We start from the raw sequence: 487,587 nt of genomic DNA, 5'->3' as shown, positions 1-487,587 counted from the left end.
TTTTGTAACTTTGACCCCCGTCCCTGTTTTTGGATTAGTGAATCCGTTATTTTGACTTTTGGTGTGAACACCATCTGCCTTTTTGACTCTCCTTTAGTTTAAGCCCCCACTTGGGCCGCTCTCTCCTGGTCCCAAGTCTTTCTTGTCCGTTTTAGCACTGACCCATCTCTGTAGTCCATATGGAGTTTGAGTGAAGAATCCATTTTAGCAACGAGCTCCAGTCCAGCCAGACGGCCTCATTGAGACATCGGCTAATTTTCTTGAATAACTCGTGCATGGTCTTTAGATATCCCCCTTAGGTGAAGGGGTGTCTGGGATTACTTGTACTGTACAGGCTCGTGGCCAGTGAGGGGGAAGAATAAGAAGCCGTGGCTTACTACAAATATCCCAAAAATACCCAAAAAACGCTCCGCAGGAAGGGAGTTAATCCGAAAACAAGTCAGCCGTCTGGAAGTCACCGATTTCATTCAAAACTTCTCTTCCCCCAGGCTGGACGTTCTTCTCGGACCAATCGTGTTTACTGAACCACGGATAACGGAGAATTTAGGTTTTCAGAAATAATAAGTACACAGAATGATACGAGTTTCATGTGGAGGCCCCCGACACACAAGTGGAACGATACGTCGCCAATAGGACCTCCGTCAATGCAAGAGATTTGTCATTTGATTTTGAAAGTTGGTTTAAAAGCCCCCCAGCTAATACATTTCTTGGCAGAGGCGGAGTCATCATGTACAGAAATATCTGTGCATTGAAACTGTTCAGAGTTCGATTAGACAATCATTTAAGAGAGACTGACTTCAAAGGTCTGCCCCACCAGCCCCACACTTCTGGACTTGGGCTTTCAGTTTCTCTGTGGCTTTGGTCAAGCAGCCATCGGACTCACCCCAGTAAAACCAGTAAAGACCTGCCGCTGGTCTCTCTGAATTCTGTTGGCACTCGAGTCCCTTCTACTGAAGCCAAGCATTCAGGCAAGGGTCCAGTAGAAACCCTCCTTCCTTATGTGTCAAGCCAAAAATGTCCCACCATGAAGGCAAATTAGGCGTTCACCTAGGGCACAGATCATAGGAGTGGGAAACCCAGCCACACGGGTTAGCTAGCATACACTCAGTTGGAGGAGGGCGCAAAATAACCCAGCACTGGCACGAGACAGCAAAACCACAGCCTGTGAGCTCTAATGGTGGCTTAAAAACAATTAAAGGGATTACAAAAGCATTTTAATATAGCCAAATAAACAAGAAACTAACCTCTGGGGCAAAGCTCAGGAAAAACCATAGCACGAGACACAGTAACGGAAGCATTTTGTTTTGAAATGTTATGATACTCTGGACAAAACCCACCTCACCATGCCAACCAGAGTGCCCTTTTTATACCCAGTCCCAGAAGGCTGCTGCCCAAACCCAGTTAGTGGTGCTGCCTGTCAGCCTGAGGGGACACGGTGAACTGTTAAAAACGGCGTGTGCGGCAGGACCCCCTTCCTAAATCTCGGACCTGAGGCAGGCCGCCCACCCATTTAGCGAGTACACCATACATTCATGGCAATGAAAGGCGCCATATATGTGAGTGTGTGTGTGTGTGTGTGTGTTTGATCAACTCAGGATGGAGAAAGCAGCGCAGACCCTGGCTGCAGGTAGAGCACCGGTCTTGTAAATTATTCATCAAGTCCGTACCTGCTCCGTTCGACTATGCAGATTTGTCACTTATTCCTGAGGCACTCACCTGTTACATTATTAATGAGCTGCAGCTACGAATATTCCCGAGGACCGCGGTGACCGCAGAGTATCGCGACTGACACCAGCCGAGACCGATGCGGAGTCGAGTGGCCGAGCGGTACGATGCTCCGCCGCTCTTCTCTCCGTTTGATGCGCGAATTTGTGGAAGAAAGGCGGAGGCGGACCGCTGTAGCCCTCGCTGCGTGATGAATATTTATGAGCGGGCGGCGCTTCTACGTAGGGGTGAAAGGTCACCGGGTCCTGACGTGCGCTGTTTAGTTTGGCGCCAGCATTTTTCGCGCGGGGAGCTGGCGAGCTGGAAGGAGCAGAAGAAGGGGCGAAGGAAAAAAAGAAAATCAAAAATAACGCAAGAAGTGAGCGGGACGGGGACAATCCGCCGACATATCTCGTGTTCGCAGTCCTCGCTCGGCGTTTGGCCCTCCGTACAGTTATGTCTGAATAACTGAGGTAAGAATTTGGGTCGCGTGTTGTTTTGCCTCCCTGCCGGAGTGATGAAGGAGTCATTAAAGCGCGCGCCAAACACTTCGCAGGCGTGCTGGGCTGTTGCCGGGCATCGGCGCCCTTCGTTTATTTATTTACTGCACGAGGGCACCGCGTTCGTCGGCCGAGGAGCTGCATCGCTACGGCGTGCACTTGGCCTCTCGGAGGCCGTCAGGCGAGGCGGGATGGTGGAGGTGTCCGAGCCGCTGGAGCCCGGGCCGAGCCGGCAGTACTCGGCGGTGGGGGGATCGGCACAAAGGAGCAAATAGGAGACCACTTGGAGTAAAACGATTAAGAGTTTGGAGGGGAGCCGGGCCGGTGCACGTTTCGCACTCTTTCAATCAATTTTCGAGACCTGCTTACACCGAGTTTGGTATTGGCAGGACCTGCCCGGGGAGGGTGGCATTGACGAGAGTGAGGGTCCACACCTGCGCCGGACGCCGTGACATCCCCGTACACGTTTACCATCACGACATTCTAAATGAAAAGTTGGAAACCGTCTTTATGTGGACCTGGCAGTGGGGTGTCCGGGGCGGGCTGTTAGTGTGTCCTGCCAGCTCAGCAGCCTCTTCGTATTCTCCTCCTTTTTAGTGGGGGAATCTTCACCCTCCCGGGTCCAGGATGTTGGGTTTGAACCCGGGCCTGGCAGCTGGCAGTACATTCGTTGCAACCTTCCCATCAATTCTGGGGTTGCTTTCTTTCTGCTACTTAAACTTACCTGCCATCCTCTGAGTTGTCATTGATTTGTAGTCCTGAATATGTACAGCTGTGGTCATCACTAGGGCCCCCTTTACATTTTAGGGTTGTTATGTACAGTATCTTTTAAAGTAATTGGAGATATAACAACTTTCTATTGTCACATGTTGTTAGTATGTTCAAATGTATAGAACAATAAAGCTGCCTGTGCCACTTAGGTGTAATACGTACTGAGGTTCAAAACTAAATAACATCTGAACCTGATTATTGGTGCCCTTGCCTGGTATTTGACTTCCCAACCCTTGGCACCAGTGAGCGCCTCCAAACGTTTCTCGTAGCCATCTCAGGATATTGTGACACCACATTCCTAAAATGCAGGGGTGCCAGTGATTCTGACCCCAACTGATTGTGCCTTGTGATACAACTGGACGGCCTGCCATTCAGGGTTGGTTTCTGCTGCCAGCTCCCCGGGACCGTTGGGTGGAAAACAGATGGAGGATTGTAAGTGGGGAGGCATCATCAGTTCCTTGACACATCGAGGGATGGGAGAAAGTGCATTTCTGTCTTCATCTCCTTCTTCTTCAGCATCATCTCCCTCGCTGTGTATCTCTTTGTGGTGAATCAATTTTGATGACAAGGTTATGGTTTCTGAGACTTTATTTGTTCAAGTTTTTTAACTTTTGTTTTCTGCGTGTTTTGTGTTATGCCACTTAATTTTCTGTTTTTGAGTAGTTCAACATTTGTATTTATTGTGTTTTTTAATTTTAGTCATCAGTTGCTTCCAAATTTCAGTTGAGTTGATGTGTAGTTCTGTACTAACCTGAGTCACCTGGCAGAGTTTTAGAGCCAACTTGGGCGATTTGTGGTACAATGACGAGTGACTGAGGGTCCGGGCCCACTTTCCCAATATTTAAATACATTTAAAGGCAGATTTTCTTTTCTTTATGCTCATTGTCAATGTGGTGCCTTGGTAAGCTTGACTATATTTGCTTAAATGTCTGTTTTGGTGTAGCTATGACTCGTTTACTGTTGGACCAGCCAAAGACAAAACCTACTTTAAAAGACAGAGTTGGATTTGTTTTTTGGCAGTCGCACTGCATGCTGTGATATTTGATCATATTGTGCTATCGGCTCAGACCGCTGCCTTTTAATACCGTACACCAGGCTGTGTATTCCTCTCATCTCCCACTTTGTCTGTCCAGTTGTTCAGCTGATTTTTCTCCTTTTTCAGAGTTACTCATTTCTTAGTGTCGTAGACAGCCTACTGTCCAGATCACAGTGCCTCCGGTCTTATATGCTTTTACGTTAACTCATTAGGGGTTAAGCATTTGTCTGTGAATGATTGTCAAAGATTTGATTTTGAAAATATTGAAAAGTAAGGTGCACTCCATTGAAAAAGTTGAGCAGGACTTTTGTACCTTTTTAAACCTGCATAAATTCACCTGATGTGAATTTCCCGTTGGGGTTAATAAAGTATCTCCTATCTATCTATCTATCTATCTATCTATCTATCTATCTATCTATCTATCTATCTATCTATCTATCTATCTATCTATAAACTTCTTCCGTGTTTAAGTAACTGCTAATGTTCTTCTTGCCTGGTCTCCTTCATTCTTTTTTAGTCTTTTATCCCCCACCTGATCACCGCGTGTCCCTTTAAGTGGCTGTGTGAGCTGTAAAGTAAAGTGAACACAAGTAACGTTAAGCTTTGCTGCTCTGCTCAGCTCTGGTGGGATTGGAGTCCTGTCAGTGGATGTGAGCAAATTCAACTTCACCCGCCTGCTGATCAGTGCTGGAAAAGTCGAGCTTCAGAAAATGAACGGGCGAACCTCTGTCTATACACGTCGCCTGTCATGATTATTAAACATGTGACATTTGCTTTAATTGATAGATAGATACTTTATTAATCCCAAGGAGAAATTCACAAACTCCAGCAGCACCTTACTGATAAAAAAAAACAACATTAAATTAAAGATTAATAATAATGCAGGTAAAAACAGACAATAACTTTATATAATGTTAACGTTTACCCCCCCCGGGTGGAATTGAAGAGTTGCATAGTTTGGGGAGGAACGATCTCCTCAGTCTGTCAGTGGAGCAGGACGGTGACAGCAGTCTGTCGCTGAAGCTGCTCCTCTGTCTAGAGATGATCCTATTTAGTGGATGCAGTGGATTCTCCATGATTGATAGGAGCCAGCTCAGTGCCCATCGCTCTGCCATGGATGTCAAACTGTCCAGCTCTGTGCCTACAATAGAGCTTGCCTTCCTCACTAGTTTTTCCAGGCGTGAGGCGTCTTTCTTCTTAATGCTGCCTCCCCAGCACACCACCGCGTAGAAGAGGGCACTCGCCACAACCGTCTGATAGAACATCTGCAGCATCTTATTGCAGATGTTGAAGGACGCCAGCCTTCTAAGGAAGTATAACCGGCTCTGTCCTTTCTTACACAGGGCGTCAGTATTGGCAGTCCAGTCCAGTTTATCATCCAGCTGCACTCCCAGGTATTTATAGGTCTGCACCCTCAGCACACAGTCACCTCTGATGGTCACAGGTCTAAAATATAAGCAGAGTGCTGCCATTGGTTCTAATTGGTTACGTCCCGTTGCTTATTTCATGTTTAGGGCTGTGCTGTCAAGTGAGTCTCGTTTTTCTCCTTCATTCCTGGTCCTGCTTGCTGTCTACTTTCTATCTCAAAGAGCTTAATAACCAAGAATTGCCTACATTTGGTGATTTGATTCAAATTTGTGCGTCTAAATATACTATGACACTGCAAGTAGCTAATTGTGTTATCTTGCTTTTGTCTTCCACATCATTTCATCAACTGCTTTTGAATTAGTTTAGTATTTGTGGATTGTTTTAACCCTCCTGAAGTCCTAAACTCTCCAAAGATCAGCTGCGAGTTGAAATTGTCCACCGATTGCATTGTATGTTTCTGCCTCTCGAAATTGTATTTAAACAACTGAACAGGCAGAAGAAACCTCCAGTAATGTCCTCACAGCGTAACACATGGCTTTGTCTGTTGAAGGTAAACTGACACTTGGGCATTTGTAGACCACAACATTAAAGTAAGAAGCAAAGACAAATATTCTAATAATATAAAAGAAAGAGTCCAAATATGTTAAAGGCAGAGTTCGTCTCGGCGTGAGAAACTGGAAAGCTAGCAGTTCAGGACTTGGAGGAGTCTGAAACAGGAACATAATAATGTCTTCAGGATAATGACATGAAAATCTGAGGGGTCCTCATGATAGGCTCACAGCAGGCCACACAGAATAAAGACCTAGGAAGTGCCATGAAGGTGCAGGTTTCCTTAGGCAACTGGGAAGGCTTTGACCTTAATGGGGAATAGCAGTCCTGTTTCTCTATCTGTTAGTAGTATAAAATCTTTCATGCAGATGCTTCTTTAAAAATAACGATATGAAACAAGGCGGCAGTTTTCATTAAAACCTCCGTTAGGGTGGGCAAGTGACGTCACTTGGTCAGGTATTGAGGAGGTGGTGGAAGAACTCGGAAACCCAGGAATAAATGCAAGCCCCTTAAGCGCCACCTTGAAGTCTTCTACCTGCCCAGTGCGGCGACGTCACATCATTTTATGAAAATGGCGTCATCATTTGGTTTCCTCAAAGCTCCCACTTGAACAGAAAATGTGGCCATTCCCTTTCAAGATGTTCCTAAAGCTACAGCAAGTACACCAGAAGACAAAACAAAATTATTCATACAGATTTAGTATCTCAGTTAATTGACGGGGCTGATCAATGAAATCTGCTTTGCACAGATAAACTTTTAATGGAGTAGAAGGAAAGCACTGTCCAAGGAAAGATGCAGCTTTTGAACTGGAGCCGTGCAGTCACGTCCAAACCTAATTTCCATCGTGTGTTTCCTGCTTCACACTCACTAAAACGTTTTGATTGATATGTGACCTAATCATCGCTTATCAAAGCTAATTCAGGTGAAAGTGAAATCAGCATGGCAGCAAAATCCACGCGTCTTGTTGAAGTGCCGTTAACGGCCTGTGGCACCTTCATTTCACCCACTGCCTGGTTTGCTTGATACAATGCAGTGAGAGTACTAAGTGGAAAATGGGATTTTTGTTTTCTAGGTGGAAGTGTGTGACGATGATGGCCACCGTTCAACCAGCCAGCTCGAGCCTGATTCCTCTGTTGGAGTCACTTGAAGATTCTTCGGTATCTCCGACAGAGCATATCGATGCCTATCTCACTATTGCCAAGTAAGTGTTGACCAGGCTGACCGTGCTGCTGCTAGATCTGAAGATCTGAGGGTTTTCCTCTAAAGCAGGATACCTGGTTTGTTTAGATTTGTATCAGTTTTATTGATAACAGCTATGATCCTGAACACTAGAATGACACAAATGCCCAAAGTTCTTTCTTTGTTTTCCTAAGAATTTTGTGAGCAGCTGGTGAATGTAAAAAAAACTTCAGTTAAACTTTTCTTTTGTAGAATCCTAAATGAACTGGTTTAGTGATATTTTTAGTGATTGGATATGAAGAATGCCTTTAAAATCTGATTTTGTTGTTGCTTGTTTAATAATTTTTAGGCAATGTATGCCATAAATGGAGGGTGATTATCGTTTATCAGTGGATAGCACTGCCAGCCCACATACCCAGTGTCTTGGATTCAATCCCAATATCTGGAATTCTCCCAGTGTGTTTTGTACTTTCTCCTTGTGTCTGTGCAGTGTAGGAAAATTGACAATTCCACATTTCATTCACTCACTCACATGGTGGACGAGATTGGGCCTGCAGTGGGCTGACGTCATGCCGAGGCCCGTTTTCTGTCACTGCTCTCAGTTTCACTTCTAGTGTCAAAACCCTGAATTGAGCTGAGCAGATATTCGAGTTTAACTCAAAACCATTCACTTCAAATGAACTGGTTGACCCAAAGAGTTTAGCAAATTTTGCAGAGATTTTTTTTTCCTGAAAGGAATAAAAGTGTTAGGTCATAGTTTAAGAGGACTGTCAGTAACTTGTACCTTAAATGTCATTTTCATGGAGAGCCGTTTGATTTAAAGACGGTACAAATAATGAATTAATGTAAAATGTGTTAAATAATAATTGAAAGAAAAGGTCTCGGTCATCTGTGCATATTGTTTAAGGAAAAATGCAACTTGTTTTCCCACTCCTAGACCATTTAAATCGGGGGACGTTTTGTTACTTTGTTCCAATGGGTCTCCATACGGTTATTGTGGTCCGCGCCAGAGTGCGATTGGCATGTTCACCTCTACCTAAACAGGGAAGGTGCACTGGAGTTTGGAAATACTGGTCCAAGTGAACTAGGTGTGAAAACGAGCAGTTAATTCCATCTGTTCTGTGTGTTTACTTCTTAGCTCAGTACTCAATGATTTGCTTGGACATTCATGCAGTGTCTTGGCTATTTTGTGTGAATTGCAAATGTCATTTATTATCCAGATCTTTTGAATTTGAATGATAGTTTGATATAGTTCTGGAATATATTACCATTAAACCATCTACCCATGCTGTGGTAGCTTTATGAAAGACTCTGTTTGTAGCAATTGAGTCCATACTTTAATATTGAAAATAAAAGCATAAACTAACGTAAAAGCACTGCACGTTTTTGCTTATGTCGGGTGTTGCATGTAATGTCTTTTCCTATAACGTGATATTATATAGAAAAGGAATAATGATCAGCCTTTACAAATAGGTATGGTTTTTGTCTGACGTGTTTAATTTTACTTCTAAAAATTTCTTTTAGCCGCCTCAGTGGAGAGGAGGGACAGCAGTTTATTGTTGCGGTTGGCGCGCACTTTTCACGTCTATGTACAGCATTTAAGGTGAGGTGATTTCTTTTTTTTTTTTTTGATGAACTTTGGATCTTTCTTGATTATTGTTCAGTATTTGGTTTTGCCAGATTTAATTAAATCTCATGTATAAAGCCAAATGTGTGTTTTAGGGTTTGTCTGGTTTGTAAATCTGCCATGTTGAGCCTATCTCTGCCAAATTTTGTGCACATTCCTCACTTGTACAGGGCAAGACATCACATCTTATCTCATGTAAAACTCTTCAGGTTTGGTGAGGTCATTCCCACCATTTACTTGCTTTGCTTAAGTGTACTATTTAAATATACAAAGAAGTACATTTTTGTTTTTTATCCCCCTTTAGGGTCATATTTCAAGTTCAAATCCAGAACTTAGTCAAGCTGCTCTTCAGGCCTTGGGGTTTTCTGTATTTCACAGCAGTATTGCCTCTGGGCTAACAGGTAAGCTGGTTTTCTCCCTCTTGGTTTGTATTTATAGCTTTTATTGAAGAATAAACAGAACAGTTTAAATTACACCCTTATAGCCAGTTATATTTGTTTAAATAACAAATTAATGGAAAGGTTTCAGTGTTCAGGTCTGCAACTTTATTTATTTATTTGAGTGTAAGTAAGAAGCCATATTTCCTCTATTGAGGTGCTGTCTGTCTTCATATTTGTATTTTCTTCTTTGAAGTCATCAGATAAACCTAATAACACACTTCATGGTGTGTGAAAGAGTTTAAATGATTTTAAGACTTGTTTTTCTTTTCCAGAAAATTATGTGGAAGAGCTGCTCACGTCCCTTAGTTCCATTGCGGTCAAGTCCAGTGATAAGAACACTTGTACAAGAGCACTATGGGTGATAGCCAAACAAAATTTTCCTCCTGAGTTTGTGGGGAAAAAGGTGAGTGTGGCTCAGTTTTGATTAATGTTGGCCTGAATTGCTCTTTAGTTCTGCCTGTGTGTTGAGGATGCCCTGCTGCCACTTTCTGCTCTGGTTTTATTCCTTTGACATGTACAGTGGCAAGTAAAATAATGTGATTTTGCAGTAACCTGTAATATGAAATTTGTGTAACAACTTGGTGAAATTGTTTCGCTACTTTAAAAATAACCACATCTGTTAAGTGAAGTTATTTTTAATTGCCTTTTTATCCAAAGCATTTTACAATTTAAAAGTGCAACTGCATAGATTTTTGTGCAATATCAGTATTGCCATGTAAGGAGACTGGTGCAGGGAACCTTTCAATGCAATGCCAACCCAAGGTGATTTACAGACTGTTGGTGGAATGTGAGCATCGATGAGTTAAGAGCCGTTCTCAAGGCCACACAGGAATTAATGGAGATAATGCTGTGGCAGCCATTGGCTTTACCTAATGTCTTGGCCAACACGTTACCCTGCCTGCTAATAATGAAAGTGTTTTAAAGTGAATGTCTTGAGTTAAACTCCTAAGGAGTAAAAAAAAAAAACAACAATCGGATTAATTGTACATCAGCAAACAGCTGAAATAAATGTACAGATGAAATGATTGGATGTAGAGAGACAGTTGTCATCGTCTTCTTCTTTTGACTGCTCCCGTTAGGGGTCACCACAGCGGATCATTTTCTTCCATGTCTTCCTGTCCTTGTCATCTCGCTGTGTCACACCCATCACCTGCATGTCCTCTCTCACCACATCCGTAAACCTTCTCTTAGGCCTTCCTCTTTTCCTCTTACCTGGCAGGTTTATCCTTAAAACCCAATATGCCCCTCATCTTTCCTTTGCACATGTCCAAACCAACACAATCTCGCCTCTCTGACTGTGTCTCCTAACCGTCCCACCTGAGCTGACCCTCTAATGTCCTCATTTCTAATCCTGTCCATCCTCTTCACACCCAACACAAATCTTGGCATCTTTAACTCTGCCACCTCCAGCTCTGTCTCCTATGCCACCGTCTCCAGCCCATATACCATAGCTGGTCTTGCTACTGTCCTGTAGGCCTTCTCTGTCACTCTTGCTGATATCTGTCTGTCACCAATCACTCCTGACACTCTTCTCCACCCTGCCTGCACTCTCTTTTTCACATCTCTTCAACAATCCCCGTTACTCTGTACTGTTGATCCCAAGTATTTAAACTCACCCACCTTTGCCAACTCTACTCCCTCATCCTCACCATTCCACTGACCTCCCTCTCATTCACACACATGTATTCTGTCTTGGTGGTCCTACTGACCTTCATTCCTCTCCTCTCATATCTCCACCTCTCCAGGGTCTCCTCCACCTGCTCCCTACTCTCACTACAGATCACAATGTCATCAGTAAACATCACAGTCCACGGGGTCTCCTGTCTAATCTAGTCTGTCTGTCACCATTGTAAATAAGAAAGGGCTCAGAGCCGATCCCTGATGTAATCCCACCTCCGTCACTCCTACCACAGACCTCACCACGGTCACACTTCCCTCGTACATATCCTGTACAACTCTTACGTACTTCTCTGCCACTCCCGACTTCCTCATACAATACCACAGCTCCTCTCGAGGCCCCCTGTCATATGCTTGTAATCCAACCTCCATCTTGAATGCATCCTAATGTGCTTTTGTCCTTCGGTACAGTGTACCCGGAAAGTATTCACAGCGCTTCATCACTTTTTCCACATTTTGTTATGTTACAGCCTTATTCCAAAATAGATTAAATTCATTTTTTTCCTCAGAATTCTACACACCACCCCATAATGACAACGTGAAAAAAGTCTACTTGAGGTTTTTGCAAATTTATTAAAAATAAAAAACTGAGAAATCCCATGTCCAGAAGTATTCACAGCCTTTGCTCAATACTTTGTCGATGCCCCTTTGGCAGCAATTCCAGCCTCAAGTCTTTTTGAATATGATGCCTCAAGCTTGGCACACCTATCCTTGGCCAGTTTGGCCCATTCCTCTTTGCAGCACCTCTCAAGCTCCATCAGGTTGGATGGGAAGCGTCGGTGCACAGCCATTTTAAGATCTCTCCAGAGATGTTCAATCGGATTCAAGTCTGGGCTCTGGCTGGGCCACTCAAGGACATTCACAGAGTTGTCCTGAAGCCACTCCTTTGATATCTTGGCTGTGTGCTTAGGGTCGTTGTCCGGCTGAAAGATGAACCGTCGGCCCAGTCTGAGGTCAAGAGCGCTCTGGAGCAGGTTTTCATCCAGGATGTCTCTGTACATTGCTGCAGTCATCTTTCCCTTTATCCTGACTAGTCTCCCAGTTCCCCACAGCATGATGCTGCCACCACCATGCTTCACTGTAGGGATGGTATTGGCCTGGTGATGAGCGGTGCCTGGTTTCCTCCAAACGTGACGCCTGGCATTCACACCAAAGAGTTCAATCTTTGTCTCATCAGACCAGAGAATTTTCTTTCTCATGATCTGAGAGTCCTTCAGGTGCCTTTTGGCAAACTCCAGGTGGGCTGCCATGTGCCTTTTACTAAGGAGTGGCTTCCGTCTGACCACTCTACCATACAGGCCTGATTGGTGGATTGCTGCAGAGATGGTTGTCCTTCTGGAAGGTTCTCCTCTCTCCACAGAGGACCTCTGGAGCTCTGACAGAGTGACCATCGGGTTCTTGGTCACCTCCCTGACTAAGGCCCTTCTCCCCCGATCGCTCAGTTTAGATGGCCGGCCAGCTCTAGGAAGAGTCCTGGTGGTTTTGAACTTCTTCCACTTACGGATGATGGAGGCCACTGTGCTCATTGGGACCTTCAAAGCAGCAGAAATTTTTCTGTAACCTTCCCCAGATTTGTGCCTCGAGACAATCCTGTCTTGGAGGTCTACAGACAATTCCTTTGACTTCATGCTTGGTTTGTGCTCTGACATGAACTGTCAACTGTGGGACCTTCTATAGACAGGTGTGTGCCTTTCCAAATCATGTCCAGTCAACTGAATTTACCACAGGTGGACTCCAATGAAGCTGCAGAAACATCTCAAGGATGATCAGGGGATACAGGATGCACCTGAGCTCGATTTGGAGCTTCATGGCAAAGGCTGTGAATACTTATGGACATGTGCTTTGTCAATTTTTTTATTTTTAATAAATTTGCAAAAACCTCAAGTAAACTTTTTTCACGTTGTCATTATGGGGTGTTGTGTGTAGAATTCTGAGGAAAAAAATGAATTGAATCCATTTTGGAATAAGGCTGTGACATAACAAAATGTGGAGAAAGTGATGAAGCTGTGAATACTTTCTGGATGTACTGTATGAGGCACGTCCATATCGCTTCTTTATTAATTGGCAACCTGGCGTGATTTTTGTTTCATTTTATGAGATTTTGAGTCAAGTAAATCAAATTTCCACACGACACTCTTAAGTGGTGATATTTAATTGCACAAGTTTTTAGTCTTCAGGATACATTCTGTCTCAATTTAAACCTAATAACGAAGGAAAAGAGAAGTGCGTGTGAACTTCCTGGTTTGCAGTGTCTCTTCTGTTGGGCTCAGTTTCAGCCTGTTGACTCAAAATGTGTATTTTATTTTTTTTTATTTTATTTTTTTTTCTGGATTCAGTCAACAATCTAGAAATGCGGGCCTAAGAAGAAACACATTTAAAGAAATAAATGCCTGCTTGCTTTTACTTGTATTTAATATTTCACACCTCCTGAGTACAAAGCAGCTCTACAGCAGCATGGAAGGCAGTGATTTCACTTTGTGTCCCAAGTGCACAGAGGAGCCCTGAAAAGAACTTCCACCAGCCGAGTCCTTCAATCTTTACTTTACAAAGGCCTTTCTGAGACGATCGCTTTAGTATCTCGGCCTGTGACATTTCAGCTTTCTATAGTAGTCGTTTATGAATGTGTCTTTCCCACAGCCAATCTAAAGAAGCCATTTGCCTTGCATTGCAGTTTGCCTTTGGAGGTCTGGCGTGGATCTTGTGCACAGACGTGTGGTTGCCATTGCTTTGCCCTTGGGGTTTTCAGCATTGCTTGGCGATTTTTGAGAGACAGTATTACTGGATTAATGCCTGACTTAGGCTTTTGGTTATATTTACAGTTTAGTCGATTTCGTCGTCTTAGCTGTTTGTCTGTAGTGTATTGGATGCTTTCACTGTTGGCAGTTTGTAAATTCATACAATGGGTGCATAGAGCCTTTAAAACTGTTTGTTGTCTTGGTTGCCATTAAATCTAAGTGGAAAAGCATGAATAAAATGTTTTTTTCGAGTGCACCTTGTACAGTCCTGCTTCTCATCTTAGCCCATTGTTGTAATTTTTAAGGTAAATGTGGGCTTGTTAATGGCACAGAAGATGTGGTGCTACATGGCGCTGTCTCGTTCCTTTCAGTTTCATATGTAGTGAGAAATCGGCTTTAGTGTTGTTCATTTGGATTCCATAGACATTCTGGGTAGCAAGTGACTTCCTTTATTATTTTGGTGGTTTAAAAATATGCTTACTGTGAGATTAGAGAAGGAATCCCAAACAAACTTGGATCTGCTTGGATGATCTTATAAAGCTACATGTTGGTGTGGAATTTGGAACGTCTTTATTGGGAGGACTGGTACACACCAGCAGAGCCCAGGGTTCAATGTATGCTTGAAATCGCCTTCTGAGTGATTGTCTGTATGGCTTACTATTCTTACAAGGTTTCTAATCATTTTATGTTGGATTGTAAGTTTCCTTTGTACGGCCAATCTCACGACGGTCCAGACTTCCTCGTTGAAGAGGACACTTGTCCCGATAGCATTGGATTGGATCTTAGTGCAGAGCAGGGCCTACGGAAATCTTAGAATTATGCAGCCCGCTTTTTATGTATTTATGTTTTAGTGAATGATCGACTTTCCATTTAATAGCACTGTCTTCTTGTCTTCTGAGATTAAGTGTACGCTGAAGGTGCTTTTTTTACTCAGTTTACCTCCCACTTAGAAAAGCGGTAAACTGGCCACTTCTTCTTTTTACCCAGTGTTCCTAGGACATTTCGGTGAAGGTCAGCTGAGCGCGCCCAGTCTTCACGCACATGCATTCTGTCCTCTCTGAATCTTAGCGCAGCGAGTATTTATTCTTTCTGAACAGTTTTTCAGTGTGTCCAGTACCCTGCGTTTATTTTGTATGGCCATGCATTTCCAACCTTAAACTGCACACTTCTGCTACTCTCGTGTTCCACTTTCTAATCTTTAGAGATCGTTTGTTTTAGTTGGATGTGCCATCTGTTTTTTACACATAACTGAGGCTCTTCTGTGCGGCGTATTAAATTGCAGCAAGCTTTTGGATATCTGGATATATAGTGCCTTGCAGATGTATTCATATTCTTGACTGATTCTCTAATTTTACCAAATAAAAATTCTGCACCGAATTCTTGATCTTTGTGCTGCTTTTTAAGTTTCAATGCTCAACAAAAAAGAAAAAACGGCTTTTTACACCTGTGAAAAACAAACGAGGACGCCGCTGCCTTAACATTTTCAGCCAGTGAATTAGTGAGAGAAGTGACTTTTTTTTGGATTAAAAACTGCGTAGTTAAGGGGTCATTAATTGAGTTCTGAATCAAATACATATCTGAGGAGAGGTTCCATAGCGATAGCCGAGTGTTTGGATGTCCGACTGCCCTGACTCTGCCTAGATTAAGGTTGCCCCCCAAGCCTCTGTGCAGACAAAGGCAAAGTGAAAGGCCAATTATTCATTTGAAGGAGGTAAGGAGTTCAGTGGCTGAGACCTCACCAGAGCCCTGCATGACACCGGTCAGTAGGCGAGGGCAGGACAGAAGAAGCCATCACTCATAAAGAGCCACGTTAAAAGTACATCTGGCCACAGAACATGATAGATGAAATAAAGGAAAGGAGTTTGTAGTCAGGTGAGACCAAGAGAGCTCAACACTGCCCACTCCTCCAAAACTGCCAGTGCTGCCACCACCAAACTTCACTGTAGCACTTGTGCTGTGGTGCTGCTGGGCATCTACTTAAAACAAAGAAGAATAGATTTAGAAAAAACAATACATGCAAATACTCCCATAGGCCCTTTCAGCGGGGCAGTGATCCCCACACGCTAGGCCAAAACTTTGAAGGCGTTAGGATAAAATGAATATCCTCCACTGGCCCTGTCGAAGCCCTGCGTTTAATCACTCTGACATTTGAGAATTACAATTCATAAGCGTTACTCGACTAACCTGAACAGACTGAAGCGAGTCTGCCTTGAAAAATGGGCCGGAATCTGTCTAAAGAGTGAGTGGGCTCAGCGGGGACACGCTGACCTGTAGATTCTAAAGCTGGCACAGCTGCACATGGTGACCCTACTAAAGTCTAAAGGAGTTATTGAATATCAATAGCGCATTTTCTTTTTTTTTCCCCCCCAACAATTCTAATGTCATATTAAACCAAGAAACTGGAGTTTCAGTTCTTGGAGAAGTGGATATAACAGAGAAAACAGATTTGTTTGTCTGTGGTCTCGGGTCTGAATACTTCACAGGTCACTGTAGATATATCAGCTTAACTTTCGATTTGTGTGTGTGGAAGGTTTTACTTTATTCATCTCCTTCACCTGAAATATTTTTGTAACCATCATTTTTACTTTTTTTAATCCTGAATCAAGCTGTTGCAAACTTTCAAGTCTTGCTTACTTATCAGTTTGATTTTTGTATTTTGAAAGGGCGGCTCGCCTCTCTTGCTAAGGATTTTTGCTTGACATGCTGTATGAGAGGAGAGCAGGAGGTGCAGTACATTGGTAGAGATACTGGATGTTCTTTTAAAGAATGTAAATTGAAGTTTTTCTTTTGTAGAAACTTTGTTGCAGACTGATTCTCAATGTTTTTCTGGTGGTGACCAATTTCAGGTTCCTGATATTCTTACAACATTGGAAACTGTGCATTCCAGGGAAGATGTGCAGTCAGTGGTGATGGAGCACGAAGCACTAAATGTTGTTATTAGGTAGGTCATTTTTTACTTCAAGAATACGTTTTTGGTATTTTTCAAGTTGAAGTTACTTCTTCACAAACAAGTTGAGCCTCTTAAAATCGAAAAAGAAATCTCTTGCTGGCAGTTTTTATAATGGAAGCTATGAGGGATGGAGGACCCCCTGGAAAAATAAAAGCCTAAAAACTTAACATCACTGAATTGTGGTTAGTATAGGAATTGTCGGAGAGCACTGCACCTGATCAGGCTTCACTCTAGTGCTAGAACAGGTGAGGTTTATGGTTTTCCTCAGCCGCTGAATCCGTTCAAAAGAACGCCACAAATTTTCAATTAGAAGAACACATTTCTCAAATAAAAAAAAGAAATCCAAGCACTGAAATGAAATGTGTTAGATACCTGGATACGTCTGTTTTTTGACAAATTGTACTTACATGGGGGTCATGCGCTCAGCTTTGTGACAGTTACTGTTTATCAAGCCCATTGTGCACTTTGACCTAAAGATTTTCAGGCAGCTCTTTTGGTTTAATGGTGCTGTAGTCATAATTTTTTAGCTGGCATTTAAGTTGGTAAGCGTGTGCACCACAACTTACATTTTTGTGCTCTTGTGTACCATAACTTACATTTTTGCATTGTGCCCCCCCATTTATTTATTTATTTTTTTAAAGTAGATCCCCCCAACATGATACAGACTAGCATCACCCTGTCATAAGGCACGTTGGGACAGGCGTACTGTTCATTTTGAGCTGCTAGCTAAGCTTGGCTGACGAGCCCCCATAGTAAACCGCATGTGGACAGGGGGAGACCATTCACAGCTACACATTATAACATTATTATAACACTCTAGACGAGAACAGGCCATTCAGCCCATCAAAGCTCGCCAGTACTATCCACTTATTTCTTCCACAAACTGGGATCTGAAGGTGTGAGAAGACACAATTCTCCTTTTCTTGATTTTTGCAGTTTAGATGTAGATTGAGTGGGCACCAACACGGCTCTGAGCTTTTCAAAGTAAAATACCATAAAGAAAATGAGACCTGAGGGTCCTTTGCTTTTTGGCCCTTTCTTTTGTTTTCTGTACACTTGGAATGGCCACCTGTTCATTAGCCTTTGGCGACATTCTTAATTTTATTATATACTGTTAAATTCACATCTTGTGTGTTATTGAGTATCCTGGTATTTTGAAGTAATTCATTGGTAGTTTGTACTCCTTAAAATGAGAGCAATATCAGGTTTGCTTGGGAAGGGTGAAGACAAAAGTGTCACTTCTGAACATTTTTAAAACATATTGTTAAGTTGCTGAGGCGAAAATACAGAATATACCAAAGATTTCAGTGTGTGTATATAAAAATAAATAAACTGAACTGTACGTAATGCACAGCTATTTCTGTTGTAAACGGTTATTAAAAGCTGGACTTGGTTTATCATGAATACATTTCTTCTTTTTGACAAGCCATAATGGTCCTGTGAAGTAGCAGTTAAGTGTGTGCAGTATTTGTGTTGTTTTTGTAGGCTGTTGGAGCAGACCTCATCTCAAATGGGAGAGGGGGCAGTCAGGTGGGCGAAGCTGATCATTCCCTTGGTGGTTCATTCGGCTCCCAAGGTGCGCCTGCGGGCAGCCGCAGCACTCGAACTGGGGATGCCCCTGTTAGTGGAGAAGCAACAGGAGGTAGCAGCCATCACGGAGCCTCTTATGTCCTCTGTACGTACATCCTCTGTTTATTAACACGCACTGTAAAATGTTTTTCCTCTTTTAAAGTACAACGGCTGCCAATTTGTTGAAAGGTTTGCTTCTCCTTTTATTTCCCAGCCTCAACACTCTTTGATGAATGACACAGTGTGCTCTCCTGCAGATTAAGCATATGAACTATTTCACACGTTTTTGTTTTTTCCTTTATAAATCTTCATCTGCACGTCTCATTTTAATAAAATGGATTGCATTCTAACTTATTATTTGATTTCCGTGTACAATTCCATTCAGGTTTGAACGAGACATGCTCTTTTGGCAGTAGGATATACAATACTTGCTGAATTTGTATTCTTCAAAGTAAAACCCAAATAGTCAGAGATCAAAAACAAGATCCTGCGTGCAGACTGTATATGAGAGCACGTTTGACAGCACAGACTGCCAGTGTGTGCACATCCACTCGGCCCACTTTGATTTTGAACATCTGTCACCACTTTAAGGTTCTTTTTGGAAAGAAATGTCTTTGAAGGTTTTTATCTGCCCCCTTTATTTCCTCTTCCCTTCTTTAACACGTAGTGCGTATATTTTGGGCCCTCAAACTGAGCACTGAGATCCCGTATTTATATCTTTGTTTTCCCATAATCTTCTATTGGCGTCTTAACAAATGCTGATTAATGAATCGAATGTTTTTAAATGGAGGGAGCAAACTGCACGTCAGTTGTTGGCCAGTTCTATAAAATGCATTTTTTTTTTTCACCGGTTTTAAAATTTGAAATTGTGTAACTTTTATCCATTTCTGTTTTTTTTTACATATAAATCTTTTTTTTTTTTTTTTCCCCCCTCTCCTTTTCAAGAAACTTATACCTGAACTGCAGAAGCTTTTCTCATCAAAGAATGAGACCAACGTGTTGAAACTTTGGCCTTTATTTGTTCGACTGCTGGGCAAGGTAAGAATGGCCCCTCGTCGTTTTCGTGTTTGTGCCTGACAAGGCCTGGTTCTGCCCTTACTAATGCTTTAAATAATTGACTACATCTGGTAGATTTAAAGTCAGCCTGCATATTTCACTTATATTCTCCTACCTTGCCTTATTTTATTTCTGTTTTTGTTTTTGCATCAATTACCATCTTTTGAAGTCTTTACATCGTGGAGGAACTTTTATTAATTCTCTTTTGCACTTGGAAGAGCTCGGGTTTCGCAGCAGTTCTCCAGTAGTAAAGAAAATTGCTTTTATTGCTTGGAAAAGTTTGATTGATAACTTTGCTTTAAATCCAGGTAAGTCGAAATTAATCGTTAAAAAATGAATGTTCAGTAGGGCAGCACTGGGTATAGACTTGTAACTAACTCTTGTAAGTGTAGCACATTGTGAACTTTGTTAAACGTTGTAGGCTTATTCTCGACAGTTGATTTATGTGCTTATCTGATGTAGGAAGGTGTGAGGCAGAAATTCGCAGTTAGTGGTCTGATAGCCCACCTTTGAGTTACTCTTCGTCTTATCTAACAAAAGGGCCTGCTTTAAGTTTTTGGGGGTCCCTTCTCTTTTATGCATTTTTAAGTGAACTAATTGCATGAGCTGTTTCCTGATTTAATAAAAAGAAAAACAATCTTTTGTTCTGACCTTCTGTTTGCACTCCATTAGAAGATATTTTATTTGGACTTGGATATTTTTGTATTAGTGCCTGCTTATGTTAAAAATGTCCGGTGCTGGAAGGCATCTCTTATGCTAAGCCCCCTCAGTGATGCTTGTTTCTGCATTACTAGAGTTTGTCTTTAATCCTTTGATTGCCTACATTTTTCATACCACACATGACAAGATTTAGATTATCTGCTATTGCTGACCTTCATGACGCCACCCTCGGACTCTGCCATTATGTTATTGCTTGGTAAATCATGACGTGAGAGTTTTTTGAGGACTTCTAACCATTTTTTGGAAGATGCGTGTCTGCAGTAGTATTGTACTAGACATGCTAAAGAAATTATGATTTAATATTTTTCATAGTCATCAGTTTCTAAGCAAATGTACTGTATTTTTAAATTTTTTTTCCCCATTAACACTTTTTTTCATTCTTTCTTTCTCCCCAATAAGAAATTCTTTGCAGTACAAAGAGATTAAAGTTGCTGATGCAGCCTCTCTGCTCCATACAAGTGAGGACTGAAGCACTGCTGCTTACTAAATTGGAAGTCTGGTGGTATCTGGCAGTGAAGCTTGGACCCCATTTTGCAGCCAATTTTGAGCAGGTAAAGGAAGTTCTTTATGTCCACTGCATTCCTCTTGAGGCATCGTTTAGGCCACCTTACATATATTTTGTGTCTCGGGATGGAGCATAAGAAAATATCTAGTTGAGGTTCTACATGGAAGCCTGCACACGACGTCACACTGGAATTAAAATAAATAAATAGGAAATGAAACGTCCTAATTTGGCTCTTAAGCTGACAAGCCTCTTGTTTAAGCAAATTTTTCTGAATCAATAAATCATCATTCTCATCCTATTCTAATTCAGCCTGTCATCTCTTATTCTAAAGAGAACATTGCCTGCTGTTCACACTTGCACAGGGAGTACGCTTTTTAAATAAAGCACAAATTGAACAGCTGTGAACTCATTAAAGCAGCTTCTCTTATTTTCAGCGCAGCATACAGACCTCTTATCTGCCACTTTACGTTCAGTTTGTCTGTTTTTCCTGTCCATGCCCAGGACAGCTTGGCAGGTTCCTCTTTTTTTACTTTATTACTGTATCCTCTTCAGTGTGAAAGCCATCATTTTCTTCCTTAAATTCTGCTTGGCTCCTCTATTTCACAGGCTGCCTTCTGGCACGTCCTGAAGTACAGGAGCACTACAGCTTCATTACCATAGCAGAGCCAATCCATTTTTGAGATTTGTAGGCTGTCCAGTGAATCGCCTGCTTGATCAGAGCACCTCTATGGTTTTGTTTTTAGCATTTTGAAAATAGTTGACATTAAGCAACGACACCAAGTATAGTTCAGGCAGAGACCAGGAGATGATTTTTATAAACCTATAATCTCTTAAAGTCCTTTGTCCTCCTTTTGTAGGTTGGAATCCCCCTAATTCAAAGCACACTGAGTGCAGGTTCTCCTACTACGCCCACTTCCGGAAATGCAAGAGGTTCTCCCAACCAGACCATTGGTGCTTCTCCAGCTTCTTCTAAAGCTGGTAACAAATTGTTTTTCACTCTTGCATTGTAGTTTATCATATAATGCATATTGTGGATTTCTGACAATGACCTAAGACTTCCTAGTTTTATTTTTTTTTCTTTTTTAATTTTAATACATTTTACAAATCAAACCTTTGGCATATGTGCTGATTATCGGGTGTAATGCTGAAGCAATAAGTAGACGTCATGAGTGGTAGTGGAGCAGACTTGGCGTCCAGTCAGCTTTTGTCACTTGGCTTGAAGAGCTGATAAGTCAAAACAGCTTATACAAGTTAGAAAGTGGGCACGTTGTGTCATTTTCAGATGCATTTTGGGATTTAGGAGTTTTTTTTAAAGTTGGGGCATTTAAATTTTTGTTTACTTCATCAAAGGCAGAGACTGCATTTTCTTAACTCTTGTTGTGGCAGTGGGTCATATTCAGTAGCAGCAGTGATGATAAAGTGCAAATACATCAAATTCATATTTCTAATAAGATTTAACAGTAATGGGTACTGTAGTTAAATCGGGAGCCAAAATAAGCTTTTAGTCTCAAATAGCTTTCAAGGGTACCAGATTTCAGCCTGAGTGATCGATGGATGTGCTAATTGCCTGTTGTTGGTTTGGAGGGTCCATAATTTGAGGCACAGCAGGCATCAAAGTGTAATTCATCTGTCTATCAGGATACTTTATTAATCCCAAGGGGAAATTCACATACCCCAGTAGCAGCATACTGATAAAAAACAATATTAAGTTAAAGATTGATAACAATGCAAGTATAACAGACAGTAACTTTGTGTAATGTTAACGTTTACCTCCCCGGGTGGAACTGAAGAGTCGCATAGTGTGATGGAGGAACGATCTCCTCAGTCTGTCAGTGGAGCAGGACGGTGACAGCAGTCTGTCTCTGAAGCTGCTCCTCTGTCTGGAGATGATCCTGTTTAGTGGATGCAGTGGATTCTCCATGATTGACAGGAGTCTGCTCAGTGCCCGTCGCTCTGCCACAGATGTCAGACTGTCCAGCTCCGTGCCTACAATAGAGCCTGCCTTCCTCACCAGTTTGTCCAGGCGTGAGGCGTCCTCCTTCTTTATGCTGCCTCCCCAGCAGACAACTGCGTAGAAGAGGCGCTCGCTGCAACAGTCTAATAGAACATCTGCAGCATCTTATTGCAGATGTTGAAGGACACCAGCCTTCTAATGAAGTATAGTCAGCTCTGTCCTCTCTTACACAGAGCATCAGTATTGGCAGTCCAGTCCAGTTTATCATCCAGCTGCACTCCCAGGTATTTATAGGTCTGTAGGTCTGCACCCTCTGCACACAGTCACCTCTGATGATCACGGGGTCCATGAGGGGCCTGGTCCTCCTAAAATCCACCACCAGCTCCTTGGTTTTGCTGGTGTTCAGTTGTAGGTGGTTTGAGTCGCACCATTTAACAAAGTCCTTGATTTGGTTCCTATACTCCTCCTCTGATATGGTGTGACAGAGCTCCTTTGGTGGTCTTACTGCAGTGCAACCAGTTGAGGCTGGGAATATTTAATATACTATACGTTCCTCAAAGGTTCTTATGTGCTCGGATGTTGTAGATGTATGGTCCATTTAAAAAATTACAGTAACTTATAATAACAAGTAACAAGCCAGCAGTGAAAATCTTAACATTAGCAATTCATTAAAAATAGTTTATCAAAAAAAAAAGGAAGCTAGAGAAAGCTTCTGTAAAACGGCAGCTGTGTGACACGGTGCCCGGAAGTACAGTAGATGTGTTCTATGGTTATTTATGCAGTAAGCCCCCAAAAGTGTAACACGGCCCTCGTGTCTGTTGTGCTCCTCATTAATTGTCAGTCCAGGTGACCGACTTGTATCCTATTGAGTAGGCCTGATCGTACATATTAGTGGGTCTCGGCCTTCTCTCTGCCCTAACATCTGACAGCCGTAACGGACGTATCTGTCTTTGTGTGTTCTAAACAAACCGACTGCGCTGCCAGCTGTATAAGGGTACAGTACGTCTCTGACTTGCCATACATGCATGTACTTTACAGTAATGATGATAAACAGATGAGTTACAGATACATGAATGTACATGTTATATGTTAATTTGTACTTTCTCTGTTTAGTAAGATAAAAGATCTTTGTGCTGTATAACATTAGTCCATTATAACTACCAGTCCTGTAGCATATCAGGCACAAGCTCCTTGCACCCAGTCTTTTTCACTCGTGTCTCCTGTGTGCCTTTTGTATTCTGTAACTCCTATATTTTCTCAAAATCAAGTGCATCATGGTCCTTAAACACCACAAGCTTAAAAACGAGTGCAATAAACCATGCATCAAGTTGGACGGTCTGACTTGGTCCCAGCAGGTGGTTCAGTGTGAAGACTCATGAGGACAGTGACTTTTGACCCTTGAAGGGTAAGGAGGATGCGCAGAGTGTCTCGGGACAGCTCATCAGGGTCCTTTCTTAAAGAGACAGTAAGTGGTGTGTCAGTCTGACGCTCATCCTTTCGCTGTTCTCATGAGTCTTTACACCGCACAGGCCACCTTTTTTTTTTAATTTGAGTCGGATCGTCCTACCTGCTGCACTGTTCATGTCACCACTTTTTAAGCTCCTTCAGCGCGTGCAGCACTTCCTGCAGTCTGACCTGCGTCTGCCGAGTCTCCCCTGCCTGTTCTCTCACCGGTCGAGTCGCTACTCAAAGTTAAACGTTCTCAAACGGCATGAAGTGGCAGAGCAGCGAATGCTAATACACGCGACTTTGAGCAGTCCCGCTCCAGAATGACGACAGCTTTGAAAAGCAAGAAGGGTTTGCCTAAATATCTGCAGCCACAGGGAGTTCCCAGGACTGAGTTTAACTCTAATTTGCACCACTCGTCTCGTCAGTTTTATAAATGTAAATAGACTCTGCAGAAATGCTGCTCGACTTGTACATCTGCTTTGTGTGATTCTGTCTTAAAAGCAGTTTGTGCAGCTTTGTCTTATAATGAACATTAAACAAAAAAAAGTCGTCCGTCAGGAATTTTATTTTGCTTAAATACGACTGGCCTGCTACTTTCAGTACATGATTTTAATTATTAGCCAAGCTGTAAAACTAAACCAAAAAAAGCATCTGAGACTGACTCTTGTGTTTTATAGAGTGAGATAAGAAAGACCAGGCCCAAGTTTACTGTGTATTGTTTAAAGTGAAATGCTCAAATTCTGTGTGTACTTCACACTCACTTGGAAGCTTCTTTATTCTTGTTTTAACAGTCGTTTGCGTGACTGCATTTTCAAATATTAAATACCAAAGCAGTTAGTTTTCTTTTTTTTTTCCTGGAAATGTAAAGGCCACAGTTGTGATGATCTGCACTGAGAGTCGGACTAGGATAAGAAGATGTCTTATTTCACAGTAGGGCGTGTAATTAGTTAGGAAGTGTGCTGCAGTGAGCCGTGAGAGTTCACGTTTGAGAATGAATGGCGTCACAATTTTACAGCAGCCTGAGCCACAGAGTGCCACCCCTGATGATATTTTGTAGTTTTCTTGGAAATTCTGTTGATGCCTTGTAGTTTCCTGATACTAACGCTTCACCACAACGATGATGATAATAGAATAGAAGAAGGAAAATGTAATAAGATAGGACATTGGAGTAAGCTGCACATATTTGCCACTTCGCAGCAGGAGCAGCATCATCATCATAAATAATATAGTAACAGGCTCCAAGACTGAGAGACTCGCACCACATGAGAGTAGAGCCTGATAACAGACGTGTTGATTTAACACGGCGTCACCTTCCTGTTAAGGCCACGAGAAGTGCCTTCTAAGGTAACAGTTACACCGAACCTCGCCGCAGCTCAAAGTGGCGCTCCCTCTTCCAGTATCCCATGGTGGTGCTGCGCCTCTGCCTGATCCCTGTTGGTCTTCTGCAAGGCCCTCTCTGGAGTCTCTGCCTGCCACTTTGGGCTTTCCTGGGCTTGGAAATGAAACATTCCAGGGGTTCGTGGAATACAAAGCTCAGCGTTCCTGCATTCGCCCATCCTGCCCCGCTCATTTTCAGGGTAATATGCTGGCTGTACAATTACAGGTTTCATCCTTTACCACCGATACTGTGACACCGCTTGCAATTCACATCTGCCTGCTTGTCTTCACTTGGTGCACTGATCTTGGTGTGCATGAATGCAGCTTGCTGTAGCACTACCTCGTGTGGAGTGGTGGTGAAATGTGTCAATCTGTGGATTAAATCGCAGGTTGTGGGGGAGTTTGAAGTTTGGTGGATAATTTGAGAAATGTTTGGCTGTGACACGCACAAATCATCGCTCGCTATTGTGAAGCTGCCTTTTCCACGTGACATTACCACCACATTCATTTTGGCAGTGCATGGCTTCGCTTTGCAGTGTAGTAGTGTACGAGATTTGTTACAAATATTATTTCATCTCTGTCAAAGTGATATTACTTTCATACGTTCATTGTTGTCCAGCGTTTCCAAAGCATTCGGCCTTTCTCAGATGTGTCTGCTGATCTCTGCCAGGGCTTTGTCTTCTGGTCTCCCCCAGGCCTACTGAAGTTAGGAGTTTAGGCCATCTGATCAGAGGCTTCCACTCCTGCTGCACTAAGAAGGCCACCAAAGGTGGTCACTCAGAGATTGTTCAGCCAGTTTGGGCCATTTTTCTACTCTGAGATGCTCGATAAATACACATTTTGTTTACATATTGCTTACTGCTTTTTTGGTTGTAAATCTTTTAATGGATTATTTATTTCCTTCACAAACTTGGTACTGTTTTTTTTTTTTTTTGTTTTGTTTTTTTTTGTTTTTTACAATTATGCAAATTTTCAGTGATTAAACCAAAGTATTTTCAAATTTGAGTGTTATTCCAATGTTTATTACATTTTCATGAATGGCACAAATATTTGATCCTCCCTAATCAGATTGGTTTTTAATATTCTACAGTGGATTTTGTGTTGTGTGTTACCTTTTTATCTTTTATACGATTTTACACCAACATGACTGTCTGTTTTCAAATATCACAGTTAATTCAAGCAACTTCAGCTCTGATGCTCAGGCTTGCTTCCCTAAAATGTGCCATAAAATTAAACCTGTTTAGATGAGCATATTTACTGTGATAGCGAATGAAGTGGGTTTTATCACATTTAAGATTTTGTAGACGTGAATGTAGAGACTTGCTTTTTTTCCTTTAATTAGGTTCATTTGGAAGCCCGTCGGCTTCTCGTCTTAACCTTAACAACAGCATGCAAGGTGCCGGCCTGCCCGCATATCCATCAATTCAGCTCCTGGGTGTTGAAATGCTGCTTCATTTCTTTTGTGGTCCTGATGTCTCTACTGCTGTTGTGCAGAACAAACTTCATCTCAGTCTCGGTAAGTTGATTACCCGCCATTTTGTATTTTGTTTGTTCATGCAAACCAAGAAGGCAATCTTTGATTATACTGTACAAAGAGAAATTCCATTTGTCTGTCATTCTCAGAGCCTGTGCCTTTATGTTAAATGTGTGCCAAATGTAACCCTCAGGACAGGTTGTGTTTGACTCTGCATAGCCGATTATTACCTAGTGTACCTTTTGTAGAAATCCAGATTTGAATGTCTTAAAAGTGCTGCTGTTTACTACACTACTTCATAACTTATTTCACACATCTGTGATTCTCAGCGTGTAGAAGAAGAAAGTGTTGTGTGGAGTTACCCTGAGCCAGCGTCAGTCTGTGCGTCTATGGTGTTGTGCACTAAAAGCTGGCATCTACCCTATTGTGATGGCCTCTCTCTGGGTTTCCCAAGATTAGCCAGTTGTCCTCCAAACTTGAGCTTATGTTGAAAAGACTCCACTCTTTCAATCTTTCCCTGTACTCCCCTGACAGGTCATAATATCCTGGTAGTCCTCTTATTTGCATCTGTACTTCATTAAGCATACTTTCTGCCCTGGTGCAGAAATCTCTCGACATCGCACACTGTTAGAATCTTTTAAAAAGTCTTAAAAGTTAACGACTAGTTTTTACACAGTATTTTATGAAGAAAAAATGCACATGAACAACTTGCAACATTTCTGTAAGTATGAACAAGCACATAACATTAAAAAAAAAAAAGAGTGACGTTAGTGTTTTACTTATGAACAAAGCAAACTAGCTTTGCCATAGACGAGTACATAGCAGACGTCATGTCACTGAATGGCGCTGGCAGCACATGCGGCTGCTTAGTCAACTCAGTCACAGGTCAGCAGCTCGATCAGCAGCGGCCCGTTTGGCTGAGCAGGTGAACCTGCTGCTTGTAATGCCCAGCCGTGTGCCTTGGGGAGGTGGAGGTGACACTCTGAGCGATTCCCTCAGTAAAGACAGCCGAGCTCTGTTGAGCGATTTGGTGGGCAGCTGCTGGTGAGTCTTGTTGCCACCATTCTGCCTTTTCTCAGGTCTGTGAGGCTCTGTGTCGTTATTAAAGAGTGTAGATTGTCTAAGTGTAAGATTGATGCACTGTGCTTACCCAGCTGATGTTTATTGTAGTTATTGAGCTGGAAGTTTATTTTTTTTCTTTAAATAATAGTTATGTAGTTTTTTTTCCCCATTAACACATTTTCAGTGCAAGATCCACTTTTCTAAAAACTCTGTTTACGAATTTTTGCAGGGACCAAACTCCCTCATAACCCAAGGCCCACCTCTGTGTGTGTGTGTGTGTGTGTGTGTGTGTGTGTGTGTGTGCGCGCGCATTACCAGATTTGTATTGTGACAAGGTGACACTTCTAGATCTTTAACATTAGCTCATTTTAGCCTTAAGGGCCACTGCTTCCTGCACACTTGCCTGTCTAAGATTGTTAAGTTTTCAGAACTTTATAATGTAATGTGTGGCACCGACTGTAACTGATCCTGAGGTTTACAGCTCTACTTCCCGATGCCCTTTATTTATGGGCTCTCCACTTGTCACTGCAGGTTTGTAATTTTTGATGGACCTGAAGTGAGTGCTGCTTTTTCTAAATATCTCCATGTTTTCTCCTCTTTTAGAGCCGCTCACTCATCCGTTAATCTCCAGCAGTTCATTTTTTTGCAAGCATGCTGGTGTTCTGATAAATGGTGTTCAAGAAGGTTTTACTGCGGTCGGGAAGGAAGCTTCAAGTGAGTTCCTGCTGCTTCACAGTAAATACTCTGCTGTTACTTTTCAGGGTGTTCCCTATATCAGATTGTGTTCCATAAACTGTCAAGTTGATTTTTAGCCGTTTTTGTTTTCAGTTATGTACCATTCTCAATGCAGTGTGGGGATCTTGAGTCCACTTGTGTTAAGTTAGGATCAGGACCCTTGCCAGGCTTCCACCTTATTCCTGAATTTAATTGGAACGTTTCCGCCAGGAGATGTGACCACAGCTGTTGCTGAGTGTGTCCTGTCATGAGTTGAGTGTTGAGTCCACAGGCCTGAGGGACTGTCCTTATCTATCCTTGTGTTTCTGATTATCTGTTTGATTGCCTTTCACAAATACTTGTAATGTGAAGGCAGAGCCATTAAGTCCCCAGAGGACAACAAAACATTCGGAGAAACTGTCCTGTCAACACTACTGCCAGTGCTTTGGCATTAAGCAGTCTGATGACAAGTACAAGTCGGCTGTGGTATCACTTAGACACTGAACATCATTTGTTTCTTTGCGGAGTTTGATTTTCTTATTTCATTTTCTATTCCTTTATTTTAAAAAAATCTGATGTTTTTAAACTTTTGTGTTTTCAGACTATATGCTTCTCCTCATCTGGAAGAAAATGATTTCTTGTGTAATGCTGGCAATAGAAACGGGTGAGTATTGAGCTCCATTGAGTTCCTCCTAATCTGGCCTTCTCTTGCTCTTTTTAAAGTTATTTGTATTCCTTCTTATGTGTTTAATTCATATAGTAATTGTTTGTTAGCAGAGCTGTTATTAATAATCAGAGAGTGTGGGAATGATGCAATGACTAGATGGCACACAGCGGACAACACCAAATGAATGTGACGACTCGGGACAGTTGAGACTACAGAGCACTGTGTGGCCCATGATTCAAGCAGAGCGTGTGGCCTGTCGTGCCCCGTTGTCCTGGGTGTTCAGTGTCCGTTGATATGTAACATTTCTGTCAAATGTGTAGTTTGACTTATTTACAGATATACATGTTCAGATAATGCGGGGTGATTAGTCATCATTTACAACAGCCTGATGAGTGGTGGGACTGTTTTAATTCCTTGCCACCTGTGGCTTCAATCTGAGTTTAAAATCAAATTCGTCTTTGGAGTGTAGATTGTTCAAATATGTCACACATTTAGGATGAATGTGTAAAGCTTTCCCCGATATTCTGCCCAGTTTATTCTGAGTTGACAACTTGACATCACGAGTGATTGATCTGCCCGTAGAGCACATGTACAGAACACACCTGATGAGCAGACAGGCCCGGCCCGGCCTGTGGCGTTGTTCACAGCTGCGGTACTCAAGGGTCGAGGGTGATGGGAGTGTTCGTCATGTGTCATCTACCGTATATTAAAAAAGCCAGGTCATACTCCCTTAATCCCAGTATGATTGTTTTACGATGTATAAATGTAACAGATTTGTGTGATGAATGAATAAATGTGTGCTTTTTAGCGTGTTCATTTAATGTCTTTAAGAATTATATTAAAATAAGTGAAAATTGTTTCACTAGGCAATAAGAAGGAGCGTCAAGGCTCGGAGGTTTTGACTCTTCTCCTGCAAGCTTTAAAGCACATAGTCACTTTGGAAGCACTTCCTCCACCTAAAGTACTGGTAAGCAGCGCCACAATTCAATACAAACTTGTTGTTGTGTGTCTTTCTGTGATAACTGAACGGACTCGAAGCCCTGCTCAGATGTGCAAAATGACAGAAATGTAGTGAAAGGAAAAGTCCGACCTTGGAGCGCACCGCACCACACCCCGCGCACACGGTACCTGACACTCATAGCTTTTTACTTCTGTCCTTAAGTAAGTTGGTGTTAAGAATTAGAAGCAAACTCCAGGAGTAGTTTTTATTTGAAGAGAATTATTTTTGGCTTTAATGTTTGGAATAATCCAACCCTTTGTGTTAAATATTTGTGTGATTTTACATCGTGTACTTACTGTTAGGTGGATTAGGTGAATGTGTTGACTTTTCTCTTAGTTTATTGTCACGTAGCCTCAACCAACATGAAGGCAGGACAAGGGACAGTTAAAGCCACCGCATCACATGTTGAAAAGAGCCATAGCACAGAAACTGAGGGCAGCAAATTAAATCATTCCAAGTCAGCCACTGGTTGGTAGGCACTCTTCAACTCCTTAGCAAACAAACTTTCCCCTCTAAACTTTGTTTTCTAGGAAAGTTTCTATTAAAGAAGTCGTGTCCCTTATGTGTCCAGGGTAAGAACTTACAGTGCATTCATAGTGCCACAGAAATCGGACATATTTACCTGAAGGCTCAATGTAGTCTCATCTCGGTCACTCCTACCGCAGACCTCACCGCGGTCACACTCCCCTCGTACATATCCTGTACAGCTCTTACGTACTTCTCTGCCGCTCCCGACTTCCTCATACAATACCACAACTCCATTCAAAGCCCCCTGTCATACACTTTCTCCAGGTCCACAAAGACACAATGCAATGGGAAGCAACAGCAAAAAATGGAAGTGATTAAGAAAACTGCAGCATCACTGAAATCATAGAGCATGACTTTAAAGTATCGAAATGTAAATGTTTGTGCAGAATACACTCGGCAGACTTCTCAAAGAAACACCGCACTGTGCCGTCTCATCGGTGCTGTGCAAATTAGCAAACACTGAGTAGGACAGGGACGTTCCGGGATGAAGTGAAAGGTGGGAGGGCCGCCCTTGGTACCTCCTCACTCTTGACTCCTTGTGTTTGAGCAAACTGTCGTTGTCTTCGTCATCTGTGCCTTGAGCTTTGATTGTTTTCTTTTGTAGTGCCTGCTTGAAGCCACTGTGAAAGGAATCCCCCCCAAGGTCCTGGGGTCCCCAGCCTATCAGGTAGCCAATATGGATGTGTTAAATGTAAGTGTACTTGTATGTTAATGTGGTAAGAGAACATGTGCAGCATTTTTTACATTTGGCTCCATGCTGTTTTATTAGGAGCTTGTTCAGTATCAAGTTTGTAATGTTTCAAAGTTTAGAATTTTTATATTTATTTACACCTCTATAATTCTGCCTGTACAGAGTGTGAGCGAGGTGTCACTTTCCAAAAGTGTTTTGGTTTCGTAATGTTGGGAAGTGCTCTCCACTTGCAGCCTGTTTAGAAACATTTCAAGAAGTTTAGACACAACTCGGCTTATTTGGTTATTAAGTACCTGACCGAAGACACTGCCGTCTAGCCTGTTGGTTTAAGAGTGTGTGTGTGGCCAGTCAGAGACGAAAGCGCGAGTATAAGAACGAATCGATTCCTGCTTTGCTGTGTGGTTGGTTTAGTCCTGTAGAAAGGCAGTGCACAAGCATGAGTGCCACATTTGGGTTAGAGGCGCACTGTGTACAGAGCCCCCTAAACAATTAGAGTGAAGTGAAGAATTGTATAAGCCGTGACAAAGTAGCATGTCTGATGAGTAACTTCATCACAGTGACGATAATTAAAGCCCCTTGCGATGATGTGCAGTGTGTGACAAATGCCATGTAAACCAAAGGGTAGTTGATTGGGGGCATTCAATGCCCTGTTAGTGGGCCACAAAGCATAAAGCCTCAGCTCATTTTACTCTTAGAAGCTGCAGAGGACTTGCTCGACTCTTTCTTTGCAGTATCGACGCAGTCCCAGTTTTCAGATTTGTTGCTTTGCAGCAGAGCCTTTTCTCTTTTGAATGTGTTGAAGTTCTTTGGTGGTCCAAGGCGAGTTTATGGCACTTGAAGTGGGCAATTCATGAAGAATTGGCTAGTAAATGGGCAGTGGTGGGATAACCTGCTTCAAATATAAAGAAGAAACTTCACAGCGTTGGGGGTTCCATGTGCCCGGTGCCCGCTGGCACGGTCTGTTAATGGCTGTTCAGTCTCGTAATCCCGATCCTCTTTTCTCAAGTCCTCTGTTTGTCTCCACTGTAGCCAGTTCATTTAAAGCAACTGACTGAACCTCAGAGTGGCTCTCTTTGCTGCCGAACAAGAAAATGGCTGCCAGCAAACTCTGTCAACATTCCTCAAAAGTGTGCGGTTTAAGTAATGCCACATGCTCTCTATTTCTGAGTGATGTTTTCTAAGAAATGGTGTGGAAAAGTGCTGGTAACAGTCCAGATGGTTTTATACTCGCTGCTGACCAGGCGCTTGATTCTTCAAACAGCGACAGCAGAAAGTGTGTGCTGACCAGTGAAAGGTGCTATATAAAGCTGATTAGCTGTCACAATGCTGTGTGTGTGCCTGTTGAGGGATTTCTGGGAGCAGGTTGAAGAAGATCTGCGCTTATGGAGACTCGGTGTCATTGACACGCACAGACGAATGAGCAGTCGGGACCTCAGACAGTCACTGGACAGGGCAGTGTGAGCCTCTGTGGGCTGGACTGGTTAAAAAAGCAAATGGTGGAAAGTGGATGTCTGCAGCGTGATGTCTTCATCTCTTTAATAAATTGTAACGAATAACTGCCCTCTCGGAGAGCACATCCATTTTGTACACTGAACAAGAGTATTCGGTAATTTCCCAGAATGCTTTCCTAGAGTCTGTAAAGGTCACTGATTGAAACTGAGATGAGTTCTTGTTGACTGTTTTAATCTTTCTGTTCTGAAAACAAACCCATTTATGTTTGCAGGGGACGCCGGCCTTGTTCTTGATTATCCTGTTCTTTCAGGGAGGCCTCTTAGAGTCGTTTGTAATGGATGAGAGGTGAGCCGTCGTAACGAATGTCTTGTTGTTCAGACTTAAATTCGCTTTTGATTGAATTTGTCTTGTGAGGTGTCCAGGGGCTGTTAGTGTTCACACACTGTTCTTGGTTTTAGAAAACCGTCCCCTGCTTGATGGTGTTGAGTACAAGCCGTGTGTTTCACTGCTCACACTCGCTCTAAGCAGCGTCTGTCTCGAGTTTGAGCTGAGCAGGCTCAGCACGGAGATTTACCTCATAATAATTTAAAGGAATTGTCCACCCAGAAATGACATCAGTTACATGTTACTGACCCCATGGACTCTGTAGTGATGGACAGGAAATGTTTTGTAATGTTTTCATGCAGGGCAGAGATTTAAAAAAAAAAGATATATAATATAAGACAGTGGTGACCAGTGCTGTGCATTCACAAATATTATGAAAAATGACCGTGGAGGGAAAAAAAAATCTCACATTACTGGTGTCACATAATCCATTCGTACGCTCACAGCATTTGTTACTTAAATTTTGTTAAACAAATGCTTTAGTAAAGTCAACACGCATCATAAACGGGCAACAGTCGCCACGGGACTGAACTTTTCAACTGAAGCTCCGCCTCTCCCTCTCATTTATTGGTCAGGAGGCCTGTCTTCAGTTCAGAAACTCAATGTGTCCTGTGTCTGATGGGTGCTGATTTTTCCACAAATATATAATTCGTGTTTCGTGTTGTGAGCACACAACAGGACTATGTGACATGATTAACATGATTTTTTTTTTTCTTCTCTCTTTCCATGGGCGTTTTTCACATCATTGGCTGTTGTCCATTGTTGGTCTCTATAGACTCCTATTCTACTAACTTTTTTATTCTCTCTATTTTGCATTAAAACTTCCGATTAATGTTTTTTCTTGGCCTTTTCCACAAACTACATGTGGTAGGCATCATATTATAAAAAGTCATTTTTGGGTGGAGAATTCTTTTCAGTTTGTTCTACAAAAACATTTTGTGAATTTTCACCAAGTTTCAGCCAAGGAGTTGTCAAGCTGGGCCTCCAGCAGGTTCTTAGATTAATGAGTTTGAGTAGCTAGGGAGAGCGGAGCTCAGTGCCACTTCAAGTGTGTGACCCTCGCACCTCCTTTGCAGGTTTTACACGTGTATGGAGACTTTAGTCGGCTCTGGTCTGTGTGGCCCCACATCTCCTCTGGCCTTCAGCGAGTCTGTCCTCAGTGTTATTAACCAGAATGCCTCTTTAGTGACCAACAAGGAGCATCTTTGGAGAATGTGGAGCATCGTAGTCAATCCTTTAAAAGAAAGCATCACTCAGGTGGGAAAAACGGCTCGCTCTGAAGGGGCAAATTTTTCCAGTTTGTGTGTTTTAAGCTCTGTGTGACTTGAGGCTTTGTTTTGTTTTTGTTAAGACTAATGAAGTGAATCAAGGAGATGCCTTGGAATATAACTTTACTGCAATTTATAGCGCCTTAATGCTGCCAATTACGCATCTTGTGACAGTCAAAGGATTCCCTCAGGTAAGCACATATCTTGACTAAAAGCTGGTCGCCCTCAAAATATAGAAATTTTTTGCTGTATTTTATCATTTTTGAAAAAGAATCGTCTTTGTTTCTGGCTACATTCATTGTTACCTTTTGATTTATTATATAAACTAGTCATTAAGCCCGTTACAATAACGGCGCTAGAACAGTAGTGCATAAACATTAGTAGGAACAGTCGATATTAAATGGCAAGGGACCTTGACCTCATTCTGTTTGTTGGTCGTATTTTTCTTTGTTTTTCAGCCTTTGTTGATGTTTAGTTGCTGAGTTGACCGTTCTTCGTGGGCTGCCGCCGTGTATTGTGTGTCTTTAATGTTCTGTGACAGTAATACTGTCTTGTACGTCCGTAATACACCTTTAATTTCCTCTGGTGGTAATACAGGCGTGTATGTGGCTGTAATATGCGTCACTGTATTGTGTACCTTTTAATTTCCTCTCGCAGTAATACTGGTTTGTATTTCCATAAAACACCTGTAATTTTCTGACGGTAATATCATGCATCGCACTTCACCAGAAGACACACACACACACGGACACCTGGATGCACACAGGGATTTTATTAAAGGGGATGTTATACTTTGTCACTTGTTCATGATCTTTAAAGATCGTGAACTTCTCCTGAGCAGTGTATTAAACACAAATTCAAATAAGCTGCAGGTCGGTAGGGTAACCCTCTGTATGCCATGGCTTCCATACTTGTGTAGAGGGAAAACGTCAGCAAAGATGACGCCAGCCTTTTATATTTGGCAGTTAATTCAGCTTAAAAAAACTTTGAATGACTTTTGTTTAATTTAAAAAAAGTTGTTGATGAAGTAATGCGTCTTACTAAGGCCATATGATTTTTATTAGGCCACGATGAAGACTCTCCTGAAGACCTGGTCCGAGTTCTACAAGACGTTTGCCCGCTGCTCTGAACTGGTCGCCACAGCCGAAGAGAATATTTGTTGTGAAGAACTTTGTGCTAAGATAATGCAGGGTTTGGAAAATAATGATCTTTTGGTAAATGTCTCAATTATTTGTGCGTTCTAGTCTGGCATCATAATGAATCGTACCGAGTGGTGATGGGGCCGGAGAGCTGCCTTCCTTCTGGTCAGCGTGATCGATGATTTCAACGGTGTCTTCCTTTTCTCAAATTTGTAGAATTCATTGACGTTAGAGGCCTTTGTGAATATCTTACTGGTGATGATTGAGTGCATCAACTTCTCACCTTACACTCCAAAGTTTCAGCAAAAAAACAAATGTAAGTGTGTTTAACGAACAAACGGAGTTCTCTCTGTGGTTATTTGTAGAATTCCTGGCGTTACTTAACAGGTAGTCAAACTATCACTTCAATCTGTTTCAGCACCTCATACACCGTCCAGTTGGAAGAGAAAGAAGAATAAGCCCCTTGGAAATTTAACCTCCTTCATGAAGATCCTAGCTTTAGCCATGAACTCGTTCCACAAAGTGGGAATTTCGGACACGGCTGTGGACTCCTCCGTTCCTTCAGTGGGCAGTGCTGGGATGACTTTGCTCAGCATTCTGTCAGCGTTGTTCTGTAATTTGTCTCTGGCACAACCCATACAGGAGGTCCTTTCCAGCCTGACGAAGCCAATGGCAGCCTTCTACGAAAGAACTGCGAAGTATGTTGGAAACATTTGGGTCTGACTTGCAGTTTATATCGTAAATCCGTCACTAATCGTCTCCTTAAATATATGGGAAGAAATTTAAATCAAGCAGGATAATTTTTCTGTGCAGTTCAAAAAGTTGTAAATAGAAGTGTGTGTGTGTGTGTTTTAATAATAATTGTTTATGTATCGGTGCAGGACATCCAGTGAACTTCCGAAGATCTACGCCAACCTTGGACAAAAGGTCAGAATGCTGTTTTATACTTTTGGCCATCGTGAATTCTTTGTTTGATTGAGCTGACTGACTTCATACAGACCCGTCTCGCTTACAGCTGCTAACGTGTGATGCGTGGTCCTGAGAAACTCGAGCTGTTTTCAGGGAGGTCCCTGGTGGGGTCGCATTGTAAACTCTTATTAGTTTCTCTTATTGCTAGAAGTGAAAAGCCAAGCAAAATGACTCCTTTTATTGGCTAACTAAAAAGATTACAATATGCAGGCTTTCGAGGCAATTCAGGCCCCTTCTTCAGGTGAGATGGAATACCCTTTACAGTGTTTGCTGTCCCATAGTAGGCTGGTACTGAAGAAACAGACAGACAATAAATTAGTGTAGTGATCCTTTAAAATATAATGCAGTACCGTGTTGTTCATGATTAACTGTTTTATGAACATCAATACAACTTGAAAAGGGTTTAAAACCAATGTTCTTTCCATCCACTGAGTTCATTTTCTCTTCTTTACGTTTCACTACCGCCTAGAAACCCCTTCATGTCTTACCTTCTCTTCGCCCTTGAGAGTGGCACAGGTGATTGTCCGTCCATATACAAGCACTGGTTCAGGGTGGGACACTCCGGCCTAAGCCAGCATCTGACCCCCAGACTTGTTAATTGACGTGGCAAATGCCCACTTGACAGAAAACTGTCTGCACCAAAGCACAAAGGGCAACTGGGGATTTGCTGGGGCCAAGTCCATCTTTGGTATGAACTGCAAACAACTCTGTGCTGATCCTCTGACCTCCCTGACAGCTAACTGATGCTCTGTGGTAATCAGGCGTGTCCTGCTGCACAGCCCACGCTCGGCGTTACTCCTTAACATCACCACACAACCTACTTCGAGGTGCAGCTGATGTGGAGGCAAACCCGATGGATTGAGTGAACTCAAACTCGATGGGACAATCGTCAATATCTGCTTCAATAGCATTGCTGTTATAGATAGGTCCATAAATATTTGGACAGAGACAACTTTTATCTTATTTTGGTTCTCTACATCACCACAATGAATTTGAAATGAAACAACTCCGATTCAGTTGAAGTGCAGACTTTCAGCTTTAATTCAGTGGGGTGAACAAAACGATTGCATAAAAATGTGAGGCAACTAAAGCATTTTTTGAACACAATCCCTTCTTCATTTCAGGGGCTCAAAAGTAATTGGACAATTGACTCTTTGGCTATTTCATGGGCAGGTGTGGTCAAGTCCGTCGTTATGTCCTTATCAATTAAACAGATAAAAGGCCTGGAGTTGATTTGAGGTGTGGTGCTTGCATGTGGAAGATTTTGCTGTGAACAGACAACATGCGGTCAAAGGAGCTCTCCATGCAGGTGACAGAAGCCATCCTTAAGCTGCAAAAACAGAAAAAACCCATCTGAGAAATTACTACAATATTACGAGTGGCAAAATCTACAGTTTGGTCCATCCTGAGAAAGAAAGCAAGCACTGGAGGAACTCAGCAAAGCAAAAAGACCTGGACGTCCACGGAAGACAACAGTGGTGGATGATCGCAGAATCATTTCCATGGTGAAGAGAAACCCCTTCACAACAGCCAACCAAGTGAACAACACTCTCCAGGGGGTAGGCGGGCGTATCGATATCCAAGTCTATCATAAAGAGAAGACTGCATGAAAGTAAATCCAGAGAGTGCACTGCAAGGTGCAAGCCACTCATAAGCCTCAAGAATAGAAAGGTGAGATTGGGCTTTGCTAAAGAACATCTAAAAAAGCCAGCACAGTTCTGGAAAAACATTCTTTGGACAGATGAAACCAAGATCAACCTCTACCAGAATGATGGCAAGAACAAAGTATGGAGAAGGCGTGGAACAGCTCATTATCCAAAGCATAGCACATCATCTGTAAAACATGGTGGAGGGAGGCAGTGTGATGGCTGCCAGTGGCACTGGGACACTCGTGTTTATTGATGATGTGACACAGGACAGAAGCAGCCGAATGAATTCTGAGGTGTTCAGAGACATCCTGTCTGCTCAAATCCAGCTAATTCATGATACAGATGGACAATGACACAAAACATACAGCCAAAGCAACCCAGGAGTTTATTAAAGCAAAGAAGTGGAAAATTCTTGAATGGCCAAGTCAGTCACCTGACCTTAACCCAACTGAGCAGGCATTTCACTTGTTGAAGACTAAACTTCAGACAGAAAGGCCCACAAACAAACAGCAACTGAAAGCCGCTGCAGTAAAGGCCTGGCAGAGCATTAAAAAGGAGGAAACCCAACATCTGGTGATGTCCAGGAGTTCAAGACTTCAGGCTGTCATTGCCAGCCAAGGGTTTTCAACCAAGTATTAGAAATGAACATTTGATTTCCAGTTATTTCATTTGTCCAATTACTTTTGAGCCCCTGAAGTGAAGACGGGATTGTGTTCCCAAAATGCTTTAGTGGCCTCACATTTTTATACAATCGTTTTGTTCACCCCACTGAATTAAAGCTGAAAGTCTGCACTTCAACTTCATCTCAGTTGTTTCATTTCAAATTCATTGTGGTCATGTACAGAACCAAAATGAGAAAAAAGTTGTCTCTGTCCAAATATTTATGGACCTAACTGTACGTCCTCGGTTCACCCTTCAGCACAGTCAGCACCTCCTTCATCACACCAGCATCTGCATTTTAATGGCACAGACTTGCTTTTTCTACAAGGACCATAGTTTCGTCCACGTTAATTTGTCGATGCTCGTCATAAATCCTGTTAGATGAACACTTGTGGAAAATCAGAGCAGTGTTTGAACCAGGAAGTGGCTTTTGAACGGAGACCAGGCCTCTCTTGACCAATGAATGGGGGGCACAGCCAGGTCTTCAGTTCAGAAGCTGAGTGCCGTTTGAACAAATTCTAAGCCTGCGCTCCCAAAGCACTTTGTTGAGTAGACTACACTCAGATTGAGGACGTTACCGAGTACTGCTGTATTCTCTTTACACATTTTTTTCTGTTTTTAAGAGTAATATGTTTTTTTTTTTTCATTTCAGCTGGAAAAACTGCTGTCGGACGTCTTTTCCTGCTTGCAGTCCAAGTTTACAGCTGCTTATGACGACGAATTGTTAGAGAAGATGGCACCTGTTTTAAGAGTCACCTTTCTTCATAAGAACAAACAGATACAAAGCCAGACGGCGCAGTTCTGGAACTCGACCTTTGCGAAGGCCGCTACCCTGCGTTATCCAGAGGAGCTGAAGTAAGTGGTCGTCCTGGTAAGCTGCATTTAACGAACAAGAAGGACGATAACCGAGTGAAATGTACACCGCTGGTTTAGAGCTGTGAGACGTTACTCATAAACTTTTCAAGCATCACATGTTTCAGGAAAAAAAAAAATTCAGATGTGAGCGTCAGTAGGCTTAGGAATCAAGTTACTACCTCCAACATTTCAATAATTATTTCTGATCTTTCTAATCATAAGAGGTGATTATGGTAGCAATTGACAAGAAGAATTCACATTTAACTGCAGAATGACAGAATTTGAGTGTTCCTCTACAGCAGTCAGTCCTGGTGGATCACCGTGGCTGCAGGTTTTCATTTTAACCCTTTTTGCTGCTAATTACCTTCCTTTGAACTCATTTTTAATGATTTGCTCTTGAAAACTCGGACCCCTTAATTGTTTCTATTTCCTTAATTAGCAGCCAAACAATAATGAGATACAAAATGAGCCAAAACAACTGGTGTCCATCATACAACATCTGAAAATAAAGAACAATGAAGGTCTCCGGAATGTCGATCTGCTCAGGTCACCAAAACGTTTTATCAGGGCTCTTAGAAAGAGAAAATCAGCAATTTTGGAAATGTCTGCTAATGCAACACGAGAGCAGCAACAAGCCTCGAGATGAATGAACGGGTTTAATTATCGACAAGAATTGGCACCTCATTAAGCAGCCGGTTGGAGTTACTTAGTTGGTCTCCTGTTGGCTCCCTCACTTCACATTTCATTTCTGTTTGGGTGCCATTTAAGAAAAATTCAGGGGAACAAATCTTAAAAGACAAGTCAATTGAAATGAAAGGAAAAGGAGTTAATTAGCGGCAAACACAGGTCACCAATTAAGAAAAGGGTTAGAATGAAAACCTGCAGCCACGGTGGTCCTCCAGGAGCGGACCTGGCAACCCCCTGCTCTAGAGTGACTCTCTCACATGATTTGGCTCAAAAACAAACTGGCACATCGTCATCTCATAGCAGGCTCAGGTTTCGAGTTTGGTGTTTTTCTGTCCAACCATTTTAGCTCTAGACTGTCCTCAAGAGACTGATACACAGACACACACATACTCATCATCACGATATCGATGTTTTCGGTATCGGGACCCTGAAATGTTGAGATAAGTTGAAAACTGGAGGTCGATACTTTGACAGATGTAAAGCTTGTGCGCCTCCCCCATAGGTGATAGGTTAGGGTGGGGAAGGTCGTGAAGAAGTTAAGGCTGCAATCATTTACGTCATCGGACTCTGACCGATGTCATGAAGTAGATTTTATAAAATTAAAGACAGACAGTAAGAAGAGAGGAAATTTAACAACGTCTTTCTTAAACCGACCACAAGAGGAGCTCCATGTTTGGGAGTCACATGACCAGTCCAAGTGGAGAGCTGTAATTGGACAGCTTTGTGTAACCCATAATTTTAAAGGGTTCCCACTGCTGAAGCAGTAAAATCTGATCTGTACTTAAGACTAAGCACACATTTGGGGGTCTCTGCGTCTTTGATGCATTCAAGCAGCACAAAGCGTCCGACAGTGTGAGGCCATGAAGTGATCAAACAATTGGTCCAAACAGAAATCGCACGATTCAACGCAGTGGGTGATCAGCGGTGTACCCGTTCATTCTACAGCCTGGTGCGCTGATTTTAATTTAGTAAATGGACTCCTGCCTGCTAATATTTCTGGGGGGTTTGCCGTTTGTTTTCATGGTACGCAGTGTGGTGTGCCTGGCGGTTTGGTGCATTCATGTTTCTGTGTCCTTTGCAGGGCCGTCTTAAACCAGGTGAGGCAGAAGATTCCCATCATTCTGCCCGGCTTTGAAGCTGTGGAGATGGCGGACTCCTTGAGTGGACCCTCGTCCGACATTGTAAGATAGGTTTGGAATTTCTGAAAGGCTCGCTTTTCTCTTTTCTGTAAGAAGATTAAGAACGTTTAGTGCGATTCCAAAGTTTTTGAACATGTTACCCTTTCTGAGCACGAGCAGCTGGTGGGCACCTTGGCATCCTGGTGTAGCTGGGCAGTGTTTTAGGACTTCTTAGTAGTAAGGCACTGGCAGGCTCTTGGGGGGCTGCAGTTGCTTCACTCCTTTGCATGGATCTCCACTTGTGAAGCAGGCAGTTGTATCTTATAATCACACGTTAGAAATACTTTATTAAAATTAAAGGCATGCTGCTTTATCTAAAGGACTGCTGGATACATTTAAATGGGGCAGGCAGTACCACAGATTCTAGATGTGGAGCTAAAAAAGCCCACCGCTGTCTTCTCCAGGATGCCTCATCACAAAGAAGCACAAAGCCATCATAATGAGACTTGTTCTGGGCATATGGCAGTGCCACCCACTCACCTGGTGCATTGTGGTCAGTTCTGTTAGAGTATATTGGGGCTTTATGATTTGAATATCCTATTGAGGGTTTGGGGGGCTCAAAGAAGCCAAATGTGTCCATGGTCAACGGTGGGGGCAGGGGGGCTTCAAGACTAACATGAATTGCTTGCTAGTTGTGTTGCAAAGTTGTTAAAAATGGGAGTGTGGTACCTTGACGCTGCCTAAGTGAGTGTGTTGGTTTATTCCTAACAGTGTGACAACTCTCAGTTGGACATCAAAATCAGTGGCATGGAATTAAAGTCGACCGGAAAGCGCGAGTCGCTGCTTACGAACGCAGAAGAAGTTAAAGAGAAGAGCGCCGGCCATTCCAAAGCCGTCTCAGTAAGTACAGAAACGGCAGTCGTGCCATCAGATCACCAGCAGTGCACACGCCGTTCATTGTCTTTATCATGAGAGACGACACGCTGGGTTATTAATGAAGGGCTGGGCAAATACAACCGAGGGAGATGAAAGGAAAAGAACGGGACCCGAGTGCCACCGTCCCGGAGATCATCAGTCGGTGATGGAAGACTCTGAACGTTCGGAGCCTTAGGAGACGCCCGTAGATCTGCGATGCCAGCCTGTTAGCTTGTCTGTGTGCTCTGCTTTACTTCTGTGCGACTTTCCTACAATTCAGCTCTTTGAAGATGCATTGTTTGTGTCCCAGGAAAACAAAAAGAGAGCATTTAATATTAATATTTAACATTACACGGCGGCATCACGAGTGTTCTTATGTGCCAGTCTGCACTGGGTCAGCTGGCACGGTCTCAGGCGACATTTGCACTGTTGTAGCTGTTTCAATTGGTTTTGTTTTCTGCTTTCCCCTCAGGTGTACATTTCATTAATGTGTTTGTCTCTTAGGTAAAACTGGATTTTGGTTCTGTGAAAAGTCCACGCAAAATGTTGCTTCTGGATGAAGAAAAATCTGTGGATTTTGTTTTCATTCCTCCAGAGCAAAAGAAAAGAACGCTAACAGAACACCAAAAGGAAGTTCTGCGGACAAAGAGGTACGGTAAGGCCGGGTGTCTCGTCAGTCACGTGCTGCTAATGGCCGACCTGACTGGCGCTGAGGAGTGGGCCGCGCATTCGCGTCTCGTCGGGTTTTTCTTTACGCTTTCAAATTGTGAATTCCCTGCGTTGCTCCTTCTCTGCCCGCTGCTGATGTGTCCGTGGTGACACATCCTGGCGCCTTTGGTCTTTTCGAGTTAATGAAGACGATCGTTCTGTTTTTACTGCTCTTCAGGGTTGATATTCCTGCCATGTACAACAACCTTGACGCCTCTCAGGACACCACGCTGTTCACCCAGTACACCCAAAGCCAAGAAGACGCTGCGTACGTTTGGTTCTTTTCATTTTTATTGGCTTGTTTCCCTGGTACTTCATTTTAAAGTGGTCTCATTTCATTTTGCAGGGCGACACTAAGTGAGGATTCAGTGGGAAAAAACCAGAAAGAAGCCTCCGAGGACCCTGAGGATACATCTGAAGAGGTACTGGCATCCCTCCGGAGTGGCAGAAGAAGCACGACGGCTGTGGCAGGCCGGCTGACGTTGTAAATGTCCGATGCTGTTGTGCGTCTTCCTCAGACTTGGGCAGGCTGACAATTCTCTAATGGTCCTTGGCATCTCCTTCGTCTCGGGAGGTGACGGCCTCGTAACACAAGTGTGTGGCTGCACGAGCACCCGATGGCCTGCCTCGGGTGACGGACAGGCGGCGGTGGTGGCAGCGGTGACTCCTGCCAGAGCTCGAGTGTCCGAGCCTCTGACCAGTGGAGTCTGTGGGATTTGTAATTTGCTTGTGTGCTCCAGTGTCGTCGTGCGAGAGAAGCACAGGGCGTCACTTACTTCCCAATTCTTTATTAACAAAGCTGCATGTGACGGCTCGAGTGTCATCACCGTCCACCCCCACGTGGCACACCGGGGGGCCGCTAACTGCGAAGGGGCCTTTTGTGTGCAGCAGGCCTCGTGGCGCTCACTGGCGTCCATTCACAGTGTTGTGTTGGTGCTGTCATGTGCCCGGGTCTTCACCACTTCTGGGGTAACGTCCATAACCAAAGTGAGGACAGAGGCAGGAAAGCGGTGGGGTGGAGTATCTTGAAAGGATTTTCAGCAATACCCGAGTCCAAGCTAATTCACACCCCTTGTGCTTATTTAACAGGTAAAGCAAAAAGCAGCAGAAGATGGTCTGGTGAGGCCTTCATCGGCTGATGTGGTCTGCGGTGATGAAGATGACAGAGTTGTGTCCTCCACAGCAGAACATCCACAAGCTGATGGGTCCACATCTGAAAACGGCGTGTGTGACGCCAGAAAGGAGGCGGACGTTTCGGTGGAAGACAGCAGCGTGAACGTCAGCAGCAGTTCCACCTCGTCGGACGTTGTGTCAGGGACGCCCCAGAAACCTGCCAGCCGAAGGCAGTCCTTTATTACGCTGGAGAAGTTCAACCTGTCCAACTCCAAGGCTCCTAGCCCTGCTCGAGCCAAAACGTGTGCACAGTCCAGTCCCACCATTTCAAAACCCGACAGCACAGAACCATTGGAGGAGGACCCCAAAGAAACTGCAATCCCAGCCGAGAAAGACCCTCAAACTCGGGGAGAAAATGGGCCATGTCTTGGGGACGTTCATTTGAAACCGGCGCAAGAGAATACAAGCCAGTGTGACAAAATGACGGAGAAGCAAAGCCGAAACGAAGAGGCGGGTGACGCAAAGGCCGACGAGAAGTCCGAGACCAGCGACGTCCTGGAGGACTGCATCCCAGACACGCAGAGCCAACCTCAGGAGGGTGGGCCAAAGGACGAGCAGGACAGAAGAAAGGAGAGTCAGGCCTCGGCTAAAATGGAACTGTCGGCCGAGTCCAAAGAGAATACGCCTCCGGAGGAGTCCGGCGATGACAAAGGCAACCGAGAGTCCCAGAATCTGTCCAGTCAGAGCGAGCCCAGGCGCTCGTCGAGACAGCGCAACAAACCGGTGAGGCCCGGAGAGAGGCCCGCAGAGAGCTCCGAAAGCCAGGAGAAAGAGGTCAAGGTCAAGCTGAAGAGGGGCCCGAAGAGCAAGGACGAAAAGATGGCGGACAGAACGATCCTGTCCGACGGAGAGCCGGCCAGAGACCTTCAGGGGTCCTCTCTGTCCCAAGAGGACTTGGGTGTGAAGAGCGAGGACAGGGTGACGAAGAGCTCCGTCACAAGCACCCCTGCGGGGAACGCGGACGCATCGCACGAGGCAGAAGGAAACAAAGCGGCCCCTAAAGACCGAGTCCGGTACGTGACCAGGAGGTCCTCTCAGGGCCTGCTGTCCAGCATTGAAAACTCCGAGTCTGACAGCTCCGAGCCCCTTGAGGACGGCGAAAAGTTGAAAAGGCCCGGCAGGGGCAGAAAGCCAAAGAAAGCGGCCAAGCTGGCCGATCTGAAGACGTCGAGTGATAAATCCAAAGTGGTCGTGAGTGACGTGTCCAGCCCGGTCATCCCGCCCTCCACGGGGGGCACCAGTGACCAGGATACACAGAAGAGTGAAGAGAAGGAAAACTCCAAAGTCGACATTGGCAGCGACAGCAAGCCGCCCGGCGCAGATCTGTCCGAGCTGAAAGACGCCTCGCAGACGACGAGTGTGCCAAGTGTGCCCGCCGCCGCCTGTAATAACAAAACGTACAGCGTGCACAGGACACTTAGTGAGCCCTCGAAGCGGGCCAATCAGACTTTTACCATCGCCAGCGACTTAACTGCCATGCTGGACAGCATGGCGACCGAGCCGACGGCTAGCGAGTACACGTCTGTGTTCCTGAGCTCGGCGAAGAGCCCCCCGGTGCACGTGTGCACTCACAGCCGCAGAGGCAGGGGGCGTAAGCGCTCCCGAGTGTGTAACTGTAGTTTAGACGCCGACGTGTCCCAGCAGCACAAGGTGCCCTGCAGTGGACAGGAGGTCAAGATGTGCCATGGCGACAAACCGGACCTGTCCTCCATAGGCTCCCAGTTTGAAGACAGTGACTTAGTGGAGCCCAATGCCATGAGCACGCCCCTTCATGCAAACAAGGACCCCGCCTTCTTCAGTAGCCCCGCCTACCAGGTGTCCTCCGATGAAGACAAGAAGACTCTGAGCGAGTCCTCGGGTGGAGACGTCCATCAGACTGTCGTCGGGGTATCCGACTTAAGTGAAAATGTAACCGTGCAGCAGAAAACCGAAACTCGGGCAACATCTGACGTGCTAGAGGACGAGGGGTCCGTCAGGGGACAGGAGGACTTCTTGATAGGAGAAAATGATCAGCAGCCGCCACTGCAGGATCTGATACAAACCTCACCAGGAAAGGAGGGGGACCACCTGTCTGACTCGGTGGGCGGTGCCGAGGACGAGCTCACCCAAGCAACCCACCTTGAAGGACTTGCTGCCAAGGAGAACGTTTCACCTGTGGACGCCGAGCCTGCCGCAGACACTTTAGAGCCCAAGGACCCCATGCCAGAGGCAACCAGGTTAGGGTCTCCTCAGCAGGCCAAGGCTCCCCTTGGGGATCACGTGCTGGAGATGATGGACCACAGTCCCAACGGCGCCAAGCCCAAAGGAGCCTGGTCTCCTACGGCATCACCTTCTACCAGTATTCTGAAGAAGGGCTTGAAGAGGTCTCTGGAGGACGACTCTCCGTCACCTCTGACTAAGGTGGGCCCGGCGTCGAGTGACACTCCGTTACGCTTTAGTGCTCCTCTTATTTGCTTATTGAGATGTTTCCCATTGTTCTTACTGGCTTCTTTCCTAGACTCGGCGAGTGTCGTTTGCCAATCCCCTCTACCAACAGGAACTGGCGGATGACATTGACCGACGCAGTCCGGTTATAAGGCCATCTTCTAACGGCTCCCCGAGAGCCAGAAGCCCCGTCACCCAGTCTGGGCAGCAAAAGGTAAGAAGATATTCCTGACCGGAATGTGCACAGGTGGGCCAGTGAAAGACCTTCAGGGTCTCCGTACCAGGAAGCGGGCACCTCGAGAGACGTGGTCGGGTGGAGCTGGTGGGACAACTGGAGTCCACTATTGGAGCCAGCGGGATGTCTTGTTTCACAGCGTGGGCGTCGTGTTCGCTGGAACTGCGTTTGGGGGTTCGTGGAACGGCGTCCCACTGTGATTCAGGGGGCAGGAAAGTGTCCAGTGGGTAGCGCAGACGTCACTGAGACCCATCTCGGATTTGACGCTGACCTGCTGTGACCGCCCCGGCTTGGCTGCCGTCGTCTTGTCTTGTCGTTTTTTTTGAGCTCTGTCTGTTGTCACTTGTCACCGGTGTGCCCCAGAGAGCCTCGTTCCATTGTCCTCTTACCTGAACGTATCTGTTGGCGTTTTGTCAGGCATGTCACGTTATAACTTTACAACATTGAAAGTGGCGCCCTCTTCAGGCGGTGGGCTCCAGCTGCTCCGTGACCCTGCCCTGGGTGAGTGGCCAAGTAAGCGTGTCCTCCTCCTCCTCCCCCGAAGGTCCCTCTTCTTCAGTGTCACTCGGCACAAGACGCCACGTCTTCCTGTTTGCATCGATGGCCCGACCGGGTTGATCTGCGTGGCTCTCTTGGGTGGTCTTGGGTCACTCCCTGCACACCCCTGACATGCCGGTGGCGTTGTGACGTCACACTCCTTTGTCATTTCTGGCTGATGTACGTCATGCCAGGTGGGTTTCTTTAGCCGTGTCGTTTTGTGAATGACGCGGTGCTGCTGTGAATTGTCACAAAACTAGTGATGTTCTGACTTGGCCGAGGCGGTGGTCTTCACCCCTAAAGGCTGCCGTCTACTCGAGGACCCCTCGTCTCCTAGTTGGAGTTGCGTCGGCTGGATGTGGGCACTGATGAGTAGCGCCAGTGTGGCGTCAGAGACGAGGGCTTTCATCCTCGCCAGGTGAGCTCCTGTTCATAACGTGCCCCTAAAATGCCATTAGAAAAGTCCTAGCTCTTCGCCCCATCGCCATTTGTGCCCAAGCTGACCCGCGGTCCATATGAGGAGTGTTTCGAGTTCACTTCTGGGGTCTCCTCCTTGTATTTTTTTCGTATTCCCGAGGAATCCAGAGATGGCTGCCGTAGCGTTCGATGCTCGATGTCGCGTTTTCTGTGAGGTTTGTACCGTTAGCTGTGCCCTGACCTGACGGTGGGCACCGAGCTGTGCAGCCACACTGAATGCTAAAGGGGGTCTGTGTGTGTGTGTTTAGGGGGGTGCAGGTGAGGAAGAGGAGAGACGCTTCAAGGTCAGTCAGGCCATGGAGTGTCGGTCGCTCTGCCCGTGTGAGGGGACTTCTGGGCCAGTGGAGGAAGAAGACGTGAGGTCTGGTGGTCGTTAAAGAATCGTGGGCCGCTAAGGACCCTGTAAGGCTCGGGGTGTCCCGCCCGTAGTTTGACTTGTCCACACGGTGTACGACCGGCCCTCTGGTGTTCCACCGTGAAGGACGCAGACTTGGCCTCGGGACGCTGAGCCTTTGACGTCTGACCCTCTGCTCTCCTTTCAGCTCATCACCACCCCGACCAAAGGCTTTCTGTCACGAAGTCCCCGCGGCCTGCAGAGTCCAGGATTCAAGAGCTCCAAGAAGTGCCTGGTAGGTGTTGTGCGTCTCTGTCGGGGGTCCTGTGCTGCCCACCACTAGGGGGCGTGAAGAAGTTTAGGCTTTTAGCACCAAATCTCGACGCCCTTTGAGACGAGCGTTCCTCCCGTACTTGTGCCAAACACAGACGTCTGACGGAGCCTTTTGAGAGTGCGACGCCCGTCGAGGTGACGTGTGGGGACTCGCCGTCTGTGCTGCTCCCCCTTTGTCGTCCTGCCCGGTGCCACACACGACAGGTCTGAGGGAGGCAGGAAGGTGACGGTGGCAGCCTCAAGTGCACAGACGTCACACAGTTTTGCAGTCTCTTGTCACATAAAAACCCACCGAGTGGCGATGACGTCTGTTGGCCTTTCTTTCAAATTTCTGCTTTTGCCAAGACCCTCCTTGAGAGAGCTGGCGTGCGCCACCGTTGGAGTTCATGACTTCTGTTAACGGAGTCCATGTTTTAACGTGGCGCTCGCTAAACGCCCGGGCTGCTGTAAGTTCTCAGCCTTAGCGTGACGACGTTCTGTGAAAATCCTGGCACACGGGGCGCCATTTAGAAAAGACAAACTGCCGAGATGCCACAAACGTGCCAGTCGTCTTCACGCGCCACTTGTGTCTCCTTACCTTCAGATATCGGAAATGAGCAAAGAGTCCAAACCGATTGCCACCGATTGTGTGTACCCGGCCCTGGTGAGCTGCTCGGTGCCCGTGGAGGCCGTCCTGCCACAGCTGACCTCCAATATGTGGTGAGTTGGGGTCTCTGGGCGTTGAACTTCTCGACTGGCTGTTTTCTTTTTTTTAACCCGTCGGCCTCCTGCTGTTGCTTCTTTTGCAGGGCGCGAGGTTTGGGTCAGCTGGTGAGAGCCAAGAACATCAAGACGGTTGGCGACCTGAGTGCCCTGACGCCCAGCGAGATCAAAACTCTGCCCATCCGCTCCCCTAAACTCTCCAACGTAAAGAGAGCCCTCAAGTCCTTCTATGAACAGCAGGTGCGTGTTGGTGCGGCGCCCGCCGTGGGCGTTTCTCGTTGTCGCCCTGCTCCATTGTAACCACACTTCACTCTTCTAGCGGAAGCTGCGGGGCGCCGATGAGCTCAAAGGCTTCGACGAAACGGAAAAAACTGACCAGTGAACCCGAAGATGAAAAGGACCAGCTGGGCAGCGAGAAGCTCGAGACCAGTAAGTCCGCCGCCCTCCATCTGCCCGCCAGGCGGTCCTCTCTGTCCGTCCGTCCCCCCGCTTTATTAACAGACCCCCCCCCCTCGCTGTCGTGTCTCTTCCAGGTCTGGTGGACGCCCCCCCCGCAGAGGTGTCGGATGCCAAGCCGGCGGTGGACCTCCCTTCGGACGTGGAAGCCCTGGGCGCTCGGTTCGCCTCTGAAGGCCTGGACCAGTACTCGGGCGGGCAGCTCCTGGCGATGCACCGGCGGCTGAGCGGCATGATGGACGGTATTGTGACGCACATGCAGTCCCGCCTGGGGGCCGCCACGCCGGAGGGCTCCGTGTGAAGCCGGGCATCGTGGAGCGACTGGCGCGCGCCTTCATAGACACTGGATTTTTATTTTTTTTTGATTAGATTGGGAAGTTCAACCAGAGCACTGCACACTAAAAATAATCAAAGACTTGACCGAGAGACCTGGACAGCCCCCCGCTGAGCCCCCCAAACGCCTTCTTACAGTACGTCTCGTTTTATTGTGTATTTTGGAATAAAGGAGCATACATTCCTATAAGAGGAGGGTCCCGTGGCTCCGTCTGCCCGCCCGTTTTTTGGTTGACTTCACGTTGCTGGTCACATGATTGTGATTCCGTTGGGGGGTCGGTGGGCAGGCCACACTTGATTCACAAACTGAGACCTTCAATAAGATCATCTGACAGACCTCCGGACCCCCACCAGTGTATCCTTGCCCACAGCCCAGTGGAGACCCTTCCCATGTGGTGGTCTCTGGACGTGTCAATGGGAGTTGATCTGCTTTGGTGCATTATGGGTCCATTATGGGTCCAATGGGCGTGCGCTGGGCCACTGGTGGTGTTGATTAGGTGGTTGCCATGACGTCTGAAGCACTTGAGTTGGGATGTTGGGTTGAGCCCCCCCAGAGGTGTGCTGGGTGTCCTTTTGTGGTCCTCTTCAGTTGTGTTTTTGAATCTCGAAGGGTTCATAGGGTCCCACATGCGTATGTCACCACGGTCAACTTGTAGTGGTGGTCCTGGACGCCAACGGGGGCTTTTCTTACTGCCAACATCCAAACCCAAGTTTGCTTTGACTGTAAAGTTCACCACCGGTGGGTGTCGGCCGTGTCCCCAGGTGGCAGTGACACAACAAAGTGTGAGTACCACAAGCATCAGAACGGAGAGAGACCCCTAGTGGACTGTGAGCTACAGTGGTGGTCCCATACCCTTTAGAAAAGCAAGTGGCAGAGTGCCATCTGCTCGGTGCCCACCTGCTCATCCTGACCTTGGCCTTATGGTGTAAGTGGCAGCACTGGAGGAGCTTTTATGCTTTGATCTGCGCTTGAAGACCACCACCAGCTGACCGCTGGCACCCCTTGAGGGTAACAACAGAACGCACACTTGACCCCGAGACGAGGGTCCATGCTGTCTCAGTCTGGCTGGCCCGCCGGCCTCTGGACGTTCCTTTCACTCTTAAGATGGCTGCGCGTGTGACGCAGAAGAAGAGGAGCTCATGGGGGACATCGCTGTGCTTTGGCACTTTGAGTTGTGTAAAGGACCTCGTGAGCTCTGCCAGGCGGCCTTAGTGGGCAGTGAACTTTGGCAGAATGGCCGTCTTGGCCTTACTGGAGAGATGAGAGTGCAGGTGGGGCCGCAGACCCCCTCTGTGTGTTTAATACTCGGTTGAGATTCGTTTTCGGGGGTCTCGGCCCCAGCTGTGGCTGTAATTCACTTTTCGTGGAGCGTCTCCCCTTCGTGTCCAGCCAGCTTTCAGTAACGGACTCGACGGCTGCGGTCCGGACGGTTGACTTCTGTACGTACAAACGTGGCAGACGCTACTGCAAGGGGGTAACTGGACCCCCAGGTGAACCGCCATCCCTCTTCAAGTGCCCGCCGTTGTTGGTATCTAAACTTGAACTACAGAGAGGCGGGGGTCCTCAGGCTCGTTTCCTAATTGCTGCCAATGAAGGTTTGGCTCGTCTGAGTGAACTTGAATTGCGTTCTCGAGGTCCCTCATCAGATGTAAACTTCATGTTGTAGCTCAGCTGCGTGACGTTCAGCCCGTGGGCTTCAGAGCTGAGAGCCAAAGTCTGATAAGAGACAAACTCCGATGGGCCACCGAGGCCAGGCAAGAAACTGGAGAAGGTGAACACCTGCAGACCTCCAGGACCCCCAAGGTTGTTTGGCGAGGTGACCTCGAGGGCCTGTGGACCACACTTGCACCCTATTGGGTTGGCGGCCCCCCATTTCCATCTCTCTTTATTTGCTTGGTGGATTTTCTCCCCGCTTTGGTACTGAAGTTTGCCCCCTCAAAGCCCACCTCTTCTGTCCCGATGCCAGTCTGTCACACTCGCCCCCCCCCAATGTCCTCACGTCACTCCAGTCTCCTTCCCCCTGATATTTCCTCCCACGGCCCCCCTTTATGTTAACTTGAGAGGAGACCCCACCAGTGGACGGTAGAGCCGAGTCCTCGCGCCCCAAGCAGCTCTCGGTCCAGTTGCGTATCGTTCTCTGTGCCTGTAATCACCAGCGCAGGGCGCTATATCGGGACTTCATGCCAGTGTTGCCCGAGGCTTCACGATGAAGTGCACCAAGACACGGGTGTACTGCAGAAACATACGGCGCTTTATTAGCCCCTCGGTTACATGGTAGACCCCCGAGTTACAACACACACATGCAGCAGGTGGTCAGCGGCCTTCAGCGGGCAGAGGAGGGTGAACTTCTCTTAACTTGCAGGCTGGTTTGACCTTCGGCTTTCCTCGGCCCTGCGGTGGCTCGCGTTCTTCTCATCTTCTGCTAGTTGCCTGTTTTTTGTTTTTTTCATTTTTATTTTTACACGATCTCGTAAAGAAATGAACAATGGATGGCTTGGAGATTCCACCGCATTCACACGAGAGAAGCAAGTGGCCCTCCATCGCCATCTTGGATCCAAGTAGGAAGGCGGCCTCCTGCGCCCAAACTCCCTCGCCTTCCTACAGAAAGACACGAGGAGAAGCTCGAGACGGGAAGTGAAAGCGTCCATCCGGTTACGTCGTCATGAAGGTAGAAAGTGTCCTGTGCTGAGGAGTACGTGACAATGGAGCTCATAAGCCACAGCCACTGGCGGGCACCGAGGACAGGCTTCGGGCTGGCAGCTGAGTGGCGTTGATCTAAAGTGGCCGGGAGGTGCGGTGGATGTGGCTTATGTCCATTACGTCTTCTGATTTAAATGGCCTCCATGTAGTTGGCGGGCAGCATGCCAGTCTTTCCGGTCCTCTGCACGGTTCCATACATCCAGCCTTCGTCGATGGACTGAACGTTCATGATGATGTCGCCGTCTTTGAAGGAGACCTCGTCACCATCTGCTCCTATGTAGTCATACATGGCCCGGAAGGACCTCTGTGGTGGGAAGAGACAACAACACAGAAAGACACCCGTTAGTACGACACGGCAACACCGGGCAAGCCGAAGAAGAAATGCTGACGGGCAGACACTTCACAAGGCCAGCGAGCGAGCGAGCAGAAGTGACGAGTTATTCATTTCCCATCATCATCATCATCATCATCATACGTACGGCCTTCAGACGTTTCTGCTTTCCGCACTCAGTGTAAGATTTAAACACTCAGACTGTCCGTCTTCTACACGAGGGAGACTACGGTTACTGCTACAGCCCACGGGCGTCTGCGAGTATTCTTACAAAATGGACGGACTGGCCTGGCACAGGGTCACACTGGGGGGGGGGTGAGAGACACACAGCCCACTTAGGAGGATTGGTGTGTGTGTGTCACCTTGTGACGGAGGGACTGGCAGGCAGGCTGCTCCTCTGTCTTGTACCTGATGCCTGCTGCTCTGGAAGATGGATGGATGGTTAGATCAATAAACGGGCGCTGGCACTCGTCGCTGCCCCCCCATCAGGTGTCTTTCTGAAGTCTCCCCCGTGAGCCTCGGCACTTTGGTTTTCTTATTTGCGGCTCCCCCCCTAAGATGGCCTGCGGACCCCCAGAGGTTTCATTTTCCCCTTGTGGAGTTTTTGTTTTGCTCCCTTCTGGTGTCCATTAGGACATCGCTGGACTTCTGCTGCCATGCGTTTCACGTTTTAATAAATGAACATTTTTGCATAATTTGTGTTTTAATGATTTGTGTGCCTGCTGCCCCTTGGTGAAGGGCGCTACACAGAAATCAAGTGAACTGTAGCAGATGAGGACCCTCAGCGTGACCAGGACGGGCCACATCGGTGCAGGTCTTGCCAGGAAGGGCACCAGATCATCCTCAACTAAACTGAAGTGATGCCCGTGATGTTCTCGTCACTTTAGGGGGCTCAAGCCACGTCCACATGACCTCCGGCCCATTCCCCCCACTGACTGGCCGTTCTCACACACGCGCCAGGCCATGCCAGGCCATACTTACTCCGGCTGTTGATGGATGAGATGGGACAGAAGACACGGTGGTTTGCTGGGTGGCCACACTGGAAGATCTCTGCTGAGGTAGTTCTGTAGTTTTGGCCTGCTGATAACCTGCAGTGGCATTAGAGGTGGGCAGCGTGTCAGTCTGTGGCCCTTCATCTCAGGTGGGATCTCAAGTAACACGTTTAGGACCCGCACTTACCCACGACTGTGGTGGTGAAGAAGCCCCCGTTGCTGTACAAGGACAGATGGTGGTCGGCGGTTTCCGATGTCTCGGACTTCTCGTCTCCGGCGCTGAGGCTCAGGGCACTGGCGGAGCGGGAGTGCTCCCTGCTGCGGCGCTGGGCTTGGACTGAAGGGGACAAAAGACAACAAGACACAAATGGCTTTTGGTCCAGCAGTAGCAGCTCAGACATGCTGAGGGCTTTGAGACGTTCAAAAGGAGGGGATTGCTGGCTTCATGCCCCTCGTCTGTGACATCAGGACATGCATTACGAGGATGTGGACGTGCCACCCTGCTGGCGTCGTCTTCATCGCTGGTTACGGGTTGACATTCTCATTGTGTTTCTAACCTCGTGGTGATTGGGGAAAAAAAATTTGAATCCCATTTTAGTGTTGAAGTTTGTCAAAGAACGGACCCCAATGGTGACCTCCATGAGCTACTCTGACGTAACGTGTGCTGCACCCTCGCCACGTCAAGCCAACGTCTTCTAAACTCTGAAAACAGGAAGCCCTCCGAGTCACATGACCCCACCTCACCAAATCAGCATTCAGGGTGTGTCCCCTCTTTGTGGCCGGCCATACGTACCGGAGAGCATATGCAGACTTCTCGACTGGATGTTGTCCTCAGCAGGGTCGTAATCAAAGACTGAACCAGGGTTGGTGCGCCAGACCCGTAGATCTGCCAAACAGGAACAACAGAGAAATAAGAAAAAAGGCCTGTGCCCACCTGAAAGAAACGAGAGTGGAGTGTGCGGACCACGCGGGTCTGGAAGTCCTGAGATGGTGGAGCGACCGCCATTACCGTAAATGGAGGGGCCACCGTGACAGACTCCCCGACTTGCCTGTTATGGTCTCCTGGTCGTGTTCGGCCGCTCTTCGTCTCTCCATTTCCACCACGCGCCTTTGGATTCCTCTGTAGCTGATGTCACTGAAGTCCTGCATGTTCTTCTTGACCCGTTCGGTGATGGGGTCAGTGACTACTGGCGTGAAGGCCCCTTTGCTCTTCTCAAAGTCCTCGTGGTATCTCACCTGCACACAGACACACACTCGGGTTAATCGTGACTGGCGGCAGAAGCAATGAGCCTCAAGATGGTGAGCAGGTCCCTTTGCTACTCCAGCTACCCAGAGTTAGGATTCTCCTCACCCTGTCCTCATCTGTGCTTTCTGTCTCCAGTATAAGTTACCCACAATTCTTTTCTCACAACTCTATGCTGATTTTATCTCTACTAGCTTAAACATCCTGGACGACGGCTCTTTTCTCTCGTCTGTTCTGCTGTCGTTCTCCCCACATCCATCCCATCCTGTGTTCTTTTCCCTGATCGGACGCCCACTTCATGTTCTTCCAGATGTTTCTCTAGCGCTGGTGATCTTCTTGCTTTCTCTACTTACAGCTGCACCTTCACAGCATGTGCTATCACACTGATGGCTGCACAATCCTCCCACGCCATTGCTCTCCTCCTTTGTGGTACTCCTTGTCCCTTCCTCGTGGATTTCATTTAAACTAAAAGAAGTGGCAGCTCAGGGTGTGGGATGTCGATGGGTGCAGAGTTGGCTCAGACACAGAGAGCTGAGGGTGCGAGGAACCTCATCAGCATTGGGTGACATGAAGAGTGGTGACCAGTGGGGGGGCCTAACCCTAATTTTTAATCTCTATAAATGATTTAGATAGGAATAGAAGGAACAAGCTGGTGAAGTCTGGAGATGATACCAAGATAGATAGGAGGATTAGCAGATCATTTGGAATCCGTTATATCATCACAGAGGGACTTGGGCAGCAGACCAGCTTGGGCAGATTTGTGGACAATGAAATTTAATGTCCGTAAATGCAAAGAGTTACACAAAGGAGTAAAAATGTGAGGTCTGAATACACAATCGAGTGTCCACCTCATGAGAAGGACTGAGGAGTCGTAGTGGCCAGACAGTATTGAGAAGCCATGAAGAAGGCTAACAGAACTTCAGGTTATATAGCGCCTTGATGTGTGAAGTACAAGTCACAGGAGGGTCTGCTCAAGTCTTTATAACACACTGGTGAGGCCTCATCTGGAGTCCTAGGGGCAGTTTGGGTCTCCATAAAGACATAGCAGCACAAGAGAAGGTCCAGAGAAGAGCGAGTGGGCTGATTACGGGGGGCTACAGGGGATGAGTTAGGAGGAAAGACGAAAAGAGCTGAGCCTTTACAGAGAGGAAGAGGAGACCACCTGAGTGAAGTGTTTAAAATGATGAAGGGTGTTAGTCCAGTGGATCAAGATGGTGACATTAAAATGAGGTCATCAAGAACACGGGGACACAGCTGGAAACTTGTGAAGGGGAAATGTCACACAAACATCAGGAAGTTTTTCTTTACACAAAGAATGACAGAAACTTGGAATAAGCGACCAAGTCGTGTGGTGGACAGGAGGACTTGATGGACTTTCTAAACTCGACTTGACGTTAATAAGTGGAGAGGACTGGCGAGCTTTGTGGCGCTGAGTGGCCTGTCCTCGTGATGTTCTAACTTATTAATGGTGCCGTCTCTTCTCTTATCCCTGCTAGTAAATCTGCTGGCTGTCTTCATCTCCTAGCACTTCACTCCTCCTCCTCCTCCTCCTCACACGTTTCGTTTGTAGCTTGTTGATAACTTAGCTTTAGTATTGGCATATTTTAGACGTTTCTGACTGAAGATGCCCCTCAAATCTGATAAACGCATGTAAAATGGCAGCAGACCCAAGGAACCGCAGCTGCTTGTCAAGGTGACTAACAGGAATGGCAGAGCGTTGCCCGCGTCCGTCACTTGACATTTCATAAATAACCTGACGACACAAACACCAGCGACGGCCGCCCCTAAGGGTCTCGCTTGACTCACAGTTGAAATGATGCGCTGAGTCTGCTTGACGCGCCGCATCTCAGGGGTGTCCAACACAAACGCGGCTTTGCCCTGCACCTGCTTGCGGAAACTGTCCGAGTACAAGACCTGGAAATAAGAAATAAAAGGCAGTGAGCAGCACAACAGCAGACGGACAGACAGACGGACGGCCTGACATACAAGGCCTGCGCAGAAGTTAACAACACAACGCAAATGGAGCCTGGGGGCGGGGTTTAGTGAGCTGGAGCTGAATTAGCAGACGAGCCAATGAAATGCGTTATCAGTTGATGGCGCTCACGGGGCAGCTGGGTAAGCAGTTAGGGGATGAAGGTCACTGCATGACTGGAGACGGTGCAATGATGTTAATGCGTTATGACGTTACACTGAGCTTCCTTCTCAATAGAAAAGGGAAAATACCGAGCTGATATGTTCTTGATTGCGCTTGACTCTCTCCATCTCTGGAGTCAAGGGCACCGGCGTTCCCTTCCCCAGATTCTCTTTATACAGAACCTGCAGGAGACAAGGAAGAGGTCCAAGAAAAAAAAATGTGAGGTGCTAGCAAAGTCCTGTCCTGTGGAGAGAAAGTTAATGGAAACCGAATCGGCTCAAAGACAGTTAGGCAAACTGCAGGAGCAAAGTTATGGCTGTAGAGCAGCACATCAGTCCAAGAGACACACAGAGAGCTAGCAAGAAGGTGATGGTCGCTGACCATGTTGGACGAGCATCGTATCTCCTTGTGAATTCACCACGTTCAGAGAGAACCCCACGTGTGACCGTGATGAGCGGTTAGCTTAGGCCATGGGACCCCACAGCACTTCTGACCCACCACACGTCCCCTTTGATCTTCAGCATCCCACTGTAGGTGTTTGCTGTCATCTCTCAGACAGCACAACAATTCACACCACCAGAATCTCACAAGGAGGGCTGCAATGGGCTTTAACAGACCCCCCAAAGCCTGGACTCTTTAAGAAGACAAGGAAACCCCCCAAATAAAACTCTTGTAGGGGGAAAACAAATGGAAGAAACCTCAGGAAGGGCAGTTCAAAGAATAGAGAGACCCCTGTGTTGGGGTCAATACAACACAGTACAGTGAACTAGCACTCCGGCCAACTGAATGAAGAAAGAACAAGACACACCATGTGACATCGGACACGGAGCTCCATTTATACATCACGCCTGAAAGTTGTGCTACGATGTGACAGAAGGTAAGCTAGATGATCGAGTTATTGATGCCATGTTACTTTGATTTGGTTGCTCTGACGGGTTTCACAGATCTTACAATACCACTAAGGCAGAGTATTTGCCCCATGTTGCCATTGGCTAGGCGTGTGGCACTTACAAGGTTAGCTGGATGAAGGACGGAGGGACAGTGCATGAGCAGTATGGTCAGGGTGGGCTCAGGGCTGAATAACGAGGAAGGGCAGCACCAGTGGGAGCTCAGCTAGGAGATGAGAAAACACAAACCACAGGCAACATTACATAACAAGCTGATGGTCCATACGCTCGAGCAGCACCTTGAAAATACACTCTGAGAAGAACGGCTGCAAAAGGCGTAAAGTCGCACTTAAAGAGTCGTAATCTAGAGACACCTGCTTGTTAATCTCCTCCGCATCGCCATTCTAACACCAGCTGAACATCTGCTCTGCTTCATGTCCTTTTCAGCTTGGGCCCTCAGGACTTCCACCAGTTGAAAGGAAGCACAAAAAACTCGACGTGTTGGTGGGAACAAATCTTTTCATAAGAATGAAATAACTGGCCATTACCTCAGATAAACGCCGGTGCTTTTCACGCACCTCTCTAATTTCTAGCCTGTGAATGTTTCTCCTCGTCCGTAAGTCACAAACCAATAAATGACACCTCCTGTGTTGCTAACCAGCAGCGAGGTCCCTGAGCCACAAGTGACGACCCTTTAGTTTAGAGACACTGATGACGTCTGCCAGCGGCGGGGCTGTTAGTCGAGTCACTCGCTCGAGTCGCTGAGCGGTGGATTGGCTCTGTCTGATCATTATGGCAAATTAATTGATAAAAAGGGACCACCCAGACCAGGTATCCTGCAAGGGTAAATGTGTTAAGATAGGGAATTGAAATGAATGAACTGAAAAAGAAAGTTAGAATATTATGTGGGTTCTGTTTTTGGGTAGAAGGGAAAAAGACGAAAAACACCAACAGCCAGAGAGGCAAATACCGAGCTGATATTCTCTTGGTTGCGTCGGGCTCTCTCCATATCTGGAGTGCAGGGCACTGGGGTTCCATGGCCCAGATTTTCTTTATATGAAACCTGCAAAACAGAGGGAAAGCCCACCAGAAAGAGAGTGAGATGAGCCGAGTCGACCGTAACCATCCTCATCCTCATCCGCCCACAGTGATGAAGTTAACGCCGCAGCTGGACTGGCAGGATACCCAACCCATTGTGAGCTCGGCGTTCAGTCACCGTATAGGGGCTCAAAGTAGGGGGGCAGCAAGGCACAGTTTAGTACTCTTAATGGACTTGGGCCCTAATGCGAAAGTGCTGAAGGACAGACGGTTATTATTATTAATAACTTATTAATGAATTATCAGCTGGTAATTAATGACTAGCTATAACCAAATAGCAGCAATGTTAACATCACAACTTGGGATCATTGATTAATTTTAACAAGTTAGACGAGTTATGTGAGTAAAAAAATAAGACGCTGATCAAAATACCGAGCTAATGTGTTCTTGATTGCGCTTGACTCTCTCCATCTCTGGAGTTAAGGGCACCGAGGTCCCCGTGCTTAAGTTGTCTTTGTACAAAACCTGTTGGAAAAACCCCCAGAGACAAGTCGGATTAATGACCTTTACATGAACAGTCACTTCAGTACCAACTTTACAAAACTTAGGTGGTCTTCTAGGAAGGTGATGGCAGAATCTCACACAGTCCAATATCTGACATTCCCATATTGGACTTCCACGTCACTGGTCTTTCCAGTTCTCTGTTGCCATCTTCACGTTTTTGTTCATCTTTAAAATTTTACTGTTCTGCTTACTTGCAGTTAGAAAATCCAAACAAAAAAAGGAACAAGTTGCACAAGAGGCCCTCAGAAACCGCGCAGGATTGAAATGCTTGTGCATGAAGCACACGGGCGACCTTCGCACATTTTTACAGTCAGACAAAGTCACAAAGAGACGGAGACGGAGCACACTGGGACAGGGGGGACACGACAGGGTGAGTCACACAGTTTAGAGCCACTGGCTTAAGGAGACTCGAGACGTGGTCTCCACAGGGTTATTAAGGCCTGTCAGAAAAATAAAAACACAGCAAAAACGGGAATTCAAACCAAAAGGAGAAGACAAAAGCATGGAAGGCCTGTGCTGCTGGTTTGGAGGCTCTTGCAGGACGCAGGCTTTGGCTTAACTGCATTTTGAACACCGTCCGGTCACTTATCAAGGCGTCGTGAAGGCCTGCTGACTTTTAAAAAGCCGCGGCTCAGGCTCAATTCCTTTCTCCACTGCGCTGTCCCTATAAGCCCGTGACACTTGGGACTTTGTCACTACGTCACACTCACTCAGCTTTCTAGTTCTCAGCTGTTGTCCTCTTTGTCATTTGCAAAAACCGACACGTTCAAAATACGATCCCTACGCTTGTTTTCTTTAGCAGACTGGCACTGGTCTCGCGATTCCTCAGTCTGACACGGCCATGGCGCTATCCTGTTGGTCGTTGAATGGCATACAAGCTGAGAGTTTGAGTCGAGAATGGTGTGGATGATCTGAATGTCGTGCAGATGTGGGTGCTTCTCATTCTCCGCCCGTTCACAGCTCACAAACTCCAGAAAGTTCTGGAAGGGTCAGTGAGCTCAGCTGAACAGAGCTGCCAGTCCAGTCACCAGAGGCCTTGTCACAGCACTCAGTGAGGGACACGACGCAAAAATACGCCCAGCTGAACTGAGCCAGAGTTCAATCCCACCAAGCATCTGTGAGATGAAATCCCCTCCTGAAGCTGACGTGGGCCATCACCACGGTGTCCCAGAGTGCTCGGAGGACACATACGCAGTCAAAAAGTATTTGTTGTGTGGAATCCACCAGCCTGATGTCCTTTCATCCTTCCCTGTCCCTGCTGTGGACAGACGCCACGTCAGAGCCTTCCATGTGTTTGTTTTCATCGATCATGAAGCTAGTCATCATGATATCAGCGACACTGAATCCAGGACATTTCTTAAAGGCACGAGTCCACTGCTGTTCAAACTTCTGTCATATAAAGATGTTAATTTTACCGAAGTCAAGGTGAAATAATGTTAGCATGTTATTGGGTATTTTTAAGTTTTGAAGGAAAACAACACGTTAATCAAACAGCCGAATGAAAATACCGAGCTAATGTGTTCTTGATTGCGCTTGGCTCTCTCCATCTCTGGAGTACACGTTATTGCGGTTCCTTGTCCGAGATTTTCTTTATACAAAACCTGCAGAGTAAAAGGCAAACTTGCTAGAACAAAGTGAGAAACCCCAAACACATCACCTCCTTTATAGCGTCTGACCGCATCCTGAACAGTAAGTGGTAAGGAACAAGCAGATGTCCGCTCCTCCACTTGCAGTCCAGTCAGTACACTTTGTTTCCTTTTAATTTCAGTAAAACCTCATGGATGGCACTCACGATGAAATCAAACTGCTTTGTCAAAAGGCTGCCCACACTGGTGACTTCACATGGGTCACTTGAGTGGACCGGCAAGGCTGACAGCAGGATGAGCGACACTTTGGCACCTACTCCGTCTCTACTGAATGTGCATTGCGTTAAACTGGTGACACTCATCAGTCCTGCTGAAGCAGGCCGACGGGGCACAGATCTCGGGCTCCTGCCCTTTAAAAAGTCAGTAGCAGTGAAGAATTGGACTGCTAGGGGGCAGCATTGGTGGCTCACGGACATCAGGGGTGACATTCAAGGTGAAAGTATGAAAGAGTCCAAGCAGAAGAAAGTGTTTAAGGCTGGAGGACTGAGCCACCGTACTGCGAATGGCAGAGTGCTGAGGGGCCCACCACCTGCTGCACCCTCACACATACAGGCCCAAGTGCTAGCCTGTTGTAAAAACATCGATAAGAAATGAGGAAACTGTGGAAACACAGTGAGTAAGGAAGAAGTAACTCCAGAGGACAATTAGTTTACAGGGAGTTTTAAAAAGGTTTTCACAGAAACAACGACAAGAAACGAAGTTTGTCACTCAGTTAAGAGAAGAAAAACCACATCAAATAAAAACAGGATTATTTGAAAAAGAAATCGCTCAAGCAAGGGACAAACACCGAAGGCACTGTCCGCCGTGGAATTTTCTAGGGGCGCCGCGAAAACTTTTGTAAAATATTTAAAATTGCTAGTGTTTTTGAACTTTTGGTTGATTGAAAAGATAATGTTTAAAAAAAATATATATTTTATGTTGGAAAAACAGATAACAGTTAATCAGATTGTTGAATAAACGAATGTATTTATTTTGAATGCAAATTAAAATTTTCGCTGTTCACCATTCATTATAATATCAACACCAGCAGCGTCAAATACACATCTTGTGAGACTTGTTAGAAGATCTCGCTCACTGTACGGATAGAAGGAGGCGGAGCAAATACAGAACGAGAAAATACGAACGCTACATTTCGGTTCTTGCCGACGAGAGAGTATCACTGTAGCTGCAGCTCTCACCACTTAATCGTCTGAGTATTACTATGGAAAAATTAAACTTATTTTCACTCTGACACCGCTGATCAACACAGTAAACTTTGTAAACTCAGTTTATCCTTTGATTCCTTTATTAATAAAATGTCTTTTGATCTGATCGGTCAGTTTGGCTTTGGTGATGGGACGATAGACAAAGTACGAGTGTGAGGCGCACAGAGAGGACTAAAAGTGCACGAGGGACGCTAAAAGTGTCGCCTTCAAAGAACAGGAGGTGACAAAGGCACCTCAAAAGTAACGTGAGAGTCCGAGAAACAGGACTGATGGGAAAAGACGCACAAATACAGAGGGAAGGCGCTGAAGGTACACACAGGGCAAGAGATGTCAAATATATGCTTAATTATTCTGTTACCTGTCTTTGACAAGTGTCATGGCTACTTACTGTAGGCATAAACAAGACAGTGAATTGTGGTTTATTTTTAATTATTGTGGTTCAGAAGCACTAGAAATTTTTTCACTACGTTAATAAAATGAAACATAAAACTGTGGAGTGAGCAAAAGAAATAAAGCTGATATTACAGTTGTTAATTTCGCCCATACTTCTAACTCCAGCTGTTTTTTTTGCGTGTGTCTACATTTCAGGAGTAAGCCACTCAGGGTAACACCCCAAGATGGTGGCTTCTGGGACGCACGCGGGCGGCCCACGGTGTTTGCTCAGCCAGAGAGAAAGGTTTACGTGAAGCGATAAGACACTCCAGCAGAACACTACTGCTAAGCTAGGAAGCTGTATGTAAAATACTGTAGTTTGTTTTGGGGTAGAATAATAAAAATAATAAATTAGACTAGAGGGTGATCCACAAGCAGCGTGTACAGAGGTGCCAAAGAGGCGAGTCGGCTTGAAAGTGCACCCCGGGAGTTTCTGTTGGGTCCCAATCTGCTCGTCATTTTCCTGTTAGTCAAGATAACTGACCAGGTCAGGGCACTGGCCATTGCTGCTGTGTTTGTGGATTTGCTTCTCCGAGCAGGTCAGGTGAGTCACTCAGGATCACATGACCTGTCACAGTGGGCGCTGGAGTTCGGGAAGTCAGCAGGGGCGAGTGGCAGCTTCTTAGCAGTGCTCTAAGAATGGTGAAATGAAAGGAATATAAAAGCAAAAAGGAAACACACCGAAATTTGAAACCTTAGACAATTAAGAGGTTAGGGTGTTATGATGGGAGTATTTGTTTTAAAAAAAGAAAACCGTGATGCAAAATACCGAGCTAATGTTCTCTTGATTGCGTCTGACTCTCTCCATCTCTGGAGTGCAAGTTATTGCAGTTCCTTGTCCCAGATTTTCCTTATAAGAAACCTGCAGGTGCAAAGAAAGCCCGCCAGAAAGAAATGAGGTCTCCCTGACCAAATCAAACATTTTATTGGTGCGATTTTTGCCTGACAGAGCGGTGAAAAATAATCAATTTCAGTCCATTCATGTTAGACAAAGGTCAAGATCAGCACCCTTAGCCCCCAAGAGGAAATCAGATTAAGGGGGGCGGGAGGAATTGCACACACTTTTATAACGTCTCTGTTCACCCCAAAAAGGAAAACAAGAAAGTAAAAGAGAGAATCTTCACTGCCAAAGACTAAAATCTGCCATGTCTCTGATTTGTGAGCCCAGGCCTCTTGACTACTTACCACACTTCAGGCGGTTTATGATGATGCAGTTCTTACCGTCTCTTTATATTTACAGCACTTTATAACACAAAAAAGCTCAAACACATTACTGTACATCTGCTCAACAGGTGCATACGTTTAACAAAAAGATACAAATGCAGTTAAAGCTTAAAACAAAAATGAAACCTAAAACCTAAAGTACATTCAAGTATTTCCCTACTGTACTGTATATCCATCTGTTATCTCGTGCCTTACATCTACCAAATATTACCTTACATTGACCATTGAGGAGGGAGACAGAATCGACCTGTCTTCATAGCTCACTTTAACCCCAGTGCCTTTCATTTCAAATCATTCTTTCCATATTTAATGACATTTCCCTGTAATATACTGTACTGTACCCTTCATGAAATAACGCTGGCTCAGAGTGTGCCACCTACATGTCTTGACCATCCAGCATCATGGCACATGTAGGATATTTACATTTTGTATATTGTGAAAGTGGGACAGGTGACAACTCATCTGTTACGCTTGTTAATGTCCCCCGGGCCACGAGAGTGGACTGGGGGTCACATTCACAGACAGTCTGGCCCTCCCCGGTCTCACACCGTGGCAGCAGAAGTCTGCAGTGAAACTTAGTGCTGCTAGGGGTCCTCCTCAGGGGTCCCTGCAGGCCTCTGCCTGCTAGCTGGGTAACCCAGAGACGTCTGTGCCAGCCTATCTGGAAGGGTTCCCTGATCCAGGCTTAAACAGCCCCTGTAGTTAGTACACGGGGGGCCGTGGATCAGTAAAGGAGGCTACAGGTGAACTGTTAAACCAGGGCTAAACAGGAGGGCCAGAAAGCTTAGGTTGTTGTTACTTTTAAGCCCTGACGTGTTTAGGGGATATTTATTTTGACTGTTCACCTGCTCTGATAATAAAACACTTTTCTTTTCTTTTATTTTTGCTCCTTTTGGTCGATGCTTAAGTCCAATGGACAAAGCAGGAGCACCCGCTACAGTCCATAATATGATATATACAGTAGCTAGTGTACTGTGTATATTGAATGTGATACATTTACACCGACTATGTCATCTGTATGTCACCCACCCATGTGTACAGTACTGTACATGTATGTCATTTTCATGTTTCCATTCTTTCTCTATACACACTCTCCCTCCTATGCACCAGTGTATGTCTCCATTCCTTTATATAAATACAGAGATGTATAACAGATTTCATGATCTTATCTATCTTACCTCTTTGCAGACACATACAACATCGGTTTTCTTACACAGACCACCAGAAGAACCGTCATTTCCATTAATATTAGTTCCACACAATATGGTCACAAGTGCATATGAGGAACAGCACGTTTTACAAGGATCACACAAATGGTTACACATGCAGATTGAAAAGGAGAAGGATCAGAACATCAAAAACTAATGATTAAAAAGAAGGCCACGACAAGTTTAACTGCAGTCTACGCTAAATACAACGAAGATCACACATGAAAACAGAGCGTCCTTAACTTGAATCAGTATAAGTGTACCTTTAAGTTCTGCCTTATTTTCTGACACGATTACTGTATATTTTGAGGATGGGTTTAATTACAGGCTGAAATGTGGATGGGTACACTAAACTCCAGGAGAGCCAATGTTCAGATTCGTTTTAATTCACTGTTACAAATGTGATCTGATCAAGATAAAATTGTAAAATATTTGCCTGCAGATCCATCTTTGTAAGCAGATGGCTACAAATTGTTATGTCTTTAACAACAATATTCTGTATATTCTGTAAGTGCCTTGAGCATGGGAAAGGCGCTATATAAATAAAATGTATTATTATTATTATTAACAAGGTGTATTATGGTAAATAGCAGATTTAAGAAACTCCTATGCAGATTCATTGTGTTACCATTAGCACTTCTTACTTCTTTATGAAGTCAAGTAAAAATGATCTGTCTGGTAAGGAGGAGCACCTGGGTATCCACTGGGTATCCATTGGCACAAACCATCCAGGGCCTGCCGAGCTGTCAGTACAAGCCAGCAGAATTTACTTGGCCGTGAAGTGAAGCAGGTCAAAGAGACTAAAATCCTGATCTGACCTATGGAATCCTCGTCTAATGGATCCTTTACTTTTGGTCTCAGCATACTGCCGTTTCTTGCTCCTCTGTAAATGATTTAAATAAAAATATACTTTGCTACACTTCCAAAGCCAGGGGGGTGGCATCTTCTGTTGATGATCATAGAAGCATGTCACTTAGTTCATACCAGTCAAAACAAAACAACATACAAAGGGGGGTGAGCTGGGGTGTCTAGGGGCTAGCACGGGGATTGTTACTACTGACAAATATTGAAGGATTTGTTAAATACTTTCTAGTATGTGAAGGAAGGAAGAAAGGGCAGAGAAAGGGAATTTGTGTTATCTGAGTTGAACAAAAAGGGTGCCACTACCAAACTGATGTTCTTCTGCGTTTCCTTGACACGCTTCACCTCAGGCAGATCAGGGATTGCTGTTCCTGTCCCAATGGGTTCCTTGTATTGAATCTACGAAGCCATTATGATGAAGAACAGAGGGACAAATGATAAGCAGAAGCAGCCACGCAAATATTAGCTCCACACAGTTGACACAAGAGTCAGACACATTGCCATTTTCCTCACAGTTTCACATTTGGAACAATTTTCAATGGCTTTCATTGTACACTGAATAAAAATGGCATGCCAAACCTAAGAACGGGAGTAGGTGGTGGGCGTGAGGAGGAGTATGGGACTGGGAGTGGGTTGGAGGGATTGATTTTCAAGCCACAGCATACACATGCTTTCTGTATCTTCTTAATGGCGTCATTTTTACTTCTTTATTCCCGAATCATACATTAGCTCTGTTTAAGCAGCAAAACTGCAAAAGCCACGTGACTGACCAGCTACTGAGCACTGGGCCTACTAATCTGGGTTATCAGTCAAAACTCAATTCTTAAACTGAATTAAGTCAGGCAAGTCAATAAAAGTTCAATAATCATTATTAGACATCATCAAGGGATGTTAAATGCTTCAGGTTATGTTTCAACATCCTACTCTGAATTCTAAAAAAATAGAAAAAGTGAGCAAGTGGCTGACAAGCAGGATAGAAAAGCCTCAGAAAACAAAGTCAAAGGTTCACAAGACAGAGGACTTTCCTTGATCTGAAACTCTTTTGTTCTCATACAGGGTTGGTTGCCTTGTGTAAATTCTGAGCGTAGCGTATTCCCTGGATTCCAAAGTGGTGAGAGTATGGAAGTGAGTGGTCGTAGTATAAGCAGAGGGGTCTGCAGTCAGACAAAGGTAAAAAGCCCATCAGCCCGCATGAAACTGACTGAAGGGCCAAACGCTGTCAGATGTGGGGAAGTGATGCACATCCACATCCGGAAATGGTGCTCCTTGGCATCTGCTCAGCCTGGAGTGATGCTAAGACGTGGCGGAGTAATCCAGAAACAGATCTCGAGGGGCCAATCTATGTTCAGGGGTGGAGAGCAGAGAGGGCACCTGTTTATTGCGAAACATTTTCTGCATGTAAAAAGTGAGCAACACACTATATGGGACTGGTTACTTTTAAAATTTCAGAGCACAAAATAATTGTTAACAGCTAAAATTGAATTTGGTAAAGTAAATAATTCACTGAAACAAAAAAGGAAAATCTAATTATTTAAGAAAAAACGTGTTATGTGCCCCAGCCTGGCGTTTCTGTTACACGAAACAAGAACAGTAGGCCCGTAAGAGCGACTGTGCATGGACAATTTTTTTTTCTAGTACCTTACGTGGTGAACACAGACAGCGAGTGGAGAGTTAAACACAGACACACACCGTTTAGCCACTTTCACAATTTAGCTGAAGGATTTTGTGTTAAAGAGTTAAGAAGAGGGCAGGGAATCGATTAGCGAGAAGGAAGGGCTGTGTGGAGAGGGATCTGAAATTCCAAGGTACCGTGCTGATCGCCTGCTGAGTCCTCTTAACCCTTTCCATCTCTGGAGTTTCTTTAATCGAAGTTCCTCTTCCCAACTCCTCTTTGTATAATATCTTGAATATATGTAGAAGCAAGACAGGAGTATTAAGAAATGACCTTACATAACCAAACAAAAAAAAATAATAATTTGCTGTTTGGAATGAGAAAGCTTCCTGTTACAATTGTTAGAGATGAAGTTCTCTTTAGTAATACATTATCTGGACACATTTTAATGGGGATCAGTGGGAAAGTCAGACCTTGATTATCACGCACACACATCCCTAAGCTGACAAGCCCCTTCTTGTTTGTATTTGGTGGAGCTACAAACATAGTGGCGACCTTCAGGTGCTCACTTGAGATGTGGCTGAAATGCTAGGAGAAGGAGAATTAAGAATCGGTGTTGGGCTGAATCGGCTGCTCAGCTCACAAGTCTGCTCTTTTGTCCTTCAGTCCGAGTTTCATTCTGTTCACGTCTCTAGACCTCGGGATGCTGGAGAGGCCCTGGCAGGTTAGCATGTGACCTCAGAATTTTAGAAACACTAACTGAATAGGAGCTGCTAGCTAAGGATGGGTGACTGGCTTGTGAATATTACTCTCTCAATATGGAATTAGTAGAAAACAGCAGGTACCTGGGCAAGAAATGCAAAGTACAAGAGCCCCTAAAGACATCTCTGTGTTAAAAGAAGGAATATAAAACAGTGACAGGTATTTATCAAATCACACAGTACATCAGAGGAGGTTAGCTACCAAACATCTTAATTAACCCTTGGGTGATGAAAAAGTAATAACTTCTACCACGTAAGTATGAGTATTAAAATGGGTTAGCGGATCAAAGAAAATCGGTGGGGACAAAAACTGAGATCTACAACAAAAAATAAAAGTACCGAGCTGAAATTCTTTTGGTTTTCTTTTACACGCAGAATTTCGGGCGTGTCATTAACCACTGATACTTTCCCTTTAATGTTTTTAAGGTCAGCCTGGTACTGTTGCTACAGAAAGAAAGAAGGAGCAAAAAGGTTAAAATGCTTCAAATGAGAAAAAAAATAAACTGTTCAGATGAATGTAACAAAAAAATCTTTCTTGGCATCGTTGCATTGCCCCACTTGTTTTGACCTGTAGGTGGCGTTACAAAGGCAGGTGAGTTTAATCATAAATGTGATTATTACCCTTTGCCTGGTTTGTATGTATGTATATATATTTATATATATTTACAGAATTTGTGCTGTGCTCTTGTATGTATAAAACACTGACATGCTATCTATTCACATTAAGAAGAACACATAAACAAGTCAAGTGAGGTTACGTTCTGAATCCCTCTGACGGAGTTGAGTTTGCACACTTGATCTGCTCATTTAACAAATACAATTGATAAAATAAAGTTCACTCCTTAACTTACTGTGCTAAAGTTCTTCTGATTTTCACGCACTCTCTGCATCTCAGGAGTATCCAGCACAGGGACATAGTGAGACATGGTTCGTTCTGCTTCTTCTTTATATTTTTTCTGCCCAGAAAATAGGAAAGGCAGGTTTAGGGCAATTTGAAAATGCAACCATCCATCCTTCCATCTATCCATCTTTGAACGAGCCTATTCAGCTTAAAGTCACTGCAACTAGAGCCTGTCCCACATCAGTCACCAACTCAGGACAACACCAGTCCGCTTTAGGACACCTTCATGAACACAGCCACAACCACCCAGCTGTGCCAATTTGATTTGCTAATCAATACCCAACCAAAGTACAACACTGTAAACCAGAAAAGAAAATCCACACCAACACACAGACCACTTGCAGACTCCAAAAAGACTCTTCCCAGGATGGGGTTTGATCCCAAGATTCCACAGCTGTGAGGCCCCAATTTTACACCCAGTCAAAAGTCTACTCCGCTGCAAACACAGCCTCATTAAAACTGTCAGTGCCACCTGGGTAGGTGAAAGTCCAGGCTGAGACGTTAGGTGAGGGTAAGACGTCTGCCATCACAGCTCTGCACACATTTAATGACCCTCACGTGATGGTTTTCACATCATTTGCCATTTAGTAAGTGGAATGGTAGCAATTCAATTGCCAGCATCAAAAGTAAATGCCGTTAGCACAAATTGCATAATGATGTAGAATTAGTTTAGGTGTTCACAAATGGTAATTTTCTTTTTCCTAATTATCCAATATGAAGGCAGTGAGAAGGCAGAGCCAATCCCTACACTTACGATTTTAAGGCAAGAAGTTAGCCAAATGACAAAAAGGGAGGCAAGCACTGTGACTGCCACTCTCTGCTCACATTTCCGGTAGATCGATACGAGGACATTGTCATATATTTCCATGGGTTACCTCACATTGCACACCATACGTAATTTGGTTTTGCTCTTAAAATGGTCATACCTGGCTTACAATATTCTTGACTTGCTGAGCGTGGATGATTTCAGGGGTGTCCGTTACAGTGGTGTAACTGGCCCGGTCCATCTCGGCAGACTGCTTATATTTGGTCTGGGAGACACAAGACAAGACCTCATGAATATTACACACATGAACAATACACACATGGAAGGAGAAGGCCGTGTCCTTTCTAACTGACCTGGCTCAGAATGTCTGTGGCGTTCCTCGCTCTCATGAAGTCAGGTGTGTCCGTGGCTAATGCTAGCATACCTTTCCCTTTGACCTCCTGCTCCAAAGACTTTTTGTACTCCCTCTGTTGAGGACCAAAAGCTGCTGTTTTAATTATTGTTTAAAAAGAAATCTTGCATATAAAAACACAGACAAAGAAAACAACACAGTTAACAAGGAATAAACTGTGCTTAATTGAATTGAATGAGTCGTATCAAGTAAATAATGAAATTGAAGGAAAAGGTTTGGAAACAGCGTTTACCGGAATTCACTTTACTCCAGGATGACCTTTATGTCATTTCTACCTACTTCTGTCATCCCACCATTGGCAATGCCAACGCAGACCATGGGTGGGCTGGACAGTTAAAAGCAAAGCCCACTCTGCATTCCTGTTGCCCCCACTGCTACCTGGGCGGTCTCTTGTTTTTGTGCACCTATCAGGCAGCAGAACTGAAAGCACACCTTGGCCTGACCTCTCCAAATACACGACTAAGAAGTGTCACGTGTGAATGTTATTTTAATTCATTGTAACGACGGCTCCCCTAACAGTTTATTTCGAAGGATAATGTGATTAAGGGTGGAAGTCACAGGACTGTTTTAGTTACTGAAATTACCAGTTTGCTTCTGCTTGAAACTGAGGGGAAATCATTCTGATGTTTCTAAATACTCCGTCACACCTATTTCTACAGAAACTGTAATGTTTTAAAGTAATAACCTGAAGCTTAATTAACTAGGAATGGATCAGAAAATGCCCACCTTCAGCCCAGACACAAACGCACCATCCTTTACTTGGTCTGAATTATACTCAAACGACAGCCTGACCATTACAGGCATTAACTCCAGTGAGTTGGCTGAACTGTAAACTCCCCTCCTTTCACTTTCTACTGTCTTGAGCAGCCCCTCAAGCAGAGGACCTTAGTTCTTGTGTCCTTCTCCTTGGCCTCGTCTGCACAATCCCACCTTTAGCTCCGCATACCCAAATCACCTCTGCCTGTTTCTCATCGACTCTCCATTATCATTCCAAACTTGGACATGTACTCTCTGATCACCGTCACACAAACATCCCGGCTTGGCAAGGGGGGCGGATGGAGAAACCCAACTGACAATTTAGGGAGTTTTAAACCATTATTTTATGAGCTCCTTTTGAAGGGAGACATCTCTTGCAGCACAGTAACCCTATTAGCAGGATGGTCTCAAGGGTCCTATTCAGTAGAAGACCTGCGGCCTATGAAGAGACGAATGGCACTTTTTAGCAACAACCTCATCTGTCCAAGTCCCAAACCAGGCCCGGCTCTGAGATTACAGGCTTAGGTCAGTCAGTTAATTAGGTGAGTGTATTCCCTGGATAAGAGATAGTCGACATATCAGCCCAAACAAAAAGAGTGAAAGTGAATTTAAAGGCAGCTGGCTGACAGTTTTATGAGACGTAAATCACTAAAATATAAGTAAGAATCAGGGTGAAATAAACTTTGAGTTAAGCACACCTAAAGGAATAACGCAGATGGCTGTGTATGTCGCACATGAATGTGTTTCCAAACTTTTGCCAGAATTCAGCAGTTAATAATAATAATTCTTTGCATTTATATAGCCCTTTTCTCACTACTCAAAGCGCTTAGCAAATGCAGGTTAAGGGCCTTCCTTGCTGAAGGGCCCAACAGAGCAGAGCTCCTTTTGGCATTTTATGGGATTCGAACCAGCAAACCTCCCGATTGCCAGTGCAGATCCTTAGCCTCAGAGCCACCACTCCGTTCTGTTAAAAGTTAAAAGTAATGGAGGAGTTTTTAAGGATTGCATTATGTGAATGAAACCATCACACCAACACAAGAATGCTTGAAATGAGCTGGGCCATGAGTCGCCAAGTATTACTTACCGCTCCTTACCAAATACACCAAATGTTTATTATAACATCATGTCAATTAAAAAAGGAAGAAAAGAAAAGGAAAAAAAAAGGCTTGGGTGTTAGATGACACAAATCAAAGTGTTCAAGTTGTTAAAATGGCTTCTCGGGTCCTGGGCAGGGGAAGGGGCGCAGCTACTAATCTGAACACAGGAATGGAAAGTTAAAGGGAAAGAAAAAGCTGGTTAAAGGGAAGTCCATGCAGAGCTGGGACGTTTAGTTGGAGGCACACAGAATGCTTTGGATGGCATGTTATGATCATGACGAAGCTGAAGGTGAAGGCTCCACCCGAGATGATCTTGGACTCCTACCTCATTTAAGATCTGAGTAGCATTCTTTGCCCTCAGAAGCTCAGGAGTTTCCTCCAGCACTGTTAACCCTTTACCCTTGATGCCTTCCTCTAGATCCTTCCTGTACTCTTTCTAAGGGACGAAGAAAAACAAGAAGACTGCAGAGATACAACACAGACGAACAAACATTTCTTTTCCTTTTTTGGATGTTTCTCAAAAAAGTCAAAAGCAGGAGCATTATGTCAGACTTGACAGAATGTTGCACAAAAAATCCATAAACATTAGTTAAGGGTTTTTGGCTCATGACACAATAAGTTGGATGGGAGACTTGCTAGAACACGTAACACACAGCGGGATACTCTGATGGAGTGAGACACAAAGCGGACACTACGATTGATTATCAGGCGCTCCGCATGCAGACAACACAAAAGCTGCTGGGCACTGGAATCAGAATACAAAGGATGGGGATGGAAAGCAGTTTGTTAAATATGTCCATTATAATCATGTGATTAACTGAATGCACAGCCATTAGTCTGATTATGTGGGACTGTCCTGGGAACAGTCGGTGTAATCGTCGTTACCTCACATGCTATTTTGGTGGCATATCTGACATGTAACAGTGCAGGTGTGACCTCCAAAACCTGACAGGTTTCTGCCTTTAATGGACTCTTCCAAGTCCTTCCTATACGTTTTCTATCAGCAGTAAAAAGAAAAAGGAATGGGTTTGCACTGAAAGTTCAACATCCTGTAATTGCACAACAGAGCTTTTGACGGATTCAGGAGACATACAGTTAAAAAAAGGACACAGATTTTCTTTTCTGTAAAAAATGTTAATGGCACAATTAAGGGGGATTATTTTTTTACCATCCAGCTATTTAAAAAAAGCATGAACCTTCATTACTCAGCAGAACAGGTAAATCCTTCACATGTTGCTCTAATATTTGGGATATTCATCTCATTTCAGCACAATAAATTAATCTTGATGTCCCTCACAGTTTGACATTGCACACAAATCTTTGCCGAAATGAATGATAGCTCAGAGCTCCTTCATTGTGTGTGACACAGAAACTTCAACAAACTACTGCATGGCCATCTTTTGAGAACAGACATCAAATCTCTGATTCCCTTGCCTTGTCCACTTTGCTGTATTTCTTTCCACATTGCGTTTTCCATCCGGTTTCCACGGTGTAACACACTCTGCACCAGCGTTTTCAGATTCCTCGTGTCAGAACAGTAAAACGCCCCCAATGCCCTGCATACATCCCCTCTCTGCTGGGATTGAACCTTCCCTTGTCTCCACTTCTCCCTCAGACAAGGCGCATGCTGTCTGGCTCACTTCTACCTGACTATCTCAAGTTAACTATTAACTCTACATCTCTTGACGTCGTATCCTGAGCGTAAATGTGATACACCTGTACTTTAAAATGAGAATTGATAGCATAGCACAGGCTCATTATTTGTGTCTACCCTCAACATAAACGTCACAACACTCTCGGCAACATCACCGAACCACCAGAATGACCCACGGCTGTTATGTGAGGAGCGTTCAAATGCTTCATGAATGAGCTCATCTTACAATGACATTCACTAAACAGCCCCACTTCACACTGCGCCATCTTATTGCAGATGTTGAAGGACACCAGTCTTCCGGCTATACTTCCTTAGAAGACTGGTGTCCCTTCAACATCTGCAAAAAAGATGCTGCAGATGTTCTATCAGACGGTTGTGGCGAGTGCCCTCTTCTACGCGGTGGTGTGCTGGGGAGGCAGTATAAAGAAGAGGGACGCCTCATGCCTGGACAAACTGGTGAGGAAGGCAGGCTCTATTGTAGGCACGGAGCTGGACAGTTTGACATCCATGACAGAGCGATGGGCGCTGAGCAGACTCCTGTCAATTATGGAGAATCCACCGCATCCACTGAACAGGATCATCCTCCAGACAGAGGAGCAGCTTCAGCGACAGACTGCTGTCACCCGTCCTGCTCCACTGACAGACTGAGGAGATCGTTCCTCCCCCAAACTATGCGACTCTTCAATTCCACCCGGGGGGGGGTAAACGTTAACATTATACCAAAGTTAATGTCTATTTTTTACCTACATTTTTATTACTCTTTAATTTAATATTGTTTTTTTTTGTATCAGTATGCTGCTGCTGGGAGTATGGGAATTTCCCCTTGGGATTAATAAAGTATCTATCTATCATAATAATATAATAATAATTATTATCTAATCCTGCCAACTACTCTATCTATCTATCGTGTCCAGTGCTTTAGCTCAGACCCCATTCTCTTATGCTCCTTTTCCACACGTGACTTTCTTTCTATAGGAGTTCTATACTTGTGCCCTTCTCACACAATTGAAGTCTTACAGACTGACAGCATGTCCTGAGGTAGTAACGTGAACAGAATGCTTCCTGCAAGCTTCTTTCAATGTTGTGAAGGAATTACAGCACATAGTCAACAGTTAAGCTAGGCAGTGCATATGTGTCCCTTGGGAAATGACATGAAACCAGGATAATTTTAAAACGAGGGTTGAGATACATGAATTGGATTTTTTTTCATCAGAATTTCCTCTGCTGTACACACGATTACAAGTCACAATGGACATCTGCAGTAACGCAGACAGTCAGGCAGAGACAAGTAGAGTTTAGGTTTATGGCCTCCTTATACCGCAGGACACAGCCTGAGATGCTGCCACTCAACTGTTTGGTTCTCAGTAGCAGCTTAGGGAGCTCCTGAAGACCAAACAAGCTCATTAAACTCCTTTGTATGTCCTTAACACCTTTAAATCGAATTAAACAACATCAATCATAAAGTTTATCTTGTGCATTGTAGAACAACATCTGAAAGAAAGCTGAACAATACGCCTATTAAAAGGCGAGTTATCACCATTTTAAACTGATTGGATGTTAAAATACATCACCCCATACATGTAATTGCAAGTCTTAATTCTCTTGAAAAACACAAATTACCGAGCAAAACAAAAAGCATTCTAACTAACATAGCATACGTACGTCAATTTATAAAATGTAAAAGCAACCACTGAGAGCAAGCTCTACTCCAGTGTAAAAAGACAAGACTTGGGGGGAAGCAGAACGGAAACAGACATCAAGTTTTCTCCAGTGAAGACAAACATTGAGAACAACAAACAGAGCACTTGCTGCTGAAATAATAAAATTCATTTGTAAAACTCCCACATGTCACGTAGTGAACTCAAGATGTACCTGCAGCTTACACTTTGCCAAGTCTCAATTTGTTGGATCACATTTTGTAGCTTTCAAAATGTTTACTGTTTGATGGTGCATATTTCCCATAAAGACAGTTTAACACTCCATAATATTATTTCAATGCCATATCTAAATGCAGACGTCGGCACAATGATGTAGACACAGCTGGCTACAAGGCCTCACCTCGCTCTGCAGGGTGCTGCGCCTCTTTAGCTGTGACATAGGTCGGGGTCTCAAAGTCAAACATGGGCTTTCCTCTTTCCTTCTCATACTTCTCCTTGTACTTCACCTGGTAACGTAAAAAAGAATATTTGAAGAAGACCTGGCGAACAGAAAGCAGCGTCTTCACATCTGATGTAGCCTAAGATCTGGCCAGAACTATCCAACTGTATACTTTTAAAAACAACTGGATGTTGTCAACATTACTTTTGCTTCTACTGCTGTAATGCAATGTAGAAACACCAACCATTTTAAATTCTAGTTTATTACTTTCCCTATTTTAAGTGTGTTATTTATTTTGATCAGACAAACCATACGACAGTCCTAAATGGTTAATGAGGAATGTGGCTGCTGTTTACTTCTATAATGGCTGAATTTGTAGGTTTGTCTCCCTTACTCTGTGCCTATCGCCTCTGCTCTCACTTCTGCATAAAAACAGAAGTTCGTCCTCAGCAGCGCACGACACGTGTACGCTCCACAGGAAATGTCCGTGCTTTCATTACGCTAACTGAGATCTAGTGTTTTGCACATTGTTTTCTTAGATTACAACAGTCTGCATATGCCGGGTGGTTAAAGCGCTGACAACTACACAATTTGGATATATTGTTAAAATAACCTGAGTGACTTATTACAGTTACTTCTAAATATTTTCCCTAAATATAAAGTACATCTGCTGTTCAATGGCTACATCAAGAGGTCTACCATAAAGTTAATTCAATGGCAATGCATACTGTATGCTTTGTTTGGGCCAAAAGACTGCATTCTGGGTTGCAGGTTTCTGCCACCTAGAAGGCAGCCTGGGGCTTGAGGAGGGGTCTTTCCAGCAGTCGCCTGTCTTTCTGTCACACTTACTTGACTCTGGAGCTCTGAAGCCTCCTTAAGATGAATCTGTTCAGGACTGTCGGGTACCAAGTGGTAGTGACCTTTACTCTCCTCAAACTTCTTCTTATACCGATACTGAGGGGAAATTCCCAAAAGTCACCTCAATAAAAACATGTCAGTGCTATATTCTTCCACATTATGAATTCTGTGACAATGCCAGAAAAAATCTCTTTTTTAAAAACACAACAAAGGACTTCAACAAGGAAGTTTAGGAAAACATTTATGAAAACTGTCATCAGAAAAAAAAAAATCATAGAATCTAAAGAATGTCAAAAGAAACAAAATGACCAGAAGGTGATATTCACATATACAGTAAGTACAAAAAAGGGATGAATATCATTCTTCATAATCTTGGATTCACCCTCTCTAGTGGATGACTGGATACATCCCAAATGACAGTGGTCCAAAATAGCCATTTCCGCCCCGACTAACACTTTGGCCATTTTCAGGATCTGATTATCACAATACACACACACACACACACACACAGACTGAATTAGTCAGACCGATTGCCAAAGCAACTGTGGGTGAGTAAGGACACACCAGAGCAAATCTGTCAATCCTGTTGACACTGTGCTAGTTCAGCTGCAGGGGTTACCATCACTAGCTGGAAGACTGCTTGGAGTGGGTGATTCCAGGGGTTTAGTCGATCTCGTTCCCCCTCAGCAGTCTACGCAGTTTGATGCATGTGAGGATCCCTGCAGTCACTTCTGGTTCTGCTCATAGACCCGTCTGCTCAGGCCTGGGAGCCATTTAAAGGCCAGCATTACCTATTTTTGACAGTCACATCTGCAAAGATGTCTTCTAAAAATCATTGTGGATTGTTGCCACCTTTTGCTTTGTTTCCACACTATATGGGGATTACTGGCTGGCACCCCCAAATGTTTAACATTTACAACATTTTCTTTGGTTTACGAGGACAACCAAATTTATGATCCATGTGATTGCACTGATGAGTGTAATGTAAATCTCTACCTTTGGTCTGTTAAGCCTAAGGTGACAAAGTTAGGAAACAAATCTGTCCAGCTCTTGTGGGGACGGCTATAGAATGGCTCTGCTTAACAAAAGCCTTTGGTCCTTTAGCAGTCTCAGGAAAGAGGACTCTGAGCTTTAAGGGTTTATAGTAATGTGTCAAATTGATTTAACATTCTGTACATATTTTCATATGCTGTAAAGTCACAACATCCCTTCTAGATTTCTCTATCCTGTGTACTTTCTAGAACCATCATCTGTACATCATAATCAAAGTACTAATAAAGCATCTTCAGTGCATTTTATAGGGTTATCAAAATGATATTAAGCTCATTTGTTAAACTAAATTGGTGTGTCATTTTGAAGTAAAGAGCAACAACACATCCACTCATTTCATGTCATACAGAGTCATGGGAGAACCAAGACCTCTCTTGGCAGTACCAGACATAAGGCAGAAACTGACCCTGAGTGATGTGTTGGTTTATTAAAGTGGGCCCACTTTCACACAAAGCCAACTTAGAGTCACAAATCACACATACCACTAGGAAGTGAGAGGAAAGTGGAGTTCATGTCAAAAGTACACACATGCCAGCTACCTGCCCGGGCACAAAGGCAACATGCACCACTGTCCTGACAAAAGTAAAGGTGGTCCAAAATATCACCAAAAAGGCCAAATAACTGATGACAATTTCGTTTTCATGAAAGCAGGATGAATATTTCTTCAAAGCAAAATAACAAAAACAAAGAAAATTAGACAAAAAAGTTAAAAATGTTAAGTATATATGAGTAAAAAGATTAAAAAATCATGAAAGTAGTAGAGACAGGAGTGTAAAAAGCTGGCACTGGTTAGTTTTTTTATATAAGGAAAAAGGCAAAAAAAAAAAAAACTGAAGAGAAAAGGGCGTCTAAAATCAGTCATCGAGAAAACTAAAGAATGAATTAAAAATGAAGATGGCGGTGGAGCACTGCTTAGGTCAAGGGTGAGGAGGGTGAAGGTCACTACCATATCAGGTATAGCATGTGTTACTGAAAAGCATGATTTGAAAAGAAGAGATAAGAAAAGAAAAGCTAGAGTGGAGCTGAGCTGGAATGTGGCACACAAGACGATGTGCACGTCAATGGGAAGGGATGACAAAGTTCACTCATTTTCTCACATCACTCGCAAGCTTGCTGGTGGTTAGGCCATGCTGCATGGCAAGCGACTCCGACATGTCCGTCACAGGCTTGTGAATCTTCTTCAGGTCTACTTTGTATTTAACCTGCAGAAAAAGAAATATTGCATTAAATTGTTGTATTTGTTTTTACATGGGATGAGATTTAGTAATAAAGTTTGCAAATGCCAGAATATCTCAATAAAACGAATGCAGATGTGAAAGAAACGTTTTGGTGTGACAGCCATAGATTTAACTAAATAATAATAAATAAAAACCAGGAGAGGTCTCCCCTGGACTTTCTCGTATACTCAGATATGGGGATGGATATTTGAGGAGTAAGCTGCAAGACAATGATTACCATATATTTTTATATTAAGTACAATAAAGAACCATCAACAGCAAATCAAATCAAATTAATAATATATTGAACAATTATTATAAAAGTAAAGTTGAATAAATTGGACTCTGCAGCTGCATGAATAAAAAGGTAATGTATCACTTCCAATTAATGGAACTTGCCCAAAAGTTGACATACATTTAAGTTTTGTACCTGATACTTGTATGCAAAATTTCGTTGACCAAAGTGAAAGTGTCCTGAAGTTTCTGTGTTTACACACACATAGACATAATTCCAAAAATGGTATTTTTGGGCTCAGGGAGGTCTAAAACGTTGAGATTCATCAAAATCTCAAAATGGAATCTTTGGACGATTACAATACTCTCCCTATACTTTATATACGAGAAAGTAAAAAGACTTCATTTAATAAAGAAGGGGAAGAAGTTATAGCAGCGATATCCCAATTACTAGCAGCAAATATATGTGGGCATTCATATCTCACCCAAACCTGAACAAGCGACTGTACTGTAGTTTAGTACATTTAAAACGCAGCCAATTAAATCATTCAGTACAGCATGTGTGCCATCTGCAATCCTCATGTAATGGTTTAGTTTCATGTCGCAAAGAAAATGCTCAGAGGTCCACAACACCAAGACTGCATTTTCCTGTGACAGTGGCAACTATACTTTGATGAACATTTTAGGAAGTTTTAATGTAATACGGATCCTAATATATGACTTAACGGATAAGGAGTGAGGGGTTCTTTACCGTCAACATTTATTGGTTTAAAGGAATTGTTTTGTGTGTTGCAAATGGTTTTCAAAATACATTGATGGAGTTGTTTCATATACAAAAGTGGCTAATAAGAAATTCAACTTACTTCACTTGCAAGAGTGTTTGCGTCCTTCAGCGTCTGGTACACCTTACTCTCCTTTAAGTCAAACTGTGGTCGCTTTCCTTTTATCTCCTTGTCAAACTTTTCCTTGTACTTCACCTGTAGTTAAAATAAACACAGCTTGTCTTGGCTCTCTAGCACCCACAACTTGAAGCAGTATGGTCTGAGCTGGCGACAGGACAAACGAACAAAGAAGAACACAGAGGTCAACCTGATTATAGTTTGTGTCATGAGAAATGATGTAAAACACGTCAGCTACATCTAACATGGACAGAACTTCTTAAAGAAGACACTTGCTTTTGCATTTCCCCTGAAGCAAACTATAACTCAAAAGAAGGAGACTTACTTAAACACCCAGCTCTTTTAGGGCTATGCCTGTTGGAAAGCCATCTTCAGTCACGTCCTCTCTATGACTGAAAACGTTATGGCACTGTACGGTCACTAAAGTCGTTTGCACAGCCTTAATAGAGTGGATGAGAGTGAGAGGGCAGGCAACAAGGTGATGCTTCAAAATAAGGCCGCATGAATAAGATCTTTGTAAAATAAGTTTCATAAATATTTGTATGCTTGTACAAATTGCAATATTTGTAGATTCAGACATCTGTTGAGTAAATCATTCATTTTTAATAATAAATGAACATGTTCACCTGTAGTTATAAAACATTTCAATCTATTTTATTTTGCATTATTTATGATGTGATAGTATAACGTAGGGTGGCATGGTGGGTTCAAGTTCCACACCTGGTGGTCTGCAAGGCCTTCCCAGGTCTTTGTGGTTTTCCTCTCAAAGGTGTGCTGGTGACGTAAATTGAACCACAGGAGTGCGCCAATGTGACGGACCGTCACCCTGTCTTGGGGCCTGCTGCTGTGACCCTAGTATGCACAGGTTATGTTGCGCAGTATGATTCCATAGAATTGGAAGTATGATTTTGCCTTTTAAAGTATCATATGACAGTTAATACAAAGTTCTGTCATAGTAGTGAGACTAGGAAACAATGCCATACAAATCAGCAATACAGTTTTAACTACTATACAGTTTTTATCAGCATTTTCCATGCTAAGATACAGAAGTGATGAGATATCAGCCACTTCTGATTAAAGTCTGCATATTGTATATTCAGTAAGCCTAAAACGTTCAATGTATTTGTTTAATTGACAATCCACCGTTCACAGGCTCTCTCAACCAGCTACAGCACTGCATATCCAGCATTCTTTACTTGGGGAGGTCTGCTGACTTTTTGATCCAGCTGAATATAATCCTGGCATCAGCAGACACAGGGTGGACAAATGTCCTCAACAGGAACCCTCCAGGAGCCACTGAGCACCATCTCAAACAGACGTGAACCACAACTGCATCCACATCACTGGAAAGCAGTCTGAGGAGGGAGACTGGAGGTCCAAGGGGGAGAGAACGTCTGCACACATCTGTATGACATGTCAGCTACACAAAGACAGCAGCAAACAGGCGGAGGCTCTAAGTGCACGGAGGTGACGATGACAGCTAGGCTTGGGTTATTAGTTACCATTTACAAACTCAACAGAATGTGAACCAATCATTTTATAAAGTCTTATTCATGTCATCATTTCACAGAAGTTTCTGGTACTGGGATATTACAAAGAATATACAAATATAAACATGAAAATATAGATCACAAAAGTTGTCTTTGTGGTCGAGTCTAACAGACACACAAGAAGAAAACACACAAGTTATTGAGACTTTGTAGCCCCTTTTAAAATGTCAAGTGCCATAATCTGCATTTTATTTAGTGAGTTCATTACTAAATGTCATTCATTGGTTTACTGTGGTAAGATGTGCCATCTATAGTGGGACAATCTTTAGTGCCATGTTGTCACACATTTTGACGCACTGTCGAATCAATCTTAAGGTGTTATTATCGGAACTTTTACAAATACAATAAAGTCGCCACCACTTGCATAATTTGAGAGACGGGTTGTTCCAAATAACAATAAAGCGAAAAAATTACAGAAAGATAGTTGGTTATACTGCTTACACGTCTCTTCACAATATTTGCACTTAAAAGTACATAAAGAATAAAATATTCCGTAAATGGTCATTTTAACGTCAGTTTTCAAAGAATAATAAAAATTTGAACTTATAGCAATGTGGAACTTTTTGCAAAAAACACTCTTAAGAATGTAGAAAGTAGACAGCAGCCCAGTACAATGCCTCCATACTGTATGAGAATTGTGCCAATCAGAGTTTTGGTGGACATTGGATGCCCTCCATGGTGAGGAGTATTGAGGGAGCGCCAGAGAAGCAAGAGAATGAGAGAAAATGGAGGTCTGGAAGGAAGGTGGAACGAGGCCACCAGAGCAAGACTTTCGACTTGGGCTAGTAGGAAGAAAGGCTGTTTAAGAAATTGCTCTTATTTAACATTCATCGATTTTGTGTTTCCAATCCATTGCTGGATGTGAAAAAATGCCAGGCATGAGAAACAAAAGAAATATGAGAATAAACAGATGGGTTTGTAGTAGGGACTGGACATGACAATTTGGCATCTGCAAATAAATGGTAGGCTAATAATGTCAACAAAGTAACAAGTGAAAAAAAATAAAAATATAAGACAGACAAGCAGAGGGACCCCCAGACACGGGTGCCACCTTACATTACTAGTTAGGGCATTTATTTTCTTAAGATGTCTCATCTGAGGGGTGTCATAAGAAGCAGCTCCATGCCCTTTCAGCTTTTCAGCCTCCACCTACAAAGCGTAGCAACAGCAACATTAGAGCAGTGTTAAGAAGCCAAGTATTAAATGTGGCACACGGCCTACTGGAGAAGAACCATCCTCTACTCATTAGTGCAAGCACAACACTTTTCAAAGACTGGCCTGTTATTTAAGCTCAGGGTTCTTTAAGTAGCTAATCTAGACAAGTATATTAACTCTATACACACGGCACAGACAATACATTCATTATTGGCAGGACACTTCTGACAGAGCAAATACTCTGGAAATATTAATATGTTAACTAAACACACACTGCAGTAAAGCAACATAGACTATAAGTATTGGTTAAAACACCAGTTAGAGGAAATCTTTAGTACACGTTTGCCCTACTTGCTTTTCAGCTTCCTTCCTCAAAACACCTAAAGAGGAGGCCTTGTGGCTCTCACAAGATGTTCAGCACAGACCCATTCTTCCAAATCAAATTTGTTAATTCCAGTAATGAAAACAGAAAAAGCTCCTACACAAAAGAAGTCTACAGCTGCTTAAGACAAAGTTAAATGTCTGGCTTTAAAACTCATTTTACATATTAAAGAAAGCACTTATTGTTGTTCATATGAATTTATAACACAGCTGTGGACCAAAAACTGTAAGTCTAAACATTTTACAGAAGAAAGAAAACCGAGTTCCCTCTTACCTGACTTGTAAGCTTGGACACCTCTTTAGCAAGCTCAATATCAGGGCGGTTAATCAGGCTGCCCCCACGGGTGACTTCTTTACGAGCTTTGGCTCTGTACTCAATCTGTGAAACAAACAGCCAGGTCTTTAAGGCTCTTTATCTTTGTGATTTCTAGTCTGTCCGTGTGCACTCGGGGACTACGCTGCACATTTATAAAACTACTCCTAAAATACGGACTTGTATTCATGATGTTGAAATTTGCACGTAATTTCGACATCTCTGATGTTTTTCACAGATCAATTTTATCAGCAGGTGATGACAAATTCTAATCTGTTCTTTTTACTGAAATTAAAGGGCCAACTGAAAAGATGTGCAGTATGTTTGTAAATCTAATACTGTGACTTTGATTCATTAAGGTTATCGCAGCAGCTCTCTTTTGACAGACAGGACAATTTGAAAGCATTACTCACATCACTGATTAGTTTTGCAGCCTGCGTAGCCTTCCTGATGTCGGGTCGGTCTGCCACTGGGGTGTACTGCAGTTTGGCCTTGGCCTCTTGCTTATAGGCAATCTGAAGAGCAAGCAATACTTGACTTAATAAACACTCATGAGACTCCTGGATTCCTATTAGTATTCTCTCCTCCTTAAAATGTGAATTTTCTAACTAGGATTCACCATACTTCTTCTTATTTAGCTGATGCCTCTCACCAAGGCAACTTACAACATCTGAGATATGACTTGTTACATTTCTTTTGTTTTTCCAGTTGCAGCACAAGCAGTTGAAGTGACTTGCTCCTAGTCATATAGCGGTGTCACAACCTCAGGATTTGAAGGCCAAAGCCTTAACCACCATGTGTGCCACAGCAGTAAAGAGCCACATATGCAAATATTTACAAGCCTCCATTTTAAGGGGAATCCACCCAAGGGATGCACTGATGTTTGGCCAGTTTTACTGAAAACAAAAGCAACTAAATTAAAATATCTTCTTCTTCTGGCTTCTCCTGTTAGGGGTCACCACAGTGGATCATCATTTTCCATATCTTCCTGTCATCATCATCTCGCTCTGTCACACCCATCACCTGCATGTCCTCTCTCACCACATCCATAAACCTTCTCTTAGGCCTTCCTCTTCTCTTCTTGCCTGGCAGCTCTATCCTTAACACCCTTCTCCCAGTATACCCAGCATCTCTCCTCTGCACAGGTCTAAACCAGTGCCATCTCGCCTCTCTGACTTTGTCTCCCAACCGTCCCACCTGAGCTGACCCTCTAATATCCTCATTTCTAATCCTGTCCATTCACGTAATACCCTAATGCAAATCTTAGCATTTTTAACATTGTCACCTCCAGCTCTGTCTCCTAGTCACCGTCTCCAGCCCATATAACACAGCTGGTCTCACTACCGTCCTGTAGACCATCCCTTTCACTCTTGCTGATACCCGTCTGTCACTCCTGACACTCTTCTCCACCCTGCCTGCACTCTCTTCTTCACTTCTCTTCCACAATCCTCATTATTCTGTATTGTTGATCTCAAGTATTTAAACTCATCCACCTTCGCCAACTCTACTCCTTTCATCCTCACCATTCCACTGACCTCAAGAGTACACATATACTCTGCCTTGGTGGTCCTACTGAACTTCGTTCCTATTCTCTCATATCTCCACCTCTCCAGAGTCTCCTTGACCTTCTCCCTACTCACTACAGATCACAATGTCATCAGCAAACATCACAGTCCACGGGGACTCCTGTCTAATCTCATCTGTCAACCTGTCCATCACTATTGACAATAAGAAAAGGCTCAGAGTCGATCCCTGATGTAATCCCACCTCCGTCGCCCCTACTGCAGACCTCACCACGGTCACACTCCCCTCGTACATATCCTGTGCCACTCTTACGTACTTCTCTGCCACTCCAGACTTCCTCATACAATACCACAGCTCCTCTCTCAGTCATCCTGTCCTGTGCTTTCTCCAGGTCCACAAAGACACAATGCAACTCCTTCTAGGCTTCTCTCTACTTCTCCATCAACACCCTCAAAGCAAACATCACATCTGTGGTGCTCTTTCCTGTGATGAAACCATCCTGCTGCTCACTAATCATCACCTCCCTTCTTAACTGAGCTTCCACTACTCTTTCCCATAACTTCATGCTGTGGCTCATCAATTTTATCCCTCTGTAGTTACTACAGCTCTGCACATCCCCCTTATTCTTAAATATCGGCCCACCAGTCCACTTTTTCCAAACTCCTCAGGCCTCCTCTCACATTCCAAGATTCCATTAAACAATCTGGTTAAAAACTCCACTGCCATCTCTCCTAAACACCTCCATGCTTCCACAGGTATATCATCTGGACCAACGGCTTTTCCATTCTTCATCCTCTTCATCGCTGTCCTCACTTCCTCCTTGCTAATCCATTGCACTTCCTGATTCACTCTCTCCACATCATCCAATCTGTTCTCTCTCTCTCGTTCTCTTCATTCATCAGCCTCTCAAAGTCCTCTTTCCATCTTCTCACTTGTTTCCATCTTTATCCTTTATCACCCTAACCTGCTGCTCATCTTTCCCATCTCGGCCCCTCTCTGTAGCCCACCGGTCCTTTTCTCCCTTCTTAGTGTCCAACCTCTCATACAACTCATCATATGCCTTCGCCACCTCTCTCTTCACACTGTGCCTTATCTCCTTGTACTCTTGTCTACTTTCTGCATCTCTCTGACTATCTGAGTACAACTAAATTCAAATATAACATGTAAAAATATGCGGTCTGCATGCCTGCATGGAGTCTAATACACATACTGTAGGACAGGACTGTGTTAAATAATACAATTAAAAATGGATCTTTTGTTATACTTCAAAACTTTTATTTTAGAATATCCTTACCTTCCATAGAAGTTTATCGAAGACCAGGACTGCACTTTTTTTTTTAGGCTTCACACTTTATTAATAAATTTGTCCAAAATATTGAAAGATGAGTCAACAAAGTGGTGATACAAAAGCTAATTTTCCTAGGTATCTTAATGTGAGTTCCCATCATAATCCCAGAATGAATAAGAATTTATGAAAAGTTTTAGGGCCATTCCAGCCCACTGCCCCACTCTGATACTTACATTACTTTGATTCTTTGCCACCTCCATAGCGTGAGTAATGTCAGGAGGTGCCACCATCAAAGAATAGTTGGATTTGCCTTTCTCTTTCTCAAACTTCTGACTGTATTGTTTCTGCGGAGGGAACAGCACATGATTCATAAAACAATTCCACCAGAGAGTGACAGTCAAACTCAAAAGCCTGCAAAGTCCATAGGCGGCGGTTTACCTTTATGTGAGTGTGCTCAACTTGAATTGGGGACAAAAGTTAAAACAATTCTGTTTAAGGGAATAATACTAAGATGAGAGCAGATGTCATGTCAGCCAAATAAGCAAGAGCTATCGGGGATTGTAAATGAAGAGCTCAAATTTAGAGTTAACAAAGAAGATGCACGTTACCTTCAGATGACGCACCATGTCTTATCGAGTTTTGAATGATTCATTTCTGTAAAAAAATGCCTGCTACTGATTCCACTTCTGAAGAAGCCTCAGGTATGTTGTAGTTGATAAATATTACGAAACATAACGTGCAACTCAGAGTTAGGCAGATGCTATGGGCTGATTAGCGCAATATAATTAATACACAGAGCATTCGTCCAAATGTTTTTTCTTGGAAGTGAACTAAAACTGCTCAGTGTCACCCAGAAGGAATCGCTCATGATGAGTTTAAACTTTTTATTGTACATTCACTACAGCCACAGGCAGCAAACCACGCTGACTCTTCTCTAATTCTGAAAGACACCTCCATTTTTTTAATGTCACAGATATTCACTTTAAGAAATAAATGACTGTGGTGGGTTGGCGCCCTGCCCAGGATTGGTTCCTGCCTTGCGCCCTGTGTTGGCTGGGATTGGCTCCAGCAGACCCCCCATGACCCTGTGCTCAGATTCAGCGGGTTGGAAAATGGATGGCTATAAATGAATGATTTGTGCCGTGTATATGTTGCTCCCCCCTTAGCTGTACTGCACCAGATTATCCAATGAATTTATTTTCCTGAAACAAGTACATTATGTGCCCGGTCTTGCTTATTGCTGGATTCAGTTGATCTTGACAGGAGTTATCACAATCAGCACAGCCTTTTAGTTTTCATTAACATTTTATGATGAATGGTGGCGCAGTGGTAGTGCTGCAACCTCACAGAAAGGAGAGCAGGGATGGATCACATACCAGGTCCTCCCAGCCTGGACTTAGCATGTCCTACCCATGTCAGTGTGGGTTTCCTCTCACAGTCCAAAGACATGCAGCTGAGGTGGACTGGCGACACTGAATTGGCCCTGGTGTGTGTAAATGTGTCCCCCTGTGATGGTCTTGTGCCTCCCACATCCCTACCCATGATTTAGAGGGTTTAGAAGTTCAATGGAAATTCTGGAAGACATGATCAGCAAATAAATGGATTTCCTTCTGATGGACAAACAGCCTACTGTACCTTGCTAAGGATATGAGAGACCTCCTTGACATGAACTGTGTCACGGGTTTCTGGCATAGTTGTGAAGGAGCCGTGGGAGAGTTCCCTCTTGCTGGCTTGCTTGTACTTATTCTGCACACAAAGGAAGAGTTCACATTAAAATGTACAAAAAAATATAAAGGCATGATGGGATGTTACATTGGCAAACCAATTTACACCAATTAAATAAACACAAATCAAATATTAAATACTGTAAATAAATACAAGTTTACATGAAAAGTTAAACAAGTACAGAAATAAGTGTGTAATTATTTAATACTGGATTAACCAGGTAAAGGAACGAAAACTACGGAAGGAGGCTCAGGCAAAGCAGACTTCTGTACCTCTGACACGAGGGGGCCAATGGACTTTGCGTGGATGATCTGAGGGGTGTCCGGCACAGCTATGTATGTGCCCTTTGACCGTTCATACTTTTGCTTGTATTTCACCTGAAAGAAGCAGATAAGGAGTCATTTTACTACAAGACACGATGATCCAATTTTCTAATTGTAAAAAGGTCTTCATAAGCCACACATCTTACAGAAACCCAAAAAGGAACCTACAAGCTTCTCTAGAACTGCAATTCATTTGGATATTTTCAAAAATGTTTACACAGTACACAGACAAAAACAGCAGCTCAGCTCCAGACTGTCCTAAACTTTTATTTAATAGCTAATAGAATATCAATTGCACTTAAATGTTCTGGCAGCCATCGAAGGAAGACGAATGAATGGATGCAGTCAGTGGTGACTTCAACTCTAAGGATTTACTGTCGGGAGTATTTGAAATATACCCTTAAAATGCCAGCGATTCAGAATGAAGTGTGAGATTTCACTTTCTACATATTATCATTCAGTACCGCCAAATTTACTAATGCAGAGACACATAACTTTTATCAATTATGTGATTTAGAACTCACAGAAAACGACTTGTTAAACAGACTCTGAAAGAACACATTAGGATTGGTGTTCCACTAACTGAAATCACAGCACCGTTACGTGGTTAACTCTGCTGGTCTTTTCCGCTGGTTAAACAACCTGCTGGGTACAAAGATTCTGATATGGCCTCTTCTAAAACTGACTTAACTAGTGACATGTCTGCCAATGATACAGAACTCACTGCAAAAATGTCCTTCCATTATGAGCAAAAAAGAATGTTTGTGATGGAATGAAAAATGCAATGCAAATGTTAATGCTGAATAGGTCACTGCCAGACAGATGGAAATCAGCTCATCTTAGATGAGTAGCACAGCTAGAAGGCCTTAAGCTCACATCTGATTTTATTCCACCAGTATGGAACTGTGAACTTTAAACTGAGCACTTGAGGTAAAGCAGATTACTTTGTTCTGGACATACAGTACACTACTAGCACTGAGTGTCACACTTAACAGCTTTAAATCAATGCACAGAATTTTCCCATACACTACAAGAAAGATCAACATGTATTTACTCTCTGGTGTTACTTGTGCAAATAATAAAAATGAAATGCCATAAAACGTACTTCACTAGCCATCTCATTATTCTTTAAAGCCAGGACTGTGTTCTTGTCGTCAGTCACAGACAGCTTGCAGCCTTTCAGGGACTCCCTGTCATATTTATATTCAACCTAAAAGAGAGCAGCAGAACGAAAAGCAAGAAAGTTCATGCAAGCCTGCAGACACAAATGAAAATGAACTTAAAGTCTGGGTTTAAAACAGGGCACTGATTTTTAAAAGATGCTTAAAAAAATGTTTGTGCCAAAGTTATTTAAAATCCTTTTCAAGATTATACTTAAATACTAACGGCAGTTTTTACACCTTGAATTTTAATTCATTTCACCTGGGTTTTTAGGTATGTTACTAAGTGGAAAATTATTATAGGGTAGTAATAATAATAATAATAATAATAATACATTTTATTTATATAGTGCCTTTCCCATACATACAGGCTGTAAGACCAATTCAAAAAATCTAAAATGGAAAGACCTTTTCAACAGGGAGAATAATGATAAAAACTGACAGTATGTGATATTTTCTGCTAATTACTGCAAGGGTTAATCAAGGTTGTTGTCAAAATGTTTGTTGCTATTCCTCATCTCCAAGTTACATACATCACTCTGCTGTAAGGACGTCTTGTAAGCATGAACAAAGTCGGGCCTGTCAGCGGTGAACAGCCACTTGGCTTTGGTCGCTTCGTACTTCTTCTTATAGTCGAGCTACAAAAAAAACAACAGACAGACCAAAGCATCACTTCCGGTCTTTGGTGCACACTGTGATGAAAAAGACGATAATATCAGGAAATCCTAGAATGTTTAGTTACAGTGAGAGAAAAACATCCCACAGCAAAATAAAAGTGTCAGAAATGTTTTGTACATATGGCATTTAATATCCAATAACGTTCAAGTGAATGAACCATGGAGTGGGGTGGCTACACAGGCAGAAATCCTTTCAGAAATATAATTAGGATCATTTACAAAAACATATTTTACATTTTATGACATGCATAGTTAACAAATGAAAATTATTAAGAAATAAATGTAAAGAATCACAATCAAATGCATAGTTTTTAAAGTAAATTTCTTATCAGCTTTATTGTGCTGCTAAATATGTACCATTTTCTTATTGTACCTTGCAAAAGAGTTTGGATTATTACAGCATATAAAGTAGAATTTTAACAACTGTTTCTTGTAGTGCACTGTAATAAATCACATGTTGATACAAAATTCATACAAAGGAACAGAATTGCCATTTGCCGGTCACTCACCTTTTAACTAATAAATGTGTACACAGTAAATTTTAAAAGTAGTGCCTGCACACCTGTGCTGTTAAAGAATTATTGAAAGATGATACAAATAATACCTGAAATGAAGATGAACTTACATTGCTAATATGCTTGTATGCGTCTTTGGCAGCCTTGATCTCTACAGCATCTGGAGCAATGTTAATGTGGGCCTTATTCTTTTCATATTCCTCCTTGTACTTCAACTGAAGAAAGAAAGAAAGAAAGAAAGAAAGAAAGAAAGAAAGAAAGAAAGAAAGAAAGAAAGAAAGAAAGAAAGAAAGAAAGAAAGAAAGAAAGAAAGAAAGAAAGAAAGGTCACTCAAAGCCAGCTGGGTTCAGAAGATGAAATGGGCTTGAACATAAAACTAGACGAATGCTGTGCATTTCAGCACTGGGCACCTTTGACTTACATGGTGTTTAATGTTCATAAACATATCCCAGCAATTATGTGACAAGCAAGCTGTGGCTTAAAGTTTTATTATAGTGGATGATTACTGAAAAAGAATCAAAGCACGATTTTGGACTCAAAGTTCACATTTGTACAGTTAGGACTTCTGCTTATGCTATTCATGTGCATGTTTCACTTTTCTCCACAGCCTTTTCATTTACTGTATGTTTGTATGGGTGATGCCACTCGCTGCCACTCACTTGGCTCAGTCGGTCCTTCACTTTCTTCATATGCTGAAGCACCGGGGTGTCGTGCCCAAGTGTGTAGCCTTTCGCTTTGTTCTTGTGATATTCCATCTTGTAAATGATCTGCAATGACATGTTTCAGAAGTTAACAGCTTGTCAAACATAATACATAAACTCAATAAAAGAAGTTGTGTGTTTATTTTATTTTAAAAGTGAGGTACGCTGTCTAGAGTAACACCCTATAAGGTTTTGTACCACATTTTCTTTTCTTTTCTTTTCCTTCATTAAATATAAGGTTTAATGATTCACAACATTAGTTTCATCCTCCAACAGATCAATGAGAGGTTAAATAACTTGTGTAGTTGCGGTCGAGTACACATCCTCAATCTCTCCACCTCTTCTTCACTTCTGTCACTGGTACATTGACAGCACGCCGTTCTTTCCAACAGGACTATATGGCGTACAGGAGTGACGAGAGGAGCTGCTTTGTTCCCTCCCCAGAATTCAAAGGCAAGCTAAAGGCTTCAAAAAAGATATGCAGATACTATTGAGACTTTAATATATTTGAGTGTTACAAATAACTCATTTACTGCAATATACTGGCACCACAGTATTGTGTTAATGTTTCCAAAGTGAAAGATTTAAATCATGGAAATAAATGGTCAAACTAACTGTGATGAACTAATGAACTTCAATAAGCAGCAGAACCCAGCATCTCTGCCTAAGAAGATCAACCAAATGGATGAAAGTAGAAGGTGCGTCAGGTTGGCATTCTGTCAGTTCCCAGTTTGATGCCTGGGTATTGTCAGCGCTGCCATCTGCTTGTGGTCTGATTAACAGAACTACCTGATAATGAAACCTGAGAGCCACATGTGACATCACATTTGACTGAAAGCAGCAGGAGGATGAAGTCACTCACGTCACTGATGTTCTTGCCAACTTTCTGAGTACGTGTGTGCTCTGGCGTGTCCAGCACTGAAGTATATTTGTCCTTTCCCTTCTCATATGCTTGCTTGTACTTCCACTAAACATGTAAATAAAATAAATAAGTACAGATATAGTCAAAAACAAAACAATCTTCTTTCACATAAAGACATTTTAAAATATTGGGAATGGTGGAATATACAAAATGATTCCCAATAACTACAGTTTAATTACATTTATGTTTAAAAAGACTTTGATTCAAAGCAGAAAATATTATTTGAACTCAAAACAGTGCTTATATGAAAATAAATAAAAGATTTTAGAAATAAATATGCTCAGAATGAAGTCAGATGTTGCTGTCCGCTAAACAGCAAGACCCAAGGGGTTCAAATAAGCGAAAGCACTGACACTGGAGGGCACCCTCGATGGTCAGAGAGGGGTGACCAGAGTAATGTCCACTAGGGGCTGTTAGCATCAGTTTATAATTCTGGAGCTTGGGATACGGATATATGGTGGGCAAAGGGTGCTTTAAGAGGGGCTTAAAGTGACCCATAGATTTGGTATAAATGGGGCCTTATTTACTTAAAAGAACAAATTTGAACCCATAAGACGTAGAGAATCCTATCTGGTGGGAGGTAGGGAGCTATAAAATAGTGAAAGGAAATAAATACTCTGAAGCTGGCACAGAAGAGGAGACTCCATGCCATTTTAAAATGCTTTGAATCCAAGTTTCTCAAGGATAAAAGAAGAGGTGCAAATTTCAGCATTCTCTATAGCTACTTGTGACAAAGAAGGTCAAGAGACGCACACTGAATGCATTACAAAGTGTGACGTTCATGCATATAGAGTAACACACAGGCATGCAATGAGGACACAAGGCAGGCAGGACAAAGTCACTTATGCATTTACCTTGTACTGTGAATGGCTCTCACATATAAATATAAATCATTGATGGCAGAATGTTTAAAAGAAGAAGGCATTTCGGATTTTAATGACTGAAGGGGTTGCTGTTTGAATTGATGTACAAAACATGTACATACTTAATGGGATTGTGAACAGAAAAAGAAAATCAGTGACATGAACGGAGACTATGGTTTACTCTGTAAATATTAATGGGGGGCTCAACTTTAATAATACTGAGTCCTGTAAGGTATGCATAAAAATCTCCTATGAGACCAACGTGTGACCAAAACACTGACAACCATACTGGCCTGCAATGCTACTGGGTCAGGAGAGCTAAATTCAGAGGGAGCTTCTAGAGGGTTAACTAAGCAGCATGGACGTAAGGAATGACATGGGAGGCGAGGGTGTTGTTGAGATGCAGGAAGGGGAATAGGCAGCACTACAGGGAAGCATTCGCCAAGGGTTTGTCTGTTACCTGGCTCCACTGGTTTGTGTTGTAAAGAGCAATCAGGATATCCGGCCTCAGAATTTCATTGCAACCTTGCTGCAATAGACGCTTGGCCACAGACTTATACTTTTTCTGTCAATGAAGATATGTAGCATGCAAAGAATGAAGAAACACAGAAAAGACAAGACAGCAATGGCAAATATCGAGCAACTGACAGACATCCCCACCAGTCACCCATTGTCTACTCCAGTGAACTCTCTGGCTTTTCAAAATCCTGGATGGTGCCTGTTGTCAAATCTCTCTCTTACAATAAAGCTCAGGGGCTTAAATATCACCAATGAGTTTAAATAATAAAGAATGGGATGCATCAAATCATTTTTGTAAAATGTAATGGTGTTTTCTCAATATGTTACAGACATTTCCAGGATAAGTGAAATTCTGCCACTGGTAAGGAAGAAAATGAAAGTTGCAGAGGAGTAAACAGAGTGAAGTGGGTATGCGCACACAAAATGTCTGGGAGGCACTTTGGGTGGCAGAAAAGACTCAAGATATTTGGTAGATGAAATGGAAGTATGGGGCCATAGCTGGTAACTATGACATCCTTGGTTGTTGAAGATCTCATGCACGGCTACAACGCCAAAGTTACGGGCCACTTGACAATCCAAGCTGCCTTTTTATTTTACCTGACTCAGCAGCTCGTTAGCATGTTTGGCCAGGATGTTTCTAGGATCATCAACAACACTGGTGTACTTATCCTTGGTCTTCTCATATTGAGCTTTGTACAGCTTCTGCTCAGAATGTCACAACATTATTTGGACAAGGAACTAACAAACACTAGGCACAAAATATTTACATTTTTTACTTAGCTCTCTGTAGCTTTTATAAGTTAAACATTATTATCACAACACTGAAGTGGCAAATAATATTGTACTGGGAAGTCTACATAGAGACAATCCTCTTTGGTTTGACAATAAAAAAACACAACATTTAACAACCCATTCTGCAGGAAGTTTGATTTAGATTTGTCAGGTGCTCAATCTGTAAAAAACAGATAAAAGTAATTAAACAAATACAACAGGAAGAAAAAAGAAATCGCTGTAACATTACTACAAACACTTCAGTTGAAGCTGCTGCTGCTGCACACTGTCCTTCATAGGAAAGAATAAAGATGGATGGATGGATAGATAGTGAAAGGCACTAGATAGATAGATAGATAGATAGATAGATAGATAGATAGATAGATAGATAGATAGATAGATAGATAGATAGATAGATAGAGTGAAAAGCACTATATAATAGATAGATGAGTGAAAGGCACTATATTATAGATAGATAGATAGATAGATAGATAGATAGATAGATAGATAGATAGATAGATAGATAGATAGATAGATAGATAGAGTGAAAAGCACTATATAATAGATAGATGAGTGAAAGGCACTATATTATAGATAGATAGATAGATAGATAGATAGATAGATAGATAGATAGATAGATAGATAGATAGATAGATAGATAGATAGATAGATAGATAGATAGATAGGAAAAAATCAGACAGATTTAGTTTCGTAACAATAAAATTGAATCCTTTTCAGAGGTTGATATTTTTAAATCAAGACAATGTGCAGTCTTTATTAGGACTGGCTCAGTAAAAGAGAAGGTATAAAATCAAGTCTGATTGTACGGTTTAACATAAATATTCTACTATACAAATGAAGCTATTATGAAGTACAAACAAAAGTTGACGTTTTTAAACAGAACGTGTTTGATAATGAGTGGGTCATTACTTTTAGCACTTCTCTTTACCATTCTAAGTTAGAGTCCCAGACCAAATGTCTATCACTCACCTCATTAACCAGCTTTGCTGCCTCTTTGGCTGTGTGGAAGAACGGAGTGTCCACTGTGTATTTGAACTTGTCTCTGTTCTTCTCAAAGGAGACTCGGTACTTGTACTACAAACAAAAACAGAGAAATGAATATGTGGATTTTTTATTCAAAAAGTGAATTTTCTAATTTCCTGGGCAAAGACATTCTTGAAGTGACATTATTTTTTCAGAATTGAATTTTCACAAAACAATGACATGATGATCATCAAGTATGTGTTTTAAATTGAGACTTGTGTACTTAAGAATGTAATGATATGATAACATGGAAAGATAACAATATGTACTTCATTTTTGTTAATCCCCTCGATGCACAAACAACACATTTTTTTCATACACCATACAACTCTGTAATGGCCAGTCTGAGCCAAGCTGGACCAGTAGCATCACTTCAGAAGAAGCCCACCAAATCAACCAACTGAGAAAGAAGGCAGGCTCAGTTATGGGATGCCCTCTGGAGCCCACTGAAAGTAGTAGTGGAGTAGAGAATAAAGACAAAGCTGATGGACATTATGAACAATTCTTCACATCCTCTCTCTAACATCCTAACACTGAGAACTTTCAGCCAACAAAATATCTATCTATCTATCTATCTATTTAGCAGAAATGTATAAAGAAACACGACTGGGCCTTTTTTATACCAGTGGTGATTCGACTTTATAATGCCTTACTGTGACTGCTGCTTTTACCTTTAAAAAAGGCATAAGCTTTCCTTTCCTTTTTTAGTTATTCGAGTGTGCATTTGAGAGGGCGGTTGTCTGGTTGCTGTTTGTAACAATATAGTTAAACTGATTTATTCATTCGGCTTCTGTAGAAAACCCAAATCCCCCCTTGGTGCCATCCATCCATCCGTCTCTCTCTCTTTACATTTGGCTTGACTTCTGTTCTCGTCACAGTCATGTAATGTGCCAGTACTCATCTGGCAAAAATATGTTGAAATGACTATGAATGTTTGGAAGTATCATCTTATATCACATTATGCCTCGTCTGCGTCATGCACTTTCAAGAATGTAATTAGCAAAATGAAAAGAATTCTTTTTTAAATATTTGGAATAATCTAATCACTCCTTGGTGAGTAATATTCTTGGTGCTTACAGAGAGGAGTGAATGAACCAGCCGGTCTGTTTCTATCTGTTACAGAGAAATCCCCAGCCCACACGATGAAAGTGAGGTCCCTCTGCTAACTCCTGTCCAGCATGGCCTGTACGTTACACTTTTTGATTGGGTTACATAATTCTTCAACTGGAGATGCCAACAGGTGATGTAACATTTCCAAAGATCAACCAGGCCAATTCCAGAATTATAACTGGAACACAAGGCGCAGTGTGACACAAAAACTAAACCCAAAACCCAAGAACCATCTGGCAATTTCCGTGAAAATTCCCTTTTAAGACCACCACTACCCAGGTTGCCAAAAAAGCTGCCTGTTTAACGATCCAACAGATGACATGATTGGAAAACGTTTGTATTATTTGAAGTTGCCATGATATGAGATCCCAGGATATCACTGGGACCTTCTTAAAAAGTGAAAGTGTTACAAACTAATTTGTGAAAGTGACAATGCAAAAGCCTTGAATGATAAGGGTCAAGAGTGGCGTACCCTTGGGCCACAGATGGGTCCCTTAGATTGATCACTGCATGTTAATACCTTTGCGTTACCTACCATGCTGTAAAGATTCTTATTCTGTCCCGCCAGAACCAGGTCAGGAGTGTCCCAGACATAGCAGCCGATACCCTTCAGCCAGGACAGATCATCCTTGTATTTCACCTAACAGAAAAGACCAACTCAGTCAGTCTACTCGTACTTCTTTCAACATATTTAATCCCCGACATGCTCCTTGTTAATTTCTGTTCATTTGCAATTTGCACAAAACTTTAAATTAAATGAACAGAACCCCACATAAATACACATTTTTCTTAATTAGGTTTGAGGCCTGCTGAAGTCTAACTGGTGTCAGACATAATGCCATTTCATGGTCATAATCATGAATATTCATGCTCAACAGCAAAACTTAACAAGGTTAATTCATTTTAAAATCTTTACTTTGCACCAAGCACTTAAAGCCAAATGAACAGGTGGAGAGCGTGTGCTGACCACTTGCCGGCCAAGAAATGGACCACAGTGCAAGTGTGTTCAATGCACAGCGCTGCCTGAATCACCCGTGTGTTACACATTAATGAAATGGATGGACAAAGAGAATAAAATGATAGAGCAAGTTGGTAATATTTTCATTTGAAAAACATTCTTTGTCTAACCTACAGAAAACATTAACAGCGATTTAAAAATCAACAATTGTAGTTTTACGCTTCCCGACAATAACTAATATTTACACATTTTGGATTTCTTACACCTAAACAGTGTAAACTGAGAAATATTAAAATGTAAAGCTATTGCTTGTCTTCCAAAATCCATCTTTTTAGGCCATACAGTAATTGAAATGCTTCCAGTCCCACAGTGGCATGACTTGAAATGTCTGTGCATGAAGTTAAGTTACTTACGTCACTGACAGCATCGCTGACCATGCGATGATGGAAATGCTCTGGGCGATCAGGAATGGACCTCCACAAGCCCAGCTGGCTGACGTACTTCTCTTTGTATTTCACCTTTAGAAAGACAAGAGACGATTAGAATGACGGGTCAAATTCAATTGTTGTAAACCTCCTCTGATATGTTCTTTAGTCTTTACTTATGTTAAATAACCTCAAGTATCAGGGGTCACTTCCTGAAAGCCATGCTAAGACATATTAACAAAAGTACATTTTTAAGTTTTCAGCCATGGGAAAATCAAAATCAATTAATTTGACAAAAGAATGATTTGGAATCAGAACAACTCTTTTCAAGCCAAAGATACTCACACTGCTGATATCATCTGTAACCTTGCGATGGTAAGTAATGTCCAGGGCGTCCTTCACCGTGCGGTAGTGGCCCTTTGCCTGCTCAAATGCTTCCTTGTAGCGTAACTGATGGCCAGAACAAAGCATTGTAATTCAGGTGCATCACATCCAAGTGGTCAAAGAACAGCTGAAATACGTGTAAACGGTGGACTTACATCGCTAGCATTGAAGTAAACTTTCTTTGCAATGATCAGGCCAGGTGTGTCGGCTATAGGTGTATATTTGCTCTTCATCTTTTCATACTGCTCCTTGTATTTTTTCTAGCAAAGGAATAGAAACGAAACATTAGGAAGTGCACAGCATCAAGGCTATCTTTCTAAATCTGAATGCACGTTAAGCAATGGAATTTCACTTCATCTTTAGTGAATTAATATTACGTATGTTAAGTTTCACATAAATTCACAGTTGGCAAACCAGACCTACATACAGTACTCGGTACATAAATAAGAGTACCTCGCTGGTGATCACTTTCATTTCCCTGGCATGCTTCAGAGTTGGTGTCTGAAACTCTGGAGTGTAGTGGGGCCTCTCCTTCGTAGCCATTTCAGTGTACAGGTACTGGAGATGAGAAGATGAATATCACATTTATCACATTTATCTAGGCAGCCAACGCTGAAAACTTGTTCACAACTCCAATCAATGAAAGTGATAATAATAAATATAGATCTATATATATCATCAATGTTTAAAAGACAGTGTCTTAGTCTATTTAGCAAACAAAGCAGCTGAACAACTTACTTGGCTCTGGATCTGCTGGCCATGTTTGGCTCTCAGAATGTCAATGCTGTCAGCAACTGGAGTGTATTTAGTCTTCGCTTCATTGCCAACAGCTCTGTAAACCAACTGATAAAATGACATGCTAACATATTATAATCAGTCTTGAGTTGATGATATTTCTGTATTTAGAGAATTTACAATGATAATAATAATAATAATACATTTTATTTATATAGTGCCTTTCCCATGCTCAAGGCACTTACAGAATATAATAAAGAACGGCAGAATATACAGTATATAGCATTGTACAAACCAGATAAATAAATAAAGAAGATTAAGACAGTAAATTCTGATGGTTCCTAAACATACGTAGGTCTATTTACAGCAAATATAAAGAGTAACACTGAAGGAAAGGGAGCCGTTCTGCAAAGCCCCTGTGAATAAAAACATATCAGAAAGAACAAGTGAACTGCCTTTTAAGACCTGGCGTCCTGACGTCCACTTGTGCTCTTTAGTACCTCTAGTCTCTAGGCTATGACCTGGGGACTACTGGGAGAGCTACTTCTAATCTTCGGAGCTTCATGCACCTCTTCAAGATCAGCCTCTTCACACACACAACATCCTGGAACTGCTCTGCTTTTTCTGAGGATATCTGCCCGCAGTTCATGGTGGTTCATTGCCACCTTGTCAGCTGCAGTGCTGCACTCTGGGTACTCTTCCAATGACTGCCGTTCTCCTTTTCTAGATTTGCACTGTCTTTCCAAGCACTCTTACATACTGCATACATGCTGAGTTTTGTGAGCATTCCTGGTTAAAGACAACTTCTAACAGTTCAAAATGTAACCTTAGAAAGCTTTTCATTAATAGTAAGTAAAGTGAACACATACGTTACTTAAATGGGATTTGAGCTCTGATATGGTCCTGTACTCAGGAGTATCCAAGACAACAGAGACCTTTTCGTGCATCTTCTTAGCGGCTGTGGTATATCCAGACTGGAGGGATAGGAGAATAAATGAAAGTTGTTAGTTGCCACAGCAAGTCTTTGTCTGTTCTTGTTTCATTCTACACACTCTGCCATTTTATAGTGTCACTCACTGTCTGTGTCGTCAACGTGCTTTATACATGCAGGCACATGATTCATTAATGATCACTGCTTCTGTTTTAGTTATGATAGAAATGTCATGTTTGACTACACTTCTATTAATTTACTAATAATATTTTTCACAAAAATAGAGAAAGTTTGTATCAAACTGTATCCTTTCCAGTCAATCCATTTTTAATAACCGTCATAATCCAAAAGAGAGTTTTGGCAACCTGGAAACTTGGCAGGCATGTTCATCACCTGCAGGGGACGCTCACCCACAATGGTACAATTTAGAGTTACCGACTAACGTCCTATTTATGTCTTTAGCATGTGGGAGGACACGTAAACAGCCATAGAAAAACCCATGCAAAGACAGAGAGAAGTGACAGTGACAGGGCTAGGAGGTGAGCCGAAGTCTCTGGGATCGCACAGCACCATGTTGACCTTTTGTAGCTTCTTGAAACATGTTTAACTTCTGTTAGCAAACCTAACCTACCCAGAGTTTGGCAGTTGCCCTGGCACGGACCATATCTGGTGTATCATACAAGAAACATCCCATGCCCTTCAGCCACTGGAGATCCTCCTTATATTTTATCTAAAGAAGCATAAAGAAAGAACAGAGAATTAGGTAATAAAACACATCTGTGTGCATTTCAAATGAAGAATCTGAATTGTCTCAACAACAAAACAATACAAAGCCCCGTACTACTCAAACTCAAATTATAGGAAATGTAAAAAACTTGCAATGCATTTAAAAACCAGACAAACAGTTTGTAGAGTTTAGCATTTGAGACAAAATTTTTTCTGTGAAATGAAACTTTTCTAAATGTTTTTGAAAATCTTTTCATAATCAGTAAATGGTTTTATCACATTTAAATTTCATTCAAACATATCATCATCACTATTTCAAATATTGTTGTGCTTACATCACTGGTGATATCATTAACATAACGGCAATGCATCAAACCAGGAGTCATTGGCATAGAAATCAGATGTCCCTTCATGTTGTTGTAATGGGCCTTGTAGCATAGCTGAAAAAGGAAAGAAAGTTCCGGTAACACTTCTTAACTCTTGTTTTTAAATGTAAATGTTCAAATCTGCATATTTAACATCTGTGTGCTTCTTTACTAATTCAAAAGTACTCTCTAAAAATAGAAAACACATGCATGTCAAAAATCAAATAGCTAAGTGTGACTGAGGTGCAAATGTCTGCGGTTTAAATGTTCAGTGTACGTACATCACTGATGGCCTCTTGGGTGGCTTTGACCTGTTTGATTTCAGGGGTGTCGTAGGTTGTGTGGATCTTATCTTTCTGGCTATGGTACAGATGGCGGTACTGCCGCTGTGAACGGAAAAAAAAGCAAACGTTAGTCCATTTTTAACCATTTCATTTATCCAAAACTTGCACTGAGAGATGGTCAAAAGTTAAAGTCTAATGATCAGCATGGTAGAAATGGAGGTGCATTTTACCTCATTGATGATTTTGTTGATCTTCTTTATGTTGACAAAACCCACACTGTCCGCCAGAAGAGTGTACCCCTTTGCCTTCATGTGTTCATAGGCCTCTTTGTACTTAAGCTGTGAATAAAATTAAGAAAGCAGCGATCATTTCCTTGGCTCTATGTGAATAAAAAACAACACACACACAGTATTACTGAGATGTCATTCTATACCTGTGAAACTTTGATCTCATGCGTTATTTTGTATTAAAGAATTTCATCATTAGACGACATTTGTTTTTATTACTTGTGTAGAAACACGAATGCTGAATTGCAGTCCTAAAAAAATTAGAATAAGCACAATAAAAGAGCGTCTACCACTTACGTCACTACGGATAGTGCTGTTGTTCTTTGCATGCTTGTTAAGTGGCGTATCATAAGGCAGAGTGTATCCAGTAGGCATAAAAGTGTGGCTCGCTTCTTTGTAAAGGTTCTAGTGAAATAAAACAAAAAACAACACACATTAAAATGCAAAAAAAGGTAAACACAACAGAAAAATGAACTGCATTACAACAAAAAAATATTATTATATAGATGCTGGTATGGAGTGACTTAATTCCAAATAACCAAAGCTTTGCTTGTTGAACAAACGGCTGATCTCAAAGAATTTACAAGACAGATAAATGACTTGCGAAAAAGTCATTTTAAACACATTGTCAAAAGGACATGAAGATTACCCCAGAAATCTAAATCCTAGACTTAACTAGCATTGGGTCCTGATGTGAAGCTCAAGACCAATTCGATTACTTCTCATTTGGTATGACAATGTGCTTTATAAATAAGTGGTGTCATGATTCACGTATTTCTCTTGTGTCGTTATGAACGGTTTGCATTCACAGAGTATTAAACAAAGCTTTTTTATAACCTTTTTCAGTAGCCTGTACATTGGAGACCTGCTGTTTATTATTAGGACATGTTTAAATGAATCCCAAAGTAATGTAACAATCCAGCAACACTAAGTGACAAACATATTGTTATAAAGAGAGCACAGAAGCACTTCGTTACGGTCACCTACGGAGTCTGGCATCACACACTGAACTTTGTGGTCCAGCACCTCAGCTGCTTGTCCAGATGGCTTACCATACAACGGTTGGGTGGTTAACGTATCTTACACTACGCAGGCTACACTTACATAGATCTGTTTAACATGTCACAAAGCTGGTAAGGTGTCTGCTGAGGAGAGTTACTAACAAAGACAGTCTGGAGCATCACAATTCAATCTGAGTATAGCAGAGGTCACATACGTCACTCTGAATCTTGTTAGCTTCTCGGGCTCTCTCCAGGTCTATGGTGGTGGCTGGTGAAGTCATCGTGCCTTTGACATTCTTCACATAGTCATTGCGGTATACAATCTGAAGAGGAAGAAAAAAACGATAACAGCCCATGGAATTAGCACCTTTAACATATGGTTTTAATGTACCCCCTCCTTTATGGATTTCACTTGCATAAAACATAGAAACAAACAAAAGGTGAACAGCAAGATAGTTTGTCTGCAATTTCATGACGCATGTGCTTTGGTAGTGCAAACCACAGCTTTGTCATTTTGCTGAGCTCTTTTTCTGTAAATCCAGATGGGATGACAAACAACTTCTTTAACAATTTATAATTCTTTACCTTCATCAGACTATCTCTTTAGCAAAAATGTTGTATGGAAATGCTCTCCTGTGCCTTATTTACAAGCTCGCTGCAGGGGCTGATGAGACGATGCTCAGAGGTCCTCCTCCAGAGATGACAGCACAGTGCACAAGCATCGTCCTGAATCTAGCAATACAACTGGATTATGTGTCTTTACACAAACATTCGACACATATTTGTACAATCTCAATATTTTTAACCCCTCTGTTTCTCCAAAACATGAGTACTATGATTGACATTTAACTATGAAGCTGAGCTTTCAGGAGTTAAAAGGTTTATCACCAATCCAGTTTTAATAACCTATATTTTTTATAGCTAAATTCTTACACTACGTTTTCCAATTTTTGTTCACCAAACTAAAAAACAACAAAATGCGACTTTTAACAACTCAGAATACTTTTTAGTAGCATACAATCTACAGGCTTCCTGCTTCTTTAAGGAAATGTGTGTGCCAGTGTTTAGCCATCATGTCATTTCCTTTGACTCTGAAACATCGGCTTCGTCAAGTTGTCTCGGTCGGCACAGTCCATTTAGGAGTAACGATAAACCTCCATGAACGTCATTTTCACAAAGCAAACCCATCCTGTAGCAATAAGCATGTAAGCGTCAAACACACAGACAGCAGATGGAGCGGGTCAGATAAGAACCTGAGCAACAGGACGAGTTACAGAGACTGGCTCACCACGTTTGGATTCTGTTTAGATTTGTTTTAATTTATACTTAATTCTTATGCGCTTCTGTTTCAAGTACTTATGACACTTAACGGTTATTTTCATATTAAGTAGCTCTCTGCCTGCTGCATATTCCAAGTGTTACCTTTTTCCCTGAAGTACTTAAACCTCGTGCTCCTGACCTCTCTCTCTCTAACTATTGGGTCATTCATTTTTTGCGCCTGCTTAATTAAATGATTGGGTTGACGTGCATCAGAGTGTATCTGAGAAATACTGACTGTAAAATGCAGAAGCCAACCCTGGAGTGGACATCAGTCCATTCGAAGGCATGTTCGCACATGGCAGACACGCTCCATCTACCCATCCATCCATATCCATACCTGAACCTGACACTCTCATGTACGTTGTAAACACACACTCACTTACTCACTCACTCATATGTGGACAGTTTAGATCAAACTAGCACCAGTCTTACAAATTCATTTACAGTATTATCCCACAGGTAACAAATCAAATAAAGTTTCCTCTTATTGGAGACTGGGAATAAAAAACACAAAAATGATACCATGTAAAGGCTACATAAGACTGACATGGGAAGATGCAATTTCTCCAATAATCAATTTTTGAGAAATAAAATACATAATAAGGATTTCAGTTCAGCAACCTAACATCCCAGTGCTGCCTACAGAAAATCAGTACGAACAGCAGAATGTGGTCGTGGGTATTAAACCAGTGTACTCACATCGCTCAGCTGGTTGGCGCTGATCACAGCTTGGACGTAGGTAGGAGTGTCTGTCACCACAGAAAAGTTTTTCTTGGCTTCTTCTGCTTTAGCTTTGTAATTAATCTAAGGAATAAAATGGCATGGTTTTTATTTTGTAAATGATAACAAGAAGTAACATTTTACTGATAGGATTGTAATTGCATAAAAGGCCTAAACAATTTCTAAAATGTCAAAACAGTTTAAGCAGATGTTGTGTGAGGATTATGGGATTGATGAAGCTTACTGAACTCTATCTATCTGAACCAAACTAGGCCTGTTTGAGGTCCGTCTTGTAACAACTTACACTGCTCTGGAGATTGTAGGCATTCTTAGCCCGCAGGATTTCAGGGGTGTCCCAAGCGTAGCAACCGATACCCTTCATCCAGTTGAAATCATCTTTGTAAAATATCTGTTAATAAAAACAAAGGAGTTTTGCAAAATCTCTCTGATAAAATTATTAAGAAGCAGAAAAAAGAGAAAAATAGCAAATTGTTTTTACAAAGATTTCAAAAGATAGATAAATTAATATAGTTAGGATGATACATTTGTAAAGAAAACTATATTTCTAGCAAATTAATGCTTTCATTTCAATAAACCTACCATTTGAATAGAAATTGATTTTGATTTCAGCCACTAATTTGCTTACCCAGCTTTAACACGTGAGTGGCTCTGCAGAGACGAGATTCCTTGAATTTTAAAAACCTTCATACATTTTCAGTTGTTTGCCACAGACACATGAAACATCATTTTAGACATTTTAATTTTATTTTATGGCCATTAGTTCCCTTTATTTGATGTATTATCGATTGCACACAAGAATCACATATAGCACAAGAGATGACTTAATAAAGCCCAACTGGTAAGAGCTGTTAGAATCAAATAAGCTGAAGTGCTGTCGCTCATACGTACATCGCTGAGCTGCTCATTGACCTTTCTTGCGTGCACATAGAGCTTCAAGTCAGGAAGGCAGATCCATTCATGAAGATACTTGCGATAATCAATATAACTGACCACCTTCTGGGTATTCTTAGCAGCAACAATCTCTAACATGTCCGGAAGAATGTGAATTTTTGCTTTTGTCTTTTCATAATTCTCCTTGTACAAGCGCTGTAAAAAAAAAAAAAAAACAAACATCTTTATAGTAAGAATAAACACCATCACCTGGTGAAGGACATGAGGGCCAAAAAGGTTTACTGTAACCAATTAAAGCATAAGCTATGGCCACTGGTATGATGACAGAGACTAATACACTGGTAAATCTTCAGTCATTTACAAGATTAATCAGTAAACCTGGAGAGAGTGACTGAGTGGCAAATGAAATCTAAAAAGGCTAGATTTACAAAGTGATCAAATTAAATAGACAGAAAAACAACAGCAGAAGTGCTCTGCTGAGCAATTATTACACATCTCAAAGACACAGCCTGCTAACCCAGTAAAAGACAGTGACAGGCCCTCTGCTGTGGACAATCCTTACGTTCAGTGACTTTCCTGATCCATTTGTGTGTTGGTAAGTTCTGTGGTTCTGAGGTGGGGTTGGTTCCTGCCTTGTGCCCTGTTTTGGCTGGGATTAGCTGAACCAGACCCCCATGACCCTGTGTTAGGATTAAGCAGGTTGGATAATGAATGGATGGATGAAGTTCTGTGGTTAATCTTGACTACAATGTGTACAAGGCATGTCCGATTACAGACAGGCCACATATCCATTTTCCTCAGGGTTACGTTAGGAATACAAACCGCCCTAACCATAGGTAGAAGTATGAGAAAGAAGACCACGCTAACGCTGAAGACCCAATGGCTTTACACACAAGGTGTGGGCCGACAGATCAGCAGCAAGACTTTCATTTGAATTAGACTTTGTCACTGCGCACTGACTGAGCACGCTGGGCTTCACTGATTTATGCTGATAGCTTTATTAGTTAATGCCAGACAATCTTTCATTTAGCTGGGCAGGGACTTCTTCTTCCTGCCTCTTTGAAATTCTGAAATGCGGCTTTGATGCAATAAATGGTTTAACTGCCCAGAAACAAAGAGTGGCCCAGTCAAGGCAACCGCCGTACTCGGAGGGCATACTCGTATTAGCAGTCGTTACTTCACTTTGATTATTCTTTCAGGGCTCCACTCCTTGCACAATTGGTAAACTCTTTCTTAAATCAATTATAAATGCATCTATAAAATAAAATATTAAAAATCAAAAGACTTACATTTGAAATAGGAAGACCTTTGTTTATAGTGTGCAAGCCTTGACATAATAGTTTAAGGAATTATTCAAATATTTAAATCACTATTATGGTGTGTGAAAAATTGGGCAAAACTGATTAATTACTACCATTACTGTATGCATACATTTTGTAGCATTTTTTTTCCAATACAAGAATGATTTATTGTAATATATTTTTTTGTGGGTCTTTTTTTTTTTTTTTTTAAACAGTACATCTCTGTGTCCAGGAATAAATAAAAAAAAAAAAAAAAAAAAAAACATTAACGCGATTTCTGTTTGCTTTAGAATGGAGGCCAACGTGCCAGGAGGCTACTGATGTCACTTCCTGCCAGAACACTGTTAGCTCCGCCCCTCTCACTCCTCCACTTCCTAAACCTTCTCTTTAGGAAGTTCATTGTGATTTTGGACCTGGCATTAAACTGGAAGGCATCGCTTCAGAGAGAAAGTCATTCTCTGGCCATCAAGAGCCAACTCCATATCAACCGTGACGTACTTTGATCTTTATTGCATTTATTCTACAAATTCAGCGTTGGACATTAAAACAGATAACCAAACCATTTTTGTTCCCTTCTTAGACAATATATACAGCATGTATACACTGTATACATTCACACACCTTTGTATATAATGCTCTAGTGGTCAGTTACTTCTTACTGTCTATTGAAATGAGGAAAGTTCTCCTCAGTATTTAATACTTACGTCATTGCGCAGCTTTCCAACTCTAAGGCATCTCGCAGTAGAAGGATCATCATCCACTGATCTGGGCAAGGTGTAGAGAGCTTTGAATTTCTCATAATCTTCTCTGTACTTGAGCTGGAATAGAGAGTATTGAATCCTACTTGTTAACACATTTAACCTTCTACTCTCTGTTTAAATCAACATTATTTGAGATTCATCCATTTAAATAATCCTGCTATCATAGTTGTCTTATTCTTCTGCAGTACAAATCTAGGCAGGGCTGCGGGTACAAGTAGGGCAAAAGTTGGCAAACAGTTTTAAATGCATTCTGTTACCTGTCTTTGATGGGTAACTTGGCTAGTTACATTACAATTTACTTCTAATGATTTACAGATTTGCATTGCTCTAAAGGTACAATATTAAAATGAAATTTAAGCTTTGAAATGGACAAGTGAGCCCTGCAGGGCTGATTTAAGCCCTTCATCTGTTGCTTATATACATATACATATATATATTTACAAAAATGTGAATACTTTGCATTTGTCATGATTATAAAATCAATGGACTGTATTATTTAAATTGCAGGTTTATCATATCCTGCAGTGGGTTGGCACCCTGCCCAGGATTGTTTCCTGCCTTGTGTCCTGTGTTGGCTGGGATTGGCTTCAGCAGACCCCCCGTGACGCTGTGTTCGGATTCAGTGGGTTAGAAAATGGATGGATGGATGGACGGTTTATCATAAGCAATCAATTAGCATAACTATTCAGCAAATAACACTGTTTAATCTTAAAATACTTACAGCACTGATAATGTTCTTCTGTTGCTTAGCAAGGGCCAAAGAGAAGGAGTCAGAGGGCACTTTGTAACTTGTGGCCTTTATTTTGTCCCATGCTTCCGTGTAGAGTTTCTGTAGGGCCAATCCAGTCAGATTTAGTGACTTCACTTATATTAGCATACAGAGCACAGCTGTGATGTCAAACACACAAAAAGCACAATCTTACATTGCTATAAATAGTCTTGAGGTTCTGCGCACGGTGATAATCCAAGGTCTCCAGAACAGTGGTGTATTTTTCCTTGTCCTTGTGATAAGCCTCCCTGTATTTTAACTGTAAAGGGAACAGAGCAAGAGGTCAGTCACAACAAAAGTGGAAAGCTTCGATGACCACCTTGGAACAGCCGAGGTAATTCTTTCACACACACACAGATTTCAATGACATTGAAGGGTGGGAAAAATTTAAAACAAGTTCAGCAAAACACACTTTTGGAGGGGAGTGTGACCAAATCCTGACAACAGAAAAGCCTAAATGTGCTCTTAGTTGAAATCTAAGCAACGCTGAAAAGGATGACTTGAAGATGATAAAAAAGCAACACACACACTCATACTGAGAGCCTGTTAACATTAACTCTGAATAGCAGATGATTAATTGAATATTATAACTCACCTTCCATAAGGCACATTTCAAATTGCAAGCTATGGCTACCTGGGACAGGTTTTCAGATTGGGTTCAGTCCTTCACGTTGAAATTTCATTCTGTATTTAGCTATTCTGTTTGCAGGAAAAACTTATTTTTATCAAGAAAACTTCTTTTTAGAAATCTCATTTCCTTACTTCACTGGCGTGTTGGTATCCAGTCACTGCTGTCACGTACACTGGAGTATCAGTAACAACAGAATATTTGCTGAAGTTCTCTTTTCCAGCAGCTCTATATTTACTCTGAAAGAAAAGAAAGGTCTCTGTGACTAGAGATATGCAGACAGTTATTATAAAATCATGATGTAAATACTGTAAAAACCTCAATGTAAACCCAAACAAGTCAGAAGGTGAGTATAATTGTATTTATTTGTGTGTGTGGCATTATCTTAGCTACAACATAATTATAAATCGGGGTGCTTGAGAAATTGAAAGTATGCTAAACAAAAAAAAAAAAAAGAAGAAGTTTACCAAGAAAAAAATTATAAAAATTAGGTCATTATTCGAAAAATGTAAAGAACTTGAATTGTCAAGTACTACAGATTTAGGAATAATGTTTTTAAAATACAGTATTCCAATTTCATACTTCACTCTGCAGATCGTAGGATTTCTTTGCGCGGAGGATCTCAGGAGTATCCCAGACGTAGCATCCAATTCCCTTCAGCCATGTCATATCTTCTTTGTAGAAAACCTGCAAAAGAAAAGCTTGTGAGATCAGTGCTGGTGTTCATTTGTTTGGTGAGCCTGATTATTACAACTCCTACATCCAGTAAGTCAAGCAGCATATTACAGAGCATCACGTGACCCTATCACCAAACGGTAGGTAGGGCCGCAGCTTTCTTGTGTCAGGAGTGTAGGACCTCATAAATTAGGACTTTTCCGATTCTCTAGAGGTGGAGGTAAGAACGCACACTTGGACCAAGCCTTTCATTTTGGGACCTGGCAGGAACTGACAGGACATACCATGAGGTTTTGTGTGTGTGTGCGTGTTGTTTTTATCTTACTGCCTCATTGCATTTTTAAGTTTGAGTGTTCAGGTTCCAAAGTAACAAAATACCACAATCAAAGTTTCTATCAGCTGAGAGACTGAAATCTTACACCACGCAGACCTTCACTGTCTTGATGTGCACAGAGTTCTGCCATTCACGTTTATAGTTTGTAAAATGGAAACAAATCTTTACTTAGCAGTTATGTATGATAGGTTTATCTAAGAAAAAAGAAAAGAACAGAGTATGCCTATTTCATTTCCAAAGAAATCTTTAGCCTTCATGTATGAATATGTTGATGTCACTTACGTCACTCAAGAGCTCATTGGCTTTTCTAGCATGAATGACATCATGCTGGTCGGGAAGGCAGGTCCACTGATGCAGATAGGTCCGGTACTCGATCTCACTCAGAATATGTTGACATTTCTTGGCCATGACATGGCTCAGCATGTCAAATGGTATGTGAATCTTCGTCTTGGTGTCTTCATAGCCTTTCCTATAAGCCATCTACAATGTAAATGACAGAAAGGAAAACAATGTCAAGCTGTATATATTGATAGTAAAATAAACGCAGCACTTTCTGGAATGAAAATACGATAGTTCTAGCGTTTGTTCTTTTACAGAAAGCTTTCAATTTGTTTTAGCCCCCTGACCACCAATGCCACTTGAGCAGTGAAGCCCGGTACCTTGTCAAACACAATGCTCTATGGGTACAGCTGCTATTTTGAAATAGCCCGTGTGCTTGTGTGCTCCTTAACTGCAGTTTTGTTCTGTGAGTATTGTAATGCTATAAAGAAGGGCCTCCTGGTTTAACGACTTCACCTGTTAACGTAGGCACAGTTGCAGCATCATTCTCTCTTTCAGTATTACGGCACTCAGCTTCATTAGTGTTGATCAGTGAAATTCTCTAGAGCTTTTTTCAGAATCAGTTTGCTGGGTTCACCAGTGACCTTTTTTCCAATTTCTTCACTGAAAATTCACCATGCAGACGGCTCATGCAAACTTTATTTTTCTAACATCCCATGATTCTTTGCGAGACCAGCATGCACATGTCTAAATATTTTTCAGTGTATACACACATGTGTGATGTCCCTACCTGACCAGTTCTCCAACCGTATTTGCATCCCACATGTGTTTAAAAGAAACTTGCAGTATTTTCATTTGAAGGGTCCATTAGCTGACCGTAAAGAGGATATTATGAAAACACCTTGTTGTGGATTCAATTCAACTGCTGTATTAAATATGCTACGTTCCTCACTACGTGGTGCAGATCAGGTTGTGATAGGGTATGCCCTCCGCCCAAGTATACACTGTGGCGCTGCGTCACAGGCTCTGTGTGTGCCAGTCAGCTAGTCTGTCATAGTGATAGGAGCTAGATGCGGGACTCTGTGGATTGTAGAATATAATGTTATCTCAGGGAGGTATGGTGGTGGCGGCGCAGTGGTTAGAACTTCTGCCTTCCAGCGCAGATTTCATTCTTGGTCACAATAATTGGTCCAGTATGGTTGGCAGATGCTTCCCAGGCCCTCAGGGACACTTTAAAGGTCATTGGACCATTATAATCCATTCAAAACTAATTAGCCTCCCCTTCCCCATTGACTTCAATGCATTTAATAGAGTTGTCAGAAATTCGTGAACATGTACGTGTTTCCTCTATACTCAAGTTAAAGGAAATCCAGCAGTGTTTGCTTATCACTACTAGGCAAGTCATCTACTAATACAGTAAATGTACGACAGGCAGGCGTCTCGCTTTTTCACAGATGGGACCTCCTAAGTTCTCAGCATTTTTAAAAGCCACCATCTGAGTCTTGCAGTGATGCTGGTGGATGGGGAGGAGGAAACACCTTTACATTACAGTAGAGTATTTACAGTATTCGCTCCAAACCCTCCTGTTACATCACTCAAAGGGCACAAACCAAAGACACAACAGCTAGCCTAGTGGGATGACAGCAGGAAAACTGAGGCGGCAGAAACAGAGAAGCCAAGCGTAACTTGTTCTTGACCAATCTGCGACACTTTCTGCACCTCTTACACCGTATAAGACCTCTGACAACGATGAACAGAGGAATCTTTGAGTCAGGCTGAAAGTATGTTGGTGAGGGTGTTTGAAATGGACGATTTATTGATCATGCTTAAATATATCAATCAATCATTTTTCAATCCCCATAAAATGTTTACCAGAGTAAAATTCTGAATTTTCACATTTAAAGTTCAATAAGCAGGCTCCACTATAAAATCACATTGCAAAGTCCAGCAGTACAGCCATCAGGTTACCCTGATTTTTGTGCATCCGTAAAAAGATCTCAAGTGCCAACAAGCAGCTTACCAAACTTTTCATCTTCTCGACGGCAAGAGATCGAACAACACTGGGGAATTCACTGATGTCTTTACCAGCCAAGTAGTGACCTTTAGCTTTCTCGTGGGCATCTTTATACCTCACCTACGACAGAAGAAAAAGGTAAAGTCACAAAATAAACATGAAAAAACGTAATGCTACTCTTCAAAGTCTAACGGATTCTACATCTTTGCCAGGTATTATAAGACCCTTTAACCAACGTTAGGGAGTGGGAATGGCAAAGCTGATCTCTTACAAGAGACCTGCCGCCATTGCCACCTCCACACTCCCCCACTTAGCAGTGATATTAGCTTTCTTGACTCCAAAACAGCAGCTCAGTTGGCAGGCTGGGAAATGAAACTTTTACAAAATACGTTTACTTGCCCATTCTGTCTACACAAGCTCTAAACTGTTTATGTGGTAGACGCACAAACCCATTCAGATGCCCTCAAAGAACTGGGAAAAGTTAGCGATTTTTAACACATTTGTTTATAATGTTTTTATGTTTAGTTTATTCTACAATCAAGCTTTAACTACTTTCACAATAAGAACCCACATGCTCAGGTCATAAAAAAACATGTCAGGTACACAAAGTCTGACAACAGTTATTCTAATCTGAAACAAAAGAGACAAACTTTAGCGAAACTTACATCACTGACAGCCATGTGTGTGTGCTTTGCTCCCACAATTGGCAGGTATTTTTCATCGAGATGATAGCCTATTGCTTTGTTGCTGTTCCAGTTGTCTGTATATAGTTTCTGAAAAGAAAAAGAAAATAAACATTTTAAAACATTTAGGTTCACATACTGTAATTAATTGCCGTTCTGATGTCACATTAGTGAACTACAATACTCTCTCAGACTGAATTTATCTGAAACAGTCCGCCCTGAACTACTATAATCAAGATATGAATTATAAAAGTGCCTTTTACAGTGTGATTAGAACCGCATTACATCCTAAACCAAGACACGTCATGTTACTTCAAAATTCAGCCAAGATTACTGCGCAAAGCCTCGGCCGTTAGGCCCAACAGCATCTGTGCACCTACTGTAGAGTTCCACAACCCAAAATCCAATTGGAGAGTCTCTGGGACAAAGTAGCAGGATGCCTAGAGATCAGGAGAAAAGCACCGCAGAGCCTTACAGCTACACTGGGAAAAGAACGGCCACCAAGGATGCACTCTTTTATGGCATTATGTGGCCATTATGTATGTCCAGCTCTTCAGTTTTATGACATGTGCTTTAGATGTTTAGAGATTAAAAATAATACGGTACAGAGAGCAACTGAAAACAGTATAACTAACAACATTCAGCCACCCATTCATTTACTGAACCCTTAATGCAACTTTAGAGGCTCAGGTGTTCTGGGCTGGAAACCTGCACTCTCACAACCACAGGCACTCATCATGGACCAGACCAGAGAAGAAGAAGCCAATTACACTAGCGTGAAAGGAAAACCAGAATACCTGAAGATAACCCACAAAGGCAGAGGGCAGAGATGCAAACCCAACAATGACACTGTCACCGTCACCTGATATAAATGACATTTCAGAACAGCCTCAAACTTGCTTGATCCAGTTCAGGACTAAAGCTGGAGCCTATCCTGCCAACATCAACAGCAGTACAGGAAGGAGTCCTGGCCAGGGTGCCAGTCCATCACAGGGGAGGGCACACTCACACACACAGGGCCAATTTGCAGTTGTCAGTTAGCTTCACCTACACATCTTCAGACACACTGACTCGGGGAGAATGTGCTAAATTGAACCAAGCGCGCTAGATCTGACAGGCAGCAATGGTAAAACAGCAAGATGCCTTCTTATCGTATGCTTCTTTTTTAGTAGAGAAACACATACCTCGCTCAGAATCTTGGCTGCTTCTCTTGAATGAGCCAACAGCGGAGTGTCTGATGCTCCAATATAGTGACCCTTCTCCAGATTGAAACTTTCTTTGTATTTCAGCTGTGAAAAGTAGAAAATATGTTTATGTCTTTGTTCATTTTTATACATATTCATAGAAACAATTTTTAAAAAGGCTTCCAGGAAAATGAGATGCTTACATCGCTTAGATTTGCACTGTTCATCTTGGCAAGGACAATTTCTGGAAGGTCAACCACACTGGTGAATTTGGCAAAGCCCTCTTTTGCATCCTTCTTATAGTGTCTCTGTAAATAGAAATGATGGCCAGATATTTGCAGAAAAAGAACAAACTGAATAAAAAGTAACAACAGCATAAACTTTAGTTACAGTCTTACATCATTCAGGATCTCTTGGGCCTTCTTCACTTTTTGATGTTCAACAGAATCCAAAGGAATCCATCCACAGCCACGAATCCATTCCATGTCACATTTGTAGACAAACTAAATGACAAAACAAAAAATACTGTACACTCGAGTTCAGCCTGATAAAATAAAAAAGGTGCTCAAATTACACTGACGCAGATCCCTAGTCTCAGATGAGCCACCAGAAATAGTAAAACAAATTGTGACTTCTAGAGGAACTGAAAGAACAAACAAACTTCACTGAAGTATCACCTGCTCCTGCTCCTGCTCCTAATTTTCATTTTATTTTGGGACTGCAGGTCCACGTCTTTCACTTGTGTATACATATGTGTTTACACACAGAGACATCTACTAATAAACGGGATATTTCATCCATTTTAAACTGTGAAATGTTGAAGTAAATTACCCTTTGGTTGAACAGTGCTTTCAAGCTGATATAAAAATGTTACAAGTATTAAACAGTGCTGTGGTTCTGTTAGCGGAGAGCACAAGATTACATTAAGAAATGATTCAAGTATGAACTGTTGGTCTCTTTCAGTTTGACAATTTGTGATCAAGTACATATACAATCTGTTTGATTTATATTTGCCATAGTAATATAGCTTTATTCTTAGTAACTTTTTTTACACCAGTAAACTACAGTTAAATATGTACATTCTGTATCTGTCCCTCACGCCTCGGTTTTATTAAATCCGATCTGAAGCTCAACTTACATCACTCTGTAGATCATAAGCTTTCTTCGCCTGAATGACGTCATTCTGGTCAGGCAGACAGGTCCACTGGTGCAAGATGTTCTTGTAGTCGATATGACTGACTTGGATTTGGCACTTCTTAGCTAAGACAAAGGCTAACATATCTACTGGCAGGTTGAATTTGGTCTTGGATTTGTCAAAGTTCTTCTTGTATTCTTGATCACTTTGGATCTTGGCCACATGCATGGACCACACCAGCTTGGGGTCATCTTGAATGCTTCGGCATCCCACATGGTGGCCTCTCTGCTTAAAGTAATCTGCTTTGTATTTATTCTATGGAGAAGTGAAATGAATGTTATTAGGTTAACCAAACAAATCTGTACAATGCATCTGACAACCTTAACTAGAAAGACTAACAGAGTAACTGATTTTATATTTGTATGACATTGTTAAACTAGTGTTTGTATTTTACCTAAAATGTGAAAATGACATATTTAAATATGTTTATTTATTAGATGTGTTGTTAACTTCACATACTTGTGATGACTTTATCCTACTTTACGATGGAAGTCAGAAAGCACCTCTTTACATAAAGAGTTACAGAAATCTTTAAAAAAAAACTGTAATTGAAGTGAAAACCTCCACGATCTTTAAAAAGTATGTGAAAGAGACACTGGGAGAGCTTCGGTTTCAATTAAGTCAAGTCAAGTTAGGGAGCCTGCACTGGTACAGCATGTTGCCGCACCCACTACACAACGAAACAACTCGGGACCCCAGTTTGCAACCCCCCAGGCAGACAGGTGGTCCAGTCCCACCCTCCGGAAATGACCCTCTATCTGCCACAGCCAGGTGTTACGTGGGTGACCGCTTGGTCTGGTCCAGGCACTCGGGTCCCCAACAATGAGGGTCTTACAAGCCGGATCACCCTCGGGGAAACGCGCCACAGGGCCGTAGTGCCGTAACGGACACTCCCTCACAATGCAGGTCATGTGCCTCATTTGGGACTCCATGAGCAACACAAAGTCAAACCAACGGTACCCAAGGATTTTCCGGAGAGACACAGCACCAAAGGAGTCCAGTCACTGGATAGCGTCCATGTCTCACAACCATATAGCAAGACAGGAAGCACCAGGACTTGGACCTTCGTCCTTTTGCATAGATATTGGGAACGCCACACACCCCTTTCCAGAGACCTCATGACCCCCCATGCTCTCCCAATCCGTCTACGGACTTCATAGGAAGAGTCACCAGACACATGAATGTCACTGCTGTGGTAAGTAAACTTCTCGATGACGAGGTTGACACACTCTCTCCACAGACAGACACTTACAAAAATTAATCAGATGAACTAAATGCTCTCCACTCATTGGCCACCCTTTCTGTGATCTTTAGTGTCCATATTTCTACAATGAGAGCGCTGGGACATTGTACCACAGGTGGTGACGGAACTGGTAAGTTAGTGACCTACAGTGCAGTACAACACATTATTTACTCGGGGGCCACACTAGCACAGAGAATTCATTCATTTAGAAGACTCTGCCAACTGGCACAGAGACAGCAAGGCTCTGCATGAATTTCCTACGTTGATCAGCACTGAGTGAGTTGAAAATAATCAAAAGGGGAAAGTGACAGAGATAAGCGGTGCTGCAGATGCTCCAGGGAATGGCCTAAAGATCAGGTCCACCACTTACAAAACAGAAATGAGCGACATGCTGAGGGCATGGCAGGGGCTTATCCAGGCGGTCACAGCACACACACCTGTACAAGTTCTGATTTCCTTTACGTTTTTACTTCATTTCTACTGTCCGTTTTGTGACCAAATCAGGAATGTTTTGAAAAATCACTTTACTGTAATATTACTTTGTGAATGTCCAATAATTTTAATGACAAACAACAGGAAGCATTTCCTATTAGTATAACTTGATAAAAATCTGACAGCTTACATCACTCTGTATGAACTGAGTTTTCTTGGCTTGCTGGATGGCTACTGTATCGGCTGGCATAAAGTAGCTTGTAGCTTTGGTTTTGTCCCATTCTTTCGTGTACAGTTTCTGTAAAGTAAAATAAAGATGTTGTTTAACAATTAAAGCACAGTCCTCTAGATAATAAACCAAGAGACATGCGGCACATAAACTCAAATTTAGGTTAACATATTTATTTCTAGTCAACGATGAACAACCACATTTTTTTTTCTTTGGGAAATGTTTCCAGGTTAACTTTAAGATCCATTTCTTGATGAATAAGTAAGCTTGTAAGTATTAAAGGTAGACTTCCAAATTTAAATAACTGAGACATAAGCACATGCTCGCATAAGTAATAAGGCACTTACAGTAGATCTATGTAACACATACAGTGTGCAGTAAAACATAGTGGCAGGGCATCATAGGCCATATATGGAAAACTGCATTTAACAGTCAAATAGAACGGAAAGAAAAATCAGCGTTCGATGCATAGGTACAGCCTACAAGTGAACAGGCCTATGGGTGTGTATAATTGAGTCAAAAACAAAGATGCATCAGATACGTCCTTCTTGCACACATTTTGAATATTTGGGCCACGCCGTATGTTTTACCGAGTTAGCATGAATGATCCTCTTTTTGATAGGAACACGTCTCGAGGTCGGAGCCTGCTGATGTCTTTATAAATCCCTGCATTTTACAGTCCGGCCTAACAAAAAACTTATTAGATTAACTTTCCTTTTCTTTCTTCAGACTCATCTGCCAGGACACAAATCACTTAGGGATAAGACACATGGTACCATACTAAGGAAATCAATATACCTCCCAGTTTTGTAATCCATTGTTCCCATTATAAATTTGTGGAATTTATCCTAACTGGAACCAGCTCTGGACTAATTGCCAATTTGTGTTATTACCAACTAGCCATCCCCTGTGGTTTCGCCCACGTATTAGTGAAACAGGACAGTGAGGTGGGCCCGGCCCAACTCTCCACTCCGGACGTCACTCTTCCCCCTCTCCTTGGTCCGCGGAGTCTCTCTCGGATTAGTGTGAATATATTGCTCCTGCAAGCAAACTATGATTCATAGCGCAATGACAAAAGTCGCAAAATCAACCGGAATGTTCAAGCAAATTCTAGAAAGAAAAGATCTAAATCCATGAAGCAGTTCTCTCGTGAAAAGTGGACAGACATACAAGCGGGTGTAAAAAACTATAAAAAATTTCACACTTGGACCACGAAATTTTTAAAACCGTTTCTTAGCGAGCACCGATGGGCCAAACGTCCCAAGTGCCAAGTCCTCATGGTTCAGGAGATTTTGTGATGAGTGAGTCAGTGCTATTTTGGGATTAATAAAGTATCTATCTATCTATCTATCTATCTATCTATCTATCTATCTATCTATCTATCTATCTATCTATTTGGCTTTTATATATACACAGTGTATATATAGATTTCTATAAGCATATTCTACATTTATTTTTCAAATATACAAATATGAGGATAAAATGAAAAATAAATGCCTCCACCTGAATTACTTCTGACTGAATTGGCATATGTTAATAAATGAAACACACATAATGACGCCTTACAGGAACCTTTTATACAAGCAGTATCCACCAGAGAGGTAGTAGTCCCAGTCGTAGTACTGTTCTGTGTACAGAGCACAGCGAAATTCTTACTTGCGTGTCTAACCAACAACCAACAACTCCACTCTCCAGTGCCACAATAAACAAACAACGATTAATATCAATATTTTACTGGAAAAGATACAACAAAAATATAAATGTGATGGAATTATTGGTTATAAGCTGCCATTCCTCTAATAACACTAGGACTTTGTTACAGAAATCTCTGAAATATCAAAATCACTCCTGGGTGTAGGCTCATGTTCTTTTGCCATGGGAAACTTTTCATGACGTCACTACAAAAAACTCCACATTCTGCTACTCCAATCAGGTGTTGGCGGTCATTTCCACATCTCACAGGGATGCCAACAAACTTCATCATTTAAATCAAACTGCGGTCATGTACAGTATTCAGTTATCAATCACAGCAGCAGCCTGCATAAATCACACCTTTGAGTGTAAAGGTCACGTTGCCTTGCCTTCTCCTGAGGTGCTACTGGAGAGGATGTCTCAATGTACCGAGTGGCTATGCTGCCATTACTTCACATTGAGTCATCATCCATGCTACCATGATTTACCCATCTTCATTTTCTTTTCTGTCTCCTTCTTCAACTTCCTATCTCTCAGAGATCAAACACAAAGTGGCAGGGGAAGCATGTAAACGTCTACTCAAAGACTGCGCCTCGCTTTGTTCAGGGCTGTCTGCTATGCCCACCAGCAAACACCTGACCACTTGAAGAGGCCTGTCCATGACGGGCTTCACTTGAATGGGCAGAGCAGAGCCAGTCTGTGTCTTGGAGGTAAGTAAGCATAACATGATATTCTACCTAGGAACATTTTTGGCTGATTTTGTTAACAAAACAGTCATTTAGCATGAAGCCCGTTCATAAAGCATATCACATACCTGGTTGATGTGCTTAGCTGCCTCCTTTGCTGCTTGGAGCTGAGGAGTGTCAACAAGAGTGAACTTTGTCTTCACACTGTTCCATGCTTCACGATACTTAGTCTGAAAGAAAAGTATTTGGAAATGAATGAGCACACAAAACCCAATTTACAAACACAGCCCACTATAATGTATATCCTAGCTTGAAATATTTATAAAAATAATACAAGTAAAAGAATGTGATATATTATGATGGTTTAAATGTGCTACACAAACAGCCCGGGCCTAGAAAACATTAATAGCATTTTGATGAGCCTCCATCAACTGATCGTTATGTAATGCTTGCTGGATATTTATGGTACATGAACCTGAAAGTGAAGCGCTGCTGAATTATTAGCAGGCTGGATATGAAGCGTCATGAGCTGCTCTTTGTAAAGCCAAGTGACCTCATCTTTTATTATTATTGGAATGAACTGGCCACTCAGATTTTAGAACTGTGTTTCATTTGTATTCACATTATGAGGAATACTGAAACAGAAGAAAGCTAATTCTGTGTATGTATTATATAATAAAGCCTCTTAAAATGGCTGCCTTTATACTTATTTATTTTTCCATTTAATATTTTTCTGCAATGCTTACCAGGTCTTGATACTGAAAAGTGTTTACTCACATCATTGAGAATGTCAGCTGCCTGTTTAGCTGTGACGTAGTCAACTCTGTCAGTCACAGGAGTAAACTTCAGGGTGTCCAGTTTAGTGCGATAGTTTGTCTGCATTCAGAAATAAAAAGGAGGTTAAAAAAGGAAGACAAAGCAAAATCAATGAAACTTAAAAGGTTTAGACCAGAGAAGCTCTTCAAACATCCCATGCCAGGCTCGTCTTGTCACTGCCTCACCTCCAGCTTGACTGGGCACCTCAGTCGACATGGGATTCCACCAAGCACTTCTTCTACACTCCACACTCCATTCAGCAAAAAGCAGAAAACCCCACATACAGTATGAAAAGCATTGCTAAAAAAATGAGAAAATGTACGCATGGCACAGCACTCAGGTGCGCTCAGCTTTTTGGTGAACTACGTTGAAAGTTGGTGTGTTCTTTCTTTAATATTTCCTTCTTTAAAGAGACAATTCTGTTTCATAAATACTTTTCTAAGAAAACTTCATATTCATAAGTAATATTTACAATAGTATATAATTACATTTATGAGCAGAATACATAAACTACACATTTGCTGGTAGCATTATAATTAAAAACGGAGCCTCACATAGGCTGGCAGCGGCTGAAATGGCTTTCATAGACAGCAAAGTCCAACTCAAGTGAAGTCAAAATAGCACCAATCAATCAATGTACTATTGTTAATTGTTGGTTATCATCAATGCTTTACACCTAATTATCAGTTATATTATAAATTATAAATTAAATTATGTTTCTTAAGCATAGTATTTATGAAATAATTGGCCATTTGAATTAAAGTTTGTGACAAATGTTCAGCTAAAATTGTTGCCTGCAATGGCAAGTAAAGGACAGCAGGTAATTGAGGCACTTTACTGATAACTTATAGTGCCAATAAAATGTAAAATAATTATAACTGGCACATAATGCAGCCATGAGGTTGATTTTAGTATAACCTAAACACCGAGTACACGTTTAGTAGCTCACACTGGCATCATTAACATCAATACTTTATTCTTTTCCAAAGTGATTTTTTGCTTTCCATGCTTGCATTTTTATTGTCACAAAGATCATTTAGCTGACATGGGCTGGCACTGCATCAAGCAGCAGGAGAAGTGAGTTTGTGTGGCAGAGCTTTGCACAAGTTGCCACTGCGGCTGCCACTCCTAAGGGCACAGCACACTCATCTACAAGCTGAAGCTCTGCTGATCTGCCGAGCAGTGGTTGTTTCATGGAGCCAGACAGACATGATGACAGTGGTAGGGGCTTTTAAACATGACATGTGAATGTACCACTGTGGCCCTCACCGGGACAAGTGCTCTGAAATGATTCCTGACTTACTTAGTGTAGCTAGCTGTAGACTGTGACATCACAGGTTATGGTCAGAAGGAAACATCAACTCTGTTCACAACACAAGTTGTTTATCTGCACTACAATTACTACAGAATGACAGAGGACTTCAAAGGCGCCACTGATTCTTGAACTTCATTTACTTGTCACAGGGAGCCTAAGAACATCTTGGCAGTTTTGGGCACAGAGAGGACCCAAATATTGATGGGGAATTCATAGCAGGGCACATTTTTACACACACACACACACACACACACTGTAACAGGGAATAATATCTAGCATATAGGTTGATAATATTTATATTAATATTAAAACTTCCTTCCCACCGAGTTTTAGAAATCTGATTACTGATAAACATTTCTAACTATGTGTGAAGAGTGAGGGGTACAACTGACCAGGGAGGGCCTGTTTTATGGCCTGCATATCCTTTCTTTATTGTTTTCTTGAAGCTAAACGTCTAGCTAAACTACCAGGCTGTATGTCTCACAAAGCCAAATTTTAGTTGCTTTTGGTTGATGGCTCTAGCTAGCTCCTATTCAAAGATAAAAAGTTACCATCTGTACAACGTGAATAAACATCTAACCTTTTTGTCTTGCCTGATCTGGTGCTGAGCTCCAATACCTGACAGTGTGGTAAGAGTATGGCATGTGAGGCACTCTGTTAACTTCTACATAATAAAGAGAATAAAGGGGAGAAGAGGGCCACCCGAGGACCCGAACACCAGTGACAAAACACACATACACTCTCACATCTATTTCAGTGTCACGAGTTGCCCTCACTGTACCATCTCATTATTACTACAATGTATTACAAAAAAACAAAGACAAACAAAAACTTACGTCGCTGATAATCTTCTGAGCATGCTTCACTTTGTTAACCTCCAAGGACTCATTTGGCATCCAACCAACTCCACGCAACCACTCTAAATCAGATTTATAAACAGCCTAAGAAAACAAGAATATATGCATTAGAAAGATCAATTATTTGTAAAACGGACCAAAATCAAAATGGCATGGAGCTAAAAGTTTATTTTCCAACTGTGTCTTGAGTTTTTTTTTTTTTTTGGATGTAAGAGTTGTTCTCCTAAACAGCTGTATAAAGTCATGAACTATAACAGCAATTTGGGTTTTCTAACTTTTAAACGTGTCTTAAAATGTAAACATCACCAAAAGTGATCAATCAGCAGCTGCAGCCAGAACTCCCAGGAGTGTTGAAGATAATTTATTAAGCTTATCAAAATATGTATTTATTATTCAAATAAAAAGTAAACTGAAATGTAATAATAAAGGATTATTGCACTTGCTATTTTTTTATTTGTTTGATTGGGATGTGTTTTGTCATTAGATCTTCTTTTCCAAATAACAGAATGAAAAGAGGGAAACAAATATTGTGTAGACAACAGCTTAGCACGTTTGACAATCAGCTGGAGTATGAATGCCAAGGAATCACCACTCACATCACTCTGCAGCTCATATGCCTTCTTGGCCTGAATCACATCATTCTGATCCGGCAGGCAGGTCCACTGGTGTAAAATATTCTTATAGTCGATGTCACTGACCAGCGTCTGGCATTTCTTTGCCAAGACAAAGCCAAGCATGTCCACTGGCATGTTGAACTTGGTCTTCCCCTTCTCAAAGTCCTTCTTGTACTCAATGTCACTGGCGATCTTGCCAGCATGCATGGCAAGAACAAGTCTGGGGTCATCACCAACACTGCGGGCACCAATATGGTGGCCTCTCTGTTTCTCATATGCTTGCTTGTACTTGTACTGCAAGGAGAGTTGAGAGTTAGACGTTCAGGCCAGCCTTTGAATTGTTAACAGTTGGTTAGTTAGTTAGACAGATAGGTAGGTAGGTAGGTAGGTAGGTAGGTAGGTAGGTAGGTAGGTAGGTAGGTAGGTAGATAGATAGATAGATAGATAGATAGATAGATAGATAGATAGATAGATAGATAGATAGATAGATAGATAGATAGATAGATAGATAGATAGATAGATAGATAGATAGATAGATAGATAGATAGATAGATAGATAGATAGATAGATAGATAGATAGATAGATAGATAGATAGACAGACAGACAGACAGACAGACAGACAGACAGACAGACAGACAGACAGACAGACAGACAGACAGACAGACAGACAGACAGATAGATAGATAGATAGATAGATAGATAGATAGATAGATAGATAGATAATCCCAAGGTTACACTTATTAGCTACATTTGTCACTCACATCACTAGCTATATCTCGTGACGCTTTAGCCTTAATGACTGACAAAGCATCTTCTTTAATGTTATAGGCTTTAGCCTTCTGTTGATCCCAGGCCTTGCTGTATTCTTTCTGTACAACAGAAAAGAGAGAAAAAAGTGTATATTAAATAAAAGTTGACATGGGTTAAACATTTGAATTTCAAACACCAATAAAAGAAATGTCACCATGAATAAAGATGCAGGCAAAAGAGAACAACAAAGTAAGCAATTAAAGTATACAGTATATATTATATATATAATAATAATAATGCATTTTATTTATAGGGACACTTTACATTAGCAGTTAATCTCAAAATGCAACATAAAAAGTTTAAACAAAGGCAAAGCAAGATAAAAATACAGATAAAACAACAATAATATACACACACACACATACAGTACATACATACATATATACACACACATATAATGTATACTGTGTATTTTAACATATATATTATACATATATATATATTACAGTATACATAGATTTATATATATATATATACAGTATATATATATATATATATATTAGATTTATATATATATATATATATATATATATATATATATATATACTGTATATATATAAATCTATGTACCGTATATATAACCATGTATACTTTATCCCAAATGAAGACATGAGTCATACCTCACTGACTGCAATTGCATTTGCTCTAGACAGGACAATAGCTGGAGTGTCGGGCATCACATGGATGGTGGTCTTATCTTTATCCCAGGCTTCTCTGTATTTCATCTAAAAAAATAAAAAAGTACATACATATTTGTATAATTTGTCTATTTTATCTAACAATACAGCTGAAGTAATTTGTAAATATCTCAAGATCTATATAATTTAGATTAAAGAAGTTGAGGTAGCACAATTCCTATTAGCCTTACTTTGCTTCAAGCGACTGTACATTTGCTGTACCTCTTGAGGCTAACATGGTGCTTTCAGCGTGAATGTAAATAAAATCACAGATGTTTCATTCACTCTCATGAGTAAAACTTACATCACTGAGAAGGTTGGCATTGGCTTTGGCCAGGACAACAGCTGGAGAGTCAACCACACTGGTGAACTTCATAGAGCTTGGAGGTTGGCGGTAATTTCTTTCACTTATTATTTCTTGAGCTTTCTTGGTTTTCTTGACATCCAGGGACTCGTTGGGCATCCAGCCGCAGCCGCGAATCCATTCTAGATCACACTTGTACACCCACTGAAAAGGAAACAAGGAAGTTTTTTCACATCAGCTTGCTGATAAAGCCTAACTTTTGATTACCGTACTTCTAAAAACTGTGCACAGAATGAAATTACAGGAAATTCCAGTGTCACTGGGCAGCATGAGACGATTAACCCTAAGAGATACACTGTTAGGTGGGTGCATGCTTAAAATTTTGGAATATAACTAAAAGTGCTTGCAGACAGTACTTTACCTAATCTTTGATCATTTACTATTTTGGGATGCTACAAAGTTATACATTTTTTCCTCTTATTTATACTCTGCCTAACCTGAGGTGTTTCGTTTTGGGTTTAGCCCACCTAAAATGCAAATGTACTTGTAAGACAAGTTTACAATTGTGATTGCTGTAATAATATTAAAAGCACAAAGCAAACACTGTAGCATTTCTGTGCTATTGGTAAATCTTGAGGAAAATCGGCAAACACCTAGGGAATGTTGAACCTGCTCAGGTTTTTAATTAACAGGGTTTGTTCTTATAAGTTTTGTTTTGACTGCATAGGCTGTAAGGAGGATAAAGTAATTTATATATTTAGCTATTAATTCTTTCTAGTGATAAGTTATTACATGGAAATCAAGCTGATTATGATACATTGCTTAAGAGTGAATGCGTATGCTAGCTACCGGTAGTAATCTCCTTCACAATCATGGTTTATTACAGTGAGAAAAATCAAATACAAATAATTACATCACTCTGCAGTTCATAAGCTTTTTTAGCTTGGATCACATCGTTCTGATCTGGCAGGCAGGTCCACTGGTGTAAGATGTTTCTGTAGTCGATGTCGCTGACTAGTGTCTGGCATTTCTTTGCCAGGACAAAGCCCAGCATGTCCACTGGCATGTTAAACTTGGTCTTGCCCTTCTCAAAGTCCTTCTTGTATTCAATTTCACTGGAGATCTTGGCAGCATGCATGGCCAGGACAAGCCTGGGGTCATCCTTAACACTGAGGAATCCAATATGGTGTCCTTGCTGCTTGCGGTAACCTTGCTTGTATTTAAACTGGAGAAGAAAAAAAAAAGACAAAAATAAAAATAAAAATAAGTCTATCAGGCCCGTGTTCTTCAGTGCACTGCAAATCAAAGAGCAACATGAAGGTATAAAGCAAATGTGCTCGTTTGAGTAAAAACAATAAAAATGTCTGTGAAATAATAGCTTTAAACGTACTGTACATAGAGTCCTAACAACCTCGAATGCAATTAATACACAACAGAATTATAAGGAGAAACAAGAAAACGGGCAAATCTCACATCGCTAGCAATATCTCTGGAGGTTTTAGCAGCTTTAATTGAGATGGCATCAGGTCGCAGATCATATCCCTTCTTCTTGGAATCTTCCATTGCTTGTTTATACAGTTTCTAGGAGGAAGATAGATATTTCAATATTAGCCATTATAATGAAAAGTGCAGTTAGTAAAATGAATGTGAAATAATGGAGTAAGTCCTTAAGACATCGCCAGGCTCTAGGCAAATAAAATGAAAACGTACACAATTAGCAGCGTCACTAACCATTGCAAGTCATCAGTGCACAGAGCTGCACCTCAGTCGAAGAAGACTACACAAGTATAGCTCTGCTTAGGGGATGAAGGGGACAACACAACAACAAAACATCAGTTGTGCGGATTAACAGTTTACCCACTAAAATGAATTCTATAAGGACTTAGAGACGTTAGTCTACCTGTAGGAAGGTGGCATGGTGTAGCAGTTAGGACAATGGACAAGGCGGCCTGTTAATATCTCAGTATGCCTTCTAAAACTCACTTAATCTGCCTGTGCTACTTTTTCTAAATGTATGTACACATATTTAATGTTCTGTGGGATTGTAATGACAGAGGATTATCAAATATAAATAAAAATGTGATATATTTGGCTACAGGTGAGAATGCAGGTAAATACAGGGTGAAACTTAAACTCCACGTGCTATTCACTCCAACTGGTAATTAAGCCAAAGTACACGTGCTGTGAGGCGCTATATACTTCCACCCTTAGCCAAAGTGTCACTTGAGGGTTTAATGTGCTCACTAAAAAATATTCAAGTTTCAGTAGATATCGGGCTCTAGTCCCATTCTGTGCTGCCACGATGAACAGTCCTGCCTCAATCTTTTTTCACCTGTATGCTCATTTTCTGTAAGCAAAGACTATATTTTTATTTGCTAAAATCTAATTCAGAAAAAATGTGAAGTCATAAAATAAAGGAGTCAATATTTTAAGACTCAAACCTCGTTTTATTAAATGCATATTTTTTGCAAATTTAATAAGCATATTTTTCAACATTTTGGTGAAACTCCAGACTGTGGATTCTTCACAGGTTTTTGTCAGTGATGATCTCTCATTGCAGATTTTATTATGAATCGTATTTATAAATAAGCTCCTCAAGGAGTAACACATTCAAGATCCACTGATATTGGTGTTATTGGCGAGTTTGACTGAAATCTTTTGCTCTTCCACTTGGAAAGTGGAATCCTGATTGTCTTTAAGACACTGGTGACATATGCAACTGAATGTTGGGTTATTTATAGGAATGTCTCCCACTGTATCCGTTTTTACAACTTCACTTACCTCACTCATGTTGACCTTGTTCTGCTTGGCCAGTACAATCTCAGGAGTATCGGGCATGACATGAATGGTCCTCTTATCAATATCCCAGGCCCCTGTGTACAGGCGCTGAAAGGAAACAGGACATCACCAACGTGTGAATCACAAAGAATGGCTATAAGATAAAACGAAATACCTAGCATACAAATCCAATTTCTACAAGAAAAAAGACAATATCACAAAATGATCTGATGATGTCTTCCATTTTACATTTTCTACAAAATATCAAGCCTTGCAACTTATGAGAGACTGAGATTTTTGATTGGTCAGAAATATAAAGAAGCCTTGGCGCTTGCTTCCCATTTCCATAATCTGCTTAATTCAATTGCCGGTCAATGGGAAGCCAGAATACTGGCACTGGTGGCACAGGCTCACTCAAGCACCCTCTCTCTCATATCAAGTCACTTTAGAGTCATCAGTCAACCTAATAAACAAAATGTGAGAGGAACATGCAGCACCTGGTGAAAAGCCCTTGTGCAAACTCCAGACCGACAGTGGAGGATCTGTGATTAAAACCTGAACTCCTACCCAGACTCGAGAGTCAGCCTAGACAGAATCTGTGCTAAGAATGTATCATTACCACACAAACACTGGCATATTTTGAGGCACTGCCTGAAGAATGCAGCCGGCTGTAGAGGACTGCAGCTTCTCTCAGCTCAGCCCCAGAAACTAAAAGCATTCATTACAGCTAAGAGTCGTTGGATATTCTCCCCTTATAATTACTAAGTCATAAATATCAGACCTAGTAATAACCATTTAGTTGAAACAATTTTCCCTTTATAAGAGCTTGTTAGTTTTACAGGAAAGATGTACTGTATAAACGTGTGAGCCCATTACGTTAAAGGTCACATTCATCATTGCTTGGCTTCTTATGTAAGCACAAACAATTCAAAGAGCCGTATCATCTTTTCTTTAGATATCGTACAGGCCTTCTTATCAGTTATCAGGTTCATGTACCATTTGTGCTGTGCTATAAATGAAGCAAACAGCACCCACCCGTTTACAGTGCAGAAGTCCAACAACAGAGAAAAGGTGCTGCGCAGCTACATCTGCACAGTGCAAAACAGGACCAGCGCTCTCATTAAAGAAGAGCCCCCAGCTCTTTGGAGCAATATTTTTATATTAGCGCACTAAAAACTCTCCAGGGACTGGGAGCGTTTGTCCAGTATCGTTTTGGTACCAGTACTGAGGTGCAAAGCCAGTATCGGTACCAAAGTTAAAATTTTAGTACCACTCCAACACTGGTCACCAGTCTTCTGCCAGCAAGTCATCCATGGTCAAATAATAAAAAAAAAGGCAAATGGTCCAAGACAGAATAAATGTATCATTAGAATTGAGGGGCTAACAATATTTGATTATTCTGCCTAGTCTCACACGTAAGCAGGCATCTTGTTAGCAGACCTTTGTTATAAACAGGTCAGAAAAAGAAGGCAAGGACATGGCCCTGTCTTTTAGGAAAGAGGTTTTTTACACCTTCCTTGAAAGGCATTCTTGTATATCTGGGACATTTAAAGCATTTTTTAAATTGTTAAATGCCTGTTCCCCATTTTTGGTCCTATTTAGTTTGGAGTCAGGTTGCCTGGGGAAGGGCCTGTCTCTAGGCAGAGTGATGAAGGTCCTGGTCTGGTTTTGAGGTCTCTACAACTCTTTTGTCATTTTATGTGCTGCACTCACAACAGATACTTTCTAATTAACTCTACTTGCAATTTTGTGGGTGTCTGTGTCACATAGTTGAAACAAATACTTGTGTGAACGACTATCCAAAATAGGCCTACTACCTGATTCTAGAACTGACAGGACTTAATCTCCGTCTATAACACAGTGCCCACTGGTAAATCAGAGCTGACTTGCAATAGTTTGTTTTCTGTTGGCAGCCCAGGAATCAATCATGTTAAAAAGAAGGTGTAACAATCAGAGTCATTTTCATGGAAAACTCTCTCAGGCAAACAGGCAGCATAATAAATGATGACAACTGCTCTGGATGCACACTTCTTCTCTCCTGCTTTCTGACAAATGAACGTCAAAAGCAGTATTGTTCTTCAAGAAAGCTCACGATTCTGCCTCCCTAGTTTGTGTTAATACGTATTTCTGTTATTACTATACATTTGCCAAATGGTAGCGCTGCTGCCTCGCAGTTGGGAGACCTGGGGACCTGGGTTCGATTCCCGGGTCCTCCCTGCGTGGAGTTTGCATGTTCTCCCCGTGTCTGCGTGGGTTTCCTCCGGGCGCTCCGGTTTCCTCCCACAGTCCAAAGACATGCAGGTTAGGTGGATTGGCGATTCTAAATTGGCCCTAGTGTGTGCTTGGTGTGTGGGTGTGTTTGTGTGTGTCCTGCGGTGGGTTGGCACCCTGCCCAGGATTGTTTCCTGCCTTGTGCCCTGTGTTGGCTGGGATTGGCTCCAGCAGACCCCCGTGACCCCGTGTTCGGATTCAGCGGGTTGGAAAATGGATGGATGGATGGATGGATTTGCCAAATGTCATCACTTTGGTTTAGTTTCTCTTTTAATTTCTTTTTGGAACAGGTAGCATACAAGTAGACAATGGAATGCAACAATCTACATATGAGAATCAATCTAAAAGTCAGCATTGAAAAAAGAGTTCCATACCTTATTCATAATCTGAGCGTTGCTCTTTGCCAAGACAATCTCCATTGAATCTGGCACACTAGTGAATTTAGCTCTGCTTGGATGCTGTCGGTACTTCCTATCACTCAGAATGTCTGCAGCTTTTTTGGCCTTCTCTACATCAAACGAGCCAATGGGTGTCCAGCCAATGCCCTTCAGCCATTCAAGATCAGCCTTATACACAGCCTGGATGTCAAGAAGGAAATCATGCCAGTGTATACAAATTTAAAATACAATTTGTTTTGAACCTAGATTTGTTAAACGTGAGTTGCTTGTATGAAATGTTATTAGATTTTAATAAAATTAAGAAAATGTTAAAAAAAAAACTGGCTAAAAAATATATTTTAAATGTAGGCATGTAATTAAATTAGGGAATAATTATATAATTAAGTATTTATACTATTAAGTATTTATTATATCATATTATAATATATAAGATTAAAATATATATATTATATAATTAAGTATTTATACCATTAATTATTATATCATATTATAATATTAAAATTTATATATTTATAATTAAGTATTTTATTCTTTTTCATTTTGTAAACAGACTTGTTTCTAATCACAGGTGCTACATAAATAAATACATTTGTACTGAGAGGCTGATAATCTCGATGTATAAAGAATATCGAGCAGCATAATAGCTCACATCACTTTGAAGTTCATAAGCCTTCTTGGCCTGAATGACATCATTCTGATCCGGCAGGCAGGTCCACTGGTGTAAGATGTTTCTGTAGTCGATGTCGCTGACCAGCGTCTGGCATTTCTTTGCCAAGACGAACCCCAGCATGTCCACTGGCATGTTGAACTTGGTCTTGCCTTTCTCAAAGTCCTTCTTGTATTCCATGTCGCTGGCAATCTTGGCAGCATGCATAGCCAAGAGAACTTTGGGGTCATCCTTGATGCTACGGGCACCAATGTGGTGTCCCGTTTGCTTACGGAAGCCTTCTTTGTATTTGTACTGAGGATTAAAATACAGTGAGAAACATGTTTTAGCCGTCATGTTGCAAACTAAATTCAGAAATGTCTGTGAATCCCAAGCCCTCCACGTGGAGTAGAGCACAGGGTACTCACATCACTTGCAATATCTCTGGATGCTTTAGCAGCTTTAATTGCAATTGCATCTGCTCTCAGATCATAGCCCTTCTTAACAGCTTCTTCCCAACCTTGTCGATAAAGTTTCTGTATTTAAAAAAAAAAGCCACAAAATATAAAATTAATTCATTGAGAAAGATTTAAGGAAACATTGTTACTTTCAAAATTTTACTTTTAAATTGCATAATTAAAAAGGACTCTAAATATGTAAAAGCATTGTTCATGGAGCTGCTATGCAGGCATAAACTAACAAATGAAATGTGGACATTCATAGCTTTACTTACTTCTTTAATAAAAACATACAGTCTCATTTACTAGAAATAATACAGTGTAAGGTGCCTTTCATTGCGGAATGTCAATGATATTTTATCTGACTAACAAGAAGATGCGTACACACAAACAGAGCTGTTTTACCTGGCTGACATTGACTGCATTTGACTTTGCCAGAATGATCTCTGGTGTGTCAGGCATCACGTGGATCGTCCTCTTCTCTTTATCCCAAGCGTCTCTGTACAAGCGCTGCAAGAGTTCATAAAGAAAGCGTTACTACAACCCTGAAGCCATCTCTGAATTATTCAGTCCTGAAGTAATGGAGTAGCAATTAAAATGGTTCACCTTCTAATGCTCAGCAGTTTTTCAGGCAAACAAATTTGGAATATTGACAAGTGAATGGAGCATCGTAAGCTTTTATCTAATGATAACCAAATTATTTTTTATTTTTAAGAGAATCACACATTGATAATAATCACATCAGAATATGAAACATAAGGATTTATATACTTTTATAGAATTTTCTTATTTCTGTCAGATTTTCATTGTTATGAAATTGTGATGCAAAAAAAATGGTCAACAATATTTGGCAAATTTGCAGAAAATGTAAAAGTTTGGAAATGTCCAGGAAAGCAGACAGCTAAAATTTTTCTTGAAATAATTAAGGATTTGTATATTGATCTTGTCTCGGTATTGTAGTTTATACTGTTATTTACAGCCCTAGAGTTTACAATATAACAAAATATAAGCAGCATTCTCAAAATGAATTCATTCAATCGTTGCCAGGGCCTGGAGACAATCAAAGGGCAGGATGCCACCTTATCACACTCGCGTAAATACCCACACTCACATTTCCACACGTCTGATTTTTAATTGGTAAATCACCCAATGCTCATTTCATGGGGTATACTGGACTCAAACTGGAATACCTGGAGGACACTCCACACAAGACATGAGGAGAATGTGTACACTCCACACAGGAAAACTGGGCATGACATTTGAACCCAGGATGGAGCATCTGTGAAGCTTCAGTGCTAAGCACTGTGCCACCATGCCATCTCCTTGTGCTTATACTGAGCACATTTATTACGACTTCTGATTCTCATTTTAGGCACATGGTGTTCACTATTACAATTGCCTTTATTCAGAATAAGACTTGAATAGTGTTACTGGATAAATGAAATATTACTAATATTTAGAATGGTAACAATGATCCTCCCCTGTCAAAATTAGATAACAAAAATCACATAATAAAGAAGATGTCTGAGATTTGACAGGACATTTGAGTCCATCCGATACTTGTTATTGTACCTCTGTTGTAATTTTTTTCTTTTGTATACTTGAAACAAATAGTTAACAAAACTTTTAATCCTTTTTACAACTCTGGTTAAAAAGACAAGAATGTGTGCAAAGTGCTGATTAGAAAACCTCTAAAAGAAAACGGTTTTCTTAGTAGGTGACATGCAGGTGAGAATAAACAAACCCATTTTATTATTATTAGTGCATTATTAATGAGTTACCGTCCATTAAATAACAGACGTCTGTTACCAGTGCACTGGCACCTTAGGTTGTTAGGATCGAGGATTATTTCATCGGGCCATTGCTGATGCATTCACTTACATCGCTGATGTTTTTGGCGCAGACTTTAGCAAGAACCAAAGGCATCGAGTCAGAAGGACTGGTGAACTTGAACTTTTCTGGGCGCTGACGGTACTTGTGCTCACTCAGAATTTCACCAGCCTTTTTCACCTTTAATACATCCAGTGAACCAATTGGCACCCATCCGATTCCTTTCAGCCACTCCATGTCAGCTTTATACACAGACTGGAATGGGGGAAAAAAAAAAAACAACACGCTTCAGAAGGTATGCAAGTCAGCAAGATGATGAAGTTCTTCACAAGCACAGGCATACAGAACAATTCTTTATATGTTTTACTTACAGCTGGACCACAAACAGGCTATGTGGCCTGTGTCAGGGACTGAACCCTGGGGTGTCAAATCCAGTACTTTGGCCACTAGACCAGCCTTCATTGGATGCTACAGTAATAACTTTTGAATTTTATATAAACATGTCATAAAATCAAATATTGCTTATACAAAAGTCACTTTATTAATATTAAACTATCCTTTTCCTGAGAGCAAGCACAAGTAAAAGTACGGCGTGAGAAGCCAAGCAGTATGGAGAAGGCTGATCAGGCACATCTTCCCCACATAGAAGTGGTGTAAAGAAGAAGAGCCTTGTCCAAGTACTGCACGTGTTTTTAATCTTTCACTTACCGGACAGGCTAAAAGCATCACCTTATTTCACAGACACACACAGATGGCTACTGCATTTATTACATTGGTGATTAACTGATTAATATTTCAATATTTCTAATTCACCTTCTATTATTTCTAAGCTATATGTCCTTATAGTGGCATGGGAGTCACTCCAAGAGTGATTTAGGCTTAAGCGGACTATCCTTTTAGAAAAGCTGAAAGAAACGCACTTTACAATGAGGAATATGTTAATCTACTTTGGTACTCACATCACTTTGAAGTTCATAAGCCTTCTTGGCCTGAATGACATCATTCTGATCCGGCAGGCAGGTCCACTGGTGTAAGATGTTTCTGTAGTCGATGTCGCTGACAAGCGTCTGGCATTTCTTTGCCAAGACGAACCCCAGCATGTCCACTGGCATGTTGAACTTGGTCTTGCCTTTCTCAAAGTCCTTCTTGTATTCCATGTCGCTGGCAATCTTGGCAGCATGCATGGCAAGAAGAAGTTTGGGGTCATCCTTGACGCTGCGGGCACCGATGTGGTGTCCCGTCTGCTTACGGAAGCCTTCCTTGTATTTATACTGGGGATTGAAAATATGGCAGCAATCATTAAAAACCTTTACTGCAGCTTGAATAGAAATAAACAGACACAGAACTAAAGGATAATTCAATAGAACACACTGCTAATCATAAGGGACACTTTTCTAGTATAGTGTCATATTTATACAGAGTTGACATGTCTTTCACTTTCAAATTTAATGTTAAAATATTTCAATAGACCAAAAGTAAGTATGTGTGTTGACTTTCCTTAGCTTCTTAAATCTATTTGTTATCTAATTTAATTACGGAAGCGCTCCTTGGGTTTGTCTATTTGTTAATCATATAAACCAAATGCTTTCACTATGAAATTAAAAATAGCATTTGATTTGAGCAGACCCCTGCTATTGTTTAAGTGCATAATGTGAAAATACATTTACAAATGATACTGCACAGTGCATTACAAATCATTCTGTAGGCTGATTGAGGCGGCCTTCTGCTGTCATGCACCTCAAATCTGGAATAGCTTGCCAATAGGAATTCGCCAGGCTGATACGGTGGAGCACTTTAAAACACGGCTGAAAACACATTACTGTAACATGGCTTTCTCATAGTTTCATCTTAGTTAAATCCTGATGAATTGTATATTCAATTATTTATCATGATTATTCCCGGTGGCTCCAAAATCCATACTAACCCCTACTTTCTCTTCTGTTCTTTTTCCGGGTTTCTGGGGTGGCGATCTGCACCCCCACCACCCGATCAAAGCAGCATGATGTCCTTACATTGATGGATTCAAGGCCAGAAGTCCACATGACCGTCATCATCAAGTTCTTCCATGAGAACCCTGAATACCATGAGGAGTGATTGAGGTCATTGATGTTAGGTAGAATGCCTAGAGGGGGCCGGCTGGGTGGTCTCGGGGCCTCGGACCCCCTGCAGATTTTATTTTTTTCTGTTTTTTCTGTCTTCCCTGGCCATCGGACCTTACTTTTATTCTATGTTAATTAGTGTTCCCTTATTCTAATTTGTATTTATTTTGTCTTTTTTCTCTTTCTTCATCATGTAAAGCACTTTAATGTCGATTATTTGTATGAAAATGTGCTCTAGAAATAAACGTTGTTGTTGTTGAGTGATCATAAAAAGTGCTGCCTTATTGCAGTGCACTGTGACTGCAGTTAACTTTACAGCTGAACTGTCGTACATAGAGTAAAAAAATAAGGTAGCCATTTGTTTTGCGATTAACTGCATTATGAAAGTAATGGTCTAACTTTATGAAGATAATCCCCCTTAAAAGGTGAATGAAAATGATTTTCTGGTGATCAGACAACTGACACAGCCAAGCAGTTCACACAATTGCAGTACAAAGTTCATTAATTTAATTAACAGCAAAATATCAAACAGAGAGACAGAGAAAACGTACGTCACTGATAATGTCCCTGGAGCGCTTGGCCGCCTTGATTGAGATGGCGTCAGCTCGCATGTCATACCCTTTTTTCTTGGATTCTTCCATTGCAAGCTTGTAAAGTTTCTTAAAATAAAATAAAAGAAACACAAATTAACAATCACAATTGCTACAACAGTTTGAAACTGAAAAAAGAAACAACCTGGATTAAATTGCTTTTCTTTTCCAATTGGCTGATCTATACAGACAGCACGAGCAACGATACATTGAAAGCTGAGGTTTATGGGTGAAGCTGTCACACCCAAGTTGTGATGTAACTTCAAGCAAGTCCACACACTTCATGCATCAGCAACCTCCTGGCGTGTGTGTTACAAAATGTGCTGGAAGGATGCTTAGAGGTAAAGGCAGTGCATGAATTATAAAGATTAATTGAATGCCCTTATGATGATACTGCACTTGCCTAATAACATAATAAGAGCTTACAAAACTTAACTAAAATAAAATTGCTACATAGACCATAAAGTATGCACTTCTCATACATTGGCTCGGTTATTGTGCAGATCTCGGTGCTTTAAAACAAGAGACCTGTTTGAACGATAAAGACAGTGGGCTCTCTGTCCCCAACAAGGAAGAATCACATTAACATGTAGGACAGATAATTTGGGTAGCAAAGTTAATACCCCACCAGAAGTCACTCATTACTAAGGTGTGCCTCAGGTCATTACTGGGTGAACCAAAGCATCGGAATTGGAAGGCCAAAGAATCTCGGATGTAGTAACAGCCTGATTTATGGGTGTTTAATGGGCTGAAGTATTACAGTTTCTTCTGAGGATATCAGGAGACTTTGTTATTTCAGGGGAATCTGGAAAAGACTCCACACAGGGCTGTAATTTGTCATTGCCTGTTAGATAGGGATATGCAATTTAGGTTATATAGCGCCTTGATGTGTGGAGTACGTCCAGGGAGGTTCTGCTCCAGCTTTATAACACACTGGTGAGGCCTCATCTGGAGTCCTGGGGGCAGTTTGGGTCTCCGGGATACAAAAAGGACATAGCAGCACAAGAGAAGGTCCAGAGAAGAGCAACTAGGCTAATTACGGGGGGCTACAGGGGATGAGTTATGAGGAAAGATTAAAAGAGCTGAACCTTTACAGTTTACATAAAAGAAAATTAAGAGGTGACATGATTGAAGTGTTTAAAATGATGTAGGGAATTAGTCCAGTGAATCGAGACTGTGACATGGGGACACCGTTGGGAAATTCTACACAAACTATAGGAAGGTTTTCTTTACACCGAGAGCCATAGACACTTGGAATAAGCTACCAAGTAGTGATGATGATTTTGTAGAACAATTAAGTGGAGAGGACTGGCGAGCTTTGTTGGGCTGGATGGCCTGCTCTCGCCCAGACTGTTCTAATGTTCTGATATGAAGTAGAAGGCAGGAGTAATACAAAGGCAGGCCAGTGGTGATGCATAAAACCAGGAAAGCTACTTTCACTTAAGTCCATGAAAAATCTTATCAATTAAAATGAGCGTAGTGTTGCCTGGCAATTATTATTTAAAATAATCTACAACCATACTCTGTGCATTTAATTAAAGCCCACCATCTTTTGTACATAATTGCAATTTATTCTGAACTAAACACAGTGTCACAGGATAGCATAATGAGAATATCTGAATGATGAAAGCAGCTTTTGTTAATTTCAATAAATAAGATTCAAGATTAAGAAGCACAATTTACCTACCTCACTCATGTTAACTTTGTTCTGCTTAGCAAGTACAATTTCAGGGGTATCGGGCATCACATGGATGGTCCTCTTGTCATTGTCCCAAGCCTCTGTGTACAGGCGCTAAGCATCAGAGTAAAAGAAGGAGATGTCAGTCAAATGTTTACTGTACAGAACAGATAGACAAGACAATTCTGGATATAACATATGCTTCAATAATTTCAAACTCTTGGGGACCAAGTAGACAGCAGCTTGCCAAATTCTTCATTTTAAATTTTGTAATGTTGCATTTCAGGCTGTCAGTGGCCTGAGAAGGTTCCGGGTAAAGCAGAATTCAGATTCGTCAGTGCTCAGGCCCTTGATAAGAAGTCCCGGGTACTGCCTGATGCTGACATTACTGTAGATCTCGGACAGGGGCTAAATACTTTTCTTCTTTTTGGTAATGTAAGCCAACAACAACAGAAGACAATGTTTTAACAGTGTCACCCTAAATAGAGGCTTAGAAAAGACGTGAAGGTAGGAAGAAAGTTCACTGCTGGTTGAATGGTTAATGGGGACCGACATGTCAATCTATAAGCTTATTCTGTGCCATAATTATAAGTAAAGGTTGTTCCTTAATGGTCATCCTGACTGTGGGAGGAGATCAGGCAGAATTAGAAAATGGAAAATGATTTTCTGGGTAAGCAAATTCAAGAGATAAATACAGTATGTTGGGTCTGAACAGATTCTTAAAAAGGGAGAAGTGACCACACAGCCCTTATGAGTACAGAATGAATGCACACACGTCTACATCAGTGTGGGCGACAGATAAATTTCATTTATGTGATGGTACTGTAGTTGGCAGGAGAAAACGGCCTCCAACACTAGAGAATCCAGTGGCTTTGGAAGCTCTGTACAATAAAGATGGACTATTTAACATACCTCTTGCTTTGATACCCCTTACTTTTTTGCTGGGACACATTTAAAAATATGACACAGACTGTCTTATACAGTAATGAACACAAATCTCATGGCTGGGGTGAGCATCAGCTAAACATCAATGCCAGGGACTGTGGTGAGAAGGACTGCATGAAGAAGAGTAACAACATGAAGCTTTTTTTTGCATTCACAAAGATGGGAACAAAGGGATTGCTCACCATGTTCATATTTTTTGCATTGCTCTTTGCCAGAACAATTTCCATGGAGTCAGGGATGCTTGTAAATTTGACAGTGCTTGGGTGCTGACGGTACTTATTTTCACTCAGGATTTCTGAAGCCTTCTTGGCTTTTTCCACTTCAAGCGAGCCAATAGGAGTCCAACCAATGCCTTTTAGCCATTCCATGTCAGCCTTATACACGGCCTGTAAACGGAGACAGAGAGTTCAGCATTTCTTGCTCCAATGTTGTTATAACAAAATTATATTTGTTCATACATCAAAAGGCCAACTTGAACTCCTACTATTGTTTATACAATAAAAATACTATTTATTAGATATTTTTATGACCATGGATTATTTCAATGTAATGCAGCTGAGAACTGATTTGCCAATCAAAGTTATCCTGGTTAGATATTCGCTGCTGTACTGTACAGTAGACTGTCCCAATATCATATCTAGTGCAGCCAGTTTTTACAAGCTGTCCCCTTCTACTACAGTACATGCTTTAGTAGTTTCCTCCAGATTTCCACACCTCATTACATAAAGCTCTGCTTCATCTTACATTAATCTGGTGTACTGTGAGAGAAGTTACCTTTTATAAACTGTTCCTTCACATCTTTATATACAGCCATAGGTATTCTCATATGGATTTCTACTATAGAACAAGGGATTTTCTTTAGCCTCACCTAAAAGATGGCATATCTTGAATCATATGATAAGTTGTTTCTAACTTCCCTAGTGACTTTCCACACTCTATAAGATGATTCATTTCTCATCGGCTGTCTTTCTAACCCATCTTGTATATAAACGTCTATGAGTGGAAGTGTGTGTGTGTCTGTGTCTGTTTGTCTGTCCGGCTCGGAAGTGAGAGGTGGAGTCGAGGAAAGGGTTCCACCTCTAAGAATACGCAAGCGAGGCAAGCACGTCGGCAAAACGAAACCTCCGAAGAAAGTCACTCGCTTTGCCGCTAATACAGTAGCGAGGCAAGCACATTGGCACAACGGTATCCCTTTTACTTTTCCTCCCGCCACTAATGCACAAGCGATGTGAGCACGTCAGCAAAACGAATCCTCCTAGGAGAGAGACGCCCAGAGGCGTTCCTTTCAAGTACCTGACATCCGTACATTTCAATTTTTTTTTCTGACGACTTCAATAGTTTGTAGGACCCCGGGCTTTCTACAGCACGGGCTTACACAGCTAGTGTCTATATAAGCCTAGGAATGTCTTTGCCTAGTCAAAGTAACTCAAGCAGAATGAGAGTTCACTTTTCTCTTTCCAATAAATCTATTGAATAATTTAATTCAATTCAGTTTATTTTTGTAAAGCAACCTTAACTGAGCGCAGGTGCAGGGCACTATGACAAGTTCTCAGGTAAATACAAACACAAAGTTTATAAATTACTATTTATATAATAAGTACTAATAAAGCCACCAATTTATTTAAACACTCAGAAAACAAAGTAGAAACCGATTAGCAAAATGGAATCCGGCACTATCTGTCCACTAACGAATTGTTGAAGTACAGCCAGTTGATAGTGGAGGAGAGGAAAACAAAAACTCCAAGCCAGTAGCATCAATGGAGAAAATAAACCTCTGGGGGGTCCATGGCCATTTGTAAGGGTTTCTAATTTGATGACAGAGTCTTTCTGTTCAATGATTCCTGTGCTCTCAGTATCTGAAGTGACTTTTCCATTGGCAAGAGAACAGCCTGGCAGTAAAGCAGCATTATTAAATATACAGTATGTTATATAAGAGTGACTTTGGCATACTTATGGAAAAGAAATGCACAACGCGTACACAAGTGAATGTTTTGTTATTTAGTCCAAATAATTCTCCCGCTTTGAACTTGCCCATATGGTACTGCCAGCAAGGCAGATTCCTTCTGAGTGACACATTCTATCTTTTTTGTTGGATGTCGCTGCAGTGTGTTTGACTTCAGCAAGGCTCTAGATAACAAACTCCTGTTTACAACTCTAACTGTTCTATTCAAGGCATTCATATGCATCATGGAGAAAACTACTAAAATGTGATTAGACAGTCAAGAGCACCAAAAGAGTAAGGAAAATAAGCCTTAATGAAGCTGTGTTTCCAGGGCGTCCCTACTGAATGAGTTAGTGCTCTCCTGTTGTCACTGCAGGTTTAATGTCATTGCATTATTCTTATATAACTTTCAGGTCAACCTTCTATTTTCACCTCTTGAACTGATTGTTATTTCAATTCTTGGAGAATCTGACAACATCTTAAATATCGGTAGTCATTTACATGACATTTCTGTGCTAAAGCAGGTATGCGTTTTACTCTCTAGGACTGCACCTGCATATGTTGTAGGACTTAGCACTAGAGGTTAGGCGGCCTAAATATGCAAATCTTGAATAACAAGCCTATCCCCATAAAGTTAAAGAAAGCACTGCTTATGGACACAGTTAGAATAAACTTTAAGCCACTGAATTTGTCAGATGTAATGATCATGTGAAAACACCAAAAGAAGCAGAGAAATGTTTGTTAAAACCCGTAAGCACTTTTGTTATCATTATCGCACTCCATTGTGGACACTTCTATATTCTGTGTGTGCCTGGTGGTCTGAGGCTTTTTTTTTCTACAATACTCACATCACTTTGAAGTTCATAAGCCTTTCTGGCCTGGATCACATCGTTCTGGTCCGGCAGGCAGGTCCACTGATGTAAGATGTTTCTGTAGTCGATGTCGCTGACCAACGTCTGGCATTTCTTTGCCAAGACAAAGCCCAGCATGTCCACTGGCATGTTGAACTTGGTCTTGCCTTTCTCAAAATCTTTCTTGTATTCCATGTCGCTGGCAATCTTGGCAGCGTGCATGGCGAGAAGAAGTTTGGGGTCATCCTTGATGCTGCGGGCACCAATGTGATGTCCTGTTTGCTTACGGAAACCTTCCTTATATTTGTACTGTGTTAAAAAAAAAATGCAGTGGGATTAACGTTAGACATTTAGTTTTGCTTTAGTTCCAACATAATAGAGTTGTATACTTTCTTTGTTTGAATTTAGGCCCTAATAATGCAATCTAGACTCTTTTAGGCCTAGGTGTGCAGTGCATATAATTAAAGATACCAGTTACTTCTATCTGAATAGACAGTCTTCTGTAGAATTGACAGTAAATGCTGGCACATACATCACTAGCAATGTCTCTTGAGGCTCTTGCAGCTTTAATTGAAATGGCATCAGCACGCAAGTCGTAGCCCTTCTTTTTGGATTCTTCCATTGCGAGCTTATACAATTTCTGCAAAACACAGTAGCACAAATACACAGAGTATGTAGACGTTTAAACAGATTGGTTAATGAAACATGAACTTAAACAAATCACACCAGTCTCAAATATCTTAATAAGAGCTCTTATTCTTTAAACACTGCAATCATTACCTCACTGTAGTTTACTCTGTTTTGTCGAGACAGATTGATCTCTAATGTATCTGGCATCATGTGAATCTTTGTCTTTTCCTTTTCCCAAGCCTCAGTATACAAGTGCTACAATGAAAGAAAGAGAGAAAACAAAATGCCTTTATGAGTTTCCATAGCATCACCTAATTATTATTGTGTTATCTAATTTGTACTTTGTCATCAGAATCAAGTCTCATATACTTTAGATTGTGAAAGGGCAGAAGTACATAAGTCTCCCCAGAAACTGTACTTCTGAGCGTAACAGGCCACAAAGGCGTCTTGTTTATCTGCATGCTTGAAGCTCTGAAAAGGACCAGAGACTGAGCATGACATGCTCTTAAAGCACATTTTCTACACTTCTCTAATATCAGGTACCAGCTTGAGTAATAAAGGCTGGTCTCCCTTGAAGAACCCCCAAGTCTTCTAGGTTGGAAGCCTTGGACACTGACCAAAGATAGCATGACTACCAGTCCCAGATGACAGCCAGCTCAGGTCTGATACCTAGGAGAACACTTCACCCATCAGTGGCATGCAAACATGAATAGATCAAGAGGGCGCGTTAATCCACATAACCTAAACATCTACTTTTCAATGTTTTATTTTTTCTTGTGGGTCTTTCCTTTCTTTTGACTAGAAGCCCACCCTCCTGTGTTCAGGTCAAACTACTTTGCTAGGTTGCCCTGAGACAATATATAGACGTCGGACTGTAAATTAAATATATATTGACACTATGAGGCTAGATAACCATTTCCAGTAGAAAACAGATAACCATGAAATAAACATCTTCATAAAGTTGAGAATGCAGAAACAGATTAGACTTGTCAATGCTTAATAACCAATCAGCTTCTTTAGGGCCTGCCAACAATCTCAATAACAATACAATTACCTTATTGACTGTGAGGGCGTTGTTCTTTGCCAGTACTAGGGGTATAGCATCAGTTTTGCTTGTAAATTTCCACCTGCTTGGATGCTGACGGTACTTGTGCTCACTCAGGATCTCACTGGCTTTCTTGGACTTTTCAACATCAAGTGACCCAATTGGAGACCAACCAATACCCTTCAGCCACTGCAGATCTGCTTTATAAAAATTCTTTTCAAACGGAGGACAAATATACCGTTATTATTAACAAACACAAATTGGGAAAAAGCATTAATTCACCAATTGCTACTCACAAAGAGTGAAATCTTATTTAAGCAAAGTATATTTCATTCCTTAACTCCTTATTTTTCAAGTTATAGAACCTTCAGAAAGTTGTCAGGCCATATGAATGATTGTTGATTTTGGTAGGCTATTCACCACTTCTGGTGTCAAGCCTGCTATTAGGAGTGAAAGCTGCTGTCAGCCTGTCATTCTGGGGGCCTTGGTAGATTAGTTTGTGATCACCCACTCAACTGACCACTTTCAAGACAATGCTATTGTAGCAGCGGCACAGACGTGGTCTGAGCGGAGTCGCCACATCTAGCCCCCTTCCACTCAGTTATTTTAATAGTTTGTGATGTATTGTGCCTACAGGCATGTTAACGGGACTTGCTGTGGCGACTTTATTGACGGTGATTCAGCTGGAGTTCTCACTTGTCTTCTTTAAATAATAAACACTTAATGTCTCAGGAGACACGTGCAGTGGTTGGGATCACAATGCAACAAAACAATTGTTTATATAATGGTTAAAAACAGAATACAAGTTGTTCAGTTTAGATGGTAAAATGAGATATTTTGCTTATTCCAGAATAAGTAGCTTGGAAAATTAGAACAAGTATTTTTATGACCTTAAAGTCTATTCCTACACTTAACAGAAGAAAGAAAAAATAACAATAAAAGCCAATACAGAGAAACTGCATGCCTGAACAAAAAACCTAAAATGACAAACTGACTGATTGTATTCACTCGGCTTAATTACATTTTATAAATAAAATCGACATTGCTCTAGATACTGCTGGTCATGTCTGCATTATGGAGTGTATAGCTGATGTTCTAGACACATTTCAGTCACTACTGTAATACTCACATCACTTTGTAGATCATAAGCCTTCCTGGCCTGGATCACATCATTCTGATCCGGCAGGCAGGTCCACTGGTGTAAGATGTTTCTGTAGTCGATGTCGCTGACCAGTGTCTGGCATTTCTTTGCCAAGACAAAGCCCAGCATGTCCACTGGCATGTTGAACTTGGTTTTCCCCTTTTCAAAGTCTTTCTTGTACTCCATGTCACTGGCAATCTTTGCAGCGTGCATGGCGAGAAGAAGTTTGGGGTCATCCTTGATGCTGCGGGCACCGATGTGGTGTCCAGTTTGTTTGCGGAAGCCTTCCTTATATTTATACTGAGAAACACAAACACAGAAAGAAAGGCAATGTTAGCTGCATCAGCTCAAACTTGGATTTTCAAGATTAGTTTCTTTCTTTCTTTCCACACTCACACATACTGAGCCATTTTACAGCTAGTAGGAGAAAACTAGACCATCTAGAGAAAGCCCACCCAGATTTTAGAAGAACATGTAACCTTAACAGACAGTGGTTTAACTGGAAAATTACCATTGGTCCCTGAAGTGAGGCAGTGTTACCCACTGAACCATGCTAATTTTAATGAAAACACCAATTCAATATGATAAGTTAGATCTTTAAAATATGCTTATCATAAAACATAAATAGACAGTGTCATAAGTAGTGATTCACTTGGACCATATATCCAATCATTTGCTTAATTCACTTTTAAAGTCAGGTATCTTGGGAACTTATCTTTGGAGCTATGAATTTAAAACCGGGCTCATCCTGTAGGTGCAGCTCATTTACTACTCTACATAATTACATGCATTCACACACACACACACACACACACACACAAAGTAACGGGCACCTCAGTAATGCCAGTTAACCTAATTTGCATGTATTAGAAATGTGAAAGGAAGCTCCTGTAAATATGAGGAGATGGAAGTCAAGTGCCTTGACCTTGTGATAATGAGCAATGGTGGATGCTTGCCCACCCTATCAGTTTTAATGATCTCTAATAAGATAATCTCACTTCAAAGGCATTTCAGTCCAACAGTATCTGGTCATGCTAAACTCTTGGAATCAATATGCCATACATACGTCACTAGCAATATCCCTAGAGGCCTTGGCAGCTTTGATGGAGATGGCATCAGCGCGCAAGTCATACCCCTTCTTCTTGGCTTCCTCCATTGCGAGCCTGTATTGTTTCTACAAAGAATGGAAACATTGTTATTTTACTACAAACAAAAGTCCATGGGGTAAAGACACATCAGCAAGGGATGTCCTTACCTCACTGTAATTTAGTTTGTTCTGCCGGGCCAGTTCGATTTCTGGGGTATCTGGCATCATATGGATTTGAGTCTTCAATTTCTCCCAATCTTTAGTGTACAGATTCTGCAAGATATGTCAAGAGAAGGTTTGAGATCCATCCTAGAAGATCTCATTCATAATATAACAGGTATTAAATAAATCAGGTCATGGCAATGTAGATGTTGTTACATGTAAATTAAAGGTATACTGTAGATGCAAATTGCTAAAAAAAAATCAACTTTATAAAAGGTTTATTTCAATGGAAACATAAAAGCCTTCAAAAATAAAGTGCAATAATGCTGAAGTCTGACATACCTAACAGTAAGGATGTCCTATAACAAGGACAATATGCTTGCTTTGCTACCACGACCAACTTTTTTCACATTAATCAAATATATTAAGATCAATGCAGATTTTAGACATTTTACAAAAATACCTCTGAAAACTGAAATACTGTAAGATTCCTTCCTTGAAGGTAAATTGATACTGCAACAATAATTTGATTATTAACACTTAAGGTACCTTGTTTACTGTGAGGGCATTATTTCTCGCCAAGACCATGGGCATGGCGTCTGTTTTGCTTGTAAATTTCCAGCTGCTTGGATGCTGACGGTACTTGTGCTCACTCAGGATCTCACTGGCTTTCTTGGATTTTTCAACATCAAATGACCCGATGGGAGTCCATCCAATACCCCTCAGCCACTGCAAGTCAGCTTTATAGGAAACCTTTGGTGCAGAGTCGGAAAAAAGCAAAGTGACAGATACTTGGAAGACCACAAATCACCACTTTCCTTTTTTTATTTCAATAAATTACCTCTCTTGTACAGTATTCCAAAAAACAATAAATAAAATCTACTGGCAACAAAGTCAAGAGGGGAAACTTGCATGCCAGTTGTTTTGTACCTGAAAAAAAAATCTGTATATTCATGAAATAATAAGATTTGCTTTATGAGCTGTTTAAGCAACGCTATGAAGTCAAGCACTTTAAATGCACAAAGTACTAAACCACATAGTGCTTGATAATAAATGAAATATTTCAATAATGTTAGCAGTAAGGTGAGATAAAAGATTACCTAAAGAACTGATTGATGAGATCTCTCTCGTTAAAAAGACCTGGGCCCTACTGGATGGGTGGATTACCCATTTAGTTTACTACACTCAACGTGTGCGATGTCAGCTTGTACTTGTGGTTTTGATGAGCAAACAAACACAAACATTTCTGTGTCTCTCACATAGAATTTGCACCAATTACTTAATTAAGCAATTACAGTAAGTGCTGTTTTACCAGTAAACAACACATACACATTATAATAATTAACAAAATAAATGATCAGGACAGCTGTTTGAGATTTCAGAATGCACAATACAATAAAAGAATCTGAACTTACATCGCTCTGCAAGTCGTAGACTTTCCTGGCATGGACAACATCGTTCTGGTCTGGCAGGCAGGTCCACTGGTGTATGATATTCCTATAGTCAATGTCGCTGACCAACGTCTGGCATTTCTTGGCAAGAACAAAACCCAGCATGTCCACTGGCATGTTGAACCTGGTCTTCCCCTTCTCAAAGTCCTTCTTGTACTCCATGTCACTGGCAATTTTAGCTGCATGCATGGCCAGTAGAAGTTTGGGGTCATCCTTGATACTGCGAGCACCGATGTGGTGGCCGGTTTGTTTGCGGAACCCTTCTTTGTATTTGTACTGAAGATCAGAAAAATGGACATCAGTAAATTTTCCACAAAAAATCTTTACAATAACACCCATCGTAAATATACCTTCTTAATGTTTTTATAGAAACATACTGCTTACACTTATAACAACAGAATCTTTAAAAGCCTTCATAATTTTATTTCCATGATAAGTACACTAAATCTCATATAAACTGCTGTACCCTTTCACTGCCAGGCTTTAAAACTGCATCTGATTAAAGTTGTAAATTTGCAATGATTGAAAGTTAGAAGATTATACATAGTTTAACACAAAAATGCAGATTATGGTTTACTGTAGCCTTTCTAAAATATAATGTGCACTAAATTAATGAATGACATTTTGATTGTCCTTCCCTTGAATTCTTTTTTTTTGTTAATAAAGGAGCGATTTTTATTCTTTTCTGACTTCTTTGGTATATTTCTGTATAAGAAGGGCGGCCACAAGGACACCCCCTATTATTACAAGACAATAAACAGATTTCTAATTATGCTTTGTTTAATTAATACAATGGAATGTGCAATGCCTGGCTTCAGTATAATTTAGATCTGCACAACAGTAACTGGTGTCTCTTCAAATCTTTCTTACATCACTAGCGATGTCTCTTGATGCCTTTGCAGCCTTCACTGAAATTGCATCAGCTCTCAGGTCATAGCCCTTCTTCTTTAGTTCCTCATAGCCCATTTTATACAATTTCTGTGAAAAGCAAAATCAAGGAAAAAGAATTAAAACTTTGAAATGTTATACATTTTAAAGCTTTTAATAACCGATTTTTCCATGAAAGATTTTGTTACAATCTTCTGAGTTTGTGATATGCAAAACAGAAGAAATAATAGAATATAACAAAGTCACTTATACTTATATCAAAAAGAACATTTAGGATTACAACAATTTTATTAAACATTTACAGCACTCTACAAATTACAGCCACAAAATAATTCAAATTGAAATAAATTACATATAATTATGAATTTCTAAATAATAGAGATCTTAAATCCAGTCTTGTTATGGCACAGTTATAATATAAATAATTTTAAATCCAAAAAAAAATGGAATGTACTTTTTATGTGCGTGCCCGCATATACATACATATATATATATACATACATACACATATATATATGTATATATACATATATATATATATACATATATATATATATATATATATATATATTTCAAACTTCTCTTTTATCCTATACTTTATAATCTTGTTAAAAGCGATTCCTGTAGTGATTGTAGATAATCAATAATTGGTTGTGTGTAACCCACGCATAGGTGTGTAAAGCGGAAACAGTAAATCTCGACATTTTCCTGTCTGTGGATCAAAGCACCAAAGTACTTCTTGTGTTAAGTTTAGGTTTAGGGTGATTACTGCCAGGTGTACAGAGTCCAGTGAAGTTCTTACTCGCATGTGCTTATAAACATGTAACATGTCCCTTCTCTCTAACACCCTGAGTAGAGCAGTCATAGCTGAATAAGCCCCACAAATATAAAAGTGATTTTTTTTGTCATAAGACACTTTTGTCATTGAAAAATGGAAAACAATGCACCTAGAGCATGACAGTGTAGGATAGCATATTGTATAGCAGACTGGGAGAAGCTCCTAACTATCTGATTAACCAGTTAATTTTTCCCTGTTTTGACATGGATTTGCTGGCTTTACCTCACTTGTGTTGATCAGGTTAGATTTGGCCAAAATGATTTCAGGAGTATCTGGCATGATGTGGATCTGACTCTTCTCGTTTTCCCAGGCTTGTTTATATAAATTCTGTTGAGAGAAAAATGAAAGTAAATAAAATTTATTTGAATTTATGCATTCATTCACTCCAAATGTAAAACAAATCTTAACTGAGAACACAACATGATGTATCCTTGAATCAACAGCATTTATTTGATGTGCACTAATAAACAAGCACCAGCAACTTAAAGACGCTATGAAATGAGGTGTAACACTGAAAGGTGCAGCAGACAACAATTGGGGTCAATTAAGAATTTTCATTTTGCATAACAGGATCATCTGGAGCCATAAGCTCCCTCAGCAGCCAAATAAATAATAAGGTGAATAATAAATTAGGAGAAGTAACATACCTGGTTCATTGTGTGTGCATTGGCCTTAGCAAGGACCATAGGCATGTCTTTCATTGTGCTTGTGTATTTCCATGTGCTTGGATGCTGGCGATACCTGTGCTCACTCAGAATCTCACTTGCTTTCTTGGCTTTTTCAACATCAAGAGACCCAATGGGAGTCCAGCCAATGCCCCTCAACCACTGTAAGTCTGCTTTATATGCCGCCTGGTAGAAAATAAAAAATATACATATAAGTATACAGTACAATTTGAACATTCTAGTGTGTAACCTAAATGGCATGAAAGAGAAATTTTACAGCAAGTGAAATGTATTCTTGAAATATTTTTGAGAATTTGATATTAAGGCAGTCGCTACAGCAATGGTACACAGCAAAATGAGCAGTGTTATATTAACTGCTATTGTGTTAAAATAACCCTTAAATGTGTACAGTATATATTTCCACACATCTACTGTAACTTGAGGTTTAACTTACAACTGGCAGCTGTGCTGTGTAGCAGGATAAAACATGAAAAACTTCCAGACTACAAAAATCTAACAAAATGATTTGTTTCTAACGACTAGACTAGGAAGGGATGAGCACATGGAGCACATGGATTAAGCCCAATTATCTCCAGCTGAATCCCCCAGGATCCAAAACCAAAGTGCCATTTACTCAGAGCACCCAGAACTCCCAGGGAGAGTCCGTCTGGTATGCTCTCTGTCCTCACAGTTCTAAGTGTTCAGAGCCGCTTGGAACTTCTTTTAACTCGGCTGATTAAACGGCTTGGTAAGAGTCCACCAGACACAGAGTACAGTCTTGGTGCAAATCTCTTGAACTTCATAGTTAACTACTGTGCCACAAAAAGTTCTAGTTATGTTTGGACCAAAAGCATCTTGTGAAAATAGGAAAGCAGGTACAAGTGATTCAGATGTAGTCCTTGGAGAGGCCTTGTGGCTGCAGGTTGTTTCTTGTCCCAGCCACCTCCTGTCTTAAATCCAACAAGCTGTTACTTCCCATCTCTTCTGTGTTTTAGTGTCAGTGCAGAAATTCCCTAATCGGGTTCGCTAAATGTTCGACTGTAGGCATGCAGTAAACATTTCTGTATGTCTTTGTACACGGGTGTCAAACTCTGGGCCTGGAGGGCCACGGTGGCTGCAGGTTTTCACTCTAACCATCTTCTTCATTAGTGACCAGTTTTTGCTGCTAATTAACTTGTTCTGCCTTAGTTTTAATTAACGTGACTCAGGTCCCTTAGTTGTTTCTTTTTCCTTTAATGAGCAGCCAAACAATAATGAGACACAAAATGAGCCGCCGCATGACCAGCTCACCTGTGCCCATCACACAATATCATTCAATATTAGACTATAGGCCTGGAAAATTCATCAACTAACAGTACAAGGCTGTACAGTAATGAGTAAAGCGGACTACAATCATTACAAAACAACTTCTTCGTTACTTGTCATTTGTTCTTCATACACTGCTGACACAAACTCGTGCCTGTTTCATCTTACGTTATTGAAACGGGCTCTTTGTCTAGTCTGATAATAAAGAAAGGTGAAGGTCTGAGGCTGATCTCTCAGGTCACCAAAACATCTTGACGGCGCTCTTAGAAAAAACTGAAAAATCAACAGTTTGGGAAAAGTCTGCTGTGGCAGAATGAGAGCAGCAACAAGCAGTGAAATTAAATAACAGGTTTAATTAACAGCAAGAACTGGCTTCTCATTAAGAAAGTGGCTGGAGTTTGAAATCCCAGTTTAGCTGGTCATCTGTCGTCTCATTTCTGTTTGGCTGCCATTTAATGAAGAAACAAATCAATTCAGTGGACTGAATCCTTAAAAACAGGGCTATTAAAATGAAGGGAAAAAGGAGTTAATTAGCAGAGAAAACTGATCACTGATTAGGAAAAGGGTCAGAATGAAAACCTGCAGATACAGCGGCCCACCAGGCCCAGAGCTGGACACCCCTGTGTTTGAATGGCAGTCACCATCAGCGCTGTGGTGTTCATTCCCGTTATTTGTGTGTTATCTACTGACCGCTACGGCTGCCGCCTCTTAGCCCACATGGGTGCTCTGTTTGTTGTTAATTCTCATTATTAGGATTTTATTAAGCGAGCAAACGTCTCAAAAAGGTGAAGCGAGACAGGGAATCGCCCCGTTTAACTGTTTATTAAGCGTATACATTAGTAGTCGGTCCTTCACGGATTTAGTATTTCATAAAACTGACAAAACGGAGTGAACTTGGTTTGCGGAGGGGGGGTGATTTTGACCTAAGTATCATACCCCCCCCCCCCCCCCCCCTCCCAAGCTGGGGTCAGCGGGTCTGAAGCAAAGTATCAGCTGTTTCTTAAACACTTAACTAATACCGGAAAATAAAGTAAAGCCGGCTCATTTTTCCGTACTGAGTCTGGCTTGTCTTCGGTCTACAGGCGAGCAGTACGCGGTTGGCTGAGCTGTGCATCCCCTTCACGCGACTGTCAACCCCCTAAATAAGGTCGTTTAAAGTTTACCTCAGTTTTACTTACTGCGTAAGCTCTTCCATCGTTTCAGCGCACCGAAGATGTAGTGCAGCAGCAGGCTGTGACTAACGGCCATGGAGCCGCCGATCCACGGCGTCCGACCGGCTGGCCACACGCGCACTTCAGTGAAGCCCCGCCGTCTCCCGCCGCCTCCTGCGCGCCAAATCTTCCCGCGCCAATCCTCCATCCGCGTCTCGCTCGCCAGGCGAAGAGGACTGAATATCAAGGCACCGGAGTGTAAGTGACGCCGTTTCGAAGACTTTGCACAGGAAATCAAGAAACGTGTAGTTTACTTTACGCCGGGATAGTAAGTTAAGACCGTCCCTGCAAGACCAGTACTCGGCGCTGGGCGGGGAGCCGGGACGCGATCACTTACTTACGTACTTAGTTAGTCAGTCACTGCCACACTCACTCGGGCACCCAGAGCGCCGTTTGGGGGTGACAAGTGGGGCGACGCGCCTACGAGGGCCCCGCTTTTGAGATCCGCGTGTCCCGTTCGAGCGGATTTGTCAAGTTATATTCTCCAGTTATATTTTGATAAAGTCCGCGTGTTATCTTGCAAAAAATGTAGCTGTATACAGTAATGAGAAAATCCGGTGTATGTTACCATAATTTGTTATTCAATTCGCAGTTAAGTTTGTACAGTCCACACATACCGGTAACAGCGTTTGACGTAAACGGCCCTGCGTGGAGTTGGTCAGCCCCAGGCTCCGCACACCCCTAAGGCCGCCTCTGGTGGGTACTCTCGGGTTTAGAGCCGCCATATCAAAGATATTGTAACGTCAACGTGCGAAACAACGACGAATGGATTTATCATTCTGCTCCGTGCGCGGCTTAAGTGTCAGGTCAGTAATATAAATGTTCAGGATAGCTATTCAAGCTTTCAGAATTAATTATAAAACAGAAGAATCCAAACTTACATCGCTCTGCAAGTCATAGACTTTCCTGGCATGGACAACATCGTTCTGATCCGGCAGGCAGGTCCACTGGTGTAAGATGTTTCTGTAGTCGATGTCACTGACCAGCGTCTGGCATTTCTTTGCCAGGACAAAGCCCAGCATGTCCACTGGCATGTTGAACTTGGTCTTCCCTTTCTCAAAGTCCTTCTTGTATTCCATGTCGCTGGCAATCTTGGCAGCATGCATGGCGAGAAGAAGTTTGGGGTCATCCTTGATGCTGCGGGCCCCGATGTGGTGTCCCGTCTGCTTCCGGAAGCCTTCCTTGTATTTATACTGTAACAGAGGAGTGTGACTCCGTTATTGAAGCATATGACTTACACACATCACACCGTACAAGAAGTGGATGGCATTTAAAAAGAAAGAATATCAAGCTGAAACCGTATCTGTGGAGGTCTTAAAAGCTTCATCAGGAAGCTCCCCGCTGCTGTAGACAACAACTACACAAACATTTATTTTAAGCTGCAGTAGATAGATAGATACTTTATTAATCCCAAGGGGGAATTCACATACTCCAGCAGCACCTTACTGATACAAAAAACAATATTAAATTAAAGATTGATAACAATGCAGGTAAAAACAGACAATAACTTTATATAATGTTAACATTTACCCCCCCGGGTGGAATTGAAGAGTCGCATAGTTTGGGGGAGGAACGATCTTCTCAGTCTGTCAGTGGAGCAGGATGGTGACAGCAGTCTGTCGCTGAAGCTGCTCCTCTGTCTGGAGATGATCCTGTTCAGTGGATGCAATGGATTCTCCATGATTGACAGGAGTCTGCTCAGTGCCCGTCGCTCTGCCACAGATGTTAAACTGTCCAGCTCCGTGCCAACAATAGAGCCTGCCTTCCTCACCAGTTTGTCCAGGCGTGAGGCGTCTTTCTTCTTAATGCTGCCTCCCCAGCACACCACCTCGTAGAAGAGGGCACTTGCCACAACCGTCTGATAGAACATCTGCAGCATCTTATTGCAGATGTTGAAGGACGCCAGCCTTCTAAGGTAGTATAACCGGCTCTGTCCTTTCTTACACAGAGCACCAGTATTGGAAGTCCAGTCTAATTTATCATCCAGCTGCACTCCCAGGTATTTATAGGTCTGCACCATCTGCACACAGTCACCTCTGATGATCATGGGGTCCATGAGGGGTCTGGGCCTCCTAAAATCCACCACCAGCTCCTTGGTTTTGCTGGTATATTTTAAATATATTTTATATAAGTATATTTTAAATTCTATGCGTCGGTATGAAAAGTGTTGTTGTTAATCACAAGCAGCCTGCAATTTCTTGCTTACAAATGTAAAATGATCAGTGAATTCTTTGAGGAAATAGCTCATTTAAAATCTAATTATGCTCGTATTTCAGTAGGGGAAGGCAAAATGAAAAAAGGAGACAAAACAAATCTGGAGAGTACTTAGCCGCCAACTGACCTCACAGCACATCACATCATTATTTATACCATTGGAAAAGAAAGAAGATGAGAGTGGAAAGAAGAGTGAAAGCGAACTTACATCACTAGCAATGTCCCGGCTGGATTTAGCAGCTTTGATTGAAATGGCATCTGCTCTTAGGTCATAGCCCTTCTTCTTCTCTTCCTCCCATCCATGTTTGTACATTTTCTGGAGTGTAAAGAACAGCAAGTCATTCATAATTTAGGACAACTTAATATCAACTTTGGTATATACTGCTATAAATTAATACAAATATGGAACATACAGCATGCACACAGAGACACACACACACACACACACACTCCTATACATATACAGGGTGGTCCAGATCTAATTATGCAATTATTGCATTGCATTAAAAGTTGCATAGTTAGATCTGGACCACCTTATATATATGTGCGTGGATACAGGACAGTAAGACCTGTAATAACGTTGATATAAATGACTACAATATATACATAATAATTTTATTTATTATCAAAAACAAAATATAAGGAAAGGATACACCCCAGCTTAACCACCATTCCCCAGAACCAAAACATATTTGCAAGGACTAGCTGTTTATATCCACACTGGAGGCATTTCAAATAATCTCCCCAGGCTTTCCACTGCACCCCTGAGGCCTGCGTTACATTTAAAAAAGCTCAACATCCATAACTGCACCTGAGCTGCTAGATCTCCTCTGTAAGGTACAGGGCCCTAACAATTCTGTGCCTTAACTGAGGAACTACAGGTGACCTTGTGACAGGTAATCTCTCTCAGTTGGTGTCCATCTAGAAATTACTACTGGACCCATTTGGATTTAATGGAGCTACTGCAGGCACACCTTTACACGTGGCATTGTTGTATTTACCTACTTCTTCTGCTAGGCTGTTCCAATATTCCCACGCCCAACTAAAGTTCACTTGGTGACCTGTTGTGCTATCTGTAATTTTTACTTTCTGGTATATAAAGTATAAGGAAAGTATTGTAATTGTCTCAAAATTCAATGTGGAGATTTTGATGAAACTCTAAGTTTCAGACCTCCATTTTTGGAATTATGTCCGTCTCTCTGTCTGTCTGTGTCTGTGTGTATGTAAACACAATAACTTGAGTACGCTTTCACTTGGGTTAACCAAATTTTGCATATAAGTATTAGGTACAAAGTGTAGATTTCTATCAACTTTTGGGCTATTTCCGCTAACTGGAAATGGTACTTTACCTTTTATTCATGCAGCTTCAGAGTCCGATTTATTCAATTTTACTTTTATAATAATTGTTCAATATATTATTAATTTGACTTGATTTGTTATTGATGGTTCTTTAATGTACATACTGTATTGTTGAAATTCCAAGGTGTGCTGTAAAACCTCAACCCGACATAAAGAAATTGAGTGAACAATGACTGGCATCTTTATTTTCAATTTCCTTTCCTTCATATACTGAGGAAGGGCCAAAGTCATAGTTTGGAGTCCTGGCAGGGTTCAATTTAAAACAACTGTAACTGAGCAGTCAGTGTTTTATACGTGTATCTCTTTTAAAAAAGCATCACTGACAATCATAAAATCAAAAGTACTGAAGATTGTGAATGTAATTCTGCCAGGTGGTGGATTGTTGTTTTAGCTGACATACCGCACAGTGGACACTGATGTGAACTTTGTGCTTCTGCTAGACCCTGTTTTTATGCACATGCTCGTGCCACATCTCTTGACGTTTTTAGGAACACATGGGACTTACCTCACTGAATGTCACTTTATTTTGCTTGGCTTGAAGGATTTCCGGAGTGTCGGGCATGACATGAATTTTTCCTTTCTCTGCCTCCCAGGCTTCAATGTAACGATGCTGTAAGGAAAAGAGAGTTCAGATGTTATCAAATGAGCAGTAAGCTGGCTGTCCTGTGACATGATAACTGTGATAGACCTACTGTACAAAATCCAAATACTCATTTAAACTAAAACAATGAACATGACAAAAAAAATCATTAATTTACATTATTAGGATACCACATTTCTTCACTTTACCCAGTAAGGTAGAAAGTAAGACAGACAACAGAAATCAAATTTAAAATCAAAAAGCATGACATTGTGGGTTAGACGCGTACCTTATTCATAATCTGTGCATTTGTCTTTGCAAGGACCATGTCCATGGAGTCAGTCAGACTCGAGAACTTGAAGTTGCTGGGGTGTTGCCTGTACTTGTGCTCACTCCTGATTTTGGAGGCATTTTTGGCCGTCTCCACTTCTAGAGCTCCAATCGGCACCCATCCTATTCCCTTGAACCAGCTGTTATAATCACTTTTATACATATTCTGTACAGGAAATTAAGAAAAAAGGTTACTACAGATACCAGAATGTTACAGTATAAGCATGAGCAAACTTCTGGACAATAGGAGAACAATCCAGTCCAGTCCATGTGCCTCAATTGACTGCACTCTTCTTACCTGATGCTGGAGATGCACACCTGGACACCTTATTCCAGGCCCCCATACCCCTACACACTACTTCTGTATTCATCAACAATATTTTACTTTTTTAAAGGATGACAAATAAACTTAAGTTCCAAGAAAGTCTATCAGAGAATGACTTTGGAGCAGTGACCTACTGTACAGTGGTGGCTAATAGTTATAGCTGGCAATTTATTTGCAATGGTAAAGAGTAAAGTGTTATTTTCTGACATTTTTAGAAACTCTACCAGTATTACTCTTTTGACCATACAGTATGTTTTAAACCTAAAGCATTACTTATTTTATCAATCACCGAGGACTAATATTTGCTTTTCTATTTAATTTTTTTTACCTGGAAATGAACAAAGAAAAAATATAAAGGTAATTTCTACTAGCAGAATAAAGGAAAAGTGTTAAAATGCTTACATCACTTTGAATTGAACTCATGTTACGAGCCAGTTCAACGTTAATGGCGTCAGGTAACAGAGAGTAGTGGTGAATCAGGTGCTTGTAGTTGGTGTTGCTTATGACCGACATGGCTTGCTTGGCAGCGTTCACGCTGAACATGTCTGCTGGCGTGTGGTACTTGGTCTTGGACTTCTCGTAGTCCTTCTTGTATTCTCTGTCACTCTGCATCTTCGCTACACGCATGTAGTGCACCAGCTTGGGATCATCCTGCAGACTTCGGAAGCCAACGTGTTTGCCTCGTGCTTTTTCATAGGCCAGTTTATATTTGTACTAGAAGACAGAAAGAATGCCCAAGGTATGTCAGGTTTACACACTTTTCAATGTCATGCTTGGTGTAATGTAGTGTCATTAGACATTACATGGCCTTATTATTCAGAGACCTCTTCTCAATATCATAAAAGCACCATGAAGCACACAATTCAGAGCGAAAAAATGTAAAACTCTTACATCACTGGCAATGTCCCTTGAAGCTTTAGCTGCTTTGACTGAAATAGCATCGGCTCTTAGGTCATAGCCTTTCTTCTTAGATTCTTCCATAGCAAGTCGGTATTTTTTCTGGAAAAAGAAAGAAAATTCATAACAATAAATAATGTGATAATACACCTGACTTTGCTGTCATGGCAGTTGAAACGCAGCACCCATATGTAGCTTCTGTGACACCTTTGACATGGAGAGTAGTGAGGACTCCCATGGAGACACAAGGGCCAGCCACTATGATGCTACGATGAGCAGCTAGGAGTAATAATAATTCTTTGCATTTATATAGCACTTTTCTCACTACTCAATGCGCTTAGCAATTGCAGGTTAAGGGCCCAACAGAGCAGAGTCCCTTTTGGCATTTTACGGGATTCAAACCAGCAACCTTCTGATTGCCAGTGCAGATCCCTAGCCTTGGAGCCACCACTCCGCCTACAGTGGGTCTTACCACACTGGGGTCTGGACGCCTTTTCAAGGTCTACTGCTGTGTCACAATATTGTTCAGGTCATGTTGCCCCATGATAACCTTTTGTTTGCTAGGTTGATGTTTGCTTTTCATTTGCTAATGTAGATTATGAGAAATTCAATGCCAGTCAGACTTCATCTTGGAAAGTGCTACCTGAAAGGCTTTACGTGTGCCCTCTTGAATGACCATATCCTTAATGTGACGTCAGTCTGCACCTAGAACCCGGTCCACTCTCTTAAACCACGGTGTATTTGTACCTGTTTATAGTTTGAATGTTCTGTTTCATTCATGTGCCTTTTTATTTGCTGCTTAGTACTGTACTTGCTGATGTTACCTTCAAACTAGTGCCAACGCTGGGCTCCTTTCTCCTCGTTTCTTGTCTCTGTGGTGCTATTTTGATTATTTGTGAAGTGCTTTAAATACAGTGGACTGCGACGAAACCCTCTGATGCCAACAAATCAGTGTAGTTTACAGATTTCAGTGTGCTGAATCCATTTCTGAAGATGGAGTTTCTCGACCACAAACTGTTTCCATAAGATATTGGATTCAGTGAAAAACACTGTTTGGAAAAAGATGGTTGATTTTTGAAAAATAAATTACATTAGTTTCATAGCACAAGAAATTCTCATGCTCAGAATATTATTTGAAGTCTATTTTGAGTTGAGAAATGGCAGTCTAGCTCATTCTTGGTGTTAGTTGAGATTATAAAAACCAGCATTTGCTGCACATTTTATGCTCTCAATCTGTACTTTTTCCTCTCTTCCTATTCCTTCAAAATAGCCGGTAATCCGCAATATGTTTAGAAGGTTACAAAGGTGCAGAAGAGAGAAAGCTGTTGTGTAAATGGTTTTTACAGAGGTATGGAAGGTGGGCTTGATCCATCTGTCTTCCTGACCAGGTAACACGCATACCTCCGGCAGAAGTTTCTTTGCATTATCAAAGCAAAAATAAGAGAAGGTGACCACAAATCTGAATACAGGAGCTCTTCAAGAAGACAAACTTGAAATCCAAGCTGTATGAAGTTAACACTGGGGAGGCATTTGAAAGTGCGTGCCACAATTTCCTTGAGAATACAAAGACAGAAAACTGCAAGGAACTAGTTGAGGAGCTCCTCTCTTTCTACCTAGCAGTTGGGTGTAACATGTCTTAAAAAATCCGTTCCCTACATTCTCGTTTGAATCCACCAGCACTTCGCTCAAATGGAGAGACGTTTTAGTTGAAAGTGGAGGGAGTCAGTGCTAGCAGACCTCTGTTTGGTATTGAACTGCCAAACACCTTCAGAGGATTAGAAGAGGAAAACAACAACCAATTGACTTCTTTTTGTAAGTAGTACTTATATTTAAAGCAATTATATGTGTAATTTATACATTTTCCAAGCCTATATAATTTAAAAAATGTATCACTTTTTCTCTAAAGTGTTGTTGTTTTTTGGTTTAAACCCAAAACTGGATGTGACAGAGCAATTCCGTTGCTACATCTGGATTCAGTACCCTCAAATCTATAAAGAGCACCTAAAATTTATGACATTTATGAAAGAAAGAAAGAAAAACTGAAATCCGGTATTCCTTTTAGACAGATGGAGCCTATCTTGGCATCACTACGCCCAAGGCAGAAACCAGTCCACCACAAGGAATACACACTCGTACCCACACCCCGTCATGAAAGGTCATTTTAAATTGCCAGTTACTTTAACCCACATATCTCTGGGATGAAGGAGAAAATCCATAAGGAAAACTGGCAAAAGCATCACAGCAACTGGGGCTACAATTTGGAATCTGGAACTATGAGGCCGCAGCACTAACCTCTGTACCACGGTGTCACCATATTATAGTTACGTAAGGTCGACATTGAGACATACCTCACTTGTGGTGATTGCATTTGCCTTGGCAAGAATGATCTCCGGGGTATCTGGCATGACATGTATTTTGGTCTTCATTGTGTCCCAATCTTTAGTATACAAGTGCTGGGGAATAAAGCAGAAAAATAAATTGAGTATTTATATAATATCTTAGACTAACAATTGTCAAAACTGTTGAAGTCTGATGGAGTAAAAAAGTAGGAACCCATCATAGACAGGGCACACTTGGCCAATTTTCGAGATAGCAGTCCTTATCACAGCATATCTTTGAATGATCAGAGACGGGCATTGTTCCCTTCTGTACATTCATACAAAGCAAAAGAACATGCGGAGAGCTGAACTATAGTCCTAAAATCTACAAGTATCAATACCATCAATTCCAGTGCAGAATAGTCAATGGTTAGACCTCGTCAGGAACTCACTTTAGATGGGTCACAGCTCCATTGTAATGTAATATTACTTTTAAGAGAAAGCCATTCAATTTAGTTTACACTAAAATAAGAAATTCCCTTACTTTACTCATGATCTTGGCATTGGCTTGGGCAAGGACATTTTCCATGGAGTCGGGCACGCTGGTGAATTTAACAGTGTCTGGATGCTGGCGATACTTCTTTTCACTCAGGATCTCCCCTGCTTTTTTGTTTTTCTCAACTTCCAAAGAGCCAATTGGAACCCATCCCATACCCTTCATGAAGCCCGTGTATTCCATCTTGTATTGATTCTAAGATTTCCAAAAAACAATACCTTTAGTTAATCATTGTGTGCACTCATTTGTAGCATTTTAGTCACAGCAACACAGACTTTTAATAATATTCAAGCCTCTCATTGCATTAGCGTTAGCAATATATTGTTAAGGCAAAAATCTGTAGTCACATTACACACAAATTGGAAATGCAGAAATGAAAACCTTAACTAATGTATGTCACCAGTCTTATATCATTGAAGAAAGGCCTTTTATTGATACTCACATCACTTTGGATCTGCATCATATTTCTGGCCAGTTGCAGACTCATAGAATCAGGCAAAGTAACGTAATGTCTAATCAGCTGCTTGTAGCCAGTATTGGTGGCCACCTCCTGAGCTTTCTTGGCCGCCATCACGCTGAACATGTCAATCGGCGTGTGATACTTGATCTTGGACTTCTCATAGTCCTTCTTGTATTCTCTCTCACTCTGCATTTTGGCAACGTTCATGTAATGGACCAGCTTAGGGTCATCCTGCAAGCTGCGGAAGCCGACATGTTTGCCCCTGGTCTTCTCATAGGCCAACTTGTATTTGTACTGTTGAAACAGAAATGCAGTCGCATAGTTAAGACACCTGACCCGACTGTCACCTCAGTGTGGAGCACGAGCAGTTAACCTAATCTGGCTGTTAACTGTGGCTTATCTGGCCTTTTCAAATTCTGCCTCTCTCCTTATTAATTCTAGCATTTTAAATTACCTATATAATATTAATAACTAGCTGCATAATTCAATCTTTATAATTGACTCAACATACTATACGTCATGAATGTTAGCAAATTTACTTTCACAAATTTAAAGGAAAAAATACAGAAATGCAAACACAAAAAACTTACATCGCTGGCAATATCTCTGGAAGCCTTTGCTGCCTTAATCGAAATGGCGTCAGGTTTCAGGTCGTATCCTTTCTTTTTCAGGTTTTCCCAACCTAACTTGTAAGCTTTCTGTAGAAAGAATAAGAACATTATGTGCCGTCGTCAAATGCAACTGTCTGAATTCAGCAAATGTAAGCTTCCGATTATTATAGTGGATAAGTAAGAACATATCGAGACAAGAGTCTGTCTGCTTGCAAACATTTCTAAAATCCTGTTTTCGCTTAGCCACTTTGGGGCATTGAGTGTTACCTGAAGAGGGAAAAATGAATTTAAATGAATTTAGCAAAAGGCTGCAACATAACAAAATGTGAAAAAATGAAGAGGCCGGAATACGTTCTGAATACGAGGGTTTAGTTTTATAATAGTGCCCAAGATGCCCGATGACAATTTGTCATCACATCAATGCTCAAAAAGAATGGGTTTATGTGACAATTTAAAAAAAAAGATATGCAAAAATATATGTATGTAACATTTTGAAAATGATGTGTTTCTTAAAACAAATTCATAAGCAAATATTCAAAACATGTTACAAAAATGAACAGGAGCCTCACAATATTATCTTGTGCAACTAATGTGTTGTCTCATTTAAGAACCGTTTGAAATTATTTGTAAAAGGTAATAAATTGTAATAATGATGTCATTTGTCTTCCGTGCAGGGCTTCTTGGAAGAATTGTGACAAATGTTAGAGCCACCAAGGTAAGTCAGCTGCAGCGCATCAGCACAACTACACAACTCCACTGGGACTCCAAAACGAATAGCAAGGTCACGGCAGAAACAAAATGTATTTGTAGTAAGTGAATACAATCAAACATACAGTACATAAAAAGAGCAGATATTATGGCCAATTATTAAAATCCAGACACACCACTCTAGAAAGGATTCTAGAAAGGATTTGAACCACAAAATGGCTCCACCACCGTCAATCAGTAATAACATTACACAGATAAAGGAATAAAAAGGGATTCAAATCAAACTGTGTTAAATAATATTACAAGACTGTTAATCCCTTTAGAATTAAACTCGTACTAAAACATAAAGAAATCAGTCGGCATTACCTCACTCATGTTAATCTGGTTGGCTTTGGAAAGAACAATTTCAGGAATATCAGGCATTAAATGGATTTTGGTCTTCTGAACATCCCAGGCAGCTTTGTAAGCTTTCTGTTATGAAATAAAAAACAGTTACGTGTGGTTTTAACAAGGAACAATGCCATCTTTTATTTTAGGCAGTAAAAGTGCAAGTCACTTGAAGTTAATGTACAGATTTTTACTCACTAACCTGATTCATGGTCTGAGCATTGGATTTAGCTAAAACCATATCCATGGAGTCCATTAGTTTTTTAAACTGGAAGGTATCTGGGGGCTGGCGGTACTTCTTCTCACTCTTGATCTCTGAGCCCTTTTTGGCAGTTTCAACTTCCAGGGAACCAATGGGTACCCATCCAATTCCTCTGAACCAGCTATTATAATCACTCTTGTATTCATTCTGGTGGAAACAAAAAGGACAAACATACACTTTGACAAGGAAAGACAAATTACTGTTTACGAGGGTATGAGACAGTCCTCAGTAAAAGATATGGAGTGTAGTGTCTTACTATATGTGTAGTAATTGTTTGATAGCGATTAGATAATAACACAGGAGTCGTAGGACATGTCAGAACTATTAGGAAGAAGACTTGCATGCTTATGAGTCGAAGGGATGTCCTTTGTTAATATCAGTCCCTGTCCATATCACAAACTTGTCTTTATTTAATATAAAGTAAACGTACACGATAGAATTAACAGAAAAGGCAATTCATTTATTTATCAGTTTGAATCAATTATTAAATAAAATTGGAACACATGAAGAACTAAAATATGAAGTGTCTAGTATAGTTAATTAATGGAAAATATACTTGTATATCTTCTTCAGTCTGAAGATAACCATTTGAAAATAAACAAGAAATCTAATTTCTGTGTGTTGGTAGCGTTAAGTCTAGACGTTTGGTCACACTTTGGAACAGCGAGAGCTTAACTACGATAACAACATTCATTTCTAGAGGACGTTTTCATACAAATGATTGAGCTCAGACTGTTACGTCTACTACGTCTTCATCATATACATTTTTTGATGAAGGAAACATTCAATTTCACACACTAGACCAGCGTTTCTCAACCTTTAAGTATTTGCGACCTGAGTTTTTATAAGTTTTAATTGCACCCCCCTAACGTTTTTTTGAAACCTTAATAAAATTTATTCCTATATTTTTTGCTTCTAATACACCGCTACAAGTTTAAAATGTTCCTACGAATAGCGAAATTACGCCACATATGGAAACATTTGCGCCCCTTTTTTTGTCAGGGGGCGCGCCCCACAGTTTGAGAACCGCTGCACTAGTGCAAAAAGGGCTTTGCAAAGAAAATGTCATTTTGTTTACTCTTACATATTATTTAATCTTTAATATGTTAAAAATATAATGGAAATGCTATAAGTTAATACTATAATCAATACTCGTATTATATTTTGTACACAGTGGTTCACATTACAATGTGTAAATGGAGAATAATATTTAGCGCACAGGCTAATATTTTTTTATTAATTAATAACTATATTTGAAATGCTTCAAACAGATAGGTAAGTTATTGTTTAATAATATTTCATTTTAAATATTAAGGAAGTTGTATAACCAGTTGTGGCTCTGGCATATTTATGACCCTACTAGCTCAGATAAGAACTTTTATTGAGTGCTCTGGCTTGGAGGAGTTTGAGGAGAGTTGACTAGAGTGGGCTAGGTGTGCAGGGACACATTTTAAATTCTATGAGCCATTAACCCCCCAGGAAGAAAGGACGTCATGGAAGGGATAGCTGGAATGTGCAGCACCTCCAGGAGAAAAGCACAGTCTGGAATGGAGATGAGTCTGCCTGCCTGAGGTGAATCACTGACACCTCCACTCTGCAAGAAGTGTGTCAAAGAACATTGGATAAATGAGGCCTGCAAACTGGCCATGTGGTCTCTGTCCCCCTCTCAGCTGTCCTGTGAAAACAGACCATTCTGCCGGTTTCTGTCATTTCCCATCCTGGAGAGATGCCATCAAGGGCCATGCCAGACTAGGCTGGACTGGAAACTAATATAACATACTAAGACAGAGAGCCACCTTTTATCAGGTTGTATTATTTTATCAACACTCATCTATACTCTGCTTATATTTTTGCATATTATCTATAATTTATGAATAAATGTGTAACTTTCTCTCCTGGTTCTCTATATAACTACCTGGCTTACAGATGTGAAAGAATTGGGGGAGTGCTGAACTACAACAGAGCTCAATCCCGACAGTCTGGTACGTGTATAGGATTTGGGGCATTCTGTTAAAAGTCTATGTGAATGGGGTCACCCTAGGACCCAACCATGTAAATACATGATAAAATGGGATGTCTTTAGCGTTAGCCATTAGGACATAACCAACTCCTGGACATGTAGAAGCAGTTCTAAATGTTTGCCTGATTTTCCGCTGTGTTTTGTGCAGTAGACCAAAATGCTTACATCACTCTGAATGTGCATCATTTTCCGAGCCTGCTCAACATTCATGGCATCAGGAAGAAGGGAGTAGTGGTGAATCAGGTGCTTGTAGTTGGTGTTGCTTATGACAGACATGGCTTGCTTGGCGGCATTCACGCTGAACATGTCTGCTGGTGTGTGGTACTTGGTCTTGGACTTCTCGTAGTCCTTCTTGTATTCTCTGTCACTCTGCATCTTCGCTACACGCATGTAGTGCACCAGCTTGGGATCATCCTGCAGACTTCGGAAGCCAACGTGTTTGCCTCGTGCTTTTTCATAGGCCAACTTATACTTGTACTGTGGAAAGAAAATGCTGGTCATAATTACATTCAAACAATAAATACTGAAAATAAAGCAGCACTTACATTATAACTATGAAGCATTATAATAAAACAAAGCATTGCTAAAATGATATAAAACTATTAAGGATTTGCTGGACTTACTGTATGCTTCAGTTCACAAGTGATGATGCGTTTAAGGTGACTTTTTAATTCCAGTTAAACTAGACAATATAAACACAGATGAAAATCCTCAAAGCGTCTTTCACACTTACATCACTGGCTATGTTCCTGGAAGCTTTAGCTGCAACTACAGGAATGGCATCTGGTCTCAAGTCGTACCCCTTTGCAAGATGCTTGATCCAGCTATCTTTGTAGTGAGCCTGCGTAAAACAAAAGACGGGTTCAAATGTAACAATGTCGCCACTCACGTCAAACAAGTCTAATACGGGATTATTCCGTTAGCCATTCTAGAAGAGGCTCTACTGCTCAGTGTTATTACTTTATTACCTTATTTATGTGCTTTCTCAGACAGTAAGCATAACATATCGAGTAAGAAATATGCATTAAGGAACAATTATAAATTAAAGAAAGTATTGATAAAGGTCAGTTTATAGTAATAAAACGATGTTCAGTAATTTTCGTTGTCTAAACCTCAACGGTCCAGTTCAAGTATTTAAAGCAGACATTAATACTGGATGGTGTGCCAGTCCACCACATGCACTGATACCGGATTGCCACCAGGCTGGTTTAGAGTAACTGATTTCTTTTGATTGTAATAAGAAACTGAAGATCTGTATATGAATGTTTGGACAATAGACAGACATCATGGAAACGGAGACCAACTGTGGTTTGAACCCCAGACTCTGAGCGGAAAGTGGACAGCTTTAGCCTTGGTGCCACTGTGATACCTCGGCATGAATGTGTAGAGCAGATGGTGCATGTAGTGTATGCTATCAACTGAGGGCAAACAGTCTATTAAATTTCATTAAACATCTATTAGTGGCCTTTTAGCAGCCATTACTGTGCTGTTACTTAACATGATTATTATGTTCTAATGTAAATCTGCTTTTTAGGTAAACAGATTAGTCATTTTAGCCAATTTGCTCATAGCAGTGAACTCAAATTAAAGAGTTAACAGAGCTAAAAGGCTGCCTTTTACAATTTACAGCTTTCTTTGTGCAGATGCATTAGAAATATTTGGATGAGAAGAGGCCATTATTCTGCTGATCTTACATTTCCAATATATCATCAAGTTGAAATGTGAACATTCTGACAGTGCTGCTCACTGCTGTACCACAAGACAACTCGGTCACACATCAGCAGTGCTTGTGGTGAAGAAATACTTTGTGACATTTGTGTGGTGGGCCGTTTGCTGTGTTCTTTAGAAAGTGTGATCGAAGAGCATAAGCTGACTTCCACCGTACTTTCTGCCCTCATACTTTTTAAATGCTTTTGTCCTTCCTTCTTCCTCTTTATTCCAGTTGGCTTAAGATGAAGACTTGACCCCCTCAGTCCTTCCTCATCACACATTCCCTGCAATCCAGGTAGCTTTTCTCGGGCAGTATGTGGAGCACAGTTGCATTTGATATTCCAGGTTTTATCTCACAAATGAATTATAAAGCAGAACCTCTCTTAACCTAAGTGTGATTTACTGTAACTCAACATTGGTTTTGTCTTTTTAACCATTTGTAAATTCTGCTTTGTTTTTGGTCATGAGGAGGCCAGCAGGACAAGACGTCCTTCACATAAATGGCGCCCTCCACTGTAATGGAGAGTAATATCTGCCATGTAGGTGAGTTGTGTTTTGTGTTTCATTTAATTAATGTCTAACAATATCCAGTTTTAAAGATGTTTAACCTGGCAGCTAAGCACACAACATAAACTGCTTCTTAATCAGGTTGTACAATTTTGACATTTTAGCTTTGCCTACATTTTGGAGTGAATCTGTGTATGAATATCACGCATAACTTTCTCTCGTGTCTGTCCTGCCAGTCTGTCTAATTACCTGGGGTTATGGCTGTTAAAGAAAGGGGGACATGTTGAAATACAGTAGCAGTCAGCTCTGACGGTAGCCAGGGCTCTAGATGGGGTTTGGGATGTTCTGTTCAGGTCTACGCAGGGAGAACAGGGTCACACTCAAATCTACCATCACAAAACAAACACTCACTTTATAATTGAAAAGCTCAGTTCCAAAATCAGCTAAGTACAACAGATACATTTTGGAGATAAATAGGAAAATCTGGGTCCGTAAGCAGATTTTGAAACTAAATCCATAAAACTATAGCGCTACACTGTTGCAATTAGCAGGTTTTGAAGCTCAAACATATTTTCGGCGCATGACCAACTGCATGAAAAGTCACAATCACGTGTTCACTAAATTTTACTAAAAGGTGTAATTAGCAGATTTTGGAACTCGCATCTTCAATTATATGTAATCTTTTTTCTTCCTACTCTTCCTATCATTTTACACTTACTTACAATAAACTAAATTTGCCACATATCAGCCCAGAACTGAACTGTGAGTAGATCCTTCTGTTATGATTCTGTTCACATTAAGGCATATGGTAATCCTTCTAGCATTGGTCATCTCAATGTTAGTGTTTCATTGTAAATGATATCATTAATCCATCCATTTGTGCTGATATCTACTGCTTAATGCAATTTTAGAGTTACATGTAGCCAAGAAACATCGAGATAAGGCAGGGCCCGGTACAGAACTGGTCTCCAGTTCCTCACAGGGCATATGCACGCAGACTCCCACACTGACTCATATCTGGCCAAATCGCCGCCATTGCTTGACCTAGCAGTCATGTCCCTTAAATTAAGCACTTGAAGAAAAATTAGTAGCTACACAAGAGAATACGTAAGCTGTAAACTGAGCCATTCATTCATTTACATCAACAAACCAGAAATAACCATTACACTCATCTAACATAGAAGTCATTCCCCACAGCTTAGTCCATTGCCTTGTGTGCGTAAGCCACTCCTCGACTAGTGTGCCACCGGGTACTGTGCCAAAAGCCTAATGAAAAACAATTCTGCTCACATTAGATTCATGTCTGCCTTTCTGGAATCACTCTTGAAATATTTCGTTTTAGGGAATTCAATTTGTCAAAACACATTTCACATCACAGAGCCGATATGACATGAATTTTCTTTTTCTTTTTTTTTTTTTTTACTGGATACTTCTAGTTCCATAATGTCTGTATTTGGATTTCTGTCATTCTCTCTGCTGGGTAATTTATTTACTGCCATCTTCTCTGAAATAGTACTGCTGGGCTGAGATCTCCAGTTGCTGGAATTACAAGCGGAATCACAAGTGTGACAAACGTTCTGACGAGACACCTCAGTAGAGACAGTCTTCATAGTTGGAGAACCTCAGACCAGCACAGTGTTCCTCTCTTTGTAATAATTAATTCTTTATTTATTTGTCACATACATAGTTATACAGGACAACACGCAGTGAAATGCATCTTTCTTGCATACCCCTTGGGGTCAGAGCGCAGGGTCAGCCATTGTACAGCGCCCCTGGAGCAATTGAAGGTTAAGGGCCTTGCTCAAGGACCCAGCAGAGTAGCATCTCTTTTGGCAGTGACGGGGATTCGAACCGGCAACCTTCACTTGATTATATCCATGAATTCCTGCTCTTACTCTTCACTATTGGTGTTTTCCCAGTTTGAATTTGGATAAAATAAGTTGCACACGGGTCATCTGACAATTGGTGGGGTTGTAGCCCGCTGTCATTGTCATTCGTCTAGTCCAGTGGTTCCCAAACTCAGCCCTGGGAACCCCCAGGTGGCTGCAGGTTTTTGTTCCAACCCACTTCTGTTTTTTAATTGGACTTGTAAACTAATTAAGTCAGCTTTTATTTCCTAGTTTCTGTGTTTTGGAGTCAATGTAGAAATTACAGAGTAAAGTTTTTTATTAAAATGTTTTAAGCAGTTACATGGTGATAATGTATTTTTTTTGTTTGTTTTTACTTTTTAACAATATTTTAATGTTGGTTTTCATTCTGTTTTTCCAAGAGTTCTGGTTATTTAATCCGTGATTTACTAATCAGAGGGTCTGATGCTGAAGCAGTTGGTGCCTTTCATCATTCAGTGTCATTTGCTCAAGTGTCTGCTCCTCTTGTTTTTAATTGTCATTATTTGGATAAAATGAAGGCAGCAAACTACATAGAAAAAGAGCAAAATAACAGGAGGACAACAAAAGAGAGTTAAGCATTTAAATCTATAGTAAAAGTATAAATATTTCAAAATGTAAAAATCAGACTGCTGTGCCTCTCTGAATGCAGAATAAGAGAAGAGAAAAGCCAACTACCGGTAATTAAATGAGATCAGTTATTAGCACTGATTGGGATTCTGGTTGGAACAAAAACCAGCAACCACAGGGGGTCCCCAGGATGGAGTCTGGAAACCGCGGCTCTATCCAGATGTTCTCTATGGTATAAGGCCACCATCTTATCTTTTGTAGAGGACCAGCCCCAACTTTTCCAGCTTGACGATGTTTGCTATCCATTGTATTTATATTATGCTCTACTAGTCTTCATCTTTAGGGTTCATTTGGGTTTCCATTATTACTATAATATCATTGTGCAATGCCTTTACCCAGAGTGAAGTTCAAAGCTGGAGAAAGCAAAAATAAAGTGGTTTGGTTGTCCAGTGAACTGAAGAAAGGTGAACCACTCTTCCCTTGGCCATGTATTGGAGTTTGAAAAATTTAAACTGCTCCTTGTGATTGAAAGTAGCATAACATGAATTCATTTTTTTTCTCTCTGCTTCATTCATTGCAAAACAAATAAAATCCAAACTCTCTCAATAGCTCAATAGTATTTACCTCACTTATATTTAAAGCGTTGATCTTAGCCTGTAAGAACTGTGGACTGTCAGCCGGCAGGTGGTACTTGTGCTTCACTTTCTCTCCAGATGCTCTGTAGGCAATCTGGGGGACAAAAAGAGAAGTCATTGAAAAGCAGGTGCGTGCTTAACGTGCAATAAATCTCTCCACTCTATTACATTGCATTTCTAAAAAACCCCATATTTAGTTATAATACATAGTATCTGGGAAATGTACATTTTATTTGAAGATTAATATGAAAGACAAAATGAAACATTGAAGGGAAAACTTTGGACTTGTGCCTTACGTCATCAAGCTGTTTGGTGTTGGTTTTTGCGAGCACCATATTCATGGAGTCTGGCAAACTTGTAAATTTGATTGTGTCCGGATGCTGCCGGTATTTGTTTTCATTAAGAGCTTCTCCTGCTTTCTTAGCTTTCTCAACATCCAATGAACCAATGGGGATCCAGCCAATACCTTTGAACCAGCTGTTATAATCCGATTTATATTCATTCTAAAAAAGAAAAAGAAATGCACTTCAGAATACTCTTTGAATGTAATCACTTTTATTTATTAATTAAATATGCTAGGAAAATTAACTAAAGAGAAACCACATATTATAATACATTACTGATTTATAATAACAGAAATTAGAATATACAGTACCATAAATCCTACCAGTTTACACCTGGCCTCTCATGCATTTTTGTTGGATTTTTAAATTGCTCTGGGGTGGTGCATGTTGTGAAAGTTGCTATATACCAAAACAACATATAAATTGATTGAAACTCATATTAAGAGCCATTGCTTTATTAAGAAGGTCTAATGTGCACATTCTTAATCAAATAGTAAAATATTATCATAAAAACCACCCAGGCACAAGTATGGCTAGTTTCTTCTCTACATCACTGGTGCCCTTCTCGGACCAGTGCTAGATAATACTTTTCAGGGTTCCTCTTTCCCCAGTGTTACTACACAAGGGGTGAGCCCTAACTTGAGACTGCTGCTTCTCAACCTTTTAGAGGACATTTAAAATTCTCTTGTACTTCTAACATAAAATAAAGACCATATGTAAAATATAGTATGCCACCAGATCATTCCTGGACTCTCCTAAAAATGGGCACCCACTTATAGGACCTCGCATTTCTAATCCTGAGGTGATTCTCTTTGTCCTCGTCTAAATATTATTGTGACTTTTGAAAAGTATGTAAAATAGAGCATTAAAACCCCCCCCCGATATATTTTTTCCCTTACATTATAATATTAGTACACTTTCTTTGCTCTTGACAGTTGTTGCTAACAAGCCAAACTCAGAGAAGCGTAATGAATTGGGTGATGAGCCTAACATTGTCCGTGCCTTGCAGTTGTTCAGGAAAGCCCTTGAGAAATGAGGCCTTCTGGGAGTGGTGCTTGAAAATGAGACAGAGGGTCCCACAAGGTGCTAATGGGTGTGGAGAATGGGAGAGTGACTGATCCAAAGTGCTCCCCGTCCTGTAGTGTGCTAGCCAAATGTGCCATTGTTATCTTGGACCGTCCAAATGATGAAGAGCTGCCATTATTTTCGTGTATTTTTTCTTAAATTCCCTAAGATCTCTATGTACATCATACAGTTTATGTGTGTGAGTGTGTTTGTGGGTATGCTGGATATTGTATTTAATGCATTGGAACTGTTTTGTAGTTGTGCATGAGCTTGTCTTTGGGTTATATTTGGTGCTCAATCCACTGTAGAATTCCTAAAATATACTTTTAAATGTGTAATGTACATAAAAATACAAACAACAAGCCATTAACTTGATTGTCGGTCCACTGTGCTGTCATAAGGTCCTGTCATGTCATGGTCTAATTTGCTTAATAAAGACCAGGGTCATGTGGGAGACTAGATCCTATCCCTGACCCTGGTCTGGATTAAGCGGTTTAGAAAATGACATGACATAAGATATTGTGCCTTAAGTTCTTGGCTCTGTCGCCAGTACTACTCGAGTACCATAAATTTGTGAAACAACCTGAGTTTCACCACATGTTAAATTTACACCATTAGCAGATACATTTTCACGTCATCTGCAAACGTTTTCTCGATATCCAAAAGCATGACAGAATTTCTTCTGTTACAAAATGTGGAAAGCGTTTACATGCACTGCAAAAATCCTCTGCCCCGGGTACATGGCCACCAGTGAGACACCAGATTAAGGATCCTGGCCTGGAATGAAAGTGATCGCTGCTGCTAGGCCTGTCCCTAAATGAGAGGTACACGGCAGAGCTGGCAGTGTGAAAGTCCACAGAGCCTCATGGAAGGAGCCAGGGAGGAAGTAGACTGCAATAACCTTTGCTTTCCACTCCAAAAACCTTAAAAAGCCAAAACCTAATTTTAGTGAGTTTTGCATTTTGCAATTGTGATGTCACATGCAAAACTAATGTTAGGTGCATTTTTGCTAAACTGTAAGTGAAACGAGACTGTCCATTCAGTCTTTGTTTAACCTTCTTATTGTCATTCCTTGTGATTACTTTATAAAGATTACTATATACAATCCTCTCCTTGAATGATAGACAAACTCCACTACATTTCATTATTTAAATAGGCACAACTGAACAGAGCTCATTTAGCAGCGAGAGGGGTATGACTGCTGAGAACTTACATCACTCTGAATGTGCATCATGTTTCTGTTCAGCTCGATATTCATGGCGTCTGGAAGGAGAGAGTAGTGGTGGATCAGCTGCTTGTAGCCGGTATTGGTGGCCACCTCTTGGGCTTTTTTGGCGGCTGTGATGCTGAACATGTCCAGAGGAGTGTGATACTTTGTCTTGGACTTTTCATATTCCTTCTTATACTCGCGTTCCGACTGCATCTTTGCAACCTGCATGTAATGCACCAGCTTGGGGTCGTCCTGCAAGCTGCGGAAGCCAACTTGCTTACCTTTTGCCTTCTCATAGGCCAGTTTGTACTTGTACTGTAAAGACAGGAGAACTTCATTAAGACCTCTTTGTTTAATTGCATGTTAATAAGCACAGAACATATCAGAATTGCTATGTACTTTCTAGAGCTAGCCAGACATCATATTTAGAATATCCTAGATTATTAAATCCTAGATTTGTGTTTTGCTTTGAAGTTTGTAAAGCAATTAAGCTGCATATGAAATCTTTTTCCCCTCTAAGTGTCTGTGTAGGTCCATTGTGTGGGTAAGCAGGACTACAACGTGACCATTTACACATTTAAGGAGGAATGACGAGGTACAAGAGACGACTTTGTTCACACCACAACATTGTCTCAGTACAAAGGTAAGACATAAAAACAGGTAATTGCAACTTGACTTTAGGGAGGCCATCCTTCAGGTAGTAAGTAGGCCACTGGAGCCTCAATACCTAATAGGGAACTTGGACCTCAGGTCAGGGAAAAAGTACTTTCAGAAACATAATCGACCGTAAATGCAACAAAAACAGAGTTAATCCTAATATCTCAGAAGAAACACAACACAGTGTCATCTCCATTAAAGCTTCACTTAAAATTTCCTAATGATAAAAGTCTGACGATTATTCCAAGAGAGCACAAGCTGTCATGTAAATCTCCCAATGATTCTTTAGGCCTAAACTGCTGTATAATAATCCATTTGTTTTCTGAGCCTGCTTCTTCCATGCAAAGGCTTCATGAAGTCAGTGCCTAAAATAGTGACATCAGGTGCAAATTAGGAATTAACTGTGGGTGGGATGCCAGTGTGACACACAGCTGAGTCATGCATTCACACGTCCACACTCACTCATACTGGACAGATTTAGAGTCCTCAATTAGCTTAGCATGCAAGTGTTGGGGACTTGGAAGAAGACAAGAGTAACCAGAGAAAACCCACATGGATAAGCGGAGAATGTTCACATTTATCACACTGTGATTCATCTCACTTGAGACCAGAGTCACCTGAGCTGACTGCTGCACACTCTACATAATCGTGTAGAAAATTAATGAAACTGAACAACGCAGGAAGGAAGCATATCAGAGAGTGCTTTAGATCTATGCCTGCTAGAGGTCGTGTGCCTTTGGTGTTTCTGTACATACTGCACTTCACTCACGTTCACATTTTCCATCACATTTGGCTAAAACGCGTGACAAGTGTCACAAGAAATATCACTGAAGGGCTCTCTTGTATGCACTTGATAGAGTAATGGTGCAGTCTGAAATGTCAATGGTCACATTGTGTTAAACTTGTGCTTCACAATCGAGACTACATTTACCAGCAGGGGGTCTCAATTGTGAACCACAAGTTTAACACTAGGCCAATGTGGCCATAGACTTTTCAGATTTCAGTTTTCCACCAGCAGGGGGTGGAAAATTGAAATGCAATCCAGACATGCAAACATCAGGCGCTAATCATAGGTATTGTAATATTATTACACAACGGTTAATATTCAACCAGTGGATAACGTCAGGCTCAGAGATAAAGCATTAATTACATATCGAGACATATTGTATTTATTGATTTTTAGTACAGAATAATATAAATAGAAAAAATATGTAGGAATACCTAAATAATAATTTGAACATTCTGAAGTCTGACTGTTTAATTCAAAATGCCTGAATAAGTTCACTTGGTTGTTTATGGCATTGGTCACTGATGGGTAAACTTACATCACTGGCAATGTTTCTGGAGGCTTTGGCTGCAATTATAGGAATGGCATCTTCCTTCAGATTGTGACCTTTGAGAAGTGTCTTTTTCCAGTTGTATTTGTAATAATTCTAAAAAAAGAAAAGAGGACATTTGAGTTAATCACGCAGAACTGCACTTTCTCCATGTCACTGTCTGACTGTCTGCAACATAATGACATGCCAGATTATTAAGAGTAGAACAGACTCCATTTCCAAACACACACTTAATAATTTACACTTATACTATGCTGTAATGCTGCATTGGAGTAACATATTTTATTTCTTTGTTCTGCTCTTTGTATAAATATAATGGACACTGTAGAAAAATACACCCAAATTCTTCAGTGTTAGGGTTAAATCCAATTTACTTGTCTTTATTGTTTCATCAGTCCACATAACTGACTGAATCACCGTATTTATGAGCTCACCTCGCTGATATTGATGGCATTGAATTTGGCTTGCAGCAGTGTAGGGGCGTCTGGTGGGAGATGATAGGTGTGTTTGATCTCTTCAGCGCCTGATCGGTATTCCCTCTGAAAGAAGAAGTTGTACTTGTAACTAGCAGGTAAAATACAGCATGTGAAATAATACACCAAATGTACAAATCACAACAGATATCAGGTAGATATATTGGAACTAGGGGGTTCACGCCTCTGCTGCTCGCGTTGTGAAGAGGGGGGCTGAATGCACCCCAAGGAGATACCGTTGCTCCTCCGAAAGCCCCTCTTAAATGGTGATACAAAGGGAAACAAATAGTTTGTTTTTATTTTTTTTTTACCTCCTCTTTGCTCGATCAGCTTCTGTGTTGCTGCTGCCGTGCCCCATGATCTGCATTCTGTGCGGCGCTTCAAACATTTAAAAACCTGTACAGCAGCTGTCCTGCTCTTTGTGTTTTATTTCCCACCCCGGGCATGGTTAAATCTCTTGGCACAAAGTCTCGTCTCGTGGGATGTGAGTTCTTGATACTTTTTATTTTATACTTTAAAAATGGAATAAGAATCTGAAAATCTAACAACATCACATTAAAGTTTGATAAATTCTGAAAAGAATGATACCAAACATATATATGTATGTTTTAAAATAAGCCTGATTTAAAGCATGACAAAAAATGTGACATAAAAACGTCACCGTTGCACTTTTAGGCTTAGGATTTTATATATATATATATATAGAGTAGATATCTGTGCATATCTTTCAGTGTAGGCATCGATAATTTCAAAATACAAAGTCTTTTAGAGCCAGTATGGATTGTGGCTTTAGGACGTATTGTTTGACATTTACTTTTTTTTATTTATCATAGATGCTGTCATTGAGAAAGGCAAGGGGGTGACATGGTCCTTGTTTTTATCCAGTACATGTTACCCCATAATGTGATCCCAGAGATCATGAAAGAGCTGCTGATTAGGAGATTGTTTGTAAAAATTGTGCTGCCACAGAGCTAATCTAGAGGATAATGTGACTAAAACTCAATGGACACAGAGTGTTAAAAAATAAGAACAATAAAGCACCACGTGCAGCATATAGTACATTGGAGAACATGTTGTAACTTTACTCAAAAAGCTTCTGAGCACTTTCTGTCACCAAACTCCAACACTCAGAGGCTGAAAGGCCCTGAATTCCTCAAGCCAGATTTTATGATTTTTGGCCATTAAGTCTCTTGACTTACGTCGCTCAGCTGCTTGGCATTCAGCTTAGCCTGGACCATCACAGGGTTGTCTGTCACGCTGGTGAACTTGATGGTGTCAGGGTGCTGTCGGTACTTTTTCTCACTCAAGGCTTCTCCGGCCTTCTTTGCCTTCTCCACATCTAGAGAGCCAATTGGAATCCAGCCTGTACCTTTCATCCATCCGTCATAGTCGGATTTGTAGGCATTCTGTTGAAGAGATATTATTGATTCAGTGTTTACTGATAAAAAGTCAAAAGCAGTATTCTTACTAATCTGTTAACTTCTCCTATGAATTACTTTTAAAATCAAAGAAGAAGCCTTTTACCCCTCTATTAATTTGTCTGTTAGTGATACCACCAAATATTTAACATGAACATATGATGCATGCAAAATTAGAATACACTGAGAAGTTTATAACTAACACAAGAAACTATATGAGATCTAAACTCTACAACAACTTCACTGTACACACTTAATGTTTAACAAAGTTTAACTTTGTAGATGGACTCACATCACTCTGAATGTTCATCATGTTCTTGGAAAGTTCTATATTCATGGCGTCGGGCAGCATTGTGTAATGATGGATGAGCTGCTTATATCCCACGTTGCTTGCAATGTCCTGGGACTTCTTTGCAGCCATCACATTAAACATGTCCAGAGGAGTGTGGTACTTAGTTTTTGACTTCTCGTACTCCTTCTTGTATTCACGGTCGGACTGTATCTTCGCCACATGCATGTAGTGGACAAGTTTGGGGTCATCCTGCAGACTGCGGAAGCCAACATGGTGTCCCCTCTGTTTTTCATATTCCTTCTTATACTGATACTAATGAAATAAAATGAATAGCACATCATAATTATGCATTTGCAAAAAGAAGACTCATGGAAATGTGAAACACACCAATATTTAGTAATATGCAACAGAAGGTGCTCCGTATATTATTATAATAGATATTATATATACAAATGTAATAAAAGATACGATTCCAAAGAAATATTATGTATAAGAGTAACTCTTCTCATAGCATTCAAATGGCACAGAACTATGTTGTCGAGAGCCTCCTCTTCCTTCTTGGTAGGTTTATCTTTTGGGCTAAAGAGAGGAGAGTGGCAGGCACATCCAGAACTAGACTTGCTTGATAGTTCTGGTCAGCCTCATCCTCTTTACCTGGATCAGACATAACGGGCCCACTCCAGGAGTCAGCACATTTTAAATTCTAATGTATTTTTTTAGGGGAATATCTGTCATTTTATAAATGTGAGGGGTTGAACCCATGATAGTAGTGAGGATATTCCTGGTGTTTTCAGCATATGTTCTATACAGCCTAAAAGTTCAACTGAAATCAGCCTGGTGGTGGTTTGACTGAACATTTACAGTCCTCTTATATATATATATATATATATATATATATATCCTTGGTCATAAGTGAGAATATATAATATGAACTGTATATATTGACACACATATGTGGGTATATCTCATGGGTCTGACTAAAATTATTTGGAAAATTATGGATGTGACATCACCATTAACACAATTTCTGTTTGCTTTAGAATGAGAAATCACCAGAAGACTACTGATGTCACTTCCTGCCAGAATACCGTCAGACCTGCCCCTTCCGCTTCCTCCATTTCCTAAACCCTCACCAGTTCGTTGTTATTTTGGACCTGACTTCTGTCCAGAAAGCATCACTACAAGGAGGAAGTCATGCTGTGGTAATCAAGAGCCAACTACAGATCAGCTGTGACATATTTGGATTTTTGTTGCATTTATCTTGCAAATTCAGCACCAGACATTAAGTGATGTAACTTGTGGTGCCCCAAACCCTTTTCTGCTCCTGCTCTATTCCTTAACAATTATATTGAGCATATACAGTACAGACAGATACAGATATAGATGTATATTACAGACTACATAATTGTGATCCCTAATTAAAAGAGCTGAACCTAACTATTTTCAGGACTGAGTGCCCACACAATATCTAGATGACACAAACCTTTTGAAGCTTATGCATAAAACTTTTGCACATATGATCATCAGAAATATAACCAAACTGACATTTCAATTACGTGTACTTTCAAAGGTGATGATAGGAATGACTCAATTTAAAATTTATATTTCAAACATTAATTTAAAGAGGATGTCCGTCAAGACTGTTAGGTTAAGTAAAGCAGATTTAAGCTGCAGATTTCTTTCTTAAATGAAAACACAGAATGTAAGTCAGAAACTGAAACTGGAGGTTTCTTATGTACAGTGGATGATTATTGTTATTCAGGTTCAGGTATAATATTCTTTATATTCACAATTGAAAAGCAACAGAGAAGTTAAAAACACTTACATCACTGGCAGCTTTGCGAGCGGCCTTGGCAGCGATTATTGGAATAGCGTCGACCCTCAGGTCATATCCTTTGCGCTTCCTCTTTTCCCAGTCATGCTTATAGTAGCTCTGAACATAAGGAAATAAAGAATTACAATATCATATACACTTTTACACATTTGTAAAACTTTAACATTTTAACCAAACAAAATAAGAATGCCAATGCAAACTGCATATGGTATAGTCACTCGTATTTTCAGAGGTTGTGTATTACATTGTTTTTTATACAGATAGAAAAGACTAATTAAAGGTTACATGGTAAAACAAAAAAAGCCATTTTAGAAGCAATCCCTTCTCGGACTCCTAGGTGAGTTAGTGTTCTCATTTTCCCAAAGACGTATTTTCATAATGTGATCCATTTTTTGAACTGGCTCAGTGTGTGCAAATCTAACCCAGCAGCATCAGGCACCTCCAACATTGAACAGGAGGCCATCACGTCAGAGGGCATGCCAACCCACAGACACACACACACACACACACAGAGGTGCTCATTCAATGATCAGTTGCCAGTTGATCAAACAGCATGTCTTAGGGATGTGAAAGAAAACATTTCAATGTTGTTCAGCTGAAATGCGTTTAATTACATTTCATTGTTTCACCCAATATTGGTGGCTCTGTGGCTAAGGATCTGCGTTGGTATCTGTAAGGTTGCTGGTTCAAATCCCATTACTGCCAGTAAGAGATCCTACATCATTGGGCCCTTGAGCAAGACTCTTAATCTGAAAATTGCTCCTGGGGTGCTCTAGAACTGCTGACCCTACGGTGGCACCCCCAAAGGTCATGCAGAAAGACAATTTCCCTTCAGGGATTAATAAAGTACATCAAATCAAATAATTGATCTTACTAAGACGGATAAGTTCTTACTGATTTACGTCTACGGCTCACTTTCACTCTCTGTACAGTAGATGACTCCACTCTGCACCTCTGCAATCCATCTATATCAGCCATCATGGAGCACACCACACATGTGTCCACGTCACATTCTGCCTCACTATGAACCAGAATCAGGACAACATAAAAGGCACCCCGTAGGGTCCTGCATCCAGACGATCTGCAGGTAGCTCAGGAGAGAAAAATAGCTGCTACTCAACTTCCTGCTCCTGGGTTATTAAGTGGGTATATTAAGGGCAAAGCCTTGGTGTAATGTCTCATCCTTCACACTTACAGGGCTGATGTTGTACGCATTGACTTTAGCTTGAATCAGTTCAGGGACATCAGCAGGCAAGGAGTACTTGTGAATGATCTTCTCCCCTTCCTTTTTGTAGTTCAGCTAAAACGGAGGAGAAAAAAACATATTTTCATTTTAAAAAGTGTCACTGCTGAATGTGTAATTAACTTTAACTTTGGAAACTAAATACTTACAAATGGAAAGAAGCTGTCCACACTAGAGTTGTACTTACATCACTGAACTCCATAAACATACTGCACATTTTGTGGTGTAAATCACACACTGAACTCTTAAATGTGATGAAGATGCACCAGTGAAGAAGAAGATGGATTGAAACCAATATTTTTTGGTCGAGAATAGCCCCACATTCATTCAACTAAAATTTGAATGTCCCCACGATGCTACTCCTAACTGCAATGCCTGGTAACTTCTGCCACGTGTCAAAGGGTCTCCGTATGAAGAAGCTCCTCTTCCTATGTAGTCTTCTTTAGAGGAAATGTACCCCTCAGCAGCGTCTATCTGTGCTAGCATGCTGTTGCTGAAGAACTCGTTTGAAACTAAAAGCTTACATCCACCATAATTACCCCATTATATTTTTAAATATTTAACATTTGCCTAAGCTAAAACATTTAATCTTCAACATTTTGACATAGCTTATTTTCAGCAGACTTGGCATGGATTTCAAAGATCTTCTCTGGACTTCTTCTAGTGCCGTTGTGTCCTTTTTCATAATACTTTCTGAAATTTCCATTTCTATATTTTATATTTGTCATCACATGTTCTGTATATTTCACAGATATACTGCAGCATAAACACACACAGCTCGGGCGCTATATACCCTAACTTATTAGCCTTTTTAATTGCAGACAACAAGACTCTCAAGTGTTTCCCATAAGCTGGACCCTCGAGCTCTTATATAGCACTGAGGCCAGACTTAAACTGGGGTCTTCCAGTGACTCTCTCAAGACACCAGTACATTGGGCTGCTGAGTTAATGGAAAACATTAGGAGCTTAGGAGACATGAGTGTGTGGCTATAATGTGGCGAGGTAATGTGAGTAGCCAAATTCAAGGGTAGTCATCCATTTAACACTTAGCTGGGGGGGGGGTATTTAGGGTTTGAAACCCCCAAAATATCTATTACCAGTTCCAAATGATTGATAATAGAAGGAATTTTAATTTAGTTTCCTTCTCACTCCCAGCTACTGAGATTAATTTATGACTACTCCTTAATTGCAAGGCTAATAAAATCTAATGAGTACACTAAAGTAATATCAATATAAAATCCCAAAAGGAACGTTTTGTAAAGAAATTGAAAGAACAATAACTTACATCACTCCTTTGCTGTTGATTAATCTTAGCTTGCACTAATATGGGATCATTGTCAATCTGAGTGAAGGGGATAGTGTCCGGCTTCTGACGGTACTTTTTCTAAAAAACAGGGCAAAAGATGACAAATATTAGAAGACCAAGAAAAGAAAAATGTATTTGAAGAGTCAGGATCCAGTGGTTGTTAAGACAATTTCACAAACAACTTAGAGAAATCATTTTTTGACATGAATTTTCTCCACTCCGTTCTTTGTATTTGGAAAACCTTAATCAACAAAAGGAGTGCCAAGCGAGCAGCAGCTCAGCTCAGGCACACAGAGGTCCTCGGCTCCCTGTCCAACGGGTCGGCTTGACCGTGTTGCTCGCTTTTCTTCTTAAAATATTCAGAAACATATTTCATAATAATACTCACAACAGTTACTCTTGCATTACTGCTTGCCACACTAATGCCCTACAAGGTGCTCTTTGTCCTGATTTACCCCTGAGTTCAAAACCTGCTGCATTATTAGCCTCCTTTTTCTTTTCCCACATTGGACATGTGTGACAGTTACGCTAATAGCCCATTGCTTCCTATCGCACATCCTTGTGACTTTAGTGCCAGCTGTCATCTACCCTTAACTATTCAATTTGAAAGGGGCATGTGCCCAGAAAATCCCACCCACTGCCCAACTGAGACGTACAGTAAAGAGAGACCTGCTGCACCCAAATGGTGAAGCTGAACTCCGCTGCACACTCCCCACAGGTTAGTTATCCCCTCCATCTTCATCTAGTCGCTGACTTTTACTTACTGCACATCCTGCTCCAGATAGACTCCCCCCAGTTACCCCTCCCAGCATCCTAGCTGTGTTGCTCAGTGGGTTAAAGGTGTGACATTTGGCCCTTTTGTTATCCTGTAGTATCAGTATGTTACCTCATTCAAGATGGCTCCTGCTTTCTTGGCTTTTTCCACATCCATGGAACCAAAAGGAACCCATCCGATGCCCTTATGCCAGCTGTTGTAATCAGATCGATATTCATTCTTAACAACAGAAAAATCAAAGCTGTTAGAAAGATGTCATTGCAATTAAATGTGCATTAAAAAGAATGAAATACCTCATCGGTACATCTATGTTAATAATCATTTAATCTTTATTAACATTAGCAGTTGCTGTGATTTGACGATTTTCTTACCTCGCTTTGCAGTGAATACGATTTCTTTGCCAGGCTTACAGCGATGCTGTCAGGGGGGTAAAAGTAACGGTGCTGCAGCTGCTTGTAGTCCACATTGCTGGCAATGCCCTGGGACTTTTTGGCCAAGCTAACCAGGACCATGTCCAGCGGAGTGTGGTATTTTGTCTTGAGTTTCTCGTAATCTTTCTTATACTCGCGCTGAAACACAGAGCATGAACAGTCATTCTGAGTGCTCACATAGGCAGCCATGCAAGCACCACCGACTGACGGAGGAGATCTTCAGGGTTTGTGAAAAATGAACGTGAAACAAGGAGCAGCGCATTCACTCCGAAATGAAAATGTTTACATGATATTTTATAATCAGATGACAAATTCTGGGAAATGAAAGTGACTGAAGATGAATTTGATTCGGCTCTGGATTAATAACAGGCAGTACTATCCCCTAATATTCTGTGGTGATTTCTTTGCTTTTTCATACTTCATGTGACGCTGCTCAAGGTGAAAGATGCCAAATATAAAACAAAAACTAACAAATCTATTCCTGCAGGAACGTAAAAAATTCTTAACAATATATTTAATAATTTATTATAATCATAATAACATCCATTTTAAAAAACAGCACTAGCAAAATGAGCACTGTGGGAGAGTTTGCAGTAAGTAAGTGAAAACAGTGCAAAGGTACTTAAACGTCCGTGTTATTTGGCTTGTGTTGTGCAGCCCATCCCATATTCTCTAACACCAAATGAAAGCTCTAGGGCAGGGGTCTCAAACTCTCTGGTCCTGGGGGGTTACTGTGGCTGCAGTTTTCATTCGCACACTTTTCTTAATTGGTGCCCAGTTTTTGCTGCTAATTAGCTCTTTTGCTTTCATTTTAACTGACTTTCTATTGAAGACCCCTTCATTGTTTCTTTTTTCTTTAATTAGCAGCCAAACAATAACGACACACAAAAGGAGCCAACATGTGACCAGCTGACGTGTGTCCATCATACAGTATCTGAACGTGATGTCTTACATCCAGAAATGTACTGTAAGTGTATATTATGGAAATTCCAATGGTCCAAACTGAGCACCAGCAAGTAACAGGCCCGTAATTCAGGTGGCACGACCCCCTAGATGTGAGACACGGCTGAAACCTTCTGACTGGTAAGTAACTCTGAATGAACATATCCACTATATGTAATAAATGTTAGTCAAGTCATTTGATTTATGTAACTCTTACTGACGAGCGGCGTCAAGCCAGTACTGTACTCTTGGACAATGCAACTGAGTGTGAAGAAAGCATCGATCAGACCTTGAGACCTAAAGACGCTCGGATTTCACACTGCTGATTGAAGTGATTTCTAGAAAAACTTACTTCGCTCTGAATTTTTGCCACATGAACTGAATGTAAAATCTTGGGGTCATCTTGAATACTCAGAGCTCCCACCATCTTTCCTCTTGATTTTTCATATTGCTGTTTATACTTAACCTGAAAAGAATATAATACAGCGTATGTTTAATTGTGTGACTAGTTTGAAAGTTTGACACCATTTCTAAATTCACTTATTCACTTTATAAAAGGAAAAATAAAAAAGAGAAACCGGCACAGTTCATTAGACATTACAGACGTAAAAGGGGGCATGCTGGGAGTTTGAGTAAAAGCTGCTTTACACTGATAGATTCAGGGGCTTTTTAAATAATTTAATTGGATTTATAAATTACTTTACAATGAATGCATTAGCCCTCCTAGGGATTGTGACCTTGGTATAAAGAGGGTCTTATGTGTTTCAAAGATGCTCAGATCTCTGTTTTGTGAAGACACGTACTCCTGATAGGGCAACCATGGAAAACTGGTCAAGGACGCAGAACCAAAGTAAAGAACAATCCAGAACTGACCCTCATGAATGTCGTCATTAAATCTTTGGGGCAGAGTGGTGGCTCTAAGGCTAAGGATCTGTGCTGGTAGCCAGAAGGTTGCTGGTTCAAATCCCCTTCACTGACAAAAGAGATCCTACTCTGCTGGGCCTTTGGGCAAGACCCTTAACCTGTAATTGCTCCAGGGGCGCAGTACAATGGCTGACCCTGCGCTCTGACCCCAAGGGGTATGCGAAAACTAACAAATTCCTAATACAAGAAATTGTATAAGGAGAAATAAAGAACAAAAATAAAAAACAAATCTAAGTGTGCCTCATCCCGAACAGGGACACAGGGTGACACATCTGGAGCCAGGCTGAGTGACCCATGTAACCCAGTTGGGCTCCATATCTGCATGGAGCGGCTATGAAGGGTCACCATGCACAATGCAGAAGGTCAAAGTCAGGCACAGCGTAGTGGGGATGTTGAGAGGCAGTGAGGGAAACTGATTATTGGGATGTGCAAAGTAAAGAGACTAAACTTTGGGCCAGATATAGTCAGGTGCACCTCTACACATTGCACTGGCTGATGAACCAAAACCAGAGGTGATTTCTCTGAGTTGCCCCCAGTGGATGAGGCATTATGCATTGTTCATTGTTCATGCATGAGTGTCATACTGCTGGACTTTACTATGGTGGATGAGAGGGTCGCCTCAATGTGAATGTGACTGCCCAGAGTATTCGGCCTTCTTAGAGACACCAGTGTGAGGGTTCAAAAGGGAGCCAACCTCATGGTGAGGGCACTTCAACACTCATGTGGGGAATGACAAAGGCCAGGAGGAAGAGCTTATTGGATTTCTGGGCTCATCCTGGATTGACCATAAAGAACTTGATAAGGGATCAATACAATATGGACAAGGAAGAAATGTGTGTGTGTTTTAGATTTATAAGTCATAAGCAAGCATGAAAACCTTTTGGTAAAGAAGTGAAGTGCATGTGAAAGTGGACATAGAGTCCGTCCTGACAGTACAGGGGCAGACACGTGCCAGTTATGTTAGGGTATTTGGCGTGCAGACACTTACATCACTGGCAATGTTGCTGTGGGCACGGGCGGCAAGAAGAGGAATTGCGTCCACTTTTATTTCAAACTTCTTCGCTTTTTCTTTCTCCCAGTCGTACTTGTAACAGTTCTGCAAAGCATGATAACAATCTGCATAAAGTCATACAGTTCATAAAAGATTATACCATCAAAGCATTGTCTGATTTGGACAGCAGAAGGACAGTTCAGTTATGCCTTATTAAGCGTGAGTGCCATACAGCTTTTCATTTGACCGTTCTGCTCCTCGCTGTACAGCTTATTACTTGTACAAATGTCCTGGTCTGTTGTAGAATCACAAAGGGCTCAACTTGTTCATATCATTCGTAATTACAGCTTGAGCACTAAAACATCTTACAGTATAGACATCTATTTGAATGTTTCACAGAATACAGCTGTGACTTTGTGGAGGAGCAATTGTCAATATAATCTCGCACTTTCACTCCATGCAGGCTCAGGTCAAATGCACATCCAAACTTTACTGACTACGTAATGAGCCCATAAAGACACAAGACAGCGCTATCTGCCCAATAATTCACTGTTGTGCTCTGGCCTGTTGGCATTGGAGGAGAAGAAACCAAAACCTCAGCCAGCAGCGTCAATGGGCAGAATTACCCTGTGGGGGTCTGCAGTCAGTTTATAACTGAGCAAGTGAAAGACAAGGTCAGGGTCCTGGAGACCTCCGCTCCTCCTGCAGTCAATGCTGGGCTGGCTGTCTAATCTGATGACCATTGATACCAGAGCTCCCAGTATCTCATCTATAAACTTTACAAGCTGCTGATTAGACGCAGACACGATGGACTCTGTCCGCTGCGCAGCCCCTGTCAGGCAGGTCACGTGCACACAGTACAGAAAAGCTGTAAATGGCTTACATCGCTCAGATTGTAGGCGTTGACGCGGGACTGGATGAAAAACGGGTAGTCGACTGGCAGAGTGTACTTGACTTTGTCCAATTCGTGTTCTGCTTTGTAGTTCAACTGCAAATGAAAAGAAGTCAGAGTTGTGAATGAACGTCAAGTTTCCTTGGCCTCTTTTGTAATAAACTCCTTAGCAATCACTAAATCTATGGCAGTTAAAAGAGATGATTTGAACAAATGAATGTATAATACAACAAATGCACAATATTAGACAACAGGTCTTTACACCACTGCAAGGAAAAAACAAAACTGAAACTTACGTCACTGAGTTGTTTGGAATTTATGGCTGCTTGAACTAACACGGGAGAGTCTGTGACTTGCGTGAATTTAACTGTGTCAGGGTGTTGCTTGTACGTTTTCTGTAAGAGATGAGAATTAAAGAGATGGCACAACAGTAAGCAGGCAGGCAGGCAAAGTGGAGAATATCTGACCAAACTGCTCCAGCCTCTTATTGTACAGAACATGCCGGAACTGTGGAGAATACGAGGCGTCAGGCAGCGCATGCTGTACGCCGCCCTCAGCTCCACGCCAACATGACCCCAGTCCTGGAGCTGAGCCCCCCTTATGCTGGGCCTTCAAGGCTGCCCAGTCATCTCCCATAATGCACCTTGGCAGGTTTCTTCTGTGCTTTATTGAAACAGCAGGCACACCCCACAAAACATAACATCATTTATACTGAAGTGATAGTTTGTACAAGAATCTTTAGGTGGAATTTTAAAAAAATATATCAGACATTCACAAGAGAAATCAAATGTTTGTGTGTTACAAGGAAAAGAAAAACGGAACAAAAGCATTAAAGTGCGCCAGAAGATGAGCATCAAGAAGGGCTGTGCTGTGGACACTTACGTCTTTACAATAGTAGGACTTCTTCATAGCTTCATACTCAGGAGTAATGGTCTGTGGAAAGTAGCATCTTGTCTTATCACACTCGTAGTCTGCTTTATAGTTTTTCTGAAATAAAAAATAAAGACGTGCAAAAATGATTTCTTTGAAAGACTCTTTCATAATACATTTGCAAAACCAAGCAGGACCGAGAGCAGATCTTTCCTGGTAGCTCATTCTTTATTAGAATGGCTGCTGACTTTGGGACACCAAGCATGATGTTGCATTTGGTCCAAAATCTCAGCAGAAGTGTCCTTTCGATGGGTTTATGTAAGCAGCACAGACATTGGGAGTCTTACATATCGGTGTAAAGGAAAGCGTCACATTCGCCTTTCTGACTGAGGTGGTTGAGGAGGAAGGAGCCTTGGAGTCCTCAGGATTCTCCTCCTCCTCCTCCTCCAGGCATGTTCTTTGACACTTTAAAACGTGAATGGAGCCCGAAGTCCAGGGTTCAAATGTGGGCTCAGAGGGGTCGTGTTTGTATGACCTAAGAAGGAGAAGCAGTGCAGCTGACCGAGTGATGCCAGCTGCTGTGAGCCCAAACTTCCCGTCCAACAGCATTTTATGACCGTGAGTTTCTTCATCACGCTAGTTGAGAACTGTGGTGTCTAACCCTGAAGTGAACTCCCGACTCTGCCCCTGCTTGCAGTGATTTACACCAAAATAGGCAGAACGGTACAAAAAGTGTCCTTGGTCTTGTGACAGTGACGTCAGAGATATAATATGCTTGACTTACATCGTTCTTCATTTCCTCAACTTTCATACAATGAAGCATGTAGGGATCTTCATAGCTGCCAACGTAGTGCCCCTTTATTTTGTTGTCATAATTTTCCTTGTATTTGACCTAAAAAAGGAGGAGCAAGTTTTAAAACTGGTATCTGCAGTTAGACGCGTTTTAAGCACAAATGAATGAGGTGGACGCCACAGCTCTTACATCAGTGAAGCTCTTCATCACGTTGTCCAGTTTAAACTTCGGCGTGTCGCAGTAGTTGATGCTCTTTCCTCTCGACTTTTCATAGTTGTCCTTATAAACTTTCTGCAAAGAAAAATCAAAGACAGAGACTTTAGATTCCTTTAGTGAGTTTAGGCCAGCAGGAGTCGGTCAGAGTAGCTTCAGCCCAAGGATGCCATCTAACTTTACAGAGAGGGGCACGAAGGGGCATACTGAGGCGGACCCTAGACCCTCAAACCTTAAGGCTGAACTGACACTTGATTTTCATTCCTTATGTTAAGTCAGGGCAGCCTGGTGGTTACTGGTACTGGTAGTCCTACAATGACGTGAGACCAGGTGGATGAGGGGAGTCCTTCAGGGCGTCAGTGGCCCACCCAGAGGCGGTGTCACAGTCAGCTCCTAGAGGGCCACGGTGGCGGATTTCTGTTGATAGACTTTTTTTATTACGGGCTATAATTCTGCGTGTTCTGCTTAGTTAATCGTTCACAAAGATTCCTGCCACTGCCGTAGTTTCTGGTCCACAAAACTCCAGTCAGTCTGAGCTGGGATTTCATTTCCCTGATAAATTTACTTTATGGTTTACTTGATCAAATGCTGAGCCCTTGAACTTCTAGCTCTTATAAAGGAGACGCAAGCAGTGAGGTAGCCAGTGATCACATCTAGCGTGTCTACGCACCTCTAAAGTCTGCTTACACTTCCTTTGATATTTTGTGGTCTCATACGTCACCAGCACATTTCAGATATTCATTATTTAAGTGAATTCTGCTCTGCTGTCTTTGTATTGTATCATCTCCAATATTTTGTGGTATGTTATTTCATCTTGTGATGTGATCTTGGGTTTGGTTTAAGGTGTGTTATCCAGTAAATACAACCCGCCATATCCTAACTACAGGGTCACGGGGGTCTGCTGGAGCCAATCCCAGCCAACACAGGGCACAAGGCAGGATACAAACCCCGTGCAGGATGCCAGCCCACCGCAGGGCACACACACACACTAGGGACAATTTAGGATCGCCAGTCCACCTAACCTGCATGTCTGTGGACTGTGGGAGGAAACCCACGCAGAAACGGGGAGATCATGCAAACTCCACGCAGGAAGGACCCGGGAAGCGAACCCACCTTACTTCATGGCAGCAGCGCTACCCACTGTGCCGCCCTATACAGTAAATATAAAACATTTTTATTGTTGTCTTCATGGGAATTCCTTCTGAACGCTTTGAAATCATTTCCATTTTTTATTGTGTGGCGGCTCCTAACTCAGCAGCATGAGATGTTAGACTTTTTAGGGTCCTTCGTACATCTGGCCTGAAAACCTCTCCATTTTAGGTCATGTTTGGACCATATCTTGTGCAGGAAATGACCACCTTATGATAAAGTAAATCAAAGGGGGTCTTCTGCCAAAATGATCAGAAGGTCTTGAAGATGCACATCGACTTCACCCCCTAATGGGATACAAGGGCTCAAAGTTGGGAAACTTGTTGAAAAAAGTGACGTGTGGCGTGTCGCTTCATGGCATATCGAGGTGGCTGCTAAGAAACATCATCATTTCTTTGATATTTGACTCTTTACCGGTGGTCCTCGCCCTTTGAGAGCCCCTCTCAGACAAATTTCATTTCTATGTGGGGATCGGTAATTGTGAATATGTGTTGATTCTCTACTAGGGGCCTAGGTCTCTATGGACCTCCATCAGAGGGGGAAAAACTGACAAATTTCTATTACAATCGAGAATGTTTAGACATTAAACACGTATACTGAAGCTCAAACTTCTGATGTAACTCTTTTAATTGTATTTTTACCTAAATCATTACATGTGATATGAAGAGCCTGAATCAGGGTGGCTTACACTAAGTCTGACTTATTAATATGAGGATGATGAAGATGATGATGGAGAAGATAACTTGCAGCCATTTGCAGGCGTGGTCACTTTACACGATGATCACCCGGAGGTGACGCTCAAAGCCTTCTGCTGATTTGCACACAAAAGGAAAATAAACAATGGGAGGAATTTTGAAAAGACTTTGCAAACAAGTCACCTATTTAGAGCTTGACGTTCATTAACAGCAAAAACTGTTCAATAATCCTAAAACTGTTTGTGAAGCACTTTGGCCGGCCGGGAAGGACGTTTGGATTATTTAAAGGTGAGAACTCAGAGCCGCTCTGCCTGAGAACGCGAAAGACAAAGCAACGCATCTTCACCTGAGGAGGTGACAAGGCGGGCAGGCAGGCAGGCAGGAGAGCAGACACCAGCAGGGGGCAGCACAGGCTCTTCTAATGGCACACACTGACTGGAACATTCAAAGGCAGCCTCACATGGCGGCACCAGGATTTTAAAAGGTGATGACAGTTAAGTCAACGGGATTGAAATCCGTGCCTTTCTGGAGCCTCGAGTCGGGCACTGAGTTGGGACTTCGGCTTAAATGGCGGGGTGAAAGAAGGACAGAAGCAGTGGAGAGGAAGAAGGGGGACATTATTCAAATGTGCTGAAGGAGGGCACGTGGGGACAGTCAGCTATCCAGGGCGGGCAGCAAGCTGAACGTATTTATAAAGCAAATTTGAAAAGAGCACAACATACAGCGGGGAAAATAAGGGTTGGACGCATCAATGTTTTTCTCAGTAAATGTATTTCTAATGGGGGCTATCGACATGAAATGTACACATACAAAGAAATCAAAACAATAAGGCCATAAATTATAAAGTGGAATGACACAGGGGGTGCAAAAAGGCCTGGAAAGCCAAGAAAACAGCTGACGTCCGTCAGGATTTAGAAAGCAATCCTGATAGCCGCCTGTCAGTGCAAATGAGTATCAGCTGCTCCTGCCCTAACTGATGGCCTGTCACTACCAAGGTGCCACACAAGAAGCATCTCTCAAGACCTTCACAAACGTACTGATGGCATCGGTGACAGATGGCTTTCTAAACTTCTCGGTGATAAAGAAGATGACAAAGGTGGCCTCACTTCAGTTAGACGATTCTAAGCTACACAAAGCCACCCTTGACGATTTCTTGGTTTGGTGCCCCTCTTGTTTTCCTCTCCTAGACATCATGGATTTGTCTTTTGTGTCTCTTTGGGTCACTGCTTGTCCTTCTGTTTCTGGATTGGACCATCCAGACTGCCCCTTGGACAGACAACTGCAGGCCACTTGAAATGAGCCGGACACTCATGTTCAGGTGTAAGGTATTGATTATTACTTGGCTGGCGCCTTTATCCAAAGCGACTTACAAGATTCGAGATACCATTGCTTACATTTCGTTATCTTTTGTTTCTCCAGTTGAAGCGCAGGCAGTTGAAGTGACTTGTTGAAGGTCACACAGTGGCAGTGGCAGGATTTGAACCCTCAGCTTCAAGGTATGAAGTCCAAAGCCTTAACCACGATGGCACACTTTCTGTCTTAAAATGTAGACATAATGTGGGGTGGCGATCAAACATTATAAAACGCTCTTGACAGACAGGACAGGACAGGCAATGCTTCACCACCTGATGACTGTAAATATGTGGGCGCATCTCATGGAGAAAGAATGACAATAAAATATCCATCCACTCATCAAACTGGCTTAATCCCAATAAAAGCTGGGTGCACCCAACATGGATAGAGTGCCAACCCACGACTTGGCACACTCACTCCAATGTCCAGTTCTCGTAACTCACAGAGGTTTGGCACGTCAGTGGAGAATGGGGGGCACCACAAGAAACAGCAAGCAAACAGACACTGAAAACACACACACAGAGAACGCGAGACACCCAGAGTGGGCCACACTGTCACTTACGTCACTTAGAATATTCCCTGCGTATCTTAGCTGCCGCAGCAAGGGGTTGTCCGTCGCAGGAAGTACGTTGTAATCAGCAACATTTTTGGTCTTTTGAAATTCTTCCTTGTATTTCACCTACAGACGAGAGGAAAGAAAAAGAAAAAAGTGTTCATTCAGAGTGTGCTGAAGTGGCTGGTCAGCCAGAAACCATGTGACCCTCCGTGACCCTTCTCAGGGGGGTGTGGCTAAAGGTTAAGGGAGGAGCTGGGCCATCAGCCCACCCACTGACGAATCAACACAGGTGACCTCATTCTGGCATGTAGTGTCCCACCCTGCATATCCAAACACCCACGGCCAGGTGATGCCTGGTGACACCCCTGCCACATCTTGTCATTATAGTCCTAATATAACGCAGGCCCCCTACTGTATGTATTAGGTATGCGCTAAACATGGCAAGAGTTTCTTATTCTTCTGAAACAGGTTTACAAATCAGAGTGGCAAAGGCAGCGGTTAGTCTGGCAGACCCCAATTCCTACGTGGTCGGGTCGTTCGTCTCAGACAGTGTTGTTCTCATCATTTCAGCCATTTCTTATTGCTTTATGTGTCATTTTGTCACCATTTTGGAATGTCTGACAGCCACTATGTTGTGCAGTTTGTCACCTTGTTAACCCAGAAGTCACGTGTTGACACTTCAAACATCAAACGTATGCATTTCTCCTCAATTTGTTTGTTTGTTGTCCGAGATTGTGGATAAATGAAAAAGAATTCATGTGAAGCTTTTGTGATTTTGTTTCTGACCCCGTCTTCTGACTCTTAGACTTTGATTCTTGATTAGCGTTTTTTAGTAATTTTTAAAGAGAGGGCGGACTTTTGCTTTTTTTTTTTGTCATCTCCTCGTTTTTGTCTTATGGTCGACTCCATTATTTTTCATATTTTATCCTGCTGACAAGCTATAAAATTGTCTTTACAGTATCCTGCTTTTAACTTTGCCAACATGCCTAAAAGTCTCTGAGCCTTGGCCATCATGAGCACTGGAGGACCAACAAACAACTCAAACATTAAATGTGGTGAAATCCAGCGATGTAAATAGAAACACTGGGGGTCCGAGGGGCTGCAGACTACCGTTGAGGACACCCAGGGTTTATTTAGAGGCGCAGTTCTTCCAGGGGCCTTTAGATGTCACTACAAGTAAGATGCCTTGACGCTACACGGGACCCTGTGAGGGCCTGATGGGAATCCTGAGGTGGAGCCCCTGGTCCTGTTTGAGTTTCTAGGAGTTAAACTGACTGGAGTTTCCTGTTGTTGCAATGGAGGCCCAGCCTGGCGTGGCAGCACCTTTGTGTTCTGTTGGTTTCTTTTGCTGCCCTGAGTTGGCACTTTGTTCAGCTCTAACTTGTATGTTGTTTGGTGGTCCCTCAACTCTTCTTGTCACCTTATTCTGAAGTGGAGTAGCAATTGGTGGCATTCCCTTTGACATTCTTAACCCACTGCATCGTCTTGTCTGATCTCACTGGCAGAAGCGGGCATTTGGCTCTGCCTTTATTCTGGTCAAACACCTACCGCACTGGCAGCGTTTCCGGCCTTCTTATTGGTTGCATACTCGGGGGTTTCGGTTTGCATGAAGTAAATTTGGTCCTTCATATCCTCGTAATCAGCTTGGTATTTTTTCTAGAGACAAAAAGAAAAACAAATCAAAGATTTTACACGTTGGCTACCAACTGGACACATAAAAGAGACGACAATCTGATCCGTGTGTGCTGCCCAATAAAGAAACATTTAGAAAATACCAACGGAAAGCCATTACTGACTTTAAATAACTCAGTGACACAACAAGAAAAACATCCCCAAATCACGCCAGTCCCCGTCCCCGGCATACAGTGGGTTAAAAGCCGCCCTGCCGAGTGCTCATACGGGGTCTTACCGAGCTCACGTTGTCCGAGACCATGCGTGCAACTGCAACATCGTAGCACGGGGTTTGGCTCCATTTTCCTTTTATATTCTTGTTATATTCATCGTGGTAATTCAGCTGGAAGAGAGAGAGAGAGAGTAGTAAGTCATTAAAATGCTTCAAGGGACCGAGAAAAAATGACGTCAGAGTCACTTAGTGGCTACGAAAAAACGAAAATAACTGAGAAGCTCACAAAAGATCTTCCGTGTGTTTATTTTGTTAGCTTTAATTGGCACTCACTGTGGTAAAGTCGAGGTGAGCAGAAATAATTTATATACACGGAGGAAATGAAGCGTGGAGTAGATAGGGAGACACGTGTGCAAAAGTAAGTGCACCCTTCATAAAGTGACTGCAGTCATTTTAATGTACAGCTGAGCTCTTCAAGCATGTTAAGAAGCATATCAGATATTCTATATTGGAATCAATAGAAGGAAAAACAATCGACATCATCACACACACACACACACACACATCGCAGCAACTCCAAATACAGGGAAGGGTTTTGGTGTGACGCAGTTTCAGTTTACTTTAGAATGGTGGAGAATTCTCCAGAAGACTGTGGATGTCACCCACTTCACCCCTTCTGCTTCTTCTCCTACATCAGCAGCTTCCATACAGGAAATCGCCGTTCATTTGGGATGGAGAAGGACCATTGAAAGCTACTTTCATGTGCCACGAGCCAATGACATGTCACACGTGACATTCAACCTTCTCGTTTTTGGTTTGCTACTTCAGCCCAGACATTCGATACGGTGTCCCCTGGAGCTCCAGCCCTTCTTTTATGTCTCTTCTCCTTTATTGACAATACAATGCTGTCGCTGTAACTCCACAGACTTGAAAGCTGCATTGATGGTCGCTTGGAAAACTGCATTGTGTTCTATCTTTGTACACCAGGAGTGTTAGACTCAGATCCTGGGGGGCCGCAGTGCTTGCAGGTTTTTGTTCAGCCGCTTTCTCCATTATTAGCCAATTACCAAAGCTAAAGGAGCAGGCGATGTTGTCTTGATTGTTTTTAATTATCTTGTATTTGAATTGTTTCATTTTATTTTAACCAAAAAATAATGAGATGTAAATCAAGCCAACAGATTACCAGGCTAACTTAATCCCATCTGCTGTGCTGTGGTCTACAAAGCATTTGGACGGTGATGTCACATTAGACGACATCTCCAGCGTTTTCATTCACATGATCTTAGCACTTGTTAGCGCATCTTGTGTTCTTTGACATGTCCAGTGACTCACTGGAGTTAGTCTGTGACTTGTCCCAACAAAATCAAACAAGTGTGACGCTGTCTTTAGTCGTAGTGGTGGCTTCATGCGCGCAAGAGCTGACAACCAATGAACACTCAGCTGGAAGAATAACGCATATAATGCAGCACCAAGGAATAAGGAACACGGGAGTACTGAACCTCACAAACAGAGGAGAAGCTCGTCTGTCTGATGTCTCATGTTGTACAAACCAGAATGGAACAAAGAAAGAAACGGGAATGAGATTGTGGATGAACTCACCATAGCCGTTAGCCCTCCATACAGCACCAGTTCTGTCAGGCAGCACAACTATCAGAAAAAGGGGCGAGCAAGACAGAGATGGAAAGCTGGCACACGGCTGCTAATTTTGACATGCCCAGCGATCTCAACTAAAGTGGCAAAGTGATCAGCAGCTGTAGCTGGCAAGTCTCACATGCTGTATGGCTAGAAGTCAAGCAATGGGACATTGGCATCACAAGCCATTCAATTAGATAGATAGATAGATAGATAGATAGATAGATAGATAGATAGATAGATAGATAGATAGATAGATAGATAGATAGATAGATAGATAGATAGATAGATAGATAGATAGGAGTGAAAGGCACTATATAATAGATAGATAGATATGAAAGGCACTATGTAATAGATAGATAAGAAAGGCAAAATGTAATAGAAAGATAGATAGATAGATATGAAAGGAACTATATAATAGATAGATAGATAGATAGATAGATAGATAGATAGATAGATAGATAGATAGATAGATAGGAATGAAAGGCACTATATAATAGATAGATAGAAAGATAGATAAATAGATATGAAAGGAACTATATAATAGATAGATAGATAGATAGATAGGAGTGAAAGGCACTATATAATAGATAGATAGATAGATAGATAGATAGATAGATAGATAGATAGATAGATAGGCACTATATAATAGATAGATAGATAGGAGTGAAAGGCACTATATAATAGATAGATAGATAGATAGATATGAAAGGCACTATATAATAGATATGAAAGGCACTATATAATAGATAGATAGATGTGAAAGGCACTATATAATAGATAGATATGAAAGGCACTATGTAATAGATAAGAAAGGCAAAATGTAATAGAAAGATAGATAGATAGATAGATAGATATGAAAGGAACTATATAATAGATAGATAGATAGATAGATAGGAGTGAAAGGCACTATATAATAGATAGATAGATATGAAAGGCACTATGTAATAGATAGATAATAAAAGGCAAAATGTAATAGAAAGATAGATAGATAGATAGATAGATATGAAAGGAACTATATAATAGATAGATAGATAGATAGATAGATAGATAGATAGATAGATAGATAGATAGGAATGAAAGGCACTATATAATAGATAGATAGAAAGATAGATAAATAGATATGAAAGGAACTATATAATAGATAGATAGATAGATAGGAGTGAAAGGCACTATATAATAGATAGATAGATAGATAGATAGATAGATAGATAGATAGATAGATAGATAGATAGATAGATAGATAGATAGATAGATAGGCACTATATAATAGATAGATAGATAGGAGTGAAAGGCACTATATAATAGATAGATAGATAGATATGAAAGGCACTATATAATAGATATGAAAGGCACTATATAATAGATAGATAGATGTGAAAGGCACTATATAATAGATAGATAGATATGAAAGGCACTATATAATAGATAGATATGAAAGGCACTATATAATAGATATGAAAGGCACTATATAATAGATATGAAAGGCACTATATAATAGATAGATAGATATGAAAGGCACTATATAATAGATAGACAGATAGATCTTTATTTGGCTAAACAGATAAACCCAAACATCAATAAGGGGTTCATTGACTGGGGTGATGATGGACTGCTCAAGACCCCCCGATTTATCTGTTGGCTCGCTTTGCAGCTCTTTAGTGTTTTTGCTCCCAGTGTGTTGTTACGCAGCTCCATTACAACCACAGCTAAAGAAGGCCCTGAGATTAGCAGCAGTAATTAAGAACACAGATGGAAATCAAATCGTCGGCCACTACAACCATCCATGCTGTGAGTCTGAGACGCGTGCTGGAAGCGCCCAGAATGTAACGTGTTCACCTTTTTATCTAAGCAGTTAAACATTTTGAGCTGATGTAAAGGCAGATGTTTCTAATAATACCAAAGGCCGACTTCCTGCCTGCCAACTTGAAAACTGATCTCCTCAGCTGACGCCATCAAAATGGGAGCGCCTATCATATTCTGCAGAAGTGACACAAGCCCCTCCATTTTCCATTCATTCATTTCACATGTGACTCTGGAAGTTAAACTTAAACCTGCGGCTGCTGTGTCCGCCACCACCGCCGCTATGCACAGGCAGCAGTTCTTCAAGCTGTTAGCCTGAGTGGGGAATCCAAAAGTTTCCGCTCCAAGTGTGGGAGCAGGTGTGTGTGTGTGTGTGCGTCTGTGCAGTTAAAAGTGGCACCTTGGGTACCTCCAGATGAATGCCAGCCGGGTAATGAGGGAGAGACGATCTGCGTTGGCGTGCTTTACCTCAGTGGTATCTGACCTTTGTGAATTCTCTGTATGCCGCATTAGCCGTTCCCAAAGTGAGCTCACCAAGCTGATCACTTCGTTCCCGTTCTTCAGTTCTCAGCGCTGCTCATGTGCTGACTTCATGGTCTCATTCTCTGGGTTTCTGACCTCTGGTTTCCTGCTTGTGGTCGCTTGCCCCACTGCACTTAAGGGCTCAATCCATCTGTCAGAGGTCTACTAGTTTAGCCCTAAGATGTCTAACATGCACGTGAGGAGCAGATGACGCTCCCCTCACCATCCTCACTGTCCTGAATGTGACTGCTAGGGGCTTCCACAGCTCCGCTGAAGGCCTTGAGCCAGACACCTGCAGCGTAGTGGGGTCTGTCTCATGAAGTGCTCCCTTTGTTGTGTGCAGCCCACCCCAGGCTGAATAACATGAAAGATGTTCCCCAAACCAGACCTGGGGTGAAGATCTACTGTCCATCTTCCTTTTAGCGTGCAAGGAGTCTTTGGAAAAGGCAACAGCAGCGGGGCTGACTACTTACGTCACTGAGCTGCGTGAAGACCTTCTTGGCAAGGATGACGTCGGGCGGGTCAGCCAGGGAGGTGTACTTGGCTTTGCGCTCATCGTGACCCTTCTTGTATTGAATCTGTGGGACGACATCAAGAGAGGAAGAAGGACACACAGTTAAAAGTGAGCGGTGGTCTCTTTAGGGGGCTCAGTTGAGGAGTTCGTAGCGACTCACTCAGCTGAACCAAATGTTTGGGTGAATAAATAAAGAAATAAATGTCAGTGTGTTGAGACCCATCTTCACCATCATCATCATCCCCACTGAGTGCCAAGCGGCTTTTAGCTCTACCTTATTGATAACGCGGTTTGATTTTAACAGGCCAATGCCACCGTCCGGCAGGGCACAGGATACCACCTGCTCACAACTGGTTAGGGTGGCCAGACATCAGCAGACTGGTGAAGGTCCTCCAGAGTGTGTGTTATACTCACGTCACTGAGAGCCTTCTGAGCCTGGGCGACTCGCCTCAGCTCTGGACTGTCACTGTACGGGTAGTACATCGTCTTATCCTCGTCCCAGGCCTCTCGGTACAATTTCTGTAAGGAAATAATAAAAAAGGATTGCGTTCATTCATTCGCTTATTCAGCAGAAATCACACCTGGGGTGGGCGCCCCCTTTAAGTGCACCTTTACACTACTGGGTAGACTCAGCTTCAGGGGTCTGAACGTGGACGGAGCGGTGCGTTTCCGGTTTCTTTTTTCTTCTGCCGTGCACTGATGTCACGTCTAACAAGCAGGGGGTCCTCAGTCCCCCGAGTCTCCACAGAAAGTGAATACCGAGAGCGAGTCTGCTGGCTAAACACAACAATTGGGAATTCAGAGCGCCATGTGGCCTACTGGTGTACCACGTAACTCAAAGGGCTGTGCCCTGCTTCTTGACCTTCTCGGCCTTGGGTGGCAGCATTATCAGTTTGTGTTCACGGATGAGCCTTTATTATTAGTAATAGTAATCAACACATCTTCAACATTTAAGTGTGGCGTACGTAACTGATAAAACATTCACGGTTAGCGTCCATTTGTCTGTGAAGTGCTGTAGGCACCCTGTGCCCGTCTGGCCCTCACGGTAAACGAGGGGAGTGCAGCGAGGAAGGCGGACTCGTCGAGAATTTCAGTGCACACGTCGACTGCACCGGTCAAGACGAGCTGTTCTGCAATCGCGTGTGTGCCCTTTCTTACATTCGTCAATTCAGATGCCAGGAGGGCCTGCTGCCACAGGAACTTCATTCTTTCATTTAACAAAAACGGAACGATTTATTTCTACAAGTAGCGTGCCTTGTGCCCAAATGTCTTTAGAGGCTGGGGGGCTTCATGCTTTCTGACACTGCAGATGGCACACAGCGGCCAACACTTCTGGGCACCTGGACCTCGGACTGTTCTGGTGGCAGCAATGGGTAAGAACAGTAGGCTTAGGCTCATCTAGCGCTGTTTCATCTTTACTACGTATTTTACATTTCTAAATAACAATAATTATGTTTGAGTAGGATATTAAAATGTTGTCCCCTTATGGACACTTTATTGATAATAATTCTTGTTCCAATTGCTGTCACGGGTGCCATCACAGTGCCAGCGAGACTCACCTTCACGGCGCCCCTTATTTGTTACGACACGTCGTCTGCTGTTTTTACTACCTTTTCATTTTTACTGTATTTGTACAATTGTGGTTATTTATTGTAATACCGTTATGTGGTTAGGAGATTTGAAGGATTTAGAACATTACTTATGTAAATTAAACTTTACTAAAATGTCGTTCATTACAAAGACCACAGGTAACAAAACACGCTTTTATTTTTGTGATTGATAGCCTAAGATAAATCATTTTAATAAAAACGAAGCCTCCGTGACGGCGGTATAAAGGTCAGCGTGCCCTGCGCCTCCTTCGCTGTCCCAGTTTGTCACTCATTCAGAACGTCATTAAAGATCTCTCAGGCTCTCACTTGTTCTTCTGTTCCTCGCTTTCATTTACGGCTCACCTTTTTTCTTGGCTCGTGTGATATTCGCACTTCTGACTGCCTCACTGCGTCTCACAATTTGCAATTCTCTCTGGCCGTTCTTTATTTGAGTCGGCTCTGACCTTGGATCAACTTCTGATTCCATCCTACTTAAATCTGCTGCCATCCTGAGTGTTTGTTCCAAAATGAACTTCTACTGCACTGACATTTCTTACAATTTCAGTCTTCCCTCACTATATTGCGTTATTCTGTCAGTTTGTCTGCTGCCTTATTTGCTTTTGGATTCTCAACAGCAGTGGGAATGTTTGTAAATGCGCCATCTGTTGGAATGGTTAGTACAAAAACTGATGGAGCATCACAAACATGAATGCTGCATACGTCGACATGGACAAGTAGAAGTTGTCTCTCATTATATAGATATTAGATATCTCTCTGTGGTATGTGCATATCTTCTGATAAGTCAGATGATCTGCCGAGCGTACTCCCTGTTATGATATTTCCAGTATCTGCTAATTGTTACTTTGTGACATCTGTTAAGGGGTCTGACGTTTTAGTATGCAGCCATCCTACTGACAGGGACAGCCCTGGTTTATACCACACAATCGGATGCTGTCGTTACTCTCTTGGCCGCTAAACGTCCCTTCAATGAAGACCGCAGTGCTGTCACCTTTCTGTGCTGTCACCTTTCTGTGCTGTGCTCTCTTGTGTTTGGACACTTGGGCTTTGTTAATGGAGCTCTTCTTGTGTTTTGATCCTCACGTGTAGCTTCTCCTCCTCGTCTTTTTTCATGTGAACCCTTCAGGATGCTCTCCTCTGTTTTGCAGTGTCCTTGGGGTCATGGGGACAACTCCAGTCTTTTGTTTAGATGGCGTCTGTCACAGTAGATGAAGTCATGAGACACCACTGGCACTCGTCTGAGGCCCAGGAATTGCACTGCAAGCGGTGGAGCACAAAACCAGCAGGCGTGTGACCCACTTGTGTGTACTCTGTGCTCCGATATCCCATACTGCACACTCGTGTGTACAGAGAGGAGGATGGAGCGCTGCCACCATGGCATGGGCATGGGCATGAAAGAAGGGAAAGCAGGAGTCCCATCAGTCCAGGCTGGAGAGCAGTCGGTGTAACAGCTGAAGACATTTCACTGAGATCTGCATGGGAGGACATTGTGATGGATGTCCCCAAGCTGCTAGTGGGCAGCAGGGCCTAACTTTGGGGTCTCCTGAGGGGTGTACTCTTTGTGGGACATGGGCAATGCTTCCCGGAGGGCCACAGTGTGCCCAGATGTGCTCCAGGAGGTAGACTGAGCTTGGAGTCGGGAGAGGAGAAGCAGCAGGAGCCCCACATGGTGAGGAGGAAGAGGAGGCCAGAAGGTAGGAAGGTTCAGTTAGCCAGGCGTGTGTTTAGGTGGCCTGTGACTTTGTCGCCTTTACTGTTTGTAGTTCCTCCCCACCAACCCCAGATTGGACTTTAATGACCGTCTTTCTAAGAACGCCAGGTCTGCTCCAGCATGTTCTGTTGTGTCACACTGTAAAGGGAACTTCAGGATTGCACAGAAATATTTGGAATCGACAGCTGGCATGTGAGCGCCCACTGGCCCCAGGTAGGGAATGCCAAGAGCTGTCCAGTATGAACTCGGAAACGCTGGGAGGAAACGGGGAGAGAGCAGAGAGGCGCCAGGACCACCCGCTGTGGTGACTTCGAATGACTCGCCTTACATACCAAGATGGACTTACCTTACTGAAGTTTGCAGCATTTTTCACTGCTTGCACCAACTCGGGAGCGTCGGGGGGGAGCAGGTATCTGTCCTTAATCTCATCCCATTTGGACTTGTAAAGAACCTGTAAATGGGAATTCTGTCATTTAACACAAGTCCTCTGAACAGACCTGGAAGAAACGTGCCAGGAGCCGTAAAGCCCACGCGCCACCTTATTACGATTGTTAAGAAACCCCCCGTGAGCTTTGGGCTCCTCTCGCCCTGACCGCCCCTGTTCTGCCACTTCACCTTCGCCTCCCATAATCCTCCTGGCCTTGCACTTCACAGCAGTCACCCCGTTACTTCTTCATGAACATCACCTGTTACCCGCCTCTCTTTCATTTGGGTATCTGGAAGTCGTGTATCCCGCGCACTGAGCGCCAACTCACCTTGCTGATGAGCTGCGACACTTTTTTTACGTGTTCGATCTCCCGTGCCTTTCCATCAAAATTGCTTTGAGTCTGGGATTTCTGTCCTTCCATTCGGTACTTGACCTAACAGAAAGTGGAAAAAGCAAAAAGATACGTAAGTCACCCTGTGGGGGCGCAATATCTGGGGGTCACGCGTCAAATTAGTGGGGACATCCTCACTAATGTCAGGTGAGCTCAACACGTGCAGGTAAGATCCCCGTTCACGTCTGTGACCTGCCGGTAGATGAGGTCCCCAATATTCCTGCGTGTCACTGCGTGAGTGTGTGCGAGTGTGTGTGTGAGTGTCTGTGTGTGTGAGTGAGTGTCTGTGTGTGTGTGTGTGCATGTGTGTTATCGCCGTGTCTCAGGAACTTTGAGGAACAGGAGACCAAAGTGCCAAAGTAACTAACGGTGACATGCATTTGTAATCTTCCCATGCGGTGGACTCACACAGCATTGAGACCCTTCACCTTCTGCCCACTTTAATGGACTCGTTTCCGTTTTTTTGCCCTTCAATCGATGCTCAGTGACCCCCAGTGACAAAGTGATGACATGTTGACAGAAAGTTTAGCAAATCGCAAACTGAAATGTCTCACACGTTGAAGGATGGAGACCCTTCATTCACCACTGAAGAAGCCCCTGTAAACCTATGAAAGACGACTACAGGAGTCCGGCATCAGGCCGTTACAACATCCGTGCCAATGGACCCCAAACTTTCAAGGATAGTTGGCTAAAAAAAATGGGAGAACCCAAAAAAATGGCCAATGAAAGCAGCAGAGGCGGAGAGAAAGGCAAGGAACTTTGGGACTGTGTGGGGAAACACGGCAGAGAGATGACGTTCATACATGGCAGCTTCACACGACTGCTGCCATCCTCCTCGAGCGGACGTTCTACCCCCTTGTCTTCCTGTGTAAATGGGCACCGTGTACAATGATGCCCCAGATGTGAACATGGCAGGGACAGGGACAGGAACGGACGGCCTTGTCATCGTATTTTTCCTAATCCTGGTGACTGATTGTCTCTCATCTCTGACGACTATCTGAATGCTCTCACAGCGAGGCCCCCTTTGAGGACCCTTTTGAATGTTTCCTTGGCTTTACCCGTCTGCAGAGCCCCACGGGCTGACGTGACTTTATCCTTTCACTGCTTTGATTCTTCTCTTTCTTTTGTGAACTCGGAGACAGAAGCCACCCCTTGTTTTCTAGGCAGCCCTCTTGGATTAATGGGACAATTTAGGAGTTACTGCTGTCCATCCATCCATTATCCAACCCACTACATCATGGGGGTCTGCTGGAGCCAATCCCAGCCAACACAGGGCGTAAGGCAGGAAACAAACCCCGGGCAGGGCGCCAGCCCACCACAGGGCACTCACACACACACACACCAAGCACACACTGGGGACAATGTAGAATAGCCAGTGCACCTGACCTGCATGTCATTGGACTGTGGGAGGAAACCCACACAGACACGGGGAGAACATGCCAACTCCACGCAGGGAGGACCTGGGAAGTGAACCCAGACAGGTCTCCTTACTGCGAGGTGGCAGTGCTACCCACTGCGCCACCGTGCCATCGAGTTACTGCTATTTTAATAAATGTGTTTAACTTCCAAGGGGACTTTTTCTGTTAGGATTACTTTAATCAGATAAAGGGAAGGTGACGAAAGGTGGCAGAGTGGTGCAGGTGTTAGGGTTTGCCAACAAGGAGACCAGGATTCACGTCCCAGCTGCTCCCTGTGTTGAGTTGGCATGTCCCCTCTGTGTCTCTGAGGGTCACCGATGTGTGTGTGTGTGTTCACCCTGTGATGGACTGCTGCCTTGTCCAGGTGTTGCTCCTGCTTTGCTCCCATAGCTTGCTGGGATAGGCTCTAGATAAGTGTGTCTATAAAATGGAAGGGGATGAAATGTTGACGTTGTCTTTATTGTCACACGTGTCACTAAGTGCAAGGCACATCTGTCACTTACTTCACTCAGCTGTTGTTGAGCCTTCTTGATTCTGCGAAGTTCCGGGGTGTCTGTTGTAATCGCGTAGGACTTTCCTCTTTCTTGTTCATATAACTCCTTGTATTTATTCTGGAGAAGAGAGGAGCACAAATGTCAGAGCAGCCCCCCTGTGCTGTGATGGCCGTCCCTCCCTCCGCCCACTCCAGTGTGCCCTCCTGTCCTGCTTCCCTTACATGGCTGAAGAGTTCTTGCATCTTCTGACTGTGGGCCAAGTATGGTGTCATAAACTTGGAACTGTCCACCTTCTTCTTCTTCTTCACCTTTCTGATTGGCATCCCCGAAGGCAGAGTGGACTGTGCAGAGATAACAAGCGAATTAGAGTCACAGACAAGAGACGGGCATCACTGGCACCTGATCGAGCTTGTGGTGGGCTCACTGTAGTCATGGCACATACAGTACCCGTGCCACCTGCTGCCCATACCCTGTCCAGGAGCCCTGGCCCTGCTCACGTCACACACTCCCTCTTGGCTTGTTAGAAGACATGCGGTCAGTAAAGAGCTCTGAAGTGTTAATAAGAAAGCGCCTGCTTTTCATCGGTGGTTTTAATACTTGATGACTTCTGCATTTCTTTATGGTGCCCATCGGTTTGTTTTGTTTTTGACCAGTTTGAGGACCAGAAGATGAGTGAACCTAAAAACTAGCAGGATCAATAAAACCCAAATGTCATGTTTGTTTAATAACTAAAGCCGGGATTTTGACAGGAAGTTAATCAAAGGAAGACTGAAGACCAGAAATACAAAAACGACTAAACAGGAGCCGAGCGTCAAAAAGGCGCGCCAAGTAAATAATCAAACAAAAGAGACGCACCAATCAAACGTTTGGTTTTCTAAGTAAACGACCCGATCCGGAGATTTAACGTGTCGCGCTAATGACCTCAGACGTCATGTCATGTGACACCAGAGCCCCAGCAGCCGGGACATACACCCTAGTGACAGACTTACAACATGACAAGCAAACAAGAATTAAAAAGGACACAAAAACGACGTCATATGAAGAAAAACAACATCCTTTCACAAAAGAAAAATGAACCCCAAAGGCCCGAGAGGCTAGAAGTGACTTTCATGAGCGGTTAACTCACAGCCGAACTGAGCTGCAGCGCTCTTTATCAGAGGACGCTCAAAACCCCAAGGACTCAAATATCTTTGGGCGCGATCCGTAATCTTGGACACCGCAAACCACAGAGCGTCAGCCGTTAAAGTGTCACACAAGTGACGTCGTGGCATCTGGGAACTCACATCATTCAGTGAAACTACAAACTGGTAGAGCCAGCAGGGAAATAAAAAGGCAAGTCAGCAAACGGCAGCCACGGCCTCGTTAAAACTCGACAGGACAGCGAGGGGGAAAAACACGAGAGAGAAAACGAACAAAAACATTCACAGCGTCAGCCAACCTGGAACTGCCAGGTGGCGTCTCATCACGGTGTCCGTGTCCTGGGATCCAATATTTGGATACTCGGCTCCGACGCACAACTGAATGACACCAAATGGTAAAACTGCCATGTTGACGTTGACAGACGACACTCAAACGGGAGTCCAGCGTGGCACACAATCACCAAAGACAAATAAAACCAAAATCACTCGCCCGAAACCTGAGGGATGACGAAGAGACAGAAAGCGATGGCTGACATCTTCTACTCAAGAGGTGCAGATGTGAAGGTGGTCGGCTGAACCTGGCATCACATCGGTAAAAACACCCGACCACCTTGGCAGTGCAGTGTGGTATCTGATATGTTGTGGACCACTGTGAAGACCACCATAAAGAAGACAAACATCAGCGCGGCCCTGTGGTGTCCCGGCAGCAGAGTGCCCTTCAAAGCCAATCGGTTTCATTGCAGAAGACGCGGCCACCGCAGGTTGGAGTTCAGCACTTTGCTCTTATTTTTTTTTTTGACTCCAGCTATTCGGTTTTGATTTTTTAAGGTGCTGAAATAACGTCAGACCTTCCCCTGACACCTTCCATGGCAGTGCACTGCTACACCAGGACAACCAGGACTGGGTGACGCGTGACGTCACAGGAGCGCTGGTGTGACAGTCAGCAAGTCTCTGCTTGTCCACGATTGTGGATACAAAGACGATCCAATGGCTCTTTGCTGTGTCGCTCTGTCAGCTACGACTTGGCTTGGGCACTCGCCCCCCGCGTCTTTGATTCTTTGGCTTCTTATCTCATTTTTATCTCCTTTTCTCTTAACATCACTGGCAGGACACAAAGCAGGCCAGGGGTGCATCTGCCATCAGGGCATTCTGGGTCCACGCCCAGGGGTCTGTGACGACAAGGAGCCTAATCACAAAAGTCGATGACACGGTCAAGGGTCCGCACACCAAAAGTATGAGTGGGCATTAGTGTACTGCAAGAAATGACCGATGTGTCACCGTCCTGCATTGTTAAAAGTACGGCCGTTCACAAAGTCATCGAGGGGCCCGTTGGGGTCTCAGTCCGGGCGTGGAGCAGACATTCAGCGACGTGAGTCAAGCAGCTTGTTGTGTCAGGAAGCTGATGAGCTTTTGGGGGCAAAGAAGAACAAAAGGGACAGAAACACAAGTGACAAAGCAAAGGGAGACACAAAAGAGGTCAGAATAACAACACGCCATTAGGGACAACTCGGCAACTCCGCTGAGGAAATGACCTTTCAGCCAACCTTTGAACTCGTCACATTGACTACCCTCGGGTCGCGACCTCTGAGGACACGCCCCTAGAAACGCAGGCTCTTCAAAATGGCGGTGACCGCCATGAAAACAAACAGCAGCCAGAACTGCATGAAAAAAATTCAAACAACCACCAAAGTCGGCAGAAGAATTGAATTTCAACACCAGAATAAAAGCAAAACATGCGCTGAGTCATCAAAATGAACACATCGGAAATAAGGAAAGATAACACGAGCTGAATGTCATCTCGGGACCCTCCAAGTTCTGGGGGTCTGCCTGTGTGAGGGGCAAATCCCTGGAGAGACGACCTCTAAAATATTCATTTGTCTGCTTCCTGTTTTCACTCATTCAGCGTTGAATCTGAATTCATTTTTAAGGACGCGCAGCCCTCCATCCCTCCATCATTCCTCCATTATTGCAGGACCAACTCAACGCCACGGAGTGTAAAGCGGCGAGCTCAACTCCTGCTGTTAATTCATTCCCTGAGTGGGTCTCGGAGACAGTGCCCCTCACCCCCCCCCCCCCCAACATGCCTGGCTCTATTGACCCCCCAGTCAGGAAAGCATCGGGGGCGTGGCTACAGGTAGGCACTGCCCACCCAATGAGAACTCAGCACATTTCTAAAGTTCTATTTTACCATATAGCTGAATGCCCACCCCAGGATGGCATCCTAGAAATGCCACTGGAATGCATGGCAAAAAAAAAAAAGTACGCGGGCTCCACATTCACTTTGTGCAAATTAGAATTCTGTGCAAACATCGACGACATGTCTGCCATCCCACTCTCGTTCTCTCTGCCACTTTTGTCTGTGACTTTCTTGCCCGTGTTTTTGCCCATTTTGTAATTTAAAGCGATGCACAAATAGTGAGAATCACAGACGACATGCGGTGGACGAGAGCAAATAGAACAAGTGTGCGCAGTCCACGTGGACACAAAGACGTGCGGTGCAGGCCACGAGCTTCTCGAAAGGGCCATTAAACGCGTTAATTATTACGATTTACCACACGAGGGCGATGCACAGGCAGTTAACAGCACCACGGCGGTGCACCTCTGAGCTCCACAGAGCGCATTTATGGTGGAGTTCTCTGGGGATGAGGAATCAGAAACACATAAAACACCGTGGAGAAGACCCTCCAGCATGTCCTGTGTGCACACGTAGCCCACCACGGCCAAAACGACACAACTTGAGAGTTTTTTCATTTTGTTTGCTGGTCCCTCAAGACGCCCGCGGTGTCACAAACTGAAAACATGACATTACATTTTCTTTGACCCTCATTAAAGATGACACAGGGCTAGTAACGGACCAGTAAAGGGCCATTTTTGGGTGTGGTGGTCCTTTCAAGAATGAATTCCCAGATGTACTTGTGCACCTTGGGTGACGTAAGGGAGTCGACCAAACTAACGTCAGGATAATAAACTGGACCTAAATCAAGGCAAACAGCTTTCACTTCATTATCTGAAGAACAAACACAACCCTTGAGGGTACCCAATGCGCCGTGTGTCTACCAGTACAACGACAGATTACCACGAGGCGCTGTCACGTTGAACTCCTTGTGTCACTCTGAGTGGGTCAGCCATCCCTCCTAGAGTTTGCAGTACAAATGTGCCGTGTGGCACCACATTCACTCAGGCCAAAGCTTTAGACCCTTCTATAAAATGGCGAGGCCTTCACAAGGAGTCACCCGGAGCACATCACTCCACGTCTGGCTGCTCTCACTGTACAAATGAAAGGGGCTGCTCTGCACTGTCCAGGTAAAGGGGCTGCAAGAAACAAAGGCCACCTGACCGATTCCATTCCATTGGTCAGGAGACACGGAGCACCCACAATGCAACTGCTGAACACTCACACAACCCCAGAAGGCCTGGCAGTTTCAATGCAGCCACACGCATGCAGCACAACATGCAACTGGAAGTCATGGTGCCAAGCCGGGTGGCCGGCTCAGCGTCATGCGCTGGCAGATACGCACTGCGAAGCGGACAGAAAGGCGACAAGCAGCCTGAGCTAAAAGAGTAAACTAACAGATGGCGCACCTCCATTGTGAGCTGAAGGCCATTTCAGTCCGTTAGCCGCTGATTGTGATTTATTACACCTGCAGATTATTCCTGATGATGATGGCTTCCACCAGACGTCCTCCGCCTTAGTGATGTCCCCCTCAAAGCCTCTCGTTGGATTGTATGTAAACGCCTATCGGGGGGTCAGCAGTTTTGTTACCGAGCCGAGCTGCCCACAGGCTGGCATGAGGGGGGCACTAAGTGGCCTTCAAAGGCCTTCCCTGACGCTGGGTTGTTGTGACAAATCAACTTCATTTCAGGGACACAGCCATTACTTTTTCTAAAGCTGTGTGTGTGGTACCCTGGTCTTGGGGTGGCGTAGTGTGCCAGGAAGTGAACTCCAAGCACTGCCAGGCAGCCAGCTCAACGTTTAACTTTAAAAGGCGACTCCCAAAGCCCTCAGAGTAGTAAATCAAAAAGCTGTGCCAACTCCAGCTGATCTCCAAGCTGACTTGGCACACCATCTGGTGATCGCTTTGGATGAGGGAGTCGACCGGAGCGAATTGTCACACCGAATGTTCAGCACTGGCATCTTAAGTCAGCCGTGACCCTCATCAGAACGGGCCGGCTGGCATTTTCACACCTGCTGTCTCTCAACCTAACATTCTGCTGGGCCGCAGTGGGATAAGCCAAGCATGTTGGGAGGTACTGGGCACAAATAAACGAAAAGAGCCAAGAGCCACTTTAGGGGGCCACAGAAAAGCCGCGCCCATGCAGTGTGGAGCCATAGCTGGAGCAGACGTTTCTGAAGGAAACCCCAAAGCACACAAGCGCCTTTGCAGAAGCTGCGCGTCGAGCGCACCCGTTGTTGGCAGAGGTGCCCATTTACCTCTTTGCTGCCCGTGGTGTGCGTTTCATACACGACCTCTTCTGTGCTCTCCACATAGTACTATAAACAAGGGACAAACTGCATTGCTTCAAAAAGAAACCCAAAGAGACAACAAGGAGAACCGCTTCGGCTCCCTCCGCTCTGGAATGCCAACTACGGGTCCAAACAGTGAAGTCCGGTCCTGGTCACCCCACCCAGTCAGCCACGTCCAGCTGGGCAAACTGCGCCTGTCTGTCACGAGGGCACTCGGGTGATGTCGGTGTGTTGTGCGCGTCACGGGACATGAGCTCTGCTGATTGTGACGGCCTCCGCTATTCACGTGTGTGTGTGTGTCCCCATGAGTGTGTGTGACATTGTCACTTCTTTGTTATTTAAGATGGATTACTTAACACACTTTTCAAAGTTCAGTTTTCCTCGTTCGATTTTCACGTCTCCGCTCCTGTGTGTGACACTGAACGTGACTTACTGTACGAATGAACAGAAAAGATAAAAGCAACACGAGATCTGCGTGGAGACCACCAGGACAGCTCCTGTTTGTGGCGCCCGTGACTTCACACGATGACAATTCCCAGGCGGGTGACGTGACTGAGTGCCAATGACAGCAAATCCTTCACTTTGAGGGACGTGTGCACATCAAGAGCTGACCTTCACTGGGCCTGAGTCACCTGTTTGGTGGGCACCGAGATGCGCTCATATCCCAAGGGGCTCCTCTGTCAGTACACTGGCATGAAGTCTCCAGCCATGCCATCCACAGAGCTGTGACTTCAGTCAGCTGCTTAATCCATGGATAATGGCTGGCACATTCCTGTCTGCTTGTTTTTGAAAATGGGGGCACAGCTGCCACCTGAGGGCACTTGTGGTTGACAGTGTGAGGCTGTCACCCTCTCTGCGGGTCTTTATGGTCAGGGCAGGATGGATTAGGGACCAGCGGACCCCAGTATGTTACCCAAAAACCAAAACTAGAAGTCATCAACGCTAAAACTCTGAACTGATGTGTGGCGCAGATCGGTCACTACAACCACGGGTGACCAGGAAGTGCACCGTGACCGTAATGACATCACATGTGGTGCCCTCCTGGTCACCCTGAGCACCAAACACGACATTAAGAGGCAGGAAGAGAACCTGAAATTCAACAACATGAGAGGAAAAGAAATTTAAAAAACATAAAAAGACGCCTGGAAAATTCTGAAATGACCACAGCAGACAGCTGGCCGTGTGAGCTGGCATCGGGTAAATGCCCATCTGAGCTGGCTTCACAAAGAGGGCCCAAAAAACAAGAAAAATGAACTTCAGAGGCCAATACTGACCAAAGAAAAACTGTCAGGAAAGGCGCGAGATGCGATCGGACCCTCAGGCCTCTAAACGGCCCCCTTCACTGTTCACCTTTCGTTATTCTGAACGCGGCACTTCGGCCACAGGCACCGCCGCGTTTCGATGTTTGCCCACTGTGTACGCGGCCTATCCCAGAATGCACCAGGTTTACAGTAGAAGAGCCAATTCCAGAGCGGAGAGCATCCAGAAAGCGACATCAGCGGCCACATTGTGTGAATCCCGCAGACATCTGAGGACTTGGTGCACCAAAGCGGGTTTGCCTTTCAGACTCAGCTTCTAAAATGTGAGATCACGAAGGATTCCCACAGTTGGGGGGCCACAAGTTCACCATAATGAAAAACCAAACTGGCAACCCCCAGAAGTGTGTGAGCTCCGAGGGCTCAAATGCCAGGCCCCGAGCTGCCCCCTCCAAAGTACCGATGTGTCCAAAGCTGAAAGGGCTCCGGACCGGTGGGCTTGAACCCGCCGTGGTGCCACCAAAGCCCTCAGTGCTGTGTGCCGATTTACAGAATGCGCCAAAAGTCATTGACATTGAGGGAAAAATAATGGCAGTGAAGTCATTATTTTAACAGGACAGAGAGTGGCACAGAGTGGCAAAATGCAAAAGGAGTTAGTGACAACCTGAGGAGAGAAAGTCAAAGTACAAGAAGAACAAATGCCATGGAGGAACACCAGAGAGAGACGATCACATCAGAGCGAGAAAGTGATGCCATCTGCACTCCGCCTGCTGGCACCCTGTTAAAAATAACAATAGGAGCCGACAGCTGGCAGGGTGGCAAAGGATGGGCAGCTGCTGCGCACTTCAAAAGGCTTTCAAACTCCTAAAGAGGCCGAGTGGCGTCACCGGGCCCGCAGTCAGGCGATATTTTTGGATTATTCTTCACCCGCTCTAAAATCTTGTTGTTTAGGTCACTCGCACTTGACATTCAGACTGCGGGGCACAGAAGCAAATAAATAAACAAACAAAGGGGCTCAGCAACAGGGGGTCTCAAGTGGCACAACTGGACGTTCATTCAGAAGGTCCGACTCCATTAGGAGCCCCAGTGGTGGGCACCGTCCCCCTCGGCCGACCGACCGTCCGTCAGTTCAAATGTTCACCCGCCATGGCAGGGAAAACCTTCATCTGTCACCCGCCTGCCCGCTAAAATAAAGACGAGGTGGGCAAAGCGGGGAATGGGGCCGAGTGTGCCCTAAGTTGTTAAACATGGCATCAGTGTGGCACATGCCCGTGAGGTGACCGGGGGGCCCACGTCGCTCAGTCTTTGAACTTTTCGTTGGATTTCATTTTCTGACTTTTGAATTCTTTTTGCCTGACGCTCAGGTTTGATTTTGTTGCCAGGGTTTTCAATGACTTCCCTTCCCTTTGTGACTGTGAGTGCCGTGGGCTCACCTCGACTTGGGGGGGGCGTTCACTTTTCTTTTGAATTTCAATTTTGTTTATGGGTTTCTCAGTTTCCGTCAGCCTTTTGAGGGCCGCTGCTTCTCCGTGAGCTCCTTTAGTACGGCGGTCCGTTTCACTAAATGTCTGTTATTACGTTTTCTAAGATTATAAATTTGCAAACCTGAAGTGAAACCGAATGAAAGAAATCGTCATCAGCGTTGTCCTCTGGGCGGCTGGGCTCGATGTCACTAAGTGGACAAGGACGGCGCCACACGTGACACGCACACGCCGTTTGTTTATTTTGATTATTTTATCGTCCGAACGCCGGCGAGTGTCTTTGGATGGTCATCTCGCCGTTTACACGTTTAAGCAGTCAGAAGCGCCGCGGTCTCCGTCGTCGTTCGTTTGTTCAGCCATTAGAAACGACCGCCCCCCGCTCCAGAGGTCGGCTGTTGGCATTCTAGAAAGTTCTCGAGTATGTAGTGTCGTAAAAAACGAAGCAGCTTAGCGACACGTTTAAACTTTACAGCACAAGGCCCAGTCGTTCATCACACGCTGCGCCGACTCGCTGGCCGTGCAGACGCCATTTTGTTTTCTTTGCTTTACAAGACGACACTTTTATAAGTTGACCTTCCTATCTTCCTGAGGCTTCAGTACCCAGCGCCATGGCGGGTGCCCTCGGGTTCTGTTTGACTGGCAGTGGCGGCCAGGCAGGTGGCAACTTGAACCGAATGTCGGGCGGGACGTCTGAAGAGCGTTTGTGTGATGAGCCCCTCGTAACGGGCCTGCCTTGGCGTTCTCCTCGTTAAGTCACACATTTCAACCACAGCAGAAACCCTCCAAAGGTCTCGCACTGAACAGGCGGTGACAACGGGAGCTGCCATTTGGTGTTCAGCCTGACCTTATTAACCCTGCGTGTCACCTCATCTTGACCTCCTAATGGAAAGACCCCTCTAAAAATAACTTGGGCCGAGGAGAACTTCAATTAAAAATCAAGGAGACCCTCGATATCATCACCACTCTGGTGAAGAGATGAGCTGCACAAATGAAGTCAGGAGCACCATCTGAGAAGATCTGAGGGGACCCGGGGGGTCATTAAGTAACCGCTGGCCAGCAGAGGACCAGCCGGCCAGCGTCCTGTGGAGGGCAAACACAAAGAGCCTGCTGAACGAAGACAAAGGTCTTCACAAAAAACAGCAAGAAGAGGACTTGGAGGACCCAAGTGAGCAGCAGCAGCAGACCCTCAAACTGCCACCTCATTTACAGATGGCCACCGAGTGTGGTGACCCTGCTTGGCGCAAAATGAAACGCCTTACCTCGACACCTTCATCCTCATCGAACTCATCGTAGTCGCCATCTTCAGTTTCCATCGCGGTAAAGAATTAGGAACCTGAGGGCCACAAGAAACACAGCGTGAGGCGCAACGGAGGATTTGGGTTCAAAATGTGAAAAAAAACTCAATTTAACACGTAAGACGAGACCACCTAAGAGATTTGAGAGGGGCTTGAAACTGGGCAGACGAAAAGGACATACAGGAATGATCAAAGGGAAATAAAAAAGAGAGCTTCACAAACACACCGCCAATCATTGTTATCTGAAGTAAAGATAGGGCAGGAAAAATGTGAAAGGCGCTATATAATAGATAGATAGATTAAAAGGCACTATATGATAGATAGATAGATAGATAGATAGATAGATAGATAGATAGATAGATAGATAGATAGATAGATAGATAGATAGAGTGAAAGGTGCTATAGATAGATAGATAGATAGATAGATAGATAGATAGATAGATAGATAGATAACAAAGGCAGGCAGACGGATAGAGAGAGAGATAGATAGATAGAGTGAAAGGTGCTATATGATAGATAGATAGATAGATAGATAGATAGATAGATAGATAGATAGATAGATAGATAGATAGATAGATAGATAGATAGAGTGAAAGACACTATATGATAGATAGATAGATAGATAGATAGATAGATAGATAGATAGATAGATAGATAGATAGATAGATAGAGTGAAAGGCACTATATGATAGATAGATAGATAGATAGATAGATAGATAGATAGATAGATAGATAGATTAAAAGGCACTATATGATAGATAGATAGATAGATAGATAGATAGATAGATAGATAGATAGATAGATAGATAGATAGATAGATAGATAGATAGATAGATAGAAAATAACAAAGGCAGGCAGACGGATAGAGAGAGAGATAGATAGATAGAGTGAAAAGGTGCTATATGATAGATAGATAGATAGATAGATAGATAGATAGATAGATAGATAGATAGATAGATAGATAGATAGATAGATAGATAGATAGATAGATAGATAGATAGATAGAAAATAACAAAGGCAGGCAGACGGATAGAGAGAGAGATAGATAGATAGAGTGAAAGGTGCTATATGATAGATAGATAGATAGATAGATAGATAGATAGATAGATAGATAGATAGATAGAAGTGAAAGGCACTTTATAATCGACTCTTAAAAATGAAATGCAGCCGCTAGCAGACAGACAGACAGACAGACAGACACTGAACATGAAAGGCGCTATATAACAGAACACCACAGGCTCTGGATGGCACTGCTACATCAAATGCCCACCTGGTGCCCACGTACCGTGAGACGCTGATGCCAGCTGCTGTGTGCAGAGCGACGTGACGTGTGGCGGCTCAGCCCTTTCCTCGTTCCTGCAGCACTTCAAACCTACCGGAGCAGAGCGGGGTGAAGACAAATGAGGGTCCGAGTGACCACCGGCGTTGCTTTATGGCGCCCCGCACCCCGCCGCCCTGGCTTGAGACTTTTTTGTACGCCTTTTCCAAAGGCTCTCTGCCTGGCCTGTCAAACCCCGAGTGGTGACACGCGTGACATCCGAGACGGCGGGCAGGCCGGCATGAAGACTCGGGACAGCTGCTCAGGGGTCCTCAAGTTATTTGTCGTGTAAGCTAATGCCGGCTGGTGATTGGCCGGTTTTGTTTAGCTGGCTGCGCTGCAAGTCCTTGTGAGGCTGCAGGTTAAATTTAGGCACACATTTTGCTGGCCCCTCTTTTTTTTTAGTTCAGGGCTCAGAATTGAAGGGTAAGAAAGCCCCCCAAATCCCAATGTGAACCGAGGGCCAATTTTGCAGCTCCGTGTCATTCATTAGCCACCAAAACAAGCCAACTGAGGTGAGGATGGCGGCACATCCAGCTCACCTGCGCTCGTCCCCACTGACCACACAGTGGACACCACCCAGCGAGGGGCTGCCCCTCAGCAATGGCCCCTAAGCTGGCACCCAACGGTGCCCACGGCTGCCATCCCATGTGGTGTCCCCTCCCAGCTCACCCAGATGGAGAAAAGCAAAGCGCGAGGCCAGACTTACCAGTGACTTTCCAGTTAAAAGTTTTCCAAGCAGCCCAATCCACCCCAACTCTTCCCTCCCAAGAAGCGCTGGGTGAGAGCGCCCAGCAGTGCCAGCCTCTAAAGGATCACATGGGCCCAGCAGCCAATCAGCATGCAGCTTTCTCAGGTTTCACAGGCTAAATATACCTAACTGCCCCCTCTTTGGATGACCACCTGTTCAGCAAATCCTTGAAAAAAGAAAACTGCTAATAATAAAAATAATAATAATGAGCAAAACATCCAGTGGGCATAAAATTCAAAAATCAGAAAAAACAAGAGTGCCAAGGTGCATTGTGGGCATTGTGACACCACACCGAGTTAGGGGGCCACACCATAGTCTTTGGGGTCTGCGATGAAGCCCTCAGTCGAGGGGTACAAGAAGTTCCGGCCTCACTCCCCCTGGTGTCTCCTTCCAGAACTGCAGCGGCCCTCCTGCCTGCACTTCTACTTGTGGCCTTCTGCTGCGTTCTGCTGTTTCATTCGGTGGCCCTCGATGACATTGACGGCGTGTGGCCTGCGTCACAATCGGGGACGTAACTCAAGGTGCTATAGAGTATGAAATGAAGCCACAAAGATCATTTGGCTTAATTAATCCTCAGGATTGTCTGACCCCACTTCTTGAGAGAGGATCAGCACTCGGCCTCCGGGATGACATCGGGGACATCAGTGTGACAATCGTGGGTGAGTGTGACCCCCTTAGAGCACCGTGTCTGGAAATGGTTGGTAAAAATATGAAAATGATCGTATTTGAAATTCAAGATGGTAACGTTACATACATGGAGACATTTGATCGCATTTATCAAGAAGAATCCATCCATCCATCCATCCATTATCCCACCCGCTATATCCTAACTACAGGGTCACGGGGGTCTGCTGGAGCCAATCCCAGCCAACACAGGGTGCAAGGCAGGAACCAAACCCACCACAGTATCATGAAGAAGACCACCCTAATTTAAGAGGGCTTAGTGGACAATGCACTGGCCTGTCAGTTGCTGCCACTCCGCTAATAGCTCATCGCACTTGCAAAGCACCATGGGAGTGTTTGAAATCCAATCCAGATGGGGGTGCAGGTGCTGAAGGGCATCCCAGTGGTCCGGAGCCCAAGACAGGAACAAACTCCAAGTGTCCAGTCCAGTCCAGACCAGACCAGGGCCCACTCACATACACACCGCCATGATTAGAGAGTCAGGTCTGGGACGGACGTTAAAGGTGGGAGTCACTGTGGACGGCGGTGACGTCCCTTCTGTCCTGAAGCTGCTGCCATCGACTTGCCCTGTTGCACGTATGGTGCTGCAGCTCTGCGGGTCGACGCCTCTCAAAAGAGCATCACGTGAACCCAAGACAAGTGTAATGTGGGCAGGCAGTCGCTAGGTGGCAGTGCACCTCCTAAGGGTGTAGGTGGAGAATCCACAAGGTGTGCTGAGAACAATCTGGACAATGACAGGCCATCCAGACCCACAAAGACCCACAAAGGTTGGCTGTGCTGCCCACATAACTGCTCCAAAATGACATCGAGTTTTGAAAGCCCCTAAAGTCCTACTGACCACCACAACTCTTGGTCACTCATTCCCTGTGTCTGTGGCTCTCTGTGTGACAGCAAACTTCGTAGTGTTTGTGTAAAATTGACCCTGAACAAGTGTGACGACTGTGTCCCCGTGTCCGTGCCCAGGGTGACGACTGTGTCCCCGAGTCCGTGCCCAGGGTGACGACTGTGTCCCCGTGTCCATGCCAGCCGCACTCCAGAACAAGCCCTCCACCTGAAGCCAACCATATTTGGGCTCAGCCAGTACTTCGGTGGGGGTACTGCTGGTAGAGGTGTTGGTGAGGCCAGCTGGGGGCGCTTAACCTGTGGTCTGAATGTGGACCCCCAATATGTCACACTGCAGTGATGGGGGCTGTAAAAATAATGAGATCAACACCAGAGGTCCTGCCTCTCTGCGGGCATCTTACATGCCCCTCTGTCCTGGCTAATCCTGCCCCGTCTCTGATTGGCTAATCCCCTCTCATCCCATCAGCAGCCAATGTATGGTGAGCGTCCAGGGGCAAAATGGCTGCCATCATCATCCAGGTGGGTGCTGCATGGTAGTGGAGGCTCCCCTCTGTCTACAGTATGTAAAGTGTTTTGAGTTGTGAGAAAGGCGCTATATCATGTAATTCATTATTACTACTAATGCTCTTCATCATTTTAAACACTTCAGTCAGGTCTCCTCTTCCTCTCTGTGAAGGCTCAGCTCTTTTCATTTTCCTCCTAACTCATCCCCTGTAGCCCCCATAATCAGCCCAGTTGCTCTTCTCTGGACCTTCTCTTGTGCTGTTATATTTTTATGGAGACCCAAACTGCCCCCAGGTGTCCAGGTGAGGTCTCACCAGTGTGTTATAAAGCCTTAGCAGACCCTCCTGGGACTTGTACTGCACACATCAAGGCGCTATATAACCTGACATTGTGTTTGCCTTCTTCGAGGCTCCTGAACACTGTCCTAAGGTGGACTTTCAATTTTAAGACCCCCTCACATTTTTACTTGTCATACTTTACATCTACTGACACTAAATGTCATCGCCCACAAATCGGCCTGCACCTGTCTGCTGTCCAAGTCCCCCGTGACGATTTCAGCGGATTCTCGATTACCTGCCGGACCACCTCACTTGCGCAGCTCGTTACTGATGTCAGTCAGTCAGTATATCCTAACTACAGGGCCACGGGGGTCTGCTGGAGCCAAACCCAGCCAGCACAGGGCACAAGGCAGGGACAAACCCCGGGCAGGGCGCCAGCCCACCGCATGGCACACACACACACACACACACACCAAGCACACACTAGGGCCAATTTAGAATCGCCAATGCGCCTGACCTGCATGTCTTTGGACTGTGGGAGGACACGGGGAGAACATGCAAACTCCACGCAGGGAGGACCCGGGAAGCAAACCCAGATGGGTCTCCATACTGTGAGTCAGCAGCGCTACCCACTGCGCCACCGTGCCGCCTTGTTACTGATGTCCCTGATATTAAAAACAGCAGCAGCCCCCGCACTGCCCCCTGCTGGACGCGACTCCTAACTTTCCCCGATTGTTGTGATGCGAGTTTTTTCTTCGTTTTTGTGATTTCCGCCCCCCTCCGCGCCTGTTCCGTTGTTTTCTGATGTTAGTTACGTGTCTGGTGAGCGTTGATCGTCGTTCTCAACGTCCTCCTGCGGCGCCATCTTGTTGTCCTCGTGAGCGCTGCCATTTTGTGTGAATGTGTTCCTGCTACTCCGTCTCCAGGGCGTCTCCTCCGGCCGCCACTACATCACAGGTTTGTGTTCCCCTTCCTTGGCGTGTGGAGCCCCAGGAGGTGGGGCCGCCCCGGGTGGATTTTCGTCCAGTGCTGGCCTCGCTCTCTCGTCGTTTTCCCTTCACTTTGACTTGATGTCCAGTGGCTTACTGGACATGTGAGGGGCTGTAAAAACACACACACACACCTGGCTAGTGCCCCCCTAAATCAGCTCTCAGGGGTCCCAGCCATTAAGGACCCCACCAGGAGGTCTTCTACTCCTATGCTGGTCTCTCCTGCCACAGCAGAGCACGTGTGACGAGAAGAGACCACCAAACTTCTCCAAAGTAACACCAAGCCAAGTTTAGAGGGTCCCTAAAGTCCTGCTGTCCACCACTCCACTCGGTCACTTACTCCAAGGGTGGACTTTGACCCTCAACACTTGTGGTCTGGAAGGTGGGACTCATGACACTGACAATCAAAACCCACCTCAGGAGCTTCAACCAGGGGATTTGACTGGTGGGACAGGGGGCCACCAACACACCAGCATGGGAGCTCAGAACACAAAACACCATCACCAATAGTCAAGGGGGTCCAGGGGGGATGTGCCAGCCACGCGGCCCACCAGCTGAAGAGAACAGACCAGTGTGAATCCCTCTTAACCCACCTCAAGGTCATGGAGGGCACTGGGCATCACACCCCCCCCCCCCCCACGCAACAGGCCAGTTCAGAATCGCCAGTTCACCTGACACATCACAGAGCCAGAGACCAGGTGATCTGCCAGGCAGTAATGCCAATCACTGTGCCACCCACCTTACGTAACAGGAAGCCACCCGAGCCTCTCCCCCTCGTCTTTGCCTGCCCCCCCCACTCTGCATGAGAAGTGCCAGTGGAAGGTTCAAAGGTCAATCTGGCGAGTCACCACAGGCTGTCAGATTTGATTTTGATGAACCCCTAAATCTGTGGTGGGCTGCTGGGCTTCGTGCCGCTCGGGCGTCTCTGTCTGTGTGTTGGCGTGTTCTCCCTGTGGCCGGGGGGGGCTTTTTATCTTCATGTGTCCGGTGTCAAAATCCACCTTCCATCTGTGTCTGCTGAACCTTCAGAAAATGGTGGCATGTGGGGGGCACGGTGGGCAGAACTGCTGCCCCACACATCTTGCGTGTTTGTCCTGCAAATGACAGGGTCCCAAATGCCAGAGTGTGGAAATGCGTGCTGGAAAAGCCCCCCGTCCAGCCGCTGAACTGAAGCAGGCCATGCTGGAGGTCTGTTGGCTTCTTCCTCCGAGTGACCTTCTTCTGAGACCCCAGAGAGCTAAATTGAGACAAAGCTGGCGCAGACCCCCAATGCTAACCTTGGAGGGGGGAACGCCATGCTGTTGGCAAACACGGTCACCCCACCATACTTGATTAAGATGAAGTGGAGAAACAATAAGGATGGATACATAAATAAATTAATAAAACACGTCAAAGGGGCAGTAGGAGGAGAAGGCCATGTGCCCCCCGCTAGACAGACCTCCTCCTCCTCCTCCGTGGCCACCATCACCACACTCATCAGAGGTGACATGAGCTCAGTAACAGCAGACTGTGGCCTAACTAAAGCATGGCATCACCACTTTCTGGGCCCCCCCGCACACATTCAGCTCAGTGATTTGCCAGTTCTGTGGACTGAGAAGCGAATCAGAAATGAATTTGCCTTTTTGGACACCCCCAAGTATTTAGTGCCAGGACCCCGTGATTGGAACAAGCTGTGTGCCACCCTGGTACCTGGGCACAATGCCAGTGTTCTGTAGGTAGCCAGCAGTGCCAATGTACCTGACGAGGTCCTGGGCAGCTTTATAGTAAAATGGATGCCAGCGACTGGACTCTTGTGCGGTGCACTGGGAGACCCCGGTGCCCACCTTCGAGTCTTGTTGTGATAACGTTGTGCCCCCTCATGTGTGCGACACGATGCTGGGCAGCCGTCTGAACCCCCAAATTATGTCTTGTTGACATTTAAAGTTAAAAAAACAGGCGCATGGCAGAACGTTCTGGTGAGTCTGAGGGCTGTGGTGGGACTGTACCCCTCCCAAGGACCACCCGCTCCCCCTAAACCCCCAGTTGTAATTCCTCCTCGGCCATCTCAACTTTCATGAAATGGGACTTGTGAAGCTGGTCAGTTGTGACCAACATTAAGAAAAAGCGACATGACGAGAGCAAGGGGCCATCGTGGATGTTGGGTGAATGTGGCGTTGGAACGGGCATTGGGGGGCTTAACCACTGTGAGGCTGTGGGGGTGCGCCGAGGCTGATGGACACACAAAGCCTTCTGCCCATCTCAGAGACCCCCAGCCACGTCCAGCGTGCCTTCCTGAACCAATCAGGTGGCAGTTTCCTGGTCTTGCTGGACCACCGCTTTTGCCCGAGTGTTTGCCACCTCGTCCCATTCTGGGTTGAATTGCCAATTGAAAGCTTTTCCCGCCTCTTCAGAACTTCGTAGAAATAAAAACACAAACGGAATTAAGAACAGAAAATGACATTTAGATAGCAACAGAAAACAAAAGCTAAACTTGAGCAGGACAAGTGCCATGACGGGGACGCTGCCAGGCGTGAGGTGGCATTACTCGTCACAAAGTGTCACCAAGGAGTCGCAGACAAAGGAGTAGCTTTGGTTTCTTTTTAATTTTTCTTAGAAATGACCCATCAAAGGCTCTGCAAATGTGCGACTCACAAAGGCGCCCCCCCCCCCCCCCAATCCCCCCCATGTCTAATACTGTCGCTTCATGTCAATGCACATCATGGGCAAAAACACACAACCGAAGGTGGGCTCGAGCCAAGTTTGAAAAAGAAAAAGCACGCGTCCATCTTTGAGAATTCTGGGATATTTACAAGAGAGACGTCCTGGGACAGTTTGGGACGCCCGCTGTCATTAAAAACACAAAGCAGAGTGCAGCTCCTCGCTGACGTCCACCCATCGACATGATCAGCCATCAATACTGCTGGGCCGGGACGGGTGACCCTCCGAGGTCCTTGTCAGCACTGCCCCCCAAACTTCATTTGTAACAGAAGGAGATTCGTTTAGGAGTCTGGAAAATGTCCAAAAGTTTACCGGCAGGCCCCCCAAAGTGACTGAGGACTCGCTCCATGGTCTCAGCAGCTTAGTGTCCGACTCGGCCACCCACCCGCCCAACAGACTCGTGGAAATGGCTGGTGCTCGGGCGTCAATCAGCTAAAAACAGAAGATTCCATGAAGTGAAGACCCCACCAAAAAAAAAATGTAAAAGAAGAGCATCACACGCCGTGTCACACGTGGTGCCTGTCACATCTGTCATCGTCACTCAAAGGGACAAAGGGAAAAACCTAAAAAAAAAAGAAAGGAGAAGCAAAGCACAGGCTGTGCCGTTAAAAAGAAGGGGGGCTTCAGCAGGGTCTTTACTGGACAAACCCGCTTACATGATTCTCTTGTGGAGGACAGAGGAGCAGAAACCGCCGAGTCCACGCAGAACGGCGGGCAGCAGAGGCAGAAGATGAGAGGAGACGCCTCCACACGCCACACCAGAGCTTCAGTGACAACAAGACAGCGACTAACCGCACGAGGGGCGCTGCCCACCTCGACACCACCGTGTGATTAAATCGGCAGAAGGCCGTGTCTCGTCGTCGTGTTCACCGACATTCACAGACAGAAAATGCGCAGCGGGTGCCGCCATCTGTTAGAAATGAAAGCGACTCTCCCGTTCCTCCCTGTCACTTATCGTTAAGGGGACAGCGACCCGGCGTCCATGCTGAGGACCCCACAGAGGAGCAGAGAAAAGAGCAACCATGATTCAGCTCGGCGTACACCTCTGGAGGGCGCCCTAAAGCTTCCTCAGATGACCGAGCACAGTCACCTCGTGCATCGCCTCGCATGGGGGGCAGCAGTCCATTTGTACGCAATCCTGCACAAGATGAGAGACGCCTTCCTTGGAGCTTTCAAACAGAAGAACACCGCGGCACGCCAGCGAAATCGAGGGGACCCCAGAGGCAAACATTTCACGAGTAACTCGTGTCCGGGCGCCGCCACACTTTCAAATCCAACGGCTTCCCTTCTGGTTAACACTAACGACTGGCACAGCGTGAAGCCCACGTGGACCCCGATTATTAGAGCATCGATTTGTTTAAATCCAAACCCAAGTGTCATTGTGTTCCACCATCAACGGGCGTCGCTCCGTTTTTACAGTGAGCTCTGAATACGACGGTAATGTCACCGTTAAATACTGTCAACAGGTCACCGGGGTCAACGCCACACCCTCTTCAGCACCCCCAAATACTATCGGCCCACCCTGAGCCGCCAGTGTGCGAGAGTCGTGGCCGATTCAATAAATAATCACCGAGTCCCGCGGGGCTCAGTCGAGCGTTCAGACGCACAAGCTGGAGAGCTTGTTATTAAAAATAAAAAAAGGAACAAAAATCAACGGAAAAAACAAAAAAACAAAACTCAGTCCAAAGGGTCAGCAGAGGTCATCTAAGACGAAGTCGTGACATCATCCACTCCAGTCCTTGGCAAAGCCTGAAAGAGGAACACAGACACAGGAGGTCAGGTCTCGACACACAGACGCCAACGGGACTCGCGCCACCCAACTCGAGCTGGCGCCCCCTTCGGTGGACAAATTAATCAGCAGTGGACGCCAATCAGGAGACGTCGGCTTCAGGCAAATCACAGCAGGCCTTTATGAAGATGCCACTCGAGTGTCAAAGGACCGTCCTGCGGTGACAACCTACACACGTCATTACTGTTAATTAACTTGCAGCATCGGAGAGACGATTGGCTTCATTTCTTTCGTTTTTTTCAGGGTCACAGAGTGTCAGTAGCGGGATGTGAACCCAGAGCCTCAAAAGTCTTGCCCTCTGCGCCTGCACGGAGGGTCTTACTAAAAGTAAAAAGGCCTGATGTGACTTGGATCCTTTACAGCCACAGAAGCCGACCTCTCAAGATGACCACTCAAGACTTTTCTTTTCCTGGTGGCAGGCAAAAGTATGTGAACCCTTTGAAAATAACGGCATTTATATAAAAAAGTGGGCTGTGATCTTCATCTAAGTTACAAGCACAATGCGTTTCTAACAGGTGGCGCTCCGATTCTCACTATTGCTCTTGTCCCGACTGAACACATCCTTCAAACACTCCCAGTGCGTATCAACACCGCGGCTGATGACTTCAACAAAACATACTGGAGTCAGCAAACTGGGAGCCCAACCAATGGAATGGTGGGAGGAGGTGGGGTTTAGAGCTACTCTGACCAATCAGAAAAGACTCCAAACAGGCCGCGTTTGCTGTTCACCAGAAGCATCTGCAGAGGTGAAGCACAAGCCTCCTAAAAGAGAGAGAAGATCGGCCATCCAGAATCGTTGAACTCCACGAGTGGAGCCATTCACTGGTCCGCAGTTTGACCTACGACCTTGGCACGTCTCGCATTCTCCATCAAGTTGACAGTTCCTGTTGTGCCTTTCCAAAGGGTTCACACACCTGTCCTTGCCACTCTACTGAAACACAACACACAGAAAATTTACAGAGTGTACAGATGATTCACTTTACAGATATTAAAAGAAAAGACGCAGCAGCCGGTGGTCTTCGAGTGATGCAGGTGGGCTTAACCACGGAAATCTTTTGTTTGCCCTTGGAAAGCTACGACACAGCAAGCACCTCGACTCTCGCTCTCCTCATATTCGACCCCTCAGACTTCAGGCTCCCCCGGGGGTCTCGTCGACGCACTTGTGGAGGTCTCCTTTGGTCACAAGTCTCCACAATGACTTCCAGGGTGTTGTCAAAATCCTCTCTTTACGTGTAAAGCCGTCAATGCACGGCGAGATGTCAGAAGATTAACGAACCAATAGTGGGCGGTCAAGCGTTCAGCGAGCGGGCTCACCTGTCGGCTTGTGACAGAGAAGCCCCTCCAGCCTCGCTGCTCTAGTCTGGCGTTTACCGTTTACTGCTGCCCACTGGCTGCTCTCATCGCGCCTCCATACAAACATCTCGCTCATTCTGAACGGCCACTCGCCCTTCTCTCATCCGTTTTTCTTCTCGGCCTCTGCTCTACTTCTAATCGGCTTTCTGGGCCATCCGAGGCACTGGGAGCCTTGGCATCGAGAGGTGGGCGACTTTCTGTGGTTTTTTTAGACGGCCAGGAGAGGCTGAGCGAGTGGCCAGTTGGTCAAGGTCTCTGGGACTCTCCGGCTTTCTTCAGACTCACCGTGGAACGCCGGAGGTTTACGGCCTCCAAGGACGCTGCGGACAGAACTCCATTACGAGTGTCGGATACTGTCACTCCGTTTGGAGCGGCTTTGTGTTACAGGCATGTGTCTCATTACGCGATTAGCCATCTCTAGGACCCCGAGCCTGTGCTCTGTGAAGGGCGCAATACAAGAAGGACTGAACTAAACAGGGCAGACGGCATCACTGCCACCACCGCCTCTTCTTATTGCCGTATTTCTCCCTCTCTCTAGTGTGCCACTGTCATCGAACGCTTGTGGTGTGCATGTGAGGTTACGCCCGTCACGAGGGTCACAGCTCAGACACAACCACCCTGAGGTGCCACTGCTGCTCGGTCTCGTCATTCAGATCTGCCATTCCTGGTGTCAATCGTTTTCCTCCTCATCGGTGCCAACCTGGACTCTACTGTGCTGCCATCAGTCAGTGCCACTTAGTACTGTGGCCTTCCATGGTGTTTATCTCACACGTTGACTTCACCAGCATGGTCAGTGTGAAGGCCGAGAACGTGCAGCTTGTGTGGCGAGTTTTACCATCTTGTGGTGTTTTTAGCAGCTACCCGGTAATCGACTGAAAGGTTCAAAAACAGAAGGCGAGTAAGAGTGTCGTCATACCCCTCTCCGGTTAAGGCACAGCAGGCCTGTATGTGCCACTGGTGGTCTTTAATGGAGGTCAGCTTCAAGTACTGGGAGATCTCAGCTACTGACATGCACCCTTTGACATCTTGCTTGTTTGCAAAGATTAGCAGCCCCGCTTTCTTCAGGTCCTGAAAGATGAAAACAAGAATGAGTGGCCATCGTCAGGCAGGAGCCAAACACTTGAACTGTAAATGAATGGCGCAGCATAGAGAAACAGAAACCAACAAGATCAAACTCACAGTACACCCGGCATCAGGAATGGAGTGGCGCGCCAGCAGCTCCCGAGAAGTGGTGCCGCCATTGTGTGAATGCTGTATGTTTGTATCTACTGTACACGCTTGTGTCTTGAAACCCGAAAAATCGATCACAATATCAGACCCCGACTTACTTCTTCCTGCCCCCTCCAATCTCACATCAGTTTCTCAGACAAATCGAATTTCTTTCGCCACTTCAATGACGTTTAATTTCAAACCAGCTTCATATTTTCTTCTGATCGAACGCTCCATCGTAGATAAGGGAAGCTCTTACGATAAATAAAGGTGTACGAGGGGGTGAGATACACAAAACAGTGCGTACGTCACTTCAGAATAGTTCATGTATTACTGTGTGGTCAAGTAGGCACAATACATAGAAGAAGAAAAGGCCGCGTGCTCCATGGCTACTCGCACTGGTGGGCGGGCATTAGCATATCGTAATCTCCTGGACCAATAGCACGAGTTTTCCGCATTCGACTTATACGACCGACATTATAAAATACCAGAAATTATACGATAAAATCAAGTCCCGACTAATCTGACAGAGAACTTAAACGCGAGTAAATATGGTACCTTGATAGAGTGTGTGTGTGTGTGTGTGTGTCTTTGTTGGCATCGTATTACTGTAAACTGTTCAGAGGAGAATTCCATCGTACTACAGACAGCCTTGATAAACCTGCCGGACCCCCCGTTCAAATATAAAATCTAAACTGCCCAGTTGGACGGGTCTACCGCACTGCTTGTCGACTTGTGCCCAGGGCTGCTTCACTCCGCGTCCATATCAGGTGACAATAACATGTAAACTAAAGGTTTACGAGACCCTGACATTCTGTGAGGAGCCACACGCAGGACACTGCAGAGGACAGGCGCTGCCAGCCATCGTATCTGACCTGATGTGGTGGCTCTCACGTCCCCCCCCCTGGTTACTTTACCTCATGTGCCAGCATTTTGTACAATTCTTCTCTCGTCACTGAAATCCTCTCTCGGTCCGTACTGTCCACGACGATGATTACAAACTGAAAAACACAAATACAAACACACACGCATATTATATTTTACATTGACTCACACGCGTTACACGGTAGGCATGATGTCCGTCTGCCCAGCAGGACTTCTGTGTCCCCTTTCTGTGATCCACATTACGCTCAGGCTACTCCAACCCCATCAGCCCCGATGACTCATGTGAGACCCCATATGCCCACCACAGGCCGTCACTCCTCTGTGCCACACAATGGGATGGCACCACAGGAAGTGTTTGTGGAGCTGAACTCCTGCTGGCCTTCCTGTCACATGTCCTTCTATTTTCTATTGACCGGTGACAATGACGTAATGCTGTTACTACTGGTTTTGTCCCCCCCCATTCTTTTAGCCCTTGTTGACATTTTAAGCAAACCTGGAGGCGACTTCTTCAGCTGCCCATCACTTTACTACCCTGGCATGTTACTCATCTGCCAGCAGCCTGGTGATTGACGTATGGCAGACTGGTGACGCTTACCTCCGTGTTCGTGTAGTACGTATTCCAAGACGATCGCAGGGACTCCTGCCCGCCAATGTCCCACATGAGGAAATGCGTATTGTTAACGACGATTTCTTCTACATTGCTGCCGATTGTGGGGGACGTGTGCACAACTTCATTCATGGAGCTGCAAAAACCAGAGAACAGAATCAGAGCGAAAATGACAGTCAAGCATAAAAAAATAAAGCAGCCAAGTACAGCAACTCGGGTCTGACATCAGTTGGGCTTAGAAGTGACGGCCCGACGCACTTCATTTCTCTCCAAATTCCGCACCATTTTCAGTAGTCATGCGGGGTCTTTCTCGCCTTTCACAGGACAGACAATGAGCCCACCACAAGAGCATCATGGGAGAGGACCGAGCGTGTCATTTTAAATACGCCATATGACACACATCTCCAAGATGGGGGAGGAAACCTGAAAATCCACAAAATGGCCGTCAGGCCGGGAAGCGAACCCGAGGTCCTAGAGGTGTGAGGCTGGGGTGCACACGGCTGAGTGAGTCTCATAATAAAACACAGATGATAAAAAATAGGATTGACAGTAGGTGACTTATAATTAAAAAACAGATTAGTAGTTTAAAGAACAAAGATTTACTATTCCAATAACAATTACACCAGGTAATTACTGTAAAAGCCTGTGTGTGTGTGTGGCAGTATGGCCCCCAGGTGGCTCTAAACATGAACTGCAAGCTGCAGCCAAGTCCCCCTCCATGGCAAGCTGCACCGATAGACTCCGGCCCACCTATCACACCAAACAGGATTAAGAGGGTCTGACAATCAAATTATGTGGGTCACAAGAGGCCCCACATAAATATGTCAGAAGTCCTCTGCAGTCCTGAGCCCCCCGTCCCTGTAGGTGTGCTTCTTGTGATTTGTCCATTAATGTCATGTGCTGTCATTTCTCAGTTTCTGTTTACTTGCGTAACTGCGTAAAAATGACAAACTGATTCTTATGAATGAGAACTGGACGGCAGGGAGGACTTCATTTTTTATTTTGCTGCTTAAAATTCTGTCCATCCATCCATCCATTTTCTTCCTTGGCTTATTCAGGACAGGGTGGTCACGGAGCAGCTGGAGCCTCTCTCAGCAATCAGTGGGTTTAAGGAAGGAACACTGGGGACACACACACACCCCTACGCACATACGTACCCCTAGGGTCAATTTAGCATCACCAGTCCATCTAACCTGCGCGGCTTTGGACTGCAGGAGGAAACCCAGGAGAACATGGAGAACATGGAGAGAACCTGCAAACGCTGGCCCACGGTCTCCTTACTGCTGTGCCACCTCAGTTTTGTTAAGGCTCAGGTTTTATTTAAGCCATTATTAGTGGAGAATCCTGCAGCAGAGGCTGCCCTTAGGTCTCATTTGAACCCGCGTCCAAACCACTGACCATTAGTTCTCAGGATTCGGAAACATCTAGTGAGAGCAAACCCCACAGAAAAAGAAAAGTGGAAGAAAATGCCAGGTGGACATCTTCTGCCCGTCACCCCACTTGAAACGGCACTGAGCTGTGAACATAGACACATAAGGAGCACACGCCTCGCCCGAAAAGATACGAGCTGGGCAGTCTAAGCGCTCGGATCTACCAAAGCAGATTAAAAAAGAACTGGAGCACAAAGGTAGGCCGTGGATGGGCTTTGAAGTACACGTGTAACGTCCTGCAGTAATCAGAGCAGAATTCTGGGAAACACTTGGACTCCTGGATTGCGTTTCACTCCTCTTTCGTTATGACGCTCTGAGGCCTCTTCTTATAATCGGCACCATCTGATGGCTTCTGGGGCTCAGCACAGGTGGCAGTGATGACGTCATGTGCTCAGGTGACAAGTTCAGACCAGAAACAAAGCGTGATCTTCTAATGCAGGCCAACCCCACATAAGAAGTGCACTCCCAGATAAAGCAAGCGCCTTAGCTGGAAGAACTGGTCTGCCATTAAACACTGGAACTTGTTAATCAGCGTCGGCCGCCGCCACGTTTGGTGCACACGAGTGCCTCATAAAGACAAACTGTTAGCTTCTGCACATTCTGCTCTGCGGCCTCCTCACAAACGTCACTAGCTGTCACTTTAACGTTAAAGGACGGGCACACGAGCAGGACCAGAGGATGCTACAAGGCCGTGTTTGGCGGGCACTGCAGCATTCAGTCACTCAAACAGCATAAAAGCCAACCAACGACAAGCACTGAACGTGACGTGACAGCAGAGTAACATAGAAGGCCTGCAGCGGCTCTCCCAGAATCCTTCAGATTCAGCATTCTGAGCAGCTTTCTGAGGTTTCATGGGCACCTTCTCCCTGCTGGGAGTTTCAGCTTTCTCGACGGATGTCCAGTTGGATGACGACCAATGTCCAGATTTATCAAGCGTGACACTCACTAAGCTTTATTGGACAGCACAGCAACTCTCTAAATCAGGGCCTGTAATGGACCTCCCAGAACCCCTGAAAGTCCTCCTAATTCAGTCCACACTGCCATCTCGCTGCTTGACCAAAGTCCGTGGTCATTCTTGGAGTACACAGTTCATAGAGAAAGGCGCTATACAACATAAACCTAATTCTGTGTGGCCTTCACTCTGACCAGGCAGAGCTAAAAATGGGCCTCATGGACCCTCAGTGACCTGAGCTGCCAGCCTGACCCTAAAACGGTACATCAGATTAAGGCCAAAGGGAGCGGCTGAGGACTCGTGAATATGGACAGCAGTACGGGTACCCATACACTTAAAAAAGGAATGAAACCGAAGCTGGATCCGCTGTGCCACCGACCATTCTTTACTCCACATGTGATAGCACAGAAACGTTACTTTTGATTTATGACTCACATTTTTCCAAATAAAAAAACAATAAAACTGGCAAGGACCACAATGTCGGTCATCTTAATCTAATATCTGCGGGCACAGCCTTTGAAGTCGCTCACGAGCCGCCATCGAGTGCCTTCTGTCCCGCTCCTCGATTGGTCGCTCGGCCCGAGCTGCTCGTGTGATTTCAGTGCCCCCCGGAGAGACTCCAAGAGACGTCACAGCGCCTCCTTCCTACACGTTTCATGGCAAGGACGCTCGCTCTTCTGTTCCTCGGATGCTTCGTTTTGCTTCCTGTGAACTTGCAGTTGGCGAAGCCCCAAAGGACAGAAAGGCCTGCGACTTGTCTACATGCATTCTGACAAACTCCTGGGGGGGGGGCCGGTTTTAGAAGTGGGGTCATTAGGGGTCTTCTGCCTATGGAGCCAGTCACAGAACCAAGGAGAACTTCAAAAGCTGAGCTTTTTCATCAACCCTTTCTGACTGCAGTCCCATGAGCCTTAAACGTCTTGTGGTCCCAGGAACATCAAGCTCTTTGGAGGTGGTCTCATGGTCTTTACGTTGGCTGTTCACGGCTGGTCCTTTCTTTCTTACCTCCTCAGATAAGTCTCTGCTTCCTCTTCCATTTTCCATGTTGACAGAGTGACACACACTGTGACACTTTTTTCCACCATTTCAATTGGCTGAATGAGGGATTAGAAGATTGAAGACCTGGTGACCCCCCAGCCAGAGGATTGCTGCTGTATGAGGACTTCTGAGGGAATTCAGTGGTCTCGTTCAGGCCATTTTGTTAGATCTTCGGTCAATTAGAAATCACCAACTTGTTTGCTTTGTTTCACTGCAAACCACAGAAATGCAGGAGTGGATGACTGGGACCACAAGACTAAGTTAAAGGCTCAGGGGGCAGAGGCCAGAAGACAGCAGAAGACCCAGGATTGTAAGGAAACATTTGCTTCTGAAGTTCTCTGAAGTTCTCCTGGGTTCTGTCACTGGCTGCATTTCGATTTGCTGCGGGTGGGATGACACCTTATTGAAATAAAACGCCAGAGGATCAGTACATCGGGCCAGATTTCTACACAGACGCATACGAAACTCTCGACGGCCTCACTACACGTCTTTCAGGAGGGCTTGAACAGTTTCATCAATTTCGTATTTACTGGATTAACGTTAAACATGAATGTGTTTGCTGTTTTATACTCTGCAGCACATCATATATCGGCGAACTCTCACGCTGAAACACCCGACAGGCCCTCTACACGCAGATGATGAGGTACTTTATAGCGCAGACCCTTATAAGACATCCGGACGCACAATCCATTGGTTTTTCCAGTCCAGCACACCAAACTTGACTGGACTTCTGGTTCAAGGATCTCTGGGTAAACATAAAGATCTTTTTCAGCACAATTTTGGTAACTGCATGGAAGACAATCAAACACGTGAGCGGGCGGGCACAGCCTGCCCTCCATCTCATCTTAGCAGGGAGAATCAGTTCTGTCAAGATGATCATCCGCCCCACACTTCTGTCCATTGATATGTCAACTAGAACCGCCTTTATCTGGAACTTGAGACGTCCTCGCATTCGAATGGAGACTCTACGAAGACCTAGAGCAGACGGTGGCACGGCAATACCTGACTCTCAAGTTTTATTAACGGGCCCCAAATATGGAAGCTATAAAGACCTGGGAATCGGCACAAATGGATGAATTTACAATGGAAATTTAAACCTTGCTTTCCTTGTTTAGAGGCCCGATTACTCGTTGTGCCCTGTAAATACTGAGGTTTGTCAATATCAGCGATTGTCTGTGTGACTTTGGTGCGAAGGCAGCCACGTTTGATTTTAAGGCCGAGTGAACGTTGTGCTTAAACGAATCCTGCTGCTGGGGCTTGATGTCACAAAAAGGGGCTCAGGGTGATTTAAGCACTTTAAAGAACCAACAATTTAGAGCTGACGAAATTCAGTTTCAAAAGTGAGCCCGTAAGTCACGTCAAACAATATTTGGGTGTGTGCACATCAGCATGTTAAAATAACAAATGCGGTTTAAAATGCTCGTCACTTCCACACTTGTGTCCGTTTCTCCACGCGAATGTTATGGTAGTGAGCGGCTATGGAGGGCTCAAGGCAGGGCCGAGGCCATTGATCGGGCTCATTGTTCTAAGAACGGTGAACTTAATGTGACGTATTTGCAAGTGAAGAGCTTGAACATGAGCTCGTTCAGTTTTAGGCGATGTTCTCCATCTGCTTCAGGTCCACATTAAACGTCCTGCCTTACCCTGTAATGTCGGGGTGGAGCCGAATCCAAATACGGTATTCAGATAAGCGCAGATTGGGGATTTTTACAAATATTTATTTCGGACAAATTTTTTTGCCATTTATTTATATTAAAAAAAAAATAACGTCAAATCAAATAGGCGGCGTCTGTGTCTGCCAGCCTGCTTGTGAAGACCCTGCTGACACGAGCACACGGTGAAGCTCCACTTTCGCTTTTAGGATAACGTTGGACTTTGTGAAGCCATTTTATATTTGTCCCTGTTGGACACGCAATATGTGACGTGAATTTTGAGGTTAGTCCACCTGCACGCTGGCTCCACAGTCACCATCTGCGTCACACAGTTGGAAATCGAGCGGCCATTTAGATGTCTACTTGCAGCTATTTCATTTCTTTTTTGACAGGGAGGATATTAGCATATATGGTTACAGGTGTCTGTCGCTGGGTAGAACTCAATAAAGTGTGTTTAGACTAAAAACTCTTCATAATTATTGTATGTTATTCCAGAACACTGTAATAGCCTGCGGTGGGCTGGTGCCCTGCCCGGGGTTTGTTCCTGCCTTGTGTTGGCTGGGGTTGGCTCCAGCAGACCCCCCGTGACACTGTAGTTAGGATATAGCAGGTTGGATACTGACCAACTGACCGACCGATGGACCCTGTAATAGCCTAATATAAGGCATGCAAAACTGAAAAAAGTTAACTCAGGGGTCATTTATTCTCACTCTTTAAAAATTACAAAATGAACTGAACGTGAACTAGTTCAAAATTGAAGTGTAGAACTATGAACGTGAATTTATTTGTGATGAGCGTGTTCTTGTGAGGTTTGAACTTGCACAACACTGATCAAGACCCTCAGAGACCCCTGGGTGACGCAGCTCCTTAACAGAGTTAACAAGTGGAGAACGCAGGCCTACGGTTGTTTAAACAGCGCGGTACTTCTCAAATCCTGATTTCATACCGTAGAGACTCCATCGTTTCTTCGAGTTCCCCTTTGAACATTTCCGTGGGCGGAGACTCTTACTGTTTCATCTGATTGGCCGATTACATTCCTACAATACCAGACCCTCCTATGGTCCCACAGTATGCCCAGCACATCACACTGGAAAGCACCCAGGGATGCACACATCAGCACCGCTGGACGCTCTCTAAGAAACGCATCATCATCATGGCGCTCCTGGGCCTGTCTCATTTCTGCGATAACTGGAAGTTTCTTCCGATAGGTAGGTGGATGGATGGATGGATGGATGGATGGATGGATGGATGGATGGATGGATGGATGGATGGATGGATGGATGGATGGATGGATGGATGGATGGATGGATGGATGGATAGATAGATAGATAGATAGATAGATAGATAGATAGATACCTTATTAATCCCAAGGGGAAATAAGATTTTTGAAACAACATTTACTGTTGGAGTGGTGGCTCGAAGGCTAAGGATCTGTGCTGGTATCCCGAAGGTTGCTGGTTCAAATCCCTGTCACTGCCAAAAGAGATGCTACTCTGCTGGGCCCTTGACCAAGACCCTTAACCTTCAATTGCTCCAGGGGCACTCGATGTACAATGGCTGACCCTGCGCTCTAACCCCAAGGGGTGTGCGAAAACTAACAAATTCCTAATACAAGAAATTGTATAAGGCAAAATAAAGAACAAAAAAAAACAAAACAATGTGACGAAGGAACAAACACAGGACCTGAAGTGCTCAAGTGTCATCCCCAGGACTCTGCATCACCGAAGACCACAAAGACGTCTTACTAAGGGGGTCAATTTGGATCCACATGAGGAGGAAGCAGCAGCTGCTAAGACAGCCCAGCCTCACTTCGTCGGACTTCAAACGTGCGTTTATTCTGAAATATTAAAACCCACACCTCGGCACATTTTCTTTTTTTTTCCTGTTTTAGGGTAAAAGGAGATTTTCGTTCCTTTAAATGACCTCCCCTCATATCTCATACTTACAACTGATACAAGATGGTGGTTTTCCCAGCATTATCCAGACCCACGATGATAACTTTGTGCTCTGTAAAGAAAACAAAAAAGAAGGAAAAAAAATGAATTCATTTTAAACAAACGCCCCCCCCCCCCACCTCAACGTACCCCGAAACCTCTCTTTACAAGGGACCCAAAGAATGTGGCCAGGCATGCAAACGCAAGTCGGTGATAAAATCTGGACACGATCTTGAAAGTGGCACAGTGTGGGGTAAGAAACTCGCCAACATGAGCGTCACGGGGAACTTGCACAGAAATCGACTTAACCACTGGCCAGGTGTGCTGGAAAACGCCCCTCGTTTCAGATGCAGGCCAACTGGGAATACAGGAACAGCAACACAGCAGCAGAACGATACCTGACCGGGGGAATGATGGCTCAGTTGCCCTGAGGACGAAGCGTTTTTTACAAGTGTTGCTGCTCACAGTTTCCATCATAAATAAAACACGATGGCTTTTTTAATCTGAATTTGCTTTCAATGCCCTGCTGGATACGGATCTGCGCTATCACGTAAACGGGCGGCGGTCTTAAGTTACTGGGACTCGGTGCTACTAGCTTATCTTTCTGACGTGGACCCTCCAAAATGAGCTAAGAGTTTTAGATGGCTGCGTAAAAGTCTGCTAACATCGCTGCAACACTCTTCACGCTATGACTAACATTGTCGCTGTTGACAGTAAGATCATTCCGGACAATTCCCTTTACTTTGGCATTAAAACTTATAAAAAGTGTCAGGGCAACAACTCCTCAATACTTCGGGGTCCTGCTGCCAACGTGAGCAAGAAAAGACACCGCTCAGGACAAGACTCCTAAACCTGCAATCAGCCCGGCGGCCTCCGTCAAAGCGTCCGATTCGCTGGGGCACTCGCACTTCGTGAAGGGGTCTGTGCAGGATTACAACGCTCATTAGATCTTGAGGAGTAGTGGCGATCACTCCCGCTCTAATGATTAACTGGGCGGCCGGCCCCGAGACCACCCATCTGCTCTGCAGTGCTGAGCCGGCGTTTGTACCAATGAACATCCCTGGAAAGCCGTTTCAAAAGGAGTTAGGGTTAGGGTTGAAGGTTTAGTGTTAGTGTGAACAAAACGACAACAGCAGTGCGACGCCACTCCATTCTCATTCTGCCTCCACCTCCCTGCTACAAGCCGTCGTCCTCGTATTCCAAACTTTCTAAGCCTTCTAGTTTAGCTCACTTATGTCAGGGGTTCCCCTCCATACTGGCAAGCCCGTCCTCCACTGCACACCCAGCCACAAACGGGCATCCTGCTCCTATCCAAAGGACACCCGGGTGCAGGCATCTCTCCTATTACCACCACAAGTCTACCGCAAGGGGGTCAGAGTCGATCCTGGATGGCCACAGTGGCGGCAGCAGCACTTCAATCCAGGGACTTTCTTAATTATTAACCCGTTACTGCAACTGCTCCGTCACATTAGACGACTTTAAGCAATTTTCAGTCATAATTGTGACCGGTCGCTGGTGGCCTCCATGAAATCAACCACCTAATAATAATAATAATAATAATAATAATAATAATAAAAAATGTTATTTATATTGCGCTTTATATTTAACAATCTCAAAGTGCTACAAAATAAGAATAAATTTACAAACAAAATAATCTATAAAAATAATTTAGCAAAATGTCTTTCTAAAAAGATAGGTTTTTAGGTTTTGTTTAAAAACATCAGTCGGCTGTGGGGCTCTCAGGTAGTCAGAGAGAGAATTCCACAGCCTCGGCACCAGTGAAGAAAAGGCCCTGTCACCCATACTGCTAAGCTTAGTCCTGGGAACTTGAAGAGTGTTAGTATGCACAGAACTGACTGTGACAGGTTTGATTTTGTCGTTAGTCGGAGGGTCAGGCCGTGTATGCAGGATGGCCGACAACCAAATGCACCAATACTGTGGCCTGGCAAGTTACTGGGGATGAAGCGCAACATGCCGACCAAGTAGAGCAGAGTGGCGCTACAATGGAACACAACATTCAGAGCAGAACCAGTTCTTAGTAAGAAGGAACTGAACCAACGAATGTGCACCTTGAAGAGCAAAACACCGACTGTAGAGGCGAGGTAAGGACTCACAAACAAGAGAGAGGCTCGTCTGTCTGATGTCTCGTATTTTACACGCCATAACAGAATGGAAAAAAGAATTAAAGGACAGACATTGTCGCTGAAGCCACCGCAGCTGCTAATCCTTCGTAAAGTGACACTCAGTCAGACAATGACACGCTATTGGCTGACAGAAAAAGGGGCGGGAAGATCAGAGCTCAGTTGGCAAACATGACCTGGCCGGCGGTTTGCAGTCGTGTAATTGGACGCGATGCAGACACGAGATCAGCATTTGTGACTGACAGATCTGACAAACCACATGACAAAAAGGGATGGAATGTGACAATGTCTTAATCAAACAGACATCTTTTATTTTAACAGACTTTAACTCTTAATTGTTTCAGTTATCAAGCAGACAACGAGACGCAACGCGAGCCAATAGCCTGCCGACTCTCCAGTTCACTTCCTGCCCTTTAACTCTGTGCCACACTTGGTCGGTCGTGTTCTCAGTCACTGACTCGTCTTCATTTTTTGCCCTTTTTCCTGGGAGTGCCATTTTGCGGACCACAGCACATCCCGACGTTTCAGACGTTCAAAGCTTTTTTGCCTCGAATATTTACTTGTATGACAAGCACATGGGTGCACAGAGGATCGAGTTAACTGGTGATCTCTCACGCAGGAATTGCTCTCTTCTTCCTGTAGCCCCAAGGCTCAGATGATATTCCCTTCAATGGTGTTTACTGGCTCCTCGGAAAAGAATAAGAATAATAATAATAATAATAATTATCATTTAGTCCTGTTAAGTGCTGAAGATGTATTCAGTTCAGTTATTGTGTTGGGTTCATCCATTCTGTAGTTTGGTTCTAATGTACTGTGAACCACGTGCTTGTGTTATTGGGAGTCGAAGTGTCACGTCAGTGTTTCTGTAATGTGATTGGCTGGGAGGGAGGTGGTGGGCGAGAGGACAGGTGGCGCTGGTACGAGGATAAGAGAATGGCGACACAGACTCGAGTTTGACGTTGTTGTCGACGCTGCTGTCAGTGTACACGCTATAATCGATTCAGATTAGCATTACCAGCTAACTAGCTTAGCTACCCTGCCAAGAGACGCCGTACACCCCGGATGGCACTCCAGGTGACCAGCTCCTCTGGCCAGTTCCACCTCACTGGACGGACCGACTCCTTTTTGCTTGCAGCGTTTTGCCGTGCGCCCGCCTGCAGGACGACTCCATCGTGCTGTGCTTGGACGGGGGACACCGACCTTTACTCTGCTTATTTGTCACTACGGTGACCTTTTATGATGGCTTGTTAGAGTGAGCGGGCCTTCACGAGTGTTCCTGAGCGTCAACCGGACCGGTAACTATATGGGGGTTTGTTGAATTATTATTTTAATTTTGTGGGATCGCCAGCTTGTGTGTGTGGGGGGGGGGGGCATAAAGTTGTTGAGCTAAGGTGAGGTTCTAGTCGTCATTCATTTTGCTCATATGATAGATCTGAGATGGCATTTTCTTTAACGGTGGGATGTTTTAAGTGCTAAGAACACAAAGAGTTAAAAGTGCACTGCCTGAACCTGCACGTGTTTGTAGTCAAGGGTGAGTTTACTGCAGTTTGTGGGGATTTTGATTGGACTTAACAACAAATAGTTTTAATTATTTATTTGAGTTATTTTTCCAAATGAGTTCATAGATTTTGGGGACATATCTGTACTGTGATTTGTGTTACCAGTCACTAATCGTGAAACAGCTGGCAGCTTATTACTGGGGAGTAGGTATTAGTTAAGGGATTCTCATTTATCCTCTAAAAACACGTATTTAAAATTAAAGGGGTTTTCATAAAATAGAAATGGAGTTTACAGACTCAGGGCGCTGAGCTATGGCTGAAGGATAAAGAAAGCGCTGCATTCCCATAACCAGCAGCCAAACAATAAAGCCTTAAAAAAACGAGTCGCTAAAATGTCAAGCAAATTAGCAGCAGTTAACGGTTTACAAACGAAAACCTGCAATCTCCGTGGTCCTCCGTGGTCAGAGCTCGACACCCCTGGTCACAGTGACAGACGCTCCTGCCACCCAGACGGCCCACTCGCTCCCCTGCTGGTAATCCTCATTTGTTGAGCGAGTGACACTCCACGGGCCTCAAACGAGCAATGAGAGGGAAGGCAAACCGGAAAACCTTTCAAACCGTCAGACCCAACACTTTTAGTTGACGCTCTCTCACCCGGCATTGTGCTGGGGATCAGGATTACCGATTAATAACACAAACTTCACAAATGATCACCTGAAGAACGACTGCACAACACCAAATACCTCAGAGAGTCAATCACGGGCGACACCGCAGACATTAAGCACATCCTAACTTGCTTGCTTGACTTTATAATTTTCCACTTGCAAGTCTGGGCTGGATGAGGTCTCCACCACTGACCGTTCAACACACCAACCTCAAAACCGCCGGCAATTTGACACGGCCGGACCCTGCAAGAACGACGCCGTTCCAAATAACCGAGGGTCCAGTCCAAAGTAAAGCAGGAGAGACACAATCTTATCTTATAAGGGGGTCACCCGCCAAGATCAAATCAGGGTAAGCAGGAGCAACGTCTAGAAAAAGTCTCCACAATCATAAGTAGTGCAATGAAAGCATAGAGCTCACTGCCAGCTTTGGTGTGCCACCACCCACTCTGGAGGATCTGCGTGAGCCAAGTGGCTGCATGTCCTGAGCACTCATCATGAAAATAATAAGCAGCATTATGCCTGTTCAAAATCCGTTCAAGGAATTTAGCCTTGTATAGCGCCCCTCACTTGGCACAGGTGAACGCAGCAAGAGGAAAGAATACAACCTCCTCACAACCCATACCACGGTGCAAAGAGACGGCAGCGCCAATCAAGCTCACTGCTTGAAATAACTTCACCCAAAAAGAAACTTTTATTATCGTCATTGGGCAACGGAGAGTGGAGGTGAAGAAAGCAAAACCTTGCAGTCACGCTGGCCGACCCACAATCTTGTCTAACCAGTTCTGCTGATGTGGGCGCCGTTTACCTTCCTGGTATTCAGCTGTTCATCCCGCCACGCTGAAGTCCACGACTGTACAAACTCCACAGCGTGTCCCAGTGGCCTGATGGATAAGCAGGGGCTGAGACTTTGAGTCTCTCCTAGTGTTGGATCACTACTACAATTCTGACTCTGGCATTGATACCAGCTTTAGGTCATTGGCACCAAAAAGGGTCCAAAGTAAATAACCTCTGAATGAAGTCAGCGAGTGTCACATACCCAACAGCGAGAACGTGTCTACTGGGACATCACGTGCACTTGATGGTAGTTACCCAGATAAGGCTGAATTGTGGCCTGGTGAGTTACTGGTATCACTTCAACCATCACACGAAGCCAACTGGAGTAGAGTGGCGCTATAATGGAACACAACACTCAGAGCAGAAGAACCGTGACGAGTACGGCGCCTGAACATCGAGGATTTCATAAAAATGCAGCAAGAGAACCAAAACGGAAGAAAACACTCAAACATCTGGAAGAAATCTGAACGGCGACAACAAGAAAGAATGTGAACCTAAACGAGAGAACGGCACACGGTCAGGGTGCAAATGTGTCAACAGACGGACATTTTGGTGCACAATAAAAGTTCCTTGTAAACGGCGGGTGTGAATGACGCCATTCACTGGGTTTTCACCAAAACATTAACTGTGAAGTCAAACCTCAAGAGTGACTTTGGACCTAAACTGTCCACTTTATGAACCCTTTTTGGTCAAAGGTCCAGTCTCCATTGGATTTGTTTAGCAGACTCTGCAGTAAATTTCTAAGACGGTGGTTAAGACTTTGGACTTTGAGGTTGGAGGGTCAAATCCTGCCTCGGACAGCATGTGTGTGTTTGTGTGTGTGTGTGTGTGTGACCCTGAGCAAGTCACTTCACTTGTCTGTGCTCCAGCTGGAACAAACAAAAGAAATGAAAGCGGCAACACCACCTTATATGGTGCCAGTCACTGGGGGCAAAGGCATCGACCAAGTAATAAAGAAACCGAAAGAGCACTTTGTTATCTAAGATGGACTGCGCCGTTTATTTCATGGACGTATTAAGCAGGACTGCACCTTCACCTCGTCTTCTTTTCATCCAGTTGAACAATCGCACAGTGAATTTTAGTGAATTAAACAAGTAAGCCTTGGATTAGTCTTCGCACTACCAAGACCCCAATCTTTACCTCGAACCTGCAGCTGGTCCCTCCTTACACAGCCGAGCTCAGATGCCACTTCTTTAGATCCTAGCACATTTATGTGAAAGTCAGTAGCACTAAAGGAGCGAGAAATGATGACACGCTTTCCCAGGTGTGTTCCATGACAGAGGACAAAACCAGTGGCCAAGAAGTGTAATAAGAAGTAAGGGAGTCCCCATCTTAGTATCAGTAGGAGTGGCTTGCCATTCACATCATCTTCTTACTTTCTTCCAGCTCAAAGGTCCTCCAGTTATTGTGACATACAGAAGAGCTTATCCAGCCACCTTCCAAGCCCACTTATCCACAGCAGGGTCACAGGGACATTGGTGCCTACACCAGCAAGCACTGGGCAGGGACAAGACCCAGATGGTGTCTGAAAATGAAGACTTCGGTGTGCGACATTTCCACTCTTAATAACATTTCCGGAAAATTCCTCGACCCGACCTGCTGCCCCCATTATCCTCTTTCTTCTTCTTCTTCTTCTTCTTCTCATGTCATTCACAACTTTGGAAGCCTCCCTCTTAGCCACACCCCCTTCCACACCTGCAGCCAATGGCTCGCCGCCTCTCAAACCCCCTCAACCTGTTTCCCTGGGCCACAGGACACAACACCTCCGCCCCAAAGCCTTCTGTCAGGCCTGTGAAGCTCCGCCCCTCCACCTGATCGCTGGCACCTCCGTCCTTCTCAACTTTGTTTCACGTTACGCCTTTTGTCGGCCACGTATCACATCCACTCACCGAGCAGTCAGCCTCTTGGCTTTCGTAAACCTTTCATGTTAAGGGCAGGAAGTCGTCTTCTTTGGAAAACTGGCCGAGTGTCATTATGGGGTGTAGAGAAGTGAAGGGAGTATGGAAATGTGTGTGAGGGCATTGAGAGCTGGCCCGAAGGGTTAAATGATCATTAAGACCCCCTACAGTACACCACCTCTCCTGCATCTTGGAACACACCGTCTTCTCAGGAAAGCCCTAATAATGACGGACATCACACTCTGCAGACTCGAGTGCCCCCCACACTGGCAGACCCTGTGGGCACTTCATTCAGTTCACTAATAATAACACATTTGATTTATATAGCGCCTTCAGCTCGTTCTAAAGCATGGGGGGCTGCTCCTCCTAAGACGTACGGGCACCGTGGGGGTCTCGGGGAAACTGGGCGTTTTGTCCCACCCTTTTCGTGAGGCTCATACATTATTAATACAGGAGAAACATTTGCTACGTACAGGGCCACGAGGGTCCCGTTTCGACGTGAAGATGAACCCGGCACTCGGTCAAAGCCCCGGCGGCGATCTTACCTTGATGGTTGAACAGCCTCCAGAGCTTCGTGAACAGGATTCCCATATCTAATGGAGGCAGAGGGGCCTGCAGCTGCAGACGCGGCCTCCGTCAGCAATCCCGCACAGCCGTCACTGCCCCCGTCAAGGTGATCGGTACCTGGCTGCGGAAGACGACCCCCTGGCCCGCTCGGACTGGGACTCCTGGACGGGAAGGAAAACGCCGCTGCGGAATTACATCACCGACCGGGCGCCACAATGCAGCTGCTTAAGCAGCATTTCACATCAGCAAACAGAAAAGTAGAAGAGGCGTAAAATGAAAAACAAAAAAAAAAACAAGGACGTAAGGGGGCGGGGAAACAACCCACACTGACACTGAAAGAAAAGACCCCACGAAAAAAAAAAACACACCGCGTCGTCGCTGCCCTCGTAGTCCAAGTAGCCGAACAGCTGCGGGCACAGCACAGCGGAGCGGGAGCGGGCAATGCGCCTGCGCGCTACGGCGAGGGAGCGAGCGAGCGGGACGCGCGCGCCCCCGAAAGACAGCGTGTGCGGATATGACGTCGATCCCACGGCCGGAAACGTAGCCACGGGGACTTGTGGGCGGGAAGGCGCGTGCGTGAGTCTCTGAGTCGCGTGCCTGCGGTAAGCGGTCGGTCGGTTTGTCAAATCCACTCGAACTGTTAAACGGAGAAATTGAATTACACATTGAATCAATTCAGAAGAGTAAAAATACGAACGCTGAAAGAATCATTCATGTTTTATGTAAGCTGTTTAAATAACTGCATTTATTTTGTCCAGGTAGATTGAGAAACAGCACTTCATTTGTCCCCAGTGGGATATTGTTAGGTACAAGTTGAAGTGTCTTGTGTTTATTTATTTGTATTAGATTGATAGTAAAGCCAGTTGAGTCGATTATCTAAAAAAACCTGCTCAGCGTTTAATGGGAGTGTGGACTGTTAAAGCTCGTATGTCCCGTTCATTTTACAGTCACAAACTGAAGTGGTTGCTCTTGGAAACCCGTTTTTTAGCAGGAATGTCAGCCTTCAAAACTTTCAGTTCACGATGGCTCATCGCATTTACGTTACTATTTGTGACAACACGTAACACTGGAGTGCCATCGACGCATACGCATGTGGTGCATTTCATTTTGGCACGGCGTTAACGCGTCGTGATTACAAACACAGCGAGCAAATGATTGATTGTGTTTCACTGTCGGTTTAAAATGTGAACAGAAATCGATCATTTGGCTGATATGCTTGTAATTATGAACCGTTAAAACCGTGCCAAAGTGACACGTGTACAGGCCAGGTGGGCGAAGGAGTTTGGGTTTGTCACGAGAGGCCATTGAGAGGCCGAATGACCTCGGTGAAAAGATCAAGTGTCTGGCGTCACTCAACGATGAGGCAGGTGGAGCGGAATTTATCAGAAGAGCAGAATATGAGACGTGCGTTCAAAAGTCAATGCAACGCTAAACATCGGGCTACAGGGGGCAGCTGTACAATCTTAGAATGTCTTACCAAATACGGAGACGGAGAGGACCTGAAAGACACAGCGCATCGGTGTTATTTGTTAGATCTCGTCTGGAATGAACGATTTGCCCATTCTAACTGTAGAGCGGCAGATTACCAAAATGGTAGAAAGCGTCCATTCGCATCAATCCGTGATGTGGACAGATATGTGGCCGTGGTCATCGATGATATCTCACGTCTCACTCGGGAACTGGACGGCGGGTGCTGCCTCAGGCCTGTGCTGTGTGTGGCGCCGTTAAAGGAGACAATGCTTGTACCCGTCAGTCTGGAAGCAGAGGTGGAGACACTGTGGTGTGCAGACCGGGTCCTTATACCCGGCCAGAGCGTTACCTCCTCCGGGACACTAGATGGCAGCCCCCCTGGGTTGCAGCAGGGCTTCATGGGAGTTGGAGTTTGGTGCAGCCCTGTTGGGATCCGCAGGCGCCACCAGGGGGTGCTGCAGCAGGAGCTGCTGAGCTGAGGAGCCCTTATGGGCAGTTCTTCCCCCACACCTGGAAATACAGCATCAAACACCTGGAGCACTTCTGGGGGTCTTCTAAAAGGAGCCAGTCGGGAGGAGGAGGAGGACGATGAAGCTTGACCCGAAGGAGAGTGGAGGAGAAAGAAAGAGAAGACAAGTATTGGGGTGGTGTGTGTGCTTAGTGCTTGGATGGTGTTGTGACCGTGAAGGCGAAGAAAAGGAAATAAAAACATCTATTGGTGTTATACAGTGCATCTGGAAAGTATTCCCAGCGCTTCATCACTTGTTACACATTTTGTTATGTTACAGCCTTATTCCAAAATGGAGTAAATTCATTTTTTTCCTCAGAATTCTACACACAACACCCCATAATCCATCCATCCATTTTCCAACCTGCTGAATCCGAACACAGGGTCACGGGGGTCTGCTGGAGCCAATCCCAGCCAACACAGGGCACAAGGCAGGAACCAATCCCGGGCAGGGTGCCAACCCACCGCAGCACCCCATAATGACAACGTGAAAAAAGTTTACTTGAGGTTTTTGCAAATTTATTAAAAATAAAAAAATTGAGAAAGCACATGTCCATAAGTATTCACAGCCTTTGCCATGAAGCTCACAATTGAGCTCAGGTGCCTCCTGTATCCCCTGATTATCCTTGAGATGTTCCTGCAGCTTCATTGGAGTCCACCTGTGGTAAATTCAGTTAAATGGACATGATATGGAAAGGCACACACCTGTCTATAGAAGGTCCCACAGTTGACAGTTCATGTCAGAGCACAAACCAAGCATGAAGTCAAAGGAATTGTCTGTAGACCTCCGAGACAGGATTGTCTCAATTTACAAATCTGGGGAAGGTTACAGAAAAATTTCTGCTACTTTGAAGGTCCCAATGAGCACAGTGGCCTCCACCATCTGTAAGTGGAAGAAGTTCGAAACCACCAGGACTCTTCCTAGAGCTGGCCGGCCATCTAAACTGAGCGATCGGGGGAGAAGGGCCTTAGTCAGGGAGGTGACCAAGAACCCGATGGTCACTCTGTCAGAGCTCCAGAGGTCCTCTATGGAGGGAGGAGAACCTTCCAGAAGGACATTCATCTCTGCAGCAATCCACCAATCAGGCCTGTATGGTAGAGTGGCCAGACGGAAGCCACTCCTTAGTAAAAGGCACATGGCAGCCCACCTGGAGTTTGACAAAAGGCACCTGAAGGACTCTCAGACCATGAGAGAAAGAAAATTCTCTGGTCTGATGAGACAAAGATTGAACTCTTTGGTGTGAATGCCAGGCGTCACGCTTGGAGGAAACCAGGCACCGCTCATCACCAGGCCAATACCATCCCTACAGTGAAGCATGGTGGTGGCAGCATCATGCTGTGGGGAACTGGGAGACTAGTCAGGATAAAGGGAAAGATGACTGCAGCAACGTACAGAGACATCCTGGATGAAAACCTGCTCCAGAGCGCTCTTGACCTCAGACTGGGGCGACGGTTCATCTTTCAGCAGAACAACGACCCTAAGCACACAGCCAAGATATCAAAGGAGTGGCTTCAGGACAACTCTGTGAATGTCCTTGAGTGGCCCAGCCAGAGCCCAGACTTGAATCTGATTGAACATCTCTGGAGAGATCTTAAAATGGCTGTGCACCGACGCTTCCCATCCAACCTGATGGAGCTTGAGAGGTGCTGCAAAGAGGAATGGGCCAAACTGGCCAAGGATAGGTGTGCCAAGCTTGTGGCATCATATTCAACAAGACTTGAGGCTGGAATTGCTGCCAAAGGGGCATCGACAAAGTATTGAGCAAAGGCTGTGAATACTTATGGACATGGGATTTCTCAGTTTTTTATTTTTAATAAATTTGCAAAAACCTCAAGTAAACTTTTTTCACGTTGTCATTATGGGGTGTTGTGTGTAGAATTCTGAGGAAAAAAATGAATTTAATCCATTTTGGAATAAGGCTGTAACATAACAAAATGTGGAGACAGTGATGAGGCGCTGGGAATACTTTCCGGATGCACTGTACGTGTGCCTCCCGTGTCTGTCTGTCTCGGGTCAGGCACCTGTGTCACAACACCAAGAAAATATTCACCATTCCAACAGACGGTGCCCTTGCTGGGGGGGAGCAGAGGGGGTGTATGAGTTTATTTGGAAATCCAATTGGTCAGCCAGTCACAAACTTGCATTGCTTTATTCACCAGGAACACCTTTGTGCCAAAATCCCGAAGTCTGACTGCTGCTATGGACACAGTCATTGGAACTGTTAACATTCTTATTGCTCGCTTGTCATTAACCCACCGACGGTGTCACTGGGGACTGACTGGAGGAGATGGTCAGGGTCTACAAGCCGCGCTGTGAGAAGGTTTGGCAGCGAATTGTCATCCTGTTATTTCTCTCTTTTTATTTGGCAGTTTGTCTCCCTCCACGCCAGGGTTTTACTGTTATCCCTTCTCTTGGATATTTGTTACACCTTTCAGTGTAACTTTGAAGCTTTAACCCCTTTAGCGCTGCATAGACCGTTGAAGGCGTCAGGTGTCCAGCCCGCCAGGGTGAGGCAGAGGAGGTCTGGTGGGGCTTGTGAAGCCTCCTGGTTGCCTCAGACCCTTTATGCTGCAGGCCGTGGCAGGCCATTGGGCTTTGCTTGGTCTCAGGGGTGTGTGACCTGAGGGGCTGTCATTCCAGCCATCTTCTCGGTCTGCCGCCTGCTGAACTCCAGTGGCTTCACCGAGCAGGTGGTCAGATTCCCATTCAGGCTTACAGGGAAGGCCTGATGTTGCACAAATATTGAAGCTTTTCAAATCCAACGAGTTGTGCGTTTTAAACATGGCAGAGTTCTGGACAACTCCTTCACCCTCAAAGGCAAGAACTGACAGTCTGTGGTGCTCTTTGAATGGTGGCCAGCAGAAGTCCGCTCTGTCAGCCCCAATTTGGGTGCCCTGAGATATCGTGGCACGTCTTTGTTTGTTGCGGGGGGTCACAGCCATCCCTCAATCCCACTGCCTAGAAAACATTGTGGCAACAAGTAAACTCGAAACTAAGGAGAAGAAATGACGCTAAGGTTTAGTCCTCGGTGGCTCCAACCATGGATGACCAAGAAAAGCAGGATGCTGACCTTTATACGGCTGCGGCAAAGATGTCATGTGTCACACACTCCTGGAGGTCCACCACAACCATCGAACAGCGGTGCCCGTAAGCAAAGCAAGCTGGCACTGAGGGAGAACGCCAATCACTCTTATGGAGACAAAACCTAAATATAACCAATGGGTACGAGAGCCCCGTGTGAACTTGTGAAGGCCAAGGAGCAGGTGGGCCAGGCCTGCTCAGGACGTTGGGTGGGTTCTGACGTTTGCTTAAGTGTTCCCCTCCCAATTCTTGGGGACCACAGGTTTGTGTCCAGTTTTCAGAAGGCGTCTGTGAATCCTTTGGAATTTCCTCTCCTAAGATGAATTCTGAATGTCATAGGAGCCGTGATAGCAGCGTAAACTGATTTCAATCAGGGGGTCCCCAACTCCGGTCCTGGAGGGCCGCAGGTTTTCATTCTGACCCTTCTCTTAATTGCTGACCTGTTTTTGCTGCTAATTCTCTTCTTTTGAGTTCAAGTTGACTTGTTTTTTCAGATTTGTTCCTCTGAGTTGCTTCATGTCTTTCCTTAAACAGAAATGAAACGTGAAGTGAGTGACCAACAGAAGACCACCTAAGTCAGGGCCTCAAACTCCAAGCAGCTGCTTAATGAGGCGCCGAGTCTCCTCGTTCATTAAACTTGTCCTTCAACTCCACGGCTTCTTGTTGCTGCTCTCGTTGGGCCACAGCAGACATTTCTGTGATTGTTGGTCTTCTCTCACTGGGGGCCCTGAGCAGATCAGCTGAGACCTTCATCTTTCTTTATGTTCAGATATTGTGTGATGGACAAAGTTGTTTGGTTCATTTGGGATCTCGTTATTGTTTGGCTGCTAATTAATGAAAAAGAAACAATTGCGGGGTCTGAGTCTTCTAAAATGAATGGGAGAGGAGGTCACTGATTAAGAGAAGGGTTAGAATGAAAACCTGCAGCCACAGGGGCCCTCCAGGATTTAAAGGGTCCTCATCGTCACACGCACACGGCCGCTCTCTGGTGCCGTCATTAGTGAGTCACATCCTCCATCTCCTTCCATAACGTCTGTCACCACACCGGCGCGTCGTCGTTCCACTGCAACACCAGACGGACAGACGGAGTTCTCTTTCCTCTCCTCGGTAATTCAAGTAGTTTGGCCATTTTATGATCGTGAAGCTGCTTGATTGCTCTCTGCTTTGTGATTATCAAGGAGGACTTGTGACAAACACACTGAGTGACTGGCAGTGCCAACCAACCCGTCCGGTTTGCTAGAGGGGCATCTGCCAGTCCGCAACTCCTCGAGGGTGTAGGCGGCTGGTCTTGATGGCAGGCAGTGCGGCGCAGGGCACCTCCTTGTGACGCCCGCGTCCCCTCGTCCAGGCGTACGTCTCCCTCCGTGTCCACCCCAGTGATGTCTGACTGTAAACTTGGTGCCAGCAGATTCTCCCGGTGGCTCTCACTTTATACGGCCGTGTCTTGCAAGATGACAACGATGATCTGAGGCCTGCTGAGACAGAGCAGCCAGCGGCGGCCCGTCGTCTGATCGACTGATTTCATGGGACGTGGGAACTCGCGTGTTTCACGTGATTAGTGAGCTGACTTCAAGTTCACGTTACAGAAGTTGGCACAAACAAAGAAAAATCCAAGGATGCCCCCCCCCCCAAATTTCACGCCCAAAATGCCACGACTTACAGGTAAAAAGAGGGCCGATACTCGAAGGAAAGAGCAGCAAAGGTGAAGGCTTTTCAGGGCGACGTCTACCGTTTCTCCAGTTGCACTTAATAATAGATCTGAGCGTCAGCTGCCGTTTGTTCAGTCCTAGCGTTTCTGGTTTCACTGCCATCCACGACACGGCAGCCAAGAGTGGCGGAAACAAAAGGCCCACATGAAGCGAGATACGTGACCTGACATGACTCTGATGGCGCGTCCCCTCCATTGCTGTCTTCCTAGCATTAGTGCCGTCCCTGTGTCCCCTGAGGCCTTGAAAGAGTAATGGCACTTGTCAGCTCTGAGCCTTTCTGGCCTGTCACCTTCATCGGCCCCCAGAGCCACCTCAGGACTACGGGTTGGCACATCCTTACTGTGGAGGCTTCTGTGCTTCCTCCACACTCGTCCTGCTAACATGGAGATGGTTGGTGAAATGGCCATCAGATGTTCTCACGGTGGTCCCAATTCCATATTAATGACATCAATCAACTCGGGGGCTCCCCTAGTAGAAGGTGTCCAACCAGCCAGCCATTCCTAGAGTCAGGAGGACGTGATGAGAGGACGTCGCAGGGCCCCTCCTCGTGACACCCACACTCGCTCATATAGGCCCACAAGGACACGGAGAGAACCTGCGGACACCCTGGCCAGTCTTCATAGCTCTCTGGCACCATGTCACAAACAGCTGGCAGGATCTTCAATCAGGCCAGGGGGTGTCAAAGTCACCCTAATGAGTGGCTGTGTGTTTCCTGCTGCGAGATCATTGGACTTCATGGGCATCACACAAAGCTCAAATGGGAGCAGGCTGACCAGTCACCCTTTGACTCGCCGTACGTCTGCTAATTAAGATAAAACAAACAAACAGTGAAGGGGTCCGCGTCTAAAAAAGCAAAGCATTCGGAATGAAGCCGTCAGTGCCATTAGCACAATGGGGAGAGCGGCTGAGCGAAAGCCTCCAGGACCCGAGTTTGAGACCCTGGCATTAAGGCAGCAGGACACGATGAGCTGATGGTCCGCGGTCGTTGAAACTTGACTTTAGTAGGTCAGTAAAGCACAACGAGACCCTCAGCCGATGTGAACGGCACAATCTGTGGGCTTCGCATAAAACAACAAAACACCAAAGCCGATTCTGGTGGCGACACACGTGGACAGCCCCGATTGGCCGAGAGGATAAACCAACGGGCACACAAGTGCATCCACTCCTTATCGAGTCTTCTGAAACGAGAGCTTAATAAAGTCTTCATCGGGCATCGGGAACGCGGCCATTCACCAGTGCAGTGGGCGTGGCCTACTAAAGGGGGCTCGAGTGGGACAGCCTACTCTACCAACGGGCCACGCTGCCCGCTTCACTGGCACTCCTTGAGCCTCTGTGGAGGTCACCATTGCTGATGAGCTCATTCTGCTCTTCTCTGTACGTTTTGTCTCCTTCCCGTTGGCCAGCCAGAGGTCCAGCTTTGTACCGCAGGTGGATGCCAGCTGCTTCTGCTTTCAAAGTTGAGTCTTTGGTGTTGATTTTTGTAAAGCGGTTTCTGATAAGTGAATGCGTCGTGATGAACTGCACCACCACCACCACCACTGGGTCTTTGGACGACTCGCCGAGTAAAGGTCACTTACTGGGATGGCAGGCCCACCAGTTAAAGTTCATCTCTCTTCTCCCACACACCACGCCCAAAGGGGTGGGCACTGTTATGCCTTTGGCTCCCTCCCATTGGCCAACTGCAGCCCCTGTTGCTAGGTAACGATATCTCCGCTCCGCCAGTTACGTCTCGGCCCGACCTTTGGGGCTCCCTGTGTGCCCGAGTGCTGGGTTTTCGACTCCTCTGCTCAGGTCTTCTTCAATCAGGGCGCCTTTCATGGCCCACCAGCGGTGCCACCCGAAGTGTGGCCAAGAGATCTGCTTATGTGGACAAAAATGTTACCTGAGGCAGAAAGAAAAGACATGAAAGGCTTTAAAAGGAGAAACACTGTAAGGGGGGCTCAACACCAGGATCAAAGGAGAACAGAACGTCAGATGACCTCCAAAGACACAGAAGAGAACATCGGAAAAGTTTTAGTTTCCATTTATTTTAGAAAAAAAAAAACTTTTAAATGCAGCTAAATATTTTTTACACATCTAATTCCCATAAAACATTTCTTTTTTTTTTTGTTTTGAATTTCATAAACCAAAGTGTTGTATCATGCATGCAATTTGCATTTCCCTTTTTTAAATGTCTTCTTCCACAAAAATAACAGCACAATTTCAGTTGAACTCGGATAAAGCCGCTAAACAGTATGTGGAGAGTTAAAGCATCAGCATGCAGCACTTGACACATTTGCATAGTAAATGATTGGATTTTACCCAGCATGCCTTTTGTCGCGTTCTGCACAGATTTTGTCAGTGTGTGTAATTTAAGGAGCAGATAAAGTTGGGGCTCGGACTTGAAAAGGAGAAACGAAAAACTCGCTTTGAAGGCGGAGCCATCGGCCGATTGGTGCAAACTGTGACGCCCAAAACTGGTTCATACCGGAAAAGGGAAAACAAGAGAATGGTCGAGTTCACCTGTAATTTAGCTCACTCCTGGCTGGGAGAAGCATCCATAAAAAAAAAATAACTTCTTCAGTGACCGCAAAAATAACTCTATGTCATCCTAACGTCCGCAAAAATGAAGGGGGTCCCCATTATTAGACTGAAATATACATACTGTTACCTCTTTAAATTTGATCTCTTTTTAAAAAATGCATTTAAAAAGTCCCAGTGTCACTGGTTGGAAAAGAAACTAAAACGGAAAAAGATTACATTACCATGACAACACATGCAATATCCACCAAATATGCCCTCGTCAAGGCTCTTTTGTAAAAATAAATTAATTCAACACAAATGACAAAATAAAATCAACTGCAATAAAGCAGCTATAAAAAAAAAAAAACAAAAAGACAAAGTGACAAAGCAAAGCTACACGGGTGGCACTAAAGCAAGACCTCTCCTTCCCGAATGTCAGCAGGGGGTCGCACAATTCCAAGGAGGAAGCCGAGGGACGTCACATCCGGGGGGGCCACGTGGGTGTGTCACGCCATCGAGCGGACGGCCGGGGGGACCTCGTGTCTCCAGTGTGTGTTGTGAAGTCTACGGCAGTAGTTTGAGTTTGGGATACGATGAACGATTCTGGGCGGTGGCAGGTGACCACGGTTTGTGTCCTCCCCCAGTCCAAAGATATGCAGGTCGATGTGTGTGTGTGTGCGCGTGTGTGTTCACCTCGTGATGGACTGCGAAGGTGGATGAACGGTTTTCACCCAAAGCACAAATTTCACAGAGGACCAAATGCTTTCCAGTGATGACAGACCAACTATAGGACCCCAACAAGGCTGTGCCACCAAGCGTTCGTACCTTCATGTTCAAGTAGCATGACAATCCAAATGACAGTGACAGAGCACTTCCACCTCATTGTGGAGTCTCACACCCCATTAGTCCGCACCCACATTTCACTGATCCTGCCATTAACAAAGATTACAAGAAAATCAAAACTGAACTACGGCGCCAGTCAGGCCATGAGTGGTACAAACAGATGGCCTTCATTATGGACTGTGAAGAGCCAAAGCCGCATGTCACACGTGCTCAGCTGGAAGGAGCGAGTGATGTCCAGAATCGAGGACCAGCTTGAACCAAACGGAGCCGCACGCCTAATGATTTGCAGCTACGGTGTACTTGCTTTGCAACTGAGGTAACGGGACAGGAGCCAGAAGGGCTGACAGATCAGCTCACCTGTCCCAAGAGCTCTTCGGAACGCCAGCAGAGACCTCAGACTCCACGTCACTTCCCCTTTGTATCCACTAGGTGTCCGCTCTTTAATATTCAGTTTCTTGGGTGGGGAATTGCAGACCACCAGTACACCGTCACAGTACTTGCACAGGAAGCCCATTGTAGCAACACACACGCCGGCGGCGGCTCTACTCGTCTCGGCTCCCCTTTTTCAGCCCTGTCCACGCTTTGTTCACTTTGCCCCTCTGCCACCGTGTCCTGGTGCTTCTTGTACTCCACCAAGGATGGCTATTCTTAACTCTCTGCGAGGCTCTGCCGCGTTCTCGGACATATTGTACGTATCCGGCCTACCCAGGTCACCAAGGACAATGAGGGGGCTTAAGGAGAACCACTTCTGATCGTAAATGTGTTTTTAATCAGAAGCAAATGCTGGCTGATACTGCAAGCACGGTCAGCAGAACGAATTCCAGTTACCATGTGCTTGGAGGCTCTAAAGTGAATATCTGCAAGTTCATAAATATTACACGATAAATAAGCAAAAATAAAATCTCAAACTTTAAAAGTTAAATAGATTTATTTTTAATCTCATCTTTATGTCAACCATAGCTAGGCATGTTGGAATAATAACGTAGCACCAGATAAAGAATTCTACACTGGCAATAGTCAACTACTCAAAGTAGTGTAAATCTCATATACAGCATTAACACACGGTTAATGACAACTTAAAGTTAAACAACCACTTCAATTGGTTGATGAAGATTAATAGTCAACAGATTCATAATAACAATAATATCCATCTAGAAAAATAAATGCTCACAACGTGAATACAACAGCTCTCACACGGAGGAGTGGGGCGGGTCCTTACAGAGACCCTACGCGGCCCCTCAAGCGCATTGCACAATTCGGGATTCAGAAAGGTGTCGAGATATGAAAGCGACTACACAGTCGGTGCGAGTATCTTAAACATCATGCGGAGTAATGTCGTATCTGAAAAGCTAACACTGAGGTACTAACCTGAAAAGATGGCGCTTGACTTCTACTATGCAGTCTGCTAAACCAGTTAAGAGGGCGCCGACAGGACAAGGGCATGGCAACGTCTAATCTAACTTTGTGCTATCACAAATGTGCAATCCTAGTTTTCCAATGTGCTTGCTATTTTAGTCGTTCCTTTACGAGTTAGGAGTCTTGGGAGTTCTGAATGGACTTTGGGGGCGAGCAGGAGCGCTTACAATAAAGCAATAAAGCAACACGTCTGTGGAGAAAAGTACAAATCGGGCAACCAAAGTATGGCAGTAAGCACATATCATCATCAATGTAAGGCATCAGATCGACACGTCATTGGCAGCACGGCATTAGCGTGTTGAGAAGGCCGACTCAAAAGAAGTTACACTAAACCGTATATTACACCTGCGCCACACACAATCCAACCACAAGCTGTGCCAGGAGTGCCAACAGCCTCGTGGCTTTAAAGGCAAATCCGGGATTAGCAGCTTGTGCTCTCCCTGTGCACCGGGGGGCTGCACGTTCTGATGGCTTGGACTTGATGACACCACAAAGTCAGACTCTCCTGTAAACCGACTGTTAATGCTACTCGCAAACGCCATGGATGGCACACACACCATGCACACAGCAAAAAGAGGAAGGAATAATGTGGTGAAGTGAACAGCGAGAATAGGAAGAGTATTTTAAGTCCAGTTCATTATTTGAAATCTTTTAACATCTGTATATATATATGTGTGTGTGTGTTTATCTATTACATTTGATCACCTTTACGATATCAATATTCTCTTCTGTATAGATTAACACACACAGCCTACACCCATCCATCCTCTTTCAGACCACCGTCTTCCTGGCCATCACGTCCATGGTGGGGGGACAACAACTCACTAATTAAAGTACAACTCTGTAAACCCTGCACAGCCACATCCGTATCCACAAAGCTTTCCTTCTTCAATTGCTGGGTTATCTGAACATGCGGACACACACACACACACACACATTCATACTTTAATATCTCAGAGTAACAAAAAGGGCAACATACCGATTGTCAGAAAAATGAACAACTAAAGGAAAGCGGACTGTTCAATTTAATGTTATAATGCATAAACGACACAAACTGTAAAGTGCATTCGGTTTCTATGATTGACAAGGAGTTGCCTGACGTTCACACTCAGTAATGCCACGGGCTACCACACCGGACCACTAAATCAACTGCGCTTTTTTTTTTTTTTTCCCCACAACACAAGGGTTTAAGGAGTCAAACAAAGCCCACCGCGAGTCAGGCTATGGAATGATTCAGTGGGTTTGCCACGAGTGGCTCTTCCTTTTACAGTACGCTCGTCTCCCATAACGAATAGCCTGCTAAAGCCCTGATGGTTTTTGTGGGCCTTCTGAATGTCTGGGAGCTCTACGGGGCGAATGACTCAAAAGACAGCGATGAGGATAACAAATCTGAGACTTCAAAAGGTTATATATTGTGTAAATGACTCCTTCTTTCTCCATCTTTTACATGGAAAAGTGAAGTTGTGTTACCATGAAAACAAATTCCTCAATGGCAAAGTAGGCCCGAGCACATCTAAGGCGCTTTGACACATCTAAGGCTATTTACGTGATGAGACGGCTGTTGGCAAGGCCAGTTTTCCTGCACACATTCTTCACTTTCCTCTGCTTTTCCCATTTGTTTTTTCCCTGCCCTCGGATAACCAGATAGTACCGTCTGAGAGTAACGTCTATACAGGCATTCTTGACATCTCTAAAGTAAGCTGAACGTTCCAAATGATCCAAATTGCTTGTATGCTTATCACAGTTACTGCAGTCTGGCTGGAAAGTGACCGACTAAGACCGAGCCAGCTGATGTCTTGTTGCACACTCGACATGGAAGACTTTTCAACAAGGCTTTGATAAAGAGGCACTAAAATAAAAGATGGCGAGAAAATAAAAACAAAAACAAACTGCAGAGTTAAAGCAAGTGCCCTCTAGTGGGTAACATGAGCACAGTCGGTTCAATTTGCCAGAAGTGACCTTTTATGCCAAATGCATCAGCTAAATTTGTTTTCCACAATTGTGGTCAAAAAGCACATTCAAACTCCACACCCTCTCTGTACAGCAGGGTAGCACACAAAAATGCTTTTCTTCAGGTCTTCAGTAGCTCTGCAGAATTTGTGACATTTTTAACACAACATTACCAGCTTGGATATATTGTGTGGATCTCCTTTACTTGTTGGTGCCATGTGTGAGTGTGCCAAGTGGCTAACTCGTCAGTGCTGTTCACCCCCTACATTACAGGAGAGATAGAAAAGACTGATGTCAAAATATGGAGGCCGCAGCCTATAGCAGATTACTACATTAAGGCACCCAGTGTTGCACGTATGCAGTGATGTCGAGCAACTCAAAGTGTGCAAGTAAGCACGGGTGACACTTGAGGAGCCCACCTGGCTCTTCTACACTCGTCCATATCGGACATGCCTGTTACTCACCCAGGGTGCAAGGAGCAATGCTGGCAGTAATCAATCACGTCCTGAACAAGACACCATGCCACCCAAAATCACACTCAGGCACTCAGAGCATCACACGAGCCCCCCGTGGCTTCATCTTCTGTCTGAGGGCAGGCCACTCGCCTGCACTGTTTAGCCTCATTAAAGTGAATCTGAATATTTAAGTCTGAGATGCAAGGTGAACCATAAAAGAGCGTCATATCTCCAGGAATAGCCTGCACTTTACACACGTCAGGTGGTCAACATCAACATGATGGCAGCAGTAGCACACCGTAATCACTAGAGAATGAACAGTAAATGACACTGCTGCTTGCAGCCAATCACTTTCCCCCTCTCCTTTGTGACAAGGCTGCACAACATGCTGAGCGCCAGACATCGTCCCAGAGTACCAGACAGTAACTGCACAGCGCCGCTGAACATCAGTGCTTGTTTGGATCACCAAGGATTCCCCCACACCGTGTTCCACAGAATTGGCGGATCTTTTTACAAACCACTGCTATCGTGATGAGCCAGACGGCACAAATTGGTGCAAGAGCAAATGAGAAGAGGGAGAATGGTGCACTCACGACCAGCTTTCTGTTCTGCTGCAGATATCAGGGAAAATGTTGTTTCTTTCCATTTATGGACTGCGTACAGTGCTACAAAAATTAAGAAAAAAACGAACATTGTCACAAATATGCCATACCCCATATTCCAGTCACACCCAGAAAAACGTGGGAATCAAACTTTACACAAACATTTATCCAATTTTTTTCACTGGCACTGGTTCAGAATTTTTTCTTATTTAAGAATTCTGGTCACATTCCACCGGAGCTGCAAAAATAAAACCAAAAATGAAAGCAATTTACGATGCAGTGATATTGTATCTCGGAAAAAAAAATTGAAAACATACAGAAACTTGGCCAAAAAAAAAACAAAAAAAAAAAACAAATTCCCTGTGTCTATATTTGCCGAGACACGCTCAGCATTCAAGAAGTTAGCCTACATCCTCTCACGCTAGAACAGACAATGTTAAAAGTCAGCATCCAAAGTGTACTGCACCGTTTACACACCAATCTAGACAAGATCAGAGAACCAGTGCCAAAGGGAAATGAGGTATCACGTGTGGAAAACTCATGAGACTGAACCGGAGTGTCTTAGCTCTTCAGAACTGGGCTGTGAGAGGAGAGGAGAGGCCTAGCGGGTTCCCAGTAAACTCAAAGCCTGTGCCTCGAGTCATGACTGTAGCTGCCTGGAGAGCCACGGTTGCGATGTGGTTTATACGTGTCCTGATAGGAGTCGGAGTATTCTTCTTCCACCAGCGGGTAGTGGTCTCGGCTGTGCTGGGATCCAGAAGACAGCCGATTCCTGCTCTTGCGTGCTCGTTCACTGTGGTAGTTCTCATCAGAAGTCATCAGGCTCCTGCGTTCAATAGGAGAGTGCTCTGCCGAGTGGTTACTGTGCCTCATTCTTTGGCCCTGTGTAAGACATACAAGTAAAGTCAAACTGGCATTGTGTTTGATGATTGTGAACAGCATCCTAATTCCTGGGCATAGCTTTTTAACAGAGAAGAAGTCTAACTGAAGGAACATGAATATGTACCAGACAACAGGCTTACTGAAGGACAAAAGCAGCGGGGAAATGCTACATTACAGAAGAAAATAAGGACAAAGTAATGAATACTGGAACAGGTATGTGACTCCTTGTATCAGTGGTGTAAACATACAAAGGTCAGTCCAAAATAAGCTCGACAGCACACCACATGCTCCAGCTTTGTCAATTTACTGCCTTTTTCACACACTTGGTTTTGAATTGGACACATTCTTCTAATGTCCACTTTCAGAAAGGAAGTGCCTTTGGCAGGGTTACCAGCAGGGTCTGCTCTTCTTTTTGACGGCTCATCAATCTCACCAATAATCCTGTTCTCCAAAATAATGCCAAGATCGGAAGGTCCCCAGAGTCCAAATCTCTACTTATTCCACATGTGCGTGTGAAGAAGACCTTCAAACATTTGTACAAAATTTACTCTTAAAAAGTGCCTACCTGTGTCCTTGCTGAAAATTTAAATTTGTTAAACTAACATCCTGCTATCCACTTTGATTGCTTCTGTCTACTGTCTGCATGTAGATAGTAATGAGTCCACTGTGAATCTCAAGTCCTTCTCATAAGGTTTATTAAATTAAATGTCCCACTGTGTATTGAAATCTCACATTTTTACTTCCTACATGTAATATTTGACATATATTTACATTAAAAGTAATCAACCATGAATCTGGCCAAGCCTATAGAATATGAACTCTCAATTCAGCTGATGCTCCATTATCCGCTGTCCTCCTATTTCAGCATCACTTGTAAACTTGACTAGCGTTTTCTTTTTATTCAAATCAGGTCATTTATGTATATTAATAAGAGCACAGGCCCGAGGGACACCACTGTTATCATCACTTATTCTATTAAGTTTCCTCTCACCATAACCCTTTGCTCCAATGGTACCACATACACAAAGCGCCCTGAATGCCCACTTCTTTTAATTTGTTCAGACGCCTCTCAGGTGGCTATTTATCAAGATCCCTCTGAAAATCAAGATCATTAACATTATATGCACCTCTGTGGTCATCTGCTTTTAGCTCTTCCCCTTGAATTTTAAATGTTAGTCAAAAGCAATCTGACCCCATGCTGATTATTTGCTAATATGCCTTTGCTTGACATGTGATACTTGATCTTTTCCTTCATATTTTTTCCATTACTTTACCCATCATGCATGTTAAGCTGCCAATAGTTCCCTGGATCAACCCAAAGCCCTCTTTTGTAGTCAAGCAAGTATTCATTTATATAGATCTTATTTTATGTGTTTTGTCTGCCATTATTCGGCTTACATTTATTAATCACAGGTGCTGGTAGCTTAATACATCGTGAAATTACTGGAGACTTTCTCTTTTCTTGTCTTCTCTCCAACACCACTGCCATTACTCCCTCCACCCACATGGTCTCATCTACCACGTCCCTCTGGCTCTGGCTCACACCACTTATTTGTATGTAAATCATCTGTACTCACTTTCCCCAACTCCTTGACCTGATCCAAGCTAAGATACTTCCCAAGATTGCTGATGACCACATACAGGTATTCTGGCCAGTAGGTTTAAGCAGAGGTCTCACTGGTACTGCTCTTTAAGTGCTTTATCATCTTACTGTGGCTCTTTTAAACACTCACACACACACCTCTCATGGCTTCCTAGGATGGTTCTGCCCCTTTCAACAGGTCTGTGTGGCGCAACAAGGATTTTCAGGCCAAAAACACCACTGCTCAGTTTTAACATTGCACCCATTGTCCTTATCTAGAGATCATAGCAGAGCAGAGTGGATATCTCTAGCAGCATTGGGCAGAGCACAGGAACAGGAAGTCTGGCACAAAATTCACAAGGATATTTGTTACCTGTAATCCCGATATAGCCGTGGGGTACGGCGAAAGTGCGGTAGAGCCAAGATTACGGCCTAGTAGTGGATTCATGGGAGTGCTATTAGGTGCATGTGTGGCCCGCCAGTAGGCTTCCAAGTACTCAGCCAAATGTTCACAGGCATCTTCCAGCTGGTTCTCATCTAAAATGATGTCAAACATTTCCTAAAACAAAAACAAAAGTTGTTTTTTCCATTTCTCACCAAATAAGCTTATGTGTTAGGAGCAGAAAAGCTGAACATATTAAACATTTAAAAAAGATCAAATGTACCGGTGGACACTGTGCAAGCTTGTCTGCAGCTACCAGCTGGACATTCAGATGCTTACTTTGGGATTTCCCCCTGGATTTTATTAACCGCTGCAAAACCTGAAATTAAATGAATAAAGAACATAATGTCATTGTGCAGAGTGAAATGCAAACAAAAAAAATCCTATTATGTATTCTTTAAGCACATTAAAGGGCCAGGTAACTGTAATGTGGGCAGCACAAGCCTCTGGTGGCTGAAATGAGAAAGCAAACACCGCATTGTGAAGCTTTGTTCAGTCGACAGTCGTCTAAAACTGCTGTAAGGCACTGGATTAAATAAAATATAAATAACAATTCAGGGGCAAAGGGCAATGCCAAACATTTTCTATCTTGATGATATTTACATTAGTTAAAATGAAACATCATTTACAAAATACACACATTACTGACTTTACTTTTTTAATTATAAATACAGTAAAGTGTTTGGTTTGTGTTTTCTGATCTGGGCAGAATTTCTGCCATCCTTAATCTCACCTCAGCTTCTCAGAGGAGAGAGTGTGTGCACAAGAATGAATTAATAAGATGGACAAGGCACAAGAGGAATACAATTTTAGGTAAATCTGGAACAGGAAGGCAGCATTTTCAGAGGCAGAAAAGGAAGGAGTTGTGGTGCTGGAGGTGGGATACACTGGTAAGCTGAAGGAAGCAGGGAATGATAAGCAAACTTTAGTGAGGACACTCCAAGCTGAATTCATCAAAGAGCTGTATGAGGATGGTGGAAATTCACAGATTCCTGAACCAGGAGCCCACATGAGAAGTAAAGCAATTGTGTTTGGGAAGCTGAGCCCAGGTACTGTACAATGGCAAGGATTCTGGGCCCCCTGCTCTAGATGTGTCTTCTATTGGATTCAAACCTGGTGAAAGATGTTGGCCTATATTGGTTAAGTTAGGATATTATACAGAGATAACGTTGATTGCAAAAACTGAAAAGAGTTACTGTGGGTGTGTGCTGCCCTTATTTACCAGTATATAAATGTGTTCTGAGATTTTTCAGGAAAGGAAGACAAGTTTTGAGGTAAGGTTCTTCTGCTCATTTATTATGGTGCTAGAGAGTGGTGATGTGTTTGTATGTTGATTATCATATGCAAGTTAAGAATTTCACTGTACTTTTACATGTGGGAATAATAAACCTGTAACACCTATAAACCTATAACAGAGACTAGACACTAGAGGGCGATGTAAACTACAAAGTAAGGTAGTTCTAGTCAATAATGATACCATAGTGGTGGTGGTGGTGGGTGACATGATTTATGTTGATTAGCACATGCAAGTTTGAATCTGACGGCACTCTGTACATGTAACAGTAATGACCTTATGACCTGCTGCTTGTTTGCTGCTGTACAGAATCACAAAAGCAAACTTGACTGCCAGCACAGAACTGAGCTCCAGCATCACACCAGCTTTAGCAAGGATAATAATAATAATAATAATTCTTTGCATTTATATAGTGCTTTTCTCACTACTCAAAGCACTCAGCAATTGCAGGTTAAGAGCCTTGCTTAAGGTTCCAACAGAGCAGAGTCCCTATTGGCATTAACGGGATTCGAACCGGCAACCTTCCGATTGCCAGTGCAGATCCCTAGCCTCAGAGCCACCACTCTCATTTCCAGCAAACTGTGTTTGTAGTTTTTGTGACTGCATTTGAGAAAAGGAGGCAGCCAAACAGTGATTGTGTTATTTTTCCAATTCTTGTTTACTGTGGTTTATTGTATTTGTGTTTTAGTTTTGAATACAAAGTGTGCAGAGGCTATTGTGCCATTTCCCAATTGCCAACTCTTCACGTGAAGCACTTTAATTCCAATGCAAATCACTGTTGTGTAAATGATGTAGTCTGTGCTATCTACTCAGCTAGCATAATGAAATTATTTGATTTTGTTTGATGTCCTATAATTACAAGTAAACCAGCCCATTTGCTTGGATAATACGCTTACATGCATCATCAGGTTTGTTTTAGCTGTAGGGATAGGAGTATGACAGCCTGATGTCTTAACAGGCCCAGTAACTTGTGTAATTGGGATTTTTTCCTGGTGCAAAGTATGAATTATACTTTTTATAAAGCATGCAAATCATTTAGCAACAACTTGGGGGTTTCTCAATTTTAAGTGCCTTGAGCATGGAAAAGGCGCTACAGTATATAAATAACATGTATTCTTATTATTATCTTTTCCTTGGTAAATATTAATGGTTGCTGTTGCACTGGTTTTTCATTTAGATGAGAAAGGATTAGTGGAGTGTGAGAAGGAGAATTAAAGATGGCTTAGCATATTCAGGTAAACACTGGACCTTTGTGAAGAATAAAACGAAAGGCTGAGAGCTTTTGAAATTCTCAATGCTCTGCTATGTTTACACCCATCAGGAGAAGATCCCCACTTGAAAAAGTAAGACAGCTTTTATCTATCACCACATACCTTTGGAGAAGATACTTTCACGTGTACAATGATTGGTGCTAAAGACGTCTTTATCAGCTGTGTTGGATGGTTGATTGTGTCTGCATCCAAAACTACTAACTGCAGAGATCGGGCCAGCTCAAAGATTCTTTCAATTTCACTCTGCACCTCAGCTGGAAAGAAAAGGAAGTTCTGAAGTTCTCTTTTCATATTTGTTATTTTGCAGCCTTATACTAATTTCTTTTAAATAATATTCTCCCACATCAAGCAACTCCCAATATCCCAGAATGACAAAGTGAAAACAGGATTATTTGACAAATTTATTAATAATGGAATATTACATTGACACAAGTATTCAGGCTCTTTATACAGTAATTAGTTGAAACCCCTTTGGCAGCACTTCCTGCCTGGAGTCTTCTTGGGTTTGAAGTGCAAAGCTTCACACTCCTGGATTTGGGAATCTTCAGGATCTGAATATGTCCTGAATGCACTGTGTGTGTGTGTGTGTGTGTACATACAGTACATTTGGAAAGAACCGCTGATTCTCTGATTAATTGATGTCCTGCTCTGGAGTATGATTATGCTTCATACCCTGATTGGTTAATCAGAGCTCGCTGTAATTTGTCATTAAATTTGGAGGGAGCGTGTGCCTACGTCTGAAGCCGCTAACTGGAAAGTGACTGGAATCAAACCAACACTTCTTTAATTACACACAAGATCGGGAAGGACTAACATACAGAACCCAACATTTGCAGACTAGATGACCAGAGCATGCACATGCATGATGAGAACGGCCACAGCAGCAGTAATTATTGCCATATAATGCAATCTTGTTTTCTTTTTTCAGATTTGGGAATAATCATCCGTACTATCAAGTGGTAGAAAGTTAGGGAAGGACAGTTCAATAAAAAAGTTTAACTCACATTAACAATGCTTTATTCAGCATCGACACAGGTCAAATTCTTTTCAAATATTTGTCTTTCTCTCCTTTGTTGTGTGTGTCCTGCTGTGGGACAGAAACGTGTTGACTGCCTTGCTGATGCTTTGTTTTCCTACTGGGTGATGCCATAGCCACTTTAGTTTTATGTTTGCAAGTCCTAAACATTACATGTTTCTCAACAAGAACAAATGTTATTATGTGTAACGGAATCATGTGAATGCAAAAATGCCCACATTAATGCAGCAGAGAAGGTCTGTGCAGTGTCCACTACTGTACTGATGCAGATTCAGTGCCAGTCCTTTGAAACTGTCACAAATGCACAGTCCAATGTTGCAACTGGGACAGTAGAAGCAAGTTTATTTACATATTTGTCTTACATTTTTTTCTGTTGCTTGAGCATGTGAAGGTAGAATTACAGTTCCAGATCCACACAATCGACACACCCCTTGTGTTACTGTAGGCTACCACACGGCTCACGGCTTAGTGACTTCCACATGTCCCCGATACAGATATCCAGTTAATCGCAATCATTTTACTCTTTTGCCACGCATCTACTTGCACCACAGTCAACCTTTAGGCAACCGAATTCACCAGGCATGTAATGGTGGTTGAGTTGTAGACACCATATGCATCAGTTTGACTGTCCATGTCAAGGTCTGATGACCAGTTCACATCGTCGTCACCACTGCTTGACTCAACTAAAAGTTCAGCTTCAGCTTGTTCTAAAACTGACTTTACAGCTTCTCATTTACACACCATTGTGTTTTAGTTCAAGGCTCCGCCCCAGTCATGAATATTGATCAGCTACCTTAGAGTGGCAAAACGGATAGAAATATTCATGTTTTTTTTTTTTTTTACAACATATGTAAAAATATGTTATTAATATATATAATATAATATATTAATGTTATTTTATCCACCAAATGGTTGAAGAATACTGTCCTGACAGTTATTAGGACTTAATCATTACACGTCACCCCTTGTCTGACTCGGGCTTAACTGTACTTACATCGAATTCCAAGCCAAGTCACACTCTGGGTTAATGCTAAGGACGTAAGCACACACTGCATCATTTTGTTAATATCATATTTTAAGGCCATTAAATACTGTGACCTTAGTTTGCAGCATCTGCTGCTGTAGAGTTTTGTTTTATTTTGGTGGCCTGGGCTCAGTTTTGCTGCTTTGGTGATGTCGAGAGTGTCATCTATGCATTTATCTCTAGTAAGATTGACTACTGCAATGTGGTGTTCACTGGATGTTCAAACTGTTCTCTTTACAGCCTCCAGTTAATCCAAAATGCAGCTACAAGAATTATTACAGATAGATAGATAGATACTTTATTAATCCCAAGGGGAAATTCACATTACATTACTATTACATTCACATTACAAGAACAAGAAAATACGAACACATAACTCCAGTTCTTAAATCCTTACACTGGCTCCCGGTTAAGTTTAGGGCAGATTTCAAAATCCTCCTTTTAACATATAAAGCATTAAATGGTCGAGGTTCGACTTACTTGTCTGAACTTATCATGACTTACAAACCTGAGCGCACATTAAGATCTCAAGATGCTGGTCTGCTTATGATTCCAAGGATTAATAAAATAACAGTGGGAGGTCGAGCTTTTAGTTACAGGACTCCCTAAACTGTGCAGTGGTCTGCCTGCTACTATAAGGGATGCCCCTTCGCTCTCAGCTTTTAAATCCCGGCTGAAGACTCACTACTTCAGTTTAGCACACCCTGACTAGAGCTGCTGATTAACTGTACAAACTGCATCTCTGTTGTTAGTCATTAGCACTAAAACAGAAGTAACATGATAGTTAGAATTGGATACTAACCCTCACCTATTCTGTTTCTCTTCTCCGTACTCAAATGTGCCACTTGGTGCCACGGCCCACCTGCCAAGTTGTTTTGCCTGCCTAAGGTAAAGTCATCCCTGATGGAGGATCACAGGAATCGTGAGAAAGAGGGGTCCTTTCATCGGATTGGCTGGCTCAGCACTGTTTAAGCCGTGGAATGGCCAAATGGGGGAGGCAGCTTGATGGCCGAGGTCTCCACGGCTCTAAACAAATCCAAATCTTATTAAGGGATATCATCTACTGTTAAATATGGCTCCGTACTTCTAAAATTTTTATTTTTATACTGTATTGAGGATTTGTTCTGTTCTGTGTATTGTATTGCATTGTATTGTATTGACCCCTTCTTTTGACACCCACTGCACGCCCAACCTACCTGGAAAGGGGTCTCTCTTTGAACTGCCTTTCCTGAGGTTTCTTCCATTTTTTCCCTACTAGGTTTTTTTTGGGAGTTTTTCCTTGTCTTCATAGAGAGTCAAGGCTGGGGGGCTGTCAAGAGGCAGGATCTGTTAAAGCCCGTGTGATTTTGGGCTATACAAAAATAAACTGTATTGTATTGTATTGAATCTGAGTAAAAGGCGTTTTCTGTTAATGTCACCTCATAGTGCTATTGACATCTGGCCACAAACCACCAAAGTGCCGCTTTGATTAGCAGTTCTGCATTGCTGCTGTTCTGTTTCTGTTCACATTAGCACTTTGTTAAAATAGTTTCCAAACCAGGATCAAGATTCATTCAGTTTTATATTGGAAATTCATCCTGGCTAATGCCCCGTCACTGGAGTGTGTCAGTGCCCAGGCTGAGGCCCAGCAACATTACAAGACGTCCATGTACAATATTTTATAATTCAAACGTTCTAACAAAAATTAACACACCTTACAAAAATCCCGTTTCTGTCCAAAGCCAAGTCTTAACAGGCCCACGTCAAGGTTAAGCTGACCGCCACAAAATCAAAATCTTCACTTTTCACACGGACGGGCTTTCCGACCCCTGCAAATGTCTACTCACCGCTGACGACGAAGCCCCTCTGGCGGACCCTCACATCTCGGCTCCCGGTGACCACGCCCTCCGCTCCAGTGGCCACCCGCCTGTCTTCCCGTTGGCGCCCAAACGCAACCCGCCAAACGCCTGTCGGCCCAACTCTACTCTCCCGCGCAAACGTGCCGCCTGCGTGCTCAGCGCGCCACGCCGACGTTTCAACTACGCACGCGCGTTCGTGAGTCTGGCCGGCTCCACAGGGAGAGGAGAAGAGAGGAGAGCAGAAGAGAGCAGCGCAGAGCAGTGATGCCCACTCAGAATGTGGCAGCAACCAGCAGACTCGGCACCGGGTTGAGGATAAGGCGGGTCAAGTCTGCCCTCTTGTGGTTTTCTACACTCACTGCATTATAAAACCAAAAGGTAAACAGTGCAGAGAGAGCTGTCTGTGCTTTTATTTAGCGTGTGCTTGTGTGGATAGATAGATAGATAGATAGATAGATAGATAGATAGATAGATAGATAGATAGATAGATAGATAGATAGATAGATAGATAGATAAAAGGCACTATATGATAGATAGATAGATAGATAGATAGATAGATAGATAGATAGATAGATAGATAGATAGATAGATAGATAGATAGATAAAAGGCACTATATGATAGATAGATAGATAGATAGATAGATAGATAGATAGATAGATAGATAGATAGATAGATAGATAGATAGATTTATTAATCCCAAGGGGAAATTCAATAATTTGTAATAATTTGTGTAATAAGAGCCAACAGCACATGCGCCGCTGAGCGTTGATCCCTTTGCCCCAACTTCGTTATCTCCTGTCCCTGTCCTGTTCTCTCACTCTCCTAATCTCTTCTAACGCTCCCAATCAGACGATGCCAGATGCCCAGTTTTCTCAGCTCTGTGCTCTTAATTATCTTCTGATGGTGAGAAGGTGATGAAGCCCATCATGGTGTCACCCCCGGTGTCGTAGGGTGTCCTACCATTTGCGTCAGAAACATCAAGATAAACTTTAGACATCTGCACAAGGTGTTTCTTTTTTCCAGTTGCTTGGAAAATAAATTATGAATCCCAAAAAACTGTTGGGCCAAGTAGGCCGCACTTACCTAAACTAGAGCGGGTGTTGGAGCGCTCAATGATGGCCCTCTTGCTGGGGTTGTTCAGGACTGACCTCTTGGCGAGAGAGATGTCTGCAGTCACTCTAGTGATGGAGATCCTGTAATGGGATCACAGAAGACATGGCTTTTATTACCAACTTACGGTAAAAGGAACTCGCATTGAGTGTTGGCTCCAGATGTGTTCCTGTAAAGGCTCTTCAGCAGAAGTAGCAGCACAGTGAGTATTAAACAGTCAGGTCACGTCAAATGGCTTTATTATGGTTATTACTCAGATTCTTATACAGTATGTATGTGTAAGGGCGGCACGGTGGCGCAGTGGCTAGCGCTGCTGCCTTGCAATTGGGAGACCTGGGGACCTGGGTTCGCTTCCCGGGTCCTCCCTGCGTGGAGTTTGCATGTTCTCCCCATGTCTGCGTGGGTTTCCTCCCACAGTCCAAAGACATGCAGGTTAGGTGGATTGGTGATTCTAAATTGGCCCTAGTGTGTGCTTGGTGTGTGTGTGGGTTTGTGTGTGTCCTGTGGTGGGTTAGCACCCTGCCCGGGATTGGTTCCTGCCTTGTGCCCTGTGTTGGCTGGGATTGGCTCCAGCAGACCCCCGTGACCTTGTGTTCGGATTCAGCGGGTTGGAAAATGGATGGATGGATGTATGTGTAGTCTGGGGCGGGCGTTACAATTGGGTCAAGCTGGATCTGTTGGAGGAGAAGTGATGGGGATTTAGAGCACCTCCAGGCTTTCCATAGAGCAGTATGACGAATGAATGTATTGATATTTAATCTCATCAGTTACTGTACATAACATAACATCACATTCTGCACGCTTCATAACCCACTAAATTGGCACAAGGGCCTGGCGCCTACCCAATAAATGACTGTCCTTGACATCCCAACAGTCCCTTGCGAGGCCCATTCACACATACGGTATGTAGACTGACACGGTGCTGTGATTCTGAGCATTGGACTATTAGGGAATCACAGTGCGGTTTGGATCAACAACTAAACAAGAACAGAACAGGCAGCAACAAATAGTCAGGTCTGCTGTAAAGGTCACTGGCACCAACCTTCCCACCTTACAGGACCCTGTTCTGTGTCAGAGTCATGAAGCGGGCAGGGAATGTCATCAGCGACTGACTCCTCACCTCCAGGCCACAAGCTTTTTAACCTTCTCCCATCTGCCTATCATTCAAGACTAAACTACGCCAGAACAAGCAGACAGAAGGACAGTTTCTTTCCACAGGCCATCAAGCTCATAATTGGTTAATTTGGCTCTTCTTTCTCAGTGTTGGGCAACCCTGGCACATCTCACAATATTCTTACACATAGCTAATGTGTATTTATTTCAGTATTAACTGCACTGCCATGCACTTGGTACGGTATGCATGTGTTTCCATTGTATGTCTTGTATTTATTTCAGGTGTGTACTCATCGTTGTGTGTTTGTCTGTCATGTGATTACACCTGGAGGGTCTTCAAAAAGCCTCAGTCAAATTCCTTGTGTGCGGGCTGACTTGGCCAATAAGTGCCATTCTGATGACCACACAGTAAATCGTTGTCTTCTTTACGCACGCTCCGTTCCAACAGTCCCAATCAAGCTCTCTTTCTGCTGCAAATCCAACAGGTGCCGTCAATCACTCTGTGCAGTTCATTGGAGACCCAGGGATGACGGTGGGTGTGTGTGGACAAGCCAGACCAGCGGTGGGACAAACAACAAATGGGGCCTGAGCTGCCTTGAAAACCTACATATTGTAATCTTTTTAATTTGGCTTGACCTCTCACTACATCCATAATGGCTAACACGGTACAACACCCTATCTGAATTCATTCTGGGGCCACTGCTGGCCAGGCGAGCCCACCTGTGCCTAAGACTGAAGATAGTTTTGGTCATTTATGAGGCTATTTCAGTGAGTTTCTTTAGTGTTAGGTTTTCATCTCGTGTGGCTAATTATTCAATTTCAGTTCTTGATTTTTTTTTTTTTTTTAAATTAACGGTTTTCAATCTTCATTTTAGTTTTGTTTACAATACGCAATGACGTCAAACTAGGAGGAAAGGCAGGCAATGGAGAATCAACTGAATCATTACTGAGGGTCCTGGTTAGGAAGTAAAAATGGCAGCCATGAATACACAATTGGCAGGTCCGTAACTTGAAAGTAGCCCTTATGAGAAGGACCTGGGAATCCTTCAGTCCTCAGTGTCCCGGGAGTCGTTGTAGACTGGTCACAGTCGGCATCACGACTTTGTATAGAACTGATCAAGAAGGCTAATAGGATGATGGGTTATATAGCATTGGGGGGTACAGTAGACGTCAAAGGAGGATTACTAAGCTTTATAATACTCTGGTGAAGCCTCGCCTCGAGTACTGTCTGACCTGAGAACCTTTTTCTTCATTTACTCGGAGTCTAAGGGGGCCGTCATATGCCTTTCACTCAGGATTGGCCTCCATCTGGCCACTCTACCATAAGCATTTGATTGATGGCGTGCTGCAGAGATGGTTGTCCTTGTGTCAGGCTCTCCCATTTGAGAAGATGACTTCTGAAGCTCTGTTAGAGTGACCATTGGGTTTTTGGTCACCTCCCTGACCAAAGCCCTTCTTGTCTGGCTACTCGGTTTGGCCAGACAGCCAATAGGAAGAGTCCTTTTGGTCCCAAACTTCTTCCATGTCACAATTCTTGAGGCCACTGTGCCCCTGGGGACATTCAAAGCTTTAGAAATGGTTTTGATCCCCTTGCTCTGATCTACACCTTACCACAATTTGGTTGCAGAGGTCTACAGAGAGTTCCTCGACTTTCGTGTCCTGACATGCCATGTGAATTATGGGACATTCTATACACAGATACCTGTGCGCCTTCCTAAACAATGTCCAATCAACTCACAGGTAGACTCCAATCAAGTCCTAGAAAAAGCCCAAGGTGAATTAAAGCAAACTGTAGGCACCTGAGTACCGTTTGGAGTGAAGAGGCGAAAGGTCTGAATACGTCAAGGAATGAGAGATTTCAGGTTTTTTTGGCAAAACTTTCTGAACAAATGCTTTCATTTTGTGATTATGGGTTATTGAGTGCAGATTGATGGGCAAAAATGGCAAATGTATCCATTGTGAATTCAGTGTACAACACCATAAAGTGTGCAGCAAGTGACAGGGTCTCCATGCATTCTGAATCCGCTGTAACAAAGAGGTAAAGATGTCCATCAGCAGCACTAATTGGCTACTAATGAAGAAAGAAAACCTGCAGCCACTGTGGCCCCCCAGGATCTGAGTTTGACACCCCTATTTTATAGTAAATGGAGATTAACTCTTTGAGGGCTGAATATTTTTTCCAAAAAGCAATGGTTTCACTCAGAAGTCAACATAAAACGTCTGTTGCTGCATGCTGTGGCTGTCAGTTTGCCAAGAATGTGTGGCTTGCTTGCTGCCAGGCTGTCTTTGCGTGGCTGGGACACGGGCGCAGTGCGTCACAATCTGGTATCTACCTCTTATCGTTGTTAAGTGGCAGTCCTCCCTGGCCAACATCATCAGTGCCACGACTAGCTGGGAACCAATCAGCTGATGCTGGAACCTCACATTCATCTTCGATCGCTTGTATCAAAAACTTGAGTCCGACAAGTCATAGTCCAGTTCAGAGATAATAGGCAACAACGTCGTCCACGGAGTGTTTTGCTTTACACATTTGCTTTGATCTCTCACCAGATGTCAGTGCCATTTTTGCCGTTGTGTGCGCTTTGCTACTCACGAGAGTGCAGGGAATCTTGGTCAAACCAATGAATCTAACTTTCTTTCTAGCAACGGGAGTCCAACTAAAACGTAACGGTGGGTTTTGTCACAGTTTACAGTCGATTACCATCGTCAACTCCTTTTGACAAAAGTCAATATCAGCCCTGAAACAGTTAAGAGGTGACTTGTTCAAAGGGTTTCAAATTAGGAAGGTCCCGGCTGTCACTTTAAATTATTCAACGAGAACACAGAGGCACAGATGGAAACTTCCTAAGAGTAAATTTCACACAAATGTTAAGAGGTGTTTCATCATACAAAGAACCATCAACATATGAAATAAGTGGCCAACTAGTGTGGTGAAGAGGAGGGCTTTACAGACCCTCAAATCTCAAGTTGAATGGGATGGAGGAGCTTGTTGGGCTCAATGGCCCATTTTCCTCACAACTGCTCCAGTGTTCTGATGCCATATAAGACAGACGTGTGCTCTGAAAGCTCACTGTGTAATGACCCACACCATTCCATTTGCTTAACTGGAAGAATCCCAGTCCTCCTTCTATAACTCAGTGAGACAACAATGTTTGTGTTATCTGAAATTGAGAAAAATCTTGTTCTGTCCTCTAGGATATCCGTGTTCAGAACTTTTTTGGGACTTGGCAAGAGCTTCTGAATGTAACCTTTGTGTTTTATCAGATTGCTCATTGGTACCTGTTGCTTACTCTGGTGCACCTCTTTATAGGAGAGTAAAGAAAAGGGAGTAACGAGACGTATACTCAATCGTTTTATCATCAAGAACCATTTTAGCTGGGCCCTGGAGCCGTGTGGTTGACTGCTCGCTTGCATGGAGTGTCTTTGGAAGTGAGTGCTGGACTCGGTAAGCTGGCCCACGTTTCATTGTTCTGTTTGTTTCTTAAAGTCAGACAAAAAGTATCAGAATTCAGGCCATTTTTATTCCTCCGTGTTCCTCGATTCAGATTTTTTATTCAGGTAGAGGAAGCCCAAAAAAGGCAGCCTGCTGTGCAGATGCCAACACAAAGGAGATGAGCCAAGCATTTCAGAACACCTGAACACGGCTTTGATCGAACCGAAAGGAGTTTTGTGCAAAGTAAGTCGGTGACTCATGAGGTGGTGGGAGTGCCTGTGAGGCCTCGAGTGCGATGAGTCAAAGTTGTGTGCTTGGCTAGCAGACAGCAGAACAAAGGCTGCGTGCAGCTTCCTGCCTTATTTGGGTATTTGGTGTTCTGAAAACAAGAAAAATCACAGAGAAACGGATAGAAAGCCTGCAGAGAATTGGGAAATGGCACCTCGCCTAATATGAAGGGCACTGTCTGACTCACCAGATGACCCACGGCCAGCAGTATGGCGGGGAAAATCAGTGGAAGGCCTCAACAGATACCTGACTTGCAGGACTGGAGTAGGAGACTGCAAAGCAAAATAACAGAAAGGCAATGCAAACCAGCAGTTCATGAAAATGGATGGTGAAGGTAGGACGTCCCTGCCTGCCTCAGCAAATTCCACACCATTCAACCGAACCGAAGACTTCCAGGTTTCACAGAAGCTCTCGCATCTCATTGAGCAACAGAAGGAGAATCCCCCGGCCCCACAGATGTGACTGCAGGTGGACACCTGGACAGGTACACTACCTGATGCCAAGACAGCCCTGTTGTGCTCCCAGCTATAAGTATGGCATTCAGAGGTCATCTGAAAAGTACCCTCTTGTGGTGATCATTGGTTACAAAGTATGGCTGACGTTTGGGGAGTGTAAGATCAGAGCTCTGGATCAGTGAGGCGGCTGGGCCAACTGTGGTCATATTACGTGTACATTTAGAATATTTATTTGTTTAGCAGGGCGGCACAGTGGCGCAGTGGGTAGCGCTGCTGCCTCGCAGTTAGGAGATCTGAGGTTTGCTTCCCGGGTCCTTCCTGCGTGGAGTTTGCATGTTCTCCCCGTGTCTGCGTGGGTTTCCTCCCACAGTCCAAAGACATGCAGGTTAGGTGTATTGGCGATTCTAAACTGTCCCTAGTGTGTGTGTGTGTGTGCGTGTGTGTGTGTGTGTGTGTCCTGCGGTGGGCTGGCGCCCTGCCCGGCGTTTGTTTCCTGCCTTGCCCCCTGTGTTGGCTGAGATTGACTCCACCAGACCCCCGTGACCCTGTAGTTAGGATATAGCGGGTTGGATAATGGATGCTTTTTGCAAAGTCATTTACAAATGGACTATGAATGCAATAAATAGGCAATCACAGAAGATGTTTTAATGTACTCTGACAACAGAGTTATGAAAAAATGGCATATCTCTCTATTATAAAAAAAAGCTTGTGACGAGATGAGACGTGATCTTTTGAAGAGAGACAGAGAGACACTTTCACATCCCGCGACACGGTCAAGTCACGTCATACTTACAACCTTCAGACGTAAGTCCCGTGCTACACAGGCAGAGCAGGCTAGAGATAATGGAAGTAGGAAAATTCGAAAGTCTCCAGAAATGAGAGTAAAGATCGCATTAGCGCAAACAAACGGAAAATATTACTCAGGGAAATAATGGAACAGCGAAAAGAGATTGATTATTCAGGTGCTGTACAGGCTTTTAAACGTTCGCAGCTCTGCACAAAATGCAGATCACGCAGCACACAGCAGCAGCAGCAGCAAGCCAACAGCTTCTCAAGCAAAGAGGAGGTGAAAAAAACACCTGTTACTTGTATCCCGATGTATCACCGTGTAAGAGGGGTTTCGGAGGAGCGGCCACATCTCCTTGGGGTGCGCTCAGCCCCCCTCTTCACAATGGCGCCTACCGCTGGCAGAGTGAATTGCACATCACGCGTGAGGGCAGCAGCAACATGCCAGCAGCTGCTCGAGCAACGAGGAGTTAAAAAAAATTGTATTTGTTTCCCATTGTATCACCGTTTAAGAGGGGAGATGGCCGCTGGCAGGGGGGGAAAGGGGTTGACGAGCAAAGTGAGCAGGGGGCGAAGCCCCCTAGTAAACTATAAAGATAAGAGAGATTTACCTAATACATCACATCCACCCAGGTGTCGAGCCTCTGCCCATACAGGCGGGCGGGTGCCTTGTTCTTTTCATGACTACTGGGCTCCTCAACATTTAAATGTTACAGCACATCAGCTGATATTGTGGGCACATAGCTGTGCCTGCTGTTTCACTTCACTCACTGGCACGGCTGGGCAGTGTGCAGAGGAGAGTGGATTTTAAGGAAAAACGGGCAAAGGAAAAGTGTCTTAAAGGGCTAGTAGGGCACAACCCCACCAGAAGCTTCCCTTAGTGGTTTAATTTATTGTTTGAGTCAATGACAATCTTCTCTTTGATCACAAAGTTGAGCAAATCAGATGCCAAGGATGCACTGTGTTACACATTTCAGCAGACAAGCAGACAATGGGCCACAAATAGTCCTTTATTTGATACCCGCCGTCAGAAAATGTGTGAACCAATAAAAGAGAATGTGGGCCACCTGAATAAAGCCACCGTCACTTACCTTCCATCAAATCGGTGCTTCAGGAAGTCAAAGAGAGCTTTCTGCATCATGTCTGTGACCTGCAAGGGGTGGGGAGGGAAAGAAAGAAAGAAAGAAAGAAAGAAAGAAAGAAAGAAAGAAAGAAAGAAAGAAAGAAAGAAAGAAAGAAAGAAAGAGAAGACACAAAGAACATCAGTCCTTAAAACATCTGCCTTCGCTCCATGAAGACCCCTGATGAATTTAAACAGCAGGCCACAGTGGGCATACAGGTGCAGAATTGGATGAAGTTGAAAAATAAATAAATAAATGGCAGGATGATTTGGTGTGATGGTGGCACGGTGTCGCAGTGGTAGCGCTGCTGCCTCGCAGTTAGGAGACCTGGGTTCACTTCCTGGGTCCTCCCTGCGTGGAGTTTGCATGTTCTCCCCATGTCTGTGTGGGTTTCCTCCGGGCGCTCCGGTTTCCTCCCACAGTCCAAAGACATGCAGGTTAGGTGGATTGGCGATTCTAAATTGGCCCTAATGTGTGCTTGGTGTGTGGGTGTATTTGTGTGTGCCCTGTGTTGGCTGGGATTGGCTCCAGCAGACCCCCATGACCCTGTGTTCGGATTCAGCGGGTTGGAAAATGGATGGATGGATTTGGTGTGAGATTTGCCTTTCACTAAACCTCGAATCCTCCTTGCAGCACACATTTAAAAATGAGAACACCACACCAAATAGTCACGCGTTTCTCTTCCTGAACACAGGCCGCCTTTTACTCTCAGGTCACTTAGCATCTCGTCTCGTCTTTAGTCCTAGCTGTCGAGTGGCTGTCTCACGTGCCTCAGTGTCCTTCTCACCGCCCTGCCAGGGGTCTCACCAGGGCGTCACACAGCTTAAGCAGGCCCAGACACTACTGTATAGTAGACCTGACCCAGCAGCCTATAAGAGTTCATAAGCTGCTTGCACTCTCTAGTTCTGTCGAGCCCACTCCCGTGAAGCTTATTTTCCTGACTATGTTGAATATTTTCTTCCTGCTGGACCACACTGACGTGTACAAAGCTGAAAACTCATCTTTTTTGTATTTGCTTTGGCCTTCTGTCCACACTGAAACTGTGTTTTAAACCACTGATAGTTCAAAAACACTCTCCACAATGTGTGAAATGCCAGGTCTCGTGTCGCAGGGTGGATTTTTTAAAACTCAGAGGTGTGATTGTCATGTGATCAAGCACTGAATCGAGTTTGTTCAGAGAATTCACTTTGTGATCTCGTCTTCACTGACCTTTGTCACTGCTCTGCATTAGTTGGCGGGCGCTGCACCAGGAAACACTGGAATATGTCGCTGTAGCTAACACTTGTAGGACTCCCATTCTGTATTTTCCCGGGCCAACCTTATACCTGCTTGTAACATGTCATCATCTGTCCAGACAATGACGTCTATTTTGTTTTTCCATTGTCCTTTTTGCATTCCCATGTACTTTGGGTTTGCTCTGTAAACAAAAATTAGAAACGTCGGGACGCTGGGCTGGAGTTTCAGTGTGGATGACAGACTTTGAGTGAATGATGTGACAGTGCTAGTGTGGACAGAAACCTTTGAAAGCAAAAACAGAATTTTAAGATTTTTCCGTGTTAATGTCGACCGGGCCTAAGACTTTCCATTACCAGTAATATGCCAGTGAATGAAGCAGATGCATTCTGGGATTTCAGTTTGTTATATGAAACTTCATTTTCGAAGCAAGATTTAACAGTACTAAGGAAGACGTGGACCTCTGGCTCATATAGTTCCATTTTGGCCACATATTCGTTTGTTTTCAGTATGAACAAAACACCATCATCAAGGACAGCTGCCACCCTGGCTCTGCTCTGTTTGACCTCCTGCCCTCAGGGAGGTGCTACAGGGGCATCACAACAAGGACAAACAGACTCAACAACAGTTTTTTCCCAAAAGCCATAACCATTCTAAACTCACACATGCACTGACTACACAGTCTGACCCCCTAACCCCTGGACTGGATCAACTGTGCAACATCCAATATCTAAATGGTCCTGATAATAACTGTGCAATATCTGTATACAGGGCCGGATTAAGACCAAATTGGGCCTGATGCTGCAGCGCAATAAAGGCCTCTTTTTTCTCGGCATTGGTGCATTCGACGCTCACCGTACATGCGCACTCAGACCGACCAAGGAGCCTTAATTGCTTGCGACGCAACCAGCCAGCCTTTATTGAACATGAATAATAATAACGACGTAGTATCGTAACAACTCGAGATTAACAAGAAGAAAGATATCACAAAGTGACGTCACGTGAACACCTAACAATGAAATACACCAAATTTCACAATTCTCTTACGAAACAGAGTAAGAAAAAATGAATTTGCAGAGACATTGGGTCAAAGTGACTCAGTTCAGGCTCTTAAGGGTCCACAATTTATATTTCATAATAGACCAGAATCCTGTTGAGGATTTTAAAAATTCTAAACATCCATGCCGGGCCCGCGGGCCAGCTTTTAGTTTTACTTTAACAGATAACCATTTAAATAGCCAAAGATTTTTACTGTACAACTAACTTTCAAGGTGAAAAATTTACTATGTGGCACTTACCAAACAATAATAAAGTGGCAAGAATCCCCAAGATATTGCAAAAAACGCAGCTAAATTACTAAGTAAACTGTTTAACGTAAAATTGATAGCATTAACTTGAAATCTTCGGTTAACAATAAACACAACGACATTATAGTCACGTCATAGTGCAAAGAACAACTGTATAATAACTGTATAATAAGTAACGCTGTGTTTAGGCGTCCGAAAGTCGGACTCCAAATTTCATTCTAAGAATTATTTTGAGGTTAATATAGCAAAGGAAAACTGTTCAGCTTCCGGAAAGTTCTCGTCTGTTTTCATCTGGGCCTATTTCAGGAATGGGGCTAATGCTGCAGCATCACTGGCACCCACCTTAATCCGGCCATGTCTGTATACTGTACAATATCATTACTCTCAAGGTCCAACATCCACTACTCACTGCACATGATCATCATTATTGTGCAATATTTAAATAATGTGCAATAACCCAATAGTGCAATACTTATTTATTCTTTCCGTATGTATATAGCGCCGCAGAACTTTTTTGCAACTTCTTTACAACTTTTTGCACCATTTGTTTATTTATTTGTTGTGTCTGCACTGGAGGAGCTGCTTTTAAACTCATTGTACGTGTGTATAGTGACAATAAAAGGCATTCTCATTCTCACATCGCCGATTTAACTGCTGAAAGTAATTCTCCTCACCCAAACATTGACGTAAGGACATAAAAACAATGTTTGCATATGAACAGAAACTGTGAGTGCTTGACGATCTCCTCATTGCTGGCATATGTTCTTCTGTTGTTGTCGCTCTGTGCCATGGCCTGGCACCTTCTCCTTGGTTGTTTCCTACCTTCCACCCAATGCTACCATGATAAGCTCCATTCCCCTCTGCAGCCTTGAACTGGGCTGTGTGGATTTGAGGATCTTACGTTCTCGTATTGCACGGCAGCCCTTAAAGTGACATGCCATGCCACAAAGTTGAGTCCCACGTGATCGTGGGGTCTCCTAATGTGCTGTGGCATCTCCTGCTTTAAATTGTGTTGCCTTCCATCTGTTGTGCGTCACAAGTGCTAAGTCTGATGACTAAGTGGAATTTACATCAAAGGTGTTTGTCATGTGCTGTTTTCACAGGAAGCCGAAAAATTAACACAAGCCTTGGGTGATAATTTCATAAAACACCGTGAACAGAACACGAGTTTGTTTCACGCCAACATATCACAAAGACGACTTCTCACTCGGTGCACGAAAGGTTTGCCTTCTGCTGTATTAACCACCACTCTAAGGCACAGGTTAACCTGGACCCTCAGTGAGTGCGTGTTATATACAGTATAGCGCCTCTCAAGGTGCACTTTACAAAAGATTCATATCGTAATAGCAGATGAAGGAGCACTTTTTGGTTAACTTGAGACTGCACTTGGCAGGTTCTCAAACTGGCTAGCTGCCAACAGGGCATGGACTCAATAAAGACTCCGAAGGCCGTAGTCATGTTTTTACATATAGAGTGCCATGTGGGACCTGCGCATAACATGTCACGAGAGACTGCAATGTAATCAAATCTAATAATCATAAATCCCCAAACCAGTCTAAATGGCCTGTGATGGCCTGGGAGTCCTGCCAAGGTCATACAAGTGGTACACCATAGCCATGCAGCACATCTGAACAACATGGCGGCAGTGCCCAGAGTCATATCCAGCTTGGCACCCTCACCCTTCCACACCCAGAGAGTAATAAAAATGGGGCCGCTCCCCACCCCGGCTCGTGTAAAAGGTACTTAACAACATTCCTGTGCCCTCTAATAACGCTGGACATCATCTCTACTTCACCACTCCCTCACAGATGTTATACTCTGCCTCAGGTGGCTGATCCCACCTGTCACTTGTGTCCCCTCGATGCCTCTGGGCTTGTCCACAGTCTCTATGCTGAGGTCTCTGACTGCCTGTCTCCTCGTCTCTCTGTCAATATTCCATTATCCCATTTTTGCCCCTCACGTTTCGTCTTACTGTCACTTTTATCCGGCAGAGGTTATCTGGTCTCGGTATGCACCGATTGCATTCTCTGTTTGTACGGTAAATTCTGTTTCTTTAACTTAGCCCTGAGTGAACGTTCAGCAGTGCAGGTCAAATGGATCAACTGGCTCCAATGTTGAGAATGGGTTGACCAGCACTCCACTTCATGTTCCTAGACTTCATTTTGAGTTTCTCTTCTCCTTCTCTCCTTTCTGTGTCTTTGATCCTTTAGGGACCTTCTTACAAATCACTCAAGAAATAGCGTGGTTGTGCCTGTTTATAAGGAAATTCAATGAAAATATGGGAAAGGACAAAAGGCTGATTTAGGAGACAATGAGAGGTGAAGAACAATTTGGATTTATGCCTGAATAAAATATAAGAGATGTGATTTTCGATTCGAGACAGACTATGGAAAAGTATAGAGGGATACAGAAAGGACTGCACATGGTACTTATAGATTTAGAGAAGGCATAATATAGGGAAATGTGGAGATGAAACGGAGTACTGGGGGCAGGAGAAGAGCTATATAGGATGGAGGCCTCAAGATTAGCAAGAATAAAACAAAATATCTAAGATGTATGGAACAAGAATGGAGAACTGAACTTCCAGGGAGAAAGGCTTAAAAGGTGGAGAAGTTCAGATATCCTGGATCAACATTAGCAGAGAATGGAGAGCTCAGTCTAAAAAAAATAAACCACAGAATGCATTCAGGTTGGAAAAACTGGAGAAACGTGAATATGGAGGTGTTGGCACCTGGGAGGAGAAAACCTATGGACTGAGTAAAGGGGGGGGGGGACCCAAGGGAGAAAGGGGTATCAGGCGAGAGTAGAGGAGGCCGGCCAAATATGGCCACTTCATGTGAAGCTTTAGAAGAAGAAGGGACTGTCCTTACAGGGATATGGGATGTGGATGGGTTCTTACTATGTAACTTCATTGTTAAGGTTCAATTTTAAACTGTTGTTCTCTTACTGGACTTCATTTGATCACAAAAAATAAAAGGTGCAGATCTCACATGGGACTTCAGTCTCCATCTGCAAGCTGTAATTGGGAGTGCAGTGATTCACAGAGGCTTGCGAGCGAGCCGAGGGTCTTAGCCGGAATGGAGAAGACGGTCGTAGTCGTGTTGTCCCGTGTATGGAGTGCGGCGTCTGGCCAGTGTATAACACGGCAACATGAGACATCTATGGAGTGATGTGATTAGTGAGTGGCTGATCAGTGAGCAGCCAGCCAGCCACCCTCACCAATTCCAAAAATAGGACTCCTTTTCACATACAGACATAGAATTAAATGAAGGAAGGCGTCTACTGTACATATGGAGAATTCATTTCAATTTATGTAAATATCAATCTGCTCAAGTGCAAAGACAAACTGAATGAATCCATTTCAGTTCTGTGTAGGGCGAGCGAGCGCTCATCACAGTATTGTGATTGCCAGAAGCTAAAACTGGAGGGAGGACACCAAAGCTTAACGACAAAGTCAATGGATTAATAGTGGCAAGCACAGTGGCCAAGATAGTCCTGCTGCTGCCGCCATACAGCTCAAGAGGCCGGAGTTCAATTTCCAGTCCAGTCACAATCTGTACGGAGATGGCATGTTCTCCCTGTGTTCATGTCCACGTCCCCAAAAGATCATCAATGATTGGTGTGTATGTGTGTGTGTGCACCCTCTGATGGCCACTGGTCCATCCTGGGTTGGTTCCTGCCCTCATCCTGATGCTGCACACTGACCTGTGACCTGGTAATGACTGACATGGATTACAATGAATGGACCTGTCGTTTAGTGATGGCCTCACTGGGCGGAGTGGTGGCTTTGGATCTGCAATGGCAATCAGAACGTTGCCGGTTCAAATCCCATAAATGGGACTCTGCTCTTAACCTGCAACTGCTCCGTCCTGGGTATGACGTTAATCTGCATTCAGCCCTGCATGTAGGCCCTCCATCCTGCAGAGAAAAACTTGGAGGTTGGTGGCAGAATTGGCACTCCAGCCACCATTAGAAACTTCCCACTGGCTCCACTCCATTTGAACTAGTGTGGTGCTGAGGTGTCATCCATCGCATGGCTGCACTCGGGTCCTAGTCTGGATCCTGAGTTGCTTTGTCGTGTGGTGGGCTCCTAACCTCTCTCACTGGCCTGCATGTCGAGCCTTCACACCTCTGGACTTCACAAGTTGGCTCGTTCTGAAGAAAGGACTTCACGTCTGAAATCTAATACTGCTACAGGTGTCTACACCACCAAGACTATAATTCTGTCCAAAAAACCAAAATCCGCAAATAAAATTACAAAAATGCACAGAATTGTTATCCCCGGCGGTCCACAGAAAGTCATCATTGTAAGTGTGATGAAGCAGCACCTCCACACAGGCTGCACTGATTTGGGGTCAGCCATCCACCTTGGACAGGATACTCAACATTTTTAAATTGGATTTAAACTCGCACCTACCTCATACCCCTTTAATGAAGGGCCAACCAAAACCACAGGCCGCATGGAAGGGACCACATCATAGGGAGGAATGTGCTCTGTCTGCAAGAAAAGGGGACATTAACATCAGCTTTAGTAAGACAGCATCTCCAACTTAAAGCAACTTAAAGCCGCGCCATGACTGAAGTGCAGCAGGAACAGCCTAGAAGGTGAGCTCCTGAGTTCACACCATTCACATCTCACTACAGCACTCGAAGAAGAACAAGTGCAGCCACATTGTCACCTGCTGGACGGTCCAGTGAAAGTCCTGTTTGCTCGTCTGGCCAACATGCAGCAGAACCTGATAACATACTCAGCTTCATTTGAATTAGTACTAGTCCAGTGTACCTCCTATAATATCAAGGTGGTGGGGGGGAGTTTGAGGGGGTAACATGCAGATTGAGGCACTAGTGACCAATTAGAGGGTGCCCTGCGCCCCACAGTTACTGCAGCTGCTGAAAAGGTTTTAGTTTTTTAATAGATGGCTACACATCCCGAGTTAACAGTGACCCGCTTTCAGGTCAAGAACCACTGGACTAGTCGACGACCAATCAGTGAGCTCCACACAGACCCCCCCCAGCACACTCATCAGGAGCACTTAGCATTACGGTTTAGCCAGGGGTTTATGCCGGGGTCATTGAAATTTGTTATTCTCTACTTTATGTTATTAATAAAAATAATAATAATAAATTTTATTTATATTGCACTTTATATTTTAGCAATCCCAAAGTGCTACAGAGTAAAAATAGAATAATAAAAACAGAAGAATCTATAAAATACTTTAACAAAATGTCTTACTAAAAAGATGAGTTTTTAGGTTTCGTTTTAAAGCCTCAGTCGGCTGTGGGGCTCTCAGGTAGTCAGGGAGGGCATTCCACAGCCTCAGTGCCACCCTGTCACCAATGCTGCTGAGCTTAGTTCTGGGGACTTGAAGAGTGTTAGTGTGTACAGAGCGGAGGGAGCGTAAGGAGGTATGAGGGGTAAGGAGTTCCTGTAGATAAAGAGGGGCATGTCCATCAATGCACTGATGGGTAAGAATGGAGACCTTATACTCTATTCTGAATGAAACAGGGAGCCAGTGAAGGGTTGTCAGGATTGGGGTGATGTGATCATGCTTTTGCACCCTCATCAGGATCCTGGCAGCGCTGTTCTGAATATACTGAAGTCTCTGGATACTCTTGCCAGGAATCCCGATGAGGAGCGCATTACAGTAATCCAGCCTGGAAGAGACAAAGGCATGGACGAGCTTCTCTGCATCTGCCAGGGTGCGTATTGGGTGGAGTTTGGCGATGTTCTTGAGGTGGTAAAAAGATGACTTACAGAGATATTTGATGTGGGTGTCAAAGGTGCGTTGTGAGTCCATTTTAACACCCAAATTAGTAACAGATGTGGAAAGGGGAATATTTTGGCCAGAGAAAATAATACTGGTGATGGTAGAAGAGCGAAGATGATGTGATGTGCCAACTAAGATGGCTTCTGATTTGGATCTATTCAGCTGAAGAAAATTGAGCCTCATCCATGCCTCTATCTCCTCCAGGCAGGTAGTCAATGTAGATGTTGGCAGAGGAGCAGTAGAGGAGGTGGGAGTAGTCCTGAGGTAAAGCTGAGTGTCATCGGCATAGCAATGGAAAGATAAACCATGTCTGCCAATGACAATTCCAAGGGGGAGCATGTAGATGGTAAAAAGGACAGGGCCCAGCACAGAGCCCTGTGGAACACCACAGGTGACGTTGTGGGTGTGAGACTTTGTGCTCAGTTCTGACAGTCAGGTGTGATGTAAACCAATTTAGAACATTTCCTGAGAGTCCAATAGTGTATTGCAGGCGGTGAAGAAGGATGTTATGGTCTATTGTGTCAAAAGCAGCTGTCAGGTCAAGGAGGATAAGTAGTGAAGGAGAACCAGTATCTGTTATTATACACGTTGTTGTGTTTATTGCATATTTAATCATGTGCCCTATCCCCTTAATATAGTGTTTCAGGAGGCAGGACCACCATGATGTACTGCTGTAGGACCGTCCACTGCTTTCGCAAGTCCAGGCAGAGGCTCAGGTCCACCGGACCACCATTGAGTTTTGGAGACTTGTAAGTACTTTTGTGGATTTTCTGGTTTCTTTGACCTTTTGCTGTCTTTGTTTTTTGGATTCCTGTTCTCCCACTAAGGTTCTCTGATTCTGGCCATCTTGTGGTGCCCCACACTAACCTGCACTCTGTGGGTAACGGGGTCTTCAGAATTTGAAATGACCTCCCGAAATGAATGAGATCATCTGACTCATCTGTTCAGGGAGGCTTTGAACTCGGCCTGCCATTCTGACGCTGCTGTCAGTTTACCTCGCTGTCCAAATGTTCAGGGTAGAGTGTGTGTGTGTGTGTGTGTGTGTGTGTGTGTTGTAGCACAAATGACGTGATCTGTTCAGACATTTCTTTAAGTATTGAACTTAGTGCAGGGGACATTCAAAAAGCTTCTGCGCTTTTATATTTTCATTGGAAACGGCGAAGGCGGGAGGAGTAGTAATCAGACATTAAAAAGTTGGTGTGACGCTGGGAAAAATTGCATCGCAAACAAAGGTGACCAGGCAGAAAAGTGATGTCATTTGTTTTTGAAATTCTTAATAAATAGAGTTTTAAAAAAAGTGCAAAACTGTCCCTCGTATATTACTCTGGTTTATGTTTTTTTCTTTTATTCTGTTGAATGCTTTGTATATCCTGTATTTGCATAAGATATTTGTATCCAGTGTTACATACCCCCTGCTGTTCTTCCTGAGAAGGGCTTGGGAAAGGCGCTATATAAATAAAATGCATTATTAGTATTATTGGGATGTACTTGCTTTTAAGATTTCCTGTTTTTTGCCTTGTTTCCCATTCCTGTTCTCATTTAGTTTAAAGTCTTATGAGTTGGAGTCTTCCACTTGGTTAAAAGTGTATGAGGTCTCCCAAAGGCTTCACTGCCCAGGCCAGATCTCCTTCTCACCCCAATAGGTTTAGGATTAAGCCTCAAAAAAAAAAAAGGAATATTCCAAAAAATATAACTAAATGTCCCACAAGGTGAAGGATGACAGTAAACCTTTGGCTTGTATAAAAATATGCAAAGAAAGAATCTTTTATAAATGAAGAATTTAACAAAACCAGCAAATGAGGCCAACATGCTAAACAAATCAAAAAAGGCAAACAAGGATTTTCCTTAAAAGGTAATCCACAGCAAACAAGTCCAATCCACAAACCAGAAGAACACAAATAAATTGAGGAAAAAATGTACATGAAGCTCCACTATAAATGAATGATCTCCTGCTCCTGAGCCTTCTCAGCCGACTTCAATAGTCAGTGGGCAGACTCAAAAGGAGTAACATCAGGGTGGCCCTGCCTCCTAGGGCTCCACTCACAAGGAACATAAGCACATTTAAAGGGAATCGCAAATGAATCCAAAGACGTAAAAGTTAATAACTCACATTTTACAAAATGAGAAGAGCTGACAAATACAAGCCAGGGAAAAGACCCCGGCTGTAATCTATATACGTATATAAAACTAGCTGTGCCACCTGTCTAAGATGGGTTGAAATCCAAGTAATCAGCGTAGACCTTGTCTTTTTTATTTGATACGTGGCTTGTCCATTTGGTCTGCTATAATAATGCGCGCCCAATCCTTTTCCCTCATGGTGGCCTTTTCCTCTTCAGATAGAGCCGCCTGTTTTTGTCGCTTCCTCTTGGCATCACTTGTCAAACTGGCCATTCTTACAATCAAAGTGTTTTGCTTGGAAAACACAGTGGAGGTCACTACCTCATTGGCCAGGTTTAGCAGCTCTAGCCTGGTCATACTGCTTTTGTTTCCCAACGTGCACACTGATTTATCGTTATTTTCATTCATCCATTGCCCACCATACAAAGTTATCGGGTATTAGTATTACAGCTACAAGTCTCGTTCACATGGCCTGAGCAGATGTCACTACCATATAATTGTGACCAACAGAACAGGCCAATAAGACCAATAGGAATTTCACTGGACTTTGTGCACAGGACAATATGACCCTCTAATGACCCTGAATATGTAATGTCACTTGTGACCAATCAGGATGCTCACCTCAGACCCCAAACTCAACCACACAGAACCATAATAAAGTCTTTATTGGATCAATCTGTCCACTCCAGAAGCCATCTTCTTCACCCGCTTTTCCTCCTCATGCCAGGCGAGTTATTCACCCAACTGGCTGGAGCACTCAGGCCTCCAGTAAAGCCCACCCCGGCCCACCAGAATTGGAGCACCCAGGTTGCACAAAGCCTCTGTGACATAGTAAGGGTGCCTCCCCTGTGCTCCTCCTGGCGGCCCCAGAGGTCTCCCACAAGGCTGCCCACCCAGACTACAGTTCAATGGCAGCCCCACAGGCATCCAAACTGGGGAAATGTGCTGCCCTCCTGTGGCCGGAGGGGAGACACATTGTCATGATCAGTGTCCCTGTTCTGTCATTCTCTGATTTTGAGTTCCCCTCCAGGAGAGATGCCATCAAACCAACCCGGACACTTCATGGCCCCTCTTTACACACTTTATGGAGACATCAAGCAGTTCAAGTGCTAAAACAAACTGAATTTGTCCTTAAAATAAGCACGCGGTTTGAATAAAGCTAAACTGGAGGGAGAACGCAAAAGCTCAGAAATCTAAATAAGTAAGTGAGTGAACTTTATTGTCATTCATACCATACCACAGTACAACAACGGATGCATAATCTAATCAGTGATTTAAAGCTGCTATAGAGACCTGGGTTCAAATTCCAGTCCAGTCACCATCTGTAAGGACTTGGCATGTTCTCTCTGCATTCACACAGGGACTGAGCCACAGCCTGAAGACCTCCAAGTCAGATGTAGTGTGCCAGTGAGTGCGTGTGCCTCTGCTTTGGACCCCATACTGCACATTCCCTGTGACCCACTAATGAAGTAAGTGGAGGGATCGGTCATTTAATAACAGGCACACTGCAGGACGTCCATGTGTCACCTTCATGCTCTAACCTGCTTAATGCAATTCAGGGGCACAGGGGACACCAGGGTCCATCAGAACAGCACAAGGTGCAGGTCATAAAACAAAGCACACACACACACACACACACACACACAATCCCACCTTTACCCACAGATCAATGCAAGGTGTGCATCTTTAGAGATGTGACAAGAAAGGCCACAGAATGAACATGCAGACCCCTCACAGACCACCCAAAGCAACTACACAAACTTCAATTTTGGATCCATTCAGAATTGCACATATTCGTCTGGTTTTTATTGGTTACTTTCAGGAATACAAATATCTCATAAAATGACTGAATTTCAGTTTATATTTTCCAAAACAGCCCACAAAGCACATCATGTCACACCCAGTCCGCCATTCACCTCAAAGCTTTTATTAAATTTAAATACTTACCACCTTCTGCTTCTGCTTTGCTGCAAAGAGAAAATAAAAAAAAAAAGATTGGAAGTTACGAGTGAGCCGGCATGACGTCAGACAAGTCAGACAGCAGGGGGCGCACTTCATTACTGCAGCCTGAACATTCAGCACAGACAGCGTGACTGCAGTGACAAGGCTGGCCACAAGGGGGCACTCGCTGCCTAATAAGTTCACTTCAAGCTTCTTGTCCCAAGTGGGAATACTGGCTTTGGGTTTTCTTATCAGGGAGAGACCACAGCATCATGGCATCAGGAAAAAGAAAACCAGAACTGAGCCATCAGACAGTGAACTTGTGCAAATAAATCAAAGACAGTAGCATTTGTACCATATGATGTGACATCAGGTCATACAAGTGGGAGTGGAAAATAAGAAGTCCCGGGGGGCTGCTATTATGTGAACAACAACTTAAAAAAACACCTGACCCACTCATGTAATTTATGTCAAAGGTATACAAAAAGCATAGGAACTCCCTGAGATGTCCGTGTGAGTTGGAGCTTCATGTTGTCGTTCATGGAGAGTAGCTAAGTGCTTTGTGTGCTTTGGGAGTTTTTCTCTTCTTTCTAACTGAGGTTTGAAGCAAATTCAATGGCTTCTCCATGCAGTATCCCAGTTTACTGCTAGGAACCGGGAGCCCAGATAATCAAAGTCCAGCAGTTGAGGCAACTGGCAGGCTCAGACGCGGCACGGTGTTGTCCTTATTGTGGCTTTTGGGAGTTTCTGTGTCCATGCCACAATGAATGGAACGAGGCTGCGATGAGGGGTCTCTGGGGTCACATTATTATGAAAGATTATTTTTATTTATTTAGCAGATGTCTTTATTCAAGGCGACTTATAAAGCGAGTTACAAGAATCACTAGCACAGAGAACTTCCCTGAGGAAGAGGGAGTTGATACCTGCAGGTAGGCGAAGACACACATCAGCATCCTGAGCTCTTTGTCAGGACGACAGCAGCTGCCCTGCAGAAGAGACGCTAAGGAGCTCCAAAATATTTAAGGAAAAGGCGCATCTTCAAAAGACACCTGGACAGGAGGAAATGCAGGAGTGCAGCTGGAGTAGACAAAGGGAGATCACTCCACAGCGTTGGGGCAAGAAAGAAGAAGCATTGTCCAGTCTTGGCAACTGGAGGGCAGGTCAGTAGACATGCTGAGGCGGACCGGAGTCTTCTTGAAGGGACACAAGTGATCAAACCATTCAGAGAACCGTAGATCAAGTCAGGCGTTTAGAATTGGAGTGACGCAGAGGAGGAGAAGTAGAAGTGAAATGAAGAAAGGAGACCACCAGGGGGAGCTGGAGAGGCCTCACCAAGGGAGAACTGCAATGAGAGAACCAGAACCTGAACAAGGAGCTGCATGGCACAGTGCATGAGGAACGGTCAGGTGATCTGAGTATTATGAAGAAAGAAAGAAACAACAGGACTGGGTCACTGAAGAAAAATATGAGTGAATGAAAGGGAGGAGACCAGAGTCACACCGAGAATCCTGACCGTCACTGATGGACAAAGGGTGACATCTTGAAGAGCAACGCTTAGCGACAAATCGGAGGAAGGAGAATCAGAAGGCAAGCACAGGATATCTGACTGCGACAGTTTAAGTTTCATCCATGATGAAATGGCAGATGAAGATCTGGGGTGGAATCTTACAGCTTATAAGTGGGGAATGTGAGGAAGATCTGTGCATCATCATCACAGAGGTGGTAGGAGAAGCCATGAGAAGAAACAACAGTCCCTAAGTAACAAATGTAGAGAGAAAAGAGAAGAAGCGTTCTTGGTTGTAATCCATGATTGCACAACCATTAGTTATGACATCTCTTCACTTGTGACACCTGTCTGAGTACACTTGCTGAAGCCTAATGTTACTCGATTATGTAAGTCGCTTGGAGAGAAGCGTCTGCCAGACAATTCAATGTGAATGTAAGACACCTGTGGAGAATTTCTGGGGAGAAGACACGTTTCGGTCAGAAAGGTAGGACTTGAGTTGCAGTTTGGCGCTTCTTCTTACATAAGTACGTAAGAAATGTGACACACGAGAGGAGAGGAGAGCATTCACTCCGTTAGCTAGTAGCTAAACTGTCGCGGTGTCTCGTCCAGATCCTTCTTGAAGGTTGTCAAGCTTTCTGTCCCAACTCCATGTCTCGGTAGTTTGTTTAAAACTCTCTGCATAAAGAAGTCCATTCTGGCTTCCGCCCTAAATGCACTTCCGCTTAATTTCTGCTGGTGTCCTCGAGTATGTGATTCATCGTTTAGTTCTGTTGTATTCTGAAGACCTCAATAAAATCCCCACGCAGTGTCATCTGCTCGGGAATAAACAGGCTGAACTCTCCGAGTCTATCAGGGTAGGCCGTAAGTCCCATGATGCTCTGCAGTGCTGCTCTATCTTTGGTGTATTGTGGTGACCAGAACTGCACACAACACCCTAGATGTGGTCTCACTGGTGCATTATGGGGTCTACAGCTTCGTCCACCTGCTTTCTTTTAATTGACAATGCCAGATTGTTTCCATATGTGAACGTTCTCAACTACTGGGCTGCTGGCCGTATTTCACAAGTTGTTTATATTGGTAGAGGGTCACAGTGGGCAGCAAAGTGGGTTGCTCTGACGCCCGTGCTCGATCCAATAATTGAGTTTGACTTTGCCTTGGTGGACCACAAAGACACGCATATGAGAAACTGTGGGTGGTGACACCAAACTACACCACGATACACACTGCTACACCCATACTGAGTAGTCCAGTAACGTCCGACGAGCTGAGAGGGACACGTCCCTGAGCCGGCCACGGACGGTAACAAGGGGCAGAGCCACCTGACAGAAGTTTAGGATTATAGAGCTCTTCGTTGAAGGTGCCACTCCAGTTGTGTGGCCACCAGCAAGCCTCTGGTCTGATCAACATCAGTGGAGATAGGGGGGCAGATGGTGTTGTCACTGACCCCAGGTGAGTGATGTGAGGGGGAGTCGGTGGTCACCTGCTATCAGACAGTTCCGAGTTGTAAATTCTATGTGAATGCCCTATGAACTTGAAACTCTGAGTCGGAGAATTTGGAGAAATTGTTTGGTCAACTGTATAAAATAAAAGAATACAATGTGACATTAGAGTGACATGACGTGAGCAGCAATACACGTTGAATACGTTTCATTCACTATCCATGCGTCCTGAAGAATATACTGCTCATCTTTAATGGCTTTAAGTAACTAATCAACAGCAACCTCGCATTTCTCTGAATGGTCTGACTGGAAATTCACGTAAACGCATTGAAGAGGGAAGGTGGAACATCACAAGTCGGAGTTCCGAATACTCGGAGAGCACATGAAGGCAGCATTAGGGACAGAGCAAGGCAGATGTGAGTGCGTGGGGCCGCAGAAGATCGGAGGGACACTCAAGAGCGGCCCTTTAAAGGCCCACCACCGGCCTCGAGCGCTAGATGCAGTCCTCCATCTCTCACGCCCTCACTCTCATATTTCCATCGGACCGATCCGAACTCTTCGATCTTCCGCGATATCAAACCCCATCCATGTCCTCTGTGGATTGGACACACAAGAAAAAGGGAACCTGCTAAAGTACAGGACCAGCACTCCACATGCTGTCAGGGTAGGGTTAGGGTTTGAAGAATGAACATTTATGGGGAAGTGGAGCGATGTTCCTGACCATTCCAGCCAACTTCTGACACGGGCCGGGCGTGAGGTGAGATGGGAAGGAGATGCGATTTCAATCAGTTTGCATTTTCAAGCCAGCAAGGGCACAACGTTCTTTCCCAGTAGTCATCTGCAGAGCACGGTGCGCATCTCCTCGGTTTGTTCTCCTGTAAATCAATGGACTGTAGTTTGTATCGAAGGTGACAATGAGAGAATACTGAAGAAATAAAGACGAGGAGTAAAGCTGTGGAAAGCACAAGTCAGACCTCGAGGAGGAGTGCGGCGGGAGATCGGAGCTACTCATTGTCCTCATCGTCACCGTCGCCATGCACATTTAATGATGCATTCAACTATTATTGGAAGCGCTTGGGAATTTCCCAGGAGGAGCTGGAGACGGTTGCTAGGGACCAGACTGTCTGGGCTGTTGCCACCGCGACCCTCGGCAGAGCCGGCGGATGGAGGATGAGCACATGTATTATTAGAAGGAGAAACACTCGGTGGTCCTCCGCCATTAAGACACACACGTGTCACCTCGACATTAAAGGGGAGCAGATCAGACGGCGTGCTCTTCAGGGTCTGCGAATATGAATGCAAGAAATGTGGGAATTAAAAACACCACTCGAAGGCACTGTATGTACGGAGTGCTACAAATGAACAGCATTCTCCATTCCATAAATAATGGGCAGATGATGGCGGTCACATGGCAGGACACTCTTAATTCAGGTCTCGCTGCCACAACAAGGCAAACGCATCATAATGGGGGCTTCCTTGGACGGAAATGACCTGAAACTTCCACAAACCGATTGCTGATGTCCTCGAATTGGCGGTGCCACTCGTGCTCACTGCAGCTTGCTGGACTCCTGGTCGACATTGTGTGTTTCGACACTTTTACGCCAGCAGGTCTGTGCCATTGGATGCCTCTGCGTTTTCTGCTGTGATTTCCTCCTTCACCTCCATTTAGAGAAGAACGTCGACACACAACGGGAGTCAAGAATGGTGGGATGGTATTGCTAGCCGCTTCACTGAATTCCAGTGGCAGATGGAATGAGACCAGTAACGGTTCAATATCCGTGTAATCGTCTCTCCTACATCTTCCTTGCATTTTAACACGTAATGTGCTGCTCAAAAATGTTGTAAGCGTGGCAAATCCTTCCGTGGAAATCTGACCTGATCGTTGAAGCTGTGATGGAATGAGGACTAAGCAGAATTCAGCATCCCATATGAAAGTGGCCTGAATCTTGAAAATCCGGACTGAGTTAGATATGGAGTGGCATGCCGCACTTACATATCGGTATTATGAATTCATATATAGAAATGATTTACCACGGCGCCATCTAGTTTTGGTTTGTACAAGGATGTGTGTTTAGGGTTGCTAGGTAACGGGCACCGGAAGTCACACTTAGTGTTGTTCTTGAAGTGACGAGCCCTCAGTACGTCTCACTGCTTCTACTTGTGCTCTTCAAAGCGTTTCAGGTTTTGGATTCTTTGACTGAGCTCTTACGATGATTCCTTGACTTTGACTTTGGTTGACGTTTTGGGTTTAGATTGTGGTGCCCCGGTGGACGCCCAGGAGGACCGGAGGAGGGCTTGTGGATCCTCCGGAATACGAGGGGGTGTCCTCCCTGGTTGTTGTGGGGACCACGGGTACAGAGCTTGGAAGCTCATCCCTGTAGGGGCTCGGGGTCACCGCCAGGGGGCGCCCCCAATGCCTTGGGAGCGTTGGACCTCACTGGGAAGTACTGGGGGGAAAAGACTTGGAGACATCTGGTGGACTTCCGGTTTCACCGCTGGAGCTTCCGCCACACAGGGGTGTGGCTTCGAGCCCCAGGATGCAGCTGGAGCCCTTCAGGGGTGAATAAAAGGGGCCGCCTCCCTCCAGTCGGGTGGAAGAGGACGAAGCTTGGTGGAGAGGAGTGGAGGCGGACCAGAGACTGAGAGAAGGCATTGTGCGTGTGGCCAGGGACTTGAGGGGTGATTGGTGCTGCGGCACTGGGTTAGTGCTCACGATAAGTGTAAATAGTAGTTGTGAATAAACGTGTGTGGTTTAAACATCATGCCTACCTGTCTGTGTCCGGGCTGTTCCCCACAAGACATTTATTATTCTTACTTTCCTAGTTTGGACAACACTTGTCTCTTTACTTCTGCCATTTTCCTTCTTCTTGCGAGCCTCCTCACAGCGCTATGAAGGGGCACAGGGGGAGGGATGCCCGCTAATGGCCTCTCGTCTCTCACCCGCAGATCAAAGGGCGGGTCCTGTGACCACCGCCCCGGAGGTCCTGCCTCTTACACTCTTTAAATCACTAGGCTGAGAGGGGGACACTGAACGTCAAGGAGAATCTTGTGTTTGACGTTTTCGTTTTTTTTTTCTAGCACATTAAATGGGGTCCCACTGGTCCCCAACGTTTTGTCATCTTCTTTACAAGGTAAAAAAAAAAATCAGAATCAAAGTGGCAGCGTAAAGGTGGCTGAAATGACCAGGGCCGCTGTATATGATCTACAAAAATGAATAACTCAGACGCCATGTACACCACAATCGAGTCTGTGTCAGAGATGTGGAAGAATCGGAGCCAAGTGTCATCCGAGTGGTAATCATTTCATTTCTTATGTTGTCAGTTCAGAACAAGACCTGAGAGGACTCTTCGACTTTTCACCTTCTCGGAAACTCAAATGAAGTGATGCACTGACTTACGGCCCCATTCGGGACTCGCCGTTTGGCCGTATTTCAAAGTGACCATAAGTCCATCGAGAAGTGGCCGCCCAAGTGATCGGTAGTGCTGTGTGATATGTTTAACCATTCCTTAGCGACACTGTTTTTACCAAGGTGGACCCCCGATTATGCTCGTTTCACCAAGTGGGCAGTTTGCAATTGCTGCAAGTGGCGCCATCAAACAATTTAAAAAAAGGCAGCACTGGGCCACGAGATCAAAAATGTTGAGAAGCACCGGTTGGTGTAAGGAAGGCGGTGTGGGCCGAAAGCAAAATAATTAGCCATGTGGAGCAGCAAACAAATCTTAAAGGGACCTGCCATGAGACCCTGTGAAATAATCGCAATAATAAGACTTATTACTGCCACTGGTCTTGGCAATTTCTGTGGGCCTCAGCTGGAAAGACGAATCGCCTCAAATCAGCACATGACGCTTTGTCAATTCCGACAAGCAGGTAAGGCGCGTGGAGACCCTGCACCAGGCTGATCCCAGCACACCCCCGCTACACTCCACCCGTTGCTGTCTTCTTTGCGCCCCTCACATCAGCCAGGCCTTCCTTTCCATTGTTTATTGACCATTGCGTACGCCTCGCCTTTCAGCATCTATCTACACCCAGCGCGCCCCGCCGTGCTCACCTGCCGAGGGTGGCGTCGCTCTGAAGGTGCCGGACACCATTTCACCAAGGCTGGAGGAGGAATTCCCACTGGATTTTCTGAAAAATGAAGTTAACACGTAAATTTAAGTTCACAGCAGATCTCACCAGTGCAGGAAGCACAACGTCGAGCAGCATGCAGTCTTCATGCGGTCTAACAGTCTGCACGTTTGGTGCTGCTTTGTCATCGTGATGTCACCTGATGTTTAGCAGGCACATGATGTGGTGCCAATGGGCAGACCCGGGGGTTCCAAGCACTGAGAAGCCCCCGTCCGGCTTTGACCTCTGTGCACATTTCCAGCGTTATTCAGCGACAGCCCCTAGTTAGGCACACAGACAGACGAGGACTCGGGTTCATTTGAGCATCAGGGCTGCCAACTGAGCCACCAACCCACATTCACAATGTGCGTCCGTCTTGAAGGCTCAGACATTTGGCCTTGTTTTGTTCTTCTCAAATCGTGAATTAAGTTTGCCCATCAGTCTGAATTTGTGTTCTACGGATTGAGAAGTAAAAATGGAATCTCAAGCTAAGAAATGCAAACATTTAGAAATGTCACACCTGAGTCCTTGGAATCGGCTGTCAGGTGTAAAATGCAAATGAAGACGAGTCCTCGCACCCCCTGGCCCTGTGTTCATAAAACGTTCATTTCTGTCACACCTCTGTAACAGAATCTCAGAAAAACTGACAACTTATAGATGCTCCTTTCCTCAGCATTTTCACCTATTATAATAACAACAGGGTGGCACAGTGGCGCAGTGGGTAGCACTGCTGCCTCGAAGTAAGGAGACCCATCTGGGTTCGCTTCCCGGGCCCCCCCCCTGCGTGGAGTTTGCATGTTCTCCCCGTGTCTGCGGGTTCCAGTTTCCTCCCACAGTCCAAAGACATGCAGCTTAGGTGCATTGGCCATCTGAAATTGTCCCTAGTGTGTGTGTGTGTGGGTGTGCCCTGTGGTGGACTGGCACCCTGCCCGGGGTTTGTTTCCTGCCTTGTGCTCTGTGTTGGCTGGGATTGGCTCCAGCAGACCTCTGTGACTATGTGTTAGGATATAGCAGGTTGGATAATGGATAATAATAATAATTCTTTACTCTTCCATAGCGCTTTTCTCACTACTCAAAGCACTCTTCACGCATGGAGGAACCGGGAAGCAAAGGAATACTGTGCTGGGGAAGTCCAGGACACGCCGGGCAGATGTCCACACCAATCCCATACAGTCCCACTGATCACAGACCCCGCGTCGTCACCCCGTGTCTTACCCATGGAATCGTCCTCTTTTTTGTTCCTGCTGAATTCGGATGTTCTCAAGCTTCAGTGGGCTTGGGATGAAGCCGATCTCGCAGCCCTCCTTGACTAGCCGCCCAATCCACCAGTCATTGTTGTATTTCTGAATGAGAAAAGGCAGACAGAGTTGATCAGAAGTTGAACATCTGGTGCCCACTCCATACTGCCCACGTTAATGAACAGGACACACACAACTTTGGGATGTGGGAGTGAAAGCCCACAAGGACACAGAGAAGTAACACACCTGGAGGTCCTTGAATTAGGGTCTGGGAGCCATCAGGCAGCAGCTTGAACCACTGTGCCACCGTACCCGTGGTATGATGTGATGTAAGGGTGGCATGATGCACCACTGAATTGAATTGAGCAGGCTTGAGAGTGGGCATATTATATTAGGATAGCAGGGTGGCGCAGTAGTTAGTGTTGCTGTACTGCAGACCCAGCAGGCTGGCTTGGAGTGCTGTGCCCACCTGTAGTCTCTGTCCCCATGTTTGAGTGAGTTTTCCCCCACAACCTGACAGATGTGCTGGGTGAGTGATTTGGCAGCTCCAGTGCTGGGGGTGTGAGTGAGTGAGCGAGCGAACAAGTCCTGCGTCCCGTCCAGGGTTTGGGTCCAGCCTTATGCCCAGCGTGCCCAGGAAAGGTACCAGCCCATCATGACCAAGAACTGGAATAAGTCAGGCTATGTTCACAGGTCCAGCGTTTTGGGTCATCCCTTGGTTCTGCACCTCGAGAGAGGTGAACTGGCATTTCGGATTGGGCTGAGCATGTGAGTGTGTCCTCTGATGGGCCCCTGCCCAGGACTGACTACCGCCTTGAACCCAGTGCTGTTTGGAGAGGCTCCACCCCAACCACCTGGAACTGGATTGTGCCATGACATGAGATAACATTTCCCAGCCTTCCTAATCCAATGGGGGGTGGCAGGTGGTGGTGGGCAGAGCCTAACCTGGCAGCACTGGGTGCGAGGCAGGAATCAAGTGCATTATATTATATTATATTATATTATATTATATTATATTATATTATATTATATTATATTATATTATATTATATTATATTATATTATAAACAACAAGCAGGTGTAGTTAGGAATCTGCAGAAGCTTTGACAACAGGCTGACTTGAATAAAACTCACACAAGAATTGGCACCTGGCACACTAGTGTTGGCACCTGGCAGGTAACTTTTGCCATAGCTAAATGCAGGTCCACCAGTAAGTAAACTGTGACTACAAGATGGAGGAAACAAAGTTGGAAATGTGCTTTATGGGATTTGATGAGACTTTGAGTTGCTAAGGTGACAGAATGTTCATGTATGTAGTTGGGGGGACACATCAGGCGTGTAGAAATCCCACTCGCAGTCAGGGGGAGGCACCAGGCGTTGGCCCCACAGGCTTGTCCAGGCCTTGGCATCAGCTGCTAACCTGCACAGAGAGCTCTTGGCATTGGGTGCCCTTGTACGTCTTATTGTTGCCACGAGGTTTACCTCTTGCTGTGCCCCCAAGTGTTGTGTCATTAGAGGGGCACATGGTGACTGATTTGCTTTTACTGTCTGCCGGTATTAGAGAGGCCATGGCACTGCCCACGAGTGCTGCAGCTGCAGGTCTGGACGGGTGCCGAGGTGAGGCAGCTTCATGTTTTTATGCCTCCAGATGTTCCCTCATCTAATTCCAGATTTATTTCATTGATTGAAATCAAAGTCTTTTTCCTTTTCAATCAGTGCAGATGTGGCCGGTCCACCTTTCAATATGTCAGCGGGGTATCGAAATGTACAAGGTGGATATAAAGCCCACCTGGCAGAAGGCAGCCGTCGTACCTCTTTAATGTGTAGAAAGTCCTTGGCGTCAAAGGAAATGGCCGTGCCAGCTACCGGCACATCCTCGTCTAGGGCTCCGCAGTAGCTGACGTTGGTCTTCACTGCAAAGGCTACAGCTTTGGACTGTGGGATGGAAAAGACAAACGTTAGAAAACTCCAGAGTGGGATCACCACCCCCCACAACCCCAGCTCGACCCACCTTGGCCCGCTCGAGCTGCAGGGCGGCCTGTTGTTCTCTCTCCTGCCGGCCTCCCTCCCTGTCCTCCTCCAGGGAGACATCCGAGTCAGAAGGCCTGCTGGTGTAGGAATCTGCTGAACCCTGGGAGGAGAGAAAGGGGCAGTGAGCGTTAGTGGGCAGAGAGCCAGCCACGGGGGCATCGGCGGGCAGAGACCCAGCCTCGAGGGCATCTGTGGGCAGAGAGCCAGCTGCGGGGGCATCGTTGGGCAGAAACCCAGCCTTGAGGGCATCTGCGGGCAGAGACCCAGCCTTGGAGGCATCTGCGGGCAGAGACCAAGCCTCAGGGGCATCTGTGGGCACAGACCAAGCCTCGGGGGCATCGGTAGGCAGACAGCCATCCTCAAGCACTGATGCCACAGATCAGAACTGAGCATGGCAGAAGCGCCCAGGCTGGGACAGCAGGCAAATGAAAATGAGCAGAAGAAACCAACTGAAGATGTGACAGCAATCTGACTAAAAGGACAAATCCAAATGGTGACATCTCAAACTCCTTCCTGTCCTGTAAATGTCACACTGCCTGTGCTTGGGTGCCATGGCTCACCTGATGGCTCAACTTGGTGGCTCACCTGCTCTCAATTCATTGATGAAGATCGGCCCCCCATCCACACTCTGCTCTGTCACCATGGTCCAAGAATGTGAATATCAGAACAGGCCATTCAGGCCAACAGTGTCACCATTGCTATTCTCTTCAGTCCTCTGGAATAACATCACGTAGCGGTCTCAGGGTCCCCACAGTCCACCTCTCTACTTATTGCATGCGTCTGTCAAACATGTATGGGAAATCTGTCCCTAAACGAGTGTCCACCATCATCCCTGTGATGAAGACGGACTTTGGACCATTGACTGGTGTGTCTGCTTTTATACTGATAGCAGGCTTCTGCATCTGTGTTCTCATAGGTGACAAAGAAAACTGTCCTGTGACTTGTCACTCAGCTCTCCACATATCAGGTCAGAACTTCATGAGCAGCTACAGCAGCAAGACCAGAGACACGTTCGGCCCTGGCCAAGGACCACAGGTAGAAGAACATTGACTGGTAGAAGGTCACGCCTGGCCAGGACTGCTCCAGAGGCACCTGAACAGAGCAGGACACTGCACCACTCCAAGGCCAGCTCGCTGTTTGTCTCTTCCCTCCCATCGACATCCAGGGACCACACAGCACCAAAGACCCATCAGCTCAGAAATGCAGCGCAAGAATAAAAAAGCCACCTGATGTGACGGCAGATTGGATGCCCACACTTTGTGGCAAGAGCAGCTGCTCTCCGCCATGGCTGTATTGTCACATCACTTGCTCTGCTGCTGCTTTTGGCACATCGAGTGAATGGCCTTGTGACATCACTTGTCTGCTGCGCCATGAACTCCTTCGACTAAACCATCTGGGGTCTGGAGATCACTGAAGAGAGGAGCACAGCATTTTAACTGGGGAAGGGCGTCGGTCAAGCTGAGTCCCTCCAGATAGTGATGGCAGCCACATCTCCATGACAGAGGAAGAATCAAAGATCTGGAGACTACAGAGAAAGCCCTAAGGTGAGGACAGGGATGACAAAACAGTCCCCATGTTCTTGTTGAGCTCATTTTAAAGTGCCAGCTGGGATCACCTGGACAAATCATCTTCAGGAGAGGTCTCGTCAGATAAGTAGCCATTCTCATATAAAACTTGGAATAGCAACGGAAGAAGGAGGAGGCGACAAAATGTCAGGTCCCTTGTAATCTCAAGAAGCTTCAGTGGGTCCTCCCTGGCCGCTCCCCATGGTCCTGAATCAGCCCAGTTCTTCTCCTCTGGAGCTCCTCTGGTGCCTCTTTGTCTTTTTTGTAATACAAAGACCCAAACTGAACACAGCCCTCCAGGTGAGGCCTCACTAGAGTGTTACACAGTATAATGTGACTTGTACTCCACACATCAAGGCGCTATATGACTTCACATCCCATTCAAGCACTTCACTTTATTGAAGTTCAAAGGCCCGGCACCTTCAGTGTTTCCTCATTCGTCACTCTCCAGGGTGCCGACTCCTCTCATGGCGTCCTCTAGTGCGCTTCAGTTGCTCTCCATGGTCCTCAGTCAGCCTTGATGCTCTTCTCTGGACTTTCTCTGGTGCTGCTTTGTCTTTTTTTGTAATTATGGAGACCCAAACTGCACACAGGACTGCAGATGAAGCCTCTCAATTGCATCTTATAACATAAATGGTAGAAAGAAATCCAAAATGAAGACAGAAGAACACTGGAAACAAATCATGGAGAGAATGACAGAGAGGCCCTGAGGTGGGGAAGTGGAGAAGACCACCCTAAAGGCAATGAAGACCTCAGAGCTCAGTGCAGTCCATCATACAGAAGTGGGAGGCACAGGCACACTGCTGAGGTCAGGTGCCCCTTAAAGAATGGCACTGGTCAGAGGAGCAGCTGTGACCCCACCGGTCACTCAAGTCACCAGTCTCCAAGGGGCCATTGTGCAAGAGGGACAAGGAAGGTCTTCCCTGTTAAGAATTTGAAAAATGTCCCTTGGAAGATCCTCCAAAGATGAGGCAGAATGTTAGAACTTGGAAGTCTCCAACATGTCACGTGAGATAAGTCATAAAGCGGGCCAGGGACGTCACTGACCCACCCAGATAGGGCTCACCCCAAGTCAGCCAGTCCCCCAACTGCTACCAGCAGGCTCCGGCCTAAGCAGGCCTAAAACGTTCAAAGTACAAAGAAACTTCCAGAAATGTAACAAAACGCCCTGCGAGGGAGAGGGTGACGGGAAACCTCTGGCAAGGATGAATCTTTATAAAATGGAAAATTTGTTTAGCACATAGAGAAATTTAAGAAAATGCTCAACAGGGAGAATGGCAATCCAAAGCAAACGAGTCCCAAGATGTGAAACTGAAGGCCAAAATCCAGAAAAGACAGCAAATAAATCACAAACACCAGAAACCCCCCAAGACAGCAACAAACACCCCGCAAACTCAATGACCCGCTGCCAAGCTGCACTCCCGATGGGAATATAATGGTGGGGAGGGGCCAGTAGCAGTGATGTCAGGCTGGCCCCACCCCCTCAGGCTCCACCCACAAATTAACACCACTTTAAAAAGACAAGGATCAGGCGTCGCTCCTACACAATCAGAGCCAGTCCGCAATCCGGAAAGTGCAGAAGGACGGAATCCAACAAAGAGCGAGGAAAAAAGGAAGAAATGCGTGCCAACACCTCAGCTGCCATCTTAAATAGAACTGGAGGCGGGGCCTACGGGAGGGGGTGGAGCCACAGGGGCAGTGCTGGCCATTACGACTCCCTTCACTGATTCGACTCTTCTGAACTGGGAGTCGATCCATTTGGATTTTGTAATCACCTTTTAGTCAGGTGGTCCCCTTCGACATGCCAGCTGGGGTGCATAATCAAGCGTGTGCACACTGAGACGGTCCATGGACTCTGGTTGTAGTAATTACCCACCAAACCAGGGCTTGGCACTGTGTCCTAATGCCTACTGTCTTCCTCCTTCTGCAGAATGGGAGATTGACAGCCGTCCCACCACTGACATCATTTCCATTGTCCACCCTACTAGACCCGCCTCTTCCTGCCTGGACGTTCGGCCATTTTGAGTTCAGTTCAAATCTCAGTTTCCTTCCAACAGGATGTGATCTGATTCTTGTTGCGTGTTTTTCTTTGGTTTCTTATTTCACTTATACAGGGACCCCTTTGGGGGCGTGGGGGGCACCAGCCCCTACACTGTCACGTTGTTTTGTCTGAGCTTTACGGAATGTAAGCCATACATTAAACCGAAGTGGAAATCAGTGGAAAAGGAGTCAGGTTTACAGTTTGTTTGACTTAGGCCCTCGACTGATCACAATGCTCTGCAGCCCACCCAAGGATCACGAGTTTGGTTTGGTTTGAGAAGCAAATGAGCGACAATCACATGACCTGTCTGATGGTCATGACGCAGTTTCCAACTTGAAAATCGTTCAGTTGTCTGCCATTGTGAAAACCCAAGAAGAGCCTCAGCTCATAACTCAGGCCTAAAGTCCTCCTAGCAGGCCTGGGCCTAAAACCAAAAGGCAGGCCTGCCCTGTAAAACTCAAAAAGTAGGCCTCAGACCTCCAGTGAAGCTCAGCGACAAGCAGAGCCTCACCCAAACTCAAGAAGCAGGCTGGCGGCCTGACAGGCCTCAACAGGAGCTCGTGCTTCTCATAACAGCCCATAATAATACTCATAATGTAAAGTTCAAAGAAGTTCAAAAATATAAACCCAAGAAAATAAAGCCAAACATGAGAGGGTCCCATCAAACTCACAAAAGACACAGCGCCTTACACTGCCACCTCCTCACAGCTTTAGAGACTCGGGTTCAACTTTTGGCCCAGTTGCTGTCGGTGTGGAGACTGTGTGTCCTCCCAGTGTCACTGTCTCTGCGCACACTGGCACATCTAATGCACAGGCTGGCACAACTGCTTCACAGCTCCAGGAGGCTGGGCTCAGCAGATGGCTTGGCCTGGTCCTTCTGGCTATGTCCTCAACCCTCAGCCTGGTCATTGTCCCCATACCCATCCCCCTTGGCCTGGTCATTGTCCCTGTGTCCACTCGAGCCTTTCTCTGCTTTTCTTCTGTGCCTTCAATGACTCGACTCCCTGGCATGTCTTTTCTGCTTTTGTTCCCACCAAGATAAGCGCCTTGTGCCCTTTGCCCAAATCAGGCCGGGCCTGTCACTGTAGCCCTGTGCTGTGTCATCTGTCACATCGGTGGGCTCACTCGGCCCCCCCCAGCACCACTCAGTACCTCGAGAGCTGATAAGCAGGCTGCGGTGACATCAGCTGGCAGTGATTCACCATCCAAATCGCGTTCAGCTCATTGACCGTAACGGAAAGCCAAAGATATAAATGGAGACGAGTGCCACAGCCGCCAGCCCTTCAGGGGGCACACACCAACATGCCACGCGCTTTACGGGAGTCACCTCCTGCTGGCCGCTTTTTACATTCCGCATTGGCACTTTAACCAGGCAACCATTCCCAGGCTGGCAGGGAGGCTTAGGGGTGTAAATTGGCAGATTCAAATCTGAAGAATGATGTCAAGCAAGTCACCTGGTGCTCTGCGCTGGACTTAGTTATAATAGGGGACTGGCAGGCCAGAGGCTTAGAGGGGGGAGAGGGCACCGCGTGAGGAGCAGGGTGGCACTGTGCCAGTGCTCTGGTGCATGCACCATTTCAGTGTCACTCATTGAGTCGAGTCAGGTTAAGTGGCAGCTGACTTTGAATTTTTCTTTTAGTTCTACTTTATGTCTGCTCCCTGTGCTCATCCCTCCCCACACTTGCTTATTGTGTGTTACCCTGTGAGATGCCAGTGTGCAGATATTCTATGCTTTTTTCGGTTTCTTGCCACATCACATAGATTTACATCTTAGGTCATTTTCCAGTGCGCGTAACCCAGTGTGCCCAGTGCTGACTTGGCCTTGCACCCAGTGTGGGCAATGGAGAAAGTGGGCACAGAAATAGGATAAATGGAATCATAAATCTCCTGGACACTGATGGGTGCAATGATGGCTGAAAACAGGTGAGCACTGGTGCCCGCTGACTCTTGGCAGCCTTGGCCCCCCGCTTCACATTTCTGGCGTTAAAGTGTGTGCCACCAAGTGAAGTGGGCATTTAAATGAAATCTTGAATATCCTTAAACCGAGCGGGTCTTAGGCCAACATGCTTGACTGGACTGTCCGTGATGTGTCTGGACATCAGAGTGACGGTGACCAGGTGGGCACAGAATGTCACATCTCGACGGCCTCACTTGTTCTTTCCTTCACTGTGAAGGTACTGCCAGCTGCCCGCTGGTGGACACCCGCCTGCACTGTTAGGTCTACAGCTACACAATCAACACATCTGGTGCACCTGAGGGCCACAAAAACAGAGCGGGCATCTTTATAGGTACCTGGAGCTGAGTGCCAAGTGGACAGTGCCTTAGCTGTCATGGAGACCAAATGACGTAAGTGTGGTCAGAGCAGCAGGGCAAGAGAAGTCAACTGTCATAGGGGGCAAAGTGCCAGGGTGTCAGACTCACCCGGTGAACACAAGTAGGTGGAAAAAGACACATTGGGTGGAAAAGAGCGGTGGTCTGAATGGTGGTGAGCAGGGGGCATGGCTGTGGTATGCCCCTGGCAACCTGACAGAGAAATGCCAGTCTCACCCTCTGTTCTTTCAGTCTTGGATTTATCTTCTTCCCATTCGAGTCTTAAAACTGACTCCACACTCTGCCAAGGTGGGCACTGCCCTGCCATCATTTTAACAACAGTTCAAGATGACAGCAATGGTGATCAAGGAGTCGGCTGAAAATTGAATTGATGCCATGCCCTCCATTTAGCCTCACACAGCGCCAGCCTGGTGAGCACATGTCAAGTCTAATAAGAGGCACAGCCTATGCCGTGTTAGCGTGACGGGCTCCTAGTGCACAGCTGTACAAAGCCATTACCCTCAAAGGCGGGCATCTCGGAGAACTGGGCACAAAGTGGGCTGCCAGCCATGAATGAATGTCAAAGTGAGTGGAGCCGTTAAAGAAGCATGTCACCCAGAGTCACTTGGGCAGCCATAATGGTGTCAAAAAGCTACTGTAACTGGCAATGAGCCCACTGAGCCCACAATTGCCCATTCAAGAAACCCCCCAATCTCACAGGTAGACAATGAACCGACCAGCAGCGCCATTATGGTGCCCGATTTGAAATGCGCGATTACAGTGAAGCCTCGGCGTGTGCTCCATGACCAGAATTCCCAGAGAATTTGCTCCTGTCAGTTGGCGTTCAGTTCATCCTCATGGCGCTCTGGAGCTCACGTCACAGCCGTTCAATAGAGTGTCTGGTGTTCAACATGAAAGGCACTATATACATAAAGGAAAGTCCCACCGGAAGATGAGATAGAGATCTGGTGCTGGGGCTGTTGGGGTCGGCTCCACCACTCCACAACAAGGGGACCCTGAAAAATGGACAGATGACAAGCGAGGAGTGCCAAGTCGCTCAAACCACCCAGAAATGCCCACCCATTTAGTGAGCCCACTTAATCCAAATGTAGAGCCCACCCACCCACATATGTGTTTGGAGACGTGCGGGAAACATCAGGGGAGCCCACAGAGCCCACAGCTTGCATAACAATCAGCAGGAATTTGAACCGGGGAGGCATCAGGGCGGACCACCGAGAAGTTCAATCCATTTATTTTCTAAACTTCTTCTGAAGTTGAGGGCCCTTGGGGGTCAAGGGGCAGGACTGGGCACAAAGTTAGGCATAGGATCCCAATACCTTTCATCTCCCAGCATGCTTTGGGGCCCACCTAACATTCTGGACAGGGATTGGTGCCAGCAAGTAGCATGGCACCCCACGACTTGAAATGGAGCTTCAGTGGCACCTGTGGTCAGTAAAGCACATGCTGGACCAGCGTTATCATCCAGCCATTTACCAAACCGGATTAACCAGTGGGTGGGGGGGGGGGGGGTCTCTGTGATGCAATGCCAGCCCTTTGCAGGGCACTCATATGTGCACATTCATGCCGAGCCACATTAGGGTCACCGTAACCTTGGAGAGCACCTAAGAAAAGCCCACCGAGGTGTGGGGAGGACATGACTGTGGCCAGGCTGGGACTTGGACCCCGGTCTGCAGAGGTAACTGCTGTGCCACCCCAGATCCAAATGCAGGCCATTTCCTGAAGGACGTCAAGAACTGCACAAAGTGAGGGCAGCCGAGTCGAGACGGGTAAGCCCTGTGGACGTGAACACCCAGAGGAGACCACTGGCCTGAGGGGTTCAAATGTCCACAATACTTTGGGCAAGTCCCACCTTCATCCTCGTTTGTCCTCCGTGTTGGCAATGTGTGCCCTTCTGTCCATAAGGCAGCTGAGAGGGCACCATCTGGCCAGTCTAAGGGGGGTTCCTCTATTTTGGCACACTTTTATGGTTTTAAATAGTCTGACAGCCATCTGCGCTGGTGACATGCTGGTGACAGGCACTGATTTGTCCTCTGCCGGCTCCTTTTCTATTTTTAAGAGTCATGCCAGCCCCTTGAGCGCCTCCTATGAATTATTAATTCAACGTCGCGCCTTCTGTCACCTCATTCTCAGTAACGTCAGGCTGAGGGTCTGCAGCACAACGGCCGCCAGTCATTTCCAGCCAGTGTCCACAGCCAGGCAGAGATGCCACATGAAGTGCTGCCCGTCACACTTCTTCATGAATCAGTGTCTGAGGAGGGGTCTCATCTCTCACACTGGGCACCATTTCAAATCAATCAATACTATGAGTGGGGTCTGCTAGGGGGCATCACTGCCCATACGTAGCTTTCTAAATGTGCCCAGGGCATTTAATGTGAGCCCAATGGCTGGCAGAGCCCCCCTGCCATACAAGACCACCAGGGCTCCCAAATCGGGTGTGGGAGGAAACCCCCTGGAGGACAAAGAGTGCAAGAGACCCCCCCCCCATGGAGAGTGGAATAGTCCCCAGAGAGTCATTTTCTAGGGTGGGTGAAGTGACACCACAGGGGGCACTGGCCCCCCAGCCTTTTCAAAACTTGTGCTCCAAGTGGCAGACAAGCGCCGATGCCCACCAGGTTTCCCATCTTCTAAGCAGGATGATCCCTGAGGAATTGCCTGGGAAGCACCAGCTGATCAGATGTCATGTGGCAGCAGCGCAGTCTTCTGTCAGCTGGTGCTCAGCTGTGCGTCACATGGATTGGGGGGAGGGGGTCTGGGGGTCTCCTGTGGAGTATCTGAAGATAAGAAAGCAGGTGCGGCCCACTGGGGCAAACCACGGGGCAGGGATGCCTCATCCTCCACTAATTCACTTAAGAAAGGGGCACGGTGGCACAGTGTTTAGGGCTGCCATCTCATTCACGTCACGGCAGGTTGTGGCTTTGTGACCCCAGGGTGTGCACCTGAGGGTACCTGGCGACTCTAAACTGGTGTGGGTGAGTGCAAGTTTGCCCTGATCTGGACTGGCACCTGTGCCATGCATGTGTGATGCTGCCAGGATAAGTGGCATTGCCAAGGCTGGCAGGGATAGATTGCTGCCCGCTTCACGTTCATAAAAACCCTGATGGTGTTTTGCCTTCACTGCGGCTCCTCTGCTTTGTTTTCTGTTGTTTTGTTTTTTCTCGTTTCTCATGAAGTGATTTTCTGTCGCCGTCACTTTAGGGTCTCATCTGTCCTGCGCTTTGCAGACTGAGCCCTAGGGGGCGCCAACTGCTGGCTGTGCATACGTGGCTGCCGATGAGGGCTTTCTTATTGATAGCTTCTTGTTTGATGTTTCACTTCAGCGCCTCATCAGTGATCTTATTTGGGGTAATTGGGTGTTTGGGGTCTTTCGAACATCAGTCACCCTCACCCAGGTGACCCAGCAGGAGTGGCCATTGGCCTGCACCTTACTAGCAATCTATGGATCTGCTCTCCTTGTCCAAAGCCAACCTGATGCTTTCTCTGCTCTCTCCACGATGGTGCTGACAGCTCTTAACGTGTGGCAAAGACCACCACGGCCCACACTTCGCTGTCCAGCTTTTACAGTGACAGTTGTGACGGGGTCTTCATACTTTGCCCTCCTCCTCTTCCAAAGTACTGTGAGTCGGCCACAACCAGAGCCCCTTGTCAGGTCCAAGGGATGGCTCTTAGATTTGTGCTAGTCCTGGGTGCCACCCCAGTGCTCCCTGTATGCCCATCTGGTGCCCACTGACAGCAGTGCAGATGGCACCTGGTCATGCCACCTCTAGTGACCTTCAGCTAAAGCTCTAAATGTTCTCCTTTGGGCTGATGGGGCAGTTGGGTTTCTCCACCTGGCACTGGCAGTGCAGAATGGGAGAACTTCAGAAGCTGCCTGGACCAGGGACATCACATGGCGGGGCTCCTGCTGCCCCAGGTCACTGCATGTGGCCTTTTCCCATCCCGTCCGGGGCCCCTGCTCTTTTAACGCGACGGCTCTTCTAACCTTCTCACCGGGATCAGAACCACCCACTCTGGAGACCCCGAGCTACCCAGGATAGCCCTTCCCCTGCCACCAGCTGCCACCAGCATTCCATGGCGATATCCTGAGCCCACCTGTCGTGACCACCACCTGTGGCCCGGAGACCTTTGAGTCACTGGAGTCCTGGTACAATGCACCCCCCCAAACCAATTTTCTTCCTCAATGGACTTCAAGGGGGGTCTTAACTTGTTTGTTGTTCCCATCAAATGCTGTGCTGGTGAGACTTGCGGCCCCACGGGAGTTCAGAGGCCGATTTGGGGGTCCAACTGCACCCCGGCCTGGAATAAGGGGAGCCCCCAATGCCCTGGCCCACAAGTGGTGATGCCCTTCATTCAGTTTAATAAATGAAAAAATAAAACCACAAGAAAGCAAAATCCACAAAATTCAGCAAAGTCTGGGACACCAACAGCAAGACGTCAGACCCCCAAAAAATGAACGAAGACGACAAAGCAGCAAAGAGAGAAACACAACCGGGTGACGCATACGGGGGGCCACGCGCTGAGGACCTAAACACACACAGGGGATCGAGAGGGTCTTCAGCCCCCTTCACACTCTGCACACTTCACTGTGGGGTAGTTGGATTTTATTTGAAATGGAGAGCTGCCATTTGTACCCACCAGTCTACGCTCAATAACCCATCATGACGACGGTCACTCAACTTACCACCCTGCGTTGGCCACTAAAGTCCACTTCACTCGGCCAGCAGAGGGCATGAGGGACGGCCGCACACTGAAGACTTCAGATCACGTCAGCAGACTCACGGTGGACCGACACAACTTGACACCCGCGGCTGCTCTGACTGTCAAACGGTACCCTTAGCTCCGCCCCAGCCCCGCCCCCATTTATGATTGAGGTGACCAGAGGAAGTCAGGAGGACAAAATGTTAATAATGATAAAGAGCTGACGTGCGAGGACATCCCATGATGCCTCAGTGTCAGTCCACGGGTGTCGTCTCCCTTTGCTCATCCCTCCCTCATTTCGTGCGTCTTTTTCACTGTACTTGGGACGTGTGACAGTCTCCCTGAGCTCAAACTTCTGCATGCCCCCAAGGTGCCATTCTGGGCCAGGAGGACGCCCCCTTTGGGTGAGGGTGTCTGCTAAATAAAGAACAGGGGGCAGACTGAAGGGTCCACTGCTCTTACATTCCCAGCCCCTCCCACCAGATGACATCATTAGATGGGCGGGGTCAAAGGTACATGAGAGGTGTGGCCAATGAGACACATAGCTGTCACCCTGATGCTCGTCGTTTTCAGTAATGGAGCTCATGGACGTCCTGCACAGTCCGCAGCCGAGTGCCGCAGAGCTGCCCGGCTGTGCCATCCGTATTCCAAAGTGACAGGCACACCCTACATGCGCCATTACTTTCGGTTCAGAGGGTCTTGGCGCTCTCCCTGAGGGCAAGTGTGCTGCCTTTCAGTCCCGCTCTGCCTGTCCTCATCTCGTCACGACTGTCACAATGGAGATCGACGGTGGGAACTCAGGCATCTCCAGCAGACGCACATGAGGCGGAAAATTTAAACAGAAGCCAAAGAACGTCCCTTTATCTTAATATAGCGCCTTTCACCACACATCATCACGCCTTCATGTTTGATTTCGCTTTGTGCTTAACTGGCTGTAGGTCATTCCACGGGTTCAAATCTCACGTCCAGCTGATGTCCGACTGGACATCCTCCCCGTGTCCTCATGGGTTTATCTCACTTGGGGATGACTGGCACCCCATCCAGGGCTGAGTCCTGTCTTGTGCCCAATGGTACTGGGTTAATCAGTGACCAGTATGACCAGAACTGGACAAGGGGGTCACCCAAGGTAAAAAAAAAACAAAATGACATCTGGGGGCTGCGTCCTGTCAAAGGGAAGAGCAAAGGCGAAGAAGCAGTGGGCATTTGTCACCTGATAAATGTACACTACGTGTGGCACCAGCAGAAGCTGTCAGAATGTATTTTATATAGCGCCTTTCAGACCTCCCCAAAAGCCACCTATGATAATGAGGCAGAGCAGGTGACATAGCAAGATGCAGTGTCCCTTATCAGTATGTCACCGATGGCTATGACCCGGCTGAAGCTCATCTGTCCACACCTCAGTCTGACAAACATGGCACCTGTGCTCTGGATACCACCAAGGGCACCAAAGGGAATGAGAAAAGCGTTTGAACAGAAGGTCATTGTGAAGTGACGCCAAAGGGCTGATCTGTCACCTCCTCTGGATGCCTGGTCCCACAGTGACACACGACCTTTTAACTGTTTCCTTGTTTTCTGCCTTCATTATGTTAATAAACAGAAGCCACAGCTGTGCCATCCTCCATTTTAAAAATGTTAATCAGGATGCCCATCCTGGGGACATTAGGAACAAAGAAAGAACCCATCCTGGAGGGGGCGCCGCTGCACTGACACGCATGGCCAGTTTAGTCAGAGGTCAGCCATCCTGCATGTCCTTGGCATGTGAAAGGAGTACAAGCCTAGCTGGGCACAGACAGAACGTCTGACCTAGAGCATGGGATGCCAGACCACCAGAGGGCACACGCAGGTGCAGGAATGTGGCAGGAAAACCAAAGCACCTGGGATTTGAACCCGGACTCCTGGAGCTGAGAGGCAGCGGTGCCCAATCCCCATGTCACCTTATAGCTGTCACTGCGTTATGTTTACGCTCATCGGGTGACTGGTGACATTTTTCCATCACACGTATGCCAGTTTCCACGCGTCTCCCTCGGCGAAGTGAGGCTCACACATCGGTGGTAATTAAAGCAGGAAGAGTCCTCCACCTCTAGGGGGCATGCGTGACTTTCTATAGTGCCTTGGCCACCCCAGGTGTGTGGACTATGAAGTGACCTGCTGTGGTGAATGTGACCTGGGGGATCTTCGAGACCCACAGTGCCTTGTGTAGGTGTGGTGGGCCCACACTCCATGTCTTTGGGGTTCAGTGGCCATGTGATTTTTATATAGTGCCTTTCCATAGTGTGGGCTTTGTGTTAAATGGTCACTGCGGCCCCTCGCTCAGGGAGTCAGGACTGTGGCTGAGTTGAGGGGCTTTGTGCTTTTAGGTGGCGCCTTGGGGCTCGAGGTACAATATCTCTGCCACTAGGGGGTCCCCTTGAACCCACTGAGCTATCATGAAGCTCCTTGAGGCCTTGGGCATTGCCAACACCCCTGTGTGGGTCACTTACTCGCTGGCGCGCTGTATGGCTGATGTCAGGGTGCTGATGCCACAACTGAGCTGAATGAGCTGCCAATCGGCCGACATCCCTTTAGGCCTCCTTTATTAATACGAAATTTACAGCAGATTAGATTACCGGAATGTGATTAGGCGAGTCTGGGATTGGATTAGATTTATAACTTTGGTATCGATCTCGACGCGAGAGTCTGCACGGCCATCAGCGGTCAGTCCCCTCGTCCTGCCGCCTGCTCACGGCTCGGACCCCCAGAACAAACGGCCCTTTGCTGAACGTCGCCAATTCTTTCAGCCTGATTCGCCGTCCCCTCGCTGCTGGCCGAGCCGTCACCACACACCCTCCTCGCTCTCGCCGCACGCTTCTCCTAATGAGGCGCGTGATGAAGGAAGCCAGCTGCCTGGTCTGGGCTCACTCGCAGGCCGGGGGGATTATTTCATGTCACTCCGATAATCCCGCAGCGGGGTCTCCTGTTTTCTTGTGAAGATCCTGCCGCTTACGCCAAGGTGGCAGCTGCTGACAGAGTGTTTACCGCCTCTTCCAACAGGAGCCCACTCCGATGCTCAGTCAGCTTCTATTTTTGTTTCTCAAGTGACGGCTCCGCCATCGGCCCGCAGTAGCCGCGTTTGTGTCAGCCGCGGGGTGTCAGACGTCCGATGTCACTCAGCTTGGCCTTATGGGGGAGCACTGACAGTGACACAGGGGCACAATGGAAAAGAGGGTCTCAAAATGGGGGCAGCGATCCCTACGGACTCCACGCAGTGCAGGAGATAATTAGGGAAAACGATCAGACATTTAAGGGGGAGACAAAACAGCGGAAGGGCAAAGCAGGAGCCCACCGCACCACTGGGCCAGGCTAAATGTCAGTGGCCTGGTAACTCTGCCACATGGCACGGCCCGTTTCTGCTTTGCCAGCCTCATTTATCACTGTAACAACAGCTGAGGGACAGAAAGGCTGACGAGCAGCCGCTGGGCATTGAAAGCCCACCAAGAAGAAAAGACTCAAACTTGGCTGGCGTGTCACCTGCACACAACAGTGTCACGTATGAATGTCACACTCAACACCAGCAGTGCACACTTAGAGACATCTCGGAGAAAGCTGAGTGGTAACGTCCTGTTAATGCGCATCTGACACCGGAAAGGAGCAGGAAAAGTAAAAATGTCAACTGGCAGGTGGCAGTGCACATACAGGGGGCTTGCTGTCGGACCCTCTGACTGGCTACTTGTTATATAGTGCCTTTCAAGTCACTATCATTCTGTCCGTCTTGTATGGCTAATGCAGTACTGACTATAGGAGAGAATCACTGACCTGCTGTACTCCTCGGATATATAGTGCCTTTCCTATCTAGTTATTACATATCTGTTATAGAGTGCCTTTCCTATCTAGTTATTACATATCTGTTATAGAGTGCCTTTCCTATCTAGTTATTACATATCTGTTATAGAGTGCCTTTCCTATCTAGTTATTACATATCTGTTATAGAGTGCCTTTCCTATCTAGTTATTACATATCTGTTATAGAGTGGCTTTCCTATCTAGTTATTACATATCTGTTATAGAGTGCCTTTCCTATCTAGTTATTACATATCTGTTATAGAGTGGCTTTCCTATCTAGTTATTACATATCTGTTATAGAGTGCCTTTCCTATCTAGTTATTACATATCTGTTATAGAGTGCCTTTCCTATCTAGTTATTACATATCTGTTATAAAGTGGCTTTCCTATCTAGTTATTACATATCTGTTATAGAGTGCCTTTCCTATCTAGTTATTACATATCTGTAATAGAGTGCCTTTCCTATCTAGTTATTACATATCTGTTATAGAGTGCCTTTCCTATCTAGTTATTACATATCTGTTATAGAGTGGCTTTCCAATCTAGTTATTACATATCTGTTATAGAGTGCCTTTCCTATTTAGTTATTACATATCTGTTATAGAATGCCTTTCCTATCTACTATATAGTGCCTTCCATTTCTATCTATAACACTAAAGGCCATGAGGACCGGTCAGTATTTCCGAAAGCATCTCTGGCCACCTCCCTGCTGTAATTGGAGAGCAAAGGTGGTCCTCACCATGCTATGTGGCATAAATGCCCCCTGAACAGCATGCCCTCTGCTGGCCACAGGCATCACTGCAGTCTGCTGTGTCCATAGGGGCCTCCTGACTCTCTACAGATGGCACACTGCCCCCTGTTGGTTCTCATAGTGCAGGCATGTGACACTCACGGTGGCCACACAACCCCTCTGGCCATCTTCACTAACAAACAGCCCACCTCTGAACTGCTGGGGTCATCCACATGGTGTCATGTGTCACCACTGGGCCACCACTGCTTAGTCAAAGTCCAGGTGATCGAGTAAAGTCTGGTAAATGCAGGGAGGGTCCTGACTCATTCAGAGTCATGTTGACCAGAAGGGGAAAAAAGACCACCCAACAGTGGAGCAGAGTAGAAGACCAAAGCAAATCCAAGCCAAGAGATCAGAAAGACAAGCAAATGAAACTGAAAGGCGAGGACGTGGACCTTTGATGGAGCAAGATCTCCATTCCTGAAATCTCTGCGTTCATCCAAAGTCCTGGCTGGGGGACAATCAGCGTCATGATGTCACAGGTAATGTGCCTCTTATAAACAACCCAGCATTGTGAGAAAAGAGTGAATGATAATCTAAAAGGTGAACCACAGCCGTAATGTTATAAATCTCAAAATAACGTGTAAAGATCGGAACACGGGGTCGGCTCATGCCGTTTATCGATTGCCATCAACGACCGTGTAATCGATAAAGTGGGCCCACAACAGGGATGATGGACAGGTCTTGTAGGCTCATTGGAGTACGCTGGGTCTTGGATTCCCAGGATTCCCGAGATTCGGAAGTGCTCCACTAGGCAGCTCTGCTCAGCTCCGCTCTCGGTGTATGGTGTAGTCGGCAGGATCACACAAGAGTGAGAGGGGCCGCTGTGGACGAGGATGGGTGGCTCATCAGGCAGATGTCTGAAGCTTTGTGAGCCAAGTGAGGTTAAGCCCTCCTGATGGTAGGTGGGAGTTTTAAGGGGCTGCCACTGGACCCCTGGAATGCTAAGGCGCTTTTGTCACACACATGCACATATGGGGTCACCTTCAAGGCTCTGACAAGGTAAGCACTTCCACTTCCATGAGAGGGGGCGCTATCACTGACAAGGACCGCGACCATGCCAGGCCTCACCACACCCCCACAGGCCTTCCAAACCCCGCCCCTTCTGGGCTCGGCCTGACAGATGTCAGCATCCTCGTTTTGACCCGGGTTCGAGAGCGCGAGAGAGAGAGAGAGAGAGACGAGTCCTCGACCACTTAAGAGCGGCTCCTGTCTGTTCGTGGCAGTGGCTTCTCATTTAAGTGGGGACAACTGGATTGGTACCCCAAAATTCTGAACCTGTGTCCTTTCTACACTTTATAACTGGGGTGTACTGGAGCATCGGAGCAAACCCCCGGTGTCCACTGCCCCCCCGCCCCGCCCATTCTCATGATTCCTCTTCCTGCCTGACCTCTTTAGTGAGCCGACTGACCACAATGGTGACCTCCTCGCTGCTCTCACTCTCCACCGCTTTTGTTTTTCTCGGGTTTTCTATTTTATCGTCTTCAGGAGCTCATGAAGCTCGTCATTCTTCCAGATGCTATTGAGTGGTCTGCATATAGCTAAGGGGGGGGCCTACCATGGCAGAGGTGACGATGTGGGAAACCCCAATGTGATTCCACACCTTACTTCAGCACCGTGGATCAGTCTGCTGTGAAAGGCGCTATATATGTACAAATAAACCTGTGGGTTGCACCAGCACTGGGACCTTCTTCACAAAGTGCCAAGTGGCTTTGGTCTATTCACTCTGAAAAGGGTGGGCAGAAGCCTCATAATGAGTTCACCGTTAGGTTATATAGCGCCTTACACAATGAGTATCATCAAAATAAGAACTTTACAGAACCAAGCAAAGCAGACGACAAAGCACAGTAAGGTAACAAGGTCGAAGAAAAAGATGTCCACTCTTGTATATTTATTTCTACCGGCAGCCACAAATCGTTACGGCCATCTGTCAGACTAACTGGGAGATGAGCCAGCCGTCCCACACCCAGTCCACTAGGCCGCTATGCCCACCTTCAGTCTTGTCTCTCTCCGCTGGCCTTTGGTTTCCCTCACCTCCAAACACTCAGATCCCACCGCTGACACCACAGCAACCTCATCCGTCATCTCACCTGACAGTGGACTCCAAGTGGAAGGAAAATCCCTAAAGTCCACCGTACTCCTCATGCAAAGCCCCCTGGGATGGCAGGATGGCTTTCACAGATTTCCCACTGCAGGTCCGAGACTTGGTTTTGTGTGAACGCATATGACAGATGAGAACAAAGGGCATCACTCCACCCTCGGGCATAGTGAGAGAACTTGAGGACCCGCCATGCGAGTGTCTGTGCCCCAAATATCAGGCTGCATTCTAAAATGCCATCGATGTCCACCTCACCTCACACCTTTAAGGACCTCAAAGTAAAAAGCACACAATTCCCTGCCTCGCCCCAAGACACCCACAATCAATCTAAAGGTGCCCTGCAGGTCAGTGGCCTGGTCACCCTGCCCGCTCCTGCTTTGCCACCCTCATTTATCACCCATCACGAAGGACGCCAAACTGCCATACAAAAACTGAAAGACAGAAAAGGCTGACAAGCGGCCATCGGACATCGAAAGTCCACCAAAAAAAGCAAATTCAAACTCGGCCGACTTGTCACCTGCATGCAACAGTGTCACGTTTGAATGTCACGCACACTCAGCACCCTGCCATTGTCACTGGACAGCAGCGCATGCTTACTGACATTTCAAAAAATTTGACCATTACGTCCCGTTACCACGCGCTGGGCACTGGAAGGCAGCAGCAGAAGTAGAAAAGTCAAATGACAGAGGACACTGCACATACAGGAGACCCTGTGTCTTCTTATATAGTGCCTTTCATGACACCTTCTATCACTCTGTCTGTCTTGTATTCCAAATACAGCATCAAATACATCTATAGAAGAGTGACACTTTCCTACCTCGTGGATATATAGTGCCTTTCATATCTAATTATTATATAGTGCCTTTCATATCTGTCTGTTATATAATGCCTTTCATATCTAATTATTATATAGTGCCTTTCAAATCTAATTATTATATAGTGCCTTTCATATCTGTGTTATATAATGCCTTTCATATCTAATTATTATATAGTGCCTTTCATATCTGTCTGTTATATAATGCCTTTCATATCTAATTATTATATAGTGCCTTTCAAATCTAATTATTATATAGTGCCTTTCATATCTGTGTTATATAATGCCTTTCATATCTAATTATTATATAGTGCCTTTCAAATGTAATTATTATATAGTGCCTTTCATTTCTGTCTGTTCTACGGCACAATTCACTTCCATCCTTCTATCAGTCTATCATGTAGCGCCTTTCCTCTTCGTTTTATTCACCTAAGCTCTAGTGGTGGAGTTTCTTTCATGTTTAACCATCTACCTTGAAGCTGAAGGCATCTGCAAGAAAGTGCTGTATATCTAATATAGCGCCTTTGACTTCTGTATGTATATTTTAGTGCAACAACGACAATCTAACCGCCAGCTGGACATGCCCACTGGACAGCACTTTCTACCCGGCTAACATGGCGCATTTCACTCGAGCCATCAATGTTTAGTTAGAGACAGACAGGTCAGGATACAGCGCCTTTCACTCTCTGACACACGTAACAAAGTGAGCTCTACTTAGACATGGCACCTTTCTTGTTTATCTAAGTTCTACATCTACAAATCGAATATAACGCCTTTCACACCCATATATTAAAGCAAAATTTGAAGACCTCTGTGTATATTCATGTATAGTGCCTTTCACGGCTGTCTATTTCACTGGCCGGCACGCTCAACAGCCTAACCTGTCACAGGACAGTACTATATAGTTATGGTATGGTTTGCTGTCCTTCACGTTTACTAAGCTATGCTCCAGCTGGGGACCCCCACAGGACTGTGTTTATAGCGCCTTTCGTGTCTGTCCGTTTCACTGCCCATCATGTTTAGCCTCCTAACCTCTAGTTTCAGATGCTTTATAGTGCCTTTCACCCCTGTGTGTTTTGCTGCCCTTCGCATTAAATACACCAGTGGTTCTCAGCCTGTGGGGCGGGACCCCCTAGAGGGGTGCGAAGATGTGAAAAAAAGAAAACAAGAATCAAAAATATGAAAAATCCATCTATTGAAACCAAAACAAATGAACTTAAACTCCATTCTGATACTAGAAAAAGAAATCTAGAGTTAGATAAATGTCGATAAAAGTTAAGCAGGTATAATAAAATATGCGTCTCTGATATATCATTAATTTAAAAAGAACAAATTGGTATTAGTGGGCTCCGTTCAAAAAAACGTAAGGGGGGGTCGCGATTAAAAGTGTTATGAAAACTCGGGTCGCAAATACTTCATGGCTGAGAAACGCTGCAATACGCCAAGTTCTGCTGGGAGGTCTTCACAAGAATATTTTAAAGTGCCTTTCAGGTTTGTCACATTCAACAACCCCGACGTGACGGCACCTTTCGTGCCTGCCTGGTTTGTTGCCCCTCGCCATTACCAAGCTACACTCTTGATGGATGGTACTATATAGCGCCTTTCATTTTTCGTCTATTTCACTGCCCCTCCTAACTGGGAGACCCCCACAGACCTGTCCTGAGTATAGCGCCTTTCACACCTGCCTGTTCCGCGGCCCCTCGCCATTAGCAAGCTAATGTCTAGTTGCAGACCCCCACCGGGTGGACCCCTCACGTCACCTCGCCACTTAGACGGAGCGGTCAGAGGTCTCGAGGGGCCCCCTACGCCCCCACCCGCCGGTCAGCTCGGCCGCCCCCAGCTGCTCCTTCATCAAAGGCCGGGTGGCGGGTAAGCGGGGGTCGGGGTGCGGTCCTCCTCCGGTGGTCCTTTTCTGATGGAGGAGCGCGGCAGGTGCCTCCGACTCACCGGCAGATGCCCGCCGCGCTCTCCGTCAGCCGTCCGTAGGCCCCGCGTCGCACCAGCGAGCTGCCACCACATCGCGATCGCGGGGGGACGACGACGACGACGACGACGACAATGGAGACAGAAAAGGAAAAGGCAGCCACTCACCGCCTCCGAGTCTTCGAATCCATGCAGGTACAAATTGTCATACATGGAGGTCTAGTGGTCCTTGCAGCAGCTCGTGATGAACGGGAGAATCAAAGCAACCTGACGGGAAGGGGAGGGGAGAGCAGGCCGGCCGCCGAGGATGGAAGGAAGGAGGGAGGAGGAGGAGGAGGAGGAGAAGAAGGAGGACCGAGGAGAGCCGAAGGAGCCGCGCGCGGAAGAAGCGACGAGGAGAGAGAGAGAGAGAGAGAGAGGGGCGCACGAGGCCTGCGCTGGTCTTCCCGAGCCTGCTCGTCAGTCGTGCTGCGCCGCTTCATTCACATTCTACGGGGAGGCAGGCGATCCCTGGAGGCGCTCCAGACCGGGCATCGCATCAGCCGTCCAAACGGAGCGGAGCAGCAAAGCGGAGCGGAGCGGAGCCGCGATGACAAAGCACCGACGACGGCCGCTGATTGGCCCGCCGCTTCTCCACTCAGCTGGAAGAGCGTTCGGCGAGCGACGAGCTGAGGGGCTGCGGAGGAAAAGGAAACTCGGGGGGCAACCAGGGGGAGGGCGGCGCCCCCCGTAGGTGAGGTCAGGGACAGCAAGAGCAGAGGTCAGTCGACGTGAGAAGATGCCTATATAGCGCCTTGCACCCCATCTCGCACCACTTTGCAGAAGCCCTCTTATGTATATAGCGCCTTTTGCAGCTCTTCAGTTTTGTAATACCAATCAATTCAGTCTTCTGTATATAAATATAGCGCCTTTCACTGTGAACCCCCATCTCACACACTTTACAGGTCGTTTCCAAGCCAGGGCTGAGCACATCAGCCTTACAGACCCCCGTAGTACAAGTCGGAACGCGCCTTTCACTGTGGAGCCCCTGCTCAGACCACTTTACATGAGTCCTCTTATCTATATAGCGCCTTTTCCAATCCTTTTCATTTTAATCACCTCAATATGTACGTTGCATTTACTTTCCATTGTACAAACCGAATCAGTCTTTTACTTCTATAGCGCCTTTCATCCCACTGTACACAAGTCACGTGGCTCTGGTCTGGGCACACCGGCCCATGTGCAGATGTTTTCTTTATATGGCGCCTTCTCCAGGCCTCCCTATTTGTAAGACCTCGACACACATGCATCGCACGTTCAATTTTCTTCCTTTTCCACGTGGTGCAGGTAAAGACCCCTGCTATGCAAAGTCTCCATGTTTTCCTAATATAGCGCCTTTCACGCTGCTGCGCGCAAGTCACGTGGTCAAGCCTGGTCTGGTCTGAGCACTTCAGCCTTGCAAACTCATGTCAAATAAATCATATGGCGCCTTTCCCGACCCCCCCCCCCTTTCAAAGACCTCAACACGAAAGCTGCACTCGCGTCCCAATGCAGAGCAAATCTTTGTTTACTAATATAGCGCCATTCCCACCATTTCAAAGACCTCGACTAGTAGATAGATAGATAGATAGATAGATAGATAGATAGATAGATAGATAGAGTGAAAGGCGCTATATAACAGATAGATAGATAGATAGATAGATAGATAGATAGATAGATAGAGTGAAAGGCGCTATATAATAGATAGATAGATAGATAGATAGATAGAGTGAAAGGCGCTATATAATAGATAGATAGATAGATAGATAGATAGATAGATAGATAGAGTGAAAGGCGCTATATAACAGATAGATAGATAGATAGATAGATAGATAGATAGATAGATAGATAGATAGATAGAAGATAGATAGATAGAGTGAAAGGCGCTATATAGCAGATAGATAGATAGATAGATAGATAGATAGATAGATAGATAGATTGAAAGGCGCTATATAATAGATAGATAGATAGATAGATAGATAGATAGATAGATAGATAGATTGAAAGGCGCTATATAATAGATAGATAGATAGATAGATAGATAGATAGATAGAGTGAAAGGCGCTATATAACAGATAGATAGATAGATAGATAGATAGATAGATAGATAGATAGATAGATAGATAGATAGATAGATACTTTATTAATCCCAATGGGAAATTCATTCAAGTATGTTGGACTTCTGTAATACAAGTCAGTCATTTATGTATATAGCGCCTTTTCTGCTGCAGCCCACTTCAAGGACCTCAGAGCACAGGCTGCCCTGGTGGGGCGACTCGCTGGGGGTCTCATGAGAGGCCAGTAGAGGGGCTCGTGATTTACGTTTAGCTCCCGAATGTCTCACACAGCCCACCTAAGCTCTGCTAGACTTAATAAGTTAATTGAAGCCCGCCAGCCCCCCGATATCCATGGCGTCCCAATAACTGACGTGTCACTGAACCCTTCGCTCTCTTCTCTTTGAGTTTAGTCTTTATATATAGCGCCTTTCCAAGTTCTGAAAATCTTCAAGCTCTTTATCTCCGTGCATCTTCTTTCTAATCCCCTTTTTCACTTTATGGCCACAGCGGCTGGGACCTGCGCCAGTACCACCGACTGTAAGGTGGGCACCACTCACAAACCCAGGTGACCACTGCAGAGTGACCAGAGGGAGGGAGGGCAGCATCTGCAGAAAGAACGTGCAGACACCAGCCAGCCTCTCTAACCAGCCCCTCCAGCACGAAGTGAACGCTCTTGGAGACGGGGGTCTCGGTCTGTGAGTATGCGGTGGGCATCAGCAGATAGAGAGGATTTTCAAAAGAGCTACCAATACTCAGCCACAGGTGTTCCAGGGTCACCTGGCATGTGAGAAGTGGCACCATAAAGTAGTCACTTCCACTGGAGGCACAAGTGTGAGGAAGAGAACTGAAGGGTGAGAGGAAGATGGCAGCTGAGGAGGACGTCACACAAGGTCAAAGGCGCTACATGGGATAAGATTGATTGATTGACTGCTTAATCAGCTGATTGGCCGAACGGACTGCCTGACTGATCGATTAGCTGCCTGACTGATTGATCGTAGTGCGGAGGACGGTGGGCGGTGTCTCATGGCCGCTGTTTTCTGCTCTTTCTTATTTCTGGCTCAGTTCTTCCCTTCTTTTAATGTGCCGCGCCGACACGCACGCCGACGGTGACCCTGAACGCGGGTACAAACGCACAAAGCCATCGCTCGTCACTCGCACTGCACAAGTGACGACATCGAGCAGGAGGGCGGAGCCACGGGGGGGGCCGTGCACGAGCGCGGGACACGACAAGCCGCCGCGTACATGGCGCCATCTGCTGGCCACAAGGGAAAGCGCAGCCAACGAGGTGCGCAACGATTCTTTAAGAGATTTGATTCATTCCGTTCAGTTCGGCAGAACGATTCGAATGTTTGAATCGCCGATTCGTTATCAACAGAAACAACAACAAGCTCTATTCTAGTTAAAACTCCAGAATAATATCATAATGGTGTCACTACTTTAACCACCAAACAATACAAAATTATAAAGAGCAAGCAACAAAATAACATAATAATAATAATAATAATAATAATAATAATAATTTAATAATAATAATAATTTATTATTATTATTATTATTATTATTATTATTATTATAACGTTCTCCTTATTGAATTTTGATAATAAAATTTCAGCAATAAATAAAAAGTAAAACAATCGTGAACAATAAGCTACAACAGACATCGTAATAAAACTGAGCGCATTGATCTGTGACTAAATAAAATGCCTTTCAGTTCTGCGTGAATCTCCCGCACTTTCCTGGCGAACTGACCTGCCATTCAATGGACTGGAGTCTCGTCTGCGCTTAGTGAGTGAACTTGCAGTGCTTGTCCTGACCAGCAGGGGGCACACTGGCTCGTTCAGTCAGTCACTCCGTGGACGACACTCACAGTCACTCAGTCAGAGTGAAGCGATCAGTGGGCGGTGCTTGGTGTCATCTACCAAGTCAGTCATTGGCTAGTTGTTTTGCTGAGTTTACTGATTGGCTCTTTTCCTGAAGACAAGTTAAGATAATCGCTCCGGACTGCCATAGAGTGCAATATAAAAACGTAACACGCACTGCACACGCCTCGACAGGATTTGTTCTTTAATGACAGTGAACAGTACATTCGTTCAGAGACCAAGACACGTACAAAAGAACTTGATTGTTCACTGCACATCACTAATTCGGACCTGCTGCACTCGACATGTTTAAACTTAAAAGCGAATTGAGAAGAAGATCACACCACTCGTGAATCTGCAGAGCGAAAAGAAACGAGAGCACTGATGAGATGTGCGAATTGAAATAAGGAGCCCATTAGGGCGAACCCTGGTGTTGGGGTGGGCGTAGGGTGGGGTGAAACTGAGAAGTGGCTGGCGAGCGAGTAAAGGGATGGCAACAACAAGGTGACACTGATGACCCTACTAGAGTATTAGCACTTACTGAGTGTGATTGGAACTGCCAAGTCAATTCACGAAGGGGGCATTAGAGGAAGGCTGTGTCTGCCCCTGCCACCCCTGGTCACTCCATCCTGATTTCATGATTTGCTCTCTTAATTCCTAATCAGCTCTACTGGAACTCTTTGACCGCACATCTCAATAAAGTTGACTTGGAACTTTACATCGACAGGACAAAAAGAGTGGCGTCCATCACAGGTGCCATGATGGTCTCCTACTTCAGAACCCTGAAAAGTTTCAACTCATCTCCCATTGGCGTCTCTTGTGACTTACGGGGGTCTCTGCCCCTCCATCTGATAAAAGAGCCATCGATGAGCTGATGGCACTCGCAAGACCCGGGAAATAAAATGGAAGACTGAGGACCCCCAACTGAGGCAGATCCACATCAGCAGCAACCACTACAACATGGACTCAGCTGGGGGGCTTGGGCTGCTTTATGCTCTTATATAGTGCCTTTCATATCTATCTATTGATTCAATAGCCCATTTCACTCTCATGCATCTGTCATATAATTCCTCTCATCTACCTTTTACTTACTGCCTTTCTCATCATATTATATAGCGCCTTTCATATCTATCTATCTATTATATAGTGCCTTTCATACCTATCTATCTATCTATCTATCTATCTATCTATCTATCTATCTATCTATCTATCTTGCCTACTATGCTAAACTTAATATCTATCTATTATATAGTGCCTTTCATATCTGTCTATCTATTTATCATATAGTGCCTTTCATATCTATCTATCTATCTATCTAGCCTACTATACTAAACTTAATATCTATCTATTATATAGTGCCTTTCATATCTATCTATCTATCTATCTATCTATCTATCTATCTATCTATCTATCTATCTATCTATCTATCTATCTTAGTGCCTTTCATATCTATCTATCTATCTATCTATCTATCTATCTATCTTGCCTACTATGCTAAACTTAATATCTATCTATTATATAGTGCCTTTCATATCTATCTATCTATCTATCTATCTATCTATCTATCTATCTATCTATCATATAGTGCCTTTCACCTGTCTGTCTATCTATTAATCTATTATCTAGTGCCTTTCTTGTCTATCTGTCCATTATACTTTATCACAATATTATTCCGATCACTTCTATGTATCTGTCATATAGTGCCTTTCATATGTATGTATCAGTAAATACATGCCGTTGGTTTGAGCCGACTACCCCGAAGGCTCAGGGTGGGCCACTCCTGCCATCCTCTGTGTTCTTCCTTTGTTCCTCGGGTCATTGATGGGTGTTTGTGTCTGGTCCTGGTATTCGCTGATTATTCTGATCACCAAGATGGCGTGGCGCAGTGTTAGGAGGAGTCGTTGAGTGATGTGTGGAGCGCCTCCTGCTGGTGACCCTCGAGCATTATGAGTCCGTGGCCAGTGTGTGACTCGCTCAGTTTTTCCCTTCACAAGTCGCTGATTTTCGCTGCCGTTGACATTTTGGATTTTTTCATTTTTGCTCCGATGCTCCTGTCATATTTTCCAGCTAAAATGGCGGCCGAGTTTAATTGAATTAAAAGCCTGCACTTTATCTTTCATTAAACCCCCCGCTCTCAGACACCACACACCTTTGCTATGAGGGGGGGGGGGGGGCTGCCCAGCGCTCCCTGGTGGGGAACTGATGTGCTTTGAGAAGCTCAGTGAGAGGAAGGCACCATAGAGTGTAAAGACTGACTGAGGGATGTCAGCAGTGCACAGACATATCGTGCTGTGAAAGGCGCTATATACTAAAGCCTAATGGCAGGAAGTACCCCGTGAAATGCCCCGTGCTCACTTTTGCATTTTTATTTTTATTTCTTTCCGGCACTGCAGGGCTTTCCCATGATTCATTCCTGGTGGGATTCCTGATAGCATTTTCCAATTAAAAAAAAAAAAAAGCAGCATTGAAGACCCCCGTGCAACTTCACATCTGGAAAAAATGACACATGAGGCCGCTGACATACACACACACGCACACTAATGAGTCCACAAGGGGGCGCTCCTTCATTCACAGCCAGCCACAGCTGCTTTTTAATTTTGGGACTCTAGGGAGCGCCACATCTCACTGGCCCATTTATGCCAGCTGGGCACACACCTGGTGCCCACCCGTCATTCATTAAACAGCCCCCTGGCTCACACTGGTAGGATTTTCAGAAGTCGCTCAGTGTCAGTGAATCTTCATCATTTTGGGAGATGAAGCTGCCAGCCTTGAGCAAGCTCACCTGACTGTCCAGTGCCAAGCCTGGTGCCAATGACTCAAATCAGAATCTATTTAAAATGGTGTGATGCCCTCAGGTCTCTCGTTTTTGTGTCTTATCTGCCCCTCTTCACTTGGCTCACTCACATGTGTCAGGTTCAGTCTACGTGATTTGACAGTTTAACCTGCTGACCTGCAGCTTGGCATTGTGCAGCCTGACCCACTGTGCCATCCATCAGGCAACACTCCCTCCAGCGTTGTTCACTCTGCCCTGAGCTCCTGGGCAAACAGCTGAAATCGGCATCTGCATGGCATCAGTCAGAGCTACGTGTGGCTAAACATTCATCGCACGAGGGCCAGTGTGTACCATGGCAGCACTGGGCACAGGACTGGTATGAGCCCTGGGTGTGACGCCAGTGAATGTTCTTTGAGTCATTCAGCATCTGCTTCTGGTAGAGGGACCGCCGGGCCTGGGGACTCTCATTTAAAGCCACCTGTCCGCAGTGTGCTCCTGATTGGCTGAACGTTTAAGATGTTTATCGTATTCTGGGATTATGTGGCATTACTCGTCTTTTAAATGGATTTTTGCAGAGATTTTCTGGCCCAAATTCTGCTGTTAGTTTCTATTTCCCTTTCCTTTTTGTACAGACCCCATTTTATTTGTTATGGGTGCCACCACTTTGTGGCGCGACGTCACCACCAGAGGTGACATAAGCTGTTGTGAAGTGGGTGTGCAGGATTTGTGTAACGGTGCACGTCAGTCAGTCAGCAGTGTGCCCACCGCCACCCCCTTGAAGACGAAGTGACGTGCTTTAGTCTGCTATGATTTGGGGGGGGGGCAGCTGTGGTCACTAAATAGCGAGTGAGCCCCCAGGCAACGCATTCTCTGTGCCCCCCCACCACTATGGAAGTCGGACTGCGAGTGTTGGGCTTGGAGTCGCAGAGCACAGGAATCCCAAATGCACTTCCAAACATGGCCACTAGAGGGGGATATCACGGTCAGGCCGAGCTCTGAATCTTCAAACAACAAGAATGAAGCTCCGCAGAGTTACCTGGGACACGGAGGTCACCACAAGGAAACATGTCCCCAAAGAGAGAAAAAAAAAAATGTCACAAAATGGAGCAAAAAGTCAACAAAATCTCCAAATCCAATCAACCACAAGACGTGAGCACAAGCACACCCACCGACTCCCAGAAACTATGGCAGACCCTCCAGGATCAGCGGGCGGAGGGCAGTCCCTGGATGTGATTGGCAGGTGGAGGACCACCCACAAAACACGTTGAACGTAACAAAGGCCGCTGATAGACGAGATCAAAGATGAAGGACACGGCACATAATCCACAAACGTAACACTCGAGGAGGAACAGAAAAGACACACAACGCGACTTTGAACCCCGGTCAGGCTGGCGAAACCGGCCGTTGTGCGCCTCCACTTGCCGAGATTACGGATGGCCACTTTGGAGATGTGGGGGGATTTCGGTTTCAGTTTTGTTTCGTTTTCTGCGGCTCGTCGCTGTGACCTCCTCGTTTCACCTTCGGGCTTCTTCTTGAAACTCCATCAGCCGTTCCGTGTGTCGTTTTGTTTGAATTTTAAGATCCGCTCTTTTGTGCCTTCGCTTGACGGGGTCGCTAGGCAGCTGCTCTGGAAGTCGGACGTCTAAAGTTCGCCTCCATCTGTTCCTTCACAGTCCGACTTTGTGGATGATTTCATAAGAATTCCCGGGAGCCTTGTGGGATTTCATTGTCATCTCCGCGTATTTTCTCTTCTCGTCGTTTATCCCTCTGATAAATCCTAAGGCGGCCATTTTGTCTTCTCGGCTGCGGCCATGTTGTTTACAGGTTGCTATGCCCATGGCCAGTCACATGACCTTTGATGGCCAATCCCGATGCTCTTTGGAGTGGTCCTTACTTCACATCTGATGCGGACGTTCGACTTTTGGTTTGCGTTTGGGCCGTCGCCGTTTTTCTCCGGGTGGGTCACGCACTTCTGCCACTTCTTTAGCTGGGGATCCACCAAGGGTGCCAGCTCACGACCCCCCTGAGAAAGTCACTTTGTCCAAGTGACACAAAGGCACTATATAAAGTGCCAGCATATGTTGCTAGTGTTTTAAAGGTGATGCCAAGGTCTGTCACCCCCTAAACAGTTTGCCCCCCCCATGCCTCCCCGTTCCTCTTTGCTAGACGAGTTTTGTTCCCCATTTTCTCCATTTTGCTTTGTTCCACTTCTCGAAGTTTTGTGTTTTCAGGGAGTTTTAAACCCAACAGATGGGGCCTCACCAAGCTGAGCGGAGCTGATAAAGGTCACCACTGGCACAGACGGGCACTCGTGGACGCTGGCACTGCGCCCGTCACCAAAGAAGCCTCCTGTATCCGAGACCCGAGGCTGTGGTGGCGCCCGGGAATTTCAGTGCCATCTTCAGCATCTCTCCATGCAGATCAAGGGGCTTCACATGCCCCAATTATGCCGTTGCCATAGAAACCACTTCCCGTTCCCTTTCTGACTCGAAAACAACTCTGGCATCGCCACCCGGGAGTCCACGCCAATGGGTTTGCTGGCTTGGAATTTGTGTCTGGTGCCATCCCCTCTTCTAATCTGGCATCCTTACTTCATAATTATGGGGGGCAGGAAGCTCCCCTGAATGGAGTGCCAGTCCATCAGAGGGCACACACACGGCCCATTTGGAATCCCCCAATCTGCTCATTTTTGGGAAACTCCATAGAGAGAAGCAGTGGGTGTGGGATTTGAACCCGGGACATTGGGTTCTGTAAGGCAACAGCAATGCTCCATCATGGTGGTGCCCTCTGCTGGTTATTTTCTAGTATCAGCATCCCCGTGACGTCATTTTGTGTGCAGCCATGTTGATGACACCACGTGGAAGGTCACTGGCATTACAAAAAATGATGGCGTCGCATCTGGGCAAGAAGGACCCCCGTCGGCAGTTAATCCTCTTCACAAATGAACCTTCTTCACAAAGCAAATCTACGGCGCCATCTTGCTTTGTTCGGCCGAATCAAACTGAGCTGGGCATTTGACAGACTTCACCGCCATGTTACTGGGTGGCATCTCAGGAACCAAAAAAACAATCTGGAGGCCACAAGATGAATTTAGGGGCTGCCACGTCCTTACAGCCACCACAGGGGGTCCGTGACGTCCTGTTAGTCATACGTCAGCCTCAGTAGTGATCAAGTCAGGCGTGCCAACATGGCAGGATGGACCAGCAGAAAGTGGGCTGCCATCCTGCGGTCAGATTTGACCAGACGAGTCCTTAAATGGTGTCTATGCCAATGGCTTTCTTTGTAAAGACATAAATGAGGACCATCCAGTGGTTGGCAACCATAGGCGAAGCCCAGGGAGGGATACTGGGTTTGAGCCCCCCAAAGTCTACTTTACGACATCATCACCAAGCAAACACACTAAACACTGTCTGCTGTGCCAAGTGGGCAAACAAGCAAGTGCCCAATCAGAATAAACCACAAAGAACAGGAAGGTCCTGTGTCACCTGTCCCCAAAGGGGCGGGGCTTTGCAAACTGGCACAGATCCACACCTCCCTTTAACCTGCAGGTTACTTAAAGTGGGCAATGATCCACCCATGGTTTGCTGGCTCCGCCCACTTTATTCTCAAGTTCCCTGCCCACTTTTAGCCAGGGTGACCACGCCCTCCTCTGAATAGTGAGTGGCGTCACTGCTTCAGGTGACAGGCTGCATGTGCCGAGTGTCCAGGGGAGGGCACTGCTGCCCGCAGGTGCCAACATCACAGCTCAACGCCTAAGGGAATGCCAATGCCTGCCATTCTTCCACTTGCCAAGTCCCTTCCTCCGCCTTGGCCGCCTTTGTCTCCTCAAATGTTGCTTTGATTTGCCTGCTCACCCATCGAGGTCAGCTGGAGGAGAATAAACTGTGCCAGCTCGCCAGGGAGGCTCCGCTGAAATGAGTGTGATTTGGGCCGCCTGCTTATTTTAGAAAATGCTGTGAAATTGTGGGTTAGGAGCACAGAGTGGAGCTCTCAGGCTTTGAAGGGCACAGCGCGGGCATGGATCAGCTAAGGGGGCAATTTGTGGGTCAGAGTTCAAGGATGAGATCACCTGGATTGATTTTGACGGGTAGGGTGGCACTGCACGGCCCCATCTATATCATCTCTGCACATCCTCCCTGTGCCCCAGCGTTTCCTCCTGGTTTAAGTTAAGTGGCTGGGCAGGGCCTGAGGGTGCTCTGCCACAGACTGGCACCCAATCCTGGGATGGCCTTGAATGTGGACAGCTGTGTGGATGTTCTCTTTTAAGACCTGGCATTTGAACCAACATCCACCAACAAGGAAATAAAAGAGCAGCTGAGGTCCTCCGCACAGGGCCATCACAGGGGGGCTTTGAATGGACAGCACAGTCCATCCTGGAGTGACGACTTCGGCCCCACATGGTGATCCAAGAGAAGCAAAATTCAAGTCTGGGGGTTCAACCATCATGGCATCGAGAAAAGAAAGATGGAAACGTCCAGGAAGGGGCACCATCAGCTGCCAACGTGGGCTCAGGTGCTCAGATTCAAGAATCCACATTGCTATGAAAGATCAGAATGGATGCCCCACAATGTCAGGGCATAAAAGGGGGCTTCTTATATTGTGACACTGACATGAGTCACGCCAACGGGCAGAGTCCAGGAGCGCTCAACAACGGCGGCCTTCATGATTTACCAGGTGCCCTCTTTACCAAACTTCATGAAACACAAGACTTGCCCACACCTTGCCAGCACCTCCAGATCGTTCCACCGTGCCCAGGCCCCCACCAGTCCAGGGGTCCACTCCGAATCTGACCAGCCTGCAAGGTGCGCTTGAGGTTTGGTTATTAAAGCTGTGACCCCCTTGTGTTGGAGATTTTAGTTTAGAGCCCACCCAGCCTGCAGCCCCCCTCCACAGCCCCCCTTATGACCCCCAGGTGGTGACCAAGAGGACAGATCACAGGTACAAGCAGCAGGGCCTGGCAAGAAGAAGCACTGCTCGATCGGCTGAGGGAACCTCTGGGCAGGACCACTAGGGCACAGGCTGCCAGGGCACTGCCACTGGGAGGAGGCCGACAGACATTTGGGGGGACCTGCAGTCTTACTGGGCAAACGCCAGTCTGATGCACCCAGGAAACTGTGAAAATGCAATGTGTAACAGCAGGGGGCGCTCTCCACCTCAGAATATTATTTCTTATTATTAAAATAAAAAGCAGAGGCAGAGGATCAATATGGAGGAGGAGACACGGGGTGCTGCTGCCCCACTGGGCCTGCCTGTAATGCTATTTGAACCCGTGTCTACCAGGTGGGTTGGTTCACGTCTTATGTGTTCCCACCTCCTGCCCCTCCTTCTCTCTCAGGACCCCAGCTTCTGTTCCTCCATCCAGTGAGCCTTGACCCCCAACTCTAAACTCGATGAGCCCCTCTGGCTAACACCGTCTTAGAACGCCAGGCCAGAACTCCCCCTAGTGGCCCCTGCTGACCTCACGCCTTCTTGTCCAGGCTGACCCTGTCCCACTCTTTCCAGTCAGTGGTTGTGTGCTGCCACCTAATGGGCTGATGTGAAACCACAGGCCTGCTGCCATTCCTCGTGGGCTGCCTCCTACTGGACAGGAGACCCCTTTGCCAAACTTCACGCAGGTCTCTGTGGTTTCCCGTACACCCACTTCACCTACAGTGCCCACTGCCCCCTGGTGGTGATTCCCTTCACTAGCAGGTAGAGATCATTGTGTGCCCTATACTGCCCTTCTCCTGCTTCATACCACTCTGGTGCCACTTTCCTTCCTGGTAACCCCTGTTGTCAAAGAAGAAATGCATTTGGGGCAAAGACTGGAGGGCTCAATACTCATGAAGGGGTGGTACGGGAATGCAGCAAAAGTGCCACCATGCCCAATATGAAGAGGTGGGGTTCTTGGGGGTCCCTAACAGACGGCTGCTGAGGGCAGAGAGGCCTGGTCTTCTGTAAAGCTTTAATTTATTGTCACCTACATCAAATAACATTTCACCCTAAAAATGCCCACATTATAAATTCCGACAAAGACATTGGTGCCCCTCACAGCTTATCCTGAAAATTCACATTAAGACCCTGGTGACATGCAGCCCATGAATCGGACAAGCAGGATGGGCAAAGTGCCCCAGGTGACTGCCACACTTGCACCCGTGTTACATTTGTTAATAAGCTGCCCACCTACCTGCCTGAGGATGAAGCTGGTGGAGGTGGTGCTGCCATCTGATCTCTTTAACCTGCTTCTTCTCGACTGGGTTCCCCTGGAGAGCTGAAGTAAAATAACACAACAAAGTCAACAAGTCAGAGGAGACCATCCATCACCTGGCACAGGCTGCGATGCCAACCCAATGACCCCCCCCCCCAATAGAAAGAGCCATTCTCCTCACTTCCAGAGCTCCCAGTTCCCCTTCTTACTGGTGGCCAAGGTCAAGGGCAGAGGCTGTGGGATCTCCAGAGCCCACCTGTCGCAGGTGCCTGGCTGTCTTAGCCTGCCTCTCTGCCTGGCACTGTGTGGGCACATTTACACATCTAAGTAAATCCACAAGCCCGTGCCCAGTCCTGCTTCACAGGTGAAGTCAAAGGGGCACAACAGCGAGAAGTGGGCTCAGTCGGCACTGACAGCTGAAAGACAAATCTCCTCTCAGCAGTGCCCAAATCGTGCCAGGCTGTAAGTTTAGATCCCGCAAGTTAACCCAGCAGACACCTACCATGACATCGGCAATCCAGAGCCCCACTGTGGGCCATGAGCCGTCTGCCACCAGACTCCTCCTGTGCTGCGAAGCCCCCAAAACACGGGGGACCGACCGGGAGCCGCAGGCTCCGCCTGGCACCACCTTCAGGGAGTCTCGTCAGGATATTTCACACAGGGTTGTGTGCCAGCTCAGCAGCAGGTGGTCTCACAGCGTGCCCCGAACCAGCCACTTCATCAGCCTGGGCTTCACCCGGAATGAATCCCTAACTACGAGGGTCCCACCCACGCAGACCACCATAAACTTAATTCGAAGTCGCGGGGTGCCACACACGATGACAGTTCAGTGCCAGAAGGGCACCAGAACTCTGCCGACTAAAGAAGGCGTTGACCTGACTCGACCTCCGCCTATGCAGCGCCTTTCGTCTTTCAAAGGGGCTTCATCTACGCCTCTGAACGGTAGCCCACCGCGCAGCCCACGGGCACGTCCAGTCCACCCCGTCCGCCGAGACACCACTGCCGTCGTATGGACGGCCGAACCGCGGCGCTCCCCGACTTCACGAGCCTCCGCCGCCGCCTCCGCCACACGCGGTCAAACCTCGGTGTTACCTGGCAGACGGGCGCCGGTGGCACGCCTCCTTCGACAGTCCTCGGCCTGGTGCACAGCGTTTTGGGCATCTCCTCTGACTGAGCATCTGCCCAGGCCGCCTTGACGTCGACGGGACCGCCGTCCGCTGCGGCTTCCGTGTCGATCGGCGCACTGACCGCCCGGCGTCTCGTACTGAAGCCTCGGCGCCGAACTCGCGGCTGCCTGCACTTAAAGCGACAGCGGGCACGTAAAGCGCCGACGCCATCCCGGGCCGGGCGAGCGCAGGTGAGTAGCCGCCTCGGAGTCTCCGGGGCCGCGCGGCACGCGAATGGCACAACCCAGGAGGGCGGTGGCTCAGCAGTCAGTGCCGCTGCTTTACAGCCCGCTGGGACCTGCGTGTGACAGCCGCCGCCGAATCTGCACGTCCTCAATGCGACAGGGCGTTCGCTCGACGGGGACTTTTGGGGGAAAAATAAAGTTAGGATGGTGAGCTGTTGGCTGGTTCTCGGGCCAAAGGGTTTCACGGGTCTCCTTTCCCTTGACAGAAAGGGATAGATAGATAGATAGATAGATAGATAGATAGATAGATCTGAAAGGCACTATATGATAGATAGATAGATAGATAGATAGATAGATAGATAGATAGATAGATAGATAGATAGATAGATAGATAGATAAGGTGAAAGGCACTATATCATAGATAGATAGATAGATAGATAGATAGATAGATGAGGTGAAAGGCACTATATAATAGATAGATAGATCAATCTGAAAGGCACTATATAATAGATAGATAGATAGATAGATAGATAGATAGATAGATAGATCTGAAAGGCACTATATAATAGATAGATAGATAGATAGATAGATAGATAGATAGATAGATAGATAGATAGATAGATAGATCTGAAAGGCACTATATAATGGATAGATAGATCTGAAAGGCACTATATGATAGATAGATAGATAGATAGATAGATAGATAGATAGATAGATAGATCTGAAAGGCACTATATAATAGATAGATAGATAGATAGATAGATAGATAGATAGATAGATAGATGAGGTGAAAGGCACTATATAATAGATAGATAGATAGATAGATAGATAGATAGATAGATAGATAGATAGATGAGGTGAAAGGCACTATATAATAGATAGATAGATAGATAGATCTGAAAGGCACTATATAATAGATAGATAGATAGATAGATAGATAGATAGATAGATAGATAGATAGATAGATAGATAGATAGATAGATGAGGTGAAAGGCACTATATAATAGATAGATAGATAGATAGATAGATAGATAGATAGATAGATAGACAGATAGAGTGAAAGGCACTATATAATAGATAGATAGATCTGAAAGGCACTATATAATAAAAGAGATAGATATGAAAGGCACTATATAATAGATAGATAGATCTGAAAGGCACTATATAATAGATAGATAGATAGATAGATAGATAGATAGATAGATAGATAGATAGATAGATGAGGTGAAAGGCACTATATAATAGATAGACAGATAGATAGATAGATAGATAGATCTGAAAGGCACTATATGATAGATAGATAGATAGATAGATAGATAGATAGATAGATAGATAAGGTGAAAGGCACTATATCATAGATAGATAGATAGATAGATAGATAGATAGATAGATAGATAGATAGATAGATGAGGTGAAAGGCACTATATAATAGATAGATAGATCAATCTGAAAGGCACTATATAATAGATAGATAGATAGATAGATAGATAGATAGATAGATCTGAAAGGCACTATATAATAGATAGATAGATAGATAGATAGATAGATAGATAGATAGATCTGAAAGGCACTATATAATGGATAGATAGATCTGAAAGGCACTATATGATAGATAGATAGATAGATAGATAGATAGATAGATAGATAGATAGATAGATAGATAGATAGATCTGAAAGGCACTATATAATAGATAGATAGATAGATAGATAGATAGATAGATAGATGAGGTGAAAGGCACTATATAATAGATAGATAGATAGATAGATCTGAAAGGCACTATATAATAGATAGATAGATAGATAGATAGATAGATAGATAGATAAATAGATGAGGTGAAAGGCACTATATAATAGATAGATAGATAGATAGATAGATAGATAGAGTGAAAGGCACTATATAATAGATAGATAGATCTGAAAGGCACTATATAATAAAAGAGATAGATATGAAAGGCACTATATAATAGATAGATAGATCTGAAAGGCACTATATAATAGATAGATAGATAGATAGATAGATAGATAGATAGATAGATAGATAGATAGATAGATGAGGTGAAAGGCACTATATAATAGATAGATAGATAGATAGATAGATAGATAGATAGATAGATAGATAGATAGATCTGAAAGGCACTATATGATAGATAGATAGATAGATAGATAGATAGATAGATAGATAGATAGATAGATAGATAGATAGATAGATAAGGTGAAAGGCACTATATCATAGATAGATAGATAGATAGATAGATAGATAGATAGATAGATAGATAGATGAGGTGAAAGGCACTATATAATAGATAGATAGATCAATCTGAAAGGCACTATATAATAGATAGATAGATAGATAGATAGATAGATAGATAGATAGATAGATAGATAGATAGATAGATCTGAAAGGCACTATATAATAGATAGATAGATAGATAGATAGATAGATAGATAGATAGATAGATCTGAAAGGCACTATATAATGGATAGATAGATCTGAAAGGCACTATATGATAGATAGATAGATAGATAGATAGATAGATAGATAGATAGATAGATCTGAAAGGCACTATATAATAGATAGATAGATAGATAGATAGATAGATAGATAGATAGATAGATAGATGAGGTGAAAGGCACTATATAATAGATAGATAGATAGATAGATAGATAGATAGATAGATAGATGAGGTGAAAGGCACTATATAATAGATAGATAGATAGATAGATCTGAAAGGCACTATATAATAGATAGATAGATAGATAGATAGATAGATGAGGTGAAAGGCACTATATAATAGATAGATAGATAGATAGATAGATAGATAGATAGAGTGAAAGGCACTATATAATAGATAGATAGATCTGAAAGGCACTATATAATAAAAGAGATAGATATGAAAGGCACTATATAATAGATAGATAGATCTGAAAGGCACTATATAATAGATAGATAGATAGATAGATAGATAGATAGATAGATGAGGTGAAAGGCACTATATAATAGATAGATAGATAGATAGATCGATCTGAAAGGCACTATATAATAGATAGATAGATAGATAGATGAGGTGAAAGACACTATATAATAGATAGATAGATAGATAGATAGATTGATCTGAAAGGCACTATGTAATAGATAGATAGATAGATCTGAAAGGCACTATATAATAGATAGATAGATAGATAAATAGATAGATAGATAGATAGATAGATAGATAGATAGATAGATCTGAAAGGCACTATATAATAGATAGATAGATAGATCTGAAAGGCACTATATAATAGATAGATAGATCTGAAAGGCACTATATAATAGATAGATAAATGGGTAAGGCACTATATACATGACAAATAGATAGATAAAGGCGCTATACGGCTGATAAAGAGATGAGACAGTTACAGGTACGTTGCACTTTTTCGACTTCTCGTAGTCAGTGAGGAGCCACTTCAATGACGATGTGACAGCAGCCACTCTTGTGGCAGTATTCTCACCATTCATTGGCTATTAGGTGGTGAAGGGGTGACAGAGGTAGATAGCCAATTAGAGACAGGGGATGGATGATTAGGGGTGCCAGAATGACAAGGCCATGGTGAGCCAGGTCTCAGGGGACACCCTTCTCGAGGAATCTTTTACGGTGACAGAGAGTCAGGACTTTTGGGTTTTATGTCTCTTCCAAAGGACTCCACCAATTATTTTACAGCCCAGGGTCCCAGTCACTGTACACACGGGGCACAGGGTTGGCACCCCCTGCTGGCCTCACCAACACCATCCCATCCTTTTCCTGGTGGATGTCCCATGCTAGCACTGGCCGGGCCCAGATATGCTCATCTTCAGGTGGATGGCCTGTCCTGGAGTGCTGGTGCTGTGACTGTTGGCCATTTTGTGTCATTTTGTGGACATTTGCTCTTGGTGCACTTTGATGTGCTTGAGGTGGCCCCGACTTTGGGGTTTTGAATATTAGGAGATGTTTAAAGGCTGAATGTTCTGCCTCTGGTATGAAGTACACTGTTAAATTGTTATTATGCGCCAGCGTGACATCATGTTTTGTGAGTGGGCACTGTCACTTCTGGGGGTCCGTTGTCCAGGCACAATGACGGGTGTAGAGGGGTCTGGCCGAAGGGGGGTGTTTTTGGAGGCTGTGGTATTCGGCGCCATTGATGTGATGTCATTTTGGTATCTGAGATTTAGATAAACACCAAGTGCGTCCTTGCGGGCTCGTCTCTGCCCGTCTGGCTTTGAAATGATCAGCGTTCCCTCTTGATGCCGATTCTCGTTTTGGGTTCGGACTTTGGCACTTCCCACTTTTCGACTTGTTCTGGACTTTGTCCGCGTTTGCTTCCCGGTCCGTTTGGTGGCAACACATAAGGGACAAGAAGACATCAGGCGTTTGCCCACCACAGGAAGTTGCATCACTTGTAGCTCCTCCCCCAGAGCTGGTACTTTTCCTTCAATCAGGAACAATTGTGGGTGGAGCTCAGCAGATGAATTGTGCTGATTGGCTGACCACAAGCGTGGGTGCCATCTTATGAATCAGGTAGTAGTTTGGACTTTGGAGTTATGAGTGACGATGGAGTGTCACACTTCACACCACATCACTCTTCATAGAGATTGCTTCAGAGCATTAGGGGGTGTGGTGGGGGTCCACGTGAACTCCCAATCGCGCCACACTTCACACGGCCTCGCTTTGTACGGCACATAATGTTCATCAAGGTTACAGCTGAGGACCCCAAGTGTCTCAGTTGTACAGGAACTCATTGGCCCCTGCGGTGGGAAACACCCGACGCCGGACAGAACGGGGCAAATCACCGAATGGAGCCGCCGCTCAGAGAAGCCGCAGCTTTGCTTTGTTTCCTCTCCCCAAACGCACAAACAACAAGGACTTGAGATTTATGGAAGCGTCACAAAGCTGAGGGGCCGTGCATTCGAAATGAAGCAGGTGGTCCGCTCCCCTCGTTGTCGTTTTCAAGCCTCTGCATTACTCATCGTCACCTGAAGCCCTCGAGAGGAGCCGCTTACTGATGTCACTCACCGGCGGCAGTCTGACACCACAACACAAAGCGCTGCGTATTTACGAGGCTTTTCTATTTTAAGGTGATCGAGGAGGAGGAGGAGGGTGACTAAGAGACACACACACACACACACACACACACACATCCGGGGCCTTTTCCTGGCGAGCCGTCAGCTTCTGTCAACTTATTTGGGAATAAAATGTCACTCATTCAGGCCAGGGAGGTGAAAGGCACAGCGTAAGCCACAGACCCCTCAGGACCACCTCGGCTTTTACTCAAATCACTTCCACGTTTTTGAGTCCGGTGGTTCCTGACTCACCAGGTATGAGAAAACCCCCAAATTACGCTACCTCTGGATGTCTAGTGATGGAAGACGTCAAGCTTTTTTGGGGTCCCCCACCCCTATCTTTGGCCCTCTACACCCTCATTTGTGGACCATCTTTTTGCAGGAAATGACACCCTTATGATAAAGAGCAAACCAATGGCGGGGGCTTCAGCAACAATGACCAGAACTTGAAGTTGTGCATCAACCAAACCCAGGGGTTCACCCCCTAATGGGAGACGAGGGGTCCACGCATCTCCGTTAAACAAAGCATTGAAAGAAATGGCCATCAGTGAAATCAGCAAATGTGTTTGAGGTCGATCACCAATACGATCACAGTTTTGATATCTGATTCTTCACCGGTGGTCCTAGACCCCCCCCTGAGGTTCATGTGGGGTGGAGGGTCATGTGAGGAAGGTGATGCAGTATTTGATGCTTTACTAGCCTTCTCTCAGAGGGAGACAAATTTCAGTTACAATCGAGAATATTTAGACTTGGGCATTTCGAGGGAAGATTTCAGACATGTGACACACGTCTTCCTGCTGTGGCTGGCATTTCTTCAGAGTGCCACTAATCCGGGTGCCTTGCGCTCATCTCGACTTGGTTTGCCTTTTCTGTCAACCAGAACTCGCTGTAAGGAGGCCCCGCCCACACACGTGAATGGGCTTCAGAGGCCACTCCCACACATGTATGTGCTACAGAGGCCCCTCCCACACACCTGAATGTACTGCAGAGCATGTGGAGGCCCCACCCACACTTGAACATGCTACAGCAGCCCCACCCACATCTGTGAATGGGCTGCAGAGCATGCAGAGGCCCCGCCCACACCTGTGAAGGGGCTGCAGAGCATGCTGGGATGTGGTCCTCTTTCACTCGGCCCGTTGGCCGCCGTCTGCTGCTACAGACACAGAGAAGCCAAAGTCAGACATGGCTCGGCTTTATTGGCGCTGCAGGATTTGAGGTTGAGAAACAGAGCAGCTGGATTGGCTTCGTTTTCATGGCGTGTGTATTACGTCTGATTTTAGTTTTGCGTGAACGGTTTTGCTTTGAAATTTTACTACTACTTTTAAAACGAAGACCCTTGACCTGCGGACTTGTCTGCCAACATGTCGACGAGTCCCACCCACTGCCCACTAGAAAGTTCCGGTTCCCAGACAAAAGGCGGCAACAACGAGCCACAGGGTATCAGGGCCATGGAGTGCGACTGAGCACAGACTCGGCCCCCTCTCGCCCTGCCTGTCCCCCTCCCCAGGTTTTTGTGTTCCTCGCCGCCATTTTCATCAGTCGCGTACTCACAATGGATGACGCCGTGTTGTTTCTTCACCCACTGGCCATGTGAAATTGTGTCCCAAAGTCTGGCCTTTTCTATCCATTTTAAAAATATTCATTTTGCGGACCCTGGTGCTCGACACTGGAATCTGGGAAAAAGAAAAAAGCCCAAACTTTACCAACTTCAATAAAAGAAGATTTGTCTTCCATGTTTGTGAACCAGTAAGCATTTAAGCAGCGGTCGCTGGTACAACGCCCTGTTGAGTCCACACATAAACATGAAAGAAACTCTGAACAAAATCCAACCACTTAGTGCGACTTGGCCTTTCGTGAGGAGACCACGCCGGGGTCGGGGGGTCATTAGGGTGACCACAAGTGCTGATGTGCCACCCACCCAGCTGGTCCTCTTTTAAAATGGCGTATTATTGTTCCAAATGGACACAAGTGTGTAATCCCCAGACGCACATCGACACTCCACAGCTTCGGTAAGTTTTAAGACTTGTGTGTGCCGGTGCTGCCGTTACTTCCAATCTAAAACGTCAGTGCAGGTGACGTGGTTTTAAAATGTACACAAAACGCTGCACTTTGGTACACAATTTCATTCTACATCTGCATAAACAGCACGTCTGTGAAGAAAGAACTCTGACTTGAAAAGTCCCAACATTATCCTTGAAGATCCTGTCAGGTCATTCACTCTGAAACACCTTTGGCGTTGGAGCAGTCAGGCCTGCACACACTGAAAGGCGCTATACAGAAACACCGAACTGGAATGAACAGCTCGACGGCTTTGTTACTCTCACTTTTCGGCTGCTTTAAGGTCAATTTCACACAAACTTTCACAAGTTTTTCTTTGACCGACATAAGCGACCGAGTAGTGTGGTGGACAGGAGGACTTTCAAAACTCAACTTGATGTTATTTTAGAAGAATGAAGTGGAGAGGACTGGCGAGCTTTGTGGGGCTCAATGGCTTCTCCTCGTCCAGAGTGTTCTAATGTTTACTCCTCCACTCCACGTCTTTTTAATCGCCTGTGACGTATAGCTTAATCAAGTTTCGTGTACTTTTGTTTTGGTCCTTGCACCCCAATCTCGGTCTTCGAGACCCACTGGATAACGAGCACCAGACTGAGAATCACTGCCGACAGTCATAGTTGGTTGAAGAACCTGCAACAACCCCTTGAGAGGGGCTTTGCTAAACACATGCGGCCCACTGCCCCGAAATACAAAGGCGAGTCACAACCTGCACTTGAAGAAACTGTGGCTTAAAACACACATCACCACCCAAGGAGCTTCTGATGGCAGCAGGCCTTGACCGAGACCATCGGGAAGAACCCATGGAGAGCTCAGTAGGTGGTCCATCCCAGCAGACAGTGGTCTTCAGGTTTATGGGTACAGACAGAGAGGCCAAGAAGGAGGAAGCTGAAACTCCAACAACAACCATTCAAACAGATGATCTGAAGTTGTGGACATGCAGCAGGCTGAAGGGGCGGCCTAACTGGCTCATCTTCTTCATTTCGGCACACGCACAAAGATAAGAGGAGGATCAGGCAGGAATATCAAAAATACATAAAGGTGGGTTGCAGCAGAAAGGGGCGAGTGGAAAAGAAGGACCTTGAAGACAAAGAAAAAAAAACATCTGCAGCGTCTCCTGGGGGGTCTGCTCAAAGTCGAGGTCCACCGTAAGAAAGCAGCAGCCAAACCTGCTCGCGGTCCGCCATGTTAGGAGTCAGCAGATGGACTTCAGCTTCTGGTTTGTGTTCCAAACACAAATCGATTGACGTTAACGTTACAGAAATTAAAGCAAATGACCGTAAATTACGAATTAGGCAGAGTAACACAGCAGAATAAATGAACCCTTTAAGACGAGCGCCATTTTCACGTATTGCATCGCTGTCAACACAGCGGCACCAATTCAGCATCACATATTCCATTCTGTATTAATACCAGGAACTGATAGAAAACTGTAATGGAAAAAACAAAGTCGGACCATTTCTTGGATAAACTAATCGCAAGGGGCTTGTGTGCGGTCAGTTGAGTAAAGCACGCCTGCCGCGGCATTAAGAATTATTATTATTATTATTAATTATCGGACGCCTTTCATGACAGCCAAGTGCCACTGAGGGTTCATTTCTCAGAGTCTCTGCACACCCTGCTGGCAGCTGACAGACAGTTCAGTCCAGGATCACAGGACCCCCCAGATGGATGGGGTCCTCCCAGTAGGCCCAGGTAAGACCGACATTCTCACGCCTCGTTTTCTGTTCCCGTCACCGTGAGCTCCCATTTCTGGTCCTTCCATTAAATGACAACACTTTCCCATTTCTCCTAAGACGACGGCAGAACGCAGGTAGTGTTTTAGGAGAGCCTACTCACAAGATAAAATTTATTTCTAGTATTTACTGATAAACATTTTACAATGCAGATGTAACAAATTCCAAAAAGAACTGTCATGTTATAAAACCATTGCTTGCAAGATATCATCTAAACATTGAATATAAAGTTTAAGAAACCCTAGTAAGATTTAGTTTCCATCCAGCAGCTTTAATTCCTCTTTAATCAGTTTAAAGAAAAAGGCAGCCAGCGGCTAGCAAAAGGTTTATAAAGGTAAGGTGCAACAGGAACAGATCCTGACTATCGTACGGCTAATTTACAGAGCGTGTGTACGCGGCGCAGCTCCTCACCGACTGTTAATGTCATGTCTGCTAGTCTGTCACAAAGTGTTAACCTTTCTGGTGGGGGGTCTGAAGACACACAAACTACTGACTTAACAGACAACATTTGGTCTCTTTTGGCCATCAAAAGTGTTAGTAGCAGATGGTGATTCAGAATGTAGAAAAACGGCAACATGGCTGAATATGAAGAGCATCAACATCAACACACTTGATTAATAAACAGGACATTGAAGAGGAATGAGGCCAGAGGAGAAATGTCATTTACAAATTAAATTAAGAGAACTGCTGCGTCGTACAGAGAAAACAGCGTTACAAGTTAGCAACGTGACCAGCTGTGGACCAGGAGGTGGCGACTTGCCAGTCATTTTGTGTTTCTACGCTTTGCATTTTCTTAGGCGGCATCAACAGGGTTTATTTCTGGATGATTAAAAAGAGAAAATCAAACAGCTCACCACACCGTACATAAACACACAGCTTAAAACCAATTACTACATTGTCGGTACTGATTATGGAGAAGGTGGTAAGGGATGAATCCTTTAGCAATTGAATCTCAACTAAGAAGAATTATAAAAAAAAGTATGCCATGGAGTACAATACGGCATCCCGCACAGGCTTGCCGAGCATTCAAGGAAGGTCTTCGTGTTAAGAATCATCAGCGCTTTAACCTGCAGTGATGTGACATACAATGACAACAGGATCGTCAGCGTCACCACTGTGCCAGCCTGTGAAATAACACGCGAGGAGTGCCGCCATTCACTGTGCCAGCTCTACAAATGGTGGAGCAACAGGCCTCTCCACTCCTAAGACAAAATGCGTTTCCTTCTACAACAGTGCCAGCATCCTAAAGAAAAGCTTTAGGAGTACAAAATGGAGCAGCGTTTATTAGGAATTCTTTTGCTCCAGGTGTTTTATACACTTCATTTTAAATATTTATAAAATTATAAACATGGACTGAAGAAAAAAAAAAAAACGCTAAATGCCTTTCAGCATCTCATTCACCCAAATTTAAACTTAACCTTCCACCTTGAAGGAACGCCAAGATGCCACAGGGCAGTTTGCAATCACATGATAACATCTTTCTACTTAAATTTCCGTGGTCTGCTCTTCTCCAAACCCACTTTCAAAGAAATGCACGACAGCCGGTGGAGTCCGGGCACTTAAAGGAGGGGCTGTTGGTAATAGGTGGGCTGCGGCTGATGGACCGGGAGAGCTTGAGATGTCACAGGAAACGTGGACGACTGCGTCATGCTGGCATTAGTGTTCTGATAGGCGGACATGTCCATTGCCACCCCCATGTGCTGAGGGGGATACGGCACCGGGCAACCTGCGGCTTGACTCATGTAGGAAGGATTGAGTCCAGTGCTGCAGAAACAGAAGAAAACAAAAAGTTCAGCCTAATGGCGTATCATAAACCTCTTCTCTAATTCAAACACATTCTCAATGAAAGACAACTACCGCATTCGTACAGGTGCTGGTCATAAAATTAGAATATCATGACAAAGTTGATTTATTTCAGGAATTCCATTCAAAAAGTGAAACTTGTATATTAGATTCATTCATTACACACAGACTGATGTATTTCAAATGTTTATTTCTTTTAATGTTGGTGATTATAACTGACAACTAATGAAAGTCCCAAATTCAGTATCTCGGAAAATTAGAGTATCAATTAAGACCAATGCAAAAAAAGGATTTTTAGAAATGTTGGCCAACTGAAAGGTATGAACATGAAAAGTATGAGCGTGTACAGCACTCAATATTTAGTTGGGGCTCCTTTGGCCTGGATTACTGCAGCAATGCGGCGTGGCATGGAGTCGATCAGTCTGTGGTACTGCTCAGGTGTTAGGAGAGCCCATGTTGCTCTGATAGTGGCCTTCAGCTCTTCTGAATTGTTGGGTCTGGCGTATTGCATCTTCCTCTTCACAATACCCCATAGATTTTCTATGGGGTTAAGGTCAGGTGAGTTTGCTGGCCAATCAAGAACAGGGATACCATGGTCCTTAAACCAGGTACTGGTAGCTTTGGCACTGTGTGCCAGGTGCCAGGTCCTGTTGGAAAATGAAATCTGCATCTCCATAAAGTTCGTCAGCAGCAGGAAGCATGAAGTGCACTAAAACTTCCTGGTAGACGGCTGCGTTGACCTTGGACCTCAGAAAACACAATGGACCAACACCAGCAGATGACATGGCACCCCAAACCATCACTGACTGTGGAAACTTTACACTGCACCTCACGCAACGTGGATTCTGTGCCTCTCCTCTCTTCCTCCAGACTCTGGGACCTTGATTTCCAAAGGAAATGCAAAATTTACTTTCATCAGAGAACATAACTTTGGACCACTCAGCAGCAGTCCAAAGGCGAGACGCTTCTGACGCTGTCTCTTGTTCAAGAGTGGCTTGACACAAGGAATGCTACAGCTGAAACCCATGTCTTGCATACGTCTGTGCGTGGTGGTTCTTGAAGCACTGACTCCAGCTGCAGTCCACTCTTTGTGAATCTCCCCCACATTTTTGAATGGGTTTTGTTTCCCAATCCTCTCCAGGGTGCGGTTATCCCTATTGCTTGTCCACTTTTTTCTACCACATCTTGTCCTTCCCTTCGCCTCTCTATTAATGTGCTTGGACACAGAGCTCTGTGAACAGCCAGCCTCTTTAGCAATGACCTTTTGTGTCTTACCCTCCTTGTGCAAGGTGTCAATGGTCGTCTTTTGGACAACTGTCAAGTCAGCAGTCTTCCCCATGATTGTGTAGCCTACAGAACTCGACTGAGAGACCATTTAAAGGCTTTTGCAGGGGTTTGGAGTTAATTAGCTGATTAGAGTGTGGCACCAGGTGTCTTCAATATTGAACCTTTTCACAATATTCTAATTTTCCGAGATACTGAACTTGGGACTTTCATTAGTTGTCAGTTATAATCATCAACATTAAAAGAAGTTTCACTTTTTGAAAGGAATTACTGAAATAAATCAACTTTGTCATGATATTCTAATTTTATGACCAGCACCTGTATATCTCCTCACAATTCTGCTGTAATGTTTCAAGAAGCAACATTCTTTACCATTTGCAGGATTACTGCTGCACACCAAGATGATAAACACACAAAAGAAGAAGAAGATGATCTAAAATATATTTGAACAAACACAGTACCCCATATATGGAGATGAGCTTGGCTGGTTTGCGACTGAGGAATTCACTGTCGGAGGAAGTGACCGAAGGGGGCCAATCTGCTCGGGTCCTAAACTGTAGGTCTGTCCTGGAGCCACCTGTGGAATTCCTGGTGCCATATATGTGCCACTTTGTGGATGACCTGCAAAAGTCTGCAAATAACAAGTACATTGAGAGATGTGTGCTTATTTATTCAGCTTAATTCCTGGTACATCATTCTTGTCTCTGGGGAAAAAAACAAACCACGCATACAGTGGTCCTTCTCTTTAATAAACTGAAGATGTGTCACGTCATTCGCTTGGAGGGCTATGGAGGCTGAGGCATGTGCTGGCAGCCATTCACGACAATCGCTGTAAGAATGAACTGCTTTTTCACCTTTCCCTGCAATTACCAGACTCCATCAAAGGGACTCTGTGAAAATGTCACTACAGACATGTTGTTGTCAGTGACATCACAGAACTGTTTGGGTGGATTATGATTTTTTATGCTCAATCACTTATTTTCATAATAATGAGTTTATGCATGATTAGAAAGTAGCAATCAATGCAATGATAAAATATTAAAGAGAGCACATCAGCCAGCACTCATTACAAAGGAGACGTCTTTTAGGAAATCCGCGGTCTGACCATAATGGAAGAGATTAAACTCCATCTTCCCGTCACATATCAATTAGTCCAAAATGTGCAGTTTCCTGGACACTCAAATCTTAGAAGAAGAACATGAGAGCTGCTGGGTCATTTAAAGGTTTCTGTTCAAGAGTTTTATCTTCCTGTCAAGAATACAGCATGAAATGCAAACAAATCCAAACCACACTTAATGGCAGCGACTTTGATAACCCATCAGGAAGCTCTTGAAGTTGTGTCACGATTGTCCATTCAGAGATGTAGATATACAGTACCTTCACCTCCTGTCCCACCCAGAACAGCAGAACAACTTTTACAGTTTAAAAGGAACATAAAAGTGACACTCCTGAAACTGACAAGTATTCAAATAAAATGTCTCCCTTTCTGCACACAGCACATATTCTTTGTCCTCACAAAGTACATCACGTCTTTTAAAAAGGCAGAACATGAAGAATGTTACACTGAGTCAGAACTGGGAATTGTAAATTTCCCCTTGGGATTAATAAAGTATCTATCTATTTAACTAAAAAGAAACCTGCAGAGCTGATGTGATCGTTTAGAGCTACGCTAAATTTAGGTCAAGGTTAATGGAATACATGAGGCTGTACTTTTCAGTTTTACCAACAACACGTACAGGAGAGGACATTTTGGGTCACTTGAGTTCCGGGGGTCTTTACTATACTGTACATTTAGCCCCAAAGCTGGACCCTTCCTCTCAGTTCATTGTGGGGGTCTCACCTGCAATGGCACACTTGTTGGCATCTGTGGATAAGGTGCCTGAGGCTGTAGCTTGGAATACACGGGGTACACGGGAGCTTCATTCACCAGCTTGTTATAAAGTTCCAGGGCTTCCAAAACTTTCACATTCAACTCGGACAACTCGGAATGTTTCCTGTGAAAAGAACCGAGAGCTTTCTTCAAAATAAATTATAACAAAGTAATCTTGTCAGAAAGCAAAGGAAATGTTACCTCACCAACACTGTCAGGGAAAAGTAATCAATTCTGATTAATGAATTAATTATCCTGATTAACCCATGAATGTGGAGAATAAATGAAATAACCTTTTTATTAAACAAAAAAGCACACATCCATTTTCAATCTACATTTTACTACACAAATTTCAGCATAGAGGATCCTTACTTAAAATCTGAATATGCCAACTTGAAGCCTCTTAGTACTTGAAAACCCACAAGGTACCATTTTACAAATCTGTTAAGAATTCCAAATGTATTGAATGTGCAATTGGAGCCAGTTTTGCTCTCCTTCTGGATTTTTGATTATGGACTGGATATCACTTGGTCCACAACTCAGGCACATCACCAATGACAAGCAAGCAGTACAAAGATCTTTTGCAGACTTAAATTTTCCAAAGTAATGGTTTACATTTCAGTCACAGTGTGCAGAAAAGACAACACTTTTGTTACTAGGTCCCCGTGGTATGTACCCATGCTGCAAGGCTGGATTCAATCTTATTGGCATGCCAGAGCCACCATAGAGGATCCTGTGATTGGTGCCACAGATAAAAGCTTCTCTATCTTGAAGGGCTTCCTACATAACCTAACCCTAACCCTCCACACAACCTTCTGCTGATACCAGCATAGGAGAGACATCCCCACCCACAATTACAACAGCGCAGGTGAGCAGAGAGCTGAGGAGACTTCGTGCCAGCAAAGCAGCGGGTCCAGATGGAGTATCGCCACGACTGCTGAAGGTCTGTGCATCGGAGCTGGGGGGTCCTCTACAGCGCATCTTCAACCTGAGCCTGGAACAGGGGAGAGTCCCGAGGCTTTGGAAAACATCTTGCATCACCCCAGTCCCAAAGGTATCACGTCCTAGTGAGCTGAATGACTTCCGGCCTGTTCCTCTGACATCACATGTGATGAAGACCATGGAGAGGCTGCTGCTTCACCACCTGAGGCCACAGGTTCAACACGCCCTCGACCCTCTGCAGTTCGCATACCAAGAGAAGGTGGGAGCAGAGGATGCCGTCATCTATATGCTACACCGATCCCTCTCTCACTTGGACAGAGGCAGTGGTGCTGTAAGAATTATGTTTCTAGACTTCTCTAGCGCCTTCAACACAATCCAACCTCTGCTCCTTAGGGACAAGCTGACAGAGATGGGAGTAGATTCATACCTGGTGGCATGGATCATGGACTATCTTAAAGACAGATCTCAGTATGTGCGTCTTGGGAACTGCACGTCTGACATTGTGGTCAGCAACACAGGAGCGCCGCAGGGGACTATACTTTCTCCGGTCCTGTTCAGCCTATATACATCGGACTTCCAATACAACTCGGAGTCCTGCCACGTGCAAAGGTTCGCTGACGACACTGCTATCGTGGGCTGCATCAGGAATGGGCAGGAGGAGGAGTATAGGGACCTAATCAAGGACTTTGTTAAATGGTGCGACTCAAACCACCTACACCTGAACACCAGCAAAACCAAGGAGCTGGTGGTGGATCTTAGGAGGCCCAGACCCCTCACGGACCCCGTGATCATCAGAGGTGACTGTGTGCAGAGGGTGCAGACCTATGAATACCTGGGAGTGCAGCTGGATAATAAATTAGACTGGACTGCCAATACTGATGCTCTGTGTAAGAGAGGACAGAGCCGACTATACTTCCCTAGAAGGCTGGCGTCCTTCAACATCTGCAATAAGATGCTGCAGATGTTCTATCAGACTGTGGTGAGCGCCCTCTTCTACACGGTGGTGTGCTGGGGAGGCAGCATTAAGAAGAGGGACGCCTCACGCCTGGACAAACTGGTGAGGATGGCAGGCTCTACTGTTGCTTTATTCCTTTAGTCAAGTCTGCCTATTTGTGACCAACAATCAAAAGTTTCCCACATTTTAGAAAATTTAGGTCAAAGGGAAAAAAAAAATCAATTCTAAACTTGCAATCAAAGTCGCAACTCTTACCTGTCAATTTCTTCTAATTTTTCATCAATCATTGGTCCCATCTGTTGACAGATATCTGTTACAGAAATGATAATAATTGGTGATTTCTTTTTAGTAACTCGAGAACATATAAAAACAGCTTCAGGCAGGCCAAGTGTGTTACATCATTGATGCAATGACATGTTTTGGCCTTCTAAGGCAGCACATTGGAAGATAAAGTCAGCTGTACAAATATCTCCGGACTAAATGTACCGGGAAGCCACAAAAGCCACCTTTTGGTACAACTGCATTGTATAGAAGACTACTAGACACAGGATAACTTTTAAAAATCTAAACCAATAGTAAAAATAAATGGCACAAGAACATCTTCTTGGCATGCATAAACCCCAAATTAATTTCCAATTGTACGTCACATTATTGGCCAAAACAATGGCCAACAGGACAACTTTGCATATCTCAGCTACATATCATAAAGCTGAAAGGAATGCTCCATCTGAAAATGATTTTTTTTACGTTACCCCATGCAGTTTTAATTTCATGCTTTTGTGGAGAACAGACATAATGAAATTTCTGAGAGTTATGGGAAGAAACCAATGGTGACCAACAGCAAACAAAACCAAAAACGTCCATGAAAAATTCACCTATTACTCATGTCACATAATCCACACGTCAAGTCTTCGAATCACAATGTGCAAAACACAAGTAGTTTTAGATAAAATATCGTTAGTGAATGTAGACAAACATGGAAGCTCTTTGTCATGGGATTGCTCTTCTGAACTGAAGACCCATCGCTCTCCCCCTCAATTAATGGTCAAGAGTCCTGTCTTCAATTCAAAAGCATGACCCCCATGTAACAGGACTTCCTCTTGAGGGACTATTTGTACTTTCACAGACAATATTTTAGCAAAAACTACATGTGGTTTGCATATTGTGAACATACAACTGGATGACTTGACATGCAGATTACGTGACACGAGTAATGTGAATTTGTTTTTTTTTTTTTAATGGACGTTTTTGTTTGCTCGACTTGTCCAGTGTTGGGTCACCATTCACTCCCATTCATCAGAAATTGTATGTCCATTCTTCACAAAAATAACAGATAAAAAATTTCCTCAGCCATCACTAGAAACCAAATGGGGTAAATAATGTGTAAAAAAACAGCGTTCTTCCTTAAAGTACCCTTTAAAATTGTTAAATATTTATTATTTCTTTCTTTATAAACAGTTATACCAGAGACATGAATGGCTGTTTAACACTTTTGTAATAGTATACATAAACTTAATATAAAAAAGCAAACCTCAAAAACTGGAAATTACCTTCTAAATGTAGAAGTTCTGGCGAGTCTGGCTGGGCGACAGCTGGGTCTGTATTCTGCAGCAAATGCAGTGTTTTGTCCATCTTTTCCTAAAAGAGCAGCACACAATCGAGAGGCCAGTGCAGATATAATAAGTTGAACTACAGCAGAATCTTAATTTAATGAAATGCCTGCCTAACCAACAAACAGCCAAGCAAACAGCATGAGGTTCACTTCTAAAACAGGCTGTCAAAAGGACTGGTGAGCTAAAGTGGGCTCAGAGCAAAAGCAGGCATCCCATCAAAGCCAATGCAGGTTTCATTTGAGCCTCAGGAATTACATGACATAAGAAAAGAGAGGAGGAAACCTTAGGACAGATCAGACATCTACAGCTATTTAAACAGCACAAAGAGACAGGAGCTCCAGTGACACACTTAGCCTTGCTGCAGCTAAGCAAATAGCAATATAAGATTTTTTAAGACTTTTAATCAACAAAACACAATAGAAATTTAAAAAAATGGTATAAACGACAATTTGAAATGTGAAAATGAAAAATACAAGGACTGGTAAAACGTATAAGCGAAGAGAAAAAAAACCAAAGTCCATGTAAGAATCCCTCATGTGTTGGTGCTGTCCACTACTCATTATAATGTTTGACATAAAATCACAAGAGAAACTCGAGGATTGACAATTTCCTCATTTTGTTTAAGTAACTTTGCACTTGTTCATCCTGGCCCTCCATTTGTCAGTACACAATCCCCCCAGGTCCAGACGAGAACCCACGAATGGGGAGTAACAAGGTGACCACACAGCAACTGAAAGAAAAGGCTGGACGTGCCACATCTGAGCCACAGTTGGCACCACTCTGATTTCTAATTGTATGTCAAAGATGGCCTTAAACAGTCCTGCTCTATTTACTACTGTAGTTTCTTATTTATAAAGAAGTGAGCAGATGGTACAGGATTTTTCACAGTTCTTCTATTGACTAACCACTTCCATTTTAAACCATTTAAAAGCAAACTGTGGCACACCTACCTCATCTATATAAACGGGTTCTGGTTCGATCTTTGATTCCTGCTTTGTTTCATCAAGATGAGCAGTTTTCTCAACAAGCAGTGCTAAAAATGAAAATGAATAACATTTGTTCTTTGTTTTCCAGCAGTACATTTAAAATTGTAAGGCACCTTTCACTCAAGTTTGACTGGTCTGCTATTTCATTTACTTCTTCAATGCCACTATTAAATTCCAGGGAAAAAAAAAAAGAATACAACGGTGCCTTTCACTAGTGAAGACTGTGCCCAAGCACTCTGTGCCAAGTACCCCTGACCGCACACGCAGGGTTCATACTGGACAGACACACGGCGAGTCAGTGCTGCCAACTGAGCTAGGAATGGCCATTATAGTCAAACTTAACACAGCCTACCACAATAAGCTACCCTAACCAAGAAATGCCAGTGTTGATCCTGCTAGTTTTATTTTCCACATAATACAACACTGGAATACAAATCGCGGTCGTTCAAAATGCTTACCCGGTTCAGGCTCTGAATTTAGGCTGGTCGTTACAAAGTTAGATGGAAACAGGCCGACACCTCTGTGATTTTCTCCTTTCCACCAGTTCGGATCACTAATTGAATAAACAAGATTTTCTTGTTAAAAGAAACACCAAAACACTCTTCGCTGTATCAATTATCACAAAAAGGATTATAGGGCGTGTTATAAAGTGAAACAGCACTGTTCAAATCCATGTTTAAACATAAAAGAAAATACATAACTCAAGAACCACCAAACAAACCTCATAGGTCCTGCTGTACGAGGGGGACATACCTATCGTCTTGTACGATGATAAGCTCTCCTGCTTTAAAGGTCAACTCGTTATCTTCCACTGCCTCAAAATCATACAAGGCACGCACTTTTCTCAGGTCCTTGTTGTTAAAAGGAGGATCTACAGGAGGGATTATGGGTCGGGTCTCTGGCTGTTGACGCTGTTCTTGTAAGGATAGCTCAATAGCTAAAAATGGGAAGAAAAAGTTAAAGGTTATTTCAATGCTGAAAAGGAAAACCGTAAGAGAAATTTTGGCTGTACAGCTGCAAAAAAAAGAAGAAAACAAAATCATAAAGTTTAGAGGAGGCTATATTCTCCAATAGACCCTGGACTTAAATATGTCAGGCCTGCTTATAGTCACACCTTTGGCAAATCAACTGTATGTGGACTTCTACAAGAGAAGACAGTAAGAGGAGCAGCTCATGGTCATAATGACTAAATGACAGTAAACCAAAGTAGACAATCTTTTAAAAATGGCTGAGTGTTTGACTTCCTGACAGACAGACTCCAGGCGTGGAGGATCCTACACTTTGCTCACCAACATCAGTGTTCCACAAGGATGCCGCCTCAGGCCACTGCTATGTAGTCTACTCACCTATGACTGTGCAGCAAAGTGTGAGGGTAACAGCATCACCAAGTTGACAGGTGACACCACTGTGACCGATGTCATCAGCGACAACGGTGAGGCGGCCTAAAGGTCACTGAACTCCCAGAGTCCACCTGTGCACTGTACCCACCTGTTGGTTTATGGGAAACTGGACTGAACTTTTTTTATTTTTTTTTTAAACTCTTGTTCACTGTAATCATTTACTTATTTATTTTTAATTATTTATTAATTATTTACTTACTTATCTCCAGCCAGTCTTATTTACTGTATATATTTCTAAATCACTGTAACAGTCATATAAGAATTTCACTCGGCTCTCTCAGTGTATGTGACAATTAAGATCTCGAATCAAATCAAATCTAAAACACTTGGCAAAAGTAAAACAGGCATCTGACTGCTATGCCTGAAGTAATGCTAGGATTTCATATCTAATAAAAAACAAGTCAAAGTATTTAAGTGAATTAAAAAAATTATTCTAATCCAGCAACTTTAACATAAACAACAATGTTTCAGAAAAAGAATTACAGAGGAGGGAAAAAACTACAATTACTTATGCCAGCATAGGTTTGATTGATCCAATAGTTGGAATATTGAGGAGACTTAAATCCATACACATATAAAAATAAAAAAAAACAACAAAACAAAAAAAAAAACCCAGAATAATATTCACTATATGAGCACCACAGAGAAAGCAAATAGTCAGTGAGCAGCAATGTATGGTGACGACTGTGTTGGTATTAAGTAGCCCTGGCACTTAAGATTCCCATAAAGCTGTAGGAACTCCTATGCCTTCCCATGATATCAGGAACTATCAGGACGATGGGGTACAGTGTGTGTTAGTGTGCAGTACGGTCACAACTGAGGTGGGCTCATCAACTGTGCCAACAACACCACACTTACATGCAGATGGCCAGAAGCATCCACTCATCCATCAGTCCATCTTGTGTGGCTTATCCAGGTTTGGGTCACTGGCCACAATTATTATTATTATTATTATTTAAAAGTACACTTCACAGGATAACACAGGACACCAAAAACTAAATGCAGTAGGGACTTAAAAAGATCTCTTCAGTGGATAAGTAAGGAATAAACAAGAAACACTGTAGCACTCCATGCATGCAGCATCTTACTAATTGTAAAGTGATAAAGTACAACAAGTTTCACTTTTGATTTCTAAAGAAAAACTGACTACTGTCCCATTAGACACAGTCCTGACCAAGTTAGTGGAAAAATTAAAATGACTGCACTTGCAGCACCCAACCTTAACACACACACACACACACAAAACTGTCTGACATTTGTTGAAGAAATCAAAACTTTACTGAAATGTGCTTCATTTTCTTTTCTGTACTGCAATACTTGAAGAGCACACTGGCCTCACTGTAAACGGTGGAACCCATTTTAAAACAGTAATTCTTTCCCGGCACACAGACAGACCGCTACGTTTCTAACATCTCATAGTTTTTGAGCTGTTGAAGTGCACCTATTGACTTTGTTCACTACATCTTTTTAATACAAAGGCTGGAAAATGAGCAAGCAATTTGCATGAAATTGAATTCACAGTGAAACTCCCTTCATGAAACTATGGCACTTTGTGACTAACAAAATTTGTGTCATTTGTACACAAAGATGTTTAGTTTAATATAAAATTTTTTTCCTTTTTATATTTAACTCTCTACATCATTTTTGTCCTTATGCAATAGTAAGAGATTTTTTTTGCTTCTGTGTGAACGACTGAATTAATGAGGCCCTGCTGGAAAACACAACACTGCTCCTGAAAGTTTCATACTTACCTTAATCTTCAGAAATGAAATCAGAGAACAAACAGATTGTGTGTCGCTTTTAGCCATGTCACAATTCCAAACCCCCCCCCCCCCCATTATTTTAATCTGGACCCTTCAATGGAGACATCCGAGAGTCCAAAAGGGGTCCAAGGTTGCCAATTCCCGAGGGAACGATATTTCTTGCTTTCTCCCCTGAAAAACCTTCTAGTACCCCTTAAAAAAACTTTTTAGTAAGTTCTGCATTGTGCGATTGTAAAATCAAATACCTAACGAAACTCATCCATTTTGGGTATCACTTGTATGGATCCTGCAGGATTAGATCACACACTTCATATTTCTTTCACTTTGTGGAGAAATCCATCACTGCCTATTGAAATCACAAGAGACGCTTTTCCCACTGCAGGAGCTTTGCTTTCAGGATCCATGGAGTTCCTGTACGATGTACTGAAGGCCCCTTATGGTCCCTGACCAATTTTGTGAGTTGTGTTCCCACTGCACAACATGAACTGTAAACTTTATGCAAAATACGTGACATGGAAAGAAAAGTGAGGAGGTGCAGAGTGAGGTGTGTTCAGGAGTTCATGGGGACAACTACAACCCCAATCCCCTTGTTGCTTCCACACACTGCACTTTGTCAGGGAGATCACTGCTTCAATGCAGTGTATGACGTGGTGCACCAGGAAGGCGGCTATGAAGAGTGATGTGGTGGAAAGTGCAGCACTCCATCTTCAGTGATAACTCTCCAGAGTGCAAACTACTAACAGAGTCGGGAGATGGCGCCAGTGCTTGTGGTCAGCCAATCAGCACAACTCATCTCTTCCCACGAAAGGTTCTGGTTGAACAAGTAGGAGTGGAAAAAAAAAAAAACCAACAGGAGCTCCTGACCAGAAACTACAAATGGCCCAATTTCCTGCGGTGGGAATGATACAAATGTTCCAGAGTTTCTAAAAAGTTCCTACAGTCTTCGTCAGGACTTCCTACGGTGGGCCTGTTGCTGCCTTTGCTGTATGAGCTCTCGTAAGCAAATGTCATCAGAAAACAGAAATATCCACATGTAGTTAACACTCAGACATATTCATCACTTAATCACGTAAAGACGCAACTGCAATTGGTTTAAGTAGATTAGTATCATTTGGCAGAATCTTACCCTTTGCTAAATCATCGTCTTCTGCATTCTTTTGTACTGCATGAGTGCTGGTCTTTGCAGAACTGCCCGACTGTCAGAATTAGAGAAGCATTAGTGAGTTAGATTACTAGGGATGTAGACGTCCTTTCTTCATTTATGTATAAAACTCTAAACAAAAGGCAAGTTCTGACTAAACGGCCAGTTTGATTAAATTGTTGGCTAGAGATCAAACACTTATTTGTTTTTAGTTTTTATATTTCACTTTCCCACAAGAAAAAAAAAAAAAAAAAAAAAAAAAAAAAAAAAAAAAAAAGAGGAAAAACAAAACATCCAGGAACTCATTAAAGTTGCCATTTTCACCTGCTGAGAAGCAGCGATGACTGGCATAGGCAAGGGCAGTGCATTTTAAGAAGCCCATTGCTTGCTGTCAAAGAAACAAACATCAATGCATCAGGTGGGAAGACTCGTCAGCTGCATCTCCAATGGAGTCCTAGGAAGCCCCCTTCATCCTGAAAAGCAAAGCTTACAGCTCCCTCTGACATCTCTCCTTCGGATCTGATCATCAAGGGTCATACATGGAACACATTTTAGACCACTGAGCTAGACATTTATCTATCGAACTGTTAAAAAACACATTTTTATATTTTACCATGCATTACATAACACAACAGGACCACCGAGAGGTGAGGTCTACTAACACAAACAATCAGTTTAAAGAGATTTCATGAGTTTCCAACAAACCAGGAGAAAAACAAAATGTATATATAGTCATATGAAAAAGTTGGGGAACCCCTCTTAATTCTTTGTATTTTTTGTTTCTCACTGGCTGAACTTCCTTTTAATATTTGACATGCCTTATGCACACAGTAGGATTTTAGCAGTGACATTAAGTTTATTGGATTAACAGAAAATATTCAATATGCATCATAACAAAATTAGACAGGTGCATAAATGTGGGCACCCCAACAGAGATATGACATCAATACTTGGTTGAGCCTCCTTTTGTCCTCTAGACGCTGTCCTCCTATAGCCTTTGATGAGTGTCTGATTCTGGATGGAGGTCTTGTTGACCATTCTTCATACAAAATCTCTCCAGTTCCGTTCAATTTGATGGACAGCCTGCTTCAAATCATCCCATAGATTTTCGATGATATTCAAGTCAGGCGACTGTGACGGCCATTCCAGAACATTCTACTTCTCCAACTGTGTTTTGGGTCATTGTCTTTTTGGAATATCCAACCCCTGCGTAACTTCAACTTTGTGACTGATGCTTGAACATTATCCTGAAGAACTGGCTGAAATTGGGTTGAATTCATCCGACCCTCGACTTTAACAAGGGCCCCAGTCCCTGAACTAACCACACAGCATAATGGAACCTCCACCAAATCTGACAGTAGGTAGCAGGTGTTTTTCTTGGAATGTGGTGTTGTTCTTCCGCCATGAAAAGCGCTTTTTGTTCTGAACAAATAACTCCAATTTTGTCTCATCAGTCCAAAGCACTTTGTTCCAAAATGAATCTGGCTTGTCTAAATGAGCATTGGCATACAACAAGCGGCTCTGTTTGTGGCGTGAGTGCAGAAAGGGCTTCTCTCTCCTCACCCTGCCATACAGATGTTCTTGGTGCAAATTGTGCTGAATTGCAGGACGATGTACAGATACACCATCTGCAGCCAGATGTTCTTACAGGTCTTTGGAGGTGATTGGTGGGTTGTCTGTCACCATTCTCACAATCCTGTTAATATTCCGCTCCTGTATTTGTCTTGGCCTGCCAGACCTGCTGGGTTTAACAGCAACTGTGCCTGTGGCCTTCCATTTCCTGATTCCATTCCTTACAGTTACAGAAACTGACAGTTTAAACCTCCGAGATGGCTTTTCGTAGCCTTCCCCTAAACCATCAGACTGAACAATCTTTGTTTTCAGATCTTTGGAGAGTTGCTTTGAGGATCCCACGCTGTCACTCTTCATAGGAGAGTCAAAGGGAAGGAAGCACAACTTGTAATTGACCACCTTAAATACCTTTATAACTCATGAGTGGACACACCGGTCTATGAAGTTCAAGGCTTAACGAGCTCATCAACCAATCAGCATTGAGCAGTGACAGGCATTCAAATCAGCAAAATTACAAGGCGACTCACAGCCAGTTTTTCACATTTGATTTAATTTCATACAACTAAATACTGCGTCACTAAAAATCTTTGTTTGGAAAACACTGCAGCACTCCTAGGAAATGAAAGACATACCACTGTTATCTTTTTTGTTGAAAGGAGAGTCAATTATTATGCAGGCTAAGAGGGGGTCCCAAACTTTTTCATATGACTATACAAAATGTGAAATTGAAAAAAAAAAGCAATAGTTATCAGACCAACGTTTTCAAACAGGCCGCACACATGTAAAAACACATCAGTAGTACCTGAGAACCTGGACTGGGAAATGAAACACCTTCTTCCTTCAAGGTCTTTATAGTCGCATTGATAAGGCTAAGCTGTGGGTCCTTCTGAAATTCTTCTGCCCACTCCACCATGAGAACTTTCAGCTTCTCACAAACTTTGGGATGAGCCTAAAAAAAAAAAAAAAAACAGCAGTCATAAATCTGGTGTTTACTACATGCGGCTCAGTGGTATACGTCTAGTCCTCCTGCCTCTCAGTCCGATTTTGATGGCTTACGGTCGTACTTCAATTTCCTCCCACATCCTAAAGTCTAACTAGGGATTCTGAACCGGCCACATTCAAATGAATAATGGTGTGCATGCATGTACAAGTGTACCCTGTACTAGCCTAGCATTCTGTACCAAGTGCTGCCATGACCAGGATCATTGCAAAGGAAAACGTGAGCTCACAAAAAATGAATGAATCTCCTTACTACTACACCAGAAAAAATTAATGAATGAAACTATTACTGTGCAGGAATGACCATCGCACTCAAAGCTGTGTGGACAAAATTTTTTGAAACACACAAAAATAAATAATTCTCTTAAACTCCACATATTTTAATTTAGCATGATAAAAAGGAACACACAAACATGTTTAAAAAGAAGTCTGGCCTTGCACAGTCAGTTTGTGAGGCTCCTTTATTTAAAAAAAACAAAACAAAAAAACTTTACAATTAATCCAGGACACTCGCAAGCCCAGACACTCCGACTCCTCACTCAGTCTCTCATGCGCCCCGATCAGAGCCTCCATTGTCTCCGCGAAGATCACAGCATCGTCAGCAAAGTCAAGATCCGTGAATCTTTCTTCACCAACAGATGCCCCCCAGCCGCTGGACCCCACGACCCTGATCAACACCCAGTCCATGTGATCATTGAACAGAGTAGGAGCAGAACACACCGCTGACAAACCCCAGAATCAACTGGGAAAGACGCAGAGGTTCTGTCTCCACTCTGCACAGCACTCACAGTACCAGTGTACAGGCTGGCCATGATATCCAGAAACCTCGAGGGGATCCCGCGAACCCTCAGGACATCCCACAGGGCAGTTCGATCAACTGAGTCGAACGCTTTGGATGTGTCCTGGATAAAAACCAAGATCCGGGCCTTTAATGACCTCTTGGGCACAGCCATCAGCAGTGTGTCTGTCTGCAGAGAGAGTGTCAACCTTGTTGAGAGGTTTACTTACCTCGGCAGTGACAGTCATGTCTCTGGTGACTCTTCCTATGAAGTCAGTAGACAGATTAAGAGAGCATGGGGGGGTCATGAGGTCGCTGGAAAGGGGTGTGTGGTGCTCCCAATATCTATGCAAAAGGACGAAGGTCCAAGTCTTTATAGAGTCCTGGTGCTTCCTGTCTTGCTATAGGGTTGCGAGACATGGATGCTAACCAGTGACCTGAGATGAAGACTGGACTCCTTTGGTACTGTGTCTCTTCAGGGAATCCTTGGGTAACGTTGGTTTGACTTTGTGTTGCTCATGGAGTCCCAAATGAGGCACATTACCTGCATTGTGAGGGAGCGTCAGTTACGGCCATGTGGCGCGTTTCCCTGAGGGTGATCCGGCTTGTAAGATCCTCATTGTTGGGGACCTGAGTGGCTAGACCAGGCCAAAGGGTCGCCCACATAACACCTGGCTGTGGCAGATAGAGGGTTATTTCCGGAGGGTGGGACTGGACCGCCTGTCTGCCTGGGGGGGTTGCAAACCGGGATCCCAAGTTGTTTTGTCGTGTAGTGGGTGCGGCAACACACTGTACCAGTGCATGCTCCCTAACTTGACTTGACAATTAAAAATTTGTTAAAATCAATAGCAGCTTAATAACATTCACTGACAAAAGATGTAAATGACTCACCTTTGTAGCTGAAGAACCTTAAAAACCCCAGACCTGCTTGGCAGGAGCCAGCCAAGTGTCAGCAGAACCAGATTAAGACCTTTAGAGGCCCTAAATACTTACAAGATTTTAGTGCCCCCATATATATGAGCTGCACTCACTCTCAGTGGATGACTAAATGGGACCACAGACAAGACCAAGGACAAGAACGACCACGTCAGCCTCGGTGGACTGTGTGGCACTTTACAAATTCTCATTTTGTTGTATTTCCAAGATTAATATACTGTATATATTTTATTACTATTTTATTAATTATATATCATGTATGTATCATTGTTTTATTTAATGTGGGGACCCTTTTTGTGGAACTTTGTTCAGCTGCAGCATTTACAGTTTTGCACCGTATGGTCCGTGGTAAATCCAGCAATGGAAACTTTCCCTTGATGCCCTAAGCATGCGCTTAATTTGCCTAATGGTGTGTCAGTATATTGCAGGGACCACTTGTACTCACACAGAGAGCACCATAGAGTCAACAATTACTATAAAAACACATATCTTTGGTATGGAAATGCCTGTCAGATGTGAGAAGGACATGCCAACTACACACAGACACCAGACAAGTGTGGGACTCAAATTCAGGACGCTGGGCCCATGAAGCAGCAGCAGTAACCAACATGACACAACAGTGAGAACTGGAATGTTACACACATCAGACTTTCTCATTGACGCTGAAATGACACGGTGTGTGCAAAATGGAAAAAATAAAATAAGCCACAACAAAGGCAGCTGTCCAGTTTCAGGATTTGCTCAGTTTGAAGGCAAATACTTCAACAGTCACCTGTCATAAAGCATCACCACCCCAGCATTGCACTGCAGGATGCAAATGCAGTTACAGCCAGGATCTTACCTTATTTAAAATGCTACGAACTTCAGCTGCAAAGTCTCGTGAGCAAATTTCAAGATGGAAAATCTTCCCAGCATTTGAAACACAGGCACCCAACAACTGAAAAAAAAAAAGTAAATATATATTAAGAGCCATACAAATATGAAGAAGGCAAAGGAATGCTCCATTTAAACATATTTAGGCTTGAAATAAACAATTAAATAAGCATGCAGACTTTCTAAAGGATACTAGTTAGTAATGTGGAATATTGCTTAATTAAATCTATAATGCCTTCCATAAATATGGGGAGAGTGAAACCAAAACTGCTATTTATACCGAACACAGAAATTGTGAAGTAATAAGAAAAGATGAACACTGGGCAACCATACAGAATGCACTTCTGCAGGCAATTCTGAGGAAATATACATTTACGATTTGGACTCATCATTCTGCAATATATGTTCCATTTCCAAGGGAGTACATGTTTTTAGACAAAAGAACTTAAAAGAAGTACAAAACTTTAGTCGCAGGTCCTTCACATTTGCAAATGGCATCAAGCCAGGGCACCCTCGACATGACCAAACTTTTGATTTGCCTTTTTCTGAGATTTACTGCAATGGCCTTTATTGTTGCCACTTTCAGATGCCTGATTGACTTGACCAGTCAGGAACAGAACACTTTGTCTTCTTTCTTCTGCTGTGTTGCTGCATGAAGCACTGGCACATAATAATAATAATAATTCTTTGCATTTATACGAGGGGGGACCCAAAAATAACCGGAAATAAATAAATAACCTAACAACAACAAAATTCCGGTTATTTTTGGGTCCCCCCTCGTATAGTGCTTTTCTCACTACTCAAAGCACTCGGCAATTGCAGGTTAAGGGCCCAACAGACCAGGAACCCTTTTTGGCATTTACAGGATTCGAACCGGCAACCTTCCGATTGCCAGGGCAGATCCCTAGCCTCACATGAATCTGGAGGGGACTAGAGAGCTGCTTATACACTCCATCTGCTGGGGCAATCATTACTTCAGTCCTCCGAGAAGCTGACACAGCCAGATGTAGTGACAACTGTGATACGCTTAGGCCGTGACGTCACCTTTTTGACAACATCCCGTTACACAGATGAAGTTGGTGGTCTTGGACCGTTTGAAAGTCGGTTCTTTCTCTGCACTTACACCTTTGCTGTGTCTTTACCTTTGTCTCATCTGTCCATAACAAGTTATAAATATATATATGATGGAGGGAATACATAAGACACACTTAAACATCCTTAAAGAAAAAAGATTAAAATGTGAGGATCTGCAAGCAAAAAAGGAAGCATAGTGTTTGGTAAGAAGCAAAATTTCAAAATCAGGCCTCTCCCTTTGTTCCTTCCTTGTGCCCTGTGTATCTTACAGACAGACCTCAGTATGTGCGTCACGGGAACTGCACGTCTGACATTGTGGTCAGCAACACAGGAGCGCCGCAGGGGACTGTACTTTCTCCGGTCCTGTTCAGCCTACAGTATATACATCGGACTTCCAATACAACTCGGAGTCCTGCCACGTGCAAAAGTTCACTGACGACACTGTTATCGTGGGCTGCATCAGGAATGGGCAGGAGGAGGAGTATAGGAACCTCATCAAGGACTTTGTTAAATGGTGCGACTCAAACCACCTACACCTGAACACCAGCAAAACCAAGGAGCTGGTGGTGGATTTTAGGAGGCCCAGACCCCTCATGGACCCCGTGACCATCAGAGGTGACTGTGTGCAGATGGTGCAGACCTATAAATATCTGGGAGTGCAGCTGGATGATAAATTAGACTGGACTGCCAATACTGATGCTCTGTGTAAGAAAGGACAGAGCAGACTATACTTCCTTAGAAGGCTGGCGTCCTTGAACATCTGCAATAAGATGCTGCAGATGTTCTATCAGACGGTTGTAGCGAGCGCCCTCTTCTACGCAGTGGTGTGCTGGGGAGGCAGCATTAAGAGGAAAGACGCCTCACACCTGGACAAACTGGTGAGGAAGGCAGGCTCTATTGTAGGCACGGAGCTGGACAGTTTGACATCTGTGGAAAAGCGACGGGCACTCAGCAGGCGCCTGTCAATCATGGAGAATCCACTAAACAGGATCATCTCCAGACAGAGGAGCAGCTTCAGCGACAGACTGCTGTCACCGTCCTGCTCCACTGACAGACTCAGGAGATCGTTCCTCCACCACACTATGCGACTCTTCAATTCCACCAGGGGGGTAAACGTTAACATTATCCAAAGTTATTGTCTCTCTGTACCTGCATTGTAATCAATCTTTAATTTAATATTGTTTTTGTATCAGTATGCTGCTGCTGGAGTATGTGAATTTCCCCTTGGGATTAATAAAGTATCTATCTATCTGTGCTGGCTGGCATGGGCTCCAGTCCCCTGTGACCCTGGTGTGGAATAAACATGTTAGAAAATGACATGACCTCTGTCTTCATTTACATCACATTTGACAGAAATGTCACCAAAGGAATAATCACATACATTATATCTGACAGTAAAGGAAGTACAAATAATACAGAGAGAACAACTTACAGTCAGCGCCTGCATGGCAACATGTGGGACTCTGTGGTTTACTCTTTTCAATATGGACTTCAAACACTCTTTAGCACTAAGAAATTGAAAAGAAGAACACATCAAGTGAGAGGCTTTACTACAGACAAGCACAAACGTGAATGGTGGACAACTCTCATTCATTTTCCAACAAGTGTTCCCAGTTTGAATCATCAGACTGCACACCAAATAAAAGTGCTGAAGTGTTTCTTGTCCTAAGAGATGGCACAGGTACTCTCATTGGTTTCTGATCAGCAGTGGCAAACATAGTTCTGCGTGAACCAAACAGTCCTCTCACTCGCCTTTGGGATCTACAGTATGTCAGTGAAATGAATTTCTACTTTTGGTTTCCCGGTTTTTGGGATTTCATCAGGGAGGATACTGCTGAGCACGCCCCAGCCATTTGTCTATTCCACTATAGAATTATTGCAGAAATGAAGCTAACCTGAACAAAAAGTGGCTTGTCCATCAAGAGTGGTCTGGGATGGAATGAAAACCAACAGCTTATTTACACTTCAATGCACCATCACAGCCATTCGGCCAGAAAAACAAGCTAACAAATACTGATTATTGGGAACAAACAGACTGAGCTAGCAAAAGAACACAAGAAACCAAACACAAGCAGAACACAAGGAGGCATCAGGCAGTTTGAGACGTCTACCTACCCATTAGGGATCGTTCCAATGCGATCACAGATGTCCATGATGAGGCCCCAGTCGTCCACCGTGTTATGCTCATTTGTTGCTTTTTCTGCAGGAACAAAGGCAGAAGGATGGCGTCAGGTTCAAGCACTTTACTGACATCGTGTAATTACTTCTGGGTACATAAAAAATGTACATGGACTCTGAGTGACTGTGAGTGAGCGTTTGTGAGACCAGGAACCCAAGAAATTCCCAGGATGAGTGTGTTGAGGTCCCGAATTTCCAAAGGTGTGAAGAGACCCCAACCTCATGGGACGCATGTGCTTAGTATGGAGGAGTGAGCAGAGTTAAGTGTCTGCACAGAAGGATCTATAAATGAACCTCACGCGCTTTCAGCTTCTCACGTAGCTAAATACAAACCTGCACTGCTCCGATCAGTCGTCAACATTTCAATTAACTGCTTGTGACAGAAATACACCACAGGAAGATTCTTTTAAGAAATGTACAAACTCACAATAATAAACTGAGAAAACAAAAGTTACATTTACACTATTTGAATGGCAGCTGTGTTTGCCAGAATTTCACTGTAAAAAAAAGTGATATTACTGCTTATTGTAATCCATACAAATTAAACAATACGGATATAAAATAAGAACTTGGACTGCAGATGTCTGCGGTGGGTTGGCACCCTGCCCAGGATTGGTTCCTGCCTTGTGCCCTGTGTTGACTGGGATTGGCTCCAGCAGACCCCCGTGACCCTGTGTTTGGATTCAGCGGGTTGGACAATGGATGGATGGATGGACTGCAGATGTTTAATACAAATACAAATCTCCACGGTGATAGGATGTCATAAAGTCAACCCTAACTGGCCGGCCAGCCACCACTCGGGACACAAGACGTTTACCAAACCCCCCAGATAAAGTTAATTTGAACTAAACGGCCATAAACTAAAACATCCAACTGACCTGCGGACTGCTGGACTCTGCATCTCAACTCAGGCAAACTCCTGTGTCGAAATATTTGCATCTCCTAGACACAAGTGTGAAGTCTTGAATATCTGAACAAATCCTATTATGGGATGTCACCTACTGTTGAATTCTGCTCTGTTCTTGTAATACTTCTATTGCACTATTGTGTTGTATTGACCAGGACTTGTGTTATCTTCTGCTCTGTTCACTGCAACACCCGACCTACCTGGAAAGGGGTCTCTCTTTGAAGGGCCTTTCCCATTTTTTTTTTTCCCTATTTAGGGTTTTTTTGGGGGAGTTTCTTTCTTATCTTAGAGCAGGGGTCTCCAACTGCAGTCCTGGTGGGCCGCAGTGGCTGCAGGTTTTCATTCTAACCCTTTTCTTAATTAGTGACCAGATTTTACAGCTAATTAACTCTTTGCCTTTATTGTAATTGATGCACAACTTAAGACGCGGCCGCCTTAATTATTTTTTTTTTCCCTTAACTCTTTCAGGGCGGATGTCGACTTTTGTTGAAATTCAGGAGTAGAGGACGGTAATCAGCTGTAAACTGTGACAAAACTCGCCGTTATGTTGTAGTTCGACTCTCTTTGCTATAGAAGGAAAGTTAGCGTCACTGATTTAAGCTGAACTCCCTGCAGTGAAGAGCAAACAACCTCTAAAATGGCATCGACATTTGGCAGGAGATCAACGCGAATGCACAAGCTAAATACTCCTTGAGCAACGTTTGGCGCATTATCGAGGAATCGGACTGACTTGTCGGACTCCAATTTTGATACAAGTGATCGAAAAGGATAGTGAGGCACCAGCATCAGCTGATCGGTCCCCAGCTGACTGTGGTGCTGAACATGTTCATGTAGCTGATGCACATTCACCTGGGAGGACCACCACGTACAATGACAAGAGGCACAAACCAGATTGTGTCACACTGCGACTGCCACCGCTGTATTCCTACTGGCCATCACTACTGCTGCCAGAGATGGAGAACAGGCGCCAACAGCAGCCACAGCATGCAGCTTATGTCGAGTTATGTGTGAAACCATTGCTTTGTGTAATTTACAAGAAACTGAGTTTTTGGAAAACATATTCAGCCCTCAAAAGAATTAATTAGCAAACACAAAATATTTACTGAACCAAAATGAACCAACAGATAAACAACAACCGGCGTCTACCACACAATAACTGAAAATAAAGAAAGGTGAAGGCCTCAGTAATGTTGCTCTGCTCAGATCCACAAAACATTTTGACAGCCAGTCCTCTGAAAAAAGAAAATCAACAGTTTTGGAAATGTCTGCCATGGCTGAATGAGCAAGTGCCATGGAATGAAATAACAAAGAACATTGGAACTCTCTGGACGAGAACAGGCCATTCAGCCCAACAAAGCTCGCCAGTCCTATCCACTTATTTCTTCCAAAAAATGTCAAGTCGAGCTTTGAAAGTCCCCAATGTCCTCCTGTCCACCACACTACTCAGTCACTTATTCCAAGTGTCTATTGTTCTTTGTGTAAAGAAAAACTTCCTAATATTTGTGCAAAATTTCCCCTTCACAAGTTTCCAACTATGTCCCCGTGTTCTTGATGAATTCATTTTAAAATAACCGTCTCAATCCATTGCACTAATTCCCTTCATAATTTTAAACACTTCAGTCAGGTCTCCTCTTAATCTTCTGTTTAAGGCTCAGCTCTTTTAATCTTTCCTCATAATTCAACCCCTGTAGCCCTCAATCAGCCTAGTCGCTCTTCTCTGGACCTTCTCTAGTGCTGCTATGTCCTTTTTGTAGCCTGGAGACCCAAACTGCACCCAGGACTCCAGATGAGGCCTCACCAGTGTATTATAAAGCTTGAGCAGAACCTCCTGTGACTTGTACTCCACACATCAAGGCGCTATATAACCTGTCAGCCTTCTTAATGGCTTCTGAGCACTGTCGGGAAGTCGATAGGAGTCATACTGGACTCTAAGCTAAGTCCTTCTCATAAGGTGGACTCTCGATTTTCAGACCCCCATTGAGTATTCAAACCTCACATTTTTACTTCCTATGTGTAATTCTTTACATTTACTGACATTAAATTTCATCTGCCACAAATCTGCCCAAGCCTGTCTGCTATCCAAGTCCTTCTGTGATGATATAACGGATTCTAAATGATCTGCTAATCCACCTATCTTGGTATCATCTGCAAACTTAATCAGCTTGTTACTTATATTCCTATCTAAATCATTTATAAATATTAATAATAGCAGCGCCCGGAGCACTGCCCCCTGCTGGTCACCACTCTTAACATCGGCCAGTTCTGATGAGGTTCCTCACACCATCACCATTCTGCTTCCTGTGTCTGAGCCAATCCTGCACCCATCTAAAAACATCACCCTGAACTGCCACTTCTTTTAGTTTGATGCCCATCCTCTCATGTGGCACCTTATCAAATGCTTTCTGAAAGTCCAGATAAATAATCTCATCTGCTCCACTTTGATCGTATCCTTTTGTTGCCTCCTCATAGAATTCCATAGAACTGGCTTCAAATTAAGAAACGTGAAGTTGGTTGGTGTTTGAGGCCCCAACTTAGTTGCTCATTTGTTGGCTCACTCACTTCACATCAAATTTATGTTTAGGTGCCGCTTAAGGAAAAAAGAATCAAATCAGCGGTCAGAGTCTCAAGAAAAGTCAGTTCAAATAAAGGGAAAGAGTTCATTAGAAGCAAAAACTGGTCACTAATTAAGAAAAGAGTTGGAATGAAAATCTACAGCCAGAGTAGCTCTCCAGGACTGGAGTTGGAGACCCCTGTCTTAGAGAGTCAAGGCTGGGGGGCTGTCACTGCAGCACTACAACATTAAACTGTCTTGTATTGTATGTCGCTACAGAGTTGAACTCTGAAGATTTCACGCCGTTCTTTTAGAGGGGTCTGAGGTAATTAATATCAGAATTGACAATCAGCCCAAGGAAGGATCACACTGGCATTACGATTAGTGACCATGCACGTAATCAGTTATTTATTTCTACATGAAGAGACCCCTTAAAGTGTGGGGGAGAGAGAAGATGACCACCCAAACAAGACACAAGACCCCAGTCTGCTCTTCTGCTCGCTGGCACCCGGGCCACGTCCCCCAGCTAGCCCGATGCACACGTAGCTGATCACCGAGACAAGACGTCACAAATCGTCACGATGAAGAGCTCTGTGGGCTCAACTGCAGCCTGGAGCAGCGCAGCATTCAGACGCGTCTTCACCGTCACTGGTGGCTTTTCTTTCACAGGCAGTTCCTACTTTCACTGTGTTTCATGAATTTTGCTTTATAGTAATATTAGTTTTATATTGTTTGGTATCCCGCTGAAGAGCGCCTGCTGTGATTGAATGTCATGGGGTCAGGGCTGAGAAAGGACATTTTCAATAGAAGTTAGTGCAGCAAGTGGTCAGCTACGTCGGTGATTGGCACAGGCGTTGTCACTCAGGTATGAAGACGATCGACTGGCGTGCCGACACCATGCTAGTCACTGCCATCCCCGTGGGCTGCTTTATTAAAGTGAAGGCAGTGACGCACCCACCCACGCGTTCAGCTTGCTCAGAACATTCAAAGATGACACCTAGCGTTACTAGCAGGGCCTTCTCATCACATGAGTGGCACACCAGGCGCCTCACAACCCAGTTTGTCAGACACCTGCTTTCTAAAGTGCCATGTAAAGCCGTGTCCCTTGTCCCGACTAACCTGATCACGTGGCCATGCAAACCCTTAACCAGGATTCTGTAGTCTGTGCATGGCCACTGCACTCCACACACCTTCAGCAGCCTCGGGTACAAGCGCCAACAAAACACATTTGGAGAGGCAAACGTTTGGGTGATTGCATTTATTCCTTCGCCTGACTGAAATCATCCATCTCGCTATTTCAGAAATGGCTGAATTTCTGTTGATGAGCTGAACGTACCGAGCTAAACTCAATCTCAAGAGCAGTAGGGTAACACACATCACTCAGACCGATTACTTTTTAAAGTAACCAAACACAATACTCGTTTCACTCAAGTACAAATACCAGCGCTGTTATTCTTCTTCTTCTTCTTCTTCCAGCAGAACCGGGCGTACGCCAAGACACACACGTGCCGGTATGCCACTCCAGCCCAGGGCTCAGTCGCACAGCCAAGCAGAAAAGAGCCAATCCGGTAACAGAAAGCTATAAATAAAGCGTCCGTTCATCTGACTATCTGTTAAAGAGGGTCCACTCCACAAATCAGCAGGGGTCTCAGGCCGGAGATGGCCGTTATTTACTTTACGGCACAAGAAGGCTTCAGGCTTGTTTTTGAACTCGTGGTGCCCGACGAGGACGTTCGACGATATCGGAGTGTTCAGACAGAGGAGTTTGAATTTTTAAGAGCAGGTTTGTGGTTTTGTGTGTGGATGTAAACGCAGTCGCTGACTGGGGGGTCACCTCTGAATCAACTGAAGACACTTCTTTAGATCGGATGTTGGGACAACTGTGTGTTAGCCTTGGTGTCCTGTCATTTATTACTGGGGCAGTCACGGGTGGCCCAGCTGTCCACAGGCTGACCGCTGACGTGGCAAAGCAGTAAAGGCTCAGTCTCCATCACTTACTCACTGCCAGGTCTGAAGTGAGCCACGTCACCCGTTTTTAGTCGTCATGGCTTTTCTTATCCTCAAAGGTGCCCTGGGATTTGTTGTGCATGTCATGTTAACTCGACAATTTGTATTGGTGCCATCTGATGGTGATGTGTTCATGAATGTGCCTGCCCCTGGGCTGGTATTCTGCCCTCCACTGGTTTTTACCCGCACCTCATCCTGCCAAGAGAGCCGTGCAGCCCTAAACTGGATTGAACAAGCTGGAAAGTAAATGGACGTGCTCGAGGAATTGTGAATAGCGCAGCTCCCAAATAAGCAAACATTCGGCCAGACTGAGATTTGATTACAAGAACAAACAGTCTGACTGCTCACAGCTGAAACCATTAAAAGGCCAAATTCTACAGACCAGAAGAGTGAACATCATTTGTTCACATGCTAAGTACACAGAGTAGCCCTACGCAAGAAATCCATCTGTGGCTTTTCCACTCCACAGAGTTTTAAGAATGCAGATTTGAAAAACGAGAAAGACCATTCAGTCCAGCTGTCGATCACACTTGCGTAGCTAACTGCTGGATTTCCTTTGTATCCTTCAGAAAGGTTGTCAGAGTTCACGTCTCAGTAGTTTGTTTCAGATTCCCACAACTCTTTGCGTAAAGAAGTTCATCCTGAACGCCCGTCACCTTAATTTCCGCTGGTGCTCTTGAGGATGCCATTCACCATTAAGCTGGAAGGATTCTGATGGATCTCTTTTTCCAAAGCCTTTGGAGATTCTGAAGACCTGGATGAGGTCCCCGGGCAGTCTCCGCCGCTCGAGAGCAAACCAGTTGTATTCTCTGAGCCTGCTGTAGTAGGACATGTCCCTTCAGTCCTGGTGGCACTGAAAGAACCAGTTTTAAAACTGCACGGTACCAGCATTTCAGTCATTTCTGTACCCGTTTTAAATGCCCTCAGTTCTTCATTAGCACTAATGTGATTGCAAACCCCCAATCTCAATTAAACAAACGGACTACATCAAATTTGATTCTCCACAGGGTGAAATCTTCAACATATATTCATATAAAAAGGCTGGCGACTCGGAGGGGGACAATCCCATCACCACAGCTCCTGGTACTGACCAGCGGAGTGGGACAAGCATGACAGTGTGGCACAGTACGAAGCCAGCTATGAGACATGGCTGGGGAGTTTTATGTCATGTGCTTTGCTACTTTTTTGTATGGGTACTCAGGCCCAAAAGCTGGCACTGATCCAACGTTAGTCCCATGATGCACTGGGTTGCTCTTCGCTGCACTGCTTCAGGTGCCGCCATGTCTTTCTTGTAGCACGGCGACCAGAACTGCACTTTGTACTCCAGATGTGGTCCCACTAGTCTGAGCATACCGTCCATCGATTTCTGCTTGGCAGTTTTTAAACGGTAAATCCTAATACTTCACCTGCCTCTTTAATAATATCTGCACATTGTTCAGTCTAAACCTCTAAATCCTTTTCAAAGGTTCCTTCCTTCAGTCCCGTGTTTTCCATCTTGTTGTTACAACTGATGTTCCTCTTCTCACGTGTAGCACTTTTCTACATCAAGCTCCATTTGTCAAGTGTTGGCACCCAATTCTGAAGCTTGACCAGGTTTTTCTGCACTGCCTTCTCAGTGTCTGCCATTGTTCTGATTTTTGTAACTTTTGCAAATTTCTACCAGCTACACCAGAATCAATGTCATTAATCCATCTTAATAAAAGGACAAGTGACTGTGTGTCTGTCTGTGTGTTCATCCAACATATGGCACATCGCAAAGGTAGGCACTGCTTTTATGAATATCACAGCAAATGGCATAAAACAGTTGCACCATCTGTTGGAATGACAAACATTTTATTACTACACTAGCTGTGCTAAGTAATCAACGTAGATCTCAGCATTGATGTTTATAGTGCTCCATCTACTGGAATGTAAACTGTAATGCACTTGTCATTCCAACAGATGGTGCAACAAACATTTGCAGGAATAAAACAACACTACAAACGTTTGAGATGTTCCAGTGGATGTAATAACAAACATGTCTGTTATATGCAATACGGTAAGGGATTCATCAAAGCAGTGTTAAAAGTTTGATGTGCTATCTGTTGGAATGTAAAATGCAATGCGCTGTATTACTACAAATGTTTGTGATGCACCGTCAGTTGCAATGGCAAAGACACAGCAAACCTGACAGACACTTGTCCTTTCATTCAGGTGGATGAGTTACAAAACACATTCCAACAGATGGTGCACTGCACACATCAATGTGAAGGTCTACGTTGATTACTTTGATTTCAACCCGTCTTAGATGGGTAGCACAGCTTGTATAAATCAGGAAAAAGTGACGGTGCTAGCTAGCACAGACCCCTGGGGGATTCCATTAATGACTGCATTATATTCTGCCCACTTTGTCCCCTGCCGATTACCCAACTTGAACTTCAGTTTTGTTGAACACCTCTGATGCCTACAGCTTCCAATTTCAGGACGAAACAGTGGTGTGGTAGGATGACGTCAACGGCTTTGTGAAACCGGAGGTCAATTCCAGCTATGCTTTGTTCTCGTCAACTACTGCATTTGCCTGATCCACAAAAATCTAAAAGATTGCTTTGGCAGGAGTTTGGCTGGTCACTGCTCATTAATTGCCATGAGTGGACATTAAAAATCCAAAGACAAGTCCTGCATCAGTGACCTGGCGACATCCACTCAATCAATCGAGGATTACTTTATACAGCACAACCCACAGCGACCACCAGTCACGACAAGGAAATCTACACGTAGTGTGGCGTAGTGGTTGCGGATTTGGACTTCAAGCCTTGAGGCTGTGTGTTCAGCTTCTGCTACTTACACTACGCGACCCCGATATAGTCACTTGACCTGCATGATCACCAACAGGAAAAAAAAAATGAAAGAAATGGAAACAATTGTGTAACAAATGTTGTAAGTCGCCGTGGGTGAAGAAATCAGTCAGTGAGATAACAACAATGAACAATAAAAGGCACTAAGCAGGCGAGCGAGCCGATGCTGTATTAACTGATCAGTGAAGCCGGCATTTTGAAAAGGCGCTACGAAACCAATGGCAGTATTGGGGGGCGTGGACCGTAAGGTTTCGGGTCCAGTTAAGTCATTTTCAATCATAAGGCTGTTCGGTTAGTAAAACGTACAACGTCCAGCGGCCCTGCCTTTACCGTTCGAACTCGGCCAATTACTTAATGTAACCCGCGCCGACACCTGATGAAATGCGTGACCAGTTACAGCACACGACACGTCAACAGGAGAGCGGTCATCTCCTGGTGGACATTTTATCATCATTATTTTTAGTTTTACTAACGCTAATTGGCGACAAAGTCGACAATGGCAGTTGGCGGGGGGGGGCCCGACCGACGAGCAGGGATGAGTACAGCAGAGCGGCCCCGAGTTGACGAGTCACTGGACTAGGAGATCAGCGGCAGGCCACGAAAACACCGGGGAAGGGGAGAGGAGCGAATAGAGCCCGCCGGCGGCGTCCACTCACCCACATCTGGATCAAAAGGATTGGGAGCAAATAAAGGCATCTCCGTCTCTTCAGCACAGCCTCAAGCTGCTTCGCCCTTCACACAGTTCAAGATGTCTTGCTTCCCTACAGACTCCGACCCAAAAAAAAAAAAAAACAACACCATCAGCCGTCCAACTCTTCTCAAGTTCACCAGTTGAACTTCCGCATTCTTAGGCGGCTCCGAGACTGCCTGAACGAATCCCTGTAGTCAAGCCTTGTTATTACTGTTTACAGATGAATTTTGATCGAATATTTTAGATTTTATAATATACACATTTTTAAGATATTTATCATGAATATTTTTATTTGTTTCATTTTATATATTTTTTTTAACGACAGGCATATCCTGGGATGCCTCAGAAGCTGGAATAGGCCGGCGCGTGATCTGTGGGGTTTAAAAAAAAAAAAAAAAAAAAAAAAAAACAGCGTCGGGCGCGCGCTGCAGATCTGTGAGTGGGGAGCGCGTCGCCGCGTCAGGTAAAGCACGATGTGACTTTTAAAGAAGGTGATTTTACGTTTATATGCGGGCAAAGAGTATCAGAAATGAGCACTCTAACAATAGAACAGCAGGGCAGTATTACCTGAAAGAGTTATAATAATAAAACATAACAAAGTCAAGACGACGTGCCCATTACATTAGCGTGCGGCACAGACTGGACTCCCGAACCGGGACACTTGTGAGTGGGCTGACCGGACCGTCAGAGGCTACCCATTAATCCAGTTAGTGCGCTAGACTCAAATAAACTCGAAGACCCTCAGTTTGGGGGTCGGGGCAGTTGGACATACCCCCCATGGAGCATCGGGTGCCTTGTGAAAAAATGCCCGTGAAATTTGAATGGGTGGGAGCGGACATTTTATTTAATTGCAGACCCGTAAGTATTAAAAAAAAAAAAAAAATTCTCGTTTAGGTCCATTTGTGTTTAAACTAATTATTTTTTCGGTCTTCCAATAAAAACTTTTATCTTCATAATTGGTATGAATATGGGTTGGCACCCTGCCTGGGATTGGTTCCTGCCTTGCGCCCTGTGTTGGCTGGGATTGGCTCCAGCAGACCCCCGTGACCCTGTGTTTGGATTCAGCGGGTTGGAAGATGGATGGATGAAATTTACATGAAGTAGTAAACGACTTGGCAACAAATGTGATATTTTAACAGCAGTCGTTACCGTTAATGAAGACAAAAATGATGTCCCCACCAACAAGTATTGAGTTTCAGTTGCATTTTCATGCACTGTAGTTATTTAAACAGGGATACTGTAACAGTGCTGATAAAGTTCCTCAGCCACAGATGAGTCACCCACACTGTGAGCTGGCATACAAACGAGCAGCTTCAAAGCCAGCGGCAGGGACGCCTATAAAAACGGCAAGCCGGCAGTGTCGCAAACAGAATACCAACTAGTGCAGCAAGCGAGATTAGTCCTTTTGAGGACAGCAAGCCATTCAACAGAGCTATGTAATGTTACAAGAACCCATTTTGGCACTTGGCACCACCAGCAGTCCCACATTGGCGACAGAGGCAGGACAAAAACCAACAGTCTGATTTTAGCAGGCGCTGAGTGCCACAGAGACCATAATGGGCCTGCTTTGCTATTTTGAGGATTTGTTGAAGCATCTTGAGGTTGAGCCATTTGCAGCATCAGTACAGGGATGAAGATGGCTTAGCTAAGACTTACCTCTGCAGCACCACCAGTGCTTCTCCATCTGCTAAACTCCATTGTGGTTTGGGCGCGTGGACGCTGGTGGAGCATCTAGTTTATGGAACTTGAAAAGTGTGACAGATTAAGTTGTCACTGACAATAGTGAAGTACACCACACAGGCAAAGGACAAGGCAGATGACAGAGGCATTACTGAGCAGCACTGGAGGGAGAGTCCCAAAGCAGAGATCTGGACCTGGACCGGTATTTGCAGTGTCAGTTCAGTGAAGGGACACAGCCAAGAGACCAGTACATCTGCAGCTCCATACAAAGTTCACCTGCTGACTTGTAGTTGACAGACCACCTCATCCTGCTGTGCCACCTAACAGATAAGCGCTCCAGAGCCCTGCTGATGTGACCTCATCACGTTCTGCGCAGTTGCAGCAGAAAGGACCACCCTGCCGTTTCGAAGTGTAGTGTGCCATTTCAGGGACTTGGAGGTGGTTGCTGGGGACAGTGAGTTTGACAGGAGGGCTACGTAATGACGCTGTGTGAGGGATGGCAGGTGTCCTTAACCAGCCGGGACACCCTTTAGAAGGAAGGACAGGGGGAGACCTCTTACATAGGGCCTTGCCTCCCTCAGGATGCTAGATAACAGTGATCACGGGCTTGTATCCCCACATGGGTGCCTGCAGGGCATGCTGGGCATTGTAGTCCCAGTGGACAGCCCTGTTGGATCCCATGGGAGCAGTCAGGGGAAGCTGTAGGATTAGGGAGTCCCTACGTCATGTGGTTTCCACCTCACCCAGAAGTGCTTACAGACCACATGTGCAGAAGATCGGGAGCACTTCTAGGGTGGCTCAAATAAATAGTAGGAGCTGCGGCAGCTGCCTACCTTGAATCCTCGAGCTGGAGTCGGGAGGAAAGCACAGAAAGCTTGCAAAAGAAGCAGAGGAGGCAGTGACTGAAAGGGAGAAAAAGATCAGAGTTGTGCTTCTGGCTGTGGTGTGGGAAAATGGTGGCCTGTAATGTATTGCCTGTGATAAAGACTCTTAGTACTTTTCCATTTGTACCTGAGCCTTTGTGTCAGGTGTTTAGGGAGCTGGAGTGCCCCCTGGTGTCCACAGCTGACAAGCTGCATCAGTCTGGGACGACGAATCACTCACAGTATGAGCTGGCATTCCATCATGCAAGTGAGCAGCTTCAGAGCCAGCAGCAGGAGCGCCCATAAAAACAGCAAGGCTGCAATGTCGCAAACAGAATTCCAGCTAGTGTGGCAACAGCGACCAGTCATTTAAGGCATAGCGAGCCCCCTAAAAGAAAAGAGCCTTGTGAAGAATGAAAGAATCCATTCTGCCATACCATCTTCAAAGCCTGCTTCATCCTGAACGGCGTTGCTGTGGGGTTGGAGCCTAGCCGAGCGAGCCTTGGGCACAAGGCAGGAGCAGTCCCTGGGCAGGGCACCAGTCCTTCACAGCGCTACAATCTTCTTATACAATACGCTAGCGTGGCTGTCCGTTTGTCTGTCCAGGATTTGAAATCACCTGTAGCTGGCAAACCTTTTGACCTATTGACCTGAAATTTGGTACACAGATACTACGTGACATCTACTACCCGCATTCGGGGTGAGGATTGACCTCCAGGGTTATTCCTCTTTTTATTTTATTTTATTGTAGAATCAGCTGTCGGCAGCGGCCAGCAGGGCGGCGCATGTGTACGGGCGCCATTCTCATCCCTACCACCTTTGCCGTCACTTCCTCTACCTCTTCATATCTTAAATCATTCTTGAGGCCAATTGAAGACTTAACTAAGTGCCAGCTTAAGTGAAAAATTAAGGAAAACATACTAAGTAATTGCAACACAAACACGGACTTAATCAGTTTTAATGTGAAAAGAAAGAAGAGAAGAAGCGGGCCGCTAGGGTGGAGAACAGAAGTGCTGCTCAGGAAGGAGCAGGCGCATTAACCTCTGAGCAAACGAATGATAAACGGACAGAGAAAGAAAGAGGAGGAGGATTAGGAATACTCGAGTCAAGTGGATTCACCGCACGTTATCATCATAGCAGTGCATGCGCCGTTACTGGTGTTAACAATAATACAAAACTGCAAATCAAAGTGAACAATACAAAATATAAAGTGTACGAGTTTTAAACTAAATGTTTGACAAAGTCAGGGCGAACAATCAAAAATTCAGTCTGTCAACTCAATCAATGAACAGAGCGCTTACTGGAGTGCCCACCTCACAGAATGCAGCCATCGGCTAACAATTCACAGTGCAACAATACGGAACTGAGGTGCAACACAAATGAGGTGCCACTGGGCAGAGGAGGAGGAGTCGGCATCACCGCAGATTTGTGATGAAGAGTAAAAAGTCACCAATATTCTGTAAATGTGTGTTTTGCTCATTTACTTTGAGTATTTTGTATTTCTAATTTAAACGGATTTTCTCTACCATTTCTGTGCATATTTCTTTAAATGAGGAAGACATTTTTCCTTTATTTATTTATTTATTTTTCACTTACCAGCAGGAAGTGGATACCCGATGCTGGCCGGAGTAGAAGAAAGTGCCACCTGCGGTCACCAGATGAACTCCCAAACCACAACTTCAATGACTAAACTTTGTGTACCTGGGGTGAGACGCTTCTGTAATGAGGCCATCCCTATAAAGGGAGGATCTGTGCAGCGTTTAGCAGAGGTGACAGACTGAATGGTGTGGACTTGCATTTACACTGGACAGGCGCACATTCGGCTTAATATGTCAGAGGTCACAAAACTGAAAAAACAGTAAATTAATAACAATAGCAAAGGTACCTTAAGATGCCAACATCAAAAATCACTGCAGTTGACACAGGAAGTCTTTCATGGGTTATTTTACCACCCGGGGGGTAAACGTTAACATTATTCAAAGTTACTGTCTGTTTTTACTTGCATTGTTATCACTCTTTAATTTAATATTGTTTTTTGTATCAGTATGCTGCTGCTGGAGTATGTGAATTTCCCCTTGGGATTGATAAAGTATCTATCTATCTATCTATCTATCTATCTATCTATCTATCTATCATATAGTGCCTTTCACTCTATCTATCTATCTATCTATCTATCTATCTATCTATCTATCTATCTATCTATCTATCTATCTATCTATCTATCTATCTATCATATAGTGCCTTTCACTCTATCTATCTATCTATCTATCTAACTATCCATCTATCTATCTTTACGTGTCAATAACAGAAATGCTTTCCTGTTGTTAAGAAATTTAAGAGACACAATGAAAGTTTAAAATTCAAACAAATGGGACTGCACCCCTGGTCCGTCTTTTGCCGATTTACAGTCCCAACAGTATAAAGTTGTACCCTTCATGACTGCGCTGCTTTATCGGCGGCTCCGCTAGATGTCGCCCAAGTGAAGAAGCGCCGGTCTGTCGCCACACTCTAGCCCGCGTGCGCGCTCTCTACGGCAGCAGTGTGACAGTTGAAGCGCCGCTCTCTCCTCCTGCCCGCTTGTCGTCGTCGTGTCGTGTTGTGTGGAGCTCAAGGAGGAGACGCGGCGGCCATGGTGGCACCTGCTTCAGGGGCAGCGCGAAGTGCGCACAACGATGTGGTTCCTAAGAAGAGGAAGGGGCCCGGTGCCCTGGCCACGGCCTACCTGGTCATATACAACGTGGTGATGACAGCGGGGTAGGTGTTTGCGGGCGGCGTTGAGACGTGCGGGACAGGGCTTCGACCTGCAGGGCGGAATTCAGCCGATGGATGAATGAATGAATGAGTGAAGGTGGAATTCGGGGGACTTAACGGCGACCGTCGTCTGCTGCACCGCTTGACGCGTTGATATTCGTCGGTTGTGTTTCACGGCGCTCACGAGTGTCGTGGTGAAGTGCGCTTCTGTCACATCTGAAAATCGGGGATCACCGCTAATGCTTACGGGTGATTGGGTTTTATTTTATTGATTGCCGTCTTCTTTTCTGGGACATTATGGCGTGCTAGTTCTTACTGGGGACTCGGCTGCATGGAATTGGCGCATTCTTCACTCGTGGCTCTCCGAGGACGTGGAGTTGAGGTTAATTGATTCGATGGGATTGGCATCCCTTCCTGATCTGGTCAGCTGGGAGACACTAAAGTGTCACCTTTAGAAAATAATATGTAATAGTAAGGGCTTCAGGTGACAGGCGCGATATCGGACTCGATTCTCTTAACGCAAACTCGTGTTGCAGTGAAGCATTATTTGAAATCGTCACTAAACAGAGGTGACCAAAGGTTGTGAATTGTCCCAATACCCAAGATGTGAAAAGGCGAATGTGTGACGAGCTATCGAGGGACGATCGTCAGCTTTAACGAGAAGCGCTCGTTGTGAATTTACTGACTTGCTGATGGGATTCAAAGCTAGCGCGGCCCCGTCATGTCGTGAATGTCATCCTAAATGTCTGACGACGTGTTTGATTTGTCGCGAAGAGCATGCTCTTTGCGAACAGGGAAACCTTTGACCCCTCGCCAGAGCAGCAGCGCTGGTCCCAATCCAGGTCACGTAAACGGCGCCTGTGCGTTCAAGCGGGCTGACGTTGACACTCCCTCCGCTGCCTGTCAGGTGTCGTGCGACTGTCATCCTTCATTTGATAATTTATAAGGATTTAGACCTTCTGATTACATCTTGGTTTGTCATCGATTTATTTAAATCTGTTCGACGCACAAGCCGTTTATCGATCACAAAGAGACGGGCAGTGGAGCTGCGCTGCCCCAGGGGTCCCAAATCATTCAAAAGACATCCAGCAGTCAAGTAAAAACTTAAGCAGCCCAAGTGTTAAGAGTTCTAGTGAGATTCAAAGCACATCATTCATGGAAAAATAAAGAAGAAAGGTGACAATACACACTCAAAACCAGAAAAAAGAACTACTTGTCTATGATGTCCTGTTTAAGGTTGACATGTCTTGGTCACATTTCTTCAAGTTTCTGTCTGTTAGATTGGGCGCATGCGCTGATTATAGCGTGTTGTCACACCCACCACCCAGATTGGGACCCGAGTGCAGCGGGTGACACCTCAGCACCGCACTGGAACTGTGGGAGGCTTTTTATGGTGGCTGCAGTGCCAGTCTTGCCACCAACCCCCAAGTGTGCCCTGTAGGTTGGAGGACCTGCTGCTTGCAGATTAACGTCCTGCCCAAGAAGGAGCAACTGCAGGTTCAGGGCCTCGCTGAAGGGCCCAACGGAGTGGAGTCACTTCTGTCTGTTAGTGACGAACATGACGGTCACGCGTCCTTATTGCCCTTCTGTCTGGCAGCCTGACTTCAATCCGAGCTCATTCAGCCGTCTAAGTACAGAACTGTAGCAAAGCGTTAAATAAGCGTTGGCTTCTAAGGGGTAAACAGAATCCTCCATTATCTGAGAGAATGCTGCATTCAAATTAAAAAAACGGGGGGGTAAATTTAACATCAATATTAACGTAAAAGGTTTGGCTCTTATAAAGCACATTTAAAACAGCCGACGTTGACCAAAGTGTCGTACAGAATTAAACGCAAAACAGCGCGCCGATAAGACACAAGGAAGGAGAGCTGAAGAACCTGAGGCAGTCAAATCTAAGAAAGTGAGACCAGCAATAACCTTTAGGAACAGGCGACAGAGAAAAGGAAAAGCTGGGCTTGTAATGTCACTCCGCTGAACTGGCCATGGGCAGCGAGTCCTAGAAGGTGGGTGCTGTAATTGAACCTTTTACATTTTAATGTGTGTTTCTTTGCATGCCACTGCTTCCTTGGCATCTTGTAAAGCGCTTTGAGTAACATCCGTTGTGCGATAGAAAGAAATGAATGTTTGATTTCACTCTCGCCACAGGGACCCTCTACCAGGGCAGTAAGGCGTAATGAGGTCCGGAGTGCCTTAAACTGAACCTGGCCGTACACACGGCGCCAGCACCAGTGATGAGGGGTCTCTCTTTGTCCCGGTGAGCAGCCCGGCTGCGGCATTCTGAGCCAGGTGCAGACAAGATGAAGAAGACCAAGTCAAGCCAGTGTAGGGTGGGCACAATCCTGAGGCTCTAGAGGGGTGGGTGCTGCCCTCCCCCTGTAAGTGGACCCCAGCATCACGGCCTCCAGTTTGACCCCTGACACCGGAGTGCCACAGGGGTAGGGTGCTGGGCCTCCTTGTTTGGTCCAACACAGTTGATGGCCCCCGTGTCGCGTCATCAGGGTTAATCGTGTCAAAAGCTGTAAAACTGGTAGGTTGAGGTTCAGTGCGTCAGAACACGTGCGCTGCCATAGATGGGGGGTGAAGTGATGGTATGTGACTTGAACGAGGGCGCAGTGTGTGGACTTTTGGTTTGTGGCTAATTTATTTTGTAAGATTGGTGTTTTGGAAAATGTCTGGAGTTGGCACTCGGCCCCCATCTGAGCTGAGGAGACAGCTACGCACTCCAGCTTTGGGTTTGGCCGTGAGCCGCACACTTCAGCGCAAGTGCAGGACGACATGTTCTCGTTCAGCGCAGAGCCCCTTTGTCCTCGGGGAAACCGAGCTTTGTGATGCTCTTGCAGGCTTTTAAAGTGGGGTGGCATATGCTGTTAAGTCTCTGCTGCGTTGCCCTCAACTCTGCCATACTGGCCAAGTTAACTGGCCCATTGTGAGCTTAGATCTGTGCGTGAATTGGCCCTGCAGTGACTGGGCACCATCTTCTGAGTTGGTTCCTGCCCTATGTGCCATGCTGCCAAGACAGGCTGTGGTCCCTGTGACCCTGAATTGGCTGCTGTTGATGGGGGGCATTACTCTGTGATTTGTGTGTGTGTCCTAACCTGGGGACTGTCATGGCGTCCGTCAGTGAATGAGGCTTTCCTTTGTCTCCTGCCATTACAGGCCCGTGACGGTCGTGGAGTGGGGTGACGATTGTTTTCTTGGCATTGATGGGGCCTCCTAATTCCAAGTGACCGCCATGTCAGTGTACTTAACCATTCTTAGTACTTTTTAATGTTCAGCAGACAAGCAAAATGAAGATTTCTATTTATTTATTGTCTTGTTTTCAAAGGGTGACTAGTGAAAGCCGCAGTGCTGGCCATGCTGTGTACCCAGTGAACATGCAGAGTGTGGCGTGACAGCAGTGGAGGTGCCGCCTTATCATGCGCAGCCCCGGGAGCGTCTGATTACGATGTGCTACGGGATGTGCCTGACAGGAAGGAGGTGTCCGCTCACATCGGGTACTCGTGGCCTAACGTGAACCTCATCTCTGTCTCTTCTAGGTGGCTGGTGATAGCCGTTGGCCTGGTGCGTGCGTATCTGGCAAAAGGAAGCCATCATGGTCTTTATTACTCGATAGAGAAGCCCCTGAAGTTCTTTCAGACTGGAGCTCTGCTGGAGGTGGGTTGCACTGACCTTGATTTTTATATATATATTTTTATCGCCATTGTCTTTTCTTTGTGGTATAACATGTCCAACTTGTTTCCTCGTTGCCATATGTCTGCGGTCATGTGATTCGGTTGTTTGTTCAGTCTGACGCAGAGCTTCAGGAGCCCAGTGCACTGCCAGTGTCCGTGGTAAAGCCTTATAAACGCGGAGCCGGCCGCCTTCAGTCACTTCGTTAGGGGGATGGAGGGGGTTTTTCAGTTTTGCCGCCGTCCTCTCTTTTCCACAACAGGCCATCCTGATAAGTCTGTTCAGACGCGGGGCTTCTGTTGAGCTCGGAGTGCGAGACCACAGCGTTGAGCAGCACCCTGGCAGCTCTGGGCGGGTAGAACATCTCACCTCAAAAGAGCGGAGTCGTCTCTGGGAGCCCACCCAGCCTGCTCTGGCCCTTCTTGTTCAGTGCCATACTGTGGTCCGACCAGTCCAGTTTGCTGTTTATGCGGACCCCCCAGTTAGCTCTGCACCACTGCCATGACCCCCCCCCCCCCCAAATGGTAACTGCTGTCAGAGGCCCCTCGGCACGGCAGAAGTCTGCCATCATTTTCAGGGGTTTTGCCTCTTGGCAGTCACTCAGTAAAGTTGGATACAAACTTATTTGTTTTCATCCATCCATCCATCCATTATCTAACTACAGGGTCATGGGGGTCTGCTAGAGCCATGTTTGTTTTCAATGTCCTTATGTATTTAATTTTTTAACAATTTGTACTTATTTATTTATTTATTTATTTTAATGAATGGATTGCACATTCATAGGGGGCACGGTGGTGCAGTGGGTAGCACTGCCACCTCGCAGTAAGGAGACCTGTCTGGGTTCACTTCCTGGGTCCTCCCTGTGGAGTTTGCATGTTCTCCCCGTGTCTTCGTGGGTTTCCTCCCACAGTCCAAAGACATGCAGGTTAGGTGCATTGGTGATCCTAAATTGTCCCTAGCGTGTGCTTGGTGTGTGTGTGTGCGTGTGTCTGTGCGCCTTGCCCGGGGTTTGTTTCCTGCCTTGTGCCCTGTGTTGGCTGGGATTGGCTCCAGCAGACCCCCATGCCCCTGTGGTTAGGATATAGCGGCTTGGATAATGGATGGATGGATTGCACATTCACTGAGCAGCAGTCCCATGTACAATGCGTTAGAAGTAACTCACTGAAGAGGAGCCTTATCTCCTGAAGCTGCGCAATAATTAAGGCGTTGAATTCCAACAGAGTTTTAGTGTTTATTCCGAAATGAAACAAGCGTAAAATGTTTGTCAGTAAAGCAGACGGTATACAGAAGTAATAAGAAGCATCGGGCCGAGCCGACTTCATCTTCTAGTAGGCCCTTACTACGTACTGTGTGAGAAGTGACGTGTGTTACGTACTCCGATTACTTCTTAGCATAACGCAGCACTTCTTTTGTTGAGCTAAAAATAGCAGCGCTACGTCAAATAAAACCGATAATCAAGTCGTGCGGCGCTGCTGAAGCTTACGGCCAACACTCCAAAAAATAAATCAATCAAATTTAGCAGCTGCGTCGTTTGTTGTGTGCGCTCCGGCCTTCTGGTGTCTTCTACAGCAGTGGTCCCCTACCTTTCTAACACCAAGGACCGCTTTACTAGAAGCAACTTTTTTCAGGGACCGGTGGGGTGGGTTGGGGTTTGTGGGGTGATTATGGGCAGGTTCGTAGGGCAGTTTTATACACAATTTACATTACATTTCTATTATTATCCTCTTTAATAAAATCCCTGTGTGCGTCCAGTGTGCGTGTCTTCTGGTGAAGTGCGCATGCGCAGGGCATGGTGCGATGCTTCAAATGCCACCTGACGCGTCACACAGGACAGAGAGGGCGGGACCTATAAAATATCGCACGGCCGATCCAATCGGATTTTGGTAAATGAGGTAAGACCTAAAACATAACGCATGAAAAATCCAATCGGGTACTGAGACGCGGAGACCGGCTTCCCCAAAGAGGTGGGATTAGTGTGTGTGGTTGTGCGAGTGTTCACTCTGAGGATGTCAGATTTGCGATTAAGAAGCCTGGCCCAGTAAAGTGTCAGTCGTTGGAGGGATTTTCCTAAATATACGAATTTTCATGATATTACAATAAGATGACTTTTAAAAGTTGATTTATTTTTGCGCACATAAAATCCGTTGTTGGGGAGACGCCACACATACGATAATCAGCTGCACGCCAGCACAGATTCAAATACTTGCTGGGGAACTGCACAGTACCTGCTGGAGAGACGCCACAGGCACGATTATCAGCTGCACGCCACACATTACATCAGTTGCTGGGGAGACTCTGCTGATTGCCCGCTGTTGTGACAGAAACTTAAACGCATATTACGATATCAAAGCCAGTATTACTGTCAGAGAAAATTACAGGCACACAATACAGTGACGCATATTACAGCCACATACAAACCAGTATTACTGTAACAGAAAATATTACGGACGTACAAGCCTCTATTACTGTGACTATCTACTAACAACATGCCACCTAAAAAAGAAGAAAAAGAAAATGAGCGCAAAAAAAATTATCAAAGAGAATGCACTACTGTTCTAGCACCCATTATTGTAACGGGCTTAACGTCTAGTTAAGTTATAATTTAGTAATAGAAATTATACGGCTTACCATAATGCAGAATCAGTGAGAGCCCTGAGCTTGTTTTCCTGCAACCAGACAATCCCATCTGGGGACGATAGAAGACAGTGACCCGCGAAGTGTGTTGCTTATGTTCAGTCTGCTCCGTAATCTCGTTTTGGTTGCTGTCACTGCAGAAAACGCTGCCTCACAAATGGAGGATGTTGGAAATGGAAGCCGCTTCAGTAGCTTCTTTCACGTTATTTTAATCTTCTCCTGTCTACAAGTTATGCTGACGAGAATTTGTCTCAGCATTTCCTTGCGATGATACACTTTCAGGGTGCAAATGACGCCCAGATCCAATGGCTGAAGCGCTGTCATGCAATTGGGTGGGAGGAATTCAACGCGAACATTATCTGAATGCAGAAGCATGTTGTGGGCAGCACAGTCAGCAATCAGAAGCTGAATCATCCTTTTCTTCTTCTTCATATTGTGAGGTTTCTGAACTCTTTTGGGATCCCCCCCACCCAACGGGAACGACACGCTGAAGTGCGTCCCAAAGCGCAATTCCCGTGTCTATGTAAGATTATTTGTCCGTTACCGGGGCAGGGTAACAGCAGGCTCACAGTGTGTTGTCCCGTTGACGGAGGTCCCAAAGGAGTTTAAAAACCTCACATTTTCTTGGATGAGTGCCGCATTAATAGGAATGTTTTTGAACGAGCGTCACTGAACCACATCAAAACGGCTTTTTCGGTGTCAGCAGTTCGCATACGTTTGCAACCTGAGATTTTTTTTGCATATAACAAAGACATAAGCATTGCATTAGTCATTCCAACATCACTGAGTGCACATCACAAACATTAACACTGTTCTCGTTTTTTTCATGTCTGCCGTTTCTATAGGAGGGTGACAATTGTGAATTTCCCCTTGGGATTAATAAAGTATCTATCTATCTATGAGTTAAATTCCAATGGATGTTTTTCAAATGTTGACGAGCGATAAGCAAAAGGGTATCACTGAAAACCACCGAAAAACAAAAACGGCAAAAAAGCAAAAATACAATACGAGGAAATTTCGAAGAAAGAAAAAAAAAATGACAGTGTTTGTGTTTGGGGGATCGTTGTGCACAGCTGAGCTGCGAGCACAGAACTAACTGCTCTGCGGATGATTCGTTCAAGCATTTCAAGGTCACTTCGCTGTAATGGAAGTACAGTGGAACCTCGGTTTGCGAGTAACTTGGTTTACGAGTGTTTTGCAAGACGAGCTAAAATTTGTAATAAATTTTGACTTGATAAACGAGCGACGTCTTGCAATACGAGTAGTATGTGTACGCTTTGTCTGCTGAGCGTCATGTGATCACAACTGATGGTTCTTCTCTCTCTCTCTCACTGCGGGATTGTGGGTAATCGTCTCCTATTCTATGTCTGAGTCGGCGTGCCTCACTCATATAGTCAACATCCGTATGAGTGTATAGTGTTTACTACAGCATTGTGACTGTGTGTGTGTGTGTGTGTGTGTGTGTGCTGTGACGTGCGAGTCCCCGTCTTGCACCACCAGCTTTTATTCAGCTTGAAACAGCAACAGCGCGGTTATTTATTGTAGCGGACTCTGCCATCTCCTATACACGGACACAGCAGTCAGGCAGGGCCCTGCACATTTATAATGTCCCTTGTATCGTCCATCGACGGCAGGCGCTTATTGCATGTCCGCGATCTTTTCGGATTCGCTTTTAAGGCGAACTGCTACAGCGCTGGGAGACTGCGATTGTTTCGGGACGCTCTTCTGCATGTCGTCCCGTTGGGTGGAATCCCACAAGAGTTTAGAAACTCACTCACACCAGCCGTGATTCTTTTCAAAGGTAAAGTGCAGGTTAATTTGTTTTATGTATTTTTACTTTATATTTTGTATTAATCATTTTTATATGAATAGTTTTGGGTTGTGGAACGAATCATCTGAGTTTCCATTATTTCTTATGAGGAAATTCACTTTGATATACGAGTGCTTTGGACTGCGAGCGCATTTCGGGAACGAGTTATACTCGCAAACCGAGGTTCCACTGTATCTGTTGCTGAATGTACTTCATAGTAATGAGATTTCTACAGACTCGTGTCATATGCGGAAACTGTCAGAAACATAAAAATACTTCATTGTAATGCTCTCTCTCTGCGCCGCTGCAAATCCTCGCCCGCCTAGCGTTCTGAAAAGTGTCCTCAGCGCAGGGGGCAGCCTTTTTACTGTAGCCCTTCACTGAGGGAGTCTCCATTGCCGGCAGTTCTCTGTCGGGGACCCCTGTTCTACAGAAGGTGTGTTGTGTGCAGTCAAATGAGGAGAGCCGAGTGAAAAGTCCTGCATGGGCTTGGGCTAATCGGCCCAGTTTGGCGTCACAGGGAGCCGGCGATTATCGGGGTACGCTGGCGTTTAGCTGGCCACGGAGAGTGTGCTGCGCGCCGACCACAAGCAGAGGCCTGTTCAGAAAGGTTACCTGCAGCCATTTGCTGTTGCTGTCGACACATTGAAGCGTTCACTTGGCGAGTCTTAGGGGAGGGATGGCATTTACTTCACAGCACACGTTTCTAAAACGCCAGCAAATGATCCCATTTGGCCGCCTTTGTCGTCCGTTTCATATGTGAGCTTAGGGTTTAATGTCGGGTGCTGACCTGTGAAATGTCAAGCTTTCCATACGAAAGAAGGACACGTAACGCAGTGTTTGTAACGTATGCTATTTTAGAATCGGTAACCGTATATCACATTTACATCCTTTTTATTTTTTTTTGTAAGTAATACGTCAAGTAACTAAGTTACTTTTAAAAATTACGCTCCCTTAACATTTCTAGCAGCAAACGTCTGACTTGGCTAAAAACTTGTCAGCAAGTTGAGCTTCTGGCCATGCATTTCAACATCACAACGTGTGAAGCACTAGGGGGCGCTGCAGGACTCTAACCCAGACACCGTTCCCGATGCCAATAAGCAGAGTGACTGCCACAAATACCTTCTGCACCCCATCAACTCCAGCCATACGCCTCTCCGCTCCTCCTGTCCGACTCTGACTCCCCGCGTGAAGCGGAGCGGCTTCCTTTATACCCGACCTGGCAGTGCACCCGTGGACCCCAACAGGGCTGCTCACCCAAAACTACAACTCCCATGGAGCCCTGCGGGTGTCTGAACAGGAGGCACACCAGAGGGAGGTCGCCACCCAGTGTACTGGGGAAGCACGTGGCCCCGGGAAGCCGTCCCCACCCCTGTCCATCCATTATAACAGCCCCCCCGACCAGGAAAGATACCACCAACCAACCTGGTCAGGATGCCCGTCCACCCACATCCTTCCATTACAAAGGCCTGCCAACCTCATGAGGACCATCCATCCCAGCCAGGATGCCAGCCCACCCCAGCGGTTTTTTTTACAATCAGTGACGCAGTGAAGTGTCTTACAACTCAAGGAGGCCTTCATCGCACAAACGTCAGGGAGAACAATAGCCTTTTAAGAATGAATGTTTTAGTTCATTTTTGTACTTTACATTCTCCATAAGTAGAGAATGTGCTTGTGTTGTGTGAGTTTGGGTCAGAAACATCTTCAGATCTGGAAAGTTCTGCAGTGTTCTTGTGCCCGCTGCTCACTTTACTACACTGCCCGTGACTCCATAGGCCTGAACTGAGCAGCGCTGCCAGCGTAAAGCCTCCTGGAATGGACTGAGCAGCTCCAGAAAATCGACAAGAGGACTTTCTAAATCGACGTGCTTGGTTTGGGCACCGCCAGTGTTGTTCTGATGCTGTGCCCGCCCACGCTAAAGCAGCGGCCATATTGGGTCTGTAGACGCATTCAGTTGTGATGTCAGCATAATTTGAACTGTAATTGTTGATTCAACGGGTTTGCCTTCTTTGTGGCAGAGTGTGTGTTTTAAAATAAATAAATAAATAAATAAATGAAGAATAATAATAAGGACTGTAAGCCACCAGGTTGCTGGTTCAGTTCCTGCCCTGATCCCACATGTGACCCTGAGCCATTCACTCCACTGGGCTCCAGTTGTAAAAGCGTAGAGTAATAAAGGGCCTTGGGGAGGTGCCATCTCTATATCTATGTAAAAAATCCAACATCTGTCTGTCTGTCCGCTTTTCACGAGCAAACGACTTCACGGTTTTAGATCATTTTTTTTTTCTCTCTAAGTTGCTTGAACATTCTGGTTGATTTTACGACTTCTCTCATTCCGCTAAGTATCACAGTTCGCTTGTGGCACTGATTTATTCGCGCTAATCTGAGAGAGAGGCTGCGGGGGGAAGTGGGCGGGGCTCTCCTCAGTCACATGCCAGCCTCTGTTCGAGTCGCTCTACCTGTCGCCACGTGTTGGAGCGCACCTGTTTATTGATTCTTAAAGTCTGTCCTGTTTCAGTTCCATGTGGGTGGAGCGGCAGGGGACACCTAGTATGACATTAAAGGCTGTTTTTAACTTGTCTTTTTTATTTTTGTATTTGCAGATTTTACACTGTGCTGTAGGTAAGTGACAATAAACTTCACTCTTGCCTTTGTCAAATGGCGTAACCCTTCAGTTCACCCTGGTATGTCCTCGTCATCTCATAAACTGCCTGTGTGCCCCTAGACATCCCTTCTGGGGTTTGTTCCTGCTTTATGCCTAAAGGCTCCGGCCATATTGGAGTAAAGACAACTGATGATGATGATGATGGTGATGTAGCTATACTGTCACATGTATGCCTTTCCTTTAGTTTTGATCTGTTAAGTGTGTCTGTCGCCAGTCCTCATCATTTTGATTCTTAAATTGCGTTGGACATTTGGCGCCACTGTGTGGTGAAAAGAAGTACTGCACTTGGATTTGTTTTGTTCAGATGAAGCCGCTTTAAAGTAACGCCTGTGCGATGGCAGCTCCTGTGGCAGGTTTCGCACCTGGATGGCACTTAGATTTGCATGCCCATTCCTCTTTCTGTGCCCACAGATCCTCTCAAACATACAGACTTTTTATTTGGGTGTTGCTTTGTGGAATTGGCTCTTGTAGATTTTCACCTGCTTGTAATCTTAAATGAATTTCTAAAAAAGAAAGTACTTAGGATTTAGAAACAAATATCATCTGCTTTAGACCAGTGGCCAAATGGACCCTGTGGGCACGACATGTGCTTCATTGTGTGGACACTGGGGGGCATCCCAGACCCCAAACCCAGACCACCACTGCACAGACACCAGTTCCGGGTTTAAACAGACCCTCTTATTTAACACAGGCTGCCTTCTCCGCAGTAAGCAGTGTGATTCTCTTGTTGTTCTTTTGTCCTCCTGCTGTCCCACCTGTGACCCGCCTGGCTGAGCCGCAGTGGTCCCTTTTCATGCTGCTCCTGGGAGGCCAAACTGGGCCATCTGAATGTCGGCCGTGTACCATTTGTTGAAATGAGAAGGACGAGGCATTTCATTGCTACGTGCGTTTCAATCGATGGCACCTCACGCCGAGTATGACCAACAGAGCGGGACTGCTGGGCAAACAGAAATTGGCTTCTGTTCTATCAGGGGCTTTCAGACTCAGTCCTGGGGGACCCCCTGTGGCGGCAGGTTTTTACTCCAACCAACTTCTATTTTTAGCTGGACTCGTAGCTTAATTTAGCGAGCCGTCACCTCACAGTTTCTGTGTTTTGGGGTCAGCGTAGAATTACAGACTTGGCTGGCTACATTTTTATCAGAAAGTGTCAGCCATGTGCAGCGTATGCATGTATGTGTGTGACGTGGGGGCCATTTGGTGCTTTTTCATGATCTTCATTCCGCTTTTTCAGATCTCCTGGTTATTAAATCTGCCATTTTCTGGATTAAAGCACCTTATTGGGTTTGCCGCTGATGTGAGCTGCGGTCTTTATCAGCGCTCAGTGCCAAAGAAAATGTCAGGACCTACAGAGAATGCAGTTTGTTGTGTTGTGAATTTCCCCTTCAGATTAATAAACTATCTATCTATCTATCTATCTATCTATCTATCTATCTATCTATCTATCTATCTATCTATCTATCTATCTATCTATCTATCTATCTATCTATCTGTTATATAGTGCCTCTCACCTATCTATCTATCTATCTATCTATCTATCTATCTATCTATCTATCTATCTATCTATCTGTTATATAGTGCCTCTCACCTATCTATCTATCTATCTATCTATCTATCTATCTATCTATCTATCTATCTATCTATCTATCTATCTATCTATCTATCTATCTATCTATCTATCTATCTATCTATCTATCTATCTCTATCTATCTATCTATCTATCTATCTATCTGCCACTCCACACGTTGTTAATTGACATAATTAGGATTGTAGACACTAGGGGGTTGCTGTTGCCCCTTTAACCCCAACAGACAGACGCACAGGACACGGGGGTTAAAGCAATGAGGAGTATTGTAATTCTGATTCTTCTCAATAACAGTGCTTGTGTCTTCATAAGCGGGCAATTCAGCAAACACAGTTCTCAATAGTGAGTCCAGTTTTCTCCTCCACACCTCCCAGCAAGCTCTGTCCTACACCTCCCGACTCCGGCTCTCTTGCTGGGTCTCCAACAGTCCTTTAACTCTTTGAGGGCTGAATATTTTTTCCAAAATACATAGTTTCTGAAAAGCAATAGTTTCACACAGAAATCAACATAAAACGTCTATTGCTGCATGCTGTGGCTGCCAGTTTGCTAAGAATATGCCTCAGGCTTGCTGCCAGGCTGTCTTTGCGTGGCTGGGACAAAGTTACAGTGCATTGCAATGTGGTTTCTACCTCTTATCATTGTTAAGTGGCAGTCCTCCCTGGCGAACATTCTGAGTACAACAATTAGCTGGGGACCAATCAGCTGAAGCCGGAACCTCACATTCGTTTTCAATCAAAATCTGAGTCCGACAAGTCATAGTCCAGTTCAGAGATAATAGGCAAAATGTCGTCCATGGAGTGTTTTGCTTTACGCATTCACTTTGATCTCTCGCCAGATGTCAGTGCCATTTTTGCCATTGTTTGCATCTTGCTACTCACACGAGTGCAGGAAATCTCAGTCAAACCAATGAATCTAACTTTCCTTCTAGCAACGAGAGTCCAACTAAAACATAATGGTTGGTTTTGTCATAGTTTACAGTCAATTTACTATCATCAACCTCCTTTTGACAAAAGTCGACATCAGCCCTGAAAGAGTTAAATCGTCCTTGACCTGGAAGTGGCTTCTGTTCTTCCTCCCATGTGACTTGCCAGCACTTCTGGGTCAGATGGAGAACCCAAGTTCTTGAATCAGCCCGGAAGTACTTCAGGGTTTCTGTTTTCATACTCTGGGGCTGGGAGAATTTGTTCTCCCACCATCTTCCCACAGCGTCCCCTGGTGGCACCCACAGTACCCAGCAGGGCATTGGGGACACCGCTGTATTCCAGGGAAGCCGCCATCTAGTGTCCTGGGGGAGGCAGTATCCTTGATAAGCTGCCTTACCCCATCCTTCCATGGCAGGGTGTCCCGGCCGAGTGAAGGGAGCAAACTAAGCAACAAAAGAATGTTAAGAATTTAAAGCTGTGGCGAACACACACATTTCTAAATGTGAAAATCACACTGCTGTACTCTACTTCTAAACGAAAGATAAAAGCAGAAAAAACGTCTCACAGATTAAATGAGGTCAGTTAGAGGTCAGTTGACTCACCGATTGTATTAAACTGGCTGGAACAGAAACCTGCAGCCGCGTGGAGTCCCCAGGACGGAGTTTGAGGACCACTGCCATGCGCACGTGTGGCCTCCCGTCAGGCTCATTCGGCTAATGGTGGGCCACTCGGTCCTCGTTGTAGCTTCAGTTCACCTGCTAGCGGGCTACTCCTGAAAGAGCACGGCCCAAGTGCATTCATGACACGTCTTTTTCACATTTGTTTCTGTTATTTTATTTCTTGTAGGAATTGTGCCCTCATCGGTGGTACTCACGGGGTTTCAGGTGATGTCTCGTGTTTTCCTGACCTGGGCGGTGACGCACAGTGTGAAAGAGGTACGTGTTTGTATATCCGTATTTGCCAAAAATCTAAAAGAGTCCAACCATCGTTCTCATCGTAAAACTCCAAAGCCCTCCCGCATTCTGTGCCATGCACTTCAGTGGCTTTGTCACCACCCTTACCTGAGAGACCCGGGCGCAGTTTTCCATTTGTAGCCGGCATGAAAGTGGAATTAAACAAAAGAAAACTCCAGCTGCCACTTTAAGCCAATTTGGTTTAACTGAACGTGACTTGCTCTTCGTAAGCATGAGGAGTGTCTGGACTGGACGAGAGCTGGACGAGAACTGGACGAGAGCAGAACTCTGTATGGCCACCACAGTAGAGAAAAGACAGCAGAAATTAGTGGCAGAAGAAGAGACGAGACGAGCAGCCAAGCATATCCCTGGCCTTCTCCACTTCCGTGTGCTCCTTCATAATCTGCAGTGAAGCTCTTTATTTTGTGGCCACTGCTCCTTTTGAAGCGAGTGTTCCAGGACTGGGTTATGACAGATGACCAAGTCGAGTGTGAACTGCTCGAGGGCTTATTGGTAAGTAAGTAGGCAACCAAGAAACCAATGGCAGCGCATCAGAGCCGTTAGCAGTGAGGAAGGGAAGACCGTCAGACACTCCTGGAACACACCGAGGGGAGTGAGGCGTCTGCGTGAAGGCATTAAGCCACCAATGGAAAGAAGATGTTAACAACTGGAGAGAAGAGGCAGACCAGCTACAAACCAAAAAGCTCCTTATGTTAATAAAAACTGGACTGTTGACGCCGGGCATGTGCTAAGGCGCCAAACCCCCCGGTAAAGTGTAAAGTTTCCCATTAAATCCAAAAACTGACACTCTGCTTTGGTGGGTAAGGTCACTTCATAATCCTATGATTGGGGCAATTTAGTTTAGTAAATGCCGAAGGGTAAATGAATTATTTGTAAAATGAACTTAAACTTTGATAAAGGACGCCACCAAAACTGACAGCACAAGATCAGAAAGTGTCTGCGCCCCTCAGGACTCCTGAAGGTAACGTTTGTTAAACCTCACGTGCCGTTGTCATTCCTGTCTCAGCATTCAGTCCCTTCACGTGGATAAAAAAAAAATAAAAAGTCCGACCCGGTTCAGTTTATTTGTCATTGCAGGCTTATCTGAAGGAAAGTGGGACGAAACCACAGAGTGTGCAGAAAGGGAAACCACAAAAAAAATAATTGGGAGATACAAACAATACAGAGACAGCGCTAAATTCACAAAATCCAACCAACACCAGAGTTAAAAATGTAAACCACTCGATTCAGTACTTCAGTTAAAATGAAATAATCCGATGTATAAAAACTGGCTTGTTACCGTATCTACTCAGGGATAAGTTCTCCCACAGATAAGTCGGGACTTGATTTTATCGTATAATTTCTGGTATTTTACAATGTCGGTTGTATAAGTTGAATGCGGAAAAGTCCTGCTATTGGTCCAGGAGATTACGATATGCTAAACTAGGGGGCTCCACCCCCTGCTCGCTTCGCTCGCCAACCCCTGGTCTTGGGTAACCCGAAATAGATTTGAAAGAGATTATTGTCGGCGTAACCCGAAATACATTGATGAATGTATGCGATATGTGCCTGCATTGCTTGCGGCATTTCAGACGCACGTTGTAGGCGCCTGCGTTCATTGATTATATCCAGGCGGGCTCGTGTTTGTATCTGCGTCAGTTGTGGTCTTTCGTTTTGAACCCGTGCCAGCTTTGCTTCCGCAGTTTCCGACGCGCGTTGTAGCCGTCTATGTACATAGTATTTGTTCATGCGGAGCTGTTTGGTTTTGGAGCCGAGACAGTTTTGTTTCCGCGGTTTCAGACGCGCGTTGTAGGCGCCTACGTCTATTGTTTTTATCCATGCGGGCTCGCTTTTGTAGCTCCGTTAGTTGAGCTGGATCGTTTTGGAGCCGTGACCGTGACTCCATTAGTTATCCATTGTCTACTGTTAGTAATATGGATAATTGCACTTACTGTTAATACGGAGCGTTTTCTGTGGTTGTACCGTTAATAATGCGTCACTGTAATGTGATTCACATATGCTATATGGTTTGGACGTGTGAGGATGCCGTACGTTTAATACGGAGAGTTCGTGGCACGTTGTTGCTTCATGTCCTATTCAGAAGTGCGTTTTGGATGCCTGCACCTTTCGTACTTTCCCGCGCCTTCCGTACTATCTTTGTGGACCTGTGGGGTCTCCGTAGCCTCTGCCGTTTGACTCTGGGCTGCAGCGCAGAATCCTCTTTTTGTGTGGCTGTGTCGTTAGTCGTTAGCTATGGGCGCGTTGTTGCTTCATTTCTCATTCACGTTAGTTGAGCTCTTTCGTTTTTGGACCGTGACTCCTTCGTTCGCGGTGGATAAGACTTCGGTTGCGGTTTATGAGACGTGCGCTGTAGGTGCCTGCGCAGTACGTCTCATGGTCCCATCGCCGTGTACCTGCGTCCATATCCGGTTTATTCTCGGTTAGTAATATGGATTACAATATGCTAAATTACGATATACTAACGCCCGCCCACCTGTGCGAGGAACCACGGGGCACACGGCCTTTTCTTTTTCTATGTATTGTGCCTGCGTGACCACACGGTAATACCTGAACTATTCTGAACCGACGTACGCACTGTTTTACGCACTGTTTTGTGTATCTCACCCCCTCGTACCCCTTTATTTATCGTAAGAGCATCCCTTATCTACGATGGAGTGTTCAATCAGAAGAAAATGTGAAGCTGGTTTGAAATTAGACGTCATTGAAGTGGTGAAAGAAATTGGTAACTAATTTGATGTGTCTGAGAAACTGAGGTGAGACTGGAGGAGGCAAGCAGATGTAAAAATAATATAAAATGTAAGTGTCGTATTTTTGAACGGCATACAAGTTGGGGTCTGATTTTATGATCGATTTTTACTTATACGTGAGTATATATGATATATGCTTGACACTGAGAGTTAGGAAAGAAGCCACCGCACATTCTGGCAGTTCTTGATGTCTCCTACCAAGATGACGAGAGAGCAAACCGCCCATGAGGGGGGAGTCCCTCACAATGCTGAGGGCTTTCTTCTTGCAGCTGTCCTTAAACATGTCCTCAGTAGATGGGAGAGAGAGAGAGACCCCCAAAAGCCTCTCAGCCATCCTCTGCACCCGATGCCGAGTCTCCCTGCTATTTCCGTACCAAGATGTCTGATGCAGCTCGGTGGTGAGGATGGGATGGGGGGGATTGTCACTCGCTTCAGCCTCCTCAGGACGTGTAACCTCTGCTGAACTTTCTTGACCTGGTGTGGTATTGAGAGTCCAGGAGAGACCCTCAGTGATGTAGGATTTTGTGTTACTGACCCCCTGACATACATACAGCTGTATAAAGACTACATGTGTGTTTGTCGCATAGACAGATGAACAGTCAAATTCGTATTTGCATGACTAACCGACAGGTGACACTTGGTCTCGCTCGGCACAACTGTAACAACAATGTATTCAAATGTAGACTTCCATGTTATTCACAAGAAACCGCAGGACACCCTTCTTCCTCCCGTGTCTGTGCTCTGATGTCACGAGGATGCTGCTGCCGCTGAAAACGTAGCAATGACAGTTCACTGAGCGGTGTGGAGAGGCTCACTGACGCTCGGTTTGGGCCTGTAACCTGCTCCTTTGTCTCCACTGAGCACCACAGAGCCTGAATGTGCCTTTTCTGAAGCCGATTTGTTTTGTGCCTAGTGCGTTTCTGATGGCGTTGGGGTCCAATCAGAGGCCAGCGCAGGACCGACATCCCTAAGCCACAAGTGAGGTGGCGACTGCAGTGAAGGTTCTCGGATCAAACTCTTGTGTATCTTTGGAGTGTCGTGATGTGTTAAATATGCTCGGCCTGCACTCCTGTGGCGTCCTTTTTCTTGAAGGTTTTCTTGTTCGGTCTATAAAAAATAAAAACAAGTTTATAATATTTTCAAGATCAAATCAAAAGTTTTACTTTCCCCTCTGAAGTTTTCACGATAAAAAAAAAAACGTTCAGCCGTGACAAAATGGTGGCAGAGGGCCTGCGCACGTGTTTTTTTTTTTTAGAAATGGATTCAGCGAGCCTTTATGATTTTGTGATATGAATATGACTTCTCCCGTCACCGACCACTTTAGACCACGTGGGCAGTGGTGGCTGGCGAGCTCTTGGGCCATAGCTTTGAAAGAAGCCACAGAATTGGAAAGGAGCTGGGGGTCTCCTTCAACAGCCTTCTGAGGTGGCGACACATCTCAGTATGGAGTCTGTGCCAGAGGGTGATGTTTGAGAATGCGTTGTTAATGTAAATACAATACGGGCTCCGTGAAGTGGTAGGAGTGCCCACCGAATGGTGGGCACACTCTGGCTAATAAGTGGAGTGATTGTTGGGTTATTGTTGCTCCGTTTGGGATTCTTCTGTTATTTGTCACTAGTGTCCCCACTGGGCTGCAGTGCCACACCAACAGGTGCAAACCTAATTAGTGTCACCTTTAACTTTTCTAACCTGATTTCTGTTGCACTGAATGGAAGAATCCATTTTTTTTTTCCGTAATTCTCTGTCCTAACTTTAGGAAGCTCTCAGAATATTCGATGTTCTCATCTCATGAATGTCAGCGCTGGCAGGGTCCGCTGTAAACACCCGAGCCAACGGTGACGGCAGATTCCTTGCTGGGTTTTGATTTGACTACAGGAGCAGCCCGGATCTTTTTATCTCCTAGGACAATAAAACGCGCCTTGTGTCTGCCTCAAGCGCTCACTTCTGTCATGAAGCCTCAAGTCTGGACACGCTTAGAGGGGGCCGAGTGAGCCAGAAACGGACCACTGAGCCGTATGTGAAATGTCGTCATTTACATAGGTGGCGAAGAGTGGCACATCAAAGGCTTTATTTGGCTGCGGTGGGCACGCCCGTCGAGGGAATGTTGGCAGTTGTTTAGCAGGATGACGAGAGATTAAATGCCGAGTGTGTGCGGAGTCTTCAGTCGGCGTCTTCTTACACTTTCTTTCTTTCATTTTAGGTCCAAAATGAAGACAGCGTTTTGCTTTTTGTAGTCGCTTGGACAGTCACTGAGATAATCCGCTACTCTTTTTACACATTCAGCCTTCTGAATCATCTTCCTTACCTCATTAAATGGGCCAGGTAACCTTTAAAGAAATGAACTTCTCTTTGTATTCATTTAAAAGGAATTCTCCACCCAAAAACAATACACTGTAATATGTCACATACCCCCGGATGGCAGTGATGGCTGAAGAAAACGTAATCTCAACGTTGGTAACAGGGCCCTTCTTAGCAGTTTGGGGGCCCTACGCGGTTCAGAAATGTGCAGGTCCTGGATTGGGGAGGGGTCGGGCGGGGGAGCCCCCCCCCCCCCCCCTGGAGCTCAGGAAGGTGTTCTAATAAAACGTCCAGAAAAGGCCTTAGATGACCAGTAGGCCTACATGTACGCTTGTGTGTATGAGTGGTAACATATTGAGTATTGATGGTCGGGGCCCTACGCGGATGTGTAGTTCACGTATGCCTAAGAACGTCCCTGTTGGTAAAGTAGAATTAAGGGTCTGTGGTGACCAACACTGGACTACAGCAAGACGTCACGTTACTCATGTCACCCACTTGTGTGCTCACCATGTCCCCAACTCGTGTAGTTTGACTGTGATGTTGTGAAGAGAGCGCACTCATGAACTAAAATTGGATGAGTGCAAAGACAACCAAGCATTTGAAATGAAGACCTGCCCCCCACACCCATCCATTTGGTGGTCCTGAGTCCAGCCCAGTAACCACCTGCTCGTAGGCTAACATTGTGTTTCATGTGAAAGCCACAGTGCAAAGTGCCACAGCGGGTGAGAACCGTGTCACGAACAGAAGGGACCTCAGAGACGCTTCAAGAAGTAGAAGGTCGGCCCACCTGTGCCCGCTGCTAAACAAGTCCAAGGTGTTCCAGTTGTGGATTTCAGTAGAAATGTAATGGAGGAAGGCGGCTCTACAACTGAGATGCACGGTTGTGTGTGAGCAAATTAACGGCGATAACGTGCAGTGAACACACTTGACGTCAGCATTCCTAGTCTTCCTCCTCTTTCTCTGTACGTTTACCATTCGTTTGCTCAGAGGTTGATGTGCTCGCTCCTTCCTGAGTAGCTCTTCTCTTCTCCATCCTAGTGGCCCTCTTCTTCTGTCGGCCTTCTTTTTGCGTTAAAACTGATGAAGTCAGTGTTTGTGTTTTCCTTACTTTTTTATTTAATTTGGCACCAAAGTCTTCAATCTGCTTCAAAAATGATTTAAGATATGAAGAGGTAGAGGAAGTGACGGCGGAGGTGGTAGGGATGAGAATGGCGCCCGTACACATGTGCCACACTGCCGCCCTGCTGGCCACTGCCAAGTGTTGATTCTACAATAAAATAAAAAAAAGGAATAAAAATCCTCACCCTGAAAGCGGAGAGTAGACATCATGTAGTACATGTGCACCAAATTTCAGGTCAAAAGGTTTGCAAGTGACAGACAACCGGACAGCCACACTGGCATATTATATAAGAAGAAGGTTTCTTTAACTTTGTGTTTTTGTGAGAATACGTTGTGGTGAGCAGATGGCTGCGTAACTTCCTTCATGTGGCTTACACGACCCAAGCAATGTGAGATTTTCGATGAACGTTTCGATATTGTTTGTCGTTGTCCAATGTTGGTCTGGTTTCAGACTTCTGCTGTGTCACAATCCTCGAGGCCGCTGTGCTCCTGGGAACCCTCACAGATTTAGAATTGCGTTGATCTCCGGGCTACGATCTGACAGTTTGACCGCCGAGGTCTTCTGAGAGTTTCTATGAAGGTTGAAGACGAACGTAGCACAGTATGGATTTATGTTTCTTAACGTCGGCCAAATCATTTACCATCCATCCATTATCCAAGCCGCTATATCCTAACTACAGGGTCACGGGGGGGTTGGGGGTGGGGTCTGCTGTGCCAATCCCAATCATTTATCATCTAATAAGACTTAACAAGATCTGGTAATGAGTTCCTTTTAATAAACAATTCTGTGCAGTTTTGTTAGTAGTTGTGAATTGTTGTGAATTTCCCACTGGGATTAATAAAGTATCTATCTATCTATCCATCCATCCATCCATCCATCCATCCATCCATCCATCCATCTATCTATCTATCTGCGATTCCTGAGATAGGAAGGTGAATTGGAGAGTTGACAAGCTGTGACGTTTCTTTCCTTTTGTGGCCTTTTGCAGGTACACTCTGTTCATTGTTTTGTACCCCATGGGTGTTGCAGGTGAACTGCTCACGATCCACGCAGCTTTGCCGTACGTCCAGAAGACCGGCTTATACTCTGTGAAGCTGCCAAATAAGCTGAACTTCTCCTTCGATTACTACACATTCCTCACCCTGGTCATGATTTCCTACATTCCAAGTGAGTATTGCAGGTGTTGGTTTGTCTGTTGGTTGGCGTGCGACACTCATTCTCTGATTTCTTCACACCATTGCAAGTTTACAAGAATGGAGGCCTTAATCGGGTAGCTCTCCGTGTTCAAGTGTCAGGCACCAGGGGTCCAGCATGGCAACCTCATTCAACTGGAGCAGGAATCGTTAGCCTAGAAGACTACCTCCTGGAAAGTGCCATTTGGGACCCCTGACTCCCTCTGTCGGTGAAAATAACTGAGGGAGGAGGTGAGAAGTCAAGCAAAATGACCCCTTATATTGGCTAACTAAAAAGATTATAATATGCAGGCTTTTCGAGGGAACTCAGGCCCCTTCTTCGGCAAGATGTAATCAATTACAATCATTTACAAACAATTTCAATTACAAGGCAATTTCAATTACAATCAATTTTAATTACAAGATTACATCTTGCCGAAGAAGGGGCCTGAGTTCCCTCGAAAAGCCTGCATATTATAATCTTTTTACTTAGCCAATATAAGGGGTCATTTTGCTTGACTTCTCACTTCATCCAAATGGCTAACACGGTACAACACTATAGTACTGAGGGAGGAGGCAAAGAGAACAGCGCACTTGTAAATGTTCACTTGGTAGGGACCCCGCATTTAATAATAATAATAATAATAATAATAATAATTCTTTACATTTATATAATGCTTTTCTCAATTGCAGGTTAAGGGCCCAACAGAGCAGAGTCCCTTTTGGCATTTTATAGGATTCGGATTGCCAGTGCAGATCCCTAGCCTCAGAGCCAGCACTCCGCCTTTAATTTAATTCGTCCCTCCACTGGGCAGCAAACTCACTGGAGAATAATAAATAAATAAATAATTACATTCAATCACAGAAAAGGACTGTCAAGACAGAAATGTACCGTCAGTAATAGCCAAGGGGTCTCCAAATGGTCGCTTTGGCAATGAGCAGTTCAGGCCAGAAGAGCCGGTCAGGGTCCTCCTTCCCGTGCCCATACCTGGTACCCAGTACTTTGAGCAGCGGGCATCCAGAGGCACTCGTTTCAGAGACTGAGGCCTTGCACCCCCACGGTGGAACTTCATTGACTTCCAATGTGATGTCCTGCTTTTGGTGACGACGCAAAGGCCATGGCTGTGACAACAGGGGGCGCTCATCCACTGCTGTGTTAAGAGCTGTGGCTTTGGTTGAGTTCTCTTGCAGTCCCATATGGTGCCAGTGCAGGAATTGGGTGGTGTCCCCGTAAGGCAGAACAAGACTTGTTGACATGTACACTCGTCCAGTTTCAGGTGCACTCGGGTATCTTGATCTTGAATGTGGCCAATGCCATGCAGTGCTTTATTATAATAGTTCAGCCATCTTTCTTTAACTTGTGATTGTAACCTGCTGGGTTCTTTTTATTTCCTTTTTCTTTCTCTTTTCTTTTTGTTTTTGTGCAGTTTTCCCTCAGTTGTACTTCCACATGTTGAGGCAAAGAAAGAAGGTGCTGGCGAGTGGAGAGGAACACAAGAAATCCCACTAAGGCTGGCGTCGTGTGCCCCCTCGAGCCCCCTGGCACACGGCAGCAGAGCGCTGAAGCAAACGTGTCTGATTAGTGTTAGTGTTCAGAAATCCAAGGTAACCCGCTGTAAAGTGCGTTGGGTTTGCAGGAACTTTATAATCGCGTTCATCGCTTTGTGTTGATTCCTTGAAAGAGCGAACGCCGACTCCTCTGCGGTTTAAAATAATTTATTTCACGTCAGACTTTTAACATTTCCCTTAGCTATTTAGTTTGCTTCTTAAAGTTTGTCACATTTTAATTACATTCCAAGCATACAAATGCAAAGATTTGGTTTGCACACTTGACTTGATTATTTTTCTTTTTTAATAAATAATTTTTCCTTTTACGTTTGGCTTTTGACACAATGTCATTTCCAGAACAGATTACCTGTTGTTGATATTTTTTCCTGAAAAGGAAGTAATTTTTAAGAAAAATGAGCATTTTGTACTCTGGGTAATTTGTCATTTAGTTTATACTGTACACCATAGGATTAAATATAGAAATATATTTTTTTTTTTACAGATTAACAATGCAATTAAATCTTGTAAGTAATGAATTACTGTACATGCCAGCAACTTGTATGTTTCAGTTCTAATATTTTGCTTCTTTATAACTGTATGAATAACGACCGAAAACATTTGATATAATGGAACGACTTTGTGAGATTTTTTTTTTGTTTGTTTTTACTCCTTACTAGGAAATGTGGCGTTAAAAAAAGAAAATTAATTTGAGTTCTAAACCCTCACCCTGAAGACGTGGGGCCTGTTGGTTCATTGGTGGCTCTAAATCGTCCCGTGTGTGTGTGTGTGTATGTGTGTGTGTGTCTATGTGTGTGTGTGTGAGGGAGGACATGGCAGCCCCCCGGTGGACGTGTGCATCTCGTCTCATGACCCCCGGCCCCCCAATCCTGAGTTTGAACCTGGCTGTGTTTGTGGGTCACTTTAAAAGGAAAGCAAAGGCACAGCCGGGTGTGTATTCCTTCGCATTTGTCGCCGAGGTTAACGTGCCACCGTAAACGAAATCCTTCACGTGCCTGTGAAGGGGCCAAGGGGGTTAAACAGGTAGGATGAACCCACTTTTAAGGGCGTCACTTTACTGGCAATGAGAGTTTGGCTGTCTCAGAATAAATGATAAGGCTCCCTAAATACCTCTGCCCCTAATATTAGGAGAATTGTGATGTGTTACATATGACAAAGTCTGCTGCGCGGCGTGAGGAGGCCCGCCCAGAGGCTCGTGTCTTCTTGTATTTTTGTGGAGTTTTTCTGCTGTCCGGACCCACGGCTCTCGTTGTGCGGCGGCCATGCCGTTTGTGTTACGCCAACGCTTTCATGTTTGTGCTCTTTCAACATGTCTGTCAGTCTGGCGTTTTCAGATTGAACTTTGCCCTGTAAAACCGTACCAGTCGTAGGCGGTGAAGTACGCGTGTGGTTTACTCTTCGGTCAAATGGACGTTTTTTTTTTTTGTAAACATGTACTTTTTCACGGGTTACCAAGTCTGTCGAGGTGAAAGTGAAACGGCCATCCCAGGGGCTGTAAACCCTCCGGGAGTTTTAATGTCCGAGTTCATTGTGACGGAGTGCCACACCAAGTCCTGCCTGTCACCTACAGTGAGTGACGCTTGGCCTGAATGTTAATTGTTGTTTTCATTTTGTTTTTTTTTTATAATCCCTTATTGAACAACAACAACATTTATTTATATAGCACATTTTCATACAAAAAGTGTAACTCAAAGTGCTATTCGAAATTCCTGATAAATTACGCTTGAGTTTCAGACTGTCGCCCTTAACGGATATTTTTTGTAAACTGTCCCGTGTTCAGATTGCACTGCTGGCTAATAACCTGAAATTCGAATGGACAGCCGGAGGGTCTTTAAAGAAACCTTTTTATAAACTCTCGGCGTGTCGGTTTGGCCGGGACTGACCTGCGGCACTACACGCATTCCATTGGCCGCTTGGATTATTTGGAGCCAAAGTTTACTTGGGGGCCATAAGCAAAGTAAAGGGTAGACTTTGTATAAAATAGTAAGCAGTAATATATTTACAGAAATCAATTGTAGAATTGACGGGTGTCGTCTTTTAAAGGTCTCTTCATCTTTTTGTGGCGTTTTGCTGCAGTGGTGGTCTCTGGACTGCCTGGCTGGCCCCCTGACTGATCGTGGCCGACTCGTTTCCTAACGCAGTCTCAGTTCAGGCCGTCATCATGGTGGTATGGAGACGCCCACCTCACGCCAGATGCCACCAGCACGCCGAGCTTTTCGTAATGCAGTGAGTAGCGCACACACACACACACAGACAAGCGTCTTTTTAAACTGTCTTTCAGCCTTTACCTCATAGTGTTATGTGATCCTTGAAAATGTCTTTGGGGTCCAAGAGTAACAACAAGTCTGTAAGGTGATGTGAGAGGAAGGCATCAGCAGAATGTACAATCATTCATTAACGGCGCTGTGACAGGAAGACGCTGTTCAGCCCAACAATCTCGATCATCCAGAATCGTGTCAAGTTGACCGCTGAAGCTCCCTGACGTCCAGCCGCAAAAAAGCTAACAAAGCATCATGGGGCTCTGGGAAAAAATCTGCAGTCAGACGGGATTAGTTTGATCGCCAGGAAGTGGTGCTTTTCTCTGAACCTCCTTAGTTAATGTATGCGTACTGTCAGTTCGGACCACATTAGCAACCCCTGTTGATAAGTTCTGTGGTTGAATAAGGGAACATCAAAGGGTAACGTAGTCATTGTGCATGAAGTGTTTTGGGTCGCAGTGGACGTTAAAATTACACAAACAGCATATAAGCTTCTGTTTTTGAAAAAACATGAAGAGACTAATGCAGTGGTTGGCTAAACAGATAAAATGCCTGTGGGTGGGTTAAGAAGTGACCCAGGTGTCATGCGCACAGGGAGACGTGCCAGTTGTCACATATAAGAGCCAAACTTAAGAGGTGTTTAAAGTCGAGAATGTAGTAGAAATGAGACTTTTATTTGGGTAAGTAAGCTGATGAACCAATCAGAAGTCAGTGTTAGATGGTGCAAGCCAACAAACCAATCAGGGTAAATGTCAGGATCAATAAGCTGTCGCTGTGCGGTCACCACCTCTGCCCAGGGCTCCGTCCTTTAGCTCCCTCTTCAAGCATTTGCTGAAGACAAAATAAAAGACGACGCAATGAACGAGTTTCCTCCTGCCTGGTTCTGGACTCCTAGAGCTCCCAGTGAGGGCCGATTTCTTTCTTTAATATGGTTTTCCAATTTCATTGCACCTTCCAAGGGGGACAGCCCCGCACCCCCTCGCTTTTCTATATAAATTGTGTCTGTCAGCACATCGGCAGACCTCCGTGGCGATTGGCGCGCACAACAAAACGCCGGCGGTTCTTAAATTTCCACTTCAAGCTGTGGGTAAAGTAACTCTCACCAGAGGACCTCTGGAGCTTTAGTCCTGGTCAAGTCGCTCAAATGACGGAATTTTACCGAGCTGCTGATTCACATTGGGATGACTTTAACCCAGGGCTATTTTTTGTTTTTCCTGAGATGCGACTGTGTTGTCCGTGAAAAGTTACCAATATGAGCGATTCAGGCGGCACTAAAATTAGTCCAGTAAAAGCGACGTCACAGCACCTCCTGGTGGTAACCCAATGCCTTTCCCAGCAGGGCCAACGCTGGTCGCATGGCAGATTTTCAAGGAAAAATGGGGTCACCTATGAACTTGGTAGATTCACAGCAAACAATCCTTTGGCAAATTTCACTAAAATTACAGAAATCTGGACAAGCGTAACCCTGGTGACGCTGCCAGAATGAAACAAGAAATTGGCTGGCATAGATTTGTTGGTGTGACATCAAAAAGTAACGTTCAACAACAATAAGAAAAATGGAAAACGAAGAGGGTAGGCCCCCCAGCCTGAATTGGAGGACCCCATCTTGTTGGGTAATTTAGAGTGGCCAGTCACACCAACCAATCAATCACTGCATTTTATATAGCGCCCCTCAAAGTAGAGGGTAGGCCCATGACCACATGAGTTTACGCCAGCCTCTCCCTTCCATCGTGGTCGACCTTGGTGCTGAGCTTTCTGTATTGTTGTATTCTCACTTGCTGGTCACCATGCTCATGCCAGTCTGAGGCGAGAATACCTGAGGATGAGCAGGTATGGCGGCGTAGGCAGCAGTGAGGGCACAGCTAAGCCGTTTGTCACATTGGACGCCAGCTTTGTCATTTTGTCTTTGACATCAGCCACGAGGTGAAGGGCTGGTGTCGAGTGAGCGACATACGCCTGATGGCAGTCCTCCTGAAGGTGACAGGGTGGCCTGGTCATTTCGGCTGGCTGTGTGGACGTCGCACCCCTCGGCTGTCACCCCAGGTGAGGGGGCTTCGTTTCTGCAGGCAGGTGTGTGTTGCCGTATTCCTTCTCCTGCCAGTTTCTTGCACTTCTTTCTTTTTGTCAAAATCTCTTGTGATTCTTCTCCCAGCCCACTCCCTTCTACTGGGGTCCGTAGCTGCACCTGCCCTCCCCTTCAGCTCCCTGAGGACCCTTCTAGCTAAAGCGGGAGTTACTGCTTCAGCGGGCACAACTATTTTTAAACCTTTTTGTTTCCTAAGGGTAAGCAAAGGCCGCTGCGGCTTTGTATTTGATTTTGTGGTGTGCTTCTTTGTTTGGTTTTGTTTTTTTGCTTACGCCCCCAGCATTTCCATATTTCAGACCTGGCTAAGTGGGCATCAGCACATTGACCCCCTTTTAATGTGAGGGTCTGCCCTTTGAGGTTGTTGAAGAGCCAGTGAAGTGACGGGATGAAACTTGAGGCCGTACTGCCAATCCAATAACGAGATCTAAAGTGAAGGTTCATAAAGTGGGCCGGCCGCTCGTGGACTATGACGGGGACCCTTTTGATGCCCATACCTCGCTAAGCGTCACGTCTTAGTTATGAGGGGCTTTCACGGTTAAACTTGCAAACATTTTTTGCCAAAATCAGTTTTACTTGCTGTGACTTCTCTGTTAAGACGTCGGCTGCATGTCATCGGCCTCGCCGTCCAGCGGGTCAGTAAAAGTGTGACTTTGTCACCTGGGAGGCGTCCCTCAGCTATTAATCTGATTGTTCAGTAAACTGAAGTTGGCGTGGAGAGCCGCGTGTCAGGGGTCCATGGCCCCCGATTGTGTATTTTTAAAAGTGTGAGTCTAACTTTGAGATTGTGGCTCTGCTGAAGAGTGACAGACTGCCAGAGCGTGCTTAATTGGCGGGATTGGCTGGCTAGAAGGTGGGTGATGGCCATGGCACCTGGGGCATCATGAAAGGTGGCAACAGCAAGGGGTGAAGAGACGAGGACAGCAGCAAGAGAATTCAACATGTAAATGGAAGCCGCACACCTGACCCTGAATGGATGGAGGAGTACAGCAACGTTTTAGGATTTGTGTGTTTAGTTAATTCATTTTTTGACTGGCTGTGCTACCCGTCTGTGATGGGATGAAATCCTCGGTGTATTCAGCGTTAACGTTCGCAGGGCACCATCTACTGGAATGTGCTTTGTACTGCATGCAGTGATAGAAGGCACTGCAGCTTTCATTCCTACAGATGGTGCTCTGCTTTCAGTCGTCCCGTCCCACAGGACAGAGACGGGCACACCGATACACAGACACTCGTCCTTTTGGTAAGGTGGGTTGTTTTAACAGAAGGTTTTATTCTTTTATGTCGGCTTGGGTGGATTTGGGGTTTTAGGGTGGGGGTCCAATGTTCCATGCCACAGACCTTGGCTTCCAGACTCATTCGAGTGGCTCTAGCGGTGCATCCCACCTGTGTGAACTGGAAGCTTATGGGGGTGTTGTGTGGTGAAGTGTGTCCGGGGGTCCAGTAGGTGCCCGTTTGTGACTCAGGCTTCACGAGTGTGGGCGTGTGCAAGGGCAATGAGTGGCCACGGACCACCCAATGGGTGAACGGGCTAATTAGCATTCATGTGCGAGACCGGTTGGCACAACCAGGCCACATTAGTCCTCCGTGGAAAGGTCTGTGATTGAAAGAAGAGCAGACCCCAGCGATGGAGGGCAGTTCTGCGGGGGGCTGATCACAGCCGTTGATCACCCTTGTTCCAAAGCTCGTGTGCTCCAGTGGTCAAGTGGGTGGGACAGAAGTGACAGGACGAGGGAGTTGAGCTCGGAGTGACCCAGCAGGCACCGTTGGGGGGTGGCAGTGACGGGAGTCGTGACGTGGACTCCATTTTGAGCGAGCGTGAGGGGTGAGCCGGGGGCACTGGGGTCTCGATGAACTTTTGGACTCTCCTGGGGTTTAACTTCCTGTGCCGCCCTCTTTTCATCGATGAGTTGGTGAAGTTTTTTGAATGCACCGCACTTTTTGATGGCTGTCCATCCTCGGTTATGAGGGGCGGTGGCGGTGGGCTTCACACGGACTCGCCCAGACAGGAGGACGTTGTGCTCGACTCGCCTCAAGCTCTCCTTCCTGAGGCCGATATGGCAGCCGTGCTGTGCTGTGGTGTTTTGATGGACGATTCCACACATTTAAATGTCCGCCTTCATTTTCATGGTGAACTGCACCTCATTTGTCAGTCAAATCTCCAAACAATGGGACGTCCTGTTGAGGCAGATGGCGTCGTGTAGAGAAGAGCCTGGGGTCCTGAGTGACCTTCCATTGTCTTATTGTCATGATGTGAGAGGCGCTATAAACGGTAAGGGATTGGCTGTCCTGTAAGGTGCTGATTGGTTGAACTGGGATTAGGAAGTGGATGGACAGACAGGTGGGGGTCTTGTGCTGGAGCCCACTGAAGGTGGTCTACACCAGGGGTTTGTAAAGTTGCTCTGGGCGCCCCCTGTGGCTGTGAGTTTTCACTGCAGCCAGTTTGCTTATTTAACGAGTTGTTCTTTTTCTGCTCAGATTTTCATTTATCACCAAAGATTTCCGTCCCTGTGGTTTTCGTTTTAGTTTTTATTGCCCTTTTTCTTTGTGAAAATCACAGGATTGAATAAAATGTGAAGCCGGCGCTACGGTGACCCCACTGGTCTGCGTGTTAATTGGTAAGAAAAGCTGAAATTAGTGAAACAATTGAAATAAAATAGCAAGACGAAGGTGAGAGCAAATGTCTTGTCAGGTCGAGCCCGAGGCGGGTAAGCACAGCGGAAAGTGGAAGGAGGGACGGGCAGACGGATGGCAGAAAGTGGAGTGGAGTGAGAGCCATAGGACCCCCAGCCCGAATCGGAGGACCCCGTCTAAGGTATGTAATTTAGAGCGGCCAACCAACCAGTCACTGCATTTTATATAGCGCCCCTCAAAATATTACAAACAGAACACTGCATGGAGGATACAGAGGTGGAGTGGTGACAGAAAGGGACAAAACCTGGAGGGGTCTGCTAGAGCTGCATGTCTGCGGGCGGTGGGAGGGAGACCACTCAAACGCGCACCTGGGTGGTCCTACCCATTGTGTTAAACACGTGAACAAACATGTCAGCGACGCGGCATAAAACAGAACGAAATGGCCGACCGTCACTGTCCGTGGGGGCTTCTCCACATTACATCTGGGTAAGTCGTGCCCTCTCCGTGTGACCCTGAGTGGGCAAATTTATATAGCTGCACACAAATGTGCACGTGCTGGCCCAAAATGTTTGTGACTGTGCCCTGACCTGGACTGGCATTCAGTCCAGGGATGGTCCCAGCTTGATGCCAGGATACAGTTGGCTTTCCCATCGTGGCTCCTTAAGGCCTTTTTAGGTTTTTCACCTGGACTTCTTAGTGCCCTGCGGTGGGTTGGCACCCTGCCTGGGATTGGTTCCTGCCTTGTGCCCTGTGTTGGCTGGGATTGGCTCCAGCAGACCCCCCGTGACCCTGTGTTTGGATTCAGCAGGTTGGAAAATGGATGGATGGACTTCTTAGTGCCAGTTTAGGTTGCCAAGCATTTTAGATCATTCCCTTGGGCTCCTTAATGCCCATTTAGGTTATCCAGCTGGACTTGTTGGTGCCAGTTTAGCTTCTCCCAGTGGGCGACCACCTGATGCAGTTCCCCTCCGTGGCTTCCCTCGCCGTTATTCTCCTCCGTCCTGCCACCTTCAGCAGGGCCTTTCTCAGCGCTGGTTTCCCACGGTGCTCATTTCATCTCTGAGGGCGCCGTCGGGGGACACGAGCTACACGAGCACTTTGGAGATCACATCTCGACGTTTGCACGCAGCTATTTGAGGATATCTCGAAGTGAGCAGGATGTCGCTCGAGACGGCAAAAGTGCATTCGAGATGTCCTGATATGGAGGACGCCTTATCAGCTGTGTGTAAGTCATGAGATCTGACTGTGCATTTTCTGAGACCACCGGGTTTGGCCATCTCCAGGTTTCCCCTTCTCTGTCCCCACTCGGCCTTTGTTTTTCTACTGTGTTGGTGATATTGTGAGGGGCGCTATATAAAATGTGACTGGCCGCTCTGAGTTACCCAATGTAAGCAAACGTTGGCCAAGTGTCCGCTGCCATTCCACGCCATCAAAACAGACACAAACTTCAACGGTCAGTTGACCCAAGTGACGATATCAGCAGGACTCAACGCTGTGCCCACCGCAGACCCTCACAACAAGATGTCATCAGCCCTAATAGCGTCTCTGCTGATTTGACCCTAATGTGATGAGTGGAAACCGAGGGGCTGTGCAGTGGATGCACGAATACGAAGAGACAAACTGCAGGATTATTAAAACACACGGCGGTCAAACAGTCGTCCGTCTCAGGCTTTACTTCATCACCTCAGCAAACCAGCATATGTCTTCTAGGCAGCCTCCCGTGTTCTGTGTGTGATTAGCACGTCCCCAAACCCCCCCACCCGGGCTCTGTGTAGTTCCTCAAATATGGTGGGCTCAGAAAGTCTCCAGACCCTGAACCCAAGATGGTGTTCCATTCAGTACGTTCACTAAGCCCGTTTGGCAGCAGTTCCAGCTCTACAAGCTTTGCACACCTGGGTTTGGCCAGCTCATCCCATTCTCCCTGGCAGGTCCTCTCAAGGTCCGTTAGACTGGGTGGGCAGCGTCAGTAAACTGCCATCTTCAGGTCTCTCCACGCCTGTTCTGTGGGGGCTTTGGTGGGGCCACTCCAGTGTTGTCTTGGCCGTATGCCCCAGGTCATTGGGCCATTGCCACCAGTCAGAGGGGCTGTGGGGACTCTGGAGCAGGTCTTCTTCAAGGGTGTCATTCAAATTTCAGACCAGTTTAGGGGTTGCTGCGCCCCCATAGCATGCTGACGCCACCACCACACTTCACCGCAGGGATGGTGTTAGGCAGGTGACAAGGAGGGTATGGCCTTCACCAGACGTAGAGCTGGAAGTTCTGCCTGTCAGACCAGAGATGCTCTCAGTCCTTTAAATGCCATCTTATGTGTTGCTCTCAGGAGTGGCTCCTGTCCGGCTACTAGACCACGAGCGCCTGAGTGACGGAGATGGTCATCCTTCTGACAGGTTGTCACATCTCAGCAGAGGACTCACAGGTGGCGCAGTGGTAGCGCTGCTGCTTTGCAGTAAGGAGACTGTGGAAGATTGTGGGTTCGCTTCCCGGTTCCTCCCTGTGTGGATAGCGCTTTGAGTACTGAGAAAAGCGCTATATAAATGTAATGAATTATTATTATTATCATTGGATTCTTGGTCATCACCGTCACCAAGGCCCTGCTTCATAGATCCACCATCTTGGGTTCAAATCCATCACCATCTGTGTGGACTTTGCATGTTCTCCCAGGTTCTTTGTAGATTTTCCTCCAGGTAGTCGCCCAGATTCCCAAAGACGAGCCCGTTAGGTTGATTGGCTATTCTAGATGGGCCCTGTGAGGGACCTGCACCCTGCCCCGGGTTTGTTCCTGTCTAGTGCTGCTGGGATGGGCTTCTGATCCCACCCAGTACCGAGTTTGATGAAGTGGGCTGGTGACGGCTTCAGACTTCAAACCCTGAGGTTGTGGGTTCAAATCCCACTGTTGACGTTGTGTGACCCTGAGCAGGTCACTTCACCTGCCTGTGCTCCATTTGGGAAATCCAAAGAAATGGAAGCGGTTGGAGCTCAAATGCTGTGAGTCGCCTGTAGGCGTCAGCCAAATACGTAAATAAAAGTAATAATGATGTTCATATGTTAACGTGTGTTCCAGATCCCTGGAAGGGCCCCCATACTGGACACTTAAGGATCATCACGCGAGTCGCGTGGCGTGTCGAGTGGACGGAGTGCACCCTCTAGAGGTAAAAGCCCGCATCCACCTGGGAATGGCGATTGAGGAGGTCTGCCATCGGGGCGTATCGATGTCGGTGTGCCCCCCCCCCCCCTTTAATCGATCGGCCTCGAGGCGTTAATCGATTCCAGCTGTTCTAACACGTAACACCCGCCCCCACCTTCGCGCCTCGCTCTCTCTCGCTCTGTTTTTTTTTTTTTTACCTCTCTCGCTCACTCCTACGGGGAGAACAATACTGACAGGCACGTACGCCAATGGAAGGCAGGCGAGGAGACACTTGGCCAATCCAAAACGTAGAACCTGCTCGTGTGGGCGGAGCCCGGACGAAAAGCGCGCAGGAATTGGCGGTCCAGAGATGACCAGCCGTGTGGAGTCAATGGAGCGCTGGGACGCGTCGGCGGCGGTGTAGTAGTAAGCGTTGCACGGGGGACGCGGCTGGTACGTTCGCTGCAGTTGTGTTATCCTTTGGCGGAGTTGGCAGTGCAGCGACGCTTGAGGTAGATTGGCGGCCGCGGTGTGCGTGGAGAGAGCGCCGTGTCGAGGAGCCACAGCAGCAGCAGCAGCACCAGTTCCCCACCTCGGCGTGTCCGCAGCTTTTTTTGAGCGGCAGCACAGGCGCCTTAGCATTGCTTCATTTTTTTTCCCCATCTTAAGGGAGAACGTCCAGTTGCTTATGCTGGGAGTTCGAAGACGACCTGCACGCAGCAAGGAATGAAAGTCGCCGCAGCATGCCCACCGTCACGCCGAAGAGACTGAAATGCGGGATGGTGCACCTGTCGTGACATTTGCGGAGAGGTGACCACCGCACGATGTGACGACGAGCCGGCGGCGGGCGACACTCGTGCCTTCAGCCGGCCTGGGCGGCGGGCTCGGGGCTTGATGGTTGTGGTGGAGGGATACACGAAGACGGAGGCGACGATGAGGAGTGAGAGCTGCCGCTCGAAAGCGCCGCTTCAGTAGCTGGGCGTTTGATTTGTTTTGTCTTTCCCGAAGCCTCCCCGTCATTGTCAGCCCTTCTGAATTCCGGAGCCTAAGCCAGCAGGGAGAGGTCCTGGCCGGGACGCCAGTCCGCCAGCGGGCGCCCACCGACACGCTGCGCCTACGAGCTTCACGGGTAGGACGGACGGCTGCTCAGCGCTGGGCGGATACTTGTTGTTTCTTTTCTTTTTTTAATGATATTTGGATCTTTTATCTGGGGAGATCACATGACTTGAGGCACTGAAGCCCCCCATGGGGGAGGCTTGTGCTGTCCAGAGTGAGTTTCACCAAAGATGTCACAGTGAAGAAGACTCCATTCTTCATTCTTTCTTTCTTTTTTTTTTTCTGATGAATAATCCACACACGCAGTCCATGTTTTAAAAGAACTGAGAGTGGGGGGCCGACCACAGACCGGACCCCCTGGATGATTTTTTTTACTTTTGGATGTGCCGCAGTGGAATGTTCAGGTTGTTTTAAGTAGTAATGTGTCTCCTTGAAACATTTTAAGTTATTTATTTTTTTAAGGTACATTTGTCGAGTTGGAGTGCCGGGTGCTTCTGTCATGGGATTGTCTTCTCGTTCCACAAGTGGCTCTTTTGGGCTTGGATCTTGAGATTGTGCCTCTTTAGACTCGCTGCTTTTGCTCAGCATGTCCAGGTCAAACAGCGTAAGCCCCCCTGGGTTCGGTGCCCCGGGACCCCGAACCGGAACCGAGCACCGCTCAGCTTGGGATGAGTCAGAATCGAGAGCCAATGGCTACCCCTACACAGAAAAGTCGTCCACAAAGAAAAGCTCGAGGGCTAGCGGAAGATGGAGAGATGACGACGATTTTGAAAGACCGCCCGGCAAGACCCCGGCCATCAGTCGGGTGAGTTTTAGGTCCAAGTCTGCGTGGCAGGATCACGGCGAGGAGATCTGCATCAACAGCAGACCCAGTCCCAAGCATCCCGACGGAGAGGTGAGACCCCGATCCGTGGAGCTAGGGCTGGAGGAGCGAAGGGGGCGCTCCAAAGCCGACGAAGACCCGTCCGAGGTCAAATTTACTGTGGTGGATTGCTGCAACAGCATTATGCAGATCTTCAGGTCCAAGAAGTTCCAGTCTGAGAAGTTGGAGAGGTTGTACCAGCGTTACTTTTTCAGGCTCAATCAAAGCAGCTTGACCATGCTGATGGCCGTGCTGGTGCTGGTCTGTGTGGTCATGCTGGGCTTTCACTGCGCGGGTGGGGATTACAAAGTGCCCTATGTGGTGGTCTTCTCCGTGGCTATCTTGCTCATCATTCTTCTTATGATTATATGCAACAAAAATGGATTTCACCAGGACCACATGTGGATCGTGTGCTACCTTGTCATCTTGATTGTCTTTGTGGTGCAGATCGTTGGGGTTTTACTCGTGGAACCCAGAAGTGCCTCCGAGGGGATTTGGTGGACGGTGTTCTTCATTTATGTCATTTACACGCTGCTGCCGGTGAGGATGCGGGCCGCTGTCATTAGTGGAGTTGTTCTCTCTGCCATCCATGTCACCATTTCTTGGAAGTTAAATGAAACAGACAGCTACCTCTGGAAGCAGGTAAGCACTTTCTCCTTCTGCATGCCATCTCGGCGCTGGACTTGGTGCACAGTTGTGGAGATGTGGGGCTCTGCATTGTGTTGGCCTGTCGCTTGTGCAGCACTGCAGTCGGTGAACAGCATGGCAGGAGATGACGGCGGCGGCGGCGGTGGCACTTCCAGTTCGGCCAGCTCTCATCTTCACTGCTTGTTTACGGTAACCATGACGAGCCTCTGTTGTCGTCGTCCTTAAAAGGGGGGCAGAAGTCAAGCAGCCGAACTGGTGAGGTCACCTCGGAAGCAATGGAGTGGCCGAGGGGCACATCAGACACTTGTTCTTCTCCGTGTTGACTGTGAAGTCTAAGAAGCTGCGGAGGCCGCCTTGGGGGGTCTTTAAGTGGCCTGTTTGTTTAATTGGGTGAAGCCTCCGTTTGTTTGAGTTACACAAACCACTGGCTGCTGGTCCAGCGTGGAGGGCACCTGTTGAGCTGGCACTAAGTTTCACTTAAGAGTAACTGGGACTTCCTGAGGGACGGGGGGGGGGGGGGGGGCACCACACGTGTCCATTGTTTAGTGGCGCCCACCCTCTCTGTGGTTGTGGTATTTCTAGACGGGGGTGTCAGGCCGTGTTTCTCTTTATTAATAGAATCGCCGTTGCACATCTCGGAGTGTGAGGTGGCTGCACAGAGTCGTTCTCACTACTGTACCTCCAGGCTTTGGATGCAGTCGTTCAGTTGTTATGGAAACCACATTTCTATTTGACAATTAGCAGCGTTACACCGACGAACGAACGAACGAACGAACGCGCCTCCCTTTCCTGGCTGCAGTTTGTGGGGGTGGAAGGACCGGCGCATGAGGTGGATTTGCCTTGGCGATTTAAACACACAGTAGTCGCATTGTGCTTCCTCCTCGCCGCCGTGTTTGGTTAGGAGAAGGCGGATTCTCGTAAACTCATCAACGGCCTTTGTCTTGTTCTGCCCTCGAGTTCTCCTCCCACGTTGTCTCTTCAGATGACCCCCGTTCTTTGCGCCGTTTTTGTCGAGTCAGAACTGCTTTAACCCTAAGGGTACGGTTTGCGCTTCTGCTGTTATGTTGACGCGAGTTGCATAGCGATTTATGGCCGATTGGTGCAAAAGGAATCGGGGGCATTAGTTTAAGTGGCCACTGCCCTCTGCTCCTCTGTCACTTTGTGCTTCCCCCTGGCCGTGTTATTCGCAGCTTTGGACTGCTGGCTTATCATTGTCACGTGGAAGATCATCTGTCAGTCAGTCAGTCATTTTCTAACCCACTTAGTCCTGAGCAGCGTTGTGGGGGTCCACTGGAGCCCATCCCAGCTAGCGTAGGATGCATGGCATGAATAACCCTGGACAGGGCGCCAGTCCATCACAGGGCCAACACACACACACACACACACTAGAGCCAAACTCCAAGCCATTTCAGTATTTAAAGTAAAATTCAAATCTGGATGGAACAGAACTCTTTAAAACTCACCAAAGCCCAGCTAACTGGCACAAAAGCTTAGCTTAAGAACACGAGCTCCGTCTCGGTCACCCTTGGCGATGTTCTCATCAGGCCTTCCTCTACTGCAAGGAGTCCTGGTGGCAATTTTGATTTCTCCTTTGCTTGTTCTTCTTGCATTTACATTTACATTTACATCATTTAGCAGACGCTCTTATCCAGAGCGACTTACAACAGTGCTTAGTAGTCTACGACTGTTCTTCAGTCTTTAAGGCTATGGATTGCATCCATCACGTTAAGAAATCTTCATCCCTCCACCTCCATAGTGTCTTCTGTTTTCACCAATTCTCCTTCTCTGACGTCCCTCATCAACTCCTGGATCTCCCTCCTGGCAGGTGCCCCTCAAGATGGTTCAAAATGCTGCTGCAAAAGTCCACACGCAGACTCGGACTGGCAACAGTGGGCACATCACAACCATCCTGCTGCGCCTTCACTCTCCTCCCTGTGTCTTCCAGGATTGAGTGTAAAGTTGTGTTCATAAACTGTAAATGGCCACGCACCAGATTCCACCTCCATGACCTCCTCCATCATTAGGTTTCTGCCTGCCCACAGAGGTCCGCTGATTCTGACCAAACTAACCTGCGCTCTGAGTGACCGAGCCTTTGGGTTTAGCATTGGATTCATAAAAGCTGTGTTAATGCATTGGATGTGCCACCTGTTGGAGTGATGTATGCATTACATTTGTCTCTGTTTATATGCCATTTGAAATGAAATTCGTACAAGCTGAACTAATGTTTGTGACGCACCATCTGTTGGAATGACAAATGCAATGCCTTTTATTACCAAATAAATTCCAATAGATGGTGCACTACAAATGTTATAGCTATGTTTATTACTTTGATTTCAACCTGTCTTAAGACTAATTTATACTTCTGCATCGCGCCCACGGCGTAGCCTGACACACACCTCCTTAAAAATGTGGCTACGCCTCACATCACCACCCACCCTACTCGGACCCCAACAACACCGATTGGCCAGTTTGATAACTACATACTATATTTCGTGAAGTGCATTTTCTGTTTGCCTCCTTCTGTTCTGAAGTAAACACAGAGCATGTTGGGAAAAGACTTGACAAAGAAGTTAGCAAATGTACGCCTTGACGTGACACCTCATCACAACACTGCCAAGCCAATCCGAGGGCAACCAGAACCAGTTTGGAAGTTGGCGAATGTATGAAAAAGTGAAAGGATACAAAGAGTAAAGTCCGCTGTGCCTATGGCGTATCCACGGTGTAGCCTGACCTGCACCTCCTCTACAATGTGACTACGCCTCACGTGTCCGCAGACCCCTGCCAGGCTTGTGGAGGAGACGCCGCACAATGAGGTTCTTTCTTTTGCTGCAGATAATCACTTGTGTGTCTGTCACGGTGTTGCTAATCCATGACGCTTGTGCGCTGATCTTTGATCGATCGATTCAGATATTGCTACCGGAGTTCTCCTAATGCGAGGGGCAAACTCGGATCCTACAGGGCAGGTTTTCATTCCAGCCTCTTACTTAATTAGCAACCAGTTACTGCTGCTAATGGAGCCGACATCTTTGACTTGCTTTGTAAGATTCAGAAATCACAAGTTCCCCTCCTGCAGGCCTGCCATTTTTACTCCATTCCGGTTTCTTGGTGTTAATGCAGGGGCGTCAAACTGGCATCCAGCCCTCGGACCCTTCTAAAGCGGCCGGCTTCGTCGGCATTCAAAACGTGTTACCTGCAGCCGTGATGACCTTCATTTTTCTCAGAGGCCCTTTTAACGTGTCTTCCATGTGTAGAGTTTAGTGTTTACGCCTGGCACTCGCGCTTAGTCTGTGCATGGCCACTGACTTGGAGTTAGAATGGGAACGGGCTGCTGGTGGAGACCAGAGAAGAACAAGTGACGTGACGGTGACACGCCAGGCAGCCTTAAAGGACTTTAGCATGATGGCAGAGATGTAACAGTCACATGTGCCGCTGCCACCACTCCACTAACTGTTTATGCTACACAGATGTCGGGGGGCTGGCCTGGTGCCCTTCTGCGTCTTACCTCATTTTTCTTTTCCACCGACTCAATTGTTATGTGGATAGAAGTCGCCTGTGCATTTCCTCGTGTGATAAATGTGACTGCTGTCCGTCTCTGAACATTTACGTCCATTTTTTAATGCGCTCAAGTGCCCTCTGATGGAGATGCATGCTAATGCGGGTCTAAATGGATGGACTGGACGCGCGTGACTTTAGTCACTGCCTAATTTTTGTTTCTTTTCACTCAGTCCTGTTGTAGTGACCGTAATGATCAGGAGACGAAACATAGTCTCAGAACAAGACGGAATTGTAACCAGAAGTCAAGCTGGTCAGTCGTTTGCTTCTCAAGTTCTAATTAAAACTTGAGACACCGAAACGAGAGCAGAGCTTTAAAGACGGGGAGTTAACACCAAAAAAAATCGCAAACTGACACAGGGATTCTCTGTAAACTCAAAGGAGAACATGGCCACCAGTCTCTAGACTTGTCACACTGATGACCTCAGCAACTGGACTTCAGAATTGCCGATGCCCATATGTGTACAACACGGTGTTGTCTCAGATGTCGCCTCCTAATTCATTTCTTGTTGGTTGTGGCCTGCTTTTTGTCATTTGTGTTGGTCTCTTCTGTTGTTTCTGCCAGTTTGTTGTCCCTTTTCACAAAACTGTGTAGTGATTGCTGTGGCACACAAATGGCAAAAAGGGTGAGGCCTTTAAAAATGACCCACAAAATGCAAGCCAGCATCTTAACTGGACTACCCCAGAAAGAGGTCTTGCCCCAGGGAAGCCTGACCCTAGGAAATTGGGAGGATTCAGGCCTGTCTAGGCCTCAAAATGAGGAATAGGTTTTTATAGTTCAAATTATCTCAAAATATTTCTCACGAGAGGGGCTGTTCTGGTTTTTGACTTGCAGAATTTAGGCCGGCTTCATCATTTCGAACATCTCGTCAGTCTCAGTGCCAGGCTGGACTTGGTGTCTGTCTCTTGGGTTTACGGCAGGTTTGGTTTGCATTGTGTGTGGTGGTTGTTGTTTGGGTTCAGATTTTTGTATGGCAGAGGGACAAGGGAGGGCAACTTTTTTGTGGATATATTTGTCTGTTTTTCTTATTTATGAGTTCATTGTATATTTTGGGGATCTATTTTATATATATATTTATATTCACTTTCTAGTATACTCACCTTTCACCATTTGATTTTGTGATTTATGGTCACCCCTTTGTGATTGAGGTTTGGCAGAGAGCTGCTCGTCGGTGTCGTCTGTGGATGTATTCCGGCCCGTGCTGGGTATATGAAGGCCCTCAATAAATGTGAGCTTGATACCCCTGTGCCACCCTGTGGCTTGTCAGTGCCCACATTTTGCGAAGTCGTAGTCTTTTTGTTTTTTCTGAGAGCGCCACCCAAATGTCTTGTTTCCTGGAGCAGCAGATCACTTCTTCTCACGTCTACACTCATTTCAGAGGATTACGTTTGATAAAGTGAGCCTGTTGGCTCCTTTTGTGCCTCATTGTTGGGGGAGAAGAAAAGTGAAGGGTTGTGAATCTTAAAAAAGCAAATCTCTTCAAATGAAGACAAAAGAAGTCTGTGTCATTAGCAGCAGGGATTGGGTGCTAATGGAGAAAGTGGCCACAGCCCTCCAGGATCTGAGTTTAAACTTTCAGGACGTACAGTATGGCTGTGACGTCACTGTCCCCACACAATGTCAGTCATTTCTTACCATAGATTGGCACAGAATGAGATATGGCAGTTCAGGGTGTGGTGTGCAGATGGCTGCAGAATTGGCTCGGACACAGGAGGCAGAAGGTGACGGGGTGAGGACCCTCCTCAGAACTGGCTGATGTGAAGTGTGGTGACCAGCAGGGGTTATTTTTAACACATAGAAATGTTATGGATAAGAATAGAAGTAGTAAGCTGGTTACGTTTGCAGATGGTGCCAAGTTAGATGGTTTGGCAGATAACGGAGAGCTGACAGGCTTGGGCAGATTTGTGGCCGATGAAATTGCATGTCAGTAAATGTAAAGAGTTACACACATCAGAAGTAAAAATGTGAGGTTTGAGTACACAATGGGCGGTCTGAAGATCAACAGTCCACTTTATGAGAAGGACTTGGGCATCGTGGTGGGCTCAGTTGGCAAGGACTGTTCAATACAATTTATGTTTATATAGCCCAAAGTCACACAAGAAGTGCCGCAGTGGGCTCTAACAGGCCCTGTCACTTGACAGCCCCCCAGTGTTGACTCTCTAAGAAGACAAGAAAAAAACATTTGTAGGGGAAAAAAATGGAAGAAACCCCAGGAAAGGCAATTCAAAGAGGGACCCCTGTCCAGGTAGGTTGGGCATTAAGTGGGTGTCAAAAAAAAAAAAGGGGGGGGGGGGCAATACAACACAGAACAGAACACAAGTAATCCTCTATACATTACAATAGTACAATAGAAATATTACAAGGACAGAGCAGAATTCAACAGTAGATGACATCCCATAATAGGATTTGGATTTGTTCAGAGTCCTGGAGACCTCGGCCATCAAGGTGCCTCCCCTAATTGGCCATTCCACAGCTGAGTCAGCCAATCCGATGAAAGGACCCCTCTTTCTCACGATTCCTGCGATCCTCCATCAGGGATGACTTTTCCTTAGGCAGGCAAAACAACTTGGCAGGTGGGCAGTGGCACCAAGTGCCACATTTGAGTACCGAGAAGAGAAACAGAATAGGTGAGGGTTAGTATCCAATTATAACTATCATGTTACTTATGTTTTAGTGCTAATGACTAACAACAGAGATGCAGTCTGCACAGTTAATCAGCAGCTCTAGTCAGGGTGTGCTAAACTGAAGTAGTGAGTCTTCAGCCGGGATTTAAAAGCTGAGACCGAAGGGGCATCTCTTATAGTAGCAGGCAGACCACTGCACAGTTTAGGGGCCCTGTAACTAAAAGCTCGACCTCCTGCTGTTATTTTATTAATCCTTGGAATCCTAAGCAGACCGCCATCTTGAGATCTTAATGTGCGCTCAGGTTTGTAAGTCATGATAAGTTCAGAGAAGTAAGCCGGACCTCGGCCATTTAATGCTTTATATGTTAAAAGGAGGATTTTGAAATCTGCCCTAAACTTAACTGGGAGTCAGTGTAAGGATTTAAGGACTGGAGTTATGTGTTCCTATTTTATTGATCTTATAATAATTCTTGCAGCAGCATTTTGGATTAACTGGAGGCTGAGCAAAGAACATCCAGTGAACACCGCATTGCAGTAGTCAATCCTACTAGAAATAAATGCAGGAATTAATTTCCCAGAAAGTCATTTTAACAGCCATTAAGAAGGCTAACAGAATGTCAGGTTATATAGCGCCTTGATGTGTGGAGTACAAGTCACAGGAGGTTCTGCTCAAGCTTTATAATACACAGGTGAAGCCTCATCTGGAGTTCTGAATGCAGTTTGGGTCTCCAGGCTACAAAAAGGACATAACAGCACAAGAGAAGGTCCAGAGAAGAGCGACTGGGCTGATTACGGTGGGCTACAGGGGATGAGTTAGGAGAAAAGATTAAAAGAGCTGAGCCTATACAGAGACGAAGAGGAGACCTGACTGACATGTTTAAAATGATGGAGGGAGTTAGTCCAGTGGATCGGTGACTTTAAAATGAGCTCATCAAGAACACGAGGACACAGCCTTAAACTTGTGAAGGGGAAGTCTCACACAATCATTAGGAAGGTTTTCTTCACACACAGAACCACAGACACTTGCACTAAGTAGTGTGGTGGTCAGTAGGATTTTAGGAATTTTCAAGACTCCACTTGATGTTTCTTTAGAAGGTTTAAGTGGATCGGACTGTCAAGCTTTGTTGGGCCGAATGGCCTGCTCTCATCCAGATTACTGTATTGTCTTAAAAAATGAGAGATGGACGCATCTTCTGTGATTTATACAATGTCATTGTCACCTCAAAACTCCACAAGTGTTGTAGCTGTGTAACTCCCTCTGTGTAACCTCTCAAACTCTGTGGGGTTCGCCGTGGCCTAGCTTAACCTGAGGTTATTTATTTATTATAGAAGGCTACGGGCTTTGTGATCTTTACTGAGATGTGAATGAGCCGAGTGAATCGGATGTGGCTAAAGCGACAGAGGACCTCCGATAGTCTTTAGGCCTCTTCAGACTGCACTTATAAAGACACCCGTGGCTCTGACCAGCAACTCTACAGAGAGAAATTTGGGGTCAGCTGGGGTTATGAATTTCACCTGGACATCTACTCTCAATCACGGCTGCTGTGTAAGGCAGAGTGGAGACAATGACCATAGCTGTGGTGAAGGGTGAAGTTCACGCAGATGTTAGAAGGTTTTCATCACACAGAGAAGGACACACACGTGTGGTGGATCTGCAAAGAAGCTTAAGCCTCAGGGAGGCGCACTAGAAGCGACTTTAGTTCGGATTACTTACAACATTTGGGTGTCTAGAGTATGAGAAGGGGTTTTTAAAAAATAGTATGATTCAATACAAATAATACTTACATGTTGTTAAAGTATTAAAATCCAAATTTGTGGTGATTTGTTGTGGACCTCCCCATTGAAGAAGAGACCAGTGGATGCCCAGAACTTGTTGCTGGTTGCGAAGGGACCCCCATAGCAGTTCAACTTTCTGGACCCCACAAATGTAGGTGTGCCACCTGGTGGACGGGGTTGGCAAGCTTTGTTGGGATAAATGGCCTCGGACTTGTCCTAATGTTAATAATAAGGCCACTTTTTTACTAGAATGGACAGTAGGGTCAGACTCCTCCTAATTCTGTCCTGGCACAGTTTATCCCTACAAAGCTGGACACTCCTAAAGATAAGAATAAGAATTCGGGTTATTAATAATGATGACAATAAGAAGCCCTCTTTTCAGGGTTGTGCGACCACTTTGGCAGATCAGTGTGTGTTGTGGGCTTTCAAGTAACGTCCTCGTGTTTGGCCTTCATTCTTACGTCTTACAGTTTCATCTTTTATCAGATTTTGACTTGCTGAGCCTCTGGCAGCCTCTTTTTTTGTATATATGAAGGTAAGCTTCATTTCTACGCTTTTGCATTTTCTTTAACTGTTATTTTATGCCCCCCCCCCCATTTCTGTGTAGCTCTCACTGTGCTGATTTATCCCAAAGAGCAGAGAAGCCTCTGATCAAACGAAAACCCCACCTAAACGCTGTGGTTGGAAACTACTGCCAGAGAGCAACACTCAACTGAAATGGACTTGTTAGGCAGAAATGAATCAAAACGGTTAACAAAGGAGAAAGCGGAGAAGAAAAAAAATTTAAAAACAAATTCTAAAGCCCAAAAGTGAATTCAAAATCCTAACGGCCTAATCATGTGGAGCACAAAGTGACTAATTACTCACAACACGAGGCCCACAAAGCAGACGCAGAAGACTTTGAGACGTTTACACACACCATGACACCGAGGGACAGCTGAGCTTGAGATTGTGCTGCCTCAGGTGGCCTCAGTATAATTAGCAGCACACCTGAGTAATTGAAAAAGGAAAAATAATAAAGACGCCCAAAGGGACGCTGGGGGAAAGAACGGCAGCAGAAAGAGCAGAGCCGGCGCTGGAGCTCCAGTGACAATGTGACCGGCAGGTGCATAGCGCGCCACTCAGAGCTCTCCTGTTATATGGAGAGCCGCAGATCGTTGTGGCAGCGGGGCCCATAGAGTGACCCCAGGATGTGGTACCTGGTCCATCACGCCAAGGAAATGTACAATGGCCATGCATTTAGGAGTAAATCAGAAGAGCCTGCTTTGTTCACACACCACTTTGTGCTGAGTGTCCTAAAGCACCAAAGTCCCCGAACAGCTCCACTAAAAGGGGAAACACCATTTAAAAAAAAAAAAAAAACACACAAAGGGTCCCGTAGAATCTTTATATATTAAAAAATGATCTGTAATATCGAGAAGTTCCAAGGCACACAAAAGGCAAATAGGAATTTCCTGTAAAGGCAATCCAAAGAGAACAAAGTCCAGTTCCAAAATCCAAGATGAAGTCACAAACGGAACACCCATCCAAAAGTCCAAGAAAAAACGCACACGAGCACTTTGAGATGAACCGCAAGGGACTGTGGGATGGCCCCGCCTTTATAGAGCTCAGGGCAGACCCTTGTAGCGATGGGCAGATGGACCCCCAAAAGACAGTATATGACAGACACAGAGAATGCAGTAAACCTCTCTATATGTAAAATCCAACATCTGTCTGTCTGTCTGCTTTTCACGAGAGAACTACTTCACGGGTTTTGATCGGGTTTTTTTCTAGAATTTGCTTGAACATTCCGGGTGATTTTTGCGACTTCTCTCATTGCGGTAAGAATCAGAGTTCGCTTGCAGTTCCGGTTTATTTGCGTGAATCCGAGAGGCACACAGCGGGCTGTAGGGGAGGGGGAAGTGTGACGTCAGGAGTGGGGGGCCGGCCAGGACCCTCCTCACTCACTCACTCACTCACTCACTCACTCACGCACGCGTGCCAGCCTCCGTTCGAATTGGTCTACCTGTCGCCACGTGTTGGAGCGCACCTCGCCTCCGCTTAGCTAGTGGTACCCGTTTGTTTATTGATTTTTCAAGTCTGTCCTGTTTCACTACTATGTGGGCAGAGCTGCAGGGGACGACTAGTAATAAATAAAACGAACATAAAGACTCGGGCGTGAACAAAGAGGACATAAAACAAGGATCTGAACCCCAGCCAGGGAAGAAAAACAAAACAAATCTCGAGTTATGCGTGTCACGTAAGCCACACGTCAGTCGTATGCACAAATCGCATGCTTTTTTTGGAAGAAAGTGGCCAGGATGAAAACCTGCAGCCACCTCGACCTTCCAGGGCCCGAGTTTGACACCCCTGAGGCAGGAGGTGTCATGAACTTGGGGTCCTTTCGCATAACAAGTCCCAAAATGACTCCGAAGTGCCATCAAACCCGGGTTAGTGACGAGTGGGAAACATTAGAATCTTTTATCAGTAAGAAATGTATTATATCAAAAATGTTCTGAAGCACAAGGGCAGTCCATAGAGCACAGAAGGATTTGCCCACAATGGCAGTTCTGCATCAAACAAAATCCCAATACACAGAATTATGAACACACAAAAGCACAAAGGTCAAAAATCCAGAAAATCAGTGTTCAAAAAAAGAAGAAATAAGTCGCCTACTGCCAACACATTCAATGAACCGCAGGGGACTGGGGGTTTTCCTCAGTCTTTATCAGATTGAGGGCAGTGATGGGCAGGTGGTCCCAACCTCTACTAGGAGGACCTCTCAGAAAACACATGGCACGTGGAAGAAAAAACAAAAGCATATAAAGAACCAAAACAATTGATGATGTTAACGTAAAAAGAGAAATAAACAAAACTGACATAAATGAGAAATTGGCACCCCTGCTTGTGTGGGGATGGGACCCGGACTGGCACATAACTTCTTACCTATCAGTCTCTTGTGCCCTGCTCTTTTACCCAGCACACCTGGCTGTAGGGAAGCACCGTGGGCCTGGCAGGAAATGCTTCTCATGTTGAAGGTCTTCGCCTGTCTTGGGTAAGAAACGAGTGCCCTTTGAATTCAATTGATTTTCACAGGCTGGCACACTAGGTGGCGCTATAACGCTGTTAGTTACGCACACTGCGCTGAAGCGGACCTTGAATGTCGTGACGAGTGTTAGTTAGTTGTGTTGTTGTACCGTGTCGGCCGTGATGGCTGCAGTGAGAAGTCATCCTGAGTTTTAGGTAGCACTGCACGTTGCTTTGTGTAAAATGGAAATTGAAGAAAATCAAACCAAATGTAAAGATGCTGACCCTCAGTGGTGTGTGTTTATTTATTTATAGTACATTAAGAAAGAGAGTTTCATACGCACCATCGTAATTATTGAAATTAGAAATCAAAAGGGCCTTTTTAAGGTGGTGAGCACAAGACGGGCACACTCGGCGCCATTCCATCGGATTCTTTACATGGCCTCTCTTTAGTACGGCCACTAATAAGCATCACCTCGTTTATATCAGACGACTTTGACTTTTTCATATTTGCTTTTTCACATCGGCAGGATGAAAATAAAACCTATAAAGAAAGTGACGTGACAGCAAAAATAAATACAATTGAAAATGACATTGCTGTATTTTTATAGGAAATTTTGAGGTGACGTACTTCATCTTTACTTCTACGTCCTCTCATAGAACACGTGTCACATCTGTCTCTCTACTTTATAGCACCTTTCATAAGTAGCTGTTATGTAGCGCCTTTCTTGTCTGTCACTAATTATGGCAACATGTTGATTAGCACAATTTCCCTGGACTGTGAACACGTGACAATAAGGACCCTCCCTCAGCACCCTCACATCGATATCTATGTTACAGGACCTTTCTTGTCCACCTGCTAAGGAAGACGGGTACCAAGTACGAGGCCAGGTAGTTCTGCTCACTCATCATGGCATCAGTGAGTGGTGACGAGTGACATGTTGATTAGCACGCAGCAGTAAGAATGTCACTCAAGTCTGTACGGTAAGGACCCTCGACACCTTTGCATATCTGTTTTATCGCTCCTGTTCCATCTGTCATTAATCACGTCTGTCCGTCCCTGGTGAGTGGTGACATGTTGCATATTGATGATCTCACTCAGCTCTGTAGAATAAGGACCCACCCTGTAAGCCCATTATAGAACACCTCTGTCTCTCTACCACCTGACCTGTATATCATATAGCGCCTTTACTAATCATGGCACTGGAGAGTGATGATTAGCACCTGACCATAAGATCTTGACCGAACTCTCCACACAGGACAACGAGGACGCCATACAGCTCTTGGAGTCGGACCTTCTCTGATGAACACAATCCTGTCCGTCGGGGCTGCTTGACCGTTAAACGTCCACCTTTGAGGCCCCCCGTATCCAAGCAGACAGTGTGAGCTAAAAACAAGAAAGCGCGGGTCTGCAGAAGAAGCACGAGAAGATAGCTGAGCTCATTAATCCGAAACTCATACCCTTGAGGTATGGAAATAAAATAAAAACAAAGGCCTTGCAGTTTCTTAACGGTGCATTTTGAAGATTCAGAGGCCTTGTGCCCAGCACTGCACTCAAGTAATGGTGAGAGGGACTGAAAAGGAAACCAAACCTCTGGGGAGACTGAAGTGAGAACGGCTGTCACTTGAGGACCACCTTAGAGACGTGGGTACGGGGGTAGGAAAGTGCGAAAAGGACTTGAGTAGCTGAAGTTTACAGTGCATGACGCATGATGTGTATCTGGGCACAAAAGAGCCCCGCTGGCTTGTCAGAGACGTCCGAGAAGCTCACCTAAATGCCAGTGACTGCTGTCTGTTCCTGTAAATATAAAAATATAAGCCAGGGCGGGCAGTGCTGGGTCGTGAATTTTGATGGATACCTGGTGGTCTGTTACTGGGGTGTAGGGGTCATAACCAGGGTTCTTTTTAGTTTCATCTTTTTGTAGTTTCACTGTTACTGATCATGTTTGCAGTTCTTTTCTGTGTGTATTGCCTTCATTGCCAGTCTTAGGCCCTGTTCACGCTAATGCATTTTCATTTAATAATAACGGATACATTTGTCTGCATTTGGTCCACACTACCCCATCACGTTCGAGCCCTGAAAATGAAGACTTTTAAAAGTGCTCTCCAGAGTCGGAAATAGTAGCATCCGCAGTTTAGAGTGGATGTGCTTAAAGGCGGTTTTATGGAAACGCTACTTGAACGATGCTCTGATTGGTCTGTGCTTAATTCATGGCCCTTCTCTGATTGGATGCTGCTCACTCCAATGGCTCATTTTCTGATTGGTCCTCCATCACAGCAGACAAACATTTTCCAACATAGCGGACATATAAAAGAGTTGTCCTCTGTGGTTCTTGTTGTGCTGCCTACCAGCGTACGTTGGCGTGAAAGGCAAGTTCTTTACTGGTCGCTACTCCTGTGGCTGGCGGAGTTACCACTGTAGTGAAAAATTCAGAGGCCCATGAAAATCCAATGGTGAATAACTACGTTAACAGCCTCCTGGTGTCGTTTATTACTTCAACTTAACCTGCTGAGTAAGGAGGAGCGCATCGCATCCCTCAGCGCTTAATGGACGGGTGTAGAAAGCAGCCAAGCTCACAATATGACAGGACAGAGAGACACGAAAGCACAAAGTCGTCACACACAGGTTTAGACGTGCACACTTCATTTATTTATTTATTGAGTTAGCTTTACAAAAGTTCTTTGGTATTAGATGCTGTGATAAATAAGAACACCAGACATCATAAAGGTTTGGGGCCACCACCTGTATAATGTGTGAGATTTCAAACAGAGTTTGTTCACAAGACCGAGTCCAAAACAGAAGTGATTAACTGGAATCAAGATGGCGGCTTTAAAGGCCCGCACCGGAAGTGACGTCATCGAGGTGCCACAGAACCAGAAAGTGACATCATCAGGACCTGAATGTGCTGCAATCGAAGGCGCCAGAACCGGAAGTGATGTCATCAGGACCGGAAAATAAGTGATGTCATCGAAGGTGGGATTTCTGAAAGGGTCTGCAAGGGGCTGAGAAAGACAGTCAGTGCGCCCCCCCCCCCACCGCCCCCTGGTCTGATGTGGTATTACAATTACTCAAGCCCTTTAGCTGCCTCCTACTCACACGTCGTGTGACGTTATGCGCTCTGCTGATTATCAATCATCTCGCAGATGAGCACAGGGCCAAGCACTTTATTATTTTTGTTTATTTAATGACGAGATAATAATAATAATAATTCATTACATTTATATAGCGCTTTTCTCAGTACTCAAAGCGCTATCCACACAGGGAGGAACCGGGAAGCAAACCCACAATCTTCCACAGTCTCCTTACTGCAAAGCAGCAGCACTACCACTGCGCCACCTGGGAGGACCAGTTCTGAAGACTGGGATTGGCACATTAACGTGACTTGGGGTCAGCTCTCCTTTAAAGATTTCTCTCTTTTTTTTGCTCAGCTATGAACGCACTGCTGTCAGAGTCCGGCCGCCCGGCCTGTGCGGATGTCGTTTTCAGAGCACACAGGAATTTGATTTTCACTCTGCCGTTCATTCCTTTGTTCAAACGAAGGTCAGCATCACGTGCGTCCGTATGGACAGAGCTCTATATGTAAACGATATGAAGGCGCCAGTGTGGACGGAGGTCGATTTTTCTTTTATAAACCCTTTTTTTTTAAATGAAGGGAGTCACCTTGATAAACGTTTTGCGTTTTAATGTTCTTGTCTGTCGCTTATCTATTTGTTCTTTTTGCTGTGTCCCTGCCTTCCTCCATATTGACTGATACTACGCTCACACTGCTACTTTCTCATTTAAAACTGTGTTTTTAGACAAAAACAATCTCCGGCCACATTGGTGTTAGCGTTACTTACAAAGAGTGAAACAACTGAAAACCCGTAGACACAGTGGGCATGCAGCGGAAAAACACTTGTAGGGATGGTAGTGACGCCTGTCCATGGGGTTTATGGCCAAATCGTAGTGCCCAGAAGCAACTTGCCCTTCACACGCTTGTGTGAAACAGTCGAACATACAGGGAAGCAACACAACAAACACCATGGCAAGCCATGTTGGAATTTGGTTTTCTTCCATGAAGGGTGTACTGGGCACGATCCAATTAGAGAAGGTCCACGTAATAAACTCGATGAACTGGAGTGTGATTAGCGTCTGCACTCCCTAAACTGTGCATTTTCTCCCATGCAGCACTGAACTGGAGTTTTCAGAGGTGGAGAGCGTTTGTGAGGTTAAGAACACCGGGGTAGTGTGGCTGTAATGTCTGTGTTTCTAGAGACGTTCTGCTCCGCTGCACTCCCTGGGCTGAGAGTAAAATAAACAAAGACGACACGATTCATTTCTCAAACTCGGACACCTTTGTAACCCCTGATTCTCTGCTGACGTTTAACCAGTTGATGTGCTGATGACATTTTTGGGGGGGCTTGCCTGTGTCTTCATCCCAAGTCAGCGTCTGCCAAGAAACAAACAAAAAACAATAAGCACTTCAGAGCCACCCGTTGGAAACGCGTGACCTTGTGCAAGTGTGATAACTCAATTCTGCCACAAGCTTAAATGAATTTGTTGGGTGCTTTGGACTCCTTTTGTAGAAGGAGCTGACAGGCACTCGATAAGGAGATGCGGCCCAAGATCCCAAGTGCAGAGAGACCAGAGTGCTGCTTAGAAGGACACCGTGTACTTCAGACGTATTGTGGGAAGGTGGAATTTGTGTTATGGTTTTATGTCATTAGAATTGGACCAGAAAAACTTGGAGCTTTAAACCTGCAGCGTTACGGGACTGAGGGCAGAGATGTGCAGACGAGCTGCTTGGGGCAGAGCGTGCGTAGTTCTCACTTGAGGCTACATTCCAGTAAATCTCCAAATTTAAAGGACGTATCCGCTTACAGGTGTTTGGAGACGACTCTGACACGCACGCCTGGCTTTGTGTCAGTCCGGTGTGAACGCTGCAACTGTCAAAGCAGAGCAAGATACCTGTCTGTATGCCAGAGGTTCACTTCCAGCACCTTTCATAACGGGCAATTAATTAATTAATTAATTAATTAATTAAACAATTTCCATGTCCTTTACAAAGCATTCTGGGTGACAAGGTAAACAAGAAGAAATCACGAGACTTGTTTGGTTTGAATCAAAACCAGGGGCTGAATGTTTGACTGACGATCGGCGTTATTAGACAGCACAGCAGGATTAACAGGAACAAACTTGTAGGGAACGAAACAAGTGAATACGTCAGGGACGGGGCACTCCTGGGAAGAGTAAATGTGCACCGAGGACTGCCCAGCCAAGGGATGCCAGTGCGTGAAGTAGGAGGGGAGCTGATGGGCAGTTTGTGCTTCTTTATAAAACCAGGCCTGATGTTCATAAACCCACTCCTAGTCTCGGACCCTTGATTGTGACGAGTCGTTTACCTCCAGGGAGTGTTGTGAGAATAGAATGGATAACCAGGAGAGGCAAACGTGTGGCTAAACGTAGAGAGAGACAGAAAACGGGACAAAGCCAAGTTAGTCAGAGGCGCCGAGCAAACGGGAGAAGCGCAAGTCAAGGGCATGGAGGGGATTCAGAAAACTAAACGAAACTCGACACTTGGCCTACTTGCTTAGAAACAAACATCTCGGACATCTTTGCTGGTTTACCCAATGGAGGGATACTAAAACATGGAAATGGCGCAGTCTGATGGAGGAAAGGATCAGGAACCAGAAATCGCAGTCTATTCATGACCACTGACCTTGAAATCGTCTAAAATGACACCCCACATGCTTTGGTTAGAAATGTGTCATTTTACACCTTCTGGGAGAAGCTCCATGAGGGCTAGGACCACCAGTAAAGAATGAAATATTACAAATGTGATCATGTTTATGGTCAGCAAACTCGAAATAGCAAAGAAACCACTCTCCATGTACCTACTGTGTTACTGATCCCCATTTTTTTTCGAGGCTTTGTGAAAAGGGGTAGCATTGACCCCTCGTATCCCATTAGGTTTCCACAGGCGCCCAGTTTAACTTGCTGACAGAGGATTGCCCACCCGCCCAGGCTCTGACAGCGACTTCCTTACCTGCGCGTGCGCACACACATTTGTACTGAGGATCTGTTTGCCATCAGTAGCAGCTTTGAGAGGCGAAAAAGAAGAAAATATTCAAAATATACAAGTTGGTGTGAAAAATTGAAACAGTAAACTAATTCATAGTTGAGGTCACACAGAACGTCCTCCTCTGTCGTAAGATAGAGTTGGCAAATTCGCCAGTGTGTTTCATTGGGATGTTTTTGGAGTAATTTGAAACTGTACCACGCAGTCTGTTTGAGATATTTCAGTGAAAATTGTTGTGTCCTGACGAATTTCCTTGAATGACAAAATCCTCCTGAGTTGTTTCATATGGACTGACGGACAGACAGACGGACAGGAACTACTGCAATAGGCGCCCCACGCATTATACAATATGTGAGCGCACCTAAAAGTGACGTTGCCGTGCCGTATCGCCCATCCAGTCTGCTGTCCCCACACCTGCCCCCTTTTAGCACACCCTTTGATAAGAAACAGGACCGTGTGCACAACGGGATAGGGTGTGTTGGCAGGGATGGAGTTACCGAGGTAAAGGCCGCTCTCTGAGCCGCGTTTCACGGTTCCTTATGTGTAGCTGAAGTGGAGAAGGCAGCGGTTCACGCATAAACACTCGAGTAGGTGAGTGGCGTTAAGTGCAGGGCCGCGGAGATGGAATGTCACTATTGGGTTACGGGAGTCGGTCGAAATGCACCGAACCGGACTTGATGTAAGTGCTAATCTCAAATGTTAAAAGCTTCCAGTTTCACTAACACTAATTCAGTTAAACGGCCTTTTGGTAAAATATGGCCTCTTTTTAAATTGTGTAAGAATTATTTCATAAATAATATAAAGAGCCACAGTGGCATCACTACAGCCTTTAAACCCAAACTCCAGCAGGTTAGGATGCTCAGAAGTAGCCTGATGCTTCAACCTGGCGGTGATGATGGGCCTTCGGTCTTTTATGTTGGGGTAATAAATACCCGCCCTGTAGTGACATACTGACGAGTCGCTGGTGTTGTGTCCCGACTCCGCAGCCCTGGTGGGCAGTGAATGGGTCAGAAGTCACAGCGTGTGTCACAACTGAATCACGGCCATCGCTGGCACCTCCGCCGATGTCCACTTGTTCTTTTTAAAGGTTCGGAGCCACCTGACTTGTTCTGTTGTGGCTTCTTTATTAGTGACAGTGTGGTCCAAAAGAAAACCGAGAACTTGTTGAGCGACGGCGTAGCATCACATTTCCTTTTGTCACCGGGGTGTCTCTTCTCATTTCCCAAAACTGCCTTGCATTTGAATTACAGTCGAGTACATAAGCAGGGATTTTAAAATGTCTTCCCACGTGTGCACCGGTGATCTCAGCACTTGTCTTTTAATGGCTGCTTGTCTTCCATCCGCCCTTCTGTTCGTTTTCTGAACTGGCTTTTGTCGAGAGCGCAGGTTTACTCACTTAGCAGGCACTTTTAACCAAAGCGATTTACAAAAGAGGTCAACGTAATCAAGTGAGCATCAGTCTGGGCACAAGTGTGACAGGACAGGGGTACAAAAGTGGCCTTCACATGTGAAGCGCTCAGAGCCAAACAGAACACCACGAGACTCGGTAGTTCAAGAACCTGTCACAGCCCCCGTCAGTCAGCCAGAAATTCACTGAGGGCATCAGTGGGCAGCTTGTTCCACCATGCAAAAAAGAATCTGGACTGAGATTTGATGCCACCGCTCACGGCATCCTGCATCAGCAGGCCTGAGTGGGTGAGATGGAGCACAGGACCTCCATGAGTGTACAGAGGTGCTGACCCACTGACTGGTCAACTCTGTAGGCCATGAAGGATGTGAACTGAAGGGAGCCATTGGAGTGACCTGAGAGGAGGAGGAGTGACGTGTGCCCCTCTCCACTGAATGAGCACCAGAGGTGCTGTGGCATTTCGAATCCTCTGCAGTGGCTTGGTAGAACATGTCGATACTCCTACCAGTGGTCCAGAATTGTGCTGCATGCCCTGTCAGATGTGACCTGATGTTCTACAGTGAGAAACGAGAGGTGGGGTGGTCAGTGAAGGACAGCTGGTCATCAGTCATATGATAGTATATATATGTGTGTGTGTGTGTATGTATACTGTAGATATGGCATGTTGTGTGTACTTTTTATTTTATGCATTTTGTTTTTGTATTTTCTGTTTTATTTTTACTGAATTTGCCTGACAATAAACTGTGGCCAGCAGCCATGCCAGGTGCACTTCACAGGAGGTCATCTACCTGAAGCTAAACGTTTTCTGGCCCGGCCAGCATGTGCATGGGAGACCATCTAGGAAAAGTGTGGGCCGCTAGAAGAGGGGTGGGTGAGGCGGCAAGGGGGCGCTTACCCCTGTGGTCTGTGTGTAGATCCCAACGCCCCAGTGCTGTGATGTACAAATGAGACGTAAAGTCGAGGTCCTGATTCTCTCTGGGCGTCCTTTATAAAGTTTGGCCAGGCAAAATTGGCCACTGCATCCTGGTCATTCTGGCGCCCTAATCATTCCCTATGTCCCTGATTGGCTTTACCACCCAAACAGCTCATGTGTGGTGAACGTCACATCAGCCAGGTGGCTGCTGCACTTTGGAGGTGGTGCTCCAGAGTCCCCACTGTCTGTGTCATGTGCTTTGAGTAGTGAGAAGGCCACTATATTAATGTAATGTCGCCATCTTCACTGTAACGGGATGGCTAACAATTCGAGCAAAACCCATCCCAGATCAAGTGTAGCTGAAAACTGTGGATTAAATGTGATACATACGTGACAGAAATGCGGCCTGTGAGTCTGATGGGCCGACCTTAATCCCCTCCTACAGCCAGAAGTTTGATGAATGTATCGTAAATTATAGAACGTCGTGACTTTATTCTCCTCTCTAAATTACAAGACACTCGCCAATCCTCTAATCCAAAGACCACCGCGTGCTTCAGTGCTCCAGCTAATTGTCATCTGCATTTGATTTTAAGAGGAGGCTCAGGTAAGTTTAGAGGACTCATTCCACAGACCACTCTCCACGCACTATGGAAGACCCCCTGCCAGGCGTCGTCTTTCTCCACTTGTTTGTCATACCCCGCATCACTGGAGGCGAGCCACTTCTTTGTGACATCCATCCATCCATCCATTATCCAACCCGCTATATCCTAACTTACAGGGTCATGGGGGTCTGCTGGAGCCAATCCCGGCCAGCACAGGGTGCAAGGCAGGAAACAAACCCCGGGCAGGGCGCCAGCCCACCGCAGTCTTTGTGACATATGAGAGGGAATCTCCTTAGATAGCATGCTCTTCGACACAGAGTGTGACTGTGGGCAGACCGCTCCAAGTAACGGGCTCCTTCCCTAACCCCCCCGCCCCCCACTTGAGGTGACACATAAGGCCTTTAAATGGAGCGAGTTATCCCAAACTAAGATCCAGCCCTTCCTGCTTCCCAAAAGAACTTTTCCATCCTTTGCATTCCTGCTATGTTGATGACACTTTTCTGAGATGGTTAAAGGTGCAGATACGCTGGCATCATCTGTACAAGTCCTTCCTTGGTCCAAGTACCTTGGAATTAAAGCTGAACGCATTAGAAGTTGAGCAGACCAGTGGCAGAGGAGCCACGCTGTGGTGCATTAGAGATGGGGGCTGCAGCCGAGTTCTCTGCATTGGATAAACTTGTGGCAGCTGTGTGCCAACTGAAACGACCCAACGGTCTCCCTATAACTGAAACGCTTTAACCCACATTGGGTGGCTTGTTGGCTGTGTGGGTCGAGTGGATCTGTTTATGTACGTAGATTATTTCATTTGCTTTACTCAAATAACTACCAGTAAGTGCCAACTGAGTGACTGAGGCTCCAGATTGAATCCTGGAGATGACAGCCTTAGCCAGACAAGGCCCCTGTGGTCCGTGTCTTCAGTACAGTTCCCAAATATTTATAATATTCTCCATTAGATGACTGCTGCATAAAATTGGCAAAATTCTTAAAATCCGTTTTAATGCTTTTTTGATGATGTTTGCTTTGAACAAAACACAACCCACTCCAACGTGCTAAATCCAGTTTAGGGTAGCCAGGTGCCGGAGCATATCGTGGTAGACGTGAATAAGACGGCAGACCCTTGAAAGGCTGACTCGAGCACCCGTTCCCACTCGGAATGCACAATTTGGTGAAGTGAGTCGAAAAACGGAGCACCAGGATAACTTCACCCAAACAAAGAGCAGGCTAAGTTAGGATTGTGTCTTTGACGATGTTTTGTCTTCTCTTTCCACTACAAAGCGTTGGGGTATCACCCTGATGACTCCATAGCATTGAAATAAGAAAGCAATGAGAAACGTGCAACAAGCCGTGTCCATTCGGGCAGGAGCTCAAAAGTGAACTGACCTCAAAATGGCGGAACTTCGGGCATATGGGTTCCAGATAGGAAGGGGACGGTCCAGGAGGACAGATGACAGAAGTGATGTCTGAGGAGGAAGAGACAAGGCATTAGAACACTGTGCCAACCTGTGGTTGTGATGCCATGTGATGCACTTGGCATGGGTGTTGCTGTCATGTGATTCTTGCTCGCCATCAGTGCCAAAATTATTGGAGTGCAAAAGCAGTGAGGCAAAGGCGGGACTTTGTTGTTCTAGCCAGTGGGAGTGGTCAGTGCTAAGAAGCCACACCTCCTTCCCCTCCTCCGAATAGGAACACACATACTGTACATTACTCCCTGAATCGGAACTTACTACAAGTACGGCTTTTTTACATTCTGGATTTTGAAGTTTTTGTCTTTGTTCCTGGTTATTGAGGCACTTTCAGCAGGTTTGGTTTTGTGTCCCGATGTTAATTACAAGCATGAAGTTTAGAGAGGACTAAACACAGAACGAGTGTACATAAAGACACAGAAAACCAAAATGAACTGGGATTGGATAACGTCTGTCCATGAATTAACTCTTGAACTCTGGCCAGTTGACAATGGAGGAGAGGAAAACATCAATGGGGAAAATTAACCTCTGGAGGGTCCACGGTCAGTCAGAACAGAGAAAGTCGGACGCAGTCAGGGTCCTAGAGACCTCCGCCAACCGAGTGCTCACCTCCACTGGTCATTCTACAGGATCAGTCTGTGCTCTGCTGGTCAATCTGATGACCAAATCTTTCCATCGGATGATTCCAGTGCTGCTTTCTCTAAGATGACTTTTCCATGGGCAGAAGAAGAGCCTGGAAGTAGGGCAGTGGCACCAATTGTCACAACAAAATGCAGGGAAGGGAAATCGAATAGAGGAGGGTTAGTACCAGTTTATTAATATTGTATGACTTGTATTTTTGTACAGATGAACAGAGATGGAGTACACACAACCATGTCGGCAGCTCTAGTCAGGGTATGCCGGGCTACAGTTGCGAGTCTTCAGTCTGATTTAAAAAGCCGAGACTGAAGGGGTCCCTCTTATAGTAGCAGGCAGGCTTCTCCTCAGCTTCGGGACCCTGTAACTAAAAGCTCAACCTCCTACTGCTAGTTTATTAATCCTTGGATTCTTAAGTAGGGCGACATCTTGGGATCTCAGTGTGCAGTGTGTTGAGTAAGTGATGATAAGTAAGCAGGACCTCAGCCATTTAAGGCTTTATATGTTAAAAGGAGGGTTTTGAAGTCCTGGGTGCCAGTGTAATAGTGTAATGAGGACAGGGATTATGTGGCTGTGAGCGATTTGAACAGCCAGGGAGTAACGCAGACTAGAAGGAAATGCGTGAATTTGCATATTCAGAAAATGCCATCATTTTTCAACATTTTTAAGATGGAAAAAACATATCCTGGATAATCTGTAAGTTGTGTGTTGGTGTCAGGAACACATGTACCTATCATCACCATGGCAGACAAATGTGGCCCACAAGGAATTTATCTGACATGTCTTCTCCGACCAGAGGCTTTATGGTTTAGTCATTTCCTTGATGTGTATTTTTGAACATTGTAATTTATTTATTTATTTTTAATTTTGAAAGGCAATTACCCATTTTGGGCCTTAGTAGGCCAAAACCTGCCCGTTTGAGTTTTGGTGTCAGGCTTCCAGGGGTGAGGCCTATCTTTAGGCAGGCCGGCCAGCTAGTTTGTGGGTCTTTTTGGGGGCTTTTCTCCATTTTTTGTGTTGCTGTTTCACTCTTTTATCATAAAGGAGGAGGAGGAGGTTAAATTTGTGTCTGCTTTTGCCCTTGTGACCTGACGGCTGACTTTCTCTTATTCAAAGTCTTTCATGTTGGGTTTCTGGTTTTCTGCAGAGTAGGCTAACTTACCTTCTGACCAGCGTCGGACAGTTTAGTGTAATCCAATGCAAACTGACCACCTTCAGCTTGTTTACAGCTTCTGATGTTTTAACCCATAGATGCTGAATGTCAAAAGTGAAAGCCGCCATGTTTCATTGAACTGCCCAGAAATTCCCCAAGACCTTTCTTGAATAGCAATATCGATTCCGGTGGCGTTTGTTTCATTTCATTCCTGGCGAGTTCACAGTGAAGTGTGGTGCTGAGATCTTTTTCTGCTTAGGCTAGAAGCCCTGAAAAGAGATTTTATTTTTTTTAACCCCAATAAGCAGATTTATTTTTCCTTGGAGATTAATAATTAAGCTGACGTAACACTCGGAGTAAAGCAGAGGACTGCCATCTTAGCCAAGTGAGACCGTGGGCTGAGCAAACAGACTTCTGCTTGTCGGAGTGTGGCCCAGAAACTGTTTGACCAGTGCGACTCGTGAGTACGTCTACAAGTTTCTTGACATTTTGTTCACATTTCCTTTACAAACTGAGCGAGTGTTTCCATATAAGGAAGGCTTTAGTGCGTTCTCGCTCGCTCCTGGCCGACTTAATGTTAACATGAACACGACGATGGAAGACTGCACTTCGACTGACCAGGCCGGGAGCCAAACTGGGCTCTGAATGTTTAGAGTTAATTACTGGAAGAGGACGGAGCTAAGAGTTAGACTGAGCAGAATGGTGCTGCACTCTCTGGGGATGGCACCGCCCGCTTGTCCTCAGTGTGGACTGTCTGGGGGGCTTTTCCACCTGATGCTCTGGTGGTCCTCCCAAGTTGTGTGTATGACTGAGTCTAAATTGGTGCAGTGTGTGTGTGTGTTCCCCATAGTGGACTGGCACTACCTTAGGTTTTGTTTGCGATTTTGTAGTCAGTCCCACTGGGGTACAGGCTTTCCCTGTTGGCCCAGTAATGGACTGGGCTGGTCTGAGAATATACGAGGGGGAGTCAAGCTAAAGTTAGAAAGTGAGATTCCATTAGAAAATGGAACGAACCTTCACAAAACTGAGGCTATCATTTCTCAATGTCGTCTCCACCCTTTTCAATATAGTCACGTGCGCCACCTGCCTGGCAGTGCCAGGATTCCAGCAGAATAAAAGGTTTTGTCTTGTCCTCGCCAACCACTCCTGCACCGCTTTCTTCACGCCGTCATCCATCTTGAATTGACATCCACCCAGATGTGTTTTTAGCGGTCCAAAAAGGTGGAAATCAAACGGTGCCAAATCTGGCGAATAAAGAGGATGTGGCAAAACCTCAAACTTCAGTTTCTCCAGACAAGCCTGGGTGTTCTTAGCAGTGCGTGTGTGTCAGTCATTGACTTGCAGCCCACAAAAGGACTCCTTGAGATCGAATAGCGGGCTTCACGTTGGTCTCCAAGTGACTAGTGAGTGGAGTGCCCCTTGGCATGTGGTGTTCGACAATAACTCTGGTGCATGAGTGGTGGCGAGGACAAGACAATTCTGCCGGAATCTGGGCACTTCAGGGCATTGAGAAGGATGGAGACCCCATTGAGAAATGACAGCATCGGTTTTGTGAAGGTTTGTTCCACTTTCTAGTTCATCCCATTTTCTAACTTTAGCTGGACTCCCCCTCGTATGTGTGTGGCATCCTACTGCTATTCTGTTTTGTCATTTCAGGAGAAGTAAGTGCTGAATCTGTAGGGACGATGAATCTGCCAACGTGAGCACAAGAGGCAGAAATGGAGTTTGTGAATTTCCCCTTGGGGTTAATAAAGCTATCTATCTATCTATCTATCTATCTATCTATCTATCTATCTATCTATCTATCTATCTATCTATCTATCTATCTATCTATCTATCTATCTATCTATCTATCTATCTATCTATCTATCTATCTAAACAACAAGATGTCAAGGTTTGCTTATGGCTGCTTGCTGAACTTTAAATGAGAGTACTTAGAGTATGTCCTTAGGTCCCGGGGGGCTTATGCTGACACTCCATTCTCATCATTAGAACAGTTTGGACGAGAACAGGCCATGCAGCCCAACAAGCCCACCAATGCTATTCACCTCCTCAGTTCTCCAAAGTAACCCTAAGTCGAGTTTTGAAGTTCTTTAAAGTTCTCCCGTCCACTACACTACTTGGCTGAAAAAGGAGCAGTCAGTCAAAATGTAGGAGTGAGGATGTCTTCCCTGTCTGAGCTCACGGATCCCATAAGCCTTTTTTCTTTGTACTTTTGCTCTTAAAATGAAACCCTTTTCTGGTTTTGCATTTTTGGATTGTGGTTTTGGCTTTGGCTTTGCTACTTGTCAATTCCCAGTTTTGTTCTTGCTAATATTAGCCACATAACATTAATAAGAATTGACCAGAAGGTAAGACGTAAGTCAAATCACCAACGCAAAGTCATTAATGTGGAGCCAGCATGCACTTCACAAGAGCTCATCCACCTGAAGCTAAGCCAGTACTTGGATGGGAGGCCACCAGTTTATTACCCTGAGGTCTGAATGTGGATCTCAATGACACTGTGACGGGACGGGGGACACTGTGCTGTAAAATGGAAACATCAAACCGAGGTCCTCACTCTCTGTGGTCATAAGAGAACCCTGGGCATCCTTTGTCAAGTGTAAGGTGTACCCCGATGTCCGGGCTAAATTGCCCACCACAGCCTGGTCATTCTGGCCCCCTAATCACCCCTGGCTCTCTCTCACTCCCCACTTCACCACCTATCAGCTCATGTGTGGTGAATGTACTGGCACAAAAATGGCATCATCCAGGTGGGTGCTACACATTAGTGGTGGATGAAGTGGCTCCTTACTCACTGTGTGAAGTGCTTTGAGTAGTGAGAATGGTGCTATATAAGTGTAAATTATTATGATTATTAATATTATTATTATTATTAGAGCACGCCTGCACACAGTGCCCCAGGTGAGGCCTCAGCAGTGCGTTTTGTAACTTAAGCCTTTCCTCGCTGGACTTGTACGCCACACACGGGAGGCGCTATATAACCGAACATCCTACCAGCCTTCTGTGACCCCCCACCTTAATGTAGATGCTATAGGGGTCCATTCCCTGGTGACCCCCGGGTCCTTGTCATAAGCTGTGCTTTCTGACCACCCATCTCGTATTTTGTATTCCTCTGTGTAGTTCTTGATGTTGACTTGTATGCCATTTCATTGTCCACAGTACAGCTGGTTATTCCTAATCTGCCCTTCCTCATCTACTGTAGGCGATGTGTAAAAACTGATAACAAAATTCATAAATAATTGATCATCTTTCACTTTCTTTTTCTTTTCCTTCAGTCCTGGTCGAACATTGAAGTGTTTGTTTTCTTGTGCCTTGGACAGCGTGGCGACGCTTTGCTTTTCTTTTTTTTTGTTCTTTTCTTATTTATTTATTGTGTTCAGCACAATCTGACCTGACGTGACTTTATCATCAGGCACTTCATTGATTAAACGGAAGTTGAGCCAACATAATGAGGAAGAAGAAGAAGCCGAAGCAGAAGCGGCGCTGGTTGTCTTCATGGCAGCGGCAGGCAGGACGTATTCGCAGCTCTCCATTCCTGCCCTCTTCCTCGCCTGACTGCAGTGCTTCATTTGTGTCGCGTTTCCCTTTTTTCAGTGGAGCTCTTTTGTTGTTTCTTTTTTCCTTCCCTAACGTACTTTGCCGTTAACGTTTAAGCCGTCAAGTTCTGCACAGTCCCTTTATGTCACCTAAGAATAGCCGCATGCAACAGCTTGGAAGGGAATGAGCCGAACGTTAAAATGGACGCGTCTTTTCTTTTCTCTGGATTGTCAAGGGAATCTTTTCTTTCTGGGTTTGTTGGAATTTGTATCGATAGAAATTTCTGAGTGTTACTGAAGGCAGGCTTGCAGATGAGCTGTAACTGAATTATCTGAATAATGTAATTCTTATAAAAAATTGAGTGGCCGCGTTTTTGAAATGTTTGCTCTAACAGGAGCGCCAGATGGCCCTGCGCATGGAAACGACACTTTTAAAAGAAGCAGATTTCTCTCAAGGCATAAATAGAAGAGCCGCGCTCTGTGGCAAGAGATGCAAGTTTTCAAAGAATTGCCCGAGAAATGAAAATGTGCTTTAGAGACGAGGGAGAGAATGTCATTTTGGTCTAAAACTACTTAGCCGTCCAGTCACCCAGTCTGGGATTTCATTTTATTCAATTGAAGCAACTTACAGTCTGAAAACATCAGCACGGAACGAGCCGTCCAGAAGATTTACAGACTTAGAATACAACCGATTGGAGTGTTCAGTAATGTAGCGTCAAGTCCGTCCACTTGGGGTCTCTTAAAGTGTGGGTGCCCACTTCTGGGTCGAGACTTAAGGCTGTACGTAATGACGACAGGTTCCAGATGGTTTGTGAAGTGGGCTGCGGAGGGTCACTGCGGGTTGATTAACCAATCGACATTCTTGATTACTCCCACCCTGACGATCATTCATGCCTCTCCAAGGAGAATCCACTAACCAACCCCAGATCTCCTGTCCCCCACCTGCTATACCAAGCGATGATGATTCTCCAAGAGGGACACACTGACAGGGTGATACCCCGGTTAATGAATCTTCTGAGAATGACATGAGCAGTGACACGTGCACAAGGCCGTGAAGGTTGTTTGTCGATGATATCGTGTGTTCTGTAGAACGCTAAGTTAATATGAACATACAGTAAGAACTGAAGACATCTGACAAACAGGATGAGTCCATTCAGACTGTTAATCCAAGATGTCCTCGTATCTCCTCCAGGTTCTTCTTAAAGGTTGTCAGGGCTCTCTGTAGTTTGTTTCAGATTCTTTGCATAAAGAAGTGCTTCCTGGCTTCAGCCTCAAATGAACCTCCCTGGTGTTCCCATCAGTGTCCTCGTGTTCGGGATTCATCCTTCAGCTGAAAGAATTCGGCTGGATCTTCTGTTTTGAGGATTTTAAATACCTGAATCAGGTCCACATGCCATCTCCACCACTCGAAACCAAGAAGGTTTAACTCTCTGAGTCTGTCACTGAGTCTGTGATACGGGATGTCCTCAACTCCCAGCACTGAAAGCATTCACAAAGCATTTGATGAGGTGCCACGTGAGAGGCTGGGCATCAAACTAAAAGAAGTGGCAGTTCAGGGTGATGTTTTTAGGTGGGTTGGCTAATTGGCTCAGACACAGGAAGCAGAGGGTGATGGTGTGAGGAACCTCCTCAGAATTGGGTGATATTAAAAGTGGTGACCATCAGGGGGCAGTGTTAGGGGCCGCTGCTATTTTTAATATCTATAAATGATTTAGATAGGAATAGAAGGAACAAGCTGGTTAAGTTTGCAGATGATACCAAGAGAGGTGGATTAGCAGATCTTTTGGAATCCGTTATATCATCACAGAGGGACTTGGACACCTGACAGGCTTGGACAGATTTGTGGACGATGAAATTTAATGTCAGTAAATGTAAAGAATTACACATAGGATGTAAAAATGTGAGGTTTGAATACACAATGGAGGTCTGAAAATCGAGAGAACGCCTGATGAGAAGGAGTTAGGAGTCATAGTGGACTCTAAGCTATCAACTTCCAGACAGTGTTCAGAAGACATTAAGAAGGCTACCAGAATGTCAGGTTATATAGCGCCTTGATGTGTGGAGTACAAGTCACAGGAGGTTCTGCTCAAGCTTTATAACACACTGGTGAGGCCTCATCTGGAGTACTGGGTGCAGTTTGGGTCTCCAGGCCACAAAAAGGACATAGAAGGTCCAGAGAAGAGCGACTAGGCTGATTATGGGGGGCTACAGGGGTTGAATTATGAGGAAAGATTAAAAGATCTGAGCCTTTACAGAGATGAAGAGGAGACCTGACTGAAGTGTTTAAAATGATGAACTGAATTAGTCTAGTGGATCAAGACGGTGACATTAAAATGAGTTCATCAGGAACACGGGGACACTGCTGGAAACTTGTGAAGGGGAAATTCACACAAACATCAGGAAGTTTTTCTTTACACAAAGAACGACAGACACTTGGAATAAGAGACCAAGTCATGTGGTGGACAGTAAGTAAGACTTTAGGGACTTTCAAAACTCAATGTTATTTTAGAAGAATTAAGTGGAGAGAGGACTGGCAAGCTTTGTGGGCTGAATGGCCTGATCTCGTCCAGAGTGTTCTGATGTTCTGATGTTCATGCTCTTGGTTGCTCTCCTCAGCAGCGCAGCTACAAGTGCTGCTAGGTCTTGTTTTTTATGTAATACGGTGACCAGCACGGCACATTACAGTACACCAGTGCATCGCATAGTCTGAGCATAACCTCCGATTTCTGCTGATTTTATATTCTACAGTATTGTCGATCTAAACTAACATTTTGTCTTTTTAATTCCTTCCTCCTGTTGCCTGCATAATCAGAATGTGGCATCAATGCAAGCCCTCAAATCCTTTTCAGAGGCCTGCTTCTTGTAGGTTGGCGTCTCCCATCTTGTGTTCGTAATTGACGTTCCTGTTGCCCACTTATTGCTCTTTTCTCCGTTAAACTACATTGACCAAAGAGTTGGCCCGTTCTGAAGGTTGTCCAAGTCTTCTTAATTGTCTCGATGTGCCTTGTACTTATTTGAATACAGGGGGAGTCCAACTTCTGTTAACACTAATGGTACTGCCATGTATATAATTTATGTGCCACCGATGGTCCGCGTGTTGAACGTGATGGTGAACGTCATCATCTACATTCCTGTAAATCCTCTCGCACATATGAAGTGTGTTTTGTGAATGTTTCCGCCATTCAAACGTTAACATCGTTTTCACTCGCCCTGTGTTTTAATACATAGAAAAGTCACAAAAACACACTTTATAAAGAAAGAAATGAATTGTGGCCTGAAAGGAGCCAATGCAGGGTGTGGATGAAGGAGGGCAGCACTGCTAAAATCCATTGGCCTGAGTGTGGGACCACCAGTGAGTCTCTTGAAGGATCCTGGCATGCTTCGGCTCACGGACTTGGAGAAAATGAGGAAGATTGTGCTGCTTCAGACCCCAAATGAGCGGAGCCAGCACATGATCGTGCGAGTGTGATCAGAGCATGTGGAGACGCAAGGAAGGAGCCTTGGATTAGTGGGGAGGCACTGTTGGGGTCCTCCTCCATGATCCCCCCCTACCAGTATGTATCTGTGCTCCTCCTCTGCGTGCAACGCCTCTGCTTCCCTCTCTGAGGTGTTACTGTACCGGTGTCCCCAATGGCGGGTCCTGTTTCGATTAGCCGGTGACCATTTATTATCCGCTTGACGTCCCGTGACTGTTCCTGCTTCTCTCCGCGTGGTGTACTGTGGCCGTGTGGCATGTCTTGTGCTGCTCCCTGTGATTGTGCATTTGGCAGTGACGAGTGTGTATCAGGGCTCCCCTCGTGGCCTTGAGCTCAAGTTGGAACTCTGTAACTTCTGACTTGACAGAGAAGTCTCCTCAGTTAGCAGATGCGCGCGCACCTTACGTGAAGGACCAAAGCAAACGGCGATTTGGCTGCCGCATGTTAGTCTACTGCAGTCAGTAGGCCTAGTGGTCTGTACAGCGCGGCTCTGGAGGGCCGTGACTGTGTGTGTGTGTGTGTGTTTGTGTTATGAATCCCCTGAGGGCAGGTGGCTCGCATGTTTAGACAAGAGCAGCAGTTTGGGTGCCCTGTCACTCTCAACAAGTTGATAAGTTAACGACGGTGATAAATGAGTGTGAAGTCTGAGTGCTGGCTGGTAGCGAGTTACACGTGGCGTGCGCCTCGCTTTGTGTCTTGTCATCTTTGGTGTGTCTTTGCATTCTGGGTAGGCATTGTGAAGGAGCGAACCTCTGATTTTAACTTCTCAATCCCCTTTCTCTTAAAGCATAATTAGCAGAATTTCACATCAAATTTCCTATGATTTTTTTTTGACCTTTTGAAACATCAGATGAATTCAAATAAATCACTCAATCGTGCTCTTGAGATGAATATTAAACCCCCCACAGCAGGGGACGAGTGAAGCCCTAACGCCTTTGCACTCATCACTGATTTTTCGCCCTCCCTCTTTCTCCCGTCTGTTTCCATTTCCTGAAGTTGGACGTCGACTTTCCTCCTCAAGATAATCCCAGCCGGAGTGCAGTTTGCCTTTTATTTGCTCGGCGTTTTCCATGACTGGTGCTAAGCAAACAGAAGGCTGCTGGGTTTAGCAAACCCGTAATCCTTGGTGCTGCTGGTTGGCACCTCCTGGCTTTGCTGGCCACAGATTTGATTAATTATCTGTTATCAAATTCTTATCATTGTGACAAACGTGTACCTCGTGTTTGCTCGAGACGAGGACAGTGGAGGAGTGAATGGGCGGCTGCGGCTTCTCTCGCTTAATGAGCTCGTTTTATTAACCCCGGCGTGTGCCCGTCATCGTCGCCATTGCTGCTGCTGTCTACTTTTTATTAAAGTGAGTGTTTCTCTTAATCTCTGGTGGTGCTTTACCAGGAGCCAGGGTAGTGTAATGGGCAGGAAGTGAAACGCCACGTGGTGTGGTTTGGTTTGTAGTCCTCTTTTAAACCAGGGGCACAGATGTGGCCATGAAGAAAATGGCTTAAAGCCATAATGTAGAAAGCGAAAAAGAATATCCTGGGAGGCCAGACGCCCCCGAGAGGATGCTGGTCATCGGCATGAGATCCATTACCTTGCCTACCTAACATGCACCAGGGAAATGTCTGGTGAAGAATCCAACACTAAAGATGTCATGCGCTGGGGTCGCTCTGTGCTCTCCAACAACATGGCGAGGCTGCATGGGCTACGGTGGAGAAAACGACAGCAGTGATATGAAACACACGTGGAATAAGTGACGTGGCAGTGTGGTGGAGAGGAGGACTTCAGGGACCTTCAAAGCTCCACCTGATGTTAGTTTAGAAGAATTAAGTGGAGAGGACTGGCGAGCTTTGTGCGGCTGAATGGCCTGCTCTCGTCTAGAATGTTCTAATGACGCTTTACAGATGGCCATCATCAGTCCCAGTACGCCGTTGTCTGTAATATGACCTTTACAATCGTAATGGGGGATTGTGTGGCGGCCAGACCACCCTCATTCTGCCCAGGTCCTTCACCCACTTAGTCCAGTAGGAGATCTCGGATAGATGGAGTCTGTCCCAGCCCCAGTTGGGGGATACCAGTTTAGATACAGTAGAACATCCGGACCACCAGTTGCCTAACCACCTAACGGTCCACTGGCTCTTCTCCTGAACGTGTCTGATTATTGATTCAGAGGTACATGCAGTGTGGCGAGGGATGAGCAAAACAGCAAAGTCCAGTTGGGTGAAGTTGGCCCAGACATGTGTTTTGTATGCAATTTCAAAATTAAGAAATGTGAAACTTGCTAAAAATGTTACTTGGAGTGAAACACAAGGAGTTTTCTAACACACGGTAATGCAGTAATGCAGACTCCCATAAATGGAGCTTCCCAGTGCGGGTCGACTAACATTAGCATTGAGCTACGTAGCCGAGGAAAGCAAAAACTCTGCCAGCCGCCTCAGTGGAGAGCAAGACCCACCGGGGGGTCCACGGGCAGCCACAGCAGACAAAGTCTGAGAGACCTCGGCCAATTGGCCGCCCTCCATGACACTTCTGTGTGTTCATTCCAAGGTTCCCAGTATCACAGTTGACCATCTGGTGTTAAAAGAGACACTCAAGCTGAAGAAACGAACATCCGTGTTTAGATGCTGGAAGATCCAAAAATGCTGACAGTGCCGGACATGCGTGTGCTACACCGACTCGTCAAGAATGATCCGGAAAATCGCAGTCGAAACCAAAACGAGAGCCAAAAATCACAACAAAGAAGAGGAGAGCAGAACTTCAGCTAAGAATTCAATGTGAGTCTCAAGTACTGGACCTCCGCATTGCTACCCAGAGGCCTTTGTGCTGTCCTGCGTGTGACAGATATAATCTGGAGGAAGCCCATCCATTTCTTAACGCACTTCTGTTTACATTTGCAGTTTACCTTCACTGGAGTGCAAGAATCCGCATTTACGTGTGTGTTTGTGTGTTTGTTTGCTTATTTGAACAGCGATAGCAAAACTCTTTAATTATACGTTAGCATCTGGGCCTTTAAAGGGGGACCACCTACATCCATCCAGTATCCAACCCGCTATATCCTGGGATCACATACAACTGAGCAATAAAACACAAAAAGAAATGTTGTCCTCTTTCAGGTGGCATTTGAAAGTTGACTTTCTGCTCTGTGGCGTCTCATTTTGTGTCATTTATTAGTGTTAGTGTTTCTGTTTCGTATTGTGAGTTTTCTTCTGTGTGTCTGTTAGTAAGTGGTGGTGACCTCAGTTATGTCCCAAGTGTTTTGTGGGTGGTTCTCCAAGGGGCGGGGCCACCTGCCAATCACCGCCAGGAACAGCCCTCCAGCCTATTTATGGGAGGGACTTCCAGAGTTGCTGGTGGCGGTTCATTACGTATGTGCCCAGGGGGTGGAGTCTGTGCCCTGCGATGGCGTTTTCATGTTTCCTGGATGTTTTTGAACCCGTGCTCTGATTTCTGACTACAGTTTTGGATTCTGTGTTTACCTAGTCAGGAAATTCCCTTGTGCTCTTTGGAACTTTGTGCTTGCGCAGCCTTTTGTTAAAATAAAGTTTTTTTAAGCTCTTTTACGGCCCTTTTGGCATCTAGTCGGGGCTTTGACGGTGTTCCCTAAATCTAGTGGGCATTTTTTGAAAGTGTTTTGGAACTCCTGCAGTCACGACAATTGTACTGAAGTGAACGACAGAAACAAAGGAAAATGTAAACCTGTCATGTGCACACTGGTGGGTGAAGTGGCATACTGGGGGTCACATAAGGAGTTCATCAAGCTTTGTCTACACTGTAGCTTTAGAAAGGTGAATCCTGTAAATCAAAGTCCAGAATAGAGAAGGCCACTAAGACACCAATCTCTGGACATTAAGCATAAATCAAACGGCCAGAGTCGGCCCTGAATGACTAACAGGTGATCAGAAAACCCTGTGGGCTCCGTCACCTGGCATTCAACGTGATGCCATTCATCCTGGCAGTTTCTGCTCCTCAACAGCATGCATCCTCTGTTCGTTCTGAATGTTCATCAGTTCATCCATTTACTGACCTCGAGCTTTGAGTTCGGCCTCATGTGGCGCCCTGCATGCACTGAACACACACAGCTCTTCTTTTTGGAGCTTTCCACTCTGGCTCTTTTGTGATTTGTATTACCTGCGTGTCCATCTTTTGCATGCTGAGTGATGTCGTTGCTGATGCCTGCTGTGCTCGCCAAGCCTTGATTGCTGTCTGTGAGAAAGAATCTCCGACTATCAACCCGCACCCACTGTCTCCTGCCATGCTACACGGGTATGCTCTGTTGATGTTGTTTAGGAGAACCTCGGGACCTGAACATCTGCATGGAGTGCTGCTGCTGACCCCTTAGTTAGGACCTCCCTTCCCATCTTGATGGCTTAGGCCCCCAGCCATTGTTCCCTGCCCTGCTCATTTAGCTTACAATTCCATTTTTAAAAAAATGATGCATTTCAGTGTGTGCCCGCTGCCCTGTTAGGGTCTGAGGACACTTCTGCATGTGTTTAGCTTTATCTTCTATAGGGCCCTATGGAATCTGTTTTTATTTTTTCACAAATTCTGTTTTTTTTTTTTTTTTTTTTCGGTTTTCACTGTTTTATTTTTCCTTGATTTGAATTTTTGGGTTTTTATGGTTTTTTTTTTTTTTTAACTCTAAGTAGTAACAGCCACAACAAAACACACTCTAATGAGATGGCACTTTACATTCCTTTTAATGAAACGGCGCACTAGCACAACTGAACCTTATTCTGCAGTTCCATTCCTCAGGTAGGAGCCCAGATCCTCCATGATGCTGTGTGCTAAAACTGCAGTAGGACAGCGAGTGCCCTCCAGAAGTGTAAGAGCTCTTACTAGTTTGACGCATCCTTCTGAGATGAAGATGAACTTCACTTTTAGGGTCTAGGATATTTGTTACAGCCTGAGCTGTTGTGTTCTCGATCAGAAAGAACTTTTTGTAGAGGTGAATATGTACCCTACTGATTCAAATCGGCTATTCCACCAGCTGTTTCCTGCCTCGGGGGTTCCTGGCAGGCTTTTTGAAGAAGGGAGACTTAGATAGATAGATAGATAGATAGATAGATAGATAGATAGATAGATAGATAGATATACTTTATTAATCCCCAAGGGGAAATTCACATTTACCCACATCACTAGAGATGCAGCCTCACTAAAGTGTTTCTAGTGCTGCTAGGTCTCTCCCACCACACTGATGACATGACACAAGCAGGTTGAATGTGCACCGTTAGGCATAACCCCTTTTAAAACTTCCTGGTCTGCTTTCAGACAGTATGATGCATTGTGGGTAACCACTGCTAAAATGTCATTAAGGTTCAGCTGGTTGTTGTGAAGGAACTGAAAAGGTGGAAAAGTCGCAGCTCTCCATAAAGATAACATCTGTCAAAAAGTACCTGTAATTGTAGTTATGTCAATTATTTCTAATGATACTTAAACTTTACATGTTTGCAGATTTAAAACATGCATCATTACATCTGTAGCTTCATCTACTGCATATCTTACAATAATTAATTACAAAGCAAAAGCAAACTAATCTGCAAGACGCTAAATCCAGGAATTAAACAGAAAAAGAGAAAGAGAGACCCGCTTTTAAGGGCTCATGGCATCTGAGGAGAAGCCTGCTCTTCTGCCTGGGTTTGTAGGTGCCGAGTTTATAACAGAAGAGTCAAATGTGGACTTTGTGTGCCTCGTCACCGCCAGGCTAAACATTTATTAAATCCAGAAACATTGTGCGTAATTTTAAAAAACGGAACCCATTAGCAACCAGGGCCGTTGACTAATAACATTTTTTCTATGGAAAGACTGTTAATACCAGTTAAATCTACTCTCTCTCTCTGTCGATATATTATATACTAGCCATCAAGCCGCTTTTTTAATGATTTTTAAGCACAGGGAGAAAATTTAACATTTGAAAAATCGGTAATGTAATAAATCGCCAAGAAAAGTAACATTTCATGTGCCCACCCATTTTGCTCTTTGCACAGTCCACATGCACCTATGAGTCACGTAGACTTTTCATTGTTGTTTGCAGTTTTGGCTGCTTTTCTATATATAATCCACCAAGTCACCCGACCATGGTAGTACCGAGGGGGGGGGGTGTACAAAGGGCAGGGACGTAATCAGTGCGAGCGTATGACCCGCTAGCCATGTTTTTGAAAGTTTGGCCCTGTGCCTTATTAATTGTCATCGCAAAGGCAAATCTAACAGGAAATTGTCTTCGTGTTAAAGTAAAATGCAAATTATCCGCGACAAACAAACTGTTTTACATGCTGCATACCAACCCGCGGCGTAGTATACGCTGTATAATCACACCGCTTTTTAAATGTTTTTTAAGCAGAGGGAAAAAAATGAACATTTGCAAAATCCGCAATGCTGCTTTCAGTAAGTACAATGCACACGCGTTTAATTTGTCGGCCACTTTTTGCCAGCCGTCTTTTCTGGTTTGGACCGCTTTTACAGTGTTACCACTTGTGCATATTAAATCTTGAAATCCTTCGAGTAACTAGATAGATAGATAGATAGATAGATAGATAGATAGATAGATAGATAGATACTTTATTAATCCCAATGGGAAATTCACAAGTGTGTCCAGGGAAGGAATCCACATAAAATAAAGTGGTAGGAGTGATCAATAAATAAAAATAGAAAAATAAAAGTAGAAAAGTACACACACATATACAGTCATACACGGAGCTGCTGAAAAGGCTGCCACTCACGGCGGCGCCGGATGCAAGGTTTAATTAACTAATTAACTAACTAACACCCACCCACCCAGCTTGCGTGAAAAAAATGCGCCTGTTCTTTCATCATTTTGTTGCAGCCTATCAAAGACTTGCTGATCATGTTCAGGGGTGCGCATTCATCTCGGATTATTACATACAGCTAATCTGCTACACGACTGGGTTTGAAAAACCGACTTATCCCGGATGAGTTTCACGGTATTAATGATTAGGAATCTGGTTGGAACAAAACCCTGCAGCCACAGGGTTTCACCAGGACCGAGTTTGGGAAACACTGCTGAACAGAGACGAAACCGACTCAGGTGAGGCATTGGGGCGGGCAAAGTAGTTGCAGCTATTGATTATTTAGTGTTGTTTGCCTGGGTGTCTGATCTGCGTTGACTGACATGGCTATTTTCTGCGTATCCCATGGTTGTCTTCCGGCAGTGTGAATGCCTCGAGAGACAGGGCGTCCTTGTGTGGTGAGTTGTTGCAGTTTGTGACCACCTCGCCGACGTTATCCCAATGTTGGCAAACAAAGCCAACAGCCATGTTGCGAAGTTTGAGAGCAACAGTTTCGTCAATGACATTTTTCCAAAAAAACCTGACTGATAGAAACAAACAGTTACCTGATGCAGGAATTTCTATAACATTGAAAGAAGTGTTGTTTCCATGAAATACATTTGAAGCCGTAGCCATGGAGGGCAAAAGAACAGTCAACGTGGCTCACAGCTGGATTTGGACAGCAGCACAGACCAAAGCGAGTGAGTATGTGTTTGATGAGCTGTTCGAGTTGGCGGAGGGGTAGAGTTTCTGGGAGGGGCTTTGTTGTTCATTTCCCATGGTTTTTGATGGTGAGCGTGGTTGGGTGTCGTAACCGAAACGAATAATGAAAAGTCAACGTGGCTCAGAGGTGCATGTGGACTCCTAGCACAGACGAAAGGGACTAACTGGGTGGTCGGTGAGTTTTTGCGTCCGGGCACATGAGCAGACAGTGTGAATGCCTAGAGAGCGAGGGTAGACGCGGGCCGGGGAATAAGGAGTGTTGATGGGCGGGGAAACGTCTTCCGTGTTCCTGCAGGACCATCTAAGAAGACGCATGTTTGTCGCGGGTGCGAAGTGCTGTATGTAGCATGTAAAACAGTTTGCTATGGTGCACGCAGTCATGTGTCGTAACCGAAAAGTCAACGTGGCTCAGAGGTGCATGTGTACTGTAGGACAGAAGAACATAAATGACGGCGTTTTTTTCCGAGTTGTCGTGTCTGAGTTGGTAGGCGTGGCTCTGCGAGTTGTCGTCGTATCCAATGGTCTTAGAGTTGGTGGGCGTGGCTCCTTCCTGCGTGCGCCATGGGCATCTTACTTGTCGGTGGCTTAGTGAATCCACGCCCCTTCCGGCGTGCTTTCCATGGGTGGCTACTTGTCGGTGGCTTAGTGAATTATATATATAGATATATATATATACAGTGGACCCTTAACTTACGAACTCAATTCGTTCGCGAGGGCTGGTTGTAACTCCAGTTGGTTGTAAGTCAAGACTATTTTTCCCATAAGAAATAATGGAAATACCCATAAGGTATTCCAAACCTCCCACAGCAACACTTACTTAACCTTTTCATAATAAAATAGGGTTCTATAATGTGCATAATTTACCAAAAACACCAATAATTTTTCTAATGCACTAGCCAAAAAGTTATAAAAAGTGCCTACCAGAAACAACAATTTCATACTGTACTCACCATTCAATTTGACATCTTTGGGCTGCAGGAAGGAAGGAGGAGGAGGAGAATGAAATGGAAGGTGGTTATTGTTTGGAAGGAGCCTCCTTATACAAATCTTTTCTTTGTAAAATTGTTGAGATGGTGGATTTCGACATGCTGTACATATTAACGAGATCGGTCACACAAACACCACTCTCATATTTCCGCACTATTTCCTTCTTCGTTTCGATTGTGATTGCTTTCTTTACCTTCGTTACCTTCTCTTCCTTCCTTAGCAATTATCGAAAAAAAATTATATAAATCACTGCATTGACCGAAATTACGTCGACACACACACGTATCTGGGCTCCGACTGACGCTTACAAATGCTCTCGACTGTTTCTTTACAATTGCGCAAGCGGATACACGTGGCCGCATTCAAGTCGTAACGCAAGATGTTGGTCGTAAATCAAAACAAAAATTTTGGTCATAAATCAAGTTGTTTGCATGTCAGGCTGGTCGTATATCAAGGGTCGACTGTATATATGTGTGTATATATATATATATATAGATAGATAGATAGATATAGATAGGCACTATATAATAGATAGATATGATATGTGAAAGATATCTACGTAAATACTCTTTTTTTATAGATACTCTTTTTATAGCTTTTGTTTAAGTAACTTTGGTTAGGGAATGTCAGAGTAAATGTTCTGTATCATCACGTAAATTCACTGAGCTTTCGGCTGTTAAGTTATAAATGCTGCAGTATTTACTTTATGTTACTTATACAAGTACTTCTTAGTGTTTGTTTGTATTTGTATTTACAGTTTCACACCATTTTTGTAATTAAACATTCTCAACATCACTTTGTTCTTGCATGAAGGTGTTTAGCTTGCTGGATAATTGAAGAGGAGATTCAATGAGGCCAGTCAGTGCACACGTCATCACTCTGCCTGTCGGGGCCCAACAGGGCCACATTACCGAGACTGACGCTAAAGGAGCCGCAGCCTTTCAGCATTTGGTGTCATTTGCCCTGACTGGACTGTGTTCGTCGTTATTAGAATACAATTAATGGAACAAACTACCCTGAAAAAAGGCACATTTAAGCCTTAATTTTGCCTAAGAATTATCTTTGGGGCATTTGTGGGGCTTGCGGAGTGGACCCGGGCCCCTTGGCCCCCAGTTGTAGTGTCAGGAGGCCCCACCCCCTAAGGTTCAACATTAAAAACCCATGAAAAGTATGAGAGAGAAGATTAATAAATGCATACACAACATGATAAACTAATACAAACTAAAGAATACTAAAATGTACACAAAATAAAAACAAAGTACCTGACAACAAAGAGAACAAACAAAGTAAACCAAAGGACGAGGCGCCTGACCCGGGGATACGCCATGCCAGAGGTAAGCCCCGTAGGCCTGTTTCGTCTGATTCCGTGTTCAGTGATTTTGTTTCGTGGTCTTCTCCAGTCATGTGGCTGGCACCTTTTTTTTTTTGTTTTGGTGTCCCATAATGGCGGTAGATCAGCTGAACGTTAATATCTGGAACGCCTCCGTATGCTTCTAACAAGAGGCCAGCCGCAGCAATTAGAGCGACACTTGGGACCAGCAGCGGGCCGGCCTGCTCCTCGTAGGATTTGGCCTTTTTTCACTTCCTACCTGTGATTAATTAGGTGGCCCAAAGGGGAGGAAATCATTTACTCGGAATGGCACACATTTCCCCTTGGTAGGAAGTGCTAGAAGTGGCAGGGCATCATTTGGCGTCTGTCTGCCTTCGCCAAGGGACCTGGCTGCCGTAATTAAACTGTGCGCTGTGCTAACCTGCAGACTCGCCAGAATTTAAAGCAGCCGTGTCCAGCGTTGAATGTCTTTATTTATTTGACTTGTAGATGTTTTAGCCGTCTTTAAGTGAACGACTTCATTTTGTTACCAGCTCGGCAGAATTTTCTGCTTGAAATGTGGAGTTTCAAACTGGCACTGCAGTGGATCCTTTATTAGCGTTTTCTCTTTAGTTTTTCTCCAAACATTTCAGTAGCAAAGCTGGAATATTTCAACTGCTGCAGAGTCAGTGTGGGGGTTCTGTTGTGTCCGTTTGAGGGTCTGGGGGGGGGTCACTGTCGGGAAGTCTTGTGGTTCATAACCGAGGATGGACTTGGGCAAGTGAGGAGGCAAATGGCCAGATGTAAGGTGCCAAAATGTGCCACGGTGCCTGTTTATATATGACACGACACGCTACAATGCAATACAACTTCTTTATGTATATAAGCTCATCTCAGCCCAGTTATTGAGTAAGGTAAGCACTAAAATAATAGGAGACCCTTAAAATCCATAATTAGTGACACCCCATGTCTCAGCAGGGCCACTGAAGCTGGCATAGACCCGGACAGGGAGAGTGGGCACACGCCACACGGGGGGCACTTCACGTCTGCTTCAAAGCTGGGCCCTGAAGCTGGCATAGACCTGGACAGGGAGAGCGGGCACACGCCACACGGGGGGCACTTCACATCCGCTTCAAAGCTGGGCCCGGACACATCTCGAGGGTGAGGCTTATTGTAGTGTAGTGTGCCAATGCAGTCACCAGAATCACTTCATCCATTCATTCCTTTCCAAACCAGCATGTCCAGTTCTGACTCGATGAAAGCTGGAGTGTCGTAAACGCAGGCACAACATCCACAGGAGCGGGCAGCACAGCTCCTGGTGCAGGCTTTGGTCTTGGCACATCTGGACTGCTGGCAGGAGTACCCACCTGTGTCACCCTAACCCTAGTGCTGCCACCGCAGGCCGAATTGCAGAGAGCACTTTTCTATGGGCAGCATCCCCTTTTTTAGGGGGTCCTGCTGTTACCTCTCTCCAATACACCTGTTGTCATCTTCATTGGCACCGAAGCAGGTGAAGTTGATTCAGTTACTTGTGCTTCCAAACTAGGCACATTGGTATGCCTGACTTGGTGTTAGAGTGGCATGATGATGTGCCCCCTTCATTGTTGTTCATCAGTTTATTTCATGAGCTTCTGTGAAAGTTAACTTGCTCTCCTGGGACCTCAGCTTGCTATCCATCTTTAAAGCAGCAGCAGGTCAAGTCCAAACCAAAGATCCAAAAGCAAAGCCGTGACCCCAGAAAGGCGCGTTGTCTGTCCGTTTCGCTAAGCCAGCTGTCTGTAAACATAAACTGGCGCAGGCAGAATAAACGCTGAAAGTGAGGTGCAGATGAAGGACCCGTGAAACTCCACAGCACCCCCACATTGTAGTGTGAGGTAGAAGGAGCCATCAGTCCTTAATGTTGTCTTCATTGGGAATATTCTTTTTGTAAATGACATCCAGTTCTATTCAAAGAGCAGCGCCAGTCTATGCCAGCAGTGCTCAGGGTCTCGGCACCAGCAGGTCTCTCAGAAAGTGGACGTTCTGATAGCATTTCTGAAGTTGCCTGCTCAGAAGTGTGACCCCCGAATGAGTCAGAAGACCTCAAATCCATAAACGACTGCCTGCTCGATGGAGTCCTTGGAGGCGTTTCGTCACGCTAAGGAGCTCCAGCAGCAGCACTCTCTCCTACATCTCCTCAGCCTCATTGGCACGCCGGGCTGCTTCTGCCTCGTCACACACGCATAACCATTCCAGCTGTTTGTATGGCAAGGGTGGCAATTTCTGACTCACGATGGCATGACAAGAACAAAGGAGGCCTTCCTTTTAAGTGCGACCTGAAGCTTTTAGCTCAACATTTGGTGGTGCAGTGGGACGGGACTTGGCTCAAATGTGGTCATATTCTTCATACTCTTCTTTTTTAATTAATTTACAAGATCCATCCATCTTTGAATCCCTCTTATCAAAGGGTTGTTGGGAATCTGGAAGCATTGAGCACAAGGCAAGTACAACATCTGCACAGGATGCCAGTCCATCACAAGGTAGACACAAGGAGTACTGACTGGAGTCCTAAACACGGAGAAAGGCCTCCACAATGGACTGTGAAGACCAGCCAGCCCAAGAAGACTCGCCCAAAATCCAGCTACGCCTCACTGCTAACTGCTGGCTTCTGTTCCAGCAGGCCCCAAACAGTGAGAGCTGGCAAAATAACTAGAAAATCCAAAAAATAAACCCAAAGGCCTCACAGGGAGGAGGATGACAGTAAACCCCCAGCTTGTGCACAGAAGAACTGCAATAAGTTAGGATTTATTCAACACAATAGAAACACATTGTCAAATATTTAAATGAGCAAGGAGGAACAAGTGAAGTCTCGAGTCCTACAAATCACACTTTGAAAGCAAAGTCCAAGATAGATAGGAGTGATCAATAAATAAAAATAGAAAAATGAAAGAAGAGCAGAACATCAGGGAAATGGGTAAGCAACACTTACAGTACAAGTGAGTCCAAGAATAAGTCAGTGATGTGCCACTGGATCTCTCAGCACTTCAAGTGAGAGGGAGGAGCCAGCAGCAGTGATGTCAGAGTGGCCCCGCCTGCCGGGGCTCCACCCATAAAGCACACTGAACGTCAGACCATCAAAAGAGACCACGAATAATTACAGACATGGCAGAAAATATGAGAAGCAGGCATCGAAAATGGACAGTTAAACATGAAATGGTTCTAAATACACCGCACTGACTGCAGCAGGCAGCAGCCGTATGGACATAAATGGAATTAAAAAGCGAGAATCGAGTCACAGAGCCCAGAATGTGAGACAAAAGTCAACTGATAATCAAAAAGAAAAGAGCAAAAGCCAAGAATTTATATGTAAATGGAGCCAAAGCATAAGACAAAGATTGAGGTCAAAGGGGCAGAAACAGGAATTTAACCTCAAATTTAGAGGAACTAACGCCAGGCTTTATTGGTCGTATCCACAACGTTGGACAAACTAGGCAGTGTCTGAGGCCGACCTATGACCCCGTGATGTCACACATGGCACCCTTCAGGTTGACCGTGCCTAACAACAGAGACAACAAAAACCCCAAAATGCAGGATACGTAACAGAAACAAGATGGCACCGTGGGGGCGAGGACCTTGTTTTTAACACAGTGTAACGACTTGGGGTGGAAAATGACAGCACTAAATGTTTATGGACTCCTTACCGTAACACCTCTCTGAGCCTCCAAAACAAGGCCATTAATATGGAGTTTCTCGTCCCCAAGACGTAGGAGTGCGTCGGTGGGATGCTTGTGCCAGTGTAGTGACGTCAGGCACTGTTGATGGATGAGAAGATCTGCCTCTCAGTCGGTGTTGCAGTTCATCTCTTAGTAGAGCTGAGGTCAGCGCTCTGTGCAGTCCACTCAGGGTCCACCATGTCTTTATGCAGCAGAGGGGCAAAGTCACACCAGAACAGACAAAGACCTTCAGCAAAGTGGATGTGCACAATTGTTTAAAATGTCTTCTGTCGAATGAACAGGACACTGGAGCCAAAGGGCCAAACCCAAACCCTGCCATTATACATCCATCCATCCATTTTCCAACCCACTGAATCCGAACACAGGGTCACGGGGGTCTGCTGGAGCCAATCCCAGCCAACACAGGGCACAAGGCAGGGAACCAATCCTGGGCAGGGTGCCAACCCACCGCAGGACACCCACAAACACACCCACACACCAAGCACATACTAGGGCCAATTTAGAATCGCCAATCCACCTAACCTGCATGTCTTTGGACTGTGGGAGGAAACCCACGCAGACATGGGGAGAACATGCAAACTCCACGCAGGGAGGACCCGGGAATCGAACCCGGGTCTCCTAACTGCGAGGCAGCAGCGCTACCACTGCACCACCGAGCTGCCCCTATTATATTATGATATATTATATTATATTATATTATATTATATTATATTATATTATATTATATTATATTATATTATCCATCCATCCATCCATTTCCCAACCCGCTGAATCCGAACACAGGGTCACGGGGGTCTGCTGGAGCCAATCCCAGCCAACACAGGGCACAAGGCAGGGAACCAATCCCGGGCAGGGTGCCAACCCACCACAGGACACACACAAACACACCCACACACCAAGCACACACTAGGGCCAATTTAGAATCGCCAATCCACCTAACCTGCATGTCTTTGGACTGTGGGAGGAAACCGGAGCGCCCGGAGGAAACCCACGCAGACACGGGGAGAACATGCAAACTCCACGCAGGGAGGACCCGGGAATCGAACCCAGGTCCCCTTACTGCAAGGCAACAGCGCTACCACTGCGCCACCGTGCCGCCTGCCATTATACAATACAATGCAATTTATTTTTGTGTAGCCCAAAATCACACAAGAAGACAAGAAAACCCTTGTAGGCAAAAAATGGAAGAAACCTCCGGAAAGGCAGTTCAAAGAGAGACTGGGTAGGCTGGGCATGCAGTGGGGGTCAATACAAGACAATACACAGAAGAGAAGACAAGTCATCGTCAATACAAGACAATAGTGCAATAGAAGTATGACAAGTACAGAGCAGAATTCAACAGGAGATGACATCCCATAATACAAGTCCTGGAGACCTCGGCCATCAAGCTGTCTCCCCCTATTGGCCAATCCACAGCTGGGCCAGCCAGTCCGATGAAAGGACCCCTCTACCGGACGATTCCTGCGATCCTCCATCAGGGATGACTTTACCTTAGGTGGGCAGTGGCACCGAGTAGCACATTTGAGTACCGAGAAGAGAAACCGAATAGGTGAGGGTGAGTAACCAATAGAAAGACAGATCATATTACTTATGTTTTAGTGCTAATGGCTGACAATACAGATTATCCTTTTTCCATTGAACTTTGGCCCAGTGCAGCCCAGAAGGTGGCACTGTCATGTCATATCCTAATCTCAGATTCATCAGACTGCCCGATAGTGCCCTCCAGAGACCTCGTGCCCACTGCTCCAGAGTCCAGCTGATCTTAGGTCTGGCCATGGAAGCCCATCTCACGAAGCTCCTGAAGCGCAGTTCTTGGGCCGAAGTTGCCCTGCAGAGGCAGTTTGGAATTGTGTTGTGTGCGATGATGCCACAGGCGGTAGGCCATTTTTACATGCTTAAGCACTCGGTGGCACCGCTCTGTGAGTTTGTGTGGTTTCACATTTCGTGGGTTTGCCGCTCACACTTCCTGGTAATGGCACATCCGGGTGACCGGGGCTGAAGTTTCACGTCCTGGCTTGTGGCATCTTGTGCCCGTGCTGCGTTTACTATGGCTGATCCCCGATGTTTGTCACAGGAGACCGCATGGCGGCGGTCTGTTTGATTTGCTGCACCTGTTCACAGTGAAACACCTGAGCTCAGTCAGACCTCTAGAAGCCCTAAGATGACAAGGCCAAGACACAACTCTAAAAAAAAAAAATGAAAATCCAAAGTCAGAGGATGACTTGGGGTGCCAGTTTAGCTTCGCCCATTCATCTGAGCTGCATGGCTTTGGAAACCCACATGGAGAACACGTGGTGGGACTTATTGAGAAGGAGCAGCACTGCCACTGTGCCAGCCAAAAAATACCATTTAATGGGTAAATAAAAAGAGAAGACACTTGTGTCGGGGTGAAGTCTCCTTGAACCCGGACAGAGTTGTCAGAGACCCCAGTGCAGACACTTCGATGGCGGGTGTTGTCACATAGGCACGCACATCAAAGCAAGTCCTGTCCCTTTTCTCTGGTGTCCCCTTCTTCTCTGTTGTGGGGGTCCGGGTGTGAGCTGCAGTTTTAAGGAGACAGCCCTCTATTGGGGGGCATTTCTGACCAATCTGAGCACTTCAAGGACTTGCAGGTAGGCAGCACTTTTGCCCCTCCAGGTTTGAAGTGACATTCTGATTATTTATTTATTTATTTTTTGTCCTTTTCTGGCCCCTTCTGTTCATTCCTTTAACTTTTGCAGGTTGGTAAGTTGCTCCACAAAGGGGCTCGGTGGTTACTCGTTGATTCTTGAGCCACACACGCTGCGGTGACAGATTGCTGGGCTCAAGTGTCAGACGTGAACGTGTCACTGTATTGTTTTTGGCACCCAGTGAGTGAAGCAAAGGTCATGTTGACTTTTCCTTCTGCCGCAGCACCATTGACTTTCAGAGCTGTTTGGTGAAATGATGAATGACACCTTCATCATCGTTTCCTCGGAGCAGCTGTTTGAATGAATCCATTCAGTTGCATTCTCGCAATCGGAAGGAGCCGAGCGTTTTCATGTCACCCGGCAACCCGGGACAGCGCCAACACCGAGGCCCTGCTCACCTGGCGGGCGGACAGAGGGAGACGCCAGTCAAGTGGGGGCCACTTCAGAGGTGACAGATCACAGACGGGACTTTTACTTCATATGTGGAAGTAGCTCAGCAGAGTTAGAAAGACGGTAACAAGACGTCACTTGTAATAGCGACTCTCCGCAGCTTGGCATTATGGGGGGGACGGAGTGGGATCACAGCGGATGACATTTTGCATCTTAAGCTGAAAATAATTCAAGTCTTGGGTAGAATAAATTGTCCTGACTCCCCTCAAGTAACCCACTAACCTGCTGCACAGAGCTGCCTGCCTGAAAACCTCAGCGTGGCCGATGACTCACCGCCTGACTCGTTCTTTACTTCGGGGGACGCTGCGTGATTAAGTTAAAAAAAAAAAAAATGAAATCTTTGGTCTGCTGCCACCTGAATTTGTGACCCCCGAAGGTGTCCTTAGGACGTGTGGCACACGACTCCACGCAACAGGAGAGGCGGCGTGAGGATCGGCTTGTGAAGCCTTTGGGATGAAATGGCTCCTGCTGCGTCACGATAAAGATGACGCGAGTCAGACGTGTACACCTGCGGTTTATCGTTTTATAGCGCCCTGCACCGAGTCCAGGCAGGTGAAATGCAAATGGAAACTTTACTAACGGCATAACGTGGGCAAACTCGAAACTGACTGCCGTACAGTAAATGGAGCCCACCAGTGTCTGTCTGTGAGTGAACTGTGGATCATTGACATCGGAGGAGAGGAAAGCAAAAACTCCCATCAGCAGAACCAGTGGAGAAAGGAAACCTCTGGTGGGTCCTCTGCCAGTCCGACACAGTCAGGGTCACGAAGACCTCGGCCCACTAGGTGCCCACCCACTGCTGGTCATTCTGGGCCAGTCCGTCCAGTCGGATTTCGGAATCGTCCCATCTGACGGTTTTGTGTTCCCTGCATTCTTGATGCTGTGGTCTGCTTTGTCACTCTGTCTGAGCAAGGGACCGACTGCAGGCTCGCTTACTGTGACACTGGGTGACCATGCGAGGCGATGTTCATTGTTGGCTGTCAATCAGTCAAGTTCCTCATTTTACTCCCTTAACGATCTTCACGCAGGGCTTTATTAAAATGGCTCACAAATTCTTTGGTGATATTTTTTGTTCACAGCGTGCCAGCAGTTACCTCAGTTTTATCTTTCGTTAGGAAGTGTCTACCGGACTCCACGCTGCTTATCGGCCGATCAACCCATCTGGAGGGGCTGAATTGTTATTTTCAGATGAGTCCTCCTGAGGCGAGGAGATTGACATCTCACTTGAGCAATGCCTGATGAGAAGTGACAGATAATTGATGGCTATCTTGCATGACGTCTTCCTCGGAGCCGCAGCGCTCTGCTGTTCACTTGTGCGTGGTGCTTCCTGTTGGCGCTGCCAGGTGAGGCCTGAGAGCAGCTCGCCGTTCAGCCCGCTCACCCTGTGCGCTGCGTTTCAATGCTTAGGATGGTCTTTGCGTTTTATTTTAGTCGGGTTTTTGAAAAATTTCTGCCTTCCTCCTGAAACGGTCCGACTCCCCACAACCTTGAGCTGCTGGGCTACGCCATTTTGGAAATGTTGTTACTTTTAGTGGCTTGTTCTCACTTTATTAAATCTGTTTAGGCATAAGAACAAGTTGTGTGTGTCTGTGAATAGGAAGTAGTGTGCAAGGGAGGAACAAACCCTACACAGGGTGCCAGACAGACACACACACACACACACAGACAGACAGACAGATGGGCCAAAGACTGACCTGAGAGGAAACCACACAGACACGGGGAGAGCATGCAGACTCCACACGGGGCTCCTTACTGGGGTCGGCAGCAGCGCTACCAGTTGTGCCACAGAGCAACCCCATGTCTGTCTGTCTACCATATACTGCCTTTCATCTATCTATCTATCATCTATCATATAGTGCCTTTCATTTCTATCTATCTATCATAGTGCCTTTCACTTTTATCTATCTATTTATCATATAGTGCCTTTCACTTCTATCTATCTATCATAGTGCCTTTCACTTTTATCTATCTATTTATCATATAGTGCCTTTCACATCTATCTATCTATCTATCTATCTATCTATCTATCTATCTATCTATCTATCTATCTATCTATCATATAGTGCCTTTCACTTCTATCTATCATCTAAGTGCCTTTCACTTCTATCTATCTATCATAGTGCCTTTCACTTTTATCTATCTATTTATCATATAGTGCCTTTCACATCTATCTATCTATCTATCTATCTATCTATCTATCTATCTATCTATCTATCTATCTATCTATCATATAGTGCCTTTCACTTCTATCTATCATCTAAGTGCCTTTCACTTCTATCTATCTATCTATCTATCATATAGTGCCTTTCACTTCTATCTATCTATCATAGTGCCTTTCACTTTTATCTATCTATTTATCATATAGTGCCTTTCACTTCTATCTATCTATCATATAGTGCCTTTCACTTCTATCTATCTATCATAGTGCCTTTCACTTTTATCTATCTATTTATCATATAGTGCCTTTCACAGCTATCTATCTATCTATCTATCTATCTATCTATCTATCTATCTATCTATCTATCTATCTATCTATCTATCTATCTATCTATCTATCTATCTATCGCATTTAGAGGGTGCGTATCACACAGTGAAATTCTTTCTTTCACGTGCTCATCAGTGTGTAACATGTCGCCACGATTAGTGAGCACCTGACCTTGAGACCCCCGTCTTCCTCATAGCCCCCCTGCTCTTTCCATTTCAGGCCCCTTTCGCTTCTCAGATATTTTTTAATATTCTGAACTTGCCTGTCTGTCTGTCCATCCTCAAGCCGGTCACGAGGTGTTGCCGCCCGTCCCATCGACCCGAGAAGCAATGAGAGAAGTGACCCGCGGAGAGGGACATGATGTGTTCACGGAGGTCTAATTCTGAGTGGCCATGTCGCTAGCGCCACACTATGTGACTTTCAGTGGTGGCCGTCGTTTGCGTCACTTTAGCGACTCGTGCCGAGTGTTGCGCGGCTGAAATTCCCTGTGAACGGTGCTGTGTGACTTGTTGTGGTGACTTCTGGGCCATCCCACTGTGTGTCAGTAAATGCAGTTCACCGTAATGGACACAAGGCAACCTGAGGTAAATTCACGTGGACAAATGATTGTGATTCAGCAGGTCTCGCCCAGGCTGAGGTTTTCTCTGGTGCCTTCTCTCGGTTTGTCTAATTCTGTCACTGCTTGCTGGCAGCTGTCAGGCTCAAGCGCTGGACTGCAAGTCACACAGCAGGCCAATTTCTTTGACCCCGCTGCCCGTGACTGACCCCAGGCATTTGACTTCTCGTGCCAGGGTGCACATATTGAAGTCATTGTGCTGCACGCTAGTGATTTGTATGCTGTATCTGATAAGTTAATTAATAAATGTACTGCAGCCGAGCCGTTGTGCCGGGAGGCCACAGAACCACCAAGACTTCCTCAGCAGATGTCACGCCACACTTAAGGGCCTCAGCTTTTAGGCCTTACATGGTGCTGTACGTATGGCTAACAAGAGGGCCTCAGGCGTCGTGAGCTGATTTTCTTGGTGTATTGCTGTGCCAGGAGAGCCACTGGCAGGTGTTGCTGCGCATGGCGCCTAACGAGGAATTTAAAGATGCCATCGTCTGCCACGTGCAACCCTGTAGTGGAGTGACAAGTGTCCTCTGTGAGTAGCGGCGCTGCCAGGTAATTATAGGGGTTAGCCGGGTCACACCCATGTCACTCTTCAGCCAGCGGCCTGCATACAGTACTGTCACGCACACACACACACACATTGTCAATGGCGTCAGCAGGGAGCTGCACGTCCCACCGACAAGCCCAGACTGCTGTGCACACTCACACATTCAAGAGAATTCAAGTACAACCCAGAATAACATCACATAAAGCACAAGTAGCACCGCACTCTGAAAGGCGCTTTATCCCGTCACGGTGGCGTCTTCTACTGCGAGGGGCCACTTTAACCAACTGAATAAAATCAGAAAAACTGAGCGAGAAATCAAGAAACGTATGGAATCTTTATAGACTACACAGTGAAAAATGAAGCGAGGTGGACAGTCCCTTCGGGTCCCCCTTGAGCAGAAACCTAGGGCAACTGGACGTTCACAGACGTCTTTGTGAACCTGAAGAGAACCGAACTGACGGCCCAGCAAAGTAAATGGAGGCCGGGCCACCCTATCAGACCAGTGAGGGGGGCTCCAGAGCAGCCTCTTTCTACAGAACGTGACGTGGGTGGAGAATTGTTTAAAAAGACCCTCTAGTGCAGAAACGAGACAAAATGTCTTCCCTTCCATCGCTTTCTGACCCTGAAGATGTGCAGCATTTCCACAAACATGGATCAGAAGACATCTTGGGGGCCTTCTTGTCTCTTTATTTCGACTTGAAACGTTAAGCGTGTGCCAATGTGGCATTGCGGTTATTGCAGTGTCACAGACTCGTTCGCTTGCTCACGCCGAACCATCTTAATGCTGGTCTATGGCTTCATACTCCTTTGTCTTCTTCATCAGCCCACCCATCATGGTGTGGTAAACGTGAGAAGAACAGGTGACAACGAATAGTCAGGCCTGCCGAAAAGCTCCTTGGCACCCACCCACCCTGTGCTACTCCACGCTGGTGATGCGGGCAGAGGAAATCATCAGCGACTGACCCCTCACATCCTGCCCACAACCTCTTTGAACTTCTCCACCTGCCAGGCATTAAAGACGAGCAGATAGCCACACAAGGTCTCTCCACAGGCCCTCCAGCTCACAAACTGTCCTTGTTCAGACTGGGCAAGCCCCCCAGCCCAGCCCTGCCCTGCCCTGCCCACCATATCTGGCAGGTAATGCGTATTCACTTCAGTATCTCTGCCGCTCACTGCCTTTTGTTTCTCATCGATTGTGTGTTTTGTCTATCGTGTCACCAGACGTGGAGAGTCCTCAGAGTCGCACTCCGTGTGCAGACCTGGCCAGGAAATGTGAGGCTCACTCGGATTGTTTCTAGTTACGCCGTCCGTCACTTACCGTTGGTAAAATGCATACGGGAGCATTCTGGGAAAGTGCGTGAAGTGACACGAGTTCAAAAACCGACAGCTCTATGTTTTGACGAGAAGATCGTGTCACGTTGTGTCATCATGTCACTCCACGTGTACCAACACAAGAGAGAAATGTGACCATCGATAAAACAAAGTGAGCCACCGCCGTCCGATTCCACTGTCCATGACGGTCATTCTAGCGTCAGTGTTCTGCAGTGGCCACACCACGGGTTTGTCACCTCAAGTCAGTCGCTGAGAGAAGCACAGTGTCTGTGCCAGTCCTGTAATGGCGGTCTGCATGGCCCCTCCTAAGACCACAGCTTGACCAAGAACAGGGACGGGGGTGGGGGGAATGTGTGGACGGAGCAGACCTAGCAGGGTATGAGAACTGAGCCGGCGTGATTGTCCTTTTCAAATTTAGGAACATGTTGGCATTTTATAAATCACCGTCATGGCTACTCATGGAGCCTGTTAGTGATGGAAATAAACCGAGGATCTTTCTGGAGCCGTCCCGTGTCCTGCGGCATCGCTCTGAAGATTCACTGTTATTTTTAAGAGGACACGCACCTCGTTACCCAGCCAGCTCTTCATCTATTTGTCGTGTAGATGAGGGGCACCCTGAGCGGCACCGCCTAACTCGCCAGTTGTACCACCGTGTGCCCACTGTGCCACTGTAACACGTGTGTCGCTCCATGACGTGCTAAACCACAGGTGATAGAAATGATATGTGAAAATTTCTCTTGGTTTCTTCTGTTGTGCTGCGCACTGTGAATGTCGCTTACGTTTTACACACTCGCTAAGCCTTTTCTCTTCCTGGTTGTTTCCCGTTGTGCGTTTTCTGCGTCACACATGGGGAATTTTCATAATGGAATTAGTTTTCCGTTGTTAGAAGTGATTTTACGTCATTTTTGGGTACTTGTGTACTAAACGGACGGCACGGAGGGCTAGTACCTGTTTCAATTATCGTGACGCAAATCGGATTTTTGTTTTTAACATTAGGGACCTAAAGGAGACATTAACATTAGGGACCCAAAGGGGACATTAAAATTAGGGACCCAAAGGGGACATTAACATTAGGGACCTAAAGGGGACCTTAACATTAGGGACCTAAAGGAGACATTAACATTAGGGACCCAAAGGGGACCTTAACTTTAGGGACCCAAAGGGGACATTAAAATTAGGGACCCAAAGGGGACATTAACATTAGGGACCCAAAGGAGACATTAACATTAGGGACCTAAAGGGGACCTTAACATTAGGGACCCAAAGGGGACCTTAACATTAGGGACCCAAAGGGGACATTAAAATTAGGGACCCAAAGGGGACATTAACATTAGGGACCTAAAGGGGACCTTAACATTAGGGACCTAAAGGAGACATTAACATTAGGGACCTAAAGGAGACATTAACATTAGGGACCCAAAGGGGACATTAAAATTAGGGACCCAAAGGGGACATTAACATTAGGGACCCAAAGGAGACATTAACATTAGGGACCTAAAGGGGACCTTAACATTAGGGACCCAAAGGGGACATTAACATTACGGACCAAAAGGGGACCTTAACATTAGGGACCTATAGGCAGCTATGCTGCACCCCCACTAACTTTATTGTTCGTATTTGTGGTTGGGGTCAGCCAGTCTAATAATTTAAACTCCACAAACTAAGCACCCGGTGTGCCTCCCCCACAGAGCCCAACACTAGAATGGCTGGGGACTGCAGTCCGTTTAGTAGACAAGAACCCTTGTTTGTTACCATTTTGTTTGTGTCACCTTTGTCACGATGTGAGGACGGCCCTGAAAGTTACTTGACTGACGCCATTGTTGTGCCGCTGGTGGGCGTGTCGCAGTGTGAGTTTGGCCGTTGAGTCTTCACGGTTGTGTAGATGTGTGACAGCCCTGATATTTGATCTCCACGTTCTGCTCATTTTATGTTTCGTCTCCCGGTCGCCCCCTTTAGATGCTTTTCAAGGTGCGAGGCCAACACTTCCAGGTTGTCCAAGATTGTGGATAAAAGAACACGTTCTTTAGAGTTGATGTTTGTTTAAAAGGAATTGGGGGCTTCTGCTTTGTTATTGGGGTTCCTGGTTAGGTTGAGCTGCCTGCCTGTTTGTCTTCCTGGTTTGATTTTTTAACTCTTTTGCCTCTTCCTCCTCCTCCTCCTCTTCCTCCTCCATAACTTAAGTCTCTCCCTTGCCAACTGCGGCAGGACACTTTCCCAATGGATGTTTGGTGCTGTGAATGTGTGCCACTCTCTCATTGGTTAGAAGTGGGCCTTCATTTGCCCAGGGCTCTATTTCTTTTTAAGCCGGTTCCTGGTAATGAATTTTCGTCGTCGTCTCCGCTCCGCCATCCTGCTCCACACCCTTAAAGTGGCGCCCAGCCAGATCTGCTACTCTCATACAGCGTCGGTGCTGTTGGCGACTTTGATGTGCTCTTTATTTGCCGTTTTTGACAAGCTGACAGTATATAAACAGAGAGTGTGGATTACCTGCCAATTTACCTCACAGTGAACTGCGGTGTATTTGCTTTTGATTGGCACCGACCCAGCGGGGAACGTGCAGCCTCAGCAGCTCGGCCTGCCAGAGGGAAATCCACCTGCATTTGTAATGTAAGGTAAAGCAGCGATGAAGGGGACAAGCCGAGTGTGTGAGTGGCGCCGTCACATTGTGAAATCTCACAGGGCTCTCTGCTCCATCGTGGTGGCGCACACCAAACCGTGGAGACATCTGACACTCGTCTGGCCGCTTCGTAACTCCTGGCCCTGGTCACTCCACGTCTGTCCGTCGGGCCTCACGCGCCAGGCAGCTAGGACACCAAACCTTAAATCACAAGTTCACTTTGTGACCCCCCCCCCCAATGTGATTTAAAGAGTTTCTTCACTTGCTTTGGTCCCAGAGCTCCTGGACAGGCCTGGTTGAGAACGGGATGGCAGCCTGTTGTGGGCCCTGCAAGAAGGAGCCAGGCAGTGACGATCTTAATGGCCATGCAGATGTCACAGAAGAGCCGTTGTAGACGGATATTCTGGGAATGTGCATGTGATGGCAGGATACTGTGGGACAGTACAGAGTGGAGTTGGAGTCCCTCAGCCCACTCGCTGGCCCACCTGCTGGGCATTACTGTATCAATGGGCCACCAGAGGGAGCACTGCCATGATGGTTCATGCCAGGCATTGGAGACCACCGAAGTGGACCAGGGTTTGAAAACAAAAGAGACGACAGGATCAGACTTGAAGACCCCTTATGGATTTGGGCACAGGAGCAGGAGAGAGAGGCAGGGGCTCAGTTGGCAATGGTGCCACTCTGAGGAACGATGGCAGAATGTTTTGACAGGAGGAGACGATTCAAGGTACCGTTGGGCTAAGTAAGAGGGCCAGCCATGCTGCCTGATACAAGTCTTGGATGGGGGGGGGGGGGTCCAGAGGGGCAGTAGATTTTTGCCCGTTTTTCTCCCATCATGCCATACCCTTCTATTATTATTGTTAGAATTCCTCTTTTTGTGTCCTTTGGTTTTGGGATTAGACCTGAACACTCAAAATGGGACAAAGGAGCTTCAAAAACTCCAAAGAGGCTCAAGGCCTAAACTCTCAATTATAGGGAGAGGAGAAGAAGCAAAACCCAGGCCCGAGTAACCGAAACTCAGACATTTCATTTCAGCCTACTGCCCAGTCAATCCAAATGTCCTGATTTTGTTTTGTTTGCCCTTATTATTTATTATTATTATTATTATTATTATTATGATGTTCCTTCTTTGTGTTGTTTTCACACTTGGAGAAGCACAGCGGGTTATTGGTGGAATATTTTTAACGTCTTTCTTGATATTCCTGTTGTTCTCACTATGGACATCGCCAGTTTGTCAAGGCTGCTGTGGTAGATTGGTGTGAGGTGGGTGATGTCAGTCGTGTGCCAGCGTAAAGGTTGTGCCACATGTGTCCTGCTCACCCGCATCTGGCGATCACAAAGCAAAACTCTGTGATTGTCTTAAAGAATTCTGCTATTCAGTCTGCTCGACTTTTTGGTTTCAGGACCGTCAGCTTTGGCTTCATTACGTCCGTCCCCTTGTCACAAACATTAAACAAGTGTGCCATCTTGTGCCATCATTACACCAAAGAATTGAAAAGGTCCAAAGAATGAATTCTAAAGAAAAGCAAAATATGAAAAGTCCAAAAATGGACCGAGCAGGCCTTGAAGTGGACGTAAGTGCGGACTGGACTGGGCCGCGTACAACCCTGGTAATTTTAGGATTCTTTGCATTTCTATAGCACTTTTCTCACTACTCAAAGCACAATTGCAGGTTAAGGGCCCGACAGAGCAGAGTCCTTATTGGCATTTACGGGATTCGAATCGGCAACCTTCCGATTGCCAGTGCAGATCGCCAGCCTCAGATCCCAGGCTGCTTCTCTGTGGCCCCCAGTGTGTTTGGGCAGTGTGGGGTCTCACATGAGCGGACCTCCTGACCGAGCAGGTCCACAGATTCAGGGTTTTATTCGATTGGATTCGCTTGTGAAAACCCAGCATGGCAGCAAAGCCTTAACTTGCTGTTTCTGTGCAAGGCTGGCATCACTTTAGAGCTGGCACAAAGCAACTTGACGGCACGACTTTTTTGTTGTTTTTCTTCATTGCCAAGATACAGTGTGTATCATAAGCAATGGCCGCTTGTGGGCTTTTAATTTCGGTGTGAATGCCTCGTTGATGCTTGATTTTATTTTTGGTCGATGCACAGAGAGACGGTGAAATTTCCTCCCACAAACATGGAAATATTAAAAAGAGATTACATAAGAGAAGAGCGGCTGGTTGCCATGGCTGTGGTGCTCGATAGCATAAGCCTGCGTCTGTATTTATAAAACACAAGCGTGTGGTCAGATTTATTTTACAGTTTGTAGCGGGCATCGGCCTTCTTGGAGCCACGGGGTTCGAGCCCCCTGTTTGCTTTTGTTTGGGAGGTAAGGATCTCGGAGTCGGCCCTGTCACTGTCACTGTCCTTCCACCTTGTGGCCCCGCCATCACAAATCAATAATTATCTGCACGGGATGAGCTCACAGTCTGGAGAAATAAAGAGACACCCGGAGTCGGGGAGCGAGTGGCTGACTTTGGCCGTGTGGTTTGCGGCAGGTGAAGAGGCTCATAACGAGATGTTTGGGCTCCTCGCTGTTGCTCCTCATGGTGGAGTCGTCCCAGGTTAGCTGGCCCACAAGCCTGTTTCCTCCACATGATGGCTTTCTTATGTGTTGTCTTTACTTCTAAAATTGTCACCCGCCTTTATGAAACGAGCCGAAAGGTTACATTTCGCTTTTATGTGTCCCCTAAACACCAAAGTGGCGACTCGAATCCAGCCGAGAAGGTCTGTCGGGTGTCCACTGCTGTCCTGAGGCAGATTCGGTGCACGTCCTTCATGGGACATGTGGTCAGCGACACACAGCCTGACGTCACCATCGCGACAGTAGACGTGTGTCTCTTTCCTGTTGTTTGCACACGACAAGGGCAGAGCGCCAGGGTCCGATCCGCACGATCGTCGCTCCCCGTGTGTTCTTGTGGGCTGCCGCAGCTCAGGGCGCGGTGACTTCCACGTTTTCCTCACTCAAACACTGGCAGTTGTCACACTGTGGGCAGTGCTTTGGGTCTTTCTGGTCGTTCTTCCTGATCGCAGCCATTTTGCCACTGACGTCACCAGACATGTCACGGTGGTCTGGTTGTACAGCAGCGTATACCTGAGTTTCACTATCCGTGTCAACGTCTGATGGCCGTCACTGTCGTAGTTCAGTTGCAGTTTGTTCAAAAACTAACTTGATGGCCTCTCGTTTACCTGCCATTGTGTTTTAACCGCGTTGGCACTCGTCATTGGGTTGCTTCTCCCCCAAAGGCCAAATACCTCAAGTTGGAGCAACAGCAATAGACTCTTTGCCAATCAACAAAAACGGGCAAACCAAACATTTAGAATGTATGCATACAGATATCCGTAATCTTTACTGCCCCCTACGGTGCCCCGGCCAGTTGTCATGCCCCTCATGCCCACGTGGTCCTCCGGATGGGTGTTCTGCTTAGCCCCCTTACTTTGAGGTCCTCCATTGTCACGGTGAGGGTGAGTGCACTGAACCGCAGTCCCCTGCCGTGCGCCGCAGCACCGTCTTAGAGGGGGACGAAGCGTGCAGAGGAGGTCCGCTCTGTTCACTGAAGAAAACGGCAAATGAAAAATGGCTGAAATCCCAGCTTTAAGTCTTTGTCACGTTATGAAAAGTCCACCTGAAAATCCTGACACCCTGGTGCTCCAGGAATCTAAACTGACCGTAAAGATGAGGGGCGAATGGTGGAGACGACGGTCCAAGTGGACAATCAGGGCAGCGGGTTAAACAAAATAAGAGTGCAGCGGCGACTTTACCTCGGGGTGTGCAGCGGCGTATGAAGAGATGAATAATTTACAACAATTTCATTTCTTCCCTCGCGCTTCAAACTAGAAATAATGAAATGTGATGAAGATGAAACCACCAGGGTCCAAAGTGAAGGCACAGCAGGACCTCGTCAGGACTTTGTGGAAGAGCACACTGGAGGTTCATCGGTCCGCCATGTCTGATTTCATCGAGCAGCGGTGATCGGCCTCTGATTCACAAACTGAAAGCAACAAGGATCGGCAGCGGGTGGTCCGCCATGCGTCTGGGGCTCTCTGGGTAAAGAAACAATGTTTCCGATATTTGTGCAAAATTTGCCCTTAACGGGTTGGACAGGAGGTGCAAAAATGGGAAAGGCTTCAAATCGAGTGGCATTAGTTCAGTTTCCCGGGTGGTCTGACCGTTACAGTATTTCCTTGAACCCTGAAGTTAACGCAGAAGAAGTTGGATAAATGGGGGGCACCTTTTCTGTTCAATTCATTCAGAGGCTGACGTGAACTTTTGGGCTGTTTTTGTTTTAGAAGCATTAAGTGGCCAGGACCGGTGTGCTTTGTTGGGCTGAATGTCCTGCTCTCTTTTCTAGATTGTTCTGATGTTCTTGGATGTGCAGTATAAGGTCACGGTCCGGCCATTGAGTAGATGAAGCTGCTCTTCTGGTGCCCCTCCGGAGTCCAAACTCGACAGGAATCGGCAGAGTGCCAGTCTGGCAGTGGTTGCCATGGGAAGTTGCCAGACTCCACAAAGATGGCACCCCAGCCCTGTCTTTTTAAGGTGAATGAGGTCCTCGGCCGCCTCACCTAATGGTTTGGGTGGCTGGACGTTTGCCTGTCCTTTCCGCTAATTGGGGTTGTGGGTCCCCGTCTCCCTGCTGCTAATCAAGTTACTCGTCTGGCCTCTGCTGCTCAAAGGCTGACGTGGGCTTCTAATGCAACCCGTGCTGATCCGATCACATGGCGGGGAACAAAGGAGGACTTTGTGATTTGTTTATAATTGCGAGCACATGTCAAAGACCCCAGCCTTCTAAATCTAAAAAGAGAGCACGGGACGCCCGTGGCAGCTCGGGAGACACCGAGTGGGACGGCGAACGGGGAACAAAAAAAACGAAGCAAGCAAACAAATTGTGTTTCTCTGACGGAAAGCATCGAGAAGTTGAGAGCGGGCTAATTGTCGAGTCCATGCCTGCCTGTCATTTCCTTTCATCCTGTGTAATGGAAGGCAGGAGTCCTTATGGGAGCCATCTGCGATCCGCTCACCCAGGAGCTTTAAATAGAATCGCACCGCTAGCATCGCGGGAGTCTTATTTATTTGTTTACTCGCCCATGGAGACGCCGCCTAATTGAGCCGTCACTTTTCGATTAGCAGGGCTTCACATTTACGTCACGTGCAGTGGGCTTGCAGGGTTTTTGTCTTCTTCACAAGCAGCAGAGCACACAAAGGTTCGAAGTCCACACCCGGCAGACATGACACATGCAAAGCTTGAATGAGGGGTCAGTTGGCACTGGGAGGCAAAAGTGGCCAGGGCAGAGACGTAATGGGAGCTGCCCTTAGGTGGCACAAGATGTTCTAATGTGTCCAGCTGCTGCTTTCTCTTCTCTGTCTGTCTGTCTATTTAAAGAGCTTCTGTGAAAAGACAAATCTCCCCCCGGGGGGCCAATAAAGTTCTGTCTCTCTCTCTCTCTGAGTGTCCATAATGAAAAGGGCAGGCCGGCTCAACCAGCCGGTGCAGTGGGCACGACAGGGTGCGTCTCCTCCAGTCCCTAAATCGGGGTTTGACGTAAGGGGCGGGGCTACAGAACTCGCCCTGGAAGTGATGTCACTGCTCTTCCTGTGTGTGTGATTATAGCACCTTTACACTTCCCATACACTCGCAGTGATCCTGCTAATATTGATTTCAATGGGAGAGCCACCTGGTCATGTCGGTCTCCCACCTGGTTATCCATAGGTGCCAACTCTGGTTGAGGGACTAAAGCGGATTGTATACGGCTGTGAATATCTGAAAGGGCGCACTGGATCCCAGTCGTCTGTGGGGGGTGTCAGTTGGCTTACCAAGTGGCGGCCAGCGTTTTGGCCTTCATGAAGTACGTGACTGAAAAGGACAAGCAAACATGTGACGTATAGGAGAAGGGAGACCAACGAAGTAAAACGTGACAGATATCTCCTTGAAGGAGCCAGCTGTGTGTATTCAGCTGTGATCCAGTCCCCCGAAACGAGCACATCTCCGTCCGCTTTTCTTTGAAGCCACACAGGAGAAGACGTGCGGCTCAGTGGGGGGGCTGTGATCGAGGGAAGTGAAATGCCAGCGAGGCCCCGGATCTCGACGGCTCTGACGCGTCTACGGGCCTTCATCTTTGAAGATGGTCTTTATCATCGTCATGTGACATGTTCGAGATACGATTGGATTGGTTGGCGAAAGTGCCTGAGTGGGTGGCTGTGGGCTTCCCAGAGGGTGCTGCCCGCTGTTTTGGCCATCTGACCACAGCATTGAACTCTTGTAATTGTAGGACTAGGGTGTTGTGCCGTGTTAGTCAAGACCCCTTTGATTGGCTAACTAAAAAGATTACAATATGGCAACTCGGGCCCCTTCTCCAGGTAAGATGCCAATTAAAGGGGTCAATTTATAGACTCGTATAATTAAAAGTGTTGGAGACTTCTGACCTGTGATTGGCTCCCAGGAACTTCAGTTAGGTGTCATGGCGGAGAGGCGTTGCAGGACTTTAGTTTGTTATAAGAAGCTTCGTGGCTGCAGCGGTGACGCATATTTTGGTGCGTCTTGTAGTTTCGCTTTGCCAAGATGAACTCATTTTTGGGGTTTGTTTATCATTTTCATAAAGTTTGATTTGGTTACCGTCCTGTTTGTTTGTTTGCATGGCGCGGTACATGTGTCACGTGACCACAGTCGGCACATCAGTGGTGTCCCTGTGCCCATCTGTGTAAATGTGGTGGTCTAGTTGTACCACTTGTAGATCAAAGATGTCTGCTTCAAGTTTCTAGTGGGGCTTGTAGGCTCCAGCGGCGGGTTTCGTTTTTGGTTCGTCTCGGACTCGGGTTCCTGTTTTGGTTGCCTGATCGTCGGCCTTGTTTGGCTCCAATGTGACTTTCTCCTGTGACCAGTTTGTTGCTACACGCTGCCGTCTTCTGGTTATTTAATCCATTGACACCACTGTGACATCAGATCAGACATACTGTACAGTAGATGTACAGCGGGAGGGTTATGGGCACCAATGGGGGGGGACATGGGGCTGTGCTGCTCCTCTGTACCTTCACGCCACCCTTGGGCTCCGAGGCAACTCCATCTGCTCTCCCTTTCTCCAAGTCAGTGAGCTGATCCGAGTCAGGACCTCTCAAGGCAGCCAAGCCAGTGGACTTTAGCTGGGGAGACGCGCCTCCAGCTGGCAGGTCAGTGCTGTCGATCCACGTTTTCAGTGCTCCTGCCATGTGGCGTTCCTTTCCTTCAGTCTCTACCCTCCTTGTAATCTTCATGTTAGCTTCTAAAGGTGTGACTTCGCAATTCTGTGACAAAGTGTGCAGAGGAGATTTAATTGATCTCCCTTAATAAAAGGACACGTGTCTGTCTGCGTGTTCATCCAGTTGCTCTGTCTCAGTTATGTGCCATTTGGTATGGGATTTGTAAAAGCAGTGCTAATGTTTGTGATGCACCATCTGTTAGAATGAAAAACCTCAATGTATTTTATTAGCACAAATGTTTGTGGTTCGCCATCAGTTGGAATGACCAGTACAGTGTATTTTATTACCACAAATGTGTGTGTGTGTGTGGGTGGGAGGGGGGGGGGTTCTTACACAGGCTATGATAGTTCCCCTCTATGTTACTTTTGCTTCTGCTGCAGACTTTACAAACATGCTTGTTTTTGAACTTATAGTTCTGAAGAAATTCATACTCGCTACTAATGTTATGCACGCTAACCACACCATAATACAAAGTTAAGAGGCCATTTCAAAATAGAGCCTGTGTGTTTCTTCTTAATGAAAGGATTTTTATTGTTGTGCCAGAATTTCTCAATCCACTTTAATAAAAGGTCTGCGTAGCTGTGTATCTCTCCAGTTGTTATGTCTCCGTCGTTTCAACAGATGGTGCACCACAAACATTTCAAATAATAAAATGCATCTGATTTGAAATTCCAACAGGTGGTGCATCATAAACATTGCTTTTATGAATCCCATACTAGATGGCATATAACAGAGAGACATGCATTGCGTTTATCATTCCAACAATGGCGCATCACAAGCATTTGTCGTAATACATTTAATTAAAACAAATGCTTGTGATGCGCCATCTGTTGGAATGCCAAATGCAATGCATGCTGTTACTCGATGCATTACAAGATACTGTGCATTCCAATAGATGGCTCACTGCAAACGTTAATACTGAATACGCTGAGGTCTACGTTGATTACTTAGATTGCAGCCCGTCTTAGACCAGAAGCACAGCTATTCTAATATGAAATGTCTGTCTGTCACATGATTACTTGCAAACTACTAAGACTAGAACCTTGATCTTGGTCTTAATCCAAAGCTTATGGCCTGATGTGTTCTGGACATTCAAAATACTTAAGGTAACAGAAACCCTGACAAAGTGACTTTTGCTCGTGTCTTTCTTAATGGCACAGTGACCGAGAAAGTGACATGGCAGAAAAAAAAAAGAAGAGTGTCATCTGCTGAGCGTCAAGCACATCACAGAAGGTCTGAGAAGTGGCCTGTGTTATTCAAAGAGTCTCTCACAAAGTCAGCAGGATTCCAACTGCGAGACGCCCAAATGCCTCTTTATTCAGCCGAACTGCTGTGCTGCTTTGTGAAAGGATGGCAGAGCATCAGGGTGCCCTACAGCCAGGGCTCCCCGAATATTCACTTGGTCCAAGTGGGAGTCCTAATGTCCTCCTTTTAAAGGAATCTCCATAATTCACCGGTGATCCTACATGCCCAAGACCCCCTGGAACAATTCAGCTGATACTCCATGATGTGCCCTTCCTGCTGGTTTCGTGCCCTCGTGTGACTCACCCAGCTTAGTGATCGTTCATGGAGGTGACCGCATGGTGGCATTCACACTGGTCACAGTGTCGCCGCTGTCACCATCTCAGCTCAGGCTGTTTGGCTGGTTGAATAAACGGAGCAGGTGACAAATGGCCGACTCTGGAGGGCCGCGCTGATGGCTTCATTAAAGTCACTCATCTCACTAAGAAACCTCATTTTCAGCTCTGCGGTTGGCATCTTCACTCAAGCAGAACTTCATAAATGAGGGTCCAAATTGAGAGGAATTAGGAAGCCCACCACCCCAGTGATTAACACCAGCTCAAGTTCAGGACGCTGTGACCGACGCGCAGAGAGAGAACGTCCCAGCTTGGAGTGGGGACTGTCACCTGCTTAAAGTCACAGACTTGGTCCAGTGGTGATGCTTTAATTGCAGAGGACTTTATGCTTTGCTAAAATTGCTTTTAGGTCGTTAAAAGGAGAGCCGCAATCCACACCATCCACGGCTGCCAACTTCACAGCCTGCCGGCTGGCCATATTGATCTGCAAAGCCTTAAACAGACACCAGGCTGAGAGGGGCACGAGGACAAGAACGATGGCTGACCGGGACCCCGAAAGTGTAGGCTGCACATCCTGCTGTCCAAGTCCACATTCAGCCAGCCAGCCATTCAGTGCAGAATGTGCAGTTAATAACGAAAGGCCATGGGGGCTGCCATCTGTGGGTGGGCACACCATCGGACACTGGTGACAGCAGGCCATGTGGGAGTCAGGTGAGGTAGACCACAGTGTGCCCTGTCACTGCCTGGCATCCCCCCCCACCACATCTGTGCCCAAGAGAACACAGAAAGTCAATGGCTGAATGGCGTTTGTTTGTGGGCCTTCAGTCAGCCCCCCACTCAGCCTCGTGAAGGCAGCGTCTTTAAAAATGGAGGAATTACACCAAAATAAAATGAAAAATCAAAATCAAGCCTCCCTTATGTAACACGAGCAGAGCGGCCCGTGTGTCTGTGTGTGTAGGAGTTCAGAACTTTTATATTCTGTGCCACCGCCACCCCCAACAACAACAATAAGCTGCACAGAAAAGATCTGAAATGTGCCCAGAGATGGCAAAGTGAGAGCACCAGACGAAGAGGACTGGCAACGGTGGGTAGCGCAGGGAAAAACGAGAGTCTTATGAGCAATGTAAAGGCGCTATATAAAACCAGATGACAGGGCTTATGTCAAGTGTGCCAGGTTCAGATGCCAGGGTAAGGCAGGAGGCACAAGTGACAACAGCTTTGGAAATCTGACAGAGCGCAGTGCGGCAGTCCGGGAGAAAACGCCTTTTACTTTTTGATGTATTTGTGTCTGCCATCTATGATATAGTGCCTTTCATATCGCCCAATTGTAGAGCACCCTGCATATTTCTTTATTTATTAAGTAGTGCCTGTCATATCTGTTGAACTCTTCGAAACAGCTCAGCTGTCAGTGTACCCATTTTATATAGCGTCTTACATGCCTATCATAGATAGCACCCTGTGTGTGTATTACATTACTGCCTTTCATATCTCGAGCTATTGTATATAGCGCCTTGCACATGAGTCCAATTATATATAGTGCCTTGGACATTTACATATCAAATAAGTCGTGCTTTTCACATCTGTCTATGTATCTGTTGTACTGCCCTTCATGTCTGCCGTATAGGACCTCCTTATAGCTACAGGTCAATCTGCAGGGCCTTTCATCTGTTCTGTTTTGTATAGCGCCTTGCACATCTGGCCATTTTACATACGGTGGTTCTCACACAGGTGGGCGTCACATACAGGGTGCTGCCTTGAGCAGTTCTCTATGTATTGGTTATGTTGTGCTTTTCATGTCTCTCTCCACTTTATAGAGTGCCTTGTGCATCTGCCTGGTATGTGTATTACAATGAATCTCTATATGTGGACGACTTAGTACCTGCATATCTGTGTTACGTAAAGGCAAGCTAACTTATGCTTATCTAATATTTGTGTCATGCCCTTTATTCACCTGTCTTCTTAATGATTTGTAATTTTTCTTTTGTTGTTACTTTTTTCTTTGCTATCTTGCAAAGCACTTTGAGCTTCAACCTTTGTATGAAAGTATGTTGTAGAAGTTCATGCTGCCATATAGTGCCTTTCATATCAAACTGTCGAGTATGATGCCTTGCACATTCATCATTGATCTATTTAAGATGGCGATTTTCACAATTCACTTATCATATATGGTGCCTTTTTACTATATAGAGCAATTCTTATCTATCTGCTATATAGTGCCTTTCATATTTAAATTTCTACATATGTATACTGCTTACCATACTTACACATCTCACTGTTGTGTATAGTGACTTTCTCCCTATCTGTATATTGTATTGTGCCTTTTCATATCTATTATATTATATAGCCCCTTCCACTTCCATGTGTCTATTATATAGTGCCTTTCATGTCTCTATCTATTATATAGATATATAGTTGTCTATCTAATCCTGCCTACTACGCTGTCTATCTATCTTATATAGTGCCTTTCACATCTAGCTATCTATCTAATCCTGCCAACTACGCTATCTATCTATCTTATATAGTGCCTTTCACATCTATCTATCTATCTATCTATCTATCTATCTATCTATCTATCTATCTATCTATCTATCTAATCCTGCCAACTACGCTATCTATCTATCTATCTTATATAGTGCCTTTCATCTATCTATCTCTTAGATAGATAGATAGTGCCTTCTATCTATCTATCTATCTATCTATCTATCTATCTATCTATCTATCTATCTATCTATCTATCTATCTATCTATCTATCCATTATAAAGTGCCTTTCACTTTATCTATCTATCTATCTATCTATCTATCTATCTATCTATCTATCTATCTATCTATTATATAGTGCCTTTCACTCTATCTATCTATCTATCTATCTATCTATCTATCTATCTATCTATCTATCTATCTATCTATCTATCTATCTATCTATCTATCCTGCCAACTACGCTGTCTATCTCTCATATATAGTGCCTTTCCTCTCTGTCTAAGTCTTCTGTGTTTGCACTTCGGTCTCTCCGTGTTTCAGTTTTTTGTAGCGCCTTTCATATTTTGTGCCGTTCATATCGTGTCTCTGTTCACTTTGGTACCCTTGTATATAGTGCCTTTTGTATCTTCTTCACGTTGCACATCTCGGTCTCTGTTGGGATGTGTTCTGTCTGAGGACCCCCGGTGCTTTCCTTTCATTTCATTTCTTTTTTTCCCTCCACTCGGCTATTCTTTCTCTTGTTGTGTTTTTGATTTTTCTAATCGCTCCCTGAAGGCCTGGTGTGACACGTCTGTTAGACACGGTAGATTTGTAATTTGATTTCTTTTTTTTCTTTTCATCCACACGTTGACAGCTGATTAAACGGCACATAAAGGTCGTCAGCGTTGTGCTTTCGCTCTAATGAGGCCCCAGCAGCCTCCCGTGTCACTTGATCTGCACCGTCGCCAGGCCTGTATGGCCGAGTCCTCAAGACGCTAACAACGGGTGACATTGTGTGGCGTTTCATGCATGGAGACTCCCTCCGGTTTGTCCTTGTGACCGCCTCGTGGATGGAGTTGTCATCTCATGCCACGCTGCCACCACGCGGGGGCTGCCCGACGGTCACGTATGTCACGTAGAGTTTCAGAGGCCCTTTGATTGTTCATTAGCAGCCGCCAGGCCAGGCCAGCCGCTTATCTCCAAGATCTTGGCAGGTCTGATGTGAAACGAGCGGGCTGTCCTGTCACCATCGAGGCGGGCGGCTGTGCGCGTCACTGACTGTGTAAGAGGGGTGCTTCTTGTGCTCGGCCACCATTCATTTGGGGTCCTCTTGTGGCTTTCTTGAATTGTTTCTCCCATTTGTACTTGCGTGTATTTAAAATGCCAAAGCAGCTGCTGCTGTCCCCCCATCTGTCTGTCTTTATGAGGGGCCATCGAAGTCTGCTGCGCTTGTTCAAGGACGTTTGAGGGGTCCTCTGAGGTGAGACCCCCTTCTTCTCGTATCACCTGACTTGACCTCCAGTCACACCTTCACAAATCTCTTCACCCGGTGTCTGCTTTAGTGTGGCCTCCCAGTTTTAACAGCCAGTTAGTCACTGCGTCACCGTCATCATGGCCAGTGCCCACTCTGAGCAGTCCTTAGAGGCGAGACCCCTTATTTTCCTGCCTTCAGCCTCATCTTCTCGGCCTCATCTCCCCCACCTCTTCACCCAGTCGTCCACATGCCTCTTCCTCCTAAGACCTCCATCCCAAGTCTTTCTTTTAACGTGGCCTTCATCTTCCTCTCCATTCCATCTTTTCTTTGTGTTCCTCCTTCATCAGTCACATCTCCCCCTCATACTCCTCCTCCTCACGCAGCTTTCAATGCCAGGGAGACTCTCACAGTTTCTGCCATGCCCCCCCATACCCCCCTGGCTGTGCCCGCACCTCCGTCCCATTCACGTTCAGCTCCCTTCTCAGCCGCCTTGTACTTCATACACAGCCCTACGCCTTTTATCTGTGTTTGTAGATGAAGAGCGTTTATAAAAATGAACAAATCGAACTGTGTAGTGAGTGTGGCCCCCTGGTGCCGGAGGTCAGAAACCAAGCTTGTCACCTCCCAACAGGACCTGCGGAGGTTTAGATGTCGGCAAGTGACGCGAGACGACGAGTGCACATGGAGGTGTGGGCGCAGCAGAAATCCCAGGAGCAGCCCACCGTTCTGACCTCCAAAGAAGTGGAGGAGGAGGAGGAGTATGGGAGTGAGGCCTGGCCGATGAAGGAGAAGAAAGGCTGAAGAGAATGGAGATGGAAATGAGCAGGCTGGTGTGTGAAGCGTCAAGAAAGACTTGATGTGGACTTGAGGGGGCCAAGGACGACCTGACGAAGGGGCTGAGAAGAAATGGTGGGGGGATCATCAGGTGATGGGATGCCAAGGGCTGCAGAGAGTGGAAGGGAAAAGTACCACCATGGACCTCATGACAGGGCATTCGACTGGTAACGATGATAAGCACACAACTAACTGGCAGGTGACACCAAACAAGACAGAATGGCCGACACCCCCAGGGGGTCCCGGCCAGCATATACAGTAGCAGTGGGCAGATAAAACTGAATGGGGAGCTCACGACGGGAGGTCTGAAACTTACAAGTAGACCCTGGCAGCCAGACTGTGGGCATCCGGACAGAAGGTTATATAGCGCCCTGATGTACTTCAGCCCAATCCAGGCGAGTTTGAAAGTATTTCTAGAAACTCCAGAATATTCTCAACCAAAGAGCAGCGCCACCCGCTAACTCGGCACAAGAAAGAACAAGCGCAGGCTGAGCCCACGGCGTACCCAGGAGAACTTGATGAACAAGAAAGGGAAATAAATGCATGAGAAGGAGCCCCAGAAGTCCAATCCGATGCACAGTTTCCAGGAAGAAGAATCCCAAAACCTGAGAAGAGGAAAAACGTCAGAAATCAATTATTGACATTTTGAAAGAACACTTAGAATAAAGAAGACCCCCAAACGTCACCAGAGCAAAGTCAAATGAGCCACCCGAGACTCGCCGCCTGGGGGGGCGGACCCTAGCCGTGATGGATGGGGTGGCCCCGCCTCCTGGGGTTCTACTTACACAACCCATCATGGGCTCCCGGTGACATTTAAAGAGAAATATTCTTAAACGTAACGACTGGACAGGGCAGCGCTGGCAGAGACGACCGTAACAAACAGAACTGAAAGAATGAAAGAAACAAACTGGAAACGTAAGCCAGGGAGAGCAAGAGCCTGCTGGCATGTAGCCGGGGGTGCAGTGGACCACCAGGGAGCTGCCTGTGGCGTCCCGTGCCAGCGGCTTTGCCAGCACATCCCTGTCATCGCTCACCGTTCTGCTTCTGTTTGGACTGAGTGTCATCGCTGTTCCCCTGACGCACTTGAATGTGTGCCAATGTCACACGAGTCCACTTGGCATTAATTAAGAAGCACAGCTTCCGGCTCTGTAGACATGTTTGTGTAACAAGAGCGATTACCAGATGCCACTTACTCTTAGGGTAACTGGAGCCCATCGTACCGGTGGGTGAGCCCTCAAAGGGGGGGCATGTGCCATAGTGATGCCCGCTCACTAGCTCTTTACTGTTTGCTTCAGAGTCACAGGACTCTGGTGCGTGCCATGCCTTACTTTAAGGGGCCTGACATCAAACCTCCCCTAATTGCCCCTTTCTTACTGCACTGCTGAGCTCAGTCCTTGCCCTTGCCCGCTCTTAACAGGCCTAGACGGCCATGCTGGCCTCGGCCCACCCCTCTCGTGGAGATCTCTGGAGATCAGACATTCTTCACTCTGAACGCCACTTAAATTATTTATGGAATGTGGGGCTTTAATACCGGAATTGAAAGTCTTTGTTTTGTTAAAAGTTTATAATTTACTTACATTTTATTGTGATGGATGTTGGCATTTCAGGCTATTGTTACGACTGTCTCCATGGAAAGCCTTCCCAGAATTCCCCACTCTACACTCATTTGTGACGTCATCCATGTGGCGGGTTTCTCCAAGGTCCGGTTGACTTTCTGGCTAACGAATATTTTAGTTTTGTGTTATCGGCTTGAATCAAAGATTGTTGTTGTTTTTAATTTATTTGACTTCGCATCTCTGAGTTATTGGCGAGTTGGCGTATTGGGGTCCCACACATCTCTCCTGTCCTTGACTTACCTTGAGGGCGCTCCTCCATCCAGCAGCTCAAGCTGTGGCTTCTCCTGACCACCGTATAGCGTAGGACCATCGCTGCTTTGTGTCTTGTCGCCCCCCCCCGTGACCCTGGCACCACACGCAGGTATTCACCATTACATGATGTTGTGTTTATCGCTCGTGATCTGGTGAGGTTTGCCACATTAAACCAGATTGAGGCAGTGACGGTGACATCTGTAACAAGACCACCTAAGAGCCAAACTCTTTACAGAACTTATGAGTGAAATCTAAGATAAAGATCAAGTCGGGCAGATGGGACTTGACACGGGTAAACGTCAAGACTGGTATAGTGCCAGAAGGCAAAGGGCTTAGCAGAGCATCAGAAAGGATTAACACGATGGCCTTGGCACCGGCTTTGAACTGAGATCACAGTAAGAGGACCACCTTGTGTGGGTCCTGACTGCTACGGCCCTCAAGTGGTGAGACGAGTCCAAACTGGTCCAGAGACTTGCAGGTGATGGTGGTCACCTACACTGCCTGTGCACTTTGCCAATGTGCCCTGAGGTGGTGTTTGCCCGGACCAGGCAGTGGTAAGTGGCTCAGAACGGTGTAAAAACGGGGGCCTAGCAGAGCACCCTGCAGCGGTAAAACACAGTCAAGGAGTAGCAGTGGTATAAACACACAAACGTGGCACGTCGTCATTGGGGGTGTCATTATTGAAGATGGCAGCACGGGCACACCCGCTGGCTTGACTTTGGGATAAACTTGCTGTTTCTTGGTGTAAGACTCGACGCACGGTGGGTTAGACTTGGCTCTCTGCCGTGACGGCCCCCTTACTCGTGGTGCGTACTGTGCAGTATCTATAGATACACGCGTGTGTGTGTGTGTGTGTGTGTGTGTGTGTGTGTGTGTGTGTGTGTGTGTGTGTGTGTGTGGAATGGCGGGATCTGACCAATGTCTTAAAGGGTCACCCTGTGTTATTAAAATGTAATCGAGCAGCAGTTAAAATGAACTTCAAAGTGACCTGAGATATGAAGATACGTCAACACTGCCATACTAAACAATGCACTGGCACACTGGCATCGCCGATGCCACCTGAAAAACAATTTCATTGGTTAAAATTCTTCTGTGCAATGATTGGGCAATTTCTTCTGTTTGGCCGCTCCCCCCGGGGGAGGTACTGGCCGAGGTAGAATGCCTAGAGGTGGCTGGATGGTCTCGTGGCCTGGGAGCCCCTGCAGATTTTTAAATTTTTTTTTTCTTTTTTCTGTCCTCCATGGCCATTGGACCATTACTTGTATTGTATGTTAATTAGTGTTAATAATAATAATAACAGGTCCTCACAGGTGGCGCAGTGGTAGCGCTGCTGCTTTGCAGTAAGGAGACTGTGGACGATTGTGGGTTCGCTTCCCGGTTCCTCCCTGTGTGGACAGCGCCTTGAGTACTGAGAAAAGCGCTATATAAATGTAATGAATTATTGTTATTAATTAGTGTTGCCTAATTTTAGCTCCGTATTTTGTCTTTTTCCTCTTTCTTCATCCTGTAAAGCACATCATTTGTATGAAAATGTGTGACAGAAATAAATGTTGTTGTTGGCCATGGGTAGGAACAATAAAGCGGAGTGATGGTGAAGATGGAGGCAAAGCCCAAGGTAACTTCTGCGGTTTTCTCTCATTTTTGTTTCTAACCAAACAGTAAAGGGGAGTCTGGAAAGTGAAAAGAGGCGATTGGCGGACATCCCTACTAAAAGACGAGCAGCCTGAGGGCTCTGCTGACGCCTCCGCTCCTTCGTCTGCGGCCTCATCATCCGCTTCCACGTGCCTTTGGTTTTAAAATGTCCGACTGTGCTTTAGTTATACAATCATTCACTCTTCTGCGTGTTGTTTATTTATTTATAGGCTTCCCGTTTGCGCTGAAATATTTAGATCAAGTGCCGCCTTGTCTGAAGGAGTACGTCGCCCAGAAATGATTTTTTAAACTTCGTTACTGCGTCTTCGCTTCAGAATCTCGACCTCGTTTAAGTGCACTTCTCAAACACACACGAGGGGATTGTCTGTGAGGGCTTTATGTAATAATTCTGTTACACGTGTTTGTGACGACGTGAAGATACGACTGGGATGGTGATGCCAAGTGAGTCATGTGACATTTTGATTTTGTGTTCCGTTGTCTCCGTGGAAGCCCGAGGTGTAAGGAAGTTTCTGTCGGCTGTCACGTCAAACCACGTCATGAGAATGCTGAACGTTTGGGCTTTGGGTAGTAAGATCGTATAACCGTTTACCGTTTTTGGGTAAAGAGCCTGCTGGCTCACTGGAGTTGACCCCGACCAGTCCTTCGCACAAGGTGGGCTTTGGTGTTTCAGACCTCCTCACCTCTTTACTTTCTACATGTAACTAACATCAAATCTCATCTGCACCACTCGTATTGATTCCAGGTGATTCCCAGTATCCGCCATTCCGCCCAGTTGGGTGTCTCACCAGACTTACTGGTTTCTTTTTTAATCCTCGACTTATCAAATCGCTTTTATAAATTGAAGCAAGCAGTGGCCCAGCACTGCCCCCCAATGGACGGCACTACTAACGTCATCTTAGTTCATTTAAAGTGCCTCCCCCATAATGCTTTGCTGCTGTGTTTAGGCCCATTCTACGCCCGTCTCCACAGTCTTCTCTTAGTCAGATCCCAGGCCTCTTGTCTTTTATAGTGCCTTTCACTCAGAGGTACTTTAAAATAAGACCCCCACTTCACTCCGTGTGGTATGGCACGGCCCTATATAAAGACAGAGGTGAACTGTACCTTGGGCTGAGGGTCCGTTTCCTCCCAGTTTGGTAACTGGTGCAGATGTCTGTTTGCAGCCCCTCGTATTTCTGCACACATTGCCAGCTTTACTTTACATTTATATTCTTTATTCTTGTATGGCTAGCAGTTAATGCCCTATAGTGACCCACGCCAGTGTGTGCCAGGAGCAAGGGGGGCTTTGGGTGGAATCCGGGCTACAACAGAAGAGGGATTTTGATGGACCCATTCAAGGTGTCGGTAAGGGTGGCACCCACACTATGCCAGTGCACTAGAATGGGCCTTACATACAGCAGTGGGTGTTAAAGGGGAGACTGGACTCCTCCATGCCACCCAGCTGACTGACATCGGCATGTTCCATGGGGCACAGCCAGGGGCTACTGGACTGAAAGGGCATCAGGAACTGCATCTGTCTTGGTGCGGACACCCTGAGTGTAGCCAGGCCTAAAGCAGAAGCCCTGCGTGCATTTTAATGGCCAGGTGACCAGGGTAAGCGTGAGGGCAACGTGTGTGTAAACGAGGACAGTCGTGCAGTGGTCCGCATGATGCCCCCGTGATCTGGTGTGTGACTGCGTCGATTCATTGATGTTGTCCATTCTTGTGTCTCACCCTTTGCGCCGAGGTCACCCGCGGGTACGCGTGCCACAGTGTCATCGTTTGAAATGAGACTCTTAAATGTCAGCTGGGGTTGGGAGCTTTCATCTCCTGAGCCCTCGAGGCTCTGCTGATCAATACGGTGTGACATGAGGGTCGTGTGGGGGGCCGTCGTTTAACCCTTGAGTGGAGGGAGGACGGCACTGGAGGAGTGTGTGGGTGCCGCGGCTGACCCAGGACGATGGATTCTGAAGGACGCTGAGCTCAGTCCTGGAAACCTGAACGTTGCTTCACATTTGGCTGCCTCTTTTGTCCAAGGTGACTTAGAAGGTCAGGATGCGTCCCACTTGTCTCTGAATTGATTGATTTATTTATTTATTTATTTATTTACAGTTCTGCTAAATCAGATTTGTCTCCGGCGTTTTATCTCGGACTTCACAGTAAGTTTTGTTCCACTTTTCTTTGGCCTGTACAGGCTTATAAAGGAATAAATGATGAAAGTTTAAAGATTAAAAACT

At 44.9% G+C, this 487,587-nt stretch overlaps 7 protein-coding genes and 1 long non-coding RNA gene across 9 annotated transcripts in view; 4 read left to right on the top strand and 4 right to left on the bottom strand.

The window, feature by feature from the left end:
* Positions 1-1,942: 1,942 nt before the first annotated feature.
* Positions 1,943-50,300, top strand: rif1 (replication timing regulatory factor 1). Its single transcript, XM_028808088.2, has 36 exons — positions 1,943-2,177; positions 7,001-7,129; positions 8,632-8,710; positions 9,039-9,135; positions 9,447-9,577; positions 16,433-16,527; positions 18,022-18,211; positions 19,051-19,143; positions 19,331-19,469; positions 20,281-20,432; positions 21,244-21,364; positions 26,509-26,682; positions 28,306-28,416; positions 29,018-29,080; positions 29,950-30,050; positions 31,216-31,302; positions 33,026-33,099; positions 34,215-34,395; positions 34,490-34,597; positions 35,471-35,620; positions 35,762-35,861; positions 35,964-36,243; positions 36,427-36,472; positions 39,476-39,678; positions 41,447-41,546; positions 42,255-42,383; positions 42,903-43,048; positions 43,285-43,374; positions 43,453-43,528; positions 44,196-46,679; positions 46,777-46,917; positions 48,495-48,581; positions 49,203-49,318; positions 49,408-49,561; positions 49,641-49,750; positions 49,855-50,300. The coding sequence occupies exons 2-35, from the start codon at positions 7,017-7,019 to the stop codon at positions 49,701-49,703; spliced, it is 6,474 nt and encodes a 2,157-aa protein (XP_028663921.2). The 5' UTR covers positions 1,943-2,177; positions 7,001-7,016; the 3' UTR covers positions 49,704-49,750; positions 49,855-50,300.
* Positions 50,301-52,341: 2,041 nt separating this feature from the next.
* Positions 52,342-216,372, bottom strand: neb (nebulin). The gene is given in 142 exon segments (XM_051930946.1): positions 52,342-53,115; positions 54,124-54,230; positions 54,322-54,471; positions 54,928-55,020; positions 55,184-55,370; positions 57,184-57,291; positions 57,601-57,693; positions 59,369-59,461; positions 59,869-59,961; positions 61,509-61,601; positions 64,053-64,145; positions 66,883-66,975; positions 68,386-68,478; positions 69,289-69,393; positions 69,801-69,905; positions 70,777-70,881; positions 70,970-71,083; positions 73,207-73,317; positions 73,767-73,823; positions 73,825-73,878; positions 75,465-75,472; positions 76,594-76,699; positions 77,482-77,586; positions 79,638-79,742; positions 80,855-80,968; positions 84,251-84,355; positions 84,703-84,804; positions 87,335-87,445; positions 88,737-88,847; positions 89,099-89,203; positions 90,255-90,359; positions 90,843-90,947; positions 91,612-91,716; positions 92,161-92,268; positions 93,065-93,169; positions 95,104-95,208; positions 96,268-96,372; positions 97,967-98,071; positions 98,803-98,907; positions 99,160-99,264; positions 99,354-99,458; positions 99,652-99,756; positions 99,937-100,041; positions 100,803-100,907; positions 101,496-101,594; positions 101,926-102,030; positions 102,237-102,341; positions 102,470-102,577; positions 102,824-102,931; positions 103,743-103,850; positions 105,547-105,651; positions 105,872-105,976; positions 106,477-106,674; positions 108,485-108,598; positions 109,263-109,370; positions 109,465-109,569; positions 110,073-110,177; positions 110,521-110,625; positions 111,230-111,427; positions 113,247-113,360; positions 113,906-114,013; positions 115,108-115,212; positions 115,311-115,415; positions 115,506-115,610; positions 116,246-116,557; positions 118,168-118,275; positions 120,713-120,814; positions 121,362-121,460; positions 123,552-123,656; positions 124,169-124,480; positions 124,949-125,056; positions 125,618-125,722; positions 125,979-126,182; positions 126,892-127,203; positions 127,452-127,559; positions 128,760-128,864; positions 131,402-131,605; positions 132,075-132,386; positions 132,500-132,607; positions 132,935-133,039; positions 134,411-134,614; positions 135,319-135,630; positions 137,010-137,117; positions 138,736-138,840; positions 139,854-140,057; positions 142,462-142,773; positions 142,997-143,104; positions 143,245-143,349; positions 144,149-144,352; positions 145,269-145,580; positions 146,347-146,454; positions 146,536-146,640; positions 147,079-147,282; positions 147,945-148,256; positions 148,851-148,958; positions 149,929-150,033; positions 150,354-150,557; positions 153,769-154,080; positions 155,310-155,417; positions 156,966-157,070; positions 157,330-157,536; positions 158,098-158,409; positions 158,587-158,694; positions 160,941-161,045; positions 161,455-161,661; positions 161,909-162,220; positions 162,517-162,624; positions 163,612-163,716; positions 163,835-164,041; positions 166,080-166,391; positions 166,648-166,755; positions 171,212-171,316; positions 171,519-171,725; positions 173,845-174,156; positions 175,824-175,931; positions 176,270-176,374; positions 177,508-177,714; positions 178,019-178,330; positions 179,844-179,951; positions 181,048-181,152; positions 182,381-182,479; positions 183,288-183,395; positions 183,548-183,745; positions 184,902-185,015; positions 186,462-186,569; positions 187,348-187,452; positions 187,653-187,751; positions 188,239-188,343; positions 189,011-189,118; positions 189,209-189,310; positions 192,992-193,108; positions 194,534-194,641; positions 194,895-194,999; positions 199,259-199,363; positions 199,714-199,818; positions 202,964-203,068; positions 203,373-203,477; positions 205,357-205,464; positions 205,569-205,688; positions 210,919-210,978; positions 214,948-215,021; positions 216,269-216,372. Coding segments are annotated over 141 exon segments (19,131 nt in total). The 5' UTR covers positions 215,002-215,021; positions 216,269-216,372; the 3' UTR covers positions 52,342-52,941.
* A 6,541-nt stretch (positions 216,373-222,913) lies between these two features.
* On the bottom strand, positions 222,914-243,947 carry arl5a (ADP-ribosylation factor-like 5A). Its single transcript, XM_028808086.2, has 6 exons — positions 243,479-243,947; positions 235,909-235,969; positions 228,879-229,026; positions 228,316-228,399; positions 227,106-227,257; positions 222,914-224,796 (listed from the first exon to the last, which is right to left on the bottom strand). The coding sequence occupies exons 1-6, from the start codon at positions 243,522-243,524 to the stop codon at positions 224,748-224,750; spliced, it is 540 nt and encodes a 179-aa protein (XP_028663919.1). The 5' UTR covers positions 243,525-243,947; the 3' UTR covers positions 222,914-224,747.
* An 8,329-nt stretch (positions 243,948-252,276) lies between these two features.
* On the bottom strand, positions 252,277-332,724 carry cacnb4a (calcium channel, voltage-dependent, beta 4a subunit). 2 transcript variants are annotated; one of them, XM_028808085.2, is made up of 14 exons: positions 332,461-332,724; positions 331,348-331,431; positions 298,380-298,499; positions 298,181-298,303; positions 296,346-296,473; positions 295,075-295,151; positions 288,087-288,106; positions 282,671-282,751; positions 275,684-275,742; positions 268,491-268,600; positions 263,611-263,762; positions 261,167-261,262; positions 260,875-261,060; positions 252,277-258,919 (listed from the first exon to the last, which is right to left on the bottom strand). In XM_028808085.2, the coding sequence occupies exons 1-14, from the start codon at positions 332,527-332,529 to the stop codon at positions 258,659-258,661; spliced, it is 1,566 nt and encodes a 521-aa protein (XP_028663918.2). In that variant the 5' UTR covers positions 332,530-332,724; the 3' UTR covers positions 252,277-258,658. The 2 variants fall into 2 exon arrangements, with proteins under 2 accessions (XP_028663918.2, XP_028663917.1); XM_028808084.2 differs by lacking the exons at positions 331,348-331,431; positions 332,461-332,724 and adding an exon at positions 318,643-319,061.
* Positions 332,725-341,680: 8,956 nt separating this feature from the next.
* On the bottom strand, positions 341,681-372,895 carry stam2 (signal transducing adaptor molecule (SH3 domain and ITAM motif) 2). Its single transcript, XM_028808083.2, has 14 exons — positions 372,704-372,895; positions 363,686-363,770; positions 363,003-363,078; positions 360,465-360,560; positions 357,713-357,859; positions 355,324-355,393; positions 351,788-351,971; positions 351,493-351,587; positions 350,999-351,081; positions 349,986-350,073; positions 348,691-348,745; positions 346,509-346,662; positions 345,130-345,299; positions 341,681-343,345 (listed from the first exon to the last, which is right to left on the bottom strand). The coding sequence occupies exons 1-14, from the start codon at positions 372,741-372,743 to the stop codon at positions 343,141-343,143; spliced, it is 1,548 nt and encodes a 515-aa protein (XP_028663916.1). The 5' UTR covers positions 372,744-372,895; the 3' UTR covers positions 341,681-343,140.
* LOC127528875 (uncharacterized) lies at positions 372,238-372,815 on the top strand. The gene is made up of 2 exons (XR_007935482.1): positions 372,238-372,549; positions 372,588-372,815. It is a non-coding gene; the product is annotated as an uncharacterized LOC127528875 (long non-coding RNA).
* A 4,902-nt stretch (positions 372,896-377,797) lies between the features above and the next one.
* On the top strand, positions 377,798-401,806 carry hacd2 (3-hydroxyacyl-CoA dehydratase 2). Its single transcript, XM_028808082.2, has 7 exons — positions 377,798-378,035; positions 381,569-381,686; positions 388,749-388,767; positions 392,162-392,250; positions 397,237-397,358; positions 399,443-399,621; positions 401,054-401,806. The coding sequence occupies exons 1-7, from the start codon at positions 377,911-377,913 to the stop codon at positions 401,134-401,136; spliced, it is 735 nt and encodes a 244-aa protein (XP_028663915.1). The 5' UTR covers positions 377,798-377,910; the 3' UTR covers positions 401,137-401,806.
* Positions 401,807-412,452: 10,646 nt separating this feature from the next.
* The window catches only part of adcy5 (adenylate cyclase 5), a 144,626-nt gene continuing 69,491 nt past the window's right edge, over positions 412,453-487,587 (top strand). Inside the window, exon 1 of the mRNA XM_028808081.2 lies at positions 412,453-413,851. Coding sequence (XP_028663914.1) covers positions 412,934-413,851 — 918 coding nt within the window. The 5' untranslated portion in view covers positions 412,453-412,933. The remainder of the gene's footprint in view (positions 413,852-487,587) is intronic.

The sequence above is a fragment of the Erpetoichthys calabaricus genome, chromosome 8 (assembly GCF_900747795.2).
Source record: "Erpetoichthys calabaricus chromosome 8, fErpCal1.3, whole genome shotgun sequence".
Taxonomy (NCBI): domain Eukaryota; kingdom Metazoa; phylum Chordata; class Cladistia; order Polypteriformes; family Polypteridae; genus Erpetoichthys; species Erpetoichthys calabaricus.
Note: the sequence above shows the minus strand (reverse complement) of the source record. Positions and strands in the feature narration are given on the sequence as shown.

Excerpts from the sequence above, each read along its gene's own strand:
- hacd2 (XM_028808082.2), top strand. The coding sequence starts at position 377,911 with ATGGTGGCACCTGCTTCAGGGGCAGCGCGAAGTGCGCACAACGATGTG. Across the intron at positions 397,359-399,442 it reads TACCTCATTAAATGGGCCAG|GTACACTCTGTTCATTGTTT; the intron begins GTAACCTTTAAA and ends GGCCTTTTGCAG. Across the intron at positions 399,622-401,053 it reads CATGATTTCCTACATTCCAA|TTTTCCCTCAGTTGTACTTC; the intron begins GTGAGTATTGCA and ends GTTTTTGTGCAG.
- arl5a (XM_028808086.2), bottom strand. The coding sequence starts at position 243,524 with ATGGGAATCCTGTTCACGAAGCTCTGGAGGCTGTTCAACCATCAAG. Across the intron at positions 235,970-243,478 it reads GAGGCTGTTCAACCATCAAG|AGCACAAAGTTATCATCGTG; the intron begins GTAAGATCGCCG and ends TTTTCTTTACAG. Across the intron at positions 227,258-228,315 it reads ACAAAATGCTGGCACATGAG|GACCTGAAGAAAGCGGGGCT; the intron begins GTAAAGTAACCA and ends TTCATCTTTCAG.
- cacnb4a (XM_028808085.2), bottom strand. The coding sequence starts at position 332,529 with ATGCCCAAAACGCTGTGCACCAGGCCGAGGACTGTCGAAGGAGGCGTG. Across the intron at positions 331,432-332,460 it reads CACCGGCGCCCGTCTGCCAG|CTCTCCAGGGGAACCCAGTC; the intron begins GTAACACCGAGG and ends ATTTTACTTCAG. Across the intron at positions 263,763-268,490 it reads CAACACCCGCTCTAGTTTAG|CTGAGGTGCAGAGTGAAATT; the intron begins GTAAGTGCGGCC and ends TTTTCTTTCCAG.
- rif1 (XM_028808088.2), top strand. The coding sequence starts at position 7,017 with ATGATGGCCACCGTTCAACCAGCCAGCTCGAGCCTGATTCCTCTGTTG. Across the intron at positions 36,244-36,426 it reads TTCTACGAAAGAACTGCGAA|GACATCCAGTGAACTTCCGA; the intron begins GTATGTTGGAAA and ends GTATCGGTGCAG. Across the intron at positions 42,384-42,902 it reads GCCATTCCAAAGCCGTCTCA|GTAAAACTGGATTTTGGTTC; the intron begins GTAAGTACAGAA and ends TTTGTCTCTTAG.
- stam2 (XM_028808083.2), bottom strand. The coding sequence starts at position 372,743 with ATGCCTTTATTTGCTCCCAATCCTTTTGATCCAGATGTGG. Across the intron at positions 357,860-360,464 it reads TTCGTAGCATTTTAAATAAG|GCTCATCCCAAAGTTTGTGA; the intron begins GTAAGATCCTGG and ends TTTTTTTTTTAG. Across the intron at positions 351,588-351,787 it reads ATCATCGTACAAGACGATAG|TGATCCGAACTGGTGGAAAG; the intron begins GTATGTCCCCCT and ends TTATTCAATTAG.